The sequence below is a fragment of the Ambystoma mexicanum genome, chromosome 13 (assembly GCF_040938575.1).
Source record: "Ambystoma mexicanum isolate Mex_15411 chromosome 13, UKY_AmexF1_1, whole genome shotgun sequence".
Classification (NCBI taxonomy): Eukaryota; Metazoa; Chordata; class Amphibia; order Caudata; family Ambystomatidae; genus Ambystoma; species Ambystoma mexicanum.
In genome coordinates this window covers 771768485-772345200 of record NC_090938.1, presented here as the reverse complement: position 1 = coordinate 772345200, position 576716 = coordinate 771768485, and the positions used below count along the sequence as shown (strand labels likewise).

The 576716-nt window shown below is 47.4% G+C and overlaps 1 protein-coding gene and 1 long non-coding RNA gene across 2 annotated transcripts; one reads left to right on the top strand and one right to left on the bottom strand.

Annotated features, from left to right (window-relative positions):
- Window positions 1–145582: 145582 nt before the first annotated feature.
- Window positions 145583–443276, bottom strand: LOC138520559 (uncharacterized). The gene is made up of 15 exons (XM_069632900.1): window positions 442454–443276; window positions 358452–358704; window positions 355233–355361; window positions 352016–352144; window positions 351203–351500; window positions 348744–348921; window positions 337569–337664; window positions 326345–326575; window positions 287997–288019; window positions 282736–282839; window positions 269985–270005; window positions 269856–269882; window positions 234163–234252; window positions 206645–207274; window positions 145583–146015 (listed from the first exon to the last, which is right to left on the bottom strand). Exons 1-14 carry the CDS (start codon window positions 443225–443227, stop codon window positions 206667–206669), a joined length of 2961 nt encoding a protein of 986 aa, XP_069489001.1. The 5' UTR covers window positions 443228–443276; the 3' UTR covers window positions 145583–146015; window positions 206645–206666.
- Window positions 443277–446448: 3172 nt separating this feature from the next.
- Window positions 446449–450296, top strand: LOC138520688 (uncharacterized). Its single transcript, XR_011282860.1, has 2 exons — window positions 446449–446640; window positions 450067–450296. It is a non-coding gene; the product is annotated as an uncharacterized lncRNA (long non-coding RNA).
- The last annotated feature ends 126420 nt before the right edge of the window (window positions 450297–576716 follow it).

The window sequence follows — 576716 nt, the reverse complement described above, 5'->3', positions numbered from 1 at the left end:
CGGCACCCGGAGCGACGTTGTAATACGTGCTCGGACAAGTTACACAGTGGGGCTGCACGAAGCCCAGTGCGGAGGCAGTGTAACAGAAAGCTCAACAGGGCTGAGGAGTCCAGAGCGGGTGAGCAAAGGAAGCACAGCGGGGCCGAAGTGCCCGCAGAGGAAGGAGGGAGGAGGAGGGCGCGTCAGTGGAAGGAAACAGCCGCGGGAAGGAAAAAACGAAAGGAGGAAATAACAGAGGGAAAGTAAAAGGTAGACCGAAGTCTGGAGGTTGGAGATGGAAGTTTGCAATAACGCAGGAGCAAAGGCTACTAAGATGCTACACAGGGTGTGGAGCGAGTAGCGACGCGCCTACCTGTATCAATACAATACAGATATAGCGTTTGGCGTGAGGAGGTTGCCATCTTGGGATAAACTAGACCCGCTCTTAGAATTGGGATAAACGGAACCAAATAGGCGCCATCTTGGTTTCTTTTGCAGGTAGTAAGGATGGTGTAGTTTCCATGTTTTCCAATACGAATGCTGGTATTTCCTAACAGTATGCCCCCCCCCGCGGGGCCGTTGGTCCAGGTTTCCAGGGGTGTGTGTGATGGAATCTTTGGACCAACGAAGGAGCATGTACCTGAGAGGCGGGTTCCCAAGAGCGATCAGCAGGTCCATAGCCCTTCCAATCGATAAGGTACTGTAGTGTTCCTCGATGATATCTGGAATCACAGATGGCCGCAACTTCAAATTCAGGTCCTGCAGGAGTGAGTATAGGCGGAGGAAGGGCATTTTGTTTTCTGTTGAACTTGTCAGGAACATGACTCTGAAACATGAAAAACGTTATGAATTCTGTTCCAGGTTTTGGGTAATTGGATGCGATAAGCTACCTTTCCAATGTTCTTGAGAACAGCAAATGGACCAAAATAGCGAGGGGAAAGTTTTGAAGGTATTAAATGTTTAGGAAGATAATTTGAGGCTAGCCAAACCACATCTCCTGCTTGATAACTGGATTCCTGCGACCGTTTCTTGTCTGCTTGTTGTTTGGCTTTAGCTCTGACCTCCGTAAGAGACGAAAGGGCTGTTGAGTGTGCAGTTTGTATGTCAGCAACCAGAGCATCCACTGAAGGGATCTTGGTAGAAGACGGCACTGTGGTTGGAAAGACAGAGGGATGGAATCCAAAGGAGCAGTAGAAAGGGGGCATTTGTATGGCAGAATGATGGGCATTGTTATACGCAAATTCCTCATAAGGTAGTAGTTAACTCCAGTTATCTTGTGTGGCTGATATGAAACATCGGAGGTATTGTTCTAATGACTGATTAAGCCTTTCAGTCTGGCCGTTTGATTGGGGATGGTAACCGGAAGTTAGGCTGCGTTGTATTCCCAATGACTGGCACAAGTTCTTCCAGAAAGCGGATATATATATTGTGGTCCTCTGTCAGAAAAAATACTTTTTGGTAGTCCGTGTAGACGGAAAATGGTATGTAAAAAGTATTGAGCCATTTGAGCAGCAGAAGGTAATTTAGCCATAGGTATGAAATGGGCTAACTTGGTCAAAGAATCAACAGTTACCATGATGGTGGTGTGATGGGAGGATGGAGGGAGTTCAACTATAAAATCCGTTGAAATCCTTTCCCATGGTTGAGTAGGTAGCATTGGTTTGACGAGTTTTCCCATGGGTAGTCTTTTGGGGTTCTTAGATTGAAGACAAGTGATGCAGGAGGCAACATATTCTTTAACATCCTTCCGTACTTCAGGCCACCAGAAATAACGAGTAATTAGTTCTTGTGTGGTAGAAATGCCTCTGGGTCCTGCCGTTTTGTGATCATGGCAAAGGTGTAGGACTTACATCCTGAGGTCATGATTTGGAACATACAACTGCTCGTGGAAGTAGTATAAGCCTTCTTCCTGTGTCAAGTTATAATGTCTCATATCTTGTGGAGAAACATCTTTGCTTTGTTTTCGTACTTCTTGTAATAAGGATGACACAAAGTAAATAAAAGGCATTTGGGGAAACATCCTTTCTGTTTTGGCTGGAATGTCCACTTCACCGGAACTGCGAGACAGGGCATCAGCTATATGGTTGCTTCTTCCTGGAATGTATGTAACAATCATATCGTAAGAGGAAAAGAAATACGCCCAATGGGCTTGCCGACTATTCTGGCACTCAAAATTTTGTAAAGCTCTCAGATTCCGGTGGTCTGTCCTGATAAGAATCAGATGTTTTGCCCCTAGAAGAAGGTGTCTCCATTGTTGGCATGACCTCTTTACCGCCAGTAGTTCCTTTTCCAACACCGTATAATAACACTCAGAGGGTGTAAGTGTTTTGGACATGTATGCAATAGGATGTTCAAGGCCTCTGGGAGATTTCTGTTTGAGTACCCCACCAATGGCTGTAGATGAGGCATCTGTTTCCAATATAAAAGGTTGTGATTGATCTGGAAGTCTCAAAATGGGAGCAGAAGAAAAGGCGTTTTTTAAGAAGTCAAAGGCTTGTTGAGCTTCATCGGTCCAATGGAACCGAATTCCCTTTTTGAGAAGGGAGGTCAAAGGTTTGATAACCAGGGAAAATCTTGGAATAAACTTCCTATAAAAATTGGAAAACCCTAGAAATCTTTGGATATCCTTACTGCTCTGGGGTCTTTTCCATAGTAGTATGGCTTTGACTTTTCTCAGGTCCATTGCTGTTCTGCCAACAGAAAGGATATATCCTAGATAAGGTATGGTGGACTGGTGGAATGAACATTTCTCGAGTTTGGCATACAAGTGATTAGTTTGTAATCTCCTGAGGACTTCCGACACGTGTTGAACATGTTCTGTCTGGGTTCTTGAATAAATAAGAATGTCATCTAAATAGACTATAAGGGAGTGCAGGAGTAAATCAGAGAAGAGATGATCAACAAATCTTTGAAAAACCGAAGGGGCATTGGCTAACCCGAAAGGCATCACCCTATACTCGTAATGTCCAAAGGGTGAGCGAAATGCAGTCTTCCACTCATCCCCTTGTTTTATTCTAATAAGGTGGTAAGCTCCTTGCAAGTCCAATTTAGTGAATATGGATGCTCCGCTGACTGCTTCCAAAATGTCTTGGATCAGCGGTAAGGGGTATTTATCCTTGCCAGTCACTTGATTTAGTCCCCTATAATCTATACAAGGTCGTAACTCCCTACAATCTTTTTTAGGAATAAAAAATAAAGAAGCCCCAGCAGGACTTTTGGACTCAGTAATGAAACCATAACGAAGATTGGTTTGTAGATACTCCTTCAAGGCCTCTTTCTCCGGTCCTGAGAGCGTATACATTCTACCAAAAGGTACTTGTGTGTCGGGTAAGAGTTCAATTGCACAGTCGTCACTGCGATGTGGTGGGAGTTCTTTGAATTCTTCATTAGAGAAGACTTTATGAAATTCTTGATAACATTCCGGCAATAGATTGAGATTGGAGACAGATTGTGGTTGGGATTCGCATGTTTCTTGAGGAGTGGTGAATAAGCCGATGGCACCCTTGTATAAACAGTTCGACAGGCATCCTTCGGAGCACAGAAACAATGTGCCTGCCGCCCAGTTAATGTAGGGGTTGTGTTTTACCAACCAGGGTAATTCTAGAATCACAGGATAATGGGCCGCCTTTATCAAATCGAACACAATCCGTTCTTGGTGTGATGAGATTTTCATAGTTAGTTCCATAGTGTTTTCTAATATGAGTCCCGAGCTTATGGGGGGTCCCATTGACTCCTTCAACTGGGATCGCAATGGATTTGGTCACACTTTTGATTTGATTTCGTTTGGCCCATTCAGAATCCATGAACAGTCCTGCGGCTCCGCAATCAATCAGGGCTGGGACTTCGTTTAATGTGGTATCCTGAAACTGTAAAGTGATTTGTAACACCACCATTCTCTGGGAGGTAGGAAGGCAGTCCAGGGAACTTTTGCAATACCCGTTCATAGTTCCCTTCATGGACGGGTGGAGGCATTTCCCGAACGTCGGGGAGGTACCAAGGTGCAATCGGATAGTATGTGATTATCAGATCCGCAATACATACATAGTCCCAATGTCTTCCTTCTGAGTCTCTCTTCGGGAGTTAAAGGTCCACGGGCAGTTCCTAGTTGCATAGGTTCGCCTTGTTCGCGTCTGGTGGGGGTTTTTGTGGAATCATTACGCAGAAGGAAGGCTGGAGGTTTATTCCGATTCTTGCGGCGTTCAGAGTTTCTTTCTTGTATACGATAATCCATTTGGAGTACTAGAGAAATCATTTCTGCCAGATTCTGGGGTCGAGCTACCTGAGATATCTCATCCTTCAGTTCTTCGCACACATTTCTTCTAAAGACTGTGATGAGAGCATCGTCGGACCAGGCTGTTTCTGAGGCGAGTTGTTTAAATTGAGTAATGAATGAGAGTAAGTCAGTGTCATAGCTCTCAACCATTTGTCTCGCAAAGGCGGGTGAAATCACCCGATTTTGTTTTTGGCGGGTGAGACGCCCATTGGAATGAATGGGCGTGCAGGAGGTTTGGCGGGTGAGTCAGCCCTTTGCAAGGCGGGTGACACCCGCCAAAAGCGGGTGAGTTGAGAGCTATGGTCAGTGTTGCCTTGTTTTAAATCTAGGATTTGTTCTTGAGCCGTAACCACCAGTTCTTTCCGGCCAAACATGGCCTGAACGCTATTAATGAATCCTGCCGCGGAATCCATCAATTGATTATTGGGGGTAACAAGGGGAGTTGCCCAAGCCAATGCATTGCCGGACATGTTTGAAACCATGTAGCTAACTTTGGCTCTATTAGTGGGAAAGTAGGTGGGTTTCAGGGTAAATTGTACCGTACACGAGTCCAAGTATTCTTTTACTCTCTTCGGATTACCATCAAACTTTCCCATCGGTAAAGGGCCCAGGGGGAAGTTCATTTCGTGAGGCAACCATTTGGCGTAACACATTATTTTCATTTCTTAGCGTCTGTACTTCGGTATTGAGAGACTGGACCGCGGTTATCAGTTGCTGGACTTGTTGATCCATGGCGTCGCTATCTCGTAGACTCTCAATAATAGAGATAAATATGGTACTCACAGAACTGGTTTTCTTTTTCCTTTGGCTTCTTGGTTCGTTCCTGTGGTACTGAAGTTGTGGTATGCCTCCCAGAAGGCGCTGAAGAGACCAGAAAATGGGCTCCAAGCGCCTCGTGGGCAACACCCTCGGGAAACCCTCCGGGGAATAAAACCCGATGATGTATCTGGATTCCTCCAATGAAGATGTGCAGGTAAGGGAAGGATTCTTGTTAACAGTCCTTTGATCTTGTGCCGTGAGCAGAAGAGTCCAGCTGCCAGTAGTCGTGACACAAAGTGCCTCTTAGCCGAGTCTCTGGAAGGTAGAAGTACGGTACTGGAATTATCTTCAGGAAAGGAATCTGGGAGATGGTAAGTAATCAGGACGCTCACCGGGGCAGAACGGCACCCGGAGCGACGTTGTAATACGTGCTCGGACAAGTTACACAGTGGGGGTGCACGAAGCCCAGTGCGGAGGCAGTGTAACAGAAAGCTCAACGGGGCTGAGGAGCCCAGAGCGGGTGAGCAAAGGAAGCACAGCGGGGCCGAAGTGCCCGCAGAGAAAGGAGGGAGGAGGAGGGTGCGGCAGTGGAAGGAAACAGCCGCAGGAAGGAAAAAAGGAAAGGAGGAAATAACGGAGGGAAAGTAAAAGGTAGACCGAAGTCTGGAGGTTGGAGATGGAAGTTTGCAATAACGCAGGAGCAAAGGCTACTAAGATGCTACACAGGGTGTGGAGCAAGTAACGACGCGCCTACCTGTATCAATACAATACAGATATAGCGTTTGGCGTGAGGAGGTCGCCATCTTGGGATAAACTAGACCCGCTCTTAGAAGTGGGATAAACGGAACCAAATAGGCGCCATCTTGGTTTCTGTTGCAGGTAGTAAGGATTGTGTAGTTTCCATATTTTCCAATACGAACGCTGGGATTTCCTAACACAGACATCAGATCCGTCAATACGGTGAGGGCAGAAACCTGGGGAGCTACTGGCCCACTTAATAACAATGGACAAAAAACCTGCACGCGTAGAACACATTCGTGATACACAAGGAACCCTAGTTTACACTGAAGAAGAAATAGTTAACATGTTTTGTCACTTGTATCAAGACCTGTACAGCACCAAAAGCACCACGAGTTCCGAGACACTGCAAAACTTCCTGAACGACACAGAACAATATTGGGTAGCCAGCGAACTTCGCAAACCTCTAAATGCCCCTATATCACTAGAAGAAATCCTAGAAGCAATCAAAAATCTCCCAGATACCAAAGCACCAGGCCCCGATGGCCTCACAGGGGAATTTTATAAAACCTTTGCGGCCACCATTGCCCCACTACTTCTCCAAGGCTACGAAGAAGCCCTAGAGCAGGGTATTCTCCCACTCACACTACGCGAAGCCAATGTAATCCTATTACATAAGGCAGGTAAACCCCCGGAAGACTGCGCCTCCTACAGGCCGATTTCCTTAATCAACCTTGATAACAAGATTCTGGCCAAAATCCTAGTGCCACGACTACTCCCTCTCATGCCCGCTTTGGTGCTAGGAGACCAGGCCAGCTTTATTCCTGGGTGCAGCACAACCTACGGCATCAGGCGGCTTTTCGGCATCATAGAAGCACTCGATCCAGCACAGCAAGCAATAGCTGTCTTACTCGATGCCGGAAAGGCCTTCGACTCTGTGGAATGGCCCTACCTTTTCACGACGCTCAAACAGATGGGACTCGCAAACTTCTTTATTAAACTAGTTTCGCTGCTATACAATGGCCCGCGGCCCTACATTACCCTAGGCAACTCGAAATCCCCTAGCATCAGGTTAGAACGCGGTACCAGACAAGGCTGTCCCCTACCAGCCCTATTTTGTGCCTTAATAATGGAACCCCTAGCCTCAGGGTTGAGATCCCACCAACTTCACAGAGGCATTACGCTAGGACCCCATAAACTAGTGGTTTCCCTTTATGCTGACAACCTTAACCCGATAATGCGGGAAGTAATCAAGTTTAGTAACATATCAGGCCTTAAAACCAACCATTCTAAATCAGTGATATTCCCCTTGACGCCGGGCTCCTCTAAGTTCCCAGAGGACCACAGTTTTAAATGGGAAAGCTCCAGAGTCCGCTACCTAGTTATTTATATGTCCCTTAACTACAGCGATATATATAAAGATAACTATGCAACAACGTTGAGCTCTCTTCAGGAACTTGTTCAAAGATGGAAGTCACTCCCACTAACACTATGGGGGAGAGCCTCACTGAGCAAAATGGTGATTCTGCCCAAACTCCTTTATCTATTCACAAATATTCCACTACTCCTACCACAGCCCTTTTTCCGAAAAGCTAAAAGCCTAATTCTGGAACTATTGTGGGCAGGGAAACCAGCAAGAGTAGCCCATGCAACATTAATACTACCAACGTCACAGGCGGCCTTGCACTCCTGGATATAGAGAGATACTACTGGGCGGCCCAGGCACAATTTTTAAGTCACTGGTACACAACACACTTCATCCGACCACACGTACAGGATGAACGGGCCCTCGCGTCCTCTAACCTACTGAGAGCGGTGTGATGCTGGAAATGCATTGGAGGGACAGGGCCTCCCTGTCCTTGTCCTATAGTCCTTTTTCATTTGTGTTCTGCATTGTTTTCTGCTCAGGAGTCCATGTGGGACTCCTGACAGTACAGCTCTTCCTGGTTTTGGTTTGGTGTACAGACTCATGGCATACCCTTATGGCACCCATGGGTGGGGGTACAACCCTGTGCCCCTAGTGTATGTTTTTGGGCACCTGTGTGTGGCCCACAGAGCAGGGTATGGGCTGGTGGCAGCTCCATGCTGAATTTGACAGGTGCTCTGCGTATCCTCCATTTTTGGGATACCCTGGCCCTGCCATTGGAATCAGTTGATTCCTGATAGGAAACAAGATGGCCCCAGTGGTCTCTTGCTTTCTATTGCCTGTTACCTTGTTTTCCCAAAGTCCTGGGAAGCCCTGACTCTGTCCCTTCCCCCTGACTGGCTGTTGGGTGGAAGTTCCATATATGGTGTTGTTGTGAAGTCCAGGCCAGACTGGCTGGAGCCTTTCCAGTGACTGTATGTTGTGGGTACACCCTGTGGGTGGGACCTGGGTGAATGGAGTGTGTGACCAATATGCACTTCTTGTTGTGGCTGTCTGGTTTCTGGTATGAGAGACAAAGACTGAGACAGCCCTGCCCGAAACTGGCCTGAATGCAGTGTGTAGTGTTGAATGGCTGGGTACTTGTCCCAATCCACATTCCTTGTTGTGAGTGTCTGAGAGGGAGGAGGATGGCCTGAATGCACTGTGTGCCTGATTGGCTGACTGACTGCATGAATGCCCTTCCGTATGATTGGCTGCTTAGTGTGACCCAGCAGTGTGGATGAGAGACATAATAGTATATCTGGGGACCTCTCACCACTGGAAATTGTTCAGAAGCTGTGTCGACACTTGAAGAGTAACTGGAACTGCTGATCCTCGACACCCAGCTGGAAGGACAAGACTTGCTGCTGCATTTGCTTCGACCCGATCCGAAAGCTGCCGACTTCGTCGAGGACTGATCCGAGAGAGGACCTGGTAAGGCGCCCTCTTCCCGTGCTCCGAGGGACCATCGTGCACCGCTAACCTTCGCCGAAGCTCCCTGGAAGTCAGACCCTCGAAAGGCTGCCGACCGGAGATGGGGACCGCCGAGGAAAACGAAGTGAAGCACCCGGACATCGCCGCTGTCGAAGTCCATTGCCGTCGCCCAGGGTTCGGCGTATCGCCGTAACCGCTGGAGGCCCGTCGAAGCCGTGTTGCCCCAGAAGAGGGGACCGCTTGATGCCGTGCCGCCGACGATCGGAGCCGCCCGCTCCTTTGCCTAAGACTGTTGAATCGAAGGACTCCCTTGTCCGCACCGTCGACCGCTTTTTCCTGCCAGAGAAAGTCGAGGACGCTGACGCGCTGAGGAGAATCCGCCGGTGGGTTTCCCGCCACCTGAAGGCCACAAAGACTTCGACGACTCAACGCCCTTGTTGGGCCACAGTTCTTCTGAAACTCTTTGCGGTCCAGAACTATCAAACGCTGAGGTGCCCAGCACACCTCATCCTCGCAGGACGTCGCCGACGATCACCGCCTGGATCGACGCCATGGTCTTGGCACCCTCGAACTTCTCATCGATGCCGTCAACGCCAAGTTCGCCTTCTTCGACGCCTCTCGACGATCCGTGGCTCCTGCTTTAAAGGGAGTCACTCAAGAAGGATCCATCGACGCTTCTTCAAAAAACTCTGCTCCACCAGGTACATTGGGGGGGTAAAAACATTATAGGAGAAAATAAGACTATTGATCAATATATGGACTGGGCTTCTGCTATATCTTTATTTTACAGGTTGCCCAGGTGGGGGGATCTCCACACAGAACTGTGTATCAGTAGGGGCCAGTAATCTGCCAATTGTTCAACCATCTTGCTTTCCTTGCTCTCTCTACTGTTGGTTTCCTCTTTATTGATCTGTGTGACATTTTGACAGTATAGTTGATGCACTTTAATGAGATCTAATAATATTGGTGCTACCACGGTAGACCTGTATATATTTACTATTGTTGATCTTCTGAGTACAAAGTGAGTTATTGTGATAGTGTACATAACCTTGAATATTAATTATATAAAGACTGTGTTTTCAGTAATACAGTGTGTGGACATTCCTTTGTGGGGGTTTGGGGACTACACTGTACTTAAGAACCAGCCTGCATCACCTCCTGAGAAGCTAGGCCTTGATTGCTCGACCACGTTTACCAATAATAGAGAATCTTGGCTGGGGTCCTCTGTGCCTCTCCTCTACCATATAGAGAGCGGAAGTACAGACCCCCCCTCCAGTCTTTACAAGCGGTCATTATTTATTTATTTTTTTAAAAAATTTATTGACATTAGTTTTGCAAATAAAAAACAAACTTTTTTGTCAATCCCTCCATAGTTTACATTCTGTGTTCCACTTTGAAGAGACAAAAAGTTCAGAGTAAACAATGAAGACAAGCGGGACTGAGCTAAACCCAACAACTAATGTCTCACTTTCTGTCAGAATTTGGTAAAATCGAATCCATGAAGTTAATAGTTGCACAAGTTAGTTGGGTATTTATCCCTGAAATTAAATAGCTCCACCAGTCTTGCATGTTTCTGTTTTTTGGTGCAAATCGTGCCAGATGCAAAGAACGTTGGGCAACGATTTCTGGGCACTCAGTTATCAAATGTTTAATCGTTTCCGCGTCTTTTGAACAAAACCGACAGATGTTACTCTTTGTAATTGGGTCTTTCCTTTGCGTCAAGACCTTGCGAGTTTTATAGAGGTTTAGACGCAATCTTAAAAATTGATTTCTGTGGTGTCGAGAAGGAAATTTCGCAAGGTATCTTGGTAGATCTCCGAGCCTGTTTATTGACATTCCCAGGTCTATTGATGAAGTTAAGGCGCTCCGTTTGTTCATATTTGTTATCCAGTTCCATTGATGGAACTTTTTTTTCGCTACCTGCGGAATCAACAATAACAAGTTCATGCTGATGTTAGCATCAAGTAGAATTGCTTTCAGTTTTTGTTCCCATTGATTTAATAGGGAGACTGACGGGTCATTGCTTTTTTCATTCAAGATCTCATAGGGTTTTTATACAGGTGACAACCGCATTTTACGAAGCGCTGATAGTGATTTCCAAACCACTAGATTGTATAGCGATTCTAGGCCCAGTTCATATCTAATTGCTACCATTGATAGACACCGAGGTCATTTAAGAACTTTCCGCCAGAAAAGCCCCTCAATTTGAGTCCAGAAGTCCGCATTTATGTTCCACCCTGCCTCGCTTCCGAAGCAGACTGCTGGAGATACTTTTTGCACGTAAAAGGATATTATTGGTTGCAGAGTGAATTTACCATATTTTGCATGCAATTTCGCTCCTTGTTGTGCGAAAATCTTCATGCGGGATTGAACATCGTGGGTCCAACTCCACTCTCTGATTGAGGTGTTAAACAGCACTCCAAGGTAACGAATGGCTTCAGTTTTCAATAGAGCTTCATTATTTACTTTCCAGTTAAACGCTGACTTCTTTGCCTGTGACTTTTGGCCGAAGGCGATGACTTTTGATTTCTTGACATTTATTGCCAGATGGCTTTGTGTTAAGTAAATTTGTAAGGCTGTCAAGAGTCTTTGGAGGCCAATTTCGGTGGAATCAAGTAGGACTATATTGTCTGCATAAATTACCCAGCTTAGCTGATGGCCATTCACTTTCGGTGGAAATGACCTTGATTGTAACAAGGCTGCTGGAAGATCTGATATGAACAATTTGAATAGCAGTGCAGCTAACGGGCAACCCTGTTTCACACCTTTTGTTGTTTCTATTTCATCTGTTAGATCTCCTTCCGCGTTCAAGAGCACACGGATGGTGGTATTCGAATAAAGTGCCATTACTGGCAACAATAATTGCAGTGGACAGCCCCAGACCTTAAGTTTTTTCCATAGGAGTTGTCGGTTGACGGTGTCGAAGGCCTGTTTAAGGTCAACAAACACAAGAAACAGCCTTTTCTTGCGTTTCAAGGCATCAAGTTTTACCAGGTTAAGGAGCAGTAGGTTTAATTCCACTCCCACTCCTTTTGTGAAGCCATTTGCCTTTCGTCGACTAGTTTTGCTTCTTCAGCCCATCTTGCAAGCTTTTTTTGCTAAAAAGTGGCAAAGATTTTGCCCGTTGTGTCGAGCAATGCAATGGGACAGTAGTTCAACGGCTCTTCACGGTTTCCTTTTTTAAACACCGGTACTATCACTGCTGATGTCCAGGAAACCGGGAATGTTAGTGTCACCGCTATTTGATCAAATAGGGCTTTGATGAAGTTCGCCCAGTTTTTACTGTTTGCTTTTAGAATTATGTTTGATATGCCATCTGGGCCCGCCACCCTTGAGTTCTTTAGCTTTCGGATGGCGTTTTCAATGGCTTCTACAGTTTCGCTAATGTCCCATTTACAGCTTTCCAACGCCGTTTTTTTGGAGTCATCAGCATCCAGGCTGGTGAAAACAGACGTGTAATATTTCACCCAACTTGCCGCCGTCACACCGTTTGATAAAGCGAATACTTGTTTTAAATGGCCATTGTTGATTAATTCCCAAATATTTCTGGTGTCTTTTTGAGTTAACGCACGCAACATTTCTTCTGCTTGATCTTGGTCTCGGATGCAGTTAAATGATTTTACCCAGTTTCGGTAGCATGACCATCTCTTCGCAATCAGTATGCCTGCATTTACATCAGCTAATTTCTTTAACCGCCGAATATCCTTTTTTAGCGTCTTCTTTGCTTCAGAAAATTGTACGCTAAAAGGGTGTTTATTTTTTGTCACTTCAATGTTGTGCCTGTTGGAACATGAAGAAAATTGCAGCAAAAGGGGCACGTAATTAATCTCATTACCCAACTTATTTTCGCGAATAAATTCCGCGGTCAGTATGTCAATCTGGCGGCTGTTTATCTTCAGTCGGTTTTGAGCACTGTTTATAGTTAGAGGTGTTTTGTACCTTGGCTGGATGATTTTTTTATCCCAGTCCCAGGATACCATCAGGGCGTCAAGATCGCTCTTAGACGATTTTATTGTGGTTAGCTTCGAGATGTAACAGTGCAGACTTTCAGACACCCAAATGTAATCTAAGATTTTTCTCAGAGCTCCTCTGTGTCAAGTGTCAGCAGCGGGGATGTCACCCTTAGTGCAGCCATTCAGCATCGTACAATGGCGTAGACTTAGTTCATACTCCCATTTGAGACCACGATCGGCTGATTCAGTGGGAATTTTAGACAGATTCACTGTGTTGCGTGTTTTATCTTGATTAAACCAGGAGTAATTCAGGTCACCACATATCAGAACGAAAGGATTGTCAAACTGCACAAGGCTGGCGTCGATTTGAGCCGTGATTTATGTTAAGTACACAGATTCAGTGATCATTGCAGGGTTCCAGTATGTGTTTATTATCAGAAAGTGTTTTTTCTTTTTAAATTGCGCTTCGCATGTGGATTCTAAAGTTAAGGCTTGCACGAACAGATTGGGATGTGAAATGTTTATCACGTCCCATTCAAATGTGTTTTTTATCAGCGTTAGTAGGCCAGAAAAAGGGCGGCCAAATAGATTTTTTACAGCAGCATTTAGAACAGCGGAATACCCGTCACGGGTCGGTAGATCACGAAGCCAAGTTTCTTGCAGGCAAATTATAGGGCTACTTAGTTCCGCCACAGCTCCTGGTTGAAACAGGTGTGTAAATCCTCGAGTGTTCCATGAGGTTAACAACTGGGTCAAGCAACTTGACCTTTCATTGTCCTACACTTTCCTGCTCTGGTTGTGTGTGTTGGATGAAAGCGATGGCTGCTCTCTAAGCTGTTTCCACAGATCTTCTCTTTTGGTTTTATTAGTTACGGTATTTTTAGGATCGTTTGATTTGGCAGTATGAGATGATAGCTGATCTTCACACGTCGTTAAGTCGAAGCCAAAAAACAACAGGTCAGCTTTGGCGTCAAGCAGCGGTTTTGCTACATGTCTTGATTTCAAGCGGTCATTATTAGCAATATACCAGTACCATACAACACGATGAACACTGTCCTCTCCACCTATGCTATTTGAAAGAAAATCGCACAGAAATACGATGTAGACCTGAGATTCTCCCCCCTGCTGCCCATCAAATTCATTCCAGGCATACCCCTGACAGCCGAAAAAGTTTTTAATTTATGGCTTAACAAAGTCAACTTCCAATCCCTTGGAGACCTCTTCCCCGAGGGCACATTTATAACTCCACAGTTGGCCAAAGATAGAGGAGGTAATACATCACTTGGTACGTTCATCTACTTCAGGTTATGCTACACCCGACAGTCCCTGTTCCCATCATTCCCTAAACAGCCAGCGACATGGGACCTACTACATAATGTAATTCAGGCGAAAGGAGAGGGGAGACTAGTGTCAATAATATATCAGTCCCTACTAACAGACACGGTAGCCATCGACTTCCGAACGAAAATAAGATGGGAAAAAGCCATCCAAGCTACAATACCTGAAGATGACTGGGCTTACATCCTTTGCCAAACCCAGAAAGTTGCTATAAACACCCGCTTCAAGCAAATTCATTTTAATTTTGTGCATGAAACCTACTATACCCCTGCCAAAAAACATAGACATCATCCAGAACTATCGGCGCAATGTGAAAGATGTGGCGCCATGACCGCGGACTTTCTCCACCTCGCCTGGAATTGCCCCAGTGTTTCCTAATTCTGGACCTCAGTCCTGCAAACAATTACCGACATACTAGGAGAGGAGTTGTCCCCACTCCCGACGATAGCCCTCCTAAACTTGACCAAATATCTGCAGCCCTCGTCGAGGAAACTCGCAGCCCTTCTCCTGGTGTTGGAGCACAGGAGGATTGCTATGGCATGGGATTGAGGCCCTGCTCCCACGCTAGCAGCCTGGAAAAAAGACATTTTGTATTGTCAAGATATGGACACTGAATTCACACGGATGCTACCCCTTCATGCACGTCCTCCTGATATCTGGGGTTCATACATCGCATACCTACTTTCCAACTCAGAAACCTCAGACTCTCAAACACAGTCCCCATAAATACAGAGTGTGGACAAGTACCCATTAGTGGAACTGCACGTGGCGTATTGAGATAACGTGGACAAGTCGGCAATAATAGCCTTTAAGATTAACATCATGGGTGGGGGGTACTAGAGCTTAGAAAACTGAAAGTCGTGACGGTTATGACTGCACCGGTTGGTGCAAATGTGTTTGTTTATGTAAGTAAACTCAAAAAAAAAGTTGAAAAAAAAAGAAAAAAAGCAATGCCCTATCCTATCCTTTGTCCTGAAATTGTGATGTGGAATATTAGACTTGTTAACACTGTTTGTGTGATACTGCTTATATCCCCAATGACAAGTACTTCTACTCTTGCATCCATATTGGGCATTTGCAATCCTGTGATTAATCATTTTGCTTTCTCTAATTCCCACAATCTTTTCTCATACATTGTTCCACTGTACATATTCCAGGAGAAATTGAAAATAAATTGGCCCCGTCCCACGTTAGACCTTCGAGGATTCTCTGTGCTCAACCTTTCAGCATCAGGATGTCCTTCTGCTGCACCAGTTGTATTGCTGCTCCTGTAGTACAATTAGGAAAATAAGATGTCATTTGAAAAGTGTAAGATTGGCAAGAAGAACTGCACAGAGCCAAGGGTCATATTTAGGATTGTCCATCTCTCTAGACCTGTTCCTTTGTTTAAAGTTCTGTAGAAGGGTGTCTGAGGCTTAAACATTGGCCTGCGCCGCGTCTAGATGGGAATGTGAGGGCCAACAAGTGCCACACTCAGACAGAACTCTGAATGTTAGCATGGTAAAGGTCAGGTAACCCACTAACCAATATAAGCTCAAACTCTGCATACTTATCTCACTCAAAAAACTCACACAATCATCTCTCGCACAACAAGCTGCACGCACTTCACAACACTGCAACAACACATAAGCCGGAACAACAGCACACGCGAACTGACTCCGATCCGATACTCGCACCAAAGCTCAGCACCCGGTGTATACTGAGTTGAAGCTGCCAACAGAACACCACTCCTCTCACTATCCTACTCCCTTCTTCACCTTACTAACCCATCCCACCTTTATCATTTACAGATCCGCCTGAGCGCCTGGGGACCAATTCCGTTGGTGACGGTGCGCGGTACAAATACCTTTAACATTTAACATTTAACATTTATCATAATTGCCCATTTTAACTGTTTTGTCTTTAGGGGTAGAGGAAGTACTCACTGGATTACAGCTGTCACACTGTGGATATTAATTGTGAAACAGGCCAGACCAGGAAATCAGGTTAACAAAGTGTTTCATTAATAAATATGTACAGGATTGGCCAAAATAAACAAATATTATCTGAATGAAAGAATGAAAGTAATGTCTGTCAGGGTGGTTCTTCTGCTCAGTGGGGGGGAGCTCTGGGAAAGCTTCTCCTAAAGGAAGTGTCTCTCTTGAAGTGAAGAGTCACAATGAAAAGCCTGCCAGTGCTCAGTAAGTCCAGGGGCTGCATGTCCCCCTGGTAAATCCACACCACACTTGTGAGTTCAAAGTCCCCTGCTTTCAGAGGTTCCCACACCCTATTTCCCCCAGTTCTCAGGGTCACTTCTTCTTGGTTCTCAGACACTTGTGCTAGTCCCATACGTGGAGCCTAGGAGTGGAATCTGTAATTGAGGCTATGAGGGGCAGGCCTTCCCAGAAGGATTGAAGCCAGTGGATTGCAGGAGGCCTCCCTACCTTTGGGGCAGGGTTCTTGCTAAGTCCCTACCTCTCTGTCAGGGTTCTGCTCCTTCAGCCACCTACTCCAATCTCTAACTTCTCCAATGGGCCTTGCACTCACAAAGCTTCTCATCTGGCTACCTGCCTTCCTTGGTATACCCCTCTTGCTTCACATGGCTCTGTACTACCTCCACTAGTCCTTTCCTGGTCATTGACTTCACCTGTTCAGTTCTGTCTACTGTCTCCATCAGGTTACCCAAAGTTTACCCTCACTTCTCTCAGTCACAACCTCTTTTCCTCTCTGAAGTTTCTCCACTTTGCCCCCCTCTTTAAACACATTCTCTACCCCTTTCTTCCATCTCTTTTTCTTTCCTTACCTAGCTGTGAGAGACCTGAAGGTGTCTCACTGACTAGTCCCCTGGGATCTGTCACCCAGGTGCCCAGGACACGGCCATCGCTATTGGATCCAGTTCCTGGGGGTGGATCACTGTGAGAGGATCACCTGGATGGGGGGTCCTTGAGGAGTGGAAGTGGGACACTGACGGGTGAGACGCGGTATCCCCTTCTTTACAATAACTTTTCCCCAACCTACTCCATAAGATACTTAAAACCTCAACCCCCCTTTCTTAACGCAAACACTTTCTCACAGACCGAATACCCTGAAAGACAATGGACTAACACCACAGCCGTATACCTGACATGTCCCAACTCAAGGGTCAGGCAGAGTCAGGCAATTGTCACTGATTTCACACACCTGACTGCCCTTTCCCTTCCCCATAGGGATAAAAGGCAGAGCCTGAGAGCACACTATGAGCAAGACGGAACGTAAAAGGAAGCAGTGATTTACAGGACAGCAGTTCAAAAGGAGGAGAAAAGCGGTGCGACCTGAAAGGACGTCAAGTAGGGAATTGCCCTTTTCAACCCAGACCCACGAAACCTCTAAACAATGAAACGTAAGACCGGGAATCACAGCTGGCGAATGGTGTGACGGATGTCAACGGTACATGGAATCCTCCCGCACTGATAGCCAGGGCGGGGAGACGAGGTTACCATTGTGGTACCATCCTTGACTCCAGCGACAAAAGAAACTCCAACGACTTCAGCACAGCTGGTGAGTCGGGAGGGAACCTGATAAGAGCCGGACTGTGTTAAGCTTAAGGTTGCAGTGGCAACAAGAAAGAAGATTGAAAAACTACGAATACCAAGAGGCCATAGGGAAGGCCGATGTGGGGAGTCAAGGTGGTCATACAAGGTCCAGCCAAATCCCTTGTACAATCAAACGTCCTTAGCAAGTTGTTAAAGAACAAAGAGTTGAGCAATAGGCACTTGCACCCAGCTGAGGGGAACGCCGTGTGAACTGTGTGAAGCCTGACTAGGGGCTAAGAGAAAGCCTTATGGGGGGCTGAGAGCAAGCCTGACTGGGGGCTGGATAAGCTAAGGGAAGTGAATTCCCCAGTGTAGAAAAGGCTTCCTTAACTGCATTGTGGGGACAAACGTGAACCCGACTGAGGGATGTCCACAGTGCTATTTGTTGGTCTGAGCCCGACTGAGGGAGACTAATGTTGAGAAACGGATCGGAGCCGAATCTCCAGTTCTCTACTCTCCCCGTCTTCTTCACCACTTTGAGCACCTACTTCACCTCTTTGGGTACCTTTTTCCCCCCACTCCTCTGGGACCTCATCCTCCTGGCCCTCCGGGCCATTCTTCTCCCGAACTCCTTGACCTTTTCCTCCACAACCTTCGCGGTCTTGCTCCTTCCAGCCCACTGGGTCTCTTGATCCTTCATCTTTAGTGTCACAGCGCTGTGCCGCTGCACCTGTCCTTGGCAGTATGGGACAAGGGTCAGGCGCCTGCCCTTCCTGTATGGCCATCACGTCGGCGTGATGACGCATTGACGCTCGACCTAACAGAGCATGACCAGGAAATAAGAGGCTTCCGTAGAGACTGCTTTACGTCTCAATGCTCTGTGATTCCTCTGAGTGGACGCTTCCAGTGAATTTAGTGAGTCCTTGTCCTCGCTCATTTTCTTGTGACCTTCTACCTCCCTTGCCCTGCCCGTCCTAGTTCATTGCTCTTCCCTTCCTGCCTCCTTCTCCTCTTCTAATCCTAGGCTTCCTGCCTGGACCTACAGTAGCCATCTCTCCTTGTTTGTTTTTGTACCATCAAGGAACTGAATGCCTATCAGGCTCATCTACCTTCTTCTTACTTGTCCGAGAAGACTGTCATTAGGCTGGAGGTGTTTTTCTCCCAACTGATTTTTCCTCCACCTTGTCTTCGATTTCTCTGGATTTCCACTTGTCTGCAGAGTGTTATTCCAATCAACCTCCGAGACATTGTGGAGTCCCAGAGGGACCGGCCTTACCTCATCAAACCTTACCACCGGACTGGGCCCAGGTAAGGCTGGTGGGTCACAGATTGAGACACCAAAAGGAGACCACCCAGGTGGCTCAGATGCAGGAGTTGGTGGCTGCAGTGCAGTCTCTTACAACAGAAATGCAAAATTTTAAAACCAAGAACGCTGTACTGCGTCAACACCTTGCTGCTAGAGATGCCTTCCATACTGAAGTACCTTCTCCCCTTCTTGGTACAGGCACTTTTGATGGCACGCCAAAGAAGTTGCAGGCTTTTATTGATACCTGCATGATACAATTCACATTTTGACCACAAACCTTTGTGACTGAACCCTCCAATGTTGTTTTCCTCATATACAAACTTACAGGGAATGCCTTGGCATGGCCACAACCCTGGTTACTATGATGGCTTTTTGACCTTCTTTAAACAGATCTTTGGAAGGCCTGACCTTATTAAACCTCGCCGAGTCCTTACTGGATTTTCACCAAGGAATGCAAGACACTCTAATCTATATAACCAGGTTTAAGAAATTAGCCAATGAAACAACATGGCCAAAAGAGGCGGAATTTACGTTGTTCCAACACGGTTTTCTGAGAAGCTTAAAGATGAACTGGTCTGAGTTACCCCGACCAGCTACATTAAATGTGTTGGTTGCCCAGATGCTGCAACTCCATTTCCGTCTTCAGGAGAGGAGAGCAGGCAGAAAGAAGAACCGTGCACCGTATGCTGGGCTCCTCGTGCCCCATATCCGTTCTGAAATGGCACCATCGTCCATTCCGGCAGGGATTGAATCGATGCAAGTGGGGACTAATGAGAGGACCTCTCGCTAATGAATAAAGACTACGACAATGACAATCTGGTCTCTTCATGTACTGTGCATCTAGTGCACATTTTTTAAAGGACTGTCCTATTGTACCCCCACAAAGGTCAGGAAACGCTAGTTGCCAGACATAGATAGACCATCTGAACGGGATCAAGACAAAGGCCATGCATCCATGATGACCCAATCTAAGGCCGATGATACCCGGTTATTGCTCCTACTCGTCCCCTTGACCTGTTCCTCTTCCAAGATCTGGACCGTCCCGGCATTAGTAGACTCCAGGGTGACTGGGATATTCATGGATTCCCCATGGGCACAGAACCACCTCATACCTCGAATAGCCAGGCATACACACACTGTGGTAGAAGGTGTCGACCGATTACCCCTTTCCTTAGGACCAGTGATAGAATGTACTGCTCTTCACACCTTGAAAGTTGCTGCAAGGAATCCTTATCTTTCAATGTATAACTACAGCCCACTTCCTGTTGATTCTAAGAATCCCATGGCTCCGGAAACATAATCCCTATATCAATTGGGCCGCTGGTACCTTGTTTCGTGGATCGAATATTGCACTCAATACTGTACTTTGCCTTCAGAAGATGCTGGCACCTTGTTGACTGTCTCTTCATATAAAACCTTACTACAGGCGGCCATAATTCCATCTAAATATGCTGACATTTCTGACATCTTTCTGGACAATCAGGTACAGATCTTACCACCTCATCAGCCAGACGATTGTGCCATTAACTCCCTTCTGGATTAAATTCTTCTCTTCTCTTTCGACGCATGTTCAACCTATCTGAGAAAGAGAAAAAGCATTAAAGGAATACCCTGACACCAATCTCCGAAACAGACTCATCACAGAATATAAATCCCCAGGAGGGGCATCCCTATTTTCCATGCTCAAAAAGAACACAGATAAATGACGGCCATGTTTGGATTTCAGAGGACTGAATAAGATCACAGTCAAAGACAAATATCCTTTGCCATTAACATCAGACATTCTAACAGCCGTCCAAGGAGCAGAAGTCTTTACTAAACTGGATCTTTGTGGCGCTTATCGTTTGATCTGAGTATGGGCCGGTGATGAGTGGAAAACAGCCTTCCATACTCCGGTTTGGTCACTATCAGTTCAGAAATATGCTGTTCGGACTTACTAATGCCCATGCTATTTTGCAACAGTTCATCGACTGTATCTTCTCAGACCTGTTTGCCACTCTGTCGTCGTATACTTAGACTATATTCGGTGCACTCTAAACACAAAGACCAGCATACCGCTCATGTCAAAGAAGTTCTTCATCGTCTGCTACAAAATGAACTTCTTGTCAAACCAGAGAAATGGCCTTTCGATGAACCTTCTGTTTTCCGATTTAGGATTGTTTTTGTCTTCTAAAGGTATTGCCATGGACACCAGAAAAGTTGATGCAGTACTAAAATGGTCTATTCCGTCATCCGTCAAGGATGTGCAGCGATTTATCGGTCTTGCTAACTTTTTTCGTCAATTCATCGTGCACATTTCCACCATAACCCTGCCACTCACCAACTTGCTAAGAAGCAGAACCCCCTTTTGCTGGACTCAAGAACCTACACAAGCCTTTGAAAAACTCAAGCGTTTACTACTGCTCCCATTCTACGTCAACCAGACCCCACTCGTCCCTTCATCATGGAGGCAGATGCTTCCCACCATGCTTTTGGGGCCGTCTTGAAACAAACCAACGAGAATGCTCTGGAATACCCGGTGTCAAACTATTCCGAAACTCACCCAGTCCGAAAGGAATTGTTGGCAATCAAACATGCCTGCAGGAGGGGAGACATCATCTCTTGGGGTTAGACACCCTTTGGAAGTACGATCCGACCATAGAAACCTAAGACAACATGAATGCCCCAACAGCAGATAAGCCCTTTGGTTGTACCTCTTCACACAATATGAATTCAACATTTTGTATATCTCTGAATCCGCCAACATCGTGGCTGATGCCTTCTCATGACAATATAAAAATCTGCATAGGAGAACCTGTGTATCCTGGGCACATACTGGAAGGGAAAAGATTCATAGGCAAGGCAAACACGTTGTTGACAGACATTCAATCTGCCCAAGAGAACACACTTCAGACCCAACTGCCACCTGGATTACTCTGGATTACAAGGTTACTTCTTCAAGAAAGACCAACTCTTCATTCTTTTGTTTAGACAAAAACTTCAAATACTTCAACTGGGTCATGATTCACCCACTGGAGGACATCTGGGATTACGTACCACCCTCGATTTGGTGGAGAGGTATTTTTGGTGGCCCTCACTGAAACAGGACGTCAAGGACTACATCGGTTCTTGTTCAGTATGTGCTCAGCATAAGACCACTCTGTTTGCAGATAGGGAAGCTATGCCCACCTGATGCACCGACTGGCCCTTGGGAAGATTGCTACCAATTCGTGGACCTGCCACCTTTTGAGGGGCACACTGCCATAATGGTTAAGGTGGATCACCTCACTAGACTGGTCCATTTTCATCATTACCCAAGATTCCACAGCAGACATCCTGGCACAGGTGTTCCTGAAAGATGTCTTTCGTCTGCATGGATTACCGAGGACCATCATTTCCGACAGAGGACCACAGTATACTAGTCAGATTTAGAGTTCTTTTTGTATGTTACTGGGAATCAAAAGGAATCTACCCTCAGGTTTTCATACACAGTCCAATGGCACGAATGAGTGGCTCAATTAAACACTGAAACAATACCGTCAGTGTTTTACGCTTCGGCAACACAGGACAATTGCCCTGCCCTGCTACCTCTGGAGGAATTTGAATATAACAACAGGAGACACAAATCCATATACAATATTCCATTCTTTTTCACATATGATTACCATCCTTGTGCCTTTCCCTGCCACATTAAGAGAAGCGATACATTGCCTTCAGTCCACATACATTAATATCTCATTCGTGAAGGGCACAGAAAGGCTGTGGACATTCTCCAGGAAACCAAGGAGATGCACAAGAGAAAGGCAGATGCTCGTTGTTTGCTCTGTCCAATGTGACTTTTTTACTGCCACTTCACCAGTCGTTTCCCCTCGCTCCTCCTTGAGGCCGAAGACTCTCAGATTAATCCTCCTCCCCCCGTTTTCTAAATCATCTAATTTCAGCCGGACCTCTTTCTCCTTGGTCTCCAAGTCCAACATCCTGCCGTTGTATCGCATCTCCAACAAATCTGCACTGATTTGATTGTTCTCCATGCCCTCCACCCTGTTTTCCAATGAATCAACTCTGCCCGTCAAGTCTGATGTCGGTCTCTATGTTGCCTCTCAGCGCTTTGATTTCCTGGAGAATGCCCTGTATATCATCCTTCATGGCCATGGCTGAGAGACCTCCCTTTTCAGCCTCCTGTAGAGCCATGTCCTTGCCTCCACATGCCATCTTCTGGTCCCTACGAAATTGCTGTAGGGCGTGAACACTTTGTAAGCCTGTTCCCTTCAGCGTACCACCGGAAAATCCTACTACTTTCTCCGCCTGGGGGGTAATCAGACCAATCAGGATCACCTTGTCACACCGCTTCCAGTCTCCACAACCCACTTTCCAGAACTGGGTCGACAAGGAACTCTGCAAGCTCTCCTCTGCTGCTTCTCCAATGTTCCCCATAACAATCCATGAGCCTGGGGCATCGTGGTGAAACGGCCAGCTCCCCAACTTTGTTCACTCCACCAAGACTGCACCTTGCCCCACTGCTGATGCCATAAGGACACCCTCCTCCATCCCTGAGAACTCCCAAAATTCTGCTTCAGCAAGGGGGTTACGACACCTAACACAGGACTTCCACCACTTCCTTTGAAGTATCTTGCTCACACCCTCTTCGTCCATCACCAGGGCCCCTATCACAGGCACCGGAAACCAGCCCGCCGCCTACCTTCTCTTCCGGGCACCATTAGAATGAAGCTGTTCCGTCTAGTGGCCACGACATCTCGGGCTCTCTGACAGGGGAGTAGTGTGCCTCATCCCGTCTGTTAGCCTGCGCCTATGTCCTCTCTCTCGTCGGCCGCTGGGACGGTTGTAAAGACTGGTAGGGGGTGGTCTGTACTTCTGCTCTCTATATGGTAGAGGAGAGGCACAGAGGACCCCAGCCAAGATTCTCTATTATTGGTATGTAGTCGAGCAATCAAGGCCTAGCTTCTCAAGAGGTGATGCAGGCTGGTTCTTAAGTACAGTGTAGTCCCCAAGCCCCCACAAAGGAATGTCCACACACTGTATTACTGAAAACACAGTCTTTATATAATTAATATTCAAAGGTTATGTACACTTATCACAATAACTCACTTTGTGCTCAGGAAAATCAACAATGGTAAATATCTACAAGTCTAAAGTGGTACCACCAATATTATTAGATCTCATTAAAGTGCATCAACAGTAATTTAAAAATGTCACACAGATCAATAAAGAGGAAACCAGCAATAGAGAGGATGGAAAGCAAGATGGTTGAAACAATAGGCAGAATACTGAGTCAGCTACCTAACCACAGTTCTGTGTGGAGATCCCCCCACCTTGGCAACCTGTAAGATAAAGATATATAGCACAAGCCCAGTCCATATATTGATCAATAGTCTTATTTCCTCCTATAATGTTTTTACCCCCCCAATGTACCTGGTGGAGCCGAGAGATCCTTCTTGAGTGACCTCCTTTAAAGCAGGAGTCACGGATCGTCGAGAGGCTTCGAGGAAGGTGAACTCGGCATTCGGCGTCGGGGAATCGATGACTGTTCTTGAGTGCCCTCCCTTTAAAGCAGGAGTCACGGGTCGTCGAACGTCCGACAGTGAACAGGGTAGAACGTCGTCGATGAGGCGGCAGCTTCGATCCGAGCGGTGCTCGTCGACGACGGAGTGTTGGCGTCCTGTAAGGAAGAGCCGTGCGGGGCACCTCGGTGACAATAGTTCTGGACCGCAAAGTGTGAGAAGAACTGTGGCCCAGCAAGGGCGTCGAGTCGTTCAAGTCTTTGTGGTCGTGAGGTGGCGGGAAACCCACCGGCGGATTCTCCTTGGAGCGTTGGTCGTCCTAGACTTTCTCTGGCGGGATAAAGTGGTCGACGGCGCAGACAAGGGAGTCCTTCAATTCCAATGTTCTTAGGCAAAGGAGCGGGCGGCTCCGGTCGTCAGCGGCACGGCGTCAAGCAGTCCCCTCTTCTGGGGCTACACGGCTTCGACGGGCCTCCAGCGGTTATGGCGATACTCCGAACCCTGGTCGACGGCAATGGACTTCGACGGCGGCGAAGTCTGGGTGCTTCACTTTGATCTCCTCGGCGGTCCCGTCTCCGGTCGGCAGCCCTTCGAGGGTCTGGCTTCCAGGGAGCTTCGGCGAAGGTCAGCGGTGCTCGATGGTCCCTCGGAGCACGGGAAGAGGGCGCCTTACCCAGTGGTCGAAGTGCACAAAAAGAAGTAGTGGAACTATGTTCCCTACTGGCCTGAACCGCTCCCCACCAACCCCATTGATGCGCCCCCACCCATGCACAATACAAACCCCAAAACACATGCACCTGATGTTTAAGGGAACATCCAGTGCAGTGCACTGACAGTGCAAGTTTCAACGTGTTCCTACACCTTTATTTTAACAGAACGGTTTATTTTTAAAATAAAAGTATAGGAACGGTAAAACCTATTTAAAAGAAGTAGAGGAGCACCACTCCCAACCGCTCCTGCCCACTTCGACCACTGGCCTTACCAGGTCCTCTCTCGGATCAGTCTTCGACGAATTCGGCAGCTTTCAGATCAGGTCGAAGCAAATGCAACAGCAAGTCTTCTTCTTCCAGCTGGCGTCGAGGATCAGCAGTTCCAGTTACTCTTCAAGTGTAGACACAGCTTCTGAACAATTTCCAGTGGTGAGAGGTCCCCAGATATACTATCCTGTCTCTCATCCACACTGCTGGGTCACACTCAGCAGCCAATCATACAGAAGGGCATTCATGCAGTCAGTCAGCCAATCAGGCACACAGTGCATTCAGGCCATCCTCCTCCCTCTCAGACACTCACAACAAGGAATGTGGATTGGGACAAGTACCCAGCCATTCAACACTACACACTGCATTCAGGCCAGTTTCGGGCAGAGCTGTCTCAGTCTTTGTCATGCCCCTTCAAAGACGGTGGTCCGTGTGGCATAAATGGACCTTAGGACGGCGGGTGTCGGCCATTTTTACTCACAAGATGGCCGCCGTAACCGGAGTTGCGGGTCTAGCCTCTGCACAACCCGGTTTCCAGGAAGTGCTGTCTCCCTACCCGAGAGTAGGTATATCTGTTCCCGAGATCAGCACAGAGTTGCGTTGCTACTCCGCTATCACAACGCTACGTAAGTTCGCTCCTAGGTTCCTTATACGAATTGAAATACATTACATTTCAGCATTCTAATTCTTTCCTGTTCTGTCTCGCCCTTTTAGTGCAGCTCCCTCTGCCTCCCTGTCTCCCGACTCCACGGACTCCGTCCCTCTCTAACCCAAGTCTGCCCTCCGGTTTCGTTCCGGACCGCGGTAAGCTTCATCCGAAATTCTCCGGAATATCTGTTCCCGTCTCTCCTTCCTTCCCGGCTCACTATTCTCTCTTCTTTCGCATAGTTACAGGTACATGTCACCCCGGCATTACGACCGCCCACGCAAGACTCTGCTCCATCATAACAGCTCCTAGCTCCGCCCTACTAGCCTCTCAGGTAAAGACTTCCCCGTGACTTCCCATTATTCTTTCTTGCTTTCCCACGATTTCTCATCTAACCTCTCTTATAATCATAGAAGTATCCTGAGGCTGACTGGCACCTTTTCCCACACATCGTTCCTGTTTAAGGGTAATTTACATTACTCTAAATCTTACATATCCACAATTCACTTACCTGCTGATACTTACCAGTCTCTTTCTCTTTCAAGACGAACGTCCTTCGGACTGCACCTGAACCTCCGTCTGCAAACTGAAGACATCATACCGCTACCTTCGGCACAGGGTTTTCTTCCCCAGAGGGTTTCCCTGGGATTTCTTCTCCTACCTGGTTTTATCTAGGAGGGGGAAGAAGTACTTGGGAGACTTTTCACTTTCATCTCTCCGCTTGAAAGAAGAGGAGTCTTCCCCTGCAGGAAGGTGCCAGTCATAGGAGGAGGAGGAACAGAAGTAACGGTGAGTCCTTGGGGTAACCTACCAGTTGTTTCAATTAGAATTAATATGATGACTCTCATCATTTATGACAGTTAGCAACGCCTATAATTATGAGTCTCTAATTGGATTCTGAGCAGGTTATCTCAGGGGTTCAGGGTTACAAGGAAATATGGACGCCTCTCAACAACAACAATTAGTCACTGCAGTACAGGCGTTGACGGCTGAAGTGCAGGCTTTAAAACAAGAGAATGCCTATCTTCGGCAACAGGTAGGCAGAGTCCCTAGCTGTTCTGAGATACCTCCTGGGCCGATTCCAGGGGGTTTATACGATGGTAACCCTCATAAACTTAAGGCCTTTATTGAGGCTTTTACCGTTCAGTTCTCTTTCAAGACAGCCTTTTTTCAGAGCGACCGTGATAAGGTAGGACACATGATTGCCAATTTATCAGGTCCCGCTTTAGCATGGGCCACGCCTCTGGTTACTACAAATAATGCCTTGTTAGATTCCTACCCTGCCTTTTTGAACAGTCTTAGAGCCATGTTCAGCCGTCAAGAAATCACGGTTTCAGCCCAAGAACAATTATTGGATTTCAAACAGGGATCTCAAGATCTGTTATCCTATATCACCAATTTCAAGCAGTTAGCAGCTGGCACGTCTTGGGCAGACGATGCTCTGATCACTATCTTCCGTAGAGGATTAAACGAAGAGTTAAAAGATGAGATCTCCCGAGTACCCAGACCTCCAAATTTGGCAGAATTAATAACCATGGTCATGCAGATGGACTACCGACTGCAAGAAAGATTAAAGGAACGACGTCGCTGCCGTTCTGTGAGACAACCCATTACATACTCTCCTAGTTTAGGGAAATCTCATACGGAAGAACCCATGCAGATAGGGTCTATCAGAGGTCGTCTTACTCCCTAAGAGCGCAATAGACGTCGGGTCAAGGGTCTGTGTATGTATTGTGGGTCCAAGGAACACGCAGTTCAAGACTGTCCTCTCATCCCAATCAAACGACAGGGAAACGCCATTACCCAACCGCAAGGGGAACCGCGGCTAGGGAATCAGTAACAGGTTCCTCATCCTCTATGATACCGTCACAAGTAACAGAGATCCCCGATCTTACTATGTTGGCCTTACAGGTCCAGATCAGATGGGGAGAATCAGATCCCATTCCGGTCACAGCCTTAATAGATTGCGGGGCCGCGGGAAATTTTGTTGATACCCTCTGGAAGACCACTCATAATATACCATGTTCAGTTAAGACCTTGGCAATTCCAGTCGAGTCGGTGGATGGTAGTCCGTTAACCTCAGGACCCATAAAGGAACAAACCATAACTTTGCGGATGAATATCTCCTCCCATCAAGAATCTATTGTCTTTGATGTAATCCGTACAGCTCACTATCCAGTAATTCTAGGGCTACCCTGGCTTCCTGCTCATAATCCTTACATCAACTGGAAGGCGGGTACTGTTTTTCTGGGCTCTGAACATTGTTTGACGCACTGTCTGTTGAATGGAGCGGTCGGGTTTCGCCCTACTATCTCCATGTTGGAAAATTCGGGTTCCGTCTCTATGTTGAACCAAATTCAGGAATTACCCCTCGAATACAGACAATTTCAAACGGTCTTCTCTGATTCGGAATATGCAGAACTACCTCCACATCGGAGGGATGACTGTGCCTTGGAACTAGTTCCTGAGGCACCGATTCCTTTCGGCCGCATGTATGTCCTATCAGGACGAGAACGTGAAGTTCTTATGGAATATCTGCAAAAGAATCTTCGTAATGGTCTTATTCAAGAATCCACCTCACCAGCTGGAGCTTCCTTATTCTTCATCCCCAAGAAAGAATCTACGGAACTCAGACCATATATCGATTACTGGGGCTTGAATAAGATCACGATCCCTGATCGCTATCCCATGCCTCTCATACCAGACATACTCGAAGCCGTTAAAGGAGCCACCATCTTTACAAAACTGGATCTCCGCGGGGCTTACCATCTCATCCGTATACGAGCTGGCGATGAGTGGAAAACGGCTTTCCGTACTCCTTTGGGACATTATGAATACAGGGTAATGCCTTTCGGCCTGTCCAACGCCCCCGCGGTCTTCCAACGCTTTATGGACCACCTGTTTTCAGACATTCTTCTTCACACCGTTATTGTCTATTTAGATGATATTCTGGTTTTCTCTACCTCTCCATCAGAACATCGTCAGCACGTAAAAGAAGTCCTACGGAGACTGCTTAACAATCACCTCTTTTGCAAATTAGAGAAATGTGAGTTTCACAGAAACCAGGTTGCCTATCTAGGATACATAATTTCGGCAAATGGGGTAGCCATGGACCCTAGGAAAGTTTCAGCTGTTACCGATTGGCCTATGCCGGTGTGCATCAAAGATCTGCAGAGATTTCTAGGATTTACAAACTTTTACAGACGTTTCATCCCACATTATTCTCAAGAAATACTCCCACTGACGGCTCTTCTTAAAAAGAATGTACGATTCTTTTGGTCAGTGGAGGCACAACTAGCATTCGAGAGACTGAAGGAACATTTCCTCACAGGACCCATTTTGATCTCCCCAGATCAAGCCAAGAGATTCATCGTTGAATCTGACGCTTCTCATCAGGCCCTTGGGGCCGTTCTGCTACAAGAAAACGACCAAGGAATAGAATGTCCTATAGCCTATCTTTCAAAGACACTGTCTCCCTCTGAAATAAATTATTCAGTGCTTGAAAAAGAACTCCTAGCGATAAAAAGGGCATTTGAAGAGTGGAGACACCTACTATTGGGGGCAAGACACCCAGTTGAGGTCCGGACTGATCACAGTAATTTACGCGTCCTGCAATATGCTCAAACTCGAAATAGCCGACAGGCACGTTGGGCACACTTCTTTTCACCGTATGAGATTGTTTTCACCTTTATTCCCGGAAGAGTCAATCTCAAGGCTGATGCTTTGTCTAGAAAGGATTATAACTCCTCTACGCCTTTCCGAACAGAGCCTCTGTTTCCCAGAGCTACATTCGTGCAGGTGGTTACCACATTTCTACAAAACGTGGCTAACTCAACTTTGCGATATATCCAGTTGAATCCACAATTTCTGGCAACCTGGAAACTTACCTTGGTCCAAGGTTGTGCTTATAATAACAAAATGCTCTTCCTCCCTTCGAGCGAACTACGAAGAACGGTTCTGAATCTTTGTCACGACTCCTTCCTGGCCGGTCACAGAGGTGTGGCTAATACTAAAGAGCTGGTCCGGCGTAATTTCTGGTGGCCGGAAATGACTCGAGACATCATAGATTACGTATCCGCTTGTGCCATCTGCTTGCAATCAAAATGCCCGCGATCTGCCCCTTCGGGTCTTCTCTCAGTAATGCCAGTCCCTAACCGTCCTTGGCAAATGATTTCCACAGATTTTATTGTCGATCTGCCACCCTCAGACGGTTGTACAGTAATCATGGTCACAATCGATTACTTCACAAAATTGGCACATTTTGTTCCACTTCCGCGGATTCCCACCGCAGCCCAGATGGCAAAGGTTTTTCCTTCACAGATTTTTTCTCTTCACGGGCTTCCAGAGACCATCGTTTCTGATCGAGGTTCACAATATACGTCTCGATATTGGCAGCAAGTATGCAAGAGTTTGCATATCTCCCGGGCGTTGAGCTCAGGTTTCCATCCACAGACAAATGGTCAGACGGAACGTCTAAATCAAACCCTTGAGGGTTATTTGCGTTGTTACATCTCCTCCTCACAAGATAACTGGTGTTCCTTGTTGCCTTTGGCGGAATTTGCGTATAATAACTCTCGACACTCGGCCTTGGGGTTCAGCCCTTTCTTTTGCTCCTACGGATATCACCCTCAGTGTTTTCCCAGCGGTCCGGTCTCCGCATCTAGGTTTCCCGATGTGGATCTTCTCATCAATGCTATTCAGATGGGACATCGGACAGCCAGGACCTCTCTTCTGGAGGCCCAGGCCCGTGTCAAACGCTCTGCTGATAGACGTCGCACTCCAGCTCCGAGTTTGGTGCCAGGAGATGTCGTTTGGTTGGCTTCTCGATTCTTACCTCGTCATCTGGTGCCGTCCAAATTGTCCCCGAGATACTTCGGTCCCTTTCACGTATTGCAACGAATGGGGTCGTCTGCTTACAAGCTCAAGCTCCCTCCGTCTTGGTCCAGGATTCATCCGGTGTTCCATGTGTCGCAATTGAAGAAGGACGTGGTGGATCGTTTTTCCCGAACACGGATGGGTGTACCCCCTCCTGTCGTCACTCCGATGGGTCCCGAATATGAAGTGGCTGGTATTTGTGATTCTCGTCTTTTTCGGGGACGTCTGCAGTTCTTGGTTGACTGGAAAGGGTATTCTCCGGCTGATCGCTCTTGGGAACCTGCATCGGCTGTTCATGCTCCGGCCCTGGTCCGCCGATTTTTCCGGTCCCATCCGACTAACTCGGGTGGCCCGGGGCATTTGAGGGGGCATACTGTCATGCCCCTTCAAAGACGGTGGTCCGTGTGGCATAAATGGACCTTAGGACGGCGGGTGTCGGCCATTTTTACTCACAAGATGGCCGCCGTAACCGGAGTTGCGGGTCTAGCCTCTGCACAACCCGGTTTCCAGGAAGTGCTGTCTCCCTACCCGAGAGTAGGTATATCTGTTCCCGAGATCAGCACAGAGTTGCGTTGCTACTCCGCTATCACAACGCTACGTAAGTTCGCTCCTAGGTTCCTTATACGAATTGAAATACATTACATTTCAGCATTCTAATTCTTTCCTGTTCTGTCTCGCCCTTTTAGTGCAGCTCCCTCTGCCTCCCTGTCTCCCGACTCCACGGACTCCGTCCCTCTCTAACCCAAGTCTGCCCTCCGGTTTCGTTCCGGACCGCGGTAAGCTTCATCCGAAACTCTCCGGAATATCTGTTCCCGTCTCTCCTTCCTTCCCGGCTCACTATTCTCTCTTCTTTCGCATAGTTACAGGTACATGTCACCCCGGCATTACGACCGCCCACGCAAGACTCTGCTCCATCATAACAGCTCCTAGCTCCGCCCTACTAGCCTCTCAGGTAAAGACTTCCCCGTGACTTCCCATTATTCTTTCTTGCTTTCCCACGATTTCTCATCTAACCTCTCTTATAATCATAGAAGTATCCTGAGGCTGACTGGCACCTTTTCCCACACATCGTTCCTGTTTAAGGGTAATTTACATTACTCTAAATCTTACATATCCACAATTCACTTACCTGCTGATACTTACCAGTCTCTTTCTCTTTCAAGACGAACGTCCTTCGGACTGCACCTGAACCTCCGTCTGCAAACTGAAGACATCATACCGCTACCTTCGGCACAGGGTTTTCTTCCCCAGAGGGTTTCCCTGGGATTTCTTCTCCTACCTGGTTTTATCTAGGAGGGGGAAGAAGTACTTGGGAGACTTTTCACTTTCATCTCTCCGCTTGAAAGAAGAGGAGTCTTCCCCTGCAGGAAGGTGCCAGTCATAGGAGGAGGAGGAACAGAAGTAACGGTGAGTCCTTGGGGTAACCTGCCAGTTGTTTCAATTAGAATTAATATGATGACTCTCATCATTTATGACAGTCTTTGTCTCTCATGCCAGAAACCAGACAACCACAACAAGAAGTGCATAATGGTCACACACTCCATTCGCCCAGGTCCCACCCACAAGGTCTACCCACAACATACAGTCACTGGGAAGGCTCCAGCTAGTCTGGCCTGGCCTTCACAACAACACCATATTTGGAACTTCCACCCAACAGCCAGTCAGGGGGAAGGGACAGAGTCAGGGTTTCCCAGGACTTTGGGAAAACAAGGTAACAGGCAATAGAAAGCAAGAGGAACAAGAGAAAACAGGTCAGTGGCACTTCCACTGAGCTTTGGAGACGCCTGTTTATTTAGTAAACACTACTTCACTTGTATTATAGTTTTAGATGTGCATGACCTCATCACCAGGGAAAAGCTTGACCTGCTCTTTGTTTGCGAGTCATGGCTACAAGACACCTCCGGACCGGCCCTCTCACTGGCCATTCCTGATGGTTATACTATCTACAGACAAGATAGGACAGGACAGAGGGGCGGAGGTGTGGCCATCATAGCCAAAGACTCCCTTGACATCAGAAGAACACAGGCAGAAATAGGCCTCAATGCAGACTACCTACCCATCAAACTCTCAATCTCCCACAACACTACTATTGCATTCCACCTAGTATATCGCCCCCCAGGACCCTGCAATGACTTCCAGGAAGCCCTTATCCACTCTATCTCAGACAACCTCAAAAAAACATCCAAAGTCGTGCTGCTGGGCGACATGAACCTAGGGCTCAACGACACCAAGGACCACAACGCCCAATCCTTACAAAAGGTGCTCGCCTCGCTAGGATTCATCCAAGCCCTCACTAAACCCACACACATCAAAGGACGCACACTAGATTGGGTGACACAACATAACTGCCCCATCCTCCTCAAAGACATATCCCCCATCCCATGGTCTGACCACCACTGCATCAACTTTCATGTCGACACCTCACCTGAACCTGCAAGGCCCTCCATCCTTCTGCCGGCAGGGCTCTCAAGGAGCTCTAAAAAACTAACGAAGGATTCGCTCCTTCCACATCTGCTCACACCAGCTCTTCAATCCCCCTTCCCAAACGATCCCACCATCCTAGCCAGCACATTCAGCCAAGCGATAACCACAGCGGTAGATGCCATTGCACCTCTCACCGCTAAAAAAGCTAAAAAAACTAAACATTCCAACGTTTGGTTCACACAAGAACTTGCGGATCTCCGTACAAAGAAGAGAGCGCTACTGACCACCTGGAAAAAGCACCCCTCTGAGACAAACAAAACTGCCTTCAAGTCTACTTCCAGAGACTACAAAATAGCCACTACACGGGCTAAGGCAGACTCCTATAACACCAGGATTAGCAACGCCAATTCTGATACTAAGGAAATCTTCGCTATATTCAGGGAATTGGCATCCCCATCCGTACCACCCTCTACTATCACCAAAGATGAAACCTGGTGCAACCAAATTCAAGCAGCCATGCTACACAAGCTAGACACCCTACACTCCAAAATCCTAGCGCACCAAAAAGCACTATCCGCGCTACTTGATGGCACTAAAGCTCCTCCAGCCCAATCGCCAGACGTTCCCAGTCAAATACCTAAATTTGAATTCTCGAACATGACTGAACCTGAGGTCATTGCACTCATTAAATCTATTAAGCCCTCTAACTGCAAGGGAGATACCTGCCCCTCCCACATTATCAAAGACTGCGCTCCAGCCCTGGCTCCTATCATCACTGCTTTCATCAACGCCTCTTTCCAATCATCCCATGTACCGACTTCTCTAAAAGAAGCTTGGGTCAAACCTCTCCTAAAAAAAACCTCTCTCGACCCCTCCATCCCAGGGAACTACCGTCCCATCACAACCGTCCCTTTTCTGTTAAAGATCTTGGACAAAGCAGCCTACCTGCAGGTTCAAAAGTTTATTGAAGACAACCACCTCCTCGGCCTACGCCAGTCGGGCTTCCGCCCTCGACATGGTACCGAGACGGCACTACTTGACCTAAAAAATCAAATAGACGACCTAAGAGATGCGGGCAAACCAGCTCTCCTCCTGCTCCTTGACCTCTCTGCGGCCTTCGATCTGGTCGAACACAAAACGCTATGCCACCATCTCACAAACTCAGCCCTCTTCTCGGCCAAAGCATGCAACTGGATCTCCTTGTTCCTTCAAGAGAGGGTAATGAAGGTCTTCTCTGACTCCGCCAACGCTACGCCCAGCTCCATCAAATGCGGAGTCCCACAGGGCTCCTGTATAGCCCCCACACTCTACAATCTCTTCACAAGGCCTCTCTTCAAGATTCTGGACTCCTTGGGCATCTCATATACAAACTATGCAGATGACACACAGGTCCTCATCCCCCTGTCAGGTGACTACACCTCAGACCTGGACACACTCAATAGGATCTATGCCACCATCCAATCATGGATGGCGGAGAACTGGCTCTGTCTAAACAGTGATAAGACCGAACTACTGCTTGTTGGCTCCCCATCTACACTGGGCAAACTTGACGCCAAATATCAATCCTTCACCGTGGATAATATTCCCATCAGAATCTCCCAAACCATCAAAACACTGGGTGTATATCTAGAACCCAGCCTCACCATGGACAGACAGGTCAATGCTGTCGCCTCTTCTGCAGCATATCACTCCAAACGCATCAATGCCATCAGGCCCTTCCTATCTCAGCAAAACTGCATCTCAATTGCCAGAGCCATCATCGGCTCCAGACTTGACTACTGCAATGCGCTGTTCATTGGAACTTCCCAAAGAAACCTCACCAAACTCCAGATTGCACAAAATAATGCCTTAAGAGCTGCTATTGGCACCTCACGCAAGGAACATATCTCAGGAATCAGGAGGCAGGTACACTGGCTCCCCATCAAAGAAAGGGTGGTCTTCAAAACTTTGGCCCTTACACATAAATGTCTGCACAATCAGGCCCCCCCTTATCTGACACAGAGGATTACCAGACAAACAGTCACCAGACCGTCTAGAGTAGCCTATGCTAACCGCATCACTGTCCCGCACACGCGCAGAGTACGGGCAGGAGGCACCAGCTTCCCCTCTATGGCGGCGACCCTATGGAACAACCTCCCAGCTCAGATTAGATCAATTGAGTCTCACACAGCCTTCCGCAAGGCCTTAAAAACCCAGCTCTTTGTATAAAAGAGCCCCTCAGTCTAGGTCTACACCTCCACTATATCACCTAGCACACGCTCTGCTATGCCTCGTGCTACCTAGGAAAGTATATGAGTAACCAACTGTAACCTTCACTGTATACCCGCTGCAACTATGTAATAGGACTGTATATCGTCTGTAACCCTGTAACTGAATCTACCTAAGTATACCATATGGGGCTGCTTATTGTAACCCTCAAGCAAGCCTTCTTTAAATCTCCTTATAGCGCCTCGTTGCCTCCGGGCTGTAGTGCGCTCTACAAATACTAAAATAAAATAAATTAGATTTGATTTTAGGTATATAATACTTGTTTGGTGGTCAATCATCCATGTGAGGACCCCCGTTGTATGCTTGCTATTAAATCACTTATGCATTGTTGTTTTGCAATTTTTCTTTATTGTATTTATTGTGGCAGAAGCCCTTGCCGATGCATTTCGGACAAAGTCTTTCCTCAGGGCGAGTTTCTGCCCAATTGCAATGTATTTTTCTCTGTAGTCTATATCAGAAATTCACACGCTGCGGTAGCCGTAAGCTATTCTTAAAGAGAGCTTCTGTGTCGTGTCACGTATATATCAGCCAAAGTATGCTAAACTGAGGAGCAGTTTGAGTGGTTGCTCATTGTTGTAGAAGCATCCTTAGAGATTCTCCTCCAGCTGCCGGTGAGGTATACCGTTGATTTGATCCCTCGAACAAGTCTCAGGGCTGTATATTCCGTCCGACTTGTTCTATCTGTTTCTTCTTCTTTACGCGGTCGCGCGCAGCGTTGTGGTGTCTGGGGCAACGGATGTTTCCCCTGGCCCACAGGGGCCATCTTGTTTCCTATCAGGAATCAACTGATTCCAAAGGCAGGGCCTGGGTATCCCAAAATGGAGGACACCCAGAGCACCTGTCAAATTCAGCATGGAGCTGCCACCAGCCTATACCCTGCTCTGTGGGCCACGCACAGGTGCCCAAAAACATACACTAGGGGCACAGGGTTACACCCCCCACCCATGGGTGCCATAAGGGTATCCCATGGGTCTGTACACCAAACCAAAAATAGGAAGAGCTGCACTGCCAGGAGTCCCACATGGACTCCTGGGCAGAAAATAATACAGAACACACATGAAAAAGGACTACAGGACAAGGACAGGGAGGCCCTGTCCCTCCAATGCATTTCCAGCATCACAACCGTCCCCTCCCAACCTGGTTGCACCTTCTCCAAGGCCTGCGCGTCCAGCAATTCCGGCCCCCTTCAAGCCTTCCACCTCCGTTCCATGGTTCCATTCACGGTGCCGCTCCTCGTCGCCTATCTCTCTCTTCAAGTCAGACTGATTGATCCACGCGAGGACCAGGGTCACCACCCTCCTCGCGCTGCTCCAGTACGGGGGGGTCAATGTCGCACCAGTGTATCTCCAGAGTGCGAAATTCTCAAAGGTTGGCTTCAGCCAGCCATCTTGGCCCACGCCTACTAGCAGTCTCCCCACGATCCTTTTAAATCTATGGGTTTGGCTATTTTTACGGTATAATTCGAGATGTGATTATTTGGAAAACTTTCCATGGAGGCATTTGATGATAAGGTTATATGAAAAGAGGTAATTCCAATGTTTTCATAGTTTTTTTCTTGTCGGGAAGGTTGCTTACAGGTCCTTCAGGGAGCTAGCAAAAATCCAACTATTGAAGTCGTCATTCCAAGCCTCTCATTTAACCAGATACTCCTTCTTATAGCCACTACCCTGTGCTGCAATCATCTTTTCCACGTGGTACAAGCTATCAGGATAATTGTTTATTTTCTGCAACTTCTCTGCATGAAAAATACCTTTTAAATTCTCATAGTTATAGTCCTTCAGACAGTAGATGGGTACCCACTCCCTGATGTCTACTTTATCTACTATAAACAACTCTGTCATATACGTTTGCATGTATCCCTTGGTAAATACACCTCGCAGCTTTCAGATCCTCATGTGGTCCCTTTTTTAAACAACATTATAGGCTTTTTTGAGTTGCATTTTGCAGTGTAAAGGTTTCCGCCACACGGTCAAAGCGTTATCGGGTGTCACCTGCTGAGGGGACATTTTGATAGACCTGTGGTATTTAGCATTATACATCCGTATACACATCTGTAAGACGTCTTTGTACATGTAGCTATTACTAACGCCACAGTATGCTTTTTAACTTTCTACTAAAGCGTTCAACTAAAGATGCCTTGACGTCGGTATGCGTCACCATGTGCTATATGTCTGGTTTCTTTAGCAAAGCTCTAAATTAATTGTTCAAAAATTCTTTAAGGGCATCAGTCTGTACTTTTACGGGTATCCGTCCCTGTTTGAAAATTAATTTGAAGCATTAGTCAAGGCGATACCCATCTTGTCTTTCAGAATCTCTGAAAAAATGTACTTGGATAAGACATCTATGACTGTCCGTACATAGTTATAACCGTTGTTATGTTTTTCTAATTTGCTCAAATCAATAAAACCTGCTTGAAATTGACGGTTTAAAACCCCAATTATTGTAGCCCTGCAGGGATAATGCCTTCTAGTGGTTTATGCAATATGTAAGAATCCTCCCTTCATAACCACTCTAGGGGTTCGATACCCCTGTAGCTACCCACTAGCTCTGCATGGTAGTAGATTTTGCGTAACAGCGTGTCCGACATCTTCCTCTCCCAGCAGTAAATCCACAAGAGACGTTTCACACTTTAAGACTTTTATTTTATAAAATGTTCTCAGAAGTAACTAAGTTACATTCTTTAGGATTAGGGTTACATTTTGTGCTAGATGCAGCGCTGAAATTTTGACAGTTTTATAAAAGACCCCCCTATCATTCCTTTTGTAGGCCTGGCTAAATAAGACACTAGTAGCATTCAGCAGATTGTGCAATCAATACCGGTACAACAAATGCCCATTGACCTTTCACCCACATGCCCCGCATGGATGGGGGCTGCCGTCTAATCATATGTCTTCGGGCAATAAAATGACATTGATCCAAAAAACATGTTCTATAAAAAAGAAATCAAATTAACATTCATATAAAAAAAAGAAATTAAATAAAACATATTAAAAAGAAGTAAAAAATCAATCCTTTTTTTATTTACAAACATTCATTTTTGATTAAAAAGAAATCAAAAATGGCAGGGGCAGGGCCTCATGCCTTTGGGGTCAACCCTCTAGGGACCACCTGTCACGTTTGATGGACGGTATCCCTATATACTATTTTGGTACATTGGAGTTGCAGGGGCTCTTTCAGCCACAATCTCCAGTCTTCCAATTACAATCCACAAGTCTCTCTTCATTTGTGGAATGGTCATCACGTAACAACTTGATTCTCTAGGAACATGTAATTCACATATGTCTCAATGGACCCCCCAGTCCCATCTGTATCTCTCCCACATCCCGCCATTATACAATACATTAGAGCACACGCCGCTGGAACATGTGCACACCCATTGAAGACACACCTCCCTGTCTCGCTGTTGTAGTGTCATTTGCAAAGCTTCCATGCTTTCCTCAAGGGCCTTAGCATCACTGAGACTCCCGGATCTTCATCTAATGCTATAGGATGGGACTGGTGCTTGACGTCATCACAGACCGATCTCAGCTGGTCATCCAGGTAATCTTGCACTGCTCTGCAAACGATGCCCTACTCTATCCTTTGTCCTGAAATTGTGATGTGGTATATTAGACTTGTTAACACTGCTTGTGTGATACTGCTTATATCCCCAATGACATGTACTTCTAATCTTGCATCTATATTGGGCATTTGCAATCCTGTGATTAATCATTTTGCTTTCTCTAATTCCCCCAATCTTTTCTCATGCATTGTTCCGCTGTACATATTCCAGGAGGAATTGAAAATAAATTGGCCCCGTCCCAGATTAGACCTTCGAGGAATCCCTGTGCTCAACCTTTCAGCATCAGCATTTCCTTCTGCTGCACCAGTTGTATTGCTGCTCCTGTAGAACCATTAGGAAAATATGATGTCATTTGAAAGTGTAAGATTGCCGAGAAGAACTGCACAGAGCCAAGGGTCATATATAGGATTGTCCATCTCTCTAGACTTGTTTCTTTGTTCAATGTTCTGTAGAAGGGTGTCTGAGCCTTTATCATAATTACCCATTTCAACTGTTTTGTCTTTAGGGGTAGAGGAAGTACTCACTGGATTACAGCTGTCACACAGTGGATATTGATTGAGAAACAGGCCAGACCAGGGAATTAGGTTAACACAGTGTTTCATTAATACATATGTACAGGATTCACCAAAATAAACAAATAGTGTCTGAATGAAAGAATGAAAGTTCAGTTCGTCAGGGTGGTTCTTTTACTTGGTGGGGTGGTGCTCTGAGAAAGCTTTTCATAAAGAAAGTGTCTCTCTTTAGGTAAAGTGTCACAATAAAACGCCTGCTCAGTAAGTCCAGGGGCTGTATGTTCCCCTGGTAAATCTGCACCACACTTGTGAGTTAAAAGTCCCCTGTTTTCAGAGGTTCCCACACCCTATTTCCCACAGTTCTCAGGGTCACTTCTCCTTGATTCACAGACACATGTGCTAGTCCCATACTTGGAGCCTGTGGGTGGAATCTGTAATTGAGGCTATGAGGGGCGGGACTTTCCAGAAGGATTGAAGCCAGAGGATTGCAGGAGGCTTCCCTACCTTTGGGACAGGGTTCTTGCTAAGTCCCTACCTCTCTTTCAGGGTTCTGCTCCTTCAGCCACCTACTCCAATCTCTAACTTTTCCAATGGGCCTCCAATTGCCTCGTGCCTTGCACTCACAAAGCTTCTCACCTGGTTACCTGCCTTCCTCCGTGTACCCCTCTTGCTTCACATGGCTCTGTACTACCTCCTCTAGTCCTTTCCTGGTCATTGACTTCACCTGTTCAGTTCTGTCTACTGTCTCCTTCAGGTTACCCAAAGTTTACCCTCACTTCTCTCAGTCACAACCTCTTTTCCTCCCTGAAGTTTCTCCACTTCTCCCCCTCTTTAAACACATTCTCTACCATCTCTTTTTCTTTTTCTTTCCTTACCTAGCTGTGAGAAACCTGAAGGTGTCTTACAGACTAGTCCCCTGCGATCTGTCACCCAGGTGCCCAGGACACGGCCATCGCTATTGGATCCAGTTCCTGGGGGTGGATCAGTGTGGTAGGATCACCTAGATAGGGGGTCCTTGAGGAGTGGAAGTGGGACACCGACGGGTAAGACGCGGTATCCCCTTCTTTACAATACCTTTTCCCCAACCTACTCCATAGGATACTTAAAACCTCAACCCCCCTTTCTTAACACAAACACTTTCTCACAGACCGAAAACCCAGAAAGATAATGGACTAACACCAGAGCCGTATACCTGACATGTCCCAACTCAAGGGTCAGGCAGAGTCAGGCAATTGCCACTGATTTCACACACCTGACTGCCCTTTCCCTTCTCCTTAGGGATAAAAGGCAGAGCACGAGAGCACACTCTGAGCAAGACGGAACGTACAAGGAAGCAGTGATTCCAGGACGGCAGTTCAAACCGGTGCGACCTGAAAGAACGTCAAGTAGGAAATTGCCCTTGCCCTTTTCAACCCAGGCCCACGAAACCTCTAAACAAAGAAACGTAAGACCGGTAATCGCAGCTGGCCAAATGGTGTGATGGATGTCAGCGGTACATGGAACCCTCCCGCACTGATAGCCAGGGCGGGGAGACAAGGTTACCATTGTGGGACCATCCTTGACTCCAACGGCAAAAGAAACGCCAACGAGTTCAGCACAGACGGTGAGTTGGGAGGGAACCTGATAAGAGCCGGACTGTGTTAAGCTTAAGGTTGCAGAAAGAAAGAAGATTTAAAAACTACAAATACCAAGAGGCCATAGGTAAGGCCGATGGGAGGTGTCAAGTTGGTCATACAAGGTCCAGCCAAATCCCCTGTACAATCGAACTTCCTTGACACGTTGTTAAAGTGCAAAGAGTTGTGCAATAGGCACTTGCACCGAGCTGAGGGGAACGCCGTGTGAACTGTGTGAAGCCTGACTAGGGGCTAAGAGAAAGCCTTATGGGGGGCTGAGAGAAAGCCTGACTGGGGGCTAAGAGAAAGCCTGACTGGGAGCTGGATAAGCTAAGGGAAGTTAATTCCCCAGTGTAGAAAAGGCTGCCTGAACTGCATTGTGGGGACAACCGTGAACCGGACTGAGGGTTGTCCACAGTGCTATTTGTTGGTCTGAGCCCGACTGAGGGAGACTAACGTTGAGAAACCGATCGGAGCCCGGCTGAGGAGGATCCACGGGTGAAAAGTAATCGCCCGATGTGAACAGTAATAAAAGGAACTTTTGTTTTGTCGTTTACGATGCATCAGGCCCTCTGAAGTAAGAGACTTTGCTTGAAGGAGTCGTGGACACAGAAGATCCCTGATATTGTTGATAGGAACTGTGTACTCGTACAGGAGAGGCCCAGGAGTGTGCTCTGCTTAAGAGTTCCGCCTTTGTCCCGTGCCAGAAAACATGAGGAGGGGAGACCCTGGCCATAACATCCTGACTTATCATTTTGTGAACACTTCTTTCTTTTTTCATGAACACTTTCCCACATTGTTTTATAACTTAGCGGTAATGATTGGCAATAGGTTTCTTTAGTATAGGCCCTTTTATTTTGACAAGACGCCACTAGGACAGCCTTATTTCTATTTGATGGTCATAGCTTGCTCCCATCTTAGGTTTAGGTTAGGCGTTTTTCTCACCCATTTATACAGTTTAATAAACACTGTTGAACTGTGATCATTTGTGTCTGTCTTTACTGTTGCCACCATGAGGTCCTTACATATCCCTCATCACTGTTCTCTTGTTGCAGCTGTCTATTCTGCTCCCCACCTTCTTATTCCCTTTGGGCATCTCTTTCAACTCTTTGGGTGTGTAAGGACCAAGAGGGCAGTAAAAATGATAAGAGTCCTGCCATAATCCATACAGTCAAACCTACACCTAGCCTTAGAATGTCAGCTAACTGTGCTTTAACCACAGTTAATGCCCGGGTGGAGCAGCACAGGCCTATGCATAATAGACCGATTGCCCCATGTGTACCCCCACCCGATAACCAAACTGCAGGAGCAGCACCAACATGAACAGCCACTCAGCTCTTACCCAGGATGCCAACCCGGGGGAGGGTACCAGACCCACAGCCAATAGCGTTACACCTTCTTATCCAAATGATGACAATGCCCTTCTTGCAATGATAACCCCAAAGCAACCATGACATCACCCCAGTAATGACAGCAGCACCACACCACCAGATTTTACACCCTCCCCGCCCCTCCCCCCCGCCCAGGGGGAGGCAACTTATCCCCCCTCGCCCCCTCGACGCTCCCCACTTCATTCACAAAGCCAGGTTGATAAAATAGCCTCTCAGCTAAGGCACACCTGGACACATATCACCAAGGGGTTAATGATGCACACGCCAGGCACTTTTAAATGACGTGAGAATATTGAAGAAGATGCTCATGACATTGACCTCAGAAATTGACTCACTGAGAATAGTAGCACATGACAGCACTCAGCGCTGCTCTCAACATGACATGAGGTCTGTACAAGCGGACTCATTATCCAAGGCTGGTGGGAGTGCTGCCCTCCAACAAGCACCCACCACACACTGGTGAGCACAGAACACACCTCCCAAGCGCACACCACACACTGGTGAGTACAGAACACACCTCCCAAGCGCCCACCACACTCTACAGAACACACCGCCCAAGCGCACACCACACACTGGTGAGTACAGAACACACCTGCCAAGTGCACACCACACACTGGTGAGTACAGAACACACCTCCCAAGCGCCCACCACACACTGGTGAGTACAGAACACACCTCCCAAGCGCCCACCACACTCTACAGAACACACCGCCCAAGCGCACACCACACGCTGGTGAGTACAGAACACACCTGCCAAGCGCACACCACACACTGGTGAGTACAGAACACACCTCCCAAGTGCCCACCACACACTGGTGAGTACAGAACACACCTCCCAAGCGCCCACCACACACTGGTGAGTACAGAACACACCTCCCAAGCACCTACCACACACTGGTGAGTGCAAAACACACCTCCCAAGAGCCCACCACACACTGGTGAGTAAAAAACACACCTCCCAAGCACCCACCACACACCGGTGACTGCAGAACACACCTCCCAAGCGCCCGCCACACACCGGTGAGTGCAGAACACACCTCCCAAGTGCACGCCACACACCGGTGAGTACAGAACACACCTCCCAAGCGCCTGCCACACATTGGTGAGTACAGAACACACCTCCCAAGCACCCGCCACACATTTTTGAGTGCAGAACACACCTCCCAAGCGCCCGCCACACATTGGTGAGTACAGAACACACCTCCCAAGCACCCACCACACACTGGTGAGTGCAAAACACACCTCCCAAGCGCCCACAACACACTGGTGAGTACAGAACACACCTCCCAAGTGCCCACTACACATTGGTGAGTACAGGACACACCTCCCAAGTGCCCACCACACACTGGTGAGTACAGAACACACCTCCCAAGCGCCCGCCACACATTGGTGAGTGCAGAACACACCTCCCAAGCGCCTGCCACACACTGGTGAGTGCAGAACACACCTCCCAAGCTCCCTCCACACACTGGTGAGTGCAGAACACACCTCCCAAGCGCCCACCACACACTGGTGAATATAGAACACACCTCCCAAGCGCACGCCACACATTGGTGAGTACAGAACACACCTCCCAAGCGCCTGCCACACACTGGTGACTGCAGAACACACCTCCCAAGCGCCCGCCACACACTGGTGAGTGCAAAACACACCTCCCAAGAGCCCACCACACACTGGTGAGTAAAAAACACACCTCCCAAGCACCCACCACACACCGGTGACTGCAGAACACACCTCCCAAGCGCCCGCCACACACCGGTGAGTGCAGAACACACCTCCCAAGTGCACGCCACACACCGGTGAGTACAGAACACACCTCCCAAGCGCCTGCCACACATTGGTGAGTACAGAACACACCTCCCATGCACCCGCCACACATTTTTGAGTGCAGAACACACCTCCCAAGCGCCCGCCACACATTGGTGAGTACAGAACACACCTCCCAAGCGCCCACCACACATTGGTGAGTGCAGAACACACCTCCCAAGCGCCCGCCACACACTGGTGAGTGCAGAACACACCTCCCAGGCGCCTGCCACCCACTGGTGAGTGCAGAACAAACCTCCCAAGCGCCCGCCACACACTGGTGAGTGCAGAACACACCTCCCAAGCGCCCGCCACACACTGGTGAGTACAGAACACACCTCCCAAGCGCCCGCCACACACTGGTGAGTACAGAACACACCTCCCAAGCGCCCGCCACACATTGGTGAGTACAGAACACACCTCCCAAGCACCCGCCACACACTGGTGAGTGCAGAACACACCTCCCAAGCGCCTGCCACACACTGGTGAGTACAGAACACACCTCCCAAGCGCCCGCCACACATTGGTGAGTACAGAACACACCTCCCAAGCGCCCACAACACATTGGTGAGTACAGAACACACCTCCCATTAATGCAACGCAGGAACAAGGAAACTAAGAGCATGATATCTAGGTCCAGAGAGAAAGGTGCTACACACCTGAGAAAGGATAGATTGGAAACTAGAGCGGCGAGATTAACCCTAGCCTATAATGCAAATATGCAACCTATGAACACCACCCTCTCCTGATGCGCCACAACAACTACATGCCACAGTTACATCAGATGACATCCTCACAACCAAGAATTGCAAGCTAATATAGCTTACATGCACAAAGTACCTAAGCTACCTATGAACCACATTGAAACCAATGTAGGCCTTACCAGGGCAGTTTCTAGGTAATATGGTGCCCAGGGCAAACAATATGTGCCCCCTTCATGCGTTTTACAATGCTCAAGATCAGTGTGCGCTCTTGCCTCAGGGTCAAGCATGGCAGCAGGCAGAGCCTCCAAGCGCTACCTTGCAATGCTCAAGATCAGTGTGCGCTCTTGCCTCAGCGTCAAGCATGGCAGCAGGCGGAGCCTCCAAGCGCTACCTTACAATGCTCAAGATCAGTGTGTGCTCTTGCCTCGGGGTCAAGCATGGCAGCAGGCGGAGCCTCTAAGCGCTACCTTACAATGCTCAAGATCAGTGTGCGCTCTTGCCTCGGGGTCAAGCATGGCAGCAGGCGGAGCCTCTAAGCGCTACCTTACAATGCTCAAGATCAGTGTGCGCTCTTGCCTCAGGGTCAAGCATGGCAGCAGGCAGAGCCTCCAAGCGCTACCTTACAATGCTCAAGATCAGTGTGCGCTCTTGCCTCAGGGTCAAGCATGGCAGCAGGCGGAGCCTCCAAGCGCTACCTTACAATGCTCAAGATCAGTGTGCGCTCTTGCCTCGGGGTCAAGCATGGCAGCAGGCGGAGCCTCCAAGCGCTACCTTACAATGCTCAAGATCAGTGTGCGCTCTTGCCTCGGGGTCAAGCATGGCAGCAGGCGGAGCCTCTAAGCGCTACCTTACAATGCTCAAGATCAGTGTGCGCTCTTGACTCGGGGTCAAGCATGGCAGCAGGCGGAGCCTCCAAGCGCTACCTTGCAATGCTCAAGATCAGTGTGCGCTCTTCCCTCGGGGTCAAGCATGGCAGCAGGCAGAGCCTCCAAGCGCTACCTTTTCCTCTCTCACACTCCCCCTCTTATTTTCCAGATGGCACACCTTGTTTCTACACCAAGCTGTTACACATCCTCCCTAATGTCTTTCTATTAATCCCACTCCTTTATACTCTGCCATCCTTCTCCAATCTATATTACCTCTCACCAGGGCTTTCTCCCTGCAACACTTTGCTGTTACACTTATAAATCTACCCTCTCTTCTCTAGGCTTTCCAGGATCTCCTGCACTCCCTCACCACCTCGTCTCTGGTCTACTAGTTGGCTGCGAATTCTCCAGACCTGGGGGTCTCCTAGACTCTGCTTTCCTTCTGTTGTTGCCCGGGACTGACCACCTCCTGTGACCAAGCCTCCCTGCTTGGAGTCTCTCGGGCAATGCAACCTTCTTGCGGGTACTTCTTCCACTGACAAACCAAAGCTGCTTCGACTGTCTGCCTTTTTTCTGGTGTCTGCTGCTCCCTTGGGCTGGCCTTCAAGGGAATACCTTGCTCCTGGATGAAGGGGGTTGTCCCGTTCCCTGATTGGGCCATGTGTCCCGAGTTGGGTGGGCTTTTAGCGGGTTGGTATAAAGCTAAAGAAGGGCCGGGGGTCTGTCCATAGCGTGTTCTCAGTCCCCTATAGTAACATGTTTATCTCCCTCAATACTCTTCACGGAGGAAGCCCAACACTCAATACATTTCCCCTGGGTCTGTGTTTATGCTCGTTTGCTGGGACAGCTTGAAAGAGCTCCAGGGAAGAGACTAAAGTCCCACAAGACTTTAGTATCGCTTGGTGGTCCCAAAACATCACGGAGACAAAAGGAAAGGTAAGCGGCTCTGATCTGGTCTCCGTGATCACGCTCAACCTTTGTTCTTGACTCTGTGTAAGTAATTATAATTAGTGTATGTCTGTCCCGTTCCCCTATTCCTCCGTGGTCATTCTGATTCCTGTTTGTTCTCTTATGCCAACCACCACCCCCCCAACCCTCCCTCTTTTTAGACCAGTCTCTGCATTCCCCTTCTACTTTGTTCTGGTCATTTCTCAGACCCTCCGGTCTGAATTTATTTACGAAGTAAACAGGGCCATTTTAAGCATTTGCGAGGCCCGGGGCATGGACATCTTTGGGGCCCCCTTTCTCCGGACCAAAGGAACCAAGGGATCTAGAATATCTGGTTGCGCGACCCGCTCCCCGCGTCACGATCACAAGCCATAGTTTGATACGCTGCCTCGCAGAGATCAAAATAAGCCTGGTATACTCCCTTTCAGTCTCCTTGCCCTCTTCATTATTGCTGTAATCAGAATTTCAAGGGCAACATTAGCTGTCTACAATAAGAGTAGTTGTGTTCTAGCATACGTGCAGGAAACATTTCACAAATAGCAGTCATGAGTAAGGTATACCGCACATAGTATGACGGCAGGACACAGATCACATAAAAGTGGTGCACATAATTCAGAATAGACAAACGACTCAGATTAACTGTTTCGCAGAATGCAAAAGTGGATACAGGCAACCAATGCATTTATTGATTTTGCATTTATATAGTGCACACAAGCCCTCAGGCATCAGGGCACTACAACCAAGTTACTTGTGTCCCATTAGCTGGGGAGTTCTTAGTACAAGAATATGGACGTGGTACATAAGTATTTAAACATTTAAAATATTTAAACATAATGTTAAGGAAAGGCAATGTTTATACATAAATTCCAGAGACAGTACAGTTTCCATGCCAATGACTACCGATGTAGACAGACAGTGATGGCTCTCATGAATTAGTTCAGGCGAACAGCCAGGTTTTTAGGGCTTTTTGAAAGGCCCAGTAAGAGTTTTCGGCCCTTAGGGGTTGGAGAAGGGCGTTCCAATGCTTTGCAGCAAGGACGGGGAGCCTTGCTCCTCCTGCTCTGGCTCGTTTGATTTTGGGTTGCATAAGTCTGTGGGTGTAGGGTGTTCTGGTGGGCCTACCAGTTTGGTGGGGAACAATTTGTTGAGCTAGCTATGGTGAGGCCACTTTGGATATGCACCTGTGGGTAATGGTGAGTGAGAAGAAAGGAGAAAGCTACACAAATCGTAGAGAGCGGACAACTATTTGAAGATAACATGACGGTGTTGTATCCAGATAGACTGAGATTAGAAGAGGGAGGTGGTTTTCAAGTAGTGTTGTCTTTCGAGAGCAATCTGACAAGTGGCTGTGGAGTGCAATGCTCACTATTGTTACGGAGGAAGTAACACTGTACACAGCCAGTGAAACTATGAGAGAGTCTTTTTTAAAGAACATACCCTGAGAATGAAATCAATCTGAAGGGCTGACAATTTTGAAAGGTTTAAGAACTGGAAATGTTGACAGGTGAGGCAATACAAGATTAAATGAGATGCCCATGATCACACATTGGTTAAGAGGCGAAGCTGTGGTTCATACACACTCTACAATTTCTTCACTGTGCCACTTTCTTTCATAGTTCTTACCCTGAACTAAATGAATGCCATTTTACAGAACTGACTTGGAAAACATGCAAATCACATAACCCAACAAACATTGTTTAAAACAAAACATTATAAAGCATATTATGCAAAATGGCAATATTTCTAGCTTCATTGTCTCCATCATCAAGGAAAGTATAGAAGTACCAGCATACTAATTGATGTGATCCGAAAATATTTCATGTAGGTTACTCTTTAGTATTTTAAAGCTTTAAATACACACCAAACACAGGTTTCTGCAATGGTATTTAAAAGCGTACCGTTTGAACTGCACAAAATAGAAAAACCGTTTTGTTGCCACATAAGCAGACCTTAAAATACGCTTGCCAGAAGCCTACAACATCTGGTCTTCTCTCTTGTCTAAGACACATTCCACTCACAGTGGCCTAGGAAAGATCAGGTAATTGGCTAAACAATGCCACCAGTATGTCAGAAGGTAAACCTTTTCATAGAAGACAGCACAGGAATGTTGGTGAAATAAGATTTGTCCAGGATCACTGTATCGCCTGCTAGCAAAGCCAGGATCCAAACATTAACGCTTTAGTTTCAGAGTCTGGAATTTGGATACATAATCACCCTTCTGTTCTAACACTTTGTTTTTGTCATTAGAGGTGCCTGCCTAGGTTTTAGAACTCTCAATTTGAACAAACCAATTTCTAGACCTTCACCATACTGATACTGGTTTATCGCAACCACAGTCTGGAGCATGTACATTGGTGACAACAACACCCGGTGTGCTAAAATAAAAGTAATATACATTCATGCTTATCAACTTCACACATTGTAAAGGCGGAGTCGGACTTGCTGGAATTTGGTATTGTAATGCTGCATGTGAACGCAGATCTCTGCAATGATTGCTTAAAACACTGAGCTGTCCTCTGAGCCATTGTGAGACTCAAGTTTATTAATATCCATGTCAACTTTGGCTATTGCACATGATCAAAATAATCACCACAGAAAGGTGAGAATGTTACAGGTGTTACACCACAAAGAATATGTATACCACAGTGACAATTGAAATAATTACAGGATGGAAAGATTAGAGCAAAATGTACTGGTCAATAAAGACAGGCAATATGTTTAGAGCCTCTGCAGCACACCATAAAAAATCCTGACGTGTGATCTTTAATTTTGGTGACTAATAGGAACTCACTTCTTTTAATCAGGCTGCCTTCTGGGGCCCCCTTTCAAGGTGGGGGCCCGAGGCAAGTGCCCCCTTTGCCCTCCCATAAAGACGTCTCTGGAAGTAAACGTTAAAGTCTCTGCAGCCCCTGTGTCTTCAACAGGGAAAGAAGCCGCTTTACTGTGAGTGGCCACATGAACTCCAGGGTAGAATGTTCCCTCTATACAACTACCTCAGAAGAACAAGGGGGGGGGTACCATTCTAATGACAGATCTTCATATAATGCAACTACCTCAGAAGAACAGGGGGGGTACCATTCTAATTACAGATCTTCATATAATGCAACTACCTCAGAAGAACAAGGGGGGGTACCATTCTAATGACAGATCTTCATATAATGCAACTACCTCAGAGGAACAGGGGGTACCATCCTAATGACAGATCTTCATATAATGCAACTACCTCAGAAGAAAAGGGGGTACCATTCTAATTACAGATCTTCATATAATGCAACTACCTCAGAAGAACAGGGGGGGTACCATTCTAATTACAGATCTTCATATAATGCAACTACCTCTGAAGAACAGGGGGTACCACTCTAATTACAGATCTTCATATAATGCAACTACCTCAGAAGAACAGGGGGGGGTACCATTCTAATTACAGATCTTCATATAATGCAACTACCTCAGAAGAACGGGGGGTACCATTCTAATGACAGATCTTCATATAATGCAACTACCTCAGAAGAACGGGGGGTACCATTCTAATTACAGATCTTCATATAATGCAACTACCTCAGAAGAACGGGGGGTACCATTCTAATTACAGATCTTCATATAATGCAACTACCTCAGAAGAACGGGGGGTACCATTCTAATTACAGATCTTCATATAATGCAACTACCTCAGAAGAACAGGGGGTACCATTCTAATTACAGATCTTCATATAATGCAACTACCTCAGAAGAACGGGGGGGTACCATTCTAATGACAGATCTTCATATAATGTAACTACCTCAGAAGAACAGGGGGTACCATTCTAATTACAGATCTTCATATAATGCAACTACCTCAGAAGAACGGGGGGGTACCATTCTAATGACAGATCTTCATATAATGCAACTACCTCAGAAGAACAGGGGGTACCATTCTAATGACAGATCTTCATATAATGCAACTACCTCAGAAGAACAGGGGGCACCATTCTAATGACAGATCTTCATATAATGCAACTACCTCAGAAGAACAGGGGGTACCATTCTAATGACAGATCTTCATATAATGCAACTACCTCAGAAGAACAGGGGGTACCATTCTAATGACAGATCTTCATATAATGCAACTACCTCAGAAGAACAGGGGGCACCATTCTAATGACAGATCTTCATATAATGCAACTACCTCAGAAGAACAGGGGGTACCATTCTAATGACAGATCTTCATATAATGCAACTACCTCAGAAGAACAGGGGGTACCATTCTAATTACAGATCTTCATATAATGCAACTACCTCAGAAGAACAGGGGGTACCATTCTAATTACAGATCTTCATATAATGCAACTACCCCAGAAGAACAGGGGGTACCATTCTAATTACAGATCTTTATATAATGCAACTACCTCAGAAGAACAGGGGGGTACCATTCTAAGTACAGATCTTCATATAATGCAACTACCTCAGAAGAACAGGGGGTACCATTCTAATGACAGATCTTCGTATAATGCAACTACCTCCTACCTCAAAAGAACGGGGGGGTACCATTCTAATGACAGATCTTCATATAATGCAACTACCTCAGAAGAACAGGGGGGGTACCATTCAAATTACAGATCTTCATATAATGCAACTACCTCAGAAGAACAGGGGGTACCATTCTAATTACAGATCTTCATATAATGCAACTACCTCAGAAGAACAGGGGGGGTACCATTCTAATTACAGATCTTCATATAATGCAACTACCTCAGAAGAACAGGGGGGGTACCATTCAAATTACAGATCTTCATATAATGCAACTACCTCAGAAGAACAGGGGGTACCATTCTAATTACAGATCTTCATATAATGCAACTACCTCAGAAGAACGGGGGGTACCATTCTAATTACAGACCTTCATATAATGCAACTACCTCAGAAGAACGGGGGGGACCATTCTAATTACAGATCTTCATATAATGCAACTACCTCAGAAGAACGGGGGTACCATTCTAATGACAGATCTTCATATAATGCAACTACCTCAGAAGAACAGGGGGTACCATTCTAATTACAGATCTTCATATAATGCAACTACCTCAGAAGAACAGGGGGGTACCATTCTAAGTACAGATCTTCATATAATGCAACTACCTCAGAAGAACAGGGGGGGGGTACCATTCTAATGACAGATCTTCATATAATGCAACTACCTCAGAAGAACAGTGGGTACCATTCTAATTACAGATCTTCATATAATGCAACTACCTCAGAAGAACAGGGGGTACCATTCTAATGACAGATCTTCGTATAATGCAACTACCTCCTACCTCAAAAGAACGGGGGGGTACCATTCTAATGACAGATCTTCATATAATGCAACTACCTCAGAAGAACAGTGGGTACCATTCTAATTACAGATCTTCATATAATGCAACTACCTCAGAAGAACAGGGGGTACCATTCTAATTACAGATCTTCATATAATGCAACTACCTCAGAAGAACGGGGGGTACCATTCTAATGACATATCTTCATATAATGTAACTACCTCATAAGAACGGGGGGTACCATTCTAATGACAGATCTTCATATAATGCAACTACCTCAGAAGAACGGGGGGTACCATTCTAATTACAGATCTTCATATAATGCAACTACCTCAGAAGAACAGGGGGTACCATTCTCATTACAGATCTTCATATAATGCAACTACCTCAGAAGAACGGGGGTACCATTCTAACTACAGATCTTCATATAATGCAACTACCTCAGAAGAACGGGGTACCATTCTAATTACAGATCTTCATATAATGCAACTACCTCAGAAGAACAGGGGGGGTACCATTCTGATTACAGATCTTCATATAATGCAACTACCTCAGAAGAACAGGGGGTACCATTCCAATGACAGATCTTCATATAATGCAACTACCTCAGAAGAACAGGGGGTACCATTCTAATTACAGATCTTCATATAATGCAACTACTTCAGAAGAACAGGGGGTACCATTCTAATGACAGATCTTCATATAATGCAACTACATCAGAAGAACAGGGGGTACCATTCTAATTACAGATCGTCATATAATGCAACTACCTCAGAAGAACAGGGGGTACCATTCTAATTACAGATCTTCATATAATGCAACTACTTCAGAAGAACAGGGGGTACCATTCTAATGACAGATCTTCATATAATGCAACTACTTCAGAAGAACAGGGGGTACCATTCTAATGACAGATCTTCATATAATGCAACTACATCAGAAGAACAGGGGGGTACCATTCTAATGACAGATCTTCATATAATGCAACTACCTCAGAAGAACAGGGGGTCCCATTCTAATTACAGATCTTCATATAATGCAACTACCTCAGAAGAATGGGGGTACCATTCTAATGACAGATCTTCATATAATGCAACTACCTTAGAAGAACAGGGGGTACCATTCTAATTACAGATCTTCATATAATGCAACTACCTCAGAAGAACGGGGGGGGGGGGCATTCTAATTACAGATCTTCATATAATGCAACTACCTCAGAAGAACGGGGGGTACCATTCTAATTACAGATCTTTATATAATGCAACTACCTCAGAAGAAGAGGGGGCACCATTCTAATTACAGATCTTCATATAATGCAACTACCTCAGAAGAACAGGGTTACCATTCTAATTACAAATCTTCATATAATGCAACTTCCTCAGAAGAACAGGGGGTACCATTCTAATGACAGATCTTCATATAATGCTCTTCTTCTGTTGCTTCCCTACTCTGCAGCCCCTGAGCCCCTTCGATTGCTATCAGGGGCGCATTATATAAGTTGCTCCTGCCAGGAGGAGCGGGCCATCCCTATACCCTGTTCTCTCTCATACAGGAGAGGGACTCACTTCTTTTAGTAGTTAAGACATATCCTCCAGATTCTCGACAGACATTCTTCTGGAACCTCGCAGGCGTTACAAATATCAAGGGTACTAGTAGCTTTATTTCATTGAAATAACGCACAGTGGCCATCAGTCGGTGAAATGTCAGTGGCCAATGGTTTTTTCCATTGATTTCATGCAACTTTGTATCTATGACGAATATTAATCCTATCCTCCATATAAAACATGCTTAGGATGTCTGTGCACAATCTTTTCCCATGTATACCACTAGGTGGAAGCAAAGCAACAGCACACCACCAACATGAAAGAGATGCAAACCAGAAAGACTGTTTGAGCAACACTTTCCCATTTCAGAAGCATTCCAAATGTATGCTTAAAGAATGTTGATGGCAAATGTAACAGCCAGTGAATTGTATGTAATTGTAAAGAGCATGTTTATTCGATAAATACTAATATAAATATTAGGTCCAGTGGAGCTGAAGAAAGAATCCATTTTGAAAATATGTTTCTGCAGGAAGAATAACGAAAAGTAGCTTAGCAACCAAAAATGAATTTACTCGTATGCTTATAATTTGCTGCATTAGCAAAACTTATTCAGAGGCAAGCTTACACTGCCAATCATATATTAGGACACATTGAAATAGTTACTTCAAACATATGCCATTGTAAGAATATTAAGCCTTAATTGTAGTTATGTTATGCATCTGTGCTGGTTATCTTCTGAAGACTCAGAACTGACCTGGATTGTCTGTGTTTGCCTGGCTCTACGAGGTGGCTATTCAGTTACTTGGGGAAGACTGAAATTCTCCCTGGTGAGGTCATAAAATTTGCCATTCGTTCCATTCAGACCAATGTACTGGACAATGTATGAAGGGAAGTAAATATGTGGGCAGGGTAGCAGTCTGTGATGGCATTGTGGACCTGTGTGTTCTTGGTTATGTTCACCCTGCAGTGCTGCTATGAAAGATTTGACCAAACTACTCACCAGAGATCGAGTCCCACATCTGTTTTCTGCAACAATGTTGGTGTCTTTATTCTCAGATTTGGCTGATAGGTGCCCCAGAGGAATCACAGGTGATCCCTTTCGCGAGAGAAGGCAATACGATTTACCTTAATGGGCATCTCACAGAAGGGAACGACCGTGGTTCAGGGAGCCTTTGGGCAACTGAAGAATGAGCCTGTTTTCTTCATAGGGCGGTTCAGTAAATATATAAAATTGCAATGCGTTTGTCTTTATTTTTTAATTTTTTATTTTGATTGGCTGAAAAAATGAATTCAACCTTTCAAAAAGTCATGACATGCAAAACACATTCTCATACAATTTCATCATACATTGCATCATTCGAAAGGACTATTTACAAGAGTGCTTTTTTGTTAAAACTATCATTAAGATAAAAGAAAAAACGTGAAGATTAGGTAAAATAAAATAAACGCCATCTATGTAATAGGCTGTGCGCAAATTGCATTGTTGTCACATGTGTTTGCAATAAATGTTGGCGAAAAAAGCATGTCAAGAACCTGTACCAAAGCAATTTTAACCGACATTCTATTAGTAGAAAAAAGAGCATGCCATATGTCATCATACGTATAAGTGCAAATCAAAACCAAAAGGTTACTGAAAAACAAGGCCCGTTCTGTCTTCAGGGCGACACACTCTACCACCAAGTGTTGTAACGTTTCTGTAAGCCCAGGTTCTTCACAGAAACGGCAGGAGATCATTTCCTTTGAAATTATACCTCTCCTGACACGTATTTCGTTCGTAGGCCACAGATTCATTCTCAATCTCATATACTGATTTCGGATGTATGGAGATGGACAGCGCACTAAATAGTCTGCCATCTGGCCCAGTTTCTTGTAACCAAAAATTAGTACATTGAAATCGGTGTAGGTGATACATTTTTCTCGCGTACATGCCCAATCGTATCTGTGAAGTTTCATCTTGAATTTATCAGGGTTAGCTAATAATTCATCAATTGACAGATCAGCGGAAACAATAATATCTAACACAATGTTACGCCAAACCGTTGGGAATTTGTCCTTTGAAGCCAACATGTAGCGGGCTACAGTAGATAGTCTAGTGCAGGATTCAACGCCCAACATGCATTTCCTAAAAAAGGCACACAGTTTCCAAGCCACGTGCACAGCTAAAGATATGAGGCCAAGTTCGTACCTGATTAAGGCCATCGGGACACAATTAGGTAATCTCAACATCGTCCTCCAGAAGCGAGCCTCAATTCTCTCACATTTTATTGGAGTCCATGGCAACATTGCCTCTAGACCATAAAGAATGGTGGGCACCACTTTTTGTTGATAGAACATTATGATATGGGAATAGGAGAATTTACCATATTTATGTGCAAGAATCTCGGCTTGTGAGATTAGGCTTTGTAGTTTCAATTTAACCGATGTAAGAAAAGTTGGGCTGGCAGTGTGACCGCTAAACATTACTCCCAAATATTTATATTGTTCTATAACCATTAAGTTGGATTGATATACTTTCCATGAAAAGGTATTTGGCTTGTTCCCTGGTTTTACTCCACAAGTTACGATCTGCGTTTTTTCGATGTTAATCAGCAGATAGTTTTCATTAGTGTATTCCTCCAATTTAGTTAGTAGATTTTGCAATCCTCGTGGTGCCTGTGATAGCAAAACCAGGTCATCTGCATAAAGTAACCAAGCCAACTTTTGTGAACCAAGCTTGGGCGCATCTGCTAGGGCCTCGTCTAAATGGCACCCAATATCTCTCAGGAATAAGTTGAACAGAGTGGACGCCAAAATGCATCCCTGACGTAGACCACAGTGTGTTTGGAAAGTTATGGACAACAGGCCCTGCAGAGTAAGACGCACCTGCATGGAGGTATTGGAATGTAGTAGTTTTATTAGAGTTAGAAGTGTAGAGGGGCACTTGTAGTCACTTAGTTTGATAAACAATTTCTGTCGAGTCAAAGGCGACATGAAAATCCACAAATGCCATATAAAGTGGCTGTTTTCGCTCTGCCCCTTTTGCTCTGACCATATCTAGCACTATGATGTTAGGAATGGTACCAAGACCCGCCACAAAACCCGCCTTAAAGGGATCTCTGTTTTTAGATTCTGACGACCATTGATTGAGTTGTTTCAAAACAATGCGACTATAGATTTTCCCCGGAGCGTCAAGCAGTGCTATTGGTCTATAGCTTTGGGGTTTGGAGTGGTCTCCTTTTTTATAGATAGGAATCACAATTAAATGCTTCCAGGAGGGGGGTAGCTGTTGTTTAAGGTTTATGTGAGTGAAGATCTTAAACAGAATGTCAGCCCAATGTTGTGGATGCTGTTTGAATGTAAAATTAGAAAGACCATCAGGTCCCGGGGCTCTTGATTTGCTCACCTTATTTATGCAATTGAGGATGTCATCTTTATCAAAATCTAGTTTGAAGTGTTGGAACTCCTCAACTTCTGATGAGCAAACCAGGCTGCTTGGTTTAGCATAGAGTTGTCTGAAGTGTGTCACCCACTCTAGTTCAGATACTCCATTTACCTGGACACCGAGTTGGGAAACTGCACCAGCCTGATTTAGAGTCTCCCACGTACGAGCCGTATTTTTAGTTCGTATCAGTTCCAACATCCTCTCCCCGTCTTGTTGGTACAAGTGGGCCGTATGGGCTTGCATCCAATTTTTATGATTGGTTTGGATTTTAACTAGAGCACGTGCCCTTATGTTTGGTGGCAGCAGCATTGCTTGTCTCTTGCTTGCACGAAAACTTGCTTTTCTTCTCTGAATTTCAGGATTGAAACTATGAAGTGGCTTTTTTATGCGAGGTAGTAGATGTGTGATTATGGAACAATAACATTAGATCACAGTAGTTAGTAACTCCTTCGTTAGAATTGTACTTGGATTGGCACAGAACTGTGTCTAATGCAGAGTTAAGATGTCCCAGCGTGGATTCTGACCATCTTATACGGTTTAGGGCATTGTTTACTTGAATCTCTCCCTTTCCTTGCAATTGTTGCAGGGTGGAATTGCCACTGCTTGCACGCCAAGTCAGCCTAAGCATGTTGTGGTCGCTTTGTGTGGTAGGTATTACTTGGAACTCAATTATTTTAGAAAACAATTTTGCATCTACATAAAGAAAGTCAATGGGCCTCATTACAAATCGCCCGGTATGGAAACAACGGTGGCGGTAAACCCGTCGCCACCGTTGTTTCCATGCCGGGCGATCACGACTCCTGCAGGCGGGAGGTGATGTTCCCGCCAGGTCTGACCTGGCGGGTTTAACACCGCCCGCCTGCAGGCGGACGAGGAAACACCGGCAGCATTACGAGATGCTGCCGGTGTTTCCACTTCCCCATTCCCATTGAGTCCCACAGGACTCAATGGGAATGGGGAATAACCACGTTCCGCCTCCTTGACTCCCGGAACCCCGGGGTTGTGATGCCCCGGAATTTCACGGAGTCACGGAGGCGGAATGGTAATACGAGTCCGGCGGTAACCAGGCAGTTTTACCGCCTCGGTTACCGCTGGACTCGTAATGAGGATTGCTTTTGCTTTCACTCTTTTCCATGTATGTTTGGGTGGAATGTCATTTAGACATGCTCCATTAACCATGTGTAAACCGCGTGATTTTATAAAATGTGACCATTGCAACATTCGAGCCTAATTCTGGATAGTGACAGGGTCCAAACAATGTAAGAACAAATAACCAGCAACTATAATGTGTGACACATCAGATGAAAGTGCTATTTGATCGAAAACATCATTTAGATCGTTAAAGAATACTTCAATAGAAATCGCTCTAGGATTCCAGTACAAATTAACTATTGCATAGCTAGTCTGATGATCTACAAACTTTGTTAATTGAGTATGCACATTTGGATATAACCAGGAAGAGAGGGTTACATTTGAGTTGGTCTTAACACCTCTCAGGAGGCCCGAAGTTGGCCGTCCCTTCAGACCCCTCGAAGCTGGTATTAACAATACATCATGATTATCCCAAATAGGGACATTGATCAGCCAAGTTTCTTGGAGAACCACTATATCGTAACTCTCAATGGCATTGTTGGTTTTCTTTAACAAGTGCACAAAACCACATGTGTTCCAGCAAGCCAATGAGAGTACCTTTTGACTTACAGGTGTGTCTAGTTAGCTGTTATTCTTGACACAGTTACAACGACATGCATTTTGATCTTGCGACCTTTGTTTTGGAGTATAATTTATTGTATTTTGGAGTACAGCGCTCCACTGAATATGATAACATTATTGCCAGCAATAATGTGGCACACATATAGCCAGTCCTATGTTGCTAGCATAACATATGGGTATGCAGATGGAGACAGGCTGCAGGTTTAAAAGTGCACCATATATTTTTCTTTTCTCTTCATTGAAAATATTCACAGGAGACTACATTAGCTATCTAATTGACTGACTTAATTAACAAATACTGATCACTAATACTAACTCATTAACACTATAATGTGCTCTCCATGTGCAAAATGAGGTAGAAATACATGTTTTGAAATTCATTTTTCAAACGTGCACTTGTTTTTCTTTTCTTCTCTTTGTTCACTGTGTTTGCAGAGTCTGCATGCCAGGAAATGATTTTAGCTACAGTTTCTTACTGTAAAAATGAACTATTGTGGAAGGAAGGGTGATGCGGTCTTTTCAACTTGATTGGTGCAAAATATCTGCAGTTGCCCCACGTAAGCAGTGGGGGATGCAACAGAGTTCTGCTGGAAAAATTCGGACAGAACTAAATTCAGATCCCTTTTGCTGAGCTGCCGAGACGGAGGTTCTGAGACTGGCCTGTGAGGCAGGTCCAGTCTCACTTGGCACCGGCTTGAGAACTGCAGATGAACTGCATGTTTTTGCTGTGCACTTCAAGCTTTCAAGATTACAAGGACAATCCTGGGTCCATTCCTCGGAGTCGAGCGCAGGGAGGTCGCGTGTGAGAGAGCTGCAGATAGCTGGTAATTATCCAAGTAAACTGAGGTTGTGTGCTGTACGGATGACCTTCTATAAATATCAGGCAATAGGGAGAATAGCAATAGGGAATCCCTGTGTTTAATTGCCACATTATGTTGCAAAATGAATGTTGTTTCATCGCTGTATTTTTTTCCTTCTTATTGTTACCAATAATGTGGCAGCCAGAAGGGTAAGGTGTTATTTTGAAATGCAATTGTGTATAATACAAGTATAATGTACACAAACTGTGTAGAGTGTTTTTTCTTTTTGTCTTTTTCTTTGGTGCATCTAGAATAATATTTCGGGAGGAGGGGAAGATTTTTAGGTAACGCATGTGTCATGTTTCCCATACAGATGGAGTAATATCATTAGCAATGAAAAATAGCAGTGTGCGTGTTTCCACTCAGTGTGGTGTCTGAGTGGAATCTAATACAATAGATATTGCTGGGCGTACATAAATCAGCAAAGAGGCCTATGGAAACATAGATCGCTAATGTATATAAATTAGTGATAGTACCACAGGTTATTGAGAATGCTATATGTGAAATTGTGGTATTTCTGAATGTAGGTCCGAGGCCTCTAGAGATCACACAAACAGTCTAAGCAAAAGAAGGGGTTTTGTATGTTGGGGCCACAAATAAAAACAGAAAAATTATGCTCACCAAAATACCACCAAACAATACTGTATACCACTAACTGATCCCATATAATGTAATAAGGAATGGTCACTGAAAGGAAATAAGGCCAAACCCAATCTAAATGCAAGGAGTAGTTATCGCCAAATTACCATTATTTTTGGCGGTAAGAAAATACCGCCAGGCCCAAATTTACACAAAATATCCTACATATTTATGGTGCGTTGCAGGCCGGGAAAGTGATCATAGAGCACCTACTGGGCGTGGTAAGTGTGTCTCACACTACCATCTGTACATTAGAGGGAACCCATTTCATAATAGCAGTGTGTCACTAAAAAAACGAATTTCAGAATGTCTCAAATAGAAGCCACATTCTCAGAACTAGGGCAATATTTAGAGGCAAAGTTATATGCGCATGGGACGTGGTCATCGAATAATGCCACAGAATGGCATGATCGCATTTATGGTGAAGTGCAGAAAGAACCACTAGACAACATTTTTGCAGAAGGCAGCATACTTCAGGTGTGCCTTCTGAGATTATTAAATGCAGCTGATAAACATGCAGAGAAAGATTGTCTGATACGGCTATGCATCAAGACATGGTTTATTTTGAATAGGTCCCTGCGAATGCAAGAAAGTGATACTAAGATGATTAACAGGTTAAAAGCCGACCTAGATGGGGCAAGTAAAAAAGAAGAAATGTTAAGAGCAGAATTGGATGTATGTCAAAAGGACATGCAGTTAAAATGCAGAGATTTTGATATTCAATTGTCCAAAAGCAAGAAACAGTTTGAGGACAGTGAACAAGAATTGGTACATTTAAAGGCATTGGTGGACCACATTAGACAAGATAAAGATGAGATTGTTTTGGAAATGCAGATTTTACAAAAAGAACATGGTGAAAAAGAAAGTGATCTTCAAAATGCTGAACAGGAAATGGTTAAAATGTTTCGAGAAAGAGACAAGAGAAATAAAGAATGTAATGAATGCCAAATGCAAATGTGCGACATGCAGGAGGTCATTAATAAAATGAGTGATGAAAACCACTATTTGCAAAATGAGGCAGACAGACTCCTTAAGAAGTGTATGGATTTGGAACAGCAAATATGCATTTCCAGGTCCCAGGATAGACGGCAGGGCACGACATTCAATGGAGTTGAGGTGAATTCTATTTCTACCCAAAGAGCTAGTGCCCCAGTGATTGAGCCGGTGACTGAACTTGGTTGCAGCGCCCTTGGGGGATTTGATACACCCATTGGGGCCGCCACCAATCCCATACACCTGGAACCAGGGTTGAATCACCAAGTAGCGCAATTCCATGCATTGCAACAAGTAGCCCCATAAAGATAATGAAATCCATCAAAGCCCTGATCAAACCATTTAAAAAGGGAGGGGAATGCTGCATAGAGGATCACTTAGAGGCAGTGCATGACATATTTAAAGCCCTCCAGATACCCAAGGAACAATACAGACAGTATTTTCATTTAACTCTAGATGCTCCCACAGCCAGTATCATAAGGGGATTGAATGAACAGCAGAATATGACATGGGCAGAGTTTGAAAAAGAGATTAGGTGTCATTTTTCTCCTTTCCAGTCATTGCAGGAGGCAAAGTAAGTTTCTACACAATCACTGCTGGGCCTAATAGATCCCCTCGCCAGTTTTTACAAGACTTAAAAAGAGCATTTTCTCGCTTTGATGTATCTTTTGACCCCAATTCTAATGAATTTAAAACTGCCTACTTTTATGGGCTACAGAAAGACATCATAATACAGTTGGTCCGTGAATTTGACCGTGATAAGTCTCTTGAGTGGATTGTACGCCAAAGCACAAAACTATATGAGGTACTCTATTGTCAGGGTAGAGAAAATGATAAAATGAAAGACACTAGACCAAAATCTAAAGAATCCTCAGCAACAGTGATGGAGATCAGGTCAGCCAAAATGTCCCTTGAGACTGCTCAAAGTCCAGGTAAAAACAATATGGCACCTGAACAAAGGGGTAATGAACAGAGATTGTCACTCCCTGCACCAATGTTTCAATCACATGATCCTAGTAATAGGGAGAACTACATTAGCCCTAGGTACTTTGGAGACAGGCCTCGAGCAGGATATCAGCCTAATGGGTCAGGTATGAACAATAATCAGAGACAAAGTCACGATCAAAGAAATAATGGTCCCTACCAGACATTGGGGACACAAAGCAGATTTAATCCTAACACCATGATATATGGTAATCAGGATAAAACCCGATTTAATGGAAATGGGAATCAGCATAGGGGCAATACTCACAAAATGAGAGACAGGACATGAGGCAGAATATGAATTATACTCCACGTCAATACAATGAGTCACCACCACCAGGGGACTACGACCAAAGGATGGGTGCACCCCGCTCCCCTCCACATATGAATCAAGAGTTCAGGAACAATCCCAATAGAAATCATTCCCCTGAGAGGTATCAGAATAGATCCAATCAGGGGGAAAACAACCAATATCGATCTAGGCCACAGAGAGAGGATTCTAGAGAGATGGAAAGATTCCAGTGTCTCGAGGCCCAAGTGAAAATGTTAGCTGAGCAAATAGGAAAGCTCTGTACAGCACAAAAACAGTCATCAAAGGAGGGGGCAGAAGGCAATGATCGGGTGGTTTCTGAAAAGTGACTAAGTACTTATGATACCTGCAGTGCCAAGAAAACAGATTGCTCTGATGTGATTTTGAATAATGACTCTGAGGTGCCTAATGATTTAAAAATAAAGATACCGGTAAATGAACATGTGACAGAAAGTGTAAATAATTCAAAAAAAGAAAGTTCGGTTTAACCTAGAGCAAAATCAAACATTGGAAATTTGTATAAATGAAACAGGAAAACTTAAAATGCCAAAAGAACAAAGAGACAGATTTAAGAAATATGACTCATGTATGGGGAATATCAGTGAACAGGGAGTAAGTGGGGATGCTATAACTCCTTCCCTGGGCAATCAAAACAATGACCAAACACAGGCAGAAAAAAGAAATATTCAAAAGGAGGGTACAGGTCAATCAACCGAAGAATTCTTTGAGCCACATATTTTTGAAGAAGTTAAAAGGACTGGCACCATACCAAATAATTACAAATGCACAGAGTTAAACAATGACAAATTGCCAAGTGATGTTGTTACACATGTTCAGTTGGAGGGTTGTAATGTGGCCTCTGATGATACCTGGATGGATGGGCGAACAGTGGCCACACTCCAAAAGACCTCTGAATATGGGGAAATGGATAAAGTCTCTCACACAGAAATGGGCAAAAAGGAGGGAAAAATGTCTTTCCATTTACCAATGTGCTTAGCCAAAAGTGAAAAAGGCCTGAGAAAGGTGAGTCCTGAAATCAGTAAGAATTCACACTTCTTATGCGTGTTAGAGGAAGTTGAAGACAGGTATTATGCTCCCATCACTGTAGAAGAAAAATGCAATACATTTGCGATGATTGACACCGGTGCACAGGCCACAATTATGTCCAAAGAATTGGTAAAGAGCATCAATGAAGGGAGATCCCCGCAGAATCAGATCACAGTGAGGCAAAATGAAGGTCAAGTGCATAACTTTAATGGGGAGGAGGTGCCTATTGTAAGGGTTACCGAGGTTGACATAAAGATAGGAAAACACAGAATGAAACAGGAGGTATTGATCACATCTATTTGTGAAATTCCATTTCTGATGGGAACAGATTGCCTGAAAAGATTATCTCCGCTCATAGATGGGGTGAATGGAGTACTGTGGTCCTTAACCAAAAAACCATTGAGACCTAAGAAACTAAAATCACAAAACAGCAATATAAATGAATGTCACACCGTTGCCAAAACAAATGATGCAGTAGAGTTATATCTCCAGAATAGCGGTATACCTAGCATCACTGTTATCTTGATGTGTCAAGATAAAATGCAGAGTGAAAATGAGAAACAATCCGTACAAATATATTTAGATCCAAGGAAAAAATGGCACACTGCCATAGATGAGCGCACATTACGTTTTTATTTAAAAGAAAAGACATGCAAACAGAATACTGCTCTTAAAACAGACACAGAAAAACACATTACTACCCTTGCTGAAATACACATGGAAGATGAGCAACCATGGGTTCACATTGGTATAAATGACCATTCTAAAGTAATAAAATCCACCTTAATGCTGGAACAGGAAAGAAGTTTTATTAATGAGAAATTACTGCAGAAAATAATGGAGAGAGAGGAGATCCCAAAATTTAGAATTAAAAACCAATATGTCTCTGGTTTGGACAGTCCAGACTTTGAAAATCGAATTGCAGGCAGGTGCATGCTGAAAATTAGTATTGGGCAGAAAACAATTTATCATAATGTGTGGAGCACAACATTACTTTTACATGGGCAATGATATCATGCACAGAATGTGTATGGTGTTAGATTTCCTTAATCAAAAAATATGGTCACGCCTAGGTGGGCCGGCACCTGAATTTGAAGACAAAAGAAGGGCTTATCATTGCACACAACTGGTCCCATATGCAATTGAATTACAGCTGAGGAAGGATACTATTATCCCTGCATTCACTAAGCAGGTTGTGATAACGCTGCAGTGCAAAAATGTACAGCAGATGAAGGATTCTGATGCATTTGTGTGCCTGAATGAATCCATAAAACAGCAAGGCCTGGATTATGAATACATTCCATTGATAGATGTTAGTGAAGGGTCTCTAAGAATTATGGTGAATAATAAAGGGTGTCAAGATATTGATTTAGAGGAAAATACTTCATTAGGAATGGCCATACAAAAATCCCATTATACTGCAGATCTAAATAACATGGTGATTGGAAATATCCCTGAAAAGTATGTGGATGCCAGGGGTGAGTTGCCAGAGTACCTGGATTCTCAGTCCAAAGGGATTTTTAAAATTCATTCTGTGTACCCTTATGATTCAAATGAGACAGTGTTTTGTCATCAAAAGGATTATATAACATTTGACTTAAATGAAAATGAAACAGAAAATCAGTCCATTGAAGTGGAAGCTGATATGCCAAAATATTTAAAGGTGGCAGCTTTACAGAGAGACACAGCCACACAATTAGAGGAAAGCACAGAGATTCCTTTACTGGAAGATTTCCCAGAATTTTCAAAAATGGTAGAGGAGCAGATTTTGTCAGCAGATGCATGCAATAGCGATGAAGATAAAAATGAATTGAGAAAAATATGTCGTTTAAAGATGTCTTTGCTAAATATAGATAGATAGATAGATTGCCACTGGCATGTTTAGAGTCACTAGCAGAAATAATTAAAAATTTTGAGTCTCGGGGAATTATCAGGCCCATTCATAGCACCTCCAACACACCTATTTTAGGTGTGTTAAAGCCAAATTGTCAATGGGGCCTGTGTGCAGATTTGAGAGAATTAAATAAAAGAGTACCAGTGTCCAGATGGCCACTGTCATTCATTGATCAAGGCCTGGCTCAGGTGCATGGCTCAAAAGTGTTTACTACATTAGATCTCACATCTGGATATTGGTGTGTGCCATTGGCAGAGGAGATTCAGAATTTATTTTCATTTTCATTTGATAAGACCCAATACGCATGGGTTAGAACTCTATTCGGGTATGTCGATAGTGGGAGTGAATTTGGAATATTTTTGAGAAAGGCCATGCCTGATGCAGCGGAAAGAGGAACCATAGTTTATGTGGATGATGTCCTGATAAAAAATGAAAGCTTGAAAAGCCATTTTGATGAAATAAGACATGTTCTTGGCCAATTGCAAAAAGCAGGCGCCAAAGTATCTTTACAAAAAGCACAATGGTGCAAGAAAAAGGTGAATCTTCTAGGCCATGAAGTGACTGAACATGGACTAAACCCACAAAAGAAGAAAGTAGAGGCCATACAAAAAATAAAAGATCCTAAAAGTGTGAAAGGGTTAAAGAGTATATTAGGGATGACGTGCTATAATAGAAAGTTCATTGAAAATGATGCTGAAATTACTCAACCATTGACTAAACTACTGAAGCTGAATACACCCTGGAAGTGGGAAAAAGAGCAGTCTGGGGCCGTTGCTAAATTAAAGGAATGTCTTGTAAAGGCACCATGTTTAGCACACCCCATAAAGGATAAGGATTTCTTTATAGAAATAGGTTTCTCTGAACATTGTATGTCAGCAGTTTTATCACAAAAACATGATTTGAATCACAAAACCATTGCTTATGCAAGTAAGGCATTTTCCCAAGTTGAAATTAAATTCAGTGAATGTGAAAAGGCCCTTTTGACCACTGTGTGGGCGCTACAGCATTTCCGCCCCATTGTTCAGGGAGAAAAGGTGACTATTGAGACGAATCATCAACCTTTGCAGTTTTTAAAAAGTAAAAGAATCAGGTCAGGAAACCTAGCACAGTCCAGAATCACTTCATGGACGCCAGCATTACAGGGTTTTCCTGTAGAAGTGAGATATGGCCAAAATAAAAAGAGCCCAGTTGCTCAAGGTTTGGCAGATCTACATGACTGTGCAGCTGAACATGTATCAAATGAAGTAGAAGTAGAATCTAATTTACAGGAGTTTGGACAATCACCACTCAGAGCTTTTGATGAAAAGACATGCAAGGATTTGCCAACTGTATATGTTGATGGTTGTGCTTTTCACATTGAAAATGACAGTAATAAGCAATTGGTGTCAGGAATAGGAAATGTCTGGTTGAAATGTGAAGGCATTCCCAGTATAGTGATGAGAATTGGGGCTAGGAGCAGTCAAGTAGCAGAATTGGCAGCCATTTATAAAGCAATTACTACTGCAGTTGAGAATAAATTTAATGAAATTGTCCTGGTGACTGATTTGGATTATGCACGAAACAGCTTTGTGGAATATTTGCCTGGCTGGAAAGCAAGAGGCATGATTAAAAAAGCCACTTAAACATTGAAAAATGATACAACCCATAGACAAATTGGTGTCAGAGAATGATTTGACAATATACTGGAGGAAAATCCGTGGGCATTTAAAAACCCCAGGAGAAGATAAGGAGGGAAATGATAAGGCAGATCATTTAGCCAAAATTGGGGCTGTGATGGGAGAGTTGTTACCTATTGAACATTTACTTGGAGAAATACAGATTGATGCAGTTACACGCTCTAAAGCTCTAAAAGAGGTAGATCAACCAGTAGTGCAATGGAGTTATGATACACCAGATCAAGATCTGATTGAGGCACAAAAGGATGATCCAATTTTGGGAATCTATTATAATCATTTGATAGACCCTGAACAAAACCCTTTAACAGAAAATGATTGTGTGGGGAAAGAAGAGTAGAGGGTGCTATTAAAGAATAAAAACGAATTAGACCACAGGATGGACTCATGATTAAGGAGTCCATAACAGGACAAATACAGTGGGTGGTACCCCTTTCATTCAGAGGGTTAATGCTACACCATGCACATGATGCAATAACTGCAGGCCACAGAGGTTCACAAAAAACACTGGAAATACTAAAAGAGTATGCTTACTGGCCACATATGTCCCAAGATGTGGAATTATATACTAGGAGATGTCTAGTATGTGCCAAATTTAAACCTGCTTCACCAATGCATAGGGCCCCACTAATGAAAAGAGGCTTAACTCATCCATGGTCAGATTTGCAAATAGAATATGTAGGCTCTGTAAAAAGATCGAGCAGGGGGAACAGGTATATTTTGAGTGTGATTTGTTTAATGTCAAAATGGATAGAGTGCATTCCTGTACCAGATTGCAGTGCGCAAACAGCAGCTACATTACTGGTAAATCATATATTTTCAAGGTTTGGGTTACCACAAAGAATAGAATCAGATAGAGGAAGTAATTTCACAAGCGCTCTAATGAGTAAGGTGTGGCAAATACTGGGAGTGAAAAGAAAACTTCATATTGCATATAGAGCAGCCTCTTCTGGGGGTGTTGAACGCTGTAATAGGTCTGTTGTGGATGTATTGAAGAAGTTTGTAGCAGAGGCAGGTTCCAGCTGGGATTTGTGTTTACCTTTGGTTTTGATGGCAATCAGATCAACTCCTGCCAAAGCAACAGGTATCAGCCCTCATGAGGTATTGCCAGGTAGGAAAATGGTGCTGCCACAACACCTACTATACAGGACACATGAGCAGACACTTGTAAGTGCATCTACAGTTCATGAATATATGGAAGAACTGAGGAAGCATTTACAACATGCATTTGTTTTTGTGCAGCGAAATTTGGAAAGGGCTGCTGACAGTGCAAAATCATATTATGATAAAAAAGACATCTGTGAAAGTGTATACTGTAGGGGATCAGGTGTATAAATTTCATTTTGGAAAAGGTAAACAGAAAAATTCAAAATTTTTGGCAGCCTGGCAAGGGCCATTTCAAATTATAGATAAGATATCTCCAGTAGTGTACAAAATTTTGAGAACTGAAGGTGAAACAGTAACAGAACAGTTTGTTCACGTAAATCAAATTAAACCCTGGCCCCCCAAACATGAGGTAAAGAGGCTTGAGCGTGTAGAAACAGATAAAGCCCCTTAAATACATGAAAGAAGATACATGAGTCTATTTATAGGGCCCAATACCAGAGAAATAAAAATAGATGTGATTGATTGTTGTAATGGAATAGATGTAAACAGAAATACTATGATATACATATATGTAGAAATAAAAAATGAAAAAAAAATGGAGGCTGAAGCTAATGGAGTTATTTACAAAATTGAAATATGTTAAATCAATGATGTTTTGTATGTTTGTTTTCTCTATAACATGTGCTTGATTTCAGAAAGAAAAGAAAAGGGCGAGATATTTTTTGAATATATAGATATTTTATTTTTGGTAAAAGGGTGAAATTAGTATTGTGCTATATACTTAATTTGTTTCTTTTCTATTTAATTTAGAACACTAACAAATCTTCGATCGGAGGTCACAAGACCGGAGGACACGGGAGACGATGGAGTCCTGGAGTCCCCTGGATGAAGGTCAAGTGATGCCTGCCTCCGGGTGGAGGTGAAGACAAAGTAACCGGGATGCCAAAAGAGATGACTCCTATGGAAAAAGCATTCAAGAGTGACAGGATAAAGAGTACCCAAATGAACCAGATGATGTGATGTTGCTGATCGGGACGTCTCGGAGGCAGACAACAGTAGAAGAACAATGAACTTGCAGCGTTGTTGGTGCATGAATTCCGATGTGTCCTGGAGTATGGAGTTCCACATCTTTATTGTTTTAATTAATTATTTTAATTTGTTATGTTAATTTTTTTTTTTAATTATTTATTTTATTTTATTGTTTTATGATTGACTTCAAGTATAAGATCAAGACACTGGACTATGAACACCTCAATTGGGAAGATATATGTAAAATATTTTATAAGGACTGATGGACTCAGAGATGAATTTTGATATTACGGTGGTTGAACAGTGATTTATTGTGAAATGTGTGAATATTCATTTTGTTGAATTGTTATGATGAAAAAGGGAAAAGGAGTGTGTTTTGAGTTTCTTCCAATTGTGGCTTGGACCACTGCCAAATTCTCAGAAAAGGAGGGGAAATGTAGTATAATTTATTGTATTTTGGAGTACAGCGCTCCACTGAATATGATAACATTATTGTCAGCAATAATGTGGCACACATATAGCCAGCCCTATGTTGCTAGCATAACATATGGGTATGCAGATGGAGACAGGCTGCAGGTTTAAAAGTACACCAGAATGTATATTTTTTCTTTTCTCTTCATTGAAAATATTCACAGGAGACTACATTAGCTATCTAATTGATTGACTTAATTAACAAATACTGATCACTAATACTAACTCATTAACACTATAATGTGCTCTCCATGTGGACAATGAGGTACAAATACATGTTTTGAGATTCATTTTAAACGTGCATTGTTTTTCTCTCTGTTCACTGTGTTAGCTGGAAGCAAAATCTGCATGCCAGGAAATGAGTTTAGATACAGTTTCTTACTGTAAAAATTGAACTATTGTGGAAGGAGGGAGGATACAGCCTTTTGAATTTGATTGGTGCAGAGTGTCTGCAGTGATTCCATGTAGGCATGGGGGGATGCAACAGAGTTCTGCTGGACAAAGTCTGACAAAACTAAATTCAGATCGCTTTGGCTGAGCTGCTGAGACGGAGGATCTGGGACTGGGCTGTGAGGCAGGTCCAGTCTCACTTGGCACCGGCTTGAGAATTCCATGTTCTCGCTGTGCACTTCAAGCTTTCAAGATTATGAGGACAACCCTGGACCCATTCCTCGAAGGCGAGCGCAGGGAGGTCGCATGTGGGAGAGCTACAGATAGCTGGTAATTATCCAAGTGAAATGAGGATGTGTGCTGTACGGTTGACCTTCTATAAATATCAGGCAGGGAGAATAGCAATAGGGAATCCTTGTGTTTAATTGCCACGTTATAATGTTGCAAAATGAATGTTGTTCCATCGCTGTAATTTTTTCCTTCTTATTGTTACAAACAATGTGGAGTGAATTTCGTTTTATTGCTGTATTTGTTTTCTCTTCTGTTTGTTACAGATAAAGTGGCAGCCAGAAGGGTAAGGTGTTATTTTGAAATGCAATTGTGCATAATACAAGTATAATGTACACAAACTGTGTAGAGTGTTTTTGCTTTTTGTCTTTTTCTTTGGTGCATCTAGAAAAATATTTTGGGAGAAGGGGAAGATTTTTAGGTAATACATGTAATACAGATGGAGTAATATCATTAGCAATGAAAAATAGCTGTGTGCGTGTTTCCACTCAGTGTGGTGTCTGAGTGGAATCTAATACAATAGATATTGCTGGGCGTACATGAATCAGCAAAGAGGCCTATGGAAACATAGATCGCTAATGTATATAAATTAGTGATAGTACCACAGGTTATTGAGAATGCTAAATGTGAAATTGTGGTATTTCTGAATGTAGGTCCGAGGCCTCTAGAGATCACACAAACAGTCTAAGCAAAAAAAGGGGTTTTGTATGTTGGGGCCACAAATAAAAACAGAAAAATTATGCTCACCAAAATACCACCAAACAATACTGTTTACCAGTAATGGATCCCATATAATGTAATAAGGAATGGTCACTGAAAGGAAATAAGGCCAAACCCAATCTAAATGCAAGGAGTAGTCATCGCCAAATTACCATTGTCGGTAAGAAAATACTACCAGGCCCCAAATTTACACAAAATATCCTACAGGTCGTCTCACGATTTACTCTGTAGAACAGAGACCTGCTTTACTCCATCAGCCGAGCCTGATATTGTGCAATGGCTCCCTTTGAATTATGATATTCTTCATCTTGACAGAGCCCCCCCCCCAGGAATAGGTGGGGGCTTGGCTTTCATTCATTTAGCATCTCTAACCTTTCCGATACTTGCTGTGAGCCATAATCTTCCCTGTGAACTGTTGTTGACTCGTATTCACTGGTCACCCAATATATCGATGTATTTACTGGTGGTTTACAGGCCCCCCTCCCTATCGTTCGCCAATGGTGCTCTTGATTTCACACAGCTGGTTGCTCATCTGGTCTTGACATACCCTGATTTGTTTATTATGGGAGAATTGAATGTTAGGCCGAATAATCCCACTGATTTATATGCAAAAAAATGTGATTAGCACTGGCTGATTTAAGACTTTCTTTGTGTAATCATATAGCAATGCATCGAAAGGGAAATGTACTTAGTTTAATGTTTTCATCTGAGAAAGATCAGGTGGCAGTATTTACTCCATTTCCGGATCTTTGGTCCGATCATGTTGTTCTTCCCTATACCCTTTTCTGTGCTACCCCTGCTGGCTGCACATCTAATATTTCCTGTCAACAGCGGCCGTGGAGGAAGGTATCTCCTACTACTGTTGTTAAACATCTTATGGGAAGCACTAGTGATTTTATTGCCAATGAAAAGCAGGATCCTTGTAATGCTCTGTTGAGTGCGATGATAGAGATAGCAAATGCTCTTGCACCAATCAAAGCACGTAAATCTCGAGCTAAGCCTTCAGCTCCTTGGTTCAATGGTGAGCTGAAGACCATGAAGCAACTATGCCGCCAATTGGAACGCATATGGAGAAGGGGATATGACTTGGAATCTGAGCTTCTCTGTAAGCAGTCAGTGCTTCAGTATCAGGGAGCCGTCCAAGCCGCTAAATCTCAACATTTTGCTGAGCGGATATCAGCTTCCTGCTCAGCACGAGAACTTTTCAAAGTAGCAAAAGGGCTCTCATCTGTATCCCCTTCTATTGATCCTTTGTGCTCACAAACACAGTGTGATCTCATTCATTCTTTTTTTGATGAAAAGATTCAGAGAATTTGTAATTCTGCTGCGGGTAATGAGACAGATGAACGTGAAGATAGGTTTTGGAAGCAGCTGAGAAACAAAATAGTTATTCCTGGGATGGATCAGTTTGAAGTTGTTACAGATGATATGGGCAGGATGGCCCTTCAGAGGTTGAAGTCGTCCTCACTGGCCGACTCGATTCCTGTCTGGGTGCTTCAAACCCCATCGGCCGAGGTGATCCCACTTTTTACTGCAGCTTTGCAGTCTTCTGTTTCTCTGGGCTTCGTTCTTGAGGCTTTGAAATACGCACTTGTTTCTCCTGTACTGAAAAAGCCTCAGCTAGATCCAGCCTTGGCCTCTAATTGTCAGCCAATTTCACTTTTACCATGTGTCATGAAACTTATGGAGGCCTTGCATCCATTTCAATCTGGCTTCCGCCCCATCAGGGGTGCGTAATAGTTAATGATTTCAGTCCTGGATGACTTGGCATGCCTCCAAGACCGCAGGGAGGTTGGAGTTTTGATTTGGTTGGACCTCTCCGCGGCCTTTGATACTATTGACCGTGGTATTCTGCTAAGGGCCTGGAGAGTAGAGGAATTTCCAGGGCACCGTTTGCCTAGTTTACGTCTTTTCTTTCGAAGTGCACGCAAACAGTGTTGTTATTTCCTTTTCAATTCTCTCCAAGATCCGTGACCTGTGGTGTCCCCCAGGGGTCTTCCCTGTCCCAGCTGCTTTTTAATTTATATATGCGTCCCTTGGCAGACTTAATTCAGGACAAGGAAAGGTTCTATGCCTACGCCGATGATACACAGATACTCTTTCAGCTTGATTCTCCAGAAAGAGATCCCCGTCTCGATTGAGGAATTGCCTTCCAGCAGTGGGGGACTGGATGGCCAAGAACGAGTTGAAGTTGAACGGTGCAAAGACTGAGATTATGGTAACAGGTGCTGCTGAATCGCAGGCAGCCTGGACCATTGACGTTTGGCCAGACTCTCTTGGCCCTTTTCCAGCCCCTGTCAATTCCGTCAAAAGTCTTGCTGTTAAAGTTCAGTCCTCAGGTTTCCCGGGAGCTGCAAATTGCATCAGTATGCAACTCCGGGTTCTTAAAGCTTCACATTTTGAGGAAGACTTTGCCATTTCTACCCTCTGAGTCTCGAGCAAAGGTGGTTGCAGCTCCAACTGCTGGGTCTATTGATTACTGCAATGGAATCTATCTTGGCCAGCCAGCTTTTTTGGTTCAAAGACTGCAGCTCCTTCAGAATGCTTCAGCCCAGCTGGCTCTTGGAGCTGGTCGAATGTCCCACTCCCAAGATCTTCTTCGTCAATTGCACTGACTTCCTGTACATAGTCGCACCGAGTTTAAAACTCTCTGTAGTTCTCATCGGGCCTTCTATCAGCTGGGTGCTGAGTATCTGCAGACGAAACTCATTCCTTACACTCCCTCAAGGCGGCTCCATTCAGAGTCTCAGAAACGTCAGATGGTCCTTCACTTCCAAAGAGCACGGGTCGGTGGTCATGCTTTCTCCACCCTCGCACCTGGTCTGTGGAACTCACTACCAAATCACTTGCGAAGCATTGATGATCATTTAGCATTTCGAAAAGCTCTTAAGACATATCTTTTCTAGTTTCTGGCCACTGTCTGTAGAACTCCGGAGTGGACTCTCCCACAGGCTGTTTCTTAGCACCTAGATGCCTTCTGGCTGCAGTTCGCGCTTTATAAATGCTAATACATTACATTAATGTAATTCTGTATATTTAATTAGTACTCCGCTTTAGTTTGAAGCAACTTGGTATGCAATGAAATTAACAAATCAAAAATAACAAATAACTTTTTCAACTAAACATTAATAACAAAAATACCCAAAATTAAAGGTAAGTATATATGGGGTGTGGGGTAAGGGGTTAAAACGGGTAGTGCAGTAGTTGGGATTGGGTAAGAATCATAGGGAAACGTGGGGGGATCCCCCCAAATTAAATTAAAAAGGTGTCTTTTTTGTTATTTATTTTTCATGAAAAATGTTATTTCCTATTTCGTTAATAACACATGTAACAGAAGCACTTGCCCCCTTAGGCTAATGTTAGCTTTTGTAAGTCACCCGTTTTCTTCTATACATTTTGTTTCAGTTTGTTTTGTCCCTTGTATATGTCCTCATTTTATTGGACAGTGGGATGTGGTTGAAGTTGTGTAACATTTGGTTGGTGGGTGGTGGTTGGAGGTGAAGGTTATGAGGAAACTGAAGGTGAACAGAGGGATATAGTTGGAGGTGGACAGTGGGATGTGGTTGAAGTTGTATAACATTAGGTGGGTGGGTGGTGTTTGGAGGTGAAGGTTAGGAGGAAGCTGAAGGTGAACAGAGGGATGTAGTTGGTGGTGGACAGTGGGATGTAGTTGAAGTTGTATAACATTAGGTGGGTGGGTGGTGTTTGGAGGTGAAGGTTAGGAGGAAGCTGAAGGTGAACAGAGGGATGTAGTTGGTGGTGGACAGTGGGATGTGGTTGAAGTTGTATAACATTAGGTAGGTGGGTGGGTGGTGGTTGGAGGTGGAGGTTAGGATGTAGCTGAAGGTAAACGGATGGGTGTACTTGCAGGTGGATAGTGGGTATGTGGTTGAGAACATTAGGTGGGTGGGTGGTGGCTGGAGGTTAAGGTTAGGATGTAGCTGAAGGTGAACAGAGGGATGTAGTTGGGGTGGACAGTGGGATGTGGTTGAAGTTGTAGAACATTAGGTGGGGGATGGTTGAAGGTGAAGGTTAGGAGGAAGGTGAACAGAGGGATGTAGTTGGGGTGGACAGTGGGATGTGGCTGAAGTTGTATAACATTAGGTGGGTGGGTGGTGGCTGGAGGAGAAGGTTAGGAGGAAGCTGAAGGTGAACAGAGGGATGTAGTTGGAGGTGGACAGTGGGATGTGGTTGAAGTTGTATAACATTAGGTGGGTGGGTGGTGGCTGGAGGTGAAGGTTAGGAGGAAGCTGAAGGTGAACAGTGGGATGTAGTTGGAGGTGGACAGTGGGATGTGGCTGAAGTTGTAGAACATTAGGTGGGGGGTGGTTGAAGGTGAAGGTTAGGAGGAAGGTGAACAGAGGGATGTAGTTGGGGTGGACAGTGGGATGTGGTTGAAGTTGTAGACCATTAGGTGGGCCGGTGGTGTTTGGAGGTGAAGGTTAGGGGGTAGCTGAAGGTGAATTTAGGAATCTTTTGGACTTGCTCGTTGCCGCGTTTGTTAGGGTAGTTTGGTTTTTTGTTTTCTTTTTGCTTGCACCTAATACTGATTTTGGCAACAAGCAATTTAGTCCTTTACTTCTCTTTTATTCCCTCATTTTTCTTATTCGAGTTTGTTTGGAATACTTCATAGACTGAAGGTGCAACCTCACCCTTCAAAGTTGGTATCGTTTCATTCTCAATTCTCGGTGCTTCATCTGAAGCTGGGTCTCGTACATCACCCAAGGCCGAGGCCTCCAGTGCAGATGTTATACCCACTGCGATGACCTCAGGTGGATCTTCCAAGCTTCTATTATGACGGGAAGAATTGATAGGGAATGGAAGTTCCATGAAGCTGACACCGGGATGAGACAAGCGATCAGCACGTTGTAGTTCAGTCGCTACCCAGTCAACTTTGGAGTCCAATAGGCCAAGCATATGGCTTTGGGCCTCTACTTTTTTATCCAATACTTCAGAAATGTGTATAAGACTGTGAAGGTCTCTGGTAATAGCACTTAAGGCTGTTTCCCAGGCAACAAGGGGATGGGGTTGAAATCCAAAGGAGGGTCTCGCCGTGGGTTTATTAAACGACATTTGCGATGAGGCGGTGGTGTCGGTGAAGATTCTACTGACTCTGGGGACGGTATTGGGGACTGCGATGAAGTTGGGGGAGGGCTCCTTGATTTGGTTATAATGTGGGCCACTGATAGAGCCAGAGTCTTCTCAGATGATTGACGCATGGGCGAGTTTGGTAGCGGTGAGGCAGGCTTCTTCCAGGTTGGATCCGGTAATCGAGCAGGAGTAGCTATGGGGATCTGCGCTATTAAGCCTGTTCCTATCAAATTCGTAGCCGCCTGAGCATGTGAAATTGGGTGGTTCATAATCGGGCGATCCAACAATCGCGCCGCAGGATAAGTCGCGGGCGGTTGGAGAGTTTTAGTCTCGGTGTCATTTGGTTCTCGAAGGAGTCGCAGGTATACGCGCTGTCATTTGGGGCAACTAGAGATGGCTGTGCGTCCGCTGGTAAGGCTTGCAGAAATTGCGAGGGCTTGCAATCTCCGTGATCCTCATTGTGAATACTGGGGGCATGCGCGGGGGCCGAGACTGCTGGTTTTTGGGTCGAGATTGCCCAAAGCACTCGTTTGTCCATGGAGAAGGATTTTGAGCATTTTTTTTAACACAGTTTTACATCTCTGGGCGGGCGCTTCGTGAGAGTCCCTGGGCTCCAATGATACAGATGAGGGCGGGGTGGGGGGTGGGGGGGCAAAACAGCATTCTTTAGAAAACCCGCACAATCAGGCATTGCTCTTTTAAGCGTGTACCCGGCCATGGGAGAGAAAGCCAGGTTAGCACAAGGAGCGAGAGGCCGTCGAGGGCTGGCAGCTGCACAGCTAACAAGCTAACAGCACTCACGTGCACGCCACGTTACGCGCATGCATGCGCGATGCACGCGACCCTCACTTTAAGAAGGTTCGAGGTGAGCGGGAGTGTGGCCTCAGGCCGGAGCCTGCACTAATGGTGTGGCTTGAGTAGAGCGTTTGAATGAGTCCATCCAGTGGACATTGTACCGCTGTTAAAGGTGAAGTGCTCTTTCTCCAGAGCAGAGTCAAAAAGTGTCAAAGCGGCACTTGTGGGAGAGTGAGCAGCGCCACGAAGCAGTCAGGCAGAGGGTGCTCACAGCTCACAGCACTCAGCGTGCACTCCACGTTGCGCATGATAAAGGAGTGCCCGAGTGCTGCACTCAACCCCGTAGTTCACAACCTTTCAACCTCTCGTCTCGATAATTCTGCATAAATGTAAAAAGGGCGACTATCACGGTGCAAAGAATTGACAACATGATGACGCTCTTGCAAAGTGCATGCACTGATGTGATGTATTTATTTTATTGGTTATTTATAAGGCGCACTAGACATCACACAAGGTGTTTCCAGATTGCCACGTGACCCTGTGTCATGCAGCGTCAATTGGCAATGATTGCAATTCAAAAAGATTAAAAACAAATACCTCCATTTACCACTCAACATAATATCCGCGTCACAGCTGTGATGGCCACTCTCTAACACACGTGACTCAATAGAATATCTCAACAATGAGGAACAATGGATACAAACTACAGAACTCAAAAAGAAATCCAAGTTCACACCCAATCTCCTGGGTGGCAACGCCATTGAGATCTTTCAAAAAGCAGCGACCTCCGACCTCCATGACCCGGAAGAGGGACTCAGGAATCAAAGGCGTCTTTCCAGCATAATATGAAGAGGAATTAAATAATAGCTTTAGAAGAACTCAACACCAGCTTCCTTCATAGAACTATGATGAGAGTCTCGAGGACCCGGCGCTGGTTTAGACGCGGGTTCTTATGTGCATGTCAGGCCCAACACGGATATTATTAGGTTTGACCGCCCTCGCGTGGTGGAAGGCGGTATTTCATAAATCTTAATGATTATTTATGACACAGTGAGTAGAGGGACTTCACTATTTTCTTAGAAAGTATAGTGGAGTACTAGGGTTACTCACTGCAATTGTTCCTATGGAAATAGGCTCACTCCTTAGTAAGATGGATGGCCCTTCGGCGGATGTTTCCATTTCCTTGGGGCTCCTTTCTTTGGTTTCTCAGGTTCTGTCCCCAGCATTGCCTTGATCATTTTTATGAAGTGAACTAATTCATGTTTTGGTTTTCCTCTCTCCCTCTCTCTCTCTCTCTCTCCCTCTCTCTCACTCTCTCCTGATCCACAAACTTGCAATTGTGTTACATTTTTTTGGGGCTTATTGTTATAAATATTGTGTTGTTTACGATCTGACATTTACAATCGGACATTTTAATTGTGTGTTTGCAACTCTGTTATTTTGGGGTCACATGTTTCAGGTGACATAACTTTACTTATCTCAAGTATTATACAGCCTTGAAAAAGACCCACGTAGGGTCGAAACACGCGTTGGCTGTCTTTTTCGGGAACTGGCACAGTGTCTCTTAAGATGTATTATTACTTTTGAAATGTCTGTTAAAGTCCTGAGACACTGTTAAATAATTGTTTCAAGTTGGAGTCACCCAGTCACAATGTGGTTGTTTCCTGTCACCTGTCACCATGCGCGTGAGTGTCGAGGTTCATTGCGTCACTTGGGTCACCTTATTGAAGTGGGGTGGGCATACACTCTCCCTACCTAGACACACGCTGCATGCCTTGACATGCCATATACACTCATGACAGTTCCCCAGCGCAGTCGATTCCCAGTTCTTATGCCCAGGCCTTCTCCAGTGCCCTGAGTCTTAATGACAGTCCTTTCACAGTTGGTCTCCACCGAATTACCACCAAACCCGATTATTGTTACTGCCACCTAAACCCATAGGATCGCAAGTGGTGGTAAAGCGGTGTTAATCCCCATTTTCAGAGTTCACATGACTCCATGGGGATTTCAGAGGCGTTACCGCCGGCGGTAATTCTGCAGATTTTGCTAACTTTTGGCAGTAAGGGGGAGGACTTATCTCCATCTTGTGCTGGCTGTAAATCCTCCACCTTACCGCCAAACGTATAACGTGATGCAATTACCGCCGCACTACGCACACCACTGTACATCGGTGATGCAATTACCGCCGCATTACGCGCACCACCATACTCGTAATGATGCCCCCGGCCCTCCTATGTATGGTGGAAGCTAAACAACATGAGCCCTTGCATACCCTGGTGCATCACACAGCAGCATCACTCATGCCCACCCTCAGGCAAGCATCGCAAGACCCCATTAGGGATTTGGAAGAATGTCTTTGCTATATTGCGGGCATCCGCTTTTCCAGATCAGCAAATATGCCAAGTGACTTCATAGGCATCAGACCTCTGAGCTTTCTGCTGGGCACAGCAACATACTCTTTCCCAGGTTCCAGAGCAGAACCAGTATCTCACACCCTTAGGGGAGATCAGAGCTACATGTATGTAGCTACTCCCAGCCCTAAGCCAGCTGGCAGCTGCTGTGCCCACTTAAGAAAGAAAGAACCAGCGCGTGCATTAAAATAATGCAGCAATGCCAGGTGACCCTTGTACAGCAACTTGTCCAGGGTCACTGGGGAGGACGCTTCTCCTTGACTCTGTTTGGGCGCATCAGAAAGAAAGGTTATGAGGTGAGGACCAGTCTGGGGCTGCTAAAATGCCCCCCTGTCTCACTGGCTGGTTGCTCCAAGAACACTTAGAAAGGATCCAGCCTTGCGGGTCCTGGCACCAGAATGGCTGCACCCCCGATTACCAACTAAAGAGGTCCGAGTGAAGATCAGTCTAATCTCATTCCTACCTCCACAGCACAGCTGCATGCCACCTTGACCCCGAGTCCTGGGGTTATGACCCTGGCTGAGTGCTATAGAATGGAAACATGTCTTACACATGTATAGGGTGGTACCAGCCTCCCCCACCGCCTAAAACCAACCATGAAAACACATGTCTTTCTTAGGACCTTCCTGTGTGCCTCCTCAGGGCGATGGGTTTGGGTGTGAGGGTGTGTGTGCGTAGCCCCTCTCCATAGGGAAATAGATGAGGCACCGCAGTGAGGCGTTTTCAAAGGGATTTTCAATCTCAGAGCATCAGGGGCAGCTGCAAAGCAGGACTGAGGCGCCTCAAACAAGGTTTTTTTGAGGCAATGATCAAAAAACAGGTGTGCTCCGCAACAGAATTGAGGTACATTGCTACAGCAGCAGAAGGGTGGGTGTGCAGCTGGTCAGGATGTGGGTGCACTGTGGACCCCACATTAGAATAGTATGCTTGTCATTTGCAGTGCTGCGTGTCAGGATTGAGGTACATTGCTAGAGCTGTGTGACAAAGCCGGTAGGTACAGCAGCAGAAGGGTGGGTGTGCAGCTGGTCAGGATGTGGGTGCACTGTGGACCCCACATTAGAATAGTATGCTTGTCATTTGCAGTGCTCCGTGTCAGGATTGAGGTACATTGCTAGAGCTGTGTGACAAAGCCGGTAGGTACGACAACAGAAGGGTGGGTGTGCAGCTGGTCAGGATGTGGGTGCACTGTGAACCCCACATTAGACTAGTATGTTTGTCATTTGCAGTGCTCCGTGTCAGGATTGAGGTACATTGCTAGAGCTGTGTGACAAAGCCAGTAGGTACAACAGAAGGGTGGGTGTGCAGCTGTTCAGGATGTGGGTGCACTCTGGCCCCAACATGAGAATAGTATGCTTGCCATTTGCATTGCTGCGTGCCAGGATTGAGGTACATAGCTACAGCTGTGTGACAAAGCAGTTAGGTACAACAATAGAAGGGTGGATGTGCAGCTGGTCAGGATGTGGGTGCACTGTGGACCCCACATTAGAATAGTATGCTTGTCATTTGCAGTGCTGCGTGTCAGGATTGAGGTGCTTTGCTAGAGCTGTGTGACAAAGCCGGTAGTTACAGCAACAGAAGGGTGGGTGTGCAGCTGGTCAGGATGTGGGTGCACTGTAGACCCCACATTAGCATAGTATGCTTGTCATTTGCAGTGCTGTGTGTCAGGATTGAGGTGCTTTGCTAGAGCTGTGTGACAAAGCCGGTAGGTAGAGCAACAGAAGGGTGGGTGTGCAGCTGGTCAGGATGTGGGTGCACTGTAGACCCCACATTAGAATAGTATGCTTGTCATTTGCAATGCTGCGTGTCAGGATTGAGGTGCATTGCTAGAGCTGTGTGACAAAGCCAGTAGGTACAACAGAAGGGTGGGTGTGCAGCTGGTCAGGATGTGGGTGCACTGTGGACCCCACATTAGAATAGCATGCTTGTCATTTGCAGTGCTGTATGTCAGGATTGAGGTGCATTGCTAGAGCTGTGTGACAAAGCCGGTAGGTACAGCAACAGAAGGGTGGGTGTGCAGCTTGTCAGGATGTGGGTGCACTGTGGACCCCACATTAGAATAGTATGCTTGTCATTTGCAGTGCTGCGTGTCAGGATTGAGGTACATTGCTAGAGCTGTGTGACAAAGCCAGTAGGTACAACAGAAGGGTGGGTGTGCAGCTGGTCAGGATGTGGGTGCACTGTGCACCCCACATTAGAATAGCATGCTTGTCATTTGCAGTGCTGTATGTCAGGATTGAGGTGCATTGCTAGAGCTGTGTGACAAAGCCGGTAGGTACAGCAACAGAAGGGTGGGTGTGCAGCTTGTCAGGATGTGGGTGCACTGTGGACCCCACATTAGAATAGTATGCTTGTCATTTGCAGTGCTGCGTGTCAGGATTGAGGTACATTGCTAGAGCTTTGTGACAAAGCCGGTAGGTACAGCAACAGAAGGGCGGGTGTGCAGCTGGTCAGGATGTGGGTGCACTGTGGACCCCACATTAGAATAGTATGCTTGTCATTTGCAGTGCTGCGTGTCAGGATTGAGGTACATTGCTAGAGCTTTGTGACAAAGCCGGTAGGTAGAGCAACAGAAGGATGAGTGTGCAGCTGGTCAGGATGTGGGTGCACAGTGGCCCTAGCATTAGCATAGTATGCTTGTCATTTGCAGTGCTGCGTGTCAGGATTGAGGTGCTTTGCTAGAGCTGTGTGACAAAGCCGGTAGTTACAGCAACAGAAGGGTGGATGTGCAGCTGGTCAGGATGTGGGTGCACTGTAGACCCCACATTAGAATAGTATGCTTGTCATTTGCAGTGCTGCGTGTCAGGATTGAGGTACATTGCTAGAGCTGTGTGACAAAGCCGGTAGGTAGAGCAACAGAAGGGTGGGTGTGCAGCTGGTCAGGATGTGGGTGCACAGTGGCCCTAGCATTAGAATAGTATGCTTGTCATTTGCAGTGCTGCGTGTCAGGATTGAGGTGCTTTGCTAGAGCTGTGTGACAAAGCCGGTAGTTACAGCAACAGAAGGGTGGATGTGCAGCTGGTCAGGATGTGGGTGCACTGTGGCCCCCACATTAGACTAGTATGTTTGTCATTTGCAGTGCTGCGTGTCAGGATTGAGGTGCTTTGCTAGAGCTGTGTGACAAAGCTGGTAGGTAGAGCAACAGAAGGGTGGGTGTGCAGCTGGTCAGGATGTGGGTGCACTGTAGACCCCACATTAGAATAGTATGCTTGTCATTTGCAATGCTGCGTGTCAGGATTGAGGTGCATTGCTAGAGCTGTGTGACAAAGCCAGTAGGTACAACAGAAGGGTGGGTGTGCAGCTGGTCAGGATGTGGGTGCACTGTGGACCCCACATTAGAGTAGTATGCTTGTCATTTGCAGTGCTGTATGTCAGGATTGACCTGCATTGCTAGAGCTGTGTGACAAAGCCGGTAGGTACAGCAACAGAAGGGCGGGTGTGCAGCTGGTCAGGATGTGGGTGCACTGTGGCCCACACATTAGACTAGTATGTTTGTCATTTGCAGTGCTCTGTGTCAGGATTGAGGTACATTTCTAGAGCTGTGTGACTAAGCCGGTAGGTACAGCAACAGAAGGGTGGGTGTGCAGCTGGTCAGGATGTGGGTGCACTGTGGACCCCACATTAGAATAGTATGCTTGTCATTTGCAGTGCTGCGTGTCAGGATTGAGGTACATTGCTAGAGCTGTGTGACAAAGCCGGTAGGTACAGCAACAGAAGGGCGGGTGTGCAGCTGGTCAGGATGTGGGTGCACTGTGGCCCCCACATTAGACTAGTATGTTTGTCATTTGCAGTGCTCCGTTTCAGGATTGAGGTACATTGCTAGATCTGTGTGACAAAGCTGGTAGGTACAGCAACAGAAGGGTGGGTGTGCAGCTGGCCAGGATGTGGGTGCACTGTGGACCCCACATTAGAATAGTATGCTTGTCATTTGCAGTGCTGCGTGTCAGGATTGAGGTACATTTCTAGAGCTGTGTGACTAAGCCGGTAGGTACGACAACAGAAGGGTGGGTGTGCAGCTGGTCAGGATGTGGGTACAGTATGGAGCCCACATTAGAATAGTATGTTTGTCATGTGCAGTGCTGCGTGTCAGGATTGAGGTGCACTGGCCGGGAGCAGTGTTTGGCACTGTGTGCTTGAATAGCAGGAGTGCTGCACTCCAGCAATGGCACACCCTGTGCAGTAGTGGTGTGAGTGCTGCAGGCCAGATTGAGAAGTATTGGCAGAGCTGTGTGTGGGGTAATGGCAGTGGGGGCAGTGGCTCGGTGCCGAGAGAAAGCAGCTCAGCTGGTGGTGGGTTGCACTCCTGCAAACACAGTATAAAGTTGTTTCTGCAGAGATGTAGCTGGCTCCCAGCCATGCTGCAACACACTGACAGATCTGTGCAGGCCTTCAGCTGCTGCAGGGCAATGTTGGGGTGAGTAGTGGTGCGGGGTTCATATGGGGTGCATTGCTTGGGCTGCTTTCCCTCATCCCCGAAATAACCCAAGCGGCAGCCAGCAAGATTAGGGTGCATGGACAGATGCCCTTGCAAAGCAACAGGCAGCACTTGCAAGAAATGGGGTACACCTCCAACACAAAGCCCTGATGGGCAGCGAGCAGGAGCTGATACAAGGCATGCACACGTCACTTGCACACAAATACCAAACTCACTTTTGCATCCATTAAATATGACTCATGCTGCCTAAACACGTCTCTAAAGCTTTACTGATGCGACTTTTCCTAAAAGTCCACAGGCACGGATGTCACGTCTCCTGCGAGCCAATCAGGCACTTCCGGGATACATGTAGTGCTGGACTGGCGCCCCGGGAGCAGCTGGCGCCGAGCCAATCAGGCACTTCCGGGGTACATGTAGTGCTGGAGTGGCGCCCCTGGAGCAGCTGGCGCCGAGCCAATCAGGCACTTCCGGGGTACATGTAGTGCTGGACTGGCGCCCCGGGAGCAGCTGGTGCCGAGCTAATCAGGCACTTCCGGGGTACATGTAGTGCTGGACTGCCGCCCGGGAGCAGCTGGTGCCGAGCCAATCAGGCATTTCCAGGGGTACATGTGGTGCTGGAGTGGCGCCCCTGGAGCAGCTGGCGCCGAGCCAATCAGGCACTTCCAGGGGTACATGTAGTGCTGGACTGGCGCCCCGGGAGCAGCTGGTGCCGAGCCAATCAGGCACATCCAGGGGTACATATAGTGCTGGACTGCCGCCCCGGGAGCGTTCCCGGTGGGCCTCTGCACCAGGGATCTAATTCTGATGTTGTGTGAGGCCCCACCTTATGTGCTGGTGGTCCCCACATACCCCCCCTTCCCCTTTACTACTACCCCTACCTCAAAGTCCTCCCCACCCCCTTTTGCCCAATGACCCACAGCTCCGTATACATAATTCAAAGTGATTTGAAGTAATTACCACAAAGAAAATGATCAGGAAGTAATTTACTTTGTGGGAACAACTGAATGCCGTCTACGTGTGCCAATAACAGACTCTTTGGTCCTTTCTCTCTCTCAGCTGCTCTCTTTCTCTCCCTTCCCTGATCTTACTACTCCCTCTATTCTACTCTCACTCTCTCCCTTCCCTGATCTTACTACTCCCTCTATTCTACTCTCACTCTCTCCCTTACCTGATCTTACTACTCCCTCTATTCTACTCTCACTCTCTCCCTTCCCTGATCTTACTACTCCCTCTATTCTACTCTCACTCTCTCCCTTACCTGATCTTACTACTCCCTCTATTCTACTCTCACTCTCTCCCTTTTCCTGTCCTTTCTCACTCCCTCCAGTCATCTACCCCATTCTCGCTCCTTCTGTCCCTCGATGGTTGCACTCTCCACTCACCATTTTCCTTACCTCTTGGGCTGGACGGCACCTTTTGGGCTGGGACCAAGCCTGATTTGCATATGATTTCCCCTTTTGTAATGGCCTCGCAGGCAAAGAACGATGGTCTGGAGGGTTGGTGAGGTTCTCTTCAGTGTGGAGGACCAGCTTGGTGAGGTTCTCTTGACTGTGGAGGACCAGCTTGGTGAGGTTCTCTTGACTGTGGAGGACCAGCTTGGTGAGGTTCTCTTCACTGTGGAGGACTAGTTTGGTGAGGTTCTCTTGACTGTGGAGGACCAGCTTGGTGAGGTCTTTTTCACTGTGGAGGACCAGCTTGGTGAGGTTCTCTTGACTGTGGAGGGCCAGCATGGTGTGGTTCTCTTGACTGTGGAGGACCAGCTTGGTGAGGTTCTCTTGACTGTGGAGGGCCAGCTTGGTGAGGTTCTCTTGACTGTGGAGGGCCAGCTTGGTGAGGTTCTCTTGACTGTGGAGGACCACCTTGGTGTGGTTCTCTTGACTGTCGAGGACCAGCTTGGTGAGGTTCTCTTGACTGGGGAGGACCGGCTTGGTGAGGTTCTCTTGACTGTGGAGGACCAGCTTGGTGAGGTTCTCTTGACTGTGGAGGACCAGCTTGGTGAGGTCTTTTTCACTGTGGAGGACCAGCTTGGTGAGGTTCTCTTGACTGTGGAGGGCCAGCTTGGTGTGGTTCTCTTGACTGTGGAGGACCAGCTTGGCGAGGTTCTCTTCACTGAGGAGGACCAGATTGGTGAGGTTCTCTCGACTGTGGAGGACCAGCTTGGTGAGGTTCTCTTGACTGTGGAGGACCAGCTTGGTGAGGTTCTCTTCACTGAGGAGGACCAGATTGGTGAGGTTCTCTCGACTGTGGAGGACCAGCTTGGTGAGGTTCTCTTGACTGTGGAGGACCAGCTTGGTGAGGTTCTCTTCACTGAGGAGGACCAGCTTGGTGAGGTTCTCTCGACTGTGGAGGACCAGCTTGGTGAGGTTCTCTTGTCTGTGGAGGACCAGCTTGGTGAGGTTCTCTTGGCTGTGGAGGGCCAGCATGGTGTGGTTCTCTTGACTGTGGAGGACCAGCTTGGTGAGGTTCTCTTGACTGTGGAGGGCCAGCTTGGTGAGGTTCTCTTGACTGTGGAGGACCACCTTGGTGTGGTTCTCTTGACTGTCGAGGACCAGCTTGGTGAGGTTCTCTTGACTGGGGAGGACCAGCTTGGTGAGGTTCTCTTGACTGTGGAGGACCAGCTTGGTGAGGTTCTCTTGACTGTGGAGGACCAGCTTGGTGAGTTCTTTTTCACTGTGGAGGACCAGCTTGGTGAGGTTCTCCTGACTATGGAGGGACAGCTTGGTGTGGTTCTCTTGACTGTGGAGGACCAGCTTGGTGAGGTTCTCTTGACTGTGGAGGGCCAGCTTGGTGAGGTTCTCTTGACTGTGGAGGACCATCTTGGTGTGGTTCTCTTGACTGTCGAGGACCAGCTTGGCGAGGTTCTCTTGACTGTGGAGGGCCAACTTGGTGAGGTTCTCTTGACTGTAGAGGACCAGCTTGGTGAGGTTGTTTTCACTGTGGAGGACCAGCTTGGTCACAGTTCTCTTTTTCAGGATTGTGAGCAGTAAACCAAGCTGTAGACACATTGTGCCTTGCTTTTACACTTTGTGTTACTGCTCCTCCAACTATAAAATGGCTTCCAGAATCTCTGGGGAATTTCTATTCACAATTATCGTAAACTACCTCTATAGTGGACAATTACTTTTATAATACAATATCCTAGCTGAGACAGTGAAATTATTACCATGACACCATCTGTATTAACACTAAAATATTATCATCACGTACCATCACAATTTAGACAATAATTTCAGTATATCCCAAACCACTGCCATGAATAATGTGTGCTCTACATGGTGATTGTGGAACCAGTAGAAACCGAATTCCTGAATTCCCTTTGGCAACGTCCCACCTGGACATGTCAGGTAAAGGGACTGAAGCTTGCCACCCTCTCACCCTCTTACTTCCTCTTTCTCTTTTGATATGCCACTATGCACCTCCTCCCTCCTACTGTGCTCACACTATGCACCGCCTCCCTCCTACACGCTCACACTATGCACCTCATCCCTGCTACTGCGCTCACACTATGCACCTCCTCCCTCCTACTGCGCTCACACTATGCATCTCCTCCCTCCTTCTGCGCTCACACTATGCACCTCCTACGGCACTCACACTATGCACCTCCTCCCTCCTACTGCGCTCACACTATGCACCTCCTCCCTCCTACTGCACTCACACTATGCACCTCCTCCCTCCTACTGTGCTCACACTATGCACCTCCTCCCTCCTACTGCACTCACACTATGCACCGCCTCCCTCCTACTGTGCTCACACTATGCACCTCCTCCCTCCTACTTCGCTCACACTATGCACCTCCTTGCTCCTACTGCACTCACACTATGCACCTCCTCCCTCCTACTGCACTCACATTATGCACCTCCTCCCTCCTACTGCACTCACACGATGCACCTCCTCCCTCCTACTGCACTCACACTATGCACCTCCTCCCTCCTACTGTGCTCACACTATGCACCTCCTCCCTCCTACTGCACTCACACTATGCACCGCCTCCCTCCTACTGTGCTCACACTATGCACCTCCTCCCTCCTACTGTGCTCACACTATGCACCTCCTTGCTCCTACTGCACTCACACTATGCACCTCCTCCCTCCTACTGCACTTACACTATGCACCTCCTCCCTCCTACTGCACTCACACGATGCACCTCCTCCCTCCTACTGCACTCACACTATGCACCTCCTCCCTCCTACTGTGCTCACACTATGCACCTCCTCCCTCCTACTGCACTCACACTATGCACCGCCTCCCTCATACTGCGCTCACAATATGCACCGCCTCCCTCCCACTGTGCTCACACGATGCACCTCCTCCCTCCTACACGCTCACACTATGCACCTCCTCCCTCCTACTGCGCTCACACTATGCATCTCCTCCATCCTACTGCACTCACACTATGCACCTCCTCCCTCCTACACGCTCACACTATGCACCTCCTCCCTCCTACTGCGCTCACACTATGCATCTCCTCCCTCCTACTGCGCTCACACTATGCACCTCCTACGGCACTCACACTATGCACCTCCTCCCTCCTACTGCGCTCACACTATGCACCTCCTCCCTCCTACTGCACTCACACTATGCACCTCCTCCCTCCTACTGTGCTCACACTATGCACCTCCTCCCTCCTACTGCACTCACACTATGCACCGCCTCCCTCCTACTGTGCTCACACTATGCACCTCCTCCCTCCTACTTCGCTCACACTATGCACCTCCTTGCTCCTACTGCACTCACACTATGCACCTCCTCCCTCCTACTGCACTCACACTATGCACCTCCTCCCTCCTACTGTGCTCACACTATGCACCTCCTCCCTCCTACTGCACTCACACTATGCACCGCCTCCCTCCTACTGTGCTCACACTATGCACCTCCTCCCTCCTACTGTGCTCACACTATGCACCTCCTCCCTCCTACTGCACTCACACTATGCACCGCCTCCCTCCTACTGTGCTCACACTATGCACCTCCTCCCTCCTACTTCGCTCACACTATGCACCTCCTCCCTCCTACTGCACTCACACTATGCACCTCCTCCCTCCTTCTGTGCTCACACTATGCACCGCCTCCCTCCTACTGCGCTCACACTATGCACCGCCTCCCTCCTACTGTGCTCACACTATGCACCTCCTCCCTCCTACTTCGCTCACTGCTCTGTGTGAGGCGTCAGCAATGAGAGCCAGACACAAAGTATTCATTTTCTCAACTGAAGACATTTATTAAAAGTAAAAATAGGTTGGGAAACTGTCTAACTGGCCCTATTCTAAGAGGAATTTCCCTACCCAATAATCAAAACTTAAGATCAGTCTGCGTCAGGAAGTCAGTAACTGAAAAGACGTCCTTGTTTCCAAACGTCCTATCCTGACCCTCACACTAAAACAAAACAACAAAGGCGTGCAAGGACATGGCTCTTTCTTGATATTAGCAAAAGGTGTTCAAAGCCAAAATGTGATAATGACCCAACAAAAATATTCTCCAAGGTAAAGCCCCTTAGATCCAGAAGGTGGTTCCCTTCCCCTGGTTTCTCACATAGAATGGCAAATGTTCCACGTTAATTAATAGTTCCTTTGTGTCTTCCTTGGACTTGTACATTTCTTGTGTAACCCACAAGTTTTGCAACAGACTTTCTGTATGATTTTCCTTTATTCTACGGATTGCCTGGAATACTCGCCTTCCAGAATTTCTTTAACACTGCAGATTACCTGGTGTACTCCCCTGCCAGGAATCTTCATATACTTCCAACCTTATGTATTTGGAAAAGTTCACAAGGTGAGGGTTTGCCTTTCTCCCCCCCTGCCTCTTTTTACTTCTCTCTGACTTTGCTTCCTAACTGCGTGGTGTACTCTCCTGCCAGGACTTTCCTTAAATGATTCACAGTTCCTTGGATATTTCAGAAATGGCATATACCGTGAGGCATTTGGTATATCTGCCTAAGGCAGCACTTGCTCAAACATCTCCCCCAAAATGAAATCTCATGCCTCGCTGCTGCTTTGGGGTTTGTCTTTGTACTATGTCTTGTCCGCATTCTAACACTCTTCTCATTGGATGTTGAAATAACACTTGGTCTTTGCTGCATTCAAACATTCTTCTTATGCTCGCTTCAGACTTAGCATTCTCATATTTATCAAACACTAGCTGGTGTGCTTGTCGGAACACCCTGGGGTCCCCAACTGCTTTGGGCAGGCTCACCGGTCTCTCCCAGCATCTCTGTCTCTGCCAGCGCCTGGGTGGAATGGCGGCTTCATTCACTTTCCACTTGGGAGTCAGCGTAGGTTTCCCCAGCGTTCTGTGCGGCTCCGCGATCACACGCTGGCTTCCTCTCTCAGCCTGGATTGACAAACGCTGCTTCCACGAGTGGCACGACAACCAGGAGCTTCTGCACAGCTCCCCGTGTCTCCACAGCTTTTCCTGCTCATCTGCCGCGTCCTTCCTTCTGTCCCAGTAGTGTTTTCTGTGGGTCTGGCGCACGCAAGCCTCCACCTGGAGTTTACTGTCTTCTCCTGCACTGCTCCCCCTGTTAGTGCGGTCACCATCTATAAAAGTCCTGCGAAGTATAGGCTTTAGAAAACAACTAACCTGCAAGTTGTACTTCAAGAACCTGTCACTTCACACAAACTCTTTCTTCCTCCTCCTCATCCCAGTACCTGAGTGATTATGGGAGTTGGAGTCCATGGATGCCATTGGGCTTTTAACTCTCAATTGGCTTTTCGCAGGCTTTTTATAATAAGACATATTAGAAACAGAAGGTGATATGTGTGCATTGTGAGTGTTTGGGTTAAAGGTTTAGGCCGGACTAGAATATTGTAAGGAAAAGGTTTCTTGATTTCCTTTACAAGGGGGATTTGTTGGATGACAAAATGCCATTAAGATGTTGGTTGTCAGAGGGTCTTCCTCAGGGAAAAGGGGGGAACACTTTGGTTCATCCAATGAAGTCACAATATCTCCCCAGTAGTTGTCCCCTCTCATAAAGCCGCCCCAGGGACAGGATCAGGTAGCGGCTGCCGTCCCCTGGCCACATGGAAGGTCACCGCCGGGGAATCTGTGATGACTCCATTGGGTTCATCATATCTGGATCTCTATCGACCACCTGGCCCTATTAACTCTTTCTTCCCTGATCTGACCCTTCTCCTTGAGTCACTTCCTAGCGACACCCCCACTGTCATGCTGGGGGACTTTAGCCCCACAAGCCCTCTGCAGCCACCTGCCTTGAGCTTAAATCCCTTCTATCTGACCACTCCATCTACCCCCTCCACAACCAGCCTATACATTATTGTGGGAACTCTCTTGATCTTGTCTTTCTCTATAATTCACTCTCCTCCTCTGACCTCTCCATTGACCCCTCAGCCTCTAATCACTCCATTGTTCACTTTAATAGCTTGTTCCCTCAATCTTCTACTCCTCATCTCCCCTATTCAATGACTAAATAGAAATTAAGATAGTCCTATCTGTCCCTTACCTTGATGATGTGAGGACCTCTCCCCTGTCTCTTCCCCTATTCATGCCTCTTACATTGACCGTGCTTTCACTCACTTTCACTATGCACTTATGCCTCCATTTGACCAACATTATGCTTCTTACACATTCACACGTTCCATCCCTGTCCTCAGCCTTGGATCAACTCTGAAATTGAGACCCTCAAAACAAACATGCACCATGACCTACGACGCTGGTGCAAATTAGGGACCTCTTCACTAATCCTAGCCTACAAACATTCCCTTGCTGCCCTAACCTTTGCACTGGACTCTGCCAAATCCTCCTACTTCACAAAACTAATCTCCTCCCTTCACAATCACGCCTGCAAACTTGCATCTACCTCCAATCTTTTCTAACACCTCGCAAGCCAATATTCATCGCCTTGTCCCTTTCTGCTGATGACGTTGCTCACTAGCTTTCCTCTAAAATGTGTAATACTCTCACAGCCCACCTCTCTCCCTTCCCAGCCCTCTGTATGTCCACCACCTCTCCAATACCTCTTCTACGCTCGACTACTTCTCCCTTATTGAATTAGCACCAGTCCTTTGCAGTGCCAACCTATCTTGCTCTCTTATCGACCCCTTTGATCCCCAAATGGATATCAATTTCGTCTCACTCACTTGCCCTTATCTCTCCAAGCTCTTTATCCTCTCTCTCTCAGATGGACTCTTCCCTGCCTCATTGAAATCTGCAACTATCTTAACCTTATTGAAGAAAACCCCTGCTGACCCAAACATCCCAGCTAACTATTGCCCAGTTTCTCTTCTTCCCCATTATTGAAAAGCCCTTGAGTGGGTGGCCTTAAACCGGATCATTAAGTACCTACAGGATAATGACCTTAGAGATCCATTTCAAAATGGCTTCCGCAGTAAACACTCCAACGAGACTGCACTCATTTATATCGCCAACCTTCTCTCTAATGCTTACCACTTCAAACTCTCTTTCATACTCATTCTTTTGGACCATTCTGCTGCTTTTGACGCAGTCGAAAATTCTTCTCTCCTCATTCTGCAGGATCTTTGATTTTGCAAATCTGCTCTTGCCTGATTTCACTTCTACCTCGATGGTTGATCCTTTGAAATCTCTTGGATCTGGCAAACCTTGGACAGAACTCCTCTCCCTGTCGGTGTCCCCAAGATCAGTCCTTGGACCTCTGCTCTTCACCCTCTATACCTCTGCCCTAGGAAGGCTTATCTCATCCTTTTGCTTTCACTACACCTCTGCCCCAGGAAGGCTTATCTCATCCTTTTGCTTTCACTACACTGCTGCCCCAGGAAGGCGTATCTCATCCTTTTGCTTTCACTACACCTCTGCCCCAGGAAGGCTTATCTCATCCTTTTGCTTTCACTAGACCTCTGCAACAGGAAGGCTTATCTCATCCTTTTGCTTTCACTACACCTCTGCCCGAGGAAGGCTTATCTCATCATTTTGCTTTCACTACACCTCTGCCCCAGGAAGGCTTATCTCATCTTTTTGCTTTCACTACACCTCTGCCCCAGGAAGGCTGATCTCATCCTTTTGCTTTCTCTACACCGCTGTCCCAGGAAGGCGTATCTCATCCTTTTGCTTTCACTACACCTCTGCCCCAGGAAGGCTGATCTCATCCTTTTGCTTTCTCTACACCGCTGTCCCAGGAAGGCGTATCTCATCCTTTTGCTTTCACTACACCTCTGCCCAGGAAGGCTTATCTCATCCTTTTGCTTTCACTACACCTTTGTGCTGATGACATTTAAATAATGTTCTCCGTTTTCTCCTTCACCCCCAGACATCCCGGAACAAATTATAAACAGTCTCCCTGCAATTCGTCACTGGATGGCTCTCCTCTGCCTCATGCTGAACTCTTCAACAATGGAAGTCATCTTTCTCCCAGCTCCCAATGCCATACTTACCCTCCCCTCTCCTATCCCCTTCCCACCTGACCTTCCTGCTCTCTCATACAAGGCTCACCATCTTGGGGTCCTCTTTAACAGAGACCTACGACTGCAACAATTCATCACTACCACTGCTTCTGCTGCTCATATTAACCTCCTCAAATCTTAGAAAATATTTCCTTTTCTTACTAACCACTGTACACAAACTCTAATCCCCACTCTTGTGCTCAGTAAACTAGACTACTGCTCAAGCCTATTCCTTGGCCTTCCTCTTTACTCCTTCCTCTCTCTAGACAAAGTCCTCAATGTTGCTACCCACACTCTCTAGAACCTACCCAGATCCTCTCCCACTTGTTATATTATGTTGATCTCTATGGCGCACCACTACCACCCAGGGGTAGTCTCCAGGCGCTTGCATGGCTCTGGAAGAATAAGGGGGATGGGGATGTTAGTGAAGATAGGATGAGAGGATAAGTTCAGAGCCAGGAGGAAGCGGCGTCTGTGAGTGCTGTTTTGCATATGGGAGTTGGTGCGGAGGTCCCATGCGTTGTAAACCATATGGGTAATAATCAGTGTGTCGGGTGTGTGCTAGTGTTTGTGTTGTTGCTAGTGTGTTGTGTTGGGTGGGTTGTGGTTGATTGCACTGGTTAATTAGTGTCCATAAGGGATCCAGGGTCGCGGATGGCCGTAGCTGTAAGACTATCTGGTGTCTTGCATTGTTGACGATTTATGGACTATGTGGGGTGGTTCACTTGAGGTGTGCTTCCAGCATCTCAGAGATGGCGGGTGTGAACATACAATTGATTTGTGGTTTGGTATGTGTATTGTGGCTAGCCCTAAATCTGGAGTAGTGGCGTTGGTTATGCCAGAGGAGCAGGGAGGGGAAGTTGGTTAGTAATTCTTTCGGTTTGTTGGGCTTCTGGTGTGATTCTTTGGTTGCTGTCTGATGGTATCTACCCAGGTTCTTGGTTGTGGTTGATCAGCCCATCTCGCCTCCTCTCTAGTTGTTTATCTGTAATGTTCCTGCTTCTGGTGTCCCTTTGCGCTGTTATTGTGTGTTGAATAACCAGGTTCCAAGTTGTTTCCTGATGATGATGTGGTCTTCTGTGGTTCTAGTTTCTTTGGGCATGTTGTTCCAGAGGTTAGCAATTAGACGTGAGAACGCCGTTCCTCTGAATTTACTTTTCTTTCGTAATGTTTTGTCTCTATTTGTAGGTCGTTGCTGGATCTTAGGTCCCTTCTTTGGACCTACCAGCAACATGCTGCTTGGCTCTCCATGCACATCTGCCCTTGTTTCAGATTCCTTCTCTTAGTCTACAAAGCTACCAATGGTCTTGCTCCTCAGCACCTGTCTAAATGTATCTCAGTTCACTCACCATCTCATTCCCTCTAATCCTCCTCTGCAGTCACCCTCACCATCCCATACCCTCCTTGGGCCTCCTCTTGCTTCTGCTGTTTCTCCCTATTTGCCCTGCTCCATTGGGACCCACTGCCCACAACAATCAAAGCCTTCCAAAATGTGGATCTCTTCGAAGCTTGGATTAAAATTCATTTACTTACTAAAGAGGGAGCTCCACCTGCCCTCTCCTCCATCCTCCCTTCCTGACCCAACCACTGCCTCTAGTGATGCTATTATGTGCCGTGGCGGCCTCCGGCAGGTTGCAACAATTGTGAGGGGTGATTTTAGACTCTGCCGGCTGGATATTAGGTCTCTACTATTTTAATGTTTTTTTAAAATTGAACTTCTATTACAATTTAAGACTCTCACTTGATTTTAGAAATGTGATTTAACTGTGCTGGGGGTGTGAGTGCCCTTGGGCATTCTCCTTCGTTCGGGAAAGGCATTCATTCTGCAGACTAGTCTGCTTTCTATTTTCTTTACCACTCCTCCGACGCGTCATCCCTGCCATGGAATTTATGTGTAGGGGAATCCACCCACTCAGCGGACGGGAGCAGCGAATGTGTGCAGCCGATGGGCACAGTGGGCATGGCTACAGCATGCCGAAGGCGCGCTTAAGGCAAGCCCATCCGTGCCCGTCCGGGCCCCGGCAGTGCCGTGGGTTTGGCCTGTCTCAGAAAAGGGCAGGGGCAGCCCTCTATCAAGGGAAGAATCGCGTAATAGCCCACAAGTGCTCTTCGATCGGGCTGCTCTGGTGACTTTGGCCGCTAAGGAGCATTTCTAGGGTTCTCTCCCACAGCAACCGAGAGAGTAGAGACGGCTTTGAGATCAGACGAGCAAGTAAACAGTCCTAATGACAGTAACTTAGATAGTATTAGTAATAAACATCCTTCTGCCCTTAGGGGCTTTTCAATGAATGCAAGATCTGCAATAGCACACAGGGATGATATAGCTGCACTTTTTCAGGGGTCGTCTCCCGATTTACTCTGTATCACAGAGACCTGCTTTACTCCATCAGCTGAGCCTGATATTGCGCAATGGCTCCCTTTGAATTATGATATTCTTCATCTTGACAGAGCTCCCCCCCCCCAGGAATAGGTGGGGGCTTGGCTTTCATTCATTTAGCATCTCTAACCTTTCCGATACTTGCTGTGAGCCATAATCTTCCCTGTGAACTGTTGTTGACTCGGAGTCCGTGGTCACCCAGTAAATCGATGTATCTACTGGTGGTTTACAGGCCCCCTCCCTATCGTTCACCAATGGTGCTCTTGATTTCACACACCTGGTTGCTCATCTGGTCTTGACATACCCTGATTTGTTTATTATGGGAGATGTTAATGTTAGACCGAATAATCCCACTGAGATATATGCAAAAAATGTGATTAGCACTGGCTGATTTAGGACTTTCTTTGTGTAATCATTTAACGATGCATCAAAAGGGAAATGTACTTAGTTTAATGTTTTCGTCTGAGAAAGATCAGGTGGCAGCATTTACTCCATTTCCGGATCTTTGGTCCGATCATGTTGTTCTTCCCTATACCATTTTCTGTGCTACCCCTGCTGGCTGCACACCTAATATTTCCTGCCAACGGCGGTGTTGGAGGAAGGGATCTCCTACCACTGTTGTTAAACATCTTGCCGGAAGCACTAGTGATTTTATTGCTAAAGAGAAGCAGGATCCTTGTGATGCTCTGGTGAGTGTGATGCTAGAGGTAGCAAATGCTCTTGCACCAATCAAAGCTAGTAGATCTCGAGCTAAGCCTTCAGCTCCCTGGTTCAATGCTGAGCTAAGGACCATGAAGCAACTATGCCGCCAATTGGAACGCATATGGAGAAGGGAATATGACTTGGGCTCTGAGCTTCTCTGTAAGCAGTCAGTGCTTCAGTATCAGGAAGCCATCCAAGCCGCTAAATCTCAACACTTTGCTGAGCGGATTATATCAGCTTCCTGCTCAGCACGAGAACTCTTCAAAGTAGCAAAAGAGCTCTCATCTGTAACCCCTTCTATTGATCCTCTGCGCTCACAAGCACAGTGTGATCTCATTCATTCTTTTTTTGATGAAAAGATTCAGAGAATTTGTAATTCTATTGCGGGTAATGAGACAGATGAACGTGAAGATAGGTTTTGGAAGCAGCTGAGAAACAAAATAGTTATTTCTGGGATGGATCAGTTTGAAGTTGTTACAGATGATATGGGCAGGGCGGCCCTTCAGAGGTTGAAGTCATCCTCACCGGCCGACTCGATTCCTGTCTGGGTGCTTCAAACCCCATCTGCCGAGGTGATCCCACTTTTTACTGCAGCTTTGCAGTCTTCTGTTTCTCTGGGCTTTGTTCCTGAGGCTTTGAAACATGCTCTTGTTTCCCCTCTATTGAAAAAGCCTCCGCTAGATCCAGCTTTGGCCTCTAATTGTCGGCCAATTTCACTGTTACCATGTGTCATGAAACTTATGGAGGCCTTCTTACATCCGTTTCAAACTGGCTTCTGCCCCATGAGGGGTGCGGAATCGTTAATGATTTCAGTCCTGGATGACTTGGCATGCCTCCAAGACCGCAGAGAGGTTGGAGTTTGATTTTGCTCAACCTCTCCGCGGCCTTTGATACTATTGACCATGGTATTCTGCTGAAGGGCCTGGAGAGGATAGGAATTTCCACGGCACCACTTGCCTGGTTTACGTCTTTTCTTTCGAAGTGCACGCAAACAGTGTCGTTATTTCCTTTTCAATCCTCTCCAAGGTCCGTGACCTGTGGTGTCCCCCAGGGGTCTTCCCTGTCTCAGCTGCTTTTTAATTTATATCTGCGTCCCTTGGCAGACTTAACTCAGGACAACAAGGAAAGGTTCTAGGCCTACGTCGATGATACACAGTTACTCTTTCAGCTTGATTCTCCAGAAAGAGACCCCCCGTCTTGATTGGGGAATTGCCTTAAGCAGTGGGGGACTGGATGGCAAAGAACTAGTTGAAGTTGAACGGTGCAAAGACTGAGATTATGATAACAGGTGCTGCTGAATCGCAGGCAGCCTGGTCCATTGACGTTTGGCCAGACTCTCTTGGCCCTTGTCTCTCTTGGCCACTATCAATTCTGTCAAAAGTCTTAGTGTTAAAGTTCAGGGTTAAAACGGGTAGTGCAGTAGTTGGGGTGGGGTAAGAATCATAGTGAAACGTGGGGTTTCGGGGGGACCCCCAAATAAAAAAATTAAAAAATCTCTTTTTTTGTTATTTATTTTTTATTAACATTTTTTGTTATTTCCTATTTCATTAATAACACATGGAACCAAAGCACTTGCACCCTTAGGCTAATGTTACTTTGTGTAAGTCATCTGCTCCCTTATATACATGTTGTTTCTGTTTGTTTTGTTTTGTCCCTGGTATATGTCCTATTCTTTTTGACACCTTCATAAATTGGCTCTTTACTGGTTCTCATCTTAATGCTACTGCACAGGCCCCCTTCATGGGAATGCTTGCACCATCTGAAAATGTGTTGCTGTAAGTCATTTCTGATCGAAATTGACATCTCTGTTTTTCAAATAAATAAAAAGAAAATAGAAATGTGCTTCTATGATATAAATCACAGAGCCCTGCTTGAATCTCAGAGACACAATCACAGTTTCTATGCGCGGCATCCTGCAGGCTCACATAGACATCAGATTAGCAGAAACTATTTCCTGACTCTGCACCCCGTGGCCATGCAGGATAAGCGGGCAGGACGCGCCTCCCTATGCTGCTCGGTTTGTAGGCCAACAAAGTAAACAGAAACAAGCTACAGTTTCCATTGACATCTGTGCAGCACGCCCGCTCACTCAAGGGTCCCCATGCTCGGTTCCCCTCAAAGAAGAGTTGCTGAACATGCATGGGGAACCAGCGCCATGTTCACAATGTGTTTGTTATTTCTTACCGTTAATGCACCCTCCAGTTGTTCATGAAACTGGTCACCAGAGAGCAGACACACCAACGAGGTGGGCAGGAGAGTCCTGAATACTCAGGGTTTGGGGTTAGAATTCAAGATGGCAGTTTAGGCATATACCGATGTCTAGACTTTACGTTCCCCATTTGACTCGGGTAATTATTTAGCAACGCCCACTGACTAGGCTACAGCCATATACCCTGACAGGCACAGACCAATGGGGGAGCCCAACAGAGGTTACCCCGGGATATGAAAAGCCAACTGCTCAGTAAAAGGCTGTGGATGCTTGGAGAAGGAGGTTGTGGGAGGCAGTTGGAGCAAGATGGCAAGCCTTCAAGGAGATGGTAGTGAGAATTTGGAAAAACATGAGTTGGGAGAGAGGAGTAGGCCGGTGTAAAGACTGGAGGGGGGTTGTCTGTACTCCTGCTCTCTATATGGCAGAGTAGAGGCACAGAGCACCCCAGCCAAGATTCTCTATTGTTGGTAGCAATGGACGAGCAATCAAGGCTTAGCTCTCAGCAGGTGATGAGGGCTGGTTCTTAAGTACAGTGTAGCCCCCAAGCACCCACAAAGGAATGTCCACACACTATGTTAGTCAAAACACAGTTCTTTATATAAGTAATATTCAAGTTATGTACTCAATCACAATAACACACTTTGTGCTCCAGTTAATCTACAAAGGCACATATATACAGTTTTCTATGTGGTACCACAATTATGCTTTGATTCCATTAAAATGCATTAACTGTACTCAGTTCAAATATCATAAAAATCAGTAGCTAAAGTGAAGCAACCATAGACATAGGAGGAACGCAGGTTGGTTAAAACAATAGGCAGAATACTGGCCCCGTTACCTAGACACAGTTCTGTGTGAGGATCCCCCCACCTGGGAAACCTGTAAATAAAGATATAATACAATCCCAGTTCATATATTGTTTACATGAGTCTTATTTCCTTCTATAATAGTTCTACCACCCCAATGTACCTGGAATAGCAGAGTTCGACGTCGGGTCGTCGATGGATCCTTCTTGAGTGGCCCCCTTTAAGACAGGAGCCACGGATCGCCGATAGTCCTCGAAGAAGGCGACCTTGGTGTTGAGGCTGCAGCTTCGGTCCTGGCAGTGCTCGTTGACGATCGGTCGGCGACGTCCTGCGAAGATGAGGTGTGCGGTGCACCTTGACGACGATAGTTAGTTGCCACAAAGAGTCTATGAAGAACTTTGTCCCAGCAAGTGCGCCGAGTCGTCATCGTCTATGCAGTCTTTGGGTGGCGGGAAACCCACCAGCGGATGCTCCTTGGCGCGTCGGCAGCCTCGACTTTCTCCAGCGGGACAAAGCAGTCGAAGGTGCAAGCGAGAGCGTCCTTGAATTCACAGTGTCTTAATCAATGGAGCGTTGCAGCTCCGGTTGTCGTCGGCATGGTGCTGAGCAGTCCCTGCTTCTGGGCAACTCGCTTCGACGGGCCTCCAGCTGTTATAGCAAACCAGCGAACCCTGGTCGACGATGGTGGACGGCTGTCCAGTGCTTCTCCTCACTCTCCTCGGTGGTCCCCGTTTCCGGTTGACAGTCTTTCGAAGGCTGGCTTCCAGGGTGCTTTGGTGAAGGTTAGCAGTACACAATGGTACCTCGTAGTTCGGGAAGAGGGTGCCTAACCAGGTCCTCTCTTGGATCAGTTCTTGAAGACACAGCAGCTTTCAGATTGTGATGAAGGTAACAGCAGTCAACCTTCTTCCGGCTTGGCTTCGAGATTAAGCATCAGTTTCAACTTCAGCTTCTGAATGAATTCGAGCAGTGGGAGGCCCCCAGATATACTGTTTTGTCTCTCATTCACTCTGCTGGGTCACACTCAGGCAACCAATCCCTCAGAAGGGCATTCAGGCAGCCAGGCAGCCAATCAGGCTCAAAGTGCATTCAGGCCATTCTCCTCCCTCCAGACACTCACAACAAGGAATGTGTATTGGGACAAGTACTCAGCCATTCAGCACTGCACACTGCATTCATACCTGTTTCAGGGAGGGCTGCCCCATTCATTGTTTTACACACCAGAGACCAGACACCCATTACATGAAGGTCATATTGGTCACACACTCCATTCACCCAGGTCCCACCGCAAGGGTGTGCCCACAACATACTGTCACTGGGAAGGCTCCAGCCAGTCTGGCCTGTACTTCCCCACAATACCATATATGGAACTTCCACCCAGCAGCCAGTCAGGGTGAAGGGACAGAGAAGGGCTCCCAGGATTTTGGGAAAACAAGGTAACAGGCAATAGAAAGCAAGAGGCCACAGGGGCCATCTTGTCCTTTATCTGGTTGAAGTTGTATAACAGTAGGTGGGTGGGTGGTGGCTGGAGGTGAAGGTTAGGAGGAAGCTGAAGGTGAACAGAGGGATGTAGTTGGAGGTGGACAGTGGGATGTGGTTGAGTTGTATAACAGTAGGTGGGTGGGTGGTGGCTGGAGGTGAAGGTTAGGAGGAAGCTGAAGGTGAACAGAGGGATGTAGTTGGGGTGGACAGTGGGATGTGGCTGAAGTTGTATAACATTAGGTGGGTGGGTGGTGGCTAGAGGTGAAGGTTAGGACGAAGCTGAAGGTTGAACAGAGGGATGTAGTTGGAGGTGGACAGTGGGATGTGGTTGAAGTTGTATACCATTAGGTTGGTGGGTGGTGGTTGGAGGTGAAGGTTAGGAGGATGCTGAAGGTGAACAGAGGGATGTAGTTGGAGGTGGACAGTGGGATGTGGTTGAGGTTGTATAGCATTAGGTGGGTGGGTGGTAGTTAAAGGTGAAGGTTAGGAGGAAGCTGAAGGTGAACAGAGGGATGTAGTTGGAGGTGGACAGTGGGATGTTGTTGAGATGTATAGCAGTAGGTGGGTGGGTTGTGGCTGGAGGTGAAGGTTAGGAGGAAGCTGAAGGTGAACAGAGGGATGTAGTTGGAGGTGGACAGTGGGATGTGGTTGAGTTGTATAACAGTAGGTGGGTGGGTGGTGGCTGGAGGTGAAGGTTAGGAGGAAGCTGAAGGTGAACACAGGGATGTAGTTGGGGTGGACAGTGGGATGTAGTTGAAGTTGTATAACATTAGGTGGGTGGGTGGTGGCTGGAGGTGAAGGTTAGGAGGAAGCTGAAGGTGAACAGAGGGATGTAGTTGGGGTGGACAGTGGGATGTGGCTGAAGTTGTATAACATTAGGTGGGTGGTTGGTGGCTAGAGGTGAAGGTTAGGATGAAGCTGAAGGTTGAACAGAGGGATGTAGTTGGGGTGGACAGTGGGATGTGGCTGAAGTTGTATAACATTAGGTGGGTGGTTGGTGGCTAGAGGTGAAGGTTAGGATGAAGCTGAAGTTTTAACAGAGGGATGTAGTTGGAGGTGGACAGTGGGATGTGGCTGAAGTTGTATAACATTAGGTGGATGGTTGGTGGCTAGAGGTGAAGGTTAGGAGGAAGCTGAAGGTTGAACAGAGGGATGTAGTTGGAGGTGGACAGTGGGATGTGGTTGAAGTTGTATAACATTAGGTGGGTGGGTGGTGGCTGGAGGATAGGAGGTAGCTGAAGGTGAACAAAGGGATGTAGTGGAGGGATTCCATGTAATAATGTCGCCACAAAAATCTCGCCATGCAAAAATATCGCCAAAAAATGGCCATTTTTTGTGGCGACATTATTGCATGGAACATGCAGGGGACAACCCCGCAACCCCCATACTTTTTTTTCTTCTTTTTAAACTTTTTTATTTTGCCCCTGTCCCCATATATATGGTCACACAAATAATATCGCCACGACATTTTCCCGGCATTATTATTTACGGCGACCATATATATGGGATATTATTACCTGATACCGTTGGAGGTGGACAGTAGGATGTGGTTGAAATTGTATAACATTAGGTGGGTGGGTGGTCGTTGGAGGTGAAGGTTAGGAGGAAGCTGAAGGTGAACAGAGGGATGTAGTTGGAGGTGGACAGTGGGATGTGGTTGAAGTTGTATAACATTGGGTGGCAGGTTGGTGGTTGGAGGTGAAGACCAGGAGGTGTTTAGAGGCAAACAACAGAAGGCGGAGGAAGCAGAACTGAAACACCAGGTCTGGGGCAGGTGTGAAGGGATGAAGCTCACAGTAGGAGGAGGGACCAGAACAGTAGTAAAATGGAGGAACATGAGAATAAGGCCTAGCATCAGATATGTGCCCCAAGCCACCATTCATTGACCACATGTGAGTAATGGAGGCCCCGAGAAGAGAAGCTGTAACTATACCCATTATCCCTGGCAGAGGCAGAGCAGCCATTACAGAAGGAGAACCAGAAAACTGAATTACCTACCGACTAGTGGTGCTGCAGGGGCAACCGGGGTGAGACGCTGGACAAGCAGGGTGTGCGAACCCCTAAAATCCAACTGTACGGACTTAAGGATTGGCCCCATGGTAGGTGAAGAAGAGAGCAGGAAACCGGTAAGCCGAAGCTTTGTTCATCAAGAGCCATTGAACTTTTAAATGTTTTGTTTTTCATAACTTGTGTTTCTTTGTTTCAACTCTGTTCCATTCAAGCTCTGTGAGCTTTCTCGTTGGAAAATACCTTTGACATCACTCATCACAAAGAATCAGTGCCAGGGATAACAAATAAAAGCACTCTCTCTGCCACATGAGTGGAGGTCTTATCATCCGTATTGCCACAGACAATCTCAGTGGGACCATTAACGTTATTACCATATCACACTATCTATGTTTAAAATGTAACCTCAGGTTCAACACACAAGTCAATGTAGACAAAAGCACAACTGTCCTGAAACACATGCTGTGCAGAAGATGTGGTCTCCATGCTGATTCAGTGAGTCTGGATTACTGATACTTGACTGCTAATCTAGCATACTCGATTATTTGTCACACTAAATCTTTGTGACAAGTTTAACATCATGATATCGGAAATTACATTTTACCCAAGGATGGTCAAGCCTTAAAGTGCTGGACTCGAATGCCACTCCGAACAGTGCAAAAAACAGTTTGATTTGACTCGAGTCATTCGAGTCGCCATAGAAATGGCTCGTTAGTGAAATTAAGCCAGTAAATATCCAGTGTGACCCCTATGCAGATTGAATCGGCTCTAACCAATTCCAGCCAATTGCTTACTATCATTCAAAATGGGTTAAAGCTTTTCTGAAATATGTACATATATCGATTCAAATTAGTTTAGTATTTTCCAACCACAGGAAAATATTGATTGAAACTATATTGAGTCGGCTCGACCTAGTAAGATTAACTTAAATCAGAAAAAATGCCTGTTATGAACAATATTCTGAAATTAAGCATTTCACCAAAAATACCAACAACCTCCTAATGAGCCCCAAATATCTGTGCCCGATTTCCGTTTCCCTTCTATAAATAGAGTAAACCGAAAGTAAACGAAAGTACAGTTTTTCATTAAAGAAAAGGCTGTAACTAGAAACATAAAGTGCAGCTTTTCAGATAGATGTGGATTTTAGGAATGGATAAGTTTAGATGAAGCAGAACCATCCCAAGGTCTGTCCCTCTCCTCTCTCTGCAATAGAATTCCTGCCGGCAGGAAATGATGTCTCTATTGCATCATGTCCTTAGCCACCAGTACCCCAGAATTCAATACTACCAAAGAGTATTATTTGAGCCAAATAGAACCATCAAATACTCATGTCTATAAGAGCAGCTCGAAATCCTGTTTAAAGTTTTGAACCATCTCGAGCTTCAGCTCCAAATGGTTTCAATCGTCTGAGCCGATTCAAACTCAGTTTATAGGCTAGTACCCGATTGAAGCCTGTTCACACACACCTATTTTTACCATTTTGAAGCACCGTATTGGCAATGCTTTTGACATTAAAATCGTCACAGTGGGAACATGATCATCACCACTATCACACATCATCATCACACATCATCTCTATAAAGACACTCACGTCATTATCACACACAATCTACATGGGGACTTTAACATCATTATTATCACACACCATCTCTGTAGGGATCATACCATCATCATATATGCACACACCATCTCTGTGGAGATCGTACCATGATCATGTATGCACACACCATCTATGTGGGGATCGTACCATCATCATATATGCGCACACCATCTCTGTGGAGATCGTACCATCATCATGTATGCACACACCATCTCTGTGTGGATCATACCATCATCATATATGCGCACACCATCTCTGTGGAGATAGTACCATCATCATGTATGCACACACCATCTCTGTGTGGATCATAGCATCATCATATATGCACACACCATCTCTGTGGGGATCATAGCATCATCATATATGCACACACCATCTCTGTGGGGATCGTACCATCATCATACATGCACACACCATCTCTGTGAGGATCATACCATCATCATATATGCAGACACCATCTCTGTGGAGATCGTACCATGATCATGTATGCACACACCATCTATGTGGGGATCGTACCATCATCATATATGCGCACACCATCTCTGTGGAGATCGTACCATCATCATGTATGCGCACACCATCTCTGTGTGGATCATACCATCATCATATATGCACACACCATCTCTGTGGAGATAGTACCATCATCATGTATGCACACACCATCTCTGTGTGGATCATACCATCATCATATATGCGCACACCATCTCTGTGGAGATAGTACCATCATCATGTATGCACACACCATCTCTGTGTGGATCATAGCATCATCATACATGCACACACCATCTCTGTGTGGATCATAGCATCATCATATATGCACACACATCTCTGTGGGGATCGTACCATCATCATACATGCACACACCATCTCTGTGGGGATCGTACCATCCTCATATATGCACACACCATCTCTGTGGGGATCGTACCATCATCATATATGCACACACCATCTATGTGGGTATTGTACCATCATCATATATGCACACACCATCTCTGTGGGGATCGTACCATCAGCATATATGCACACACCATCTCTGTGGGGATCGTACCATCCTCATATATGCACACACCATCTCTGTGGGGATCGTACCATCATCATATATGCAGACACCATCTCTGTGGGGATCGTACCATCATCATATATGCACACACCATCTCTGTGGGGATCGTACCATCATCATACATGCACACACCATCTCTGTGGGGATCGTACCATCATCATATATGCACACACCATCTCTGTGGGGATTGTACCATCATCATATATGCACACACCATCTCTGCGGGTACTGTAGCAACATCAAGAAAAAACACCATCACTTTGGTGATTTTAACATCATCACACACACTAGCTCAGAGGGAGACTTTAAAATCACCATTATCACACAATATATCGATGAGGACTTTAACATAATCATCATACACATCAGTGAGTACCTGAATATCAGTATCATGGCACACAATCTCTATGGAGGCCTCAACATCACACACAATGTCCATGGGCTTTTAACATCATGATAATCACACACCATCTCTATGGGAGCTGTAATATCGTTCTTACCATACAACATCTCTGTGCTGTCTTTAACATCTTTATTATCACACACCAACTCTGTAGAGACGTTATCACACACAGACGCGGCTACTTGGCTTTCAGACAGACAGCTGGGAATACACACGCTGAGCTGACCGGCAATTTCAAACACCCGCATGAGAACGCTGACTTAGGCTTCCATGACAATGCATTTTCAACGTTGACTCGCTCTCACGCTTGCTATCCCATTGCAAGTCTCCTACTCGTCCGTGGGTAGGACCCATATTAGCTAGATCCTGCATCCTGTGTGCCCCGCCTCAGGGAGGCACTGCATGCTTGGCAAAGTTAACGGGCCCAGTGACTTCACCAGAGTGCTTCTGTACTGAGACATTACCTCCCCGGGGAGCTCACGCACAAACAAGCTTCTTCTCCCTCAATCATTAGGAGTCGCTTTACTTTGGTCCCGAGGAAGGTGGCACTGTAACGCTCACCTGGTTCCCACGGAGGCGCGGCGTCGAAGGCGCAGAACTCTGAAGATGGACAGGAAGGGCCCCTCTATTCTGGCTTCCCTGGCTCGTTGGATACCCTCCTGTGCGTGAAAAGGGAGTATTACCAACTGTGGAACAATGCTCAAGCCTCCCACTCCCTTCCAACCCTCCACGATACCTCCTCCACGATTCCCCGTGAAGCCTCACCTTAGGGTTTGGAAGGATGAGCTCTCCATCCTGCTTCTGATGCAGGGGTGCGTTGAAACCCAGTTACTTCACTGGATTGAGGATTGATGGGAGTTCAGGTAAGCTTGACTGTTCAGGTAAGGCGCTGTAAAAGTTCTGTTCAAATGTTCAAGCTTAATAATAATGTTCGTTGTCTAATTGCAGCAAGCGCTAATGCTTATGTCTTTTTCCCCTTAGGGGCCGGGGTTCGGAGTGCCGGAGATATGGCGCCGACCCGAAGTGAAACAGTTCTGGATGAGCGCTCAGGTAATGTCTTTGCATTCGCTCATTCAATGTCTTTGTCTTTTTTCCCCATAGGGGCCGGGGTCCGGAGATGCCAGGAAGCGGCAGGACCCGAAATGCAGTGGGAATAATCCAACAGGTAAGACTTAAAAGGAAACTGAGCTTTCCTTATTCCTTTTCTCCCTCTCACCTTTGTTCTTGTCTTTTTTCCTCTAGGCGCCGGGGCGTAGCTGAATCCGGAAGATCGCTGCTGAAGATGGAAGCGCCTTGCAAAGGTGAGTAAAATGCAGCGCTGCAGCGATCGAAACGAAATGCCTTTAAAATGATGTCTTCCTTTTCAGGGCCGTTGGAGAAATGACTCCGGGATGCAGATTTAGCAGGTAAGGGCTTTTCTTCTCCTATTCTCTTCCTTTCTCCCCTTGCAGGTGTTCCAGGGTGCTGGCAGGCGTGGCTGAAGTCAGGATGCAGGAGCTGACACGGTGAGCGTCCAGCTGCTAGGTGCAGAACAACGCGAAGCATGTGTGGCTGTTCGGGTGGGGTTTAAATAGCCTTGGAAGAAGTTCCTGGTATGTATCCTTCCACCAATCAGGTATGTATCCTTCCCCGACCACACCCGGGTGGTGAAGTAGTCCTACAGGTTAAGTAGTCCCATTCAGGCCTCAAGAGGGCCTGGATGAAGCAGCAAGGTCTGCATCAGGTAAGTGTGCACCCAAGCACTTAAACACATATCCTCTTCTATGAGCCTGGCGCCTAAGGTGCCAGGACTGGGGTCCGCTATGAGCCTGGTGCCTAAGGCGCCAGGACTGAGTCCAAAGGGCCCCGACTTGGGCCCGCTGAGACTTCCCTGGGGAAAATGATGTCTGCCTCTGGGGTTGCTGGGCCCGGCCTGGCTCCTTAGAGGTAGGCATCATGACAGTACCCCCCCTCAAGACCCCCCCCAAGGTCTTTTCCTCCGGGGGTTTTGGTTTGTGCGGGAATCTTCAATGGAATCTTTGAATTAATCCTGGTGCGTGAACATAGTTACTGGGTTCCCAAGATCTTTCCTGAGGTCCATATCCTTTCCAATCAACAAGATAGAAGAGTTTCGACTTAACTATCTTGGAATCTAAAATGTCTTTCACTTCGAATTCTAATTCTCCATCAATTTGGACAGGGCCTGGGGGTTCAGACAGTCTGGTTCCAGGTTGTACTGGTTTTAGAAGAGATGCGTGAAAAACGGGATGAATCCGCATGTTGGATGGTAAATCGAGTTTAAAGGCCACTGGGTTGATAATAGCTTTGATGGGGTAAGGCCCAATGAATCTGGGATTAAAAGTTCGCTGACCCTTGAGGGGTAGATGTTTAGTTGCTAGCCATACCTGATCTCCTACTTGGTAAGGAGGAGTTTTACTTCGGTGCAAATCAGCGTTTTCTTTATACTTTTTCTTGGCTTGCTGTAAGTGGGTTGTAGCTTCTTTGAATGCTTGGGTTATTGTGGAATGTAGGTGATTTACTGCAGGCATCTCCAGGGTCAGAGGTGGATCTAGGTCAGAGGTCCGAGGATGGTGACCATACAGGGTATAAAAAGGAGTCTGTCCGGTTCCAGAATGCACTGAATTGTTGTATGCATATTCTGCAATCCAAAGGATGTCCTTCCAATTCAACTCGGATTGGTGTAACATGCACCGCAGATATTGCTCGAGAGTCTGATTGGCTCTCTCGGTTTGTCCGTCGGTCTGGGGGTGGTGGCTGGTGGATAACCGCACGTCTATTTGTGCTAGTTGGCAACATTTCTTCCAAAAGTGGGAGATAAATTGACTTCCACGGTCTGAGACTAATATGGAAGGGAAACCATGTAACCGCACTATATTTTCCATAAATTCCTTGGCCAAGGTGGAAGCTGACGGCAATCCTTTTAAAGGGATTAAATGGGCCATTTTGGAGAATAGATCCACTATTACGAGAATCGTGTTGTAACCACCACAAGGAGGCAGGTCAGTTATAAAGTCCATTGACAAGGTGTGCCAAGGTGCTGGTGGAATGTCCAAAGGTTGAAGTAGGCCGGCTGGCCTTTTCTTTTGACTCTTATTTTGGGCACAGATTCCGCAAGACAACACAAATGACTTTATGTCTTTTCTGCAAGAAGGCCACCAGAAGTGGCGTTTGATCTTTTCTTCTGTTTTCGCGATACCGGGGTGTCCTTCCATTAATGATTCATGATGACGGGTAATGACAAGTTCCTGCAATTCTTTACTTGGCAGAAATAACCGCTCTTGGAAGTAGGGTAAATCATCCTTAACGGTGTAGTGAGGACCCTTTTGACTCCATTCCAGTAAGGCAGAAGAGTCAAAAAGCTGTTTTACTTGAGCTTGGATGTCCTCAATGGTTTGCAATGAAGTCAAGCCCAGAATTCTTTGTTCCGGTATGATTGGCACAGGTTCTAAACTCGAATTGGGTTCTTCCATGCCTATCTGGGATAAGGCATCTGCCTTACCATTCTTGCAGCCAGGGCGATAGGTAATTACAAAATCAAATTCCGCAAAGAATAAAGCCCATCGGAGTTGTCGCGAAGATTGAGCTTTGGCCGTCTTTAAATACTGCAAATTTCTGTGGTCCGTAATTACGGTGATGGTGTGTCTTGCACCGAGAAGATAGTGATGCCAAGCCTTGAAAGCTGATTTAATAGCCAGTAGTTCTTTGTCGGTAATTGCGTAATTGAGTTCAGGTGGAAAGAATTTTCTGGACCAAAAGGCTACAGGGTGTAGTTGGTTAGTTTCTGGGTCTCTTTGGCCGAACTGGATGCATCAGTTTCCACGATGTAAGGGAGATCTGGGCGCGGGTGCTTCAATACAGGTGCAGAGGTGAATTTGGTTTTCAGGTCCTGAAAGGCTTGTTCAGCCTCAAGAGTCCATTCAAAGCGTTTATTTTTCTTTAGGAGAGCTCTGATGGGTTGAACAGTTCGAGAAAATTCCGGGATGAACCTTCGATAGAAATTGGCAAAGCCAAGCATGCTTTGCACTCCCTTCACAGAGCTAGGAGATGGCCATTTGAGAATGGCGTCCACTTTCCGCGAGTCCATTCGGATTCCTTGAGGTGTCAGGATGAATCCGAGAAACTCCACTTCTGTGGTATGAAAAACGCATTTTTCGAGCTTGGCAAATAATTTGTGCTGGCGCAATTTCTCAAGAACTGCCCTAACATGGTTTCTGTGATCAGATTCTGAGGAGGAATACACCAGGATGTCGTCAATATAAACGATGACACAAACATCGATAAGTTCCCGAAGAACATGATTCATGAAGTACTGAAAGGCGGCAGGTGCGTTGCACAAACCGAAGGGCATTACTTGATATTCGAAGAGCCCAAATTTGGTGCGGAATGCAGTCTTCCACTCGTCGCCCTCTTTTATACGTACCAGGTGGTAAGCTCCTCGGAGATCTAGCTTGGTGTACACACGAGCATCTTTTACTTGGTCGATAAGCTCAGGTATCAGGGGCAAAGGGTAACGATTCTTAATCGTTATCTGATTTAGGGCGCGGTAGTCAATACAGGCCCTAAGGTCTCCTTCCTTTTTAGGTACGAAGAACAAAGCGGAAGAGACTGGTGACTTTGATGGGTGAATGAAACCATTGGCCAGGTATTGATCCAAATACTGGCGCAAATGCAGGTTCTCAGGTTCAGTAAGAGCATAAATCCTACTACAAGGTAGTTGTGCATTGGGTACCAAGTCGATTTGGCAATCGTAAGATCGATGGGGAGGTAAGGTGTTAGCCTGCTCTTTCTGAAAAACGTCTTGGAATTCTTGGTATTCAGATGGTAGCTGTACAGGGGTGGAAGTTACAGAGGCTAGACCCATAGCTTGATTCCTTGGGTAACAGGTTGGTTCACAATCAGGAAAAGTTATCTTCTTTGCTCGCCAGTCTATTCTCGGATTATGTGTTTCTAACCAAGGGATTCCAAGAAGTACTTGAAATTGTGGGGCCTTGATCACATCAAACACGATTGCTTCCCGATGTCCGTCCTGACCCACCAGAGTGATTTGAACTGTGGAATGCGTTACAGGCCCTGAGGCTATTTCGGTTCCATCAACTGTAGTAATTACATCTTGGGTTACTTTCGGGCGGAGAGGAAGCTTAATCCTGGAAGCCAATTCAAAGTCTATGTAATTTCCAATAGCTCCACTGTCTATGTATTCTTTTATAGCATGCAACTGCTGAGGCTGTTTTGGGTTCACAAGCACCATTGGCATGACAAAATGCGAGGTCAAAGAGTTTGTTTTCAAGCTCGGCAAGCGGACCCCTACGCTTGTCGGGCTAGGTCGTTTCCCGAACCAGGTGTCAATAACTCGTTATCAGTGGCTCCAACCACCTTCTTGGGTGGTTTAACTGGACAACTTTGAAGAAAGTGACCGGCAGTTCCGCAATACAGACAAAGTTGCATTTGTCGCCTACTCTCTCGTTCCTTCTGCGTTAATGGTCCTTTAACACTGCCAATTTGCATAGGTTCGGAAACGTCAGTACTCTTGGAGTTAACGTGGGTCTTGATAGGTACTCTGGTTTCATACTTGAGCCGATCTGCTTTTCTATTTTGAAGTCTGTGATCAAGTTGAACCACTAAGTCTATATAGTCTGCGCAGGCCTGGGGTGGATCTACTATCTGAGCTATAACATCTTTAAGCTCTCCGCGCAGGCCTCGATGAAACAATGTGATCCTTTTATTTTCAGGCCATCCGGTTTCCACAAATAGTCTATTAAAGGTGGCGATATAGGACAAAAGATTCTGATTACCTTGTTGTAAGGATAGCAGTTCGTTGTCAAGGGCCTGTCCCTGCGAGTGTCGAGCGAACAATCTTTCCATGCTGGCCTGGAAGCGCTGGAAATCCCGGAGAATGGGATCATCCTGATTTACCAATGGAATAGACCAATCGGCAGCACAGCCACTGAGGTAAGATAGTACAAAGGCTACTTTGGTCTGGTCGTTGGGGAAGGCCCCGGGCCTGCATAAAAAGTGTAAACGGCATTGGTTCATAAAAAAGGCATATTTCTTGGGATCCCCCGCAAAACGTTCCGGCGGGGCCAAAGACACGTGTCCAGGTAGATTGATTTGTACCGGGTTATTCGAACCCATTGTTGTAGAAATATCTCCGGAAACAGGTAAAGGAGTGTGCCCTGCCTGGCCCTGCAATAACCTTTTGGCCAGATCATCAGTTCTTTCCTTGGATAGGATTAGTTCCCTTCTGAGAGCATTAGTCTCCTGGCGGGCTGAGTGCACTTCTGCCCGTAATTCCCCTAAAAGATGGGCCAGCTGATCTGTCTCGGAAGTCTCCATAGCGCCCAGGTGGGAAATTGTGGTAAGGCTTCGCGTTCTGTAACGCTCACCTGGTTCCGACGGAGGCGCAGCGTCGAAGGCGCAGAACTCTGAAGATGGACAGGAAGGGACCCTCTATTCTGGCTTCCCTGGCTCGTTGGATACCCTCCTGTGCGTGAAAAGGGAGTATTACCAACTGTGGAACAATGCTCAAGCCTCCCACTCCCTTCCAACCCTCCACGATACCTCCTCCATGATTCCCCGTGAAGCCTCACCTAAGGGTTTGGAAGGATGAGCTCTCCATCCTGCTTCTGATGCAGGGGCGCGTTGAAACCCAGTTACTTCACTGGATTGAGGATTGATGGGAGTTCAGGTAAGCTTGACTGTTCAGGTAAGGCGCTGTAAAAGTTCTGTTCAAAAGTTCAAGCTTAATAATAATGTTTGTTGTCTAATTGCAGCAAGCGCTAATGCTTATGTCTTTTTCCCCTTAGGGGCCGGGGTTCGGAGTGCTGGAGATATGGCGCCGACCCGAAGTGAAACAGTTCTGGATGAGCGCTCAGGTAATGTCTTTGCATTCGCTCATTCAATGTCTTTGTCTTTTTTCCCCATAGGGGCCGGGGTCCGGAGATGCCAGGAAGCGGCAGGACCCGAAATGCAGTGGGAAAAATCCAACAGGTAAGACTTAAAAGGAAACTGAGCTTTCCTTATTCCTTTTCTCCCTCTCACCTTTGTTCTTGTCTTTTTTCCTCTAGGCGCCGGGGCGTAGCTGAATCCGGAAGATTGCTGCTGAAGATGGAAGCGCCTTGCAAAGGTGAGTAAAATCCAGCGCTGCAGCGATCGAAACGAAATGCCTTTAAAATGATGTCTTCCTTTTCAGGGCCGTTGGAAAAATGACTCTGGGATGCAGATTTAGCAGGTAGGGCTTTTCTTCTCCTATTCTCTTCCTTTCTCCCCTTGCAGGTGTTCCAGGGTGCTGGCAGGCGTGGCTGAAGTCAGGATGCAGGAGCTGACACGGTGAGCGTCCAGCTGCTAGGTGCAGAACAACGCGAAGCACGTGTGGCTGTTCGGGTGGGGTTTAAATAGCCTTGGAAGAAGTTCCTGGTATGTATCCTTCCACCAATCAGGTATGTATCCTTCCCCGACCACACCCGGGTGGTGAAGTAGTCCTACAGGTTAAGTAGTCCCATTCAGGCCTCAAGAGGGCCTGGATGAAGCAGCAAGGTCTGCATCAGGTAAGTGTGCACCCAAGCACTTAAACACATATCCTCTTCTATGAGCCTGGCGCCTAAGGCGCCAGGACTGGGGTCCACTTTGAGCCTGGCGCCTAAGGCGCCAGGACTGAGTCCAAAGGGCCCCGACTTGGGCCCGCTGAGACTTCCCTGGGGAAAATGATGTCTGCCTCTGGGGTTGGCTCCTTAGAGGTAGGCATCATGACAGATATCTACTAAGACTGTGGGGTCGTTATGTTGAGATGCACAGTTATTCAGGATAGGAAGGATGAGGGGGAGTAATTTATCCCTGGTGATGTCTTTTTTTGTTCCTTGTGGGAATGGCTGGAGCTATGGTAGGTGAGGTGTGGGGGTTGGTGGCTGGTAAGTGGAAGATGATGATGTGGTGGTCAGACCAGACACAGGTAAGGTTGGAACTTATAGTGGTGTTGCAATTAAGATCGGTGATCCAGTCAAGCATTCTGCCCTTAATATAGGTAGGTTCGCCAATGCGTTGCTGGAAGCCCAAATTAGCTAGTGTGGTAGCGACCTCAGTGGCCAGGTGAACATTGGTCTTGGATAGGCCAAGGTTGAGGTCGCCTAATAGTAGTACCTGAGAGTTAGGCTTAGTACTGTCGGTCAGAATGGCCGTGATCTCATCTATGAAGGAACCAAGTGGTCCTGGAGGTCTATAGATGAGGTGAAGAGTTGCAGTATTAGTTGGAGTGGGTGAGTTTCACGGATGTGGATTCTGCAGAGCTAAGCTCAATGTTAGGGATAGTTCTAAGTGTAATGTTATTTCTATGCATGAATGCGACTCCACCTCCTTTGGAGGAGGATTGTCGGTCAACTCTAATGATAGAGTATCCGTTGGGGATGTTGAGGGCAAGAAGTGGGCCAGAGGCTGCATGTAGCCAAGTTTCAGTAATGGCCACGAAATCGAGGTTTTGGACGGTGATGAGGTTGGAGATGTCCAAAGCGTGGGGCGTGAGGGATCTGGCATAATGAGGGCACCCTTAAGTTCTTTGGTGGAGATGGAACTATGGGAGGGTGGTGTCTTCTGTGTAGTAGGGAGAGTGATGGTAGTGTGAATGCGCTGGGGCACGGGGCAGTCTAGATCTAAGTCTGAGATTCCTAACTTGGAGAGTGCATGGTTGATTAGGTGTTGGTTTAGTGGCGAAGTGTTGAAGCCATAAGGCGGGGTCATTGAGGTATGGATTGCTATGGAGCATTGTGGTATAATGTATAGTAGAGTAGTGAAGGTTGATCTTAACAATGCTGGTAGTGGAAGAGCAAAGGGATGTAATCGTAAGGTACCCTACGATGATAGCGTAGATAAGGTGGCTGACAGTTGGCAGTGGCCGCATGTCGTGATCCAAGTGTCCTAACCGTCTGTAAGGTGAGGTATGAGTGCGCTGAAAGGTAAATGGTGAAGTTTTACCCTGGATGGAAGTTCGAGTGTGACTTGCTAGGTAAGTACATGTGCAAAAATGCGATCAATGACTCAAAGGCAGTAGTTCAGATGAGGTGCGATCAATGACTCAAAGGCAGTAGTTCAGATAAGGCCAGCTAGGTAAGTACATGTGCAGAGTGCGATCAATGACTCAAAGGCAGTAGTTCAGATAAGGCCAGCTAGGTAAGTACATGTGCAGAGTGCGATCAATGACTCAAAGGCAGTAGTTCAGATAAGGCCAGCTAGGTAAGTACATGTGCAGAGTGCGATCAATGACTCAAAGGCAGTAGTTCAGATAAGGCCAGCTAGGTAAGTACATGTGCAGAGTGCGATCAATGACTCAAAGACAGTTAGTCAAGTATGGACGACTAGGTGAGTGCAACTAGATGCAAGCAGACGAATTAGCTTCAAGACACTGTGCAAGTGCTGTTCAGAAGGGAAGCTATGCGGCATGCATACAAGCACTCCGGAGAGGCAGTAATTAATTAGCTGTAAACAATACATAGATAATACCAAATCAATTGGTACGCTCCGAGATGAGAGCGAAAAAAGTCTTGTATACCGGTGGTGGGAACGAGGAGATCAAGCGAGGTGACTACGACCATGCTAGGCTCAGCGCGGATAGTACAACGAGAAGTCTTACCACGTTTGTTGCAGGATGAAGTCAGTAAGTGATCTATGATCAGGGTCGCGTCCGCAGCTGAGAATGTATGTGCTGAAGAAGTGCTGCGGAGCAGTATCCAGCGCCGTAGCAGACCGGTGCGGACAGGGGCAGACAGGAAGGTGCCTTGGACACGGTGTGCCTTAGAGGAGGTGGAAGCTAAACAACATGAGCCCTTGCACACCCTGGTGTATCACGCAGCATCACTCATGTCCACCCTCAGGCACGCATCACAAGACTCCATTAGGGATCTGGAAGAATGTCTTTGCTATATTGTGGGCATCCGCTTTTCCAGATCACCAAATATGCCAAGTGATTTCATAGGCATCAGGCATCTGAGCTTTTTGCTGGGCACAGCAACATACTCTTTCCCAGGTTCCAGAGCAGAACCAGTGTCTTACACCCTTAGGGGAGATCAGAGCTACATGTATGTAGCTACTCCCAGCCCTGGGCCAGCTGGCAGCTGCTGTGCCCACTTAAGAAAGAAAAAAAACAGCGTGTGCATTAAAATAATGCAGCAATGCCAGGTGACCCTTGTGCAGCAACTTGTCCAGGGTCATTGGGGATGACGCTTCTCTTTGACTCTGTTTGGGCGCATCAGAAAGAAAGGTTATGAGGTGAGGACCAGGCTGGGGCTCCTAAAATGTCCCCCTGCCTCACTCGCTGCTTGCTCCAAGAACACTTAGAAAGGAGCCAGCCTTGCGGATCCTGGCACCAGAATGGCTGCACCCCCGATTACCAACTAAAAAGGTCAGAGTGAAGATCAGTCTAATCTCATTCCTACCTCCACAGCACAGCTGCATGCCACCTTGACCCCGAGTCCTGGGGGTCTGACCCTGGCTGAGTGCTATAGAATGGAAACATGTCTTACACATGTATAGGGTGGTACCAGCCTCCCCTATCGCCTAAAGCCAACCATGGAAACCCATGTCTTTCTTAGGACCTTTCTCTGGATCAGGTGCTCAGCGTCCTGTGGGCCTCCTCCGGGCGATGGGTTTGGGTGGGAGGGGGTGTGTGCGTACCCCCTCTCCACAGGGCAATAGATGAGGCACCGCAGTGAGGCGTTTTCAGAGCATCAGGGGCAGCTGCAAAGCAGGACTAAGGCGGCTCAAACAAGGTTTTTTGAGGCAATGCTCAAATACCAGGTGTGCTCCGCAACAGAATTGAGGTACATTGCTGCAGCAACAGAAGGGTGGGTGTGCAGCTGGCCAGGATGTCGGTGCACTCTGACCGCAGCATTAGAATAGTATGCTTGTCATTTGCAGTGCTGCGTGTCAGGATTGAGGTGCACTGGCCGAGAGCAGTGTTTGGCACCGAGTGCTTGAATAGCAGGAGTGCTGCACTCCAGCAATGGCGCACCCTGTGCAGTAGTGGTGTGAGTGCTACGGGCCAGATTGAAAAGTATTGGCAGAGCTGTGTGTGGGGTAATGCCTGTGGGTGCAGTGGCTCGGTACCGAGAGAAAGCAGCTCAGCTGGTTGTGGGTTGCACTCCTGCAAACACAGTATGACGATGCTTCTGCAGAGATGTACCTGGGTCCCAGCCATGCTGCAACACACAGACAGATCTGTGCAGGCCTTCAGCTACTGCAGGGCAATGTTGGGGTGAATAGTGGTGCGGGGTTCACATGGGCTGCATTGCTTGGGCTGCTTTCCCTCAGCCCCGAAATAACCAGAGCGGCAGCAAGCAAGATTAGGGTGCATGGCCAAAACCCTTTGTAAAGCAACAGGCAGCACTTGCAAGAAATGGGGTACACCTCCAACACAAAGCCCTGAATGGCAGCGAGCAGGAGCTGATACAAGGCATGCACACGTCACTTGCACACCAAATACCAAACTCACTTTTGCATCCATTAAATATGACTCATGCTGCCTAAAAACGTCTCTAAAGCTTTACTGATGCGACTTTTCCTAAAAGTCCATAGGCACGGATTTCACGTGTCCTTCGAGCCAATCAGGCACTTCCGGGGTACATGTAGTGCTAGAATGGTGACCCGGGAGCAGCTGGCGCCGAGCCAATCAGGCACTTCCGGTGTACATGTAGTGCTAGACTGGCGCCCCGGGAGCAGCTGGCGCCGAGCCAATCAGGCACTTCCGGGGTACATGTACTACTGGCCTGGCGCCCCGGTGAGCAGCTGGCGCCGAGCCAATCAGGCACTTCCGGGGTACATGTAGTGCTAGACTGGCGCCCCGGGAGCAGCTGGCGCCGAGCCAATCAGGCACTTCCGGGGTACATGTAGTGCTAGACTGGCGCCCCGGGAGCAGCTGGCGCCGAGCCAATCAGGCACTTCCGGGGTACATGTAGTGCTGGACTGCCACCCCGGGAGCAGCTGGTGCCGAGTCAATCAGGCACTTCTGGGGTGCATGTAGTGCTGGACTGCTGCCCCGGAGCAGCTGGCGCCAAGCCAATCAGGCACTTCCGGGGTACATGTAGTGCTAGACTGGCGCCCCGGGAGCAGCTGGCGCCGAGCCAATCAGGCACTTCCGGGGTACATATAGTGCTAGACTGGCACCCCGGGAGCAGCTGGCGCCGAGCAAATCAGGCACTTCCGGGGTACATATAGCGCTAGACTGGCACCCCGGGAGCAGCTGGCGCCGAGCCAATCAGGCACTTCCAGGAGTACATGTAGCGCTGGACTGGCGCCCCGGGAGCAGCTGGCGCCGAGCCAATCAGGCACTTCCAGGGGTACATGTAGTGCTGGACTGGCGCCCTGGGAGCAGCTGGTGCCGAGCCAATCAGGCACTTCCGGGGTACATGTAGTGCTGGACTGCCGCCCCGGAGCAGCTGGCGCTGAGCCAATCAGGCATTTCCAGGGTACATGTAGTGCTGGACTGGCACCCAGGAGCAGCTGGTGCCGAGCCAATCAGGCACTTCCGGGGTACATGTAGTGCTAGACTGGTGACCCGGGAGCAGCTGGTGCCGAGCCAATCAGGCACTTCCGGTGTACATGTAGTGCTAGACTGGCGCCCCGGGAGCAGCTGGCACCGAGCCAATCAGGCACTTCTGGGGTACATGTACTGCTGGCCTGGCGCCCCGGTGAGCAGCTGGCGCCGAGCCAATCAGGCACTTCCGGGGTACATGTAGTGCTAGACTGGCGCCCCGGGAGCAGCTTGCACCGAGCCAATCAGGCACTTCCGGGGTACATGTAGTGCTAGACTTGCGCCCCGGAGCAGCTGGCGCCGAGCCAATCAGACACTTCCGGGGTACATGTAGTGCTGGACTGCCGCCCCGGAGCAGCTGGTGCCGAGCCAATCAGGCACTTCCAGGGTGCATGTAGTGCTGGACTGGCACCCCGGGAACAGCTGGCACCGAGCCAATCAGGCACTTCCGGGATACATGTAGTGCTGGACTGGGGCCCAGGAGCAGCTGGCGCAGAGCCAATCAGGCACTTCCGGGGTACATATAGTGCTGGACTGTCACCCCGGGAGCGTTCCTCGTGGGACTCTGCACCAGGGATCTAATTCTGATGTTGTGTGAGGCCCCACTATATGTGCCAGTGGTCCCATACCTTCCACTTTACTATTACCCCCTAACTCAAAGTCCTCCCCACCCCCTTTTACTCAATGACCCACAGCTACGTATACATAATTCAAAGTGATTTGAAATAATTACCACAAAGAAAATGATCAGGAAGTAATTTACTTTGTGGAAACAACTGGATGCCGTCTATGTGCGCCAATAACAGACTCTCTGGGCCTTTCTCTCTCTCAGCTGCCCCCTCTCTCTCCCTTCCCTGCCCCCTCTCTCTCCCTTCCTTGATCTTACTACTCCCTCTATTCTATTCTCACTCTCTCCCTTCCCTGATCTTACTACTCCCTCTATTCTACTCTCACTCTCTCCCTTCTCCTGTCCTTTCTCACTCCCTCTATTCCACTCTCACTCTCTCCCTTCCCTGATCTTACTACTCCCTCTATTCTACTCTCACTCTCTCCCTTCTCCTGTCCTTTCTCACTCCCTCTATTCTACTCTCACTCTCTCCCTTCCCTGATCTTACTACTCCCTCTATTCTACTCTCACTCTCTCCCGTCCCTGATCTTACTACTCCCTCTATTCTACTCTCACTCTCTCCCTTCCCTGATCTTACTACTCCCTCTATTCTACTCTCACTCTCTCACCTCTCCTGTCCTTTCTCACTCCCTCCAGTCATCTTCCCCATTCTCGCTCCTTCAGTCTCTCAATGGTCGCACTCTCCACTCACCCTTTTCCTTTCCTCTTGGGCTGGACTGCTCCTTTTGGGGTGGGACCAAGCCTGATTTACATATGATTTCCCCTTTTGGAATGGCTTGGCAGGCGAAGAATGATTGTCTGGAGGGTTGCCCAGAGCAATGGCAGAGGTTAAGATGAATTGCTGTTATTCATCTAAGACCCGGGGAGTAGCAATTCTTTTACGGAGGGATTCTCCTATTAAAATTCTGAAAACTAGCTGTGATCGGGAGGGGCGGGCTGTGGTTGCTTTGTTGGAAATACAAGGTATCCAACATGTGCTGTGTAATGTTTATGCTCCTTCAATGGACAATGGTTCTTTTTTTGGGGAAGTGTCACAGATGGTACTTGATTTGAACTCAGCTAATATTGTTCTGGGTGGAGACTTCAATCTGGTGGTTAATCCATCCATGGATAGCACTGGACGCGCTGCTGTACAGAGGAGGGATGGGCATTTTGGCTCTTTTCGGACGTTGCTCGGGGATTTTGATTTGAAAGATTGCTGGAGGCTGCAACACCCAGATTCTAAAGAATATACGTTTTATTCTGAAACACATAACACTTATTCAAGGATTGATATGTTTTTTACTGCTGGTGATGCGACTGCAAAGCTTTTAACTAGTCGGATTGGAGGTATTGCAATTACCAATCACGTGCCTATTTTTTTGGGCCTGTCTTTGAATTTTGCACGCTGTAGAACTTTTCAATGGACAATGAACACTTCTATATTACAGGATGCGACTATTTTAGAGAAAATTAGAACAGAGGCTGAATGGTTTGTGAATGAGAATTCTTCAGATGTTATTGGTAAGAGGGTTATTTGGGAGGCATTCAAATGTACAATGAGGGGCATTACTTTAGGTTTGTCGTGTGGTAGGAGGAAAAGATTGTCTAAAGGGCAGGTGGAAACTGATGCTCGTATTGTTGAGGTGATGGCTGCTCTAATTCGTGATCCAAATGATATTGATAAAAGAATGGAACTGAAGAGATTGAAGAAAAGCCTGAATGAGGTCTTGGGTGCTAGAGCTGAAAAGGACTTATATAGAATCAGAAGTGCTTATTTTGAGAAAGGTGAAAAGTGTGACAGGTGGCTCGCCTACAGATTGCGGCAACAGATTTCGGAGGGAGCCATTAATTCTATAAAAGGCCTGGATGGGGTGGTCACTTTTGATCCTTACAAAATTAATGCTGTTTTCAAGGATTTTTACATGAACTTGTACGAGAATAAAGCTGGTATTTCTGGCAGTGGTGTTGGCTTCTTGGATAATTTGATTATTCCAAAAGTTTCTGACGATGATATGATTGGCTTGAATTGGTCGGTTACTGTTGATGAAATTAGGATTGCTACTGCAAGTTTGAACTCTGGGAAAACACCGGGTCCTGATGGCCTGCCGTCCGAATTCTATAATATTCTTCCTGAACCGGCGCTAGGGCTTTTGAGAGACATGTATGTTGAGTCCAGGGAGGAGGGGATTCTTCCGGAATCTACTAATCATGCAACCATCTCTGTATTCCTTAAGAAGGGAAAGGATAGTGTCCTACCTTCCAGTTACTGGCCAATAAGCTTAATAAGTACCGATAACAACATTTTGGCTAAAGTCCTCGCTTTACGCATTGAGGATGTGATTCAGAGGCTTGTTCACAGAGATCAATCTGGCTTTATTAAACATCGTAGCACTTCTAGCAACATTCGGAATCTTTTGTTGACCATGTCTCAGGCCCAGGATCTAGATGATGATGTGGCTGTGTTTTCTTTGGACGGCAAAAAGGCTTTTGATCGTGTTAATTGGCAATACATGTTCACAGTGATGCGGGCAATGAATATGGGTGATGAATATATTTCTTGGGTCTCACTTTTGTATGCTCGCCCAACGGCTAATGTTAAGACGAATGGTTTGTTATCTGGAACCTTTAATCTCAAGAGGGGTACTAGGCAAGGCTGTCCGCTTTCGCCCTTATTGTTTGTGTTGGCTATCGAACCACTTGCAATTGCTCTTCGGAATGAGTTGACCTTGGAAGGTGTGTCTTTCAATGGGGTTATGCAGAAAACTTGGTTTCATGCGGATGACCTTTTGTTGGTTTGAAGGAATTTGGAAGTCTCTTTGCCTTCTTTGATGGATATTTTGGACCGGTTCCGTGTGGTGGCGGGATATCAAATCAAGTGGTGGAAGTCTGAGGATTTACCTATTACGAGGAGTTGTGTTAGATCGTTGGTGACTGGATTTGGTTTTCAATGGTGCCTTCACAAAATGAAATATTTAGGGATTTGGCTGACTCCGGTTGTAAATGATACGCTGGAGGCGAATCTAGGGGAGGCCTGTCGTGAATTGAAGTCATCCACACAGAGATGGTCGGTTTTGCGCTTGTCTCTATGGGGCAAGGTAAACGCCTTGAAGATGGTTGCGGCCCCCAAAATCAACTTTATTTTGAGTATGCTCCCTTTGAAGATCAGTGCTTGTTACTGGAAATTGATTGATGTTAATATGCAAACCTTCCTGTGGGACGGGAAACCTCAACTGCTTAAATTGTGGAAGTTACAGCTCCCTGTTGATAGAGGGGAGCTTGGGGTCCCAAATTTTAGAACATACCATCTTGTCAATTTTTGCTTCCTTTTCTGAATGCTTCTCCAGGTGCTTGGGCGGTGGCGGAAGCGAGTACTTTGGGTCCTCTTGCCCCACGAGCGATACTTACGACTGTTAGTAAACGTGGTAGGACTCTTCCTTTGACTGGATTTTTGCCGGAAGTGTGGAGGGGCGTTCATGAAATGTGTGGTTCATCTGCTCAGACATCACCTTCGGCTTCGATTTGGTTCAATAAATCCATCACTGGGGCTGGCAAGCCTATTTTTTGGCCGGAATGGTTTATTGGCGGCGTTCACCGGATTAAGGATATTTACAGAAATGGGAAATTGATTGATTTTGAGATGTTATGTGCTGATTTTCACATTGAGAATCTGACCATTGCGGATTACAGGAAACTGAAAAGGTGCATTGGTGAGATTGGTGTGAGTGAACTTGAGGTTTTGGAAAATATGGTGGTGGGTTGTCAGTCTGTTGCAAGCAAAATGTTTCGCCGGATGGCTGCGAGCTACAAAGATAATACTGGGTTGATGGATGAAAGGAGTAGAAGATTAGGTTGTGAGATAACCGTTGATGTGTGGAATGAGATGTGTGCGAATGTGCGGCTTTGCTCAGTTAATATATGTGAACGATCTAGGCAAATTAAGATTGTAAACAGAGTGTTTTGGTGTACGGAGAAGCTCATGAAAAGGGGCATGTCGGAAGTGTGTTGGTGTTGTGGTTTGGAAGCTGGTAGTCTTGAACATATGCTCTGGGATTGTGTCAGGGTTAGGGGCTTTTGGCAGGAGGTTTGCATCATATGCTTACGGGTCCTGGATTGCAACATTGATTTGGATTTTAAGACAATGGTTCTGGGCTGAGGTGAATTGCTTGGGGATCTTTCTGTGTCTGAGACATTGTTTTTATTCAGGGGAGCTTCTGTGTCCAAGAAAATGATTTTGAGGGGTTGGAAATCCCGGATCCCCCCTACATTGGTAGACTGGACTGATGAGATGATTTCATTGGCGAATATTGAGAAGGTGATGTACAGGCGGTTGGGGAAATTGCAAATACATGCTAAGGTGTGGGATGTCTTCTTAAATATGTACTAGCAAGAGGAACGTATATACACTTGTATTTGTAAGAGGGGTGTATATTGTAAAAGTGGGGGGGTTTCTTCTTTTTTCCTTCTTTCTTTATGTGTTCGAATATTATTTGCATTGTTGTTCTTCGCTCGTGATATGATGTATTTGTTTTCTGATCGATGTATACTTGTTTTGTTAAAATGGAAATAAACAATTAAAAAAAAAAGATTTACTCTAAACCTTCCAGCCATCACCTCTTTGTTTTGCTCTGGTTATTGCCCCGACAGGGTCCCTGCCCCAGGTTGGGATGGGTCCCTACTCCCCCTGACAAGGGTCCAGTCCTGGATGCTGTCACAATTAGTGTATGATGGTTGACCTAATTATATGCAGCAGATAGATCAGGGTGTACTAGGACTGTTGGTGTACTGTTTTCAAGTGCTTTCAGAATTCTGTCTTTCATAAAAAGGAGACTTTTCCTTACCTCTGATTGAGCGAAAACCAGATTGTCTTTCTTGAAGTAGGATGTTCTCTTGGCTGTGGAGGACCAGCTTGGTGAAGTTCTCTTGACTGTGGAGGACCAGTTTGGTGAGGTTCTCTTGACTGTGGAGGACCAGCTTGGCGAGGTTCTCTTCACTGAGGACGACCAGCTTGGTGAGCTTCTCTTTAGTGTGGAGGACCAGCTTGGTGATGTTCTCTTGACTGTGGAGGACCAGCTTGGTGAGGTTGTCTTCACTGTGGAGGACCTCCTTGGTGAGGTTGTCTTCACTGTGGAGGACTGGCTTGGTGAGGTTCTTTTGACTGTGGAGGACCACCTTGGTGAGGTTCTCTTGACTGTGAAGGACCAGTTTGGTGAGGTTCTCTCCAGAGTGTAGGACCAGCTTGGTGTGGTTCTCTACACTGAGGAGGACCAGCCTGGTGAGGTTCTCTTCAGTGTGGAGGACCGGCTTGGTGAGGTTCTCTTGACTGTAGAGGACCACCTTGGTGAGGTCATCTTCACTGTGGAGGATTGGCTTGGTGAGGTTCTCCTGACTGTGGAGGACCAGCTTGGTGAGGTTCTCTTGACTGTGGAGGACCAGTTTGATGAGGTTCTCTTCGGTGTGTAGGACCAGCTTGGTGAGGTTCTCTTCACTGAGGAGGACTAGCTTGGTGAGGTTCTTTTCAGTGTGGAGGACCAGCTTGGTGAGGTTGTCTTCACTGTGGAGGACCACCTTGGTGAGGATGTCTTCACTGTGGAGGACCGGCTTGGTGAGGTTCTCTTGACTGTGGAGGACCAGCTTGGTGGGGTTCGCTTGGGCTGATGAGGAAGAGGTTCTCTTCACTGAGGAGGACTAGCTTGGTGAGGTTCTCTTCAGTGTGGAGGACCAGCTTGGTGAAGTTCTGTCGCTGTGGAGGACCAGCTTGGTGAGGTTCTCTTGACTGTGCAGGACCAGCTTGGTGAGTTTCTCTTGACTGTGGAGAACCAACTTGGTGAGGTTCTCTTGACTGAGGAGGACCAGCTTGGTGAGGTTCTCTTCAGTGTGGAGGACCAGCTTGGTGAGGTTCTCTTCACTGCGGAGGAGCAGCTTGGTGAGGTTCTCTTGACTGTGGAGGACCAGCTTGGTAAAGTTCTATTCACTGAGGAGCACCAGCTTGGTGAGGTTCTCTTCGGTGTGGAGGATCAGCTTGGTGAGGTTCTCTTCACAGTGGAGGACCAGCTTGGTGAGGTTCTCTTCACTGTGGAGGACCAGCTTGATGAGGTTCTCTTGACTGTGGAGAACCAGCTTGGTGAGGTTCTCTTGGGCTGACGAGGACCAGCTTGGTGAGGTTCTCTTGACTGTGCAGGACCAGCTTGGTGAGGTTCTCTTGACTGTGGAGAACCAACTTGGTGAGGTTCTCTTGACTGAGGAGGAGCAGCTTGGTGAGGTTCTCTTCAGTGTGGAGGACCAGCTTGGTGAGGTTCTCTTCACTGTGGAGGACCAGCTTGGTGAGGTTCTCTTCACTGTGGAGGACCAGCTTGGTAAAGTTCTCTTCACTGAGGAGGACCAGCTTGGTGAGGTTCTCTTCGGTGTGGAGGATCAGCTTGGTGAGGTTCTCTTCACCGTGGAGGACCAGCTTGGTGAGGTTCTCTTCACTGTGGAGGACCAGCTTGGTGAGGTTCCCTTGACTGTGGAGGACCAGCTTGGTGAGGTTCTCTTGGGCTGACGAGGACCAGCTTGGTGAGGTTCTCTTGGGCTGACGAGGACCAGCTTGGTGAGGTTCTCTTGGGCTGACGAGGACCAGCTTGGTGAGGTTCTCTTGACTGTGCAGGACCAGCTTGGTGAGGTTCTCTTGACTGAGGAGGACCAGCTTGGTGAGGTTCTCTTCAGTGTGGAGGACCAGCCTGGTGAGGTTCTCTTCACTGTGGAAGACCAGCTTGGTGAGGTTCTCTTGACTGTGGAGGACCAGCTTGGTGAAGTTCTCTTCACTGAGGAGGACCAGCTTGGTGAGGTTCTCTTCGGTGTGGAGGACAAGCTTGGTGAGGTTCTCTTGGCTATGGAGGACCAGCTTGGTGAGGTTGTCTTCACTGTGGAGGACCAGCTTGGTGTGGTTCTCCTCACTGTGGAGGATCAGCTTGGTGAGGTTCTCTTGACTGTGGAGGACCAGCTTGGTGAGGTTCTCTTGACTGTGGAGGACCAGCTTGGTGAGGTTCTCTTCAGTGTGGAGGACCAACTTGGTGAGGTTCTTTTCACTGTGGAGGACTAGCTTAGTGAGGTTCTCTTGACTGTGGAGGACCAGCTTGGTGGGGTTCTCTTCACTGAGGAGGACCAGCTTGGTGAGGTTCTCTTCGGTGTGGAGGATCAGCTTGGTGAGGTTCTCTTGACTGTGGAGGACCAGCATGGTGTGGTTGTCTTCACTGTGGAGGACCAGCTTGGTGAGGTTCTCTTGACTGTGGAAGATCAGCTTGGTGTGGTTCTCTTGACTGTGGAAGATCAGCTTGGTGAGGTTCTCTTGACTGTGGAGGACCAGCATGGTGAGGTTCTCTTCACCGTGGAGGATCAGCTTGGTGAGGTTCTCTTCACTGTGGAGGACCAGCTTGGTGAGGTTGTCTTGACTGTGGAGGACCAGCATGGTGAGGTTCCCTTCACCGTGGAAGACCAGCTTGGTGAGGTTCTTTTGACTGTGGAGGACCAGCTTGGTGAGGTTCTCTTGACTGTGGAGGATCATCTTGGTGAGGTTGTCTTCACTGTGGAGGACCAGCTTGGTGTGGTTCTCTTGACTGTGGAGGACCAGCTTGGTGAGGTTATCTTGACTGTGGAGGGTCAGCTTGGTGAGGTTCCCTTCACTGAGGAGGACCAGCTTGGTGAGGTTCTCTTCAGTGTGGATGACCAGCTTGGTGAGGTTCTCTTTAGTGTAGAGGACCAGCTTGGTGAGGTTCTCTTTAGTGTGGAGGACCAGCTTGGTGAGGTTCTCTTTACTGTGGAGGGCCAGCTTGGTCATAGTTCTCTTTTCCAGGATTGTGAGCAGTAAACCAAGTTGTAGACACATTATGCCTTGCTTTTACACTTTGGGTTACTACTCCGCCAACTATAAAATGGCTTCCAGAATCTCTGTGGAATTTCTAATCACTATTATCTTAAACTACCTCTGTAGTGGACAATTACTTTTATAATAAAATATCCTAGCTGAGACAGTGAAATTATTACCACAACACCACCTGTATTAACACTAAAATATTATCACGTACCATCACAATTTAGACAATAATTTCAGTATATCACAAACCACTGCCATGAATAATGTGTGCTCTACATGGTGACTGTGGAACCAGTAGAAACCAAATTCCTGACATCCCTTTGGCAACGTCCCATCTGAACATGTCAGGGAAAGGAACTGAAGCTTTGCCCCCCCTCTCTCCCCCTCTTACTTCCTCTTTCTCTTTTGAATATGCCACTATGCACCTCCTCCCTCCTACTGCACTCACACTATGCACCTCATCCCTCCTACTGCACTCACACTATGCACCTCCTCCCTCCTACTGTGCTCACACTATGCACCTGCTCCCTCCTACTGCACTCACACTATGCACCTCCTCCCTCCTACTGCCCTCACACTATGCTCCTCCTCCCTCCTACTGTGCTCACACTATGCACCACCTCCCTCCTACTGCGCTCACACTATGCTCCTCCTCCCTCCTACTGCGCTCACACTATGCTCCTCCTCCCTCCTACTGCGCTCACACTTTGCACCTCCTCCCTCCTACTGCGCCCACACTATGCACCTCCTCCCTCCTACACGCTCACACTATGCACCTCCTCCCTCCTACTGAGCTCACTGCTCTGTGTGAGGCGTCAGCAATTAGAGCCGGACACAAGGTATTCATTTTCTCAAGTGAAGACATTTATTAAAGTAAAACTAGTTTGGGAAACGGCCTAACTGGCCCTATCCTAAGAGGAATTTCCCTACCTAATAATCAAAACTTAAGATCAGTCTGCGTCAGGAAGTCAGTAACTGAAAAGACGTCCTTGTGTCCAAACGTCCTATCCTGACCCTCACACTAAAACAAAACCACAAAGGCGTGCAAGGACATGCCTCTTTCTTGATATTAGCAAAAGGTGTTCAAAGCCAAAATGTGATAATGACTCCAAGGTAAAGCCCCTTGGAGCCAGAGGGTGGTTCCCTTCCCCTGGTTTCTTATATAGAATGGCAAATGTTCCACTTTAATGAATAGTTCCTTTGCGTCTTCCTTGGACTTGGACATTTCTTGTTTAACCCACAAGTTTTGCAACAGACTTTCTGTAAGATTTTCCTTTATTCTACGGATTGCCTGGTATACTCGCCTTCCAGGATTTCTTTAACGCTGCAGATTACCTGGTGTACTCCCCTGCCAGGAATCTTCATATACTTCCAACCTTATGTATTTGGAAAAGTTCACAAGGTGAGGGTTTGCCTTTCTCCCCCCGCCCCCCTCTTTTTACTTCTCTCTGACTTTGCTTCCCATCTGTGTGGTGTACTCTCCTGCCAGGACATTCCTTAAATGATTCACAGTTCCTTGGATATTTCAGAAATGGCATATACCGTGAGGTATTTGGTATATCTGCCTAAGGCAGCACTTGCTCAAATATCACCCCCAAAATGAAATCTCATGCGTCGCTGCTGCTTTGGGGTTTGTCTTTGTACCATGTCTTGTCCGCATTCAAACATTCTTCTCATTGGATGTAGAAATAACACTTTGTCTTTGCTGCATTCAAACATTCTTCTTATGCTCTCTTCAGACTTAGCATTCTCATATTTATCAAACACTAGCTCCCGTGCGTGTCAGAATGCCACGGGTCCGCAACTGCTTTGGGCAGGCTCACCAGTCTCTCCCAGCATCTCTGTCTCTTCCAGCGCCAGGGTGGAATGTCGGCTTCATTCGCTTTCCACTTGGGAGTCAGCGTAGGTTTCCCCAGCGTTCTGGGCGGCTCTGCGATCACACGCTGGCTTCCTCTCTCTGCCTGAATTTACAAACCCTGCTTCCACGAGTGGCACGACAACCAGGAGCTTCTGCACAGCTCCCCGTGTCTCCACAGATTTTCCTGCTCATCTGCAGCGTCCTTCCTTCTGTCCCAGTAGTGTTTTCTGTGGGTCTCGAACATGCAAGCCTCCGCCTGGAGTTTACTGTCTTCTCCTGCACTGCTCCCCTTGTTTGGGCGGTCACCATCTATAAAAGTCCCGTGCAGTATAGGCTTTAAAAAAACAACTAACCTGCATGTTGTACTTCGAGCACCTGTCACTTCACACAAACTCTTTCTTCCTCCTCTTCGTCTCCGTACCTGAGTGATTAGGGAGTTGCAGTCCATGGATGTCATTGGGCTTTTAACTCTCAATCGGCTTTTCTCAGGTTTTTTATAATAAGACATATTAGAAACAGAAGGTGATATGTGTGAGTTGTGAGTGTTTGGGTTAAAGGTGGAGGCTGTACTAGAATATTGTAAGGAAATGGTTTCTTGATTTCCTTTACAAGGGGAATTTGTTAGATGACACAATGCCATTAAGGTGTTGGTTGTGAAAGGCCCTTCCTCAGGGAAAAGGGGGGAACACTGTGGTTCATCCAATGAAGTCACAACATCTCCCCAGTAGTTGTCCCCTCTCATAAAGCCGCCCCCAGGGACAGGATCAGGTAGCGGCTCCCGTCCACTGGCCACATGGAAGGAGATCATCGCCAGGGAATCCGTGATGACTCCATTGGACCCTAACGACCCCCTGGCTCCATCAACTCCTTCTTCCCTGATCTGACCCTTCACCTTGAGTCACTTCCTAGCAACACCCCCATTGTCATGCTGGGGGACTTTAACCTCCGCAAGCCCTCTGCAGCCATCTGCCTGCCTTCAGCCACCTAAACCCCTTCTATCTGACCACTCCATCTACCCCCTCCACAACCAGCCTATATATTATTGACCCCTCACCCTGTAATCACTCCATTGTTCACTTTATTAGCTTGTTCCCTCAATCTTCTACTCCTCATCTCCCCTATTCAATGACTAACTAGAAATTAAGATAGGACTATCTGTCCCTTACCTTGATGATGTGAGGACCTCTCCCCTGTCTCTTTCCCCTATTCATGCCTCTTACATTGACCGTGATTTCGCTGACTTTCACTATGCACTTATGCCTCAATTTGACCAACATAATGCTGCTTACACATTCACACGTTTCATCCCTGTCCTCAGCCTTGGATCACCTCTGAAATTCAGACCCACAAAAAAAACATGCACCATGACCTACGTCGCTGGTGCAAATTAGGGACATCTTCACTAATGCTAGCCTACAACAATTCCCTTGCTGCCCTAACCTTTGCACTGGACTCTGCCAATTCCTCTTACTTCACAAAACTAATCTCCTCCCTTCACAATCACCCCTGCAAACTTGCATCTACCACCAATCTTTTCTAACACCTCCCAAGCCAGTACTCATCGCCTTCTCCCTTTCTGCTGATGACTTTGCTCACTAGCTTTCCTCTAAAATTTCTAAAATGGGAAAACTCTCACAGCCCACCTCTCTCCCTTCCCAACCCTCTGTATGTCCACCACCTCTCCAATACCTCTTCTACGCTCGACTACTTCTCCCTTATTGAATTAGCACCAGTCCTTTGCAGTGCCAGCCTATCTTGCTCTCTTATCGACCCCTTTGATCCCCAAATGGATATCAATTTCGTCTCATCACTTGCCCTTATCTCTCCAAGCTCTTTATCCTCTCTCTCTCAGTTGGACTCTTCCCTGCCTCATTGAAATCTGCAACTATCTTAACCCTATTGAAGAAAACCCCTGCTGACCCAAACATCCCAGCAAACTATTGCCCAGTTTCTCTCCTTCCCCATTATTGAAAAGCCCTTGAGTGGGTGGTCTTCAACCGATCACCAAGTACCTACAGGATAATGACCTTAGAAATCCACTTCAAAATGGCTTCCGCAGTAAACACTCCAACGAGACTGCACTCATTCATGTCGCCAACTTTCTCTCTAAAGCTCACCACTTGAAACTCTCTTTCATACTCATTCTTTTGGACCATTCTGCCGCTTTTGACACAGTCAAAAATAATTCTCTCCTCATTCTGCAGGATCTTGCAAATCTGCTCTTGCCTGGATTCACTTCTACCTTGAAGGCCGATCCCTTGAAATCTCTTAGATCTCGCAAACCTTGGACACAACTCCTCTCCCTGTCGGTGTCCCCCAAGGACCAGCCCTTTGACCTCTGCTCTTCACCATCTATACCTCTGCCCCAGGAAGGCTTATCTCATCCTTTTGCTTTCACTACACCTCTGCCCCAGGAAGGCTTATCTCATCCTTTTGCTTTCACTACACCTCCGCCCCAGGAAGGCCTATCTCATCCTTTTGCTTTCACTACACCTCCGCCCCAGGAAGGCTTATCTCATCCTTTTGCTTTCACTACACCTTACCTCTGCTCTTTTCCCTCTATACCTCCGCCCCAGGAAGGCTTATCTCATCCTTTTGCTTTCACTACACCTCTGCCCCAGGAAGGCTTATCTCATCCTTTTGCTTTCACTACACCCCCACCCCAGGAAGGCTTATCTCAACCTTTTGCTTTCACTACACCTCTGCCCCAGGAAGGCGAATCTCATCCTTTTGCTTTCACTACACCTCCGCCCCAGGAAGGCTTATCTCATCCTTTTGCTTTCACTACACCTTACCTCTGCTCTTTTCCCTCTATACCTCCGCCCCAGGAAGGCTTATCTCATGGTTTTGCTTTCACTACACCTCTGCCCCAGGAAGGCTTATCTCATCCTTTTGCTTTCCCTACACCTTTGTGCTGATGACACTTAAATAATGTTCTCCGTTTTCTCCTTCACCCCAGACATCTTGAAACAAATGAAAAACTGTCTCCCTGCAATTCGTCACTGGATGGCTCTCCTCTGCCTCATGCTGAACTCTTCAACAATGGAAGTCATCTTTTTCCCAGCTCCCAATGCCATACTTACCCTCCCCTCTCCTGTCCCCTTCCCACCTGACCTTCTTGCTCTCTCATACAAGGCTCACCATCTTGGGGTCCTCTTTAACAGAGACCTACGACTGCAACAATTAATCACTACCACTGCTTCTGCTGCTCATATTAACCTCCTCAAAACTCAGAGAATATTTCCTTTTCTTACTAACCACTGTACACAAACTCTAATCCCCACTCTTGTGCTCAGCAAACTTAACTACTGCTCAAGCCTATTCCTTGGCCTTCCTCTTTACTCCTTTCTCTCTCTAGACAAAGTCCTCAATGTTGCTACCCACACTCTCTAGAACCTACCCAGATCCTCCCCCACTTGTTACATTATGTTGATCTCTACGGCGCACCAGTACCACCCTGGGGTAGTCTGCGTGGCTCTGGAAGAATAAGGGGCATGGGGAGGTTAGTGAGGATAGCATGAGAGGATAGGTTCAGAACCAGGAGGAAGCGGCGTCTGTGAGTGCTGTTTTGCATGTGGGAGTTGGTGCGGAGGTCCCATGCGTTGTAAACCATATGGGTAATAATCAGTGCCTTGGGTGTGTGCTAGTGTTTGTGTTGTTGTTAGTGTGTTGTGTTGGGTGGGTTGCAGTTGATTGCTCTGGTTAATTAGTGTCCATAAGGGATCCAGGGTCGCGAGTGGGCGTCGCTGTAAGACTATCTGGTGTCTTGCATTGTTGACGATTTATGGACTATGTGGGGTGGTTCACTTTAGGTGTGCTTCCACCATCTCAGAGATGGTGGGTGTGAACATACAATTGACTTGTGGTTTGTTTATGTGTAGTGTGGCTAGCCCTAAGTCTGGAGTAGTGGCATTGGTTATGCCGGAGGAGCAGGAAGGGGAAGTGGGTTAGTATTTCTGTCGGTTTGTTGGAGCTTCTGGTGTGACTCTTTGGTTGCCGTCTGATGGTATCTACCCAGGTTCCTGGTTGTGGTTCATCAGCCCATCTCGCCTCCCCTCTAGTTGTTTATCTGCGATGTTACTGCTACTGGTGTCCCTTTGCGGCTGTTATTGTGTGTTGAATAACCAGGTTTTGAGTTGTTTCCTGATGGTGATGTGGTCTTCTGTGCTTCTAGTTTCTTTGGGCACGTTGTTCCAGAGGTTAGCAATTAGACGTGATAACGCTGTTCCGCTGAATTTACTTTTCCTTCGTAATGTTTTGCCTCTATTTGTAGGTCGTTGCTGGATCTTGGGTCCCTTTTTGGGACCTACCAACAACATGCTGTTTGGCTCTCCATGCACATCTGCCCTCTTAGACTATTAGACTCCACCGGCTGGATATTAGGTCTCTACTATTTTAATGTTTTTTAAAATTGAACTTCTATTACAGTTTATAACTCTCACTTGCTTTTAAAGATCTTATTGTGATGTAACTGTGCTGGGGGTGTGAGTGCCTTTGGGCATTCTCCTTTGTTCGGGAAAGGGATTCATTCTGCAGACTAGTCTGCTTTCTATTTTCTTCACCACTCCTCCGACGTGTCATCCCTGCCATGGCATTTATGTGTAGGGGAAGCCACCCGCTCAGGGGACGGGCGCAGGGGATGGGTGCAGCGGACGGGCGCAGTGGGCATGCTTGAGGGAAGCCCGTCCGTGCCGCGGCAGTGCCGTGGGTTTGGCCTGTCTCAGAAAAGGGCTGGGGCAGCCCTCTATCAAGGGAAGAATCTCGTAATAGCCCACACGTGCTCTTCGATCGGGCTGCTCTGGTGACTTTGGCCCCTAAGGAGACGTGCGTCCCAACAGCGTTTCTAGGTTTCTCTCCCACAGCAACCGAGAGAGTAGAGACTGCTTTGAGATCAGATGAGCAAGTAAACAGTCCTAATGACAGTAACTTAGATAGTATTAGTAATAAACATCTTCTGCCCTTAGGGGCTTTTCAATGAATGCAAGATCTGCAGTAGCACACAGGGATGATATAGCTGCACTTTTTCAGGGGTCGTCTTCCGATTTACTCTGGAGACGAGAATATGACTCAGACTCTGAGCTTATCTGTAAGCAGTCAGTGCTTCAGTATCAGGAAGCCATCCGAGTCGCTAAATCTCAACACTTTGCTGAGCGGATATCAGCTTCCTGCTCAGCACGAGAACTCTTCAAAGTAGCAAAAGAGCTCTCGTCTGTAACCCCTTCTATTGATCCTCTGCGCTCACAAGCACAGTGTGATCTCATTCATTCTTTTTTTGATGAAAAGATTCAGAGAATTTGTAATTCTATTGCGGGAAATGAGACAGATGAACTTGAAGATAGGTTTTGGAAGCAGCCGAGAAACAAAATAGTTATTCCCCGGATGGATCAGTTTGAGGTTGTTACAGAGGATATGGGCAGGGCGGCCCTTCAGAGGTTGAAGTCGTCCTCACCGGCCGATTCGATTCCTCTCTGGGTGCTTCTAACCCTATCGGCCGAGGTCATCCCACTTTTTACTGCAGCTTTGCAGTCTTCTGTTTCTCTGGGCTTTGTTCCTGAGGCTTTGAAACATGCTCTTGTTTCCCCTCTATTCAAAAAGCCTCCGCTAGATCCAGCCTTGGCCTCTAATTGTCGGCCAATTTCACTTTTGCCATGTGTCATGAAACTTATGGAGGCCTTGTTACATCCATTTCAATCTGGCTTCTGCCCCATGAGGGGTGCGGAATCGTTAATGATTTCAGTCCTGGGTGACTTGGCATGCCTCCAAGACCGCAGGGAGGTTGGAGTTTTGATTTTGCTCGACCTCTCCGCGGCCTTTGATACTATTGACTGTGGTATTCTGCTAAAGGGCCTGGAGAGGAGAGGAATTTCCAGGGCACCGCTTGCCTGGTTTACGTCTTTTCTTTCGAAGTGTACGCAAACAGTGTTGTTATTTCATTTTCAATCCTCTCCGAGGTCCGTGGCCTGTGTTGTCCCCCAGGGATCTTCCCTGTCCCAGCTGCCTTTTAATTTATATCTGCGTCCCTTGGCAGACTTAATCCAGGACAACAAGGAAAGGTTCTAGGCCTACGCCGACGATACACAGATACTCTTTCAGCTTGATTCTCCAGAAAGAGATCCCCGTCTCGATTGAGGAATTGCCTTACAGCAGTGGGGGGACTGGATGGCCAAGAACTAGTTGAAGTTGAACGGTGCAAAGACTGAGATTATGGTAACAGGTGCTGCTGAATCGCAAGCACCCTGGACCATTGGCGTTTGGCCAGACTCGCCTGGACCTTTTTCGGCCCCTGTCAATTCCGTCAAAAGTCTTGGTGCTAAAGTTCAGTCTTCAAGTTCCTGGGAGCTGCAAATTGCAAAAGTATGCAATTCTGGGTTCTTAAAGCTTAACATTTTGAGGAAGATTTTGCCATTTCTACCCTCTGAGTCTCGAGCTAAGGTGGTTGCAGCTCCAACTCCTGGGTCTATTGATGACTGCAATGGAATCTATATTGGCCAGCCAGCTTTGTTGGTTTAAAGACTGCAACTCCTTCAGAATGCTGCAGCCCCGCTGGCTCTTGGAGCTGGCTGAATGTCCCACTCCCAAGATCTTCTTTGTCAATTCCATTGGCTTCCTGTACATAGTCGCACCGAGTTGAAGACTCTCCGTATTTCTCATCGGGCCTTCTATCAGCTGGGTGCTGAGTATCTGCAGACGAAACTCATTCCTTACACTCCCTCAAGGCGGCTCCGTTCTGAGTCTCAGAAACATCTGATGGTCCTTCGCTTCCAAGGAGCACGGGTCGGTGGTCGTGCTTTCTCCACCCTCGCACCTGGTCTGTGGAACTCACTACCAAATCACTTGCGAAGCATTGATGATCATTTAGCATTGGGAAAAGCTCTTAAGACATCTCTCTTCTAGTTTCTGGCCACTCTGTAGATTTCCCCAGTGGACTCTCCCACAGGCTGTTTCTTAGGGCCTAGATGCCTTCTGGCTGCAGTCTGCGCTTTATAAATGCTATTACATTGCATTACATTAATGCAATTCTGTATATGTAATAAGTACTCCGCTTTAGTTTGAAGCACTTGCTATACAGTGTAATAAAGAATAGAAAAGAATAACTTTTTCAACGAAACATAAATAAGAAAAAATACCCAAAATTAAAGGTAAGTGTATATATGGGGGTGGGGTAAGGGGTTAAAACGGGTAGTGCAGTAGTTGGGGTGGGGTAAGAATCATAGGGAAACGTGGGGTTTCGAGGGACCCCCCAAATAAAAAAATTAAAAATCTGTCTTTTTTTGTTATTTATTTTTTATTAACATTTTTTGTTATTTCCTATTTCGTTAATAACACATGGAACCAAAGCACTTGCCCCCTTAGGCTAATGTTACCTTTTGTAAGCCATCTGCTCTCTTATATACATTTTGTTTCTGTTTGTTTTGTTTTGTCCCTCGTATATGTCCTATTCTTTTTGACACTTTCATAAATTGGCTCTTTACTTGTTCTCATATTAATGCTACTGCACAGGCACCCTTCATGGGAATGCTTGCACCATCTGAAAATGTGTTGCTGTAAGTCATTTCTGATCGAAATTGACATCCCTGTTTTTCAAATAAATAAAAATAAATACAAATGTGTTTCTCTGATATAAATCACAGAGCCCTGCTTGAATCTCAGAGACACAATCACAGTTTCTATGCGCGGCATCCTGCAGGCTCACATAGACATCAGATTAGCAGAAACTATTTCCCGACTCTGCACCCCGTGGCCATGCAGCATAAGCGAGCAGGGCGCGCCTCCCTATGCTGCTCGGTTTGTAGGCCAATAAAGTAAACAGAAACAAGCTACAGTTTCCATTGACATCTGTGCAGCAAGCCCGCTCACTCAAGGGTCCCCATGCTCGGTTCCCTTCAAAGAAGAGTTGCCGAACATGCATGGGGAACCAGCGCCATGTTCACAATGTGTTTGTTATTTCTTACCGTTAATGCACCCTCCCGTTGTTCATGAAACTGGTCACCAGAGAGCAGACACACCAAGGTGGTGGGCAGGAGAGTCCTGGGCACTCAGTGTTTGGGGTTGGAATTCAAGATGGCAGTTTAGGCATATACTGATGTCTAGACTTTAAGTTCCCCATTTGACTCGGGTAATTATTTAGCAACGCCCACTGACTAGGCTACAACCATATACCCTGACGGGCACAGACCACTGTGGGGAGCCCAACAGAGGTTACCCCGGGATATGAAAATCCAACTGCTCAGTAAAAGGCTGTGGGTGTTTAGAGAAGGAGGTTGTGGGAGGCAGTTGGAGCAAGTTGGCAAGCATTGAAGGAAATGGTACTGAGAATTTGGAAAAACATGAGATGGGAGAAAGAAGTAGGCCGGACACTATATAGAAAGAAGAAAGAGTAGGGGAGGCTGGCGTTGAACAGCAGGAGGTGGTTAAAGGGGAAGCGAAGGAAGTGGTTGGAGGGGAAGGTTAGGAGGTCGCTGAAGGTGAACAGAGGGATGTAGTTGGAGGTGGAGGTGGACAGTCAGATGTGGTTGAAGTTGTATAACATTAGGTAGGTGAGTGGTGGTTGGAGGTGAAAAGCAGGAGGTGTTTCGGGGTTAACAACAGAAGGTGGAGGAGGAAGCCTGCAATCAGGAGGGAGCAGAATTGAAACACCAGGTCAAAGGCAGGGGGCAGGTGTGAGGACCCGATCTGAAGGGATCAAGCTCACAGTAGGATGTGGAATGAGAGTGAGGCGTGGTGAGACCAACGTTAAGGACCAGAACAGGAGTAAAGAGGAGGAACATAAGAGTAAGGCCTGGCATCAGATATGTGCCCCAATCCAGCATTCAGTGATCACATGTGAGTAATGGAGGCCCAGCTGGATCAACCCGAGCACAGAGAGAAGCTCTACTATACCCATTACCCCTGGCAGAGGTGCTGCAGGGGCAACCGGGGTGGAACACTGGACAAGCAGGGTGTGGGATCCCCTTAAAATCCACTTGTACTGACTTAAGGATTGGCCCCATGGTAGCTGAAGAAGATAGATTTGTGCATCAAGAGCCATTGAAATTTGAAATGCTTTGTTTTTCATATCTTTTGTTTGTTTGTTTCATGTGCGTTTTCTCTTTGGACACACCTTTGACATCACTCATCACACAGAATCAGTAGCAGGGATAACGAATAAAAGCACTCTCTCTGCCACATGAGTTGAGATCTTAACATCCGTATTGCCACAGACAATCTCTGTGGGTCCTTTAACATCATTACCATATCACACGATCTATGTATAAAATGTAACCTCAGGATCAACACACAAGTCAATGTAGACAAAGGCACAACTGTCCTGAAACACATGCTGTGCAGAAGATGTGGTCTTCATGCTGATTCAGTGAGTGCTGATTATTGAAACTTGACTGCTAATCTAGCATACTCTATTATTTGTCGCACAAAATCTTTTTCCTCATGACACAGGTCCCCTACTGGTCGCTCCCATGCAGGCCTCCCTGTTGCTCTCCCTGCTGTTCCACTGCTGTTCCACTGCTGTTACACTGCTGTTGCACTGGTCTCCCTTTATACACCTGCAACCACTCAACAGGTTGCAGGTGTGGACTTCCAATTCGATTTGCCTGACCATAATTAAAGGGACATGCATGACCCTCACAGCACTCTGCAGGCATCTTCCTCGTCCCAGTACCAAAGTGGTGAAATAAAGTTTGAGTGTTCATTTACTCTGTCCCCTCTTCCTCGTCTCAGTCCTGTCAAAGGTTAAATGTGGAGGAATGAGGGGAGCTGCTTTACAATAGCCTATAAAGGCCAGGGGAGGGTTAGGTTGGTTCTCAGCAGGGAAAGGGTGATACCATGCCTGTGGGCACCCCATTCCCAATCCCCAAGGTCTTTCCACCCAGGTGATCCTCCATTGCTTCTCCACCCCCAGGGTCAGGGCCTTTCCCTGGCCACCTGAGAAGAGGATCCTGGGGGAGTAGGAGTGAGGATACCCTCAGGTTTCTCACAGCACACCCTGTAGTTTTGGAGAGACTCGGGAGGTAACACTTAGCATATAACAGAAACGGGTACATACCAGGCTGATCTTTGTGGTGACAGGTAGTCACAGGAACTGTAGGGACAGGAGAGGGCTCAAAGCCAAGTGACACAGAGAGACAGAGATGGGAGGCAAATATACTGGGTAACACAGATTGATCATAATAAAGGATGTACTGGAATATGATAAGGGGTTTCCATGAGATTAGGGAAAGCCCTTGGAATAGGTACCCGCAGATTACTCTTAACAATCATGCAGCAACGTCATGGGTAAGACGTGCTGATGAGATGGTAGTACTCAGTCTAATGGTAAAGCTGGACACCATATACTGAGAAAGGTAAGACTCGAACAAACTAGACTAAGGCAACCAAAGTGTTCTCCTTCTCTGATCTTAATGGAGACCAATCCAGGGGTCACACTGTATACGGATACAGAGCTGAGACACAACAGTGGCCCAATTTGTAATCAAGACTGAAAAGCAGAGTGGCTAGAAATAACCAAGTACAGGATAGGCAGAGAAAAGAAGCAAAGAGCAGAACCTGTAGACAGAGGCTGTAGGCGGAAGCTATGCAAGCACTACATAGAAGGCACACATGAATGCTGGCATAGAGGAAATCTTGGACCAAGAACCAGAACAGGTATCAGGGACTTGGCCAAAGAAAGTTGCCACACAAATGTGGAAACTTAGCATACTAGCAATATCATGAAACATAAAGCTTTAGTCATAGGAAAGGTAGACGGTTGCTGCTAACTCAGTGAATACACAGTTAAAAAAACTCAGTGCACTACTCATTCACAAGAGAACAAGAGAAAAAGCCGCGGCCGACTCTGCGAATACGTGGTTCATGAAACCCAGTGCACTAGTAACAGCCAAGATAAGACATTGCTGCAAACATGTGGTTCAGAAAACAAAGTACACTAAAAAAGCAGGTAAACTATGGACAAGGGAGCTGCTTCGATTGTCATCAGGGGGCGCATTACATAAGTCGCTACTGCCACGCGCAGGGGGCCATCCCTATACCCTGTTCTCTCTCGTGCAGGAGGGGACGTGCTTCTTTTAGTAGTTGTGACATATCCTCTGGATTCCTGAGAGACATCCTTCTGGAACCTCGCAGGTGTTACAGATATTGAGGGTACTAATAGCTTCTTTTTTTAAATTGAAATACCGCACAGTGGCCATCAGTCAGTGACATGTCAGTAGCATCTAGATGCTGTGGAGTATCCTGCGGATCCCTCACTAAACCCTGCCTAGAGTCTCCTCCCAGGTGGCCAGAGGGCAGATGCCTCCGGATCCCAATCCTGGGGGTGGTGTACGGCGGGAGGACCACCGTGGTGGAGCACAGGCCCAGGGAAGTGGGGAGATTCCGCTGGGTGAAATGCAGTATTCTTCTTTAGGGAGGAATATATGTTCTCCGGACTGAGAAACCGGAGGGTATTCTCCCAGTAAGACCTCGAGACTCCCTTATTCAGGTGGCCAGGACATGACCATCGTTGTTGGATCCAGTTCCTGGGGTGGACCAGTGGGGGAGGATCACCTGGGTAGGGGAACCCGGGGTTATGCTAGGGGGTAACCCAAGGTGAGACGCGGTATTCTACCGAGAGGGAAGAAGAGGGGGACGAACTACCTGTGGTTTTCTTTGGTTATTCCATTTCTACATCCCTTCCATCCATAGAAGATCCCTTAGTCAAGTTCTATCGACCCTACTACACCACTAATAAACCAAATAGAAGTCCAAACTCTGTAGCATCTCAAAACCGCATCTCCCAGAACCTGTGTTTCCCTCTTCCCTACCTGCAAACTCCCGGCCATTCTTTTCCACGCCCCTCTAGTCAGTATATTCCACGCGTCCCATTTGCTCAGGTAAAATACTACGATTCCCACGATTGTTCAGGTCACGATCCCAACTATCAGTTTACCCCGCAAAACCTACCAAGGTCGTCCCTTTGATTATCATTTTCCAAATTCTCTCAAACCCTCCTGCTTATTTCACAAACCTTCCCTGTCCTGTAAGATATTCTGACACTTCAACCCTTTAACTTTCTAACACGAAAACTGTCTTGCCTCATGCAAGACAGCAGACTGATACAACTGTTTATTTAACGTGTCCCAATAGAAGAGTCAGGCAATTAACTTGAATAACCCACACCTGACAACCCTTTCCTTTCCCCATAGGGATAATAGGTGGAGCAGGAGAAAGCAATACGAGCAAGGGGAGCATAGCGGACAACACAATGAGACGGCTAAACCAAGGCGGCAGTTCATTCGAAGGAGAAAGGCGGCGGGAAGAGAGAGGGAGGCGAGGATAGAAAGAACCTTGCCCTTTTCGTCCAAGACACGCAGAACCTTCAGTGAGAAGCATCTAAAACCGCGGACAATAGCCCCAGTGTCATGCTGCAGATGTCAATGGTACACAGGGCCAGTCTATGCTGATAAAGCAGAGCAGAGGAAGCTCCCGCACCCGTGGTAGCAGACTTGACTCCACAGTGAAACAGAAAGCAAGGCGATTAAACACACCCAATGAGTTGAGGGGAGAATCGAAAGAAGCCAGGAGGTGTTGAATGAGAATCGCAAAGTGGCAAGTTTTGAAACTAAAGTAATGAACTTGAAGTGAACTGTGAAGTACGAAGGGGGAATCAGCGACAGAGGGAAATCGACACCACACGTGGGTGTCAATTTAAGAGACTCTGGTCGAGCACCATATTGATAAACTACAGAAACCAGAGGGCCATAGGAAGGCTGCCAAAGGAATGCAAAGTGGTCATACCAGACGGTTGAGCAAAAGCCCTGTACGTTCGAAAGACTTTGATTCGTGAATGGGCAACGAAGTGAGAAAGGGAATACCATTTAGTAAATAAGGAGGAGGGACATGATTTCTGTTAACATTTGAAATTAAAAGGGACTGAGCCTGGACGAGGGAGATCCGTGAACACTGACAGTCAGGAGAGGTCCGAGCGAGGGAGATCCAGGGGTGAAGCTGTCACTCAAGGGCTGGAAGTTGACAGAGATCTGAGTCCGAACGAGGAGATCCGAAGTTAAGATATCGTCCAAAGGTTCTATTGCGCAAAGGTCAGCACCAGAAGAGGGGGGACCTAAAGGTGAGACTGTCGCCCTATCTGAGATATTGTGGAGAAATAATATTGAGAAAGGGGTCAGCCCAGAAGAGGGGGACCCAGGGGTGAAGTCGTCACCCTGTGTGAACTGTAATTTACAATTCAGAGAGGTCAGTCCAGAAGAGGGGGACCTAGGTTGGACCCATCACCCAACGAATGTTGGGAACAAACCTTTCATTTGTTAAAGGAGCTTTTCTATATATTGTTTGAACACCTCAGACCCGAAGGCAAGAGACTTTCTAAGGAAACGAGACTTGGCCATTGAAATCTTGAGAACTACCATTGAAACTGTCTTGGGCTGGTGAAGCCTGAGACCATACTGTGCTCCAAGCTCCAACCTTACCCTGTGCTTGAAACATGGGGAGGGGAGACCCAAGCCATTGCCTACTGACTTATCATTTACGAACACTTCTTTCTTTCTTGAAAACTATCCCACACCCCCCTTTGTAGTAGTCGTAAGGTTTGGTAATAGGTTTTCTTACTACACGCCTTTTTATTTGACTGGACATCACTAGGACTGCCTTATTTTCATTTGATGGTCGACTCCTGTCCCCATCTTAGATTTAGGCTTAGATAAGGCGTTTTTCCAACCTGCATACTCTTTATTTTTCAATAAACACCCTTGAACTGTGATCACTTGTGTCTGTCTTACTTTTGGTCACCATGAGTTTCTCACATATGTTGTCAGCAGTGGGATATGGGCCAATTGATAATAGTTGGAGAACCCACTTTCATGAAGAAACCCCAAATATAAACCTTCATACCCCTCTGCAATCCTCAGACCAACCCTATCAAAATTCTTTTGCCCTCAAGGGTGAAAAACCAATGGAAGCATGACAACTCCCTTTCCACCCTTGGAACAGAAAATAGGAGTTCAATTTTCCGCCTTAATATCTCAAGCAATATCCGCAAGACAGCAAACTGATAAAACGGTTTATTTAACATGTGCCAGTAGAAGAGTCAGGCAATTAACCAGAATCACCCACACCTAACAACTCTTTCCTTTCCCCACAGGGATAAAAGGTGGAGCAGGAGAAAGCAATACGAGCAAGGTGAAGAAAGGCGAGCTTAGAGGGGCTCTGTGTCCTGAATACATCCCACTTCATTATTGTGCACTGACCCTAAGCAGTAAGGGACCTGGGATAATGATTCAGTGCGATCTAGGGACATACCTTCCTTTGGGTCTGAATCTTGGGACGGGACCCCCTGAAGTGCACCTAACACAGCCTTGGGGATACTGCCAGAGATGTCCAGGAATACTCTGCCTGGAGTGTAATAGATAGCATATTTCAGTTTGCAAAGGAGGTCTATGCCAGAAAAACAAACAGTTGCAGAAGGACTTTGCAAGAAAGCATGCTTGCCCGTGGTAGGACCTAAGGTAATTGATACTGGTTCAGTAACATGTTGTGGGACTGGAGTGTTGGAAATACCCACTGCATTAATCATAGTAGATGGCAGAGGGACAACGGAAAAACAATCGGATCATTAGGCAGACTTACTATCCCGTATCTACCATACATGCAATGGTTTGACCTTCAATAGTACACTTTACAGAGGGACTTTCCTGATCTACAGGCATCAATGGATTCATGATGAGGTTTCCTCTTGGGCTGTCCAAGTTCTGATCCCTATCTGGGGCTGCAGGCCATACATTGCTCGGGGTAAATCATGGCACATCCATGTTAGGGAATCAGGTGGATTTAGTATTAGGGGGTGGAAAGTTCCTCTGGGGCCTGTTAGGGCACTCATTTTTCCAGTGACCCTCCTGGTTACAATAATTACAGGCTCTGAGGCTCACAAATCCACTACTCTGGGGATCCTGTCCAACACCTTGTCCTCTCCCTCTGATGCTTATTCCCCACACCCTCTGGGCAACCCATTTCCATTGTTGGGGCCTGGAAAGGGATGGATCCCCTGCTCTACGCACTCCCAGGTAAACAAGCAGCAGGTGCATCACATCTCACTCACCCCTTACCATCCAATCCTACCATGAAAACACTCAGTCCACACCCTGCTCCCATGCACGTCCAACTCACAGAACCTCAACCACAGCCCTCATCACCACCCACATACCACCTCCAAAACACACATGCACCCTCATACTCATCAATGCTCATTCTGTGGTACCAAATGCAGTAGACATTGCTGACCTCATCACCACCCAACTTAGATGCACTCTTTATCACAGAGACATGGTTCACCCCCACCTCCTCACACATCCTGGATATATACTACTCCCAACAGGCTACAGCATGCAACTCAACAGCGCTACAACTGGTGACTAAAAGACTGGTGGTTCAAGACCAACCTGTAAAGTCAAGTTATAACATTTATTGGAATGCAAAATACTATCTTGACTTGTGAGCACATTGCAACCCATGTTTATGTGTGAGATTGTGCATTCTTGCTGGCTGGCAGCAACTCAAGACCCTGTTGACCTCTTCAGGACTGAGTTTACAAATATAAAGTACTCTCAGGGCAGGGGCAGGGACAGAACACTCAATTCCAGGACAGTCTGCCAAAACCTGGACGTCTGGTCACCCTAGGTAAGAGTAATCTTGGGAGGCGGATGAGAGAGACTAGGGGGAGGGACCTTGCCTCAGTGGACAGGCTCAAGAGGGATTAGGTGAGAGAGGACTTGAGAGACAGCGAAAGAGACTCCTACTCAGTGCACAGACTCAAATGGGAGAAGGGGAGAGAGGAAAGAGACAATACATTGCACACTACAGACAGTGTGGCTCCTGAGAGAGTGTGGGTGGAGAGAAAGAGGGGGTGGAGAGAAAGACAGGGAGTGAGCGTGAGACAGAGGGACAGTCTCAGAAAGAAACACAGAGCAGTAAAGAGACACAGACATAGAGAGAGACACAAAAGGAGCGGCACACATACGTAGACAGAGACACAGCAAGACAGGGACGCACACGAGCACACACTCTCTCATAAAAAAACAGCACAAAGCACTGGGGGCAGTTTGGTAACTCTAGAATTTCTTGCCATTAGAAGCTCAAGGATCATGGGAAGTGCCTTATTTCTCGTTTTATTCCATGGTACTATGATTCATTGTATACACTGCCCGGGATATACTCTAGTCCTGTAAACTTGCGAAAGTGCTACAGAGGCAGGTGTGAGGAGGCTGATGATGAGCCCAAGAGTGTAACCTGTGAGAGATCAAGTAAAAGTGAGCAATCTGTGAGTACCATCTCACCAGCAACAGTGAGAAAGGAGCAGAGATGAGCCAAGCCTTAATCAGCTTTATAATTCCTGAAGAAAACACTGCTTTTGACAAGAAAGAACCCAAAATCATGTCTGTATGTATGTAGTTTAGAGGAGTGCTGATCTGTAAGCACTAGAAATCCGATACACACCCACAAACCTCTCCTTCCTGCACCCATTTCCACAAAGAAATGGCAGGCAATGATAATGTGCACCATGTCTTCAGTTAAGGCGTCAGCTGAAATTATAGCAGGTGTATTTGCCCAAGACAGAATTCAGCCCCTAACCGCCCCCACCCTTCTCTGGTGGTTTCACAAATCAAAAGACGGACAAAAAGGGGGTAGAAAAGAGAATTTCCCATGTAGAAATGAATTTGCAACTCAAATTTAACTATGCAACATTGAGATGGCACTGCAGTGACAATACTCACTGTATCATCAGGCTCAGAAAGGTGTCGGCCATTTTAGACATTGCTTCTTTTACCCCATTCAAAACATGCCCCTGTTGCTGCTCATAGCTTTCAATATTGTAAAACATATGATTGCTTTCCTCCAATCAAAAGAATATTTATTTATTAGCTCTTTGTTTGAATTTCACATATTGCCATTAAACATCTAACATAGGAAAGCAGGGCAATGTTAATCATTTTTAATAATCGTATATACCAGGATAGAATAATAGTTAGAAGAGGCTGAATTTGTCATCTCCAGCTTCTTTCATACTGCTCTGCAGACTTGTCTCTCTCAATTATTGTGATCTTTTTTTCATTTCCCCCAAAATATTCTCTATGAAATTGAAAATCTGGTCTCCCTGAAGAGGGTAAATGTCTTGGAAAATCGATTTGATCAGGACGCCATGTTTTCTCTTTGATGGAGAACCTCCTCTCGCAGAATGGTAAGGCATGTTCTCCCGGGATGTGGCACCCACCTCCGTCGCCATGGACGCCAAGTTTCCTCATCCTGGAGGCCTTGTTCTCTGCTGAGGAATATTAAAGACAAAATGCACCCATGTTAGGATCAGTGAAGCAGTGGAAAGAACACATCCTCATTCTTTATTGCCTACTTTTAGAATATTTCCATTCTAGTTATGCACGTTAAGAAGAGCATTGCCTCAAAAATATAGATGTATGTTTCTTGTGAATGAGGATAGTCGGTGCTCTAATACTTTGCTTATGTGTACTATGGAGATGCGTTCCAACCCATTCTAGGCAAAGTGTTGCAAATGCATTTCCTGCAACATCAGTACATCCAAGATGTTATAAGATACTTATACGATAATCACATCTCATTGGCCACCTGGATAACAGAGATGACGTCCCTAGCTTCTTTGGAACGATGAACATAAAGATATCCAAAGCAAGGACTGTATTATAAATCAACATGTGGAAAATGTTTGCAAGCTACTTCCCCTGACGATTCTGCATGATCATTTGCATGGTTTTATAACATAATATGGGAACTTCAGCTGTCTATTGAGACATAGACATAAAAGAAGTCTGAGAATATCATGTGACCTCTTCAGCCTATCTGGAATCGAGCTTGCCCGCTCTAGTGCAGGGGCTCAGACATTGAAATTGCCACAGGAAACGTTCATTTCATGAGCGTCACAGAAGTGCGCACGGTGGAACGATGGAAAGAGAAAGAGGGAAGTGGATTGACATGAGGAACAGAGATTCAGATATCGTTACTTGTAGCACAGGATGCAATTAGCACATTCACATGAGAATGGGGTGTACACTCTGTGCTTACGCTACAAGGGTGAATTCTATAGTCTTTGTCATTTTTGAACTACAAACATGGCTATGACCAAATTAAGAACTCTTGAAAACTGGAATGTATCAAAAAACATGTCAATGATGTACATAGGTTTTATTTAGCCGGTCAAGTGGCACAGCGAGTAGAGCGCTCGCTTTGACACCCGTGCAGAGCCTGTTAACGCAGGTTCGAATCCCGGCTGGGCCAAACTCAGCCTTTCATCCTTCCGAGGTCGATAAATGAGCACCACACACCGTGGGTAATAATAAGCAGCGCTCGGATACCTGAGGGTTTGTAGCGCTATATAAAAAAAAAAAAAAAAAAAAAAAAAAAAAAAAAATTTAAGCCACAGGAAGATGGTCAAGGGGACCGAAACATGCACCGATAGTGGCATGATATACTATGGACGCCATTAAGGAGTTTTTTTTAATTTAATTGAATGGGCTAAAATTAACGGATCATCAAATCAAAGATGATAAAATGAACAGCTGGATTAATAGGCAGGAACATTTGGCTAAGAGTGTTTATCCCCTATGCATAACTGTGTACCCCATATTTGATTCTTTTTTAGGGAAAGTGCACATAGGTGTGCCAGTCATTGCTGGGTTCTCATGGCATGCACATGTGCAGGCTTTACAGGTAAACTATTTCACCCCCGCATAAGAGGTACAAAGGTCCAGATGTTGCTGTTAGACCGATGATTTAGCCAACATTAAACCTCACAAAAACTCCTCTAAACAACCATAGACACTGGAGACAGACTACATTAAAAAGCAATACAACCCTTCGAGTGTTCTTAGTACCTGGGTATGAACACAAAAAGAGTGGTCTTGATTTGCTACAACATATATGGGATACATTACTCACCGTAATCATATTTCTGATGAGTGTATCTGCTTAGATTCACATGCTATGCATAGGCCGACATCTAGTGGTAGCCCCGAGTATTACATTTTTTTTCGTAACTTGAAAAAGGGACGTCGACGGGGCGTGACAGTAATACTATCCCTATTGTGACGTCCACTATACCCATGGTCCTTCATGCGTCGATGTCCGTCAGATTGTTTTGTTTCTAACATGAGGTAGCATGAGGTGTAGCGCGAGTACAGATGTAATAAAGCAGATAAGAGTATATAAGCCAGAAATCACCTATGCACCTTCAAGTCCATGGGGGAGGAAGGGTGGGCGCATGTGAATCTAAGCAGATACAAGCATCAGAAATACTATTAAGGTGAGTAATGTATCCCTTCTGAGGCTTGTGGATCTGCTTAGATCACATGCTATGCATGGATTAGTGAGCAGTGTCTGGAGAAGGTGGCGGTTTGTGAGAAGGTACAGCAGCAAATAGATGTGTTAGCACTGTGCACTAGGACCCCAACCGGCCCATAAATCTAGGCGTTGCCCAATAGCACTTTAAGATGAGTAGCAGCACCCGTGAGATGGATGGGGATGCAGATTAATACCCTCGCATGGAATCAATAATGACTACTCAATAGTTTGGCAAAGGGAGTTAGTTTAATAACAAATACAAAAAACGGGGAGTTCCTGAACATCAGCAATCGCTCGATCTTTCTTCTCGCTTCACAACTTCAACGAACTTCATAAAAAACACATCTTTTATACTGAAAACTCGTCATCACTGACGTGTAACGCTTAAAATGTTGCATGCAATTCTATTGGTTATAGGAAAGTAACTTTAATATAGGTACTATATCTGTATATGGTAATGAAGTGAGGGGATTGGATAAACAGTGTCAGGTGGGGCATCTGAGCCCTTCCTTCAAAATGGCTGCGTAGACGTCACTAAAAGTACAACATCTCATTGGTTCTACTAACTATAGGACCCTAGATTACTTGGTCCACTATGATTGGGTTGGCATCAACCCTACTCATACTTTTCCACCAGCCTAGCAGCATGCAGAACAGCCGGCCAGGTGCAGGGAGCTCGTCCACTCCAGTCTCCTTCCAATTATTGCAACAATCATCACTTCAGTGATCGTGTTTCAATTATTTCTTTGTATCTTGGCATCGAGACTGCTTCTTGGTCTGGAAAAGTGAAGGCACCTGAGCATGGCACAATTCCATGCATAGGTGTGAAAGTTTCATCCCTTCTGCTGGCTCGGTCACGTGATTCCGACACTGTGAAAGTCGTCTTCATTTGTGTATTTGATTTAATTTTGCCAGCCATCTGCCTCCTGTGGCTTATCTTGACCTTTCAGAATAGGATACTCTGTTCTTCTCTTCATTAAATGTATCTACTATTGGCCTACTTCAGCTGGTACAACCTTGGCTTCTTGGCATGACTTGTCTTCGTCTGAGTTTCTGTCTGTCCGTAATTCTCGATTTTTCTGCTGCAAAGCTCTCCTCGTGAGACCTTAAGTAACCTTTGGTCAGTTCTGCTCTTGTGCGTAGTGGAAGTATACTTAAATACAATTCTTTTCTTGAGGTCGATATCTATAGGTGGCGCTTGCTCCACTCTATTTTACTATTAAGCTTTATCAAGCCTCACGATTTTGTTAGCGTCTTGTGGTTCCTTGCATATGTACACATGTAAGCTGGCTGAATATCTGCATCACGCTTATGGCATAAGCATCTAACATTTGACATTGTTATTTCGCTTTAAACTCAGGATGTCACTTATCCATGGTGTTTCGTCTCTTTTCATCATTCATAGGTCGTCATATCTTTTATATGTGAGTCAGTCCGGGTTCTTGTGATGTCACTATTGGTCTTCTTTTAGGACTTTCTTGGCTTCTTCCGGTATTGCTTTTTGACAATCGCCATTCTGTCTCGCTTGTCGATATGGTTTTCTCAATGGGTACCTTACTGTCCAAGGTTTCTTAGGTGCAGGTACTTCAATAGGTGCTGTCAGTCTGATAGGTACTGGGCAGAGCCCCGTTGTTGCTCTCTGCTGGTTTATTTGCTCATCATATGTCACATATTTTGGCGTGAACATTCCTGGAACCTCAAAGTGGGCAGTGGGGGTGCGAATTGTGTTTGGGACCTCCTCTACAGCACCGCTTGTCCCACCTGCGAATCTGCTTAAGAATGTGTGCCAATGCAGCAGTGCTGAGTAAAAGTATGTATAGAGCTCCATGTAGCTGCTTTGCAAATAGCGTCCAGCGGGATGTTTGCAATAAAGGCCAAGGTAGCTCCTGTACCCCTGATAGTAGAGCTGTATGCATTTCACTATCCAGTTGGAGATGGCATTTTTTGAAGCATGGTCACCTTCCCAGCCAGCTGCTATGGAGACAAACAGTTGGTCTGTTTTTCGTAGCGGTTTTGTCTTGTTTACATAGTATAAAAACCGCCCTCCTTACATCTAGTGTATGGAGGTTTTTCTCAGCTGAGCTTGAAGGGTTTTGAAAGAAAGCTAGTAGTTCGATAGACTGATTGACATGGAAATTAGAAATGAACTTCGGTGAAAACCTAGGGTGCGTTCTTAATACCAATTTGTCTTTGTGGATAACAAAGAAAGGGTTTTGCACTGACAAAGCTTGTAGTTCACCGACTCTCCTTCTGGAGGTGATAGCCCCCATAAAAGCCGTTTTATATGTGAGGTGTTTAAGGCTGGACTTGCGCTTATGAGCTTTGCAAGTACCACATTTAGGTCCCACCATGGGGGCAGGTTTGAAATGGGAGGGTGGAGTCTTTTTACTCCCTCCATGAATGCCTTGATGACGGGGGAACTTCCACTCTGACACCTTACTCTGAGAAGTGGTGTACGCGGATAGAGCCGCTAGGTGAACCTTGATTGAGTTAAATACTAGCCCTGAGTATAGTAAGTGGCGCATGTAATGAAGAATGTGTGATGGCGTACATTCGATCTGGTTTACCTTTTTCGGCTGGCACCATATTACAAATCCTTTCCATTTGTTAAAATAACAGTGTCTGGTTTTCGTGCCTCCTTGAGGATTTCCATACACCTTTGAGGTTGTTTTAAATGGCCAAACTCTATGACTTCAGGAGCCTAGCTGCCAAGTTCATGGATTGAGGATGTGGGTGTAACGTTGTCCCCCCGTGTTGGGTGAGCATGTTGGAGGGGCACAGGAGTTTGATTGGATCGCACATCGCCAGTTTGCGCAGATGCGGAAAAAACAAGGTTGTCTCGCCCACATAGGAGCAACCAGGATAAGCATCACTTGTTCCTGGTACATCTTGTTCACTGTTCTGCTCAGTAGCAGTGGTGGGGGGAAAAGTGTGGGCAAATTTCCCTGACCAACTCATCCACAGGGCGTTTCCCTTGGATCTGGTTTGGGGAAACCTGGATGCGAAGTCTGGACATTGAGTGCTGAGGCTTGTGGCGAACAGGTCTTACTGAGGATATCCCCAGAAGGGAAATATGTCGTCTGAAATGTTTTTGCTGAACTGCCACTTGTGCTCTTCGGTTAGAGGATCTCTGCTGAGTAAGTCTGCCAGAGAATTGAGTTCCCCTGGAGCGTGATGCGACACTAGGAACATGTTCCGCTTGAGTGCCCACTTCAAAATTATTTGGGCTAGCCTGGACAGACTTGGAGAGTCTGTGCCTCCCTGCTTGTTTATGTAATACATAGCAGTGGTGCTGACTGTGAGGACTTGTACTGTTTGGCCTGATAGATGCAACTGTAAAGCTTGCAGGACTTTGAGCAATGTTAGTAGCTCTAAAATATTTATGTGATTCTGGGCTGTGATATGGGTCCACAGGCCATGCGCTGTGTGGTGAAGGTAATGGGCTCCCCACCCGGTGAGTGATGCGTCTGTTGTGACAATCGCTTGCACTGCAGGGTTGTGAAAAGGTTTTCCCTTGAACGGATTTTCCTTTGTCCACCAGCTTAGCGCTTGAACTCGGGTTAGCGAAACAACCACTAGATCGTCCCACTGAACGCTTGCCTGAGACGACTGCTTCGCTAACCGCATTGGGCGCATGCGCAACCGGGCATGCGGGACCAGGTAAATGCATGATGCCATCATCCCGAGCAAGCGCATTGCTTTGCGTACGGTTATTTGGCAACCGGCGAGATACTGAGGTATTTGCAGCAGTATGTTCTGCACTCTTTCGTTTGATGGAAAGACTAGACCCTCTTCTGCCTTTATGGCAGCTCCTAAGTTTTGTTCTGCTTGGAACAAGACTTGATGTTTTCTCGTTGATTGAGAATCCCAATTGGAACAGAAGATTGATTGTTCTCTGGGTATTTTGCTTGCAAATTTGGGGGGATTCCCCTGTTATCAGCCAGTCGTCCAGATACGGGTAAGCTGGGATTGATTCTCTACGTAGGTGCGCTGCCACTACCGCTAGTACCTTGGTGAATACCCTTAGAGCGGAGGCTATGCCGGAGGGTAGCACCTTGAATTGGTAGTGTTGGCTCGCCATTTTGAAGCACATGAATATTCTGTGCACTGGCAACATTGAAATATGAAAGTATGCATCTTTCATGTCCAAGGTTGCCATGTAGTCTCCCTGTTTTAGCAGTGGGATTACTTCTTGTAGCGTTGTCATGCAGAATTTTTGTGGCTCGACATAGGTGTTCGCAGGGCGCAGGTCTAGGACAGAGCACATTGTTAGGTCTTTTTTCGGCACAAGGAAGTACATTGAATACATACCCTTGTTTACCTGGTTTGCCGGGGCGATTTCTATGGCGTCCTTTAGTAGCAGTGCTTGGACTTCTTCCAACAGGATGCATTATTTTTCCTGTGTAGTTTGTCTTTGTCTTGGCGGGTGGTTGACTGGTGTTAGTATTAGCTCTATGCAATAGCCCCCCACCATGGTGGAAATTACCCACTTTTCCGACGTGATCCCTGTTAGGCAGAATCCTGTGCAGTGCCCTTAGGGACCACTACACACAATTAAGACCACAGGTGGCAATACAAGTTTTACCTTTGGTACAAGCCTGTACTACTAAGTTATAGTGGTAGCAGTAGCAGAGCAGCCAGGCTTATCTCAAGAGTATATGAGCAGTGGCCGAGATTACACAAAGGGACCACAATTACTGTGACTCAAGAAAACACTGACTCAAGGTTTCAGGTAAAATATATAAGTACATTTATTTTTAAACCATCAGTTATAAACACTTCTATTAAACTTTAAACAAAACCACACGTTAAATATCCAACAACTAACCAATTCACTTTGTACAGTATGTCTCAAGGTAAGTACCCTGTGTTTGAATGAACCAGTGTTATGAACAAAACACGATACCGCGGATACGGTTGCGATCACTTTTTGACAGTTCGGTCTACTAAATAAATGCGTATCCGTGACATGAAATGCTACCGGGGCAAAAGCACACTTAGCACCTGAGATACCCAGAGGGAGTTGGAGGCAAAAATCACAGGCAATATTTAGGTTAGGCAGACAGCATCGAGAAACACTCAGAAACAGGAGTTCAAAAGTCAAAGGGCAGGAGCCAGGGTTAAGTGACACCGGAGACCTGTTGCCGAAGATCACACCGTTAGACAGTTCACGATTCAGCATAGCCCAAAAGTACTTTGATATTGTCAATGTTCGGAAGCAAAAGTTATAAGAAGTAGGGAAGACAAGGGCAAGCCTTGAAGATGAAGAAAATGGGTTCACCCAGTTTCCTCAAGCAGAACACAGTACCTTATTCCAATGGTGCAGCTGGTGCCCTGGCGGTTGTTCCTGTTGGTTTCCCGCAGACCCACGATTCCTGGAGCTTCGTTGTGAAGGACGACGTCTGAAGGGGGTCTGCACCACACAGGTATGAAGCCGGCAGCAGCGACAACGAATAAAAGGTGCGCTCCTTAAAAACAGGAGAGGCTCGGCAGGTGGCTATCCGGACCACTACAGCAGTGTGCAGCGATTTTGACCATGACGGAGATCTCTGTCTGAAGAAGATGAGCTGGTTATCCCCACCAGGCTCAAGGGAAGAAGACTCCGGACTGGATCTTCCCTTAGTCGTTGAAGGGTAAATAGCTCAGGACTGCAGCAGGGCATCACCAGGATGGGGTAGTTGCAGCAGCTGTTGTTCTCTCCGCTTCTCTTCGGTTCCTTGCAGTTCCAGAGGCGACTCTGACTTCTAGCCCAAGAGACCTGCCTTTTAATGCGCAAAACCCCCATTCACACAGCCTGGCTTTCAATCACGCAGCAGGGGGGCTGTCCAGCCGGGACAACCACCTCAGCCAATCATGGCAAAGTGAGACTTGGGTTTCCTAGGATACCCTGTGCAGGGGGTGACTACACCCCTTCCCCACATTCAGTCTACCTAGACACCCAGCTGCCAAGAGGAGGGCTTCCCTGCAGAAGCCCGCGAAAAGAAGGTGAACAAAGAAGGCGATCCTAGTTTGCCGCGCAAAGTAAAACACAAGAAGGACTTTAACAAAAAGAAATGGCGAATAAACCCAACCGGAGCCAAAAGAAAGAGGATTTGGTCAAGCAGGTTTTTGCTTAAGGCTGCTAAAATAGCCAAAAGCATTACCACGTTTATCTAATATAATCACGGTAGAAAAGTTGCCACCAGCCAAGTCTAAATGTTAAAAGAGGGAAACAATGCTCAGGGAGGTACAGACCGAAAAGGGGTACAGATTAGCCCTTCCCAGTACTCCATGTAAGATGGGGTGTACTGGGTCTGTGGTAAAAGTGACTATGTAAAGTAAATGGCTATTTTACCTTTCTCTGGGGGACAGTAGTCAGCCACAGCAAAAATGGAGTCAGAGGGCAGTCTTAAAGACAACCCTGGGTTACTACACTGAAGGTGCTGTGTAACCCATACAAGAACAGGGGCACTTGGAGTGGTGTGCTCCAGTGTCCAAGATCACACAATGAGTAAAAACACATAGGCCAAAACACATGCAAGAGTGAAAAAAGGATGTACACTCTTACCAGTTGGAAAAAATAAACTCCAGAAATCCAGTAAAGCTGCTGGGGGACTCACTAGGTGAGGGAAATTAGCCCTATAAGGAGAATTCACCCTAACAATCCCCTAACAATCCCCTCCCACACGTGGGCAAAAGGAGAAATACAACCTCCTATTGGAGAGGCATGGGAGGGAACCTGTAGCGGGTGGTCATTGCTTAGGAGGGGTGGAGACCCCTCTTGAGGATGATCTGCCCCTACTTCTGGACCTTCTTTGGCCCCTTTGAAAGTACTGTTGGGAGGACTGCCCCTGTGGAGAACCCCAGGATGAACGTTGCCCACCCTGGTTGTAATTGGAGGACCGCTGGGTGTTTTGTCTTCTAATCCGGCGTGTATTTGAACCTCCTCTCTGCAGGAAGGGTTTGTTATTGAGTTGTCCCAGGGATTTGAGGGTGTCGTACTCCTCTTTTGCACTTTTTAGTGCGCCCTCGACCGCTTTCCCGAATAAAGCATTGGGCGTTATGGGCATGTTTAAAAGGGTAGCCTGCGTCTCCAATTTGAAACCTGATTGACGTGGCATGATTGGCATGGCATTTGATAAGGGCAGCTTCTGCCATAATTCAGCCCGCATGGTCTGCTGCGTCTTAAGTTGTTTTTAAGAATGCAGCTTGCTACTTGTCTCCCTTCAGCAATAGTCTGTAAGAGCTGGGTCTTTAGGGGCTCTGGAACAGAGTCTATTTGTTGTGTGACCTCATCCCACATGTGGCAATTATAAATGGATAACTGCATAGTGGTGTTAGCTTTTCTGACTTAATAGGCAGCCGAGGAAGCTTCTTTCCTGCCCAGGGTGTATATAGATCTTCTTACTCTCCTTGTCAGGAGGGGCTTCGGCAGAGGCTAAAGGTGTTCGAGTTCTCTTCCTAGTGGTTGGGACAACTAGAGAGTCGGGCTTTAGCTGCCCCGTAATGTATAATGGGTCCGATGGGGCTGGTCTAAACATCTTTTCAATGCGTGGGTTGACCGCCAATGTCAGATTGGGGGTTAGTAGGGAAGGCTGAATACGCCTCTGGACAGATTGAAGCAGTGGGATGACCTGTGCTGCAGATCTCTTATCCCCGAGGATGTCTTCTACAAAGTCTTTATCGACTTGAGCTTCCTGGGTATATAAAGTGTTCTGCAGCCTTTAAGAGCAGGCCATTGTATTGCAGCTGGTTGGCCACTGAGGAATCAGCCACAGGTTCGTCAGTATGGTCTCGGATGAAGTATACATCATCATCATCATCATCATCATCATAGAATTGGTCTAAGTCCCCTGTGTCCCCTTGGTCTTCTAGGTCTGAAAATTAGCCTTGAGTGTCAAAATAATACGTGTCCTGTGCCGCGTCCTGATATGACGAAGTATTAGTATGTGTAGCGTCCAGGCAGGCTCTTTTGTTATCGGGCTGCTTGCTAGCTGCTTCACCTTGAGGGGGCCCTGATCAGGGTGTCGGTCAAAGAAATGTATAAAACTGCACATTCTCCTCATGACCCTATCAAATTGTTCCGGGGTCCAATGGGAGGAGCTTGGCAACACTGAGGGGGCAGGTGTAGGCATAAGCTCTGGAGCAGGGGGCTGTTTGAGATGCATTGCCCCTGACAGGGTGTCCTCAGGGGTATAATAATCCCATCTCTTTGAACCTTGTTATTTCGAGTCACGTGGCGTTGAGTACTTTTTTGATGTTCTTTCTGGCATTCAGTAGGGTGTTATAGATGTGTTTTTTTATTAAGTTGCTCATTTTTTAGCTTTTTGCAGTGCCGTTGATGCGTCTTTCGACACACATGCCGCCAGAACCCGAGGACTGCATATTTGGACGCGGTGTCGGAAATGGACTTTGGCGTCTGTTTCGGGGGCCCGTCATGTGGTGATCGCGCCCGCAATGGCTCAGAGGACAGGGAATGTTCTGACCTTCCCTTCAACACTGTGTGTGGCTTATCGGTTGACGACGTGGTCAACTATGGGGGATGTGCTTGGTGTGGCGTGTAATGGAGGTGCTTGAGCCGCTGAGTGTCGTCGCCATACCAGAACCGCCGGCCGGCCTGTCTGTTGGAGTCTGGGGCTTGCACACGGGAAACCATTGGATCCCGAACGCCGTCGGCGTCACTTAGGACGCCGACAGCGCTGGAGGCTTCCTTGCTGTGCATGGAGGCCTCGGCCTGCATGGCGTGGGTCCAGCATTTAGTCTTTTGGTCCTTTAAAGTTTTTGGCCTAAACAGTTTGCAAGACTTGCACTGTTTTTATGGCGTGGTTCCTAGGGAGGCAAAGGTTACACGCTCAGTGTGAATCCTTCCAAGGAAACTTCCCGTTACAGGAAGGACAGAATTTAAAAGGAGTATTTTCCAAAGTGTAAAAAGATGGCAGCCTGGCTGAATACAAGGAAATATAGGGGTATTTTTATTCTCTAAAGTGAGATGGAATATGAACCTTCCCCAGCTCTCCCTACTGTACAGGGCCGAGGCCCGTTGGGGCCTAGATAGGCCGCAGACAAAGTTCATCGAAACAGGAGTCGTTGTCGTCGATGGATGGTCTTGTCCTCGTAAGCAGTTGCCGGAGATCTTGGGGTGTACGATTGTCGAAAGGACAGAAAGAAAGTCTAACTTGAAACTTTTTCTAAGTAATGGCGACAGCCAAGGAGGAACTCTGCGATATGCATCCGAAAAGGATGGGGGAAAAAAACAATCTGAGGAACCTCGACACATGAAGGACCATGGGAACAGTGGACGTCACACTAGGCATAGTATTACTGGCACGCCCTGTCAACATCCCTTTGAGTTTCGAAAACAAACAATGTAATACTCTGCGGCAACCACTAGATGTCAGCCTATGCATCACATGTGATCTAAGCAGATCCACAAGCCTCAGAAATGTATATATATGACAAATATTACATGCCTGTAATAGTCTTTCTGATGCTTGTATCTGCTTCGATTCACATGATTTGCATAGACCGACATCTAGTGGTTAGTGCGGAGTATTGCATGACTTGTTTTCGAAGTTCGAAAAGGGGCATTGACAGCATGAGGTGTGTATGTGAGAACAGGAAGGTAAAGAAAGGTGTAAGATGTCCATGTACCTTCAACTACTAAGAGGGTAGGAAGGGTGGGCGCATGTGAATCTAAGCAGATACAAGCATCAGAAAGACGATTACAGGTTTGTAATATTTGTCTTTTGAGGCTTATGGATCTGCTTAGAATCACATACGTTGCATAGACCGCTTACCCCACCTGAGAATCATTCTTTGTACGAGTATCCACACAGCAGTGTCGCACGAAAGTGTGAACTTAACTCCAGGTTACTTGTTTGCAAATAGCCTCTAATAGCACATTTTCAATGAAAGCCAGAGTAATACCGGTACCTTGAGTTGAGCGTGCTCTGGGTGTAAACGGCAAAGTGTTACTAGGTGGGAATCATGGATGTGTTCTTAACAGCACTTTGTCTTTATGAATGGTTGCAAATGGATCTTGAACTGAAATAGCTTGCAGTTCACTGACTCTTCTTATTGAAGTGACGGCCATTATAAAATCAGTCTTATAGGTGAGATGCTTAAGACTAGCTTTATGCATAGGTTCAAAAGGGGGACCCAAAAGCTTAGTAAGGATTACATTTAAGCCCCACCCTAGGGCAGGGTTTGCGATTGAGGGGAGCTGGGAGCTATTTAGCTCCTGCTTGTGGCCTAGAAGAGCCTGGCTAGCTTCACTCCAACAGCTACCAGAAGCTACTTTTGACTCCACAGGCCAACTGATGCCAAACAAACACATGTGATGGACCACTCAGGCGAGGTAGTTTAGTTCAACAAAGTTCAGTCTTTATTGACTTAGAAGGAAAAAAAAATGATCAATCAATCAAGATTTCAATTTCTCTTAATAAAGTCCACGTTTGAAGTAGTTGTAGGTTTCCTTGGAGGGTAAGGTAGAAACCTGGGTTTAATCCTCATAAATCTAGCAGTATGGGGCTCCTGTCTCTTCGCATCCAATACGATTCTGCAAGAAAGAGGAGAATTCACACTCAGTCCCTCTTCTATGTCTGCCTAAAATAGGGGCTGGATACCCCTGGACCAATCAGGGCCCTCCATCCATTTTAGGCTTGAGAAAAAAAATCACAAGCCCCACCCCCATCCTTCTGTAATGCCGGTTGCCATGATGTAATCCAGCCATGTGCCGTGAGGTGACGCCTGGGGTTTCTGCCTTTAGAGCCCTCAATGCTAGGTAAGACACAAAAGCTCCTGATATCCCTACCATTTGTGTCCGGAGTACCCGCTTTCCGTATTGACAACGGCCGTTCGCGAGGCAGCTCATATGGTCTTTTCGCCCTTCCCCGAGATGCGGCCTCACTGCGGCTTCCCGGCCGAACCACACCTGTACATTCTTCGCCCCGCCGGGCAAAGAGCATCCGCTGGCTGCATTCACGTTTCTCCCATGGCCGGGCCGCAGCCACAACCACGTTGTTGCCAGCCTGAATAGCCCTCTCCTCCCCGCGTGGTCCAGTACTCCATGTCAGCATCTGTCACCTCCCCTCACTGCGTGGGCCAGCGCTCCATGTCGGCATCTGTTCCCGATGAACGTTTAAAAGGCCATCGTTAGAGCTCATGTTCAACATGGTACTATCAGTGCCTATGTCTGCATTCCACCACGTGGACTCCATGTTTCCTACGGCCCCCTCCTCAATACTCAGGCTGTCACACACACCTATGCCGATTTAACTCTGTGAGTTTGTGACGATCTATAAATAAGCATTTGGACATATCTATACATCATTTAAAGCATAATGGGTCATAAAAAAATTGACAAATTGAAATGTTTGCGGCTTATGTGTAAATTTGATTTGCAGAACGCTATGCGTTAGCTCCTGGTTCCTCAGTGGTAGCTCCTGGTCAATGCTGGATACCCATGAGCTGCTTTTAGCTATGGCTCATCAAATCCTCAATTTGATCCCCGTAGGGGCGGCGTTGAAATTGGGGGATGTAGTCTTTTGGCCTCCTACATGACACCTTTAACCACGGAAAACCTCCACCAAGATACCTTGCTGTGTGAGGTGGTGTATACTAAGAGTACGGCTAGATGGACTTTAAGAGAGTTAAACACTAACCCTGAATCCAATAAATACAGCAGGTAGTGTATTACCTTAGAAGGTGACCAGTCAATGGGGTTGACATTACTTCTTTTGCACCATAACACAAAGTGTTACCATTTGTTGAAATTACAATGCCTTGTGTTCGGTTTACGTGCTTCCTTTAAGATGTCCATGCATCTTTGAGGTAAGTTTAAATGTCCAAGCTCTATGACCTCAGGAGCCAAGCAGCCAAGTACAGAGCTTGAGGCTGTGGATGGAGGTTTGTTCCCTGATGCTGGGACAACATGTTACTTTTACTTTACAACATTTGTTGAGCGCATTGTGGACCCTCGGGAATAAAAGGCACTGACAGGTGGACAAACATGTAACATATAAGGTTGAGCAAGAGGGGCCGGTGGAAGATGAGATTATTCAAAAAGATAGGTTTTTAGCGCCTTCTGTTTTTAGCGCTTTCTTAAAGGTACGTAAGGTATCAAGAAGTCTTTGCTCTTTTGGTAAATTGTTCTAGAGTTGCGGAGCCGATGAAAAGAAAGCCCCCTTCTCGGCTTTGACATTTCTACATCTGGGGTGAGTAAGAAAGTTTTGACCATTGGATCCGAGACCCCTACGCAACGGTTTGTCGATGATGGAATTCTGCAAATAGGCAGGCATGTTGCCTAACCTGCACTTCAAGGTTATTAAGTAGCCTGAAAGCTACATGCGCTTCAACTGGAAGCCAGTGAAGTGAACGTCTGGCACTCGTTACATGGTCTCTTCTGGAGAGACACAAAACTGCTCTAACCGCTCTGTTCTGTATTATTTGGAGCCTATGCAATTGGGGTTTATTGATTCCCGCTAGCAGACTACCACAGTAGTCTATCTTGGCACCAAATATGGCTCTGGCGATGATCTCTGTGCTTTCTTGGGTGATGAGTGGTTTGAGATGATGTAAGAATTTAATGTAGTATGTAGGGGAAGCTGTTATACTCGAGACTTGAGATTCCATGGTTAATGATTGGTCCAGTGTAACTCCCAAGATTTTGAGTTTCGGTACAGGGGCAATAATGTCGGTTCCGAGTCTGAACAAGCCGTAATTACTATCTAGTTTTTTTATTGCTGCTGAGCTCTCCACTATCATGAGCTCTGTTTTGCTTTTGTTAAGTGCTAAATTATTATCGAGCATCCCGTTCTCAATGATACTAAAGATTCTATTCAGTTCTTGTTCATCCTGCGTGTGGGTACCAGAAAGTGGAACGACACATTATGTGTCGTCAGCATGATTACAAAACATTATGCCCTCTGATTCCAGTTCAGAAAAAAACAGTGTCACAAACAGGTTATAGATGCAAGGAGACATACTGGCACCCTGAGGACTCCGAAATGTACTGGTATTGGCAAGGCTTCTGCTATATTAGAGCAAACTCTGCTAACTCTGTTTTCCAAAAAGGAGACAATCCAAGAGACAGCCAGGGGAGAAAAGTTGGCAACATCTGTTAGTCTATGCTTCAAAATAGAATGATCGACTAAATGGAACGCAGCCGATTGATCCAACGAGACTAACAGGGATAGCAAGCCTTTGTCCAGTCCCTTGAGCAAGTTGGATTTTATTTCAAGAAGTGAGGTTTCAGTCCCAAAACCAGTTCTGAAGCCTGATTGGTGTTCATTCAAAATGGGATACAGATTTAAGTGGTCTGATATTTGTCCGTAAGCCACTTTGTCTAAAATCTTTAAAAGAAAGGGTGTATTCAAAATAGGGCGATAGTTCAAGGGATTGTTCCTGTCTAGTCCCATTTTCTTTAGAATGGGTGTAACCATAGTTTGTTTCACAATATCGGGAACCATCCCTTTGTCCAGTGATTCGTTAACAAATTTGTGAATTGCTTTTGTGAGGATAGAAGCACATGTTTTTATGATCACAGAGGCACAAGCGTCACCTTTACAGTGAGACGGTTTCAATTTCTCAGTGACTTCTTGTAGTGCCTCCTCTGTTATAGGGTGGAAATGAAATTGGGGAATGGTCGGTTGACATTTACAAGGGTTCAGAGATTCACTTGGGGGATTTACTGGGAAATTCTTCTTTCTTTCGCGCATAGCGGCTATAATTCCCAAGAGTTTGTTGTGCATGCCTTCCTGAATTTTCTGGCACCAGGGAGCATCCCGAATTTCTAATTGGTCAGCTGGTGATGGGACGGACTCTTGGTCTTTTAAGATTTTAAAGATTTCCTTAGTATTTGAGACTTCTTTATCTATTCTTTGATTGTAATAGTTTTGTTTTGCCAATAGGATTGCTGATTTGTATGTTTTTGCTAAATTTTTATATGCTGATAACAAGCTTGATGGCGGCGCAGATTTCCAAAGGTAAAAAGCCTTAAGAGCTGTGGCCTTAAGCTTCCTGAGGTCAGTCTTTAGAGGGGCTAGAATTTCAGAGTTGTAGCCCATATTAGAAGCAAGATTTAATGACATGGTCAATAAAGTCGAATGTAGAGAGAAGTTAGTGTCGAGATCTAATAAAGGCGAAATGCTGTCCGCTGTGAGATGTTTACGGTTGCGTGACAACACGTGTATGTTGGACACATTTTTGAGTTTCGTAGGAAATTGAACTGTAATGGAGAAATAAATAAGTGAATGGTCAGACCAGGGGCATGGAATGATGTTTAAATCATGACACAAGATGTTGTTAGTCGAGATCCAATCAAGTGTGTGCCCTAGAATGTGGGTAGGTTTAGTCACTTGTTGCTCAAAACCTAGTTCTGAAAGAGTCATATGAACTTGTGAGGCGTATGGATCTTCAGGATCGCCTAGCCAGTGATTCCAATCACCCATTATTATAAATTGCGATAGTGGTTTGAGCTTTGGAAGCACGTGGTTGGTAAGAGCCTCTATCCAACTTCCTTTAGTGATGGGGGACGAAATAGGAGAATAATATTAACTGTGGCCTCAGGGGGGCGTGCCTAAATGGCCGTGTGAAAGGACGTGCCCTAGAGGAGCTCCCGCAGATCAGACATCGATCCTGCAGAAAAACGTGGCATTCAGGAGATAATGCATGCTGGCAGCGCACCCATGGATATGGGAATGATTTGTGCACATTTCGGGCACCTGAGGGGTCCGATTGATGGCGGAGAAAGGAAGATATATCCATCGAAGTGCAGCGAGGTGCCCGAGACCTGAGGGCAGGCAAGATGGCGGACCAAGGACAAAGGGCCATAAACTGACCACGGGGCCGTGGCCGAAATTGCAAGCTAGTGCGGCCGAGTTCAAGCCCGCTACGACTTTAGGGGACTTGTGCTGCCCAGCCTGCAAGCAGATCCAGGGACCCAACTGGGGAGCCCTGCCGGATTGAGGAGCGAGCACCCGTGCCCGCGACAAATGCAGAATAGGCAGAAGGACTTTGTCGACACTGGTCGCCGGATACAGTGCAGGACCAGTGGGGGTCGCTCCTGGTGGTGCTGCTGCCACAGCGCACGGAGCAGCGGGAGGACTGGCGCTGTGCACTCGGGACATCGGGGCTGGAGCCCGTGCACCCGGTTAAACGGAGGCCCCTGCAAGGTCGTGGGCCTGAAAGGGGCCGAGCAGGGCCAGAGACGCTGGCCCTAAGTGACCCAGACCACCGGGGGAGGAAGGTGCCAGAGCGCAGCCCAGCCTGCAAGCAGATCGAAGGACCCAACAGGGGAGCCCTGCCAGATCGAGGAGCGAGTGTCCGAGTCCGCGACGTGTGCAGGTGAGACAGGAGGACTTTGCCGACACTGATAGTTGGACTCAGCACAGGGCCGGGGTGGGGGGTTGCTCCTGGTGGCGCTGCTGCCACAACGCATGGGGCAGCGGGACGGCCGGCGCTGTGCGATCTGGACACTGGGGCTGGAGCTTGGGCACCCGGCAAGCGGAGGTCCCTGCAGGGCTGCGAGCCCGGACGGGCTCGAACAGCACTGGAGAAGCTGGCCTTCGGTGACCCGGACTGCTGGGGAGGGGGTGCCGAAGACCTTCCTGCGTGGCGAAACAGAGACCTGTGCCGGCTAGACCCAGCGGGCGCTCGGGCTGACCGAGCTGCGACCTGCTCCACAGAGTAACTGAGCCAGGGTACATGAATCAGTATAATCCCCGGGCACTGGGGGACACATTATAAAATTGGAGTGCCTTGGCGGTGGCGCCCTGTGGAGCTTCTGTGAAACACTTATCAAGCACACAGGAGCGGACTCCCAGCCCTGGAACGTGGGTGTGGAGACTGGCCTGCAGTCTAGTCTGGCACCCGTGACAATTGAGTGGTTGCCAATGCAACGCACAGGCCGGGGAGGAGGAACCTGAGAGCCTGGGCCAAATGACACACGAGGAATGCACTAGGGCCGGGAACATTCATCAGAGGCCAGAGTCCCCACGCGAATGTCCACGACAGAAAGAGAGACTAGGTGACCGTCCTGGCAGGGTCCCTGTGTTGTGAAACACTGTTGCCCATAGAAAGGGGCAGACGTGCCCAGTTTGATCCAGGGCATACGCCGCACACGATAGAGCACGCAGGAGACGGCCTATACTGGCATGGGGCACGGTGGATGCGCTAACGACACCACTGCTGGTCGGGGAGCTATAAGATCCTGCTGATGCCCGGATCAGACGGGTGTGAAACCAGTGGATACGCCTGACCACCGGTGACAGCGGGAGCTACAGCGTACGCCTGTACAAGTGGATGGGGCCAGGACGGATACATGGGAGGACACAGTCCACTCCAGGAGTGTAACTGGCAGTCGGCACATACCCCTGACGCGGCTGAATTGGGCCCAAACACAGGGAACCATCCAACACGGGGTAGGCCTGCAGAGGAGGGGCTGTCGCGTAGGCCCACGTCAAGTTGGGACTGGCCATGAACAAACTCAAAGTGGCACTGGACCTTAAGGTTGGAGCTGTCCAGGAAGAGGTGAACCTCCTCAGACAAGATGTTAGGACATTGGCGGACCGCACCAGAGACCTGGAAAAAGAGATGGCCCCGAACACAGCAGATTGTGCCGCCCACAAATCGGAACTTCACGCCCTGGTGCAGTGAGTGGGCAACCTAGAAAGCAGGGCGGAAGAAGCAGAAGGACTTGCCCGACGGAATAACATCCGCATTATAGGTCTGCCGGAGGGAACTGAAGGGCCCAACCCAACGGAATACGTCGAAACTATGTTATTGCAGGAAATAACCGGAGGGGTGCTCACCCGGGGGTTTGCTGTTGAGAGAGCGCACAGGGCCCTGATGAGGAAGCCGCCGCCGGGGAACCCTCCGAGGCCACTGATCGCAAAGATCCTGAATTACCGGGATCGAGAAAGGATACTTGAATTGTTCCAGAAGGGTGGAACAATTAAAAAGGGGACAGCGAAGATAACTGCATACCCAGACTACACCCTGCAAGTGCAGCGCAACAGGATGAACTTTGGAGCGGTGAAAAGAAGACTGCCACAAGAACAGAACCTTGTTTTTTGATACTCCGGAAGACGCCATGGGGTGGCTGGACATGCAGGAGAGGATAAGTAATCCGAGGCGATGCCACCCAGGGTGACATCGTGCAAGACACTGGGACTGGAATATAGACAGGGAATGGGCTGCTCAGGATGTACATCCATGCAGGATCCACTTGAACTGAATAATGTCATGCACGTAGGACCTGGGAGCCAACCCTTGTACCCCCAGAGCATTAAGCTTAGTTAGGTCACTGGTAGTCAGGTGACACCCTGCCGGCTTCCTGTCCTCAGGTATTCCGAGGAGGGACCAAACGCGGGTGGGCCTGAGATCCAGGGATGGAGATGGGCATTTGTTGGGGCGGGGAGGGGGGAGGGTAAGGGTTGTGTGCAGTGGGTCGTAGTTGGGGAAGGGAGGGAAGGGGAGGTTGTTGGGGTTGGGAGGGAAAAGAGCCAGACTCAGTGTTATCAGAAGAGAAATGGGAAACTAAGAAGAGAGGCAGGACACCATGTTAATGGCGTCGGGTAGTCTCAGGATGGTGACCTGGAACGTGCAGGGCCTCAATAGTTACCTAAAACGAATTAAAGTAATTATGTATCTGAGGAGGATGAGGATCGACATAGCTCTATTACAAGAAACCCACCTCACCAAAGAGAAACTGGAGGTGGTCAAAAGAAAATGGAAGGGAAATGTCACGGGAGCCACATACTCAGCGTATGCAAGAGGGGTCATCATATGGGTGGCACCATGTGTGCCGTTTTGGCTGCTCCGGTCGATAATAGATCCGGAAGGTCGAATGGTGGTAGTGGAGGGTCTCCTGGAGAATCGAGAAGTGAACATTATAAACCTATATGCCCCTAACTAGGACACAGCGGCTTACTTTAGGTCTTTATACAGTAAAATCAACCCCCTGCTGGGAAGAGCGATTCTGTGGGGAGGCGATTTCAATTACACCCTGAACCCCAAGATGGACAAGTCAGATAGTAAGCTGGAAAAACCAACCCCGGCAGCCAAAGTGCTGTGGGCACTGCTGACAGACTTTAAACTGGAGGATGTGTGGAGACGGTTGCACCCAACGGATAGGCAGTACTCACACTACGCAGCGCCACATGACCTGCACACTAGGTTGGACTATGTGTTCGCTGCCGCTGAAATAGCGGGAGAAATGGTGGGAGCAGAGTATAAGGCCAGGGTGCTCTCGGACCACTTCACTTTGGTCTTGGAGTGGCGATACCATCCCCCTAGGGCGCTTATTCCGACGTGGAGGCTTAAAGCAGAGGCCCTACAGGATTCAGGAGTCCGAGAGGACCTAAGAGAGGCCAATACAGAATACTTCGACATTAACACTGGTAGCGTGCAATCAGTGGGAACAGTATGGGAGGCATTCAAAGTGGTGGTATGAGGGGTAGCTATATCAAAATCCAGGGGGCTCCAAGGGGGTATAGAACGGGAGTTGCAGGAAACGGAAAGGGAGCTACAGTACTTGATGCGCAAGGAGGGGAACACTCGGGAAGACGGTGCAAAGATTGGGGAGCTGCAAGGTGGTAGCGGCGAGCTCTGGGACAGGCTGTGTAAGTTGAATTATAAAAAATATGTAGAACGGCAACATGCGGGGGGAGACAAGCCAGGCAGGTTGCTGGCCTAGTTATATAAAAATGAGACACCCCAATCAGTGATTAAAGAAATCAGGGGAGAGGGGGGACAGATCTGCGATACCCAGGAAAGTGCGAATGAGGAGTTCCTCAGGTATTATAAACACCTGTGTGAGGACACAGGGGAAGGCATGGGTCAAGAAATTCAGGAAACATTAGAAGACATAGGCCTGCCCACTTTAGATGACCTGGAACGAGCAGACCTAGAGGCCCCAATCACCGCAGACAAACTGGATGCAGTGATCCAACACCTGCCTACGTGTAAAGCGCCTGGGTCATATGGGTTACCCAGCGAATTCTATAAAGCGTACAGGCAGGAGTTGCTCCAGCCGCTGCTGGCCATGTTCAACGAGGCCTATGAACGGGGGGAGTTGCCACAGACCCTGCGAGAAGCGGTGATCATTCCGCTCCTGAAACCGGGCAAGCCGGACGCAGACTGCGTGTCGTACAGACCCTTATCTATGCTCAACCAGGATAGCAAAATACTCAAAGCGGTGCTTGCCAATAGGCTCAAGCGAGTAATTGGCAGACTGATACACCCTGACCAAACAGGCTACGTCCCCGGTAGAAACATCACAGACAATCATAGGAGGCTACACCACATTATTGACCAAACAGAGAAAGACCCGGGTGAAATGGCCATTGTGTCATTGGACGCGGTCAAGGCCTTCGACTCTCCGGAAGACGCCATGGGGTGGCTGGACATGCAGGAGAGGATAAGTAATCCGAGGCGATGCCACCCAGGGTGACATCGTGCAAGACACTGGGACTGGAATATAGACAGGGAATGGGCTGCTCAGGATGTACATCCATGCAGGATCCACTTGAACTGAATAATGTCACGCACGTAGGACCTGGGAGCCAACCCTTGTACCCCCAGAGCATTAAGCTTAGTTAGGTCACTGGTAGTCAGGTGACACCCTGCCGGCTTCCTGTCCTCAGGTATTCCGAGGAGGGACCAAACGCGGGTGGGCCTGAGATCCAGGGATGGAGATGGGCATTTGTTGTGGCGGGGAGGGGGGAGGGTAAGGGTTGTGTGCAGTGGGTCGTAGTTGGGGAAGGGAGGGAAGGGGAGGTTGTTGGGGTTGGGAGGGAAAAGAGCCAGACTCAGTGTTATCAGAAGAGAAATGGGAAACTAAGAAGAGAGGCAGGACACCATGTTAATGGCGTCGGGTAGTCTCAGGATGGTGACCTGGAACGTGCAGGGCCTCAATAGTTACCTAAAACGAATTAAAGTAATTATGTATCTGAGGAGGATGAGGATCGACATAGCTCTATTACAAGAAACCCACCTCACCAAAGAGAAACTGGAGGTGGTCAAAAGAAAATGGAAGGGAAATGTCACGGGAGCCACATACTCAGCGTATGCAAGAGGGGTCATCATATGGGTGGCACCATGTGTGCCGTTTTGGCTGCTCCGGTCGATAATAGATCCGGAAGGTCGAATGGTGGTAGTGGAGGGTCTCCTGGAGAATCGAGAAGTGAACATTATAAACCTATATGCCCCTAACTAGGACACAGCGGCTTACTTTAGGTCTTTATACAGTAAAATCAACCCCCTGCTGGGAAGAGCGATTCTGTGGGGAGGCGATTTCAATTACACCCTGAACCCCAAGATGGACAAGTCAGATAGTAAGCTGGAAAAACCAACCCCGGCAGCCAAAGTGCTGTGGGCACTGCTGACAGACTTTAAACTGGAGGATGTGTGGAGACGGTTGCACCCAACGGATAGGCAGTACTCACACTACGCAGCGCCACATGACCTGCACACTAGGTTGGACTATGTGTTTGCTGCCGCTGAAATAGCGGGAGAAATGGTGGGAGCAGAGTATAAGGCCAGGGTGCTCTCGGACCACTTCACTTTGGTCTTGGAGTGGCGATACCATCCCCCTAGGGCGCTTATTCCGACGTGGAGGCTTAAAGCAGAGGCCCTACAGGATTCAGGAGTCCGAGAGGACCTAAGAGAGGCCAATACAGAATACTTCGACATTAACACTGGTAGCGTGCAATCAGTGGGAACAGTATGGGAGGCATTCAAAGTGGTGGTATGAGGGGTAGCTATATCAAAATCCAGGGGGCTCCAAGGGGGTATAGAACGGGAGTTGCAGGAAACGGAAAGGGAGCTACAGTACTTGATGCGCAAGGAGGGGAACACTCGGGAAGACGGTGCAAAGATTGGGGAGCTGCAAGGTGGTAGCGGCGAGCTCTGGGACAGGCTGTGTAAGTTGAATTATAAAAAATATGTAGAACGGCAACATGCGGGGGGAGACAAGCCAGGCAGGTTGCTGGCCTAGTTATATAAAAATGAGACACCCCAATCAGTGATTAAAGAAATCAGGGGAGAGGGGGGACAGATCTGCGATACCCAGGAAAGTGCGAATGAGGAGTTCCTCAGGTATTATAAACACCTGTATGAGGACACAGGGGAAGGCATGGGTCAAGAAATTCAGGAAACATTAGAAGACATCGGCCTGCCCACTTTAGATGACCTGGAACGAGCAGACCTAGAGGCCCCAATCACCGCAGACAAACTGGATGCAGTGATCCAACACCTGCCTACGTGTAAAGCGCCTGGGTCATATGGGTTACCCAGCGAATTCTATAAAGCGTACAGGCAGGAGTTGCTCCAGCCGCTGCTGGCCATGTTCAACGAGGCCTATGAACGGGGGGAGTTGCCACAGACCCTGCGAGAAGCGGTGATCATTCCGCTCCTGAAACCGGGCAAGCCGGACGCAGACTGCGTGTCGTACAGACGCTTATCTATGCTCAACCAGGATAGCAAAATACTCAAAGCGGTGCTTGCCAATAGGCTCAAGCGAGTAATTGGCAGACTGATACACCCTGACCAAACAGGCTACGTCCCCGGTAGAAACATCACAGACAATCATAGGAGGCTACACCACATTATTGACCAAACAGAGAAAGACCCGGGTGAAATGGCCATTGTGTCATTGGACGCGGTCAAGGCCTTCGACTCAGTGAGGTGGCCATGGTTGATAGCGACCCTGAAAGTGTTTGGGATGGGACCGGGGTACATGAGATGGGTCAAGATGTTCTACAGCTCCCCGATCGCTAGGGTCAAAACAGGTGCCATAATCTCAGATAAGTGGCAACTCAGCAGGGGGACCAGACAGGGATGCCCTTGGTCGCCCATGTTATATATTCTTGCACTGCAGCCGTTGGCAGCATGCCTTAGGCAACAATATGGGGAGGTGGGGATTCATACTGTGGGAGGTACACATTTGATTTCATTGTATGCCGATGACATGCTCCTCTTCCTGCGCTTCCCGGAAGAGAACCTGCAATACGTCCTGGAGGTGATGGAACGTTACGCCACCCTCTCAGGCATATCGGTAAACCCAGGGAAGTCCAGCGTGTTCCCCTTAGGGAGATACAAGGGCATTCCGCCAGATAAGCTGCCTATTCTGCAGATACCCTGGCAGACTGAGATGTTCCGATACCTAGGCATAAATATATACCACAGGATAGAGGCGGAGCATAAATACAACACTGAGAAAGTGATTGAAGGTATCAGAAGCAGCATGGTGTTCTGGTCCAGGCTGCCCCTAGCCATGATGGGAAGGGCAGCCTTGCTCAAGATGGTTGTTCTTCCCAGACTGCTACACTTTTTGTGAATGTCCCGTACTTGATTCCTAAACGCTTTTTTGTCAGACTCAATAGCCTGTGCAGGGGCTTCATATGGCACAACTCTAGGAACAGGGTGGCCTTCTGGAAACTTCAAAATTTGTGTGACAAGGGGGGTATAAACCTGCTGAATTTTGAATCATATTATCTGGTGGGACAGCTATTATATGTAGCTAGATGGTTGTCCGAAGATAACTCGGCGGAGGCCAGGCTTTTGCTGGGTGACTCTGCCCCGTACTTTCTGAAAGAGACAGTGTGGTTGCCTAAGGCGAAAGTGTCGGGAAAGGGGAGGCTGCTGGATCTGGGCTGGGAGGTCTGGCGTAGAGCATGGCGACGTGGACCCGCTCTCTCAGCAGGTCCTGCTGGTGGTGTTATGTGGGGGAGACCCCCAACTGATTAAAGGGGTCCGCAGATACTGGGAACCGGTGGGCCTGGCCAACCTTGGTGACATATGGCAGGAGGGGGAGGCATTGGGATTCCAGAGATTAATGGAGGAGACTGGGGTGCACAAAGGCCAACATATTACTTATGCCAGAATCATGAAACGGGTAAGGGAAAGGTGGCCCCAAACAGCACTCGCAGAACAACCTGATGCCACCATAGAAATGATGTACGATGTCTCAGAGGGCGGGCACGAAATATCACGGATATATGAGTTATTGAGCACTAAGGCGGGGATGGAGCTGCTTCAGCTGAGGCATGACTGGGAGGAGGAGGTGGAAGAACCCATGACGGACGGACAATGGGATAGAGCCCAAAAGGTACCATAAGAAGGTGTCCCGAAATGCGAGACTTCAGCAGATCCAGCTATACGTCACCCATAAGGTGTATTTGACCCCTGGCAGAATAGCCTGGTTTGGGGGTTTGGTTGCACAGAAATGCCCCTGGTGCGGGGAGGAGGAGGATGGGCTGCTACACATGTTATGGGCCTGTCCGGAAGTGAACAGATTCTGGATAGAACTGAAAAACAAGATTGGCTAGCAGAGGAGTGGTGCTTGATGTTGGGTCTGCTTGGGCATGCATGCTAGGGAGCTTTCCCAGGCCACGTAACCTAAAGCATATTTGCAAGATGAAGGACTTAGCTTATATTGCGATGTGCTGGAAGGCGGCCCGCCGGCCTAGCTTGGAGATGTGGTGGGTAGACCTCCTGAAATGGGCAGAGGCAGAAACTGCGGCCTGGCATGAAGCTGTCATCAGAGGTGGGGAGGAGGAGGTGGGACCCCTGATAGCCTGGAGGCAAATGGTGACCTCAATGGTAAACTCCCACCAGGCCGATCACAAAGTAGATGACTGGGAGGAGATGATAACAGAGACACATGGAGAGGCTCAAGTGCATGACACGGGTGAAATGGCTCAAGTTAACGGGGGGGGGGGGACAGTAAAGTGCATTTTATATTGAAACGCTTTATTATTGTTTACGTATGTCCTAATTGGTTGTAATGTTTGGAGAGTTTCTTTAAAAAATTAAAATTGTTAAAAAAAAAAATTAAAAAAAAGAAAAAAACTGTGGCCTCTGCCTTCATACCGATCTTGATATATAACAAATCGATTTCTTTGTTAATCTCTAATGGAACCTCCGATATAGAAAGGGACTCTTAAGATGAAGGCTACCCACCCCCACTCTGCCTTCCTGTCTATCTTTACGTTTCATGACGTATCCCTTGGGTATTTTCAGGCTTAAACTAGAGCCCGCAGCATCAGAGCTCCAGGTTTCCGAAACCGCACAGATATCGATATTATTATCTTCAATATGGTTACAAACCTCAGCAGCGTGTTTCACCAAGGATTGTGTATTAAGCAGCACGCATAGTAAAAGTGAGATCGGGCTGATGGGGCGAGTAGGGGAACGGGTCGTGTTAATGGTAGAGCTTGTGCTAATAGTTACAATTGCTAGATGCTCCTCCATATTGGAGAGTTGAGTCTTTGTTGGATAATTAATTGTGTCGCTACAGTCTGGCTGTACCTCTGCAGTAGGCGCACCCTCCAATAATGGAGTCATGAACATGATGTGTGTAAAGAGTGGAATTGCGTAAGACTGGTGACTGTGGCAAATGCTGTACAGGACTCACCTTTGATGGTGGTACTATAGTGGCGGAACGAGCCAATGACTTGGTTCGTTCAGCTTGTATGAGCACCAAGACTTCCGTCAATCCCATTTTAGAAAAAGCTGCTTGTCTGCGTCTGCCAGCGTCCTGACTGCGGACTGCTGCAGACTGCCCCTTACGTCCGCGCCGGCACGTTCTGCGCCAGGTTTCTAGTTAATTAGGAATTCAGAACCTACAATCCTGCTGGGGATTGTAGTTCCAAGCTGGCCTAGAGTGCGTGCAGGGGATCTGAGCTCCTCTGTTTCTAATCGCACTTTTCGTTCGTCAAGAGGTAGTAAGCTGGCTCCTAGTAGCCAAACTAATAACTGCAATGACAAGGACTTTGTAGCTTCACTAGAAGAAATATTATTAAGAACACAAGTAATATAAATAATCAAGTTAAAAAAACGTAGTTCTAAAATAAACAAGTAAAATAAAATAATGATTGAAAGGGCTCAGCAATTTTGCTGGTGGGCAAAGGGACATTTTGAGCAGGTGTGAGAACCATGTTTGACGTGCCCACATTAGAGCTATTAGGATCATTGTGAGATGTTCCTGGTGCATCTTCTGGATTATTTTGTTGAGAAGAGGTGTTAGGGGTTTAGGGGAGGGGAGGAGTAAAGCGTACTCACATTTCCCTGACCAAGTGATCCACAGTGCATTCCCCTTGGACTCCGTATCGGGAAACCTGAATGCGTAATCGTGTCATTTTACATTCTTTTGTGTTGTGAAGAGATCTATGTCTGGATGCCCCCAGTCTTTGAAGATATTGTGTAGAATGTTTGAGTGTTCCTCTCATTCGTGTTCTGTGGGAAGCTGCATGTTTCTGCTTAACATGTCTGCTAGACAGTTGCGTTCCCCTGGAACATGTTGTGATAGGAGGAAGATGCTCTTGAGCGATCAATTCCAAATCTTCTAAGCTAGTTTGGACAGACCTGGAGAGTGTGTTCCGCCCTGTTTGTTTAGGTAAAACATGGCTGCTGTGCTGTCTGTGAGGACTAAAATGGTCTTCCCTGACAGTTGGCGTTGAAATACTTGTAGGTCTTTGAATACCGCTAGCAATTCTAGAAGGTGATATGCTGTCTTGACATCAATTGTGTGCACACACCATGCACCGTCTGATGGAGATAATGTGCTCCCCATCCAGAAACTGATGCGTCTGTTGTTAGAGTGGCTTCCACTGCAGGGTTGATAAAAGGTTTAGTCATTTTTCTATGGACCACCACTGAAGTACCTGGACTACAGCTTGCAAAACGACCACTAGATCTTCCCAGTTACCGTTTGCTTGAAACCAATGGTTCGCCAGCCACTCTTGTACTGGACGTATACGCAACCTTGCATGTGGCACTAGAAAGATACAGGAAGCCATTTCGAGACGGAGCATTGCCTATCAAACAGTTATCTGACGGCTGGCTGTATAATGAGGAACTTAAAGCAGCATGTTTTGTACCCTCTCGTTGAAGGGGACGACTAAGGCATCTTCTGTTGGAATTATTGCACCCAGGAATTGTTTTACTTGGCTGGGGATGAGACTGGACTTCTTGTCGTTGATTGAAAACCCCAACTGAAACAGAAGGTTGATTGTGTCTCGAGTGTGCTGCTGAAATATTTGTGGTGTGTCTCCTGTTATGAGCTCGTTGTCTAGATAAGGGTACACTGGGATGTATTGCCTGCCTAAGTGGGTTGCCACCACTGCCAGTACTTTTGTGTATACCCGAGGTGCTGAGGCAATGCCGAAGGGTAGCACTTTGAACTGGTAGTGAGTGGACCCTACCTTGAACCGGAGGTACTGTCTGTGCGCTGGCAACATTGAAATATGAAAGTGTGCATCTTTCATGTCTAATGTCGCCATGTAGTCCCTCTTTTAGGAGAGGGATTGCCTCCTGCAGGGTTGTTATCCTGAATGAATGTGGTTTGCCGGGCGCAGGTCTAACACAGGGCGCGATTCCCTCCCATGCATGGGTGAATTGTGAAATGCGATCTCCTACTGGGGAAACATGGGAGGGAACTTGAATGTATGCGTCATTGCTTAGAAGGGGCTAAAGAGCCGCTAGAGGCTGCACTTCTACCCCAACCTTCCCCCCACCCCCATCACAACCCCTTTGAAAGGAGGACTGAAAGGGCGTGGTCTGTGCCTGAGAGGAGTACCACTGGGAGGATGTAGATCTCTGCCCAAAATGGGATTGCGATGTTCTTGGATGCGGAATCTAATTGTTCTTGAATAATATCCCATTGGGCTCTATTGTAGCTGGCAATTAACGTTATGTTGTTGGCTATTCTAGTTTGGTATCCCTTCGAGGTTGCGACGTTTTAACCTGAAGCATAGAGCTATATCCAGGGAGCTTCCGCTGTTGCCAACTGGGTACCAGCTCTCCTCCATGTTGTAGTGACAACCAGGAAGTCTAGTTTTAAATGCCCCCTAATACACAAAGCGTCTGTAGGTGCAAGTTTAAAGCTTTTTTCAATTCTAGGATTGATGGCTCTAGTCAGAGGGTGAGTTATTAAAGATGGTAAACCTGATTTCTTTTATTGATAAAGGGATATATTGCCCCACAGCCCCTTTTCATTTTTGCAAATCATCTACCAAGTCTGCATCTTCTTCAGACTCATGCAAGGTCTGCGGCTTTTTCAGCAGATCATTGAATACGATTTGGACATGTATGGGGGAGTTTGCAACGGGTTCATCTGGGACATCGGGTGATTGCAACAAGTAATCATCTGGGTCATCGCACATTGTACCTTGATCCTCAATGAAACCATCATCATCATCATCATCATCATCATCATCATCATCCGCACCCTCATCAATATTAATGACTCTCTCTACCCGGGGGGTTTATACTGGGGGCTCTCCCGCTCTCATGGAAACAGACTTTTGTGACTTTTTTAAATCTTTTGTTCCGTTATTGAACCATAAAAGAATACCCTCACATTACATTATTACACATCAAAACATTGCATACAAGTTCATACATCAAGATGGAATGACATTCAATATTTTCAAATTCTAAAAACAGTCATTTACAAAAATATACAATTAATGTAATCTAATGGCACTATGTTTTAAGTGGGGCGGGGGGAGTGATTCTGGTGACATATCATAAACTTTAGATCTTGCAGCCTCCCTCCCAGGCAGCTAATATTAGTCATCTGTAACTAAAACAACAGCTCATAACTTAACCTTGTGATGTCCACGGCATCGTTCCCCATTTCATTATACACCAGCATATCAACTGTATAACCTAGCATGACTTCAAGGAGAAACAGCGTTCAATTCATTTAAATTCTAAAAACAATCAATACAATCTGATGATTCTATGTTTTAGGGAAGGGAGATTGTAGTAGCAGATCATAGAATTTTAGAAGTCGCAGCCTCCAAAGCAAAGAAGTTGGAATCATCTGTAACTAAAAGCACTGCTCATATTTGAAACCTTATACTGCCCATGAAGTCATGCTATGTTTCATTGAACCCCTGCATTTCATTTATAGGACCTGGCATTATGTGTGCTCATGGGGGGTGAAGCAGACGCTAATAGTGAACAGGTTTGGAAGCTCGCGGCTTCCTTGGGTCAAACACAGGGTTATCATTCATCATAAAGGTGGTGACACACACTTGTTTGCCTCAGCAGCCAGGCCCTAAGTATGGATTTTTATATTTTATAGACCCTTCCTGGGTCATGAGTTGTATTGCATAGGTCCAAGGCTTCGGTGACAGCTTGTCTCATCAGAGATTTTAGATATAGTTTTCCTAATTCGTGGGTGACGGGGCAGAAGAACATGAAGTGTGTGACAGTTTCCTCACTTGCTTTACACAGGGGGCACTGCTCGTGTTTCCTGGCTCCATGAGGCGGTACATGTTGCCACCTTCCAAGAACCCAACCTGAAGTTGATAAAAAGTGTGCGTGCAGGTGGAGGTTTAATCCAGTCCATATATTTTTCGTACCCAAAATGCTGCTGTTCCCATTTCCTCTTCGGCGTCATTTTGTGTGCTGAATTCCTCCTCCTCCTCTGACTCTTGTGCGCCTGCTGGCGCCTCTATGGAAGCCTCTGCCTGCATGGCGTGGGCCGCCCAACGTTTAGTACGCCGGTCCTTTAGAGTCCTAGGTTGAAAAAGCTGGCAGGCAGCACAGCATTTTCCGAGTGATCCCGTGGAAGGCACCGATTGCACACCTTATGGGTGTTCTTTCAGGAATAGTTCTTATGACAGGAGGGGCAGAATTTTAAAGTAATGTTCGCCATGATAAAGGAAGCTTGTAAAAGTGTAGGTAGAAAAGCGGGGAGGAAAAAAGGTAGGCCTCCTCTAAGAGATATGTGGAATGTGACAACCCCCCTCTCTCTACTATGTAGGCCAAAGGCCTGAGGTAGGCCGAAGCCGTGACAGCAGTCTATCAGGAGGCTCTCCATGATGTTGGTCTGCCAAAAGCTCAGTCGAGGAGAAATAACTGCTGTCATCGATCACAATATTACATTTAAGTATTAACAATATAAGTAATAGAGACTATAAGTCACTAGCTCCGCAACTTGGGACCATCCACTGTGGCAGGATTAAAAACAATCGGAGGGACTTGACGCGTGAAGGACCATGATACTACGAAGATCATTGCATATTTAATCTGCAAATTTGAGGAGACTCCCCGGTGATTAGCCAGTCGTCCAGATAAGGGTATACTGGGATGGACTTTCTGGGCAGGTGTGCTGCCACTACTGCAAGCACCTTTGTGAACTCTCTTGGTACTGAGGTGATGCCGAATGGGAGTACTTTGAACTGGTAGTGTACTCCCACCATCCTGAAATGCAGGTACTTTCTGTGAGCAGGGTGCATTGAAATATGAAAGTAGACATCTTTCATATACAACTTTGCCATATAGTCCCCCCATTCCAGGAGTGGAATCACCTCCTGGAGCGTGCTCATACAGAACTTTTGTGCTTTGACATATTTGTTCACAGGGCGCAGATGTAGTATTGGGCGCATGGTATGGTCTTTCTTTGGCACAAGGAAGTATGTTGAATAAATACCCTTGTTTACCGGGACAATCTCTATAGTGTCCTTGTCGAGTAGCACCCTTATTTCTTCCAGCAGTTTCTTTTGCTCTTCTGCTGTTAGTTTCTTTTGTCTCGGTGGGCGGTAGGGTGGTCTTTGTACCAGCTCTATACAATAGCCTCCTGTCACGGTGGACAACACCCACTTGTCCGATGTTATCCTCTCCCATGCGTGGATGAATTGGGAGATGCGGCTTCCTACTGGCGTGGCATGGGAGGGGACCTGAAGTGGCGTGTCATTGTTTGGGAGGGGTTGAGCCTCAACCAGGTGAGGGGCTGACCCTACCTCTCCCCCTTGAGAGTAACCTGAGGAGTGTTGTGCACCCTGGCCCTGAAATCTCCTAGAGTTTGGGGAACCCTGTTGGGAATAGGATTTTTAAGAGTGTCATACTCCTCCTTGGCAATCTTGAGGGCGTCTTCTACAGCATTCCCAAATAATACATTTGGCTCCACTGGCATGTTTAAGAAGGTTGCTTGAGTCTCTATCTTAAACCCTGACTGCCTAAGCCAGGCATGGCGCTTAATGAGTGTTCCCTCCGCTATGATGCGTCCTGCGTTATCCGCCGCATCAAGATTGTTCTTCAGGATGCAGTTGGAGATTTGCTTGCCATCTGAAACAGTTTTAAGCAGTTGAGCCTTTAGTGGTTCTGGGCCGGTTTCTATCTGGCGTTCCAGCTCATCCCATTTGTGGCAGCGTAACTAGCTGACAGTTTATTATTGTTAGTGATTCTTGTTTGGTATGCAGCAGATGAGGTGACCTTTGTCCCAAACGTGTACATTTTCTTGCTTTCCTTGTCTGGCCGGGATTCTGTCGACTCCAGGGGAGTGCCTGCCCTTTTTCTGGTTGTAGTGACCACTAGGGAATCTGCTTTGAGCTGACCCCTAATATACAGGGGGTTGGTGGGCGCGGCTCTGTATAGCTTTTCGATTCTCGGGTTGACCGCCCACGTAAGAGTAGGCATTAGTAGTGATGGCCGGAGATGTCTCTGTATTGACTGAAGGAGAGGTATAAACTTTTGTCCCCCAGGATATCCTCCACCAAGTCCTTGTCGACCTGTGTTTCTTGAGTGTCTGGTCATCGATCATCACTCGTCGTCTATGTGGGTGTTTGTCTGGAGCCATCGAGTGGTTAAGCAGTTGTGCGGCGAGGCGAACAACATAGGAAAGGAAGAAAGTCTACAAGTACAACTTTAGTTAATCAAAGGCATCAGCCTGGAAGAGAACTCTGCATTTGCGACGACTTCAATGGTGGAAAAAAACAATCTGAGGGACCTCGACGCGTGAAGGACCATGGGTGCAGTACACGTCATACTAGGGATAGTATTACTAAACATGCCCTGTCGACGTCCGTTTTCGAGTTTCGAAAACAAATCTTGTAATACTCTGCGACTTTCACTAGATGTCGGACTAAGCAGAGCATGTGATCTAAGCAGATCCACAAGCTCCAGAAACATACATACTGCGATGAGTCACTAGGTGTTGTCACTTCGCCCCAAGGGGGACGACCTTTCCCATGAGGCTAGGGATGTGCAGCCGCTACCCAATATAATCCCCTGGGGGCTTAATGCGGGAGGGTCTCATGGGGAGGGACTCCCCTCCTGGGGATATGGAAGGCCAGCTGGGTGATAGTCGGCATAACACCCCTGCCCAAACCTTCACAGGACCTCTACCATCTTCCCTCAGCCCCCTCTGACTAGCACCTCCAGGTGTTATTGTAATATTATAACCACTACACCTACTGAGACGAAGAAGGTTTGTAGCAACATGAAGATTACGCCTGACCCAAGTACTGGCTGAAGAAGATGTGCGAAAGCATCAAGAATGAGTCATGGAAAATAACAAAGGACTTTAATAGGACCTCAAATATACCAACGGGTATCACAACTGAGAAGGGACTTACATGGTGGGCAAACCAGCCCCGGAGCAGCAGCAGGGGAGGAAGCTGTGGAGCTGAGAGCAGAGAAGTGGCAAACACCAGGAAGCCGCGGACGCCAGCGGAAAGCAGAACGTAGGAGGAGGTGGCCCATGCAGCTCGCTAACTTTACCGACATTGCAAGGAGCCACAAGACGCAAAGCCGCCGAGAACGGAGAGAAGAGGCAGACTGTTACGGAAGGGGAAACGAAGACCAGCTCCAGTCCTGGGAAGAGCCACCGCCATATGACAAAGCCGTAGAAGGTAACGGGTGATTATGGGCTGGCCGGAAGAGATGTGGGGAATGAAAGGGGGTCTTTGAGAAGTACAGGAATTACTGAGGCCCAGTGAGGGGCCAAGAAGGGTCCGAGACCCTACAGCAAATGAAGAGCGCATCCGAGGAGGACTTCTTCATCCAAGTTGCATAACCAAGAACACCAACATACAGAAAAGGGTGTGGGACTCTACAGTATATGAAGAGTACATCAGAAGTGTGCATCCTCGTCCCAGTGGTGTCTAGGGGACCATTGAGGCACAAAGAAGGGTCTAGGACCCCATGCATTGTGAAGCAAATACGGAAGGAGAACCAGGGGAAGGGGGTTGTTCCCCCTGGTCTAGAAGTTACCACAGAAGGGTCTGTAACTCTCTAGAAAATAAAGTACAAAATTGGCAAGATTCAAGAGCCATACAGTTGTTGTATCAGAAACCAGGGGAACCGAGTCATTCCCCCTGGTTTAGAATTGATAAACCTTCAAAACAGTAAATAGCGGCAAGGAGAAGGGAGTCATTCTCCTGGTAGTTGAATTACTGAGAGTATGCCAAAAAGGATGCCAGGAGAAGGGAGTCATTCCTCCGGGCTCACAGAGTGAATATTAACATTCAAGCCAGTCAGGGGAAGGGAGTCATTCTCCTTGTCCACCAGAGTGTGACACTTTGCCTGTGGAAAAACTAAACAGCCAGGGGAAGGGAGTCCTTCCTCCTGGCCCAGCCCTTTGGTTTAATAGACTTTCTTTCCAAGGAAGTTTTGATACCATATTTTCAAAGAAACCATGATATCCTCTTTTCTTCACAAGAACCTGCAACATTCACCAGGGGAAGGGAGTCATTCTCCTGGTGTGAGCACTTTACTACATTTATTAGAACTCTTTGGATGTAGTGTAAGGGATATAGACAGATTCTTGACACAGGACGGTGAACTTTCAGGTGACGGACATTCTAACTTTCCATTAGTTTTAGGTTGAGGCTGGGAAACCCCCGCAGAGATAGCGATAGATAGGTTTTCGCAAACCTCAATATATGTTCATAGCCCACAATATGTCACCTCCTGGCCAGTCTCCTTATTAAGACACCCTTACCTTAAAGTCCTGTGCCCCTCACCCAACATCACCCCACCTATCTCAGACAGCCAGGCAAAGCTTTTCTATCTTGGTAGCCCTGGAGATGGGAGGAGGGGGTGGGTAGAACTGAGAAGTTTGGACTAGTCTAAGCAAATGATGATCCTAGAAATGAGCCAGGAAGTCCAGGGCCCAACATCCTGCACTCACAGCAGAGTCCTGCAAACAGGGAACTACTTCCCCCATTCAGACTCTCCCAAATAGCCTAAGGCTGAACAATGAATTATGATGAAATTCCCACAAACAGCACAGAATGGAATGATCTGAAGTGGAGGCTGACACTGAAGAACAGAAGCCGCCCGAGGACCGCTTCTCTCCCTCCTAATCCTACAGTTCTGTGCAGCTTTAAACCACACCTGCTCCTCCTTTTATCCAGCTTCACTCAGACCCCATAGTAATCTAGATCATACCTGGGACACAAACTAAACCTGGACAGAGAGCCTTGTGCCTTTTTCTGATTAGTGGAATTTTAATGAATCCCCTAATGAGATATGCTGCACTTTTACAAAAGCATATAGGATGGCATTCTCCCAGTTGCCACCGGAGGCACTTTAACAAATGAGGTGAGTTTTCTGAAGTCCCCATCCTACTACGTGCAGGAACGAGTCACCAAAGACTGGGCTGACCTGGTTGTTACCTAATGTGCCTCCCAGAGGTTTAATGAGGAGGGATCCTGCCAGCTTGCTGCCCACCCAGAGGCACGGTAATACAACATCAGGGGTTACATTGTGGGATGTAGGCCAGTTGAACTACAAGTACCAAAAAGCCTTGCAATGGGCACCCTCAGCCCGGGGACTGAAGCGACAGCCATGTCATTGAGAAAAGCATGGGTTCCGTGAACCTGTGGTGTTTGGGAGGGATGGAGAACAGTTTATGAACCTTACCTAAAAGAGAGTGAGCCAGGGAAGGCATGGATACTCTTTGCACCAGCACTCACCCAGGCAAGGCATGGATACTCTGTGCCCCTGCACCCACCCAAGGAAGGCATGGATACCCTGTGCTCCAGCACTCACCCAGGGAAGGCATGGATACCCTGTGCCCCTGCACTCCCCCAGGGAAGGCATGGATACTCTGTGCCCCTGCACTCCCCCAGGGAAGGCATGGATACTCTGTGCTCCAGCACTCCCCCCGGGAAGGCATGGATACTCTGTGGCCCAGCCCTCACCCAGGGAAGGCATGGATACTCTGTGCCCCAGCCCTCACCCAGGGAAGGCATGCATACTCTGTGCTCCAGCACTCACCCAGTGAAGGCATGCATACTCCGTGCTCCAGCACTCACCCAGGGAAGGTGCTCCAGCACTCACCCAGGGAAGGCATGGATACTCTGCGCTCCAGCACTCCCAGTGCTGCCTCATCCTCGGTAGAGTGGAGGAACCATTCACCATGCAGACAGGGATTCCAAGATGGCACCAGAAACACCTTGAAAACCTCGCCAGCCATTATTTAACAACAATAAAAACTACCAGATAATAATACAAAAGCTTGGCCATAATATAACGAAGAAGTCTAATGAGGGATTAACCAATCAGATTTGAGATTTCAAACATGAGGAACAAACTAGCAGGAACACCACTGGATGGCAAGCCCCAGTCAAGGGAATGTTAAAGGGACTGGGAAAGTTCAGCGAAGGAGAGAATGTCAGACGAAGCAGACATGCTTACTTGCAATCCCTCGACACAAAGCGACCCCCCTGGAGCATGGAGATCCCTTGGGGAGCAAGGAACCAGGAAAAGAATACTGCCTAAAGGAAGGCAGTGATAATCTGGAGGAAACTCAGAGAAGCCAGGCTGGAAGCTTCCCAGGAAGCCCTGGGCAGAGAGGCTGGCCTGGATGCCGGAAAAAACATCTTCCAAACCTCCAGGGAATTGACAGGCTGAGGATGTCTGTGATGCTGGAAATGCATCGGAGGGACAGGGCCTCTGTATCCTTGTCCTTTACTGCTTTTTATCGTGTGTTCTGTCGTGTTTTCCGTGCAGGAGTTCATGTGGGACTCCTGGCGGTGCAGCTCTCTCTCTTTTGGTTCGGTGAACAGACCCATGGGATACCGTTATGGCACCCATGGGTAGGGGTGCAACCCTGTGCCCCTAGTGTATGTTTATGGGCACCTGTGTGTGACCCATAGAGCAGGGTATGCGCTGGTGGCAGCTCCGTGCTGAAATGACTGGTGCCCTGCACGTCCTCCATTTTGGGATGCCCAGGCCCTATCATTGGAATCGGTAGATTCCTGATGAAGACAAAATGGCCTCTTACCTTCCATCGCCTGTTACCTTGATCTTCCCGAAGTCCCAGGAAGCCCTGCCTCTGTCCCTTCCCCCTGACTGGCTGTTGGGTGGAAGTTCCATATATGGTATTGTGGGGAAGTGCCGACCAGACTGGCTGGAGCCTTCTCAACAACCGTGTGTTGTGGGTATGCCTGTGGGTGGGACCTGGGTGAATGGAGTGTGTGACAAATATGCATTCTATGTTGTGGCTGTCTGGTATCTGGTGTTTGACACAACGGTTTAGACAGCCCTGCCCGAAACCAGTATGAATGCAGCTTGGAGTGTTGAATGGCTCGGTACTTGTCCCAATACGCATAACTTGTTGTGAGTGTCTGGAGAGAAGTGAATGGCCTGAATGCACCGTGTGCCTGATTAGCTGCCTGCCTGCCTGAATGCCCGTAGTCGTGATTGGATGCTCGAGTGTGACCCAGCGGAATGAATGGGAGATCAACAGTATATCTGGGGACCTCTCACTGCTATGAATCGTGTTCAGAAGCTGAAGTCCACTACGATGAGTAACTGGAGTAACTGAAACTTAACCTTGAGCCCCGCTGGATGAGAAGAATTGCTGTTGCTCTCCTTCGCAATCTGAAAGCTGCTGTGCCTCAAGGACTGACCCAGAGAGGACCTGGTAAGGTGCCCTCTTCCCGAGCTACGAGGGACCATCGTGCACAGCTGACCTTTGCGTAAGCTCCCTGGTAGACAGACCTTCGACAGGCTGCCGACCCGATTGGGGGATTGCTGTGGAACTCCAAGGAGAAGCGCCCGGACTGTTGTCCACCACTGTCGATGACCGCCGTCGCTGACTGGAGCAGCTGTGCTCCCGGTGCCTAAGAACTTCTTTGATCCAAGGATGCTCTCGTCCGCATCGTCGCCGCTGTATCCTGCCGGAGAAGGCATGACCGTCGACACGCCGAGGAGCATCCACCGGTGGTTTTCCCGCCACCCAAAGACCACAGAGATGCCGACGACTCAACGCCCTTGCTGGGCCACAGTTCTTCAACTCTTTGCGTTCCAGAACTATCGACTTTGAGGTGCCCCGCACGCCTCTTCCTTACAGGACGTTTACGCTTCCCCGTCAACGAGCACCGTTAGGAACGACGCGGCCACTTCACCGTCGTAGCTTGACCTGTTCTCCGTCGGACGTTCGACGACCCGTGACCCCTGCCTGAAAGGAAGGACACTCAAGAAGGGCCGTCGATCCCCGACACGGAACGCTACAATGCCAAGGTACTTCGGGGTTGCAGAACTATTTGAAAGTCTAGTGTGAACAATATATGGACTAGGCTTGTATCATTCTTCTACAGGTTGCTGAGGTGGGGGGGGGGATCTCCACACAGACCTGTGTTTAACGGTAGTTAGCAGTATTCTGCCTATTGCTCAAACAGCTTGATTTCCTTCCTCTCTCTACTGCTGGTTTCCTCTTTATTTTGATCTGTGTGTCATTCTGACCGTATGCACTTTAATGAGATCTAATAACGTTAGTGGTACCACTTTAGAATTGTACATATTTACCAGTGTTGATTTTCGGAGTACAAAGTGAGTTATCATGATCGTGTATATGACCTTGAATATTAATAATATAAAGACTGTGTTTTTACTGATACAGTGTGTGGACATTCCTTTGTGGGTGCTTGGGGACTACACTGTACTTAAGAACCAGCTCGCATCACCTCCTGAGAAGCTAGGCCTTGATTGCTCGACTACTTCTACCAATACTAGAGAATCTTGGCAGGGCTCTCTGTGTCTCTCCTCTACCAAACAGAGATCGGAAGTACAGACCCCTCCCCCCCCCACCGGTCTTTACAGCTGGTGGCATGCTTATGGTTTTAAGACTCAGTGTATAACTGTCCCACTTACGAAGGAAATCTGCACTTTATTAAATTAAGGTTTAGTCGTGTACAAGATAACTGCATTACAAGCAATGGAATCTATTGCGAATGGTAAATTGACTCGGATGAGCTTAGAGGCTCTCCAGAGTGCTTGTGAAGCCAGGGAATTAGACTTTGTGGATAAGTCTAGGGCTGAGTTGATAGCTGCCCTGGTGGACTACCAGATCGATTGTGAAACTCTTGAAGGGGGAATGCAACCAATGAGGACTCTACCCCGGGGGTTGTCGCCGAATCTGAATCTGGGAATGCCACCATTCCTGCTGCCTCTGTTCCAAACCCCAGCAGTTCTTTAGAGCTTGAGCTATTAAGGATGAAGTTGGCCTTTGAATATCGCAAGTTGGAAATAGATGCTTAGCTTAAGAAAGAGGAGTTGGCACAGCAAGTGGAACTCAAGAATAGGGATCTGGAACTCAAAGACAATGACACTGAATGTCAGCGAATCCAGTTGGAGAAAGCTCGAGTGGAGACTTCAGTGAAACCAGTTGAGAGTGTCAGGTCGCCAGCAACCAAGTTTATGAAAGATTTGATTGGTGTGTATGCGGAGGGTTCTGATATCCTCCAATGGATTGAAGAGTTTGAGATGGCTTGTGCAATTCATGATGTTGATAAACGAGATTGGGCTAAGTGTTTGTTAAGCAGAGTGCCTCAAACTGGATATGACTGTATTATGAAAGTGAGTGTGGAAGAAAGGGGTCAGTATGAGTGCATGAAGTCTGCTTTAATTGCCAAGTTTGGCAAGACGCCTACCCAATATCTTAAACGGCTCAGGGATTTTAAGAAACAAGAGAATGTGTCTTGGGTTGACTGGGTGAGTGCTGCGCACATGAACATGATGGGATGGATTGATGGTTACAAAGTGAAAACGTTTGTTGAACTGCCTCACCTCTTGTTTTTTGAGCATTTTTCAGAAGCTTGTTCACCAGAGCTGCGTCAGTATGTTGCTGACCAGAACATTTTGGACCCCTTTAAGCTGGCTAGGTTGGCTGACAAGTGGGTCTCCTACCGGGTGTCCCATAAGGACTCCAGTGGGAAGGACAAGGACAAAGAAAAGGGGGCCTCTCAGAAAGCGGAGGAGTCCCAAAAGCAGTCACAGTCGGGTAAACCAAAACCTTCCTCTCTGAAGACCCAAAAACCTAGTGGGGATAGGTCTGTTGTGGGTGGGAGTAAGAGTAGTGGTCCGCCTGCTGCAAAGCAGGGTCCCAGTGGCTCCAGTACCGTACCCCGCACTCCTGGCACTTGTTGGGATTGTGGGGCTCTAGACCACCAAAGGGGTGACCCCAAGTGTAAGGGTAAGGCACTTGGAGTCCAGGCTGCCAGCCTGACCTACCCCTACTCCGCACCGGAGGTGGAGGCCACTGTCTTCCCCTCCTCTACTGGAATCACCTTCCGTGCTCCCGTAGAGATTTCCTTAGTGTCCCTTGGGGCCTGGAAAAAGTACGCAGAAGTACTGGTGACTATCACACAAAACACTCATAGGTTTTTGAGAAGTGTCCTCTTGAATGTCTAGCCTTCTAATGGTTTGAGAGACACTGGGGCAAGCATGACAGTGGTGGGCAGGACCCTGCTCAAGCCAGAGGACTATATAAGTGCTCCTCCGAGAACCACCAGGTTAGCTGGTGGGCCTCCCAAATTATCGCTTGTAGCCTTAGTCAACATTACGATTGGAGACAAGACAGCAAAGCTTCCGGTCCTGGTTCAGTACAACGTGCCTGCAAACATTTTGTTGGGAAACGATTTGGTCGAATTAGGGATGATCACGGATGGTTTACCCATGGCTGCTGTGGCGGTCACCCGATCGCAGGTCACACAGGGTCCGGCTGCGAGCCCGGCACCCTCGCCGATGGGGAAACCCAAGGCACGAAGGAAACGGAAAAGTAAGGAGGCCGCCTCTGTGGAGGAGCCTGTGCTCTTCCCACTGTTTCAACAGCCCCCATTGGGATCCATGCTCCGGACGGGCTGGGTCCAGTGGTGAATCCCGTCTCAACTCCTGTGGGAGAAGAGCCAGAAGAATTTCCTGTGGGATAGGCTCGTAACCCGGAGGATCATCCTGACCTTCAATGCTTGTTAGCTGAAGGGGGACCCTCCTGGGCGGACTTCTGTAAGGGACAGAGAGAGTGCCACTCTCTCGAGGGTCTGTGGACACAGGCCCTGTGCCAGGAACAAGGAGAAGTGCCTAGCAAATTTCAGATTTACTGGGAGGGTGAGCTCCTTGTTAGTGTGCCCACTAAGACTGAATCTGGCGCCCTCAAGAGGTTGGTGGTACCCCAGGTTTACACGCCCTTCCTGCTGCTGTTGGCGCATGAGATGCCTTTGGCTGGTCATCTTGGGACCAAGAAGACTAAGCAGAGGCTCTCTGCCCATTTCTACTGGCCACGGATGGGAGTAGAAGTGGAGTCCCACTGCAGGACCTGCCCAACTTGTCAGTTGTCTGGCAAGACTGGAGGCAGAGTCATCGCCCCACTGCAACCATTGCCAGGGGTTGGCACACCGTTTGAGAGGGTTGGCATCAACATCATCGGTCCCCTTGACCCTCCCACATCGGGTGGACATCGGTTCATCATGGTCTTGGTCGATCATGCCACCAGGTACCCTGAGGCTATACCCCTTCGGACGGTTACGGCCAAGGTGGTTGCCAGGGCTCTCCTGGGCATTTTCACCGATGTTGGATTCCCTAAGGAGGTTGTCTCTGATAGAGGATCAAACTTCACGTCGAGTTACATGAAAACCATGTGGAAATAATGCGGAGTAACTTACAAGTTCTCCACTTCTTACCACCCCAGACCAACGGTCTAGTTGAGAGATTTAACAAAACTCTCAAGGGAATGTTAGGCGCTTTGGAAGAGCCCCTCAGGAAGAAGTGAGATCTTCTCCTGCCATGCCTGCTGTTTGCTCACAGAGAGGTACCTCAAGAGGGTGTTGGTTTCAACCCTTTGAGTTACTCTTTGGATATCCCATGAGGGGGGCCCTTGCCTAGATCCAAGAAGGTTGGGAGGCCACTCCTCCAGGTCCCGCCAAGCAAGAGGGGGACTATTTGTTAGGCCTCTGATGGAGGATGACACAGATGATGGATCAGGCAACAGCGAATCTTAAGGCCAGCCAGGAATTTAATAAATACTGGCATGACCTTAAAGCATAGCAAGTGGATTGAACTCCGGGACAGGAGGTCCTCGTGATGGAGCCTACCAAGCCTCGGGCTTTGGCAGATAAATGGACTGGATCCTTCAGGATCATCTCCAAAATGGGCGAAGTCAATTATCTGGTTGACATGGGAGCCTCGAGGGTCGCCCCTCAGGTATTCCACGTCAACAGGCTCAAGCCTTTCCACAGGCGAGCCAAAGTCTCATGTCTCTTGCTAGCTTCAGGGCAAGAAGAGGATGAGAGTGAGCCCCTTCCTGATTTGCTACATAGCAACCCTCAGGGTTGCTCCGTGGAGGGAGTACATCTCTCACCCGATCTGACAGCAGAGCAGCAGAGGGCCTGCAGGGCTTTGCTGCGGCAGTTCGCCTCTCTGTTTTCACTGACAACAGGCCTTACACCGTGGTGTAGGCATGAGATTGACACTGGTGACAGTGTGCCTGTCAAAAGCAGGTGCTACCATATGTCGGATACCGTCAAGAACCACATCCAGGTTGAGGTAGCCAAGATGTTGGATCTGGGTGTTATTGAACCCTCAACCAGTTCCTGGTCCAGTCCCGTGGTCCTTGTCCCCAAGGCAAGTTCCCAGGCAGGTACCAAGGATTGGAGGTTATGTGTGGACTACCGAGGAGTCAATGCCGTCACCAAAACTGACGCGTACCCATTGCCCCAGGCTGATGAGCTTGTGGACACGATAGGTGCTGCCAAATTTGTGAGCACCTTCGACCTCACCTCAGGCTATTGGCAAATAGCTCTGATGGACCATGCCAAGGAAAAGATGGTGTTCTCAACACCAGAGGGACTCTACCAGTTTAGAGTCATGCGTTTCGGGTTGAAGAACGCCCTTGCCACTTTCCAGAGATTAGTCAACCATGCGCTTAGTGGGCTGGAAGCCCTTTGTGTGGCTTACTTAGATGACATTGCCGTCTACAGTTCCACTTGGGAAGAGCATTTGACGCATCTGGATAAAGTGTTCCAGGCGTTAAAAAGGGCTAACCTCACTATCAAGGCCACCAAGTGCCAGATAGCTCAGGGGAAAGTCACGTATCTTGGTCATGTGGTAGGAGGGGGTCAAATCCAACCTCTCCCCAGTAAAATACAGGGACGTACATGACTGGGAGACTCCCACTACTCAACCCCAGGTGAGAGCCTTTTTGGGCCTCACTGGGTATTATCGCAATTTCATGGCATACTATGGAACGATAGCTGCACCCCTGACAGCTCTGACTTCGCCCAAACAACCGAGGAAGGTTAATTGGACCGAAGACAGTCAGAGGGCCTTTGATGGCTTGAAAGAAAGTCTGTGTAGGGCACCCGTGTTGTGTGCGCCTGATTACATCAAGCCCTTTATGGTTCAAACTGACGCCTGCGACACCAGAATTGGAGCTGTCTTGTCCCAGTTAGATGACAAAGGAAGAGAACATCCGATCATATTCATCAGTAGACAACTTAAGGGTAGGGAACTTAGGTGGGCTACTGTTGAAAAGGAATGTTTTAGTATAGTTTGGAGCCTTAGGCGCTTTAGACCCTACCTTACCGGGTCTACCTTCAAGGTCCAAACCGATCATAAGCCCCTTAAGTGGCTTATGCAGATGAAGGCTGAGAACCCGAAACTGCTCAGGTGGTCCATTAGTCTGCAAGGGCTAGACTTTACCATTGAGCACAGACCAGGGAAGAGTCACGATAATGCAGATGGCCTTTCAAGAAGGTATGTTGACCGTCTGGATGAGGGTGCCTATCCCGTGGGATATTAGGCACCCTAACCTCAGTCTGGGTGGGGGGCACTGTGATGCTGGAAATGCATCGGAGGGGCAGGGCCTCCGTATCCTTGTCCTTTACTGCTTTTTATCGTGTGTTCTGTCGTGTTTTCCACGCAGGAGTTCATGTGGGACTCAAGGCGTTGCAGCTCTCTCTCTTTTGGTTTGGTGAACAGACCCATGGGATACCCTTATGTCACCCATGGGTAGGGGTGCAACCCTGTGCCCCTAGTGTATGTTTTTGGGCACCTGTGTGTGACCCAAAGAGCAGGGTATGGGCTGGTAGCAGCTCCATGCTGAAATGACTGGTGCCCTGAATATCCTCCATTTTGGGATGCCCAGGCCCTGTCATTGGAATCGGTAGATTCCTGATGGAGACAAAATGGCCCCCATGGCCTCTTGCCTTCCATCGCCTGTTACCTTGATCTTCCCGAAGTCTCGGGAAGCCCTGCCTCTGTCCCTTCCCCCTGACTGGCTGTGGGGTGGAAGTTCCATATATGGTAGTGTGGGGAAGTGCCGACCAGACTGCCTGGAGCCTTCTCAACGACCGTATGTTGTGGGTACACCTGTGGGTGGGACCTGGGTGAATGGAGTGTGTGACGAATATGCATTCTATGTTGTGGCTGTCTGGTATCTGGTGTTTGACACAATGGTTGAGACAGCCCTGCCCGAAATCGGTATGAATGCAGCTTGGAGTGTTGCATGGATCGGTACTTGTCCCAATACGCATAACTTGTTGTGAGTGTCTGGAGAGAAGTGAATGGCCTGAATGTGTTACGCTCACCTGGTATCCACGGTGACGCCACCCAGCCAGTTGGTCTTTGGTGCCCTTCTCAATGATTCCCTGGTGTGATTCTCGGTGTCGATGGGACTCTGCCTGGAAATGAAGACTATATTAGGACTGGACGATCAAGGTAAGTTTTCCCCAACCTCCCTTGTGATTTCAGCCCCTCCGTGGGTTCTCTTCTCACCTGGTTGTTGGAATTGGTGGGCTCTCCGTCCTGCTCTCTGGGCAGGGGCGCGTTGTCTTTTGTGGGCACGTGCGGTCCAGTTACTTCCCTGAATGCGGGCCTAGTAATGTCTTTCAGGTAGGTCTTATTGCGATTGATGGCATTGTTATTCTTGCATGCCTTTTCTCTGTTCCAAAACGTCTCTTTTTATCTCCCTTAGGTGCGCGGAGTGTCCGCTTGGTGAACTGGGTAGGCTGGTTCTCGCCGGTAAACGATGGTGCACAAAAGCGCTATGATGCGGTAAGGATGGCGCTTTGCGCAGCACAGTGATGTCTTGTCCTCACTAACCTGTGCTTTTCTCTTTTTCGTAGGACGCGGTGTGTTCCCAGCGCGGATGGAGTTCCGGAGCTATGCCGGTCGAAAAGCAACCAGGTAAGTCTCTAAGCGCTTTGTGGTTGTAATGCCTCTACTACCTCCTTTAATTATGTCTTTCTCCCTTTCTCAGGTCCATCGATCCGGGCCGCAAACTCTTCCAACAGAGCTGCCTAGGAGCTGCGAGCAGTGAAGGATGGAGATTGCAGGTAAGATTCTGCTGCTAACAATGTTCTTTGTTTTTTCTGCAGGTCCGGAATTCGTCAGGCTCGTGAGAAAGCTTGACACGGTGAGCGTCACGTTGCTAGTAGCAAAGTAACGTGAAGCGTGTTGTCTTGTTCGGGTGTGGTTTAAATAGCCACTGCAAAGTAGTCCAGGTAAAGTAGTCCCTAGGCCACCACACCCAAAACACTAGACCGCATAGCTTGGTTCTAGGAATCAAGCTATGTGAATGCCTCCATGTTGGCTGAAAGCCTAAAAAATAAAGTAGTTTGTCAAGCAGATCTTTCCTTGTTTATGAGCCTGGCGCCAAAGGTGCCAGGACGGGCCCCAAGAGGGCCTGGGAAGTGGATGCCAGGCCTTATTAGCGATCCGAGTTCTGATCCCACCTGGCCAAGGGGCTTGCCAGTGGGGAATCAGGGCTGAGAGTCGTGACAGCACCCTCCCGCAAAGCCCCTCCCATGGTGTGTCTCCTGTCTGGTCCAGGTTTACTTGGGAAGTTCTGATGAAACTTCTTGATCAGACGTGGTGCATGGATGTTCTCACTGGGTTCCCAGGATCTTTCTTGAGGCCCAAATCCCTTCCAGTCGACGAGATAATATAACTTGGCTTTAGAGTATTTAGAGTCCAGGATGCCCTTGACTACGAATTCTGGTTCTCCATCAATTAGTATAGGTTGAGGTGGTGTCTTGATTTGTGTACCGGGTTGCATTGGTTTTAAGAGGGACACATGGAATACCGGATGGATTTGTAGATTAGGTGGTAATTCCAATTTGACAGCTGCCGGGTTGATAATTGCCTTGATGATATAGGGTCCCAAATATCGAGGATGGAAGGTCCGGGTCCCTTTGATGGGTACATATTTGGCGGCTAACCAAACCTGGTCTCCGACTTGATAGTCTGGGGCCTCTTTCCGATGCTGGTCGGCGAAGTACCTTTGTTTTTCTTTAGCATGAATAAGATGTCCCTTTGCCTTTCAGAACGCCTGAGTGATGGTTGTGTGAAGAGTCTTTACTGCAGGCATTTCCAGGCTAGCAGGAAGGTCGAGTTCTGAGGTACGTGGATGTCTGCCATACAGGGTGTAAAAGGGTGTTTGTCCCGTGCTAGAATGTACCGAATTATTATATGCATACTCGGCTATCCAAAGTAAGTCCTTCCAATCTCTCAATTCATGGTGCAACATGCACCGTAAATACTGTTCGAGGGTCTGGTTGGTCCTCTCGGTTTGGCTGTCCGTTTGGGGGGTGGTGACTGGTAGATAGCCGGACATCAATCTGTGCCATTGCACAACTTTTCTCCAAAAATTGGATACAATCTGGCTGCCTCGATCGGAGACCAGAACTGATGGGAAACCATGTAGCTTGACAATGTTTTCCAGAAATACTTTTGCTAGGGTGGATGCGTCCAGGAGGCCCTTGAGAGGAATAAAATGTGCCATCTTAGAGAACAAATCCACGACTACAAGAATGGTGTTAAATCCTTGACTCAGTGGCAGATCAGTGATAAAGTCAAGGGAAAGAGTGTGCCATGGAGCGCGAGGGATGTCCAGTGGTTGTAGGAGACCCAATGGTTTCTGTTTCTGGGATTTATTTTGTGCACAGACGCCGCAGGACTGAACATACTGGACAATGTCCTTAGGCCAGGCAGGCCACCAAAAGTTCTTTTTCACCTTGATGAAGGTTTTAGCGATTCCAGGGTGTCCTACGATCACAGAGTCATGATAACCTGAAATGATATGCTGTTGTAACTCCTTCTTGGGTACATATAACCGGTCCCTAAAAAAAGGGTAACTGATCCTTGATGCAATATTGTTCTCCTTGAGTTTGCCATGAGAGGAAAGCATCCGGGTTTATTGACTGTCGAATTTCGTTTCGTAATTCGGCTTGTGATAAGGTTGTTGTGGGTACCCAAGAGTTTATCTTCTGGTATGATGGGTACCGGGTCTGGAGTTGTACACACCGTTTCATCGATGCTCATTCGAGATAAGGCGTCAGCTTTCCCATTCTTGACCACTGGTCCAAAGGGGATCACATAGTCATATTTGGCGAAGAAGAGGGCCAACCGTAACTGGCGTGAAGACTGGGCTTTGACTGTATTGAGATATTGCAGGTTCCGGTGGTCTGTGATCACTGTAATGGTGTGTCTAGCTCCCAGAAGATAGTGTCGCCACACCTTGAAAGCGGACTTGATGGCTAGGAGTTATTTGTCCGTGATAGTGCAATTAATTTCCGGGGGTGAAAACTTTTTTAACCAGAAGGCCACAGGATGCAGCTGGCCAGTTTCTGGGTCCCTCTGTGAAAGGACCGCTCCCATTGCCATACTGGAAGCATCAGTTTCTACGACATAAGGGAGGTCTGGACGAGAGTGCCGCAGGATCGGAGTAGAGATGAACCTTTGTTTCAGTTCCTGAAAGGCTCTTTCAGCTTCCTCGGTCCAAGCAAACTTTTTATTGCTTTTTTGTAGCAGTACTGTGATCGGGTGCACAACCTGAGAGAAGTCTGGGATAAATTGGCGGTAAAAGTTTGCAAAGCCTAGCATGCTCTGCATCCCCTTCAGAGATGTTGGTGATGGCCATTGTCATGACCCCCAAGACTCCAGTCAGTAGCATTGGCGGCATCTGGTCTAAGAACATGGCGACATGGCACAGAAAACTGACTTTTGCCACTGCTTTAGGCAATGCCCCTTCCAAAATGGCCCCCGGGTTGGGACCGATCAATGTAATCCAACATGGCCCCTAGAGGGCCTACCGTGGAAACATCCATGGTGACCTAGTGGTGCTGGGTGGGTTCAGGGCTATATAAACCCCGCCCTGAGCCACACCCAGCGCTTAGCGTTCTCCCCGGCTCTACAGAAGCGTGACGCTGCCTGTCACGGTCTGACTCCGCTCTCATCCCGCAGCTCCAGTCATCTGGGTTCCTCGATCCCAGCAACGCAGAAGAAGCAGCAGGTTACTCGGCGGGTCCGTTCGCATCACTGCAAACAGCTGATCTCTCATTGGCATTGCAGAGGGGAACAGCTGTCACTCGTCAGTAACGCAGAAGGCAGGCACCAGCTGGTCTCTCCCTCGTCGCCTCGCCCACGTTGCAGCTCATTTCTTCTACTCATCAGCAACGCAGAGGGCAGGCACCAGCTGATCTCTCCCTCGTCGGCTCGCCCACGCTGCAGCTCCATTCTTCTGCCTGCAATATAATGCATTCGGGGAAGGGTAGGAGGCAGTCATTAACCACCACGGCCCTCCCCATCCAGTGAACTTACCTTGGTCCGCTCCTACTCCCAAAGGGCTCTTCACTACTGCAGGGCTCAGGCGGTCCACCGACCTGAAAGAGAGAAGAAGTATGATACTTAGTTAAGTGGCAGACATTTGAAGGCTCCCCAGAACCTAGTTGAGCCACATGGTATATTGAACACTTGCATTGTAAGACTTAATCAGTGCAGAACTGTGCATTGCAGCAAAGGATATATACAAGGCAGTTGGGTGCGCCGCAGCAGGCCTGGCCCACCTGGACCCAGTGAAGGAACTGGGCAGAACTGCAACACCACCTAGAACCCAGTGAAGAAACTGGGCAGGACATTAAAGACTCATAACCATCCAAGGATCCTGCAGCTCCGAGCAACCTGGAACCTCATTACTCAATCCGGATCACTCCCCCACATTCCGTCCATTGGGTGACTAAACCTGCAGTGGGCAGAGTGAGGAGGAGTGTTTTGGGCAACTGCGAGAACCACAGACCGGACCAGAACCCATCGACAGACGGGACCAGGCACTCCTGTGGGCCCCAGAGGCAAGCGACACAGCCATTTTAGAATAGCGTCAACCTTATGTACGTCCATTCTGATGCCTTTTGGCAAAGGATGAAACCAAGAAATTCTACTTCGGTGACGTGAAAAAAAACATTTCTCCAGCTTTGGATACAAATGATGTTGGCGGAGCTTGGTGAGGACTGAACGAATGTGCCTGATATGATCTTGTTTTGAGGCTGAGTAGACCAAGATGTCATATATGTACACTGAGGCGCAAACGTCAATCATTTCTCTCAAGACATCATTCATGAAATATTGAAACGCTGCGGGAGCGTTGCATAAGCCAAAGGCATGACTTGATATTCAAACAAGCCATATTTGGTACAGAAAGCGGTTTCCCACTCATCTCCGCTTCTGACTCGGACCAGATGGTATGCTCCCCGAAGGTCTAATTTGGTATAGATCTGGGCATTTTGACTTGGTCTAGCATTTCTGGGATAAGAGGCAAGGAGAAGCGGTTCTTCGCGGTGATCTGGTTTATTGCGCGGTAATCAATACAGGTCCTCAAGTCCCCTTCCTTTTTCAGTACGAAGAACAAAGGACTGGCTGCTGGGACTTAGATGGGCAGATAAATCTGTTTGCAAGGTACTGGTAAAATAGGATTTCAGGTGAAGGTTTTCTGGTTCGGTGAGAGCGTAGATCCTGCCGCAAGGGATTTGTGCCCCAGGAATAAAGTCAATTTGACAATCATAAGGCCTATGCAGCGGCAATGTGTTATCCTGGTCTTTTTGGAATACGTCCTGAAAGTCATGATATTCATCTGGCAAATAATTAGTTACTCCTAGGGTAGAAGCTACAGTATTGGAAGTCTTGGAGATACAGGAGTTGGGTTCCGGTTCGGAGAGTAGCATGCCAGGGAGCAGTTGCTGGAGAAGGTTAATTTCCGTGCCCGCCAGTCAATCAAAGGGTTGTGAGCAACCAACCATGGCATCCCATCCATCAACCGGAACTGAGGTGCCTTAATAAGATCGAATGAAATACACTTCCGATGTCCATCCTGGCACAGCAAGGTTACTGCAGCTGTGCACTGGGTTACTGGTCCAGAGGTGATTTCTGTCCCATCCACGGTAGTCACCTTGTCCCTGGTAGACTTAGAACATAACGGGAGCCCCATCTCTGCTGCCAACTCTTGATCTATATAGTTTCCAACTGCTCCGCTGTCGATGTATGCTTCTACGGCATGCATCTTTGATGATTGTTGGTGGTTTATTAAGATCACGGGTATCGCAAAGTGTGAGGTCAGTGGCTCTTTCTCATCACTCGACAAACTGACCTCTATGGTTGCCGAGCTTGGTAGTTTTCCGATTCCTTAACTTCATCCTTTTCTGTGGCCCCAACTGTCCTCCTTGGGGGTTTTACTGGGCAGTCTTTCAGAAAATGTCCTGGTTTTCCACAATACTGTTTTGTTAATGGCGGTCGTATCCCTCCGATCTGCATTGGTTCTACGGCGTTGTCTGGCACCCGCGGTGCGTTGTCTCTAGGCCCAACATAAACTACTCGAGAGTCTGCTTTGGACCTTTCTGCTTTTCGGTCCTGCAACCGATGGTCTAGCTGCACGACCAGATTTATGAATTCGGTACAGTCTCTGGGGGGCGGGGGGGTCACTACCTGGGCCAAGACGTCCTTTAATTCGCCTCGTAAGCCTCGCTGGAATAACGTGGTTCTTTTGTTTTCTGGCCACCTGGCTTCAGCAACCAGTCTATTGAAAGTAGCAATGTATGTTAACAAGTCTTGGTTCCCCTGTCGGCCGGAGGGATAGGAGTTTGTTATCCACTGCTTGTTCCTGGGTGTGGCGAGCAAACAGTTTTTCCATTTCTCTCTGGAACCCCCCATAATCCTGCAACAATGGATCATTATGGGTCACCAATGGCACCAACCAATCCGCTGCACTTCCACTCAAGTATGATAGGATGAAAGCTACCCGAGCTTGGTCATTTGGAAATGCAGGAAGGGATAAAAGGTGCACACTCTCAGTCCTTAAATATTAGGGATTAAAGGTTATTAGACCAAGGGTTTAAAGGTCTTTTGGGTGCGCGGGAGGAAAAGCAGCCCTAGCACAAGGCTGCATAAATATATAGAAGAGAGAAAAGAGGATCCAAACTGGAACCCTCCCGTCCCCTGCACACCTATAAATTGTGTCAAAAAGACGCCTAAACATTAGTTAAAAAAACTTTTTTGTATTTCAAAATCAAAATATTCAATTAGAAAGCAGATTTAGTCATTAATAATTAAGCAATCAATGGTGTGAATATAAGAACATGCGTAATTTATTCCAAACGCAAATAACAGAGAAAGTTTCATTCATTGGGGACGGCTGACGCGTTTCGAGAAGTAAATTCTCTTCTTCATGAGCCAAAGATCATACAAATGAACTGAAATAAAAAAATGTTGAAAAAGTATGTATAAGAGCAGGGTATTGTAGTTCAAGAGGCATACTACATACTGTGGTACTTTTGCACAATTACATGTGAGCATTGGGCTGGATGTCCCAGATTGCATACCCTCAAGAAAGGACAGAATTCAATTTAGTGCTTATACAGACACTCATATTTCATTAGTATCCAAAGCCACAAGCAACCCAGACGCCAGTGGCTCCAATGTATAATAACAGAGTAATCATCAATGTAATGGAGAAAGTATACAGCCCTGTGTCTAAATACAACTACAAAATCCAGATCAGGCATGCGCTCACCTTATGTGTAAGGATCCTGTGTCCTATTTTGTTAGATGGTGCCTGTGGGCAAGTATTCTTCAATCAATCATGAAGAAATCAACAAATCAAAAAATGCAACGGGGGTCCCAGATGCTGAAAACAACAATACGGGCAATGAGAGGTGTGCATGGATGCACGGTACTGAAATTAGGTTAACAAAAGCTGCATTGCTTAATTATGTGTTGGAAAAGGTAAGGACTCACCCTGGCGGGGTGATTTTTCGGACAGGTCCAACGGATTCCGAAGAACCCAGTCCCGGGAATATAATGATGGCACGATCCAGTGCAGGATGCGGCACGCTCTAAGCGTCTGTAAGAAAAGCCCAGAGGAGCTTTAGATTAATCATGGCGAGTTTTGAAGTAAACCTCAACACTAGCCAGGCATAGTGTGGGAAGTGAGGCAACTTACTATTGAAGCCGCGGTGCGCGGTCGTGAACAGCGTTCATCAGTCTTTGCGAGGCAGATCGCGGCAAAGCTTCTTCATTCCAGGTCGAAGGTACTCGAGCGTTTGTTAGAGACCGTTGCTAGGCAGGGTACGCTCCAAGTGGAACGAAGGACCCTCCTGCACGGGTTAGACTGTACAAATGAGTGCAGTTGTGTAGAAACAGAAGTCGGACTAGTGAAAGTGTACACAGGCTGGAACAAGCTGCAAATGCCCCTCATTTGGAAATGCCCCAGGGCGACAAAGGAAATGAAGGCGACACTGATTTATGAATGCTGCATACTTCCGTGGGTCACTCGAAAACCTTTCTGGTGGTGCCAGGGGAACTGTTCCAGGCAGCATGATCTGTACTGGTGTGGGGGATAAGATGGTGAGATAGGATCAGTGGATTTCCTCCAGGCAGAGGAGTCTGACCTGCCTGTGATTGCAAGAACTGTCTGCCGATTTCGACGGTGCTCTGCTTGGTGACTATTAGGTCTCTTCGGAGTGCATTAGTCTCTTGTCGAGCTGAAAGAACCTCAGCACGAAAGTCCCCCAACAATTGGGCTAATTGGTCGATTTCCGATGTTTCCATGGCACCCAGGTGGATTATTTATGTGAGGCTTCGCGTTCTGTTATGCTCACCTGGTATCCACGGGGACGCCACCCAGCCAGTTGGTCGTTGGTGCCCTTCTCAATGATTCCCTGGTGTGGGTCTCGGTGTCGATGGGACTCTGCCTGGAAATGAAGACTATATTAGGACTGGACGACCAAGGTAAGTTTTCCCCCACCTCCCTTGTGATTTCAGCCCCTCTGGGTTCTCTTCTCACCTGGTTGTCGGAATTGGTGGGCTCTCTGTCCTGCTCTCTGTGCAGGGGCACGTTGTCTTTTGTGGGCGCGTGCGGTACAGTTACATCACTGACTGCGGGCCTAGTAATGTCTTTCAGGTAGGTCTTATTGCGATTGATGGCGTTGTTATTCTTGCATGCCTTTTCTCTGTTCTAAAATGTCTCTTTTTATCTCCCCTAGGTGCGCGGAGTGTCCGCTTGGTGAAATGGGTAGGCTGGTTCTCACCGGTAAACAATGGCGCACAATATCACTATGATGCGGTAAGGATGGCGCTTTGCGCAGCACAGCGATGTCTTGTCCTCACTGACCTGTGCTTTTCTCTTTTTCGTAGGTCGCGGTGTGTTCCAAGCGCGGATGGAGTTCCGGAGCTATGCCGGTCGAAAAGCAACCAGCCAGGTAAGTCTAAGCGCTTTGTGGATGTAATGTCTGTACTACCTCCTTTAATGATGTCTTTCTCCCTTTGTGAGGTCCTTCGATCCGGGCCGCGAACTCTTCCAACGGAGCTGCCCAGGTTCCGCGAGCAGTGAAGGATGCAGATTGCAGGTAAGATTCTGCTGCTAACGATGTTCTTTGTTTTTTTCTGCAGGTCCGGAATTCGTCAGGCTCGTGATAAAGCTGGACACGGTGAGCGTCACGTTGCTATTAGCAAAGTAACGCGACACGTGTTGTCTTGTTCGGGTGTGGTTTAAATAGCCACTGTAAAGTAGTCCAGGTAAAGTAGCCCATAGGCCACCACACCCAAAACACTAGACCGCATAGCTTGGTTCTAGGAATCAAGCTATGTGGATGCCTCCATGTTGGCTGAAAGCCTAAACAAATTAGTTCCTCAAGCAGATGTCTTTCCTTACTGATGAGCCTGGCGCCAAAAGGTGCCAGGACGGGCCCCAAGAGGGCCTGAGAAGTGGATGCCAGGCCTTATTAGCGATCCGAGTTCTGATCCCACCTGGCCAATGGGCTTGCCAGTGGTGATCAGGGCTGAGGGTCGCGACAGAATGCACCGTGTGCCTGATTGGCTGGCTGCCTGCCTGCCTGAATGCCCGTAGTCGTGATTGGATGCTTGAGTGTGACCCAGCGGAATGAATGGGAGATCAACAGTATATCTGGGGACCTCTCACTGCTAGGAATCGTGTTCAGAAGCTGAAGTCCACTACGACGAGTAACTGAAGCTTAACCTTGAGCCCTGCTGGACGAGAAGAATTGCTGTTGCTCTCCTTCGCAATCTGAAAGCTGCTGTGCCTCAAGGACTGACCCGGAGAGGACCTGGTAAGGCGCCCTCTTCCCAAGCTATGAGGGACCATCGTACACAGCTGATCTTTGCCTAAGCTCCCTGGTAGACAGACCTTCGACAGGCTGCCGACCCGATACAGGGATTGCTGCAGAATTCCAAGGAGAAGCACCCGGACTGCTGTCCACCACTGTCGACGACCGCCGTCGCCGACTGGAGCCACCGTGCTCCCGTTGCCTAAGAACTTCATTGATTCAAGGACGCTCTCGTCTGCATCTTCACCGCTGTATCCTGCCAGAGAAGGCCCGACTGTCGACACGCCGAGGAGCATCCACCGGTGGTTTCCCGCCAGCCAAAGACCACAGACACGCCGAAGACTCAACGTCCTTGCTGGGCCACAGTTCAACTCTTTGCGGTCCAGAACCATCGACCTCGAGGTGCCCCGCACGCCTCTTCCTTGCAGGGCGTTTATGCTTCCCCGTCAACGAGCACCGCTAGGAACGACTCGGCCACTTCACTGTCCTAGCTCGACCTGTTCTTCGTCGGACGTTCGACGACCCATGACTCCTGCCTGAAAGGGAGGACACTCAAGAAGGGCCGTCAATTCCCTGACGTGGAACGCTACAACGCAAGGTACTTTGGGGTTGCAGAACTATTGGAAAGTCTAGTGTGAACAATATATGGACTGGGCTTGTATCTTTCTTCTACAGGTTGCCCAGGTGGGGGGGATCTCCACACAAAACTGTGTTTAACGGTAGTTACCAGTATTCTGCCTATTGCTCAACCAGCTTGATTTCCTTCCTCTATCTACAGCTGGTTTCCTCTTTATTTTGATCTGTGTGTCATTCTGAGCGTATGCACTTTAATGAGATCTAATAATGTTAGTGGTACCACTTTAGAATTGTGCATATTTACCAGTGTTGATTTTCAGAGTACAAAGTGAGTTATCATGATTGTGTATATGACCTTGAATATTCATTATATAAAGACTGTTTTTACTGATACAGTGTGTGGACATTCCTTTGTGGGTGCTTGGGGACTACACTGTACTTAAGAACCAGCTTGCATCACCTCCTGAGAAGCTAGGCCTTGATTGCTCGACTACGTCTACCAATACTAGAGAATCTTGGCAGGGGTCTCTGTGTCTCTCCTCTACCAAATAGAGAGCGGAAGTACAGACCCACCCTCCGGTCTTTACACTGTCCACCAACGCTCCTCGGGTAAAAGGGAGAAATACCTGAGCCATGGCAGGAGGGCGACAACATTGGCTGCCTCACAAGTTCCATACATTGGGGGGAGGAGGGATGGCACCCATTACTGCTGCTATGAATGCAGAAAGAAAACTCAAGGTCTGGGAGAGACCCATTGGGAATCCTGACAAACCCATGGTCTGGGAGAGACCCTTTGTGAATCCTGACAAACCCAAAGACTGGGAGGGACGTACTGTAAATCCTGATTAATGCAAGGGCTGGGAGAAGTCTACAAGAGGCTGTTGCAAGGCAGAGGAACGGCCTGAAGGAGAGAGAACCATGAAGCTTGAAACCTGGAAGAGATATTGAGACAAAAGGTGAAAACAGAGAGACCGAAAGGATTGACCAGAGTGATTAACTACTACAAGAACATTCTCAGAGGAGAACTTCTAGATAACAGAGTTGGACTTTGAAGACCAGGTTTGTGAAGCCTTTACATTGGGCCAAAACCTTGGAACATTTGTGCTGCTAGTTTAGGGGAACCAGGAGGTTAAAAGACTTTTGAAGATTAGGTGCTGGAACATTTTGTTTGACAACTATTTTGAGACTTTACATAGGAGGTTAGAGCGTCTCAAGTAGAGACAAGAACTTGTAAGATAAGTTAAGAACTTTATGATTTGAACCAGAATCAACTAAACAGTTGAACACCTGGACGAAAACCCCCACTTTGTGTAGGTACACCCTGTCTGCCATTTGCTTTAGGACAATCCCCATTTGTAGGTCATCCCCTATACCTATAGGTGTTTAAATACAAAAATGAACCATCAAATGTCCACTAATAACCAGCAAGTGGCGTGTGTCCTTGCTCGGCCTTACCACACAAAACACACTGCACGCTGGACTCCACTGTTATCCAGATATAGCTCCTCCTGATTTAAAGGCTTAGGGGAGTTCAGCACAATGTCTGGAACTGGTTCTTTCTGGCTCAACCCCGCTGCCAGTAGCTCTGCTCTAATAGGGCCATTTCTCTTGGCTGATGGGGTTCAGTCACTGGCTGCTGGGGTCTTGCCCATGATCACAGAGACTGTATGATGCTGAACCTTGCACCATAACATGATCACGGAGACTGTATGATGCTGAACCTTGCACCATAACATGATCACAGAGACTGTATAATGCTGGACCTCACGCCATAACATGATCACAGAGACTGTATAATGCTGGAGCTTGCTCCATAACATGATCACAGAGACTGTATGATGATGGACTTTGCACCATAACATGATCACTGAGACTGTATGATGCTGGACCTTGCACCATAACATGATCACAGAGACTGTATGATGTTAGACCTTGCACCATAACATGATCACGGAAACAGTATGATGCTGGACCTTGCACCATAACATGATCACAGAGACTGTATGATGCTGGACCTTGCACCATAACATGATCACAGAGACTGTATGATGCTGGCCATGCACCATAACATGATCACAGAGACTGTATGATGCTGGACCTTGCACCATAACATGAACATGATCACAGAGACTGTATGATGCTGGACCTTGCACCATAACATGATCACAGAGACTGTATGATGCTGGACCTTGCACCATAACATGATCACAGAGACTGTATGATGCTGGACCTTGCACCATAACATGATCACTGAGACTGTATGATGCTGGACCTTGCACCATAACATGAACATGATCACAGAGACTGTATGATGCTGGACCTTGCACGATAACATGAACATCATCACGGAGAATGTATGATGCTGGATAGATCTACCCATTTTAAAAAGACTCACCTTTCATCCTAGCGGTCTCAATAATGCTGTAGAAGCTAGTTGGGGTTGCCAGAATATCATGAAGGTTTGGGAGCGAAATCCTATGCTACAGGTGTTTGGAGGAGGATGAACTCGGTCTGCAGATGGGGTATTGCCAAGCATCACATAGAACATGGGTAATGCCATGGACCCCACACAGTAATGAAGATGACAAGGAGGGTGAGGAAGGGATTGGAATAAAGATGTGAAGAGCAGGAGCAGTCAAGCATCAAACAGTGAAAAAGAGCTGCCTCTGGGAACTAGGAGCTATTACACAGCTTCCCACTAATCCAACTTCCACATGAGATACACACTATTTGTCCACTATATATGACCGATTCTGCTTAAAGTTACTTCTAGCTGTTTACTAATACATCTCTACCCAAATTTCCCAACACACACAGTAAATGTCACCGAGGTAGGGTTGTGTGGTACAAGTTCCTTTAACGTTGATTTTCTGAAATTCAAAACTTTTTTTTTGGCGCAATTAAACCATAACGTCCCTTAGTTTTCTTCACTGAATAAATCACGCACAGTGTTAATTGATTGATTAATTATTTGTATAGCGCCTATACACAATGTTTTTCAAAGCGCTTCAAAGAGGGAGGGAACATGGGGGAGTACAATTACATTCTTACAGGTCCTTGAAACAATTCAGAATGTGAAATAACCATCATAATCAGCCACGCGACATTTCAGATAGTGCAAGTGCAAGGAACAATTAAGGAGGAGAGGAGAAGGGAAAGAATGAGACAAGACAAGCAGTAACATTACTATGCCTGACGACAATGGATGTAGTGCATGAGTATAACGAGAGGAGGCGGGGGGGTATGAGACAAGACAAGCAGTAACATTACTATGCCTGGCGACAATTGATGTTGTGCATGAGTATAATGAGAGGAGGGGGAGGGGGGTATGAGACAAGACAAGCAGTAACATTACTATGCCTGACTACAATTGATGTAGTGCATGAGTATAACGAGAGGAGGGGGAGGGGGGTATGAGACAAGACAAGCAGTAACATTACTATGCCTGACGACAATTGATGTAGTGCACGAGTATAACGAGAGGAGGGGGAGGGGGGTATGAGACAAGACAAGCAGTAACATTGCTATGCCTGACGACAATTGATGTAGTGCATGAGTATAACGAGAGGAGGGGAAGGATAAGAATGAGACAAGACAAGCAGTAACATTGCTATGCCTGACGACAATTGATGTAGTGCAGGAGTATAACGAGAGGAGGGGGAGGGGGGTATGAGACAAGACAAGCAGTAACATTACTATGCCTGACGACAATCGATGTAGTGCTCGATCAAACGAGAGGAGGGGGAGGGTACGAAGGGGGTATGACGTGAGGAGGAAAGGAGAGGAACAAAACAAGCAACTATCATAGTAGGTCAAAGGACGATTCAGAATAGTGCTGGGTGGGTGGGAGGAGAAGACAAGCTGGGAAGGGGGGAGGCAGACAAGCTGATATCAAAGGTCACGGGACAGATGATAAGAGTAAGTGCTAATGGACATAAAAGGGAGGGGGAGGAGGGGAGGGCAAGGTGGATGTGAAAGACAGGCGGCTACGACTACTATACACATTTATTAATGTGACCAACTGGAGAAGATATAAGGAGTAAGTGAAGCAAGTAAGATAAGGCGGTAAGAGGAGCAGAGAAACATTATCCAAGTGTTGTGCTAATGTTTAGAGAATGGGAAATGGTCGGGGGTAAGTGCAAGTAGTTAGTAAAACTCTCTCAGAAAATATAATAATGATTTGTTGCCATGAGTCAAAAGTGAGACAATTACAATGCAAGCATAGAAAGGAACATATCAGTGCACACATGCATGTGTATGTAGTTAGTGCAGCTGTCTAATGGGATAAAACAAAACTAATAAAAAACTGAAGACCACGTGGTTTGAAAAGATGTCACAAAGAAAGAGAACAGCAAAAAGAAAACCATAAAACAGTTTTTAATAAATACCAACATTACTTAAGACCTACCAATGGATGTAAATAACCCCTTCCTAAATGTGGCACTAGGGGCCAGTGTTGGCCAGGGAATGGGAGACTAGCAGTTACCGAGAAAGCAATAGTAGCGAGAAAGAGACCTACCAATGGATGTAAATAAACCCTTCCTAAATGTGCCACTAGGGGCCAGTGTTGGCTCGGGAATGGGAGACTAGCAGTTACCGAGAAAGATGGTGATTCAGAACCAAGTAAAGTGGCTTTCCTGCCATAGAGATGAGCCGTAAAATATAAGCGAAACTCCAAAGCACAGGAAATATCACTGAAGAAATGACTCCACACCAAGCGCCTATAGCAGGACAGTATATAATAACTATTGCACATAAAACTGATATTGAAAAGTCCTTCTTGTGCGGAAGCGGGTCACGGATGAGAAAAGCTGCTACAGTTTTGCAATATAAATGTGAGAGCCGCATATATGGGGGTGTAGATAGGCGGGGGAGGGGGGGGGGGGAGTAATGGGGGGTGGTCTAAAACAATTAACAGGAGACCCCACTGTGCCTCCCAGCCCCCTCTACTTCAGTGTAGACGCCAAATTACATCTGCAAAACCCCAGACACCGCTCAAACGAGGCTCCCGCCGAAACCCTAAACCCCGCCCCCTCGCACAACAAATAAATATATATATCACCTGGATCAATATAACAGTGCCACCCCTCCCTTTCAGATAGAGGACAGTAACCCCAGCCACCCAAAACAGAGAACAGTGTCCGCCCCCCTCCCTCATTTCTATCCTCACTAAAAAGAGGCAAAAGTACCCCCCCACTTCTTAAACATCCCAGGAAGCGCCCGAAAGAAGTAATTCCCCCCCTTTGCAAGAACTTCAGTCCTGTCTACGCCCACCCCCGCAGAAGTAAACTGACAGCTGAGCCCCCCTACAACGGACACTGCAAGAGCGAGCAGTGCCCCCCCCCAATAAAGACTAGCCACTGCCCCCACAGCTCCCCCTTATATACCGCTGGCCAGGGCTCCCAATCCCCCCCACAGACAAAGCCCCCCCAGTGCCCCACCCTCACAGACACAGTGCCCCTCGCACTTGCAGCCCCCACCAGTGCCCCCCTCCAGACACAGCCCCCCCTTCGCTGACCTCTCAGACACAGCCCCCCCTTACCTGCAGCTCCCCCCCCCCAGGCCCCTTCCCCCCTTACCTGCATGCCCCCCCTCATAGACCCTGCCCCCCCCCTCTTACCTGCTGTCAGGCTCCGCTGCTCTCAGTCCCCTCCTGCCCCCGGGAGGATCCGCAGCCCCCCCTCGGGGTTCCATGTCTCGAAGTAGGGCCGCAGGGTGCGGGGGAAGGAGGCCCCCGGGAAGGTGAAGAGCAGAGCCCGGTCCTGAGCATCGTAGACCGAGACCCTGCCCGCCTCATAGTCCAGGAAGAGACCCAGGACCCCGGGGGGAGCGCGGGGGATCAGGGGGGTGCGAGGGGAGGTGCAAGCCCGGTATTCACCATCCCAGAGCCGCACTGTCCAGAGTCCTCGCGCAGGTGATAGTGGGAGCAGCCCCTTCCTGGGCACAGACTCATCACACACCCCCAGGGTCCAGCCCGGGCAGCCCCCCACCTCCACCTCCCAGTAATGCCCCCCGGAGCTCAGCCCCTCCCTCCCCAGGACACATAAGGCTTTAGTGAATCTCTGGGGGGTGTCGGGCAGGTCCTGGGCTCGGGGTCCGCGTCTCACGCTTCTCCCGTCCGCGGACACGATGAGCCGGGGATGAGCGGTGCCAGAATCCAGAGTCACCTCACCTGCAAGAGAGAAGCCCGGCTCAGAAACCAGCCAATCACAGGGCGCCAACAGCCTGTCAATCACAGCAACAGCGAGAGCTCAGCCAATCACAGCCTCCTGTCACCACACCTGCAGACCCCGCCCACAGCCCAGGGGAATGCGACTGTTCCTCCATTCTTCAATGAAACCCCAAGTGACCCCCAAATTCAACAGATAACGGGGAGAGCCCCCCCTCACCCCCACCCACAATTCCCCATTCTCCACCTCAGGTCCCAGGGGGGTCTTCGGGTCTGCAAGGGGGGGCGATGATAAACGAAGAAACGAGAAGAACGCAAGAAGGGAGGAAAGAGTGAGAAAGGCAAAGAGAGAGACAGACAACGCCCAAGAGGAGGGAGAGGGACACAGAAGAGAGGCAGGCAGAGAGGAGAGAGTGAGAAGAGAGGGAGAGATGAGACAGCAGAGAAGAGAAGCTGAGAGGAGAGTGGGAGGGAGAGGGACACAGAAAAGAGACAGGCAGAGAGGAGAGAGTGAGAAGAGAGGGAGAGAGGCGACAGCAGAGAAGAGAAGCAAGAGAGGAGAGTGGGAGGGAGAGGGACACAGAAGAGAGACAGGCAGAGAGGAGAGAGTGAGAAGAGAGGGAGAGAGGAGACAGCAGAGAAGAGAAGCAAGAGAGGAGAGTGGGAGGGACACAGAAGAGAGGCAGGCAGAGAGGAGAGAGGGAGAAGAGAGGGAGAGATGAGACAGCAGAGAAGAGAAGCAAGAGAGGAGAGTGGGAGGGACACAGAAGAGAGACAGGCAGAGAGGAGAGAGAGTGACGGGTACAAGAGATCTGCAGAGAAGAGCAGGAGAGACGAGGCAACAGAGAAGAGAAGCTGAGAGGAGAGAGTGAGAATAGAGGGAGAGACGAGACAGCAGAGAAGAGAAGCTGAGAGGACAGTGGGAGGGAGAGGGACACAGAAGAGAGGCAGGCAGAGAGGAGAGAGTGAGAGGAGAGGGAGAGAGGAGACAGCAGAGAAGAGAAGCTGAGAAGAGGGTGGGAGGGAGAGGGACACAGAAGAGAGGCAGGCAGAGAGGAGAGAGTGAGAAGAGAGAGGGAGACGAGACAGCAGAGAAGAGGAGCTGAGAGGAGAGTGGGAGGGAGAGGGACACAGAAGAGAGGCAGGCAGAGAGGAGAGAGTGAGAAGAGAGAGGGAGACGAGACAGCAGAGAAGAGGAGCTGAGAGGAGAGTGGGAGGGAGAGGGACAAAGAAGAGAGGCAGGCAGAGAGGAGAGAGAGGGAGACGAGACAGCAGAGAAGAGGAGCTGAGAGGAGAGTGGGAGGGAGAGGGGCACAGAAGAGAGGCAGGCAGAGAGGAGAGAGTGAGAAGAGAGGGAGAGATGAGACAGCAGAGAAGAGAAGCTGAGAGGAGAGTGGGAGGGAGAGGGACACAGAAGAGAGGAGACAGAGAGGAGAGAGAGGCGGGTACAAGAGATCTGCAGAGAAGAGAGGGAGAGACGAGACAGCAGAGAAGAGAGTGGGAGGGAGAGGGACACAGAAGAGAGGCAGGCAGAGAGGAGAGAGTGAGAAGAGAGGGAGAGATGAGACAGCAGAGAAGAGAAGCTGAGAGGAGAGTGGGAGGGAGAGGGACACAGAAGAGAGGCAGGCAGAGAGGAGAGAGTGAGAAGAGAGGGAGAGATGAGACAGCAGAGAAGAGAAGCTGAGAGGAGAGTGGGAGGGAGAGGGACACAGAAGAGAGGAGACAGAGAGAGAGGCGGGTACAAGAGAGCTGCAGAGAAGAGCGGGAGAGACGAGACAGCAGAGAAGAGAAGCTGAGAGGAGGGTGGGAGGGAGAGGGACACAGAAGAGAGGCCAGAAGAGAGGCAGGCAGAGAGGAGAGAGAGGCGGGTACAAGGGATCTGCAGAGAAGAGAGGGAGAGACGAGACAGCAGAGAAGAGAAGCAGAGAGGAGACACTGACCGAACGGAGAGACAGACAGTAGAGAGAGACTCAGAAAGGTAGACTGAACAACATGCAGAGAGGAGATCGAATGTGAATGTCGGATAGAAATAAAGAAATATTGCAGATTAAAGACAGAAAAGAGAGAGCAATAACGACAGAGTGAGAGACACGAGAGGGAACCGCCGAAGATGCAGAGAGAGCGGAACATGGAGGAAAGAATGAGTGGGAGAGAGACACGTGAAGAGGGAGAGAGCAACATGGCCATGATGAGAAGCAGAGAGAGGAAGAGAGGAGAGACAGTGCAGGAGACAGAGGCGGTGGAACAGAGAGAGACACTTACAATCCCTCTCATATTATTCAGACCCACACCCTCCAGGCAGCCTCGTGATACAACAGAGTGAACTCCTGGGAAATCCCCCATCCCCCAACCCCCTTCTCTTCCGACATCTTTACACACCTCACTCCCGGCCAGAGAGTGCCCTGCAGCTCTGCCGAACAAAGGAAGTGAAGGGGTGAAGAGACAGCACAGGGACAGCGAAGAAAGAGACATGTAGTGACGGGAGATCAGAGACAGCGTGAGGTAGAGACTGGGAGAAAAAGACAGAGAGTGGGACAGGGAGAGATGAAAGAAAGAGAGATCAGAAGGGAGGGGAGAGACCAAGCAGAGATGCGCGAGAGAGAGAAGAAATAGGAAGGAGAGAGAGACAGACTAACACAGAGAAACAACATGAATGAGAAACAGACTAACAGAGAAACAACAGGAGAGACAGACTGACAGCGGGAAACAACAGGAAAGAGAGAAAGACTAACAGGGAAACAACAGGAAAGAGAGACAGACTAAACAGGGAAACAACAGGACAGAGAGACAGACTAACACAGAGAAACAGGAAAGATAGAGACCGACTAACACAGAGAAGCAGGCAAGAGAAAGACAGACTAACACAGACAAACAGGAAAGATATAGACTAGAGGAGAGAGAGTGAGGGCGATAAGCAGAGTGGATATGAGATATGATAGGTTATTTATAACACGCCTAATACCCAGAGGTTTCTAAGCGCGGACCCGGGGATCGAAGCTGTGTTGCTCCGTGTCGTCTTGCTTCCAAGGCGAGCACGTTACCGCTGAGCTATCCTCCCGAGACTGGGAGGGGAAGACGAGGCACAGTAGAGCGAAGTGAAAAGGGACATAGAAAGAAGAGGAGACATGCAAGACAGACAGACAAAATAACACGCAGAGGAGAAAAGGGAGAAAGAAAGACATGTAGTGACGGGAGAACAAGAGAGAAGTAGGGCGAGAAACTAACAGAGGAAGCCAGAGAAATACAGGCAAAGAGAAAGAGGTGACAAGAAGAGAGCGACAGTGGGAGACCGGGTGAGTGACAGAGGAGCATGGATAGAAACTTAAACAGGAAGACACAAATGGAAAGACAGAGACAGGCATGCAGGAGAGAGAGAGAGAGAGAAACTGAGACAGAGGAGAGAATACAGGCCTGCAAAGGGGAGAGATGCTAGGAAAAGACAGAGGAAGAAAAGAGAACATGGACACAAGAGAAGCAGAGACAGAAGAGATGGAGAGAAGGTGTGTGGGAGAGGAAGATAGAGGGGGCAGAGAGTGGGGAGTATCAAATGGAGATAGAGAGGGATAATAGGAAAAGGCAGCAAAAAAGACACACAGAGAGGAAATAGAGGAGCTGGTGATCAATAGGCAGACAGCAAGGGAGATAGAAATACCAGCAGAGGGGGAGAGGCAGGGAGGAGAGAGGGAAGGAGATAGAAAACCTTCGAGGTAGAGAAATAAAGAACTAAAGGCAGGGGTCTCTATGAATGGGCCCCGCGCCTTGCACCCCCCTCCCATCCCCACACACAGGCGCTTCTCTCGAGTTTTTTATGCAAATGCTGGATATTGCTTGAGATTCCAAATGTGAGGGATTGGATGAAAATATGAAATAAACCCAGAGAGGCAGAGAGAGAAACACATCAAGAAAGAAAGATTAGCAGGCAGAGAAACACAGCAAGAGAGGAAGTCAGACAGAGAGAAACACAGCAAGAAAGACAGGGAGAGATGCAAAGAGGGAAACTCAGCAAGAAAGAAAGGGTGAGCGATGCAAAGAGGGAAACACAGCAAAAAATAACTATTAGCAGGCAGAGATACACAGCAAGAAAGAAAGACAGGTAGAGAGAAACATAGCAAGAAAGAAAGACAAGCAGAGAGAAACAGAAATAATGAAGGCAAGGTGGGCAGAGAGAAACACAGCAAGAAAGAAAGACAGGCAGAGAGAAGCACAACACGAAAGAGAGACAGACAGAGAGAATCGGCAATAATGAGGGAAAGAAGGGCATAGAGAAACACAGCGATAATGAAAGACGGACAGAAAAACATAGCAAGAAAGAGACTGGCAGAGAGAAGAGAGAAACACAGCAAGAAAGAAAGATTTGCAGTTAGAGAAACACAGCAAGAAAACAAGACAGGCAGAGAGAAACCCGTCAAGAAAGAACTATCAGCAGGCAGAGAAACACAGCAAGAGAGAAAGACAGCCAGAGAGAAACACAGCAAGCAAGAGAGACAGGCAGATTGAAACAGCAATAATCAAGTAAAGGCAGGCAGAGAGAAACACAGCAAGAAAGAAAGACCGGCAGAGAGAAGCACAACACGAAAGAGAGACAGGCAGAGAGAATCGGCAATAATGAATAAAGGCAGGCAGAGAGAAACACAGTGATAATGAAAGAGGCAGAAACCCAGCAAGAAAGAAAGTCAGTGAGAAACACAGCAAAAAAGAAACACAGGTAGGAACAGAAAAACAGCAAAAGGAAAGGTAGGCAGGAATAAAGAGAGGAAACAAAAAATGCTGACAGTGGTGCACACCTGGTAACAGTTGATATAGAAATTCAAATCGTCATAATACGTACAGCAGAGCTGATTTAAGAATTTTAAGGTGCGGGGGAGGAAACAAGGCCTTGGCACAAAGCCTAAATCAGAAAAGAGAAAATAGAAGAGGGCCCAAAAGGTGGGGCCCTCCCGTCCCCTGCACACTATTTACTGATGCCACATAGGGCCTTCAAATATATAGATATAAATCTATCAATGTATAAATATATAACAGCAGTTTTGTTAGTTGAGCATATAACGATTTATTTGGCAAAGAACAAAACAAAATAAAATTTGCCAAAAAGCACAATCTGTTATACAAAGTAATTCATGACGTATGACATATTAAAACAAATTGCGATGATGATGAAGAGATGATGCTGTCCAATTGTGGGGTGGCCGACGCGTTTCGAGGGTAACCTCTTCTTCATAAGGGCCCAATAATAGAGAATAAAGAGAGCCACCGGCAAGGAGGAGCTATGGAGACAAGAAGGGTGAGAGAAAGAGACAGGCAGATCGAGATGGAAAGGGTTGAGACAGGAGGAAAGGGATAGAAAGAAAACATAGCAAGAAAGAAAAGAAGAGACAAAGAGAGGGAGAGAAAACTAGACAGAGAGAAAGACAAGCAGAGCGAGGAGAGGAAGAAACGGAGCACAATACACAGGTGGGAACGAGAGAAACAGCAGGAGACAGTACAAAGAAACAGATGAGTGGGGAGAGTGAGAGGGAAAAGTGAAGAGAACGAGTGAGTGGAAGAGAGAGAAAGCAGCAGGCAACGAGGACAGAGGAAGAAGCAGGCAGAGTGTAGAGAAAGGCAGATAGGAAAGAGAGAGAGAGATGGGGCAACATGAGCAAGAGGCAGAGAGGAGACACAGAGGCAGAGTGGAGAGAGAGGCAGCTATGAGAGAGGTAGTAACAGGGTGACCAAAAGCAAAATGCAGAGAGCAGAGCTGGGGAGACAGAGCAGAGAGACAGGGGAGAGGCAGAGGAGAGACAGAGACACAGGGAGAAAGAAGCAGACAGAATTGAAAGAGAGGCGGGTAGGATAAACAAAGTAATAGGAGGAACAAGAGGAAGAGGAACAAGTGGGACCGGGAGCATCAAGCAGCGATGAGCAACAGAGTGACAGGAAGAAACAAGCAGAGATGAGAGACAGGGAGAAACAAGCCAAGATGGGAGACAGAGACTGGGAGAAACAGGCAGAGATGAGAGACAGGGAGAAACAAGTAGAAATCCGAGACAGAGAGTCTGGGAGAAACAATCGGAGAAGAAAGACAGTGAGACCGGGAGAAACAAGCAGAGATGAGAAACAGGGAGAAACAAGTAGAGATCCGAGACAGAGAGTCCGGGAGAAACAATCGGAGAAGAAAGACAGTGAGACCAGGAGAAACAAGCAGAGATGAGACGGGGAGAAACAAGTAGAGATGAGAGACAGAGAGAACAGGAGCAACAAGCAGAGATGACAGACTAGAGAGACTGGGAGAAACAAACAGAAATGAGAGACAGGGATATCCTTGACAGTCTGTCTGCAGTGTTTATCGCTACGTGGGAGGACCTAAATACTGCCTTCAGCCGCAGAGTTGCTGCAGAGTTTGTGCAGTCTTTGGCAACTCTACTATGTTGGTTTCCAGATCCTTGACAGTCTTTCTGCAGTGTTTATCGCTAGGTGGGAGGAGAGGAACTTAATACTGCCTTTGGCCGCAGAGCAGCCGCAGAGTTGCTGCAGAGTTGGTGCAGTCTTTGGCAACTCTACTATGTTGGTTTCCAGATTCTTGACAGTCTGTCTGCAGTGTTTATCGCTAGGTGGGAGGACCTAAATACTGCCTTCGGCCGCGGAGCGGCTGCAGAGTTGGTGCAGTCTTTGGCAGTCTATGGCTGCGGAGGCGAGCAAGTGGCATATTGAAGAGGAGGGCCATTGCCTGCGTAGCTCGCGTATGCGGAGAGAAGAAACTGGACTGCAAGACCAGCAAAGAGAAATTAAGTGTGCATCGCAAGTGTGTCTGCTGTTGGGCTGTTCGGCTGGTGGTGTCGGGCGGGCCCTACTTGTTAAGAACTATTGTTGATGTGAGTAGTCCACCTTTTGAATACAAAACCCTGAGGTTCTCGTGCTAGCTACACTCGGCGTGGTAGTAGTGGAATGAGGTTACTTGTGCGGCTTGACTCGAGCCTAGTTCATCATCAGGAAGAACCAAATCCCTCCGCTCAGGAAAGAACCGGGAGCGGACTTTCTTGCTGCGGTAAGCACGAGGCGGGCGAGTCTTGCTGCGGTAAGCACGAGGCGGGCGAGTCTTAGGGCAGCGGCACGAGGCGGGCGAGCCTTGCTAGGGCAGCGGCACGAGGTGGGCGAGTCTTGCTAGGGCAGCGGCACGAGGCGGGCGAGTCTTGCTAGGGCAGCGGCACGAGGCGGGCGAGTCTTGCTAGGGCAGCGGCACGAGGTGGGCGAGTCTTGCTAGGGCAGCGGCACGAGGCGGGCGAGTCTTGCTAGGGCAGCGGCACGAGGTGGGCGAGTCTTGCTAGGGCAGCGGCACGAGGCGGGCGAGTCTTGCTAGGGCAGCGGCACGAGGGGGGCGAGTCTTGCTAGGGCAGCGGCACGAGGTGGGGGAGTCTTGCTAGGGCAGCGGCACGAGGTGGGCGAGTCTTGCTAGGGCAGCGGCACGAGGCGGGCGAGTCTTGCTAGGGCAGCGGCACAAGGCGGGCGTGTCTTGCTAGGGCAGCGGCACGAGGCGGGTGTGTCTTGCTAGGGCAGCGGCACGAGGCGGGCGAGTCTTGCTAGGGCAGCGGCACAAGGCGGGTGTGTCTTGCTAGGGCAGCGGCACGAGGTGGGCGAGTCTTGCTAGGGCAGCGGCACGAGGCGGGCGAGTCTTGCTAGGGCAGCGGCACGAGGCGGATGAGTCTTGCTAGGGTAGCGGCACGAGGCGGGCGAGTCTTGCTAGGGCAGCGGCACGAGGCGGATGAGTCTTGCTAGGGTAGCGGCACGAGGCGGGCGAGTCTTGCTAGGGCAGCGGTACGAGGCGGGCGAGTCTTGCTAGGGCAGCGGCACGAGGCGGGCGAGTCTTGCTAGGGCAGCGGCACGAGGCGGGCGAGTCTTGCTAGGGCAGCGGCACGAGGCGGGCGAGTCTTGCTAGGGCAGCGGCACGAGGCGGATGAGTCTTGCTAGGGTAGCGGCACGAGGCGGGCGAGTCTTGCTAGGGCAGCGGTACGAGGCGGGCGAGTCTTGCTAGGGCAGCGGCACGAGGCGGATGAGTCTTGCTAGGGTAGCGGCACGAGGTGGGCGAGTCTTGCTAGGGCAGCGGTACGAGGCGGGCGAGTCTTGCTAGGGCAGCGGCACGAGGCGGGCGAGTCTTGCTAGGGCAGCGGCACGAGGTGGGCGAGTCTTGCTAGGGCAGCGGCACGAGGTAGGGGAGTCTTGCTAGGGCAGCGGCACGAGGCGGGCGAGTCTTGCTAGGGCAGCAGCACGAGGCGGGCGAGTCTTGCTAGGGCAGCGGCACGAGGCGGATGAGTCTTGCTAGGGTAGCGGCACGAGGCGGGCGAGTCTTGCTAGGGCAGCGGTACGAGGCGGGCGAGTCTTGCTAGGGCAGCGGCACGAGGCGGGCGAGTCTTGCTAGGGCAGCGGCACGAGGCGGGCGAGTCTTGCTAGGGCAGCGGCACGAGGCGGGCGAGTCTTGCTAGGGCAGCGGCACGAGGTGGGGGAGTCTTGCTAGGGCAGCGGCACGAGGCGGGCGAGTCTTGCTAGGGCAGCGGCACGAGGTGGGCGAGTCTTGCTAGGGCAGCGGCACGAGGCGGGCGAGTCTTGCTAGGGCAGCGGCACGAGGCGGGCGAGTCTTGCTAGGGCAGCAGCACGAGGCGGGCGAGTCTTGCTAGGGCAGCGGCACGAGGTGGGCGAGTCTTGCTAGGGCAGCGGCACGAGGTGGGCGAGTCTTGCTAGGGCAGCGGCACGAGGCGGGCGAGTCTTGCTAGGGCAGCGGCTCTGCCCTTGCCGGAGTCGAATGAAGAGGAGGGTGCAGCGCTGCAATGTGCGCAGGATTGCTCACTTGCAGAAACATTATGGGGGATACGGTTGATCCTCCCCAATCACTGTTTGTGGAGGAGGTGTCAACAGGGCATACTAAAGATAAATCTGACAGGGGGCCAACATCGGAAGACTCATGTAAACCTATGACCACTACTAATTGTGATTACCTCTTCGACACTCCCAGTATCTTCTTGTCGGAGGAGTACCCCACTGAATTTAATACCTGCAGATTTTGGCAAAAACGATTGAACCAGTAAAGATCCCCGTAAAGAAGGGGGATGGGACGAATGCAAAGACGCCTAATGGGCAGGTGGGGACAGCGGAAACAGGGGAATTTATTATAATTCCCGAAACACAGGGAGGGGAAGGGGTCCCAACTGCTCCACCGATTGGACGGAGCTCAGGGGTAGTGAACAAGGAGATGGGGAGGAAGGAAACCAGAAGATGGGGGAGGAAGGAAACCAGAAGATGGGGGAGGAAGGAAACCAGAAGATGGGGGAGGAAGGAAACCAGAAGATGGGGGAGGAAGGAAACCAGAAGCAGGTTGATGCGGATGATAACTATCAAATAAAAATATCAAAAAAACAGGGGAAAAATTAGCTAAATGGAGAAAAAAACGGAGCTAAATAAAAAATCGTCAAGGAAATTTTTGACGGACTCAGATTTCAAACACATTATACAAGAAGCTGCCAATGGGGAGGTGGCGCTGGAAAGACCATGTGAAAGGTCACCCAAGGCTAAGACTGCCCATGGTCTACCTCCTCCTAACAAGAAAACCACGGATCAAGCCTCGCGGAGCGTATACTCGGAGGGGGATTATGCGCTCTTCGACGTAATGAAAAAGAAAAGAGGCGACGTCTTCGAGATTTTCAAAAATTCGACCTTAACCTCCAATGGTCCCGAGATAACCGACCCCACCAACGATTGGGGGCCAACAGGTGGCAAAGTTCCCCTGATGGCCTCAGACTCGAAGGTCATGGTGATACAATCTATTCCTAATACGCGCGACCCATATGGCCCACATAAGAGTGAAGAGAGAATTACAGTTAATACAGGTCTTGGTCACAAGGAGTGGAAAGACTCGAAGACCAAGGCCTATATTAATTTTACCACGGGGTCTGATCAAGTAACCAGTCAAGAACCAAGTGGAGCTATATTGACTCCAACTGAAGTAATGCAAGTGCTCAAAGGTCACGATAAGGCTGGGTCACAGATTAAGGAAGATGCTCTGCGGCGTATGGTTCTCAAGGTGCTTGCAGAAAATCTTAATCCATCAGAGGAGATGTCTGACTCTGTGGCTAAGGGCCCGGCAAACCTACCTATAGACAGCAACGAAAGCAAAAATTAAGGCCAAGAGGACATTCGGCACAAGCTTACTGGTTTACATGAGTTTGTGATTGTAGTTGGTGGGGGCCGTGCGCAGAAGACTTCAACGAATTACGAGTTAGATCTGAGAAAGCCCATAAACCCGGATTTACCTGGTCTCATTCTCAGATCTTTATTCAATGACGGTGGCAATATTTCTTTGAACCGACCGTACATATTGTCTTCAGTTGCTTCAATCCCTGAACTGAGCCAAATCACCTCAGCGGATATATACCTGGTAGATTTTATCCACAAATTCAGATATGACTATGTACGTTTGGTTATACCAAATTCCCTATTAGTGAGGGCACTACTTTTGAAAGACGCAGAAGTGCTACAATGCAGAGGCTTTGATATCCTTGTACATAACCCTAAGATTCCTTCTGGTCAATTAAATAAACAAGGGCAAGGAAGGGTGAATGGGGTAGCTATGAAGCGAACAATGAGAAGTTGAACCCCAACCAGGAACCCAACTCCGAAAAACAAGATTGGAGGTGGTTAGCTCTGTCTCTGCGTGAATCTATTGACACGCTGAAACAATTGGGCAAACCTCTTTAGCTCACTGAATTGTTTGAAGTTGTTAAGCTGGAACTCGCGTGGGTGCTACAATTTACTGAACAATGGGAAGCTGATGATGGAAATGGCTCTGTTTGACCTTGTTCTAATTCAAGAATCTTGGGCCTGAGCGAAACTGTGTTGGGAAGGGTGGGCTCATTATAGCGTCCAAACACTCTAGCCTGGTGGTTAAAACGGAGGAATGGGGTTTATCACATTTCTTTTTGGCTGTGTCTTTCCAGGTGGGGGGCCTGCCTCTACTAATAGTGAATGTGTACTGGAACCCTAGTGAACAGATGGATCAACAACTGGAGAATGAGTTAATTAACTTAGGGGTTACAATCGAAGCATGGATTCACGAGAATCCAGGGGGGCAACTTGTTATTGCAGGTGATATGAATGCCGACTGCTCGGTTGAGCGTGTAATAGGTGATGCGATATATTCCAATACGGGTACCCAGATCAGAGTGGGTGGGAACGCCAATCTGAGAGGGAGGTTATAGATCCACTTTGGAGAGTTATGGGGGCTCAATTTATTGCACAATGACCACTTCACTTGGAAAGCGAGGGGATGTGAATCGATAATAGATTATATCTTTCTCACTGGAGAGTTGGGTATACGTCTGGTGAAATGTGAAGTTACGGAGTCCGTTTGTAGCGATCACTGCATGCTTACTCTTGAAATAGCAGTGAATTTTCAGCACACAGTGGCCAATGTTTACAATGAAGGGGCGATGTCAAATACCAAGGGTAACAGAATTAAATGGACCTATAAAAAGACTGTAAAATTCTCCTCGACCATGGTTAGAGATTACGATTTGCTATCCCTATATCAGCGTGCTGGTAGCTATTCAGCGATACATTTTACACAATATATAACATCAAATATACAGAAGCTGGAGGCTAATTCATTCAAAAGGCCAAGGGGTAATAGAGTCCAAAACCACTACACAGATACTGAGGTGCATGACCGTAAAATCCATCTAAGGAAAGAATTACGACACTTACACAAATCAGGGCTATCTGAAACCAATATGCTGATTATGAAAAAAGAATCAAGCAAAGCTATACAAACTGGATGATCAACCACAGAGAGCTTAGAGCTCAACTGGATGGTGAAGCTATGTTGCAATCTCTGAGGGGGGTCAACTCCTCTAATTTTTGGAATTTGATCAATGGTTTAGAACGGCCACAGAAAGATATAAGTCTCAATCCTATTACTGAAGATGTTTGGTTCTGCCACTTCTCTAGTCTCTACAAAAACGGGGAACAGAAGGAGGGGATTGGGGTAGATGATAGAATAAAGTGGTCTTTGGAACACTCTGGTATTGTGGGTCTAATTAAAAGATCTAAAAACCCGGGAGCACCAGGTCCTAACAACTTATCTAATAAAATGCTAAAGCTAAATCCATTGTTATGGGGCAGAATACTGTACTTTCTTTTTGATAACATCTTTTGTACCAAACATATTCCCCAATCTTGGAGGGTTTCCATTGTCTTCACCGTTTTTAAAAAGGGGTCTCATCTGTGTTCCTCGAGTTATAGGCCAATTGCAATAGCTGACCCTGAGTCTAAACTGTTTGCTTCTTTGGTGTTGTTAGACATTCAGAAATGGACTCTGACCAACCACATTTTGGATCCAAAAACAAATTGGTTTTAGGAAGAACATTGGTACGGATTTCTGGGGATTAATTTTAAGATGTCTATCAGACAAATCAATGAAAATGGGAGCATGGACAGAAGTATGGCCTTTGATCTTGTTGATAGACATACTTTATGGCAACGGCTGAGAGATCTTGATATGCCAAGGCACCTACTTGACATTGTGATTGCCCTCTATTCTGATACAAGGTTAAATGTTCGATTAAACGCTGAAGGGCGACTTTCACCCGAATTTATAATTACCAACGTTCTACGCCAAGGGTGCATGTTAGCCCCAATTATATTTAACCTGTACGTTAGTGGTGCATGGCTAACAAAGGTCTAGTCTCTCCCAAACTTAGCAATACTAGCTTCTCATGGATGGCCGACGCAGGCGATTTTTTTATTGATGGATAACACAAAGGTGGGTCTCCAATGTTTAATTAAGGAGTTTGAAATGTTTATATCTAATCTATCACTAAAAATTAACCCGGCAAAGACAATTATTGTTCGTTTTGGTAAACCCAATAAGCGGCAAAGTGCTTTTACCTGGTTTTGTGAAGGCAAATCGATCAAATCTCAACCTGCTTTCAAATATTTGGGCTATGGCTTCTCAGGGTTTGGTTCAACTACTTTAATTAAAAACCAATTAAAGTTAAAAGCGGAAGTTGCGATAAAACAAATGCGTTTCTTAGAAATGAAATTTAGTAGATTTTCCATGGCACCCTTGAGGAAATTTTACATCATGAAGGTTGTGCCGAGGCTCGTTTATGGTTTAGGATTGTTTGCAGTTGAGTTCATGGATTATTTGAAGATTCTGGAGGGGAAAATCTGGAGGAATGTGTTTTTATTTTACCAAAATGCATACCGATTGAACTCATACGGTACGAATTTGGTTTGCAATCTCTTAAAACCTTGGTAATTTGGAAAAATAATGTATCTGTGGAGAAAATGTAAAATATCAAGAGAGGGGGATCTATATGTGTGTGCGGCAAATGAAACTGCTATCCATTTCATAAACATCTTGTATAACGAGACGATTAAATGCCTGAGAAATCTGGGAATGTCTGTCGCAACAATGCTTAACAAACCAGTTAATATAAAAGTAAGCCTTATGGGTTTTGATTGGCAGAATACTGTGAATAGAATTTCACAGACGAAATTGTATAATCAGGCTTGTTCGATATGGAAACTGGCACCAGCAATGGAAGGATACCTGAAGAAGTATCCGTGTAAGAAGCTATGTAACAACTTTATGCTTTTTAGGTTTAATGTGATACAAACCAAACAAATGAAGAGTATTAGAAGTAAATGTTTCGAAGGCTGGCAATGGTGTAGATATTGTAAAGTTGAGGGGGTGGTGGAAACACTTCAACACATTCTACTTATTTGTCCAGCCCTTCTGAGTCAAAGGATTGCTTATTTTGCACAATTTGTAAGATCAACTGAATCAGTGAAAAGGGAATTTATTTGGCATAGAATGCTGCATGAGAACTCAATTATTCTAATTATACGTGTAATGTCTTTTCTGAGAAATGTTTGTGATTTGTGCTAAATATAAATTTATTTTGGATGACATATTGAGATTTAAGTGTAAGATTGAATGGGAGGTTCTTACTAAAACCTTGTTCTTAAAGTATTTAGCGCCATGCGCAGTATAGAATGGATAATTTATTTTAGCTGTTTGTGATTTTTAAGTGAAAAAAATTGTTGAGTTATTGTTTCTTTGATGCTCTGAAATCATTCGATGTATTGACATTGTCTGTATTTTGTAAAGGTTTATAATAAACCAAAACAAATAAATAAATCTTTTTAAAAAAAATAATACATTTCTCGAAATACCTGTGCCTGCGATGCACCATCACTCTATCCTGTCCCCGCACTCGAGACCGCAAGAGGGAGACCAGGACGTGACAGGTAGGACTTGCCTGCAAAGTATATGTCATGATGCCCGCTCCCGGGGAGCAGGTTCAAGCCCTGCGTCCCCGAAAGCGGACATCCAGTTCCCAAGGGAGGACCCAGCAACCCCATATAGGGGCCCTTTGGACAGTGTCCTGGCACCTATGGCGCCAGGCTCATAAAAGACATCAGTCCTGGCGCCATAGGCGCCAGGCTCATTATGGGAGTGCTTGGGTGCACTTACCTGATGCAGACCATGCTGCAGGATCCCGGCCTCCTTGAGGCCTGAAAGGAACTACTTTACCTGTGGGACTAACTAATTTACCATCCGGGCGTGGTCGGGGAAGGATACATACCTGATTGGAGGAAGGATACATACCTGGAACTTCTTCCAAGGCTATTTAAACCCCACCCGAACAGCCACATGTGCTTCGCGTTGTTCTGCATCTAGCAGCTGGATGCTCACCGTGTCTGCTCCTGCATCCTGACTTCTGCCACGCCTGCCAGCATCCTGGATCACCTGCAAAGGAAGAGAAGAAGAGAACAGAAGAAGGAAAAGTCCTTACCTGCTAAATCCGCATCCCGGAGACATCTCACCGACAATCCTGAAAAGGAAGACTTTTATTTAAAAGCTCATCGCTTCGATCGCTGCAGCGCCGCATTCCCCTCACCTTTACAGGGCGCCTCCATGTTCAGCAGCGATCATCCGGATTCGCAGTCACGCCCCAGCGCCTAGGGAGAAAAAGACCAGAACAAAAGGTGAGAGAGAGAAGGGAATAAGGAAAGCTAAATCTCCATGTTAAGACTTACCTGTTGATTCATTCCCTCTTCATTTCGGGTCCGCGCCGCATCCTGGCATTTCCGGACCCCGGTCTCCGGCCCCTAAGGGGAAAAAGAGACATCAGCGTTAATGAGCGAATGAAAAGACATTACCAAAAAACGCTCATTAAAGACTTACCTGATTTCTACAAGGATTTCACCTCTCATCTCGGGTCGGTGCCTGTTCCCCGGCATTCCGTACCCCGGCCCCTATGGGGAAAAAGACACTAGCATTAGTACATTAATGCATGGACACAAGGGGAACCTCTTATCAAAAAAAAAACTTACCTGGAAGCCAAGCAAGTTTGGTTCTCACCAATCCGAAAATCTAGTGAAGTAACTGGATACCAACGCACCCCTGCATCAGAAGCAGGATGAAGAGCTCGTCCTTCCAGACCCTAAGGTGAAACGCTACGAGGAATCACAGAAGGGTTTCGAGGAGGGTGAGAGGGGAAAGTGGGAGGCCGATTGCATTACCCCGCAGACAGTTAATCCCCTATTTTCGCCTACAGAAGGATACTTCTGCGAGCCAGACAAGCCAGATTTGGGGGGCCCGGTCCAGTCCGTCTTCCGAACCCTGTGCATCACCTTAGAAGAGGTCACAGCAGCACGAACCAGGCCAGCGCCTTCGTGGGAGTCAGGTGAGCGTTAAAGTATACATCATGCACAGGAGCTCCCAACCTGCCCCACACCCTTAAAGTCAAGAGCTGCGCTAAAACGCGCTCGACACACAGGACCTTAGGGCCCGGGGGCTTAGCAGGAGATTTGAATTGGGAGGGGACGACAGCTACTGACAACACAGGCCCCCCAGAGGAATTTATAACAGAGGGGCCAAATGGTAACACAAACAGTCCTCAGGCGCAATCACCCAGAACGTACAAGGCCACGCCCCCTCACCTAGATCTACCTGACGAGCGCGGAATATCAGACGCCGAAGACGGTGGGGAGATGGACAAATAGGGAAGCTCTAGTTTAAGCCTAAAGACCTATGACTCTAAACAAAACCAAAATTGTCAGGAGATATCTGTAGGCGCACTCGGTAACAAGGTGCAGTTAAGTGCGAACCAAATTATACAAGTGAGAAAAACAACATTTACAACTCAAGCAGATATACACATAACGCAGGATGGCGGAGACCTGATAACTCCTAACGATATCCAACCCGATATCCTGCCGATAGCGACTGAAACGGACACCTCGCTAATGGCAGATAAAGAGGCTAAATTATCTGCTTCAACAAATGACAGTCTGAACGAGACTGCCGAAGTACCCCTCGAAGGAAACCAGTGCGAGGCAGACTCCATAAAGAACACCAAAAAAACAAGGTATACTCTAAAGAATGAGAACTTCACAAAACAGGGTCACATCCTCTCTGCAACCCGACAGAAAACCGAGAAGTCTGGGGAAAAAAGGGTTGAGACAAGCTGTGAAGACCTTCTCGCAGGAGAAAAAAGGACAACATAGACAAAACAAAAAAGTGCAAAAACCTTTGAATCCACCTCGCACATACAGGAAAATAAACTCTCTAAGACTCCCCTCAATCAACTCGTTGGTGAATTACTTTAGCAAACAGGGGACAAGAGAACTAATCTCCCTAAATGAACTTTCGGATGCAGAGATTTCAGAAAGCGTGGAAGAGAAAATAGAACAGAAGCAGAATTGCGACCCCACAGGGGTTAAGGAAAAAACATCAACGCCAATACGTTGGCACTTTGGAAAGCACCCGATGAGGATCCGGATTCGCTACCAAAGGTCTTTACCGCTATAAAGGAGTCACAACAATGCACTTCAATGACAAGAAAAGCACAAGAAAAAGAGAGGAAAGTGACAAAACCAACGTCACAAACTAAGACAAATAATAAGGAGCTGAACATGTTAATAGTAGAACTCCCAATGCCAAGAGCTGAACATGAAGAAACAAAGGAACTTGACCGCAACGAACGATTGAAAAATCACAGCCCCTTGAAAAAATAGGACAAGAGATCGTAAATCACCCACAAATCCAGAATAAAGACAAAACAGGTGACAATGTGCGGCCTTCAACGAACAAGTCCAATTCAGCTTCAACACAAACATCAAATAATGAGATTACAACCCCACCCCGAAATAGACGTTTGAGTGAAATTCCCTGATACGTTGGGAAAGAAACCCCAAATAAGAAAATAGATCTGTTTTCAATCATGTGACTAGTAACAATAGCATTGGCCCCATTCAGCAAGCTGTATGAAGCACTTAGTGGCACTTTAAAAGACCACACTACAATTACGGCCCTGATGAATACCAAACTAACCTCTCTGGAAGGGTACATAAAGGTGATGGAAGCAAAAAAGCCCACTTCTAGAGATCAAGGTCAAAATACATCAACACGAAAAGAAAACAATCATGAGGCAGACCTGACAAAGATAAACACAAATACAAACGCCACTCAAACAACGGAAGTAGAAAAAACACAAACAGAACCTCCAAAAATTGTGAAAGACACTCAAAAGAGTGACCTAAGAATAACCTTTCGAATCAACCAGATAAATTAGAGCCAAGTGAGCGGACGACATCAGCTTTGAGTCACGCAAAACAAGAGGACCCACTTTTGGGTCAACAAAAGAAAATAACTTTGGAGGATACGGAAACACTGCGAGTTAGAAAAAAAAACGGATGCATTATGAAAGAAAAAAATCAAAAGTTGCTAAAAATGACATCAAACGATCATGTTCCAGCTAAGGCAGGCCAAGTTAACATAAAGATAATTCAAGCCAAAGATATGGTATCTTTTAACAGAAATAAAATGTAAGGCCCGATAACATCAATACATCAAATCAGAAGGAGAGGCCGGAAAATAATCTCAGTCTGTCTACAAACAGAGAATCGATTTGACACGAACAACGAAGGCGCTGGTGATCAGCGGAAAAAAAATAATGGAAACAGAAAAGTTGAAGTTCAAAAGATGCCATCAACTGTTGACAAAGAAAACAAAAATATGAAGTCAGCTATCTGTAAAGACTGGTAGGGGGTGGTCTGTACTTCTGACCTCTATATGGTAGAGGAGAGGCACAGAGGACCCCAGCCAAGATTCTCTATTACTGATAGGTGGCCGAGCAATCAAGGCCTAGCTTCTCAGGAGGTGATGCAGGCTGGTTCTTAAGTACAGTGTAGTCCCCAATCCCCCACAAAGAAATGTCCACACACTGTACTACTGAAAACACAGTCTTTATATAATTAATATTCAAGGTTATGTACACTTATCACAATAACGCACTTTGTGCTCAGGAAAATCAACAATGGTAAATATCTACAATTCTAAAGTGGTGCTACTAATATTAGATCTCATTAAAGTGCATTAACTATAAGGTAGACATGTCACACAGATGAATAAGAAGGAAACAAGCAATAGAGAGAGGAGGGAAAGCAGATGGTTGGAACAATAGGCAGAATACTGGCCCCTACCACTAGGCACAGTTCTGTGTGGAGATCCCCCTACCTGGGCAACCTGCAAAATAAAGATATATAACACAAGCCCAGTCCATATATTGTTCAATAGTCTTATTCTCTCCTATAATGTTTTTACCCTGGTGGAGTCGAGTTCGTCGAAGAGGCGTCGACAGATCCTTCTTGAGTACCCTCCCTTAAAAGCAGGAGTCACGGGTCGTCGAACGTCCGACAGTGAACAGGGTAGAACGGCGTCGATGAGGCGGCAGCTTCGATCCGAGCGGTGCTCGTCGACGACGGAGCGTTGCCGTTCTGCAAGGAAGAGGCGTGCGGGGCACCTCGGTGACACTAGTTCTGGACCGCGAAGAGTTGGAAGAACTGTGGCCCGGCAAGGGCGTTGAGTCGTTCGAGTCTTTGTGGTCTTTGGGTTGCGGCATAACCCACCGGCGGATTCTCCTCGGCGCGTTGGTCGTCCTCGACTTTCTCCGGTAGGACAAAGCGGTCGACGGTGTGGACGAGGGAGTCCTTCGATTCAAATGTTCTTAGGCAAAGGAGCGGGCAGCTCCAGTCGTCGGCGGCACGGCGTCAAGCGGTTCCCTCTTCTTGGACGACACGGCTTCGACGGACCTCCAGCGGTTACACAAACCTACAAACCCTGGTCGACGGCAATGGACTTCGGCAGCGGCGATGTCCGGGTGCTTCACTTCGATCTCCTCGGCTGTCCCCTTCTCCGGTCGGCAGCCTTTCAAGGCTTTGGCGTCCAGGGAGCTTCGGCGATAGTGTAGCTATGCTCGATGATCCCTCGGAGCACGGGAAGAGGGCGCCTTACCAGGTCCTCTCTCGGGTCAGTTCTCGACGAACACGGCAGCCTTCGGATCGGGTAGAAGCAAATGCAACAGCAAGTCTTCTTCCAGCTGGGCATCGAGGGTCAGCAGTTCCAGTTACTCTTCAAGTGAAGACTCAGCTTCTGAACAATTTCCAGTGGTGAGAGGTCCCCAGATATACTATTCTGTCTCTCATCCACACTGCTGGGTCACACTCAGCAGCCAATCACACAGAAGGGCATTCATGCAGTCAGTCAGCCAATCAGGCATACAGTGCATTCAGGTCATCCACCTCCCTCGCAGACACTCACAACAAGGAATGTGGATTGGGACAAGTACCCAGCCATTCAACACTACACACTGCATTCAGGCCAGTTTCGGGCAGGGCTGCGTCAGTCTTTGTCTCTCATGCCAGAAACCAGACAACCACAACAAGAAGTGCATATTGGTCACACACTCCATTCACCCAGGTCCCACCCACAGGGGGTACCCACAACATACAGTCACTGGGAAGGCTCCAGCTAGTCTGGCCAGGCCTTCACAACAACACTATATATGGAACTTCCACCCCACAGCCAGTCAGGGGGAAGGGACAGAGTCAGGACTTCCCAGGACTTTGGGAAAACAAGGTAACAGGCAATAGAAAGCAAGAGGCCACAGGGGCCATCTTGTTTCCTATCAGGAATCAACTGATTCCAATGGCAAGGGTTGGGTGTCCCAAAATGGAGGACACCCAGAGCACCTGTCAAATTCAGCATGGAGCTGCCACCAGCCCATACCCTGCTCTGTGGGCCACCCACAGATGCCCAAAAACATACATTAGGGGCACAGGGTTGTACCCCCACCCATGGGTGCCATAAGGGTATCCCATGGGTCTATACACCAAACCAAAAGAGAGCTGCACTGCCAGGAGTCCCACATGGACTCCTGCGCGGAAAACACACACAGAACACACGATAAAAGGACAAGGATTCAGAGGCCCTGTCCCTCTGATGCATTTCCAGCATCACAGTCGCCCCCCCCCCCCAGACTGAGGTGGAGGGTGCCTAATCTCCCACGGGATAGACACCCTCATCCAGACGGTCAACATACCTTCTGGAAAGGCCATCTGCATTATCGTGACTCTTCCCTGGTCTGTGCTCTATGGTGAAGTCTAGCCCTTGCAAGCTAATGGACCACCTGAGCAGTTTCGGGTTCTCACCCTTCATCTGCATAAGCCACTTCAGGGGCTTATGATCTGTTTGGACCTTGAAGGTAGACCACGTAAGGTAGGGCCTAAAACGCCTAAGGGTCCAAACTATACTAAAACATTCCTTTTCAACAGTAGCCCACCTAAGCTCTCTACCCTTGAGTTGTCTACTGATGAATATGATAGGATGTTCTCTCCCTTTGTCATCTAACTGGGACAAGACAGCTCCAATTCCGGTGTCGCAGGCATCCGTCTGGTCGATAAAAGGTCGGCTGTAGTCAGGCGCACACAACACAGGTGCCCTACACAGACTTTCTTTCAAGCCATCAAAGGCCCTCTGACAGTCCTCGGTCCAATTAACCTTCCTCGGTTGTTTGGGCGAAGTCAGAGCTGTCAGGCCTGCAGCTATGGTTCCATAGTCTGCCATGAAATTGCGATAATACCCCGTGAGACCCACAAAGGCTCTCAGCTGGGTTTGAGTAGTGGGAGTCTCCCAATCCTGTACATCCTGTACCTTACTGGGGAGAGGTTGGATTTGACCCCCTCCTACCTCATGACCAAGATAGGTAACTTTCCCCTGAGCTATCTGGCACTTGGTGGCCTTGATAGTGAGGTTAGCCCTTTTCAACGCCTGCAACGCCTTATCCAGGTGTGTCAAATGCTCTTCCCAGGTGGAACTGTAGACGGCAATGTCTAGGTAGGCCACGCAGAAGGCCTTCAGCCCACTGAGCGCATGATTGATCAACCTCTGGAAGGTGGCAGGGGCATTCTTCAACCCAAAAGGCATGACCCTAAACCAGTAGAGTCCCTCTGGTGTTGAGAACGCCGTCTTTTCCTTGGCCTGGTCCATCAGAGCTATTTGCCAATAGCCTGAGGTAAGGTCAAAGGTGCTCACAAATTTGGCAGCACCTATGGTGTCCACGAGCTCATCAGCCCAGAGCAAAGGGTGCGCGTCAGTTTTGGTGACGGCATTGACTCCTCTGTAGTCCACACAGAACCTCCAATCCTTGGTACCGGCTTGGGAACTTGCCTTTGGGACAAGGACCACGGGACTGGACCAGGGAGTGGTTGATGGTTCAATAACACCCAGATCCAACATCTTGGCAACCTCAGCTTGGATGTGGTTCTTAACAGTATCTGACATATGGTAGCACCTGCTTTTGACAGGTACACTGTCACCAGTGTCAGTCTCGTGCCTACACCACGGTGTAAGGCCTGGCGTCGGTGAAAACAGAGAGGCATACTGTTGGAGCAAAGCCCTGCAGGCCCTCTGCTGCTCTGTCATCAAATCTGGAGAGAGATGCACTCCCTCAACTGAGCCATCCTGAGGGTTGCTATGCAGCAAATCAGGAAGGGGCTCACTCTCATCCTCTTCTTGCTCTGAAGCTAGCAAGAGACATGAGACTTCTGCTCGCTTGTGGAAAGGCTTAAGTCTGTTGACATGGAATACCTGAGGGGCTACCCCAGGGGTTCCCAGGTCAACCAGATAATTGATTTAGCCAATCTTGGAGATTATCCTGAAGGGTCCAGTCCACTTGTCTGCCAAAGCTCTAGGCTTGGTAGGCTCCATCACAAGGATTTCCTGTCCCGGAGTCCAATCCACTTGCAAGGCTTTAAGGTCATGCCAGTACTTATTCAATTCCTGGCTGGCCTTGAGATTCGCTGTTGCCTGACCCATCATCTGTGTCATCCTCCGTCTGAGGCCTAACACATAGTCCCCCACTTGCTTGGCGGGACCTGGAGGGGTGGTTTCCAAACCTTCTCTGATCAAGGCAAGGGGCCCCCTCACGGGATGTCCAAAGAGTAACTCAAAGGGACTGAAACCAACACCCTTTTGAGGTACCTCTCTGTAAACGAGCAGCAGGCATGGCAGGAGGAGATCCCATTTCCTCCTTAGGGGCTCTTCCAAAGCACCTAGCATGCCCTTGACAGTTTTATTAAATCTCTCAACCAGACCATTGGTCTGGAGGTGGTAAGAGGTGGAGAACTTGTAGGTTACTCCGCACTCTTTCCACATGGTTTTCATGTAACTAGACATGAAGTTGGATCCTCTGTCAGAGACAACCTCCTTAGGGAATCCAACACGGGTGAAAATGCCCAGGAGAGCCCTGGCAACCACCTTGGCAGTTACAGTCCAAAGGGGTATAGCCTCAGGGTACCTGGTGGCATGATCTACCAAGACCAGGATGAACCGATGTCCACCTGAAGTGGGAGGGTCAAGGGGACCGACAATGTCGATGCCCACCCTCTCAAATGGTGTGCCAACCACTGGTAATGGCTGCAGTGGGGCAATGACACTGCCTCCAGTCTTGCCAGACAACTGACAAGTTGGGCAGGTCCTGCAGTGGGACTCCACTTCTACTCCATCCGAGGCCAGTAGAAATGGGCAGAGAGCCTCTGCTTAGTCTTCTTGGTACCAAGATGACCAGCTAAGGGCAGCTCATGCGCCAACTGCAGTAGGAAGGGCCTGTAAACCTGGAATACCACCAACCTCTTAAGGGCACCAGATTCAGGCCTAGTGGGCTCACTAACAAGGAGCTCATCCTCCAAATAAATCTTGAATGTCCTAGGCACTTCTCCTTGTGCCTGGGACAGGGCCTGTTTCCTCAGACCCTCGAGAGAGTGGCACTCTCTCTGTCCTTTACAGAAGTCTGCCCGGGAGGGTCCCCCTTCAGCTAACAAGCATTGAAGGTCGGGATGATCCTCCGGGTGAGAACATCTCCCACAGGAGAGTCTTCTGGCTCTTCTCTCACAGGAGTTGAGTTTGGGTTTGCCACTGGACCCAGCCCGTCCGGAGCATGGATCCCAAAGGGTGCTGTAGGAACAGCAGGAAGAGAAGGAGCTCCCTCCACAGAGGTGGCCTTCTTGGTCTTCCTTCTTCTTGCCTTAGGCCTCGCCTTTGGCTTGGGTACCTGACTCACACCCAGACCCTGTGTCACCTGTGACCTAGTGACTGCAGCAGCAGTCATGGGAAGACCATCCGAGATCAACCCCAACTCTACTAGATCATTACCTAACAGAATGTTAGCAGGGACATTGTCCTGAACCAGGACAGGAAGCTTTGCTGTCTTGTCTCCAATTATGAGTGTGACTAAGGCTACAGGCAATAATTTGGGGGGCCCACCAGCTAACCTGGTGGTTCTCAGAGGAGCACCTACATAGTCCTCTGGCTTGAGCAGGGTCCTGTCCACCACTGTCATGCTTGCCCCAGTATCTCTCAAACCAGTAGAAGGCTGGCCATTCAAGAGGACACGTCTCAAAAACCTACAGGTGTTCTGTGGAATAGTCGCCAGTACTTCTGCGTACTGGTCCCAGGCCCCAAGGGACACTAAGGAAATCTCTACAGGAGCACCAAATGTGATTCCAGTAGAGGAGGGGAAGACAGTGGCCTCCACCTTGGGTACGGAGTAGGGGTAAGTCAGGCTGGCAGCCTGGACTCCAAGTGCCTTACCTTTACACTTGGGGTCACCCCTCCTGTGATCCAGAGCCTCACAATTCCAACATGTGCCGGGCATGCGAGGTACGGTACTGGAACCACGAGGACCCTGCTTTGCAGAAGGCGGACCACTTCTCTTATTCCCACCCACAGATGACTTATCCCCACTAGATCTTTGGGTTTTAGGAGAGGACGGTTTAGGTTTACTCGACTGTGACTGCTTTTGGGACTCCTCACCTTTCTGAGAGGCCCCCTTTTCTTTGTCCTTGTCCTTCCCACTGGAGTCCTTAGGGGACACCCAGTGGGAGACCCACTTGTCAGCCAACCTAGCCAGCTTAAAGGGATCCAAAATGTTCTGGTCAGCAACATACTGACGCAGCTCCGGTGAACAGGCTTCAGAAAAATGCTCAAAAAACAATAGGTGGGACAATTCATCAAAGGTTTTCACCTTGTAACCATCAATCCACCCCATCATGTTCATGTGCGCAGCACTCACCCAGTCAACCCAAGACACATTCTCTCTTTTCTTAAAATCCCTGAACCTTTTAAGGTATTGGGTAGGTGTCTTGCCAAACTTGGCAATCAAAGCAGACTTCATACACTCATACCGACCCCTTTCTTCCACACTCAGCTTCAGAATACAGTCATACCCAGTCTGAGGCACTCTGCTTAACAAACACTTAGCCCAATCTCTTTTATCAACATCATGAATTGCACAAGCCATTTCAAACGCTTCAATCCATTGGAGGATATCAGAGCCCTCCATAAATGCACCAACCAAATCTTTCATAAACTTGGTGGCTGGGGATCTGCCACTCTCAACTGGTTTTGCTGAAGTCTCCACTCTAGCTTTCTCTAGCTGGATTCTTTGGTGCTCCTGGTCCCTATCTTTGAGTATTACTTGCTGTGCCAACTCCTCTTTCTTCAACTCAGCTTCTGTTGCCAACTTTTTGTATTGAAAGGCTAACTGTTCCTGTTGTTGCTCCAATCTTAGAAGTTCAATCTTCAGGGCTTCCCCCTGGAGAGCAGGGCTGGGGTTTGGAACAGAGGCATCAGGAATGGTGGCATTCCCAGAAACAGATTCAGCAGAAACCCCAGAGGCAGAATCCTCATTGGTTGCATTCCCCCCTTCATCAAGAGTTTCACCATCAGTCTGGTAGTCCACCAGGGCAGCTATCAGCTCAGCCCTAGACTTATCCACAAAGTCTAACTCCCTGGCTTCACAAGCACTCTGGAGAGCCTCTAAGCTCATCTTAGTCAATTTACCATTTGCAATGGACTCCATTGCTTGTAATGCAGTTATTTGGTACACAACTAAACCTTAATTTAATAAAGTGTAGATATTTTGTAATTGGTACGGTTATACACTGATTCTTAAAACCATAAGCATCCCACCGCTGCCACCAATGTAAAGACTGGTAGGGGGTGGTCTGTACTTCTGCTCTCTATATGGTAGAGGAGAGGCACAGAGGACCCCAGCTGTTGCATAGTGAATACGCCAATGTACGCATGTGCGGGCGGGATCGAGGCTCGCGCATGCGCAATTAATAATAAAGACGGTCCGCTGGCAGTTGCCGCCGGGGACCCGAGCAAGTCACACGTCTCTGGCGTGGCTCATTGTGCGAGTGTGTGAGCGCACGTGTGAATGACGGCTGGGGTCCCTGGCACTACCCTGCAAACACAACATTGGCAACGAGGACGACTCCGGAGCATTTCTCCACTCCGACGGCGTTGGAGGGAAAATCGTCGCTCCGTGTCGGCACGGATCCATGCGCACGGCCGGCCGTCATTTGGTTCCACACGCAGATCACAGTGGTTGCGGCCCGCGAGGGTGCTCGTGCGCCAGCTGCATTTCATCTATCGTTTGGTGACCAAGTTGTGGAACTTACACAGCCTGTGCGCCCACAGGACTGTGGCATTGAAGTAAAGTGAACCAGTCGAGGAGGCGTGTCGGAGAAAGATATTGTGTCGCAAATAGGCCCGCCTGGTCAGACCACCTCGACACCCACGAAGGACTACGTTTCGCCTGTGAGTACCACTCATCACAATGGGTGAGGAGGGGGAACAAGAGGGAGCCATGGCCCCGGTCCCACGCAGGATGCACAGTACTTTGGCTCCCATGTCCGAATTCGACACCACAGGCCCACCATCCAAATTAGGACCGAAATGGCTCCTGTGGGTCAAATAATTAGAAATGTTCTTCAGGGCCTCGGGGGAAACAGAGGATGAGGCGAAGAGAGCCATCATGGTATACTCAGCAGGGATGGAGGTCCACAGGATATATGACTCGCTCACTATCCCAGTAGTCACATATGACGCAGTAAAACAAGCGCTCAGAGACCATTTCCTTCCCATGGCAAACGTAGACTTTGACAGGTTTGTCATGAGCGCCGAAAAACAACTGGAAGAAGAGTATTTAGACCAGTTTTGTGCGAGGCTGCGGCACCTAGCGAGCTCCTGCCAGTGGGCAAATGAAGAAGAAATGTTTCTTTTTTTTCATTTTTTATTTGTTTAGCTGTTACAAACAACTTTTCAAATATTGAACAATTGTTTCAGAATCAATAAAATAATACATTTACACACAATTTTTTTTCTAAAATGCATCTCACTTCTCAGCTTTTCTTAGATGTTTTATACATTTATACAGAAGAAACATCTGGGACGGTTGTCTCTAAAAAATGTACAATAGCTACCTTCACAGCCAATCTAGGACTTGTAAAGAGAGATTTCCAAAGTGTTCCCTCATCCGGCTCAGAAAAGAAGTCAAGTACATTTTGAAACAGTTTCATGCGCAGAGAATACAGGCCAGGGCACGCCACAACTAAGTGTTGAAGAGTTTCATTCTGTTGTACATTTAGGCAATAACGACAAAAATTCTCATGCGGGGCAATTTGTTTTCGCCTCTGTAAAACATCACGGGTGTGCCACAAATTAAATCTGACTCTCATATATTGTCGTCGTATATGCGGAGATGGACATTTATTGAAGTATTCCGCCAGGACCTTGTATTTTTTCAAACCAAAGACTGCGCTATCAAAGTCCTTGTAGGTCTTACAAGCTGCACAGTTTTTAATCCAGTCATATTCAAAGATCTTTTTCTTTGCTAAATCTGGATTAGTGAGTAGGATTTCAATAGTTACAGCAGCCAGGGCCATTTCGGTAAACAAAAGCGTGCGCCACTTACGAGGAAATCCCGAGGTGTTGACAAGTAGGTACTGTGCTACTATGCCCAATACATTTGACACATTAAGATTTAGCAAACATTTCCTCGGGAAAGCTGACATTTTCCAAAGTATTCGGGAATAGAGTGATAATACCCCCAACTCAAAGCGTATCACAGGTAGAGCAGTACAGTTAGGCAATTGCAGTACCTTCCTCCAGTATTTACCCTCTAATTTGTCCCAGTGCAGCTGATTTTGCGGGCTTCCTGACTCAGCACCATACAACAATATTGGTACAGCCTTCATTTGGTAAAAAGACAATGCATGTTTGAAGCTAAATTTACCATATTTTGCAACAAGAATTCTTGTCTGGGAGATCAGAGTCTGTAGTTTGTTATTTATTTCCCAATTTTCAATTTTCGGTGTAACAGAATTGGAAATAATAACACCCAGATATTTATAATGATCAACAACCAAAAGTTCCTTTCCCTGTATTGTCCAAGCATATTTCTTAGTCTTTCGTTTACCTGTATTATGGCAAACTAATACTTGAGATTTTGATGCATTTATTTCCAGATGGTTAGAGATCGTGTACTGATTTAATCTATTTATCATAAACTGGAGGCCATATGGTGTTAATGACAATAGTACCAGATCATCAGCATATAATAAATAGCTGACATTATTGGTACCCACTTTCGGAGGGTCACAACAGATGGAGCTGAAAATTGCGCCCATGTCATAGATGAAAAAATTGAATAAGCTTGCAGCCAATGGGCACACTTGCTTTAGGCCTCTCAAGGTATCAATAGAGGCAGATAGTAAGCCTTCAAGCGTTAGGCGTACATGCATTGTGGTAGTAGAATGCAAAAGCATCAACATATTCATTAAGGAGTTAGGGCAGTTATATCTACTTAATTTTTTGTAGAGCAATGCCCGGTCAATAGAGTCAAACGCCTCCCGAAAATCTATGAACGCTAAGTACACTGACTGGCCTCTGAAAGCATAATGCATTTTGATTAAATTTAGGCACATTATATTTGGGATAGTACCCAAACCTGAGACAAAGCCAGATTGGAAGCTGTCTCTTACTTGTGCCGACATGGTCCACGCATTGAATCTTTTCAATAGCAGTCTACCAAAGATTTTACCTGGTACATCAAGAAGGGAGATTGGCCGATAGCTACTAGGTGCCTGCCGATCCCCCTTCTTGAATATCGGGACAGTGATGGAGTGCGTCCAAGTTTCAGGGATAGCCTGGGCTACATTGACTGCAGTAAAGATGTTATACAATATTGATGCCCATAATTCCGGGTGCAGCTTTAAAGTATAATTCGATAAACCATCAGGCCCTGCTGCTTTAGAGTTAGATGAAGTTTTAATGAGAGTACAAATATCCTCATAATCAAAATCAAAATCAAGTTTAAATTGACCATTCAAGACACTGGGTTGAAAAGGGGCGGCACCTTCTGGAACTGAATATAAGTCAAGAAAATGCTGTGTCCAAGCTTGTTCTGACACAGCATTTGATTGTGCTGCAAGTTGTGAAGACCCTGCAGCACAATTAATGAAAGCCCACATTTTAGCAGTGTTTTTAGTTGCTAATATGGACAGCATTTCTGCACCATCTTGTTGGAACAGAATTGCGCGACGACTTTTTACCCAGTTAGTATATTTTGACTTTATTTTCGCAATCAATAGAACTCTGACAGCCGGAGGATACTTCATAGCCAATCTCAACTGGGCACGTTTTTCGGTTTTCTTTGTCCTCATAACTTGGTCAAATATATGCGGATGTATAGTTTTTGATCTGACCTTAGTTCTTGTATCATGAAAGAACTGCATAGTATTACTATATTGAATACACGGGTTGTTCATAATACTAGAGTTTTGCTCAGTTGTTTCTGAAACATATTGGTTAAATTTATAGACAGCATCCTCAGACCATCATAGTCTATTACATCCAGAAATATTTCGTAACCAGCTGCTGCAAGGGTGCAGTTCCGGGAAGCTGAGGAGACAAGTCCTGAGAGAACCTGGGCTGACGCTGCAGCAGAGCTTGGACACGGGGAGAGCCTACGAACTTGCTGAGCCCAGGGGGGCAAAGATGGATGCAGCCACGCACTCGAGAAAGGAGGAAGAGGCATTTGCAATCGGACGTTCTGGTCCAGGGAGAGCGAGATGGACACAGAGGAGTGGGGAAGGCTCCATGACTCCAAGCACTGCTCCGTCGTGCTCCTACTGCAGGTATGACCTGCCGCACGTGGGTGAGTGCCCATCTAAATCAAGGGTCTGTGGCCGGTGTGGCACACCAGGACACTACGCTAGGGTGTGCAGGGCAGCGACACCAGTAGCGGCCTCGAGGGGGCCAGAGAGAGCTGGCAGGAGCAACGCTCGGAGAGTGAGGGGTGTATCAGCTGTCGAACAGGGTATGCAAGACCTCAACCTCGCAGAAGAGCAAGAAGAGGAAATTTTCTTCATCTCCAGCATTGCCAAGGGCCCTGGCGAAAGTCGACAACCAAAATATACAGTACTCATTTGAGAAGTCCCTACTCCGGTCCTCATAGTCACCGGGGCATCTGTATGTGTGTTAGCTACCGAACACTACAATGCACTCCCAGGCCTGCCAAGTTTGACTGAGTCCACAGCAAGGATATACGCATTTGAAGGAGATGCACCCCTTCCCATCCAAGGAGTGTTCGTGGCTCCAGTATCTCATGGACAGAACTGAATTAAAGCATGGTTCTTCGTCACCAGCGTAAGCCCACATTCCCTTTTAAGTTGTGCCGCGTCAGAAGCGCTGAACATTGTGCATTTCACGTTAGCGGTATATCATGCCGATCTGGAACGCCTGCTGCAGCGCTTTGAGATGATCTTCGACGACATAGGGAAACTAAAGGCCGACCCCATACGTTTGCACATCAATGGATCAGTGAGACCGACAGCGCTCAAGCACCGCCGCATCCCGTTCCATCTGCGGGCTCAGGTAGAAAAAGAGCTACAGTCACTGGTTGACTTAGATATTATCGAAAGAGTGGAAGCATCTACCCTGTGGGTCTCCCCAATTGTGGTGGCCCCAAAACCCAAAGAGCCGGGCGCTGTACGCATATGTGTGGATATGAGATTACCCAATGTAGCCATCAAGAGAGAACGCCACCTTACGCCCACCCTGGACGACATTGTTGGCGAACTTCAGGGAGCGAAGATCTTCTCGAAACTGGACTTGAGATCTGGTTATCACCAGCTAGAGCTCCACCCCGAGTCGAGGTACATTACCACTTTTACAACTCACGAGGGGCTATACCAGTACAAAAGGCGCAGTTTCGGGGTCTCGTCCGCAGCAGAGGTCTTCCAAAATGCCATCAGGGGGGCCCTGTCAGGACTCAAGGGAGTCATAAACATGTCGGACGACATTCTGGTCTTCGCACGCTCGGAGGCAGAACATTTAAAGCGCCTGGAAAACGCCCTCGAGAGACTTTGCAGCCTCGGTCTGACTCTGCATAAAGAAAAGTGTGAATTCCTGAAGGACAGGCTGGAATTTTTTGGACTCATATTCCACGCTGGGGGCATCTCCTAAGATCCTGAAAGGTGAAAGACATTCGAGAGGCAGCTCTGCCAACGTCCCCAGCTGAAATCAGAAGCTTCCTGGGGATGGTCAACTATTGCGGATGATACATTCGCGACCTAGCCTCTTTGTCGGAACCCCTGAGGGCTCTGACCAGAACAACGTTGCGTGGACCTGGACCGGAAATGAACAGAGGGCGTTCACAGCCATCAAGAATGCCCTGTCCGGACAAGAGACCATGGCCTATTTCAACCCGGACCGCGAGTCGGAGATCGTGGTCAACGCCAGCCCGGTGGGGCTGGGCGCAGTCCTCATGCAGGCAGACCATCAGGGGACCATGCGACCGATCGTCTACGCGAGCAAGGCGCTCACAGAGACAGAGAGGAGATAGTCTCAGATTGAACGTGAGGCCTTGGCCATATTGTGGGGGTGCAAACACCTCCGGATCTACATCCTAGGGAAGCCAGTTTTCGTGGTGACAGATCACAAACCTCTCATCCCGATTCTGTTGGGTACATCGTCCAAACCTCCACCTCGCATAGAAAGATGGATGCTCTCGCTCATGGAATATGGGGTCAAGCTACTCTACCGCCCAGGGACACACAACCCGGCTGACTATCTGTCCCACCATCCGGGTACCGGACGACCCAGAGACTCGCAGGAAGTGGCTGACTGCATAGAGGCTATACACCTGGTGGTAGAGTCGGCACTGCCTGTAGCCCTAGCGCGCCACGAGATTGCAGACAAATCCAACACTGACAAGGCATTCATCGTAATAAAAGAAGCCTTTGCCAGTGGGGAGTGGCGGGAAGTCCTCCAGAACAACTCCCGGAGGAATGTAGGAGCGCAGAAGGACCTACAAGCGCTCTGGAAGGCGCGCCATGAGCTGTCGGTTGCAGATGACGGTCTCCTGCTGAGAGGCCACCAGATCGTGATACCCAGAACACTGGTGAACAAAGTCCTGCAGCTCGCCCACAAAGGCCACCAGGGGATGGCTAAAACGAAAGCACGGCTCAGGTTGAAGGTCTGGTTTCCTGATCTGGAAAGAAGGGTTGAAGAATTTGTGAGGGCCTGCATTCCCTGCCAGGCAGCAAGTCCCGTGGAGAGGGGGCCACCCATTCAGGCAATGGAACGGCTTGACCACCCATGGGGGACGGTGCAGGCCGATTTCGGATCCACAGGCAGAGGAACACACTTCCTGGTGGTGACAGACCAGTGGTCGCGATATCCAGAGGTGGAGCTGGTTGAATCCATGGCCAGTGACCACACCATTTTAGCCATGGAGAAGATGTTCGCCACCCATGGTTTTACCCTGGAGATATGCTCGGACAACGGAGCACCGTTCAAAGGACAGCAATTCGCTCGTTACTGTGAAGAAAGGGGGATAAAACATCGCAAAGTCACCCCACTTTGGCCAAGAGCGAATGGAGAAGTCGAACGCTTCATGCGACCGCTCAACAAAGTGTTCCGCATATCGATGACCAGGGCGGAAGAGCTCCGACCCAACCTATTTGACTTTCTCCGAGAATACCGCACGACACCGCACCAGTCCGCGGGAGTTGCTCCTGCAGAGGCCCTCTTCAGCCGGGTACCAAGAGGACTGTTACCTGAAGTGGAAGGGCGACGTCCGGGGAGATCGACAACAACCACGTGCGAACGGAGAGGGCCGCTCAGAACGAGAGAGAGACAATACGGCGAGGATTACCAGAGAAAGAGATTGCGGTGGGAGACATCGTGCTGGTGCGGAATTGGAGACCTGAAGGAAAGCTGTCACTGCCCTACGAAACACAACCTCTGGGAGTGACGCACGTCAAGGGGTCTATGATCACGGCCGCCAATACACGAGGGACACTCACCCGGAACGTATCATTCTTCAAGCGAATAGGGTCGGCGAACACGGAAGAAATCGTCACGCAAGGCCCAGATCCGGATGCAGAAGTGCCACAAGGAAACGATGGACCGCCAGAGACTCCTGGGGTACCAGAGACGCCCAATGTTGAGGCACGCAGGTACCCGAGCTGGGCGGGGCGCAAGCCGCCACAGAGATTTCAAGACTTTATCATGGACCCTGCCTCATAACCAGTGAGACACTGTCAGTTGTAGGTGAATAGAACACTGTTAATTCTAAGGTTTGATAATGTTTGTTGTTCAAGGGAAAAGGGAGGCATGTTGCGTAGTGAATACGCCAATGTACGCATGCGCGGGCGGGATCGAGGCTCGCGCATGCGCAGTTGATAATAAAGACGGTCCGCTGGCAGTTGCCGCCGGGGACCCGAGCAAGTCACACGTCTCCGGCAGGGCTCATTGTGCGAGTGTGTGAGCGCACGTGTGAATGACGGCTGGGGCCCCTGGCACTACCCTGCAAACACCACACCAGCCAAGATTCTCTATTATTGGTACGTGGTCGAGCAATCAAGGCCTAGCTTCTCAGGAGGTGATGCAGGCTGGTTCTTAAGTACAGTGTAGTCCCCAAGCCCCCACAAAGGAATGCCCACACACTGTATTACTGAAAACACAGTCTTTATATAATTAATATTCAAGGTTATGTACACTTATCACAATAACGCACTTTGTGCTCATGAAAATCAACAATGATAAATATCTACAATTCTAAAGTGGTACTACTAATATTAGAGCTCATTAAAGTGCATAACTATAAGGTAGAAATGTCACACAGATCAATAAGAAGGAAACCAGCAATAGAGAGAGGAGGGAAAGCAGATGGTTGGAACAATAGGCAGAATACTGGCCCCTTCCACTAGGCACAGTTCTGTGTGGAGATCCCCCCACCTGGGCAACCTGTAAAATAAAGATATATAACACAAGCCCAGTCCACATATTGTTCAATAGTCTTATTCTCTCCTATAATGTTTTTACCCCCGAATGTACCTGGTGGAGTCGAGTTCGTCGAAGAGGCGTCGACAGATCCTTCTGAAGTGACCCCCTTTAAAGCAGGAGTCACGGATCGTCGAGAGGTGTCGAGAACTCGGCGTTTGGCATCGGGGAATCGACGGCCCTTCTTGAGTACCCTCCCTTAAAAGCAGGAGTCATGGGTCGTCGAACGTCCGACAGTGAACAGGGTAGAACGGCGTCGATGAGGCGGCAGCTTCAATCCGAATGGTGCTCGTCGATGACGGAGCATTGGCGTCCTGCAAGGAAGAGGCGTGCGGGGCACCTCGGTGATACTAGTTCTGGACCGCAAAGAGTTGGAAGAACTGTGGCCCGGCAAGGGCGTCGAGTCATTCGAGTCTTTGTGGTCTTCGGGTGGCGGGAAACCCACCAGCGGATTCTCCTCGGCGCGTTGGTCGTCCTCGACTTTCTCCGGTAGGACAAAGCGGTCGACCATGCGGACCAGGGAGTCCTTCGATTCAAATGTTCTTAGACAAAGGAGCGGGCGGCTCCGGTCGTCGGCGGCACGGCGTCAAGCGATTCCCTCTTCGGGGACGACACAGCTTCGATGGGCCTCCAGCGGTTACACAAACCTGCGAACCCTGGTCGACGGCAATGGACTTCGACAGCGGCGATGTCCGGGTGCTTCACTTCGATCTCCTCGGCGGTCCCCTTCTCCGGTCGGCAGCCTTTCGAGGGTCTGGCGTCCAGGGAGCTTTGGCGATAGTGTAGCGATGCTCGATGATCCTTCGGAGCACGGGAAGAGGGCGCCTTACCAGGTCCTCTCTTGGGTCAGTCCTCGTCGAACACGGCAGCCTTTGGATTGGGTAGAAGCAAATGCAACAGCAAGTCTTCTTCTTCCAGCTGGACGTCGAGGGTCAGCAGTTTCAGTTACTCTTCAAGTGGAGACTCAGCTTCTGAACAATTTCCAGTGGTGAGAGGTCCCCATATATACTATTCTGTCTCTCATCCACACTGCTGGGTCACACTCAGCAGCCAATCATACAGAAGGGCATTCATGCAGGCAGTCAGCCAATCAGGCATACAGTGCATTCAGGCCATCCTCCTCCCTCTCAGACACTCACAACAAGGAATGTGGATTGGGACAAGTACCCAGCCATTCAACACTACACGCTGCATTCAGGCCAGTTTCGGGCAGGGCTGTCTCAGACTTTGTCTCTCATGCCAGAAACCAGACAACCACAACAAGAAGTGCATATTGGTCACACACTCCATTCACCCAGGACCCACCCACAGAAGGTACCCACAACATACAGTCAGTGGGAAGGCTCCATCTAGTCTGGCCCGGCCTTCACAACACCATATATGGAACTTCCACCCCACAGCCAGTCAGGGGGAAGGGACAGAGTCAGGGCTTCCCAGGACTTTGGGAAAACAAGGTAACAGGCAATAGAAAGCAAGAGGCCACAGGGGCCATCTTGTTTCCTATCAGGAATCAACTGATTCCGATGGCGGGGCCTGGGTGTCCCAAAATGGAGGACACCCAGAGCACCTGTCAAATTCAGCATGGAGCTGCCACCAGCCCATACCCTGCTCTGTGGGCCACCCACAGGTGCCCAAAAACATACACTAGGGGCGCAGGGTTGTACCCCCACCCATGGGTGCCATAAGGGTATCCCATGGGTCTGTACACCAAACCAAAAGAGAGAGCTGCACCGCCAGGAGTCCCACATGGACTCCTGTGCGGAAAACACACAGAACACACGATAAAAGGACAAGGATTCAGAGGCCCTGTCCCTCTGATGCATTTCCAGCATCACACTATCTCTATAGAGGATTCAGAGACAACCATAGATTTGCTTTTGCTGACCCAATATACTGTGGAGGAATCTGAATCTGAACTTTTCAACAAGCCACAGCAAAAGAGGAAAGTTACTGCAAACAAGCAAGATTCGCTACTTTCAGAACCAAAGAAAAAACCAGACTCGCCACCATTTCTTACACTGGATGAAAAACGACAAAGATTAGGGAAAACGAAAGCAGATGTAAGGCAGCTGGAAAACCCACAAAACTCACGCAGGGAAAGACATTCAAGGGAAAACCATCAACACCGGGAAAGTTCCAAATCTAAGGGTGAAAAAAGCACCCAACAGTTGACCTACAATAGAAGTAGACGCTCAAGTCGCCAGAAATCGCCAACTCGACAGAACATCAGAAGAGAAGAAAAAGGGCAATCGTCGGAAGGCTATGATGGAGCACAACATTCAGCCTCTAGCACCCACGAAAAGCATTGGAAAACACGGGCAGATGCGTCCCCAGTTAACAAGTACACACACTTATAAGTTGGAAAGGATACTGGATAACGGGGACAACCTGATTCTGAATAGAAAAACAATAATCAAGCTGTTTAATCATATCCCAAATCTAAGAAGATTGGAATCCAATGATCTAAAGATTGTAGAATTTGGACAGAAAGGCCGAACTGATAACGTGTTCCTTCACATAGAATCAACAGTTGTGAAGAGAATGCTTCTAGAGGCAGCAGGAAACCTACTGATACTAGGTTACAACCTGAGAGAGACCAAGGCAGACGAAAGAGGTGAAGAATATCGAGGGTGAAGTCAAAAAACGTATGAAAATAGATCATCGCCTGCAGACTGGCGCCAGACAAACGTAAAGATTATAACATCAAAAATGTAAAGTTCGTAAAAACATATCCGTCAAGAGCTTGGGAAAAGAATGAAAGTCAGATAGACCAGACATATTCCTCAACAATCATCAATAACATAAGAGATGAGCCTGAATGTACTTTTAGAAATACTTCAACGGAAAGAAAAAGAAAATACAGTGACCCTTTAAACATAGGCAGAGAGCCGTTGGGGCCGCTACTGAATTTTTAGATAACCTTTGACCAAGATCTGTCAACATTACAGCGAGAGGAAGACACCAGGACAATAAGCAAGAAGAAAAGGAAGTGGCAAACCAGAAGTGGGACTGGATCCCAGAGTCCTTATCCAAACAAATGAATAACTAGCCACCAAAAGAAAACTTTTCTCAAAATCAGCTGCAAAGGGAGGGAACCACTCTCAACCAGAGAAGAAATAGCCAATTGAGCATGGCCTCTTGGAACACCAGGGGATTTGGCCACCTGACAACCTACGGTGATGTAAACCTTGGAGATTTCGACCTGTTGTGTCTCCAAGAGACCTGGCTGACAGAAAGATCAACTATAGATGGATATGAGATAACCATTGCAGCTGCTTCAAAGGGCCCAAAAGGACACCCGAAGTCCGGACTATTAATAGCCATCCGCTCTGGAAGTGACCTAAGCTTGATAGCAACGCTAACCTCAACCACTCTTATACAAGCTGTGTTGATCAATTGGCAAAGACCACAGCAGACATCCAAAGAAGATGCAGATAGAGTCATATTGTTAATTCATTGCTATTGGAATCCCCAGGCAATATCGAATGAGACCTTTTTAAAAAAGATAACAGACATTTTAAACAAGGCTAACACTTTACACCAAATAAACAACGCAATAATATGTGGAGACTTAAATGCGACAGGCCCAAAACTGGTCAAACAACAAAGTCTGAAAACAACATTGTCATCTTCAGCAGAAAGAGGCAACCAAAGGACAGCGCTAATGGATGTAAGAGATTTCCATAATCTCCACCTAATGGCAGACAAGTGTAAACCTCAAGTGTCAACCTGGGAACGAGAAGGACGAGGAGCAATAATAGATCACATATACGTCTCAAGAGACCTGCTCCCTGCTATTTGCATATTTAAAGTGACAGGAACAAAACACAGTGACCATAACATACTGATCACAGAGTGGGAAACTGTGACATCTTTAAGACCTTCAATGAGGCTGCAGGTCGAAGAATGCAATGGTTGTACCCGCCTCAGAAAGACCAAAGAAGCAATCACTAATATCCCAAAGTTATACACTGAAAAATGGAACCCGAATGATAACATCGGGGAATTACCACAAGTGGAGTATCAGACACTACTCACAACCTATAGATCGAAAATGCAGACCAACACCAAAAGTAAGAATCCAAGAACTCACACATATAACACAACTTTGGTAGGAAAGAGAAAAATACTCGACAACTACAGCAGACTGCAAAGAAGAAGCCTTCCCTGGAAAATGTGACAACAGCAAAAGCTGCAGCCAAGGCCTATAACAACTGGTTTGGAAATCACAGGATACAAATGTACCAGGATGACTCAGAAGCCAGCAGTGGCTGTGAAAAAACAAAGAGAAGTCTGGTCTCTAATAAAATCTACACAAAAGGACACAAATGAAGCACTACAAAATAATGTGGGACAACAGAGATGGGTGGACCACTTCACAAATGTATATAAAAAACAGATGATGATGTGCAGGAAACTGGGGCCTAATCTTCAACCAGATGGGGGATTACACATGATGTGGAGTCAATCCTAAGGAAAATCTCACACTTAAATCACTCTTAGGGCCCCCGGCCCTGATGGTATCACCAATAGCGATCTAAAAACCCACCCAGAGGAATGGACTCACATCAGCAAAGTATTGCACAGATGTGTTCAATCAAGAAGCATACCTCCATCCTGGAAAACCGCAAATGTGGTGCCAATTTACAAAAGGGGCAGAAAAGAGAAGCCAAAGAATTATCGTCCAATTGCCCTGCTGGACGTCATTGGAAAAATATTTGGATCTCTAATACTAGAACATTTTCAACATTGGGCTAGAGGGGCCGACTGAACAGACCCCTTTCAGGCGGGTTTTGTTAAAAATCTGGGCACAACAGCAAACATCCTCCTACTGAGCACTTTGAAAGCTAACATCAAGGAAGGCAGCCCAAGAGTTTTCATGGCATTCATTGACCTGGTCCAAGCTTTTGACCAGGTCAACTGGGAATTACTATGGAAGAAACTGAGAAGGTGGAATTGCCTGAAATCAATCTTGGTGCCCATAATAGACTTATACTCAGAAACATCGATGAAAGTGAGATTGAATAACGCAGGCTTACTGTCTAAGGAGATTATCACAAGCAGAGGAGTGAAGCAGGGGTGCCCGCTGCCGCCATCATTGTATAATGCTTACATGGGAGACTTCAAAGAAGAAGAACAAAGATAAGGTCCTTCCCGCCGACTATGGGTGGTACAAAACTTTTGCTACTCTTATACGCCGATGATATTATCTTAGACCAAACAGAGATTGTTCTACAGCGTCAACTGGATAATTTATCAGAGTATGTAAGGAAGAACAATTTAGAGCTAAACAAAGAAACAACTAAAATAATGGCCTTTGAAAAAACAAGAAAGAACACTGGAAAACAGAAATGGTACTCAGAAGGAGTTCAGCTGGAAACGGTGAGATATTTCACCTGGGCGTGACATTGAACAACAGCCCATGGGAAAATGAAATGCAGGTAACACTCTTAGAAAAAATCAAAGCATTAAGCTCCCAGTCAAAGGTGGTTGACAGGAAGTTTGGGAGATTCTCACTCAGACCAATTCTGAACTTCTACAAAGTAAAAGTGACACCAGCAGTAACCTACAGAGCAGAGGCAATGCCAAATCTACTGGCAAAAATTTGGCAAAAGTTAGAAAGCCACTTTTGGCGGAAAGTGTTGAACCTTCCATCATCAACTCCCATAGCTCTGATCCGATAAGAGCTTTAACATCATTAAAAGAAATCGTAGATCGAAATGTCCTAATGTTGTACAGGAAGATTCTACTGCCCTCACATACAAAAATCCTTGAGATTATCCACAGGGAAATCACAGGAGGCAAAAACAACATGCTGACAAATCGGTCGAAGACGAACAAAAAAAATCTGGAGGCGATAGGAAGCACTGAAGATGAGCTTATGAGAAACCCAACTAAAGTGAAAACCAGACTAGAAGAATGGGATTGGATACAAACCCTAGAGGTGGCATCCAAATATAAATCAACCGTGAATCTTCCGATAAACACAAAAAAGGGGAATCAATCCTTGGGGTACTTGGAAAAATTCCCACATAGATGCCTACGAGACACCTTTATGCGAGCTCGCCTAAACCTCCTAAAAACGAGCGAGATATTAGCAATAAGAGGCAAAGCTAGTAGTAATAAGTGCCGCTACTGCAAAAAAGAAGATCAAGTAGAAACAATCAGACATTTGCTATTATCCTGTCATGGAACAGCTGAGGCTAGAAACACCTACCTGGGAGACTTTTATTTAAAATACAGAGATATACAAAGAAGAAGGACACATGATCACAAGATGATAACATTCCTAGACTGAAGGAGGCAAACAAGAAATGTGATTGTGAATTGGAGGGAGAGATTGGCAACCGGGAAGAGATTATGTATCTATTCTTGTAAAAATTGTAAATTCAATTAAACCAAGTAAATAAAAAAGTAGAGATGAGAGTCAGAGAGACCGGGAGAAACAAGCAGAGATGAGAGACAGAGAGACCGGGAGAAACAAGCAGAGATGAGAGACAGGGAGAGACAAGTAGAGATGACAGACAGAGAGACAAGGAGAAACAAGCAGAGATGAGAGACAGAGAGAAACAAGCAGAGATGAGAGACAGAGACCAGGAGAAACAAGCAGAGATGAGAGACAGGGAGAGACAAGTAGAGATGAGAGACAGAGACCAGGAGAAACAAGCAGAGATGAGAGACCGAGAGAAACAAACAGAGATGAGAGACAGAGAGACCGGGAGAAACAAGCAGAGATGAGAGACAGGGAGAAACAAGTAGAAATGACAGACAGAGAGACAGGGAGAAACAAGCAGAGATGAGAGACAGAGAGACCGGGAGAAACAACCAGAGATGAGAGACAGGGAGAAACAAGTACAGATGAGAGACAGAGAGAAACAAGTAGAGATGAGAGACAGGGAGAAACAAGTAGAGATGAGAGACAGAGAGACAAGGAGAAACAAGCAGAGATGAGAGACAGGGAGAAACAAGCAGAGATGAGAGATGGGGAGAAACAAGTAGAGATGAGAGACAGAGAGAACAGGAGCAACAAGCAACGATGAGAGACAGGGAGACCGGGAGAAACAAGCAGAGATGAGAGCCTGGAAGAAACGAGCAGAGATGACAGACCGAGAGTAACAAGCAGCGATGACAGAGAAAGTAGAGCGAGTCATGGAAGAATATGGACATCAAGAAAAAGCAGCAATGGAAATGTTGGAAAGAGGAATGAAAAAGGGAGGACGAAGAGAATGAAAGCGAGAGAGAGAGTAGGGAAGAAAGACAGCAGATCATTTTGCCAAACCCTGGATGGGTAAAAAGTGTAAAGACGGGCATTTCACATGAAATCTTGTCTTTTTTCCAATGTGTGGGATTTTCTTTTTGTTTTGAGGAGACTGGGGGCACTGAACAGAATAGCACTGTCCATCCTATATCTTTACTGCACATGGTCTAACACCAGCACACAATTCCATGCTGGCAAAAACCCAATGGATTCCCTATGGACTCCGTCAAATCACCAAGATCAGCACTTCCGGCGACTCAGTGCTTGCTGCTATTATTAATTGGGCCCCGAAGTGTGGCCATACAACTTCTCTATTAATCATCAACATTTATGATTTACTCCCGAGGCTTTATCATGCTAAACGGTCTTTGCCCAGGTGTATCGCCAGAGTGATATACCAGAGTGACTGACAATAGTGCATCGACTATCGAGTAGGTCTTTGTAAACATCAACATGTACCCAAATATGAAGGTCTTAACAAGAACAGAAAGTGACCACGTTCCCCTCCTCTCCTATATAAATGACACTGAGCCGGCTCATGATAGTGACCCCATCAGCAGCATTACTATAAACCAAGGGTGAGTTTGAATCCAGGTAATATTGATAAGGCCGTTTGCTTGATCACTGATCTCGAATTAGATTCACAAGCCACTTGCAGTGCAGAGGCCTTAATCAACCGCAGCATCGCTTTCCTGCTAGCTGCATTGCAGAAGTGGGCCTGATTCAGAGGTGCCTGTTAAAATGGAAAAAACGTGCAGTGTCTCTGGGCCTGATTCAAAGGTGCATGTTAAAATGGAAAAGTGCTGTGTCACTGGGCCTGATTCAGAGATGCATGTTAAAATGGAAAGTGCTGTGTCACTGGGCCTGATTCAGAGGTGCATGCTAAAATGGAAAAGTGGTGTGTCTCAGGGCCTGAATCAGAGGTGCATGTTAAAATGGAAAAGTGCTGTGTCACTGGGCCTGATTCAGAGATGCATGTTAAAATGGAAAGTGCTGTGTCACTGGGCCTGATTCAGAGGTGCATGCTAAAATGGAAAAGTGGTGTGTCTCAGGGCCTGAATCAGAGGTGCATGTACCAATGGAAAAGTGCTGTGTCTCTGGGCCTGATTCCAAGGTGCATGTTAATATGGAAATGTGCCGTGTCTCAGTAGAAGTGGGGGGCCGGGGGGAATGCGCAAGCATTTCCCCCCAGGGTTATTCTGGGCGCTGCATAGGCCTGCGGGCTGGCCTGCACATAGAGCGCCGTTTTAGGGGGGAGGGAAGGTTTGGGAGCAGGTGATGGTTGAGACTTGGTGTTTGTCCTGGTCGCTGCTCCTGAGCCTTCCCTGCGTTGGGCCTGGTTGGTGGCAGTTGTTAGAGGTAGGGTGTAGGGTTTGGGCAGTGGTTAGTGATTTTAGTGCAGTGGGTGGGACATACAAAAAAAAGGAAAAAAAGAAAATTCATTACGACAGGATTTGCAGCCATAACGGCACATTTGGAGGGAGGGCTGTAAATAAAGCACCTCCCGCCTTACGTTGGGGGAGCCACCTCCCGGCACGGCGAGCCCGCCTCGCATCTCCCTGGGGGTGTCGTTGTCTTGAGGGGAATTTTGAGGGCAGGGCGGCTTCGGCGGTCCCAGGCACCTCCCGTCAGGCCCGTGTGGCTGGGGGGGGGGTCCATGGGCGTCAGAGGCTGAGGAGCGTGCCAGTCTTGGGGGGGATCACCGTAGCCCTGTCTGCAGGCTTGGAGAGTGCGTGCCGGCGAGATGGGGGGGCAGTGCGCAGGCCCCTCTGGCAAGGCACCCAAAGGCCTGCAGGTGCAGCTGGTAGCCACGTGGGAACAGTGTGCAGCCGGTTGAGGCTCGCACTGTTTTGGGACATTGGTTTTCTTTGCCACGCTCTAAGTGGCCCCGCGGGCGGTCCCGTGTTAGGATAGGGGCAGTATAAAAAATAAAAAAAATAAAGACATTCTAGAAAGAATAATACTTTGGTATTTAGTAGTTTGGGTGGCATTTTCTACTGGGGGTACGTTTTGCCTGCCGCAGGCTAATTGTTTGGAGCAATTACTTCCAGGTAGGCGGGGGGAATTTAGCAGGTTATTTTGAGGAAGTCACGTATCACTTCCACTGATATTACAGATTACAGTTAGGCCCGCAAGGAGCCATATATGTTGCAGGCTTGGGGGCCAGCTGCTTGGGTGGCGTTTGGGGTTTGGTAGTTGTAAAGTGTATTAACCAGTTAATTAGTAGGATGACAGGGCCTGGAGCTGGAGCTAAGGGTCTGGTGGACGCCCAGGCATTGAGAGAGGCCCTGGGTATTATTAGCACGGCATCTAAAGCCCAGCTAGAGAGGGCAGTATTGGAAGCTATGGGGGAGAAGGGCGGAGGGGAGACCACAGCGCAGAGCGGCATCAGATGGGGCCCTCGCAGCAATGGTGGCTTGCAGCCCCTCAGCAGGAAGGGGGGAGGTATGGGACAGAGGGACCAGACACAGCAGGAGGGAGTTACCTAGGAGAGCAGCCAGGAGTGGGGGAGCAGACAGTGAAGGGTTGGGTAGTGGGACGGGAGCTAAAGGGCCGTAAAGGCCACTAGCGGAGCAGAAACAGGGGTGGAGGTGGGCACATGACAGGGGAGGGGCCAGGTTAGGGTCAGCTCGGACCCAAGTGGGGCGACTGTGCAGAGGGGCAGAGGAGGAAAACACCTGCAAAATAGTGCAGGTGGGCTTAGGAGGGCTCCAACCCCGTCGGTTAGTGAAGAAAGGAGAAGGTGCGGCACAACCTCCCCGCCTGGTAGGGTGGTAGGCGGAGGGTGTAGTACGGCCCCTGTGGTTTCTGATGAAGTGGAAGGAGAGGGATTGGGGGCAGCCCCTCCAGAAGGCAGTAGAGAACAGACTAGAGGGTGCAGCATGGCCCCTAAAATGGCTGCACACAGGGGGAGGAGAGACCGCCTCCCCCAAGAAGAGAGGAACAGGAAGTGGTTGGCACGACCCACTGAGAAGACGTCACTGGAGTGATGGGATGGATGCCCCGGGCTCACCCGAGGAGGAGCTGCCCGGCCCAAGCATGCGCTCGTAACAACAATGTATTTCACTGGGGAGGATGAATGGGAAGAGGAGAACGGAGTACAGTGGAGGGATGAGGAGCAAGAAGGGTTGCAGGGGAAAACTAGGGTGAGGAGGGTCTAAGGTTTGAAGGGGACGCTGGGGTTGGGGGGAGCAGAAGCACAAGAGGACGGCAGAGAAATTGGCTGGGGGACTCTGCTGATGTTTTTTGTCCCTGCAGCAGGAGCCCGGTGAGAAAGGAGAGGAGGAGTGTCGGAGTGGAGGCCAGGAGGCAGCGGCTGGGTGACGGCGGGGCAGAAAGAGGTGAGCAGGAACTGTCAGTCTGAAAAACCCAAACCCCTAACCGTCGTGTTGCCTCCCCCCCCCGGGCAAACACGCTCCGCTGGTCTCCAGACAGTCTTCGACAATCTCCTATTGGGGGTGTGGATCACTATACGCCCCCCCTGCATTCGTATCAGGGCCCTATGTGCACTGTGTAACATACACCTATCTTACTTTTATGAAGGCAAAACACAAGACACAAGAAAACACATGAATCGATTCAATTAAACAACGGGATACATTTATTTATGATCACACAGCTAAGTATAATGCATGACAATGCAGGCAGTTCTAATGCTATGTCTAATTTGCACCTTTTATACTTCTGGTGCAAAGCTACCATGCAGTGACTATAAGCCTGTTCTGCCTAATGTGTGGTTCTAATGCAGTCTAATGCAAGCTTCAAGCATCCAACACCTCCATTCCACACCAATCCACACTCTCACTCTAGACAATCCCCTGTCTGGTTTTCCCCTTCACCCTTATGTGAGTGTCTGTCCTAATCAATCAATTTAGTGTAGGCCAAAACCATACTTCCCATTCTGCTGTCTTCCAGCTCTGTCTTTGCCAGGTCAATCAGTCAGTGGCAGGCCTCAAGACTGCCAACTGCCAAGCTCTCTCAAGCTCTCTCTCTGCCTCATCGATCTCATCAAGGTCCATCAGTCTGCTGCACCAAGCACCATCTCCAGCCAACTTTCTCTGTGGCTCTCCCGATCTCTCTGGCCAACTCTCGATCTCTAGTGTAGTCCCCGAACTCCCTCGAACTCTCCTTCCAACTCTCCAGTAACTCCAACTCTCTCCAGCCCTCCTGGTTATAGTCCCCAATGACGCACATATCTCTGTAAGAATGTCTCTCCCTCAGCGTTTAGCAAAATGCCTGCCTGTCTGTCTGTGTTATGTGTTTTTGTCTCGTGTACTTTCACGGCATGTCCTGTCACTTCATGTGCTGTCAGCGTGACCTCTGAACATCATATCTTTCTTCCTCGGCCTTCTGAGTCTGGTGCGAAAACTCCATCTAATTCCATCTCTCATCCCCATTCTCTCCTTCACTGTTGGCACTTTCTACATTACAAAAATGCTCTTAGGCCCCGTCCCTCTCATGCAAAAGCACTCCCTCCATGTGTCTATCTCGCTCCTCAGCGCAGCCCCCACCCTTGGGTTGTCTCCGCGAAGCACACCAGCCAAGCTGATAAGCTTCCCTTCTCGGACAAGAGTCATATTATCTCTCTCTCTCTGCCAATGTTTACAAAACAATTCTCCGCACTGAGCCCAGTGGCGCAGGCAACTTCTGCTCCATCAGAATGTATTCAAATGGAAGCCTAATGCTTTCTAACGTTTACACTATTCTCGCAATGCAAGCACTAACAAAATGCAAACTCATTCTAAGTGACTCAACATACATACATACATACATGACAGTCTCTACATGTGTCTCTACAAAGCATACATGTGTACTCTAAATGTCTCTACGTGCATTTCCAAATATGACAGTGTGTGTCATTTCAGGCCTAATTCGGTTCTCTCAGCCTAAGAGCTATTTCTAATGCAAGCATAAATGCACAGCATATCATTCTCTACATGTCAAATATACAGTGTCTCTAAAAACCCTACATGGCACTTCAGATATGGCACAAGTGTCATTCTATTTCAAATGGCAAAGTGCAAAGTGGCAGCATGTTTCTCTCCTAAATGGCAAGCGCTACATGCAAACATATCAATCTATAAGAAGACCCTTCATGTAACAGGGCCTATCTCTTCACATGCCTAATATGTCGATCTACAAGCAAATTGCAAATGCATACAAAGGTGATGGTCTAATATGTGATTGGGTAATGGTGATTCTAATGATACTCTAACAGTGAGTCTAATAATGGTTAATGGTTCTCTACAGATAGTACTTATGATTCCTCTAATGGGTGTTTATGATTCTTCTAAAGATAACAATTCCAGGCATCTCATTTCATCAATTCCACAGAACAGGAGTGATCGGCGGCATTGGCCAGGTTGGGTACGAGGTGGGGGCACGCAGGGAGGGAGCTGGGGCACAGGGGACAGGTGGGGAGATGGAGACTTTGACCGTGGGGGCCCTGGAGAGGGCGAGTGGAAGGATAATCTCCTCTGTGGAAGTCCAAACTGACAAGGTGGCAGAGCCTGCGGCCCAGGAGGTGATTGAGGTTTCTAAGGAGAGGACTGCGGAGGGTGCAAGGAAGGATAAAAGGATGCCTTATATGGGCATTACAAAGCCGCTGGGTGCGCATTTGATGGGGCCGACAAAAGAAAAAAAAGGGCAGGTGAGTTTGTGGATGTTTTTAAACTCCTGCACAGGGAGGTGAGAGCGAAAGAAGCATCCAAGTAGGAAGAGCGGGAGTTGGCCGCAAGACCAAAGGTGCTGGTCACAATTGACAATTGGGCGTCAGCATTTATTATATATGCAAGTGTTTATTGCGAGAAGTTTCCCGAGATGTGTGTACCGTTACTGAAATACATGGACATGATAAGGAAGGCGTTTACGAGTTTGGAGGGTTTCACATGGGTGAGATACGATGAAGAATTTAGGGCAAGGATGGCGGAGGATAGCCAAGCAGTAAGTGTTAGGCAGAATCACCTGCAGTACCCTTTGGGAACACTACAGGCAATTAGGAATACAAGTGTAAGCACAATTTCAGCTTTGGTACAAGCCTGTACTACACAGTAAAGTGGTAGTAATGGCTGAGCAGCCAGATTTATCTCAAGAGTTTAAGTGAGCAGTAGAACAAGTTGCACAAAAGACCAACCAATACAGTGATTCAAGTAAACACTTACTCAAGGTTTATTGGTAAAAGAATATACAATTATTTACTCAATCAGTTATAAAATATAAGACTAGCACAAGCAGCTAAATATCACACACTAATACACCACAACAATCCAACTGGTAAGTAACTAAATAGGTTTAGCTCAAAAATGAAGTGTGAGCAAAATGGAACTTTAGATACTTAGAAAAGGAGGGAAAAGACAAGGTTATAAGAATAGACAACCCAAATACAATCATAGGCAGGGTAATGTGTTCGAGTTAAATACAACTAGCAATTCTTCTCAACAGGCCTGGGCCAAAGTCAATGGTTCAGAGTCTTTTGTATAGGATAGCACAGTTCTGGTAAGTAACGGTTAAGTCTTTTCACAGATTTTTAAAGGATTTGGCTAGCTGAAAAGTTTGACAAATGTGTAGTGAAGGACGAGCCTTCATAGTTGAGGAAAGTTTCACACACTTTCTCGATGGCCGAAAAGATTTCCGGACCGCATTTGCACAGTACCTTTTTAAATGAAGAAAGCTGTAGCTGAGGTAATTGTTCATAGCAGTTCGAGCAGATCTCACTGTTTTGGCTAGCTGAAAAGTTTGACAAATGTGTAGGGAAGGACGAGCCTTCATAGTTGAGGAAAGTTTCACACACTTTCTCGATGGCCGAAAAGATTTCCGGACCGCATTTGTACAGTACCTTTTTAAATGAAGAAAGCTGTAGCTGAGGCAATTGTTCATAGCAGTTCGAGCAGATCTCACTGTTCCTGTGCTTCAGTCGTGGGGACAAGAAGGACGACGTCGGGAGGTTCCTGCACTACCCAGGGAAGAGGCCAAAAGCTGTAGCAAGACGTTGGTTTAATGGTTTGAGTGCCTTAAAGTCCCCCTGGTTTCCTTCCCTCTGGTTATCCGTTTTTCAACAGCACTCTGCTGAAAATTCGACCAGAATAGGACGTGTCCAGGTGGCTGGCGAGTTGGTGGTCCCCACCAAACTCAAAGGAAGTAGTTAACCTTGAATGGCTTCTCTGTCGTCCGAGTTCCAGGCAATTCGGATCTGCTGCAGGGCTTCACCGGTCGTCCAGGAGTTGCAGCAGTCCTCTTCCTTCCTCTCCTCTTTGGTTCTTTCGTTCCAGTGGTCGACTCTGCTTTTCAAGTCCCAGAAGCCTGCTTTTAAACAGTTTTCCCCCATTCATTCAGCTTGGCTGTCACTCACACAGCAGGGTGGCTGTCCTTGCCAGACAGCCAGCCGGCCAATCACACCAGAGTGCATCCAGGTCTCCTAGGAGACTAAGCACAGGGAGTTCCGGGCACCTCCCTCACATCCTGTCCACCCCAGACTCTCTGGCACCAGAGGAGGGCTTCAGCACAGAAGCCCGCCAAAGGACACGAACAAAGGGACCAAACCTGGTTTGGCACGCAGAGAAAAACACAAGAAGGACTTTTCCTAAAAGAAATGGTGAAAAAAGATGACTGGAGTCTGTTTTTATAGATAAGTCTGGGGCGCCATATTGAAAAACATGGCTACCCCTGATTTTGTGCTACCGTTGTTAGCGGTCGTGAAAAATCACGGTAGTTGATCTAAACCACTGCCACCAGCCATTTAAAATAGAATAGGAAAAGGTAACATGTTACAGTTACATGAGTGTTTAGACTCAGGGGAAGCTAAGCAACCCTCTGGCACTCTATAAGAAGATAGGGTGTGCTGGGTCAGTACATTTAAAGAGACTAGTAAAGTCAATTTAACTTTACATGTCCTGAGAGACAGTAGTCATTCTCAGGGAAGATAGTTAAACCTTGGGGGAGTCTGAAAAGGCACCCTTGTGCCACTGCACTGAAGCTGATGTGTGACACACAGAAAAAGATGATGCCACTGGAGTTGTTTTAAAACTCCATAACCAAAGAACACAAAAGTAAAACACACACAAAATACATGAAGAGTGGGAAAAAAAGGCTCACACTCTTCCCAGGTAAAAAATTAAATCCTAGAAATTCAGCAAAGTTGCTGGGGGTCTCAAAAGGTAAGGGAAATTAGCAGATTTGGAGAATTCCCCCTAACACCCGTCCCCCCCCAGACTAAGGGACAGGAGGATTTAATCCACTCCTCGATGAATCTCCTTACTCCAGTCGGTCAAACATCCTGGAGAGACCATCAGCATTTCGGTGGTGACACCATGACCTGTTTTCAATGGTAAAATCAAACCCTTGCAGGCTGATTGACCATATCAGTAGTTTTGGGTTTTCCCCTTTCATTTGCATTAACCATCTCAAGGGTTGGTGGTCAGTCTGAATCACAAAAGTAGATCCATACAAGTATGGTCTAAACTTCTTCAGTGGCCACACAATGGCAAACATTCACGCTCTATGGTTGCCCACCTTGTTTCTGGTTCCTTCAGCTTCCTGCTGATGAAGCATATGGGGTGCTCCCTACCTTTCTCATCCAGTTGACTAAGGACTGCACCTATACCTGTATTTGAAGCATCTCTCTGCACAATGAAGGTTTGGTTATAGGCAGGAGCTTGACAAAGGCCTTTTTTAGACCTTCAAAGGCTTGAGTGCACTCCTCATTCCACCTGACCTTTTTAGGGAATTTGGGAGAGGAGACTACATTCAAGGGAGAAGCTATGGTCCCATAGTTCTCAATGAAGTTCCCATAGTAACCAGTGTGGCCTAGGAAGGCTCTCACTTGGGTTTGAGTAGTAGGGGTGGCCCAGTTTTGTACAGCTTGTACTTTGCTAGCTAATGGCCTGATTTCACCTCCTCCTACCTCATGTCCAGTGTAGACCACTTTACTCTGACCAATTTGACATTTACTAGCCTTTATGGTCAGATGGGCCTGCTCAAGAGCCTGCAAAACATATCCTAAGTGGTCAACATATTCTTTCCATCCAAGTAGGGCTGAACACTGCAATGTCATCCAAGTATGCCATGCAGAAGTCCTCCATCCCATTCAGAACCTGATTAACCATCCTTTGGAATGTAGCAGGTGCATTCTTTAATCCAAAGGCATTACCTTAAACTGGTAGAGGCCTGCTGGGGTTGAGAACGCAGTTTTCCCTTGGCATGGTCTGTCAGTGCTATTTGCCAATAGCCTGAAGTTAGATCAAATGTACTGAGGTACTTGCCTGAACCAAGTTTATCCACCAGTTCATCTGTCCTTGGTAAAGGGTGGGCATTAGTCTTGGTGATTGCATTAAGAGCTCTATAGTCCACACAGAACCTCAATTCCATGGATCCTGCCTTTGGTACTAGAACAACTGGATTAGACCATGGACTGGTAGAGGGCTCTATTACCCCGATATCAAGCTTCTTGTTGACCTCCTCCTTTATGTGGGATCTTACATGATCTCACATCCTGTAACCTCTGTTTTTGACAGGTAAACAGTCACCAGTTTGAATATCATGCTGGCCCCAAGGGGTCCAGCCTGCTGATAGTGAAAACAGGGAGGCAAACTGATTTAACAGAAACTTGCACTCCTCCTGTTGTTCAGATGTCAAGTTAGAAGAGAGATGAACTCCTTCTACTTTCTCATCTAAAGATTGGCCTCTGAGTAGTTCAGGTAGAGGTTCACTCTCCTCCTCCTCTTGAGCTGAAGCTAGAAGCAAAGCTCCCACTTCTGGTCTAGAGACATAAGCCTAAATCCACCAGATAGTGGACCTCTCCAGGTTTACCCACAACCTTGAAGGGTCCTATCCATTTGTCCTGTAAGGCCTTCTGCTTTGTAGGTACCATAACCAAAACTTGCTGGTCTTGAGTAAACTCAACCATGTTGGCCTTCTGGTCCTGCCAATGTTTGACCAGAACCTGACCTGCTTTTACGTTATCTGATGCTTCTGCCATCATGTGTGAAATTCTCGTCCGGAGACCTATCACATAGTCAGTGACTCTCACTGGCTTGGGGGAAGGAGCACTCTCCAACCCCTCCTTAATTAGGGCCAAGGGGCCTCTTACTGGATGGCCATAAAGAAGTTCAGAGGAACTAAATCCAACTCCCTCCTGAGGGACTTCTCTATATGCAAATAGATGGCATGGCAGTAGAAGGTCCCACTTTCTTCTAAGGGCTTCCTCTAAAGCACCTATCATGCTCTTCATTGCACGGTTGAACCGCTCTACCAATCCATTTGTCTGAGGATGGTAATCAGTTGAGAACTTGTAAGTTACTCCACAGTTTTTCCACATGTCCTGCATGTAGTGGGACATAAAATTGGACCCCCTGTCAGAGATAACTTCCTTGGGAAAACCTACTCTAGTAAAAATACCAATTAGGGCCTTAGCAACAGCCTGAGCTGTAACAGTCCTCATAGGTATGGCTTCAGGATACCCAGTAGCATGGTCTACTACAACCAGGATAAACCTGTTTCCTGAAGATGTGGGAGGGTCTAAGGGACCAACAATGTCGATTCCTACCCTCTCAAAAGGAACTCCCACCACTGGGAGAGGCACCAAGGGTGCCACATTCTTGGCTCCACTCTTGCCAGAGGTTTGGCAATTGTGACAGCTCCTACAGAATTTATCTACGTCAGACCCTAACTTAGGCCAGTAGAAATATAAAGAAAGCCTTTCCTTGGTCTTCTTAAAGCTTAAGTGACCAGCCAAAGGTATCTTATGGGCTAACTATAGGAACTGGAGTCTGCTTTCAAGAGGCACTACAAGTCTTCTGTAGTCCCCTGAGATAGACTCATTCGGTTCACTGTAGAAGAGGTCATCTTCCCAGTATAACCTATGCTTCCCTGGCTCTTGCCCGTCCAGCTGGGAAGCTGCCTGTTGGCGAAGACCTTCAAGATTAGTACACTCTCTTTGACCTCTGCTGAAGTCTGTCCTACAGGGTCCACCTTCTGCCATTAAAGACTGCAGCTCAGGATGGTTTGCAGGATCCATATCTCCAAGAGGAGCAAGGTCCTCTTCCAGCTCTGATTCTTCAGCAGCTGATTCAACCACACAAGGTTGCTCCACACACTCAGCGTCAGCTGGTGGAGGGACACAGGTGTGATCTTGGACAGTCCCCTCGGGGATGTCCTTGTTGGTAGCACAGGAGTGCTGGCTGGTTTCTTCCTGGAGGTTTTAGGTTGCCCCCTTTCCTCCTTCTTCGTAGAAATTGCATAGTTTCCTCTATAATCCCCTCTGGAAAGCCCCCTAAGGTACTCTCTCTGGCCTTCCTTGTCTGCTCCTGTTTCCTTTTGCTGAGAGGCCTGGGGGTGCTTGATACAATGCCAAGAGTTTTTAAGTCATTCCTCAACAGGACTCTCCCAGGTACTTCACTCTGCACACTTACAGGTGTCTTGACAGTCATATCATTACACTGGATTAGAGCTGGTAACTGTGGAAGCATTTGGACAGGGCCTCCAGCAAGCTTAGTTAAGACTTTGGGTGCCTTAGCAACATCCTCTTCCTTGAAAAATGATTCATCAACTACAGTTATGCTGGCTGCAGTGTCTCGAATGGCAGGGGTCTCCTGACCATTGACAAGAACACTGTCTTTGTAATACTCTTTAGTATTATCTGGGATAGAATTGTACACATCTAAATTCTGTTGTTCCCACAGACCCAGGGACACTAAAGAGACACTGGCTGAGACTTTCATGGGTTCCCCAGCCAGTACGTGAAAGTTTCCACTTGCCACTGGGACTTCATCAACTGGGGAGAAGGCTAAGGAGACAGTGCGGAGAGGTTTACCCTTGCATCTAGGATCCCCTTTCACATGGTCAGTTGATCAACAAGCATAACATTTACCAAATGTTTTGATGAATGGGGGTTTGTTCTGACCTTCTGGTTTGTCCCCAGAAGGTACACTAGCCTGATTCGGTTTTCCCTGTGGCTTATGTTTGTTATGTTTGTGGCCCTCATTTATATTGGAGGTATTAGAATCCTCCTTGTTGTCTTTCTTGTGCTGCTTCCCCTCATCTTTTTTCTGAGCTGACCCAGAATACTTGTGAGTAGCCCTGTTGGCAACCCACAAGTCACGAAGGGTTTGGATAGGTGCACACCAAATTAACAGATGTACATTACAGATTAAACAACTTCAGAAAGTACGGGTGCTGGGGAGGAATACAAACCCTGACACGGGGTTTGTGCAAAAACTGAAACAAGAAAAAGTGTCTACATCTAGAGACACTCCCGTCCCCTGCACACCATTGATACTGATACACTATCAGTCAATAATAATGAAAATAGAGTGTATTCTTCTAATAAGTCAAACTTTAATCGAAGCAAACAGTTCTAGGTACTGTAAAAATCACTTCAAATCAACATAAAGGAATAAAGGCATTCAATACATAGAAATAAGCCATAGATCATGAGAAAAATATATACAAATTAGCAACTGAAATAATGATATACAATCCGAATTTTCAAATGATGAATTTCGTAGTAGTGAACTCAGATGATCAGATGCTCTACGCGTTTCGGGGAATAACCCCTTCTTCAGGAGCAAAGTAATCTGAAATAAACATGGGCGTGCTGAATCTGATGTACAGCGGTACTGTGTGGAGAAAAATCCACAAACTGCTGAGATGCAAATAAACTTTTTTGGAGGTCATAAACCACAAAATTGAGCCGCAGTCGATTTTTACAGTACCTAGAACTGTTTGCTTCGATTAAAGTTTGACTTATTAGAAGAATACACTCTATTTTCATTATTATTGACTGATAGTGTATCAGTATCAATGGTGTGCAGGGGGCGGGAGTGTCTCTAGATGTAGACACTTTTTCTTGTTTCGGCAACCTACAAGTCAGCAGCCTTTTCTAACTTCTTGGGATCAATTTCCTTAGTCAGCCAAGCGCTGTCTCAGCTCAGGAGAGCAGGCATCATAAATAGACTCCAACATGAACAGATTTCTCATACCTTCATAAGTGTTCACTCTGTAACACTTAACCCAACCATCTAAGTTTTTCAAACATTCAGTCACCCAGGTAGCCCAAGGGGTACCATCATGATTTTTGAGGGTTCTAAACCTCTTAAGATACTGAGAAGGGGGTCTTCCCAAATATAGCTATCAAAGCTAGCTTCATAGTTTCATACTCCTTTCTGTCTATATCCCCCAACTCCATTACCACATCAGTTGCAACAGGGGGTAGCCTAGAAAAAAACCAAGGAATCAACTGATTCCCGGAAATGTCTTGAATCACATGGTTATATTCAAAAGCAGCCAACCAATCCAAAATATCAAGCTTAACCTCATACATACTTACTGTATCTTTGGGCATGAAAAGGCCTCTTAGGATTGGAAGACCTAGAAGACTCTGGGAGAGAACCAGTTTCAACAGACAACATTTTTATCTCTAGTGCATGGCTCAATTCCATCTCTCTGAGTTTAAGTTCTTGATGTTTGCATTCAGTTTGAGCTTGGATTCTTTTAAACTCTAACCCAAGTCTCATTCTTTCTAAAGAGACAAATTCAGGACTTAATGTTGGACCTGGTGGGGTCCCTGTGGTCAGAGGTTGAGGCCTATGAGCAGGTTGAGGTAAAACAGGGCCTACATTTGAAGACTCTTCTTCCTCATTTAACTCACCCATAACATTTGAGTTACTCTCAGAAACATTATCATCCTCATCAACATTTTCCACATTTGCTGAAGATGTGGGGGATTCAGACCCACTCCTCAGACTTTGGTATTCTAACAACTTTTCTATCAATTCAACCTTTTTGCCTTTTACAGTGAGATTCCTAGCTTTACACATATCTCTCAATTGATCAACAGTTAAAGTCACTAGGGTCTCCTGTCTGTAGCTTTCCCTATCAGTCGTGATAAAACAATTGCTTTACTAGTGTTGCTTTGCCTTGGGAGGATTATTTGAACAGAAGTAAAAGTAGCACTCTAAATGTAACAAGTATACTTTATCCTCACCGCTGTACACCAGTGTTAGGCAGAATCACCTGCAGTACCCTTTAGGAACACTACAGGCGATTAGGACTACAAGTGTAAGCACAATTTCACCTTTGGTACAAGCTGTACTACACAGTAAAGTAGTAGCGATGGCTGAGCAGCCAGACTTATCTCAAGAGTTTAAGTGAGCAGTAGAACAAGTTACACAAAGGACCAACCACTACAGTGATTCAAGTAAACACTTACTCAAGGTTTCTTGGTAAAAAAATATACATTTATTTACTCAATCAGTTATAAAACTAGCACAATCGGCTCAATATCACACACTAATACACCACAAAAATCCAACCGGTAAGTAACTAAACTAGTTTAGCTCAAAAATGAAGTATGAGCAAAATGGCACTTTAGATACTTAGAAAAGGAGGGAAAAGACAAGGTTACAAGAAGAGACAGCTCAAATATAATCATCGGCAGGGCAAAGGGTTCAAGTTAAATACAACCAGCAATTCTTCTCAACAGGCCTGGGCCAAAGTCAATGGTTCAGAATATTTTGTATAGGATAGCACAGTTCTGGTAAGTAACGGTTAAGTCTTTGCCACAGATTTTTAAAGGATTTGGCTAGGCAAAAAGTTTGACGAATGTGTAGGGAAGGACAAGCCTTCGAAGTTGAGGAAAGTTTCACACACTTTCTCGATGGCCGAAAAGATTTCCGGACTGCGTTTGCACAGTACCCTTTTAAATGAAGAAAGCTGTAGATGAAGCAGTTGTTCCTGGCAGTTCGAGCAGATCTCGCTGTTCCTGTGCTTATTCGTGGGGACAAGAAGCAGGCCTTCGGGAGGTTCCTGCACTGCCCAGGGAAGAGGCCAAAAGCTGTAGCAAGACATCGTTTTAAGGTTTGAGTGTCTTAAAGTCCCCCTGGTTTCCTTCCCTCTGGCTATCTGGTTTTCAACAGCACTCTGCTGAAAATTCAACCAGAATAGGACGGTGTCCAGGTGGCTTGCGAGTCGGTTGTTCCCATCAAACTCAAGGGAAGAAGTTAACCTTGAAGGGCTTCTCTGTCGTCGGAGTTTCAGGCAATTCCGACCTGCAGCAGGGCTTCACTGGTCATTCAGGAGTTGCAGCAGTCCTCTTCCTTTCTCTCCTCTGTGGTTCTTTCATTCCAGTGGTTGACTCTGCTTTCAAAGTCCCCGAAGCCTACTTTTAAAGTGTTTTCCCCCATTCATTCAGCCTGGCAGTCACTCACACAGCAGATTGGCTGTCCTTGCCGGACAGCCAGCCGGCCAATCACACCAGAGTGCATTCAGGTCTTCTAGGAGACTAAGCACAGGGAGTTTCGGGCACCTCCCTCACATCCTGTCCACCCCAGACACTCTGGCACCAGAGGAGGGCTTCAGTACAGAAGCCCGCCAAAGGGCACGAACAAAGGGACTAAACCTGGTTTGGCGCGCAGAGACAAACACAAGAAGGGCTTTTCCTAAAGGAAATGGCGAAAAAGATGACCGGAGTCTGTTTTTACAGATGGGTCTAGGGCGCCATATTAAAAAACATGGCTACCCCTGATTTTGAGCTACCGTTGTTAGCGGTCGCGAACAATCATGGTAGTTGATCTAAACCACTGCCACCAGCCAAAATAGGAAAATGTAACATGTTACGGTTACATGAGTGTTTAGACTCAGGGGAAACTAAGCAACCCCTCCAGCATTCTATAGTAAGATAGGGTGTGCTGGGTCAGTACATTTAAAGAGACTAGTCAAGTCAATTTAACTTTACATGTCCTGAGAGACAGTAGTCATTCTCAGGGAAGGTAGTTAAACCTTGGGGGAGTCTGAAAAGACACCCTTGTGCCACTGCACTGAAGGTGATGTGTGGCACACAGAAAAAGATGATGTCTCTGGAGTTGTTTTAAAACTCCATAACCAAAGAACGCAAAAGTAAAACACACACAAAATACATGGAAGAGTGGGAAAAAAGGCTCATACTCTTCCCAGGTAAAAAATGAAATCCTAGAAATCCAGCAAAGTTGCTGGGGGTCTCAAAAGGTAAGGGAAATTAGCACATTTGGAAAATTCTCCCTAACAGTAAGGGGAGACATTGACATGGATCTATGACTACAATGGATGGCGCCTACACGTCCAGCACCAATGCTGCATACAGTGAGTGGTTTACCTGTGCCTTACTGGCCCTTTCATGGTCTCCCTGCCTCGGAGGAGAGGGGAGAGGAGGCAGGAGGCAGCCATCAGCAGCATGTTGGGCGTTCAATAAAGAAAGCTGCACGAGAACAGTGTGCAAATATAGACAAGAGTGTAGCAGATGCGCAGAACGGCATCCGTTTACGCAATGTTTTCAAAAGGGCACAGAGGGAGGACGCGGGGTGCAGGAAGGGGAGTTGTGGGGAAAGGTCTATACTCCAGTCAAAGTTGCAGTTTTGGAGAAGTGGCTCCATTTTTACCCAGACAGGGAAGGGGCCAATATTTTGTTTGAAGGTTTTTCGCGAGGGTTTTAGGTTGGGTTATCAGGGTCCAAGGTTGCAGTGGTGGGCAGAAAATTTGAAGTCAGCACGGGAGAATGTGGAATTGGTGAGGGTGAAACTGCACAAGGAGGTGGAAGCAGGGAGAGTGGTAGGGCCGTTTAAGGATTTGCCGGGAGACTTGGTGGTGTCCCCGTTGGGGGTCGTGCCTAAGAAGGATGCGGGAGAATTCAGACTAATTCACCATTTATCATGGCCAGAGGGCATGTCAGTGAATGATTTTATTTCGCAGGAGGATTGCGGGGTGTCCTATGCCAGTGTGGACCAAGCAGTGGGTTTGGTGAGGAAGGAAGGTTGTGGGCTTTCATGGCCAAGTGAGACATCGAGGCGGCGTTTCGTTTGTTACCAGTGCATCCAGAAGATTCTTGGCTGCTGGGGATGCAGTTTGAAGGACAAATGTATATAGACAAAGCTTTGCTATGGGCTGTGCAATTTCATGTGCGTTGTTTGAGCGTTTCAGCTCCTTTTTGCAGTGGCTTTTTACTTACAGTTCGGGTTGTGAAGGAGAGTTGCATTATTTGGATGATTTTCTTTTCATTAGTGGGGCGGGCAAAGAACAAGAATGTCAGAGGATGCTGGAGGATGCTGGAGACTTTTCAGACATTGATGCAGGATTTGGGAGTGCCATTGGCTGAGGATAAAACTGAGGAGCAGGCGGTGGTGTTGACCGTTCTAGGGATAGAGTTGGATTTGGTGGCCATGACCTCACGCTTACCGCACGACAAGGTATGTAGGCTGGTAGGTTTGCTTGAGAAGGCAATAGCGACTAGCAAAGTGACATTGGTGGACATGCAGAGGTTAGTGAGGCATCTCAATTTCGCGTGTCGGGTAGTGGCCCCAGGTCGCACTTTCTGGCGAAACATGGCGCAGTCTATGGCAGGGGTTAAGTGCCCACATCACAGGGTGAGGTTATAATCTAGGCGAGGGACGGAAACTGGTTTCCCAGATATATAGCTACCTCAACGACACCCTCAACCCAAAAGGAGAAGCAATGAAAAGCAAGTTGGAAACAGATGAAGGACGAGAAATGTCGGAGGGTGAATGGAGCAGGGCACTAACATTCCCCAAAGCCGTGCCCAGAAACCACAGATTCCGCTTTGCACCGTACATATCTGACCCCACACAGGCTAACAATGCTCAACAAACAAGCAAGTCCCGCCTGCCCATGGTGTAAAGCAGACAAGGCGGACCTCATACACATATTCTGGGAATGTGACAGTGTCCAATCCCTATGGGCAACAGTCAAGCAGACATACGAAAGAGCGGGCACCTCCAGCTACAATTGGTCCCCCGAAGAATGTCTCTTGGGAACATACCCCAGACCACCTAAACTTAAAAATTGGGTGAAACTAATGGATTTAATGTGTATTCTGGACAAAAGACATATCGCCATGACCTGGAAAAAGCCTGCTGGACCCAGACACATTGCATGGTACAATGAACTAGAGAAGTGGGCCAATGCAGAAACAGGGGCGTGGGAGGACAGCGTTACCAGATCAACCGATGAGTCAAGTGCAGCCCTGGACGCATGGAAGGAGATAATCAGCACTATATTCTACCCCGCAGACGACAAACCTCCATGAGCAAATATGACATTGACCACATAGAGTTGCGGGAACTCATTGTCCCATAAGGGAGACCCCTAAAGATCCAATAAAGCCCATGAACTCATGAACCTCCATCACCCATCGCCCTGCCCTGATGAGCATCCGGGATCTAAGAGTTGATAATCGGACTAGGAGACAGTTAATGTTCTTATGTTCATTTTCTACAAATGTTTTTTCTTTCTCTTCCTTTTGTTGTTTGTTGCGAAACGTTGTGGATCCTGCAATAGATGGCACATTTGATGTGTTAATTGTGTAATCACCAAGCTAAATGCCAATAAACAAATGTGAAAATAAAATAAATAAAAGAAAATCACAGGGTGAGGTTGTCAGGAGCGGTCAAGGTCGACTGCAGGATTTGGCTACGATTTCTGGAAGAGTTCAAAGGCGTGTTCATGTGGCTGCAGAGTGATCCAGTTTCGTGAGAAGTTCAGGTTTTTTCGTAGGGGAGTTAAGTGGTGTGCTGAAAGGTGGGCAGAGCAGTGGCAGAGAGGAGGTAGAGGCACAGCCTTTTTGGAATGTTTCCCTTTGTTGGTGGCAATGGAGTTGTGGGGCGGAGAGTTGGGGAACAAGAAATTGAATTTTAATATCGATAACGAGGCAGTCGTCAATGTGGTCAACAGGCAGTCGGCTAAAGACCAGAGGGTGGCTAGATTAATGAGGGAAGTTGTATTGCGATGTATGAAGTGGAATGTGGTGTTTAGAGCAACGCATGTGCCAGGGAAGGATAATGGCATGGCTGATGCATTATCTCGTTTTCAGTGGCAGAGATTCCATGGAATGGCACCAGAAGCGGACGTAAGCTGCAGCGGCTAGGAAACTGAGAGCACTGTCCTTAGTGGAGGGTTCACTAGCCCCAGCGTCTAGGACGGCATAAGAGAGGGCATGGTTGGAATTTATAAAGGGGGGAGCGTGCAGCTTGAAGGGTATGGAGGACACAGAGGAGAGAAGAAGGGATGATGTGGTTAACTTTATACTGGAGTGTATGGACAAGGGCTGGTGGAGGGCAACAATATCTGGGAGACTGGCAGGCCTTGCATTTTACGGGAAATGGTTTTGGGGCCAGTTGCAGGGAGATGGCATGTAGAATGTTGGAAGGGTGGGCAAGGGAGAACAGGAGGGGCAAGGATAACAGGAGATTGGTTTCAGCCGCCCTGTTGGTGAGGTTGTGCAAGGCTTTGAGGGGGTGTGCTGGTCATCATGGGAGAGGGACATGTTTTCAACCTGTTTCACATGATTGTTCTTTGGGGCATTTAGGGTGACAGAGCTGGTGGGGGGGGGGGAAGAGGGGAAGGAGGTCTACGGTGGGGAGATGTTCATTTATCAGAATTAGGTGTGGATATAAAGATCAGCAGATCAAAGACGGATCAGAAAGGAAAGGGCTGTTGGGTGCTTCTGGATAGAGGTCGTTGTGTCCAGTGAGGACGGGGTTATCTTAGCGGGAGACATGTAGGGGACGAGAAAGGTTGGTTTTTCAGCACGAGGACGGATCGGCAGTTATGGCAGCTCAAGTTCTGGGGGTCATGAGGAGGGCATTGTTGGCCTTGGGGAGAGAGCAGAGGATTTTGGAACTCATTCTTTCAGGATGGGGGCAGCATCGGAAGGTAGCAGAATGGGTCTGTTGGAGGATGAGGTCAAGAGTTTGGGGCGCTGGAAATCGGGAAAGTACAAGGGGTACATCGGAGAGTTTGGAAAAGGGGCAGGTTAGGACTGGAACAAGATCAGGGGGTGGGGGAAGGGGGGGTTGGCAGTGGTAGAGAGAGACTCAAAACATGTTTTCTTTTACACAGAAGAGTTGCTGCAGATATGGATTTGTGAACATTCAATTGTAAAATGGGCAGCGAAAGATGCAGCGAAAAGGATTTTTGGGACACAATTGGGTTGAAGTTACAACATTGCCTTATTGAGGTGGATGGGGGTAGGGCTCTTAGGTGGGACCAGTTGCTGCCCATGTAAGCGGGTTTAAGGGAGCGCCAGGGGTTCCGGCGGCAATAATTCTGCATTTAGGGGAGAATTACCTAGCTAGAGATTCAGGGGTATCATTGTTAAGGAAGATGAAAAGGGACCGTAGCTGGTTAAGGGACACATGGCCCAAGGTAGGGCTTGTTTGGTCCAAGTTATTGCCGTGGAGAGTATGGAGGGGAGCGGTGAGTGAAGGGGCAGTGGAAAGGACAAGAAAGAAGATTAACAGGCAGATGGCGACGTTTTGTGGATGTTTGGCGGTACAAGTGCTGGAGCACCAGGAAATAACTTACAAGGACTTTTCAGTGTTTCGGGAGTATGGAGTGCATCTCTCGTTACTTGGAGACATGTACTACCTGGGGGGTGTTAGGTTGGCGGTGAAGGACATCGTGAAGAGTTGGAAGTAGAGGAGAACCTGGGGTAGGAGGGGGTGGGGGCAGAAAGAACACCTCAGGGGAGGGTTTTTCTGATGCCGGGGACATGGCCCTTTGGAGGAGGCATGGGGGAAGCACAATGGGGTACTAGCACGGTAAAGGAGGGGGGTGGTGCTGTTTGCACCAACAGACTACCCCGGGGGTACAAAGAGGGGGAAGAGGTAGTGAAGAAGGAGGGGGCGTGACCTCGGGGAGAAGATGGAAGAAAGCGGGAATGAAGGTTGGGAGGAATTTAAGGGGACGGGAGGGAGCAAGGCATAGGAAGGGAGGAATTGTAAATGGTTTATTTATTTAATTGCGGGAGAATTGAAATTGTTTATTTATTTAATTGTTTGGCAATTTGTTAAAATGGATATGTTAGTCTGTAAGGTCAGGGAGCCAGGTTAGCGTTTTTGTGAGCTGTGGCTGTCCATTAAAGCGAGTCTGGGTATTTTTGTGCCCAAATGACACTTTGCCATGATGATGAAACGCCACTCTTGCAAAGCCGTGATTTACTGCATAGCAACAGCCTTGCCAACCACCTCACGTGTAAGGGGCTGGCAAGGACTGTATTCTGAAGGTTAGAGCACCCTTTCTGCACCAGCCTAAAGAGGCGTTAATTAATGGCACCCTGGAGGTATCGTTAGATATGAAAAGAGGCGGCATTCCTTACCAAGTGTTTGTTTTTCTGTAAAACATTCTAGGACTGTCTGAAAGAAGTTTTCTTTTCAAGCTGTCAGCGCCACATTTTCTGCGTTACAGAAAGTGCTGTCGAGACTCTTCAAACTCGCCGACACTTTCTATACTGTAGAAATGTGTCTCTGCTTTTTGTATTTTGGCCAGAGGTGCTCTGCATGGTACCCCTGCAGCGCTCCATCTGCACATATTTTACATGTTTTTTTCTTGCCTGCTACACGACATCTCTCCTCCACTCTTCCCCATCACCCTCAGAATGCAGGTGGGAGGATTTGGGGGGGGAGAGGGGAATGCCATATTACTATGAGGCATTTAGCACAGGCTCAGAATCGGGCCCCGAGTATCGCATGCCACCTCACCTACTGGTGACTCTCCGTGACTCATGTTCGTTTCCTATGACCGAGTGTCACTGCAGGGGGCTCATGCCGCCTCACCTACTGGTGACTCTCCGGGACTCATGTTCGTTTCCTATGACCGAGTGTCACTGCAGGGGGCTCATGCCGCCTCACCTACTGGTGACTCTCCGTGACTCATGTTCCTTTGCTATGACCGAGTGCCACTGCAGGGGACTCAAGCCGCCTCACCTACTGGTGACTCTCCGTGACTCATGTTCCTTTCCTATGACCGAGTGTCACTGCAGGGGACTCAAGCTGCCTCACCTCACAGTGACTCCTGAGATCCAGGAGGCCCCATGGAGGGTTAGAGTTTGGGATTTGTAAATCACAAGTACTCACGTTCACAGGATTTCACGTATCTCCAATCTGAAAGTAAGAAGAAAATGAAGGGTTTGTGAAATCAGTAAAACCAGCGAGACATTGAAGTATGTTAAATATAATATATTTATTACCATTTATGAAACTTACCCATTTCTGCAGGAAATGTTTCTGTAGTAAAAGAAAAACAAGTGATGTATTAGATCTCAAACGTTTTTACTGTAAAACATAACCCAGCACTCCCTGCCCTTCCCCAAACGCCTCCCCTCCAGCTCCCACCACTGCACCCCCACTCCCCACCCTTCCCCTTATGCCTTCCCTCCAGCTCCCACCACTGCACCCCCACTCCCTGCCCTTCCCCTAATGCCTCCCCTCCAGCTCCCACCACTGCACCCCCACTCCCTGCCCTTCCCCTATTGCCTCCCCTCCAGCTCTCACCACTGCACCCCCACTCCCTGCCCTTCCCCCAATGCCTCCCCTCCAGCTCCCACCACTGCAACCCCCACTTCCTGCCCTTCCCCTAATGCCTCCCCTCCAGCTCCCACCACTGCACCCCCACTCCCTGCCCTTCCCCTAATGCCTCCCCTCCAGCTCCCACCACTGCACCCCCACTCCCTGCCCTTCCCCTAATGCCTCCCCTCCAGCTCCCACCACTGCACCCCCACTCGCTGCCCTCCCTCTAAAGCTTCCCCTCCAGCTCCCACCACGGCACCCCCACTCCCTGCCCTTCCCCTGCCTCGCCTCCAGCTCCCACCACTGCACCCCCACTCCCTGCCCTTCCCCTGCCTCCCCTCCAGCACCCACCACTGCACCCCCATTCCCTACCCATCCCCTAATGCCTCCCCTCCAGCTCCCACCACTGCACCCCCAGTCGCTGCCCTTCCTCTAATGCCTACCCTCCAGCTCCCACCACTGCAACCCCCACTCCCTGCCCTTCACCTAATGCCTCCCGTCCAGCTCCCACCACTGCACCCCTGCATCCCTTCCCTTCCCCTAATGCCTCCCCTCCAGCTCCCACCACTGCACCCCCACTCCCTGCCCTTCACCTAATGCCTCCCCTCCAGCTCCCACCACTGCACCCCTACTCCCTGCCCTTCCCCTAATGCCTCCCCTCCAGCTCCCACCACTGCACCCCCACTCCCTGCCCTTCCCCTAATGCCTCCCCTCCAGCTCCCACCACTGCACCCCTGCATCCATTCCCTTCCCCTAATGCCTCCCCTCCAGCTCCCACCACTGTACCCCACTCCCTGCCCTTCCCCTAATGCCTCCCCTCCAGCTCCCACCACTGCAACCCCCACTCCCTGCCCTTCACCTAATGCCTCCCGTCCAGCTCCCACCACTGCACCCCCACTCCCTGCCCTTCCCCTAATGCCTCCCCTCCAGCTCCCACCACTGCACCCCCACTCCCTGCCCTTCCCCTAATGCCTCCCCTCCAGCTCCCACCACGGCACCCCCACTCCCTGCCCTTCCCCTAATGCCTCCCCTCCAGCTCCCACCACTGCACCCCCACTCCCTGCCCTTCCCGTAATGCCTACCCTCCAGCTCCCACCACTGCACCCCCAATCCCCACCCTTCCCCTAATGCCTCCCCTCCAGCTCCCACCACTGCACCCCCCACTCCCTGCCCTTCCCCTAATGCCTCCCCTCCAGCTCCCACCACTGCACCCCCCACTCCCTGCCCTTCCCCTAATGCCTCCCCTCCACCTCCCACCACTGCACCCCCACTCCCCGCCCTTCCCGTAATGCCTACCCTCCAGCTCCCACCACTGCACCCCCAATCCCCACCCTTCCCCTAATGCCTCCCCTCCAGCTCCCACCACTGCACCCCCGCTCCCTGCACTTCCCCTAATGCCTCCCCTCCAGCTCCCACCACTGCACCCCCACTCCCCGCCTTTCCTCTAATGCCTCCCCTCCAGCTCCCACCACTGCACCCCTGCATCCCTTCCCTTCCCCTAATGCCTCCCCTCCAGCTCCCACCACTGCACCCCCACTCCCTGCCCTTCCCCTATTGCCTCCCCTCCAGCTCCCACCACTGCACCCCCACTCCCTGCCCTTCCCCTAATGCCTCCCCTCCAGCTCCCACCATTGCACCCCACTCCCTGCCCTTCCCCTAATGCCTCCCCTCCAGCTCCCACCACTGCACTCCCACTCCCTGCCCTTCCCCTAATGCCTCCCCTCCACCTCCCACCACTGCACCCCACTCCCTGCCCTTCCCCTAATGCCTCCCCTCCAGCTCCCACCACTGCACCCCACCACCTTGGGTGTCTAATTGTCATGTTTCGGCTTTTCCTCCCCGGCAACCCATAGAGGAGGTCACACACCCACAGATCTCACTCTTTCAGAGCTTAACATTCTCAGCACACAGTAAAGGACCAGGGAAAAGGGCATTAAGATCACAGATAATGTAGCCTCTTTATTGGATCAGGCAGATCATGCCACTATATCTGATAAAAGGACCTCCTATTTAGAACCCAATACTGGCTCAGTGTCCTTGCAAGCGATACTTCTGGGGGATTTAAAAGTGACCCCCGAGGTATGGCATTACCCCCTACCTGTGCATCTCTCAAATCCAAACGATTGCAATTGACTGCATTGGGAGAGTACCTTCATGCATTGGAACACACATACCCTATTACCCCAACACCACAAGCCCTAAAGGCGTCAATGCTAAGTTTCAGGCTCTAGCCGACCGGGAAGCTAAATTATCATCTGAGCCGGTCCAAGTCCAGAAGTCTGGGAAGCCGATATGCCTGAGACATTGTTGGCCAGACTGTTGTGTCACGAGTACAGTATGACCTACTATTCAGAGGCCAAGGGGTCCCTGATGCAGCGCTCTCAGGATATAAATAATGTCTTTATTGGCCTTTTGGGGTTCTCTAATCAGGAAACATGGTCTACTGAGGCGGTAAAGATGGATCTTCAGAATCAGCCCTATGGATAGATTCTGAGAGGCCGCCCTACTCTGGTGACCAGGACAACACTAATGTCTAGCCAAACTCTATCAAGGTAGTGTGACTGGGCAGTAAGGCCTAGACTTGGGAGAGTGTGGGTGGTGATGGGTTCAATTAAGCACACACAGAGCACTCTAATAACTCAAGTGAGGCAGAATCTATACACAGGCACTCATATAGCCGGTCAGATTGCACAGCAAGTAGAGCGCTCGCTTTGACATCTGTGCGCAGCCTGTTGACGCAGGTTCGAAACCCGGCAGGGCCAAACTCAGCCTTTCCTCCTTCCGAGGACGATAAATGAGCACCACACACCGTGGGTAATAATAAGCAGCGCTCAGATACCTGAGGGCTCGTAGCGCTATATAAATGCCTAATTATTATTATTAGTATTATATTTATTAGGCCGTGAACCAACTCTTATCAATTAAAATTTCAAGTAAGCAAAAGTACTAAACAAACACTATCAACATATGTACATGCGTCATTACGACCTCCAACACATGGTATAGGACGACAACAGCCCTTGCAGCCGTGCCTGCAGAACCGCTCGGTTTCCACTGCAGGAAGGGGAGGGTCCAAGCCACACATATTCTACCGGATCTGACTTTTCACCACAATACTTCTGACCGAAATAAACTTTATTTTTACAACACGTTTCTTGATGAAAAAAGGCTTTGGCACGTCGCCTTCTAATATCATTATCATTTATTTTAAAGTTGTATTCCTCCCTTCTCTAAAGTAAAATGGTAAAAGACTGGTTAGCCTTTTATTGTCCCCTTCTAACTTCTCCCCCTCCCCTTCTTTATTGATTTGTGTCCGTCTTTCCATTTACCCTTTTTAGGAGTTATTTTGACTTACTAACGATTAAATATTTACAGTTTGCTAGATTTGATGAGTTTTATGTACAACTCAACGAGTGCATTATCAGTGAAATGTATATGCATTTAGTGTGTTCATCCAGTCATGGATGACCGGTTCATTCCTTATAATCGACCCCACAAAAACATGTTTTTGCTTCTCGGGAACCCCACCAATCAAATGATAATGCTATCAAACACTCATCCAATCAAACACTCATCCAATCATGGCTCATCCAATCAAACACTCATCCAATCAAACACTCATCCAATCATGGCTCATCCAATCAAACACTCATCCAATCATGGCTCATCCAATCAAACACTCATCCAATCAAACACTCATCCAATCATGGCTCATCCAATCAAACACTCATCCAATCAAACACTCATCCAATCATGGCTCATCCAATTAAACACTCATTCAATCATGGCTAGCTAACATGGACCTCGAGGAGTTCACGCCAAAGCTATCCCCCAAGTGACAAAAATCCCCAGAGGGCTTGGTAGCCACTAGCAGGACTGCACACTATCAAATCTTTCTGCGGAGTTGGCTGCAGAGTTGCAGTCTGTGGCAGTCACTCCAACCTTTTCCTCAGAGACAGGAGTCTCTCTACCGTGTCTACTCGCATACGTGGGAGGTTCTACAAAATCCCCACCTAGCCGCGGAGCGGCCGCGGAGTTGGCTGCAGAGTTGCAGTCTGTGGCAGTCACTCCAACCTTTTCCTCAGAGACAGGAGTCTCTCTACCGTGTCTACTCGCATACGTGGGAGGTTCTACAAAATCCCCACCTAGCCGCGGAGCGGCCGCGGAGTTGGCTGCAGAGTTGCAGTCTGTGGCAGTCACTCCAACCTTTTCCTCAGAGACAGGAGTCTCTCTACCGTGTCTACTCGCATACGTGGGAGGTTCTACAAAATCCCCACCTAGCCGCGGAGCGGCCGCGGAGTTGGCTGCAGAGTTGCAGTCTGTGGCAGTCACTCCAACCTTTTCCTCAGAGACAGGAGTCTCTCTACCGTGTCTACTCGCATACGTGGGAGGTTCTACAAAATCCCCACCTAGCCGCGGAGCGGCCGCGGAGTTGGCTGCAGAGTTGCAGTCTGTGGCAGTCTGTGCACGTCTGAAACAATGGAAACAGCGGCTCCACCAGCAAATTCCACCCTTATAGCCAAAACCACGGACCGAGACCCAAAGGCCATACAAGAGGGTCGCCAGCTTCGAAGTGCGCACCTACGCCTCACAGTTGAAAAAAACCCACAACAACACAGCGTTCAATCCCATCTTACGCCGGGAAATCCTCACAAACACTCAAAAATTTTAACAGGCTCAACTGTGAATGCCCGTTGGAAACAGGATTCCTTAGAAAGATCCGGGCCCAGTACTTCAAACACAAATACAGAAACCACTCACCATGAGCTAGCTCCAGGAGAATCGGAGGACCTGCTCCAGCGGACCTTGGAGGACGCGCTCCCGGCCCCGGTTCCGCCGAGCTCGGATCCCGAGGGTGATTCATCGATGCTCCAGAGCCCGTGCCAACGATCTCCTGCACGGGCCATGGCGGAAAACAGCGGCTGCAAGCCGCGGTCTTGCCCGCGACTCCCGCCCCCACAGCCTCGGGACCCGATGGCCTCCGAAGGGAGGATCGAGAACCGAGAGCGGGGGGAGGGGCTCGCTCGGGCGGGGAGCGTTGATTGCATGCCGCAAAGTGTCCTGGAGGACGAGCGAAGCCTGGCTCCTGCGGTAAAGGCCCCGGCAACGGCCTCGCCGGAAAGGACCCCAAGCAAGGCAGAGCACCCGCAGGTCTTTCTGGGGGCGGGGCCGACTTCTAACGCAAGCCCCACGGCAGGACGCGTCGCACAGTGGGGAGGGCCGGTCGGCCAAAGAGTCACACTCACCGCCGAAGAGGACGTTCTACCACCTCGCCAAACACGAAATGGCCAAAAAGTCCCCTCAGCAGAGCCCAGTAGCTCCAAAAGTCATGAAAGAATCAAGGATAATCATGCCAGCAAGACACCAACAAAATCAAAACCCCAAGTACTCCAAAGCAAGTCTCTGAATACTCTTTCTTGCGTCTCAGTTGTCGACCACACTGCCCCAGGCTTCACAGGATATGAAGAGCAGGTCCCAGCTCGGAAAGAGCCTTCGCAATCACCGCCCGCGTCCCCGGAGGCCTTGAAAAACAAAAAAAAACGCACTAGAAATGAGACGGAATCTTTGGACACAGGAAATGAAATTTCCACTTGGAAGAAAGTCCCTTCAAAAACTACAAAAAAAACTCAAAAAAGCACAACCAAACCATATACGTCAAAAAACCAAAAAAATGGCCAATCAATAAAAAATCACCGGGGCCAGAAACCAACAAAACCATCGGTAGCCACCCTCGTAACAGACTTCTTCTACGCTTTTGCGCCAGAGACCCACCTGAGGCAAGCGGACCTCACTGACGAGGAAATACTGGAGGCAATAAAAACGTGCCAACCCCCAGAAAAAGCAAGAAAAATATTTGTCCCGATAAATACCTGTGTGCAGCACCAAAATCTTGCAAACGACATCCAACCCGCATCCCCGTTAAAACAAGCCTCACAGGCGAAACCAGTAAACAAAACAGTCCCGCTTTTACACCAAACACCGGGTACCCAGGCTACACCTAAGAGGAAAGCCACACCGAAACATCCTACGGAACTAGTCCAAGCTACTGTCCACTCGGAAAGGTCCGATGACATGACGCTTCCAGCCTTACTTAAGGAAAATCTGACACCAGCCATTTGCAAAACCAGTCAGTTAACCAGTGAAGAACCCCCACTGTCAATCCTTCTTAACCCAACTACCTCTCTCGTAACCATAGAGCAGACAGGGCCCCGGCCCTTGCAAGATTCATCTTCTGAACCACGAAAGCAAACTATCCCTCTACTTGTCCATGAGTCTGACACGCTCCCAAACAAAGCTGTTGCGATCAGCCAAACTAAGGATCGACCGACCCGCAACGGGCAAGGGGGCACATTGCCCGCCTTCCCCCCAAATCTACATTTATCTGGGCGCCTCAGTGGTGGCCTTTCGGACCTTCCCTCTTCGCCTACAGTAAGACGGATTCTAAATGAGTCCAGTACACCCTCGCCTGCTCCAAAACATAGCCCCCTTCCCCAGGGTCCTACAACGGAGCCAGCTTCGCAGCACTAGAGAGATCTTCTCCCAATAATGTCAGCTATCACCATTGCAATGAACCCGTTTACTAAACTGTACGAAAACATTAACGAAAATTTGAAAGACAATTCAGCCATTCAAGCCACAATGCTTACGAAACTAAGCTTTCTGGAAGGGTACATCACCGCCCTAGATGACAAATTCAAAATCTTAAAGCAAGCCATAGAAGTCGGCTTCAAAGAAATGGTAATCCCTCCCACCTCACCCGACTTAGGGACAAAACAGGGAGTTCAAATTTCCCCAGTCGATCATTCAATTTCATCCCCCAGCACTCTCCTCAATATCCAACAGGCCGCTGGTCTCTCAATCCCGGAACATCAAGAGGTGATTGATATCACAGAAGAAACAGCAAACATTCCGCTCCCACCAAAAAAGCCAGCGAGTGAGTCTGATCTCCCTTACCCTTTGTTCACAGGCATGAGACGGGAAACAAAAAAAACCAACCCTAGTGGAGGGAAGTCTGAAACACAGCATCAATCCTTAACACTGCGACCAAACTCTGGGTCAGCAAAACAGAAAGAAAAAACAAAAACTTTGGCCCGGAGTCCGTCTGCACCCCAACAAATCCAAAAAGTCTCTTTTAGACCTCTAGAAACCTTCCTAGAAGATGAGGTTCTGATGAATCTCTCTCAACACCTTGATGACACGGAAGACCAACCATCCGAAAAACATGAGAAAACACACAAATCATCAAAGCAGCAGCCTACTGCAACAAAAACTGATCAAATTGCAAAAAAAAAAGAAAACTCAAAAGAACTGTCAGAAGAGGAATCTCCTTTTCACTTCTTCACCTTGGAAGAGCGCAGGAAACTTCTCCATCGTCGAAAACCTGCCACCTCTTGTAGCCCAACGAGCGCTAGAGTGGTGTCATTTACATGTCCTCCAGTTCGCGAGGGGCAAACTTGGAAAAAGCTAACCTCTAGCAACCAACTTAGCCCACAGGATGTACGACAATTTCGGGACCCTCATCAAAAGTCCAAAGAAAACACACACTCAGAATCAAGAAAATCAGAAAAGAGGGGGCAACACTTGCGGTCCCATTTTACTTCAAGGACCGAACAACATCGGAAAAGACCGGACCCTACAGGGGAAGCCCCGATTAAGCTTGAGCAACACGCAGAAAACGACGATGACATTATCTTGAACAGACGAGGAATCCTCACGCTATTTAGCTTGATTCCGACCCTCCGGAAGATCAAGTCCTCAGATTTAAAAATCATAGATCCATATCATTCGAATAAAAGAGCAAAAGCCTATATTCATCTAACTTCGAAGTATATAAGGTCGAAAATTGAGGATGCAACAAGCGACCTGGCTGCGCTAGGCTATACTGTGCAAAGAGACCCGCAAAACACGGAAAAAACCAACCCAGGAAACAAAAAATCGACCCAAAGGTCCAAAACTGCGGGGCAAGAGCAAAAAGTGGAGCCACAAAGCCTCCCAGGGCTAACCCGAACAGTGGTAAATTCATTCTCAAAGTCATCTGAGAGCCATCGAGAACTAAAACCCGTCACTCTCAGGCGCGACAAGTCAAACGTGTCCACAGAAGAGTCGTCCCCAAAGCGGGAACATCCAAAAGCAGATCGTTCAAATTCGTCCAAGATTGAGTCAAAGGCGGAATCCAACAGGTCAACCCCCAGAGCTCAAATTGAAAGCGCCTCCACAGTCCAAAAATCAACTGTAAAACTACAGGAGCTGTGGGCCTGGCTCCCAAAGGCCCTATCACAAGGGTCCAAATCCAAATAGCAATTCGCAGGGCTCCCAGTAGAGCCAAAGGGAAATCGGAACGTCAGCCGGCTCATACCTTCATTAAATTTCTGCTCATGGAACACGAGAGGTCACTTACATCTCACCACAACAGGCGACGCAAACTTAGCTTCATTTGACATCATTTGCCTCCAAGAGACCTGGCTCAGGAAAAATCCAGCTATGGATGGGTTCGATATAATTCTGGCCCCAGCCAACAAAGGAGCCCTAGGCCGGCCGACTTCAGGTCTGCTTCTGGCCTGTCGTCAGGGAATTGGGTTGACCCTCAAGTCAACCCTCCAAGCAAATCTGTCAATCTTAGCAGTACTATGCGAATGGTCTGAGAAGCCCCTCTGCAAACCGCTGCAAATAGTGGTGATTAATACTTACTGGAACCCGGCGGCAATAAACCATCAGTCTTACCTCTTAATGATGGAAAACCTGATTGACGATATCCAAGCAACACGTCAAGTCTCCTTAATTATCATCTGCGGCGACCTGAATGCTAAATGCCCCAGAGAATTGCGAACTTTGGATGCATCCTCGAAAACCACAACAGCACTGAAAAGAGGTCTCCTATGGTCTTCCTTGATGTCCTCTAGGAAATTCGAAAACCTGAACTTCGCCTTCCCAAACAAAAACCGCCTGCCAACTTGGAATCAAGGCCCACTAAAAGCAACCATAGATTATATCTATGTATCCAGACCGCTTCTGAATAAAGTCCAATCCTTTGAAGTCCGACAGACTACAGCCAGCGACCACAATCAGCTGACAATGTCGCTGGCAAATCACCACAAGGCGCCTGAACTCTATTCGGCGGAAGTAGAACCAAACGCCCGTGGAAACCGACTAAACCTGTCGACCCGTGCGGTCAAAACTCTCCTGGCAAACTACACTGGGGAAGACAGACCCAAGGGCGTAAAGAATCTTGATTACGTACCTTTGCTGTTAAAACACCGAACGAACTCCAAACAGCTTACCTCTGTCCATGCACCCCCAAAACACGCCTATGATCCCACCTTGGTGACCAAACGAAGGGAGTTGCGAAAACTTAAAAGACAATTAGGAAATGACCCGTCAAACAAAGAAAAATTAAAAGCGGCAACCTTAACTTACAAATCATGGGTGAAAGAACACCGTTACCGCCTTTACCAACAAGACGCGGAAAAAATGTTAACAGCCATCAAGGGTAACAAAGCAAAAGAATTCTGGTCCTTGTTGAAAACCACAGAGCCCTCAGTGAACAACTCCATAATTAACGCCATGCCAGAGCACAAATGGATCATGCACTTCTCCTCGGTCTTTCAAGCTCCCGCTCAAAACTCCTGTCGGGAACACCCAGCCCAGAAGACAGCCTGGATTCAATTAAATGACCGAGAAGAAATTAGCGACCACATAAAAAAACTGAAGAACTCCAGAGCTGTGGGTCCAGACGGGATTTCAAACATCGATCTGAAAAACAACAACACGGAATGGGCAACCTTGCTAGCCTCAATCTTTCAGAAATGTTCTGAGCAGCAATCTTTGCCGCCGTCCTGGACAAAAGCCATCATCGTCCCGATTTATAAAAAGGGGGACATCACAGACCCCCGAAACTATCGGCCTATTGCCCTGTTGGACTGCATAGGTAAAGTCTACGGAGGTTTACTCATGAACCGTTTTCAATCTTGGGCCGAAAAAGCCCCATGCAACGACAACTACCAATCGGGTTTTAAGAAAAACACCGGAACGACGGCAAACATCTTAGCGATTAGCACCCTAAAAAGCAAAGTCTGGGAAAAAAAATCACGGATCTTCATCGCTTTCATCGATCTAGCGCAGGCTTTTGACCTCGTCGACAGACACCGCCTATGGGACAAATTGGAGAGCTGGAATTGCCCTCAAGAAATATTCCAACCAATCAAAGCTCTCCACACGGATACCTCCCTTAGGGTTCGACTATCCCAAAAAGGCGACCTGTCAGACGAAATCCAGACCGGGCGAGGGGTAAAACAGGGATGCCCGCTAGCACCCGCCTTGTTCCTAGCATACCTCGGAGACTACGGCGATTTTGTCGACCTGGAACACACGTTTCCGCCATCCCTTGCATCCTCCAAAATAAGCTACCTTTTGTATGCTGACGATCTAATCCTCCTGGATCAGACCCAGATCGGCCTCCAGAGACAACTAACAAACCTCCTGAGCTACACAGCCGAAAACAACCTAAAAATAAATCGAGAAAAAACCAAAATAATGATTCTGGGAGGAGGACGGAAGAACAACAAATCCTCTGAAAAATTCAAATGGTACTTAGAGGGCAAAGAGATCGAGTCGGTACCCGACTTCAAATACCTGGGTGTCCAGATTGACTCTTCAAAAAATGAAACATCAATGCAGCTCGCTTTGGAAATAAAGCTGGGAAAACTAGCGTCACAAGCAAAAGCAATAGATACAAAATTTGGTAAATTTTCATGCATTCCCGTAATAGACTTCTACAAGAAAAAAGTCGTCCCATCAATTACCTATGGAACAGAGGCCATGCCAACAATCCCACAAAGAACTTGGCAAAATCTGGAGAGCAAGTTCTGGAAATCAGTCTTAAACCTTCCAAAGTCTTCATCCATTGCTGCAATCAGACAGGAACTCAGCCTTCTGTCACTAAGAGCAACAGTAATCCTAAACTCTCTTAGGTTATTCAGGAAATGCATTACGGCCGACACTGACCAAATATTTGGCCTACTGAACACAGAACTACAAAGTGGCAAAGTCACAATGCTAAAAACATGGAAAAACAATCTTTTGTCCACCTTAGAATCAGTGTCGTGCTCTGAAGCTGACCTCATCTCAAACCCTCTGAGAGTCTACAAGAAACTGAAAGAACTAGACTGGATTCAGACCCAAGACCTAGTCAATAAAAATAAACTCCTCCTCCACCTTCCCACCATGCATTCCAAACTCAATGAGCCGATGAAATATCTCCGGATATTTCCAAACAGGAGAGCAAGAAATTACATGTTAAGAATGCGGCTAAACTTACTGGAAACAAATGAGATCCTGAACATCCGAGGTTTTTCCGACTCAAATACATGCCGTTTGTGCAATGCCGAACTCGAATCTATTAGACACCTATTGATCTCATGCCCAGCAACCCTAGACTTAAGATCAGCCTACATAAAGCACTTTAGCCCAGAAGAATATGGATGGGACGAAGCAACGTGTTGGAACAGACTGATTGGTGGGGACCGAAACTGTTGGTTACTAGCCTCAACCAAAATTCTGCAACTCACCATGCAGAGGATAGAGTCCAATCAGCCTCACCTCTCGTGAAATCACTGGACACTCTCTGGGCTACTTCAGTGAAAGTTACTTTAATGAAAGTTACTTCAGTGAAAGTTATTTTTTCTTCATCCCCCTTTTGTAAAGTTCTAAATGAACAACACACAAAAATAAAAAAAAAAATAAAAAAATAAAAATCTTTCTGGCCAGCCTCGGGTTTCAGGGTTGCAGTAGTCCCCAGTTCTAGGCCACCTGGAAGTGGAAACCTACTCCTCTTTGACCTTCCTCCTCAACCCTCGCGCCACACGAATCATCGGCATCAAACTGTTTGACTGCATTTCCCCAACCTTTCTAACCGCCCAAATAATCATTGAAATAGCCTTTATTACATACAAGGCTGTGGTAACCCAGCCACACCTGTGCCTAGCCCAGGAACTGGTCAAATTAGGAAGCCAGAGCAATTCCAGATGCCACATCATTGCAAGACTGGAAATAAATAAATGCCCACAAGCAAAAAACCAGGAAGAGAAAGATCACCCATTATGCGCCAGCACTGGGGCACACGACCCTAACCCACCTCTGCACAGCACCATTATGCCTGCAGTTTACAAAAAAACAGAAGACCTTGCTATATAAGGAATTCCTCTAAACACTCGGTGCAGCAGGTAATAGCATTCAGGGTATGCGGCTCTCGGCTCCTGGACTGATCCATTGTGACGCTCTCCATTGCTTGCTATCTACCTGTGCCCGATACAAGTACAAGAATGCTGACATATTGGTTTTTCACTGAGCTGTGCATATTTACATGTATTTCAATTAAATAAGTGCGTTGAGATGGTTGGAAAAGCCTTCCCTATCAACATTACCTCTTGGGTGGGCCTGGACTCATATCTACCTTTTAATTCCGTGAGCAGCTGCGCATGGCGTCTGATTCTCAGCAGCGTCATCTCCATTCCAGGGGCATCTTCCTGGGGCTTCAGAGCCTTCACTTCACTGCACCTGAGAATTATAGAAAGATGCTTTATATAACCCTCGGCCTCCAGTGACAAGTAAGAGTAAAGGGGGTCTAAACGGTGAGATAAGGGGGAGGAAAAAGAGACCCCATTCCTAAAGATGGGAAAGGAAGGCTCTGAATCAACATGCACGAAAGGGAGGGGAGGCACATCCCCTATAAAACAGAGGGGTAGACAGCACCACACGTGTGATAAATGAGAAACAAGAGACCGGCAGGGGAGTGAGGAAGGGCAAAGGAGCCACTTCTGGGAGGCACATTCTGAATGAGAGACCCCCGAGGAGCAGAGGGTGGGCTGGGGAATCTCTACATTCTGACTGGGAGACCCCCGGGGAGGAGAGGGTGGGCTGGGGAATCTCTACATTCTGACTGGGAGACCCCCGGGGAGGAGAGGGCGGGCTCTGGAATCTCTACATTCTGATTCATTTTGAATGAGAGACCCCCGGGGAGGAGAGGGCGGGCTCTGGAATCTCTACACACTGAATGAGAGACCCCAGGGAGGAGAGGGTGGTGTAAGGAACTCATGGTGGCAACAGTAAAGGCAAACACAAGTGATCACAGTTCAAGGGTCTTTATTACACTATATGCAGGATGGGAAAACACCTGATCTAAACCTAAATCAATCTTCAACCACCAAATGAAAAATAAGGCAGTCCTTGTGGCGTCTTGTCAAAGTAAAGGGCCTATGCTATAAACAAATCTATTGCCAGATCCTTACAACTAAATATGGAAAGAGTGTGGGATAGGGTTTTCAATAAAGAAAGTCAGGATGCAGGTTGCCAGGGGTCTCCCTTCCCCACGTTTTGAGCACGGGATAAGGTGGGACTTCTGAGCACAGCGCACTTCTCAAGCTTTCCCCAGCAGGCGAGGACGGTTCCGGTTTTAACTTCTCAGAAGCTTCAACGGCCAAGTCTCTTTTCAACAAAAGTCTCTTGCCTTCGAGGGGCGGTAAAATAACAAACACATGTTCTGTTTCAAATGTACATTGGGTGATGGTTACCCCCCTGGCTCCCCCTCTTCCGGGCGCAGACGCCTGAAACAGTTCCTATCAATATCTAGATCTTCGGAAGTTGTATCTCCTGCTTCTGAGTATCTGATAGATTCAAATAACAAACAAGTAAAAGTTCTTTTTAGCTGGTATTTGGGATGATTCGTCACCCCTGGGTCCCCCTCTTCCGGGAGTAGACCCCCCCTCCAATATCAGCCTCCCTCTCGTCAGGTTCACTCTGGCTTTTTTATTCCACGTGTCGCTGGGTGACGGCTTTCACCCATGGACCCCCTCGGCCGCGCTCAGACCCTTCTCAAATCTCGGCCTCCCTCCACCGGGTTCACTATGGCCTTTTCCAAAGTATTCACGAATCTTAATGTCTTTTTAAACAGTTCTCGTGGACATCCCTCTGCCGGGTTCACTTTTGTGAACACACTGTTTCTTGGGACTTTAGAATTCACCACTCTTTACCTGCATCCCTCCGCAGGGTTCACGCTTGCCACTTCACAATTCCTTTTGTTTTCAATGATTGCGGGATTCACTTCCCTTGCTTTCTCTCGATACAGGATTCACTTACCTTGCTTTCTCTCGATGTGGGATTCACTTCCCTTGCTTTCACAACAGTTCTTCGGTCAAAGGCTTTCAACTGTACGGGGAATTTGCTCGTCCCCGATATGACCACTTTGACCTGTCTTGGCAGTAGTTTCAATCAACCCGGAATCGACCATCGTCTCTCGAGTCAGCACCCACGTGATGCCGGTCCCCTCTGAAGCTGGTCTTCCCCTATTTACAGTTCTTTGAACTCTTCTCAATATGCCACTTTGCGACTTTCATTCAACACAGCTCAGTTTCTTATCGGTTCCACCTTCGACTCACCGGCTGCAATGAACCGCTTGGCTTTCTTTGTAACAGGAGTCAAGGCTGGTACCACTGTAGCAGGAGTCTCCCTCGGTCCTGCTTATCAGTGTAGGCGTGCTCCGTGTACCGTTGACATCTGCTGCAACACACTTGGGCTATTGTGCGCGGGCTTACGTTTTCTTCCACGAAGGTTCTGCGGGATTGGGTTGGAAAGGGCAAGGTCGCTTCTCTCCTTGTCCCCCTCTCGATTCTCGCTGCCTTTCTCCTTTATCTTGAACTGCCATGCTTGATTAGCTGTCTCGTCATGCAGTCTGCCTTGCTCAAACTTTGCTCTCTTGCTCCACCTTTTATCCCTGTGTCGAAAGGAAAGCGCTGTCAGGTGTGTGTGATTGTGGTTAATTGCCTGACTCTGCCTGGCCCTTGGGTTGGGACATGTCAGGTACAGGGTTTTATTAGTCCATTGTCTGTGGTGTGCGAAAGTGTTCATGTCGGAAAAGGGGGTGGGGAGTTTAGGAGTGTCAGAGTATCCTATGCGGTAGGATGGGGAAGGGGTGTTATAGGGAATTACAACCCTCATATCGGGAGGGTTGATGACCTAAGAAGGGGGAGATTGGTAGGGTTTGTGAAACAGGCGGGAATGACTGGGATTGTTATTGTGAGACGGACAGGGGGGTTTGTGGGAATGGTAGTGTCTGGTTAAGGTAGACTGGGTGTTTAAAAAAGAATCATCAGAGGGACATGGAAAAAAATGGTTGGGGTTTTTTGGGTAGGGAACAGAAAAACAGGGATTCTGAGAGTTGCGGTTGTGGAATGCAACAGGGTTTGGGCACCTATAGTATTTACCAGATATGGAGGGGTCGTCGGGTTTTATCAGGAGAGAACTAATGGGCGGAAGGGAGGCAGATGTAATACAGCCTACAAAGGTTTCAGAGATCTCGCCCTCCTCTCTTCTATTCTGGTAAAATATCACGTCTCACCTGGGTCATTCCCCCGAGTACAACTCCGGGTTCCCCCTTCCAGGTGAGCCTTTCTCGCTCTTTCGGCCCCAAGGTTGGGATCAAAGCATGTCAGCCTTTCTTTGGCCACCTGAATAAGGGTTTCTCGAAGTTTGCTGGGGAGAATACCCTCAGGTTTCTAAAAGTGAGCTTAGAAATGTTTACATTCTGATACATTCTGACTGACAGACCCCCGGGGAGGACAGGGTGGGCCTAGGAATCTGTACATTCTGATACATTTTGAATGACATAGCCCCAGGAAGGGGAAAGGGGCTCAGGAATCTCGACTTTCTGATACATTTTGAATGAGAGACCCCTGGGGAAGAGAGGGTGGGCTTGGAAATCTCTACATTCTGGTACATTTTGAATGAGAGACCCCCTGGGAGGAGAGGGTGGGTTCGGGAATCCTACATTCTGATACATTTTGAAGAAGAAATCCCTGGAGAGGAGAGGGTGGTCTTCGGAATTTCTACACTCTGAATGAGACCACCCGGGGAGGAGAGGGTGGTCTTCAGAATCTCTACACTCTGAATGAGACCCCCCCGGGGAGGAGAGGGTGGGCTCGGGTATATCAACATTCTGAATGAGAGACCCCTGGGGAGGAGGGGGTGGGGTGGGAATCTCTACATTCTGATACATTTTGAATGGGAGACCCCCGGGGATGAGAGGGTGGGCTCGGGAATCTCTACATTCTGATACATTTTGAATGGGAGACCACCAGGGAGGAGAGGGTGGGTTTGTGAATCTCTACACTCTGAATGAGACCCCCCCGGGGAAGAGAGGGTGGGCTCGGGTATATCAACATTCTGAATGAGAGACCCCTGGGGAGGAGGGGGTGGGGTGGGAATCTCTACATTCTGATACATTTTGAATGGGAGACCCCCGGGGATGAGAGGGTGGGCTCGGGAATCTCTACATTCTGATACATTTTGAATGGGAGACCACCAGGGAGGAGAGGGTGGGTTTGTGAATCTCTACTTTCGGATTCGTTCTGAATGGAAGACGCCCTGGGAGGAGAAGGTGGGCTCGGGATATCTACATTCTGATAGAATTGGGGGGTAAAGGGAGGATTGCCCCGTTTGTATTGCTTCGCTTTCATATCTCTATGTTTAAATACTAGTGGGGAGATTTGGGGGGGTTGGCATTTTGGTAAATTAAGTGTGAGTATATGAGGTCGAGATTTAGGTAGGTGATCATTTCAAGACGACTTTTAGGACAGGTGAGATTTTAGTAGGTGATTAAAAGACAGATCACTTTTGCCATATATTTTTCATTGTATTTGTTTACTGCCGATTTTTCACTGAGGTGGTGGTTGGTAGGAGAGGGGGTGGCGGGCTGGGGGAACAGAGAGAGGCTTGCAAGGGGTAATAGCACAGATCTATATGGGGTATATAGGGTTAAACTGAAGGAAGGGCCCTGCACTTGTGATCTTATAGAGAGGAGCGAGAGACTTGCAAGGGGTTGTGGTACAGAGTCTACATGGAGTATATAGGGTTAGACTGAAGGAAGGGCCCTGCACTGTGAGCTTAGAGAGAGGAGTGAGAGGCTTGCAAGGGGTAATAGCACATAGTCTATATGGGGTATATAGGGTTTGAGTGAAGGAGGGGCCCTGCACTGTGAGCTTAGAGAGAGAGTGAGAGGCTTGCAAGGGGTCATAAGGGAATAGTACAGAGTTTATATGGGGTATATAGGGTTATACAGAAGGAGGGGTCCTGCACTGAGTTTGAGAGAGGCGGGAAAGGCTTGCAATGGGTACTAGCACAGAGTCTATATGGGGTATATAGGGTAATACAGAAGGAGGGGCCTTGCACTGAGTTTGAGAGAGGGGGAAGAGGCTTGTAAGGGGTAATAGCACATAGTCTATATGGGGTATATAGCATTATACAGAAGGAGGGGACCACACTGAGTTTGAGAGAGGGGGGAGAGGCTTGCAAGGGGTAATAGTACAGAGCCTATATGGGTTATATAGGGTTAGACTGAAGGATGGGCCCTGCACTGTGATCTTAGAGAGAGGAGTGAGACGCTTGCAAGGGGGAATAGTACAGAGTCTATATGGGGTATATAGGGTTATACAGAAGGAGGGGCCCTGCCCTGTGAGCTTCCATAGAGGAGTGAGAGGCTTGCAAGGGGTGATGTAAAACCCAGAGTCTCTATTTTAAAATCACACATAGAAATGCTAAATCTCCCAGAAGTTAAGATGGAGCCAGGGTCTGTAGTGTGTAATAAAAATGAGGAACAGAGGACATCCACCGGGATAAAAGTGAGTCCACATTGAGGGCACATCAAGGCAATAGGAGACTTACCTGCTCAAGACACTCTTCACATCCTAGAGAAAGAAAGAGAAAGAGGACAAGATAAAAAGTCATCCCACATTGTTCTAAACATTGATTTCCATTTTACAGAGACCCTGAGCTGTGATTCAAGGAAAGAGTTAGGTTGCTGCATTATCTAGTCTAGGAATCAGTTGAGCCTTCAGGAAAGTTTCTGGTCAGACAATGCCAAGCTGCGTGTCACAAAAACAGACACTGACCCACTCCTATCAAGTGTTTCTGAGTAATGGAAGCAAAACGTCACCCAAAACCTTGAAGGTGACCTACAGTCCAAGCTTTCAAGCCATATCCTGGGGTTTCTTAACAGTTTCTTCGGAGCTGCTGGTTTTGTTGACACACTTTGCCAGCTTGGACATGGTTGCCTGTACTCAGTGCAGTGTGCATTGCAGGTTCGCAAGTGTACATGTGTAGGAAGGTAGATGCTCAATGGGTGTGTGTGCATGTTTGTGTGTGTGTCTGCGTGTGTGTAGGTCATAGAGATGCACAAGGAGTCCTGCTGTTTGTCCCTGTTTCTAATGGTTGCTGAAGTTCTAGAGAAGGCACAAGGCTCCCTCTTGCCACATATCACCTTGGCATCGCAGACATGGCGTCCGGGAAGCAGAGTAGTAGCCTGCAACGAAAGTGCGGGGCATCCATACCTGGCGATCACATTGTTGGTGCCAGAGCCATTACTGCATTGCTTGCACTGGGAACTGGAGCCACTGTGAACTAAAGGCGTGGGGAGGAACATTGGCTCTTACAAGCGGCACAGAGCCTGACATTACTGGGGTATTTGAGGTTGCACTTACTTGTACTGACTACATACAAGGCATTAACTGCGATTAGATGGCATTACATTAGATTGTGAAACACAATCATCGCTATTTGGCTTTTCTAATGTGTTGCTTGAACGTCCATCTCCCTTTATTGCCTGAGTGACCACTTTATTACTTGATTACATTGAACTGTTTCATGCTAACCCTGCCTACCTGCAGCTCTACCTATTACTGTATGTCCTTGCTGATCTTTTGCACTGTGTCCCAACACATGACCAATGTCATTTCATTGTCTGGCCCATTGTCTGAGCACCTACACTGAGCCCGCACTGATATCGCCACGGTACCTCTTGCAGACTCACCTGTGATCTATTGAGACTACTAGCCCACATTAACAGCCCGCATACCTCCTCGAGCCAGTGATTTCTGAACCAGACTCAGAACCACCCCTCGGCCAATTCACTGCACGCCCAATGGCGAAATGGACAGCAGCATGATCTCCATGATAGTGAGCACCTTGTTGACTAACCTAAAGGTTCCAACACTGCTTATCTTACTGCCCCCTGGATATCTCCACGCCACCTACCTTTTTACCTGACATGTAATAGACCCTGCTATAGATGATTGTGGCCCTCCACACCTGACCTTATACCTTCACCACTGTGCAGGTCAGTTCTATGCCACTAACATGCCCACTCATACTAAAATCTCCACTACATGCATGGCCCTTCCATCTATGCCTCACGTACTCCCAGACTTCAACTCAATCACACCCCCCTGCTTCCTTCCACCTCTCATCCACTCGCACCAACTACAAGCTAGGAACATCACAGCCTATCTCTCCCCTAAGGAGACAACTACCAACCCATGCCCAACACTGACATTCCTCCAAGCACCTATCCGACCATGCCAACTCACCACTAGAAATAGGAGACTAGCACTGCGAACCAGGTTCAGCAAGGCCACGTCCCTAACCATCATCCTTACAACGAGCAAAAGAAACTACTACCGTAGCCATACAACCATTAGAACCCCCACTAAGACTACCAAATCGAACGTCACCAAGTCTAAGACCAAACTCCCGCCCAACAGACTTGCGCAATGCCCCTCCTCGAGTCCTAACCCATCTGACACCTGTACTCGGCGCGCCAGCCCAACCGTCAAAGTTCAAGAGCACAATAACCGCAGCAAAGTAAACCAGGTAATACGAGGAGCACTCATTAACGCCAGGTCTCTCCCCGCACATGCCCTAGACATTGCAGACTGCATCACAACCGAGAAACTGGACTTTATGGCAATTACCGAAACTTGGCTTCACCCTGCAGCAGGACCCTGCCTTGCGCTAGCGGTCCCAGAAAACGACATGACCTATAGATCAGACAGACCCACGGCCGAATGAGGGGAAGTAGCTATTATCGCTAAAAATACCCTCAACATTAGAGAGATGCCTAACACCGAGTTCCACTCGGGCGAAATACTCTCAGCCAAAATGACTTTATCACACACAGCCACACTAAATATGCACTTGATCTACAGGCCCCCGGGCCCTACACTATCTTTTGTGGACGATGTGGCCCATCTCCTCTCAACCAATAACCAATACTAAACCTACCTCCCAAACCCTCCTTCTGTGGGACTTCAATTTAGGTCTCAACGATCCTAACCTCAACAATGCCCTAGCGCTTGCTAACTATCTCGGCCCTAGGCTTCACACACCGGATAAAAAAACCAACACATACTAAAGGTCGCACCCTCGACTGGTTAGCCAACCTTAACTGCCATATTGACGTCCAATACCTGTTGCCCTTGGTCAGACCACCACTGTATCACCTTCAATATCACGAATAATCTAGGGACCAACAAGGCCCCCTTAGTGGACCCAGCTGCCCTATCTAGAAACAAACAGAACATCACTGCTAATAACATACTACCACTACTACCAATTACAGCCCATCTAAACCAAGACAACAACGAACCATCTACTTTAGATGATGTCTACAACCAAACTGTACTGGCAGCAGTCAATAAAGTTGCGCCACTATCCATGCGTAAACCCAAACCAGCAGCCCACCTCAACTCTTGGTTCATGCCAACACTAAAAGCTCTGAGAAATGCTAAAAGAACAGCCAAGGTTAACTGGTACAAAACACCAAATGACTTAAAGTAAAATTCCCTACATCAGCCAAAAACTTCAAACAGGCAGTTAACCAAACGAAAAGTTCCACTTACAACAATAGTATAACTAACGCCAAATCAGGTACAAAGGAACTATTTGCTATCCTGAGAGAACTAGAATCTCCAGTACCACTACAAGAAATCTGCAACAAAGATGCAAACTGGTGCACTGACATTCAAAATGCACTTTCCGACAAAATTGCCCTCCTTCAATCTAAAATCGATATAAAAAAAAGACCATTAAACATGTTATCTCTGCCACAATCTCCCACTCATTTGAAGAAGAATTCGGCTCCACAATTTGAATATACCCCCGTCTCTAACTCTGAAGACCTAAAAATCATTGCTAGCCTCAATCCATCAATGTATCAAGGTGATGCTTGCCCAGCGGTGGTGATTAAGGATTGTGCACCTGACCTAACCCCCTTCATTACAAGTCTTATTAACGCCTCCTTCAAAAGCAGTACTGTCCCATGCAACCTCATAAACGTGTCGGTGCTACCTCTACTAACAAAACCATCACTTGACCCCAACATTCCGCCCTAAATATAGACCGATTACAACAGTACCCTTCTTACTCGAAATCCCAGATAGAGTTGCGTATCTCCAGATCCAAGACCATCTGGAAGTCAATAACCTCCTTGGCCTACGTCAGTCAGGATTCCGCCCCGACATGGCACAGAAACTGCACTCCTGGATCTGAAAATTCAAATGGACGAGCTCAAAGATAAAGGTAACCTGGCCCTGCTCCTCCTACTTGACCTTTCGGCAGTGTTCAACCTGGTCAACCATAACATTCTTTGTAAATATCTCCCCTCAGCGGTCAAGTTCTCCCCAAAAGCTTTCCAATGGATACAATCCTTCCTCTCGGACAGATCGACTCGAGTATTCTCACCTAATGCAGAAGCACACACAAGCCCAGTCACATGCAGGGTTCCTCAAGGCTCCCGTGTCTCTCTGACACTATACAATATTTTCACGAAACCACTATTTGACTGTCTGGATAATCTGGGTGTCACCTACACTAACTATGCGGATGACACTCAAATCCTCATCCCCTTCACTGGCTCACATGACATGGCTCGGCTCCCTCAACGCTATTTATCACACCATCCAAACTTGGATGGCCCACAATGGCCTGTGCTTGAATGACGAGAAGACAGAACTCCTCCTCCTTGGGTTGCAACTCCATCTCAACAAACTTGATGATTCCTTTAAAGCCTTCAAGATCGATGGCAACACGATTCAAGTGTCTAAGGCTGTAAAAACCTTAGGTTTCCACCTGGACTCTCCTTTGATCCTTACCAAACATGTTAATGCCACAGTGTCAGCTGCCGCCTACATATCCAAGCTGATCAATGCTTGCAGACCATTCCTCTCACCTGACAGCTGTATCACACTAGCTAGAGCACTCATCTCGTCGAGATTGGATTACTGTAATGTACTGTACGCCAGAACTAAGACCCAAAACATCAAAATGTTACAGGTGATACAAAACAATGCCCTTAGGGCAGCCCTAAACATACCAAGAAACTCACACATCTCTACGACTAGAAGGAACGTACACTGGCTCCCTGTCCAAGAGCGTGTCCTATTTAAAACCCTCACATTGACTCATAAATGCCTCCATAACACGGCCCCTATGTACCTGGCTGACAAAGTGGCTAGATCCCAATCCAGCAAACGTACACGCTCTGCTCACCGGCACCTGCTCTCCACACCCAGATTTAAACTACAGAAAGCTGGTGGTGGCAGTAGTTCCCCTTCTATAGCCGCCAGACACTGGAATACCCTGCCTGCCAAACTCAGGTCCCAAGACTCGTTCTGGACCTTTCTGAAAACAGTTGAAAACATGGCTCTTCTCCCTGGATACACAAAACGAAGCCTTCCTGAACCACCCGCTAGATAGCAACACAAACAACACACTCAAGCCAACCTTAACTTTCGAACAGCGCACATTATTCTCTCCCTAGCTGACTTCACTATGTAACCGCAGGAGCATTATTTTGCATTGTTGCCAGACGACTGACAACTGTATAACTGTGTAACTTGCTACTCTGTAACTGTAACCCTGTAATGATGCAACGTGTACCTATGCATAACCATTGCTGTAAGAACAGCGCCCAGATGCCTCCGGGTTGGGTGCGCTATATAAATTGCAAAATAAATAAATAAATAAATTACTGAGAGGTGTTGAGGTCGCACTTTGCATCTGCAGCACCTACACACATGGGAATGAACATGACATACAGTGACTTTACAGGCATGCCAGGCACTAACTGGCATTAGAGGAGTTTGAAGCTGCACTTTGCATATGATGGCAACAACTGCACAAACGTGAGACTGCACATACTGCACTCAACATTAGAGGGCATTACTGGGGCATTTGGGGTAGACTAGCTGTCACAGTGCATCATTCAGCGACCTAGCGATATCTCTCTGTGCGCTGTCTCTCCCACAATTTCTCTCTAGATCTCTTGTACGATACATGTTTTCTCTCTCCCTCTCTTGCTCTCTCTCTCCATCAGTGCAGTCTGTTTTTCTCTCACCCCATTCCACATCGCTCTCCCTCGCTCTGTGTGTCTCTCTCTGCCTCCTCCTATCATTCCCTCTCTCTTTCTCTCCTGGCTCTATCGCCGTATCTTGCTCTCTGTCCTTTGCTCTGTGGGTGTGCCGCTCTCTCTTTCTCTCTCTCTCTGTCCAGCTCTACGGGTGTGCCGCTCTCTCTCTTTCTCTCTCCCTGTCCAGCTCTGTGGGTGTGCCCGCTCTCTGCAGGGTGGTGTGCCAGTGGGCGAGAGCGGTCTTTCATGCTGTCCCTCTCTCTCGGAGGTGTATTGTGAAGTGCACTCTCTTGGTTCTCTCTGTCTGGACAGTGTGGTGTGCTCACACTGGTTCTCTCTGTCAGTGTGGTTTATCCCTCGGTTAGAGAACAGAACCTGCAAGATAGCACTAGTGTAGTCTGGTGTGCACTTTCCCTCAGTGTCAGTGCAGTCTAGTTCTCTCTCTCCTTCTGTATATGTCCCTCCATCCCTCTGCTTCCCTGTCCCCCCCTAACACTCCCTCCATCCCCCTTCACCTCCATCTTTCCCCTACTTCCTTCCCCATCTGTCCTCGTCTCCCTCTGCCCCTCTCCCGCTATTCCCTGTTTCTCTCTGCCGCCTCTCTCTTTCCCTTGTCCCTCTTTCTCTCCTACTCTCTCTTTGTTGATAGATTGTGTTTGTTGTGTAATTTGGACAGTGCTAACGGCCACACTCGGGCATCAAAGTACTTGCTAACCTGACCCCCAGTTTGAGGAGCAGAGAATATTTTCAGTTTATCGTGGAAGGCCAAAAATAAGCTTGAGTTCACAGCCTGGCCGCCTGTACTTGGTAAGAGCTGCCCATGGCATTTTGTTCATTTAAAAGACAGAGTTGCAGCCGGATATTTGTCATTTGAGTGAAGGTGCCATGGTATTTCACCCCATTCTGCCCTCAGGGGTAGGAGCAACAGGTGAGACACCCTCTCATTTCAGAATACCCCTTCATAATAGTAGAACAAACATTAGCTTTCAATGTGCAAGTAAAATATGGTGCCTTGAAGGAGATAAGCATGTGATGTTCCTATATTGTATGCTGTGAGAATATGGCATACATTACTTACCATAATTGTATTTCTGATGCTTGTATCTGCTTAGATTTTAGACATCTAGTGGTAGTCGCAGAGTATTATGGAATTCAAAAAGGGATGTCAACTGGGTGTGTTTGTAATACTATCTCTTGTGTGACGTGTACTGTACCCATGGTCCTTCACACGTTGAGGTCCCTCAGATTGTTTTGTTTCTAAAATTATGGAGCATGAAGTGTTTGAGTGAGTACAAGAAAGTAAAAATAGAAAAGATAAAGGTGAAAGACATCTATGCACCTTCCACTCCAGGAGGGGAGGAAGAGTGGACGCATGTGAATCTAAGCAGATACAAGCATCAGAAATACGATCTATGCCTTCTGAGGCTTGTGGATCTGCTTAGAATCACATGCTTTGCATAGATTAGCGAGCAGTACCTGGAGGAGGTGGGTTGTGTGAAGGTACAGTGGCAAATAGATGTCTTAATACTGCTTGACCCACCTATGAATCTTCTTTAGAGGCATTGTGCATTTTTCTGTGTTGCAAACAGATCTAGCTGTAGATGCCCCCATTGTGCAAAGATGTTGTATAAAATATGTGCGTGAATTTGCCACTCATGCTCTGCGGGAGCTGTAGACCTCTGCTTAAAGTGTCTGCTGGTGAATTATGTTCCCCTGGAACATGTTGAGACAATAGGAACATGTTGCATTTGAGAGACCATTTCCAAATCTTCTAGGCTAACCTGGACAGACTTAGGAGAGTGTGTTACACCCTGTTTGATGAGATAGAACATGGCAGTGGTACTGTCTGTGAGGACTAAAATGGTGTGCCCTGCTAAGTGTTGTTGAAAGGCTTGAAGGAATTTGAGGACTGCTAGCAATTCTAATAGGTTGATGTGATTTTTTGCTGTTGACCGTGTCCACCCGCCGTTTGCAGTGTGATGAAGGTAATGTGTTCCCCACCATGAGAGTGAGGCATCTGTTGTGAGTGGCCTTCTCTGGAGGGTTGCGAAAGCGTTTCCCTTTTAACATATTCTCTTTCGACCACCAGCGTAGAGCCTGTACCAAGGTTTGCAAAACACTAGATCGTCCCACTGACAGCTTTCCTGAGACCATTGACGCTAGCCACTCTTGTACCGGGCGCATGCACAGACGCGCGTGTGTGGGACTAGATATATGCAGGAAGCCATCATCCCGAGCAGGCACATTGCCTTGCGCAGAGTTATCAGATGACCCGCCACATAATGAGCCTGTACCAAGGAGCGTTCTTTTGGCATATTTGTGGTGTTTGTCCTGTTACGAGCCAGTCATCTAGATAAGGGTACACTGGGATGGATTGCCTTCACAGGAGTGCTGCTACCACTGCTAGTACTTTGGTGAATCCCCTTGGCGCTGATGAAATGCCAAAGGGGAAAACCTTGAACATTGATAGTGGGTATTTCCTAGTTTGGGAGCGCAAGTACTTTCGGTGTGCTGGCAAAATATGAAAGTATGCATCTTTCATGTCCAATATTGCCATGTAATCCCCCTGTCCTGAGAGGGGAATTACTTCTTGCAGTGCTGTCATGTGAAACCTTTGCGGGTTCACATATGTGTTTGCTGGACGCAGGTCTAACACAGGGCGCATAGTTAGATATTTCTTCGGCACTAGGAGGTACACTGAATAGATGCCCTTGCTTACCTCATGAGCTGAATCATTTGGCACTAGGAAGTACACTGAATAGATGCCCTTGTTTACCTTGTGAGCTGGATCTTTCTTTGGCACTGGAGGTACACTGAATAGATGCCCTTGTTTACCTCGTGAGCTGGATCTTTCTTTGGCACTAGGCAGTACACTGAATAGATGCCCTTGTTTGCCTCGTCAGCTGGATCATTTGGCACTAGGAAGTACACTGAATAGATGCCCTTGTTTACCTTGTGAGCTGGATCTTTCTTTGGCACTAGGAGGTACGCTGAATAGATGCCCTTGTTTACCTTGTGAGCTGGATCTTTCTTTGGCACTGGAGGTACACTGAATAGATGCCCTTGTTTACCTCGTGAGCTGGATCTTTCTTTGGCACTAGGAGGTACACTGAATAGATGCCCTTGTTTGCCTCGTGAGCTGGATCTTTCTTTGGCACTAGGAGGTACACTGAATAGATGCCCTTGTTTACCTCGTGAGCTGGATCTTTCTTTGGCACTAGGCAGTACACTGAATAGATGCCCTTGTTTGCCTCGTCAGCTGGATCATTTGGCACTAGGAGGTACACTGAATAGATGCCCTTGTTTACCTTGTGAGCTGGATCTTTCTTTGGCACTAGGAGGTACACTGAATAGATGCCCTTGTTTGCCTCGTGAGCTGGATCTTTCTTTGGCACTAGGAGGTACACTGAATAGATGCCCTTGTTTACCTCGTGAGCTGGATCTTTCTTTGGCACTAGGAAGAACACTGAATAGATGCCCTTGTTTATCTCGTGAGCTGGAACTAGCCATATTGCGCCTTATGAAGAAGAGACTTGATTTCTTCTTGTAGGATCTTTTGATGCTGTGGAGACATCTTCCTGTGTCTTGTTGGATGATGCTGGGGTTTCCCCAGAAACACAATTGAGTAACACCCCCCCCCCACCACCACTGTAGATAACACCCACTGATCTGACGTGATTCCCTCCCATGCGTGGGTGAAATGCGTCCTCCTACTGGAGAGGCATGGAAGGGACCCTGGACAGGAATGTCATTGCTTAGAGGCGGCAGTGCCTCTAGCAGTGGGGGCTCTACCTCTACCCCAAGACCTTCTATAGCCCCTTTGAACGATTGACTGGTAAGGGGTGGATTGGCCCTCAGACCCAAGAAGAGGGCTGTCCCTGACTGTAACCATGTGAGCGTAGGAATCCCTGCTCGGAAAAAGAGTGTCGTGTGTTAAAACCCCTTTGTTGTAACTAGGGTTTGGTTGTTATTTGACCTAATGATTTTAGGGTTTCACGTTTTCTCTTTCCACTTTTAAGTGCATCGTCAACGCTTTACCAAAAAAAAAACATTGGGCTCAATGGGCATATTTAGCCAAGGTAGCTTGTGTCTCTAGTGTGAACCCTGATTGGCGTAGCGAAGAATTAAGTTTTAAAAGTGCACCTTCTGCAATAATGTGGCCAGCATGGTGTGCTGCATCTAAGTTGTTCTTGAGAATGCAGTTGGCAACTTGCTTGCCCTCAGACACTGATTTTAAATCTGGGATTTCGGGGGCTCAGGACTGTATACAATTGTTGTTGGACAGTGTCCCGTAGGTGGCAGCTATAGCTTGCCAACAAGGTGGTACTGTTGGCAATGCGCGTCTGGTACGCTGCCGATGTAGCCACTTTCCTACCTAATGTGTGTCGTTTTTTACTGCCTTTTTCAGGGGGTGCCTCTGCGGATGCTAGTGGGGTACCTGCCCTTTCTCTTTGTGGTTGTCACAACCAGGGAATCAGGTTTGAGTTGTGCTCTAATGTAGAGGGGGTCTTCAGGAGCAGCCTTTAACGTTTTTTTGATTCTAGGGTTAACGGCTCTGGTTAATGATGGAGTTAGCAAAGATGGTTGAATGCATCTTTGTACCGATTGAAGTAAAGGAATAAACCGTATGACAGACTTTTTATCCCCTAAACTGTCATCCACAAAGTCTGTGTCCTGCAGGGCTTCTTGAGTGTCCATCTTAAAATGCTCTGCTGCTTTAATAAGTAGCTCATTATATTGTAGCTGATTATCTATCCGGGAATCAGCAATGGGTTGGTCTTGGTCTTCTGGTGAAGGTAAGACATAAATGTCTGGGACTCGCCTGCATCAGTGCTGGCATTTGCAAATGGAAAAAAAAATGTCAGGCGCGATGCAGCGCCACAACGAGGCTAGGCGTCCTCATGGTTGCTAAGCAACCAGCGTTCACTAATTGCCCCACATCCACCGGCAGGCGGAAGAGCCAGCCTCATCAAAGGCCATCTAAGGCCCTGTTTGCCCCTGTAATTGTCAGTTCCCTATCTGGTGGCGAGGGCAGGAGCCCCCACCTCTACAGCACCGAGGACAGGAGCCCCCACCTCTTCAGCACCGAAGGAGATCCGTGCCGTGCAGATCGAAGAAGAATCACCCCATTGACGTGGACCTCCCCTCTGATATCCACTGACCTCCAGGTCCTGCCACAGTGCGACCATCCAGCACCCCATTTTCACCCTGGGCAGCCCGGGTCACTCGCCTGCATCAGCGCCGACATTTGAAAATGGAAAACAAAATGTCGGGCGTGATGCTGCGCCACAACGAGGCTAGGCGTCCTCGCGGTTGCTAAGCAACCAGCGTTCACTAATTGCCCCGCATCCGCCTCATCAAAGGCCATCTAAGGCCCTGTTTGCCCCTGTACGGCGCATGATGACCATCACTAGACTCTACCTTTGGACAATATCTCTGCTGTAAGTACCAATAAAGTAAAGTTAGCCGCTTGCTTACCCATCGAATATAGCGCCTTGTATACGCTACCTGCGGGGACCGCTGACCCACTGTAAAGGGTACTATTATCAACTAAACCCTGACTGCACACAGGCCTCTATGCCCACTCCACGTGTTAGCCTATACGCTATACACTGTCTTATTGGAGTTAGTCATCCGTTTGCCACAAACGCATAGATGTATGCACATTTGCATGTATGAATACAACCCATTTGCTTAACAGCCACAGATAAGCCTATCCCCTCTGAATCTCACTAGCAATCCCTACCTGTGTTATGTGTTATGACTTAAATGCAACTGCTAACCCATGTAAACTCTGCCCTAGCGAGGCCACGCCATGCTCTGAGGACCTTTTACCATTTTACACTAGCAGTATTATTGCATGTTCATGGCGCCAAATGCCGCCATAATCACGTTAGTACTGCCTAATGCCTCTGTGTAATTGACATTTCTTTACTGTCTCTACCAGACATAATATGTGATAACTACTTATTAGCCACTTGAAACTGCCTGCCATCCTTGCCAATTCTATGCGTCACAAGTTGCTAACTATTGTGAAATCACCCTGTGTTTACTGCCGGCTATAGCAAACCCACCAAATTAGCCTGCCTGCCATACCCCCTGTGTGGCACACTGAACTAACCTAGTGTCAATCACTGAGGACCCTGAAACTGTCCATTGCCAGCCACTACGTGCCTTTTTGGGAATTAGTCCATCACCACAGCTTACTGCCAAATACTGTACGATGTGCCTTAATAAGAGTCAGACGGCCACCTTACTGTGCCTCCTCATTCCCTTACTGAACCTCACCATATTTATTGTTGCATTAACCATGTCCCCGACAGAAAATGTACCTTGTCCGACCGTGGAAAGAAACAATAGGCTTTGAGCCAGATTACCCCGTCTTTATGAGCCCACCTGCCATAACAAGGTCCCCAATCTTCTACTGAAACCTACCTCACAGCACCCAAAGGTATGCCCCAACTTAACTACTCCTTGCAATAGCACCAACCAACCTACACTAATCCCTATGACAGTCCAGAACACACCTAACACAACTACTCTATCCAGAGCCTTGATCAATGCCAGATCCCTAGTGTCCCATGCCACGGAAATAGCTGATACCTTATCCTCCAACAACCTCGACCTCCTGGCAATTACCGAATCATGGCTGCAGGAAGCAGCAGGACCAGCACTCTCTCTAGCCATCCCTGAAAATGACCAAATAATCAGAATGGACAGACCTAATAGTAGAGGAGGTGGTCTGGCCATTATAGCAAAAACCAATCTCGCGCTAAGACCACTAGCTCAACCACCTCTCAAATCTTGCAAACTCCTCACAGCCAAATTGCCTATCTCCAACTGCTGCACCCTAACCATTTACCTAATATATAGGCCACCTGGCCCCATTGGATCCTTCGAGGCAGATTTATCCAACCTCTTAGCCAATGATACAAAAAAAACCTCTCAAATCCTACTACTAGGCGACCTGAATCTTGGCTTGAATGACCCTGATGACAAACCAGCACAAGCTATAGCCAACATGCTAGCTGAACACAGCCTAACCCAAAAAGTTCTTACTCGTACCCACAATAAAGGAAGGACTTTGGACTGGATCGCCACCTTGAACTACGATACCACCATCACCAAAACCACTCCCCAACATTGGACAGACCACTATCTTATTGACTTCACATTATCTCTCAATAAACAAATCAGTAAAGAAAAAATTATGGCACCACCCCTGCCCACTAGAGCAAAAAAAATATATAACTCCAGACAACCTCCTGCCATTACTGATGCCAACCATGAATGCTCTCCCTGATATCCTGCATCCAGAGTGCCTAGTAGAAAGCTACAACAACGCCATGAAGAAAGGACTAGACATAATTGCCCCTCTAAAACTGCAAAAAAGTAAACAACAAGCTCACCTAAATGCCTGGTTCACCCCCCCCCCCACTTAAAAGAACTAAGAATGCAAAAAAGGAAACTAGAAACTCAATGGCACAACACCCCTACGGAAGAGAACAAACTGAAACTTAAACTCTTCGCCAATAACTACAAAAAAGAAATCCTACTCACAAAAAAAAAACCTATTTAATGAAAGAATCTGCAAGTCCAGTTCCAACACCAGGGAATTATTTGCTATGCTAAGGGAGCTGGAATCCCCCAAACCCCCACCAGACAACATAACTAAAGACAAACAATGGTGTACCAGCGTCCAAAACACCTAACAAACAAAATCAAAACTCTCCAAACTGAAATTGCCTTAAAAAAAGACTCCCTAACTACCAACGAGTCACCTCCTAGCACTCATGCTAGAATAACTAACCCATCAGGCCCGGATCTATTCAGATTCCCCAAAAACTCCATCCTAGAAACAGAAAGGGTTATCACATCACTCAAACCATCCAAATATAAAGGCGATAATTGCCCATCCCAGCTAATCAAGGACGCTGCCAGGGACCTAGCCCCCTTTATATCCAAACTGATTAACGCATCCTTCTCCTCCAACACCATCCCAAGCAATCTAAAAGAGTCCTGGGCCCTGCCTCTCCTCAAGAAGCAAACTCTAGACCCCGCTATTCCCACTAACTACAGGCCCAACTGTCATGATCTCTGCTTCCAAAAGGTCAGGGTTTTCCCAACTCCCTTGGAAGCAGATCCATAACCCAGGTTCCGAGTGCCAACCAGTCCCAATTGGGACCTTTTGGACCCAGTCCTGGCGCCAGTGGCACCAGGCTCATAAATATGCCCAGTCCCAGCGCTGGAAGCGCCGGGCTCATAATGCTTGGGTGGACTTACCTTCAGCAGACCATGCTGCTTACTTGCCTGCCAGTTGAGCCTCTGATCCTCTTCTGTTTGGAACTACTTTTCCTATTGGGTGGGGCTGGAGCCACTCCCTAGATTCAGAACACTGGAACTCTTCTGGAAGGCAGGAACTCTTTTCTTACCAGGAACTCTTTTCTTACTTAGGCGTGGCTGTGGAAGGAGACACCTAAGCACTACAGGAGGCTATTTAAACCACACCCGGTGGATGAATCTTGCTTTGTGTTATTCTGCAACCTCTGCAGCAGAACGCTCATCGTGTCTTCTGCATCCGGTCCTGGGCCTAAGGAAAAAGGCTTACCATCCTGAATCCAGTCTTCAGCAACACCTATAAAGACAAGAAAGAACAGGTTAGCATTCCGGCATCTGAAAGGCAAAGGCTTACCATCCTGAATCCAGTCTTCAGCAACACCTATAAAGACAAGAAAGAACAGGTTAGCATTCCGGCATCTGAAAGGCAAAGGCTTACCTACTCTTCGTGCGCTCCGGAGGTCTTCACACTGCATTCCGGCATCTGAAAGACAAAAGTTTACCAACTCTTCGCACGCTCCGGAGGCCTTCGGCGCTGCATCCCGCATCTGAAAGACAAAACAAGGTGCGTTTAAAGACATTGGGGAACTTTAATACTCACGTGCCATTACTCCTTTCCACATCTAATCCAGTGGGTATTCCGGCACCCTGCAGCCGCTCCGAACTCGTACCTGCAAAATAAAAAGACAGTTAGAGCGCATAGTGAAGCAGGCAACAAGCGCTTACTTACGTGCTTCCAGGCGCTTCTATTCATCACACGGGCTCCATCTTCAACTCACTTCAGCCCGTCATCCGCCATCGCCGGAACCCTGCAAAACAAGAGACATCATTACTAAAGACTTTAAAGACATTTGAATGACTCGAAACTTACCGTTCGTGCAGTAAACGACGGACAGCAGTCCTCTGAAGTCAAGAGGCCTGCGCTACCTATCCAGTGAAGAAACTGGTTACAGCACCCTGCCCCGAGGCAGATGGAGAGCTCGGCATTCACTTACCTAAGACATCTTACTCTACACGTCAGGCATACAGTGCACAGAGGTCCAGCCCAAAGAGCCAACCGGGTGCTACACATCACCTTTGAAGATACGGTAGACGCCCAGTCAAGACCGGCGCCTCTGCGAGAATCAGGTGAGCGTTACAGAACACAAAGCCTACCGCAAAACTCTCGCCCAGGCGCTATGGAAACCTCGGATACTGACCCCCTAGCCCGGTTACTTGGGGAACTAAGGGCAGAAGTGCATGCAGCTCGTCAGGAAACGAATGCTCTAAGAAGGGAACTAATTATTTCCAAGGAGAGAACAGACAATCTTGCTAGACAAGTGCTACAGTCACAAGCCGGACAGACCCCGTTACCCGCATCAGGGGCAAATCTTCCTTCAACATCCTCTATGAATCCAGTGCAGATCAACCTACCTGGGAATGTACCTCTGGCTCCGCCCGAACGATTTTCTGGTGACCCAAAGAGGTTTGCAGTATTTATCAATCAGTGCCGGTTGCACTTCTTATGCCGGCCAGCAGCCTTTCCAACTGATCAAGCAAAAGTAGCTTTTGTACTTTCGTACCTTAGTGGCAATGCGGCAGACTGGTCGATCCATCTAGTTAATCAAGATGATCCGGTTCTCCATGATTTTCAAGCCTTTCAGCTTAGTATGGAAAAACTGTTCGCAAGACATTCACAGGGGCAGGCCTTGGACAATGAGCTCCTTTCATTGCGACAGGGTAATCAAGACCTTTTGGCTTATATTGCATCTTTCAATAGACTAATAGTGGAAACTCAATGGCCTGAGGACAAAAGGATTAGGCTCTTTTATAGAGGTCTACGTGGAGAGCTCAAAGACGTTTTAGCCCAAGTAGTGAATCCCCCACAAGACTGTTCGGATTATATAGACTTGGTCGTTCAAATAGATCACAGGCTGCAGAACAGGAAGGCTGATCGTTCCAAGTTTGATGCTCGAGTATTTTCCAAACCGCCAACTCCTTCCAAAGGAGTAGACTCCGGGGAACCCATGCAAATAGGGGGTCTGAAAGGTCCTCTAACACAAAGGGAGCGGGAAAGGAGGAAACAGTTGCAATTATGCCTATATTGCGGAAACTCAGGGCACTTTCTTCGAGACTGTCCGGTGAAACCTGCCAAGAAGGCAGTAGGAGCTGCAGTTACAAAAATACAAACTCTGAGCAGGGAAACGACCTCGCCCGACAAGAATAGAGGTCCTCTTGCCGAGCGTGAAAACCAGTTCCGTGACCTCGCATTTCGTGATACCTATGGTCCTCATTAGCCCTGATAATCCGGATCGATTACATGCAATTGAAGCTTACGTCGACAGCGGTGCCATCGGCAATTATGTGGATCATGAAATGGTTTTGAGGATGAATCTAACTCTTTGTCCCAAGGCTGTAAAGGATGTCATTACTACGGTGGATGGTACGGAGATAGCCTCCGGGCCAGTAACGCATACCACTCAAGAGGTGACGCTAGTAAGTCAAGATGGACACCATGAGAAGATCGTGTTCGATGTGATCAAGGCCCCTCAGTTTCAGATTATTCTAGGAATACCTTGGTTAGAGAAACACAATCCTCTGATCAATTGGCGAGCAAGAACGGTCCAGTTTCCAGAATGTGTCTCTACTTGTCACCCTCCACCTGGTGTTGCACTGGCCGCAATTTCTTCAGAGACTCCCCAGTTACCTCCCGAATACCTAGAATACCAAGATGTTTTCCGGAAGGATCAGGCTAACTCTCTACCTCCTCATAGGTCTTATGACTGCCAGATAGACCTGATACCTGGATCTACTCCTCCTTGTAGTAGAATTTATGCCCTCACCGAGCCTGAGACCCTTCACCTTCGACAATACCTGGATCAATACCTGGCAAATGGGTTTATTCGTCCTTCCAAGTCCCCTGCTTCTTCAGCTTTGTTCTTCGTTCCAAAAAAGGAAGGAGACCTTAGAACTTGTATCGATTATCGCTCCCTGAACCAGATCACCGTTAAGAATAGATATCCGTTACCTTTGATCCCTGAACTCCTGGACCAAGTCAGAAAAGCATGCATATATACAAAGCTGGATCTTAGAGGAGCTTACCACTTGGTGCGAGTAAAAGAGGGCGATGAATGGAAGACGGCCTTCCGCACCAAGTATGGGCTATTTGAATATCAGGTCATGCCCTTCGGACTTTGCAATGCCCCGGCCGCCTTTCAATATTTTATGAACGATGTCCTCAGAGAGCTCATAGATGTATGTGTTGTTGTTTACATTGACGACATCCTCGTTTATTCTTCATCGGAATCTGAACATCGGAAACACGTGAAAATGGTCCTCGAAAGATTGCGTCAACACAAACTTTTCGCTAAGTTGGAAAAATGTGTTTTCAACGTGACTGAAGTTGAATTCTTGGGATTCATATTATCACCTGGCGGAGTGCGTATGGATTCAAAGAAGGTCGATGCAGTTCTCAAATGGCCATCACCATCCTCCGTAAAAGGTGTGCAAAGCATGTTAGGCTTCGCTAACTTTTACCGCAGGTTTATCCCCGAATTCTCTCGAATAGTCCAGCCCATCACTGCCTTGTTAAAGAAAAACAAACGTTTTGAATGGTCTACCGAGGCAGAACAAGCTTTCCAGGATTTGAAGACTAAATTTATCTCTGCACCAATCTTAAAACACCCTCGCCCCGAACTCCCCTACATCGTGGAAACTGATGCTTCAAGCCTTGCCATGGGGGCAGTTCTATCACAAAAGGACCAAGTAACCAATCAGTTGCATCCCGTGGCATTTTGGTCCCGCAAATTCTCGCCTCCTGAAATCAATTACACGATTACTGACAAGGAACTTCTGGCTATCAAGTCTGCCTTTAAGGCTTGGCGGCATTATCTGCTGGGGGCCCGACACACCATTACTGTGATTACGGATCACCGAAACCTGCAATATTTGAAGACCGCAAAAGCCCAATCCTCTAGACAACTCCGTTGGGCATTATTCTTTGCCGAGTTTGACTTCATAATTACCTATCGACCTGGTACAAAGAACGGTAAAGCCGATGCCCTTTCTCGGATGGGAGTGGAAGAACACTTGGTCAACCCTAAACCTGTACCAATCATTCCCGAACAAAGAATTCTGGGTGTAATCGCCACAGAATCCATAGAGGAAGTTAAGGATAAAGCCAGGCAACTTGTAACTCCAGCAGACATACAGAATTGGCATCTACAGGGAAAGGACTTTGCAGTAAAGGACAACTTATTGTATTTCCAAGAACGATTATACCTACCCAGCACAGATTTACAGAAAAAATTAATCTCTTGTTATCACGACTCTTTAATGGAAGGTCATCCCGGTATAGCCAAGACCTCAGAAAAGATCAAGCGCTACTTCTGGTGGCCGTCTTGGAAAAAAGATATCAGAGACTTTATAATGTCCTGTGGAGTATGCGCCCAAAACAAGAGTCAAAAGGAAAGACCAGCAGGCCTCTTACGCCCTATTGACATCCCACCTCGCCCTTGGCATACGCTTTCTATGGACTTCATCACCGATCTACCTCCATGCTCCGGATACAATACGATTCTAGTAATCGTGGACTTATTCTCCAAGATGGCGCATTTCATTCCGCTCAAAGGCTTGCCAACAGCAGCAACTCTGGCCCGAGAATTTCTCGAAAACATCGTCCGACTGCACGGTTTTCCTTCGGTTCTAATTTCGGATCGAGGTAGTCAATTTATTTCTCATTTTTGGCGAAGTTGCTGTCGGTCGGCTCAAATTGATGTGAGACTATCGACCAGTCACCACCCTCAGACCGACGGACAAACCGAGAGGACCAATCAAACTCTGGAACAGTATTTACGCTGCATGCTGCAACAAACTGAAAAAACTTGGAAAGATATCCTTTGGATAGCCGAGTATGCCTACAATAACTCTGTCCATTCGGGAACTGGGAAAACCCTGTTTTTTCTTTTGTACGGCAGTCACCCTCGAACCTCGGAGTTGGATCCCCTCCAAGATCTTGAAACACCAGCAGTAGACTACCTGCATTCTACAATCACCCAAGCCTTTAAGGAAGCTGTTTCTCACCTTCAAAGGGCTAAAGAACAATACAAGAAAGGAGCAGATCAACATCGGAAGGAAGCCCCTCACTATCAAGTAGGGGATCAAGTCTGGTTATCCACCAAATATCTATCTCTAAAAGGGCCACGCACATTCAACCCAAGATACCTTGGTCCCTATTCCATCACTACCATAGTAAACCCAGTAGCGGTCAAGTTGGACTTGCCCCCGCACATGAAGATACATCCGGTCTTCCACGTCTCTCTATTAAAACCCGTGCAACCTCAAACCCGACTAACCAAATCTCCAAAACCTATCCTAGTGGATGGAGAACTCGAGTTTGAAGTCAAAAGCATTCTGGACTCCAAGATCTCCAAATCTAAACTATTCTACCTAATTGACTGGAAAGGCTACGGCCCCCAAGAGAGATCCTGGGAACCTGCTGAATATGTCAATGCTCCTCGCCTAATCAAAAGATTTCACCGAACACTTCCTGACAAGCCAAAACCCCCGGAGAAGCCCGGTTTGGGAGGGGCCTTGAGGGGGGGTACTGTCATGATCTCTGCTTCCAAAAGGTCAGGGTTTTCCCAACTCCCTTGGAAGCAGATCCATAACCCAGGTTCCGAGTGCCAACCAGTCCCAATTGGGACCTTTTGGACCCAGTCCTGGCGCCAGTGGCACCAGGCTCATAAATATGCCCAGTCCCAGCGCTGGAAGCGCCGGGCTCATAATGCTTGGGTGGACTTACCTTCAGCAGACCATGCTGCTTACTTGCCTGCCAGTTGAGCCTCTGATCCTCTTCTGTTTGGAACTACTTTTCCTGTTGGGTGGGGCTGGAGCCACTCCCTAGATTCAGAACACTGGAACTCTTCTGGAAGGCAGGAACTCTTTTCTTACCAGGAACTCTTTTCTTACTTAGGCGTGGCTGTGGAAGGAGACACCTAAGCACTACAGGAGGCTATTTAAACCACACCCGGTGGATGAATCTTGCTTTGTGTTATTCTGCAACCTCTGCAGCAGAACGCTCATCGTGTCTTCTGCATCCGGTCCTGGGCCTAAGGAAAAAGGCTTACCATCCTGAATCCAGTCTTCAGCAACACCTATAAAGACAAGAAAGTACAGGTTAGCATTCCGGCATCTGAAAGGCAAAGGCTTACCATCCTGAATCCAGTCTTCAGCAACACCTATAAAGACAAGAAAGAACAGGTTAGCATTCCGGCATCTGAAAGGCAAAGGCTTACCTACTCTTCGTGCGCTCCGGAGGTCTTCACACTGCATTCCGGCATCTGAAAGACAAAAGTTTACCAACTCTTCGCACGCTCCGGAGGCCTTCGGCGCTGCATCCCGCATCTGAAAGACAAAACAAGGTGCGTTTAAAGACATTGGGGAACTTTAATACTCACGTGCCATTACTCCTTTCCACATCTAATCCAGTGGGTATTCCGGCACCCTGCAGCCGCTCCGAACTCGTACCTGCAAAATAAAAAGACAGTTAGAGCGCATAGTGAAGCAGGCAACAAGCGCTTACTTACGTGCTTCCAGGCGCTTCTATTCATCACACGGGCTCCATCTTCAACTCACTTCAGCCCGTCATCCGCCATCGCCGGAACCCTGCAAAACAAGAGACATCATTACTAAAGACTTTAAAGACATTTGAATGACTCGAAACTTACCGTTCGTGCAGTAAACGACGGACAGCAGTCCTCTGAAGTCAAGAGGCCTGCGCTACCTATCCAGTGAAGAAACTGGTTACAGCACCCTGCCCCGAGGCAGATGGAGAGCTCGGCATTCACTTACCTAAGACATCTTACTCTACACGTCAGGCATACAGTGCACAGAGGTCCAGCCCAAAGAGCCAACCGGGTGCTACACATCACCTTTGAAGATACGGTAGACGCCCAGTCAAGACCGGCGCCTCTGCGAGAATCAGGTGAGCGTTACACCATCACCACGGTACCTTTCCTGCTAAAGATAATAGAGAGAGTAGCATACCTACAAATCCAGCAATATCTAGAAACTCACAAACTCCTAGGTGCCCGCCAATCTGGATTCAGACCGAATCACGGTACTGAGACAGCCTTAATTGATCTTAAAACTCAGATCAATGAGATCAACGACAAAGGAAACACCTCTATGCTGCTCCTCCTCGATCTGTCAGAAGCTTTTGACCTGGTAGATCATACGGTCCTGTGCGAACACCTTGCCTCGGCTGCCCACTTTTCAAAGGAAGCCATAACCTGGATCCAATCATTCTTGGACAATCGAACTAGGAGAGTCTTCTCCTCATCAGATTCAGCAGACGCAATCAAAATAACTTGCGGTGTACCCCAAGGTTCCAGTGTCTCCCCAACCCTATACAACATCTTTACCAAGCCCCTATTCGACAGTTGGACAGTCTGGGTGTCACATACACTAATTACGCTGATGACACCCAGATCCTCATACCCCTTTCGGGCAATTTTGATTCAGATACGGCCTTGGTAAACAAAATATACCTCATCATTCAGGCATGGATGGCCACGCGTGGCCTATCCATGAATGATGATAAAACCGAAATCCTGCTCCTCGGTTCCGACGCCAACTTAAAAAAACTCAGTTCCAACTACATGGCATTCAACATTGATGGCAATACTATTACAGTTGCCAAAACAGTGAAAACACTAGGCTTTCACCTTGACTCAGCTTTGACACTAAAGAAACAAGTGAACTCACTAGCATCCTCTACTGCTTACACGTGCAAGCTTATCAGGGCAAGTAGAGTATTCCTCTCCCAAGCTAGCTGCATCATCATCGCTAACGCCCTAATACTCTCCAAACTTGACTATTGTAACGCCTTGTATCTGGGAGCCAATAAATACATCACCGACAAACTTCAAACACTGCAAAACAACGCCCTCAGAACAGCCCTAAACATACCCTCCAGGAACACATCTCCAACAAAAGAAGAGAACACAAATGGCTCAAAATCTGTGACCGAATCTCACTCAAAACGTCATCACTCACCTTCAAATGCTTAAATAACACAGCCCCCCCTATCTCACAGCCAGAATAGTAAGAAAAACCTCCATCCACCCTACCAGAATGATCAACTACTACTGCCTTCAGGTACCCAAATTTAGACAAAAAAAACGGGCAGCAGCAGCTTTCCAGTCAATGCAGCCCAACACTGGAATGCTCTCCCACTCAACATCAGAACAGACCAATCCAACTACAGTTTTAGGCGGAACACTCTCACCTGGCTACGCTCCAATGACCCCTATGACTAACCTTGCCCTTCTTGAACTGACAGTTCCTATCTAATCCGACTGTATATATGTACATTCCTTAACTGATCTGCCGAAATGTAATTGACTATCTGTATATATGTAAATCTTTTAACCTGATTCAACGAAATGTAATGTTCTTTTCTATACTCATATTGCGCCTTATCCTGTAACTAAGCTTTTATGTATTCATATTTTCCTGTTCTCTGTGGCGCCCTGTTACCTTTGGGTTTGGCACGCCATACAAAATCAATAAACAAACAAACAAACAAACATCATCATCATACTATTGATCCTTTGTGAATTGGACATCTGGAGAATTTTGGTCTCCCTATTGTTGTTTATCAACGATGTATAAATCATCTAATGTGTCCTGGCCATGTGTAGGGGCAGTCTGAGTCGAAGATGTGTCAGGGGGGTGCAATGAGTTTAACCTTTGTGTTCTAACAGGAGGTTCTCCTGCCACCTGTGGGTCTGTAAATTGGTCAGGGTGCTTGTCCATAAAGTCTACAAAGCATGACATTTGTTTCATGGTCCTTTCAAACCTTTCCCATGTCCACTGACTAGAGATGGGGACATCTTGAAAATAAAAAGCATCTGTGGGATCCTTGCCCTGAGAGTGTAGAGCTTCTGTCAAGGTAGAAGTTGAAGGCGTGCAATGTGTGTCTTTCAACGTGCTATCAACGGGCGTGGAAAGATCCATTGATTTTGTTGGATTTGGTTTTTAAAATGTTTTCGACACATGCTTTAAAAAGTATATATTTGTTTAAGTTTCGACGTACCGTGGACATCCGCCGAGTGTATGTTTCAGCGCTTGTTTTGGATAACTAACAATGAGGAATCGGACCCCGCCACAGTAACAACAGACACTGTACAAAATGAACCGGAGACAAACCTGGAAAATAATTCTGGGGAAACAGCCACTGCGGAACCAAGCTATACCAAAGGATATTGTTTTTTAGATAAGAACAAAAGATATCAGAAGGGTACCAAAACACTGCAAAACACCAAGAAGGTGAGATTCCAGGACACTTTAGTGGGAAACCAAGCACCAAGAGGAAACCAACCACGAGAGATCAAAAGATATCTGAAGGGTACCAAAACACTGCAAAACACCAAGATGGTGAGATTCCAGGACCCTTTAGTGGGAAACCAACCACCAAGAGGAAACCAACCACGAGAGATCAAAAGATATCTGAAGGGTACCAAAACACTGCAAAACACCAAGAAGGTGAGATTCCAGGACCCTTTAGTGGGAAACCAAGCACCAAGAGTAAACCAACCACGAGAGGCACGAGAGGAGGGATCAAGAAACCTAAGCAAAGAGCAAGAAAACGCAGTTATGCTCACCAGATCAAAGACACAACTGGAGCAACGAAGCTCAAGAAGGTAAACTTGGTACAGAATCTATCCAAATATACACCAAGTGACACTGAAATTGACATTTTCAACAAAGGGTTATCATTGGCCCCGACAGCAAACCTGGACCATGTGGAAGCACACATTGAACTCTTTAAATTCACTAGGAAGATGAAACTGAAAAACATTTTTGCTAAAAAAGTCAACTGGCAAACAACAGCTTCAGAATACCAAATCATAAGCAGCATTGATCTAGAGAACCTGAAACATACTCACCTACTGATGAACTTGGAGACAGAAACTACGGAAGACACAATAGCTAAAACATCTGTATTGAAGGAACTGAACATTAAAGAATCAAATTTGGATATACCAGAATTTAGGAAAAAATCCAAATTCACCCCGGTACTATATGGGGACAATGCCATTGATATGTTTCAACTAGCAGTAACTAAAGACCTGCATGAGTTGGAGGATAAGTCCAAAACCAGGAAACACTATACCCAAGGCAATTTGAAACCAGAGGAAGTCAAGGTCCTCAAAACTTTGAAGGAGAACAAAACTATAATTATCAAAGAGGCTGACAAAGGTGGGAACATCATGATACTTGATAAGGAAGATTATATCAAAATGGCACACAACACTTACAAACTCCAGGATGCTACAGCAAGATACCAAGCAATCTGACTCAGACAATAGAGCAACAAGCCATGGAACTGATAACGAAATGGCACAAGAGGGGACAACTGTAACGCTCACCTGGTTCCTACGGAGGCACTGACTCAGGCTGGACTGCGACCCTGGGTTCGGGATGCGCTCACGGTGGGACCTCCGAATATGAACTGCCTTGTTTGTGAGGTATTTTGCTGTAGATGGGAAAAAAAGGGGTAAATACCCAAGTGAAAGGATGAGGTTCCCCCCCAGTCTTGCTTCTCCCTCTTCTAGGCTTCCAACAAGTCTCAGCAAGCTCTTACCTTTGGCTTGGTGAAGGTGAGCTCTCCATCCTGCTTCTGGTGCAGGGGCGCATGGAGTCCAGTTACGTCACTGGACGAATTCAATGTGCAGGTTAGAGTCCCTTTGTAATAGTTTTTAGATGCTGAGACTCCGTTGGGCGATGCTGTTGCAGTTGCACGTGCGGAGACACGTGAGTATAATTGAACTATGGTCTTTTCCAAAATGGCACCTGTAACAATGTCTTTTTCCCTTTCAGGTGCTGGGATGCTGTGGACGATGCCGCCGTTGCTGCACGTGCGGAGTCCGGTAAGTATAACTGAAAATTGGCCTTATCCTAATGGACGCCTTTAAACAATGTCTTTTTTCCTTTCAAGTGCTGGGATGCTGTGGACGATGCCGTCGTTGCTGCACATGCGGAGTCCGGTAAGTATAACTGAAACGTGGCCTTATCCTAATGGGCGCCTTAAACAATGTCTTTTTCCCTTTCAGGTGCTGGGATGCTGTCGGAGTGAAGGCCGCGGTGAGCCTTGGAGTGATCAAGGATGGATAAGGTAAGCGAGCGCGGCTGCGGGCGTTTTGCACGTTTTCTAACCTTGAACTTTTCTTTGCAGATCTCGGAGACTGGATTCTGGAGGTTGAATTCCGGTACGTATGAATTCCGGTGTGTTTTTTTTAACCCCAGGTTGCTGCTCGGGAAGCTGAGGATGTATCCGGACCAGGAATGCAGGAGCCGACACAGTGAGCGTCCTGCTGCTGCTGCAGAATAACGCGAAGCACGTGAAATCCATCGGGCGTGGTTTAAATAGTGTAGCAGAGCTTTGGTGCATGTTCTTCCTCCAGCCCCACCCAGGTAAGAAAAGAGTTCCTGATTTGAGGAAGTAGTTCCTCCCAGCCCTGCTGGCTGGGAAATTCAGCCTGACTGGGTTGCTCTGGGTGAGTATGCAGCATGGTCTGCCTCAGGTAAGTCCACCCAAGCATTATGACATGGTTTACCCATATGAGCCCGGCGCCTATGGCGCCGGGACTGAAACCCTTTATGAGCCTGGCGCCAAAGGCGCCAGGACACGGTCCAAAGGGCCCCTGTAGGGGCCTGCTGGGTCCGGAAGAATGAAAGGCGGGCCTGCGTCCGAGGATGCTGGACCTGTCCTGGCTCCTCAGGAGCAGTGCTCATGACAGTACCCCCCCGCAAGGCCCCTCCCAAACTTGTCCTTCCCGGAAGTTTTGGTTTATTGGGAAAAGTCCGGTGAAATTTTCTGACTAAACGAGGGGCATGGACGTGGTCATAGTGTTCCCATGATCTCTCCTGAGGTCCGTAGCCTTTCCAATCGATGAGGTAGAATAGTTTTGATTTGATGATCTTAGAGTCCAAAATATCTTTAACCTCAAATTCGGGTTCTCCATTCACTTGAACAGGCTCTGGAGAACTGGTCAATCTGGTTCCCGGTTGCATGGGTTTCAAAAGAGAAACGTGAAATACAGGATGTATTTTCATATGGGTTGGCAATTTTAATTTGACGGCTACCGGAGTAACTATGGCCGTAATTGGATATGGTCCCAGGTATTTGGGGTTGAAGGTGCGAGGCCCTTTAAGCGATAAATGTTTGGTGGACAGCCAAACTTGATCTCCAACCTGGTATTGAGGGGCATCGCTCCGGTGTTGGTCTGCTCCCTTTTTGTACCTTTCTTTGGCTCGTTGAAGATGTGCAGTCGCTTCTTTAAAGGTTTGGGTGATAACAGTATGCAATTGATCCACGGCGGGTGTTCCAAGATCTTGAGGTGGGTCAAGGTCGGAAGTTCGAGGATGAATACCATACAAAATGTAGAAGGGACTCTTCCCGGTTCCTGAATGAACTGAATTGTTGTATGCATATTCAGCTATCCAAAGGATGTCCTTCCAGTTGCTCTCCGACTGTTGTAGCATGCATCTTAAATATTGCTCGAGAGTCTGGTTGGTTCTCTCGGTTTGTCCGTCGGTTTGGGGATGATGGCTGGTTGAAAGTCTTACATCGATTTGAGGTAATCGACAACAGCTGCGCCAAAAGTGAGAAACAAACTGGCTTCCCCTATCTGAGATTACTATCGATGGGAAGCCGTGTAATCGGACGATGTTTTCGAGAAATACTCTGGCTAGGACTGAAGCTGAAGGCAAACCTTTTAGCGGAATAAAGTGGGCCATTTTAGAAAACAAGTCTACAATAACAAGAATTGTGTTGTACCCGGAACAGGAGGGTAAGTCTGTGATGAAGTCCATGGAAAGGGTATGCCAGGGACATGGTGGAATGTCTAATGGTTGCAGAAGACCAGCCGGTCTTTTCTTCTGACCCTTGTTTTGAGAGCATACACCCCAGGACATCACAAAATTTTTAATGTCTTTTCTCCACGAGGGCCACCAGAAGTGTCTCTTCACCTTTTCAGTGGTTTTGGCAATGCCAGGGTGACCCTCAATTAAAGAATCATGATAGCAGGAGATTACCAGTCCTTGTAAATCGGTGTGTGGTAGAAATAATCGTCCTTTGAAGTAAGGCAAATCATTGTTTACGGTGAAATCTTTTCCTTTTTGTAACCAATTCTGTAAGTCAGATGGGGTCACAAGTTTTTTGTTTTTTCCTCAATATCCTCGATGGATTGTGAAGAAATCAGGCCCACGATTCTTTGCTCAGGAATTATTGGTACAGGTTCTGGATTGGTAACGTTATCTCCCATTCCAATTCGGGAAAGAGCATCCGCTTTGCCGTTCTTGTGGCCTGGGCGATAGGTGATTACGAAGTCAAATTCAGCAAAGAATAGAGCCCAGCGAAGTTGTCTGGAAGATTGAGCCTTGGCGGTTTTTAAATACTGCAGATTTCGATGATCTGTGATCACTGTGACTGTGTGTTTGGCCCCAAGAAGATAATGCCGCCAGGCCTTAAAGGCGGATTTAATTGCTAGAAGCTCTTTATCTGTAATGGTGTAGTTGATCTCCGGTGCCGACAACTTCCGAGACCAGAATGCCACAGGATGCAGCTGGTTAGTCTCTGGATCTCTTTGTGATAAGACAGCTCCCATTGCTAAGCTGGAGGCATCGGTTTCAACGATATAGGGGAGGTCTGGGCGTGGGTGTTTCAAAATTGGCGCCAAGGTAAATTTAGCCTTTAGCTCTTGGAAGGCTTGTTCTGCTTCCGCAGACCATTCGAAGCGTTTATTCTTTCTTAAGAGGGCAGTGATGGGTTGTACCACTCGTGAAAACTCTGGAATAAATCTGCGGTAAAAATTGGCAAAGCCAAGCATGCTTTGAACGCCTTTCACGGAAGTAGGAGATGGCCATTTGAGGATAGCGTCAACTTTTCTTGAGCCCATGTGGACCCCTTTTGGTGACAGAATGAATCCCAAAAATTTGACTTCCGTGACATGAAAAACACATTTTTCAAGCTTGGCAAAAAGTTTATGTTGGCGAAGTTTTTCAAGGACCGCTCTGAAATGATTTCGATGGTCAGCTTCTGAGGATGAGTATACAAGAATGTCATCTATATAGACAACAACGCAGACATCAATGAGTTCTCTGAGGACATCATTCATGAAATACTGGAAGGCGGCCGGTGCGTTGCATAGTCCGAAGGGCATAACTTGATATTCAAACAGCCCATACTTGGTACGAAATGCTGTCTTCCATTCGTCCCCTTCCTTGACCCGTACCAAGTGATAAGCTCCCCGGAGATCTAGCTTAGTATAAATACAGGTGTTTTTCACTTGGTCAATGAGCTCTGGGATCAGAGGTATTGGGTACCGATTTTTTACAGTTATCTGGTTCAGAGCGCGATAATCAATACAGGCTCTAAGGTCACCTTCTTTTTTTGGTACGAAGAACAGAGCCGAGGATGCAGGGGACTTCGACGGACGGATAAAGCCATTGGCAAGGTACTGGTCTAAATACTTTCGCAAATGAAGATTCTCAGGCTCGGTAAGGGCGTAAATTCTACTGCAAGGAGGAGAAGCTCCGGGTATCAGGTCTATTTGACAGTCATAAGATCTGTGGGGAGGCAGGGTATTAGCCTGTTCCTTCTGGAAGACATCCCTGAATTCTTGATACTCTGGAGGCAATTGCGGTCCTTCGGCCGTTGCTATGGCTAGGCCAATACTGGGTCGAGGATAACAAGTGGTTGCACACTCTGGGAACTGTATTGTCTTTGCTCGCCAATCAATCTGAGGATTGTGTTTCTCCAACCAAGGAATCCCTAGAATTACCTGTAATTGAGGAGCCTTGATCACGTCGAACACGATTACCTCCTGATGTCCGTCTTGGCCTAGTATCGTCACTTCAGTAGTGGTATGGGTCACTGGTCCGGAGGCAATTTCCGTCCCATCCACTGTGGTAATGACATCTCTAACCACCTTTGGACAAAGAGGTAGGTTCATCCTGGAGGCCAATTCGCGATCCACATAATTTCCAACTGCTCCGCTATCAATGTATGCCTTAATAGCATGCAAGCGATCCGGTTGCTCTGGGTTTATGAGGACCATTGGCATTATGAAATGCGAGGTCAAAGAACTGGTTTTTACGCTCGGCAAGCGGACCTCTGCACTTGTCGGGCAAGGTCGTTTCCCGGCTCAGATTTTTCAGAACTCTTATCAGAGACTCCCACTGTTTTCTTAGGTGGTTTCGTCGGGCAATCTCGAAGAAAATGCCCAGGACTCCCACAATAGAGACATAGTTGCATTTGTCGTCTCCGGTCACGTTCTTTCTGGGTTAAGGGGCCCTTTACAACCCCAATTTGCATCGGTTCGACGGCTTCTACTCCCTTGGTGTAACTTTGAGACTTAGGGAACACTCGTGTTTCAAACCTGGATCGATCCACCTTTCTATTTTGTAGCCTGTGATCCAACTGGACCACCAAATCAATGTACTCTGAACAATCCTGAGGAGGATTCACTACCTGGGCAAGGACGTCTTTGAGTTCGCCACGCAAACCTCTGTAAAAAAGCATGATCCTTTTGTCCTCGGGCCATCTGGTTTCCACGATTAGCCTATTGAATGATGCAATGTAGGTCAAAAGATCTTGATTGCCCTGTCGTAGGGAAAGGAGTTCATTGTCCAGGGCCTGCCCCTGGGAATGCCTTGCAAAAAGTCTTTCCATATTGGCCTGGAAGGCCGGGAAATCACGAAGTATTTGATCGTCCTGTGTAACTAGAGGGATCGACCAATCCGCAGCGCTGCCGCTAAGATACGAAAGTACAAAGGCTACCTTGGTCTGGTCCGTCAGAAAGGCTGCAGGTCTACAAAGAAAGTTCAAACGGCACTGATTCATAAATACTGCAAATCTTTTAGGATCACCAGAATAGCGTTCAGGTGGCGCCAAAGGCACATTTCCAGGTATGTTGATTTGAAATGGATTGGCTGAGGCCACTGGAATATAATTCCCCCCTGAGTTAGGTAGAGGGGTTTGTCCTGCTTGACTCTGTAATAACTGTCTGGCGAGTTCATCAGTTCGTTCCTTTGACACTATCAATTCCCTCCTAAGGGTGTTTGTTTCCTGGCGAGCAGCATGGACTTCGGCCCTTAATTCACCCAACAACTGGGCCAACTGGTCTGTGTCAGAAGTTTCCATAGCGCCTGGGTAGGAAATTTTTGGTAGTCTTCGCATTCTGTAACGCTCACCTGGTTCCTACGGAGGCGCTGACTCAGGCTGGACTGCGACCCTGGGTTCGGGATGCGCTGAGGGTGGGACCTCCGAATACGAACTGCCTGGTTTGTGAGGTATTTTGCTGTAGATGGGAAAAAAAGGGGTAAATACCCAAGTGAAAGGATGAGGTTCCCCCCAGTCTTGCTTCTCCCTCTTCTAGGCTTCCAACAAGTCTCAGCGAGCTCTTACCTTTGGCTTGGTGAAGGTGAGCTCTCCATCCTGCTTCTGGTGCAGGGGCGCATGGAGTCCAGTTACGTCACTGGACGAATTCAATGTGCAGGTTAGAGTCCCTTTGTAATAGTCTTTAGATGCTGAGACTCCGTTGGGCGATGCTTTTGCAGTTGCACGTGCGGAGACACGTGAGTATAATAGAACTATGGTCTTTTCCAAAATGGCACCTGTAACAATGTCTTTTTCCCTTTCAGGTGCTGGGATGCTGTGGACGATGCCGCCGTTGCTGCACGTGCGGAGTCCGGTAAGTATAACTGAAACGTGACCTTATCCTAATGGACGCCTTTAAACAATGTCTTTTTTCCTTTCAAGTGCTGGGATGCTGTGGACGATGCCGCCGTTGCTGCACGTGCGGAGTCCGGTAAGTATAACTGAAATGTGGCCTTATCCTAATGGGCGCCTTAAAAAATGTCTTTTTCCCTTTCAGGTGCTGGGATGCTGTCGGAGTGAAGGCCGCGGTGAGCCTTGGAGTGATCAAGGATGGATAAGGTAAGCGAGCGCGGCTGCGGGCGTTTTGCACGTTTTCTAACCTTGAACTTTTCTTTGCAGATCTCGGAGACTGGATTCTGGAGGTTGAATTCAGGTACGCATGAATTCCGGTGTGTTTTTTTTAACCCCAGGTTGCTGCTCGGGAAGCTGAGGATGTATCCGGACCAGGAATGCAGGAGCCGACACGGTGAGCGTCCTGCTGCTGCTGCAGAATAACGCGAAGCACGTGAAATCCATCGGGCGTGGTTTAAATAGTGTAGCAGAGCTTTGGTGCATGTTCTTCCTCCAGCCCCACCCAGGTAAGAAAAGAGTTCCTGATTTGAGGAAGTAGTTCCTCCCAGCCCTGCTGGCTGGGAAATTCAGCCTGACTGGGTTGCTCTGGGTGAGTATGCAGCATGGTCTGCCCCAGGTAAGTCCACCCAAGCATTATGACATGGTTTACCCATATGAGCCCGGCGCCTATGGCGCCGGGACTGAAACCCTTTATGAGCCTGGCGCCAAAGGCGCCAGGACACGGTCCAAAGGGCCCCTGAAGGGGCCTGCTGGGTCCGGAAGAATGAAAGGCGGGCCTGCTTCCGAGGATGCTGGACCTGTCCTGGCTCCTCGGGAGCAGTGCTCATGACAACAACTCACGGAAGACGAGCATGACTATTTGAAACCCAAACAACCACCTATACCTACAATTTACTTCCTGCCAAAGGTATACAAGACGGTTGACACCATCCCAGAGGGCAGGCCAATACTAAGTGCTATAGGTTGGATAACGGAGGCATTCGCCAAGTACATTAACAATGTTCTGGGACCTGAGGTCAGCAAGATACCCGCATACCTCAGGGACAGTATGAATACCCTACAGATTTTGGAAGAAATGGATTGGAAGGAAGAGTACCTATTTGTGACATTGGATGTGAAAGCGCTATACACGTCAATTGAACACCATCTGGTACTGAAAGCGGTGGACTACACATTTCGCAAAACGTCGGCATCCTACTACTCCCACATAGAAATGACCAAGGAGTTTTTGGAGTTCACACTTAACAACACTATCTTCCTATTCAATGGAACCTTTTACCGCCAAACCAAGGGGATAGCAATGGGGGCTACGTATGCACCATCTCTTGCAAGCCTATTTATGAATCACTTGAACAGGTGCATGTCTTCTGCAACAAGGACTTTATGGCACATGTACATGCATGGCACAGATTTATAGATGATGTACTAATTATATGGTCAGGTACTGAGCTACAATTAGCTGACTTTAAGGAATATCTGAACAAGAACCAGTTCGGAATAGAATTCACAGGAACGCATAGTGCTGAGCAAATAGAATTCCTAGACTTGAACATCTCAGTCAAACAAGGCACAATCCTCACTAGGACGTTTAGGAAACCAACCGAAGTAAACTCTGTTACATGCAACTAGTTGCCATCAGAAAAGCAACAATCAACAATATTCCAAAAGGTGAGTATACAAGAGCGTGAAGGAACTGTAACAATGAGACAGCATTCACAATGAACTACTCGGAGAGCGCTTCACGCAAAGAGGTTACCTGCAAGAGCCCATAACAACAGCCTTCAAGAAAGCTGAACACACATCAAGGAAGAATTTACTCAAGCCAAAAGATCGGACCAAGAGCATTGACAACAAATTAAGATATATCACGCAATATCAACAAGAGAGCCACAAGATCCAGAAGATTCTAGCCAAACACTGGCACCTACTCCAAATCGATGAGGATTTAAGAACATGGATAACGGACAAACCACTCATGGTTTACAGCAGAGCACCAACATTAAAGACATTATTGAGCCCATCATATATGAGAACGGAGGAACAAGAAGGGATAACTGGCTATCAGCAGCAAAACCAAAATGTTTTTAAAAAATGTGGCACATGCTCTATGTGCAGTTTTGCTCAGGACACCAAAACATTAATCTTTCGAGACAACCTCAAACATAATATAACAGACTTTGTGAATAGCAAAACCAAGTATGTTAAATATATAATAAAATGTGTATGCAAATTCATCTATATAGGCAGTACGATCAGGGAACTGCGAGTAAGGATACGTGAACATCTAGGATCACTGAAGTCACAGGATGCCAAATTCCCCCTGGCACAACACTGGCAGGAACAACACCAACTGGAGAGAAAGGAGGACGTCAGATTCGTGGGTCTGGAAATCATCAGGCCAGAACTTATATATTAACCTCCTTGAGAACACCTTAAGCCTCCTCTGGCTGGTCACCAGTGGAGAGGACATGTCATATATGCCCCCATTTACAATGTGAACCTTTCTTCAGAGACCACTTAACGACAGCAATCACTAGAGATGTTGACCCACCATCTAGTGTGGCCACAGACACAAATTACTGACCCATTCAATTACGCAGTGTTAGGTTTCACCATGGGTCTATGGAACACCTTCTTTGTGTGACTAATGGAACACCCAAACACCCGTATTGTGATGCACATCATGTTTGCAATTTTATTACAAATATTTTGAAACAAGGCACCGGAGGAGCCGTGTTTGAAACTAATGAGTATTCCAAACAGAACACAATTCCTCTCTCTTTTCTCTCCCCTTTTTCTAATACGATAAGGGGATTTTCCAAAACCTTGCCTTCCTTGCACAAATGGGCCCCAATTACTACCCAGTGCAATGAGGGGAGCAATTGAGCCGCATCATTGGCTCATCCCATGCAGCTGGTCATTGACCAATAGGAACGCTTTTTGCCTGGGACCAATGGATGGGCAGCTTACACTTTAATGGTGGCATTCTTGCAGTCTTGCGGTGCCGCTCACTGAAGCATATCACCACGAGACCAGGAGACTACACGGACACTCACTCGAGAGTAAGAGGTAAGACTGCCAACAATTCGGGGCCCAACATGTAGTTTATTTAAAAGCGCCATTTGGTAACAACTAGAGATCCTCCCTATGATAGAGACCTAACCTAACTTTACTGAAGTTTGTGTCCATTGCAACCCCTTTCTCTCCTTCACCTTTTTAACAAGTCACGTCGCACACACGTCAACATGCACTAGGAAAGGGGCACTAATATATGCACCTTGTCATTTTGCAACGCTAAGGATTACAGCGCTTACAGGCAAGCGATAAATTGAAAACCACACTCCTTAAAACCATGTGTTGTTTTTTGTAACCTACGTGAAGCTGAACCAACACAGCATTTATGCCATAATCACTGGGTCTACATTCAACTATTTGGGCAAGATAATGGGCCTACTTCTACAGTATAGTGGTGCCCACAACAACCTAACCTTTTACTGAAACTGACACGTACTAACGGGAGTGGGCAACACTCTTGCCTCAGCACAGAACCACTTAATTTAACACACCTGGGACCCCCCCAAAAAAACGCCATGAAGGAACATCCGCGCATTGTAAATATTGATTGCTGGTTACATAGTATTCACTGCATCGCTCGGGCATGCAAGTTCCTCTGCACAGGAGCAATAGTTTAACGCACTATGGAACCCCAATAATGCTATGGAGGACTCTCCTCATTCTGTATGTACTGAGCACTGGATATGTAACACTGGTACCTTGGAACTCTCAAATTAAGGAGGCACCTTGTCATTTATGCAACGCTAATGATTACAGCGCTTATAGGCAAGTGATGAATTGAAAACCACACTATTTAAAACCACGTGTGTTTTTTATGACCTACGTGAAGCTGAACCAGCACAGCATTTATGCCATAATCATTGGGGCTACATTCAACTATTTGGGCAAGATAATGGGCCTATTTCTACAGTATAGAGGCGCCCACAAACTAACGGGAGTGGGCAACACACTTACATCAGCACAGGACCATTTATTCTAATGCGCAAAAAACGTCATGAAGGAACTTCCACACATTGTTAATATTGATTGCTGGTTAAATAGCATTCACTGCATCGGTCGGGCACACAAGATCCTCTCCACAGGAGCGATAGGTTAACGCACCATGGAACCCCATTAACGCTATGGAGGACCCTCCTCATACTGTATGTACTGGGCACTGGATAGTTACTTACCACTGCATTATGTTGGCACGCTACCTCCCTAGCTAACTAACCCACGAGCACAGCCACACTGATCGGTGGCATGACAGGGCCTTGTGCCCCCTTTCTCTTAAATCTGGTGAATTGCACCTAATGGAGGCACCAAGAAACCAGAGCCAACCTTGGAATTATTAGCATTAGGACCAAGATAGGAGAATTCATTACTACCTCAATCTCTTTCCACATAGGTTTCACCCTCTACCATTGCTGAACATAGGAATTCAATTCCAACCATCCGGGAAACACACTAACCCTACATTTGGTAAGCTTTACTCAACCAACCTCATAAGCTTAGGCAAATCTTAATTAGACCAACAAATAAGGCAACTAAAGAGCAATTTCTCTCTTTTTCTCTCCCATTTTACCTCCCCAAACTAATCAAAAAATGTTCCCCATTGCATTTTGCTAATAATGGAATGAAACAATAACAATTGTATAATATGACTATAACTGACTGAAAATGGTAAAATGCAATGGCAATTTAACCCATGTGACCAACTAACACACACACAAATGCATTGCTAATATGTCACACCTGACAAATGTCACGGGACTATTAACATTGTTTATGAACTTGTCAACTATGGTCTCACCGTCAAATACTGACAACCAATTATGGGCTTTAATGTAATAATTATGGATGTTCCTCTATCACCACTCACCATGCACACTGTCACTCATGTCACTAATATGCAGCCTTGAGAAAGACCTCAAAGGTTGAAACACGTGTCGGTACTAATGGAATAAAAGTATATCACATACTCTGTACTACATATGAAGTTTTAGCAGAGAATATGTTGGTCACAAGAGTGACAAACAATGTGTGAATTACTGAAGGAAAAATAAATCAACAAATGTTGTTCAATTGTAATTGGTTTTCAGACATCCATTTGCTAACATCCTCCAGACACTGCTTAACCTTATGAAAGGTATCCTCTATGTCACCAACTTTAAAAAGAGCTGCGTGTCGTCGGCATAGGAATGGTAATTCACACCATGCCTCTTCAAAATCTCCATCATTGGTCGCAGATACAAATTAAAAAGGATGGGTGATCGCGAAGACCTTTGTGGGACTCCACACCCCATCCCGATGGGCTCCGATATATATTCCCTAAATTTGACTTGTTGTTGACAATTGGCGAAAAATGAGTTAAACCACCTGATGGCATGTTCAGAGATCCTGCCTACTGCTCGTAAGCGGTCAAGCAGGATACGATGATCAACCGTGTCAAAGGCCGTGGACAGGTCCAACGTCAACAGCAGTGAGAGTCCTCACTGCAAGCTGCAGCGTTACCTGTAGTTCTGCAAATACCACTGGAGGTTCGTGGAAAGATTTGCCAAAAATCACTCGACCGCTTGGGGACCTCACCAAGGGATATTAGTCCACCCAGAAGAGTAAAAGGAGTATCATCAGTCCCACAACATTAACATCATCCTTGGGGCACATTTGGTGAGAGATGGATAGACAGATGTCGGCAGACCTTTGAGGAGAGCAAGTGGAACCTCACCACACAGCCCCGGGATACGCAGATCTCCAGCACCCTTACATCCTGCATGTAGACAAAAGTGTGGAGAGGATGAGAGATGCACTGTATCAGGAGACCAATAGTGAGATGAGACCCATTGCAGTGCTACCCTTGGGCGGTCCAAGGACTGCAGGATCGGAGGGACAAGAGAGACCGATGAGAGGTGGGGCCAGGGTAATAACAGGCAGTATAGAGTTAATAGAAACTGGACTTTCCCTCCTACATCAGTCTCTTGCTCATTGCATTACAGACCATCACCATTACACTTTTCTGCCATCTACTGGTGAAAGTGTGAACTGTTTTTGCACTGACATCTTAAGCATTTTATATATGATATTGTATGTAAGCAAGTAGGACCAGTAGAAACCATTTGCAGATGTTTGCTATCTTATCAATTTACTAGCAATGGAGTTTTTTTGAGCATCTACTAAATTGCTATGAAGGAAATTCTAGTGGTGATTATATTGTATTGATTACATTTTTAATGTTATTGTTTAATATCTCGATATACATAATTACATTCATATATATTTTGGTTACAATACCTCACTGTCCAAAAACCACAGCTGTGTTTAATGGAAGCTGGCATGGAGCGAGTGAGATATCCCACCCTTGCTGCAATTATCCTCTGCAGTTGTGAGTTCTTCACTTAAAGGTAGTGCTCTGGTGTACATTCCTGCTGACTATTTCCAAATGCTTTCTTCTGGATCCAGTTGCCAACAGATGGGTTTTTATACATCTCCTGAGTTGCTATCAAGGAAGTTCAAGGGGTGATCTTATTGTATCGTCATGCTGTTGACACTTCCCCTATAGTGCTGATATGACGTCCCTATGGAGGAAATGCTGTACTTCTGGTTCTATATCTTTCTGATCCCCTATAGTGCTGATATGACATCCCTATGGAGGAAATGCTGTACTTCTGGTTCTGTATCTGTCTGATCCCCTATAGTGCTGATAGGACGTCCCTATGGAGGAAATGCTATACTTCTGGTTCTATATCTGTCTGATCCCCTATAGTGCTGATAGGACGTCCCTATGGAGGAAATGCTGTACTTCTGGTTCTATATCTGTCTGATCCCCTATAGTGCTGATATGACATCCCTATGGAGGAAATGCTTACACCTGGTAAGCGATAGATCCCTTATCGCGTCTAACCCTCTGTAGCTCCCTCTCCTGCTGCCGATACCTCTGTTCTAGCTCTGGGATCAGGCCCCGTGGGTGGATTGCTGCTCTAGTTCTATACGTTTCTGATCCCCTCTCACCTTCAGTAGATCCACGTCCTGTTGCTGGCACTTCCTCACCAGCTCTGTGGTCAGGTCCCTGGCAGTGGATCGCTGCTCCTACAGGTCTATAGATTCCTGTCTCACCTTCAGTAGCTCCCTGTCCTGCTGCTGACACCTCTGTTCTATATCTGGGATCAGGTCCCTGGCAGTGGATTGCTGCTCCTACAGGTCCATAGATCCCTGATCCTGTCTCACCCTCTGTAGTTCCGTATCCTGCTGCTGATACCTCTGTTCTATCTCTGGGATCAGGCCCCTGTGGGTGGATTGCTGCTCTAGTTCTATAGGTTTCTGATCCCCTCTCACCTTCAGTAGATCCACGTCCTGTTGCTGGCCCTTACTCTCCAGCTCTGTGTTCAGGTCTCTGGCAGTGGATCGCTGCTCCTACAGGTCTATAGATTCCTGCCTCACCTTCAGTAGCTCCATACCTGTCCTGCTGCTGACACCTCTGTTCTATCTCTGGGATCAGGCTCCAGTAGTGGATTGCTGCTCCTACAGGTCCATAGATCCCTGATCCTGTCTCACCTTCAGTAGCTCCCTGTCCTGCTGCTGACACCTCTGTTCTATCTCTGGGATCAGGCCCCTGTGGGAGGATTGCTGATCTAGTTCTATAGGTTTCTGATCCCCTCTCACCTTCAGAAGATCCACGTCCTGTTGCTGCAACTTCCTCTCCAGTTCTGTGATCAGGCTCCTGTGGGTGCTTTGTTGTTCCTCCAGTCGGGTCAGTTTCCCCTGAATCTTCTTCATCTTCTCCTCTTGCTCCTTCTCCAGTCTGCTGAGCAGCTGCTGTTTCTCCTTCTCCAGAAGCTGCTTCAAGTGATCAAATGTACTAAGGATTTTCTCTCTCTGTTTCATAATGGTTCCCTAAAAAATAGATTCAAACAAACAAGACACATATTACATTTCTGATTATTATATTAACTATCATAACATATCTTACATGTAACATCTGTAGTGGTTTCCTCTCAATAACTCTTAAAATCATAAACCTAACACACGTGAATTACCGATTGCCAATGATTTCCTTTTTTTTATAAACCAGTTTTTATTAAGTTTTTTCCATATTCCAACATTATTCATCATATCCTTGTTCAAATACACATTTCTTTTAGTGTTGACCAATCGTCCCATCCCATTCCTCCTTCCTCTCCCTCATTCTACCCCTTCCTTCCCTTGCCCTCGATCCCCTGCCTCCCCCCTCCTGTAGTATCTTGTACAGGTGTGCCCCTTCTCTCAGGCATCCATGTCCCATTTCCCCCATATCTTCTGACACTTCCTCATGGACCCCACTTATTCCTGTACGTGGTCTCCTCCATTCTGCTGCAATGGTCCATTCCAATCTCTCAGGTTCCCAATGTGGGCATTTCCTAGGTCTCCCATTTTGCCACTAGGTCCCTTTTACCACCATTGATGGTATGTGCATCAGTGTCTCTTCCCCTTTACTTCCTTCACACTCCCCTCTTATATGCAGTAACATCATTTTAGGAATGTTCCCACTTCCCTTCCACATTTGAGACACCGGCCATCAATTTTTCCTCCTTTATTGTTCCTGGGTCTCTTTCCCATCTCCCTTTCAGGTGTGTCATGGGGGGGATGTGTTTTTATTTATGACTTGATATAGTGCTGTTATCCCTTTCCCCTCGATTTTCTCTGTAAACAGATTAATCTCCATGAATGTGTGTTCGATGAAGTCCAATTCCCCTCCAAATTGAGCTTCTACAGCGTGTTTTAGTCTCATGTATGTGAAGAATTCTTCTGGGCCGAGTCCATATTTTTCCTGCATTGTTGGAATGGGTTATCTCTCTATTAACCACTATATCTCCCAGTCTGCATATTTCCTTTTCCACCTTATGTGGCTGCCTCCCTAGCTTTTGTATCTCTTTAATATTGGGATTTTCCCACATTGGGGACTGTCTGGTAGCTTTCCCCTTCCATCCCATTGCGTGTGTGACTTCCTTCCTGATCTGCACCAATCTCGGTCCAGCTGGGGAAGAGCACCCTTCCCCCAGCTTCCGTACAGTATCTGTAAGGGTGTTCGGCCTTCCATTCGTGACAGTTCCAGTCTTGTGTGAGCTAGATTTTCTCCTCCAAATAACCACTCATTTGCTACCAGCAGATGGGCCGCCCAGTAGTATTTCCATATATCCGGCAGTCCTACCCCTCCTTCACATACCGCTTTTGAGAGCATCCGCAGTGCTATGCGTGGATTCTTGGCACCCCATAATAGTCCTCTAATTATAGCTTCGATCCTTGTGAACTGTATCTCGGGTGTTTTCACCGAAGTGTTCTGCAAGACATATAGCAGTCTGGGCAGTGCCATCATTTTTAATAAATTGACCCTTCCGAGCAGTGTTATAGGTAGGTTAGCCCAATGTTCAGCGTCTTCTTGTAGTCTGCGATTTATTGGTTCTAGATTATTTTAAAGAAACCCATGTTCTTCCTTTTGCACTAATACACCCAGATACTTAAATCCCCCTTGCTCCACCCAGAGGGGGCATTCCTCATGGACTGCATCTTTCCCCCCTGTACTGGTATTATGACTGATTTCTCCCAATTAACTCTCGAGACCACGGTAAATTCCAAACTCCTGTATGGTATCCATTCCCCTCGGGCCCGTTCTTCTGGGATCCCCTAGATATATCAGAAGATCGTCTGCATATAGAGAGATTTTATCTTCCCAGTTCCTGGGCCATCGGAACCCTTCAATTGTTGAATCCCCTCTAATGCGCTCGGCTAGTGGTTCGATTGCTATGAGGAATAGCAGCGGTGACAGTGGACATCCTTGTCTCGCGCCCCTCTGGAGCGGGAAGATACGGGATGTGTGCCCATTCACTCTAACTTTCATGAAGTTGGGGCCCAGGCCTAACTTTTCCATTGCTGCCCACAGGAATTCCCATCACACAGAATCAAAGGCCTTCTCTGAGTTTAGTGCCATTATTGCCAGGGGACCCTCCAACGAGTCCAATAATGCTAAAGTGTTAGGTATCCTTCTTAGGTTCATCCTTGTTGCTCTTCCTATATGATATATCTGAGGGAGGACACATGGTCTCCAGAATATACCAGGCATTGTTGGAAGCAATACCCAAAGACTTAAACAGAGGGAAGCGGCCATGGGATTTAGAGGTAGGAAGGGAAATTACAGAAGAGGAGTGGTCTAAGGCAATGCTATACCCCATAGATAGTTTTGAGAAACGCTAGGCTGAAATTCACCCAATTCTACATATTTCACGTGGCGTACATGACACCCCAAGAAATATTGCAATTTCCCGGGGCAGGAATAAAGAGCTGCCCAAGATGTGGGGAAGAAAAAGCAGATTTGGGACACATGTTCTGGTCCTGCTCAGAAATCCGCGAATACTGGCAGGAAATTGAAAAACGATTACGACAACGAGGGATAAAGTGCCAGGAATGGAGAGCAGAAGCATGTCTCCTAGGGATCTACAAATACCCCAGAAGTGATAGAGCAGTGAGGAAAATGATAGATCTGGCATGGGTACTGGCCAAAAGGAGAATAGCGATGACATGGAAGACTAAAAAAGGGCTGAGTATAGAGGCGTGGTGGAATGATCTGGAAAGATGGTCCATGGCAGAGGCAGCAGTATGGTATGAAGCACTTCAAACAGGCAGAAGAGAAAGCTCTGAAGACATCATATCATGGAATACACTCGTACAAGAACTGTTCACTTCCCCAGATGACAAACCCCCCTGAAATCAGCACCCTCAGATTAACACTCACAAGTGATCATGGATGGACACGCATGAATAAAGCCATGTGCTTCTCACCCTAGCAAAGGCTACAATGACCCAAGAGGTTCAGACTCTCGTAAAGTCATATACCGTGCTTACAGTTACAGTTTGTATTGGGGTTAGGGAGGGGTTTGGGATGGGACAGGGAATTAAGATATGTTTGTATGCAAAATATTGGAGATGTACGATGCAAATAACTTGTTATATCTTGAGAAATACCTGATAAAATATATTTAAAAAATCCTTGTTGCTCTTCCTGGAACAAAAGCACATTGACCTGAGTTCATTAGCTTGTGCATTACCCCTACTAGCCTTGTTGCTAGTATCTTGGCTAGGACCTTTGCCTCTCCATTCAGCAAAGATATGGAACGGTACGAGGCATATTTATCGGTGGGTTTACTTTTTTGTGTATAACCACTATTGTAGCCGTTCTCACGTCGCGTTGGAGTGTGCCTTGTGCACAGCCTTCCATGAACATGTCCCACATTGGCTTGAGGACTTTGTCTCCCATGTGTTTCCAAAATTCAGTCGGGATTTTAAGCTCTTAATTGCCTCTTATACTTCCTCCATCGTCATCTCTATCCATTACTTGTCGCATTTCTTCATCTACCTGCGACAGGTTTACCCCATCTAAGTATCTCCCAATTACGATCTCTGTAGGTCCTGGGACCGCATTGTATAGCCCCTGGTAAAAGTGTGCAAAGTCGTCTACTATTTCACCCCCTTCCGTGTAGATTGTTCCCTCATCATTACTGATGTTCTGAACTAACGTTCCCTCAAATTCTTTTCTCTGAGTGGGAAAATGGTTGCCTTTCGTGCGCACATTATTTTCCATGTGCACAAATGACGAGGTAAGCGACTTTGTGAGCATGCCTAGTAAGTGAGCTATCATCTCTGAAGAGAGTTTGGAAGGGAATGTCCCCTTCCCACCCAATGCAATTCTTTACAAATCATTATAAAAAGGTGCATTTTACAGCACTTTTTCCAAAGATATAGTCTAAAAAATCAAATATCTTATATGCGATTATAAAGAGAGCTCATCAACCAGTTCAAGACTTCAAGATCGGCCACAGTACCTACCAAATGTACTCCTACTAAGAGAAAATGGGCCTCATTACAAGTATGGTGGTACGGTAACAACGGTGGCGGTAAGCTACTGGCACCGTTGCTACCGTACCACCATACTACGAGATGTGTTTGCGGGTGCCTGGCTGCCCGCCAGGTCTGACCTGCCGGGCAGAGCGGCAGCCGTGAGCACAGCATGTCGGATGCACCGGCACCGTTGTAAACAGTGCCGGTGCATCCGACATCCCCATTCTCATTGAGCCCTACAGGGCTCAAATGGGTATGGGGCTGACATATACCGGCAATGGAGGAATTACTGAGTCTGGCAAAGTCGGAATACCTCAGTAATTCCTCATTGCCGGTATTTTGACAAGTTTGGCGGCAGCCATGCCGGTTTTACCGGCCCAGCTACCGCCAAACTCGTAATGAGGCCCAATGTGTACGCAAAAATAATATTGAATGCTTAGTATGAACAATAGGGTTAGTTGTGGCTATTTATTTGCCAACACTGCTCGAACGGAGAAAGCGGTTTATGCCACTGGAAAAAGCACTCATTGTTTGTATTACAAAAAAACAAATGTCACTTAGCATAACTGATGTGGTTGGCAACAAATTCAGACAGGATACAATATTTGCAGATGGGATAATGGTAACTAAAGGGAACGGGTCAGAAAAGGCCAGGGGAACACGCCTCTCATGAATTGCATTAGGATAATAATTGCATCAGAATAACTTCACCACAGAATATGGTGATCAGAATTCCTGGGCCTCGGTTTACTCTACTGTTTGCCGATGTTGCTGATTTGTTCTTCACACCAAAGGAGTGTGCTCATGTGCACCCCCCACCCCACCCATCCCAGCCCCTCCAGTACTAGTTGACAGGGCTCTGTAAAACATGAAGGACTGCAGCAGCAAAACTCCCACCAGGATATTTACATACACACCATACTTTTCAAGCAAAATATATTTAAAGCCTCAATAGGACATTATGGGCAGTTTACGGAAATGTCATGAATCGCATGTACACAATTATTTTGCAGTGCATACAAGATTGTTTGCAAAATACCCCACCCTAATGTTAATGGGTAGGATTATGCAAGTGCTCAGTGAAACTGTTCTGTAGAGCAAAGATTTCCATATCATGTTGTAGCTCTATGCCCAATGGAACTCTGAAAACCTGGAATGGATGCACATTTTGTGAGAAGCGTTCTAGTGGTCTGAATATCTGTTGCCCTCATACTATGCACGAGTAATGGCAGGCCTAGTCCATACCCATCATCCCTTGCATGCCAAGTAAATGATATTCCAATGCTTCTCTCCATATAAAGGGTCATGTTACCAATGCTAAAGTAGGACACACTGAGCATGGCATTTGCCTACTCAAAGTCCTTAGAGGGCAAAATAATATTTGGTTGTCATAATGCATTAACTTGCAAGGGCACTGCTTCAAAGCAATTGTGTGGCATATGTAGAAAGAATGGGAAGCATGGGATGAGGTTACACATCCTAGTAACCTGCTTTCTGACAGTCACGATCCAATATTGAGCTGGCACTCCGGTTACATAGTGTGGCATATGCAGAAAGAATAGGAAGCATGGGATGCGGTTACACGTCCTAGTAACCTGCTTACTGACAGTCTGGATCCAATATTGAGGTGATACTCGGGTGAAATAGTGTGGCATGTGCAGAAAGAATAGGAAGCATGGGATGAGGTTACACGTCCTAGTAACCTGCTTACTGACAGTCAGGATCCAGTATTGACCTGGCACTCAGGTTACATAGTTTGGCATATGCAGAAAGAATAGGAAGCATGGGATGAGGTTACATGTCCAAGTAACCTGCTTACTGACAGTCAGGATCCAATATTGAGCTGACACTCGGGTTACATAGTGTGGCATATGCAGAAAGAATAGGAAGCATGGGATGAGGTTACATGTCCAAGTAACCTGCTGACTGACAGTCAGGATCCAATATTGAGCTGACACTCGGGTTGCATAGTGTGGCATATGTAGAAAGAATAGGAAGCATGGGATGAGGTTACACGTCCTAGTAACCTGCTGACTGACAGTCAGGATCCAATATTGAGCTGACACTCGGGTTACATAGTGTGGCATATGCAGAAAGAATAGGAAGCATGGGATGATGTTACACGTCCTCGTAACCTCCTTACTGACAGTTAGGGTCAATATTTGAGCTGGCACTCGGGTTACATAGTGTAGCATATGCAGAAAGAATAGGAAGCATGGGATGAGGTTACACGTCCTAGTAACCTGCTTACTGACAGTCAGGATCCAATATTGAGCTGACACTCGGGTGAAATAGTGTGGCATATGTAGAAAGAATAGGAAGCATGGGATGAGGTTACACGTCCTAGTAACCTGCTTTCTGTCAGTCCCGATCCAATATTGAGCTGACACTCGGGTTGCATAGTGTGGCATATGCAGAAAGAATAGGAAGCATGGGATGAGGTTACACGTCCAAGTAACCTGCTTACTGACAGTCAGGATCCAATATTGATCTGACACTCGGGTTGCATAGTGTGGCATATGCAGAAAGAATAGAAAGCATGGGATGAGGTTACACATCCTAGTAACCTGCTTACTGACAGTCAGGGTCCAATATTTGAGCTGGCACTCGGGTTACATAGTGTGGCATATGCAGAAAGAATAGGAAGCATGGGATGAGGTTACACGTCCTAGTAACCTGCTTACTGACAGTCAGGATGCAATATTGAGCTGACACTCGGGTTACATAGTGTGGCATGTGCAGAAAGAATAGGAAACATGAGATGAGGTTACACGTCCTAGTAACCTGCTTACTGACAGTCAGGGTCCAATATTGAGCTGACACTCGGGTTGCATAGTGTGGTTGATGATTTTGCTAAGGCACCACGAGTCATATTACAACAAACATAAAGCAGGTGGATGTATGTGCAAGTCTGGTAGCCTTTCGCAAAGCCTTTGTAGGCACAGGCAAGGTTGTCCACTAATATCTAAATGCGGCCTGGGGCGGAAGTTACAGTGCTGGGGTATGTGTGCAGTAGAATCAAGTATAGGAATCATGGGTTGGAAGGGAAGGGTATTTGGTTACGGTGTGCAGGCAGATCTTAGTTACATCTTCTGCTCATGGAGCCACTTGTTATAATCGTTTTAACCTCTTCAAGGTGTCTTCTGTGTTTAGGCTTTTAAGGTCACACTTGCATAGTATGGTCATGTAAATAGGCCAGAGCAGAATACCTAGTTGTTATAATTCAGTTTTATTAAGAGAGAAACCAATGTCAGGTAACTGCTGTGGCTTGTGCCTTAATCATTTTTGAGATGGTGGGAACTGTCTGCACGCACTGCTAAAACTCGTGGAGGCTGCGCAAGTACACATGCACACAGTTTAGGCAGAACATTGCCCCTAACCCATCTGGACTCCTCCTCCCTTTTCTCCAACCATGCATGTATCCTTCCACCTTTGGACCCGAGTTCATACACTTTGGCTTTCGTCGCCCAGAATGCCTTTTTTGTCTCGTCCTTCACCACTGCTATGCATTGCCTGGTGACTTTTAGCATCTCTATTTTAGATTCTTTTGTTTGTTCGTCTACGTGCCTCTTTTCTATCCTAGCCACCTCTTCTTCTAGTGTCTCCAGCTTTTCCCATCTTTCTTTCCAAAATCACCTTATTGCCACCTCTGCCCTGCCCCTAACTACGGTTTTATACTTCCCAAAGTGTGCAGCCACTCTTCACCGTTCCCTCATTCAATTCAAAGTATTTCTCTGTACAGTCTTTTTCGTCTCCGATGTTGTCTCGATCCCTAGGTGGTATGTGTTCAGTCTCCACAACCCTTGCCTCTTCAGCCCCTCCCCTCTTATTGTAATATACAGCGGGGCATAATCCAATATCCCTCTTGTCAGGTATTCTGTTTTTATTACCCTCCTGCCGATGGTACATTGAACCAAAAAGTAGTCTAAGCGAGACAGCGAGTTGTGTGCTCCGGAATAGTATGAGAACTGTCTTTTACCGGGGTGTAACCCTCTACAGACATACTGTAATCCTGTTGCCTCCAAAAAGGTTGGCAGCTTGGTGCACGTCTCCCTCTGGGATGTTCCCCCCTCTGAGGACATCTATTCGTCCGTGAAGGACACCATTAAAGTCGCCTGCCACTATGGTTACATTTGCACCATGTGTTGCCATTATCTCCTGTATCTTGTTAAGTAAGTCTGGTTGTAATGGTGGAGGTGCGTACACGTTCAGTATGGTAATTGCTTCCCCCCATAATTCCCCCGGTCACTACCAGATATCGTCCTCTCCTTCTCTCTCCACTTGACCCAACTGGAATGGAATGCTACGACTGATGAGGACCACCACCCCCCTGGAGCCTCTGTAGTATTCAGCATGTTCCACCACCGTGTATTGACCCCTGCCCAGAAACCTACACTCTGAGCCATCAAGTGTGTTTCCTACAATAGTATAATGCAGGCTTTCTGCCTCACCAAATACTTTGCCACCAGCCCCCTCTTAATCTCATCATTTAGGCCATTAGCATTCCATGTTAGGCATTTCACCGTCATACGTTTTCCTTGCATCGTTCCGTGTTGTGCCATGTGCTCTTGCTGTTAAATCAAGATGTGTACCGAACTGCAATTGTGCATGTGTAACTACCCATATTACCACCCTCCCTGCCCCTTTACCCCTCGAACAAACCCAGTCGACTCCACTCCACTTTCCTGGTCTCCTTAACCACCAGTTCTCCGGTTCTCTAAATGACAACACACCATCTCTTTATTCCCATACACTCTATCACTGTTGCCGGGGAAACTGGCCTAAATAAGGGTCTGAACTGTGTAGCTTCTCCCCGAGTGGCTGGACATGTCAGCTGCTTTGTCTGAGCAAGCTCACTGCCACGAATGTTGTGTAGTCCTGGGCTTGTGATAGAAGTCTTGAACTATGCAAGCTGCCATTTTGGATTTCTTTTCTGTGTGGAGATGTGAGCTGGTGACTCGACTCTCCCCCTCTGGATGCAGGACTGCCCTTCTTGGAGTCCAGTCTACTCAGCAGGTTAGTTTGTGAGCTATAGAGTTCTTTTGTTGAACTGGGAGTTTAGAAGCAAATTCTCCTGGATTCTGTGTAGAGGTCACTTCATCATCCTCCCCAGACCCTGCAGTATTTAAATAGGAAGCCCCTATGTACATATGTGACTGGGACATGCCCATACTGGCCAGCTTCAAGCCCCACAGCTAAAGCACACATGTCCCATAGGGACTGGAAAGTGAGACTGGAAAGGGAAGAAAGTTGGGGTAAATGGGGTATGGTACCATGCAAGGACACAAGAATCTCCCTAACACTGAAAGAAGAGACATTCACAGACTGTGCTTCCTGACACTGGCTTCAGAGGCTCTGGATGTCTCACAGACAGGCTATAGCACTATTGGGACTCGGCACCCAGGGCAAGTTTAATCCCATTAGCGTCCGGGAAACACAGGCAGCCATGTGTCACTGAATAAAACCCATATAGATCTGACCAGCAGATCCATAGGAAAGTCTGGGGGTGTAGGAGAGGCTCTCTCTCCAGGATCAAGAGAGTCCTCAAGCATCAGAGTAAATGCAAGTGGCCCTGGTGAGAGTGTGGGTTCTCTCACATGTTCCCAAATACAGTGTGTTAGAATATGGAATCCCAAAGCAGCAGTGACCCTACAAACAGAAGTGAAGGTGCGACTTTGGAGACTTCTGGAGCCAGCATTGGGTTCAGGCTAAGTGGGCAGCACTTATGTAAAGGTCCTCGCAGGATGAACAGCAACCTATAGACCTGGGACCTAGTGCAAGAGCGTCACTCATCATTACCCCCATGACTCACCTCTATCACTCACTGCACACTATTAGAGGGCTTATATACACCCCCTAATGTGCTTACTATGGAATGGGATCCAAAGCAGGTCTCTGTGCTATTGTTCCATTATCTGTAACTTTCGGGTGGGCCCTTGGTCTCTGACCCCCATTTCTGCTTTTTGTTACTTTCATAGGAGCCCCATGTCGGATTTCCAGCACTTCTCCATGTACTCTCAATGGATGTCTTGTATCTCTCCCCTCCAGCTCTGCTCTCTGTACTCTCAGGATGGCTCGTAACTCTCCCCTTCAGCTCTGCTCTCTGTACTCTCAGGATGTCTCTTATATCTCCCCTCCAGCGCAGCTCTCTGTACTCTCAGGATGTCTTGTATCTCTTCCCTTCAGCTCTGCTCTCTGTACTCTCAGGATGTCTCGTATCTCTCCCTCCAGCTCTGCTCTCTGTACTCTCAGGATGTCTCGTATCTCTCCCCTTCAGCTCTGCTCCCTGTACTCTCAGGTTGTCTCGTATCTCTCCCCCCCAGCTCTGCTCCCTGTACTCTCAGGATGTCTCGTATCTCTCCCCTCCAGCTCTGCTCTCTGTACTCTCAGGATGTCTCGTTTCTCTCCCCTACGGCTCTGCTCCCTGTACTCTCAGGGGATGTCTCGTATCTCTCCCCTCAAGCTCTGCTCTCTGTACTCTCAGGGGATGTCTCGTATCTCTCCAGCCCAGCTCTGCTCCCTGTACTCTCAGGGGATGTCTTGTAGCTCTCCCCTCCAGCTCTGCTCTCTGTACTCACAGGATGTCTCGTATCTCTCCCCTTCAGCTCTGCTCTCTGTACTCTCAGGATGTCTCGTATCTCTCCCCTCCAGCTCTGCTCTCTGTACTCTCAGGATGTCTCGTATCTCTCCCCTTCAGCTCTGCTCCCTGTACTCTCAGGATGTCTCGTATCTCTCCCCTCCAGCTCTGCTCTCTGTACTCTCAGGGGATGTCTCGTTTCTCTCCCCTACAGCTCTGCTCCCTGTACTCTCAGGGGATGTCTCGTATCTCTCTCCTCAAGCTCTGCTCTCTGTACTCTCAGGGGATGTCTCCTATCTCTCCCGTCCAGCCCTGCTCTCTGTACTCTCAGGGGATGTCTCGTATCTATCCCCTCCAGCTCTGCTCCATGGACTCTCATAGGCACCCTCGCGCCTCTCAGCCCTGAGCCTCTCTACACATATATGAAGCCATTGCTCTCACCTCGAGCTCGGATGCTTTCCTGCTTTCTTCCTCTCCCCACTCCTGCAGGTCCTTCAGCTCTTTTTGCAGATGCTCCATGTGGCTGTAAAGTTTATCCTAAAAGAATAAAATCATTTGGTTAGTCAAAAGATTTCCTGCAAATGAATAATTTACGCAGAACAAGGCAGAAGGCTCCCAGGACATCCAAGCCGGTTCCCTATGCTTGTATATAGTCTATAAAGAATATGTTCTCTTAACCTCACTCACGGTCTACAATATATGCTTCCTCAGACTCCCAGCTGCTCCTATAGGCTAAGTGTTAGGAAAGATTCCCATGTATGTGTACCCTCCAGTTGTGAAGCCCCCAACTATTTGCTGTTGTCTGATCATCCTAGCCTGACTTTTGCCAATGGAGCCCAGCCTTCTGCTGTACTCTGCTGGGCTTTCAGTCACTATGTTAGAGGGAAGCTCACATGCCCTTAAAGACAGTCAGTAATGGGAGACTTTGTTTTCCTTAGTCCGTCCCATTGTTGCAATTTCTTTGCAACATGTCACCAGTGCATAAAGTATCTTACAGTACGGTGTGCTGGGGTCTTCCTTTCGTTTCCTAAGACCCTAGACAAACTCAAGGGATTTCTTGGTAGACGTACAAATGTGCCTTGGACAGAGCTGGTAGCAGCTGTTATTTTTCATAGATTTTGAACACTTTCTTGTGGTCCATTTCGCATTTACTGCGTTTGGCCCTGGACAGTAGCTTGGCCCCAAAATGGCCATTCTACGAGGTCCTTCGTTATGTCCTTTGGCCATTTTGTCCCTTTGCCTTCCCCAGGCCGAGCAGACCTGGGAAAATCCTTATTTGATCATGCACTTTTCTGCAAAACCAAAAGCTTTTGCAGGCTTCTGCATGCCTTGTGTGTGTACCTCCAGGATGTGGGCTGGACTGTCTAGTTACAATACACATCCTGGGTGCCAGAGATTCTGGTGTGCTGGGAATGACTGGGACCACCGTGATCTGTGATTGGTCCAGGTCTGGTGTGCCTGTATGTGAGCAGATCTCCCACTGGGTCCTCTTCGTTTTAGCGCAAAGGAGATTCTGGAAAAGAGAAGGCTCTTAACACCCATACCAGGTCGATCTCTTGAGTTCTCACTGAACCTAGGATAGGATCCAAGCATCCTGAAACCAAGAAGCCGAGTGGAGGAACCGCTGGTGACCCTCTGGAAGGTTTGGCACACTGAGCCCACTGTTGTCCCGCAGGACCCCTCTGCCTCTGATCGAATTTAGGAGGTCTGCAAAGGCGCTTCGACCCATTTGAATAGTGGGACCAACTATTCACGGCACCTCCATCCTAACTTGCAAGCGAGCCTTCTCAGAAGTGTTCCTAGGCCAACCAGCAAACTGACCAGCTTGCGCAGGACATTTGCTCTGGAACCGCTGCCGTCTCGAGTTGACACTTGAGAATTTGGAGATCGTAAGCACTGGGTCCAAGGCATTCTCATGCTGAGCTGCATACACCTAGGCGCCCTAGGTCTGGAATTAGGAGAGTACGCCTGAACCCAAGTGCACACGGTCACTGTGTCACCCAGTCGTGGTGATGAACTTCGAGGGTGCGCTGCTGCTGTGCCCCCCTCTGCCCTGAGACGTGCTGCAGTGAAATCGAGCTGATTCCTTCACCAGAAGAGGAGAAATCGCCACTGTCACGCCACAGAATCATCCCTGGAACTCAGCAGCTGAAAGCCGCGGAGCCGCACAATTGCAGCATTTCAACCCGCAACCGAAGTGGACTCGACTGCCAAAGTTTGGTCCGGAGTGCGCCTTGGGTCGGTGAGTACTTGCAACCCTTATCGGTGGCCCCTGGCGCATTCATCCATTTTTACCCCTGAGGGCCAGTCACCTTTCTCGAGGTAGCCTGTGCTACCGTCCTATTCCCAACTCAAGGAACCTGTTCTGCCCTCTTAGGGAGACCCTCCTCTAATGGTGGGAACTTATTCTTCACTGCCTCACCCACCTTCCTGAGTCGCTAAAGCCCCTGTTTTTCGCCCTACCGCACGATTGCGCGTGTCTATACTGAAAGTACTTTTGAATGCTAGGCTCCACTATTCGTAGGGACTGGGCTGCCTCCGAGTTAGGATTTGGTAAGTGAAGGATTGCCTAAAGTATATTCACACTGTATGCCCCTTTCCCTTACAGGTTATGAACTCTTACTGTGTGCCATTCCTTTAGGCCAACTTTAACTGTATATATGTTCTATAGTAATGTTGTGTAGGTTTAAGTATTGCTACTGATCTTTGCTTGTGTTTGATTTAAAAGGCCTTTAATAAATGTATATGTATTTTTGATATACACCTGACTGGGAGTAATTTGTAGTGTCCTTGCTGTGTGAGCTCATTGTGGGCTTTCAATCACCCTCACCCCTTCCGAGACCTAGTCTTGACCACCGCCAATGCAACCTTGAATGGTCTGGCTTGTCCAGAAGGTTACCCTGTTCCAAGAAACTAGGCTGGCCTTCTGAACCTCTGAACACCAGGTCAGAGTTCAGAAATCCATCTTATCAAATTGGTGTGCAGCGGTGGGATAGGATCGAAGGTACCCAGTGTTGCACACTGGTAATGGTGCTCAGATTACACTTACCCCGGACACATAGTGACCTTGGTAGTAAAGTACTGTAAAGGCAAAACGACCCATCTTACAATATGGAAACAGTTACAAACATAACCTTAAATGCTTCTAGATCGGAAACATTGAGAATGCTGTGTACTGAGAGAGGTTTTGCTCAAGGTACAAAAAGTGAAATGATCCAAAGGATCATGGATTGGCAAGAGTCACAACTCAAGGTCATCACCTCAGATGACAGTGCAGAAGGTGGTGGGGCTGCTCTCGCTGACAGAACTGACAGTTCTGTCGCTGCACTTGTCCATGGTGCCCATGATGACAGAGATGATGTGATGTCCCAAGTTTCCTCTGCCAGCTCTGATGCTGAGGCCATGTTAGAATTCAAGAAGCAAGAACTGCTTAAGGGGAAGGAGCTTGAATTCACAATGGCAAAGCTTTAAGTAGAGCGGGTAGAAAAACAGAAGGACAGGGATCTCCAGTTGGAACTGGCCAAGCTTCTAGTTTCAATTGGCTTATCCAATGGATCTGGACATGGGTCTGGGTCCTACTCTCATCCAAGGTCTCCTAAAGATCTGCTCAGTGTATATGATGAGAAGAATGACATTATGGACTGGTTGACTGCATTTGAATATGCATGTGAAGTTCAGGAGTTTGTGGATGCTGACATGATTGCATTGTTGCTCAGACGACTACCCCATTCTGGCTGCAATGCTATTATGGAAATGTCAAAGGCTGAAAGAGTAGACATTGCAAAATTAAAGCAGACTCTCATCTTAAAGTTTGGGAAGACTCCTGCCCAATACTTAGAGTACACAAAGAAAGAAGGTAACACTTGGCTGTCCTATGTTACTGATTCCTTGAAGAACTTCACTGGCTGAGTTGAAGGCTATAAGGTCTCCACCTTTGAGGGTATGATTTCCTTAGTCAAGCTTGAACATATTTTTGCATCTTGTTCCCCCGAGCTTAAGCAGCATTTGGCTAATTCAAAAGAGTTAGATCCTAAGAAGTTGGCCATGGCAGCAGATTTATGGGTGTCACACAGAGTGTCCCATAAGGACAAGACTACTCCTGGCAAGCGGGGGGGGGGGAGTCCAGAGATAAAGAGGGTGGGGGAAATCGGATAAAACGTCCTCTCAAAAGAGCCACAAAAACAAATTCAAAGTTAAGTCCCAAGAGAATGTTCAGGGTAGTGGAAGTTATCCTTCCAAACAGAACTCTGGTTATAATAAGCCTCCCTATGTCCAAAGACCCAGTAGATCGTGTGTGGCTTGTGGAGCAAATGACCATGTAAAGGGGGATCCCAGATGTAAGGTCAACACCTTGGGGGTCCACTCTGTGAGTCTGGCCTTCCCCTCCTATGAGGAGGAAGAGATCACAGGGGCATCCTTCTCCTCAGACTCCTTCCCCAGTGGGATAGAATCTGAGGTAGTCCTAGTTTCCATGGGTTCCTTGGAGCCTAAAGTCTCAGAGGCTTATGCTAGCATTCCTGACAATGCCAAGCACTACTTTACGGACAGTTTGCTGACCAATGGAGTAGATACTCCTGCCCTTAGGGATAGTGGGGCCAGCAGAACAGTGGTGGATTCTACCTTGGTAGACCAAGAGGAACTTGCCACAGCTCCTTTGATGCCCACCAAGTTAGCCGATGGCCACCCTCTCAAGTTCCCAGCAATGCCTGTAAATCTTACTATCAATGGTACTATGGTCAGGATTCCAGTGAGCATTCAGAGACAAGTCCCAGGTAAGGTCCTGCTAGGGAATGATCTTAGAGACTTAGGTCTTGTGGGTGACACAGCAGAGAGACCATGCGCAAGGTCACAAACAAGGGTTGCATTGGACAAGACCAAAGCCAAGTCCAAGCCAAAGGGGAAATCCAAGGCTAAAGGAGTCAAAAAAGAGAAGAGGGAAAGAGAACATTCCCCCTAACTCACCTACCACTGAGATAGAGGTTGTTGGTCAAACACCTGAACCTGAAGAGTAAGAGGTGTTGCCTGAAATTCTCAATCCAAATAACCATCCTGAACTCCAGAGTTTGTTGGTGGAAGGTGGTCCTGATAGGGTTGAGTTCAGTAAGGGCCAACGTGAGTGCCCATCTTTGGAAGGCGTAAGGAGTCAGGCCTGCTCCCAGTTTGAGGGGGAACCTCCTGGGAAGCACAGGATTTATTGGGAAGGTGGGCTCCTCTACAGTGAGCCCACAGAGTCTACAGAAGGAGACCATGGGAGGTTGGTGGTTCCCCTTACTGTATGACCCATCCTTTTGCAGTTGGCACATGAAGTCCCCCTTTACCTTACTTTACTTTAATACATTTGTATTGTGCAACAATGAACCCTTGGGCATGATGCCCTGGACAAGACTAAACAACAAGAAACAAATAAGAGTCAGCAGACCGAGGATGTCAAGCTACAATTCAGATGATCTTTAGTCAAAAGCCCTGTTTTTAGCTTTCTTTTAAAGGCCTAGAGAGCAGTTTCCCGCCTTAGGTCCAGAGGTAGGCGATTCCAGGCAGTCTGGGCTGCTATAGCAAAGGCTCCTTTTTCCGCGTTCCTGGACTTGCTTTTCGGGATTATAAGCATTTTTGTCTCCTGTGACCTGAGGACCCGTAAGGAACTCTTGGGCAGAATCAATTCATTAAGGTAACAGGGCATGGTACCCAGGAGGCTCTTGAAAGTGATAAGGATGAGGCGATACTGAATTCTGGCCTCTGCATGTAGCCAATGTAGGGCTCTTCTAGCTGGTGTAACATGGTCCCGTCTGGAGAGACCCATGACCACCCTCACTGCACCGTTTTGAATGACTTGCAGTCTGCTGATTTCCTTTTTGCTGATACCGGTCAGCAGACTCAACAGTAATCCATTGTGGCGCCTACTATGGCTCTCGCCAAGGTTTCTGCATTAGCCTGGGAAATCCTGGGTCTGAGATGTGTAAAGAGTTTTAAGTAATAAGCCGCGCCAGATACTACACTTCCCACATGTGCATTCATGGAGAGGTGTTGATCAGGAATCACCCCTAGCAACTTAACTTTCTTGAGTGTATCTATTTTAACTTCACCAAGCTGGATTTTGCTGTACCTGGGGTCAAGCTTGGAGATCCGATTGGGGGATCCCACAATCATGAGCTCTGTTTTTGCTCTGTTTAGAGCTAGTCCGTTTTGCACCATCCAGTTCTCAATGCAGGTGTAGACTTTATTCATACGCTCTTCGTCGCAGGTATGATCTCCCGTCAGAGGGATGATACATTGTGTATCATCTGCAAAGTTGGTGAACCAGATGTTTTCATGCACCACATAGAGAAAAAGGGGACAGTGAAGATGTTGTAAAAACAGGGTGAGAGGTTTGCTGCCTGCGGGACTCCATACTCGATCGGATTGTGTCCGCTTCAGCCGTGTCTGAGCAAACACAACTAACCCGAGTCTTGAGAAAAGAAGCTCCCCACTCCGAAGCTTCGGGTGAGAATGCTGCCACTTGTTTGAGCCTGGTGACCAACACTGTCTGGTCAACCAGGTCGAATGCGGCTGAGAGGTCCAGCAGCATGAGCATGGTGGTTGCTCCCTTATCTATGTTAGAAAGGAGCCTAGATTTTAATTTCAGAAGGGCAGTTTCCGTGATATGCCGTGCTCTGAAGCCTGATTGCCGGCAGTTTGGAATAGGGTGGCTTTCTATGTGTTTGGCTTTTTGTTTATAGACAACTCGGTCCAGGATCTTCATCAGAAAAGCCGAGTTCGTGATAGGTCTATAATTCAAGGGATCCTCTTTAGAGAGACCTGTTTTTTTTAATAAGGGTGCAACCCAAGAGCTTTTGCGTCCATCTGGTACAACCCTTTCTTTGAGAGAGGCATTTACAAATTGGAGAATGGCCTCTAACAGTGAAGGGGGCATGTTTTAATTATAATGGCAGAGAATGGATCGCCCCTGCAGCTGGTTGTTTTCAGATGTTTGACCACCTCCGTCAGTTCTTCTAGCGTAATTGCAGAAAATGAGAATTCCGGGATTGTGGGGCATCTGGTGTACTCCTGGCATTCGGGAATATTGCCTTCACTGAGAGCACTAGCCTTTTTTAGGCTGATATTAGATATCACCTTGGTATCAAGAGAACCAAGCCAAGGTTATCCATGTACTGCACTTCTACTAGCCTAAGATGGGGGTACAAGTAGAAAGTCACTGCAGGAGTTGTGCCACATGCCAGGTATCTAGAAAAAGTGGCACAACAATCCAAGCTCATTTGGTACCACTCTCAGTTGTGGGGGTACCATTTGAGAGGGTAGGGATTGACATTATTGGTCCCCTTGACACCCAAACATCCTCAGGCAATAGGTTTATCCTGGTGCTGGTCGACCATGCCACCAGGTATCCTGAGGCCATCCAATTGAAGACTTTGACTGCCAAGTCAGTTGCAAAAGCTTTACTTGGCATATTTACTAGAGTTACCTTCCCTAAAGAAGTTGTGTCGGATAGGGGCAGGAACTTTATGTCAAAGTATATGCAGACAATGTGGAAGGACGTTGGGGTTACTTACAAGTTTTCCTCAGCATATCACCCCCAAACCAATGGTCTAGTTGAGAGGTTTAATATAACTCCCAAAAGCATGATAGGGGCTCTGGAAGAGCCCCAAAGAAGAAAATGTGATCTTCTGTTGCCATGCTTGTTGTTTGCCTAAAGAGAGGTACCTCAGGAGGGTGTTGGCTTCAGCCCCTTTGAGCTTCTTGTTGGTCACCCTGTGAGGGGACACTGGGCTGTACTCAAGGAGGGGTGGGAGATGCCTACTCCCCTTATCACTACCAATGTAGTGAACTATGTGCTAGGACTCAGAAAAAGAATGGTACTCCTGATGGGTCAGGCTAGTGAGAAGTTGAAGGCTGAACAAGCTCTGGCGAAACATTGGTATGACCAGAAAGCTTCCCTGATCGACTTCCCACCAGGCCAGAAAGTCCTGATCATGAATCCTATAAGGAATGAGTGTTGCATGACAAATGGTCAGGCTCCTACACAGTGGTGGAGTCACTGGGTGAGGTTAACCATTTAGTGGACCTTGGAAGGGCAGGACAGGCTCCAAAAGTGTTCCATGTAAATAGGCTGAAGGCTTTCATCCCAAGAGTTGAAATAGCTACACTGCTGTTGGCTTCAGATTTAGAGGAGGAAGAGTCAGAACCTCTTCCTGATCTGTTCCAGGGCAGTCCTTCAGACATCTGCATTGAGGGTGTCAAAGTGGCCCCTCATCTGATTTATGTTCAACAAGCTGAGGTGAGAAGTTTTCTGAGGCAATTCTCCCCCTTGTTTTCCCTATCTCCTGGTTTGACAATTTGGTGCAAACATGGCATTGACAGAGGAGAGTGTAATTACCAAATGTAGGGGATACAGGATGTCAAACAAGGTAAGATCTTACATCAAGACAGAGGTCAACACATGTTAGATCGTGGGGTGATTGAACCCTCCAGCAGTCCTTGGTCCAACCCTGTGGTTTTGGTTCCAAAAGCAGTTTCCTCTGAGCCAGATGTACACCCCTTGCCATGAAACCCAAGAAGGTCTCTCGGTCTGAGGATAGTGGGAGGGCCTTCAAAGGCTTAAAAGACTCCTTGTGCCAGGCCCCTGTTCTAAGGGCCCCTGCTTACCAAAGACCTTTTATTGTGCAGACAGATGCCTTTGACACTGGGATAGGAGCTGTAGAGAAATAATGTTTCTCTGTTGTGTGGACCCTAAGGAAGCGGAGACCCTACCTCTATGGGCCCCACTTCACTGTGCAAACTGACTATAAGCCCTTAAAGTGGCTCATGAACATGAAGGGAGAGAATCCTAAATTGCTCAGGTGGTCCATAAGCCTGCAAGGGTTTGACTTCACTATTGAGCATAGGCCAGGTGTTCAACAACCGACGTGAACATGAGACTCGTCCAGGGGTGGATTAGTTCCCCCTGTCCTTGGTCTGGCAGGGGTGAGTGTTAGGAAAGATTCCCATGTATGTGTAATGTTCCCTCCAGTTGTGAACCCCCAAACTAACTTTTTGCTGTTGTCTGACAAGCCTAGCCTGACTTTTGCCAGTGGAGCACAGCCTTCTGCTGCTTTCTGCTGGGCTTTCACTCCCTTTGTTATGGGGAAACTGACATGCCCTTAAGGACAGTCAGTACTGGGAGACGTTGTTTCCCTTAGTCCTTCCTATTGCTGCATTTTCTTTGCAACATGTTACCAGTGCACAAAGTACCTTACAGTACAGTGCGCTGGGGTCTTCCTTTCGTTTCCAAAGACCCTAGACGCCCTCAAAGGATTTTTTGGTACAAGTGCAAATATGCCTTGGACAGAGCTGGTGGCAGCTGTTATTTTTCATAGTGCGCCTTGGGTCAGTGAGTACTTGCAATACTTACCAGTGGCCCGTGCATACATCAATTTTTACAGACGAGTGTCTCCTGAAGGCCACTCCCCTTTCTCGAGGTAGCCTGTGCTACCGTCCTATTCCCAACTCAAGGAACCTGTTCTGCTCTCTTGGGGAGACCCTCTGCAAATAGTGGGAACTTATTCTTCCCTGTCTCACCCACCTTCCTGCGTCGCTACAGCCCCTGCAACAGACCCTGTTTTTCGCTCTACTGCATGATCACGTGTGTCTACACTGAAAGTAATTTTGAGCGCTAGGCTCCACTCTTCGTAGGGATTTGATAAGTGAAGGATTGCCTAAAGTGTATCAGCACTGTATGCCCCTTTCCCTTACAGGTTGTGGACTCTTACTGCGTGTCATTCCTTTAGGCCAACTGTAACTGTATATATGTTCTATAGTAGGGTTGTGTAGGTCTAAGTATTGCTACTGATCTTTGCTTGTGTTTGATTTAAAAGGCCTTTAATAAATGTATATGTATTTTTGATATAAACCTGACAGAGAGTAATTTGTAGTGTCCTTGCTGTGGGTGCTCATTGTGGGCTTTTGATCACCCTCACCCCTCCAGAGACCTAGTCTTGACCGCCGCCAATCCTAACTTGATTGGTCTGGCTTGTCCAGAAGGTTACCCTGTTCAAAGAAACAAGGCTGGCCTTCTGAACCTCTGCCCACCAGGTCAGAGTTCAAAAATCCATTTAAACACCAAGGGACAGTCTATAAAGAATGCTCCCTCAGACTCCCAGCTGCTCCCATAGGCTAATGGACAGTCTATAATGTATGCTCCCTCAGACTCCCAGCTGCAACCATAGACTAATGGACAGTCTATAGAGAATGCTCCCTCAGACTCCCAGCTGCTCCCATAGGCTAAGGGACAGTCTATAATGTATGCTTCCTCAGACTGATAACACAATGCAAATGGTTCATAGGAGAAAAGATATAGCAAACTGGTGTCTAGAGATGCTGGTTAGAACTGGGTGCAGGTGGGGGGAATCGGGAACCAACGTTATGTAGCTATCTAGCCCTTACTAGAAGAACAACCTGTCCCTACTCAGGGGTGCCTATCCCTCGGCAGTGAATGGTGCAACTCCTATCTAATAGGGAAAGGGTAGGAAGAAAACTGTCCCTTAATCTACCAAAAATGTAAGCGCCCGACCTGCATTGAAGAATTTTGGACACGGGATGTAGCAATGAGGAGCAACCATAGAAAACACCACCATACTACTTCCACTATATCTTAGTGCGGCAGAGCTGCTAATTGAATCACTGCCCGGCACAGCTAAATAGCTTCCATGAGTGTTCCAATGACCGTGGGATTTTATGTATATGTTTTATTTACCCTAAAGAAATATTGGTTAAGCCTCATGTTGGAGTGGTAAATCTTCTTAACATCTAAAAGGGCAATTGGTGTTGGTGCATCAATGCCTGTGAGTGTAACACACTTTAAAAGGCTCACATAATGTGAGTAAAGAGCGTGGAATGTTATTTGTAAGGTGTCGCTCCTTGTTATTGGTGATATCTACAAGATGGCCATGGTACCACCCATGGCCAAGAGGGTCGACCGGTTTCGATGGAGTAGGATGTTCAGACCATCTTCTTCAGGACCATTTGTTCAATCAATCATCAAATTTGTCTTCCAAAACGTGCCAAAAAGTATGGAGCACAATATGGATGGGCTGCTCCGTCTCTTGTAGAGGAGACAAAAAATGGATAGACCAAAGGGAGGTAATCAGTGGACCCAATGGGCTGACTCATGATGTAATTCACAACTATGTTGAACATCAGAGAGCATGGGGGGACCGCAATAAGTGCCTCAAGTCACAAGGGAGAACCATAAAAATATGTGGGCTGCTTGCTGGATAGCCAAAACAGCTGTGCCTAACACTCCTTGGTCAGAGGTTCAGGCGGGTGAGAAGGTGAGGAAGTGCATGGGAAGCAAAATATGTGCAAGCTAGGTGAGCTTAATGGTGACCCACCCCAAATGGCAAGTATCAAGAATGCCCACCTTAATTGCTGGTGACTTGCAGAGCGTTCAATAAAGGTGCTCAGCCAGGAGAGAGGCTCTTGTGGCCAAACAGGTACTGCAAGGAAAAGAATGAAGTGTTTTAATATCGGAAACGGCGTGTCAAGTGTGTATCTGTGTCCGTAGAGGGCTGGTAAACAATGCTTGCACTGGGTGCGTGAAACGCTGTGTGCGCACTGCGCATCTATTGATCAGATTCGGGGGCTCACCTGCGTGTAGATGGTGCAGGGACTGAGGATAGCAGCCTGCGGATCGCAGCGCGGGATTGATGCGCATCTTCTGCGAGTACGCGCACTGGGCAGCAAGACTTCCTGGTTGCGCGTGCAAGGAGGCGGTTTGATTGGCGTGAGCCAATCAGAGAGCACATTGTGACAATGACACGTGGGGCTGCATAATGATTGGCGGCTGAGCCCATGGGTGTTAGATGGCATCCACGGGTAGTGGGGGCTGAGCGTGTCAGCGAGAAAGTAAATGTGTAGTGGATGGAATAAACAGTGGGTTGTAATGGCCCGCTGCACAGACCAAACAATGAAAGGTGAATCCGGAACACTCAGGGGGAGGTAGAGGTGGGAGGGGGGAGGCAGAGCATGAAGGATGAGTGAAGGAGGGGTGTCTGCAACTGAGACACATCCTAGTGCTCAAAGAAAAGGCTAGATGTGCAGTGAAAAACGGGCACTCAGGGTGATTACACGATAGTGTGGTCACAAAGTCTGGCAGTGGAGTGTTGGCTGCTGCTGAGCCATAGAACGAAAAGAGGAAAAAACAGGGGGTGGTTTAGCAACAACTAGTCACATCAAAATGACAAAGAAAAAGTAGCAAAGTCAGAAATCAAAGGCAAAAAATGGTACACAAGAAGGACCACTGCTGGTATGGTCAGAGGGTCATGCTAGCAGCGGCATGGTGGAATTCACGGCTGATTCGCTGAAAGAAAAGGGCAAATGAAGGCAGACCGGATGGTTGCAGTCATCGAATGTTTGCCAATTCTTGCCACTTAATACATTCGTTTAGACCTTGAAGTGTCTAGTTTGAAAATCCATTTTCTTTCAAATCTAAACAGAACGTCATGGTAGTTCCCACCTCTTGCTGGTGGTTTTACTTTTTCTAAGATGGTCCATTCAAAACCGTCGCTGTATGCCCCTCAGCTAAGAAGTGGGGGACCAGGGGAGCTGTTGCTTTGCCTGTTCTAATACAGGACCGTTGTTCAATCATCCTGGTTTTAACTGCTCGAGCTGTCATTCCTATGTATTTTAGCCCACATGGGCACGTGATCATATATATATAACACCTTTAGTGTTGTAGTTGGTGAATGCTTTCTGCACCCAAGGGGTATGCCAGCCTATCTCGATGCTGGTTGATCTTCTGGTCTGGTTACACATAGAACACTGTCCACAGGGAGAGTGTCCTGTTGGTGGGTTGGAGTGCCATAGTGTAGCCTGTGTGATTGGACCAGGAATGGGTGAAGGAAGGCTTTTAACAAGTTTATCCCTCACATTGGATCATCTTTTGAGAGCGAATCGAGGTTCTGCTAGGGTACCAGTCCCAGTGTTCAGAATGGGCCATAGTTTTTTGATTTCTCTTTTGATTTTATTCAGCAAAGGTGAATAGCTGAATATAGCTATAATGCATGTCTCATCTTCCACTTTTCTGTGCTGTTCCAAAGTGACCGATCTAGGGATGTTCTTGGCCCTTTTGTATGTTTGTTGTACAATCTTGCAAGGATAACCCCATTCTGTAAGTTGTTTTTTTAGGGCTTTGGTCTGAGAAGTATAGCCAGTGGTGATGGTGCACAGCCTCCGGTAGCGGAGGAACTGGCCGAATGGAAGATTGTCTTTTAGGGCCCTTGGGTGGTAGCTTGAGCAGCTCAATAGCGAGTTCCTGTCCGTACTTTTTTTATAGACCTTGGAGATGAGACTCCCATTGGATGCAGAAATCGCTAGATCGGGAAAATGCGTTTGTTGTTTATCCATCTCTAGTGTGAATATGAGATTGGGGTTCAAACCGTTAAGCCAGTGGTGGAAAGTAAGCAAATCATCTCTACTGCCTCTAAAGATCACAAAAATTTCATCAATGTAGCAGCGCCAAGTTAGTAGGTGGTCATGTAATGGATAGGTAAGCGGATAGATGTTAGTGTGTTCAAAGAAGTCGACATACAAATTGGCTAGACTGGGAGCGAAAGTCGCTCCCATTGCCATCCCCGAGATCTGTTGGTAAAAGGTTTGCTTAAACAGGAAGAAGTTTCTAGTCAGTGCTAGTTCAGCTAGCTGTGCTATAAACTCGGCCGGGACGCCATACAGTTCTATACCTGAGGTTAGTAAATTGCGCAGCATATGCAAGGTATCTTGCTGCAGGATCTTGTTGTAGAGGGATTCTATGTCCATTTTTACCAACCAATCTTGCTATGGATCAAAAGGCAGGCCATTCAAGAGGATAAGCATGGCTGTTGAGTCTTTGACAAATGACTTCATTTTGGGAATCTCGTGTTTGATAAAGAAATCCACGTATTGTGACAGGGGTTTCGAGAATGGAGTTGATCCCAGACACAGTAAGGCGGCCTGGAGGTGGCAGAAGGCCCTTATGTATTTTGGGTAAAGCATACATCACTGGTGTACGCGGAGGTGCTGGTGTCAAGAAGAAAGCTGCTTCCCTAGAGCTAATGTAGCCTTCTGACTCAGCCTCCTCAATGATGGAAGCAATGAGGAGCTGTATTGCCAGAGTAGGGTCGGCAATGAGGATTCTATAGCTGATGTCGTCGTTGAGCAATAGTTGTACCATCTTGTTGTATTCCGTGGTATCTTGGATAACAATTGCCCCGCCTTTGTCAGCAGGCTTTATTGTGATTTCTGTGTTGTTAGCTAAGTCCGTCAAGGCAGCCAGCTGTTTGGGAGTGCAGTTATTATGAATGAAGGGAATGTTTCTTTTGAACTCTCCTATTTTTTTCAGCAGAGCTTGTTCAAATGTGCAAGATTCTACAGAATTGGAACAAGATGGTGGAAGAAAATGAGAGGGTGGGCAAAGACCTGTCACGTCTTGCCGTTCATAGGATTTGTCAGCAAAGAATTGTTTCAAGCGTATCTTTCTCATCAATTGTGTACACTCAACCCTAGTTTGAAAGGGATCGTACCTTGCTGTTGGCATAAAGGACAACCCTTTTTGAAGTATTTCTTCTTCTGATCTAGTGAGGGTATGTTTGGACTGATTAACTATTAAGGAGCAAGGAGGGGAGGGTTCGTGCTGAGTCCTCTGCTGGGGGTAACCACCTGCGACTGTTGTTGGTTCTGCCAGCATTGTTGCTGTTGCCCTCTTACGCGCTGTCCTAAAAAAGGAACCGCAGAGGGGTTATTGGGACCAGCTCCGGTGAATTGGACCCGTCGGTTGGGTCGTGTGTAGCTACCCAAGCTATTGCTCGAATTGGAGCTGGAGGCTGCCCAGGATTTGTTTTAGCCACTTTGGGAGTTCTGAAACCGGAGTTTGGCAGCATTACGTCTTGCTTGCTTAGATTCTTCTGTGAAGTATTCCTCCGCCACATACGGACAGATCTTAATGTGTGTAAATCCCTGTAAATCCTTTTTCAATTTGATGATATTTTTAGTCAAATTAGTGTCTTTGAACTCTTTAAGGGAAGCTTCAAGAGAAATTAGTTTAGCAGTGTAGATGTCTAAGGCGATCTTGGTTTTTAAGGGATCGCTTTTCTCGGTCAGTTCTTTAATTAACTTGTCCGTAACCGATTTGGCAGTGTTTATTATAAGTAACAACCAATCACGTGTACACTTGTTCGCAATAAACGACCAGTCCTTCCTGACCTTCTTCTTTCCGAGCTTCATGGAGCACTTATGACAGAATATTTGAGGGCCCATGCTGCCCCCAACGGTCTGATAATTCGAATAGAGCCCCACATCTTCTTAGACAACTTGAGAATGCTCCCCCAGTATTCTATCTGCTCCCATAGGCTAATGTACAGTCTATAGAGAATGCTCCCTCAGACTCCTGGCTGCTCCCATAGGCGAATGTACATTCTATAGAGAATGCTCCCTCAGTCTTCTAGCTGCTCCCATAGGCTAATGTACATTCTATAGAGAATGCTCCCTCAGTCTTCTAGCTGCTCCCATAGGCGAATGTACATTCTATAGAGAATGCTCCCTCAGTCTTCTAGCTGCTCCCATAGGCTAATGTACATTCTATAGAGAATGCTCCCTCAGTCTTCTAGCTGCTCCCATAGACTGCTTTACAATCCGTAGCTCATCCATCTTGGAATACACTCTGTTCATAGAGGTCCTAAGGTCATCAATCCTCATATCCTTTCCCCCATTAAATATGAATGTTGACACCACCCACGATACATATGTAACCTGATCTGAGATATTTGAAATGCCACAAACACACCTAGTTCTCCTCAGCAGACCCTCAAACAGTGGGAGACTTATGGTCCCGGAACTTGCACCCTCAGCAGGAGCACCCACAGGGAGGCTTGGGATATCCACACATTGCACACATGTGTGAGGTCACATGCTGGGCACATGCCACGTTACGTGCATTGCACTAATCAGAGAGTAAAGGTTAAGGCGAAACCTTAACATTAACTATGATTTACTGTGAAAAGGCAACCCAGGGGGGAAGGCTTTAACATGCATTATCGGCCCACACCCTCATTATAGGCCAGCAGTGAAGCCACTGGCATTGCATCTGCTACTGACACTAATGTACAGTAGACTCTAGCACCACCTCCTTGATAAGAACACATTTCACAGTGATTTACACTTAAACACCTGTCACTGTGAGATGTACACAAAAAGAACGAAGCACTGGCAAAGCCAGTAGCTCTGGCTTTCTAAGTGTAGAAAAGTGTACAACCCCCAATAGCCCAGAAAAGGCTTATCCTCCGTCTTATGAGAGTTGAGCCGAACAGGTCTATTCTTCCTCAGGCGTCGAGTATGTGATGGGGCTGTGCCCCAGGGCTGGGTCCAACCATTGCCCATCTGCAGACAGCTTGCCATAGGGTGAAGTTGGGGGCTGCAGTCGAGTAGCAGCAGCCTCGCATGTGATGGGGCTGCGCCCCAGGGCTGGGTCCAACCATTGCCCATCTGTAGAGCGCTCGCCATTGGCTGAAGTGGGGGCTGCAGTCGAGCAGCACCAGCCTTGCATGTGATGGGGGTGCGCCCCAGGGCTGGGTCCAATCATGGCCCATCTGCTGAGAGCTCGCCATTGGGTGAAGTGAGGGGCTAGGTCCAACCATTTCCCATCTGCTGGGAGCTCGCCATTGGGTGAAGTGAGGGGCTAGGTCCAACCATTGCCCATCTGCAGAAAGCTCGCCATTGGGTGAAGTGGGGGGCAGTGGGGGCTGCAGTCGAGCAGTGGGGAAAGAGGTCTGGAGTCAGAAGAGGATCTGCAGTCAAAAGAAGTGAGATTTTAAGGGTTAATTCGGGAACAACCTCCATTAATTTATTTCCTTAAAGGAAGGGCCTCATTGGAAGTGAGGTCACCGCTTTGCCAGTTTAGGGGTTCGGAACCCACACCAACAATCTGCTGCTTTGACATGGAGTTAATACTGACATGTAAAGCTGCAGCAACTGTCCATGCAGAATTACTGCATGTCCTGTGGGATTCCATAATGGGGCATAGCAGCAGCCGTGCAGTACATTACTGACCAAGACATACCACACACACACCCTGTACTCTGTGGCAGCCTCCACAAAGTATGAGATTCAAGGTCCCAAACATGCCACACACACCATTTTACTGTTGGCCTGCCTCAAACTCAGTAAGAGATTTAGGGTCTCAAGACATACTACACATGCCCCATGTACTCTTGGGCAGCCCCCACCCAGCACCTGATTTTGAAACCAAGGCATATCATGTACATAGGTTCTATCCATGGCATGTGTACTCTCTGGGGACGAGGGCATCGTGGGAAATGTGGCTCCTGTCTGGTCACATATGCATCTTGTACATTTGGTCAGCCTTATACTGTGACAACCCTTTGGTCCCAAGCATGCCATATGAACATTGTGCGATCTTGAGTATCTTACTAGAGACGACACAAGGTGTGAGTTTTGTGAGCTCAGAGCCTTCACATAATATCCATAGTGTGCACTTAGTCAGCCTCCTATATAATGTGCACCCTAAGGTCCCAGACCTGTATAATGCACACTGTGGCTTTTTGGACAGATTATTTGATTCCTGGCCTTTTACATACTCTACTTGTGCTTCTGGGCACCCTTAAGCGGGTACAGGGAGGGTGCCTTTTGCCACCAGTCAAGTCACACAAACCGTGTGCTCTTCGGCCCTTCTTTATAGGACACACTGTGTGAGCTCTATGCTGCAGAGATACCTGCCACACACTCAGGTGTGTGGTTCTCTTCACTGTGCATCTGCACGTGCTGGACCTCCTCCTTTAGGTGTTCACTGTGGCTATAATGAGTGCATGAGCCATCGTAGCCACAACGTTACCCATTCTCCTCTGGGAGGCTGGCCCCCACTAGTCTTCTCGATCTACATACAGCACACATACTGTGTAATCCTGGACGCTAGTGTCTGGAATGGGAAGCATTATGTTAGGTTATTGGGACCAGGTCCGGTGAATTGGACCCGTCGGTTGGGTCGTGTGTAGCTACCCAAGCTATTGCTCGAATTGGTGCTGGAGGCTGCCCAGGATCTGTTTTAGCCACTTTGGGAGTTCTGAAACCGGAGTTTGGCAGCATTACGTCTTGCTTGCTTAGATTCTTCTGTGAAGTATTCCTCCGTCACATACGGACAGATCTTAATGTGTGTAAATCCCTGTAAATCCTTTTTCAATTTGATGATATTTTTAGTCAAATTAGTGTCTTTGAACTCTTTAAGGGAAGCTTCAAGAGAAATTAGTTTAGCAGTGTAGATGTCTAAGGCGATCTTGGTTTTTAAGGGATCGCTTTTCTCGGTCAGTTCTTTAATTAACTTGTCCGTAACCGATTTGGCAGTCTTTATTATAAGTACCAACCAATCACGTGTACACTTGTTCTCAATAAACGACCAGTCCTTCCTGACCTTCTTCTTTCCGAGCTTCATGGAGCACTTATGACAGAATGTTTGAGGGCCCATGCTGCCCCCAACGGTCTGATAATTCGAATAGAGCCCCACATCTTCTTAGACAACTTGAGAATGCTCCCCCAGTATTCTATCTGCTCCCATAGGCTAATGTACAGTCTATAGAGAATGCTCCCTCAGACTCCTGGCTGCTCCCATAGGCGAATGTACATTCTATAGAGAATGCTCCCTCAGTCTTCTAGCTGCTCCCATAGGCTAATGTACATTCTATAGAGAATGCTCCCTCAGTCTTCTAGCTGCTCCCATAGGCGAATGTACATTCTATAGAGAATGCTCCCTCAGTATTCTAGCTGCTCCCATAGGCTAATGTACATTCTATAGAGAATGCTCCCTCAGTCTTCTAGCTGCTCCCATAGACTGCTTTACAATCCATAGCTCATCCATCTTGGAATACACTCTGTTCATAGAGGTCCTAAGGTCATCAATCCTCATATCCTTTCCCCCATTAAATATGAATGTTGACACCACCCACGACACATATGTAACCTGATCTGAGATCTTTGAAATGCCACAAACACACCTAGTTCTCCTCAGCAGACCCTCAAACAGTGGGAGACTTATGGTCCCGGAACTTGCACCCTCAGCAGGAGCACCCACAGGGAGGCTTGGGATATCCACACATTGCACACGTGTGTGAGGTCACATGCTGGGCACATGCCACGTTACGTGCATTGCACTAATCAGAGAGTAAAGGTTAAGGCGAAACCTTAACATTAACTATGATTTACTGTGAAAAGGCAACCCAGGGGGGAAGGCTTTAACATGCATTATCGGCCCACACCCTCATTATAGGCCAGCAGTGAAGCCACTGGCATTGCATCTGCTACTGACACTAATGTACAGTAGACTCCCAGCACCACCTCCTTGATAAGAACACATTTCACAGTGATTTACACTTAAACACCTGTCACTGTGAGATGTACACAAAAAGAACGAAGCACTGGCAAAGCCAGTAGCTCTGGCTTTCTAAGTGTAGAAAAGTGTACAACCCCCAATAGCCCAGAAAAGGCTTATCCTCCGTCCTATGAGAGTTGAGCCGAACAGGTCTATTCTTCCTCAGGCGTCGAGTATGTGATGGGGCTGTGCCCCAGGGCTGGGTCCAACCATTGCCCATCTGCAGACAGCTTGCCATAGGGTGAAGTTGGGGGCTGCAGTCGAGTAGCAGCAGCCTCGCATGCGATGGGGCTGCGCCCCAGGGCTGGGTCCAACCATTGCCCATCTGTAGAGCGCTGGCCATTGGCTGAAGTGGGGGCTGCAGTCGAGCAGCACCAGCCTTGCATGTGATGGGGGTGCGCCCCAGGGCTGGGTCCACCAACCATTGCCCATCTGCTGAGAGCTCGCCATTGGGTGAAGTGAGGGGCTAGGTCCAACCATTTCCCATCTGCTGCGAGCTCGCCAATGGGTGAAGTGAGGGGCTAGGTCCAACCATTGCCCATCTGCAGAAAGCTCGCCATTGGGTGAAGTGGGGGGCAGTGGGGGCTGCAGTCGAGCAGTGGGGAAAGAGGTCTGGAGTCAGAAGAGGATCTGCAGTCAAAAGAAGTGAGATTTTAAGGGTTAATTCGGGAACAACCTCCATTAATTTATTTCCTTAAAGGAAGGGCCTCATTGGAAGTGAGGTCACCGCTTTGCCAGTTTAGGGGTTCGGAACCCACACCAACAATCTGCTGCTTTGACATGGAGTTAATACTGACATGTAAAGCTGCAGCAACTGTCCATGCAGAATTACTGCATGTCCTGTGGGATTCCATAATGGGGCATAGCAGCAGCCGTGCAGTACATTACTGACCAAGACATACCACACACACACCCTGTACTCTGTGGCAGCCTCCACAAAGTATGAGATTCAAGGTCCCAAACATGCCACACACACCATTTTACTGTTGGCCTGCCTCAAACTCAGTAAGAGATTTAGGGTCTCAAGACATACTACACATGCCCCATGTACTCTTGGGCAGCCCCCACCCAGCACCTGATTTTGAAACCAAGGCATATCATGTACATAGGTTCTATCCATGGCATGTGTACTCTCTGGGGACGAGGGCATCGTGGGAAATGTGGCTCCTGTCTGGTCACATATGCATCTTGTACATTTGGTCAGCCTTATACTGTGACAACCCTTTGGTCCCAAGCATGCCATATGAACATTGTGCGATCTTGAGTATCTTACTAGAGACGACACAAGGTGTGAGCTTTGTGAGCTCAGAGCCTTCACATAATATCCATAGTGTGCACTTAGTCAGCCTCCTATATAATGTGCACCCTAAGGTCCCAGACCTGTATAATGCACACTGTGGCTTTTTGGACAGATTATTTGATTCCTGGCCTTTTACATACTCTACTTGTGCTTCTGGGCACCCTTAAGCGGGTACAGGGAGGGTGCCTTTTGCCACCAGTCAAGTCACACACAGTGTGCTCTTGGGCCCTTCTTTATAGGACACACCATGTGAGCTTTATGCTGCAGAGATACCTGCCACACACTCAGGTGTGTGGTTCTCTTCACTGTGCAGCTGCACGTGCTGGACCTCCTCCTTCAGGGGTTCACTGTGGCTATAATGAGTGTCTGTGCCATCGTAGCCACAACGTTACCCGTCTTCCTCTGGGAGACTGCCCCCCACGAGTCTCCTTGACCTACATACAGCACACATACTGTGTAATCCTGGACGCTAGTGTCTGGAATGGGAAGCATTATGTTAGGTTATTGGGACCAGGTCCGGTGAATTGGACCCGTCGGTTGGGTCGTGTGTAGCTACCCAAGCTATTGCTCGAATTGGTGCTGGAGGCTGCCCAGGATCTGTTTTAGCGCCTTTGGGAGTTCTGAAACCGGAGTTTGGCAGCATTACGTCTTGCTTGCTTAGATTCTTCTGTGAAGTATTCCTCCGTCACATACGGACAGATCTTAATGTGTGTAAATCCCTGTAAATCCTTTTTCAATTTGATGATATTTTTAGTCAAATTAGTGTCTTTGAACTCTTTAAGGGAAGCTTCAAGAGAAATTAGTTTAGCAGTGTAGATGTCTAAGGCGATCTTGGTTTTTAAGGGATCGCTTTTCTCGGTCAGTTCTTTAATTAACTTGTCCGTAACCGATTTGGCAGTCTTTATTATAAGTACCAACCAATCACGTGTACACTTGTTCGCAATAAACGACCAGTCCTTCCTGACCTTCTTCTTTCCGAGCTTCATGGAGCACTTATGACAGAATATTTGAGGGCCCATGCTGCCCCCAACGGTCTGATAATTCGAATAGAGCCCCACATCTTCTTAGACAACTTGAGAATGCTCCCCCAGTATTCTATCTGCTCCCATAGGCTAATGTACAGTCTATAGAGAATGCTCCCTCAGTCTTCTAGCTGCTCCCATAGGCTAATGTACAGTCTATAGAGAATGCTCCCTCAGACTCCTGGCTGCTCCCATAGGCGAATGTACATTCTATAGAGAATGCTCCCTCAGCCTTCTAGCTGCTCCCATAGGCGAATGTACATTCTATAGAGAATGCTCCCTCAGTCTTCTAGCTGCTCCCATAGCCTAATGTACATTCTATAGAGAATGCTCCCTCAGTCTTCTAGCTGCTCCCATAGGCGAATGTACATTCTATAGAGAATGCTCCCTCAGTCTTCTAGCTGCTCCCATAGGCGAATGTACATTCTATAGAGAATGCTCCCCCAGTATTCTATCTGCTCCCATAGGCTAATGTACAGTCTATAGAGAATGCTCCCTCAGTCTTCTAGCTGCTCCGATAGGCGAATGTACATTCTATAGAGAATGCTCCCTCAGTCTTCTAGCTGCTCCATAGACTGGTTTACAATCCATAGCTCATCCATCTTGGAATACACTCTGTTCATAGAGGTCCTAAGGTCATCAATCCTCATATCCTTTCCCCCATTAAATATGAATGTTGACACCACCCACGACACATATGTAACCTGATCTGAGATCTTTGAAATGCCACAAACACACCTAGTTCTCCTCAGCAGACCCTCAAACAGTGGGAGACTTATGGTCCCGGAACTTGCACCCTCAGCAGGAGCACCCACAGGGAGGCTTGGGATATCCACACATTGCACACGTGTGTGAGGTCACATGCTGGGCACATGCCACGTTACGTGCATTGCACTAATCAGAGAGTAAAGGTTAAGGCGAAACCTTAACATTAACTATGATTTACTGTGAAAAGGCAACCCAGGGGGGAAGGCTTTAACATGCATTATCGGCCCACACCCTCATTATAGGCCAGCAGTGAAGCCACTGGCATTGCATCTGCTACTGACACTAATGTACAGTAGACTCCCAGCACCACCTCCTTGATAAGAACACATTTCACAGTGATTTACACTTAAACACCTGTCCCTGTGACATGTACACAAAAAGAACGAAGCACTGGCAAAGCCAGTAGCTCTGGCTTTCTAAGTGTAGAAAAGTGTACAACCCCCAATAGCCCAGAAAAGGCTTATCCTCCGTCCTATGAGAGTTGAGCCGAACAGGTCTATTCTTCCTCAGGCGTCGAGTATGTGATGGGGCTGTGCCCCAGGGCTGGGTCCAAACATTGCCCATCTGCAAACAGCTTGCCATAGGATGAAGTGGGGGCTGCAGTCGAGCAGCACCAGCCTCACGTGTGATGGGGCTGCGCCCCAGGGCTGGGTCCAACCATTGCCCATCTGCACAGAGCTCGCCATAGGATGAAGTGGGGGGCTGCAGTCGAGTACCACCAGCCTCGCATGTGATGGGGCTGCGCACCAGGGCTGGATCCATTGCCCATCTGCAGAGAGCTCACCAGTGGGTGAAGTGGGGACTGCAGTCGAGCAGCACCAGCCTCGCTTGTGATGGGGCTGCGCCCCAGGGCTGGGTCCATTGCCCATCTGCAGAGAGTTCGCCATTGGAGGAAGTGGGGGTTGCAGTCGAGCAGCACCAGCCTCGCATGTGATGAGGCTTCGCCCCAGGGCTGGGACCAACCATTGCCCATCTGCATAGAGCTCGCCATTGAGTGAAGTGGGGGCTGCAGTCAAGCAGCACCAGCCTCGCATGTGATGGGTCTCTGCCCCAGGGCTGGGTCCAACCATTGCCCATCTGCAGAGAGCTCGCCATTCGATGAAGTGGGGGGGCTGCAGCCGAGCAGCACCAGCCTCGCATGGGATGGGGCTGTGCCCCAGGGCTGGGTCCAACCATTGCCCATCTGCAGAGAGCTCGCCATTGGGTGAAGTAGGGGGCTGCAGTCAAGCAGCACCAGCCTTGCATGTGATGGGGCTGTGCCCCAGGGCTGGGTCCAACCATTGCCCATCTGCAGAGAGCTCGCCATTGGATGAAGTGGGGGCTGCAGCCGAGCAGCACCAGCCTCGCATGGGATGGGGCTGCACCCCAGGGCTGGGTCCAACCATTGCCCATCTGCAGAGAGCTCGCCATTGGGTTAAGTGGGGGCTGCAGTTGAGCAGCACCAGCCTCGCATGTGATGGGGCTGCGCCCCAGGGCTGGGTCCAACCATTGCCCATCTGCAGAGAGCTCGCCATTGGATGAAGTGGGGGGGCTGCAGCCGAGCAACACCAGCCTCGCATGGGATGGGGCTGCGCCCCAAGGCTGGGTCCAACCATTGCCCATCTGCAGAGAGCTCGCCATTGGGTGAAGTAGGGGGCTGCAGTCAAGCAGCACCAGCCTCGCATGTGATGGGGCTGTGCCCCAGGGCTGGGTCCAACCATTGCCCATCTGCAGAGAGCTCGCCATTGGGTGAAGTAGGGGGCTGCAGTCGAGCAGCACCAGCCTTGCATGTGATGGGGCTGTGCCCCAGTGCTGGGTCCAACCATTGCCCATCTGCAGAGAGCTCGCCATTGGATGAAGTGGGGGGCTGCAGCCGAGCAGCACCAGCCTCGCATGGGATGGGGCTGCACCCCAGGGCTGGGTCCACCCATTGCCCATCTGCAGAGAGCTCGCCATGGTGTTAAGTGGGGGCTGCAGTTGAGCAGCACCAGCCTCGCATGTGATGGGGCTGTGCCCCAGGGCTGGGTCCAACCATTGCCCATCTGCAGAGAGCTCGCCATTGGATGAAGTGGGGGGGCTGCAGCCGAGCAGCACCAGCCTCGCATGGGATGGGGCTGCGCCCCAAGGCTGGGTCCAACCATTGCCCATCTGCAGAGAGCTCGCCATTGGGTGAAGTAGGGGGCTGCAGTTAAGCAGCACCAGCCTTGCATGTGATGGGGCTGCGCCCCAGGGCTGGGTCCAACCATTGCCCGTCTGCAGAGAGCTCGTCTTTGGGTGAAGTCCCATCTGCAGAGAGCTTGCCATTGGATGAAGTGGGGGCTGCAGTCGAGCAGCACCAGCCTCGCATGTGATGGGGCTGTTCCCCAGGGCTGGGTCCATTGTCCATCTCCAGAGAGCTCGCCATTGGGTGAAGTTGGGGGCTGCAGTCGAGTAGCAGCAGCCTCGCATGTGATGGGGCTGCGCCCCAGGGCTGGGTCCAACTATTGCCCATCTATAGAGCGCTCGCCATTGGCTGAAGTGGGGGCTGCAGTCGAGCAGCACCAGCCTTGAATGTGATGGGGGTGCGCCCCAGGGCTGGGTCCAACCATTGCCCATCTGCTGAGAGCTCGCCATTCGGTGAAGTGAGGGGCTAGGTCCAACCATTTCCCATCTGCTGCGAGCTTGCCATTGGGTGAAGTGAGGGGCTAGGTCCAACCATTGCCCATCTGCAGAGAGCTCGCCATTGGGTGAAGTGGGGGCAGTGGGGGCTGCAGTCGAGCAGTGGGGAAAGAGGCCTGGAGTCAGAAGAGGATCTGCAGTCAAAAGAAGTGAGATTTTAAGGGTTGATTTGGGAACAACCTTCATTAATTTATTTCCTTAAAGGAAGGGCCTCATTGGAAGTGAGGTCACCACTTTGCCAGTTTAGGGGTTCGGAACCCACACCAACAATCTGCTGCTTTGACATGGAGTTAATACTGACATGTAAAGCTGCAGCAACTGTCCATGCAGAATTACTGCATGTCCTGTGGGATTCCATAATGGGGCATAGCAGCAGCCGTGCAGTGCATTACTGACCAAGACATACCACACACACACCCTGTACTCTGGCAGCCTCCACAAAGTATGAGATTCAAGGTCCCAAACATGCCACACACACCATTTTACTGTTGGCCTGCCTCAAACTCAGTAAGAGATTTAGGGTCTCAAGACATACTACACATGCCCCATGTACTCTTTGGCAGCCCCCACCCAGCACCTGATTTTGAAACCAAGGCATATCATGTACATAGGTTCTATCCATGGCATGTGTGCTCTCTGGGGGCGAGGGCATCGTGGGATATGTGGTTCCTGTCTGGTCACATATGCATCTTGTACATTTGGTCAGCCTTATACTGTGACAACCCTTTGGTCCCAAGCTTGCCATATGAACATTGTGCGATCTTGAGTATCTTACTATAGACGACACAAGGTGTGAGCTTTGTGAGCTCAGAGCCTTCACATATGATACATAGTGTGCACTTAGTCAGCCTCCTATATAATGTGCACCCTAAGGTCCCAGACCTGTATAATGCACACTGTGGCTTTTTGGACAGATTCTTTGATTCCTGGCCTTTTACATACTCTACTTGTGCTTCTGGGCACCCTTAAGAGGGTACAGGGAGGGTGCCTTTTGCCACCAGTCAAGTCACACACAGTGTGCTCTTGGGCCCTTCTTTATAGGACACACTGTGTGAGCTCTATGCTGCAGAGATACCTGCCACACACTCAGGTGTGTGGTTCTCTTCACTGTGCAGCTGCACGTGCTGGACCTCCTCCTTTAGGTGTTCACTGTGGCTATAATGAGTGCATGAGCCATCGTAGCCACAACGTTACCCGTCTTCCTCTGGGAGGCTGGCCCCCACTAGTCTCCTCGATCTACATACAGCACACATACTGTGTAATCCTGGACGCCAGTGTCTGGAATAGGAAGCATTATGCACTGCCTCCTTTCACCCCAGGGCTATAGTGCAAACTACGTATTCCTGGACAGCCTCAGAAATGAAGAGCATTGTGTGAGAACCCCCCATATCCCAGACCTAGAGCACACATGCCTTGTACTCCTGGGCAGCCGCTGGAATGGGGAGGACTGTGTAAGAACTCATCCCCCTCCATGTCCCTATAGCACACATACCTTGTACTCCTGCACAGCCTCAGAAATGAAGAGTCTGTGAGAACCCACATATGTCCCAGACCTACAGCACACTTACCTTGTACTCCTGGGCAGCCTCTGGAATGGGGAGGACTGTAAGAACCCATCCGCCTCCATGTTCCTATAGCACACATACCTTGTACTCCTGGGCAGCCTCAGAAATGAAGAGCACTGCGTGGGAACCCCTCATGTCCCAGACCTACAGCACACTTACCTTGTACTCCTGTGCTGCCTCAGAAATGGGGTGCACTGTATGGTAAATTCACCTATGTGCCTGTAGCACACATACCTTGTACTCTTGGGCAGCCTCTCGAATGGGGAGCACTGTGTTAGAACACACCCATGTCCCTATAGCACACAAACCTTGTACTCTTGGGCTGCTTCTTGGATGGGGAGCACTGTGTGGGGCTTGTGATCACGTGACATGCTGCACACCACACAGATGGTTCCCTGGTCATCCTCGGAGAACAGCTTCAGTTTCTCTTCGTGTTCTCTGCACATATTCTCCTCCTAGGGGGGGGGGGGGGTCGCATTGGGAAGGTGGAGCTGTTTTAACGTTTCCACCATGTTCCCCAGCTGCCAGTTGGGTCGGAGGGTTTTGCTCTGTGAGGTTACCCTGCACTGAGGGCAGGGGAAGTTTGCCTCCAGTCCCTCCCAGCACTGAGTGATGCAGGACAGGCAGAAGGCATGTCCACACTCCACAGACACCGGCTCTGTGAAGTATTCCAGGCATATGGAGCAGGTGGCCTCCTCCTTCAGGCTCTGGAGCGGGGCGGCTGCGGCCATGTTCAGCTATGACAAAAAAAGTGAAGTTAAGTTTCGTTTCTCATCAGAGCCCCTGAAGGGGGCGTGTCAGTCCTTCTCCTTCCTTATACACCCTGGAGGAGCGCGAGGTATTTACTGGCTGTGGGACATGCCTATCAAGCTGGATGGGCGTGTCTTCAGTTGAGCAGACACTGGTGTGGACTTGGAACAAAAAGAGACCTTGGAAAATGCTTGAGAAGAGCCCCCCCCCCCCACCTCATTACATCGAGTAGGCAAGAGCAATCCCTGGAAGGGGGAGGATTTCGAGGGGTTCCCCCTGCATAAAGCTTTTAAAATGCAGTTTCAACCAATTTTTTCAAGCACTTTTTTCCCTATTGGTATTTTCCTATAATGTCTTCTTTTTGTCAGTGTGTTTTCAGTCGCCATGATTAGTAGAGCTGCTTCAGAGCACTGTCCAGAGTTATGTATGTAACACTGCATAGCACCTCGAAGCACATTTGCCTCATTTTTAGCTTCTTTGTTGTGCAAATGGATTGCACCACAGCTCCTCCTGACACTCGTTGCCATAGCAGCATAACCTGGGCATTTGTCCAGCCTGTAACAACACGCTCATTCTATTCGCTCCTTTCTATACCCCATTCAGGAAAGGTGCAGAATGAGACATGCTTTCTTTGTTAGCATAAAAGTCTGCAGATTTATTTTGACGACATAACTCAAATCACTGCAAGCACACTTAGTGAAATTAGTTCTGAAGGTGCAGCGACCCGCCCACTGCTCCGTGTCCAAACCTTGCTTCCCCCTTTCCCAACCAAGTCCACTGCAGGCCAAAGTTCCCCCAACCATTCTTGTCTGAGCCCCGCCTATCCTTGCAGGTTTTCCTGGGCTGGGGAAGTGCCGTTTTGTCGGGGGAAGCTGAGCCCTCATTGCTACATCCAGCGCCCCTGCCGCTTAGGCCCCCAAGGAGCGCTGGTCCAGAGAAGAGCGAAAAAACCCTTCCGGCTTTCCCAATGCTCATTAGTAGTCTGTATCTTGCCACTGGTCACCAAAACACAGCCACGCCAAAGGTGGGTCTACGTCCACCGTGGCTCCCCCGTTCCTCTTTTTATAATTCCAGCAGCTTTGTGCACATATTCCAGTAGAACAGATCCATGCCCGAGGTATCTGGTCATTTCATCTAAAACCATTGCATCTAATGCCATTCCAGCAAATTTTTTCCATCTAAAAAATGTCCATCTACGGCATATTTTTGGAGGGTAAAGGGTTAATTTTGTTCAGGTGCATTTTAAAGGGTAAAAAACAGGGGTTTCGGGGGGACCACCCACCGCAAAATAAAAAAAAATATTAATAAACAAAAATGCATTAGATGGACATTTTTTAGATGGAACATTTGCGATGGAATGGCATTAGATGCAATGGTTTTGGATGAAATGACCAAAAACCATGTCCGATGATGACAAATGCACTCCGTCCTTGAAATAGTATTCCAGTGATTTCAAATTGATCAGCCTGTGCCTGACCTGGGGGAAACCTCTGCCCCTGCAGAATTTAGCCATTGCCCTGTTCAATTTCCCCCTTGATTTTTCTACTGCTGAATGGCTTTCAGCACCCCTCCATTCCTGCCTTGGAATGATCTCGGACCACAAAATTTCAGTCTCGCCCAATTGCAAGGACAACTCTTGTAACGTGAACATCATCTCCCTCATCAAGGCCCCCGCTACCCAAGCTTCATTGCCACCCAGATGTACAATCAATGGGCTTGTGCTGCTTACCCAGTAATCTGTCGATGTGCCCCTGCAACTGTGCCCATCTCATTCCGGGCACCACGTGCCACCAGATCCAGTAATCGCTGGCGGTCATCCTCTCACTTTCTGCCGTCCAGTGGGCCCTGGCCCTAGACACAAATGAATGCCCCACTACCCAAACGGACCGTCTCCTTCTTCGAGCTGTTGTTAATTGGAAGGAGATGAGAAGGTGATCATTAAACTACATTTTGTCCAGCCTTCTATACCTTTTAAAACAACCCGACTTCCATCCCCCGATACTCATGATTGCTCCAGGTCCCATGCCCAGCTCGGCCGCTGATGTGGCCGCCCCTATCCTAAAGGAGTGTGTACCAAACACCCCACCTGTCGCCCCCATCCCTTCCAAAGCCATATCCATGATCCTACTGAACTGAAACCTGCTCAGGGCTGACCCGTCCTTGTGCAAGAATAGGGGGGACCGTGCCCCCACCTGCAGCCTCCCTTGGAGGTAAGCCATTAGCCCCGCTACTGGACACACTATGCTCCCCGGTATGCCATGCAGGGTAACAGTCCTCTCTTTTCCCTTCTGGTCAGTCTTGGACTTTCTTAAATAAATGCACACACGCTCTTTAGTTAATTGCACATCCTCCAACCTTTAAAACCCCAAGCCCCGTTCCTCTCTATTCTCAGGCACCAGCTTGCTTACTCTGAAGGCTCCAAATAAGGCCAATGAAAAGGCCCCGAGAACAAAACCCTCTCCCCTTCGTTATGGCAAACAGTCCGCAGGGTTGCAATTAAATTGCAATTATACAATATCAATGCGCCGCCTTACATCCGGCTTCCTCTCTGTATGCTTTGCCCACCCCTTCATCGCCATTATAATGTAATGCTCTTTGGTAGGATCGGGCTTCCCGCAGATTGAAGAAATGCACTATTGCCGCCAAATGACAAGGCATCCAGGATCTGGTCTTCCCAGACCGCCACACCCATCCTACAAAGGCGCGCACTGGCGCTCTCCTTTGCCCTTCCGCCAACATTTCTTCTTGAAAGGCCAGGAACCGCTCCCAGCAGCACCCCTTGTATCTCCTTGCTGTGCCCGGGGCCAGAGCAGTGTGGATTAAATAGCTCAGATCCCACCAATCATGCCGCACCACCGCTCGTTGAATGGGGTCATCCTCTTGCTCGCCTCTGGACAGTTCCCCCGAAACCTCTACCATTGTAAACGAGAGAGAGTGTCAGCGGCTACGTTTTTTACTCCAGGAATGTGATGCGCTCTTACCTCCATGTTTAGTTTGAGCAAGCATGTCGTCAGCTCTCTCAGTAAACTCAGTACCCTTACATTGCTGTACGTTCCCTGATTGATGAGTTGAACCTCTGCCAGGTTATCCAACTATTGCACCACCCTCCTATTTGCTAATGACTCCCCCCACAGTTTCAAAGCCACCATGATAGGAAACAGCTCCAGTAGGGTGATGTCCCTGGTATTCCCCTCCTGATGCCATGCTGCCGGCCAGGCCTGGCCGCACCAGTTGCTCCCCAGAATGGCCCAAAAACTGTGTGAGCCCAAAGAGTCAGTAAAGAGCTTGAGCTATTCGCTAGTGGCCTACTGCTCCCGCCACAGTAGTATCCCATTGAACTTATCCAGGAAACCGTCCCACATTCTGAGATCCTCCTTCACCACTGCCCCCAGCCACATATTTTGTGAAGCGTGTTGCAACTATACCGTTTTGAGCTCAATGCTCCTGGCAAAAACATTCCCTGCCGGGATAATGTTACCCGCAAAGTTTAAGTTCCCCTCCAATGATTGTAGCTCCCTCAGCGTGGCCTTACTCCTGCCCCTCAATTCCTTGATTGTTTCCTTCAGCTTCACCACCTTGTCCTTGGGCAGCCTACACTTTCCTTCCACTGACTCTATCTCTATTCCCAGGAATGTAAGCCTTGTGAGGGGGCCGACTGTCTTCCCCTTGGTCAAGGGGACCTCCATCTCCTCCATCAATGCCTGAAACCTGCTCATGAGTGACGCACACTAATCTGTCCCCTCTTTCCCAATGAACAAGAAATCGTCAAGGTAATGCATTACCCCAACCGCCCTGGGCCCCTTGTTTCATACTCCAGAAAGTTACAAAACTTTTCAAAGTAAGCGCAGGTAATAGCACAACCCATTGGTAAGCACCTGTTGTAGAAGTAAGAGTCTTTTAACTTGAAGCCCAGCAAATGGTAGCTTTCCTTGTGAATTGGCAGTAGCCTGAAGGCGGACTCAATGTCAGCCTTCCCCATCAGTGTGCCTCTCCCTGACGACCTCACAAGCTCTACTGCATCATCAAAAGAAGAATAGTGAACCCTGCACTTATCCTCGGCTATGCCGTCGTTAACTGACGCACCCTCGGGGAAGGAAAGATGCTGTATGAGGCAAAACTGCTCTTCCTCCCTCTTTGGTGCCAAGCCCAGGGGTGAGACTACAACATTTTCCAATGCGGGAAGTGAATGGGCCCGCCACCCTACCCAGCTTGATCTCCTTAGCAACCTCCTGTGCCACCACTTTCAGCATTCCCACAGCTGACTTTAAATTGTCTGTTTCCCTGCTCCCCAAATCCCCCTCATAGGGGATCCTAAACCCCCACCTGAAACTTCCCAGAGCAATTTAGCGTTGCTGCTATTGTGATATGTATTCAGGAAAGGAATCAATTTATGCTGGAGTACGGGTGTGGGTAATTGAGTCTTAATTATGCTTGGCCTTCTCTTTGGGTTTAGCACTACCCCTCTGCTTCCCCTCGCTGGAGAAGAGCTGTGGTTCCCTGCATTTCTGCCACCTGTGTGTTTAAATCTGAAGATTTTGCCAAAGGGGCAATAGCCTTGTTCAAATTTCCAGCAGACTGCCTGCTCCCCCTGATAACTGGGCCGACTATTCCAAGAGGAGCGCCCACGAAAGGAGCCCCTTCTCCAGTCCCCGTAAAACCATCTCTCTCTTTTATAATGAGGTTTCTCGCCCTGTGCTTTGTCTCCATTCTCCCTTGAAGGTACCATTTTCTCAATGTACGCCCCCACATCCACCTCGTCCCAGGACATAGCAGGCCAAACCTGCATCTGAAGCCTGAAACCCCTGTCATACTTTAAACAGGCGCCATCGCCATAGTTCAAGTATAATGTATGGGCATACTGCTCATATGCAAAGAAAGGCCCCGCATCCTGAGGGAATTCTTCTATCATGATGGATGCCAGCATCCTGAAAGCTGCCAACCAATTGTGGTTTTCCTCCACTTTGGCTTTTTCTCTATCCTTCTTCTCCCTCTCCTTCTCTGACAATTCACATAACCCCATCCCCGCAGGCTCCATGTCTAACAGGGAAAAGATCTCGAAAAACTCCTTTTGCCAAATCCTCTCCTTGCAGACAACAGGCCTGCCCCCTCCCATTGACTCTTTTTGCGTGCATTTCACCCGGTTTCGCAGGCTCTCCGCCCCTCCAGCTGCTTCCTACACACCTCCCCCTTACCCAGGGGAGAGGGAGGAGAGGACGCTGCCCACATTATCAGGGCACCTCCTCCATTTTATTCACGTCGTCAACTCCAGTGCAAGCAGCCACAGGCTTGTGCGAAAACAAAAGTGTATGCGTCTTTGCTAGCAGATTATTGTGAGGAACGTCCTTGAATGATTTTATTAGGTGCTTTACCTCTGGTTGCCAATCCCTGCCGATAATCCAGCTGGCAGGATGTGTCATGTGCCACTGTCATGGCTGCCCCTCTTGGTGTTGTATGATATCCTGCATCCCCGTGGTAGCATGAGGTGTTGTATGATATCCTGCATCCCCATGGCAGCATGAGGGAGGTGTATGATATCCTGCATGCCCATGGCAGCATGAGGGAGGTGTATGATATCCTGCATCCCCGTGGCAGCATGAGGTGTATGATATCCTGCATCCCCATGGCAGCATGAGGTGTTGTATGATATCCTGCATCCCCGTGGCAGCATGAGGTGTATGATATCCTGTATCCCCATGGCAGCATGAGGGAGGTGTTGTGTGATATCCTGCATCCCCATGGCAGCATGAGGGAGGTGTTGTGTGATATCCTGCATCCCCATGGCAGCATGAGGGAGGTGTTGTGTGATATCCTGCATCCCCATGGCAGCATGAGGGACGTGTATGATATCCTGCATCCCCATGGCAGCATGAGGTGTTGTATGATATCCTGCATCCCCGTGGCAGCATGAGGTGTATGATATCCTGTATCCCCATGGCAGCATGAGGGAGGTGTTGTGTGATATCCTGCATCCCCATGGCAGCATGAGGGAGGTGTTGTGTGATATCCTGCATCCCCATGGCAGCATGAGGGAGGTGTTGTGTGATGCCCTGCATCCCCATGGCAGCAAGAGGGAGGTGTATGAGATCCTGCATCCGTATGGCAGCATGAGGGAGGTGTATGATATTCTGCATCCCCATGGCAGCATGAGGAGGTGTTGTATGATATCCTGCATCCCCGTGGCTGCATGAGGGAGGTGGTGTATGATATCCTGCATCCCCATGGCAGCATGAGGTGTTGTATGATATCCTGCATCCCCATGGCAGCATGAGGTGTATGATATCCTGTATCCCCATGGCAGCATGAGGGAGGTGTATGATATCCTGCATCCCCATGGCAGCATGAGGGAGGTGTTGTATGATATCCTGCGTCCCCATGGCAGCATGAGGGAGGTGTATGATATCCTGCATCCCCATGGCTGCATGAGGAAGGTGTTGTATGATATCCTGCATCCCCATGGCAGCATGAGTGCGGTGTTGTATGATAGCCTGCATCCCCATGGCAGCATGAGGGAGGCAGTGTTCGCAATCTTCTGAGCCACGCTCACCCAGTAGCCCGCCCTCAGTTATCAGGTGGGCGGGGCTTCAGGGCCTTCACTCTGTCCACCCAGTAGCCTGTCCACAGAGTTACCAGGTGGGCGTGGCTTCAGGGCCTTCACTCTGTCCACCCAGTAGCCTGCCCTCAGAGCTACCAGGTGGGCTTGGCTTCAGGGCCTTCGCTCTGACCACCCAGTAGCCCGCTCTCAGAGCTACCAGGTGGGCGTGGCTTCAGGGCCTTAACGCTGTCCACACAGTAGCCCACCCTCAGAGCTACCAGGTGGGCGTGGCTTCAGGGCCTTCACTCTGTCCACCCAGTAGACCGCCCTCAGAGCTACCAGGTGTGCGTGGCTTCAGGGCCTTCACTCTTGGTGGGAAGCGAACACCACACTGTATGTATAATATACGTCTTCCCATGTTAGAGTGAGGGAACTGGTGACTGCTTTTTCTATGCTTGCCGTTGTACGTTTCAGGGCCACACAATGTGTGCGGTTCATGTTCCAGGGCCAAGGTGGGAGGGGCGGGGGCAGGGGTGGGGGCTAGGGGCGGCGTTGCAAGGAGACGGCTGCACTACTTCTGAACCGCAAGCCCGTTGCTCTGCCGACGTGAACATAAAACTGCATATTGCACGCAGATCTGAATCTGCTTACTATGAAACGGCTTAAATCAAGAATTGCCTCTAAGAGTTGGACTAGACATTGGGAGCAAAGGTGCCAGGAATAGCCCTTAAAAAAACAGTGCGTAGGGGCTAGAACATTACGTCTGCACGTCATACCTTTTACTTAAACTCCAGAAGCTAGTTTTGGAGGAAAGATGGGGGCACCAAGCAAGCTCTGCAACAGCACCATCTACTGCCAAACGTCCACATCCAGGTCTGTGGAAGAGTTTAGCTCAGTTTGTACATGTGTATTTATAAACCAGTTATGAACTTATCATTTTATGTTAACAGGACTCTACAGCTGTATAGCCCTGGTGCGTAGCTGCTAGGTTCTTCCCAGCCATGTTTGCTGTATACTTTGCTAGTAAGCAATAAGGACAGCACATTAGCAGAGAATAAGGGACGGCGGCAGGGCCTTCCAACTCTTTAAATTGAAAGGGTCCTTGAGCCTCAGGGGGCCCTCAGCAACAGCCCCCATATTGCCACTCAGCAGTGTAATAACACAGCAATATATTCCTTTATATATTGCTCACTTTCTGGGTCTTACAGTGTGCGCTTTGCAGTGCTCGCCTTACAGGCTGCTGCTGGAGCCCGTCCTGCCGTCACTTGAGGAAAACAGAAGTATTATCACCTTCTTTCAACACTGTTTCCTCCAGGTCAGTCACTTTCTTATAAAGAAAGATCATTCACAACTATTCAGCGGCCATTCAGTGTTTCAGCTCCCTGCTGGCTTGTGATAATTGGCGGCTATTAACCTTATCTTTATCTCCATTATAATGTATGCCCTCCTCCCCACAGGAGCCTCAGACTGCTTTCTGCTCTAAGCAAGGGGAGCCCCCAACCATCATGTTGAAATGGTCCCCCACACATCTTCACCCGGGTCTGCAGAGAATATTCCATTATGTTTATAGAGGACATTTTATCGGACCTATATGCACCACTGCATCGAAACAATGGTGCCCTGGCAAATCATGGCTCATACCGCACGTCACAGCATTGAACACTATACACATGTACCAGAGGTGCAGCATTCATACACTTACAAGAACAATACAAACAATGTTGATAGTGGGGGTGCAGGATATCATGGCCTCAACAAACCTACGGTAATTCGCATCCTCTGCCTCCCTCGAGTTAATTCACACTAACACAAGTGTTCATCCTGTTTTATGTTTTAATCTGGTCACAACCAATGAAGAGGCACCATCTACAGGCCGGTTTTTGCCGGTACATACACCCTGGTCTCCTCAAAAGCACTTTGATATTGTGTTTGTGTTTTGTCGGTTCCTGTGTGAGGCTGTCTGCATCTTCTGAAACTGTGCATGAACGCTTGTAATCGGCATACTGTTTTTTTACTGTGCCGCAATTGAACACTGAACTTTGAACATTTAAATACTTTAGTTAGCTCAGCTAGATTGACCTTTGGTGTTAGCCTAGTCCGATGCTTCCCTGACATTCGGTATCCTTGCAGCCGGCTTGTTATATTCGAACTGCTCACTGCCAATCGCGAGCTGCTTGTAGTTTTGATATATGTTAGGGAGAATTCTCAATATGTGCTAATTTCTCTTACCTTTTGAGATCGCCAGCAACTTTGCTGGATTTCTAAGATTTGATTTTTTACCCGGAAAGAGTGTGAACCTTTTTTCCCACTCTTTCATGTATTTTGATGTGTGTTTTACTTTTGTGTTCTTTGGTTATGGAGTTTTAAACACAACTCCATAGGCATCATCCTTTTCTATGTGTCACACAGCACCTTCAGTGCAGTGGCACAGGAGTGTCTTTCAGACTCCCCAAGGTTTAAATACCTTCCTTGGGACTGACTACTGTCTCCCAGGGCATGTAAAGTTAAATTGGCTTTACTAGTCTCTTTAAATTTACTGACCCAGCGCACATTATTTTACTATAGAGTGCTGGAGGGGTTGCCTAGCTTCCCCCAAGTCAAAACACTCATGTAACAGTAAAATGTAACCCTTTCCTACTTTAAATGGCTGGTGGCAGTGGTTTAGATCAAACTACCATGATTTTTCCCTACCGCTAACAATGGTAGCTAAAAATCGGGTCAGCCATGTTTTTCAATATGGCGCCCAAGACCTATCTATAAAAACAGACTCTGGTCATCTTTTTTCACCATTTCTTTTAGGAAAGGTCCTTCTTGCGTTTGTCTCTGTGCGCCGAACCAGGTTTGGTCCCTTTGTTTGTTGGTCTTTGGCGGGCTTCAGTGCTGAAGCCCTCCTCTGGGGCCAGGGTGTCTGGGGTGGACAGGATGTGAGGGAGGTGCCCGGAAGTCCCTGTGATTAGTCTCCTAGGAGACCTGAATGCACTCTGGCATGATTGGCCGGCTGGCGGTCCGGCAAGGACAGCCACCCTGCTACGTGAGTGACAGCAAGGCTGGAATTAATGGGGAAAACTGTTTAAAAGCAGGTCTCTGGGACTTGGAAAGCAGAGTCGACCACTAGAACGAAAGAACCAAAGAGGAAGGAAGAGGACTGCTGCAACTCCTGGATGACGGATGAAGCCCTGCTGCAGGTCCGAATTGCCTGAAACTCCGACGACAGAGAAGCCCTTAAAGGTTAACTTCTTCCCTTGAGTTTGGTGGGAACAACCAACTCGCAAGCCACCTGGACACCGCCCTATTCTGGTTGAATTTTCATCAGAGTGCTGTTGAAAACCAGATGGCCAGAGGGAAGGAAACCAGCTTGTGGACTTTAAGGCACTCACACCTTAAACCGACATCTTGTTACAGCTTTTGGCCTCTTCCCTGGGCAGTGCAGGAACCTCCCGACGTCCTCCTTCTTGCCCCCACGACTGAAGCTCAGGAACAGCGAGATCTGCTCGAACTGCCAGGAACAACTGCCTCAGCTACACCTTGCTTCATTGACAAGGTACTGTGGAAACGCGGTCCGGAAATCTTTTCGGCCATCGAGAAAGTGCGTGAAACTTTCCTCAACTACGAAGGCTTGTCCTTCCCTAAACATTCATCAACTTTTCGCCATAACCATTATATACCAGAACTGTGCTATCCTATACAAGACTCTGAACCATTGACTTTGGCCCAGGCCTATTGAGTAGAATTGATAGTTGTATTTAACTGAAACCCTTTGCCCTGCCTATGAATGTATTTGGGCTGTCTATTCTTATAACCTTGTCTTTTCCCTCCTTTATTAAGTATCTGAAGTGCCATTTTGCTCCCACTTCATTTTGGAGCTAAACTTGTTCATTTACTTACCGGTTGGATTTTTGTGGTGTATTAGTGTGTGATATTGAGCTGCTTATGCTAGTGTAATGTTTTATAACTGACTGAGTAAATAAATGTATATTCTTTTACCAAGAAACCTTGAGTAAGTGTTTACTTGAATCACTGTATTGGTTGGTCTAACTTGTTCTACTGCTCACTTAAACTCTTGAGATAAGTCGGGCTGCTCAGCCATCGCTACCACTTTACTGTGTAGTACAGGCTTGTACCAAAGGTGAAATTGTGCTTACACTTGTAGTCCTAATCACCTGTAGTGTTCCTTAAGGGTACTGCAGGTGATTCTGCCTAACACTGGTGTGCAGCAGTGAGGATAAAGTATACTTGTTACATTTAGAGTGCTACTTTTACTTTTGTTCAAATAATCCTTCCAAGGCAAAGAAACACTAGTAAAGCAATTGTTATATCATGACTGATATGGAAAGCTACAGACAGGAGACCCTTGTGACTTTAACTGTTGATCAATTGAGAGATATGTGTAAAGCTAGGAATCTCACTGTAAAAGGCAAAAAGGTTGAATTGATAGAGAAGTTGTTAGAATACCAAAGTCTGAGGATTGGGTCTGAGACCCCCACACCTGCAGCAAATGTGGAAAATGTTGATGAGGTTGATAATATGTCAGAGCCCAGCTCTAATATTGTGGATGAGTTAGATGAGGCAGAAGAGTCTCAGAATGTAGGCCCTGTTTTACCTCTACCTGCTCATAGGCCTCAACCTTTGACCACAGGGACCCCATCAGGTCCAAACCTATGTCCTGAATTTGTCTCACTTGAAAAGATGAAACTGGAGTTAGAATTTAAAAGAATCCAAGCTCAAACTGAAACAAAGCATCAAGAGGTTAGACTCAGAGAAATGGAATTGAATCATGCACTTGAAATGAAAAAGTTGTCTCTTGAAACTGGTTCTCTCCCAGAGTCCTCTAGGTCTTCCAGTCCTAAGAGGCCTCACATGCCCAAAGATGCAGTAAGTATGTATGAGGTTAAGCTTGATATTTGGGATTGGTTGGCTGCTTTTGAATATAACCATGGGATTCAAGACATTACATGGAATCAGTTGATTAATTGTCTTTTTTCCAGGCTACCCCTGTTGCAACTGATGTGGTAATAGAGTTGGGGGATATAGACAGAAAGGAGTATGAAACTGTGAAGCTAGCTTTGATAGTTAGATTTGGGAAGACCCCTCCTCAGTATCCTAAGAGGTTTAGAACCCTCAGAAAGCATGATGGTACCCCTTGGGCTACCTGGGTGACTGAATGTTTGAAAAACTTAGATGGATGGGTTAAGGGTTACAGAGTGAACACGTATGAAGGTATGAGAAATCTGTTTATGTTGGAATCTATTTATGATGCCTGCTCTCCTGAGCTGAGACAGCACTTGGATGACTCTAAGGAAATTGATCCAAAGATGTTAGCAAGGGCTGCTGACTTGTGGGTTGCCAACACGGCTACTCACAAGGATTCTGGGGTAACTCAGAAGAAGGATGAGGGGAAGCAGTACAAGAAAGATACCAAAGAGAATTCAAATACGTCCACTCCAAAAGAGGGCCACAAACATAACAAGGGTAAGCCCCAAGGGAAACCAAATCAGGCTAGTGTACCTTCTGGGGACAAACCAGAAGGAGGTCAGAACAAACCCCCATTCATAAAAACATTTGGTAAATGTTATGCTTGTGGGTCAACTGACCATGTGGAAAGGGATCCCAGATGTAAGGGTAAACCTTCAGGGGTCCACACTGTCTCATTAGCCTTCTGCCCAGTGGATGAAGTACCAATGGCAAGTGGAAACTTTCACTTACTGGCTGAGGAACCCAGGAAAGTCTCAGCCAGTGTTCCTTTAGTATCCCTGGGTCTGTGGGAACAACAGAAATTAGATGTGTACAATTCTATTCCAGACAATACTAACGAGTATAACAAAGACAGTGTTCTTGTCAATGGTCAGGAGACCCCTGCCATTCGAGACACTGGAGCCAGCATAACTGTAGTTGATGAATCATTTTTCAAGGAAGAGGATGTTGCTAAGGCACCCAGGTTCCTAACTAAGCCTGCTGGAGACCCTGTCAAAATGCTTCCACAGTTACTAGATCTCATCCAGTGTAATAATATGACTGTCAAGATACCTGTAAGTATGCAGAGTGAAGTAACTGGGAGAGCCCTTTTGGGGAATGACTTAAAAACTCTTGGAGTTGTATCAAGCACCCCCAGGCCTCCCAGTAAAAGGAAACAGGAGCCGACTAGGAAGACCAGAGAGAGTACCTCAAGGGGCTCTCCAGAAGAGATTATAGAGGAAACTATAACTCCCACTCTACAGGACTTACTGACTGCAATTTCTAAGAAATAGGAGGAAAAGGGGCAACCTAAACCCTCCAGGAAGAAACCAGCCAGCACTCCTGTGCTACCAACAAGGACATCCCCGAGAGGACTGTCCAAAATCACACCTGTGACTCCTACATCAGCTGAGGCTGAGTGTGTGGAACAACCTTGTGTGGTTGAATCAGCTGCTGAGGAATGAGAGCTGGAAGAGGACCTTGCTCCTGTTGGAGATCTGGATCCTGTAGACCATCCTGAGCTGCAGTCTTTACTAGCAGAAGGTGGACCCTGTAGGGCAGACTTCAACAGAGGTCAAAGAGAGTGTCCTACTCTTGAAGGTCTCCGCCAACAGACAGCTTCCCAGCTGGATGGGCAAGAGCCAGGGAAGCATAGGTTATACTGGGAAGATGGCCTCTTCTACAGTGTACCGACTGAGTCTATCCCAGGGGACTACAGAAGACTTGTAGTGCCTCTGGAAAGCAGACTCCAGTTCCTACAGTTAGCCCATGAGATACCTTTAACTGTTCACTTAAGTTTTAAGAAGACCAAGGAAAGGCTCTCTTTATATTTCTACTGGCCTAAGTTGGGGTCTGATAAAGACGGTTCTGTAGGAGCTGTCACACTTGCCAAACCTCTGGCAAGAGGGGAGCCAAGAATGTGGCACCCTTGGTGCCTCTCCCAGTGGTGGGAGTTCCTTTTGAGAGGGTAGGAATCGACATTGTTGGTCCCTTAGACCCTCCCACATCTTCAGGAAACAGGTTTACCTTGGTTGTAGTAGACCATGCTACTAGGTATCCTGAAGGTATACCTATGAGGACTGTCACAGCTCGGGCTGTTGCTAAGGCCCTACTTGGTATTTTTACCAGAGTAGGTTTTCCTAAGGAAGTTATCTCTGACAAGGGATCCAATTTTATAACCCACTACATGCCGGCCATGTGCAAAAACTGTGGAGTAACTTACAAGTTCTCAACTGCCCACCATCCTCAGACAAACTGATTGGTAGAGAGGTTCAACCGTACAATGAAGAGCATGATAGGTGCTTTAGAGGAAACCCTTAGAAGAAAGTGGGACCTTCTACTGCCATGCCTTCTATTTGCTTATAGAGAAGTCCCTCAGGAGGGAGTTGGATTTAGTCCCTTTGAACTTCTTTATGGCAATCCAGTTAGAGGAACATAGCCCCTAATTAAGGAGGGGTTGGAGAGTGCTCCTTCCCCCAAGCCGGTGAGAGTCACTGACTATGTGATAGGTCGCCGGAGGAGAATGTCACACATGATGGCAGAAGCATCTGATAACTTAAAAGCAGGTCAAGCTCTGGTCAAACATTGGCATGACCAGAGGGCCAACATGGTTGAGTTTACTCAAGACCAGCAAGTTTTAGTTATGGTACCTACAAGGCAGTGGGCCTTACAGGACAAGTGGATTTGACCCTTCAAGGTTGTGGAAAAACTTGGAGAGGTCAACTATCTGGTGGACTTAGGCAATCCTAAGGAGGCTCCCAGAGTCCTTCACACCAACCGTTTAAAGGTCTATGTCTCAAGACCAGAAGTGGGAGCTTTGCTTCTAGCTTCAGCCCAAGAGGAGGAGGAGAGTGAACCTCTACCTGACCTACTCAGAGGCCAGCCTTTAGATGAGAAAATAGAAGGAGTTAATCTCTCTTCTAATTTGACACCTGAACAACAGGAGGAGTGCAAGTTTCTGTTAAACCAGTTTGCCTCCCTGTTTTCACTATCACCAGGCTTGAGCCCTTGGGGCCAGCATGATATTCAAACTGGTGACTGTCTACCTGTCAAAAACTGAGGTTACAGGATGTCAGATCATGTAAGATCCCACATAAAGGAGGAGTTCAACAATATGCTTGATCTTGGGGTAATAGAGCCCTCTACCAGTCCATGGTCTAGTCCAGTTGTTCTAGTATCAAAGGCAGAATCCAAGGAGTTGATATTCTGTGTGGACTATCAAGATCTTAATGCAGTCACCAAGACTAATGCCCACCCCTTTACCAACGACAGATGAACTGGTGGATAACCTTGGTTCAGCCAATTCCTTAGTACATTTGATCTCACTTCAGGCTATTGGCAAATAGTACTGACAGACCATAGCAAGGAGAAAACTGCATTCTCAACCACAGCAGGCCTCTACCAGTTTAAGGTAATGCCTTTTGGACTAAAGAATGCACCTGCTACAATCCAAAGGATGGTCAATCAAGTTCTGAATGGGATGGAGGACTTCTGCATGGCATACTTGGATGACATTTCAGTGTTCAGCGCTACTTGGAAAGAACATGCTGACCACTTAGAATATGTTTTGCAGGCTCTTGAGCAGGCCCAACTGACCATAAAGGCTAGTAAATGTCAAATTGGTCAGAGTAAAGTGGTCTACCTTGGACATGAGGTAGGAGGAGGTGAACTCAGGCCATTGCCTAGCAAAGGACAAGCTGTACAAAACTGGGCCACTCCTACTACTCAAACCCAGGTGAGAGCCTTCCAAGGTCTCACTGGGTACTATAGGAACTTCATTGAGAACTATGGGACCATAGCTTCTCCCTTGAATGTGATCTCAACTCCCAAATTCCCTAAAAAGGTCAGGTAGAATGAGGAGTGCACTCAAGCCTTTGAAGGCGTAAAGAAAGCCCTTTGTCAAGCTCCAGTCCTAAGAGCTCCTGCCTATAACCAAACCTTCATTGTGCAGACAGATGCTTCAAATACAGGTATGGGTGCAGTCCTTAGTCAACTCGATGAGAAAGGTAGGGAACACCCCATTTGCTTCATCAGCAGGAAGCTGAAGGAACCAGAAACAAGGTGGGCAACCATTGAGCGTGAATGCTTTGCTATTGTGTGATCACTGAAGAAGTTTAGGCCATACTTGTATGGATCTACTTTTGTGATTCAGACTGACCACCAACCCTTGAGATGGTTGATGCAAATGAAAGGGGAAAACCTAAATCTACTGAGATGGTCAATCAGCCTGCAAGGGCTTGATTTTACCATTGAACACAGGTCAGGGTGTCACCACCAAAATGCTGATGGTCTCTCCGGGATGTTTGACCGACTGGAGTAAGGAGATTCATCCAGGAGTGGATTAAATCCTCCTGTCCCTTAGTCTGGGGGGGACGCGTGTTAGGGAGAATTCTGAATATGTGCTAATTTTCCTTACCATTTGAGACCCCCAGCAACTTTGCTGGATTTCTAGGATTTGATGTATTACCTGGAAAGAGTGTGAGCCTTTTTTCCCACTCTTTCATGTATTTTGATGTGTGTTTTACTTTTGTGTTCTTTGATTATGGAGTTTTAACACAACTCCAGAGGCATCATCTTTTTCTGTGTATCACACAGCACCTTCAGTGCAGTGGCACAGGGGTGTCTTTCAGACTCCCCAAGGTTTAAATACCTTCCCTGGGACTGATTACTCTCTCCCAGGGCATATAAAGTTAAATTGACTTTACTAGTCTCTTTAAATTTACTGACCCAGCACACACTATCTTACTATAGAGTGCTGGAGGGGTTGCCTAGCTTCCCCCGAGTCAAAACACTCATGTAACAGTAAAATGTTACCCTTTCCTACTTTAAATGGCTGGTGGCAGTGGTTTAGAACAAACTACCATGATTTTTCCCTACCGCTAACAACGGTAGCAAAAAATCGGGTCAGCCATGTTTTTCAATATGGCGCCCAAGACCTACCTATAAAAAGAGACTTCGGTCATCTTTTTTCGACATTTCTTTTAGGAAAGGTCCTGCTTGTGTTTGTCTCTGCGTGCCAAACCAGGTGTGCTCCCTTTGTCCGTTGGCCTTTGGCGGGCTTCAGTGCTGAAGCCCTCCTCAGGCGCCAGGGTGTCTGGGGTGGACAGGATGTGAGCGAGGTGCCCGAAACTCCCTGTGCTTAGTCTCCTAAGAGACCTGAATGCACCCTGGCGTGATTGGCCAGCTGGCTGTCCGGCAAAGACAGCCACCCTGCTGCGTGAGTGACAGCCAGGCTGGAATGAATGGGGAAAACTGTTTAAAAGCAGGTCTCTGGGACTTGGAAAGCAGGGTCGACCACTGGAACGAAAGAACCGAAGAGGAAGGAAGAGGACTGCTGCAACTCATGGATGACGGATGAAGCCATGCTGCAGGTCCGAATTGCCTGAAACTCCTACGACAGAGAACCCCTTAAAGGTTAACTTCTTCCCTTGAGTTTGGTGGGAACAACCAACTCGCAAGCCACCTGGACACCGTCCTGTTCTGGTCGAATTTTCATCAGAGTGCTGTTGAAAACCGGATAGCCAGAGGGAAGGAAACCAGCTCGTGGACTGGAACTCACACCTTAAACTGACGTCTTGCTACAGCTTTTGGCCTCTTCCCTGGGCATTGCAGGAACCTCCCGACGTCGTCCTTCTTGTCCCCACGACTGAAGCTCAGGAACAGCGAGATCTGCTCGAACTGCCAGGAACAACTGCCTCAACTTCAGCTTTCTTCATTGACAAGGTACTGTGCAAACGCGGTCCGGAAATCTTTTCGGCCATCGAGCAAGTGCGTGAAACTTTCCTCAACTACGAAGGCTTGTCCTTCCCTAAACATTCGTCAAACTTTTTGCCTAGCCAAATCCTTTAAAAATCCATGGCAAAGACTTAACCGTTATATACCAGAACTGTGCTACTCTATACAAAAGAATCTGACCCATTGACTTTGGCCCAGGCCTATTGAGAAGAATTTGTGGTTTTATTTAACTGAAACCCTTTGCCCTGCCTATGAATGTATTTGGGCCGTCTATTCTTATAACCTTGTCTTTTCCCTCCTTTATTAAGTATCTAAATTACCATTTTGCTCCCACTTCATTTTGGAGCTAAACTTGTTCATTTACTTACCGGTTGGATTTTTGTGTTGTATTAGTGTGTGATATTGAGCTGCTTATGCTAGAGTAATGTTTTATAACTGACTGAGTAAATACATGTATATTCTTTTACCAAGAAACCTTGAGTAAGTGTTTACTTGAATCACTGTTTTGGTTGGTCCTTTGTGTAACTTGTTCTACTGCTCCCTTAAACTCTTGAGATAAGTCTGGCTGCTCAGCCATCGCTACCACTTTACTGTGTAGTACGGGCTTGTACCAAAGGTGAAATTGTGCTTATACTTGTAGTCCTAATTGCCTGTAGTGTTCCCCAAGGGTACTGCAGGTGATTCTGCCTAACAATATACCACATTTCCCAAGTTGCTTAGCTGCAACTTAACTCCTTCGGTGGCGCGTAAGTGCCAGCGTTTTGGCCAGGCCGGTTTTCACCGGTCCATAAGCCCTCGTCTTCCCCCAAAGCACTTTGATACTGTATTTGTGTTTTGTCGGTTCCTGTGTGAGGGTGTCTGCATCTTGCGAAACTGTGTGCATGAGCGCCTGTTATCAGCATACTGTTTTTTACTGTGCATCAATTGAACATTGAACTTTGAACATTCTGTCGCAGTTTATTATGCGGTCACACCCAAGTCAGGGAGCTCTTTTCCCCACAATGATTGTGGCACTCAATAACGCACTTTGTTTTTCATTCAGGTTCTTTTTGGTGAGGCCTCCAACCCGTCTCGCACCCACTCACAACAAGTACCCGGTGCCACAATGGACTAGGAACCAGGCGATGTGTATTAAGAATATAGATTTATTAATTTATTTGAATTAAATATCACAAATAGATGAACATCAGCCACCAATACTGTGGCAAATCAAGAATAAAATAACTTCTGTAAAGTACCAACACAGAGATGACACTAAAATATGCAGTTACAATTGTTTCTTTTTTAATCGTAAACCAATACAGAAAAGAACATTTCAAGACACACAGTGAGTGCAAATTGAAAACACAATGTTATGATACCTTTCCTCCCAGCAACCCTCACCTGCCAAACATCAATTAGGCTTGACTCCTTTGAATGGAAGGCAGTGGCAGGGAGTGGGAACACAGTGGGAAAATCGGATTTTGAGTATTACAGAAACAAAATGGGAGACAGAAAAGTAATGGGAACATGTGTTTTGCTATACCCAACAAGAACAGGTAGGGCTTTAGGTGTTTAGTCAGAGCACAATGGGAAAATCGGTTTTGGGATAGAAGCACAGCTGCAATGTGAAAGAATGAACAGCAAGGGGAAATTAGTTTTGCAGAGCACAATGAGAAAATCGGTTTTGGGATAGAAGCACAGCTGTAATGTGAAAGAATGAAAAGCAAGGTGAAATTCGTTTTGCAGAGCACAATGGGGACACCGGGGCAATTTCATTTAGCACCTTGCATATGCACAGGCAGTACAAGGCTTCCCACTTCTGATTTAAAATGAAGGGGGTTAAGGGGAATTTCGTTTTTACACCCTGCACACACACATGGAACAGGGCTTTGGGGTTAATTCTTCTGGCAAATATTTATGACTATACAGGCTCACAACACACTGCGAAGAGTTTGTTAGTTTTGAATGCCAACAAACACCACCTGTGATTTCTATAGGGGAATTATTTGATTTACTTTGATTAAATATGCTAGGGATCTTCACAGACAAACAGGATATCTTTCTATGGGGGAATGACTAAAATAATGCTGGACAAATATAGGGCTTACACAGTCTATGGATTTGGGGTAGTTTTACTTACAGGAAAGGCCTGGAACATGGCATCAGGGAGCATCAAGACACACCGCTGGTACAGCAAGGGGGTCAGTCAAGAATCTTCTCTCTTTCCTCCAAGGGGTCCCAGTCAGCTTCTATGTCTCCTGGCTCCTGTCTCCACTGCAAGATTTAGGCCTCTCTGCTGGGATGTTTCTCGCCAGATTCTGGCAGAAGGTCGCCTCTTGGAATTAGTGGAAGAAGTCCAGTTCTCATGCAAACAGGTTTATTTATAGGGCAAATGACATGTCATGATTCCCTCGAAAGGGATTGGTTAATGTTCACTACCCACCTCGCCCTGTGTGCTAATAGGGCAAGGGGATGGGGGAGTGATTTGGGATAGCTGTGGGAGGACAAAACTTCCTCATCCCACTTTGACAGATGGGCTTGGTCTGTATTGAGCTCACAAAATATCTCATCATGGCAAGTACCCTGAATTTTTAAATCTTTCCATGTAGGGATACATTTTTGAGAACTACATTTTAAAGCGAATCATATAAGACTAGTCTGAAATCTGCACACCCTTTCTATACCGATATACTGTTTTTCTTAATTTACTCAGGAAACATATCAGTAAAAAATATGCCACTCTACAGCTCCCATGTTAATGATGACCTGCACGCACCTACCAACTTTCCCCTCTCCCAGAAACAAGGGAAGGTCTAAATCACATTTTCATTAATAACTTTAGTTATGTTTATCACACCAACATTGTGTTAGCATGGTTACAAGGCAGTGACTGTCACCTTTAGTAAAAATCTGAAATGACCGTCGTGCGATGTACGCTGTCCAATTTATGCAATACAATGTATTTCTCCCATTTAAATCAAGGTGCAGTTTCACTCCCCCTTCACGCCTGTCCTACACCTTTTTTAAAGTTTCATTTCTCTTCTTAGGCATGTGATTTAAGCAGAGATGCCTGTGTTTAGATTCTGCCAGCCCCTCCAATGCCTGCTCACCACAGTATAACCTAGTACAGCGTGACAGGCATGGCAAAAGGTTGGGGGTTTGCACTTTTTTACAATAGACTCTTCAATTGTCATGTGATCCCCTGTGTGGTGCCTGATGAGTTTGAGTGCCTGGCGATAAAAGTTAAAACAAACCACAAGGTATCCCTTACCATACTTGCTCTGTACCGTCCACCTACAGCTATGCCATCATTTGAGGAACAATTCATCAGCCTTTTAAACAAACTCACTGAAGCCAGTACTCTTGTTATTGTCCTTGGTGATTTCAGCCTTTGGGCAGATGTCCGCTTGGACAAACCGGCCTCCTCCTTGCTAGCCGCGCTGACCTTCATAGAGTGCTCCCAAGCAGTGAGCAAACCAACACACATCGCTGGACACACACTCGATTGGATCCTCTCACACCGCTTGTCGGTGTCTGACATCTCTGTTCGAGCCTGTCCTTGGTCTGATCACTTCCTTGTGTCCTCACTGGTTCATCCTCCTGCACCCCCTCTGAAGATTAATACTACTCCTAACCTCACTACAATCTCAAGAAACATTAAAAAACTCGTTCCTGAGAACCTAGTGCCCATCCTTAAAACTAAGCTCATTGGGCTCGAACAATTTGATAAGGCCAATGACCTGGCCCTCTTTCTTGTGGACACCTTTAACAAAGCTGTCAATCATCTTGCCCCGCCTGAAACCAGAGTAATTATACCAGCTTCCATCAAGAACTCCTGGTTCTTGACTCTAAAAGGGTAGCAGAAAGAATTTGGTGCAAATCTCCTTCGCCTTCTACATTGGCCTTGTACAAACAAGCTGCACATCAACTAAAGGCAGGTAGCATGGCCGCTAAAACCACTACCTTCAATCATAGGATTTCTCAGGCTAAGTCTAGCTCTAGAGAGCTTTTCACAGTCGTGGGACCTACTCCTACTAAGGATTCAAAGTGGTGTCAGGCAATCCACGATGAATGTAAGCAAAAAGCAAAATAAATGTAAACATCAGGAGCTGATAGGAAGGCCATCCCACCTGCGAGAGCGGATGTTTCCATCTCCGGGTTCAATCCTAGGCCCATCCCAGCCCTCAAAAGTAATGAGTTCACCTTCTCCCCCTCTCTGAGAATGATGTTTCCGAGATCATAAGCTCTCTGAAACCCGCCTTATGCCATGGGGACATCTGTCCCTCAAGGGTGTTTAAAGATTGCTCAGACATCTTAGTCCCGAGGGTTAATAAGTTGGTGAACTTATCTTTTTCCGAAGGCCTGGTACCTAAGTTTCTGAAGGAGGCCTGGATTACGCCACTTCTCAAGAAGAGCAGCTTAGATCCATTTAAAGCTGCCAATTATCGTCCCATCACAAATGTTCCTTTTTTGCTCAAAGTGTTGGATCGAGCAGCCTTCCTTCAATTCCAGAGCTACTTTGAGATAAATAATATTCTCGGCCCACACCAGTCTGGCTTTCGAGCCAAATATGGCACAGAAACTGCACTTCTCGATTTGAAATCTAACCTTTCTCTCATTGTGGAAAATGGCCACCCTACCTTGCTTATGCTATTGGACCGCTCTACAGCCTTTGATCTCGTGGATCAATCCCTCCTGGTCACTAGGCTGCGAGAGGTGGCAGGTTGTTCAAATGCGGCTGCTCGGTGGGTTGCATCCTTTCTGGGACCCCGCAATGCTAGGGTCGCGGTTGGTGATGCAGGATCCATCCCGGAGGCTACTTCCTCTGGTGTACCACAGGGATCCTGTATCTCGCTGACTCTCTTTAATATTTACATCCTGCCGTTCCTAACACTTCTCGATGACCTGGGTGTGCAGTATGCTAACTATGCTGACGACACCCAGGTGGTCTTGAATCTGTCGGCATCCACAAACAGGACTCGGCAGCTATCAATATGGTCTATTGCGTTATCCAGGCATGCGTGGCAACCAACACGTTGGTCTTGAACAAGGACAAGACTGAGCTCCTGGTTGTTGCCACAGGGCCTCGGCTGAAAAAACTACCAGCTGCTTTCCAAAGTTTTAACATAGCAGGCACTATCATTCCAGTGGCTAAAAGTGTCAAGACCCTAGGGGTCACGCTCGATGCTGAGCTCACTATGAAATCTCACGTCGCTCTTCTCAGGGCTTTTTGTGGCTATATTAATAAACTTCTCAGCCACATCCGTCCATTTTTACTCCTGGGAACATGTCCCTTCTTGCATCATCATTGGTTAACTCATGCCTGGACTACTGTAATAGTTTGTTCCTGGGTACCTCCCAGGCAAAGTTGGCAGCACTGCAGGTGATTTAGAATGGGGCAGTCCGGGCTGTGAAGTGCTTAGCCAGACGAGTTCACATTACTCATGCGAGGATGGTGCTTCATTGGCTCCCGGTGAAACACTGCACCACTCAGATGGCTCTAACGATGCCTCAATCTCCAGGCCCCCTCTTACCTTTGTGAACATACCAGGGTTTACCAACCCGGCCGCTCGCTTCGGTCAGCTGATCAGGCTAGCCTTCAACAACCTAAATTCAAACTGAAAGGGTTTGGCGGTACCTCATTCAATGTCCAGGCCCCGTTGGCCTGCAAAACGCTCCCTCCCAACCTAAGAAAGACAGTGCCTCTGGTGGACTTCAAGAAAAAAGTGAAGACTCACCTCTTTAACCTTTGCAGAAACTGAACCTGCTTTCCCGCTGATTCCACTTTTTTTTGTCTCCTGTGTGTGCCCCAAGACCTATGGGTGTGTGGCACATTATAACAATTTTAATAAATAAATCTAACCCCTCCCTGGACACCCCCATGCTTTTTGATTGTGGGGGTGCAAGATATCATGGCCTGAACACAGCTATGGTAAATCGCATTCCCTGTCTCTCGGGGGTTAACTCACAATGACACAAGTGGTTACACTGTTTAATGTTTACTCTGGTCCCAACCGATGTAAGGGCATCATCTAGCCTCTCCCTGGATCCCTCCATACTTTTTGATTGTTGGGGGTGCAAGATATCATGGCCTGATTGCACCTATCCTATTTCGCTTGGGGTAATTCACACTAACACAAGTGGTCATCCTGTTTTATATTTACTCAGGTCCCAACCAATGTATTGACACCATCTATCTCCTCCCTGGACACCCCCATACCTTTTCATTGTGTGGGTGCATGATATGGCCGGAACACACCTATGGTCATTCACATACCCTGTTTTGCTGGGGTTAACTCAGACTGACACAAGTGGTCATCCTGTTCTATGTTTACTGTGGTCCTAACCAATGTAGAGGCACCCTCTAGCACCTCCCGGAACACCCCCATACCTTTTGATTGTGGGTGGTGCAAGATATCATGGCCTGAATGCACCTATGGTAATTCGCATCCCCTACCTCCCTGGGGTTAACTCACACTAACACAAGTGGTCATCCTGTTTTATGTTTAATCTGGTCCCAACCATAGTAGAGGTACCATCTAAACCCTCCCTGGACACACACATACCTTTGGAGTGTGGGGGTGCAGGATATCATTGCCTGAACACACCTATGGTAATACGCATCCCCTGCCTCTGTGGGGTTAACTCACACTAACACAAGTGGTCATCCCATTTCATGTTTAATCTGGTCCCAACCGAAGTAGAGGTACCATCTAGCCCCTCCCTTGACACCTCATACATTTTGATTGTGGGGGTGCAAGATATTATGGCCTGATTGCACCTATGGTAATTTGCATCCCCTATTTCTCTTGGGGTCATTCACACCAACACAAGTGGTCTTCTTGTTTTATATTTACTCAGGTCCCAATCAATGTAGAGCCACCAACTATCTCCTCCCTTGACACCCCCTACCTTTTCATTGTGGGGGTGCAATATATCATGGCCTGAAGGCACCTATGGTAATTTGCATCCCCTGCCTACCTGGGGTTAATTCACACTGAAACAAGTGGTCATCCTGTTTAATGTTATGTTATGTTACTTGGCATTTATATAGTGCTTTATATATCATTGTTATGACCTCAAAGCGCTGGTAGGTTGAACGCCCTCGGGAACCGTAGTTCAGGTCAGTAGAGAGAGATGGAGTCGTAAGGTGCGTGGTGTAATTGTCGGATGGTAGCTGCTTCCTAGCCATAGGTGGTGCTGAGGATATCAGTTGGATGTGTGCAGTCTGGTGGGTGGACACCCAGGCTGGGTTCTGGCTGCGTTAGGCCTGAGGAACGCTTATGTTAGCAACTAGACTCGAATGTGCTCAGCTAGTTGTGTTTTATTAGGGTGATGAGGTGTTCATGGGTTCGTATTTGTATGTGAACAGCTAGGCCGAATAATCAGGGGTATAGCTATGTTCTAGTTGAATGATGGTGTATAGTAGAGAGTGAGCGTAGAGGTGTGATATGGTGGTTATCTGTAAAGCGCCCGAGACCAGGCACGTGAAACAGGATGGTGGGGACATAGCGACATACAGATATATAGGGACAGGGGTCGATACAGGTATATATGGGGCTACAGATATATAGCATATATTGGGTGGTTACAGATGTATAGCAACAACACGGGGTATAGGGTGCAGAGTGATACAACTCATTCCATTCTGCCCAATTCACTCCGTCCATTTCTTCTGCTTCGTTCTATCTATTCCGTCCATGTTATCTATGTCATCTATTCTACCTATTCTGTTCACTCAATTCATTCCATTCATTCTATCTATTCGATCTATTCTACCGATTCTGTCTATTCCCTCCACTTTGTCTATTCATCAATTTCATCTACGTTAGCCGTTCCATCCACACTAGCCGTTCCATCTGTTCTATCCGTTCCATCCATCTATTACCTATTCCTTCACTCCTACCCGGTTCGCCCATTCTATCCAGTTTGCCCATTCTATCCAATTCATGCATTCTATCCAATTCATCCATTCAAACTATTCCAGTTCATCTGTTCTATCCTTTCCGTCTACTCCATCTGTTCCACCTGTTCTGTCAATTCTATCCATTCCATTCCGTCTATCTGTTCCATCAGCTCCATCCGCTCAGTCTGCTTTAACCGGTTCCGTCCACTCTGTCCAGTTCCATCCATGCTGCTCAGTTCATCCACTCTGTCCAGTTCCATCCACTCTGTCCAGTTCCATCCACTCTGTCCAGTTCCATCCCCTCTGTCCAGTTCCATCCACTCTGTCCAGTTCCATCCAATATTTACTCTGGTCCGAACAAATGTATATGCACCATCTAGCCCTTTCCGGAACACCCTCGTACCTTTTTAAAGCAGAGGTGCAAGATAGGCCTGAACACATCCATTATAATTTCAATCCCCAGGCTCCCTGGGTGTAATTCGCAGCAACAGAAGTAGTCATCCTGTTTTATATTTACTCATGTACCAACCAATGTATAGACACCATCTAGCCCCTCCCTGGACACCCCCATACCCTCTGATTGTGGGGGTGCAGGATATCATGGCCTGAACGTACCTTTGGTAATTTGCATCCCTTGCCTCCCGGGGGTTAACTCACACTGACACAGATGGTTGTCCAGTTTTGTGTTTCCTCTGGTCCCAATCAATGGATAGGCACCATCTAGCCCCTCCCTGGACACCCCCATACCTTTTGATTGTGGGGGTGCAAGATATCATGGCCTGAACACACATATGGTAATTTGCATCCCCTGTTTTTCTGGGGGTAATTCACACTAACACAAGTGGTCATCTTGTTTTAGATTTACTCTGGTTCCCCTTAAGCCATGTAAATACATCCTCTAGCCCCTTCCTAGATGCCCCAAAACCTTTTGATCAGTGAGGTGAACAGAAGGAGGAACCATGTGCTGAATAATCTGTGGAGGACTTGCGTGCACTCTCTGTGGGAGTCGTAACCAGTGACTCCAGAGGGAGCTGTGATTGTGAGTGTTTGTGAGATGGAGTGGTAGTGTTGTGGTGTGCAGGTGGTTGAAGAGGGTTAAAGTAGAAATGAGAGGTGAGTGGTAGAGGGAGTAGTGAATGCTAGAGAGGGCAAAAGATAGGCAGGAGTTATAGAGGGGCATATAAAGGGGTGGAGACTGTCATAGGTGAAGGAGGGGAGTGTGAGAGATGAAAGAGTGAGGAGTTTGAGAAAAGCGAATGGACAGAGGAGGAAAGAGGTGAAAGGAGATAGGGAAAAGGGAGAGAGGAGGAGGAGGGAATGGAAAGTGGGTAGTAAGAGAAGGCGGAAGAGTAAGGGGGTAAGACTTGAGAGAGGTAGAAGACAAAAGGAGAGAGTAAGGAGGCATAAGATCATGGAACGGAGTGAAAGAGTGAGAGGGAGAGAGTATGGCTACCAAGTTCTATTTTTATACAAAATATATTTCAATGGATAGGTTTTTTCCCACAGATTCCTCATCAGATAGATATCCATTCCAGTGTCAGCTGCTTGCAAACTTTTCGACATGGGGCATTAGTGCACCTCGACTTGGCTATCGAACTCTCTTGACTCGATGCGGCGTCGTCGACTCCAGATCTGATGTCAGTCGCCCACATATAACGCGTACCTATGCCCTTATCCCTCAGTTTCTTTTTTCCCAAGTGCACAGCATGCTGCTTATCGGTACTAATCACTTTCTCTCAGATAAATATTCTTTTCAACCTACGAATTCTCATCTTATTCAAAGCGGTTTCAACATTATGTCAGCTCCCAAGGTGTCAGGCTTCAAGCGCTGAAAGGATTGTAGTTCCAAGATTTTCATTACCGACCCACACAGTGTCTGCGTCATCGGTCACGTCAATGAGAAATGCGGTTCCTGCATGAAGATGAACCCAAAATCACTGCGGAAGAGGGCTGCGATACTTGCGTTAAGTTGACCCCTGTCAAAATCTCTGGCCTTCTTGACCGCCTGGTCGTCGGAGCTCAAAACAGAGGGGCTCACTCCGGCCAAGTATGTTAGGCACCATAAAGAGACCAAAAAGTTATCACATTTGCGCAGTCATTCCTCATCCTCCTCTTCCCATAAAAAGAAATGGCGTCATCGACAAATGTACGATTCTGGTTCCTCTGATGTACGCGTTAAATCGGCTTCAGGGCCTACATCTAGGACCGAGTGGGAGGTTTTTGAAGAGCAAATGCTTGTCATGTTTAAGAAAGCAGCTGCAGGTACGGGTGACTCCTCGAAGCAGCATGCTCCATCGGCTCCAGTGGTGCCCGGCCCCAAGGAAACCGTGTTGGCACCTGAGCCCTCGGTGCCGACTGCTGGCAAGCGTTGACGCAGCTATCGGTCCCATCTGGTGCCATTTGGTGTGGATTCGCCGGCGTCGATGTCCGACTGATCGTACATGCCCCAGTGCTGATCTGGTTTTTTTGCACTATGTTGTCGATGTTCTGTGACGATGATGTCCACAAACCGTTTGACGTTGATCTCGCATATTCAGGCAATGGAGGCAAAGATCTTTTCTCAGATGTGGCTGATTTGATGGCTGTGGCAGAGGGGCTTTGAGATGTACGTGGCCTGGACACTTCCTCTGATGTGGAGACTTGGCAAGCCCACCCTTATGGCCATGTAAGTGCAAAGTATCATTCCACAGTGGACGGGGAGTGGATGCCCTAGGTTGCAGTGCCCCAGTCAGACCTCTGTCAGGATATGATCTGACTGACATTTTGGATGTGGGAGCCCCTACAGAAAGAGCCATGCCTTTCACTATGGCCATTGCTGACCCGATCACCATCTTGTGGCAGAAGTCTTGGACCACAGCACCTGTGAATTCTTTCTTCACAAAGAAGTATAAGCCTTCAAGAGGGGACCCAATATGCCTCCCCTCCCATCCTAAGCCCCAGGGGCTGGTCGTACAAGCCGACTCCGTTAATACTAGACCATCCACATCAACTTCCATTCTCCCTACGGACAGGGAAGGTAAGAAAATAGACACCCTGGCATAAAAACATTTTCGTAACCCACCCTACCCCAACCCACACTCTCTACCCCTACCCACCCTAACCCCTCCCTCTCTACCACCATCCACCCTACCCACTCTACCTCTACCTTCTCTACCACCACCTGCCCTACACCCACACTCTCAGCCCCACCTAGCCTACCCCCACCCTCTCTCCTCCCACCCACCCAACCACCACTCTCTACCACCTCTGATCGTTCCTCGCACACTCTCGCTTTATTTCTTACCCTCTCACTCTCAACCTTTCACACTCATATCTCATCCTCCTTTGGAACTTTGCACTCTCTTCCTTGCAACCTGGTGCCTAGAAATGCAAAATGCAAAGAATAGTAGCAAACGCCTAAACGATTGGCTTTGCGGCTCAAAAGAGTGCGTCGCAGTGGGGCATACACCCACCCACCCTATACCCACTCTCCACCATACCACCACCCCACCCTACAGCCTCACTCTCTCCACCCCCACCCACGCCCTATGCCCTCTCTATCCCTGCCCACCCCTACCCCAGCTCTTGGTACCCCTTCACACACTACCTGTGCTCTCTATATCCTAGCCATCCACCTCCACCTACCCAATCCCACCCTCTCTACCAATACCCACCCTAGCCCCACCCACCCTACCTCACTCTCGCTACCCCCACCAATCCAACCTACCCCAACTCTCCCTACCTCCTATCTCTACCCTATCCATCCTACCCATGCTCTCTGTACCCCCACCCTACCCACACTCTCTCTATCCCAACCCACCCAGCCAACCTTACTCTCTCTACCCCACCCATCCTACCCTACTCTCTACCCCACCCATCCTACCCCTACTCTCTCTAACCCACCCAACCTACCCTCTTCTTTCTAAGCCACCCACCCCATTCACACTCTCCAGCCCCACCCTACCCCAACTCCCTGTACCCCCAAACACCCAACCTACCCCACTCTCTAACCCCACTCACCCTACCCCAACTCTCTCTATCCCAACCCACCCACCCTACCCCCACTCTCACTATCATAGCCACCCTACCCCCACCCATCCTATCCCGGCTCTCTAAACCCCACCCTATCCCTGCTCTCTATATCCCAATACTCCCACTTTACCCCAACTCTCTACCCCCACCCACCAAATCCCCACCCCCCTCTACCCTACCCACCCTCTCTAGAAAACCCTCTATACCCCTACTCTCTCTACTAACACCCACCCTACCCCAAATCTCTACCCCACCTACCATACCCCCACTGTCTCTACCCCCACCCACCCTACCCCCACTCTCTGTACCCCTAAACATGCACCCCCTACCCATTCACCTTACCCCTGCTCTATATACACCCACTCTCTCTATCCCAATACTCCCACCCTACCCCCAGTCTCTTTATCCCCACCCACACAATCCCCACCCTCTCTACCCCCACTCAGTCTACCACCCACCCAATCCCCACTCTCTATCCCACCCAACCTACCCCTATTCTCCCTACACCCACCCTATCCCTACTCTCTCTACCCCCACCAACCCTACCATCTCTCTCTACCCCACCCACCCAATCCCCACCCTCTCTACCCCCAACCTGTCTACCACCCACCCAATCCCCACTCTCTATCCCACCCAACCTACCCCTATTCTCCCTACACCCACCCTACCCCTACTCTCTCTACCCCCACCAACCCTACCATCTCTCTCTACCCCACCCACCCAATCCCCACCCTCTCTACCCCCAACCTGTCTACCACCCACCCTACCCCCACTCTCACTATCATAGCCACCCTACCCCCACCCATCCTATCCCGGCTCTCTAAACCCCACCCTATCCCTGCTCTCTATATCCCAATACTCCCACTTTACCCAAACTCTCTACCCCCACCCACCAAATCCCCACCCCCCTCTACCCTACCCACCCTCTCTAGAAAACCCACTATACCCCTACTCTCTCTACTCACACCCACCCTACCCCAAATCTCTACCCCACCCACCATACCCCCACTGTCTCTACCCCCACCTACCCTACCCCCACTCTCTGTACCCCTAAACATGCACCCCCTACCCATTCACCTTACCCCTGCTCTATATACACCCACTCTCTCTATCCCAATACTCCCACCCTACCCCCAGTCTCTTTATCCCCACCCACACAATCCCCACCCTCTCTACCCCCACTCAGTCTACCACCCACCCAATCCCCACTCTCTATCCCACCCAACCTACCCCTATTCTCCCTACACCCACCCTACCCCTACTCTCTCTACCCCCACCAACCCTACCATCTCTCTCTACCCCACCCACCCAATCCCCACCCTCTCTACCCCCAACCTGTCTACCACCCACCCTACCCCCACTCTCAAACCCACCCAACCTACCCCTACTCTCTCTCTACCCGCCCGCCCCACCCGACCCCTACTCTCTCTACCCACACTCACCCTACCATCACTCTCTACTCCACCCACCCTACCCCCACTCTCTATTCCACCCAACCTACCCCTATTCTCCCTACACTGATCCTACCCCTACTCTCTCTACCCCCACCAACCCTACCATCTCTCTCTACCCCACCCACCCTACCCCCACTCTCTTTACCCCATCCACCCAATCCCCACCCTCTCTACCCCCATTCTCTTTACCCCACCCACCCAATCCCCACCCTCTCTACCCCCACCCTGTCTACCACCCACCCTACCCCCACTCTCAAACCCACCCAACCTACCCCTACTCTCTCTCTACCCGCCCGCCCCACACGACCGCTACTCTCTCTACCCACACTCACCCTACCATCACTCTCTACTCCACCCACCCTACCCCACTCTCTTTACCCCATCCATCCAATCCCCACCCTCTCTACCCCCACCCAGTCTACCACCCACCCTACCCCCACTCTCAAACCCACTCAACCTACCCCTACTCTCTCTCTACACCCGCCCGCCCCAACCGACCCCTACTCTTTACCCGCACTCACCCTACCCTCTCTACCCACACCCACCCTCTCTACCCTCACCATCTCTACCCCACCTCCCCCTCCTTCTAACCCCACCTACCCCATACCCACTCTCGTTATCATAGCCACCCCACCCCGACCCCCACCCATCATATCCCGGCTCTCTAAACCCTACCCTACCCCCACTCTCTTTACCCCACCCACCCAATCCCCATCCACTCTACCCCACCCAGTTTACCACCCACCCAATCCCCACTTGCTATCCCACCCAACCTACCCCTATTCTCGCTACACCCTCCCACCCTACCCCTACTCTCTCTACCCGCACCCACCCAACCCCCACACATTCTACCGCCACCCTACCACTACTCTCTCTACACCCAACCACTCTCTACCCCCACTCATCCTACCCCAATTCTCTATCCCAACCCACCCACCCTACCCCCACTCTCGTTATCATAGCCACCCCACCCCGACCCCCACCCATAATATCCCGGCTCTCTAAACCCCACCCTACCCCCACTCTCTTTACCCCACCCACCCAATCCCCACCCACTCTACCCCCACCCAGTTTACCACCCACCCAATCCCCACTCGCTATTCCACCCTACCTACCCCTATTCTCTCTACACCCTGCCACCCCACCCTACCCCTACTCTCTCTACCCGCACCCACCCTACCCCCACTCTCAAACCCACCCAACCTACCCCTACTCTCTCTACACCCGCCCACCCCGCCCGACCCCTACTCTCTCTACCCGCACTCACCCTACCATCACTCTCTACCCCACCCACCCTACCCACACTCTTTCTAACATCACTCTTTCTAACCCCACTCACCGTACCCTCTCTACGCACACCCACCCTCTCTACCCTCACCATCTCTATCCACCCCACCCCTCCCCCTCCCTCGCTCTAACCCCACCTACCCTATCCCCACTCTCTCTACCCCAACCCACCCTACTCCCACATGCTCTACCACCACCCTACCAGTACTCTCTAAACCCAACCACTCTCTACCCCTACCCACACACCCTACCTTTCTTTCTACCACCCCACCCACCCTACACTGCTCTCTAACCCCACTCACCCTACCCCAACCCACTCACCCTACCCCCACTCTCACTACCATAGCCACCCTACACCCACCCATCCTATCCCGGCTCTCTAAACCCCACTCTATCCCCGCTCTCTCTATCCCAATACTCCCACTTTACCCCAACTCTCTACCCCCACCCACCAAATCCCCACCCACTCTACCCTACCCACCCTCTCTAGAAAACCCACTATACCCCTACTCTGTCTACCCCCACCCACTCTACCCCCACTCCCTGTACTCCTAAACATGCACCCCCTACTCCACCCACCCTATGCCCACTCTCAAACCCACCCAACCTACCCCTACACTCTTTACACCCGCCCGCCCCACCCTACCCCTACTGTCTCTACCCGCACTCACCCTACCATCACTCTCTACCCCACCCTCCCTACTGCCACTCTTTCTTACCCCACTCACCCTACCTTCTCTACCCACAACCACCCTCTCTACCGTCACCATCTCTACCCCACCCACCCCTGCCCTCCTCCTCCCTTGCTCTAACCCCACCTACCCTATCCCCACTCTCTCTACCCCAACCCACCCTACCCCCACATGCTCTACCACCACCCTACCCCTACTCTCTCTACAACGAACCACTCAATACCCCTACCCACACACCCTACCCCTGCTCTCTACCACCCCACCCACCCTACCCTGCTCTATCTACCCCACTCACCCACCCTACCCCCACTCTCTCTACCCAACCCACCCTACCCCCACTCACTTTAATACCCCCACTCTATACCCACACCCACTCTACCCCTTTTAACACACCCTACCCTCTCTAACTCCACCCACCCTACCCCCTCCATCTCTACCACCAGCCATCCTACTCACTCTACCCCACCTTCTTTACCCCCACCTGCCTTACCCCCACCCTCTCTACTCCCACCCACCCAACCACCACTCTCTACCATCTCTGATCATTCCTCTCACACTCTCGCTTTATTTCTTACCCTCTCACTCTCAACCTTTCTCACTCATATCTCATCCTCTGGAACTTTACACTCTCCTCCTTGTACCCTGGTGCCTAGAAATGCAGAGAACAGTAGCAAACGCCAAAACGATTGGCTTTGCCTATGCGTGTTTCATATTGTGGGTGTGTTTGATAATTGAGTCAGTGTGATGGATAAACATGTATGATTTGCCTGCTCCACCCAGCCCGGCACCAGACTTTCCCCTGCCTGCTTCCCCCACCTCCTGCACATTGGTCGCTTCTTTCTCACAAGACCTGAATCCGGGGTCAGAGTGTCAGCTCATTATCAGCTACATCTCGCGTGAGCTCATTATAAGCTACATCTCGCGCGAGCTCATTATAAACTACATCTCGCGTGAGCGCACTGGTGCCGGAGATGTGTGGACACTTCTTCTTCTTCTTAATTATCGAATGCGTGGGCAGACCCACGCAGGTGCTTCCCCATCCAAAAGGATGATGTGCACCTAACCCACCAATCAACATACAGCCCACATAAACTCACAACTCCTCCCATCGCCCCGTTTGCCTCACAAAATCCAACAACACACTGCTCCTCCTCTTGCCTCTCTCCCCGTCACCTCCCAGCAAAGCCTTCCCACTCAGCTCAGCCACACCCAGCGCAGACATCCGAACCCTCATCAGTTCTCTCTCCTCAACATGTCTCTCACACCTAAGCAGAAAATGTCCTACAGTCTCAGGCACCCCACACACCGCACAGTCCCTTGACTCACGCTTCCCCACTCGAAACAGACAGTCATTCAGCCCCACATGCCCTATCCTCAACCAATTCATCATCACCTCCTCCCCCCTCCTCCATTCCAGACTCCCCGCATCCATCTTCACCGACACTTTCCCGCGGACACCAAACATCCTCCTTCCCTTCACCCCACTCACCCACCTCTCCTGCAACTCATCCATGACCCATCTCACCATCACAGCCTTCACCTCATCCACACTCAAAGGCAACCTCACATCAACCGCTCCCCTCCTCATACCCTCACCTGCCGCCAGATCCACCAACTCATTACCCAAAATGCCACTGTGACTGGGGACCCACACCAACTCCAAATCCATTCCCCCCACGCACACACCGATCAATCTTCCTCCTGATGTCCAAAATCACATCCTTCCTATCACCATCCCCTGCCACAATCGCCTGCAACCCACTCAATGAATCTGTGAACACCACCACCTTCTCATACCCCAACTCGCACACCCTATCAATCGCCAATGCAATCGCCACCAACTCAGCCGTGCAAATAGATACATCATTCGTCAATCATCCCACTTTATACTCCCCAGTGCTTTCTAGATAATATGCCATACCCACTCTCCCAGACACAGGATCTTTCGAACCATCCGTGAACACCTTACATCTTTCCTTCCCTGCCACATACGCCTGACCCAAATCCTTAATCTCACCCCGCAAACCCTGCTTGTTCGACACCACATTCGCCAATTCTAAACACACCTTTGGAGACCCCATCATCCACATTGGCCATTTCACCAAATCCGTGCCCGTCACAGCCAACAACTCGCCCACACCCCACTGCACCCGCTTCTCCCACATGCAAAACCCCAAAGTGACCCCTTTCCTCCTCCACTGAACCCTATAGTAGTCAAACCTCCAATTATACTTCAAACATTCACGCACCGAATGCACTGCACTTCACCCACCACCTCATATTCAACGCATCCCTCCTCAACCCCAACGGCATCTCCCCCACAAGCACCTGCACCGCATTCACTGGAGAGGACCTCATCACACCCGAACACACCCTCAATGCCCTCGCCTGCACCCTATCCAACCGCAACTTCTGACTTGCTGTGAAACCCACTGCCACCTGACATCCAAAATCCATCACACTCAAAATCAACCCCTTATACAACATTCGTAAACACTTCTGCTGCGCACCCCACTCTTTCCCAGACACCGCCCGCAACAAATACAACCTACGTTTACACTTATCCACCACACCATCCACCTGCAAATTCCAGTTCAACTTCCTATTCAAAATCACCCCCAAGTACCGAAACTCCTCTACGCTCTTCACCCTCACACCTTTCAAAACCAATTCCAACTCCTGCTGCACCCTTTTCCTCGAGAAAACCATACTCACACTTTTATCCACAGACACCGAAAAGCCCCATTTCCCACACCACTCCTCCATACGCACTATCGCAGCTTGCAGCCGACTCTGCACCAACATCAAACTCCGCCCTCTTACCCATACCACACCATCATCTGCGAAGAAATCCACCTGACATTCGATTCCTGCCAAAGCCCGAATCAACCCATCCACCATCACATTAAACAGCATTGCACTAATCACACTCCCCTACGGCGTCCCATTCTCCATCTTCCAAACCTCAGACATCACCCCCCTCACTCTCACCTGAAAGGTCCTATCAGCCAAAAACGCCCTAATCCACCGAAACATCCTCCCCTTCACACTCATCTCCAACAATCTTATCAACAATCCACTCTTCCACACCATATCATACGCCTTCTCCAAATCCAAAAAGAATGCCCCCACCAACTCCTCATCACACAACGCCTCCTCCACACCAGTTACCAACCTCACTAACGGATCAGCCACCGATCGGTTCCTCCTGAACCCACTCTGAAAATCACTCAAACATCCATTTGACTCCAAATAAAACCCCAATCGCTCAACCACCATCTGTTCCATAACCTTACACAGCACAACAGTCAACGCAATCGGCCTATACAACTTAGACTCCGTAGGAACCTTGCCACCCTTCAAAATCGCCACCACTATCGCTCTCTTCCACAACTTCGGTAAAACTCCATTCTTCCAGAGCTCATTGAACAGTGCCAATACCTCCAACTTACATTCCACCAGCAACTTCTCCAAAAACACATACATGACCCCATCCACCCCTGGACTAGACCACTTCCCCTTCCGAATCGCCCCCATCCAACTCCACCATAGAAAACGCAACCTCATACTGCTCCTCCCAAGGGCCAACATCCGCCAACAACTCCTGCATCTCCTCCTCAACCACACCCATACCTATCCTCACCGCTTCTGGAAAGTTCCCTGAACTGTGCACCCCCGCAAAATACTCCCCCAATAAATTCGCCTTCTCCACATCCTCACTGACCACTTCCTCTCCTTTCAACAACACAGACATACCACTCTGCGGCCTCATCAATCCGGACATCCGCTTGAACTGTTTCCAAACCTCACCCACACCAGAATCACTCCTCAGGGACCCACAGTAGCCCCTCCAATACCCACGCTTCCTTTCCCTAATCACCCTCTGCACCACCGCCTTAGCCTTCTTATATGCCAACAAATCCACCAACATTCCCGATTTTACCGCCTTGGCCCTAGCTTTCTTATGCGCCGCCACAGCTCTCGAACATTCTACCGACCACCAAGGAACCTCGACCTTCCCACCCTTCCCCTTCTCAATCTCCGGAACTGCCGCCACAGACGCTGTTCTCATTCCCTGCACCAGATGCTCATTCCATTCATCCACCCCCCCCCCGCATCCCTACCCTGAGGAACAATCAATTCCCGACACACTCCCTTATACAACTCCCAATCAGCCTTCCTAAAATTCAACCAACTCCCAGACATCTGTGGCCTGATCCCTACCTCTCCCCTCACAGTCACCAAAATACCAGAGTGATCGCTCCCCATATCCCCATCCTCACACACCTCCCAATCACATTCACCCGCAATCGCAGCAGACACCCAGGTCAAATCCAAACATGACAACTTCCCAGTCCTCACATCCAACCGCGCACCTGAACCATCATTCAGCAAAAACAGACGCAATTCATCTGCCGTGTCCTCCATCAGTTCCCCATTCGCATCTGTCCGGTCACTACCCCACAACGTATTGGCACTATTAAAATCGCCACACAAAACACAAGGTCCCACATGTCCCCTAATCACTCCAGACAGCACGCTCACCTCCACCACCTCACACGGATTATAATAATTCAACACCAATACTTCCTTCCCCCTACCCGAATCCCCGCCCCGATTGCTTCTACTGCTCCATCCACCACAATCTCCCTCGCAACCAACCCCTTCCGAACTGCCAAAGCCACACCCCCCCTCTTCCCACCAGCCTATCCTTACGAAACAGCTCAAAACCCAGAATCACGAACCTCAGATCACCCCTCAGCCATGTCTCCTGAATACAAACCACATCAACACTCAATTCCCCACACAACACCGCTTTCAACTCCTGCCCATTTCTCAACAAACTCCTCGCGTTCCACTGCAAAATCCTCAAGCCGACATCCCACTCTGCTTCTGCACTTTAGCAACCATCTTGAACACATCCTATTCTTGCACATCCACAACATTCAAAAACTTCCTCCCTGCTTCCACCACTCCTTTTGTAACATCCGACATATTGACTGATAATTTCCCCTGAACCAATTCCAGCACACTCACCATAAAATACATAAACTCAGTTTTCGGGACAACCACCATTTCCACGCCTTTCACCGCCCCCACCACACTTCTCTTTTCCACCGCCTCACCCACCACCGGATCATTCCCACACACCTCACTCACCACCCGCACTGATTTCACTTTTGCCACAGCCTCTGCATAAGACAATCCTTCCGCCACTCTCACCTGCACCACCTCACTCGCCACCCTGTGACTCTCACACCCCCTAAATGCAGCAGGGTGTCCCCCCCCACAATTCACACACTTCTCCGGGGTCTCTACCTTACATTCTTTGATATCATGATCCCCACCACACCTCCCACAGTGTCTCTCATTCCTGCACACTCTTGCCACATGCCCAAACTGTTGAGACTTATAACATCTCAAAGGCAACGCCACATAAACTTTCACACGAAACCTCTGAAAACCCAACATCACTACCTCCGGACACTCCGCCCTCGCAAACCGTACCGCCACAGTTGTAGACATCACTTTCCCATGTTCGTCCCTCCTCCCCAACCTCCACGCCTCCACCACCCCCACCTCCGCCAGCTGCTCTTCCATCTCAGACAGATCCATAGACATCGAAACTCCATACAGCACTCCCTTACACGACACACCGCTCTGATAAAACACTCACACCTCAAGCTCTCCCAGACAATGTACCCCCAGAATCTTAGCTTTACTACCAGCATCCGTTCCCTCCACCAACAACCGACCCCCAGCCACCACTTGTACCCGAGTGATATCCCCCACTGCTGCCTTCACCCACCCAGCAATCACCATCAGATTCTCCCCCTGGAACGTCTTTTCATGACTAATTGATTTCAACACCACCTTCTACACACTGTCACACTGCATCTTCTCTTCTCCAGACATTCCGCTCCCTGAAGCCTCCAGCCCCTTCAAAGCGCACTTTTCCTGGACCCCCGACCCAGAGTTGCCCCTGTCCAGCCCCCCTTCTTCGTCCCTTTGTGGCTGTGATGCTGCCTCTCACTTCCCTTCTCCCCCCCCCCCACAGATGTAGATTTCACAATCAGCGTCCTCTCCCTCTTCGCCACCTCCTCCCTCTTCGCCCCCTCCTCCTCCACTTACCTCTTCTTTCCAACCTTCCCTTTCCCCTTACCCATCCTTACCACCTCCTCCAAACACACTCACCCCCTGCACCCGCCTCAAGAGTCCGCTCCGCCTCCTCAAGCCCAGCACACTCCACCCAGACAGCGCTCCGCTCTGCCTGAGTCCGCCTCACCAGCGTCATTCGAAGGAGTGTCTTGTCTCCCAGGCCGCCCCCTCGCTCCCCGCCGCGCAGTCTCCCTGCTACAACTGCCATACAGCTCATGTGTGGCCACTGAATCGCTGATTGGGAGGGGCGAGGGGAGGGATAATTAACTGTTCAGTGCTCTGATTCCGGATATATGAATGCTGGCCCATGCCCAGAGAGACAGACCGTGCTTGGCAGCTGTGATGCGCGTCACAGAATCTACTTTGAAAGTCATTTTTATAGATTAACAGAACATTTAAAAAATATGCAAAACAACCAAAGAAAAAGCAATCAGAAAACAAAACGTGAAAACTGGAAAATCAAACAAATAATCTAACATTTGCCATCACTAATTATATGCAAAATATAAAAATGTAGAAAATATGCACACTATTCAAGCTATCTTGTCCACACGAGCACGTTTCAGCAGAATGATGGAAATGAACCCTGTCCTGCTTCATCAGGACCCTCTCGCAAAGGTATTCGTTGTCAGATGAGTGGTGTCAAGGAAAGGCCACTGGGACTGGGACCAGGGCAAAGAAAGACACATGTGCAACCCACGTGTGAGGCCCCCCTCCCCTCCCAACCTGGCAATCGCCAGCGGGTGGGGCCCTCTAAGCCGGCGCCATGTCAGGTATGAGCATAGCAACCCATCCGGGCCCGCTTTTATTCTGTGCATTCTGGTACTTGAAGTCTACTCTTTGCTGTTATGAAAGCTGCAAGTCACGTGGCCCGCGTGAAGACCGGCTGTGCCCATTGCACCCAGGGGCTGGGAACGTGTGCATAATAGACTGCGCCAAGTGAGGGTTGGGTGCAGGGGAGCATTCCTCCACATTCCCAAAGCACACCCCGATTTATAGATTGCGCAATTTGGAAGGCCCAAGAAACAAAACCAGACCCCCGCACCCATTTGGCAATGGTGCAAGGGGGGGGGGGGGGGGGGTTGCAGTGCACGGGAAGGTAAGTTCTGTCCCTTGCAGGGACATCATTTATTTTTATTTTTTATTAAGTGCTTATGGTTGAAGTCCACCTTTCACACTACAGTTAAAAACAATGCATGGAAGCATAATATTACACACATAAGATAAGTAAAGTACAATTCCAGTGTCCATTTAAACTGAACCAACTATATCAAAACGTAATCAGACTAAAATCATTGCTATATGATGATAAAATATCAGTTCATATTTAATCAAAAGATTGGCAATTTATCTTTCACAGCCTGCCAAATATTGAATGCCGCAGCTGTTGTGACCAACACCAGCCCCCGGCACCCATTTGGCATAGGTGTGAGGGGGGTTTGCAGTGCACGTGAAGGTCATTTCCACTGCCTTGACGCTGTTTGGTGGCATAAGCAGCCACCAAATATACCGCCAAAACATTGGTACTATGAGAGAGAAAGGAGAAAGGGGAGTTGGGAGCAGTGTATGGCGTCGCCATTGGCAACTTGCCTAAGTTTGGTGATGAAATGGCCGAAGCACCAGCTGGGCCTTGTTTTTTCTTCTGCTTCCGCCATTCCACGTGCTTTAATGAGGTCCTCAAGACGGAATGGCATTTGTTTTGCCGTCGAGGCGGAGGTGGCTTGTTTACTTTACATTCTGAAAAGTGGTGTCTAACTTGACTAACTCCATAGAGTGCTGCGCTGGGCAGGAGTATTTTGAGGACACTCGAGCTCCGAAGCGGCCGGCCTAATCTTGCTGCCTCATCAGCATATATAAGGGAGGTACCACAAACAGCTACCCACCTATACACGCACAAGGTGTGCCTGGTTGTAACAAGTGCTACTTATCATGTTGGTCAAAAGATCCAAACAGGAGAAATAGAGAAAAACATTTTAATCAGTTCATGTAAAAACAACCGGAATGTTTTCCGTATAAAACAGTGGACAAAAAATGCATTTTGTAAACAAACAAAGAAATCACATAAAACAATCTCATGTGACGGTCATATTTTTCAATAGTTGAGCAAAGCCACAATTTTCATATAGTGACAGTTTTGTGAGGTTAGTAATAATGTGTGACAAGCACATAATTATTTCTGATGTCTTTAAATGATGATAACTAGTCCTTGACTCCGTCGACACAACGACATGTGTTTCTGGGACACAGTAACAGTTGTTAGAAATACTCTATAGCCAACTTAAACTGCTATTAGGTATATACTGGACCCGTCTTCAGGACGTAGAATGATGGCATCACCAGAGGTGGTGGTGAAGTGGAAGGGAGAAAACCGTCAGTCAACCTTTCCAATTTGATGTAATCTTTCAAGTATTTTGATGGCGTGTATGGTAGCGAATGACGAAAGCAGTTTTGACCAAATTCGACAGGAATCGCTGTGGAGACTCACAGTGATTAAGGCTCAAGAGCTTGTTGGATAATTGCCACGGTCTTGGTGGATGAAACATCTGTGTTTAACGCCAACGTGGTTTCTAGCTTCTCTTGAAGCAAACTTCCATCTATATGTTTTGCTGATGAATTGATGGAGCCGCTTGCCGTTTGGAATCAGACCGAAAGCCGTGTAGGTGCACGCCAATTTGGCGTGCACCTACACGGCGTTCGGTCTGATTCCAAACGGCAAGCGGCTCCATCAATTCATCAGCTACCATACACGCCATCAAAATACTTGAAAGATTACATCAAATTGGAAAGGTTGACTGACAGTGTTCTCCCTTCCACTTCACCACCACCTCTGGTGATGCCATCATTCTACGTCCTGAAGACGGGTCCAGTATATACCTAATAGCAGTTTAAGTTGGCTATAGAGTATTTCTAACAACTGTTACTGTGTCCCAGAAGCACATGTCGTTGTGTCGACGGAGTCAAGGGGCCTCATTACACGGACGGCGGTAAGGGTTAACGGTCACCGTTAATGGCAACGGTGACCGTTAACCCTTACCGCCGTACTACGAGGTCCCTTAGCGGGTTGGTGCTCTAACGCCTGCTTTTTGCAGGCGTTAAAAACCAACCCGCTAAGGGACCTCGGAGCTAATTACGGCACCGCAAAATTGCGGTGCCGTAATTAGCGCCTTCCCCATTCCCATAGAGCCCTATGGGGCAGAAATGGGAATGGGGAAGGGCAATGGCGGAAGGGGGATTTACCGCCCCACCGACTATATGAAAATTGTGGCTTTGCTCAACTATTGAAAAATATGACCGTCACATGAGATTGTTTTATGTGATTTCTTTGTTTGTTTACAAAATGCATTTTTTGTCCACTGTTTTATACGGAAAACATTCCGGTTGTTTTTACATGAACTGATTAAAATGTTTTTCTGTATTTCTCCTGTTTGGATCTTTTGACCAACATGATAAGTAGCACTTGTTACAACCAGGCACACCTTGTGCGTGTATAGGTGGGTAGCTGTTTGTGGTACCCCCCTTATATTTGCCTTAACTAGTCCTCAGCCACACAGCCCCCTAAAAAAGAGGACTCCCTTGCTCTAACTTTTTGCATTGCCTCATCAGCATGCCAGGAAGAGGTGGGGACTCGCCAATGGGGGACTCCAGGAACCAGAGCTCTCTGCCTTCTATTGCTCAGTGTGCCTGGAGGTGCTACGTGTGTCAACAATGGAGACTGTACTGGGATGATGCAGATGACCGTGTGCCACAGGTATCTCCCGAGATGTTCCAGGGCCTATGCCTCCATTTTAAGGCAACGTGAAACTATGTATGGGTCCAACCACTTGAGAGTGCACTATGACCACTCAAAATCAGTGAAGCGGCAAGCTGCGTAACCAGTTCCACAAGGTCTGCCCATAAAGACCGCAGACATGTAAAATATGCAGTCCAAAGCAGGAATGACCGCTGACGCTGCTGTAGATGGCACTATTTGTACCTCTGTGTACCTTGAGTACTCATCGATCACTACTAGGGCATACGTGCCATCTCGGAGGAGTCCAAAGAAGTCGAGCGCTAGTTCCTCCCATACGCCCCCAGGGAGTGGTGACATCTGTAGTGGGTTTGGGCATGGGGCTGGCGCTATGGCCCTGCAGATAGCACAGTTCTTTAGGGTGTCCTCCACTTGTTTGTCCAGCTCTGGAAACCAAATGTTCTGTCTCAGAAGTTTCTTCGTCTAGACCACACCTCAGCGTCCCTCGTGGGCTAGATCGACCACCTGTTGGCGCAATGACTTGGACAGGACGATTCGACAACCCTTCATGACTATTTGGTCTTCTGTTGTGGTGAGTTCCTCTTGGACCAGCAGCATTGCTTTTATGTCACCCTGCAGCGACTCTTCTAGGTGTTTTGCTCGGTCCCTTGCATGCTTCAGTTTACCTTGGCTGATGCGCTGGGCGAGAAGGGCCAGCACAGTGTCATTTCCAGATCCTTGCTGCAGCATCTTCCACGCTATCGGGAAAGGTTTTAGCTGGTGGATGATGTATTGCAGATATGCATCAGCAATTGAATGTTCCGGGACAGAGGGCCCCGTGGGGTGGCGGGAGAGATAGTCGGCTGGATTCTTATCCTTGCCCGGCCTGTGGCGGATAGAAAACTTGTAATCCTTGAGACGGAGTCCCCATCTTTCTATCCGCGGGGGCATTCAAGCCTGGGCGTTGCCATAAATGGTAAGGAGGGCTTGGTGGTCGGTGACCACTGTGAATGCTTTTCCAAATAGGAGCAGAAGGAAATGCTTGCAAGGCCTGACGACCACCAGGTTTCCTTCCCTGCCTGCGAGGATTTCTGTTCAGTGGTGGAGAGGCATCGACTGGCGTATGACACCACTTTCTTGATATGCAGGGTTCTGGGGTCATATTGCGCCATTATCGCGCCCAATCCCACAGGACTGGCGTCCACAGTCACCTCTGTGTCTTTGGCCGAGCTAAAGTAGGCCATGTCAGAGGCCGAGGCACTGCGAGCATGAATATCTGTAAAAGCAGTCTCACATTCTGCAGTCCAGATTGATTCCTGGCCATTCTTGGTCAATTCTCTCAACGGGGCACTCACTGTCATAACATTTTCCAGGTAGCGCGTGTTAGGGAGAATTCTCAGTTATGGCTAATTTCCCTCACCTAGTGAGTCCCTCAGCAGCTTTGCTGGATTTCTGGAGTTTATTTTTTCCACCTGGTAAGAGTGTGAGCCTTTTTCCCCACTCTTACATGTGTTTTGCCTTGTGTATTTCTACTGGTTGTGTGATCTTGGGCTCTGGAGCTACACCACTCCAGGAGTCCCCTTTTTTGTGTGTGGTACACAGTACCTTCAGTGCAGTAACACAGGGTCGTCTTTGAAGACTTCCCACTCACTCCATTTTTCTGGGGCTGACTAATGTCCCCCAGAAACAGGTAAAGTTGCCATTAACTTTATATAGGGCCTCATTATGACCCTGGCGCTAAGTGTTTAACGGCGGCGTAAAAGTCTGCAGCGCCGTTAAACACCTAGCGCCTAATTACGAGGTCCCTTTGCGGGACCCGACCTTAACGGCTGGTTTTACCAGCCGTTAAAGTAGGAACCCGCAAAGGGACCTTGGTGCTAATTACGGTACCACAATTTGCGGTACCGTAATTAGCGCCTTCCCCATTCTCATTGAGCCCTATGGGGCAAAAATGGGAATGGGGAATGGCCATGGTGGCATGGGGAATTACCGTCCCACCAACCTCGGAATAGGGTGGTAATTCCCCATTCCGCCATGGTGGACTCCGGCATGGACCATGGTGCTAATAGCACCATGGTTTAGCGCCGGAGTCCTAATGAGGCCCATAGTCACTTTAAACTACAGACCCAGTACACCCCATCTTACATGGAGTACTGGAAAGGGTTAATTCCTATACCATTTTGTCTGTGCCTCTCTGAGCTTTGTTTTGCTCTCTTAACACTAAGGGCCTCATTACACGGTAGGCGGTGGACCAAGGTGCTATTAGCACCTTGGTCCATGCCGGTAAAATACCGGCACCGCCTTGGAGGAAAGGGGAAATACCGCCCTATTCCAAGGTTTGCGGGGCGGTAATTCCCCCTTCCTCCATTGTCCTTCCCCATTCCCATTTTTGCCCCATAGGGCTCTATGGGAATGGGGAAGGCGCTAATTACGGTACCGCAAATTGTGGTACCGTAATTAGCACCCTGGTCCCTTTGTGGGTTGGTTTTTAACGCCTGCAAAAAACAGGCGTTAAAGTATCCAACCCGCAAAGGGACCTCGTAGTAAGGCGGTAGGGGTTTACCGGTACCGGTGCCCTTACGGGTACCGGTAAACCCCTATCGCCATCCGTGTAATGAGGCCCTAAGACTTGGCTAGTGGCAGTGGTATCTACCCTAACTCTTCTACCGCGATTATACTATATACACGTGGTACTGTTTTAGGCTATTATATTAGCCTCGAACTTAAACCCGCTTGACCAAATACTTTTTATTTTGGCTCCGGTTGGGTTTTATTTCTTTTTGTTAAAGTCCTTCTTGTGTTTTACTTTGCGCGGCAAACCAGGTTTGCTTCCTTTGTTCGCCGACCTTTGGCGGGCTTCTGTCCAGAAGCCCTCCTTTGGCGTCTGGGTGTCTAGGTGGGCTGAATGTGAGGGAGGGGTGTAGTCACCCCCTGCACAGGGTCTCCTTGGAGACCCAAGTCGCACTTTGTCGTGATTGGCTGAGGTGGTTGTCCGGGCCGGACAACCCCCCTGCTGAGTGATTGGCAGCCAGGCTGTGTGAATGGGGGATTTTGGCATAAAAGGCAGGTCTCTTGAGCTGGAAGTCAGAGTCACCACTGGAACTGCAAGGAACTGAAGAGAAGCGGAGAAGAAGACGGCTGCTGCAACTCCCGAGTCCCGGTGAAGCACTGCTGCAGTCCTGAGCTATCTACCCTTCAACGACAGGGAAGATCCAGTCCGGAGTCTTCTTCCCTTGAGCCTGGTGGGATCAACCAGCTCGCCTTCCACAGGGAGAGGATCCTCTTCTTGGTCGAAATCGCTGCACACAGCTGTAGTGGTCCGGATAGCCACTTGAAGAGCCTCTCCTGTTTTAAAGGAGCGCACCTTTTATCCACTGTTGCTTTTGCTGCTGCTGGCTTCATCCCTGGGTAGTGCAGACCGCTCCAGACGTCCTCCTTCTTGTCCCCACGACTGAAGCTTCAGGAACCGTGAGTCTGCAGGAACTACCAGGAACAACTTCTGTGGCACCAGCTCTTCTTCATACGAAAAAGGTACTGTGTCCGACTTGGAGGAACTAGGGTGAATCCCTTTTCTCCTCACCAAAGGCTTGTCCTTATCTTCCTTCCCTCTTATAACTTTTGCTTCCCTTTTGACAATATCCAAGTACTCCTGGCAATCTCGAATCGTGAACTGTTCTAACCTTGTGATCCTCGACAACAGGACTCCTGTCCCATTGACACTGGTGCAGGCCTATTGACTTTTATCTAAGTTTTAGAAAGTGTTTCTTGATTCTATCTGCCTTGACAAAAGTATTGCCTATGATTTTTATCCCCAACTCTCTTGTGTTAATTCATGTGCTAAGTGTGTTTGACTACGGTAACATTTCTGCTCGCGGGTACGCTTCTCTTTCGTAAGACCGAACTGTCATTCCTGTCAAAAAGTGATCACGTAATAACCCCTGGTAACATCTTTGTTTCACAACACCGGTCTGTCTAATCCAAAGGTACTTACCTTGAATTGTGCTGCACAAGGGGAATTGGTTGTGTGTAGTGTATTTGAAATGTGATTTTAATTTAATAGAAGTGAAGTGTTTTGTGAACAGATGGTTTCAAATAAATGTACTTTTACTTCTTAACCAAAAACCTTGAGTCAGTATTTGCTTGAGTCACAGTAATTATAGTCCTTTGTGTAATCTCTACTACTGCTCATTTGCTCTTGAGATAAGTCTGGCTGCTCCGCTACTGCTACCACTCTAACTGTGTAGTACAGGCTTGTACCAAAGGTGAAATTGTACTTCCACTTGTAGTCTTAATTGTGTGTAGTGGTCCCTATGGGCACTGCCCAGGATTCTGCCTAACAGCGCTAACAGTAACTTGCAAGCCCCAGGAATTACCTGAGGTCCGACACGTCCGTTGGCCGAGGGGTTTCCTGTAGAGCCTTCACTTTCTCCGGGTCCGGCCGCATGCCTTGGTGAGAAAATATGTGGCCAAAGAATTTGAGAGTTCGGTTTCCAAATTTGCACTTGTCCTTGTTGAGCGTGACATTGGCTGCTTCTAGGGCCCTGCAAACCATGTGTAGATTGTCGTTGTGTACTTGGGTTGATTTATCAAACACCAGGATGTCGTTGCTGTAGTTCAGACACCCTGGAACATGTTTGATCACCTGGCGATCTCCTCCTGGAGGATCTCCACCGATACGCCGAAGTTCAGGTGCTTTTAGCGGTAAAGCCCCATATGAGTCACGAAGGTGGTGATGTATGGTACTCCCACGCTAGCTCCAGCTGATGGTAGTCCTTGTTGAGGTCTAGCTTTGAAAACATGGTTGCACCACTGAGGAGGTGGATCAGGTCCATTATTCGCGTGGCTTGCTGTCACTCTCGTTGGATTGCCATGTTGGGGCAGCGCATATCTACGCACAGGCGAATGGAGCCCTCAGCCAATTTCTTAGGCACTGGTACAATCAGGGAGACCCATGGAGTGGGCCCCACCGCCGGCTCAATGATGTGGAGGTCTAGTAAGCGTCTCAGCTCCTCTTCCACCTGTTTTAGAAAGTTTATCGGGATGCCCCTGTAGTGTTGGGCAACCGGCTTGACTTCCGGATCGATGTGAAGCCTCACTTTGCAGTTGCGCAGTTTGCCGAGACCTTTGAAGGGGTTCGGATATGTTTTCGTGACGTCTCCTTCAGGGGACATATATTTGTGGGCCATCATGTTATATAAGATGTGGACAAGTCCCATGTTGACGGCCATCTTGAAACTCAAAATGCCTCCGCTGTTGGCCTCTTGGGAGAGGACATATAGTTGTATGCGGGCTGTGTTCGATTCGTGTGCGCAGACCGTGGTAAAAGTGACCTTGCAGGGCAGGGGTGTGTTGGAGACATAAGGAAAAATGTCGACCTGTGCGGGTCGCAGTTTTGGCTGGTGAGGAAGGTGCTTATAGGCCTCGTCGCTCAGTACATTGACAGTTGTGCCTGTGACGATGAGAAACTCTGTCGGTGTGTTGTGTACTTGGAGTGTTAGAATGGGGCTATGTTCCTTCACTGTCTCGTTCCCAAGTGCCCACACGTGTACTTTCGTCCTTTGACTAGTGTGTGAGGAAGAGGAATCACTCCCTGACAGTGATCGTATCTCCATGTAGCAGATGCTCCGTCGGGGCCTGTGAGTGGTTCTCCTGTCAGGGGACCGGAGCAATCTTCTGGGCGGTTGGCAGTTGCCCTCGCTTTCCGCGGGGCGATACCTTCTGCGCTCGCAGCTTGCTCTCCTGTCATCTGGTCGGTGAGCGGGATGGCGTCTGCTGCTCCTCGGGAGGCTGTCGCCGCAGGTGGTGTCAGGGCATTTCTGCAGACTGCTCTGAAATGGTCATCACCCCTGCATGCTGTGCACTTTTGTCTGAGTGCCGGGCATGTGCCTTCATGGGGATATTCGTAGCCGCAGAAGTAGCACGATTTCGTTGACTGGGTGGGTTTGTCGTGCTGAGCTGGTGTCAGTTTCTTGATAGCCTCCTGATCTTGGGTGTCCGATGAGATCTTCACCCGTCCCAGGCCGACCACCTGCTGCATGACTGCTGAATTGGTGCGGGCCATCGCTAAGATTTCGTCAAGGGTCCTCTGTTTCTGGAGCAATTTCCGTTTGAATTCTGCTGTGTGGGGCAAAATAGGTGTCAAGTGCCTCTCGAATTGCCTGGTACGTCGCCTTTTTCTCATCAACCAATTCGTAAAGGAAGTCTCTGACAGCAGCCCACACTGCTAAAGTAAGAATGTTTTTCCTTCGTTCTTCATCCATGGGGCCCATCGCCCCTATGACACCTTGAATTCCTTCATCCATCGGACCCGCCGGGGCCCCAGGTTACCTGTTTCTCTGAGGTCGAACGCATGGGGTAGTTGCCACGGGGTAACATCACCCTGTCCAGCATGTTTGTCCGCCTTGAAGACCTTATGGACCTTGTCCTCCAGGGAATCCCCAAACAGCATCCGCCCTTCAAAGGGAATGTTCATGGCAGTAGACTTCTGTCGGGCGTCCGTCTTCCAATCCCTGGTAAGAACGTGCTGCCGACCCCCCATGATGGAACCCATGGACACGTCGGCCGCCTTCACACCATCATACGCCAAGTCTGACAAAAACTCCACCTGAGTCTTGATGGCTCATAGAAGGGGTGCAGGATCTGAGCCCACCAGCCACCTTCAGGGTGCACTTCAGACCCCATCTGAGGCCAAGGACGACCTCCCCACCAGACTGGCAATGATGTCATCTACCAGAACCACCTGCAGCAGGGCCATCTCCTCCCCTGCAAGGGATACAGCTTGGCAAAGGACCTGGGGACCGCTGACTTGTTCGGATCAATCCACTCCCTGAAAATCTCAGTCTTTATGTTAGGGAGAAGCAGGAGTCCCTTCTTGAGATGTGCTTGAAATAGGGCCGAGGGGGCCGAACCCCCCACACCCCCAGCTAGAGTAGACGGGGGCTCAGAGTCCGGAAACCCCACATAATGGGACACCTGAAGAAGAACATCCGCTGTGGCTTGCTTGTCCAAGTACCTGCCCCTGAAGTCAGTCGACCTCTGGGTATCGGCCAGGCTGTAGGAAGAGGCGTCTGAGCAGGAGGAAGAGGAAGGGCACACCCCCCTGCTATGATAAGTCTGGATCCCCTCCTCCTGCAGGGCCTTCTTAAAAATGCTCAGGAGCCTGTCCTCTGGCACCCTACTCCCCCGCTTCCTCTTAGGAGGGAGAGGGGAACAGGAAGAAGAGGCCGGCGAAGGAGAACGAGGCTCCACATGCCTAGACATGGAAGTGCGCTTCCCCATGGCGACCAACACCAACACCAAGAAGCCGTGGTCCGGACAGAAACAATAAAATGCCTACTGGGCCTGACATAAAGTGGGAAAAAGACCGAAATCCCGCCCCCCCCCAGGCTATGCCGGGGGGGCATGGGTGGGAACAGAAGCGTACAGAGTCCCTGTGCAAAGGCAGGAAAAAACCGACCTGTTGGGTCTCGGGGAAGGTGGGCTGTTATGCCCGGAGGTGGAGGGGGCGGTGCCTGATGGATTTAGAAGTAGAAAGAGGGTTCCTGTAAAGAGGTGGGACACCTCATTTTTAAGTGCTGGGACGAGGAAGAGTGGAGGTGGAGGTAATGATATTCGGCACAAGGGCCGTTTACACATACGCTGCAATGTCAGCCACGCTGCAATGTCAGCCACATCTAAACGGCCCTCACGCCAAATGGCTGGCGCTGAATTGACTTTCGCGCCACTCTGGCCGGTGCTGAAACGGGCTCTGCGGCCAAAGGGCTGCGGTAAAACGGCTGGCCCCAAAATGTTCGTACGTGGCGTACCGGCTGCCTTTCAAAATGGTTAGAGACTTGAAAACAATCGTCACAATTATAAGATCACCAAAAAAGAAAAACCCCCAGAACTTCTAGCAAATATGTTCCAACTTTCCCAAAACCTGTGATTTTCCCCTAAATATGAGGCAAGGGTAACAAGCTTTCCTACTTTAGCTTTGACCACCAAAACAATTCTCCAAATTAAGAGCCATCAAACATAGGTTTGCAAGCTATCCTTCTATTAGGGGGAGAGATGGCGTGCTGGGGAGGGGTGCTATTCTGACACATCCCAGAGGTTTGATGCTCGCTGATACACAACACATATAAGCGCATGCATGCATGCACACATACATTTAGACACACACGTGCATACATGCGTGCACACACATACGTGCATGCACGCAAATACACATGCATGCATGGACACAAGAGTTTCTTTTGTGTGCTTAAACTCCTGCTGGAGTGCTGTCTGTTCCAAAACACAATTGTTTTGGAAGCCCCTTTGTTGGATCCCCTGCAGCTGTGTCTAGCAGTGAGGCAGGTCAGGCTGCAGTGTGCATCTATGGTGCAAGTGTGCTATGTTCCATAATAAGAGGAGGCCACTGATTAACGCAGGCAGCTGCATTATCACCTGTCTGGGCAAGCTCAATGCACACAGTGTGGCGGTGAAAGAATCCTTGCACTGCCAGTGGCACCATTTCACCCAAATCACAAGAGGCGCAGAAGTGATGTCAAAGGCCCATTCATGCCCAAGGACATCACAAAGGGATATCACACATCCTTTACCTGAATCTAAAGGTGAGCACTCTGAGTGCTCTTCATATTACCCAAAGGGATATCACACAGCCTTTACCTGAATCCAAAGGTGAGCACTTTGAGTGCTCTTAATATTACCCAAAGGGATATCAAACAGCCTTCACCTGAATCCAAAGGTGAGCACTCTGAGTGCTCTTAATATTATCCAAAGGGATATCACACAGCCTTTACCTGAACCCAAAGGTGACCGCTGTGAGTGCTCTTAATATTACACAAAGGGATATCACACAGCCTTTACCTGAACCCAAAGGTGAGCACTCTGAGTGCTTTTAATATTACACAAAGGGATATCACACAGCCTTTACCTGAATCCAAAGGTGAGCCCTCTGAGTGCTCTTCATATTACCCAAAGGGATATCACACATCCTTTACCTGAATCCAAAGGTGAGCACTCTGAACCCAAAGGTGAGCACTCTGAATCCAAAGGTGAGCACTCTGTGTGCTCTTAATATTACCCTGTCGCGTTTAATGCAAAAGAGATTATGCAACATAACTGTAAATGATGAGCTACAAGGTTTCCATCGTCTGTATAATCTTCCAAGGAAAATATAAGCCCTCGTTTACAATTCTCACCACATCCTCCTCTGAAACTTTGCACTCTCCTCTTTGCACCCTGGTGCCTATAAGTGCATAATGCAAAGAACACCAGTAAACGCCAAAACTATTGGCATTGCCAATGCTTGTTTTAAAATGTGACAGCAGCCATGCAAATTCTGATGCCTGATTGCATTTAGGTATCACAACAGGAGGCTGACCCTCAACTTCAGTAAGGCTCTGGGACTTCACAAGTTGTTCTGCACTGCCAGGCCAGATGGTGACAGAAGGTTCCTGACTGGGGCAGTATTTCTTTATTTTCATTCATTAAATTGTGGAGGAGGCTGCTTCACCCAGAAGTACTATACACAAAGCATATATAGGTACAGGGCAATACTAATTGTTGGTACTGTGACACGTTCCCCAGCCTGGTTGGACCCAGTGGCAGTATGGGGAGGGTCCCCTGGTAACTTGGCCCTGGGCCCCAGCGCTTGGCAGAGGACAGTCACATTGGGCCTCATGACAGCCTTGGCGTATCCCGCCAGTAAATGCGCCGGGATACCGCCAACACAAATAGCGTTACTGCAACTCGGTCCGGCGCTATTAGCTCCAGATCCCAAGTTGTGGTAAAGCTGTTACTCCCCATTTTTTGTAGACTCCATAGTCAGTGGTATTAGTGCCACAGTAATAGTGCCACAAATGGGTGGAAAGGGGAGAATTTTACCTCCAGCAAAAAGATAGAGGTAAACCTCCCACTTTCTGCCCAAACTCGGGATTGGGCAGAGTGGTAATGCGACAGAAATAGCATTACCGCTGCATTTTTGCCGCTCCACTCAACACCTGATGAGGCCTATTGTCTCACCACAGTGCTGTCATAAGCTTCTCTCCTGACGTACCCCATTGACCCATGTGGCTAAGCCCACCCGGCCTCTGCTCTAGACCTTCACAATAATCTATATGCCAATAGAAAGACTTCCGCTTCATCCGAGAAAGAGTATAAAGCTCAACTTAGCCAGACCCAAGTCTCCCACATGCAAATTAAATACATTGGGCCTCATTACAAGTATGGCGGTCCAGAAATAAGGGTGCTGGTAGCAATGTACCAGCACCCTTTCTGGACCGCCGCACTATGAGAATGCCGGTAGGGGCACGGATCTCCCGGCAGGTCTGATCTCCCGGGAAATCTTGCCCCTACCGGCATGTCTCTCACGGAAGCACTGGCACTGTTGGCAATGGTGCCGGTGCTTCCATGCCCCCATTCCCGTGGAGTCCTATGGGACTGCACGAGAATGGGGATTTACACTCTACGCCGCCTGACATCCCGGGTTGCCGAGACTTTTAATGTCCCGGTGGTACCGGGATGTCAGGCGGTGGAAACTATTTTACGACTCCAGCGGCAACCCACCGGTAGCACTGGCAGGTTACCCATTGGGCCTCATTATACATTGGCCGGTGCAGTTATAACATGTCGCTATTAACACATACCGGCACCTTACCGCACCGGCCAACTAAACGTTTGCCGGTAGGGTGGAGGAATTACCGGCACCCATATAACTGGTGCCAGTAATACTGGCAAATCCCCCCCCCCCCCATGGTGTCCAATGGGACTCCATGGAATGGGGATTTACCACCAACACCGGCACTTGTAATCCAGCAGTTACACCGCTGGACAGAGTGCCGGTATCAGTATTTCTGTTTGCTGGTATCCTGGCATATTTACCGACAGGATACCAGCAAACTTGAATTGAAGCCCATTTACCTTTGAGGAAGCACGTTTCCATACGGTCATCAAAGGTTAGTGAGAGCAGTGCTACTATATCTAGTTTGCCCGGTACACCAACACAACTCTATGAATGTCTGCAGCGAACACCACGGTTCTCTGAAAACCTTGTGTCAGGTCTGCAACTCGCTCTGTGTGGAGACACTCGTACAGAAACCCACACTCCAGTCCTAGATGTGCTCAGGGAAGTTAGACAATCCCAGCCCTGACTCAATCAGCACTGACAGGTGCAGATTCACAGACTAAGACCCACTCTTGGGAGCAGAGGTAACTCAGTATAAATACAGTCGGCCCCAGAGGCTCAACTTTGGAGGAGGCCGGAAATGTGAGAGCAAAGGGAGGACTAGAGACTGAAGAGGCAGAGGATTCTGGAGAGATGGTGGCCATAGAGTGCAGGAGGCAGTGATAACATCATGGTTGATGGGTGGAGAGCAGAGGTAGATGGTGGTAGCCCGAGTGATGCAACAGGGGGTGAAAAAAAGAGTGGTGGAGAATGAGCAGAATGAGGTGGTCATAGCGGGACAGATCCAGGAGGGAGTGATAGAATGAGTGGCAGAGAGCAAACAGAAGGTGGTGGTATTGGGGCAGATCTTGGAGTAGATGATCACATCAGTGATGAAAAGTGAGCAGAGGTAGGTGGTGGTAGTGGGACAGTGCAGATACATGTGAGGTGATAACAACAAGGATGAAGATTGAGCAGGAGGAGGTGGTGGCAGCAGCAGTAGAGATCCAAGCGGAAGTCGTTCATAAGGGAAGTAGAGCGAGCAGGAGGAAGTGGTGGTAGCAACAGTACAGATCTATGAGGAAGTCGTAACATAAGGGAAGGAGAGTGGGCAGGAGGAGGTGGTGGCAGCAGCAGTACACATCCAAGAGGAAGTCGTAACATAAGGGAAGGAGAGTGAGCAGGAGGAGGTGGTGGCAGCAGCAGTACAGATCCAAGAGGAAGTCGTACATAAGGGAAGGAGAGTGAGCAGGAGGAGGTGGTGGCAGCAGCAGTACAGATCCAAGAGGAAGTTGTTCATAAGGGAAGGAGAGCAAGCAGGAGGAGGTGGTAGCAGCAGCAGTACAGATCCAAGAGGAAGTCATACATAACGGAAGGCGAGCGAGCAGGAGGAGGTGGTGGCAGCAGCAGTACAGATCCAAGAGGAAGTCGTAACATAAGGGAAGGAGAGTGAGCAGGAGGAGGTGGTTGCAGCCGCAGTACAGATCTATGAGGAAGTAGAAACATAACGGAAGGGGAGTGGGCAGGAGGAGGTGGTGGCAGCAGCAGTACAGATCCAAGAGGAAGTCATACAAAAGGGAAGGAGAGTGAGCAGGAGGAGGTGGTGGCAGCAGCATTACAGATCCAAGAGGAAGTTGTTCATAAGGGAAGGAGAGCGAGCAGGAGGAGGTAGTTGCAGCAGCAGTACAGATTCAAGAGGAAGTCGTAACATAAGGGAAGGAGAGCGGGCAGGAGGAGGTGGTGGCAGCAGCAGTACAGATCCAAGAGGAAGTCGTAACATAAGGGAAGGGGAGTGAGCAGGAGGGGGTGGTGGCAGCAGCAGTACAGATCCAAGAGGAAGTCGAACATAAGGGAATAAGAGCGAGCAGGAGGAGGTTGTTGCAGCAGCAGTACAGAATCAAGAGGAAGTCGTACATAAGAGAAGGAGAGCAACCAGAAGGTGGTGGTACTGGGACAGATCTTGGAGTAGGTGATCACATCAGTGATGGAAAGTGAGCAGAGGTAGGTGGTGGTAGTGGGACAGTGCAGATACATGTGAGGTGGTAACATCAAGGATGAAGAGTGAGCAGGAGCAGGTGGTGGCAGCAGCAGTAGAGATCCAAGAGGAAGTCGTACATAAGGGAAGGAGAGTGAGAAGGAGAAGGTGGTGGTGGCAGCAGCAGTGCAGATCCAAGAGGAAGTTGTAACATAATGGAAGGAGAGCGAGCAGGAGGAGGTGGTGGCAGCAGCAGTACAGATCCAAGAGGAAGTTGTTCATATGGGAAGGAGAGCGAGCAGGAGGAGGTGGTTGCAGCAGCAGTACAGATTCAAGAGGAAGTCGTAACATAAGGGAAGGAGAGCGGGCAAGAAGGGGGTGGTGGCAGCAGCAGTACAGATCCAAGAGGAAGTCGTAACATAAGGGAAGGAGAGTGAGCAGGAGGAGGTGGTTGCAGCAGCAGTACAGACCCAAGAGGAAGTGGTAACATAAGGGAAGGAGAGCGAGCAGGTGGGGATGGTGGCAGCAGCAATACAGATAAAAGAGGAAGTCGTAAATAAGGGGAGAAGAGCGAGCAGGAGGAGGTGGTGGCAGCAGCAGAACAGATCCAAGAGGCAGCCGTAACATAAGGGAAGGAGAGTGAGCAGGAGGAGGTGGTTACAGCAGCAGTACAGATCCAAGAGGAAGTCGTAACATAAGGGGAGGAGAGTGAGCAGGAGGGGGTCGTGGCAGCAGCAGTACAGATCCAAGAGGAAGTCGTACATAAGGGAAGGAAAGCAAGCAGGAGATGGTGGTTGCAGAAGCAGTACAGATCCAAAAGGAAGTCCTAACATAAGGGAAGGAGAGCGAGCAGGAGGGGTGGTGGCAGCAGCAGTACAGATCCAAGAGGAAGTCGTAACATAAGGGAAGGAGAGCGAGCAGGAGGAGGTGGTGGCAGCAGCAGTACAGATCCAAGAGGAAGTCGTACGTAAGGGAAGGAGAGCGAGCAGGAGCAGGTGGTGGCAGCAGCAGTACAGATCCAAGAGGAAGTCGTACATAAGGGAAGGAGTGCGAGCAGAAGGAGGTGGTGGCAGCAGCAGTACAGATCCAAGAGGAAGTCGTAAGATAAGGGAAGGAGAGCGAGCAGGAGGAGGTGGTGGCAGCAGCAGTACAGATCCAAGAGGAAGTCGTACATAAGGGAAGGAGAGCGTGCAGGAGCAGGTGGTGGCAGCAGCAGTACAGATCCAAGAGGAAGTCGTAAGATAAGGGAAGGAGAGCGAGCAGGAGGAGGTGGTGGCAGCAGCAGTACAGATCCAAGAGGAAGTCGTACATAGGGGAAGGAGAGCGAGCAGGAGCAGGTGGTGGCAGCAGCAGTACAGATCCAAGAGGAAGTCGTACATAAGGGAAGGAGAATGAGCAGGAGCAGGTGGTGGCAGCAGCAGTAGAGATTCAAGAGGAAGTCATACATAAGGGAAGGAGAGCGAGCAGGAGCAGGTGGTGGCAGCAGCAGTAGAGATCCAAGAGGAAGTCGTACATAAGGGAAGGAGAGTGAGAAGGAGAAGGTGGTGGTGGCAGCAGCAGTGCAGATCCAAGAGGAAGTTGTTCATATGGGAAGGAGAGCGAGCAGGAGGAGGTGGTTGCAGCAGCAGTACAGATTCAAGAGGAAGTCGTAACATAAGGGAAGGAGAGCGGGCAGGAGGAGGTGGTGGCAGCAGCAGTACAGATCCAAGAGGAAGTCGTAACATAAGGGAAGGAGAGTGAGCAGGAGGAGGTGGTTGCAGCAGCAGTACAGATCCAAGAGGAAGTGGTAACATAAGGGAAGGAGAGCGAGCAGGTGGGGATGGTGGCAGCAGCAATACAGATAAAAGAGGAAGTCGTAAATAAGGGGAGAAGAGCGAGCAGGACAGCAGAGCAGATCCAAGAGGCAGCCGTAACATTAGGGAAGGAGAGTGAGCAGGAGGAGGTGGTTACAGCAGCAGTACAGATCCAAGAGGAAGTCGTACATAAGGGAAGGAAAGCAAGCAGGAGACGGTGGTTGCAGAAGCAGTACAGATCCAAGAGGAAGTCGTAACATAAGGGAAGGAGAGCGAGCAGGAGGGGTGGTGGCAGCAGCAGTACAGATCCAAGAGGAAGTCGTAACATAAGGGAAGGAGAGCGAGCAGGAGGAGGTGATGGCAGCAGCAGTACAGATCCAAGAGGAAGTCGTACATAAGGGAAGGAGAGCGAGCAGGAGCAGGTGGTGGCAGCAGCAGTACAGATCCAAGAGGAAGTCGTACATAAGGGAAGGAGAGCGAGCAGGAGCAGGCGGTGGCAGCAGCAGTACAGATCCAAGAGGAAGTCATAAGATAAGGGAAGGAGTGCGAGCAGAAGGAGGTGGTGGCAGCAGCAGTACAGATCCAAGAGGAAGTCGTACATAAGGGAAGGAGAGCGTGCAGGAGCAGGTGGTGGCAGCAGCAGTACAGATCCAAGAGGAAGCCGTAAGATAAGGGAAGGAGAGCGAGCAGGAGGAGGTGGTGGCAGCAGCAGTACAGATCCAAGAGGAAGTCGTACATAGGGGAAGGAGAGCGAGCAGGAGCAGGTGGTGGCAGCAGCAGTACAGATCCAAGAGGAAGTCGTACATAAGGGAAGGAGAATGAGCAGGAGCAGGTGGTGGCAGCAGCAGTAGAGATTCAAGAGGAAGTCATACATAAGGGAAGGAGAGCGAGCAGGAGGAGGTGGTGGCAGCAGCAGTAGAGATCCAAGAGGAAGTCGTACATAAGGGAAGGAGAGCGAGCAGGAGGAGGTGGTGGCAGCAGCAGTACACATCCAAGAGGAAGTCGTACATAAGGGAAGGAGAGCGAGCAGGAGGAGGTGGTGGCAGCAGCAGTACAGATCCAAGAGGAAGCCGTAACATAAGGGTAGGAGAGTGAGCAGGAGGAGGTGGTGGCAGCAGCAGTACAGATCCAAGAGGAAGTTGTACATAAGGGAAGGAGAGCGAGCAGGAGGAGGTGGTGGCAGCAGCAGTAAAGATCCAAGAGGAAGTCGTGCATAAGGGAAGGCGAGTGAGCAGGCGGAGGTGGTGGCAGCAGCAGTACAGATCCAAGAGGAAGTCGTAACATAAGGGAAGGAGAGTGAGCAGGAGGTGGTGGTGGCAGCAGCGGTACAGATCCAAGAGGAAGTCGTAACATAAGGGAAGTAGAGCGAGCAGAAGGAGGTGGTGGCAGCAGCAGTACAGATCCAAGAGGAAGTTGTAAAAAAAGGGGAAGGAGAGCGAGCAGGAGGAGGTAGTGGCAGCAGCAGTGCAGATCCAAGAGGAAGTGGTAACATAAGGGAAGGAGAGCGAGCAGGTGGGGATGGTGGCAGCAGCAATACAGATAAAAGAGGAAGTCGTAAATAAGGGGAGAAGAGCGAGCAGGAGGAGGTGGTGGCAGCAGCAGTACAGATCCAAGAGGAAGTTGTTCATATGGGAAGGAGAGCGAGCAGGAGGAGGTGGTTGCAGCAGCAGTACAGATTCAAGAGGAAGTCGTAACATAAGGGAAGGAGAGTGAGCAGGAGGAGGTGGTTGCAGCAGCAGTACAGATCCAAGAGGAAGTGGTAACATAAGGGAAGGAGAGCGAGCAGGTGGGGATTGTGGCAGCAGCAATACAGATAAAAGAGGAAGTCGTAAATAAGGGAAGAAGAGCGAGCAGGAGGAGGTGGTGGCAGCAGCAGTACAGATCCAAGAGGCAGTCGTAAAATAAGGGAAGGAGAGTGAGCAGGAGGAGGTGGTTGCAGCAGCAGTACAGATCCAAGAGGAAATCGTAACATAAGGGTAGGAGAGTGAACAGGAGGGGGTGGTGGCAGCAGTAGTACAGATCCAAGAGGAAGTCGTACATAAGGGAAGGAAAGCAAGCAGGAGGAGGTGGTTGCAGCAGCAGTACAGATCCAAGAGGAAGTCGTAACATAAGGGGAGGAGAGTGAGCAGGAGTGGGTGGTGGCAGCAGCAGTACAGATCCAAGAGGAAGTCGTAACATAAGGGAAGGAGAGCGAGCAGGAGGGGGTGGTGGCAGCAGCAGAGATCCAAGAGGAAGTCATAACATAAGGGAAGAAGAATGAGCAGGAAGGGGTGGTGGCAGCAGCAGTACAGATCCAAGAGGAAGTTGTAAAAAAAGGGGAAGGAGAGCGAGTAAGAGGAGGTAGTGGCAGCAGCAGTGCAGATCCAAGAGGAAGTCGTACATAAGGGAAGGAGAGGAAGGAGGTGGTTGCAGCAGCAGTACAGATCCAAGAGGAAGTCCTAACATAAGAGAAGGAGAGCGAGCAGGAGGAGGTGGTGGCAGCAGCAGCAGTACAGATCCAAGAGGAAGTCGTAGCATAAGGGAAGGAGAGCGAAGAGGTGGTGGCAGCAGCAGTACAGATCTATGAGGAAGTCGTAACATAAGGGAAGGCGAGCGAGCAGGAGGAGGTGGTGGCAGCAGCAGTACAGATCCAAGAGGAAGTCGTAACATAAGGGAACATACTAGGAGGTGGCGCTGTGGAGCAGCCCAAGATGTTTGCCTAGCCACTGAGCTCCGTGTGGGATCGGGAGAAATCCGCTTACATCTGCGGCCACAGCGTGCGTTTCTTTCCTGCTACTTGCTGTGCCGCTGCCCTACATCGCTGTGCTGCCGCCGGGGGGGCTCCGGCTGTTCTTCGTCCCTGGGGAGCCCCGGACTGGACCTTCTGCCGTTGCGGCCTTCTTTATCGCGGAGGCCGCGGCACTGACTTGGATCCCGCCCCCGCCTTTCGGCCCGCCTGCCCCTTCTGGCGCTCCGTTGGGCGGACTGCGGCCTGATCGCGTTCCTGGGGACTCCGCGGCGAACCGGTGGTCTGCGGCTGGGGCCATCGCCGGAGCGCGCCCCGGCCTCGCCCGCCGCCCATCCGGCTGTGGACCTTCGTCTTCATCCCACGTAGGGTGTCGCGGCCCTGGCGAGCGTGGAGCGGCTCCCCCCGAGGTGAGGAGCGGCTGCCAGTGCCAACTTGGTCCCTTCCAGGGGGGGGATCGTTTTGCCCTCCTTCCTCCCCCCCCGCTGCTCCTCTGTTCATTCTTCCTGGGGGGGCGGGCGGACTGCGGCCCGACCTGTCCCCGTATCGTGCAGCGCGCTGCGGCGCCCTCGTCCAGACGAGCTCCGGCGCCTAATATCTCCCGTCTGGCTCCGCTCCCCGGTGGCGTGGAGCTGCCGCCCGCTCACGTCCTGCTGGGGGCTGTACAGGGACCCCCCCCTGGAGTACTTACACCTGGCCCTGCGCCCCTCGGCGTGGGTCCTGCCCGGGGCGCGCACCTCTTGCCCCAGCAGCCTGGTAGACACTGGCCCCAAACCCCTGTGTGACTCTGGCGTTTCAACGGGGTGGCAGGCGGAATAACAACCAGTAAGGCATACCCCGCTCCCTCACCTGTGCCGCGACGCCACCCCCCAGATGCGGCTGACCCTGTGGTCTTAACACCTCCTCACTGGCAATCCCTGGAACCACCTCACACCACCGTACCAGTTGATCCCCGCATACTCGTGCCCCTCCTGGGCCCTGCTCACATATCGGCTGGAGTAATCCCAACATTTACAGTCTGCACCCCTGACCTGGGACCACACTCTTCCCCCCTGTGGCCGGGCCCTCTGTCTGCGTTGTCCGTGATCCTATAACAACAATGCCTGGCAAGGTCAAGGGGAACCATAAAGGGGGTGCCATGGACAGATTCACTAAAGCTGTCCCGAGGGGAGAGGCGGAGCAGGACTCGCCCATCCAGGATGATCTGGAAGCTGACCATCACCCCACTCCCGCACCCCCAGACCTGACCACGCTTATGGAATCGATGGCCAAAAACTTTGCGTCTTTTCATGAGAAATTAGACGACATCAATGCCAATGTTGCCTCCCTAAAAACGCGGATGGATCAGGCGGGGACCAGAATCAGCGACGCTGAAAATCGTATATCTACCAATGAGGACGAAATACATGCACTACAGGACACAGTGGCGTCCCTGTCACGCGACATGCGCAGTGTGAAAGCGAAGTGCGACGACCTTGAATCGCGCTCTCGCAGAAATAATCTGCGGATCGTCGGTGTCCCTGAGAATGCTCTCAGGGGCCGCATGGAAGACGCTGTGGAATCCCTACTTAAGGACCTCCTGGGCAACCCAGTCCTGTCCCCATACTTCACCGTTGAGCGCGCTCATCGGGCTCTGTCACCGAGGCCCAAACCGGGCGACATCCCAAGACCCATTATAGCCAGGATCCTCAACTATCGGGACAGAGACCTCATCCTCCGGCTGTCACGAGAGAAAGGAGACCTGCGCCTCGAATCTCATACTATAAGGATCTTCCCGGACTTCTCAATAGCGGTCCAGCAGGAGAGGCGTCAGTTCATCGGAGTTAAAAAGCTGCTCAGAGAACGTAACGTTCCGTATGCCATCCTATTCCCGGCTCGCCTCAAAATCACACATAATGGGAAACTTTATTTCTTCACTGTTCCAGAGGAGGCTGTGAAATTCATTGAGATGCACCTGCCGCTCCCCGGCCCGGCGGGGGCCCCGGTTGATGAGGGGTGATGAGTGGTAACTCAGGCCGGTCACTATTTCTCCATCTGGAACATCCGTCACCTTGAACGTGCATATGGAAACAGCACACTACAGATCCATCGCATCAGGCTCCCCCAGCGCCTGACCGGGCTGAGACTAGACCCAACCACGGCGGACAATGCTCCCCCTGCGGCTCGGAACATTGCATTGTCTACGAACCCTAGAACTTCCTTCTTTCTGGTCTCTCCCGCAAAGCTCTGCTGGACATGGGCTCCTGTCTTTAGATCCGCTCATCGCAGAACCTACTCACGACAGCCTTGTCTGTCCTACATCTTTGTCTAAGAACCACCCACACGGCTACAGCACACCTCGCTGCAATGGCAACGGTTTTGGTTTATTGGTTGTCACTGCTTCGGTGCCCCTGTTGGGCACAGAATGGGCCTTATCCCTGTTGGATTTCGCCCTCCGAACTCCACCCCTCGGGGAGAATCGGACCTGTTGGTGACACATTTTTTTGGGGGCAAGGGATTTACACTGCAAGTTGGGGGTGGGCAGTGAGGGCGGGGGGAGGTATGGTTTGTTACCCGGGAAATGTTTTAGAAAAAGGCAGTGGCGGAATGGCAGGGAGATACGCACCGGCTCACCTATACTTGTGCATGCTCACTCTTTTATTTGAAATTCAACAAATTTCGTGGGATGTACATTAAAACCGTAGAGATGCATGCAATTGTCTCAATCACAATCACCCTGGGATCGGGGGCTCTGGGGACAGAATTTGCAGCACACGGAGGGGGACACTGGGGCGAGTATCACCTAATGGGAGATTGTCCTCCATGGCTATTGTGTTTAGTGATATTCTTGTCTGAAGCGCTAAGATGTCAGTGACGATAATGTCATGGAATGTCCGAGGCCTAAGTAATTACACCAAGGGCCGCAGGATCATGGCTTATGCCAATAGACACGGCTGCAAAGTACTGCTCCTGCAAGAGACACACTCCACTGGTCCACTGGCCAGAAGCATTGCGCCTACCTGGGGTCCCCACAGATACTTTACTTCTTATTCCACACGCGCCAGAGGAGTCCTGACATTGATCCACAAGTCTCTCAAGTTTGTCCTCCATAGGAGCTACATAGACCCTTGTGGAAGATACATTGTGCTGTACTGCGCCATTGCCAATAGAGATTACCTGCTCGTAAATACTTATGGCCCCAACGTCGACTCCCCCGAATTTATTGACCAGGTGGTCTCCATACTGCTGGGATACACGGATGTGCAAATCGTCTGGGGTGGGGATATGAACTTTATTCTGGACACCTCCCTAGACAGGACTGGCATAGCGCCCAGGCCCCCGTCGGGTGCAGCGCGCAGACTCCTATCCCACTGCAAGACACTTGACATTCATGACGCATGGAGAGCTCTACATCCGTCAACACGGGAATACACCTTCTACTCATCGGTCCACGACAGCTCGTCCAGGATCGATCTGTTCCTGCTGTCTGGTCCTATGCTAGGTAGGGTTTCCAAGACATGTATACTCGCTCGCACACTATCTGATCACTCACCGATCCTGTTGTCTGTTGACATGGGCATGTCAACCCCCACTATTAACACATGGCGCTTTAAATCTGCTGCCCTACAGGACATAGTTTTTAGAGCAGACATACTTGCAGATATCCAGTCCTACTTTGACAACAACTCACCACAGGACACCACCCGGGGGATCCGCTGGGACGCCTTCAAAGTCTTCATTAGGGGGGCGTCCATCTCTAGGGAGTCGGGGGTGCTCAAATCCATAAGAGCCACCCTATCACGCACTGAAACTAAGCTACGTGACCTGGAACGGGCCCACCCGGCCTCCGTTGACCCTGGTATACTCTCCCAGATCAGTGAAGAACTCAAGATCTTCAATGAACAGGCAATCAGGGAAGTGCAGTACTTCAGTCGTCCACAGGCTGCACGGAAATACGGTGAGGGAGATAGACCCGGCAAGACACTCGCTGCCCTGGCCAGGGGGGAATGGGGCCAAGCCCACATTACCAGTGTTAAGGATAATCATGGAACGACTCAGTGGTCCGACCAGGACATACTGGAGGTCTTCACAAGCTTCTATTCCAAACTATACTCTCAACCCCCTGAACATAGCGAATCCCATATGCGCGAGCTTTTAGACCAGATACCCACCACTATCATCTCCCCGGCAACGAGAGAACAGTTGGACTCCCCCATTACACTAGATGAGATAGTGGAAGCCATATCAAGTCTCCCGAAGGGGAAAGCGCCGGGCCCCGACGGGCTTACGGCTGAATTCTTTCAGGAGCATGTGGCCATTTTGGGACCCGAATTGCTAGAGGTATGGAATGAGGCCCTCCAGCTGGGATGCCTTCCCTCGTCTCTACGTGAAGCCGTTATTACGGTCCTCCTCAAACCTGACAAACCAGCAGATGACTGTGGTTCGTATCGGCCCCTATCACTCATGAACTTGGATACAAAAATTATCGCCAAGGTGCTCGCCAATCGTTTCATTCCTATTATGTCATACATGGTACATGAGGACCAATCCGGCTTTGTCCCTGGTAGATCCACATCGCACAATATTAGACGGCTCCTTAACGTCATGGCTCGTATCAGTCAAAACGTGTGTGCGGTGGCGGTCACCCTGGACGCCCAGAAGGCCTTCGATATGGTGTCCTGGAAGTACATGTGGTTGGTCCTGGAAAACATGGGCGTCGGACCCGGGATGATCGCATACATCAAACTATTATACACATCCCCAGTCGCCAGGGTTCGCGTCAACTCCCAAACATCTGCCTTGTTTCCTCTCTCTCGTGGCACCCGACAGGGCTGCCCGTTTTCCCCGATCCTGTTTGCCCTTGCCATCGAGCCCATGGCGGACTATGTCAGGGAGCGTCACTCATGCAAAGGGATACGCCTCCAGGGTACACCCGAAATTATCTCGCTCTACGCTGACGACATACTGCTTTTCGTCAGGAGCCCAGATCTCCACCTTGACCCTCTCCTTCGGGACATCACTCGTATCGGAACATACTCAGGCTTTACTATCAACTACACCAAATCCGAAATTTTCCCCCTCACACATTCCACGCTCCAGCCGGCCACTGAATACCCACTCCGCTGGTCCCCCAACGGGATTAAATATCTGGGAGTTCAGGTGTCTTTGACCAAGGAGACCCTCTTGACTAGCAATTACCTAGCAGTGGCAGAATTAGCCGAAACCAAGATTGCGCGCTGGCGCCCTCTCCCGTTGTCACTTGCTGGGCGGTTATCACTGGTTAAGATGATACTGCTTCCCAAATTATTGTACACATTCACAAATGTTCCCATATGGCCTGGCAGGAAATACTTCACTGATCTGCACAGGCTATGTGCGCAGTTCCTGTGGCACTCCGGTGCTGTGCGGAAAAAGTGGGGGGATATGACTCTGCCCTACGACAGAGGCGGGTTCACGGCCCCTGACCTGATGCGATACTGGATAGCAGCGCAGGCACAATTTGCCACTTACTGGTACCCCGGACCCTCCCCTCGCCCGCACGTCAAGCTTGAAAACCTTGCTGCCTCCGGCGCCAATATCATGACTCTAATTTTACATCGTCGGTACGTACCTGACTCACCTATAGACCCAGTCCAGACCACACTATCAGCCTGGGGGCGGTTGTTTGCTGCAGGCTCCGCGGAACACCCACACTATAAGTGGCTCCCCGCCTGGCAGCTCCCCGGGTTGGAACCCACGAATGACATAGCTCTGGCGCGTCACTGGCGGTCCCTAGGATACCTGGCCCTAACTGACTTCTATCCGGATGGGGTGTTTATAACACCACAGACTTGGAAGCCATCCCACGCTGGTACACCGCTGGAACTGCTGCAATACTACAGACTCCGAGCAGCGTTCCGGACCGCTTGGCCTGTGTTCCCCAACGAACCCCCTGACCATCCCGCTGTTGCCTATATCGCCAACTCTGGCGGGGCCCGAGGGGTAGTTTCATCGCTATATAAACTCCAGCTCACAGCTGCCACACCACCGCCCTTACGGGCCCGGGACGACTGGGCCTCTGAACTGGGGGTTGACATTACAGACCATCTGTGGGGTAAATTGTGTTCCCATACCGGCAAGGTATCCCTGAATTTCCGGTACCGAACAATACAATACAAATTGCTGAATAGGCTATACTATACCCCGCGCAGACTCTCCAAGTTTGCCCGCTCTGAGATGCGGCTCTGCCCCCGCTGCGGAGCGGAAGACGCTGGCCATCTCCACATGTTTTGGGACTGCCCCCAACTTGCCCCATTCTGGGACGAGATCTTTAAAACACTGTCCGAAATTTGCGACGTGACGATTGAGCCTGACCCGATGGGGGTGTTGTTCGGAGTGTGGGGGGATGAAGGGGTCAGAGGAGAGGCCAAACTCTTGAATATATGTTGTATAATAGCCAAAAAATGTATCCTGCAAAATTGGAAATGTGCTGCTCCTCCCACCTTTCAGAAATGGCTGAATCTACTGACCTGGTCCCGAAACTGTGGAGAAGACTATATTACTACTCTCCCATCCCGTTCCCGGCCAAAAAACATTTGGACTGCCTTCAACAGTTATCTTAACGGTCTTGATGTCCCCTCCTCTAGTGTTGGTTCTCCCTAAGTCTCCACTGTTATGTACGGAATTCTCTGCAACACTGTCTTGCTTTCCTCACCCTGGGGGTCACCCCTCGCTGCCTATGTACATCCCCATGTATTACATTTGTCTTGCACTGTTATATCATAATCGGCCTAATGTGTGTATATGTCATCTACCACTGCCAGCAAAAATAAAAGTTTAATAATCATAAGGGAACATACTACACCTCGTATGTAAGCCTACCATATCACGAGGTGAGGCCTGTACTTTGGTGCCCCCACAAGCACTTATGTAACCAAGTAAGCCTTCTGTAACAGCGCCACGATGCCCCTGGGCAGTTGTGCACTTTATAAATGCAAATAAAATAAATAACTAAGGAGAGCGAGCAGGAGGAGGTGGTGGCAGCAGCAGTACAGATCCAAGAGGAAGTCGTTCATAAGGGAAGGAGAGCGAGCAGGGGGAGGTGGTGGCAGCAGGAGTACAGATCCAAGAGGAAGTCGTTCATAAGGGAAGGTAAGTGAGCAGGAGGAGGCGGTTGCAGCAGCAGTACAGATCAAAGAGGAAGTCGTACATAAGGGAAGGCGAGCAAGCAGGAGGAGGTGGTGGCAGCTGTAGTACAGATCCAAGAGGAAGGCGTACATAAGGGCAGGCGAGCGAGCAAGAGGAGGTGGTGGTGGCAGCAGCAGTACAGATCCAAGAGGAAGTCATAACATAACCGAAGGAGGGGGAGAAGAAGGAGGTGGTGGCAGCAGCAGTACAGATCCAAGAGGAAGTCGTACATAAGGGAAGGAGAGTGAGAAGGAGGAGGTGGCGGCAGCAGTACAGATCCAAGAGGAAATTGTACATAAGGGAAGGAGAGCGAGCAGGAGGGGGTGGTTGCAGCAGCAGTACAGATCCAAGAGGAAGTCGTAACATAAGGGGAGGAGAGTGAGCAGGAGTGGGTGGTGGCAGCAGCAGTACAGATCCAAGAGGAAGTCGTAACATAAGGGAAGGAGAGCGAGCAGGAGGGGGTGGTGGCAGCAGCAGAGATCCAAGAGGAAGTCATAACATAAGGGAAGAAGAATGAGCAGGAAGGGGTGGTGGCAGCAGCAGTACAGATCCAAGAGGAAGTTGTAAAAAAAGGGGAAGGAGAGCGAGTAAGAGGAGGTAGTGGCAGCAGCAGTGCAGATCCAAGAGGAAGTCGTACATAAGGGAAGGAGAGGAAGGAGGTGGTTGCAGCAGCAGTACAGATCCAAGAGGAAGTCCTAACATAAGAGAAGGAGAGCGAGCAGGAGGAGGTGGTGGCAGCAGCAGCAGTACAGATCCAAGAGGAAGTCGTAACATAAGGGAAGGAGAGCGAAGAGGTGGTGGCAGCAGCAGTACAGATCTATGAGGAAGTCGTAACATAAGGGAAGGCGAGCGAGCAGGAGGAGGTGGTGGCAGCAGCAGTACAGATCCAAGAGGAAGTCGTAACATAAGGGAACATACTACACCTCGTATGTAAGCCTACCATATCACGAGGTGAGGCCTGTACTTTGGTGCCCCCACAAGCACTTATGTAACCAAGTAAGCCTTCTGTAACAGCGCCACGATGCCCCTGGGCAGTTGTGCACTTTATAAATGCAAATAAAATAAATAACTAAGGAGAGCGAGCAGGAGGAGGTGGTGGCAGCAGCAGTACAGATCCAAGAGGAAGTCGTTCATAAGGGAAGGAGAGCGAGCAGGGGGAGGTGGTGGCAGCAGGAGTACAGATCCAAGAGGAAGTCGTTCATAAGGGAAGGTAAGTGAGCAGGAGGAGGCGGTTGCAGCAGCAGTACAGATCAAAGAGGAAGTCGTACATAAGGGAAGGCGAGCAAGCAGGAGGAGGTGGTGGCAGCTGTAGTACAGATCCAAGAGGAAGGCGTACATAAGGGCAGGCGAGCGAGCAAGAGGAGGTGGTGGTGGCAGCAGCAGTACAGATCCAAGAGGAAGTCATAACATAACCGAAGGAGGGGGAGAAGAAGGAGGTGGTGGCAGCAGCAGTACAGATCCAAGAGGAAGTCGTACATAAGGGAAGGAGAGTGAGAAGGAGGAGGTGGCGGCAGCAGTACAGATCCAAGAGGAAATTGTACATAAGGGAAGGAGAGCGAGCAGGAGGGGGTGGTTGCAGCAGCAGGACAGATCCAAGAGGAAGTCGTAACATAAGGGGAGGAGAGTGAGCAGGAGTGGGTGGTGGCAGCAGCAGTACAGATCCAAGAGGAAGTCGTAACATAAGGGAAGGAGAGCGAGCAGGAGGGGGTGGTGGCAGCAGCAGAGATCCAAGAGGAAGTCATAACATAAGGGAAGAAGAATGAGCAGGAAGGGGTGGTGGCAGCAGCAGTACAGATCCAAGAGGAAGTTGTAAAAAAAGGGGAAGGAGAGCGAGTAAGAGGAGGTAGTGGCAGCAGCAGTGCAGATCCAAGAGGAAGTCGTACATAAGGGAAGGAGAGGAAGGAGGTGGTTGCAACAGCAGTACAGATCCAAGAGGAAGTCCTAACATAAGAGAAGGAGAGCGAGCAGGAGGAGGTGGTGGCAGCAGCAGCAGTACAGATCCAAGAGGAAGTCGTAACATAAGGGAAGGAGAGCGAAGAGGTGGCAGCAGCAGCAGTACAGATCCAAGAGGAAGTCGTAACATAAGGGAAGGAGAGCGAAGAGGTGGTGGCAGCAGCAGTACAGATCCAAGAGGAAGTCGTAACATAAGGGAACATACTACACCTCGTATGTAAGCCTACCATATCACGAGGTGAGGCCTGTACTTTGGTGCCCCCACAAGCACTTATGTAACCAAGTAAGCCTTCTGTAACAGCGCCACGATGCCCCAGGGCAGTTGTGCGCTTTATAAATGCAAATGAAATAAATAACTAAGGAGAGCGAGCAGGAGGAGGTGGTGGCAGCAGCAGTACAGATCCAAGAGGAAGTCGTTCATAAGGGAAGGAGAGCGAGCAGGGGGAGGTGGTGGCAGCAGGAGTACAGATCCAAGAGGAAGTCGTTCATAAGGGAAGGCAAGTGAGCAGGAGGAGGCGGTTGCAGCAGCAGTATAGATCAAAGAGGAAGTCGTACATAAGGGAAGGCGAGCAAGCAGGAGGAGGTGGTGGCAGCTGTAGTACAGATCCAAGAGGAAGGCGTACATAAGGGCAGGCGAGCGAGCAAGAGGAGGTGGTGGTGGCAGCAGCAGTACAGATCCAAGAGGAAGTCGTAACATAACCGAAGGAGGGGGAGAAGAAGGAGGTGGTGGCAGCAGCAGTACAGATCCAAGAGGAAGTCGTACATAAGGGAAGGAGAGTGAGAAGGAGGAGGTGGCGGCAGCAGTACAGATCCAAGAGGAAATTGTACATAAGGGAAGGAGAGCGAGCAGGAGGGGGTGGTTGCAGCAGCAGTACAGATCCAAGAGGAAGTCGTAACATAAGGGGAGGAGAGTGAGCAGGAGTGGGTGGTGGCAGCAGCAGTACAGATCCAAGAGGAAGTCGTAACATAAGGGAAGGAGAGCGAGCAGGAGGGGGTGGTGGCAGCAGCAGAGATCCAAGAGGAAGTCATAACATAAGGGAAGAAGAATGAGCAGGAAGGGGTGGTGGCAGCAGCAGTACAGATCCAAGAGGAAGTTGTAAAAAAAGGGGAAGGAGAGCGAGTAAGAGGAGGTAGTGGCAGCAGCAGTGCAGATCCAAGAGGAAGTCGTACATAAGGGAAGGAGAGGAAGGAGGTGGTTGCAGCAGCAGTACAGATCCAAGAGGAAGTCCTAACATAAGAGAAGGAGAGCGAGCAGGAGGAGGTGGTGGCAGCAGCAGCAGTACAGATCCAAGAGGAAGTCGTAACATAAGGGAAGGAGAGCGAAGACGTGGTGGCAGCAGCAGTACAGATCTATGAGGAAGTCGTAACATAAGGGAAGGCGAGCGAGCAGGAGGAGGTGGTGGCAGCAGCAGTACAGATCCAAGAGGAAGTCGTAACATAAGGGAACATACTACACCTCGTATGTAAGCCTACCATATCACGAGGTGAGGCCTGTACTTTGGTGCCCCCACAAGCACTTATGTAACCAAGTAAGCCTTCTGTAACAGCGCCACGATGCCCCAGGGCAGTTGTGCGCTTTATAAATGCAAATGAAATAAATAACTAAGGAGAGCGAGCAGGAGGAGGTGGTGGCAGCAGCAGTACAGATCCAAGAGGAAGTCGTTCATAAGGGAAGGAGAGCGAGCAGGGGGAGGTGGTGGCAGCAGGAGTACAGATCCAAGAGGAAGTCGTTCATAAGGGAAGGCAAGTGAGCAGGAGGAGGCGGTTGCAGCAGCAGTATAGATCAAAGAGGAAGTCGTACATAAGGGAAGGCGAGCAAGCAGGAGGAGGTGGTGGCAGCTGTAGTACAGATCCAAGAGGAAGGCGTACATAAGGGCAGGCGAGCGAGCAAGAGGAGGTGGTGGTGGCAGCAGCAGTACAGATCCAAGAGGAAGTCGTAACATAACCGAAGGAGGGGGAGAAGAAGGAGGTGGTGGCAGCAGCAGTACAGATCCAAGAGGAAGTCGTACATAAGGGAAGGAGAGTGAGAAGGAGGAGGTGGCGGCAGCCGTACAGATCCAAGAGGAAATTGTACATAAGGGAAGGAGAGCGAGCAGGAGGGGGTGGTGGCAGCAGCAGAGATCCAAGAGGAAGTCGTAACATAAGGGAATGAGAGCGAATAGAAGTAGGTGGGGGAAGAAGGAAGGATCTGAAAGGAGGTTATAACATGAGGAGGAGAGTGTGAATCGAAGGGCGTGGCGGTAATAGGGGAGCCCCAGGACAACATTATAGCATTAAGAGTGGAGACTGGACATATGGAGGCGGTGGGAAACTCAAGAGCGGAAAGGAGACAGAAAAAGGTGGTTGCTGGGAAAGTCTAGGAATTGGAGGGAGTGACATTGGGCCTCATCATGAGTTGGGCGGTATCCCAGCAGTAATTGCGCCGGGATACCGCCCAAAGCAAATAGCGTAACCGTTACTCGGTCCGGCGCTATTAGCACTGGATCACGAGTAGCGGTCTGTCTTTAATTCCCCATTGGGTCCCTTGGACCCAATGTGGGTTACATGGAGCTATTAGCTCCGGCGCAATTAGCGACACGCTAATAGTGCCGAAAACAGGTGGTATGGGGAGATTTTTACCTCCAGCATGAAGCTGGAGGTAAAACTCCCACTTAACACCCAACTCATGATTGGGCGGACCCTTCAATGCAGCAGTGAAAGCATTACCGCCGCATTTAAGGGCTACAACCCAACTCATGATGAGGCCCATTGCCGGGTTCCACACAGAGGGGAAGTGTTGAAAATCAGAAGTGGAGAGGATGAGGTAGACCGTATGTACCAGGGACTAGTGCACACCCATAGGTCCAAGATTGACATATAAACAGTCAGGTCAGAGGGAGAAAGTGGCACACAGCTGGTAGGAAGGCCACAAAGAAGGGCAAAGATGGAGAGAGAAAAAGACAGAGAGATAGACTCCAGGACCTAGAGAGCGAGTTTAGGAAGGGTCCAGCAGGCCAGGTCAGCCCTAGGCTGGCCCAGATGGTGGAAGGAGAAGCAAGACCTGAGCAGGGGGGTTACTGTTACCTTAGAGACGGGAAAAGAAAAATAGTCTAGAGTGTGGCCAGTCCAACCCAGAGACTTCTCTCCAGCTCTCAGCTGGTAGTGACCCTGGACCTGTCTACTTGCAGAACTTGGTGCCAGAGTGAGTCTTGTGAAACGAGACCTGGGAACCCCTCAATGACAGAAGAAGACGTTTTGGGAGCCCCATAAACCAACAACATCAAAGTGGGGATACAAAGCAACCCCTGAGGAAATGCACAGACTCAATCCTTCGCTTCAGGGCCCGGATGCTGAGACTCCCACTCAGCGGGAAAGACATTTCCTTGGGAGGAGACCATCATGACATGTGCTCTCATTCTACTGATTATTTCTTCTGGGAAGTTCCTCTTTTGCACGTGGCCCTTATTTGTACATAGTCCCCTAATTAACCAAGTACCAAATAAACAACATTCAGTTTTGGCATCTTTCTTGGAAACAGGATGTCACGGAGTGGGCGATGGAGCCAGAACATGTGGCTATACATATGAATATACACGGAGAAGCGGTGGAACACACTTAAATGATAAACATATACATTTGAACCCTGATAGAATGGGGCGACTATGAATCCTCGAGGTCAAGAGTTAAGGTGGTGGTGTGCCAGCAGAGTGAAGAAACAGAATTCAGAACCAGCACAGGTTGGACGGCGACAGTAATGTCAAGGATGGCTGTGAGTGAAGGTTGCGAGGGTGAGGGTATGGGGAGATTGAGTCAGGTAGGTAGAGTGGGGAGGGGGCGAGACAGGAGAGAGTCTTACAGAAAATAAGGAGTTCGAGCAGCAAGCTCTTCTGCGGATTTAACCAACCCACATGAAGGTTGTGAGGGGGTGGGTGAGGAATGGGGGAGGTTGTGCAGGAAGCAAAGCTTAGTGCTTCGTTAAGAGGAGCAATGTAGGACCGTGTAAACCCACGCGGAGCCTGAAGCAGCAATCCAACCTACTGAGGAGTAGAGTGGAGGTAAGTGTTTAGTGGAGTAGAAGGTGTGATGGGGATAGAATTTCCAGATGTTCAGCAGATGGGGCCATGCAGCCGTGGTTGTGGCAGCAATGAATGTTTGAAGTTTGAAGTTGCTGTCAAAAAGCAACCCCACATTGCAAGCCATGGGGGATGGGGTAAGGTGATCAGGTGGCAATCTGGCGGATGTGTGATGTGGGAGACCAAGCGATAGATCACACTGAAATGGCGGAGAGACATAGATGGTAATGTAAGCGGGTGCTTCTGGGATGAAGAAGGAGAAGGAGAATATTTGCATTTCATCGGCAGAAAGAGGACATGAGAAGCCGATGGAGGAGGTCATTCACCAAGAGGGGCGACATACAAGGGGAAGTGGAAGAAGCGGAAGACAGACCCTTGAGGGACCCTACAGGGTGGGGGGCAAAGAAGTGCAGAGTTCCAGGAGATGAAGTAGATGCTCTCAGACAGGAAGGTCTCCTGGAAACCCAGGTAGGAGGAAGTCTGGTGGAGAGGTGAGTGATTGACAGCATTAAATTCATAAGAGAATGTGGAGGGTGCGAGTGAACGGCATCAGGAGCAGTGGTGATAATGCAGGGGATGGGGACGAGCTCCATTTGCAGGTAGATTTAGCTACAGGAGCCAGATCGGAGGGTGTAGCTGTGTCCATTGGCTTCTACGTGTTCAGTGACGCAGTTGCAGGGCATTGGAGCAGTGGGTGGAAGGCTGATATGAGGATATGCTTGTTGAGGTCGGCAGCAGACTTCTTCAAGATAGGTCTGACAGTAACCATATTAAAACAGCCTGGGATGTTGACAATGGAAAGAGACAGGTTGAAGGGAGGCGCCAGGAGCACTCCAGGAAGCCATTTCCTTGAATATCTGTGGGGTAATGGGGTCAGTAGAAGCACAGGATGGGATGTCACACCAGCGGTGGGATACCAGTTCATCCAGAGAGGTGGGAGGGGAGATCACAATAGAGGGGCAGTGTGGCTGGCAATGGTGTGATGTAGAACAGAAGGGAGGGGGAGAAAGCCCGGCAGTTGGGGTGTCGCATACCTTGCATATCTTGTAGGAGAAGAAGCTAGCAAAGTCATTGGCTGAAAGAGGAGAAGGAGTGGAGTTAAGGGGTTGAACGTGGATTTGTGGGACATGCTTAGCTTATAAGCGAGAGAAGAGCAGCCAGCAGTGCCGCACCATTCAAAAGCAACTTGACAACTTGCCCATGGCGACCTTGCCCAGGAGGCGGGGCAGCCACTATCAACGGTGTACCCATGACCTCCAAGACGGGGACGACAGAAGCTTGAGTCTGACTACACACACAATCCTGCATGCAATAGACTCATCACAAGCTCTCTATTCCCTCCTGGAGCAGCGAAGCTTGTGCCTGGCTCCACACACAATCCTGCATGCAATAGACTCATCACAAGCACTCTATTCCCTCCTGGAGCAGCAAAGCTTGTGCCTGACTCCACACACAATCCTGCATGCAATAGACTCATCACAAGCACTCTATTCCCTCATGGAGCAGCAAAGCTTCTGCCTGACTCCACACACAATCCTGCATGCAATAGACTCATCACAAGCACTCTATTCCCTCATGGAGCAGCGAAACTTGTGCCTGACTCCACACACATCACAAGCTAAGCTTGAGCCTGACTCCTCACACAATCCTGCATGCAACAGACTCACCACAAGCGCTCTATTCTCTCCTGGAGCAGCGAAGCTTGTGCCCGACTCCACACACAATCCTGCAGGCAATAGACTCATCATAAGCGCTCTATTCTCTCCTGGAGCAGCGAAGCTTGTGCCCGACTCCACACACAATCCTGCAGGCAATAGACTCATCACAAGCGCTCTATTCTCTCCTGGAGCAGCGAAGCTTGTGCCCGACTCCACACACAATCCTGCAGGCAATAGACTCACCAAAAGCGCTCTATTCTCTCCTGGAGCAGCGAAGCTTGTGCCCGACTCCACACACAATCCTGCAGGCAATAGATTCATCACAAGCGCTCTATTCTCTCCTGGAGCAGCGAAGCTTGTGCCCGACTCCACACACAATCCTGCAGGCAATAGACTCACCACAAGCGCTCTATTCCCTCCTGGAGCAGCGAAGCCTGAGCCCGACTCCACTCACAATCCTGCATGCAATAGACTCATCACAAGCACTCCATTCCCTCCTGGAGCAGCGAAGCTTTTGCCTGACTCCACACACAATCCTGCATGCAATAGACTCATCACAAGTGAAGCTTGTGCCTGACTCCACACACAATCCTGCAGGCAATAGACTCACCACAAGCGCTCTATTCTCTCCTGGAGCAGCGAAGCTTGTGCCCGACTCCACACACAATCCTGCAGGCAATAGACTCACCACAAGCGCTCGATTCCCTCCTGGAGCAGCGAAGCTCGTGCCCGACTCCACACACAATCCTGCTGGCAATAGACTCACCACAAGCGCCCTATTCCCTCCTGGAGCAGCGAAGCTTGTGCCCGACTTCACACACAATCCTGCAGGCAATAGATTCACCACAAGCGCTCTATTCCCTCCTGGAGCAGCGAAGCTTGTGCCGGACTCCACACACAATCCTGCATGCAATAGACTCATCACAAGCACTCTATTCCCTCCTGGAGCAGCGAAGCTTGAGCCCGACTCCACACACAATCCTGCATGCAATAGACTCATCACAAGCGCTCTATTCCCACCTGGAACAGCAAAGCTTGTGCCCGACTCCACACACAATCCTGCATGCAATAGACTCATCACAAGTAAAGCTTGTGCTTGACTCCACACACAATCCTGAAATCAATAGACTGATCACAAGCGCTCTGTAGACTCATCACAAGCACTCCTAGAGCAGCGAAGCTTGTGCCCGACTCCACACACAATCCTGCATGCAATAGACTCATCACAAGCGCTCTATTCCCACCTGGAACAGCAAAGCTTGTGCCCGACGCCACACACAATCCTGCATGCAATAGACTCATCACAAGCGCTCTATTCCCTCCTGGAGCAGCGAAGCTTGTGCCCGACTCCACACACAATCCTGCAGGCAATAGACTCACCACAAGCGCTCTATTCCCTCCTGGAGCAGCGAAGCTTGTGCCCGACTCCACACACAATCCTGCAGGCAATAGACTCACCACAAGCACTCTATTCCCTCTTTGAGCAGCGAAGCTTGTGCCCGACTCCACACACAATCCTGCAGGCAATAGACTCACCACAAGCGCTCTATTCCCTCCTGGAGCAGCGAAGCTTATGCCCGACTCCACACACAATCCTGCAGGCAATAGACTCATCACAAGCACTCTATTCCCTCATGGAGCAACGAAGCTTGTTCCTGACTCCACACACAATCCTGCATGCAATAGACTCATCACAGGCGAAGCTTGTGCCTGACTCCACACACAATCCTGCATGCACTAGACTCATCACAAGCAAAGCTTGTGCTTGACTCCACACACAATCCTGCAATCAATAGACTCATCACAAGCGCTCTGTAGACTCATCACAAGCACTCCTAGAGCAGCGAAGCTTGTGCCCGACTCCACACACAATCCTGCATGCAATAGACTCATCACAAGCGCTCTATTCCCACCTGGAACAGCAAAGCTTGTGCCCGACGCCACACACAATCCTGCATGCAATAGACTCATCACAAGCGCTCTATTCCCTCCTGGAGCAGCGAAGCTTGTGCCCGACTCCACACACAATCCTGCAGGCAATAGACTCACCACAAGCGCTCTATTCCCTCCTGGAGCAGCGAAGCTTGTGCCCGACTCCACACACAATCCTGCAGGCAATAGACTCACCACAAGCACTCCATTCCCTCATGGAGCAGCGGACTAACAACCGGTTCCACCTAGGATATCCATGGAATCAGGTTTCAGGAGAGCCAAATCAGGTGACAATGCCACTGGAAGGTGCCAACACATAAATACATAAATATTATAGTTTAGAATTGTTCGGTTATGTAATTTCTAGTCATTCATAGGGCGCAATGTCTTCCGCCAAAGGATGTGCCAGTGCGGCGAAAAACAAGGGCAACTAGAGACATGTAACTCCTCAAATAATAATCATGCAGTGGGCATGCAGAAAAGCAAACAGCTGCCAGACTGGCAGTACAAATAATAATACTAATGATGTCAGTTCTGCATAGACACCAACAAATAAATAATGGCAGTCTTGCTGCTCTCAGGGTACATTCATGATGGTGTTGCCCCAATATGGGCAGCATTTACCCCTGCGACACCACAACTGTGAAGGCTTTGCCCCCAAATGACAGAATGTTCCCCTGCAAGGACACAGCCGTGATGACTTTGCCCCAACATGCCATTCATAGACAAGGTAAAAAGACTTCTCTTCAATGCGGCCAACAATAGGTGTTTACACTGCGTCTCTGCATAATATAATGGCATGGAAATCTTGCCTTGCATGCCTTTATCAGTAGTAAAAGGTGCTTAGGGGGTATGTGCACGTGGCCTTTGTTTAAGAGCACTTTGTCAAACTGCAGCTCATTCCTGGAAGGTAGCATCACCATTTCAAAATGCGCTATAAATTGACAAAAAGTATTCAAATAGTGCCCATATACCAGGTGGAGACCATTTGAATGTTTAGAGACTTGTGCCAGTTAGGTTTTTCAAATTGTAAGATTAAACATAGAGATAATAAATAGTAAAACGACTTGTTCAGTGTGATAAATGAAGGTCTTATGCAAGCCCTCTCACCCCTTTCCACATCCACGCGATGAGGGGAGTGCACATCATAAGATGGTGGCACCTTAAAATTAGAAATAGCCCCTCCCGCAGACACACGGCCGGTTCCTATGGGGGCTTAAGGGGGCACAGCAGAGACCATTTCCCCACTCCTGGTGGTGCTTGATTCCCAGAAGAGGGTTCATTTGAAGACTCAACTGTCATGCAGGTAGGGGCAGGGTCCACCGCCGTGTATACAGAGAGCAGAACAGGTACATCTACAGCCCTATCACAGAAGGTTGTTTCTGGACCTTCTTCCCACCTGTGCCCTTGCAGTAGATAAGGGGCCTGCATCCTTCAGCTCAGCAGATGCCTTGCACTACTCGTCCCATCCTGCATTACCATTGACTCTGCTGCCTAGGGCAAAAGGGATAGATGGTCCAAAACATCTGGAGAGCCACAGGTTGAATAGCCCCCTGCTGTAGCGCTACCCCCCTCACCACCCACTTACCTTGTAGTCCTCATGGGCCTCCTTGATGGGCCGCACACTGTGTTCCTTGTGTTCACGTGAGTACCTGCACACCAGGCAGATGAGTGTCTCATCCGTGTCACAGAAGAGCCGTAGGACCTCTCCATGTTCCCCACAGAGACTTCCTTCTGGGAGGCATCCAGCCTCTCCGTGTTCCCCACAGAGACTTCCTTCTGGGGGGCGTCCAGCCTCTCCATGTTCCCCACAGAGACTTCCTTCTGGGAGGCGTCCAGCCTCTCCATGTTCCCCACAGAGACTTCCTTCTGGAAGGCGTCCAGCCTCTCCATGTTCCCCACAGAGACTTCCTTCTGGGGGGCGTCCAGCCTCTCCATGTTCCCCACAGAGACTACCTTCTGGAAGGCGTGCAGCCTCTCCATGTTCCCCACAGAGACTTCCTTCTGGAAGGCGTGCAGCCTCTCCATGTTCCCCACAGAGACTTCCTTCTGGGGGGCGTCCAGCCTCTCCAAGTTCCTCACAGAGACTTCCTTCTGGAAGGTGCCCAAACTTCTCTTCCAGCCGCTGAATGTTTGCGACCATGTTTGCCAATCTCTTGTTTGGCTTCAGATTCTTCTTGTTGAATTTCTGTTTGCATTCTGGACAGGATATGGTTAAATCCGGCTGTTCCATGTACTTGGTGAGACAGGCGCAGCAGAAGTTATGCCCGCAGTCTATAATCACGGGGTCCTTGTAAAACTCCTGGCAGATGGAACAGAGCGCATCTTGCTGGAGGTCTGTAAAGGGGTGAGGAGTCGCCATTGCTGTGCTGAGCTGCACTATGCAGTCCTACTCTGTGTCAGGGAAAGGGGGGTCTGTCAGAGGACGCTTAGCAGCCACTCCTGTGCTGAGCTGCACTATGGAGTCCCACTCAATACGTCAGTGCAAAGTCCACCACATACTGCAAGTACAACAGGGTAGGAGTGGTTACAGCCCTCATAAAGATAATGATCCAAAGCAAGAGGCGAGTACGAGCAAACGGGACATAGGGCAACTGAAAGGAAGACAGCTGGAAAACAAAATGGCGGCGCAGAAGTTGTGCCCGCAGTCTATACCCAGGTCTAAAAGGATGACTTTAGAGATAATCCTGGAGTCATCCGATGATCATCGAACTACATTAGAAGTCATTCCCACATCATCAGAAGTCATCAGGCTGTTAAAGTCATCAGCAAATGTCTCCAAATGGTGGGTGATGATTTGGAGATGAGCTTAGGATGACTTGCTGATGATGCCAAGATCATCCGTATTTTAGAAAACTTTGTTCCTGATGATTTTAGGATGACTTGCCGATTACTTCAAAAGCGCATCACCTTGTTTGCCTCTGATGATTTGGGGATGATTCTGGGATGACTTGCCGATTACTTCAAGAGCATCACCTTGTTTGCCCCTGATGATTTGGGGATGATTCTGGGATGAACTGCCGATTACTTCAAGAGCAAAAACATGTTTGTCCCTGTTGATTTGGGGATGATCCTGAGATGGCCTACTGATTACTCCAAGAGCATCGCCATGAAACATGTTTGTTCTTGATGATTTGGGGATGGCTAACTGATTTCTTAAGAGCATCAGAGTTTGTAGGATGATTTGCGGACTAATACTGATTGTCAGTCAGCTTTTGCTTAGTTGCCCTTGTGCTGAATGATTTTCAAATGCTTTGCTAAGCACACCTATTTGACTATGTTGGGCGAAAATGGAAGCCACAGGCCTACATATAGCATGCACCCCCTGGGTGAGAGTCCTTTGCCATCCCAGTCAAAAGCAGGCCTCCAGCACCCTCAAAATCCCCAATGTGGCAAGGGTAAAGCTTGAGACTATGTTGGGCAAAAATGGAAGCCACAGGCCTTGACATACCATGCACCTCCTGGGTAAGAATCCTTTACCATCCCAGTCAAAACCAGGCACCCAGCACCCTCAAAATCCCCAATGTGGCACAGATAAAGCTTGAGACTATGTTGGGCGAAAATGGAAGCCACAGGCCTTAACATAGCATGCACCCCCTACCCCCTGGGTGAGAATCCTTTGCCATCCAAATTGTTTTAAAAAGGCATCCAGCAACCTCAAAATCCCCAATGTGGCAAGGGTAAAGCTTGAGACTATGTTGGGCAAAAATAGAAGCCACAGGCCTTAACATAGCATGCACCCCCTGGGTGAGAATCCTTTGCCATCCCAGTCAAAAGCAGACACTCAGCACCCTCAAAATCCCCAATGTGGCAGGGGTAAAGCTTGTGACCAAGCCTCTCACCTGTCCCTGTCATATAATTCAATGGACTCTCACCCGTCCAAAACAAAATCATCTGCTTTCACCTGCCTTGGGGCTCTGAAAGGTTGAGAGGCATATGGCTTGGGTGGTGGAGTTGCTGTTGGCAAGGTGGGTGGTGTGGGTCGTTCAGAGCAATGCAAGGTGATGTTGGGAAGTACGGGTCGGTGAGTTACTGCAGACCTGCCTACATTTGAAACCTGCCTACATTTGAGACCTCAAGAAGTGCTTGAAAAACCAGAGGATGGGGGGTGGGAGGGGCCACCTGGAGGTCCTGGAGGTTAGGCAAATCTGATTTTACTGGGGTAGCTACTTGGGGCAATGGGGTCAGCTGCTGTGGTGAGGTAGGGTGTTTGGGTTGCCTAAGTGAGCTGCTATGGTGAGATTGGTGGTGGTGGCATAATATATGTATATAGAGCATTTTGCCTCTGAGCTATCCTCCCGGCCCATGAGGTTGTGTGGTGGGTCTGGGTGATCGATTTGCTCGTGTTAAATGCCAAGTGTGGTATGTCAGGAGAGCCACTGGTGAAGCCCAGGAGGAGAGTAGTCTGAACCCAGAATTTTCACTTGTGTGGTTCCCTGCACTGGAAAGGGAGATATCAGGACCATATGGGAGGCAAGGAAACATTTGAGCAATACCATGATTGAGGCCTTTTTAGAACTGTGTTCCCTACAAAATAATTCACTCCCAGGTACCTCAAATTTTGTCAGCCTAGAAACAGAAAGATCTAAATGATTTTCCCATGATAAGACGCTTTAGGCAAGTGGCGAAATCAGGACTGGAGTCCAGTCTTGCAATTGAAGTACTTAACCACATATCTACCCATCTGCAGTTTGTGGACATGTTTGGGTTTTGATGGAGATGACTTAAAAAGTATGCAAATCACATGATAAAGCAAGCTGACAAACATAACCTTTGTGATATTTTTCCTCATATGTTGTCACTTGTGATTTGTGCGACTCCTGCACCAGATGTGATACTTTAGACTCTTAGTTATTTAAATCATGAATGGTTTTATTTTTCATGTATTATTTTCATACATTCCAGTCATCTAAGTTTACATGAAAACACTTCTATTCTGCCAACACGTGTTTCACCACAGCTTTTAGCCGTGGTTCCTCAGGAGAGATTCCTTTCTTTTTTTCTGAAAAATAGTCGTTTTTTGATTTCAAAACTTGAAAAGTGGGTTTCTTTTATGCCAAATTGATAAATCTTAATCTTCTTGTTATTTGCCAGGTCCGATTGCCTTAAGCATGCTCGCCGGGATCACCTTTGTGATAATAAGGTCACCTACTTTTAGTCATTGTTTGATGGAGGCATGTAGCTGGTTAATAAAGAGGATTTCATTTAACTGTGCTGCTCATAACAAAGCGTGTTTTTTTCTTCTCCCCTTAATTGCACTGGTAAAACTGCAGAATCGCCGTCAGGCCTATTTGCTGTGTCTGAACTGTTAAATGTATATTACACACTTACTTGTCTCAGAATTTCAAGGGCACTGAGCGACTTTTGTTTTTTCACCATGTTCCCACCCTCCTTGAGCACTTTCCGGTGTATAGGCGCTATATAAATAAACAATACAATACAATAGATGGTCAGCCAGAGGGAGCTGAAACATTAAATCCCCACTGAAAAGCTACAATTCCTTCTTTTTATTGTAACATAGTGTGTGTGTGTGTGTTCTCTATGTTTATGATATTGTCTCTTTTGAGACGCACCCACACTGTTTATGTGTGCTTGCGTTTTTTGGATTATTTTGATGGGAGTCAGCTTGTTTAGGGCTTGTTTCAGAAAGAGATGCAGCTTGTTTTTTCCTTCTGACCGGAAACACTCGAGACTGGACACCACACCACACGAGCAGCAATGGCGGAGGTCAAGATTCCAGCGTGGGAATCGCAAAACAAACGCCAGAATAATTAGGTAAGCAGATGATGCGTGCATTTCTAGGTTTGTTTCTTTTAGAGTCCCTGCTTTCGCGCATCTTTTTGATCTCTGTGCCAGGACGCATATATGTTATCTTGATTGACGAGGCAGACCGGCCTCGATCTTCCCCAGCGAGGAGAAGATGGCGCTGCACTGGCTGAGAGGATCGAAGCTCACAAACACAATGGAAATAAAAAAAAAAAACGGAAGACCCGCAGGGATGTAATCTGTTAGCAGTCTAGCCAATCCCCATATTACTGTACACAGGTTGATGCTGTGCTTTTGTGACATTATGTTTTCGATACTATCGGCAGAAGTGCTTTTTCCGAGGCTCGATCGCCTTAAAAACGGACAGATGTCATGGTTCAGCGTACTTTATTAAGTACATACACAGCACCTATTTTGCGCTTAGTAAAGGTAAAATACAAACACAAGGTGGGTGCACGCCTGGTGAGGGGGTTTTCTGGGCTGTGCAGAAGCCCCGGTGCTAGCCAGCAGCGCGGGTATACTAGGACAGAGCGGTGCTTCTGAAATTCAAAGGCTGCATTTCATTTGTGTCAGCCTGGACAGCGGGGATGGCTGTTAAACTCTTCAAATGTTAAAGAGCACGTGGACAGCTGCCCCTCTCAGGCTGCGGCTCTTAAGTGCCCCTGCAGTCAGGGGGCAAGGTGCCTGCCTGCATGCAGGGACGGCTCCAAACCAGGGAGACTTCCCATTATCATGCCCTCCTGACCACCAGACTCAGTGCCCCCTGCCGAGATACTCATCCTCGTGCCCACAATAACACAGCATTCTGTAGGATGTGTTCAACCTGGCAAGATGCCTCTATCAGGGTGTGTATTTTGCGGGCGGCAAGTGGTGCAGTGGCCAGTCTGCCAGCGTGCTGGCTCTGGACCAAGCAGACCGAGTCTAGTCCTATCTCCACTTCAACTCGGTGTGATCCTTGTCAAATCACTTTCAGATCCTTTTTCTGCCAACATTGGAACTAGTGCCTTGTTTCGAAAAGACCGTTTCTGTGCGATATGCATGTTTGCTCAGGTTTGCCTTGTGATGTACAAAACAGGTAAAGCCGATCAAAATAATGGCGTGAGGTTGAATTGGATTGGCAGAGGGGGCGAGGCTGGGTCTGCTCATATGTGCGCCCACTTGACCTGTTTTTCCTTCCCTCCCACACCCCCTCCTGTGTTACAGAAGGACTGGACCACCCACTGAGGAGGGAGAGGAGCCATGAAGCTGCTACTGGGTGGTGAGAGCGCTTTCTATTTTAATTCTCCACCAGGGCAAGCATACCTACTATGCGCCCCCTCCCCCAGGGGACAGGAATAACGCACCCAGGGGCAAGGGGTGGGAGTTTCAGAGATGGGGGACGTGGTTACTTCCCTTTTGAACAAACACACACATGTTCGTGTCATGCCAGTGTATACATTTGCAAACCAGAAACTAGCCTGCTTCTCGGCGCTTAAGTTATTGGTGTCGCTGAGGGCGTCTCTAAACTCTAACATTCACAACATCAACCTCAGAATAAGGAAATCCTAAAAAGGAGCTCAAGCCAGTTGTTTGAACGTAAATCTCTTTTCACAGGTGCTCAACCGACTGAGCTATTCACCGTGTATGTCAAATCATGGAGTCTGCTGGCCAATAATACGCATTAGCCGAGTCAGGGCTTTGTTCCAGAGTGGAGCAAGCAAACTCATGCGGCGCCCGTGAACACCACATCAATTCTTGACATAGTGCTCGGCTTGACCTGAAGGGAACTTCAGGGGCGACGCAGCCCCCAAACTTATCCCGTTAAAAGCCCTGCCACTGTATCAGCAGCTGTGATTCTGTATGAGATAAATGAGCCAAATAAGAAAAATGGCTCACAAACAGCTAGACGTCTTTTCCTTTCCGCAGTTTAGGGTTCCTTTCATGGTGTAGTGGGTTAATGCACCTGCTGCAGGTATCCGTCAAACAGGTTGAGAGTCACGTCTGCCTGCCTCTACTCTCCGCCCTCTGCAATTTATCCAGAAGGACTACGAGACTTGTCCTTGGCCTCAAGCCCAGGGATCGTATCTCTCCAGGACTGAAATCTCTGCACTGGCTCGAGGTGGCTGCAAGGATTAAGTTGAACACCCTCTGCATTGTCCACAAGGCCTTCTTGGGCCTGGGGCCGCAATACCTTCAACTTTCTCTTCCCAAAAATCTTCCTTCTCGAGCTCTTTGATCATCCGCCTCCAACTCCCTCAGGGTCTTTCGCTTCTCCAAGCAACGAGTTGGTGGTAGATCTCTCTCCTCGACAGGGGCCTCCTCCTGAAACAGCCTTCCTGCTTCCCTGAAACTTGAGGAGAACCATCTCCAGTTCCGGAAGCACCTCAAAACCTTTCCCCCCCCCCATCCCCTGCTGAATTCCTGGCTGAAACTGCACTGGCTACCTGGCCACCCTTTGAGACCTTGGGCCTAGGCCCCGCCATTTACACACCTGCACTGGCAACCCCCGCACCTGGGAACTGTATTCTGTATCCCTACAGTCCCCCACCAGCACTTATGTCTGCTCTTACCCTGCACTTGCCATCATCCCGCCTTTATTTTTCTTATTTATTCTATTATCCCATGTACTGCACTTTTTCTCCCTCTCCCATGTACTGCACTTTTCCCCTCTCCCTTCCCCTCGCACTTTTCCCCTTCCCATGCACTTGTGCGATCTGAATGACACCTGGCCTAGTAAGATCGTTGTCTGTCTTCCCTCTGTTCCCCCTCCCCTGCCTCGTCGCATTTCGAACACTTGTGTATAGACGCATTATAAATGCCATATATCATTTGCAAAGAAAGTAGGATGGATAAAGAAAACAAGAGTGAACTCTTGGGAGGAAGAAGTCTGTTACCCCAATGCAAATATGCTACCTTTTTTAAGAAGAGTATCTCAAATTTGTATTTCTTTTAACATGTTTTTTTTTTTCTTGTTTTTTTTAATACTTTTTGGCCCCTTCAACTGCATAGAGGAAGTTATCGAGTAGCCGGGTGGGTGGCAGAGGTTGTGCAGATGGGAGTGTGAGTGTGGGTACAAGATATGTGCGCGTTGTTGGTAGATATGTATCGGGGTGTAAGAATGGTATGGGCAAAAGGGGAGGTAGTTAATTAGCAAAGGGTTTGAAAGACTATTTCCCCATTTTCACTTATGCCTTCTATTTCTAACTGATATAAATCAATATAGCTACACTAAAGACAATAAAATTCTGAATGCAGCCACAGAAAACCATAATTCATTTTCAGTTCAAATCTATCTTTAAGCCCGTTTCATCCTTTGTGTACAAATGCATTTAAATGTAGTGATGCATTTGTAAATTGACATTTTAACATTAATCTGGTATGTATTCTACAATAAGGAATTTAACAATGCCTATTCAGATGTCCATTTAGGTTCATATATCCTTTCTTTTTTTGTAGAATCTTTGAGATCTGTCTGCAAGGCTAACAGTTGGCCTACTATGGACGGCTGGGTGATAAGGAAGCTTGCCACCAAAATTTGCAATGCCAGAAGAGGCCTAAGGAAGACTCTGCATTTTGAAATGCAGGATCGATGATATTTGTTGGTTTTTTTTCAAACCTATTCATTCTTATGGAATACAGCTATGCTGTTAAACCGAATTTGTTGAATAAAAAAATGCTGAACACTTTCTGAGCCTATGTTTGATTGAAGATATCTTATAACAAGAGCAATACTATATTAAAATATCAACAATTTATAGCTGCTACAATCATAATATGAACTGGGTAATTGTTAGCGCTCTTATTGATATTGGGTGCAGTGACTAGCGGCAGTCTGTCATGCGGGTAGACCTTTAACAGATTCTGTGTAGGCTGCTGGAAGAGTGTATTTTAGTGCAGTGCTTTGCAATTGTGGGAGTTTATTGGGGGTGAGGCCATGCTGGCTAGAGGTGAGAATTGAAATGAGGGAGCTTACAGGTTGGTTTGTGACCTGGGAAGTGGGGGTGTTTGTAGTTGTGTGCACTAAATCGAGGGAACTTAGTTAACGGGTGCTCTAGCAAAGATGAAGTGACACCTGCAAAATTCCATATAATTTTATTTTCCCTGTAAACTATCTAGAAGTCTAACTAGAGTCATTGTAAAGTAATGCCACCAATGTTACTCAAAAGGGATACATCCTGGGGTAATCCAACCACTTTTCCTAAATCTTTTGGAAGCATCTTGAAATCATTAAAACTCATTCTGGAGTAGTCTGCATTAATCATTTACAATTCAGAACCCATCCTAAAGGTATCATGGAACCATCCTGGAGTAATCCCCACCCATCCTAGAGTTGTCATGGAGCCATCCTAGCGTAATACGAAGTCATCCGGGAGTAATACAAACTCATCCTTAAGTTGTCGTGGAGTCATCCTGAAGTTGTCATGAAGTCATCCTGGAGTTGTCTTGGAGTATTCCGAAGTCATCCTCGAGTAATCCCAACTCATCCTGAAGTCATCCTGGAGTAATCCCAACTCATCCTGAAGTTGTCGTGGAGTCATCCTGAAGTTGTCAGAGTCATCCTAGAGTAATCCCCCACTCATCCTGAAGTTGTCATGGAGTCATCCTGGAGTAATCCAAGATCATCACTGGAAGTAATCCGAACACATCCTGGAGTAGTTTCTGTGATAACTCTAGAGTCATCATCTCATTAAATATTTTGGCTTGTACGCAGACTTGGGATGATCTTCCTAAACTCTCCATGGATGACTCTAGAATGGAGTCATCGGATGACTCCAGAATGATTCCAGGATGATCTTCCTTTTTGACTAGGGTAGTCACGGGGTCCTTGTAAAACGTCTGGCAGATGGAACAGAGCGCATCTTGCTGGAGGTCTGTCAGAGGGAACTTAGCAGCCATTGCTGCAGTCTACAGACCCACTCAGTGTCTGGGAAAGGGAGTTCTGTCAGAGGCCTCTTAGCAGTCACTCCTGTGCTGCGCCGCTGTGAAAGGGACGTCTAGAACAAGCCCCACTCGGTGCTAGGGAAGGGGAGGTCTGTCAGAGGACACTTAGCAGCCACTCCTGTGCTGCGCCACAGTCTAGAGACCGACATGGTGAAAGGGAAGTCTATCAGAGAACAAGCTCCACTCGGTGCCAGGGAGAGGGAGGTCTGTGCAAAGTCCTCACATACTGCAGGTGCAACAGGGTAGGAGTGGCTCCAGCCCTCATAAAGATAAGGCCCCAAAGCAAGAGGCGAGTACGAGCAAACGGGACAGAGGGCAAGTGAAAGGAAGATAGTGGAGAAAACAAAATGGCGGCGCCGAGTGTGAACAAAAGAGGCAGAGAAAGCTTCAGTGTAATTGAAAAAAGAAAAATACCAGGAAAGCAAGAGGGGAGAAAGGAAAGATAGAAGAGATATAAGAAAAAGATGAAAGGAAATACACAAAGAATGAATGGAACAGAATATAAAGAAAATACATTATAGATACCAATGCACTGACGTAGCCAAGCTTGCAGATATGCGGCAGACCTTCCACCTTTACTCCCTATGAAGAATGACCCCACACAGATCCACGGATATGTCTGCATCAGGGGCCCCAGCAGAGCAGGGCCACAGGAAGGAGCTGTAATATTATTACAGCCTAATCTGAAGTGCAAATGTCGGGTAAAAATACACCTTTTAATTGCGTGAACTATTAGGTTCAAACCAGCATGGATTATAAAATGATACACATTTTAGATGAAAACATATTTTCTCTGCTTGAAAATAACCCCCGCTGTGAATGGGAATTACTTTTTTACATCCTAAAAAATCTTTTTATTCACAAAAGTGGCATTCCACACATCAGAGTAATAATTCAGTGCTCTACGCGACACAGACATGCATTTTACCTTAAGCAGGACTGTGGCGCTGCCTGGCAGAGAAGTGGCGATCCCAGCGATCTGTGCGCTCCAGGCATTCTGCTCACCTGCAACAGGGCCGCAGAGCGGTCATCCTAGCGACGCGGCGATCCCAGCGCTCTACATGCCTCAGACATTCACAGGCCGATTCATGGAATAATTAGCGCGGCGCAAGTGGGCAAAAACGTGCGAATCGCAGTGGAATAGCGAAAATCGCAGTGCAAGTGCGAAAATCGCACGAAAAGCAGCGCACGTCGATTCATCGAAGTCCGTGCGCGAGAAAACCAGCGGATGTGCGATAAAAAAGTGCGCGGCGCACGTTGGCGCACAGGCCATCTAACAGCGTGCGCCAGGTCACAGCGAAAATCGCAACAAAAGTAGGCGGAACACGGGCGTAACACTTGGAATGGGGAACAACTTGCCAAAACGTGGGCGTCACGGGGGAAGTACAGGGCACAAGTGCGCAGAACGCCCACACGCTCGCCTACAACACGTATTCATGGAATAGAATAGGGCAAAAAAGCGCACGCTCAAACCAGCGCACAGGCACAAACACGACCGCCACAAGAAAGCAGGCGGTAGCGTCTCTGCGGCTGTAAGAAATGTGCGCCAAAAGGTGCGCCAACAAATAGCACCTATATACTGCCATGATGAATGTCCTATACTGTGGCCCTCCAGGACAAATGACGTGCAAAGGGGTACCCACAAACACGGACACCCGCTGACAGAAAATACGTGTGCGTGTATACCGGGGTGCGCGGGAAGTCTCACACGCGATTTGGCTGGGTACGTGGATTTCAGGGGTGCGCGGGAAGTTCCACACGCGATTGGCCCAGTGCGAACAGGGTACGTGTATTTCAGGGGTGCGCGGGAATTTCCACACGCGATTTCAGCAGGGTACGTGTATTTCAGGGGTGCGCGGGAAGTTCCACACGCGATTTCATCAGGGTACGTGTATTTCAGGGATGCGCGGGAAGTTCCACACGCGATTTCAGCAGGGTATGTGTATTTCAGGGGTGCGCGGGAAGTTCCACACGCGATTGGCCCAGTGCGAGCAGGGTACGTGTATTTCAGGGGTGCGCGGGAATTTCCACACGCGATTTCAGCAGGGTACGTGTATATCAGGGGTGCGCGGGAAGTTCCACACGTGAGTTCAGCAGGGTACGTGTATTTCAGGGGTGCGCGGGAAGATCCACACGCGATTGGCCCAGTGCGAGCAGGGTATGTGTATTTCAGGGGTGCGCGGGAAGTTCCACACGCGATTTCAGCAGGGTACGTGTATTTCAGGGGTGCGCGGGAAGTTCCACACGCGATTGGCCCAGTGCGAGCAGGGTACGTGTATTTCAGGGGTGCGCAGGAATTTCCACACGCGATTTCAGCAGGGTACGTGTATTTCAGGGGTGCGCGGGAAGTTCCACACGCGATTTCATCAGGGTACGTGTATTTCAGGGGTTCTGGGGAGTACCACATGTGAAATGGCCGTGTGGGCCCTCCCAGGTGTACGCTCCACAACCTCCACGGACCCTGCAGCCAGCCCACACCACGGGGGACTACCCTGCACCCATGCTCATGTCCCGCAGGCAGCCCATCCACCATGGGCATGCCCCCCAGCCAACCCACATGTCACCTTGCACTACTGATGAACAATGCATGTCTCCCACCACCCCCACCCCCCTGCCACCATGGGCAGCCTCCACCAGGCCCCCACTCATGTCTCCCACCACCCCCCACCCCCCAGCCAGCAGGGGCAGCCTCCACCAGGCCCCCACTCATGTCTCCCACCACCCCCACCCCCCAGCAGTGCAGGGGCAGCCTCCACCAGGACCCCACTCATGTCTCCCACCACCCCCACCCCCCAGCAGTGCAGGGGCAGCCTCCACCAGGCCCCCACTCATGTCTCCCACCACCCCCACCCCCCAGCCACCAGGGGCAGCCTCCACCAGGCCCCCACTCATGTCTCCCACCACCCCCACCCCCCAGCAGTGCAGGGGCAGCCTCCACCAGGCCCCCACTCATGTCTCCCACCACCCCCACCCCCCTTCCACCATGGGCAGCCTCCACCTGGCCCTCACTCATGTCTCCCACCACCCCCACCCCCCTGCCACCATGGGCAGCCTCCACCAGGCCCCCACTCATGTCTCCCACCACCCCCACCCCCCAGCAGTGCAGGGGCAGCCTCCACCAGGCCCCCACTCATGTCTCCCACCACCCCCCAGCCACCAGAGGCAGCCTCCACCAGGCCCCCACTCATGTCTCCCACCACCCCCACCCCCCAGCAGTGCAGGGGCAGCCTCCACCAGGCCCCCACTCATGTCTCCCACCACCCCCACCCCCCAGCCACCAGGGGCAGCCTCCACCATGCCCCCACTCATGTCTCTCACCACCCCCAGCAGTGCAGGGGCAGCCTCCACCAGGCCCCCACTCATGTCTCCCACCACCCCCACCCCCCAGCAGTGCAGGGGCAGCCTCCACCAGGCCCCCACTCATGTCTACCACCACCCCCGCCCCCCAGCATCCAGGGTCACCCTCCACCAGGCCCCCACTCATGTCTCCCACCACCCCCACCCCCCTGCCACCATGGGCAGCCTCCACAAGGCCCCCACTCATGTCTCCCACCACCCCCACACCCCAGCAGTGCAGGGGCAGCCTCCACCAGGCCCCCACTCATGTCTCCCACCACCCCCACCCCCCAGCAGTGCAGGGGCAGCCTCCACCAGGCCCCCACTCATGTCTCCCACCACCCCCACCCCCCTGCCACCATGGGCAGCCTCCACCAGGCCCCCACTCATGTCTCCCACCACCCCCACCCCCCAGCAGTGCAGGGGCAGCCTCCACCAGGCCCCCACTCATGTCTCCCACCACCCCCACCCCCCAGCAGTGCAGGGGCAGCCTCCACCAGGCCCCCACTCATGTCTCCCACCACCCCCCTGCCACCATGGGCAGCCTCCACCAGGCCCCCACTCATGTCTCCCACCGCCCCACCCCCCAGCCACCAGGGGTAGCCTCCACCAGGTCCCCACTCATGTCTCCCACCACCCCCACCCCCCAGCCACCATGGGCAGCCCCCACCAGGTCCTCACAATCCCCAATTATGTGCATAATGGACAGCCTCCACAGCCAAAAAGCCCTACCAAGTAACCCATTCACCCACATGGAAATGGAAATCACATGTTACACCCCCAATGTTCATTAAGCTAATGAACCCATGTCCGTCACACACAATGGTTGCAATTGAATGGGAAAACACACAACATGACATGCATGAAACCAATGAGATGATACCACACAGTGAAGTATGGAAACAAAATTGTATTGAATAAAATAAAGAATGCTAAAGAAAGAAAACAAACTACAATGTGAATGAGAAAAAAAAAGCTGCATGTCCGTATAAAAACACAAAACTGCAAATCAGAATCAAAAAAATATTTGCCCAAAGTCAAAAGTTAAAAAATCTCCATGCAATAAAGAACTATGTAAAAAACTACCAAGGGTCCATGAGCCCAACTGAACAAAGGAAACCTACTAAAAAACCTACCTAAAAATCAACTATATACAAAAAAAAAAAAAAAAAAAAAAGTGGAGCAGTGTCCGTCGACTCCAAATCATAATAAGAAAGAAAGGAAACCTAAAACTAAAGAACTATATACAAAGGCGGCGGGCAAGTCCAGCGGCTCACTCCGTGGTGTCCCGGGCCAGGGCATCATCGAACTCCTGTTCGATGTCCCGGAGGCGGTCCAGTTCCATGGCCCCGAGGGTCCGCAGGGACGACGCCGTGTCCTCCTCCAACCCTCTGCGGATTGCCTCGAGGCACTCGGCCCGCCTCAGGGCCCTCCGCATGGAGTTCTCCGCCCTGACCATTGTGAGCCGCGCCTCTTCCGCCCGCCGCCGCTCCGCACCTAAGGCGTGGCCCAACCGCTGCCACACGGAAGACACTCTCTGTCCTGGGTCCCCCTGCCCTCCGGCCGATGCCTGCCCCTCCGATGTCGAAAGCCCCGAGCCTTCATGTCTCCCACCATGTTGCTGCTGCTCTGCCTCTGCCCTTGCACTGCCTCCTGCTGCCTGCACATCCTCCGCCGGCTGGGGTGCAGTTGTTGATGTGGCCACCCCTGCTGGACCTCCGACTCCCGACTGTGGCAGGGATGCCTCCTCCACCAGCCTGGCCGCACCGTCAGAGGGAGCTCCACAGGGCACCCAGGTGACTGATGGGTGGGAAGATGGCACAGAGGACGACTGGCGCGTAGGGGGTCCAGTTGAGGAGGGGGTCGGAGCAAGCCCCATCAGACGGAGGAATCCGGCCTGGGTGACCTGTCCCAGCAGGCTGACGTGGTCAACGAGCCATTCGAGATGACGTGCAGCCTCTCCATGAAAAGACTGCAGGTCACCTCGCATGGCCCGTTGACGCAACGCCACACCAGCCAGGACAGGCTCAACCCGGACCTGGATGGCCACGTCCGCAGGCAGAGGAAGGCCAGTGGACGTCAGCTCATCCCCTGCCTGAAAACGGGTCTGGACGTAGGCATCCCTGCTGGTGCAAGATGATGCAGGGACAGGATCGGGGACAGGATTGCACACAGGCACCTCCGCGGCCGCCTGTGCTGCCTACTGTCCCTGGTCCTGCACTGCACCACTAGCACCAGTGGGATCCCCACCTCCAGACCCCGTCTCTGGTGCTTGCACGGCCCCCTCCTCCACCAAACCCCCCACCAACCTGGATGACTCCGTGCCATCTTCCCCTGTTGGGCCCTGTGGGGTCCCAGCTGCCCCTTCTGCTGCCGAGGAGTCCAACTGCAACCTCCGCCTCTTGGACCTCCTCCCGGCAGCTGCGGCCTGGGACGCGGCACCAGACTCCTCACTCCCCGACGAGATGACAACACGGGAGGGGAGCCGGGCCTTGCGTCTCCGGCTGGCGGTCGGATCCCCGCCGCTGTGCTCCACAGCACCTTCTCCGCCCTCTTCATCAGTTGACGCTGCAGACAGGGAGAAACAAAACACAGGCATCAGGGCACTGTACAATGGACACATACACGCATGACAGTTGCACATGAGTGGCATTGGCAAACCTCAGACATGTCATCACAATCCCCAACACACATGTCATTGCAACTCACACACATGAGCCATACTACAGCCATATCGCAACTGCCACCACCATCCCTACACATACACCAGCATCAGCAGCCAAAGGGGAGCCAGACATCACATGCAACACAGGAAGTGCACCACACATGTACACACAGCACCACACTTGCATGCATGTCTACACCTCTGCCAAGTGTTGCACTGTTCAGACAGGCATCCATGTCACATCTGCCAATCAGGCTTCCACATACCGCTGTCACATGCATCCATGTTGCATCACTGTTGCACCCTTGACAAATACACACACATGCACATGTACACAGTGCTCATACATGCAGCCGAAAACAACATACATGCCTGACATCAGGGACATGTCTACTTACATACACATTAATCCAAACATGTGTGCACGCACAACTGCATTTGCCATGCAAGCCCACACACACAAGCACCATCCATGTCTCACACATTACAGCCCTCGCATGTGTCAGACCCACGGCCCTGTACACCCCCACCCATACTCGACCCCATACAAACAGATATGCAACCGGCACAATGCCGAATAATCACCACACGCACTGCTCACAATCAGGATGCATGTACACTCACCGCTCGACTCCAGACGGGTCTGCTTCTCTAGGACCTGGACGTGGAGCGCTGGGGATATGCGTTCCAGGACCCCAATCTGTTCTTCCGACAAGTGGCCCCGGCGCCCCTTGGCATCCGCTGCCTTCAAGAGGCGCCGGGCCTTGTTCAGGGTCCTGGACCTGAAGTCCTCCCAGCGCTTCCTGACATGTTGTAAGTCCCGGACTGCCACCCCCTCCGCGTTGATGGCAGTCACGATGTCAGTCCAGATCCGAGTCCGTCCTTCCTTGTCGGCGCGGGAACTTCCGAAGAGGGCATCATACTGCCCCAGGACTTGCTCCACCAGGACACCTACTTCGGTGGCACTGAAGCTGGTGCCCCTCTGCCTCTCTTGCCGGGGGTTGTCAGTGGTCACAGATGGTGTTTGCCCCGACATGACAACCCCAGAGGCAGGAGTGGGTGGGCAACTGGGTCCTGGGGCTGGGCTGTGGAGCGATGGAATTCCAGTCGGGAGTCTTCGGTTCCAGCAGGGGTGGTCACAGCAACAGCACCCCTGGCTGATGTGCAGGCAGCAAATGGCAGTGCACGTGGGCAGCAGGCAGTAGCAGATGGCAGGTGGGAGCGTGCTCGGGGCTCTGGGGGGCAGTAGTTCGGCCTTCTGGGCAGGAGCGTGGTCTTCCGTGTGCTTACGCGTGGCCAGCTTGGTACGGAGTGATTTGGCACGTGATAATCCTGCACGTCAGCGTGAAAACCGAGGAAAGGCCCTTAGCGCGTAAGCGCGTCAGCACGCATACGCGATTCCATTGGACCAAAGGCCCTCAGCGCGTAAACGCGTCTGTGACGTGACCCGCACGGGTGTTTCCCACACAGCACGTGATGACAGAGCACACGTGGAAAGACTGCACGTCAGAGTGTCATCGCATGTAATTGGACAGCACGTGAGAGTGTCATCGCGTGTAATTGGACAGCACGTGAGAGTGTCATCACGTGTAATTGGACAAAAGTGCACGTACACGCGATTGGCCTATGTACGTGTATATCAGGGGTGCGCGGACACTTACACACGCAAGTACGTCAGCGCACCTGTATCCCGGGGTGCGCGGGAATTTCCACACGCTATTGGACTGGGTACTGGATTTCAGGGGTGCGCGGGTCACACGCTCGCCTACAACACGCGCAACGCATAAATTTGCGCGCTAACAAAAGAACAAGCTCTGACCCAGGATGAACATACCGTTCCTAGCAGCAGTGGGCGTGGGCTACCAAAGGAGGAGGAGGAGGATAGTCAGGGCCAGAATATTCACACCCAGAACCAGCCTTTTCGGGATGCCTGATGACCAGGTGCATGGGAGGTACAGGTTTCCACCACACATTATACTGGACCTGGTGAGTGAGTGGGAGGATGACCTCACATCACCCACCCTGTGCTCCCAAGCACTCAGCCCCCTGGAGAAGGTCCTCAATGTACTGCACTTCTTAGCCACTGGATCATTTCAGCGGACAAGTGCCATTGTGGGTGGTGTATCACAGGCCACCCAGTCACGCTGCCTACACCAGGTCTTGAACATCATCACTGCACGGCCATCAGTCCGCAGGCACATATACCTGCCCAGAACACCTGCAGAAAGGCATGCTGCCGCCCTTGATTTTTACGGTGTGGCACGATTCCCCAAAGTGCTAGGTGCCATCGACTGCACCCATGTGGCTCTACGTCCCCCCAGGGCATCAGAGCACATCTATAGGAACCGCAAGCACTGGCATTCCATCAACGTGCAGGTAGTATGTAATGCCAAGGGAATCATCACCTCAGTATATGCCAACTATCCCGGGTCAACCCACGACAGCTTCATTTACCGAATGTCCACCCTAAGCCGGGACCTAGAAGCTGGGCGGCATGGCGATACATGGCTGCTTGGTGAGTATGAATGCCACTGCACATGCATGCATGTCAGATACTGAGCAAGGTCACAACCCCACCAATGATACCAATCACCACCTCCACAGGGGACAGTGCCTACCCTCTCAGCCCCCACATGATGACGCCAATTCGGAACCCCACCACGCCACCCCAGGTAAGATATAACACAGCCCACATTACAACCCGGGGCATAGTGGAGCGCACATTTGGAGTGCTAAAGTCACGCTTTCGCTCCCATGACCGTTCTGGCGGCCAGCTGTTGTACGCTCCCCCAGTAGTGTGCAGGATCATAGTGGCAGCATGTGTCCTGCACAACGTTGCAACACGCCGGGGCCTGGCCGTGGACATGGTGGTGGCCCCACATCCCCAACCACATGCACAGCCGCTGCGCATGGGAGGGGAAAGGGCACGGGGGGAGGCAGCCCTTACACAGCTAGTGGCTAATTACTTCACATAGAAATCACACCCCTGTGGAGTGCACACTGCCCTGGCACATTCCATCTGACAATCAATGATGACTCAACCTGACACTGATCCTGAATGTCTGGAGAATGAACCATGAATACCATATCAGCCTGAGATTGTTCACCTGGAAGTGTCACAATGTGTGCATCCCTACCCACAGAGACACCACCAATGCAGTTTTGTGAAGTTACACATTCAAGCAGCTAAAATGAATACCCACTTGCAAAATGCAACAAGAGGACAGTGCCATGTCAGCCAACCCAACCCCAGCACCGCCACACGACACACAGTGCCATGTCATGCTATTTGCAGGTAAACAAAGTAATCCCCACAACATGACACTAGTGTCACTATGTACAGTGTCCCTATTAGAAACTTGCAACACCTGAAATGCTCACAGCAATGCCGGACCAACAACATACTTGAGCACGTACTACCATTAACATGACATCACAAATGTTACATATTAGTAGTCTCACCACCTGGAAATGCCTGCACTCCCACCACTACCAACTGTGCAGTGTTGGCGCCATGTAGAGTTGTAAGTGCACTGCTGCCAACATGGACCCCATCTCCAGACTAGAGGTCCTTGTGTAGACATGAGGAAGGGACCTGCAAATTGGGAGGTAGACAGAGAAGATGAGTTACACATCAATGCAACATGCAGTGTACAACACAACAGCAATATGCACTACGAATGTATACACAGTATTGACTACAGACTGCCCACACAGCTCATGGGAGTCCAACGTCACTGTGTAATTCACTGTCACTTGGGCACACCCTTTGCAAGCCCATGGAAACGGGAAGCAGGAGGGGTGTGTGTGACTCAAACCCAAGCATCTGAACCAAATACATTACAAGCCTGCATGTGCCCAGCCACAATGCAGCGTATGCCCACAGGAACCACGGAAGCCAACAAATCGTCCCAAAAAAATAGGGAATAAAAGAAATAACAATAAAAATAAAAATAAGAAACAATCAAAAATGGCCATTGATGGGCCCGGGGGGGTTGGGGAGGCCACCCAGGAGGTCCGAGGACAGGATGCACACCAGAACCCACCTGCGTGGATCCTGGGAAAATAAAACACCTCCATGGGCTCATGGCCCACACGGCTACCCTATTGTGGGAGTATCACTGCTGTCGCTATTATCACCCTGTGCAGCTGCATCCAGAGGTGGTTGCACTATGGGAGGCAGCCCACGCAAGGCCCTAGTCTGCTCCTCCATGGCTGCAAGCATGCGGGTGTGGTAGGTTTGGTTCTGGAGGATGAGTGTGCGGAGGTCCCCATGCAACAACTCACGGGATGCCCGGACCTCCGCCCTCGTTGCCTGCATCTCAGCTGAGAGCGTACGGGTGAGACGCTCCAGCTGCTGTTCTGTCCTTTGGTGTGTTGAAGCCTCAAGCTCAACAAGAGTCGTCCTGAGGTGAAGGAGCTCCTGCCTCAGGGCTTCCCTGTGGCCCTGGGACTCAATGGAGATGGCCTCCTGCAGAGTCGCCAGTGCCGCCCGCCTGTCCCTGTTGGACCCCAACATGTCCTCCCTGTGTGACTGGCAGATGGAGTCGGTTGCCTGCTCTAGTCGCTCCATCAGCCTTTCTGGGGGGACAATGGAAGTGGCCACCCTATCCATGGCCTGAGCCATCATCTCGGATGATGCAGCCTGTTGGGTTGCCATACCGTAAATGGATTGCTCCCATGCGGTATTGCCAGGTGGCGTACGGCCACCACGTCGGCGGGCACCACACCTGTCTGGGGCAAGGCGAACTGCGCCTTGCTGTGCCGGCACTGCCTGAGGCTGCAGGACTGCATTCCCCCTCTGATCTGCTGGCCCAGGAACAGGATCAGATGTCGCAGAGTGTGACCCTGCATCCGTAACCACCAAAGGCGTAGCTGCCAACACTGACATCCCCATTGAGGGTTCTGACCCTGGTGCAGGTGGGTGAGACAGAACAGAATCCCTCCCTGGAACACTCACCTGCGACGGCACGTAGGTCTCATCCGAATCAACACCTGAGTACAGCTCGGGGGAGGTGCAGCCAGAGACACCCCTTGAGAGCACGACCTGCAGCACTTGTGGGTTCTCCCCCACCACCACACCACGTCCCTCACTGGTGGTTGGTCGGCCCTCGGACCCCTCCTGGGTCTGCACCATCTCCACAACCCCAGCAGTATCAGGTGCGTCTTCCCCTGCAAAGACATAAAAACAAAGAAATGGAAACAGGTATTAGCACCATGGCACACAATGAGGGCTGAGAAGCAAGAGAACCAGTACTTGATTGACACATGTCCCACATGACTAAAACCCTCCCATGCATGCACCCTCACTGCGTATGAAGGGCAGGCAAATGGCACACACTGATGACACCAAGATGGAAGATGAACACATTTTCTGCATGCTGCCTGGCAGTGGCATCACACATTGGCCTGTGATTGCCAGGTGAAACACACATGCCATCACACAGATGGCATGTACCATTGCTATTGAGTGAAGATGGAGAGGAGGGCAGCACCTATTCATTCAGTCCAGTTCCCGCATGTAATCGCTTTTCTAATTCTAACAGGTCAGATTTTTCACCTGGAGCTGCCAGTCTGAAATGGTCCAATTGCACAGGGACATGTGTGTACAAATGATATCCAGGTAACAAAGTCACTCCACTTTACCATAGCCATGTCAGACATGTGACTAGTGGACAGCGACATGCCTAGTAAAAGTGGGGGAATGCAAACAATCTGACTGAATGAACAGTGAAAAATAAGCAACTATGTTGTGGCAAGGTGACATTTCAAGGGCAACTGGCGTGCAGTTGGGCTAGATGTCTACTGTTGGCAGAAGGGATACTGCTATGGCCAAATGCAGCTGCGCAGGAACTATTGCATGAAGCACATGGCTGACCCATACGACTCAGGCACACACACTCTCACCTGGCACACAAACAGAAGCCCTCACACACACACCATGCACATGGATGACACACACATGCATGTGCACTCACCGGACAATGCCTCGTAATCAGCCAGATCTCCCACGCCTTGGATCTGTTCCTCCGTGACATAGGTCCTAGCGACTGACTCATGTGGAGTGAGTTCCATGTCTACTACTGGAGACCCACCTCCAGTCACTAGAGTTGCGGCATGACTTGAGGCCAGCTTACTCTTTGCCCTGCGCTTTAGGTCATTCCAGCGCTTATAGCAATCATTGGCTGTGCGCCTCACGATTCCAAGGGCACTTACGATGTCCGCAACGGTCTGCCAGTGTGCCTGGCGTTGTGCAGGTGTGGTCTTGGATCCTGCAACAATGACCATCTCGTTGTCATGTGCGGACACATACTCGACAAGTGCATTCAGTTCGTCATCCGTGAAGCTGGGCTTCCTGGACGGGCCGGACTGTGTAGCCGTGTCTGGGGCATCAGCCTGTGCCGGACGAGCACTCTTCCTCTTCCGCTTGGAAGGTGGTGGTGATCCTGAGTGTCCTGCGCCGCTCTGGGCACTAGGGGCAGGAGCCCTGGTGGACTCTGTATCAGGAGTGTGGGATTGCACACTCAGCATGGGAGTTGGTGCAGGCATTGGCTCTAGTGTGATGGTGTCAGGGGGAATGTCAGCAGCATGGACTAGGACCGACACTGTCCTGGCTGGGTGTGTGAGGGCTGGGGTGGATGGAGCCGCAGCTGCCCCTGCAGCCTCTCCGCCCTGCCTCCTTGGTGCAGCAGATGACCTTGCTGGCCCAGATGCACGTGGCATGGTGACATCAACGTGCACCAGCGCCCGTGTCATAGGCCTGCTGACCTGGAAGTCAGCCATGGAGTCAGCCAGATCTGGTGCCACAATGGGCTGGTCCAACAAGGGCTGAGCATGGATGGTGTCAGCCACATCAGCCTCAACGGGAGGGGGGGGATTATGGGTGCCCTTGACTGGTCCTCCACACATGGGGGGACAGGCTCACCCTGCAAGTAACGACCACGTCCCCTACCGGATCCACCTTTGCCACCCTTACGGAATCCTCGCCTCCCAGCCATGGCACTGATGTAAATGTGCGTATGGGAGTGGCTGTAAACTATTGTCCTGGGCAATTGGGGGTCAAAGGGGTTGGGTACCAGATGGTAATTGTACCCTAGTGCTCTTGCAAGGCTGATTGTAACCCCTGGGGAAAGATGACGGGTCACGCTACGCACAGGAGCCCCAAAAAAGGGAGATGACGTGCATGCAACCCCTCCTAGACCACGTGTGCAGAAAGAAAAACCTGCACTACGCTGTGGCACCCAGTAACACAAGAATGAACGTATGCGTGTCACACGCAGCCTAGAATGATCTCTGAAGGGGTAGGCTACACACGGGGCAAGCACAGATGTTAGATACGTGCGTGACTCACCGTCTGCCTGGTAAACGAGCGTGTAAAAGGAGCACGTTTGGTTGGCAACACCCCCGCCAAAAGAAGATTTGTACGCTGTCTGAGGAGACAGGACAACAGTAGAAGGGAACACTGTTTGAGGGAACAGGCCCAGGTAAACCAGTAAAAGCGAAAAAAGAGAAAAAGCTGTCAGAGGTAACAGGGAATACGAACTTGAAACGCCGTGAAGTAAATCGCGTGTGAAACGACAAGAAGTACAGAATTCACCCACTCGCTCTCCACGAAAAGCACATACAAGGAAAACGTATTCTACACGTACCTTTTATACAGGCCCACACGTCCAGCGTCACTTACGCGGCGTGTACGCGCTAGGGCCATTTCCACTAATTACACGCTTTGTCACTTCTGCGTGTAGGGCCATTTCCACCAATCACACGCGATTACACTCTGACGTGCAGTCTTTCCACGTGTGCTCTGTTATCACGCGCTGTGTGGGAAACACCCGTGCGGGTCACGTCACAGACACGCTTACGCGCTGAGGGCCTTTCCTCGGTTTTCACGCTGACGTGCAGGATTTTCACGTGCCAAATCACTCCGTACCAAGCTGGCCACGCGTAAGCACACGGAATACCACGCTCCTGCCCGGAAGGCCGAACTACTGCCCCCCAGAGCCCCGAGCACGCTCCCACCTGCCATCTGCTGCTGCCTGACTGCCTGCTGCCCCTGCACTGCTGGGGGGTGGGGTGGTGGGAGACATGGGTGTGGGCCTGGTGGAGGCTGCCCCTGCACTGCTGAGGGGTGGGGGTGGTGGGAGACATGGGTGGGGGCCTGGTGGAGGCTGCCCCTGCACTGCTGTGAGGTGGGGGTGCAGGGGGACATGAGCAGGTGTGCAGGGTAGTCCTCTGTTTTGTGGGCTGCCTGCAGGGGCCGCCGAGGGTGTACAGGGAACACCTGTGAGGACCCACCCAGCCTAAATCGTGTGTGTAACTTCCCACGCACCCCTGTAATACACGTACCAAGCCAAATCGCGTGTGAGAATTCCCGCGCACCCCTGAAATACACGTACCCTGCTGAAATCACGTGTAAAACTTCCCGCGCACCCCTGAAATACACGCGCCCAGGCTATTCGCGTGTGGAACTTCCCGCGCACCCCTGAAATACACGCGCCCAGGCTATTCGCGTGTGGAACTTCCCGCGCACCCCTGAAATACACGTACCCTGCTGAAATCGCGTGTAAAACTTCCCGCGCACCCCTGGAATACACGCGCCCAGGATATTCGCGTGTGGAACTTCCCGCGCACCCCTGAAATACACGTACCCTGCTGAAATCGCGTGTAAAACTTCCCACGCACCCCTGAAATACACGCGCCCAGGCTATTCGCGTGTGGAACTTCCCGCGCACCCCTGAAATACACACGCCCAGGCTATTCGCGTGTGGAACTTCCCGCGCACCCCTGAAATACACGTACCCTGCTGAAATCGCGTGTAAAAATTCCCGCGCACCCCTGAAATACACGTGCCCAGGCTATTCGCGTGTGGAACTTCCCGCGCACCCCTGAAATACACGCGCCCAGGATATTCGCGTGTGGAACTTCCCGCGCACCCCTGAAATACACGTACCCTGCTGAAATCGCGTGTAAAACTTCCCGCGCACCCCTGAAATACACGCGCCCAGGCTATTCGCGTGTGGAACTTCCCGCGCACCCCTGAAATACACGCGCCCAGGCTATTCGCGTGTGGAACTTCCCGCGCACCCCTGAAATACACGTACCCTGCTGAAATCGCGTGTAAAACTTCCCGCGCACCCCTGGAATACACGCGCCCAGGATATTCGCGTGTGGAACTTCCCGCGCACCCCTGAAATACACGTACCCTGCTGAAATCGCGTGTAAAACTTCCCACGCACCCCTGAAATACACGCGCCCAGGCTATTCGCGTGTGGAACTTCCCGCGCACCCCTGAAATACACACGCCCAGGCTATTCGCGTGTGGAACTTCCCGTGCACCCCTGAAATACACGTACCCTGCTGAAATCGCGTGTAAAAATTCCCGCGCACCCCTGAAATACACGTGCCCAGGCTATTCGCGTGTGGAACTTCCCGCGCACCCCTGAAATACACGCGCCCAGGATATTCGCGTGTGGAACTTCCCGCGCACCCCTGAAATACACGTACCCTGCTGAAATCGCGTGTAAAACTTCCCACGCACCCCTGAAATACACGCGCACAGGCTATTCGCGTGTGGAACTTCCCGCGCACCCCTGAAATACACACGCCCAGGCTATTCGCGTGTGGAACTTCCCGCGCACCCCTGAAATACACGCGTACAGGCTATTCGCGTGTGGAATTTCCCGCGCACCCCTGAAATACATGTACCCTGCTGAAATCGCGTGTAAAAATTCCCGTGCACCCCTGAAATACACGCGCCCAGGCTATTCGCGTGTGGAACTTCCCGCGCACCCCTGAAATACATGCGCCCAGGCTATTCGCGTGTGGAACTTCCCGCGCACCCCTAAAATACACGTGCCCAGGCTATTCGCGTGTGGAACTTCCCGCGCACCCCTGAAATACACGTGCCCAGGCTATTCGCGTGTGTAACTTCCCACGCACCCCTGCAATACACGTACCAAGCCAAATCGCGTGTGATAATTCCCGCGCACCCCTGTAATACACGTACCTGGCCAAATCGCATGTGAGAATTCCCGCGCACCCCTGTAATACACGTACCCTGCTGAAATCGCGTGTAAAACTTCCCGCGCACCCCTGAAATACACGCGCCCAGGCTATTCACGTGTGGAACTTCCCGCGCACCCCTGAAATACACGCGCCCAGGCTATTCGCGTGTGGAACTTCCCGCGCACCCCTGATATGCACGTTACCCGCTTTGCGTTCCTTGTTTGGCAGCCCTGTAAACTGGTCCAGGGTTAGCGCAGCCCTTTGCGATGATTTAGCGATTTTGATGGCTTTTCCTTGCGCAAGGGCGTTCTTGGGGGCGTTACTGGCGCTGCTGCAGGGTCGCTGCGATACTCTGCGCCACGGCTGGTTTGGGAGCCTAAAATCCATGAATACACTGTGCGCGGAAATCGTTTTTTGCGCACGTGCCTGGCGCAGACAATCGCACGCGGACACTCTGCGCCAGCCGCTTGCGACACTTTTCTGCGAAATTCTATGAATTACCCTGTCAATCTCCCTGCAACGGGGCCGTGGAGAGGTCCACACAGCAAAGCGGCAAACACAATGCTCAGCGTATTACAAACTCCGACATTGCCTCTGTTCAGAGTGGGCCGCCATTCCTGAATAAGGCAGACCTGCGTTCATAAAAGGGGGGTGGGGGGGTGCTTAACAGGCATTATATGTCTATGCTTAACTGTTATCCCACCCCTGGGGGAAAGAAACACAGCACAGCAGGTGGCCCAGGGAACCAGCTCTGGGAGTGACCCAATGGAGGGGAAGGAGGAGGATAAAAAGGCATCCATGAAACAGGATGGTGCGGTTTGTTCGGATGAAGTCAAGGGAGGAGAAGGAGGAACAAAAGACAAAGCGGAGGAAGGACGGTGCAGAGGAGAGTGGAGAAGGATTGGGTGTGAATGTGCATGCAAAGCGTGCAAGTGAGAATATTAGCGATAGGGTGAGTGAGAGTGGAGAAGGATTGGGTGTGAATGTGCACGCAAAGCGTGCAAGTGAGAATATTAGCGATAGGGTGAATGAGAGTGGAGAAGGATTGGTGTGAATGTGCATGCAAAGCGTGCAAGTGAGAATATTAGCGATAGGGTGAGTGAGAGTGGAGAAGGATTGGGTGTGAATGTGCACGCAAAGCGTGCAAGTGAGAATATTAGCGATAGGGTGAATGAGAGTGGAGAAGGATTGGGTGTGAATGTGCATGCAAAGCGTGCAAGTGAGAATGTTAGCGATAGGGTGAGTGAGAGTGGAGAAGGATTGGGTGTGAATGTGCATGCAAAGCGTGCAAGTGAGAATATTAGCGATAGGGTGAATGAGAGTGGAGAAGGATTGGGTGTGAATGTGCATGCAAAGCGTGCAAGGGAGAATATTAGCGATAGGGTGAATGAGAGTGGAGAAGGATTGGGGTGAATGTGCATGCAAAGCGTGCAAGTGAGAATATTAGCGATAGGGTGAATGAGAGTGGAGAAGGATTGGGTGTGAATGTGCATGCAAAGCGTGCAAGTGAGAATATTAGCGATAGGGTGAATGAGAGTGGAGAAGGATTGGGTGTGAATGTGCATGCAAAGCGGGTGAGTGAGAGTGGAGAAGGATTGGGTGTGAATGTGCACGCAAAGCGTGCAAGTGAGAATATTAGCGATAGGGTGAATGAGAGTGGAGAAGGATTGGGTGTGAATGTGCATGCAAAGCGTGCAAGTGAGAATATTAGCGATAGGGTGAATGAGAGTGGAGAAGGATTGGGTGTGAATGTGCATGCAAAGCGTGCAAGTGAGAATATTAGCGATAGGGTGAATGAGAGTGGAGAAGGATTGGGTGTGAATGTGCATGCAAAGCGGGTGAGTGAGAGTGGAGAAGGATTGGGTGTGAATGTGCATGCAAAGCGTGCAAGTGAGAATATTAGCAATAGGGTGAATGAGAGTGGAGAAGGATTGGGTGTGAATGTACATGCAAAGCGTGCAAGTGAGAATATTAGCGATAGAGTGAATGAGAGTGGAGAAGGATTGGGTGTGAATGTGCATGCAAAGCGGGTGAGTGAGAGTGGAGAAGGATTGGGTGTGAATGTGCACGCAAAGCGTGCAAGTGAGAATATTAGCGATAGGGTGAATGAGAGTGGAGAAGGATTGGGTGTGAATGTGCATGCAAAGCGTGCAAGAGAGAATATTAGCGATAGGGTGAATGAGAGTGGAGAAGGATTGGGTGTGAATGTGCATGCAAAGCGCGCAAGTGAGAATATTAGCGATAGGGTGAGTGAGAGTGGAGAAGGATTGGGTGTGAATGTGCACGCAAAGCGCGCAAGGGAGAATATTAGCGATAGGGTGAATGAGAGTGGAGAAGGATTGGGTGTGAATGTGCACGCAAAGCGTGCAAGTGAGAATATTAGCGATAGGGTGAATGAGAGTGGAGAAGGATTGGGTGTGAATGTGCATGCAAAGCGCGCAAGTGAGAATATTAGCGATAGGGTGAGTGAGAGTGGAGAAGGATTGGGTGTGAATGTGCACACAAAGCGCGCAAGGGAGAATATTAGCGATAGGGTGAATGAGAGTGGAGAAGGATTGGGTGTGAATGTGCACGCAAAGCGCGCAAGTGAGAATATTAGCGATAGGGTGAGTGAGAGTGGAGAAGGATTGGCTGTGAATGTGCACGCAAAGCGCGCAAGTGAGAATATTAGCGATAGGGTGAATGAGAGTGAATGAGAAGTTGACAGAGTGAATTTGCGAAAAAAATGTGTGAGTGGAGTGGAGAGTCGTAGTAGTGTGGACAGTAGTGGTAGAAAGGAGGAGGAGAATGGGAGTAGCAAGACAACATTAATGGGACAGAAGGAAGAGAGAGTGAGAGACAAAGGAGTGTGGAAGAAAAAGGGGAGGAGAGTAGGAGGTAAGGCGAGAAAGGGTAGAACATCAGGGCCAGGAGTACAAGGACGTGAAAGGAAAAGACCAAACAGGACCCGAGTGTCTGGAAAGCATGTCTTCTTGTAGAAATTATATTGTATGACCTTGGTTAGGCTTCAACTAGATTGTTCCCTTGGGGAGTTAGATGGAAAGGGCGTTTGCTCTTAGGCCATCGCAAGCAGGCGGGCAGAATTTGAGGCAGTAGGGGTCACCAATCTCTAGAAGCCATCCTAGGGTTTTGAGGGATGCCTGGGTTAGGGAGGGCACTGCCCGCTTTAGATGAGAGAGAGAGAGAGAGAGAGAGAGAGAGAGGGAGGGAAGGCCCTTAGTGATCCCCTTTGCACTGTCTTTAATAATAAAAACGTTGCACTGCCTTGGAGAGTTGGTGTGTTAAGGGCATCTGTGACACTTACTATCTTCAACCCGGGTCTCATCATACCTTTCTTCCCTGATCCTGATTATGCATTTTGTGTTATTTGTTTAAGTGTGCATAACACATTTTCATCACAAGACACATGGATGACCATAGACCTGCAATCGCTTAGTCCAGTAAAGGTTCGGAATCGGGCAACTCATCACCGATGACACTGTCAAGCAGGGAAAGACACGCTCAAGCTTGGTAAACAGAGCAAACTCCACACTAGACTGGGAATGTCTCTTGGAGAACTATAGCTCTGAACCTCAAAAATAGGGAGCTAGGGTCACCTCAGCAGGCACTGGAAGGCAATCAGGAACAGGGGACTGCCTCCAGTCCGCACAGATAATCACACATAACAATATGCTAATTCTCCCCTCTGCACACAACAAACAATAGAATGCAGCTATACTCCTCGGTTAATTTGGCCTAACTGCACACATACCTATAGGCCTCCATGAACACCTCAACAGTCTATAGAACGCAGTTATCCCCCACGAACAAATCGGCCTAGCTGCACACATAATCTCAAACACAAGCTCCACCACCGGCAGAATGCAGCCACCCCCAAGTCAAATCAGCCTTGCTGCACACAATCTACTGATCTCACACAACCACACACCAGGCAAACCACCCTGCTGCACACATACTGAGAGCAGCCAAGCACTATTTACTACCCTACTCTCTCCACTGACCTTGACTACGGTCCCAAAGTGCGTTCATCCAACCGAGCTTTGAGATCATACCAATGGCAAAAAAGGTGCTATACAAACGCCCAATGACATAACATACCAAGTATTGTATAGACCTAATGTTATGTACTTCTGTCTTGATATGGGCAAAATCTTCCTCGGGGCCAGCCCTTTGAGAGCAAAAAATACCCAATTCAGCCCAAAATACAGGTTCTATTGTGCTGAGCGGTGATCTAATGCTAGTGACAAATGACACCTTTCAATAGGTTTTAGTATTTATTCTAAACAGTGAATTTCATATACATTTTGGATTCAAGTTAGAGAAGATTACAAAGCACAAAACTTAGAGAAATGCAAAATATAGAGAAACATAGAACTTAGATAAACATAAAGAAACATAGAGAAATATAGAGAAACACAGTCTTACGCCCCTTCAATCAGCACTGGGAGACCCTGGCCCTCATAAGCTAGCTGTAACAAGCCCCGCTCAGTCAGAGAACAGCGCTGCAGGATGCCGTCAAGAGCTCCAAAATTCCGGGCACTTGATCTGCTCGAACCAAGTCCACAGGACGATCTCCCACCCGAGTCATGTGAGCATGTGTATTTTATAATCTCGTGCTGCCCGTCCGTGACGCACAGTTCCAGAACTTTCCCTGTGCAAAATATAGGCTGGCTCATGGAAAAAAACCCAACTCTGTTAATTTCCACTGCTCCTTCTGAGCCCCTCCCCGGCCCATCTGCGCGAAAGCTGAGGAATGTCTTATCAGTGCCTTCCCAGAGAAAAGGAAGATTAGCTTGGGGCCATGCAGGGCTACCGTTAGTGAGGCAGAATATTCTAAGGGAAGCAGGGATGTATTAACCCCATCTGCAAGCTCAAAAAGGCATGCACTCATAGCTTAGTGTTTATAGCGCTTAAGACTGGCTATCTAAGCGCTATATAGGTGCCATAATGTTCCAAACACTCCAAAAATGTCCATTAGCTACAGAGCTAGGGCCCTCTCCCTGCCTGTCTATCAACAATGCATAATGTGACCTATCACTCATACTAGGCCTGCATATTCCTTGTAGCTCACTACTGCATAATGGAAGTGCTACAACAGACTACTGTCAGCATTTTTAGCACATACTTTGAATACACTATTGGCTTTCAGCGGCTAATGCTGTCATCTAAAGCCCTGATTGGCAAGGTTGCAATTTTGTGTATCACTACATTCCACCCCTATTCAACGTGTGTGCGACAAATGCTGACTAATACCTATCAATATAGTATTTAGTGCAGTGATAAAGACCTTGGGGCTTTGCAAGAGGTTTAAGCAAACTATCTTCTAGCAGTTAGTTAGCGTGGCATGCAAGGTAAAACACTACCTAAACAAAAATGTACACAAAGTGAACAGTGACATATACCCTTGCCAAAACCTGGCCTACACAAAAAATACCTACACAAAGTAAACATGGACATTTACTCTAGCCAAAACCTGGCCTACACAACAATACCTAAATAATTATTGTATAACTGATTGTCAGTTAAAAAGCAGCATGCAGTTAAAATGTCAAGGCAATCCAGTGTAGTCTAATCTACAATGCACTATTGCATTTATATATGGTTACCAATTCTAAAACCTGGCAGCCTTTCACTCTCAGGGCCTACCCTCCCCCTGATCCCAGGGCATTCAGACGTGACTATGGGCTGTGTGATTAGACACTTCCCCCATGTATGTGGAATCTAATTTCGTGAAGAAGGTGAACCCATGGGCACCAGGTTATCTAAATAAAAACAATTCTACTAATTTGCATCAAAGCATGGCATGTGTTATTCATGCAATCAAAAGCAAGCAATTCAATCCATATGTATGCTGGTAACTGTAGCTCTGCGTGCCAGTGTGTGGAGGATGGTCGCCCCCACTCAGTAAAAAGCCAACACCTGCTGATTAAACAATGTTTGCCATACAATGCATCATGTGTATTTAGCAGTCTTGTTGATCTGCCCTATGGCAGAAAAAATGTCTTCATACCTAAAATTCTGCCATCTCCAGTGGTTGCCAATACTTGTAGCAGTGTTGGGCGCATCAATGGGCCCCACTAGGCCAGAAGTTCTATAGCAGAGCTGGCATCAGAACCCATAGTGGCTAGCTTATTGTGCACAGTTTCTATGTCACAAGCATATAAAGCTCTTGCAATTAATGGATCTAGCTCCCTAGCTACGCGCACTCTAGTGATGGGCCATAGAAATGGACTCCATTTGTAGCAGCTTGGTAGTACTAAGGAAACATTGCTTCATGATAAATCTATGTCTAAGTGTATCACTGTAATAATGGAGGTGTGCATTACCAGCCTACAATTTACATGTTGCCTTACTACTGGAAAATCTAACATGTTCACAGTGTCTACCTATTGTGACTTGGAGAATACCCTTCTTCAAGTGGGATATCTACCATATACAATATTAGTTTTAGCCACAAACATCATACTACTATCCGGCAGTGGCTGTTTCATCACACCATTGTGTAAAATGCATTTAGTCAAGTTATAGTCCATAAAATCTTGGCGAGAACACTCGCTGCAGTTCTTGGTCAGAAAAAACATCACATTAAACAAATTTAAACAAATCGTTGTATCCATTCACTGAAACATTTGGGCCTATGACTTCATAGACACCAGTCATATGAGTCAGTGACAAAAGATGTCTGACAATGTGCCAGGCCAGTAAGCTAGCAATTCCATGTGGATACTCATTTGTAGCGCTTTTCCAAAGAATTATTCCAAATGTCTACAATCAAAAGGTGACTCTTTGCATTAGTGTGCTGGAGACAGCTGTCCCCACAAAAACATGAAACTGGTTGGTTTAACAAAAACCGTGTCACACTCTGTGTCATAAAATCAAACATTAAGTCAGTCATGGTTTCATTTACCTGCCTTAAGCTGGCTGTAAAAGTATCCAGTGTTTCAAAGATTACCATTTCAAATTATAGCTCACACACTTGGCAGCATTACTTCAATTAAGAATCTTAACCTACGCACAGGTGACTTTGATGTGCGCACTCATCTTATCTCAAAATAAATTACACTCCTGCTTGCATAATTCTGCTGCCCCAACAATTCATAAATCATTTTCCTGCCTACGTGCAACGTAGAATTTCTTTTTTTCAAAAAACAAAACATCTCTGGTTAAAGCAATTCAGTTGAAAGAGTAAAACCATTTCGTTTTTTCAGATTCATCTCAACAGTGCATTTATAAACCATTTTTCAATGTGTTAGCATTCAATTCCTGTGTCACACAGCTGTTTGTGGTGCATGATGTTACAGTCCACAACTCATTGTCCATAGTCCTTTAAACAAGAAAGGCAAGACATGTCAATTAAGTTATTTCCAGTAACTGAATCATTTGAATGTGTAGCATCAAATGTTTGATAATTAGCCAAGTCTGCACCGTGCCAGTTCAGCAAAAGTTAATACTCTGTTGGACACCTTTCGCAGGTTGCAGCAGCATTGAGTGCGGTGCAGGGCACGTTTAAAGTTGACTCGCATATCAGTAACTCGCATATTCTCTGAGATCAGTGTCACTCACAAACTGCACACATCTATTTCTGTTATTGTGAAATGCCTTGTCTTTTTTGCCTAGGCAAAATACAAACAGAAATGTTAGGATTTCATCAAAAGTACAATATCAGCGTTATCCACGTTAGGATGTCATCAAAACTTCAATATCAGCGTTATCCACCCCTTCCCTGAACACCACCCCCATCTTCAAAAAGTCTCATCAGGTAACTACACACTTTATCATTGCTACTGCAATTATTTATCACCCTTCTGCATGTTTCTGGGGGCTTATTTACACTCAACCATATGGGGTGTAACTGCCTAATCACAAACTCATTTGTGCAATGCGATCATAGTTGGTCAATGGTACCTCAGACTGATCTGTGCTTTTACCAAAGCCATATAATAAGTACCCAGGTCGCACAATGCTTTTCTTTTTCACCAAAGCGATCACGAATGCCAGGCGCCAACTTTCTTCCAGTGTCTCATGGTCTTGATTTAGTTTGCCCTGCTGGCATCACTCCATTTTTCAAAGGTAAAGTCTTTCAGTCCAATACCGCCGGCAGTTGCACAAGCAGCTTTGTTTATTTTTCTCCATACAGCTAGTGTCTTTCAAGCCTCTGGTTTTTTCACTTGTCATTTTTTCAAAGGGGGTTTGCTGTTTCTTGGACTACCCCTTTGAGTGCAATAGTCTAAGTCAGTTTCTTTTGTTGCTTCAACAAATCATTCATTCTTGCACTAAGCCGTGAGGCTTCTGGATCATGGCTAATGTGCAGTGTTCATGTTGTCCTTCAAAGCCCCGCTCTGCATGTTGTCTCTTGCAAAACGGCTAAGCACTTTTGTCAGTTTTGCTTCCATCTGGAATGCCATAATGTCTTTGTCAGTTACTCCATCCCTGGCAATGTAGCTTGCAGTTTGCCAGATGTGTATTTTCTCTTCTCAAAGCGCCTAGAGGTTTCTTCTCCAGTGCACAGCGCTTTACTTCAGTTCACATCACATGGTGCATGGGAATGCAGCTTGCACAGTAATGTCTGTTGGAATGGGCAGCTGTCTTTTCTTGGCCCATTCACAGATACATAGGTTCCCCAAATGTTCAGATGTGATGTGCCCGTTTGCCATCCTGCATGCAGCCTTTGTTTTCCTACCACAGTGTTACTGGGCAAATTCTTTACTTCTGAACAGCTCTCTGTCTTTGCACCCCCTTCCTCAGGTTTCTGCTCACTGACGGTCTCTCACAGGGGAAGGAATGCAGGAATGTCATTGTTTATCTTTCGTGTGCACCTGGCAGCGCCATGAGCACGCAGCAAGCTTATCTCTTTGCCTATAACTCTTACACTGTGGCGGCTTCAATGGAAAGGCACTCGTTTCAGACAGTTCATACAGATTAACTCTTTCTTGCACTGCTTTTGCAACTCAGAAAAGCTCTCATATCTAAAGCACCATTTCACTAAACAGAAGTGCAGAATTCTGCTTTTGTCTGCCTTCCTTTCGCGCACCTCGCCCAAGACAGCTTCAAGGCACAAGCTCTGCACACACAGCAAGACTCTTATCTTCAAAAGAGGCACTTTTCTTGTCATCAGATTCTACTCCATGTAATTTTGCAAAATGTCAAAGCGTCTTTTTGCCTGTTTTAAACTGATTAATGTCTCATTTAAAAGCATACGTTTTTTTTTCTTCTTCTCTTCTTCTTCCTCGTAACCTTGTAGTTTTGGCTTCAAGAGCTCAATCCAATGCAATGTGCGATTTTTCAAGAGAACTCGCAACCCATTAAATCTTTGTGTTATCTTATCACACACAGATTTTTCATTCTGTTGTACCATTGCCAGAATATAACCACTTATTTCAGTGCATTTAAAAAATAAAAATGCCATGTTTAGTGCAGCTCCCTGCACGGTTCTTTCCTGCAAGAACAACCCACACTCTGTATGGCTTGTGGGCTGTTAAATGTGTCAACAACATTTTTCACCATGTATCACAGTCAACAGGACACTATTTCCAAATCATACATCACTTATAAGGCAACAGCACAAATCCATGGCATAGCGTGGGAACAGTCAAAAATACTCCAGGGGCAATTTAGAGAAATATAAATTGTTTCTTCCCCCCAAACCATTGCAAACTGATTCTGCAATTTCAAATCAATACACAAAAATCGAAAATCCAAATAACATTCACTCACTTTCTTTTTAAGTGAGTCTCTCACCCATTATAAGCATGGCACAGCTTAGAATGCAATATAGTCATTTTAGTGTGTTTCCTTTAAACAGAATGCCACCACTAGCACATGGAATTTACAGTTGCCAAAAGAAAAAACAAACCCTTTAGGCTCTCAGCACAGATGTTACTCTTTCTCCTAAGCATGGCTCATCCCCACATTATTTTTCAGGAATGCCAACACTTCAAAAGCATACATCAAAAAAGCGAACCTTCGCCTCCGAACATTACAGCCCCCACTCGCTAGCACACTGGGGCTGAGTCAATGATTAGATTACTATTCACAATTTGCATGTCAAATCCTCGCAACTATTTTTCCCTGCCCTCATGACAGAATAGAGTTGATAACTCCGTCTCACTATGCATTTCAAATTACAACTTTAAACTGGGGAAACCGCATGATAAAATTCTTTTCTAATTGAGCATACATCTTTCTTGACCATTCATCGGAGCGCTTTAAACAAAGCCATTTCCCGCTTGTTTATCGCCTTGTACTCCCTGGCTCCATCCCAAGCAATAAGTCAGTCACGACTGATTTACTGAAGGGAGTCTTAACCACACAAGCTATCGGCCACGGCAAGCCGACACAACATTGCTGCCTTTTGAAGTCTCAGAGCTGCAGTGAGACCACCAAGAAAATGCGACAGCCTGCTCCCCACTCTACACTGTGTTCTCTCACACAATTTGTCACTTCACAGCACGGCACTGCTCTGCACAAATCCCACAAAGCTGCCACCAAATGTCTTGATATGGGCAAAATCTTCCTCGGGGCCAGCCCTTTGAGAGCAAAAAATACCCAATTCAGCCCAAAATACAGGTTCTATTGTGCTGAGCAGTGATCTCATGCTAGTGACAAAATGACACCTTCATTAAGTTTTAGCATATTTATTCTAAGCAGTGAATTTCATATACATTTGGGATTCAAGTTAGAGAATATTACAAAGCATAAAACTTAGACAAATGCAAAATATAGTGAAACATGGAATTTAGATAAACATAGAGAAACATGGAGAAATATAGAGAAACATAGAGAAACACAGTCTTACGTCCCTTTAATCAGCACTGGGAGACCCTGGGTCCTCATAAGCTAGCTGTAAACAAGCCCCGCTCAGAGAACAGTGCTGAAGGACGCCGTCAGAGCCAATTCCGGGCACTTGATCTGCTCGAACCAAGTCCACAGGATGATCTCCCCCTCAGTCATGGGAGCATGGATATTTTATAATCCCGTGCTGTCAGTCACCATGACGCACAGTTCCAGAACTTTCCCTGTGCAAAATATGGGCTTGCTCATGGAAAAAACCCAACTCTCTCTGAGATGCTCCCTGCTCGCTCCTACCCCTCCCTTGGAGCCCTCTCCGCGAAAGCACTGGAATGTCCTTATCAGTGTGTGGGCAAGGCCGTACCAGGCCTTCTCAGGGGAATAGGATTTGTTTACGAAGTCATGCAGGGCTACAGTTAGAAAGGCAGAATATTCAGATGGAAGCAGGGATGTATTAACCCCATCTGCAAGCTCTAAAAGGCATGCACTCATAGCTTAGTGTTTATAGCGCTTAAGACTGGCTAAGCGCTATATAGGTGCCATAATGTTCCAAACACTCCAAAAATACCTATTAGCTACAGAGCTAGGGCCCTCTCCCTGCCTGTCTATCAACAATGCATAATGTGACCTATTACTCATACTAGGCCTGCATATTCCTTGTAGCTCACTACTGCATAATGGAAGTGCTACAACAGACTACTATCAGCATTTTTAGCACATACTTTGAATACACTATTGGCTTTCAGCGGCTAATGCTGTCATCTAAAGCCCTGATTGGCAAGGTTGCAATTTCGTGTATCACTACAGGAACAAAGGTAAAAAATGGGATATCCACATTTTTTGCACTTACTCGCTGATGCCAATCGGTTGGAGAATGAACAACTAGTAAAACAATACATCAACGATAGGAAACTGCCGCCTCTAGACTCAACACAACCATCTAGAAGCTCACTTCCAAAACTAAAGACAACAGGTAAACACACTGAAAAACATGCTAAACTTAGTGGGACTGTGATCATTGAACAACCCAAAACTCTCCCTAACCCAGATGCAATCAAAATCGCATTGTTAAATACTAGGTCACTGAACAAACATGCCCAAGATGTCCACGACTATATCCTCGAAGACAACTTAGACATTCTCTTCCTTACTGAGACCTGGTTACAGGAACCTACTGGCCCGACCATTAGTACAGCAGTCCCTCCCAACTATAACATCCACTTTGAAAATAGAGTAACAGGAAAGGGAGGCGGAGTAGCCATAATAGCCAGACAAGGCATACAACTTTTTACGTCACCCATTCAATGCCCGGGATGTGAAGTCCTCCACCTAAAACGTACTCCTTCCCAAAACAATTGCATCAATTTTAATGTCAATTTACAGACCTCCATCACTTATCTCTGACTTTAACGACGACCTTTGCCACATCCTAAACAATCTCAAAGGAAAGAACTCAGGCACAGTACTCCTGGGTGATCTAAACAGATGGCGGGGCAACCCTACCGACAAAGAGGCTATTGACCTAGAAAAGAATCTCTCCAATATTAGTTACTCGATCACTAATAATGGTCCCTACCATCAAATCAAACAACCAACTTGATTGGATTGTTACAAACAATGTAGACCTCACAGTAACAAATACACAGCCTTGTATTTCGAGCGACCACTATAAAATCGATGCCACCCTATCTTTGACATTCAAAAAAACTTACCTTGACAATCTGCCCAAAATAATCCAGAGCAGAAACTTCAAGAAAATTACGCCAGACATCCTTTTGCAGGGGATCACATACATCATGGATAAAACCACAGATGACGATCCCTGTGACCTTCTTATATCTACTTACAGCAACCACTTTCAAGAGCTTCTGGATAAGAAGCCCCACTTAAAAACAAACAAGCTCGCCCCAACTCTAACCACCAAAATTGGTACACCACTGAACTAGGCACCCTTAAGACAGCCAAAAGGAAACTTGAAAGACAGTGGCTGAAAACCGCTACAGATTTCAATAAAGATAAATGGAAGAAATCTGACACTCTGTACAGAACTAAAATAATTGAAACAAAGAACAACGACTACAATGCGCAAATTACCGACACATCCAATTCCACGGGAAAACTGTTCCAAATTCTAAAAAGCTTTGAGAAGCCACCCACTCTCACCCCACCCATTCAACCAACCATGACGGACTGTGAAAAGGTTCAAACTGCCTTTTCACAAAAGATTCTAAAAGCTAGAGACACTATCCTAAACTGCAAAGTTATAGATATTCCCCTTACCCATAACAAGGCTGACCCCGAAATCAAAGTGCCCAAATTTCAGTTAACACCAATCTCACCAGAAATCATGTTAAATACCCTTTCTAATATGAACTGTACCTCATGCCCCGAAAACATACTACACCCTAATTTTTTGTTGAAAATCCTTGACGAAATAGCTATGCACCAACTCCAAGAGTACGTGGACAAGCACGACTTATTACACCCCAAGCAATCAGGATTTAGAAGTGCACCCAGCACAGAATCAGCACTACTTGATCTCCAATCTAAAATGCTGAGTATACTTGACAAAGGAAAGGCCGGCCTGCTTGTCCTCTTGGACCTCTCGGTAGCATTCCATTTATTAGATCATGGGAAGCTCCGAGAGGCCCTAGGAAAAGCAGGAAACTGCTCTGATGAAGCCATTGAATGGATATCCTCCTTTCTGGAAGACAGAAATTCCAAAATCCCTTGGGGCGGACACTCCACTAGTTCTAACCCCGTGGACTGTGGCGTCCCACAGGGAGCCAGCTTCTCCCCTCTCCTTTTTAATCTTTACATTCCCTGTCTCTGCACCCTCCTCTCACAGTTGGGGATTTATTTCACTAATTTTGCAGATGACACACAATTGATCATAGAACTTTGTGGAGACCATGCTATAGACAATAGCAGACTGTCAGCCATCTATAACACCATAGAGAGTTGGATGAAGGCTCACTGGATGTGCTTGAATGGTTCGAAAACAGAACTCATGACATTTGGATCCACAGAAGCCCGATCTAATCTAGGCCCAGCGTATTCTACATTTAACATTAAAGACTCCAACATCACAGTCACAAACAAAGTTAAAACACTCGGCATGTACCTGCAATCCTCACTAGGAACAGAGGCACAGGTTTCATACCTAAAAAGAAATTGCCAGTACTATCAGAGATTACTACGCCGCATCAGGCCATACCTTAAAGCCAAAAATAGCGCCACCATTGCCAGAGCCACTATTCTGTCCCGACTCGATTATGGGAATGCATTGATGCTTGGGTCTAGCAATAACTGCATTAAACAATGCCAAATAATCCAAAATAACGCCGTCAGAACCATCACCGGGAAACCCAAGCGTGACCGTATTAACGAAGACAGAATTGGCCTTCATTGGCTCGCCATAGAGGAGCGCATTAAATACAAATCTTTGACGTTGGTCCACCGCTGCCTATACGGCACGGCTCCATCATATTTCAAAAGGGAATTCAATTGGTACGAACCAAGCCGAAGTTTAAGATCAGCTAAACAAGGGCTACTCAAATCCGGCCACACCAGAGTAAAAGCCACTGGACTTGGGAGGGCTTTTCCCACCAAGGCAATTGCTCTCTGGAATGATTTTTCTAAAAAAGCTTGGCTGCTGCGGTTTGGTCTAACATGGCGACATGGTTCGATTGATTATCAATAATTATCAAGATGAGTCCGTTCAGTGTAGATGGTCGCGTCCCACCAGGTTTTGGGTTTGGCCAAGAACAAACCCTCTTAGTCATATGGGTAAAAGTTGAAGAACCCGGAATGAGACTGCGCCCAGTGTGCAAGGGTGCGATTTATTTAGAAAAATGCCCTTTTACAATGACACGTGTTTCGGTCTCCCATGAGACCTTTTTCAAATCAGGCCCAATGTACTATCATGACACCATGTATTATAACACAAATTAGAGAAATAAACATGTATGCGTTACAGTCAGTTTAAATCCAAATTCAAACATTCATTTTGAAAAAAATAATAATAAAAGTAAATAAAAGCCAGACAATAATTGGGATGGGGAAAGGGGAAGGAGTGATGGGGATGCAAGAATGATGTAAAACAGCTTGTTAGGTTTGTTTCCTTATCAACGTGATAATCAGCTTGCTTGCATTAGACCTTGTTATAAGTTATGGGCATTTTTTCATTTTTACCTTAAAATCTTATAGTGCCCCTACCAAGTTTGGCAAAACGATGTCCACAGTAATCGGGTTAGATCCCTGAAAATAGGAAAGAATATCAGTTTTTTTTATAGAATTGGGTGAGATGGTGAAAAATACGTGATTTAGTTGCATCACTGTTGTCCCTTCTTCGCCTTTGCGAGATAGGTGTTTAAATTTGACAAATCTATCTATGGCGTCCGTTTATTATTTGTTATATTAACTTAACTGTGTTGAGTTTCAAGAGTTCGGGCACAAGGCTATATGTGATTACCTTTAAAGGTCTAAGAAGTTGTCAAATCTGTTCGCATTAGAAAGCGTTGTCTTAGCTATTTTGATCGCGTAATGGTATGTCTATATTCGGGCTACAACGATCAATGAAAATGCACTTAGTGTTGCACACAGCGATCAGTGAAAGCGCACGTAGTATTACACACTGGGTGCACAGTTCGTGAGTTGGCAGACGGTCTCTTACCGTCTGAAAATGTTGCGCGTTCAATCGCGTGCTGCAGGATATCTCGAGGGGGCACCATTAGGCGTCCTCTCTGTGTATATTTGGTTCTCAGCGTAACCAGGGTAACATGCCTCCTTGCCAGTCCTTTCTCTATTTCTTGTTGATAGACTGTTAGTTAGTATATTGCGTAGCGGCCATATTGTAGTATACTCACTTGCCTGGAAACTGATTGAAACAGACAGTCACGGTGTTACACTATTAGTTAATTACTGTTTCAAAGTTAGATTGTCCCTATTATATATGTATTTTCAATTAAAAATGGGGATACCCTGTCACTTTACATTTGACATTAAATTTTGGGCAGTTGCGTTATAGGTCGCGTGTTGCACAGCTTAATGTGTAAGTAATCAGTAATCTAAGTTCGCTGTATTAATATTGTTGATAGAACAGAAATGTTCTATTAATAGGATGAGTGGGGCATAATGCTAGGGGCGCTAACCTTTAACATATCCGTGAGCTTCAAACCCTTAGTAGTATGACGTGTTCTGAAAGTATATTGGTTATATGGGGAATCTCATTCACTTATCCAGATTGATCCATTTTATCCTTTACAAATGGTGAGTGCCATATAAACTCATATACATTGACTCTACAATTAGAATGGAGATCATAGTGTATCATCATTCTGAAATACTAATTCTCGTGTACAAGTTTAGAGAAATGATATCATTTCATTGTCAGTGTTCAGACCAAATACTGTAGAATTTAGTTTACAAATTATTTTTGCCTCTGTTTGCCTTAGTTACTTTTCCTTGTCACCTCCTCTTCTTCCTAGTGTCACTTTTTGCAGGCCAATAAACCGAATGTCCGCTTTGTCGTCCATTTGATGTTTTTCTTGCCAGTGGCATGCAAGTGGAAGTCTCGGGTCTTGACTTCCGATTTTCGCTAAGTGTTCTCTTACACGGGTCCTGAGTTCTCTGATCGTGCTTCCAATGTAGACCAGATTACACACACATATGATGCCATAGACCACATATTTTGTCCTACAATTGATGGGTTGTGTGATTTTCAAGGTCTTGTAATTACTACTGCAAAATAGGTCAGTTTTCTTGTGTGCATATTTGCACATCGTGCAAGTCACACATTTTCTAAAGCCAATGGTTGTTGCTTGTAGCCAATTGGATGGTTCTCCCAATTCTTGATCTAGTAGGTTAGATGGATTTAGTTTGTTTTTGAGTGTTTGCGCTCTTTTGAAGGTAATTCTCGGTTTGTCATCCACAAAGTTAGCAATGTTTTCATCCAGTTTCAAAAGATACCAATGTTTGGCTAGTATCTTTTTCAAGACTCTATGTTCAACACTGTATTTAGTGATAAATCCGATCGTTGTTTGTTCTGACGTTTTGATCTTAGGACATAGTGTTTGGTCTTGTGTTATCAATGAGCTTTTGTCCAATGCTTTACTGACACATTGTTCTGAATAACCTCTGGCCAGGAATCTTGATTTGAGTATTTTGCATTCCTTCTCAAAATGTTCGTTGGTTTGGCAGTTTCTTCTTGCTCTTATGAATTCCCCTGCTGGTATGTTCAAAATGGTCGGTCTATGGTGACAATTTGCTGCGTGTAACGTAGAGTTGACTTCCGTAGGTTTACGGTAGGTGCATGTTAAGATTTGCTTCTGTTCAATGTATATTGTTAGGTCTAGAAAGTTAATACGTTTAGCATTACAGACACCAGTGAATTGAATTCCCATTCTATTTTGGTTAATCCTGTTCTGAAATTCAGTGAATCCTAATTGTGTACCTTTCCATAGTATCAGCACATCATCGATATATCTTAACCAATGGACACTTTCTTTTTTATATGTTTTATCCTTGTAGATGATTGTGTCTTCAAATACGCCCATGAAAATATTTGCTAGGGCCAGGGCATATTTGGTGCCCATTGCAACGCCCTTGGTTTGTCTATAATATGTGTTGTTGAAATTGAAAATGTTGCATTCAAATGATAGCTTCAACATTTCCTTCACCATTTGGATCTGGTGGTACATTGATGCCGATTCCTCCTTGGACGTATGGTCTATTGCTTGTAATGCCCATGTGTGTTGAATTGATGTATACAGTGCTTTTACATCTAAGGTTGCCAGAAGACTATCATTATCCCATTTCCAAAATTTTAGTTTGTTGATTTATCTGTAGTATCTTTGAGGTACGCTCTTAATTGCATGGCTCTAGGCCTCAAAATGTTGTCCAGATATTGTGAAATGTTCTCAGTTGTCCAACCAATTCCACTCAGGATTGGTCTACCCTCTGGTATTAGGTCAATCCTTGTGAACCTTTGGTAGAAAATACATAATTGGTGTGATTGGGTCTTTGATTAAGAGGTAACTTCTTTCATTGTCCGTGAGGAGACCTTTGCGGTGCCAATCATAGATTTTAATTTCCAATTTCTGTATGATTTCCTTTGTTGGGTTTGTGAGCAGTGTTTCATAGCAACCTGAGGTGTTCAGGTGTCTTCTAGCCATCTCCAGATAATTCTCTCTGTCCATAATAACAATGTTGCCCCCCTTGTCCGCCTCTTTAATCACTATGGAGCGGTCACTCTTAAGATTGCGTAGGGCTTCTTGTTCTTTCGGGGTGAGATTGTGTTTGACTCTTGAATGCTGTTTTTTGTAGTCCGTCCGATAAAGATCTTGTGATACTGCCTTGTAAAAGGTGTCAATAATATTATCTGCTGAGAATTGGGGTACAAATCTGGATGCTGGTTTTAACTCTTTAATCGGTAACAAATCTGGTTCCACATTTAGATCTCGTAATACACTAGTGATTTCATAATCCCCTGGTTCTGTGATGGATCTGAGTAAGTGAATTTCGTCTATTTCTTTGATGCTTAGGTCACTCTGAATGTTTTTTGGCTGTTGTTGGTAGCCTCCGCCTCGGCCTATACGTGCAAACTCATCACAGCCTGCAGACTCTTCCTGAACACCGAGAACTGCATCATTTTAGCTAGAACACTAATCTTGTCAAAAATAGACTACTGCAACGCCCTTTACTTAGGAACTAGCAAAATAAAACCTGGACAAGCTACAAGTCACACAAAACAATGCCATCAGGGCAGTCCTCAACATCCCGAGAAGATCTCACATTTCTGACATTAGACACAACCTTCACTGGCCCCCTGTCGTGCAGTGAATATCGCTTAAAACATTAGCGTTAACTTACAGGGCCCAGAACAACTTGGCACCAGCTTATCTGACCAGCCGGTTCTCACAGCATGTTGCGCTCAGACCACTGAGATCAGCCTATATCAACACTCTCTCTATTCCTAGATTTAAATTACAATCTGCTGGGGGATCAAGCTTCCCAGTCCTTGCAGCTAAACTTTGGAACACCACCCCCGTCACACTCAGATCAGAAACCACGTTCCACGCCTTCAAAACCAAAACCAAATCTTGGCTTCACAAGCTTGATGAGCCTACTTCATTCCCACTTTAGGTGCTCTCCGTAGTACACCAGCATCTCTTTCCCTGGTCCAACTCTTGCTCTCTCTTACTCTCTCTCCCTCCCCCTGCAGACCCTACTTTGGCTTCAAGTACCTTTTATACATTCCTGGAGTAACTATGTGTAACCGGCTCCGCTATTTCACTACCTGTATCTTCATAAGCTTTATTGTATATTGTTTCCTATATTGTTTCTTGTAAGACTGTTCCACTAAGGGATCAAGTTATGCTTACCTGTAACCACCTTCTTGTAACTACGCGCCCATATGCCTCAGGGCAAGGCGGCGCGCTACAAATAAATAAATACAAAATACAAATAAGCGACATTCTGGAGTCAGTTTGCCCCATGAATTGACAGGGTGGTACTCAGCAGGGTATTGTTATATACTCCCGCCTCCATGACATATGACAAAAATGCAATTAATTAATTTCTCTTAATTTATATTATTCCTGGCGGGGCATTTTCCTTTGTTTATCATTGATAGTACCCTGGCCCCGGCCAGAGTTGGGGTTGCCCTGAAGCATTTATCCGGTTATCATTAATATCACACAGTATCTCGATGAGAGACTTTAACATCTATGTTCTCAGACACCCTCTCTGCGAGTACTTTAGCATCATTAATTGTCACGCACCATCACACAAACCATCTTCGTGGGGACATCAATAGTATAATTTTCAGGAACAATCTTTGTGGGGACTTTCCCGTCACCATAATCATGCGCCCACCCTATTGGGAAATTAACTTCACTGTCATAACAAAGACTCAAAGTAAACACTAACACCTTTATCATCACAAACTCAACGGGCAGCTTTTTAACTAGATGTGGATTTTAAGAGAGGACACCACTGGATGAAAGGTACGACGCATAGAGGCCTGTCTCCATGCTCTCTCTGCAATGGAATGGCTCCAGGCAGGAAATAATGGCCTCGCTGCATCACTTCCTTACCCACCAGCATCCCAGAATTCCCCAATACAATAAAGTATTATTTGACCTGAGCTGAACCATCGAATACTCAAATCCAGAGGAGCAGCTCAGATTCCTGTTGAAAAGCTCTGAAGCATCTTGAGCTTCAGATCCAAATGCTTTGAATTGATCGAGCTGAACTGGTTAGGAGAGAAGGCGCTTTGCCATCCCTAATTTTACCATCTTTAAACACCATATTTGCAATGACTTTGACCCGACCACCATCACACGCATTTCATGGCATCTGATCGCCATTATCATCACACATCCTCTCTGTGGGGACTTTAACATCACAATTACAACACATCTTTGTAACTACTCTTATATCCTTATTATCTCAACTTCACCAACTTCTCATGCAATGTGTGCAGGGACTTTACAATCATCATAATCATGAACCATGTCTGTGGCATCCTTAATGTCATTATTATCACACACCATACCTTTAGGGAATGTACCCTCATTATTATCACACACTCTCTCAGTGACACACTTTATCATTACTGTTATCACACACCATCTCTGTGAGGACATACGAATCACTATACTCACACACCCTCTCTGTGGGGACTTCAATAAAATTATTATCACACACCATCTCTGTGAGGACTTTAGCATCATTATAATCACACACCATGACTGTGAGGACTTTAGCATCATTATAAATCACACACCATCACTGTGGGGACTTTAGCATCATTATAATCACACCCCATCTGTGGGGACTTTAGCATCATTATGATCACACACCCTCTCTGCGAGGACATACACATCACTATACTCACACACCCTCTCTGTGGGGACTTCAATAACATTATCATCACACACAGCCTTTGTGGGTACTTACCCTTTAAGATAAACATGCTCCATCCCTATTGGGAAATTAATTTCCCTGCAAAACCACAGCCTCAAAGTAAACAGTAACATCTTTATCATGGCACCAATCCTAGATAGTGGGTATGGTTCAGTGGGCAAGATGGTGACTGTGAAACAATGAAACATCCATTCTAATCACTGCCTCCCCTCCCCCAGCTGCAGTGTTTGATTATGGGTCATTCATGTCAACCTTCTGTGCCTCAGTCCTATTTCCGACACATTTGGAGGGTTTCTGATAGGGTGTAACGCCACAATACAGTGCTTTTGTGCGCATATTTTATGGGCAATGCCATACCATTAGCATCTATGTGATGTGCATCCCAAGGATGATGGCAGCTACTCATAAAGAGGAATACAATTGCATAATGTGCAAAGATTGCAGTGCATCCCAAGGATGATGGCAGCTACTCATAAAGAGGAATACAATTGCATAATGTGCAAAGATTGCAGTGCATCCCAAGGATGATGGCAGCTACTCATGTAGAGGAATACAATTGCATAATGTGCAAAGATTGCAGCGCATCCCATGGATGATGGCAGCTACTCATATAGAGGAATACAAATGCATAATGTGCAAAGATTGATGTGCATCCCTGGGATGATGGCAGCTAGTCATAGAGGAATACAAATGCATAATGTGCAAAGATTGCTGTGCATCCCTGGGATGATGGCAGCTACTCATGTAGAGGAATACAATTGCATAATGTGCAAAGATTGCTGTGCATCCCAACGATGTTGGCAGCTACTCATATAGAGGAATACAAATGCATAATGTGCAAAGATTGATGTGCATCCCAAGGATGATGGCAGCTACTCATATAGAGGAATACAATTGCATAATGTGCAAAGATTGCAGTGCATCCCAAGGATGATGGCAGCTACTCATGTAGAGGAATATAATTGCATAATGTGCAAAGATTGCAGTGCATCCCAAGGATGATGGCAGCTACTCATGTAGAGGAATATAATTGCATAATGTGCAAAGATTGCAGTGCATCCTAAGGATGATGGCATCTACTCATATAGAGGAATGCAATTGCATAATGTGCAAAGATTGATGTGCATCCCAAGGATGATGGCAGCTACTCATATAGAGGAATACAATTGCATAATGTGCAAAGATTGTAGTGCATCCCAAGGATGATGGCAGCTACTCATGTAGAGGAATATAATTGCATAATGTGCAAAGATTGATGTGCATCCCAAGGATATTGGCAGCTACTCATGTAGAGGAATATAATTGCATAATGTGCAAAGATTGCAGTGCATCCTAAGGATGATGGCAGCTACTCATATAGAGGAATGCAATTGCATAATGTGCAAAGATTACAGTGCATCCCAAGGATGATGGCAGCTACTCATATAGAGGAATACAATTGCATAATGTGCAAAGATTACAGTGCATCCCAAGGATGATGGCAGCTACTCATATAGAGGAATACAATTGCATAATGTGCAAAGATTGCAGTGCATCCCAAGGATGATGGCAGCTACTCATGTAGATGAATACAAATGCATAATGTGCAAAGATTACAGTGCATCCCAAGGATGATGGCAGCTACTCATGTAGATGAATACAAATGCATAATGTGCAAAGATTGATGTGCATCCCAAGGATGATGGCAGCTACTCATATAAAGGAATACAATTGCATACTGTGCAAAGATTGCTGTGCATCCCAAGGATGATATCAGCTACTCATATAGAGGAATGCAATTGCATAATGTGCAAAGATTGCTGTGCATCCCAAGGATGATGGCAGCTACTCATATAGAGGAATACAATTGCATAATGTGCAAAGATTGCAGTGCATCCCAAGGATGATGGCAGCTACTCATGTAGATGAATACAAATGCATAATGTGCAAAGATTACAGTGCATCCCAAGGATGATGGCAGCTACTCATGTAGATGAATACAAATGCATAATGTGCAAAGATTGATGTGCATCCCAAGGATGATGGCAGCTACTCATATAAAGGAATACAATTGCATACTGTGCAAAGATTGCTGTGCATCCCAAGGATGATATCAGCTACTCATATAGAGGAATGCAATTGCATAATGTGCAAAGATTGATGTGCATCCCAAGGATGATGGCAGCTACTCATAAAGAGGAATACAATTGCATAATGTGCAAAGATTGCAGTGCATCCCAAGGATGATGGCAGCTACTCATGTAGAGGAATACAATTGCATAATGTGCAAAGATTGCAGCGCATCCCATGGATGATGGCAGCTACTCATATAGAGGAATACAAATGCATAATGTGCAAAGATTGATGTGCATCCCTGGGATGATGGCAGCTAGTCATAGAGGAATACAAATGCATAATGTGCAAAGATTGCTGTGCATCCCTGGGATGATGGCAGCTACTCATGTAGAGGAATACAATTGCATAATGTGCAAAGATTGCTGTGCATCCCAACGATGTTGGCAGCTACTCATATAGAGGAATACAAATGCATAATGTGCAAAGATTGATGTGCATCCCAAGGATGATGGCAGCTACTCATATAGAGGAATACAATTGCATAATGTGCAAAGATTGCAGTGCATCCCAAGGATGATGGCAGCTACTCATGTAGAGGAATATAATTGCATAATGTGCAAAGATTGCAGTGCATCCCAAGGATGATGGCAGCTACTCATGTAGAGGAATATAATTGCATAATGTGCAAAGATTGCAGTGCATCCTAAGGATGATGGCATCTACTCATATAGAGGAATGCAATTGCATAATGTGCAAAGATTGATGTGCATCCCAAGGATGATGGCAGCTACTCATATAGAGGAATACAATTGCATAATGTGCAAAGATTGCAGTGCATCCCAAGGATGATGGCAGCTACTCATGTAGAGGAATATAATTGCATAATGTGCAAAGATTGATGTGCATCCCAAGGATATTGGCAGCTACTCATGTAGAGGAATATAATTGCATTATGTGCAAAGATTGCAGTGCATCCTAAGGATGATGGCAGCTACTCATATAGAGGAATGCAATTGCATAATGTGCAAAGATTACAGTGCATCCCAAGGATGATGGCAGCTACTCATATAGAGGAATACAATTGCATAATGTGCAAAGATTGCAGTGCATCCCAAGGATGATGGCAGCTACTCATGTAGATGAATACAAATGCATAATGTGCAAAGATTACAGTGCATCCCAAGGATGATGGCAGCTACTCATGTAGATGAATACAAATGCATAATGTGCAAAGATTGATGTGCATCCCAAGGATGATGGCAGCTACTCATATAAAGGAATACAATTGCATACTGTGCAAAGATTGCTGTGCATCCCAAGGATGATGGCAGCTACTCATATAGAGGAATACAATTGCATAATGTGCAAAGATTGCAGTGCATCCCAAGGATGATGGCAGCTACTCATATAGAGGAATGCAATTGCATAATGTGCAAAGATTGATGTGCATCCTAAGGATGATGGCAGCTACTCATAGAGGAATACAATTGCATAATGTGCAAAGATTGCAGTGCATCCCAAGGATGATGGCAGCTACTCATGTAGAGGAATATAATTGCATAATGTGCAAAGATTGATGTGCATCCCAAGGATGATGGCAGCTACTCATGTAGAGGAATATAATTACATAATGTGCAAAGATTGCAGTGCATCCCAAGGATGATGGCAGCTACTCATATGGAGGAATGCAATTGCATAATGTGCAAAGATTACAGTGCATCCCAAGGATGATGGCAGCTACTCATATAGAGGAATACAATTGCATAATGTGCAAAGATTGCTGTGCATCCTTGGGATGATGGCAGCTACTCATATACAGGAATACAAATGCATAATGTGCAAAGATTGCAGTGCATCCCAAGGATGATGGCAGCTACTCATGTAGATGAATACAAATGCATAATGTGCAAAGATTACAGTGCATCACAAGGATGATGGCAGCTACTCATGTAGATGAATACAAATGCATAATGTGCAAAGATTGCAGTGCATCCCAAGGATGATGGCAGCTACTCATGTAGAGGAATATAATTGCATAATGTGCAAAGATTGCAGTGCATCCTAAGGATGATGGCATCTACTCATATAGAGGAATGCAATTGCATAATGTGCAAAGATTGATGTGCATCCCAAGGATGATGGCAGCTACTCATATAGAGGAATACAATTGCATAATGTGCAAAGATTGCAGTGCATCCCAAGGATGATGGCAGCTACTCATGTAGAGGAATATAATTGCATAATGTGCAAAGATTGCAGTGCATCCTAAGGATGATGGCAGCTACTCATATAGAGGAATGCAATTGCATAATGTGCAAAGATTACAGTGCATCCCAAGGATGATGGCAGCTACTCATATAGAGGAATACAATTGCATAATGTGCAAAGATTGCAGTGCATCCCAAGGATGATGGCAGCTACTCATGTAGATGAATACAAATGCATAATGTGCAAAGATTACAGTGCATCCCAAGGATGATGGCAGCTACTCATGTAGATGAATACAAATGCATAATGTGCAAAGATTGATGTGCATCCCAAGGATGATGGCAGCTACTCATATAAAGGAATACAATTGCATACTGTGCAAAGATTGCTGTGCATCCCAAGGATGATGGCAGCTACTCATATAGAGGAATACAATTGCATAATGTGCAAAGATTGCAGTGCATCCCAAGGATGATGGCAGCTACTCATATAGAGGAATGCAATTGCATAATGTGCAAAGATTGATGTGCATCCTAAGGATGATGGCAGCTACTCATAGAGGAATACAATTGCATAATGTGCAAAGATTGAAGTGCATCCCAAGGATGATGGCAGCTACTCATGTAGAGGAATATAATTGCATAATGTGCAAAGATTGATGTGCATCCCAAGGATGATGGCAGCTACTCATGTAGAGGAATATAATTACATAATGTGCAAAGATTGCAGTGCATCCCAAGGATGATGGCAGCTACTCATATGGAGGAATGCAATTGCATAATGTGCAAAGATTACAGTGCATCCCAAGGATGATGGCAGCTACTCATATAGAGGAATACAATTGCATAATGTGCAAAGATTGCAGTGCATCCCAAGGATGATGGCAGCTACTCATGTAGATGAATACAAATGCATAATGTGCAAGGATTACAGTGCATCCCAAGGATGATGGCAGCTACTCATATGGAGGAATGCAATTGCATAATGTGCAAAGATTACAGTGCATCCTTGGGATGATGGCAGCTACTCATATACAGGAATACAAATGCATAATGTGCAAAGATTGCAGTGCATCCCAAGGATGATGGCAGCTACTCATGTAGATGAATACAAATGCATAATGTGCAAGGATTACAGTGCATCCCAAGGATGATGGCAGCTACTCATGTAGATGAATACAAATGCATAATGTGCAAAGATTGCAGTGCATCCCAAGGATGATGGCAGCTACTCATGTAGAGGAATATAATTGCATAATGTGCAAAGATTGCAGTACATCCCAAGGATATCAGCTACTCATATAGAGGAATGCAATTGCATAATGTGCAAAGATTGATGTGCATCCCAAGGATGATGGCAGCTACTCATGTAGAGGAATACAATTGCATAATGTGCAAAGATTGCTGTGCATCCTTGGGATGATGGCAGCTACTCATATACAGGAATACAAATGCATAATGTGCAAAGATTGCAGTGCATCCCAAGGATGATGGCAGCTACTCATGTAGATGAATACAAATGCATAATGTGCAAAGATTACAGTGCATCCCAAGGATGATGGCAGCTACTCATGTAGATGAATACAAATGCATAATGTGCAAAGATTCATGTGTATCCCAAGGATGATGGCAGCTACTCATATAAAGGAATACAATTGCATAATGTGCAAAGATTGCTGTGCATCCCAAGGATGATGGCAGCTACTCATATAGAGGAATACAATTGCATAATGTGCAAAGATTGCAGTGCATCCCAAGGATGATGGCAGCTACTCATATAGAGGAATGCAATTGCATAATGTGCAAAGATTGATGTGCATCCTAAGGATGATGGCAGCTACTCATATAGAGGAATACAATTGCATAATGTGCAAAGATTGCAGTGCATCCCAAGGATGATGGCAGCTACTCATGTAGAGGAATATAATTGCATAATGTGCAAAGATTGATGTGCATCCCAAGGATGATGGCAGCTACTCATGTAGAGGAATATAATTACATAATGTGCAAAGATTGCAGTGCATCCCAAGGATGATGGCAGCTACTCATATAGAGGAATACAATTGCATAATGTGCAAAGATTGCAGTGCATCCCAAGGATGATGGCAGCTACTCATGTAGAGGAATATAATTGCATAATGTGCAAAGATTGCAGTGCATCCCAAGGATGATGGCAGCTACTCATGTAGAGGAATATAATTGCATAATGTGCAAAGATTGCAGTGCATCCTAAGGATGATGGCATCTACTCATATAGAGGAATGCAATTGCATAATGTGCAAAGATTGATGTGCATCCCAAGGATGATGGCAGCTACTCATATAGAGGAATACAATTGCATAATGTGCAAAGATTGCAGTGCATCCCAAGGATGATGGCAGCTACTCATGTAGAGGAATATAATTGCATAATGTGCAAAGATTGATGTGCATCCCAAGGATATTGGCAGCTACTCATGTAGAGGAATATAATTGCATAATGTGCAAAGATTGCAGTGCATCCTAAGGATGATGGCAGCTACTCATATAGAGGAATGCAATTGCATAATGTGCAAAGATTACAGTGCATCCCAAGGATGATGGCAGCTACTCATATAGAGGAATACAATTGCATAATGTGCAAAGATTACAGTGCATCCCAAGGATGATGGCAGCTACTCATATAGAGGAATACAATTGCATAATGTGCAAAGATTGCAGTGCATCCCAAGGATGATGGCAGCTACTCATGTAGATGAATACAAATGCATAATGTGCAAAGATTACAGTGCATCCCAAGGATGATGGCAGCTACTCATGTAGATGAATACAAATGCATAATGTGCAAAGATTGATGTGCATCCCAAGGATGATGGCAGCTACTCATATAAAGGAATACAATTGCATACTGTGCAAAGATTGCTGTGCATCCCAAGGATGATATCAGCTACTCATATAGAGGAATGCAATTGCATAATGTGCAAAGATTGATGTGCATCCCAAGGATGATGGCAGCTACTCATAAAGAGGAATACAATTGCATAATGTGCAAAGATTGCAGTGCATCCCAAGGATGATGGCAGCTACTCATGTAGAGGAATACAATTGCATAATGTGCAAAGATTGCAGCGCATCCCATGGATGATGGCAGCTACTCATATAGAGGAATACAAATGCATAATGTGCAAAGATTGATGTGCATCCCTGGGATGATGGCAGCTAGTCATAGAGGAATACAAATGCATAATGTGCAAAGATTGCTGTGCATCCCTGGGATGATGGCAGCTACTCATGTAGAGGAATACAATTGCATAATGTGCAAAGATTGCTGTGCATCCCAACGATGTTGGCAGCTACTCATATAGAGGAATACAAATGCATAATGTGCAAAGATTGATGTGCATCCCAAGGATGATGGCAGCTACTCATATAGAGGAATACAATTGCATAATGTGCAAAGATTGCAGTGCATCCCAAGGATGATGGCAGCTACTCATGTAGAGGAATATAATTGCATAATGTGCAAAGATTGCAGTGCATCCTAAGGATGATGGCATCTACTCATATAGAGGAATGCAATTGCATAATGTGCAAAGATTGATGTGCATCCCAAGGATGATGGCAGCTACTCATATAGAGGAATACAATTGCATAATGTGCAAAGATTGCAGTGCATCCCAAGGATGATGGCAGCTACTCATGTAGAGGAATATAATTGCATAATGTGCAAAGATTGATGTGCATCCCAAGGAAATTGGCAGCTACTCATGTAGAGGAATATAATTGCATAATGTGCAAAGATTTCAGTGCATCCTAAGGATGATGGCAGCCACTCATATAGAGGAATGCAATTGCATAATGTGCAAAGATTACAGTGCATCCCAAGGATGATGGCAGCTACTCATATAGAGGAATACAATTGCATAATGTGCAAAGATTACAGTGCATCCCAAGGATGATGGCAGCTACTCATATAGAGGAATACAATTGCATAATGTGCAAAGATTGCAGTGCATCCCAAGGATGATGGCAGCTACTCATGTAGATGAATACAAATGCATAATGTGCAAAGATTACAGTGCATCCCAAGGATGATGGCAGCTACTCATGTAGATGAATACAAATGCATAATGTGCAAAGATTGATGTGCATCCCAAGGATGATGGCAGCTACTCATATAAAGGAATACAATTGCATACTGTGCAAAGATTGCTGTGCATCCCAAGGATGATGGCAGCTACTCATATAGAGGAATACAATTGCATAATGTGCAAAGATTGCAGTGCATCCCAAGGATGATGGCAGCTACTCATATAGAGGAATGCAATTGCATAATGTGCAAAGATTGATGTGCATCCTAAGGATGATGGCAGCTACTCATAGAGGAATACAATTGCATAATGTGCAAAGATTGCAGTGCATCCCAAGGATGATGGCAGCTACTCATGTAGAGGAATATAATTGCATAATGTGCAAAGATTGATGTGCATCCCAAGGATGATGGCAGCTACTCATGTAGAGGAATATAATTACATAATGTGCAAAGATTGCAGTGCATCCCAAGGATGATGGCAGCTACTCATATGGAGGAATGCAATTGCATAATGTGCAAAGATTACAGTGCATCCCAAGGATGATGGCAGCTACTCATATAGAGGAATACAATTGCATAATGTGCAAAGATTGCTGTGCATCCTTGGGATGATGGCAGCTACTCATATACAGGAATACAAATGCATAATGTGCAAAGATTGCAGTGCATCCCAAGGATGATGGCAGCTACTCATGTAGATGAATACAAATGCATAATGTGCAAAGATTACAGTGCATCCCAAGGATGATGGCAGCTACTCATGTAGATGAATACAAATGCATAATGTGCAAAGATTGCAGTGCATCCCAAGGATGATGGCAGCTACTCATGTAGAGGAATATAATTGCATAATGTGCAAAGATTGCAGTACATCCCAAGGATATCAGCTACTCATATAGAGGAATGCAATTGCATAATGTGCAAAGATTGATGTGCATCCCAAGGATGATGGCAGCTACTCATATAGAGGAATACAATTGCATAATGTGCAAAGATTGCTGTGCATCCTTGGGATGATGGCAGCTACTCATATACAGGAATACAAATGCATAATGTGCAAAGATTGCAGTGCATCCCAAGGATGATGGCAGCTACTCATGTAGATGAATACAAATGCATAATGTGCAAAGATTACAGTGCATCCCAAGGATGATGGCAGCTACTCATGTAGATGAATACAAATGCATAATGTGCAAAGATTGAAATGCATCCCAAGGATGATGGCAGCTACTCATATAAAGGAATACAATTGCATAATGTGCAAAGATTGCTGTGCATCCCAAGGATGATGGCAGCTACTCATATAGAGGAATACAATTGCATAATGTGCAAAGATTGCAGTGCATCCCAAGGATGATGGCAGCTACTCATATAGAGGAATGCAATTGCATAATGTGCAAAGATTGATGTGCATCCTAAGGATGATGGCAGCTACTCATATAGAGGAATACAATTGCATAATGTGCAAAGATTGCAGTGCATCCCAAGGATGATGGCAGCTACTCATGTAGAGGAATATAATTGCATAATGTGCAAAGATTGATGTGCATCCCAAGGATGATGGCAGCTACTCATGTAGAGGAATATAATTACATAATGTGCAAAGATTGCAGTGCATCCCAAGGATGATGGCAGCTACTCATATAGAGGAATACAATTGCATAATGTGCAAAGATTGCTGTGCATCCTTGGGATGATGGCAGCTACTCATATACAGGAATACAAATGCATAATGTGCAAAGATTGCAGTGCATCCCAAGGATGATGGCAGCTACTCATGTAGATGAATACAAATGCATAATGTGCAAAGATTACAGTGCATCCCAAGGATGATGGCAGCTACGCATGTAGATGAATACAAATGCATAATGTGCAAAGATTGCAGTGCATCCCAAGGATGATGGCAGCTACTCATGTAGAGGAATATAATTGCATAATGTGCAAAGATTGCAGTGCATCCCAAGGATGATATCAGCTACTCATATAGAGGAATGCAATTGCATAATGTGCAAAGATTGATGTGCATCCCAAGGATGATGGCAGCTACTCATATAGAGGAATACAAATGCATAATTTGCAAAGATTACAGTGAATCCCAAGGATGATGGCAGCTGCTCTTATAGAGGAATACAAATGCGTAATGTGCAAAGATTGCAGTGCATCCCAAGGATGATGGCATCTACTCCTGTAGAGGAATATAATTGCATAATGTGCAAAGATTGCAGTGCATCCCAAGGATGATGGCAGCTACTCATATACAGGAATACAAATGCATAATGTGCAAAGATTGCAGTGCATCCCAAGGATGATGGCAGCTACTCATGTAGATGAATACAAATGCATAATGTGCAAAGATTGCAGTGCATCCCAAGGATGATGGCAGCTACTCATGTAGATGAATACAAATGCATAATGTGCAAAGATTGCAGTGCATCCCAAGGATGATGGCAGCTACTCATGTAGAGGAATATAATTGCATAATGTGCAAAGATTGCAGTGCATCCCAAGGATGATATCAGCTACTCATATAGAGGAATGCAATTGCATAATGTGCACAGATTGATGTGCATCCCAAGGATGATGGCAGCTACTCATATAGAGGAATACAATTGCATAATGTGCAAAGATTGATGTGCATCCCAAGGATGATGGCAGCTACTCATATAGAGGAATACAATTGCGTAATGTGCAAAGATTACAGTGCATCCCAAGGATGATGGCAGCTACTCATGTAGATGAATACAAATGCATAATGTGCAAAGATTGCAGTGCATCCCAAGGATGATGGCAGCTACTCATGTAGAGGAATATAATTGCATAATGTGCAAAGATTGCAGTGCATCCCAAGGATGAAATCAGCTACTCATATAGAGGAATGCAATTGCATAATTTGCAAAGATTGATGTGCATCCCAAGGATGATGGCAGCTACTCATATAGAGGAATACAATTGCATAATGTGCAAAGATTACAGTGCATCCCAAGGATGATGGCAGCTGCTCCTATAGAGGAATACAAATGCATAATGTGCAAAGATTGCTGTGCATCCCAAGGATGATGGCAGCTGCTCCTATAGAGGAATACAATTGTGTAATGTGCAAATATTGATGTGCATCCCAACGAAGATGGCAGCTACTCATAAAGAGGAATACAATTGCATAATGTGCAAAGATTGCTGTGCATCCTTGGGATGATGGCAGCTACTCATATACAGGAATACAAATGCATAATATGCAAAGATTGCTGTGCATCCCAGGGATGATGGCAGCTACTCATATAGATGAATACAATTGCATAATGTGCAAAGACTGCAGTGCATACCAAGGATGATTGCAGCTACTCATGTAGAGGAATACAATTGCATAATGTGCAAAGATTGCAGTGCATCCCAAGGATGATGGCAGCTACTCATGTAGAGGAATATAATTGCATAATGTGCAAAGATTGCAGTGCATCCCAAGGATGGTGACAGCTACTCATATAGAGGAATGCAATTGCATAATGTGCAAAGATTGATGTGCATCCCAAGGATGATGGCAGCTACTCATATAGAGGAATACAATTGCATAATGTGCAAAGATTGCTGTGCATCCCAAGGATGATGGCAGCTACTCATATAGAGGAATGCAATTGCATAATGTGCAAAGATTGATGTGCATCCTAAGGATGATGGCAGCTACTCATATAGAGCAATGCAATTGCATAATGTGCAAAGATTGATGTGCATCCCAAGGATGATGGCAGCTACTCATATAGAGGAATGCAATTGCATAATGTGCAAAGATTGCAGTGCATCCCAAGGATGATGGCAGATACTCATGTAGAGGAATATAATTGCATAATGTGCAAAGATTGATGTGCATCCCAAGGATGATGGCAGCTACTCATGTAGAGGAATATAATTGCATAATGTGCAAAGATTGCAGTGCATCCCAAGGATGATGGCAGCTACTCATATAGAGGAATGCAATTGCATAATATGCAAAGATTGCAGTGCATCCCAAGGATGATGGCAGATACTCATGTAGAGGAATATAATTGCATAATGTGCAAAGATTGATGTGCATCCCAAGGATGATGGCAGCTACTCATGTAGATGAATACAAATGCATAATGTGCAAAGATTGCAGTGCATCCCAAGGATGATGGCAGATACTCATGTAGAGGAATATAATTGCATAATGTGCAAAGATTGATGTGCATCCCAAGGATGATGGCAGCTACTCATATAGAGGAATACAATTGCATAATGTGCAAAGATTGCAGTGCATCCCAAGGATGATGGCAGCTACTCATATAGAGGAATGCAATTGCATAATGTGCAAAGATTGATGTGCATCCTAAGGATGATGGCAGCTACTCATATAGAGGAATACAATTGCATAATGTGCAAAGATTGCAGTGCATCCCAAGGATGATGGCAGCTACTCATGTAGAGGAATATAATTGCATAATGTGCAAAGATTGATGTGCATCCCAAGGATGATGGCAGCTACTCATGTAGAGGAATATAATTACATAATGTGCAAAGATTGCAGTGCATCCCAAGGATGATGGCAGCTACTCATATAGAGGAATACAATTGCATAATGTGCAAAGATTGCTGTGCATCCTTGGGATGATGGCAGCTACTCATATACAGGAATACAAATGCATAATGTGCAAAGATTGCAGTGCATCCCAAGGATGATGGCAGCTACTCATGTAGAGGAATATAATTGCATAATGTGCAAAGATTGCAGTGCATCCCAAGGATGATGGCAGCTACTCATATAGAGGAATACAATTGCATAATGTGCAAAGATTGCTGTGCATCCTTGGGATGATGGCAGCTACTCATATACAGGAATACAAATGCATAATTTGCAAAGATTACAGTGCATCCCAAGGATGATGGCAGCTGCTCCTATAGAGGAATACAAATGCATAATGTGCACAGATTGCAGTGCATCCCAAGGATGATATCAGCTACTCATATAGAGGAATGCAATTGCATAATGTGCAAAGATTGATGTGCATCCCAAGGATGATGGCAGCTACTCATATAGAGGAATACAATTGCATAATGTGCAAAGATTGCTGTGCATCCTTGGGATGATGGCAGCTACTCATATACAGGAATACAAATGCATAATTTGCAAAGATTACAGTGCATCCCAAGGATGATGGCAGCTGCTCCTATAGAGGAATACAAATGCGTAATGTGCAAAGATTGCAGTGCATCCCAAGGATGATGGCAGCTACTCCTGTAGAGGAATATAATTGCATAATGTGCAAAGATTGATGTGCATCCCAAGGATGATGGCAGCTACTCATGTAGAGGAATACAATGGCATAATGTGCAAAGATTGATGTGCATCCCAAGGATGATGGCAGCTACTCATATAGAGGAATACAAATGCATAATGTGCAAAGATTGCTGTGCATCCCAAGGATGATGGCAGCTGCTCCTATAGAGGAATACAATGGCATAATGTGCAAAGATTGCTGTGCATCCTTGGGATGATGGCAGCTACTCATATACAGGAATACAAATGCATAATGTGCAAAGATTGCAGTGCATCCCAAGGATGATGGCAGCTACTCATGTAGATGAATACAAATGCATAATGTGCAAAGATTACAGTGCATCCCAAGGATGATGGCAGCTACTCATGTAGATGAATACAAATGCATAATGTGCAAAGATTGCAGTGCATCCCAAGGATGATGGCAGCTACTCATGTAGATGAATACAAATGCATAATGTGCAAAGATTGCAGTGCATCCCAAGGATGATATCAGCTACTCATATAGATGAATGCAATTGCATAATGTGCACAGATTGATGTGCATCCCAAGGATGATGGCAGCTACTCATATAGAGGAATACAATTGCATAATGTGCAAAGATTGATGTGCATCCCAAGGATGATGGCAGCTACTCATATAGAGGAATACAATTGCGTAATGTGCAAAGATTACAGTGCATCCCAAGGATGATGGCAGCTACTCATGTAGATGAATACAATTGCGTAATGTGCAACGATTGCAGTGCATCCCAAGGATGATATCAGCTACTCATATAGAGGAATGCAATTGCATAATTTGCAAAGATTGATGTGCATCCCATGGATGATGGCAGCTACTCATATAGAGGAATACAATTGCATAATGTGCAAAGATTGATGTGCATCCCAAGGATGATGGCAGCTACTCATATAGAGGAATACAATTGCATAATGTGCAAAGATTACAGTGCATCCCAAGGATGATGGCAGCTGCTCCTATAGAGGAATACAAATGCATAATGTGCAAAGATTGCTGTGCATCCCAAGGATGATGGCAGCTGCTCCTATAGAGTAATACAATTGTGTAATGTGCAAATATTGATGTGCATCCCAACGAAGATGGCAGCTACTCATAAAGAGGAATACAATTGCATAATGTGCAAAGATTGCTGTGCATCCTTGGGATGATGGCAGCTACTCATATACAGGAATACAAATGCATAATGTGCAAAGATTGCTGTGCATCCCAGGGATGATGGCAGCTACTCATATCGATGAATACAATTGCATAATGTGCAAAGACTGCAGTGCATACCAAGGATGATTGCAGCTACTCATGTAGAGGAATACAATTGCATAATGTGCAAAGATTGATGTGCATCCCAAGGATGATGGCAGCTACTCATGTAGAGGAATATAATTGCATAAAGTGCAAAGATTGCAGTGCATCCCAAGGATGGTGACAGCTACTCATATAGAGGAATGCAATTGCATAATGTGCAAAGATTGATGTGCATCCCAAGGATGATGGCAGCTACTCATATAGAGGAATGCAATTGCATAATGTGCAAAGATTGATGTGCATCCTAAGGATGATGGCAGCTACTCATATAGAGCAATACAATTGCATAATGTGCAAAGATTGATGTGCATCCCAAGGATGATGGCAGCTACTCATATAGAGGAATGCAATTGCATAATGTGCAAAGATTGCAGTGCATCCCAAGGATGATGGCAGATACTCATGTAGAGGAATATAATTGCATAATGTGCAAAGATTGATGTGCATCCCAAGGATGATGGCAGCTACTCATGTAGAGGAATATAATTGCATAATGTGCAAAGATTGCAGTGCATCCCAAGGATGATGGCAGCTACTCATATAGAGGAATGCAATTGCATAATATGCAAAGATTGCAGTGCATCCCAAGGATGATGGCAGATACTCATGTAGAGGAATATAATTGCATAATGTGCAAAGATTGATGTGCATCCCAAGGATGATGGCAGCTACTCATGTAGATGAATACAAATGCATAATGTGCAAAGATTACAGTGCATCCCAAGGATGATGGCAGCTACCCATGTAGATGAATACAAATGCATAATGTGCAAAGATTGCAGTGCATCCCAAGGATGATGGCAGCTACTCATGTAGAGGAATATAATTGCATAATGTGCAAAGATTGATGTGCATCCCAAGGATGATGGCAGCTACTCATATAGAGGAATACAATTGCATAATGTGCAAAGATTGCTGTGCATCCTTGGGATGATGGCAGCTACTCATATACAGGAATACAAATGCATAATTTGCAAAGATTACAGTGCATCCCAAGGATGATGGCAGCTGCTTCTATAGAGGAATACAAATGCATAATGTGCACAGATTGCAGTGCATCCCAAGGATGATATCAGCTACTCATATAGAGGAATGCAATTGCATAATGTGCAAAGATTGATGTGCATCCCAAGGATGATGGCAGCTACTCATATAGAGGAATACAATTGCATAATGTGCAAAGATTGCTGTGCATCCTTGGGATGATGGCAGCTACTCATATACAGGAATACAAATGCAAAATTTGCAAAGATTACAGTGCATCCCAAGGATGATGGCAGCTGCTCCTATAGAGGAATACAAATGCGTAATGTGCAAAGATTGCAGTGCATCCCAAGGATGATGGCAGCTACTCCTGTAGAGGAATATAATTGCATAATGTGCAAAGATTGATGTGCATCCCAAGGATGATGGCAGCTACTCATGTAGAGGAATACAATGGCATAATGTGCAAATATTGATGTGCATCCCAAGGATGATGGCAGCTACTCATATAGAGGAATACAAATGCATAATGTGCAAAGATTGCTGTGCATCCCAAGGATGATGGCAGCTGCTCCTATAGAGGAATACAATTGTGTAATGTGCAAATATTGATGTGCATCCCAACGATGATGGCAGCTACTCATATAGAGGAATACAATTGCATAATGTGCAAAGATTGCTGTGCATCCTTGGGATGATGGCAGCTACTCATATACAGGAATACAAATGCATAATGTGCAAAGATTGCAGTGCATCCCAAGGATGATGGCAGCTACTCATGTAGATGAATACAAATGCATAATGTGCAAAGATTACAGTGCATCCCAAGGATGATGGCAGCTACTCATGTAGATGAATACAATTGCATAATGTGCAAAGATTGCAGTGCATCCCAAGGATGATGGCAGCTACTCATGTAGAGGAATACAATTGCATAATGTGCAAAGATTGATGTGCATCCCAAGGATGATGGCAGCTACTCATGTAGAGGAATATAATTACATAATGTGCAAAGATTGCAGTGCATCCCAAGGATGATGGCAGCTACTCATATAGAGGAATACAATTGCATAATGTGCAAAGATTGCTGTGCATCCCAAGGATGATGGCAGCTACTCATATAGATGAATACAATTGCATAATGTGCAAAGATTGCAGTGCATACCAAGGATGATGCCAGCTACTCATATAGAGGAATACAATTGCATAATGTGCAAAGATTGCTGTGCATCCCAAGGATGATGGCAGCTACTCATATAGATGAATACAATTGCATAATGTGCAAAGATTGCAGTGCATACCAAGGATGATGGCAGCTGCTCATGTAGAGGAATATAATTGCATAATGTGCAAAGATTGATGTGCATCCCAAGGATGATGGCAGCTACTCATATAGAGGAATACAATTGCATAATGTGCAAAGATTGCTGTGCATCCTTGGGATGATGGCAGCTACTCATATACAGGAATACAAATGCATAATTTGCAAAGATTACAGTGCATCCCAAGGATGATGGCAGCTGCTCCTATAGAGGAATACAAATGCGTAATGTGCAAAGATTGCAGTGCATCCCAAGGATGATGGCAGCTACTCATGTAGATGAATACAAATGCATAATGTGCAAAGATTGCAGTGCATCCCAAGGATGATATCAGCTACTTATATAGAGGAATGCAATTGCATAATGTGCAAAGATTGATGTGCATCCCAAGGATGATGGCAGCTACTCATATAGAGGAATACAATTGCATAATGTGCAAAGATTGCTGATGGCAGCTACTCATATACAGGAATACAAATGCATAATTTGCAAAGATTACAGTGCATCCCAAGGATGATGGCAGCTGCTCCTATAGAGGAATACAAATGCGTAATGTGCAAAGATTGCAGTGCATCCCAAGGATGATGGCAGCTACTCCTGTAGAGGAATATAATTGCATAATGTGCAAAGATTGATGTGCATCCCAAGGATGATGGCAGCTACTCCTATAGAGGAATACAAATGCATAATGTGCAAAGATTGCTGTGCATCCCAAGGATGATGGCAGCTGCTCCTATAGACGAATACAATTGTGTAATGTGCAAATATTACAGTGCATCCCAAGGATGATGGCAGCTGCTCCTATAGAGGAATACAATTGCATAATGTGCAAAGATTGCTGTGCATCCTTGGGATGATGGCAGCTACTCATATAGAGGAATACAATTGCATAATGTGCAAAGATTGCAGTGCATCCCAAGGATGATGGCAGCTACTCATGTAGAGGAATATAATTGCATAATGTGCAAAGATTGATGTGCATCCCAAGGAAATTGGCAGCTACTCATGTAGAGGAATATAATTGCATAATGTGCAAAGATTTCAGTGCATCCTAAGGATGATGGCAGCTACTCATATAGAGGAATGCAATTGCATAATGTGCAAAGATTACAGTGCATCCCAAGGATGATGGCAGCTACTCATATAGAGGAATACAATTGCATAATGTGCAAAGATTACAGTGCATCCCAAGGATGATGGCAGCTACTCATATAGAGGAATACAATTGCATAATGTGCAAAGATTGCAGTGCATCCCAAGGATGATGGCAGCTACTCATGTAGATGAATACAAATGCATAATGTGCAAAGATTACAGTGCATCCCAAGGATGATGGCAGCTACTCATGTAGATGAATACAAATGCATAATGTGCAAAGATTACAGTGCATCCCAAGGATGATGGCAGCTACTCATATAGAGGAATACAATTGCATAATGTGCAAAGATTACAGTGCATCCCAAGGATGATGGCAGCTACTCATATAGAGGAATACAATTGCATAATGTGCAAAGATTGCAGTGCATCCCAAGGATGATGGCAGCTACTCATGTAGATGAATACAAATGCATAATGTGCAAAGATTACAGTGCATCCCAAGGATGATGGCAGCTACTCATGTAGATGAATACAAATGCATAATGTGCAAAGATTGATGTGCATCCCAAGGATGATGGCAGCTACTCATATAAAGGAATACAATTGCATACTGTGCAAAGATTGCTGTGCATCCCAAGGATGATGGCAGCTACTCATATAGAGGAATACAATTGCATAATGTGCAAAGATTGCAGTGCATCCCAAGGATGATGGCAGCTACTCATATAGAGGAATGCAATTGCATAATGTGCAAAGATTGATGTGCATCCTAAGGATGATGGCAGCTACTCATAGAGGAATACAATTGCATAATGTGCAAAGATTGCAGTGCATCCCAAGGATGATGGCAGCTACTCATGTAGAGGAATACAATTGCATAATGTGCAAAGATTGCTGTGCATCCCAAGGATGATGGCAGCTACTCATATAGATGAATACAATTGCATAATGTGCAAAGATTGCAGTGCATACCAAGGATGATGGCAGCTACTCATATGGAGGAATGCAATTGCATAATGTGCAAAGATTACAGTGCATCCCAAGGATGATGGCAGCTACTCATATAGAGGAATACAATTGCATAATGTGCAAAGATTGCTGTGCATCCTTGGGATGATGGCAGCTACTCATATACAGGAATACAAATGCATAATGTGCAAAGATTGCAGTGCATCCCAAGGATGATGGCAGCTACTCATGTAGATGAATACAAATGCATAATGTGCAAAGATTACAGTGCATCCCAAGGATGATGGCAGCTACTCATGTAGATGAATACAAATGCATAATGTGCAAAGATTGCAGTGCATCCCAAGGATGATGGCAGCTACTCATGTAGAGGAATATAATTGCATAATGTGCAAAGATTGCAGTACATCCCAAGGATATCAGCTACTCATATAGAGGAATGCAATTGCATAATGTGCAAAGATTGATGTGCATCCCAAGGATGATGGCAGCTACTCATATAGAGGAATACAATTGCATAATGTGCAAAGATTGCTGTGCATCCTTGGGATGATGGCAGCTACTCATATACAGGAATACAAATGCATAATGTGCAAAGATTGCAGTGCATCCCAAGGATGATGGCAGCTACTCATGTAGATGAATACAAATGCATAATGTGCAAAGATTACAGTGCATCCCAAGGATGATGGCAGCTACTCATGTAGATGAATACAAATGCATAATGTGCAAAGATTGATGTGCATCCCAAGGATGATGGCAGCTACTCATATAAAGGAATACAATTGCATAATGTGCAAAGATTGCTGTGCATCCCAAGGATGATGGCAGCTACTCATATAGAGGAATACAATTGCATAATGTGCAAAGATTGCAGTGCATCCCAAGGATGATGGCAGCTACTCATATAGAGGAATGCAATTGCATAATGTGCAAAGATTGATGTGCATCCTAAGGATGATGGCAGCTACTCATATAGAGGAATACAATTGCATAATGTGCAAAGATTGCAGTGCATCCCAAGGATGATGGCAGCTACTCATGTAGAGGAATATAATTGCATAATGTGCAAAGATTGATGTGCATCCCAAGGATGATGGCAGCTACTCATGTAGAGGAATATAATTGCATAATGTGCAAAGATTGCAGTGCATCCCAAGGATGATGGCAGCTACTCATATAGAGGAATACAATTGCATAATGTGCAAAGATTGCTGTGCATCCTTGGGATGATGGCAGCTACTCATATACAGGAATACAAATGCATAATGTGCAAAGATTGCAGTGCATCCCAAGGATGATGGCAGCTACTCATGTAGATGAATACAAATGCATAATGTGCAAAGATTACAGTGCATCCCAAGGATGATGGCAGCTACTCATGTAGATGAATACAAATGCATAATGTGCAAAGATTGCAGTGCATCCCCAGGATGATGGCAGCTACTCATGTAGAGGAATATAATTGCATAATGTGCAAAGATTGCAGTGCATCCCAAGGATGATATCAGCTACTCATATAGAGGAATGCAATTGCATAATGTGCAAAGATTGATGTGCATCCCAAGGATGATGGCAGCTACTCATATAGAGGAATACAAATGCATAATTTGCAAAGATTACAGTGAATCCCAAGGATGATGGCAGCTGCTCTTATAGAGGAATACAAATGCGTAATGTGCAAAGATTGCAGTGCATCCCAAGGATGATGGCATCTACTCCTGTAGAGGAATATAATTGCATAATGTGCAAAGATTGCAGTGCATCCCAAGGATGATGGCAGCTACTCATATACAGGAATACAAATGCATAATGTGCAAAGATTGCAGTGCATCCCAAGGATGATGGCAGCTACTCATGTAGATGAATACAAATGCATAATGTGCAAAGATTGCAGTGCATCCCAAGGATGATGGCAGCTACTCATGTAGATGAATACAAATGCATAATGTGCAAAGATTGCAGTGCATCCCAAGGATGATGGCAGCTACTCATGTAGAGGAATATAATTGCATAATGTGCAAAGATTGCAGTGCATCCCAAGGATGATATCAGCTTCTCATATAGAGGAATGCAATTGCATAATGTGCACAGATTGATGTGCATCCCAAGGATGATGGCAGCTACTCATATAGAGGAATACAATTGCATAATGTGCAAAGATTGATGTGCATCCCAAGGATGATGGCAGCTACTCATATAGAGGAATACAATTGCGTAATGTGCAAAGATTACAGTGCATCCCAAGGATGATGGCAGCTACTCATGTAGATGAATACAAATGCATAATGTGCAAAGATTGCAGTGCATCCCAAGGATGATGGCAGCTACTCATGTAGAGGAATATAATTGCATAATGTGCAAAGATTGCAGTGCATCCCAAGGATGAAATCAGCTACTCATATAGAGGAATGCAATTGCATAATTTGCAAAGATTGATGTGCATCCCAAGGATGATGGCAGCTACTCATATAGAGGAATACAATTGCATAATGTGCAAAGATTACAGTGCATCCCAAGGATGATGGCAGCTGCTCCTATAGAGGAATACAAATGCATAATGTGCAAAGATTGCTGTGCATCCCAAGGATGATGGCAGCTGCTCCTATAGAGGAATACAATTGTGTGATGTGCAAATATTGATGTGCATCCCAACGAAGATGGCAGCTACTCATAAAGAGGAATACAATTGCATAATGTGCAAAGATTGCTGTGCATCCTTGGGATGATGGCAGCTACTCATATACAGGAATACAAATGCATAATATGCAAAGATTGCTGTGCATCCCAGGGATGATTGCAGCTACTCATGTAGAGGAATACAATTGCATAATGTGCAAAGATTGATGTGCATCCCAAGGATGATGGCAGCTACTCATGTAGAGGAATATAATTGCATAATGTGCAAAGATTGCAGTGCATCCCAAGGATGGTGACAGCTACTCATATAGAGGAATGCAATTGCATAATGTGCAAAGATTGATGTGCATCCCAAGGATGATGGCAGCTACTCATATAGAGGAATACAATTGCATAATGTGCAAAGATTGCTGTGCATCCCAAGGATGATGGCAGCTACTCATATAGAGGAATGCAATTGCATAATGTGCAAAGATTGATGTGCATCCTAAGGATGATGGCAGCTACTCATATAGAGCAATGCAATTGCATAATGTGCAAAGATTGATGTGCATCCCAAGGATGATGGCAGCTACTCATATAGAGGAATGCAATTGCATAATGTGCAAAGATTGCAGTGCATCCCAAGGATGATGGCAGATACTCATGTAGAGGAATATAATTGCATAATGTGCAAAGATTGATGTGCATCCCAAGGATGATGGCAGCTACTCATGTAGAGGAATATAATTGCATAATGTGCAAAGATTGCAGTGCATCCCAAGGATGATGGCAGCTACTCATATAGAGGAATGCAATTGCATAATATGCAAAGATTGCAGTGCATCCCAAGGATGATGGCAGATACTCATGTAGAGGAATATAATTGCATAATGTGCAAAGATTGATGTGCATCCCAAGGATGATGGCAGCTACTCATGTAGATGAATACAAATGCATAATGTGCAAAGATTGCAGTGCATCCCAAGGATGATGGTAGATACTCATGTAGAGGAATATAATTGCATAATGTGCAAAGATTGATGTGCATCCCAAGGATGATGGCAGCTACTCATATAGAGGAATACAATTGCATAATGTGCAAAGATTGCAGTGCATCCCAAGGATGATGGCAGCTACTCATATAGAGGAATGCAATTGCATAATGTGCAAAGATTGATGTGCATCCTAAGGATGATGGCAGCTACTCATATAGAGGAATACAATTGCATAATGTGCAAAGATTGCAGTGCATCCCAAGGATGATGGCAGCTACTCATGTAGAGGAATATAACTGCATAATGTGCAAAGATTGATGTGCATCCCAAGGATGATGGCAGCTACTCATGTAGAGGAATATAATTACATAATGTGCAAAGATTGCAGTGCATCCCAAGGATGATGGCAGCTACTCATATAGAGGAATACAATTGCATAATGTGCAAAGATTGCTGTGCATCCTTGGGATGATGGCAGCTACTCATATACAGGAATACAAATGCATAATGTGCAACGATTGCAGTGCATCCCAAGGATGATGGCAGCTACTCATATAGAGGAATGCAATTGCATAATGTGCAAAGATTGATGTGCATCCTAAGGATGATGGCAGCTACTCATATAGAGCAATGCAATTGCATAATGTGCAAAGATTGATGTGCATCCCAAGGATGATGGCAGCTACTCATATAGAGGAATGCAATTGCATAATGTGCAAAGATTGCAGTGCATCCCAAGGATGATGGCAGATACTCATGTAGAGGAATATAATTGCATAATGTGCAAAGATTGATGTGCATCCCAAGGATGATGGCAGCTACTCATGTAGAGGAATATAATTGCATAATGTGCAAAGATTGCAGTGCATCCCAAGGATGATGGCAGCTACTCATATAGAGGAATGCAATTGCATAATATGCAAAGATTGCAGTGCATCCCAAGGATGATGGCAGATACTCATGTAGAGGAATATAATTGCATAATGTGCAAAGATTGATGTGCATCCCAAGGATGATGGCAGCTACTCATGTAGATGAATACAAATGCATAATGTGCAAAGATTGCAGTGCATCCCAAGGATGATGGCAGATACTCATGTAGAGGAATATAATTGCATAATGTGCAAAGATTGATGTGCATCCCAAGGATGATGGCAGCTACTCATATACAGGAATACAAATGCATAATTTGCAAAGATTACAGTGCATCCCAAGGATGATGGCAGCTGCTCATGTAGAGGAATACAATGGCATAATGTGCAAAGATTGATGTGCATCCCAAGGATGATGGCAGCTACTCATATAGAGGAATACAAATGCATAATGTGCAAAGATTGCTGTGCATCCCAAGGATGATGGCAGCTGCTCCTATAGAGGAATACAATTGTGTAATGTGCAAATATTGATGTGCATCCCAACGATGATGGCAGCTACTCATATAGAGGAATACAATTGCATAATGTGCAAAGATTGCTGTGCATCCTTGGGATGATGGCAGCTACTCATATACAGGAATACAAATGCATAATGTGCAAAGATTGCAGTGCATCCCAAGGATGATGGCAGCTACTCATGTAGATGAATACAAATGCATAATGTGCAAAGATTACAGTGCATCCCAAGGATGATGGCAGCTACTCATGTAGATGAATACAATTGCATAATGTGCAAAGATTGCAGTGCATCCCAAGGATGATGGCAGCTACTCATGTAGATGAATACAAATGCATAATGTGCAAAGATTGCTGTGCATCCCAAGGATGATGGCAGCTGCTCCTATAGAGGAATACAATTGTGTAATGTGCAAATATTGATGTGCATCCCAACGAAGATGGCAGCTACTCATAAAGAGGAATACAATTGCATAATGTGCAAAGATTGCTGTGCATCCTTGGGATGATGGCAGCTACTCATATACAGGAATACAAATGGATAATGTGCAAAGATTGCTGTGCATCCCAGGGATGATGGCAGCTACTCATATAGATGAATACAATTGCATAATGTGCAAAGACTGCAGTGCATACCAAGGATGATTGCAGCTACTCATGTAGAGGAATACAATTGCATAATGTGCAAAGATTGATGTGCATCCCAAGGATGATGGCAGCTACTCATGTAGAGGAATATAATTGCATAATGTGCAAAGATTGCAGTGCATCCCAAGGATGGTGACAGCTACTCATATAGAGGAATACAATTGCATAATGTGCAAAGATTGCTGTGCATCCCAAGGATGATGGCAGCTACTCATGTAGATGAATACAAATGCATAATGTGCAAAGATTACAGTGCATCCCAAGGATGATGGCAGCTACTCATGTAGATGAATACAATTGCATAATGTGCAAAGATTGCAGTGCATCCCAAGGATGATGGCAGCTACTCATGTAGATGAATACAAATGCATAATGTGCAAAGATTGCTGTGCATCCCAAGGATGATGGCAGCTGCTCCTATAGAGGAATACAATTGTGTAATGTGCAAATATTGATGTGCATCCCAACGAAGATGGCAGCTACTCATAAAGAGGAATACAATTGCATAATGTGCAAAGATTGCTGTGCATCCTTGGGATGATGGCAGCTACTCATATACAGGAATACAAATGGATAATGTGCAAAGATTGCTGTGCATCCCAGGGATGATGGCAGCTACTCATATAGAGGAATACAATTGCATAATGTGCAAAGATTGATGTGCATCCTAAGGATGATGGCAGCTACTCATATAGAGCAATACAATTGCATAATGTGCAAAGATTGATGTGCATCCCAAGGATGATGGCAGCTACTCATATAGAGGAATGCAATTGCATAATGTGCAAAGATTGCAGTGCATCCCAAGGATGATGGCAGATACTCATGTAGAGGAATATAATTGCATAATGTGCAAATATTGATGTGCATCCCAAGGATGATGGCAGCTACTCATGTAGAGGAATATAATTGCATAATGTGCAAAGATTGCAGTGCATCCCAAGGATGATGGCAGCTACTCATATAGAGGAATGCAATTGCATAATATGCAAAGATTGCAGTGCATCCCAAGGATGATGGCAGATACTCATGTAGAGGAATATAATTGCATAATGTGCAAAGATTGATGTGCATCCCAAGGATGATGGCAGCTACTCATGTAGATGAATAAAAATGCATAATGTGCAAAGATTGATGTGCATCCCAAGGATGATGGCAGCTACTCATATAGAGGAATACAATTGCATAATGTGCAAAGATTGCTGTGCATCCTTGGGATGATGGCAGCTACTCATATACAGGAATACAAATGCATAATTTGCAAAGATTACAGTGCATCCCAAGGATGATGGCAGCTGCTCCTATAGAGGAATACAAATGCATAATGTGCACAGATTGCAGTGCATCCCAAGGATGATATCAGCTACTCATATAGAGGAATGCAATTGCATAATGTGCAAAGATTGATGTGCATCCCAAGGATGATGGCAGCTACTCATATAGAGGAATACAATTGCATAATGTGCAAAGATTGCTGTGCATCCTTGGGATGATGGCAGCTACTCATATACAGGAATACAAATGCATAATTTGCAAAGATTACAGTGCATCCCAAGGATGATGGCAGCTGCTCCTATAGAGGAATACAAATGCGTAATGTGCAAAGATTGCAGTGCATCCCAAGGATGATGGCAGCTACTCCTGTAGAGGAATATAATTGCATAATGTGCAAAGATTGATGTGCATCCCAAGGATGATGGCAGCTACTCATGTAGAAGAATACAATGGCATAATGTGCAAAGATTGATGTGCATCCCAAGGATGATGGCAGCTACTCATATAGAGGAATACAAATGCATAATGTGCAAAGATTGCTGTGCATCCCAAGGATGATGGCAGCTGCTCCTATAGAGGAATACAATGGCATAATGTGCAAAGATTGCTGTGCATCCTTGGGATGATGGCAGCTACTCATATACAGGAATACAAATGCATAATGTGCAAAGATTGCAGTGCATCCCAAGGATGATGGCAGCTACTCATGTAGATGAATACAAATGCATAATGTGCAAAGATTACAGTGCATCCCAAGGATGATGGCAGCTACTCATGTAGATGAATACAAATGCATAATGTGCAAAGATTGCAGTGCATCCCAAGGATGATGGCAGCTACTCATGTAGATGAATACAAATGCATAATGTGCAAAGATTGCAGTGCATCCCAAGGATGATATCAGCTACTCATATAGAGGAATGCAATTGCATAATGTGCACAGATTGATGTGCATCCCAAGGATGATGGCAGCTACTCATATAGAGGAATACAATTGCATAATGTGCAAAGATTGATGTGCATCCCAAGGATGATGGCAGCTACTCATATAGAGGAATACAATTGCGTAATGTGCAAAGATTACAGTGCATCCCAAGGATGATGGCAGCTACTCATGTAGATGAATACAATTGCGTAATGTGCAAAGATTGCAGTGCATCCCAAGGATGATATCAGCTACTCATATAGAGGAATGCAATTGCATAATTTGCAAAGATTGATGTGCATCCCATGGATGATGGCAGCTACTCATATAGAGGAATACAATTGCATAATGTGCAAAGATTGATGTGCATCCCAAGGATGATGGCAGCTACTCATATAGAGGAATACAATTGCATAATGTGCAAAGATTACAGTGCATCCCAAGGATGATGGCAGCTGCTCCTATAGAGGAATACAAATGCATAATGTGCAAAGATTGCTGTGCATCCCAAGGATGATGGCAGCTGCTCCTATAGAGTAATACAATTGTGTAATGTGCAAATATTGATGTGCATCCCAACGAAGATGGCAGCTACTCATAAAGAGGAATACAATTGCATAATGTGCAAAGATTGCTGTGCATCCTTGGGATGATGGCAGCTACTCATATACAGGAATACAAATGCATAATGTGCAAAGATTGCTGTGCATCCCAGGGATGATGGCAGCTACTCATATCGATGAATACAATTGCATAATGTGCAAAGACTGCAGTGCATACCAAGGATGATTGCAGCTACTCATGTAGAGGAATACAATTGCATAATGTGCAAAGATTGATGTGCATCCCAAGGATGATGGCAGCTACTCATGTAGAGGAATATAATTGCATAATGTGCAAAGATTGCAGTGCATCCCAAGGATGGTGACAGCTACTCATATAGAGGAATGCAATTGCATAATGTGCAAAGATTGATGTGCATCCCAAGGATGATGGCAGCTACTCATATAGAGGAATGCAATTGCATAATGTGCAAAGATTGATGTGCATCCTAAGGATGATGGCAGCTACTCATATAGAGCAATACAATTGCATAATGTGCAAAGATTGATGTGCATCCCAAGGATGATGGCAGCTACTCATATAGAGGAATGCAATTGCATAATGTGCAAAGATTGCAGTGCATCCCAAGGATGATGGCAGATACTCATGTAGAGGAATATAATTGCATAATGTGCAAAGATTGATGTGCATCCCAAGGATGATGGCAGCTACTCATGTAGAGGAATATAATTGCATAATGTGCAAAGATTGCAGTGCATCCCAAGGATGATGGCAGCTACTCATATAGAGGAATGCAATTGCATAATATGCAAAGATTGCAGTGCATCCCAAGGATGATGGCAGATACTCATGTAGAGGAATATAATTGCATAATGTGCAAAGATTGATGTGCATCCCAAGGATGATGGCAGCTACTCATGTAGATGAATACAAATGCATAATGTGCAAAGATTACAGTGCATCCCAAGGATGATGGCAGCTACCCATGTAGATGAATACAAATGCATAATGTGCAAAGATTGCAGTGCATCCCAAGGATGATGGCAGCTACTCATGTAGAGGAATATAATTGCATAATGTGCAAAGATTGATGTGCATCCCAAGGATGATGGCAGCTACTCATATAGAGGAATACAATTGCATAATGTGCAAAGATTGCTGTGCATCCTTGGGATGATGGCAGCTACTCATATACAGGAATACAAATGCATAATTTGCAAAGATTACAGTGCATCCCAAGGATGATGGCAGCTGCTCCTATAGAGGAATACAAATGCATAATGTGCACAGATTGCAGTGCATCCCAAGGATGATATCAGCTACTCATATAGAGGAATGCAATTGCATAATGTGCAAAGATTGATGTGCATCCCAAGGATGATGGCAGCTACTCATATAGAGGAATACAATTGCATAATGTGCAAAGATTGCTGTGCATCCTTGGGATGATGGCAGCTACTCATATACAGGAATACAAATGCATAATTTGCAAAGATTACAGTGCATCCCAAGGATGATGGCAGCTGCTCCTATAGAGGAATGCAAATGCGTAATGTGCAAAGATTGCAGTGCATCCCAAGGATGATGGCAGCTACTCCTGTAGAGGAATATAATTGCATAATGTGCAAAGATTGATGTGCATCCCAAGGATGATGGCAGCTACTCATGTAGAGGAATACAATGGCATAATGTGCAAAGATTGATGTGCATCCCAAGGATGATGGCAGCTACTCATATAGAGGAATACAAATGCATAATGTGCAAAGATTGCTGTGCATCCCAAGGATGATGGCAGCTGCTCCTATAGAGGAATACAATTGTGTAATGTGCAAATATTGATGTGCATCCCAACGATGATGGCAGCTACTCATATAGAGGAATACAATTGCATAATGTGCAAAGATTGCTGTGCATCCTTGGGATGATGGCAGCTACTCATATACAGGAATACAAATGCATAATGTGCAAAGATTGCAGTGCATCCCAAGGATGATGGCAGCTACTCATGTAGATGAATACAAATGCATAATGTGCAAAGATTACAGTGCATCCCAAGGATGATGGCAGCTACTCATGTAGATGAATACAATTGCATAATGTGCAAAGATTGCAGTGCATCCCAAGGATGATGGCAGCTACTCATGTAGAGGAATACAATTGCATAATGTGCAAAGATTGATGTGCATCCCAAGGATGATGGCAGCTACTCATGTAGAGGAATATAATTACATAATGTGCAAAGATTGCAGTGCATCCCAAGGATGATGGCAGCTACTCATATAGAGGAATACAATTGCATAATGTGCAAAGATTGCTGTGCATCCCAAGGATGATGGCAGCTACTCATATAGATGAATACAATTGCATAATGTGCAAAGATTGCAGTGCATACCAAGGATGATGGCAGATACTCATGTAGAGGAATACAATTGCATAATGTGCAAAGATTGCTGTGCATCCCAAGGATGATGGCAGCTACTCATATAGAGGAATATAATTACATAATGTGCAAAGATTGCAGTGCATACCAAGGATGATGGCAGCTGCTCATGTAGAGGAATATAATTGCATAATGTGCAAAGATTGATGTGCATCCCAAGGATGATGGCAGCTACTCATATAGAGGAATACAATTGCATAATGTGCAAAGATTGCTGTGCATCCTTGGGATGATGGCAGCTACTCATATACAGGAATACAAATGCATAATTTGCAAAGATTACAGTGCATCCCAAGGATGATGGCAGCTGCTCCTATAGAGGAATACAAATGCGTAATGTGCAAAGATTGCAGTGCATCCCAAGGATGATGGCAGCTACTCATGTAGATGAATACAAATGCATAATGTGCAAAGATTGCAGTGCATCCCAAGGATGATATCAGCTACTTATATAGAGGAATGCAATTGCATAATGTGCAAAGATTGATGTGCATCCCAAGGATGATGGCAGCTACTCATATAGAGGAATACAATTGCATAATGTGCAAAGATTGCTGATGGCAGCTACTCATATACAGGAATACAAATGCATAATTTGCAAAGATTACAGTGCATCCCAAGGATGATGGCAGCTGCTCCTATAGAGGAATACAAATGCGTAATGTGCAAAGATTGCAGTGCATCCCAAGGATGATGGCAGCTACTCCTGTAGAGGAATATAATTGCATAATGTGCAAAGATTGATGTGCATCCCAAGGATGATGGCAGCTACTCATATAGAGGAATACAATTGCATAATGTGCAAATATTACAGTGCATCCCAAGGATGATGGCAGCTGCTCCTATAGAGGAATACAAATGCATAATGTGCAAAGATTGCTGTGCATCCCAAGGATGATGGCAGCTGCTCCTATAGACGAATACAATTGTGTAATGTGCAAATATTACAGTGCATCCCAAGGATGATGGCAGCTGCTCCTATAGAGGAATACAATTGCATAATGTGCAAAGATTGCTGTGCATCCTTGGGATGATGGCAGCTACTCATATACAGGAATACAAATGCATAATGTGCAAAGATTGCAGTGCATCCCAAGGATGATGGCAGCTACTCATATAGAGGAATACAATTGCATAATGTGCAAAGATTGCTGTGCATCCCAAGGATGATGGCAGCTACTCATATAGATGAATACAATTGCATAATGTGCAAAGATTGCAGTGCATACCAAGGATGATGGCAGCTACTCATGTAGAGGAATACAATTGCATAATGTGCAAAGATTGATGTGCATCCCAAGGATGATGGCAGCTACTCATGTAGAGGAATACAATTGCATAATGTGCAAAGATTGCTGTGCATCCCAAGGATGATGGCAGCTACTCATGTAGAGGAATACAATTGCATAATGTGCAAAGATTGCTGTGCATCCCAAGGATGATGGCAGCTACTCATATAGATGAATACAATTGCATAATGTGCAAAGATTGCAGTGCATACCAAGGATGATGGCAGCTACTCATATAGAGGAATACAATTGCATAATGTGCAAAGATTGCTGTGCATCCTCGGGATGATGGCAGCTACTCATATACAGGAATACAAATGCATAATTTGCAAAGATTACAGTGCATCCCAAGGATGATGGCAGCTGCTCCTATAGAGGAATACAAATGCGTAATGTGCAAAGATTGCAGTGCATCCCAAGGATGATGGCAGCTATTCATGTAGATGAATACAAATGCATAATGTGCAAAGATTGCAGTGCATCCCAAGGATGATATCAGCTACTCATATAGAGGAATGCAATTGCATAATGTGCAAAGATTGATGTGCATCCCAAGGATGATGGCAGCTACTCATATAGAGGAATACAATTGCATAATGTGCAAAGATTGCTGTGCATCCTTGGGGTGATGGCAGCTACTCATATACAGGAATACAAATGCATAATTTGCAAAGATTACAGTGCATCCCAAGGATGATGGCAGCTGCTCCTATAGAGGAATACAAATGCGTAATGTGCAAAGATTGCAGTGCATCCCAAGGATGATGGCAGCTACTCCTGTAGAGGAATATAATTGCATAATGTGCAAAGATTGATGTGCATCCCAAGGATGATGGCAGCTACTCATGTAGAGGAATACAATGGCATAATGTGCAAAGATTGATGTGCATCCCAAGGATGATGGCAGCTACTCATATAGAGGAATACAATTGCATAATGTGCAAAGATTACAGTGCATCCCAAGGATGATGGCAGCTGCTCCTATAGAGGAATACAAATGCATAATGTGCAAAGATTGCTGTGCATCCCAAGGATGATGGCAGCTGCTCCTATAGAGGAATACAATTGTGTAATGTGCAAATATTACAGTGCATCCCAAGGATGATGGCAGCTGCTCCTATAGAGGAATACAAATGCGTAATGTGCAAAGATTGCAGTGCATCCCAAGGATGATGGCAGCTATTCATGTAGATGAATACAAATGCATAATGTGCAAAGATTGCAGTGCATCCTTGGGATGATGGCAGCTACTCATATACAGGAATACAAATGCATAATGTGCAAAGATTGCAGTGCATCCCAAGGATGATGGCAGCTACTCATATAGAGGAATACAATTGCATAATGTGCAAAGATTGCTGTGCATCCCAAGGATGATGGCAGCTACTCATATAGAGGAATACAATTGCATAATGTGCAAAGATTGCTGTGCATCCCAAGGATGATGGCAGCTACTCATATAGATGAATACAATTGCATAATGTGCAAAGATTGCAGTGCATACCAAGGATGATGGCAGCTACTCATGTAGAGGAATACAATTGCATAATGTGCAAAGATTGATGTGCATCCCAAGGATGATGGCAGCTGCTCCTATAGAGGAATACAATTGCATAATGTGCAAAGATTGCTGTGCATCCTTGGGATGATGGCAGCTACTCATATACAGGAATACAAATGCATAATGTGCAAAGATTGCAGTGCATCCCAAGGATGATGGCAGCTACTCATATAGAGGAATACAATTGCATAATGTGCAAAGATTGCTGTGCATCCCAAGGATGATGGCAGCTACTCATATAGATGAATACAATTGCATAATGTGCAAAGATTGCAGTGCATACCAAGGATGATGGCAGCTACTCATGTAGAGGAATACAATTGCATAATGTGCAAAGATTGATGTGCATCCCAAGGATGATGGCAGCTACTCATGTAGAGGAATACAATTGCATAATGTGCAAAGATTGCTGTGCATCCCAAGGATGATGGCAGCTACTCATATAGATGAATACAATTGCATAATGTGCAAAGATTGCAGGCATCCCAAGGATGATGGCAGCTACTCATATAGATGAATACAATTGCATAATGTGCAAAGATTGCTGTGCATCCTCGGGATGATGGCAGCTACTCATATACAGGAATACAAATGCATAATTTGCAAAGATTACAGTGCATCCCAAGGATGATGGCAGCTGCTCCTATAGAGGAATACAAATGCGTAATGTGCAAAGATTGCAGTGCATCCCAAGGATGATGGCAGCTATTCATGTAGATGAATACAAATGCATAATGTGCAAAGATTGCAGTGCATCCCAAGGATGATATCAGCTACTCATATAGAGGAATGCAATTGCATAATGTGCAAAGATTGATGTGCATCCCAAGGATGATGGCAGCTACTCATATAGAGGAATACAATTGCATAATGTGCAAAGATTGCTGTGCATCCTTGGGGTGATGGCAGCTACTCATATACAGGAATACAAATGCATAATTTGCAAAGATTACAGTGCATCCCAAGGATGATGGCAGCTGCTCCTATAGAGGAATACAAATGCGTAATGTGCAAAGATTGCAGTGCATCCCAAGGATGATGGCAGCTACTCCTGTAGAGGAATATAATTGCATAATGTGCAAAGATTGATGTGCATCCCAAGGATGATGGCAGCTACTCATGTAGAGGAATACAATGGCATAATGTGCAAAGATTGATGTGCATCCCAAGGATGATGGCAGCTACTCATATAGAGGAATACAATTGCATAATGTGCAAAGATTACAGTGCATCCCAAGGATGATGGCAGCTGCTCCTATAGAGGAATACAAATGCATAATGTGCAAAGATTGCTGTGCATCCCAAGGATGATGGCAGCTGCTCCTATAGAGGAATACAATTGTGTAATGTGCAAATATTACAGTGCATCCCAAGGATGATGGCAGCTGCTCCTATAGAGGAATACAAATGCGTAATGTGCAAAGATTGCAGTGCATCCCAAGGATGATGGCAGCTATTCATGTAGATGAATACAAATGCATAATGTGCAAATATTGCAGTGCATCCCAAGGATGATATCAGCTACTCATATAGAGGAATGCAATTGCATAATGTGCAAAGATTGATGTGCATCCCAAGGATGATGGCAGCTACTCATATAGAGGAATACAATTGCATAATGTGCAAAGATTGCTGTGCATCTTTGGGATGATGGCAGCTACTCATATAGAGGAATACAAATACATAATTTGCAAAGATTACAGTGCATCCCAAGGATGATGGCAGCTGCTCCTATAGAGGAATACAAATGCGTAATGTGCAAAGATTGCAGTGCATCCCAAGGATGATGGCAGCTACTCCTGTAGAGGAATATAATTGCATAATGTGCAAAGATTGATGTGCATCCCAAGGATGATGGCAGCTACTCATGTAGAGGAATACAATGGCATAATGTGCAAAGATTGATGTGCATCCCAAGGATGATGGCAGCTAATCATATAGAGGAATACAATTGCATAATGTGCAAAGATTACAGTGCATCCCAAGGATGATGGCAGCTGCTCCTATAGAGGAATACAAATGCATAATGTGCAAAGATTGCTGTGCATCCCAAGGATGATGGCAGCTGCTCCTATAGAGGAATACAATTGTGTAATGTGCAAATATTACAGTGCATCCCAAGGATGATGGCAGCTGCTCCTATAGAGGAATACAATTGCATAATGTGCAAAGATTGCTGTGCATCCTTGGGATGATGGCAGCTACTCATATACAGGAATACAAATGCATAATGTGCAAAGATTACAGTGCATCCCAAGGATGATGGCAGCTACTCATATAGAGGAATACAATTGCATAATATGCAAAGATTGCTGTGCATCCCAAGGATGATGGCAGCTACTCATATAGATGAATACAATTGCATAATGTGCAAAGATTGCAGTGCATACCAAGGATGATGGCAGCTACTCATGTAGAGGAATACAATTGCATAATGTGCAAAGATTGATGTGCATCCCAAGGATGATGGCAGCTACTCATGTAGAGGAATATAATTGCATAATGTGCAAAGATTGCAGTGCATCCCAAGGATGATGGCAGCTACTCATATAGAGGAATGCAATTGCATAATGTGCAAAGATTTCAGTGCATCCCAAGGATGATGGCAGCTACTCATATAGAGGAATACAATTATTGCATAATGTGCAAATATTGCAGTGCATCCCAAGGATGATGGCAGCTACTCATGTAGAGGAATATAATTGCATAATGTGCAAAGATTGATGTGCATCCCAAGGAGGATGGCAGCTACTCATGTAGAGGAATATAATTGCATAATGTGCAAATATTGCAGTGCATCCCAAGGATGATGGCAGCTACTCATATAGAGGAATGCAATTGCATAATGTGCAAAGATTACAGTGCATCCCAAGGATGATGGCAGCTACTCATATAGAGGAATACAATTGCATAATGTGCAAAAATTGCTGTGCATCCTTGGGATGATGGCAGCTACTCATATACAGGAATACAAATGCATAATGTGCAAAGATTGCAGTGCATCACAAGGATGATGGCAGCTACTCATGAAGATGAATACAAATGCATAATGTGCAAAGATTGCAGTGCATCCCAAGGATGATATCAGCTACTCATATAGAGGAATGCAATTGCATAATGTGCAAAGATTACAGTGCATCCCAAGGATGATGGCAGCTACTCATATAGAGGAATACAATTGCATAATGTGCAAAGATTGCTGTGCATCCTTGGGATGATGGCAGCTACTCATATACAGGAATACAAATGCATAATTTGCAAAGATTACAGTGCATCCCAAGGATGATGGCAGCTGCTCCTATAGAGGAATACAAATGCGTAATGTGCAAAGATTGCAGTGCATCCCAAGGATGATGGCAGCTACTCCTGTAGAGGAATATAATTGCATAATGTGCAAAGATTGCAGTGCATCCCAAGGATGATGGCAGCTACTCCTGTAGAGGAATATAATTGCATAATGTGCAAAGATTGCAGTGCATCCCAAGGATGATGGCAGCTACTCATGTAGAGGAATAAAATTGCATAATGTGCAAAGATTGCAGTGCATCCCAAGGATGATGGCAGCTACTCATATAGAGGAATGCAATTGCATATTGTGCAAAGATTGATGTGCATCCCAAGGATGATGGCAGCTACTCATATAGAGGAATACAATTGCATAATGTGCAAAGATTGATGTGCATCCCAAGGATGATGGCAGCTACTCCTGTAGAGGAATATAATTGCATAATGTGCAAAGATTGCAGTGCATCCCAAGGATGATGGCAGCTACTCATGTAGAGGAATAAAATTGCATAATGTGCAAAGATTGCAGTGCATCCCAAGGATGATGGCAGCTACTCATATAGAGGAATGCAATTGCATATTGTGCAAAGATTGATGTGCATCCCAAGGATGATGGCAGCTACTCATATAGAGGAATACAATTGCATAATGTGCAAAGATTGATGTGCATCCCAAGGATGATGGCAGCTACTCATATAAAGGAATACAATTGCATAATGTGCAAAGATTGATGTGCATCCCAAGGATGATGGCAGCTACTCATGTAGAGGAATATAATTACATAATGTGCAAAGATTACAGTGAATCCCAAGGATGATGGCAGCTGCTCCTATAGAGGAATACAAATGCGTAATGTGCAAAGATTGCAGTGCATCCCAAGGATGATGGCAGCTACTCCTGTAGAGGAATATAATTGCATAATGTGCAAAGATTGCAGTGCATCCCAAGGATGATGGCAGCTACTCATATACAGGAATACAAATGCATAATGTGCAAAGATTGCAGTGCATCCCAAGGATGATGGCAGCTACTCATGTAGATGAATACAAATGCATAATGTGCAAAGATTGCAGTGCATCCCAAGGATGATGGCAGCTACTCATGTAGATGAATACAAATGCATAATGTGCAAAGATTACAGTGCATCCCAAGGATGATGGCAGCTACTCATGTAGATGAATACAAATGCATAATGTGCAAAGATTGCAGTGCATCCCAAGGATGATGGCAGCTACTCATGTAGATGAATACAAATGCATAATGTGCAAAGATTGCAGTGCATCCCAAGGATGATGGCAGCTACTCATGTAGAGGAATATAATTGCATAATGTGCAAAGATTGCAGTGCATCCCAAGGATGATATCAGCTACTCATATAGAGGAATGCAATTGCATAATGTGCAAAGATTGATGTGCATCCCAAGGATGATGGCAGCTACTCATATAGAGGAATACAATTGCATAATGTGCAAAGATTGATGTGCATCCCAAGGATGATGCCAGCTACTCATATAGAGGAATACAATTGCGTAATGTGCAAAGATTACAGTGCATCCCAAGGATGATGGCAGCTACTCATGTAGATGAATACAAATGCATAATGTGCAAATATTGCAGTGCATCCCAAGGATGATGGCAGCTACTCATGTAGAGGAATATAATTGCATAATGTGCAAAGATTGCAGTGCATCCCAAGGATATCAGCTACTCATATAGAGGAATGCAATTGCATAATGTGCAAAGATTGATGTGCATCCCAAGGATGATGGCAGCTACTCATATAGAGGAATACAATTGCATAATGTGCAAAGATTGATGTGCATCCCAAGGATGATGGCAGCTACTCATATAGAGGAATACAATTGCATAATGTGCAAAGATTACAGTGCATCCCAAGGATGATGGCAGCTGCTCCTATAGAGGAATACAAATGCATAATGTGCAAAGATTGCTGTGCATCCCAAGGATGAATGCAGCTGCTCCTATAGAGGAATACAATTGTGTAATGTGCAAATATTGATGTGCATCCCAACGAAGATGGCAGCTACTCATAAAGAGGAATACAATTGCATAATGTGCAAAGATTGCTGTGCATCCTTGGGATGATGGCAGCTACTCATATACAGGAATACAAATGCATAATGTGCAAAGATTGCTGTGCATCCCAGGGATGATGGCAGCTACTCATATAGAGGAATGCAATTGCATAATGTGCAAAGATTGATGTGCATCCCAAGGATGATGGCAGATACTCATGTAGAGGAATATAATTGCATAATGTGCAAAGATTGATGTGCATCCCAAGGATGATGGCAGCTACTCATATAGAGGAATGCAATTGCATAATGTGCAAAGATTGCAGTGCATCCCAAGGATGATGGCAGCTACTCATATAGAGGAATGCAATTGCATAATATGCAAAGATTGCAGTGCATCCCAAGGATGATGGCAGATACTCATATAGAGGAATATAATTGCATAATGTGCAAAGATTGATGTGCATCCCAAGGATGATGGCAGCTACTCATGTAGATGAATACAAATGCATAATGTGCAAAGATTACAGTGCATCCCAAGGATGATGGCAGCTACCCATGTAGATGAATACAAATGCATAATGTGCAAAGATTGCAGTGCATCCCAAGGATGATGGCAGCTACTCATGTAGATGAATACAAATGCATAATGTGCACAGATTGCAGTGCATCCCAAGGATGATATCAGCTACTCATATAGAGGAATGCAATTGCATAATGTGCAAAGATTGATGCGCATCCCAAGGATGATGGCAGCTACTCATATAGAGGAATACAATTGCATAATGTGCAAAGATTGCTGTGCATCCTTGGGATGATGGCAGCTACTCATATACAGGAATACAAATGCATAATTTACAAAGATTACAGTGCATCCCAAGGATGATGGCAGCTGCTCCTATAGAGGAATACAAATGCGTAATGTGCAAAGATTGCAGTGCATCCCAAGGATGATGGCAGCTACTCCTGTAGAGGAATATAATTGCATAATGTGCAAAGATTGATGTGCATCCCAAGGATGATGGCAGCTACTCATGTAGAGGAATACAATGGCATAATGTGCAAAGATTGATGTGCATCCCAAGGATGATGGCAGCTACTCATATAGAGGAATACAAATGCATAATGTGCAAAGATTGCTGTGCATCCCAAGGATGATGGCAGCTGCTCGTATAGAGGAATACAATTGCATAATGTGCAAAGATTGCTGTGCATCCTTGGGATGATGGCAGCTACTCATATACAGGAATACAAATGCATAATGTGCAAATATTACAGTGCATCCCAAGGATGATGGCAGCTGCTCCTATAGAGGAATACAATTGCATAATGTGCAAAGATTGATGTGCATCCCAAGGATGATGGCAGCTACTCATGTAGAGGAATATAATTACATAATGTGCAAAGATTGCAGTGCATCCCAAGGATGATGGCAGCTACTCATATAGAGGAATACAAATTGCATAATGTGCAAAGATTGCTGTGCATCCCAAGGATGATGGCAGCTACTCATATAGATGAATACAATTGCATAATGTGCAAGGATTGCAGTGCATACCAAGGATGATGGCAGCTACTCATGTAGAGGAATACAATTGCATAATGTGCAAAGATTGCTGTGCATCCCAAGGATGATGGCAGCTACTCATATAGATGAATACAATTGCATAATTTGCAAAGATTGCAGTGCATACCAAGGATGATGGCAGCTACTCATATAGAGGAATACAATTGCATAATGTGCAAAGATTGCTGTGCATCCCAAGGATGATGGCAGCTACTCATATAAATGAATACAATTGCATAATGTGCAAAGATTGCAGTGCATACCAAGGATGATGGCAGCTACTCATGTAGAGGAATACAATTGCATAATGTGCAAAGATTGCTGTGCATCCCAAGGATGATGGCAGCTACTCATATAGAGGAATACAATTGCATAATGTGCAAAGATTGCTGTGCATCCCAAGGATGATGGCAGCTACTCATATAGATGAATACAATTGCATAATGTGCAAAGATTGCAGTGCATACCAAGGATGATGGCAGCTGCTCATGTAGAGGAATATAATTGCATAATGTGCAAAGATTGATGTGCATCCCAAGGATGATGGCAGCTACTCATATAGAGGAATACAATTGCATAATGTACAAAGATTGCTGTGCATCCTTGGGATGATGGCAGCTACTCATATACAGGAATACAAATGCATAATTTGCAAAGATTACAGTGAATCCCAAGGATGATGGCAGCTGCTCCTATAGAGGAATACAAATGCGTAATGTGCAAAGATTGCAGTGCATCCCAAGGATGATGGCAGCTACTCATGTAGATGAATACAAATGCATAATGTGCAAAGATTGCAGTGCATCCCAAAGATGATATCAGCTACTCATATAGAGGAATGCAATTGCATAATGTGCAAAGATTGATGTGCATCCCAAGGATGATGGCAGCTACTCATATAGAGGAATACAATTGCATAATGTGCAAAGATTGCTGTGCATCCTTGGGATGATGGCAGCTACTCATATACAGGAATACAAATGCATAATTTGCAAAGATTACAGTGCATCCCAAGGATGATGGCAGCTGCTCCTATAGAGGAATACAAATGCGTAATGTGCAAAGATTGCAGTGCATCCCAAGGATGATGGCAGCTACTCCTGTAGAGGAATATAATTGCATAATGTGCAAAGATTGATGTGCATCCCAAGGATGATGGCAGCTACTCATGTAGAGGAATACAATGGCATAATGTGCAAAGATTGATGTGCATCCCAAGGATGATGGCAGCTACTCATATAGAGGAATACAATTGCATAATGTGCAAAGATTACAGTGCATCCCAAGGATGATGGCAGCTGCTCCTATAGAGGAATACAAATGCATAATGTGCAAAGATTGCTGTGCATCCCAAGGATGATGGCAGCTGCTCCTATAGACGAATACAATTGTGTAATGTGCAAATATTACAGTGCATCCCAAGGATGATGGAAGCTGCTCCTATAGAGGAATACAATTGCATAATGTGCAAAGATTGCTGTGCATCCTTGGGATGATGGCAGCTACTCATATACAGGAATACAAATGCATAATGTGCAAAGATTGCAGTGCATCCCAAGGATGGCAGCTACTCATATAGAGGAATACAATTGCATAATGTGCAAAGATTGCTGTGCATCCCAAGGATGATGGCAGCTACTCATATAGATGAATACAATTGCATAATGTTCAAAGATTGATGTGCATCCCAAGGATGATGGCAGCTACTCATGTAGAGGAATACAATTGCATAATGTGCAAAGATTGCAGTGCATCCCAAGGATGGCAGCTACTCATATAGAGGAATACAATTGCATAATGTGCAAAGATTGCAGTGCATACCAAGGATGATGGCAGCTACTCATGTAGAGGAATACAATTGCATAATGTTCAAAGATTGATGTGCATCCCAAGGATGATGGCAGCTACTCATGTAGAGGAATACAATTGCATAATGTGCAAAGATTGCTGTGCATCCCAAGGATGATGGCAGCTACTCATATAGAGGAATACAATTGCATAATGTGCAAAGATTGCTGGCATCCCAAGGATGATGGCAGCTACTCATATAGATGAATACAATTGCATAATGTGCAAAGATTGCAGTGCATACCAAGGATGATGGCAGCTACTCATGTAGAGGAATATAATTGCATAATGTGCAAAGATTGATGTGCATCCCAAGGATGATGGCAGCTACTCATATAGAGGAATACAATTGCATAATGTGCAAAGATTGCTGTGCATCCTTGGGATGATGGCAGCTACTCATATACAGGAATACAAATGCATAATTTGCAAAGATTACAGTGCATCCCAAGGATGATGGCAGCTGCTCCTATAGAGGAATACAAATGCGTAATGTGCAAAGATTGCAGTGCATCCCAAGGATGATGGCAGCTATTCATGTAGATGAATACAAATGCATAATGTGCAAAGATTGCAGTGCATCCCAAGGATGATATCAGCTACTCATATAGAGGAATGCAATTGCATAATGTGCAAAGATTGATGTGCATCCCAAGGATGATGGCAGCTACTCATATAGAGGAATACAATTGCATAATGTGCAAAGATTGCTGTGCATCCTTGGGATGATGGCAGCTACTCATATACAGGAATACAAATGCATAATTTGCAAAGATTACAGTGCATCCCAAGGATGATGGCAGCTGCTCCTATAGAGGAATACAAATGCGTAATGTGCAAAGATTGCAGTGCATCCCAAGGATGATGGCAGCTACTCCTGTAGAGGAATATAATTGCATAATGTGCAAAGATTGATGTGCATCCCAAGGATGATGGCAGCTACTCATGTAGAGGAATACAATGGCATAATGTGCAAAGATTGATGTGCATCCCAAGGATGATGGCAGCTACTCATATAGAGGAATACAATTGCATAATGTGCAAAGATTACAGTGCATCCCAAGGATGATGGCAGCTGCTCCTATAGAGGAATACAAATGCATAATGTGCAAAGATTGCTGTGCATCCCAAGGATGATGGCAGCTGCTCCTATAGAGGAATACAATTGCATAATGTGCAAAGATTGCTGTGCATCCTTGGGATGATGGCAGCTACTCATATACAGGAATACAAATGCATAATGTGCAAAGATTACAGTGCATCCCAAGGATGATGGCAGCTACTCATGTAGAGGAATACAATTGCATAATGTGCAAAGATTGATGTGCATCCCAAGGATGATGGCAGCTACTCATGTAGAGGAATATAGTTGCATAATGTGCAAAGATTCCAGTGCATCCCAAGGATGATGGCAGCTACTCATATAGAGGAATGCAATTGCATAATGTGCAAAGATTGATGTGCATCCCAAGGATGATGGCAGCTACTCATGTAGAGGAATACAATTGCATAATGTGCAAAGATTGCAGTGCATCCCAAGGATGATGGCAGCTACTCATGTAAAGGAATATAATTGCATCATGTGCAAAGATTGATGTGCATCCCAAGGATGATGGCAGCTACTCATGTAGAGGAATATAATTGCATAATGTGCAAAGATTGCAGTGCATCTCAAGGATGATGGCAGCTACTCATATAGAGGAATGCAATTGCATAATGTGCAAATATTGCAGTGCATCCCAAGGATGATGGCAGCTACTCATGTAGAGGAATATAATTGCATAATGTGCAAAGATTGATGTGCATCCCAAGGATGATGGCAGCTACTCATGTAGAGGAATATAATTGCATAATGTGCAAATATTGCAGTGCATCCCAAGGATGATGGCAGCTACTCATATAGAGGAATGCAATTGCATAATGTGCAAAGATTACAGTGCATCCCAAGGATGATGGCAGCTACTCATATAGAGGAATACAATTGCATAATGTGCAAAAATTGCTGTGCATCCTTGGGATGATGGCAGCTACTCATATACAGGAATACAAATGCATAATGTGCAAAGATTGCAGTGCATCACAAGGATGATGGCAGCTACTCATGTAGATGAATACAAATGCATAATGTGCAAAGATTGCAGTGCATCCCAAGGATGATGGCAGCTACTCATGTAGAGGAATATAATTGCATAATGTGCAAAGATTGCAGTGCATCCCAAGGATGATATCAGCTACTCATATAGAGGAATGCAATTGCATAATGTGCAAAGATTGATGTGCATCCCAAGGATGATGGCAGCTACTCATATAGAGGAATACAATTGCATAATGTGCAAAGATTGCTGTGCATCCTTGGGATGATGGCAGCTACTCATATACAGGAATACAAATGCATAATTTGCAAAGATTACAGTGCATCCCAAGGATGATGGCAGCTGCTCCTATAGAGGAATACAAATGCGTAATGTGCAAAGATTGCAGTGCATCCCAAGGATGATGGCAGCTACTCCTGTAGAGGAATGTAATTGCATAATGTGCAAAGATTGCTGTGCATCCCAAGGATGATGGCAGCTGCTCCTATAGAGGAATACAATTGTGTAATGTGCAAATATTGATGTGCTTCCCAACGATGATGGAAGCTACTCATATAGAGGAATACAATTGCATAATGTACAAAGATTGCTGTGCATCCTTGGGATGATGGCAGCTACTCATATACAGGAATACAAATGCATAATGTGCAAAGATTGCAGTGCATCCCAAGGATGATGGCAGCTACTCATGTAGGTGAATACAAATGCATAATTTGCAAAGATTGCAGTGCATCCCAAGGATGATGGCAGCTACTCATGTAGAGGAATATAATTGCATAATGTGCAAAGATTGCAGTGCATCCCAAGGATGATGGCAGCTACTCATATAGAGGAATGCAATTGCATATTGTGCAAAGATTGATGTGCATCCCAAGGATGATGGCAGCTACTCATATAGAGGAATAGAATTGCATAATGTGCAAAGATTGATGTGCATCCCAAGGATGATGGCAGCTACTCGTATAGAGGAATACAATTGCATAATGTGCAAAGATTGATGTGCATCCCAAGGATGATGGCAGCTACTCATATAGAGGAATACAATTGCATAATGTGCAAAGATTACAGTGCATCCCAAGGATGATGGCAGCTGCTCCTATAGAGGAATACAAATGCATAATGTGCAAAGATTGCTGTGCATCCCAAGGATGATGGTAGCTACCCATATAGAGGAATGTAATTGCATAATGTGCAAAGATTGCTGTGCATCCCAAGGATGATGGCAGCTACTCATAAAGAGGAATACAATTGCATAATGGTCAAAGATTGATGTGCATCCCAAGGATGATGGCAGCTACTCATATAGAGGAATACAATTGCATAATGTGCAAAGATTGCAGTGCATCCCAAGGATGATGGCAGCTACTCATGTAGAGGAATATAATTGCATAATGTGCAAAGATTGATGTGCATCCCAAGGATGATGGCAGCTACTCATGTAGAGGAATATAATTGCATAATGTGCAAAGATTGCAGTGCATCCCAAGGATGATGGCAGCTACTCGTATAGAGGAATGCAATTGCATAATGTGCAAAGATTGATGTGCATCCCAAGGATGATGGCAGCTACTCATATAGAGGAATACAATTGCATAATGTGCAAAGATTGATGTGCATCCCAAGGATGATGGCAGCTACTCATATACAGGAATACAAATGCATAATGTGCAAAGATTACAGTGCATCCCAAGGATGATGGCAGCTAGTCATGTAGATGAATTCAAATGCATAATGTGCAAAGATTGCAGTGCATCCCAAGGATGATGGCAGCTACTCATGTAGAGGAATATAATTGCATATTGTGCAAAGATTGCAGTGCATCCCAAGGATGATGGCAGCTACTCGTATAGAGGAATGCAATTGCATAATGTGCAAAGATTGATGTGCATCCCAAGGATGATGGCAGCTACTCATATAGAGGAATACAATTGCATAATGTGCAAAGATTGATGTGCATCCCAAGGATGATGGCAGCTACTCATATACAGGAATACAAATGCATAATGTGCAAAGATTACAGTGCATCCCAAGGATGATGGCAGCTGCTCCTATAGAGGAATACAAATGCGTAATGTGCAAAGATTGCAGTGCATCCCAAGGATGATGGCAGCTACTCATATAGAGGAATACAATTGCATAATGTGCAAAGATTGATGTGCATCCCAAGGATGATGGCAGCTACTCATATAGAGGAATACAATTGCATAATGTGCAAAGATTACAGTGCATCCCAAGGATGATGGCAGCTGCTCCTATAGAGGAATACAAATGCATAATGTGCAAAGATTGCTGTGCATCCCAAGGATGATGGCAGCTACTCATATAGAGGAATGTAATTGCATAATGTGCAAAGATTGCTGTGCATCCTTGGGATGATGGCAGCTACTCATATACAGGAATACAAATGCATAATTTCAAAGATTACAGTGCATCCCAAGGATGATGGCAGCTGCTCCTATAGAGGAATACAAATGCGTAATGTGCAAAGATTGCAGTGCATCCCAAGGATGATGGCAGCTACTCCTGTAGAGGAATATAATTGCATAATGTGCAAAGATTGCTGTGCATCCCAAGGATGATGGCAGCTGCTCCTATAGAGGAATACAATTGTGTAATGTGCAAATATTGATGTGCTTCCCAACGATGATGGCAGCTACTCATATAGAGGAATACAATTGCATAATGTGCAAAGATTGCTGTGCATCCTTGGGATGATGGCAGCTACTCATATACAGGAATACAAATGCATAATGTGCAAAGATTACAGTGCATCCCAAGGATGATGGCAGCTAGTCATGTAGATGAATTCAAATGCATAATGTGCAAAGATTGCAGTGCATCCCAAGGATGATGGCAGCTACTCATGTAGAGGAATATAATTGCATATTGTGCAAAGATTGCAGTGCATCCCAAGGATGATGGCAGCTACTCGTATAGAGGAATGCAATTGCATAATGTGCAAAGATTGATGTGCATCCCAAGGATGATGGCAGCTACTCATATAGAGGAATACAATTGCATAATGTGCAAAGATTGATGCGCATCCCAAGGATGATGGCAGCTACTCATATACAGGAATACAAATGCATAATGTGCAAAGATTACAGTGCATCCCAAGGATGATGGCAGCTGCTCCTATAGAGGAATACAAATGCGTAATGTGCAAAGATTGCAGTGCATCCCAAGGATGATGGCAGCTACTCATATAGAGGAATACAATTGCATAATGTGCAAAGATTGATGTGCATCCCAAGGATGATGGCAGCTACTCATATAGAGGAATACAATTGCATAATGTGCAAAGATTACAGTGCATCCCAAGGATGATGGCAGCTGCTCCTATAGAGGAATACAAATGCATAATGTGCAAAGATTGCTGTGCATCCCAAGGGTGATGGCAGCTACTCATAAAGAGGAATATAATTGCATAATGTGCAAAGATTGCTGTGAAAGAAACATGTAACCATGTGCATATGAGTCAATTCAATTCCAAATCGGAATAATGAAATAAGTCCCCACACGAGATGGTCCAGCACAAGCGATTAACAAAAAGCATTTTTGCAAAGTTGAAGCTGGATCCTGTATTATGATTTGTTTCCTGAACATATTTCTGCTATTAGCATTATATATATATATATATATATATATATATCTCCCCGGCGTGCCCTCCATTCAGGGGGACATGGAAGAAATGACACCATAGGGGTAAGGCAATTCTATTAGTGTGAAGGATGGGCAAACATGGGGGAAGAGATTCTGATAATGCCCCGAAAAAAGATGCATAACATATGGAAAACTTGCTTTGTACAGGTTATCCGTCCTTCCCATGATGCAAGGACTTGCAAAACACTGAACTTTAAAGATTATTAGTGAATGGAATTCTGCAGTGCTACCCATTAATCGTTAGGCTGATAAAGTTTGCAGCCAAGTTATACCCTTTGCTGGACCCTAAGAGCCGAACCCAAAAATGCAGATTTATTCTGTTAGTATAAAACATGGTTATGGTCGCTGGGCTCTACTGAGTCTGGACCCTGGGACCCCCGGCTGCCGACAGGGTTTGCATGCTCACCAATTACTATGACTGAAGGTAATGCCATCATGGGTGGTTTAGAAGTAGTAGTAGTTTGTCATTTGTATAGCGCCTTTATCCCATTAGTTTGGCCTCAACACGCTTGTTACAGGGACCCTAACTCTCCTGTAACAGAATAAATCCACATTTTTAGTTTTGGCTCTTAGGTGGCGCTTTAAGCAGTGCCTCTAAACCAAAACAATTGTCATGGGAAGTGAAGATAGGAGAGAGGTGGGATGTAGGAGGGACACAAATCCTGTAGATGTTGTTTGACTTTTTATCCACCTATTGAATGGCCAAGGCCATGCTAGTCCCTATAGCCTTTCCCTCCCAATATCTGCCCCGCTGCAACCAAAACACACCCCCAGGATATTGTTATTTCTAATCAGTCCTCTGAAAGGTAAAGGTAATGACTTAATTGCAGCTGTAAATCAGTCCTCCTGTAATACAAATGCCCTAACCAAGTGTGCCTTCAGCCACTTGTTTTATAAGCAACATGTGCGTCCTTGCCTCTGTTCAATGCACTGAATTTCTGTTAAAACACCATTTGCAAAACCAACAGTTTTAGCTCCTGCATAGGCATTGTTACATAGGCATTTGCCTGGCACTGTGATAATAAACCCTGGCTTTGAGTGGCTTACCCGACACTCACCGGTCCTTTGGCGTCTTCTCCGGCAGCTCCTGCTGCCTTCTTCCTGCTTCACCGGTCGGCAGGCCAGCTTCTGCGAGCCAAGGCTCTCAGGCGCACCCCGGCAGCTCTGCTTCCTCTGCACGGATGTGGACGTCGTTCCTTCTTCTTCCATGCTTGCTCGCAGATGTATCTACTCGCTTCCCAATACGCAGGCTCCCACACCTTTGGTAGCCTAACGGCCCGACTTGCCTGGGGCTCCACAGGTTCTCTGGGCATCTGCTGGCATCCTGACTTTCTTGCAGACCCCACCACGGCTGCCGCCTCACGACACGGGTCCCCTACTGGTACCAAATGCAGTAGACATTGCTGGCCTCATCACCACCCAACTTAGATGCACATTTTATCACAGAGACATGGTTCACCCCCACCTCCTCACACATCCAGGATATATACTACTCCCAACAGGCTACAGCATGCAAATCAACACTGGTACAACTGTAACTAAAAGACTGGTGGTTCAAGACCAACCTGTAAAGTCAAGTTATAACATTTATTGGAATGCAAAATACTATCTTGACTTGTGAGCACATTGCAACCCATGTTTATGTGTGAGATTGTGCATTCTTGCTGGCTGGCAGCTACTCAAGACCCTGTGGACCTCTCCAGGACGGAGTTTCAAATGTAAAGTACTCTCAGGGCGGGGGCAGGGACAGAACACTCAATTCCCGGACAGTCTGCCAAAACCTGGACGTCTGGTCACCCTAGGTAAGAGTAATCTTGGGAGGCGGATGAGAGAGACTAGGGAGAGGGACTTTGTCTCAGTGGACAGGCTCAAGAGGGATTAGGTGAGAGAGGACTTGAGAGACAGCGAAAGAGACTCCTACTCAGTGCACAGACTCAAAAGGGAGAAGGGGAGAGAGGAAAGAGACAATACATTGCACACTACAGACAGTGTGGCTCCTGAGAGAGAGTGGGTGGAGAGAAAGAGGGGTTGGAGAGAAAGACAGGGAGTGAGCATGAGACAGAAGGACAGTCTCAGAAAGAAACACAGAGCAGTAAAGAGACACAGACATAGAGAGGGACACAAAAGGAGCGGCACACATACGTAGACAGAGACACAGCCATGGCAAGACAGGGACACACACAAGCACACTCTCTCTCATAAAAAAACGGCACAAAGCACTGGGGGCAGTTTGGTAACTCTAGAATTTCTTGCCATTAGAAGCTCAAGGGTCATGGGAAGTGCCTTATTTCTCGTTTTATTCCATGGTACTATGATTCATTGTATACACTGCCCGGGATATACTCTAGTCCTGTAAACTAGCGAAAGTGCTACAGAGGCAGGTGTGAGGAGGCTGGTGATGAGCCCAAGAGTGTAACCTGTGAGAGATCAAGTAAAAGTGAGCAATATGTGAGTACCATCTCACCAGCAACAGTGAGAAAGGAGCAGAGATGAGCCAAGCCTTAATCAGCTTTATAATTCCTGAAGAAAACACTGCTTTTGACAAGGAAGAACCCAAAATCATGTCTGTATGTATGTAGTTTAGAGGAGTGCTGATCTGTAAGCACTAGAAATCCGATACACACCCACAAACCTCTCCTTCCTGCACCCATTTCCACAGAGAAATGGCAGGCAATGATAATGTGTACCATGTCTTCAGTTAAGGCGTCAGCTGAAATTATAACAGGTCTATCCGCCCAAGAAAGAATTCAGCCCCTAACCGCCCCCACCCTTCTCTGGTGGTTTCACAAATCAAAAGACGGACAAAAAGGGGCTAGAAAAGAGAATTTCCCATGTAGAAATGAATTTGCAACTCAAATGTAACTATGCAACATTGAGATGGCACTGCAGTGACAATACTCACTGTATCATCAGGCTCAGAAAGGTGTCGGCCATTTTAGACATTGCTTCTTTTACCCCCTTCAAAACATGCCCCTGTTGCTGCTTATAGCTTTCAATATTGTAAATAATTGATGAAACCATGTGATTGCTTTCGTCCAATCAAAAGAATATTTATTTATTAGCTCTTTGTTTGAATTTCACATATTGCCATTAAACATCTAACATAGGAAAGCAGGGCAATGTTAATCATTTTTAATAATCGTATATACCAGGATAGAATAATAGTTAGAAGAGGCTGAATTTGTCATCTCCAGCGTCTTTCATACTGCTCTGCAGACCTGTCTCTCTCAATTATTGTGATATTTTATTCATTTCCCCCCAAAATATTCTCTATGAAATTGAAAATCTAGTCTCCCTGAAGAGGGTAAATGTCTTGGAAAATGGATTTGATCAGGACAGCATGTTTTCTCTTTGATGGAGAACCTCCTCTCGCAGAATGGTAAGGCATGTTCTCCCGGGATGGGGCACCCACCTCCGTCGCCATGGACGCCAAGTTTCCTCATCATGGAGGCCTTGTTCTCTGCTGAGGAATATTAAAGACAAAATGCACCCATTTTAGGATCAGTGAAGCAGTGGAAAGAACACATCCTGATACTTTCTTGCCTACTTTTAGAATATTTCCATTCTAGTTATGCACGTTAAGAAGAGTATTGCCTCAAAAATATAGATGTATGTTTCTTGTGAATGAGGATAGTCGGGGCTCTAATACTTTGCTAATGCACACTATGGAATTGCATTCCAACCCATTCTAGGCAAATTGTTGCAAATGCATTTCCTGCAACATCAGTACATCCAAGATGTTATAAGATACTTATACGATAATCACATCTCATTGGCCACCTGGATAACAGAGATGACGTCCCTAGCTTCTTTGGAACGATGAACATACAGATATCCAAAGCAAGGACTGTATTATAAATCAACATGTGGAAAATGTTTGCAAGCTACTTCCCCTGACGATTCTGCATGATCACTTGCATGGCTTTATAACATAATATGGGAACTTCAGCTAACGGTCTATTGAGACATAGACATAAAAGATGTCTGAGAATATCATGTGACCTCTTCAGCCTATCTGGAATCCAGCTTGCCCGCTCTAGTGTAGCGGCTCAGACATTGAAATTGCAACAGGAAACGTTCATTTCATGAGCGTCACAGAAGTGCGCACGGTGTAACGATGGAAAGAGAAAGAGGGAAGTGGATTGACATGAGGAACAGAGATTCAGATATCGTTACTTGTAGCACAGGATGCAATTAGCACATTCACATGAGAATGGGGTGTACACTCTGTGCTTACGCTACAAGGGTGAATTCTATAGTCTTTGGCATTTTTGAACTACAAACATGGCTATGACCAAATTAAGAAATCTTGAAAGTTGGAATGTATCAAAAAACATGTCAATGATGTACATAGGTTTTATTTAAGCCACAGGAAGATGGTCAAGGGGACCGAAACATGTACCGATAGTGGCATGATATACTATGGATGCCATTAAGGAGCTTCTTTTTTAATTTAATTGAATGGGCTAAAATTAATGGATCATCAAATCAAAGATGATAAAACAGCTGGATTAATAGGCAGGAACATTTGGCTAAGAGTGATTATGCCCTATGCATAACTGTGTACCCCATATGTGATTCCTTTTCTTTTTTAGGAAAAGTGCACACATGTGTGCCAGTCATTGCTGGGTTCTCATGGCATGCACATGTGCAGGCTTTACAGGTAAAATATGTCACCCCCACATAAGTGGTACAAAGGTCCAGATGTTGCTGTTAGACCGATGATTTAGCCAACATTAAACCTCACAAAAACTCCTCTAAACAACCATAGACACTGGAGACAGACTACATTAAAAAGCAATACAACCCTTCGAGTGTTCTTAGTACCTGGGTATAAACACAAAAAGAGTGGTCTTGATTTGCTACAACATATTTGGGATACATTACTCACCGTAATCATATTTCTGATGAGTGTATCTGCTTAGATTCACATGCTATGCATAGGCCGACATCTAGTGGTAGCCCCAGAGTATTACATTTTTTGTTTTCGTAACTCGAAAAAGGGACGTCGACGGGGCGTGACAGTAATACTATCCCTAGTGTGACGTCCACTATACCCATGGTCCTTCATGCGTCGATGTCCCTCAGATTGTTTTGTTTCTAACATGAGGTAGCATGAGGTGTAGCGCGAGTACAGATGTAATAAAGGAGATAAGAGTATATAAGCCAGAAAACACCTATGCACCTTCAAGTCCATGGGGGAGGAAGGGTGGGCGCATGTGAATCTAAGCAGATACAAGCATCAGAAATACTATTCAGGTGAGTAATGTATCCCTTCTGAGGCTTGTGGATCTGCTTAGATCACATGCTATGCATGGATTAGTGAGCAGTGTCCGGAGAAGCTGGTGGGTTGTGAGAAGGTACAGCAGCAAATAGATGTGTTAGCACTGTGCACTAGGACCCCAACCGGCCCATAAAGCTAGGGGTTGCCCAATAGCACTTTAAGATGAGTAGCAGCACCCATGAGATGGATGGGGATGCAAATTAATACCCTCACATGGAATCAATAATGACAACTCAATAGTTTGGCAAAGGGAGTCCGTTTAATGACAAATACAAAAAACAGGGAGTTCCTGAACATCAGCAATCGCTTGATCTTTCTTCTCGCGTCACAACTTCAACGAACTTCATAAAAAACACATCTTTTATACTGAAAACTCGTCATCACTGACGTGTAACGCTTAAAATGTTGCATGCAATTCTATTGGTTATAGGAAAGTAACTTTAATATAGGTACTATATCTGTATATGGTAATGAAGTGAGGGGATTGGATAAACAGTGTCAGGTGGGGCATCTGAGCCCTTCCTTCAAAATGGCTGCCGTAGACGTCACTAAAAGTACAACATCTCATTGGTTCTACTAACTATAGGACCCTAGATTACTTGGTCCACTATAATTGGGTTGGCATCAACCCTACTCATACTTTTCCACCAGCCTAGCAGCATGCAAAATAGCCGGCCAGGTGCAGGGAGCTTGACCGCTCCAGTCTCCTTCCAATTATTGCAACAATCAATCATCACTTCAGTGGTCATGTGTCAATTATTTCTTTGTATCTTGGCATCGAGACTGTTTCTTGGTCTGGAAAAGTGAAGGCACCTGGGCATGGCACAATTCCATGCATAGGTGTGAAAGTTTCATCCCTTCTGCTGGCTCGGTCACGTGATTCCGACACTGTGAAAGTCGTCTTCATTTGTGTATTTGATTTAATTTTGCCAGCCATGTGCCTCCTGTGGCTTATCTTGACCTTTCAGAATAGGATACTCTGTTCTTCTCTTCATTAAATGTATCTACTATTGGCCTACTTCAGCTGGTACAACCTTGGCTTCTTGGCATGACTTGTCTTCGTCTGAGTTTCTGTCTGTCCGTAATTCTCGATTTTTCTGCTGCAAAGCTCTCCTCGTGAGACCTTAAGTAACCTTTGGTCAGTTCTGCTCTTGTGCGTAGTGGAAGTATACTTAAATACAATTATTTTCTTGAGGTCGATATCTATAGGTGGTGCTTGCTGCACTCTATTTTACTATTAAGCTTTAGCAAGCCTCACGATTCTGTTAGCTTCTTGTGGTTCCTTGCATATGTACACGTGTAAGCTGGCTGAATATCTGCATCACGCTTATGGCAAAAGCATCTAAAATTTGACATTGTTATTTCGCTTTAAACTCAGGATGTCACTTATCCATGGTGTTTCGTCTCTTTTCATCATTCATAGGTCGTCATATCTTTTATATGTGAGTCAGTCCGGGTTCTTGTGATGTCACTATTCGTCTTCTTTTAGGACTTTCTTGGCTTCTTCCAGTATTGCATTTTGACAATCGCCATTCTGTCTCACTTGCCGATATGGTTTTCTCAATGGGTACCTTACTGTCCAAGGTTTCTTAGGTGCAGGTACTTCAATAGGTGCTGTCAGTCTGATAGGTACTGGGCAGAGCCCCGTTGTTGCTCTCTGCTGGTTTATTTGCTCATCATACATCACATATTTTGGCGTGAACATTCCTGGCACCTCAAAGTGGGCGGTGGGGGTGCAAATTGTGTTTGGGACCTCCTCTACAGCACCGCTTGTCCCACCTGCGAATCTGCTTTAGAATGTGTGCCAATGCAGTAGTGCGGAGTAAAAGTATGTATAGAGCTCCATGTAGCTGCTTTGCAAATAGCGTCCAGCGGGATGTTTGCAATAAAGGCCAAGGTAGCTCCTGTACCCCTGATAGTAGAGCTGTATGCATTTCACTATCCAGTTGGAGATGGCATTTTTTGAAGCATGGTCACCTTCCCAGCCAGCTGCTATGGAGACAAACAGTTGGGTCTGTTTTTCGTAGCGGTTTTGTCTTGTTTACATAGTAAAAAACCGCCCTCCTTACATCTAGTGTATGGAGGTTTCTCTCAGCTGAGCTTGAAGGGTTTTGAAAGAAAGCTAATAGTTCGATACACTGATTGACATGGAAATTAGAAATGAAATTCAGTGAAAACCTAGGGTGCGTTCTTAATACCAATTTGTCTTTGTGGATAACAAAGAAAGGGTTTGCACTGACAAAGCTTGTAGTTCACTGACTCTCCTTCTGGAGGTGATAGCCCCCAGAAAAGCCGTTTTATATGTGAGGTGTTTAAGGCTGGACTTGTGCGTATGAGCTTTGCAAGTACCACATTTAGGTCCCACCATGGGGGCAGGTTTGAAATGGGAGGGTGGAGTCTTTTTACTCCCTCCATGAATGCCTTGATGACGGGGGATCTTCCACTCGGACACTTTACTCTGAGAAGTGGTGTACGCGGATAGAGCCGCTAGGTGAACCTTGATTGAGTTAAATACTAGCCCTGAGTCTAGTAAGTGGAGCATGTAATGAAGAATGTGTGATGGCGTACATTCTATTTGGTTTACCTTTTTCGACTGGCACCATATTACAAATCCTTTCCATTTGTTAAAATAAAAGTGTCTGGTGTTTGGTTTTCGTGCCTCCTTGAGGATTTCCATACACCTTTGAGGTTGTTTTAAATGGCCAAACTCTATGACTTCAGGAGCCTAGCTGCCAAGTTCATGGATTGAGGATGTGGGTGTAACGTTGTCCTCCCATGTTGGGTGAGCATGTTGGAGGGGCACAGGAGTTTGATTGGATCGTACATCGCCAGTTTGCGCAGATGCAGGAAAAACAAGGTTGTCTCGCCCACATAGGAGCAACCAGGATAAGCATCACTTGTTCCTGGTACATCTTGTTCACTATTCTGCTCAGTAGCAGTGGTGGGGGAAAAGTGTAGGCAAATTTCCCTGACCAACTCATCCACAGGGTGTTTCCCTTGGATCTGGTTTGGGGAAACCTGGATGCGAAGTCTGGACATTGAGTGCTGATGCTTGTGGCGAACAGGTCTAACTGAGGATAGCCCCAGAAGGGAAATATGTCATCTGAAATGTATTTGCTGAACTGCCACTTGTGCTCTTCGGTTAGAGGATCTCTGCTGAGTAAGTCTGCCAGAGAATTGAGTTCCTCTGGAGCGTGATGCGACACTAGGAACATGTTCCGCTTGAGTGCCCACTTCAAAATTATTTGGGCTAGCCTGGACAGACTTGGAGAGTCTGTGTCTCCCTGCTTGTTTATGTAAAACATAGCAGTGGTGCTGTCTGTGAGGACTTGTACTGTTTGGCCTGATAGATGCACCTGAAAAGCTTGCAGGACTTTGAGCAATGCTAGTAGCTCTAAAAGATTTATGTGATTCTGGGCTGTGATATGGGTCCACAGGCCATGCGCTGTGTGGTGAAGGTAATGGGCTCCCCACCCGGTGAGTGATGCGTCTGTTGTGACAATCGCTTGCACTGCAGGGTTGTGAAAAGGTTTTCCCTTGAACGGATTTTCCTTCGTCCACCAGCTTAGCGCTTGAACTCGGGTTAGCGAAACAACCACTAGATCGTCCCACTGAACGCTTGCCTGAGACGACTGCTTCGCTAACCGCATTGGGCGCATGCGAAACCGGGCGTGCGGGACCGGGTAAATGCATGACGCCATCATCCCGAGCAAGCGCATTGCTTTGCGTATGGTTATTTGGCAACCGGCTAGATACTGAGGTATTTGCAGCAGTATGTTCTGCACTCTTTCGATTTGATGGAAAGACTAGACCCTCTTCTGCCTTTATGACAGCTCCTAAGTTTTGTTCTGCTTGTAACAAGACTTGATGTTTTCTCGTTGATTGAGAATCCCAATTGGAACAGAAGATTGATTTTTCTCTGGGTATTTTGCTTGCAAATTTGGTGGGATTCCCCTGTTATCAGCCAGTCGTCCAGATACGGGTAAACTGGGATTGATTCTCTACGTAGGTGCGCTGCCACTACCGCTAGTACCTTGGTGAATACCCTTAGAGCGGAGGCTATGCCGGAGGGTGGCACCTTGAATTGGTAGGGTTGGTTCGCCATTTTGAAGCACATGAATATTCTGTGCACTGGCAACATTGAAATATGAAAGTATGCATCTTTCATGTCCAAGGTTGCCATGTAGTCTCCCTGTTTTAGCAGTGGGATTACTTCTTGTAGCAGTGTCATGCAGAATTTTTGTGGCTTGACATAGGTGTTCGCAGGGCGCAGGTCTAGGACAGAGCACATTGTTAGGTCTTTCCTGGTTTGTCAGGACGATTTCTATGGCGTCCTTTAGTAGCAGTGCTTTGACTTCTTCCAACAGGATGCATTATTTTTCCTGTGTAGTTTGTCTTTGTCTTGGCGGGTGGTTGACTGGTGTTAGTATTAGCTCTATGCAATAGCCCCCCACCATGGTGGAAAGTACCCACTTGACCGAGGTGATCACTGTTAGGCAGAATCATGTGCAGTGTCCTTAGGGACCACTACACACAATTAAGACCACAGGTGGCAATACAAGTTTTACCTTTGGTACAAGCCTGTACTACTAAGTTATAGTGGTAGCAGTAGCAGAGCAGCCAGGCTTATCTCAAGAGTATATGAGCAGTAGCAGAGATTACACAAAGGGAACACAATTACTGTGACTCAAGCAAACACTGACTCAAGGTTTCAGGTAAAAAATATAAGTACATTTATTTTCAAACCATCAGTTATAAACACAACACTTTAAACTTTAAACAAAACCACATGTTAAATATACTACAACTAACCAATTCACTTTGTACAGTATGTCTCAAGGTAAGTACCCTGTGTTTGAATGAACCAGTGTTATGAACAAAACACGATACCGTGGATACAGTTGCGATCACTTTTTGACAGTTCGGTCTACTAAATAAACGGGTATCCGTGACATGAAATGCTACCGGGGCAAAAGCACACTTAGCACCTGAGATACCCAGAGGGAGTTGGAGGCAAAAATCACAGGCAATATTTAGGTTAGGCAGACAGCATCGAGAAACACTCAGAAACGGAGTTCAAAAGTCAAAGGGTTAAGTGACACCTGAGACCTGTTGCCGAAGATCACACCGTTAGACAGTTCACGATTCAGCGTAGCCCAAAAGTACTTTGATATTGTCAATGTTCGGAAGCAAAAGTTATAGGAAGTAGGGAAGACAAGGGCAAGCCTTGAAGATGAAGAAAAGGGGTTCACCCAGTTTCCTCGAGCAGTACACAGTACCTTATTCCAATGGTGCAGCTGGTGCCCTGGCGGTTGTTCCTGTTGGTTTCCTGCAGACCCACGATTCCTGGAGCTTCATTGTGAAGGAGGACATCTGAAGGGGGTCTGCACCTCACGGGGATGAAGCCGGCAGCAGCGACAACGAATAAAAGGTGTGCTCCTTAAAAACAGGAGAGGCTCGGCAGGTGGCTATCTGGACCACTACAGAAGTGTGCAGCGATTTCGACCACGACGGAGATCTCTGTCTGAAGAAGATGAGCTGGTTATCCCCACCAGGCTCAAGGGAACAAGACTCCGGACTGGATCTTCTCTTAGTCGTTGAAGGGTAAATAGCTCAGGACTGCAGCAGGGCTTCACTGGGATGGGGTACTTGCAGCAGCCGTCGTTCTCTCCGCTTCTCCTCAGTTCCTTGCAGTTCCCCAGAGGCGACTCTGACTTCGAACCCAAGAGACCTGCCTTTTATGCGCAAAACCCCTATTCACACAGCCTGGCTTTCAATCACACAGCAGGGGGGCTGCCCAGTCGGGACAACCACCTCAGCCAGCCAGCTGCCAAGAGGAGGGCTTCCCTGCAGAAGCCCGCCAAAAGAAGGTGAACAAAGAAGGCGATCCTAGTTTGCCGCGCAAAGTAAAACACAAGAAGGACTTTAACAAAAAGAAATGGCGAATAAACCCAACCGGAGCCAAAAGAAAGATGATTTGGTCAAGCAGGTTTTTGCTTAAGGCTGCTAAAATAGCCAAAAGCATTACCACTTTTATCGAATATAATCGCGGTAGAAAAGTTAGGGTAGATATCACTTCCACCAGCCAAGTCTAAATGTTAAAAGAGCAAAACAATGCTCAGGGAGGTACAGACAGAAAAGAGGTACAGATTAGCCCTTTCCAGTACTCCATGTAAGATGGGGTGTACTGGGTCTGTGGTAAAAGTGACTATGTAAAGTAAATGGCTACTTTACCTTTCTCTGGGGGACAGTAGTCAGCCCCAGAAAAATGGAGTCAGAGGGCAGTCTTAAAGACAACCCTGGGTTACTACACTGACGGTGCTGTGTAACCCATACAAGAACAGGGGCACTTAGAGTGGTGTGCTCCAGTGCCCAAGATCACACAATGAGTAAAAACACATAGGCCAAAACACATGTAAGAGTGAAAAAAGGATGTACACTCTTACCAGGTGGAAAAAATAAACTCCAGAAATCCAGCAAAGCTGCTGGGGGACTCACTAGGTGAGGGAAATTAGCCCTATAAGGAGAATTCACCCTAACGATCCCCTCCCACACGTGGGCAAAAGGAGAAATACAACCTCCTATTGGAGAGGCATGGGAGGGAACCTGTAGCGGGTGGTCATTGCTTAGGAGGGGTGGAGACCCCTCTTGAGGATGATCTGCCCCTACTTCTGGACCTTCTTTGACCCCTTTGAAAGTACTGTTGGGAGGACTGTCCATGTGGAGAACCCCAGCACGAACGTTGCCCACCCTGGTTGTGATTGGAGGACCGCTGGGTGTTTTGTCCTCTAAAACGGCGTGTATTTGAACCTCCTCTCTGCAGGAAGGTTTTGTTATTGAGTTGTCCCAGGGATTTGAGGGTGTCGTACTCCTCTTTTGCACTTTTTAGTGCACCCTCGACCGCTTTCCCGAATAAAGCATTGGGCGTTATGGACATGTTTAAAAGGGTAGCCTGCGTCTCCAATTTGAAACCTGATTGACGTGGCATGATTGGCATGGCATTTGATAAGGGCAGCTTCTGCCATAATTCAGCCCGCATGGTCTGCTGCGTCTTAAGTTGTTTTTAAGAATGTAGCTTGCTACTCGTCTCTCTTCAGCAATATTCTGTAAGAGCTGTGTCTTTAGGGGCTCTGGAACAGAGTCTATTTGTTGTGTGACCTCATCCCACATGTGGCAATTATAGCTGGATAACAGCATAGTGGTGTTAGCTTTTCTGACTTGATAGGCAGCCGAGGAAGCTACTTTCCTGCCCAGGGTGTATGTAGATCTTCTTACTCTCCTTGTCAGGAGGGGCTTCGGCAGAGGCTAAAGGTGTTCGAGTTCTCTTCCTAGTGGTGGGGACTACTAGAGAGTCGGGCTTTAGCTGTCCCGTAATGTATAATGGGTCCGATGGGGCTGGTCTAAACATCTTTTCAATGCGTGGGTTGACCGCCCATGTCAGATTGGGGGTTAGTAGAGAAGGCTGAATACGCCTCTGGACAGATTGAAGCAGTGGGATGACCTGTGCTGCAGATCTCTTATCCCCGAGGATGTCTTCTACAAAGTCTTTATCGACTTGAGCTTCCTGGGTATATAAAGTGTGCTGCAGCCTTTAAGAGCAGGTCATTGTATTGCAGCTGGTTGGCCACTGAGGAATCAGCCACTGGTTCGTCAGTATGGTCTCGGATGAAGTATACCTCATCATCATCATCATCATCATAGAATTGGTCTAAGTCCCCTGTGTCCCCTTGGTCTTCTAGGTCTGAAAATTAGCCCGGGTCTTGTGAGCCTTGAGTGTCAAAATAATACGTGTCCTGAGCCACGTCCTGATATGACGAAGTATTAGTATGTGTAGCGTCCAGGCAGGCTCTTTTGTTATTGGGCTGCTTGCTAGCTGCTTCACCTTGAGGGGGCCCTGATCAGGGTGTCGGTCAAAGAAATGTATAAAACTGCACATTCTCCTCATGACCCTATCAAATTGTTCCGGGGTCCAATGGGAGGAGCTTGGCAACACTGAGGGGGCAGGTGTAGGCAGAAGCTCTGGAGCAGGGGGCTGTTTGAGATGCATTGCCCCTGAAAGGGTGTCCTCAGGGGTAGAATAATCCCATCTCTTTGAATCTTGTTATTTCGAGTCACGCGGCGTTGAGTACTTTTTTGACGTTCGTTCTGGCATTCAGTAGGGTGTTAGATATGTGTTTTGTTTTATTAAGTTGCTCATTTTTTAGCTTTTTGCAGTGCAGTTGATGCGTCTTTCGACACACACGCCGCCAGAACCCGAGGACTGCATATTTGGACGCGGTGTCGGAAATTGACTTTGGTGTCTGTTTCGGTGGCCTGTCATGTGGTGATCGCGCCCACGATGGCTCAGAGGACAGGGAATGTTCTGACCTTCCCTTCAACACTGTGTGTGGCTTATCGGTTGACGACGTGATCAACTATTGGGGGATGTGCTTGGTGTGGCGTGTAATGAGGTGCTTGAGCCGCCGGGTGTCGTCGCCATATCAGAACCGCCGGCCGGCCTGTCTGTTGGAGTCTGGGGCTTGCACAGGGAAACCATTGGATCCCGAACGCCCTCGGCGTCACTTAGGACGCCGACATCGCTGGAGGCTTCCTCGCTGTGCATGGAGGCCTCGGCCTGCATGGCGTGGTGGGTCCAGCATTTAGTCTTTTGGTCCTTTAAAGTTTTTGGCCTAAACAGTTTGAAAGACTTGCACTGTTTTTACGGTGTGGTTCCTAGGGAGGCAAAGGTTACACACTCAGTGTGAATCCTTCCAAGGAAACTTCCTGTTACAGGAAGGACAGAATTTAAAAGGAGTATTTTCCAAAGTGTAAAAAGATGGCAGCCTGGCTGAATACAAGGAAATATAGGGGAATTTGCATGAACCTCCCCCAGCTCTCCCTACTGTACAGGGCCGAGGCCCGTTGGGGCCTAGATAGGATGCAGACAAAGTTTGTTGAGACAGGAGTCGTTGTCGTCGATGGATGGTCTTGTCCTCGAAAGCAGTTGCCGGAGATCCTGGGGTGCACGACTGTCGAAAGGACAGAAAGAAAGCCTAACTTTAAACTTTAAGTAATGGCGACAGCCAAGAAGGAACTCTGCGATATGCATCCGAAAACGATGGCGGAAAAAAACAATCTGAGGAACCTCGACACATGAAGGACCATGGGTACAGTGGACGTCACACTAGGCATAGTATTACTGGCACGCCCTGTCAACATCCCTTTGATACTCTGCGGCTACTACTAGATGTCAGCCTATGCATCACATGTGATCTAAGCAGATCCACAAGCCTCAGAAATGTATATATGATAAATATTACATGCCTGTAATAGTCTTTCTGATGCTTGTATCTGCTTCGATTCACATGATTTGCATAGACCGACATCTAGTGGTTAGTGTGGAGTATTGCATGACTTGTTTTCGAAGTTCGAAAAGGGACATTGACAGCATGAGGTGTGTATGTGAGAACAGGAAGGCAAAGAAAGGTGTAAGATGTCTATGTACCTTCAACTACTAAGAGGGTAGGAAGGGTGGGCGCATGTGAATCTAAGAAGATACAAGCATCAGAAAGATGATTACAGGTTTGTAATATTTGTCTTTTGAGGCTTATGGATCTGCTTATAATCACATACGTTGCATAGACAGCTTACCCCACCTGAGAATCACTCATTGTACGAGTATCCACACAGCAATGTTGCGTGAAAGTGTGAACTTAACTCCAGGTTACTTGTTTGCAAATAGCCTCTAATAGCACATTTTCAATGAAAGCCAGAGTAGCACTGGTACCTTGAGTTGAGCGTGCTCTGGGTGTAAACGGCAAAGTGTTATTAGGTGGGAATCACGGATGTGTTCTTAACAGCACTTTGTCTTTATGAATGGTTGCAAATGGATCTTGAACTGAAAGAGCTTGCAGTTCACTGACTCTTCTTATTGAAGTGACGGCTATTATAAAATCAGTCTTAAAGGTGAGATGCTTAAGACTAGCTTTATGCATAGGTTCAAAGGGGGGCCCAAAAGCTTAGTAAGGATTACATTTAAGCCCCACCCTAGGGCAGGGTTTGAGATTGAGGGGAGCTGGGAGCTATTTAGCTCCTGCTTGTGGCCTAGAAGAGCCTGGCTAGATTCACGCCAACAGCTACCAGAAGCTACTTTTGACTCCACAGGCCAACTGATGCCAAACAAACACACTGTGATGGACCACTCAGGCGAGGTAGTTTAGTTCAACAAAGGTCAGTCTTTATTGACTTAGAAGGAAAAAAAAAATGATCAATCAATCAAGATTTCAATTTCTCTTAATAAAGTCCAAGTTTGAAGTAGTTGTAGGTTTCCTTGGAGGGTAAGGTAGAAACCTGGGTTTAATCCTCATAAGCCCAGCGGTATGTGGCTCCTGTCTCTTCGCATCCAATTTGATTCTGCAAGAAAGAGGAGAATTCACACTCAGTCTCTCTTCTCTGTCTGCCTTAAATAGGGGCTGGATACCCCTGGACCAATCAGGGCCCTCCACCCATCTTAGGCTTGAAAAAAAAAAACACAAGCCCCACCCTCTTCCTTCTGTAACACCGGTTGCCATGATGTAATCCAGCCTTGTGCCGTGAGGTGAAGACTGGGGTTTCTGCCTTTGGAGCCCTCAACGCTAGGTAAGACACAAAAGCTCCTGATATCCCTACCATTTGTGTCCGGAGTACCCGCTTTCCGTATTGACAACGGCCGTTCGTGCGGCAGCTCATATGGTCTTTTCGCCCTTACCCGAGACGCGGCCTCACTGCAGCGTCCCGGCCGAACCACACCTGTACATTCTTCACCCCGCCGGGCAAAGAGCATCCGCTGGCCGCGTTCACGTTTCTCCCGTGGCCGGGCCGCAGCCACAACCACGTTGTTGCCAGCCTGAATAGCCCTCTCCTCCCCGCGTGGTCCAGTACTCCATGTCGGCATCTGTCCCCTCCCTTCATTGCGTGGGCCAGCGCTCTGTGTCGGCATCTGTTCCCGATGAACGTTTAAAACGCCATCCTCCAAGCTCATGTTCAACATGGTACTATCAGTGCCTATGTCTGCATCCCACCGCGTGGACTCCATGTTTCCTACGGCCCCCTCCTCAGTACTCACGCCCCCATCCTCAGTATTGGGTTCCATGCTTCCTACGGCCCCCTCCTCAGTACTCACGGCCCCATCCTCAGTATTGGGTTCCATGCATCCTACGGTCTCCTCCTCAATACTCAGGCTGTCACACACACCTATGTCGATTTAACTCTGAGTTTGTGACAATCTATAAATAAGCATTTGGACATATCTATACATCATTTAAAGCATAATGGGCCATAAAAAAATTGACAAAGTGAAATGTTTGCGGCTTATGTGTAAATTTGATTTGCAGAACGCTATGCGTTAGCTCCTGGTTCCTCAGTGGTAGCTCCTGGTCAATGCTGGATACCCATGAGCCGATTTTAGCTCTGGCTCATCAAATCCTCAATTTGATCACTGTAGGGGCGGCGTTGAAATTGGGGGATGTAGTCTTTTGACCTCCTACATGAAACCTTTAACCACGGAAAACCTCCACCAAGATACCTTGCTGTGTGAGGTGGTGTATACTAAGAGTGCGGCTAGATGGACTTTAAGAGAGTTAAACACTAACCCTGAATCCAATACGTACAGCAGGTAGTGTATTATATTAGAAGGTGACCAGTCAATGGGGTTGACATTACTTCTTTTGCACCATAACACAAAGTGTTACCATTTGTTGAAATTACAATGCCTTGTGTTCGGTTTACGTGCTTCCTTTAAGATGTCCATGCATCTTTGAGGTAAGTTTAAATGTCCAAGCTCTATGACCTCAGGAGCCAAGCAGCCAAGTACAGTGCTTGAGGCTGTGGATGGAGGTTTGTTCCCTGATGCTGGGACAACATGTTACTTTTACTTTACAACATTTGTTGAGCGCATTGTGGACCCTCGGGCATAAAGGCGCTGACAGGTGGACAAACATGTAACATATAAGGTTGAGCAAGAGGGGCCGGTGGAAGACGAGATTATTCAAAAAGATGGGTTTTTAGCGCTTTCTTAAAGGTACGTAAGGTATCAAGAAGTCTTAGCTCTTTTGGTAAATTGTTCCAGAGTTGAGGAGCCAATGAAAAGAAAGCCCCCTTCTCGGCTTTGACATTTCTACATCTGGGCTGAGTAAGAAAGTTTTGACCATTGGATCTGAGACCCCTACCCAACCGTTTGTCGATGATGGAATTCTGCAAACAGGCAGGCATGTTGCCTAACCTGCACTTGAAGGTTATGGTAAGTAGCCTGAAAGCTACACGCGCTTCAACTGGAAGCCAGTGAAGTGAACGTCTGGCACTCGTTACATGGTCTCTTCTGAAGAGACCCAAAACTGCTCTAACTGCTCTGTTCTGTATTATTTGGAGCCTATGCAATTGGTGTTTATTGATTCCCGCTAGCAGACTACCACAGTAGTCTATCTTGGCACCAATTATGGCTCTGGCGATGATCTCTGTGCTTTCTTCGGTGATGAGTGGTTTGAGATGATGTAAGAGTTTAATGTAGTATGTAGAGGAAGCTGTTGTACTCGAGACTTGAGATTCCATGGTTAATGATTGGTCCAGCGTAACTCCCAAGATTTTGAGTTTCGGTACAGGGGCAATAATGTCGGTTCCGAGTCTGAACAAGCCGTAATTACTATCTAGTTTTTTTATTGCTGCTGAGCTCTCCACTATCATGAGCTCTGTTTTGCTTTTGTTAAGTGCTAAGTTATTATTGAGCATCCCGTTCTCAATGATACTAAAGATTCTATTCAGTTCTTGTTCATCCTGCGTGTGGGCACCGGAAAGTGGAACGACACATTGTGTGTCATCAGCATGATTACAAAACATTATGCCCTCCGATTCCAGTTCAGAAAAAAACAGTGTCACAAACATGTTATAGATGCAAGGAGACATACTGGCACCCTGAGGACTCCGAAATGTACTGGTATTGGCGAGGCTTCTGCTATATTAGAGCAAACTCTGCCAACTCTGTTTTCCAAAAAGGAGACAATCCAAGAGACAGCCAGGGGAGAAAAGTTGGCAACATCTGTTAGTCTATGCTTCAAAATAGAATGATCGACTAAATGGAACGCAGCCGATTGATCCAACGAGACTAACAGGGATAGCAAGCCTTTGTCCAGTCTCTTGAGCAAGTTGGATTTTATTTCAAGAAGTGAGGTTTGAGTCCCAAAACCAGTTCTGAAGCCTGATTGGTGTTCATTCAAAATGTGATACAGATTTAAGTGGTCTGATATTTGTCCGTAAGCCACTTTGTCTAAAATCTTTAAAAGAAAGGGTGTATTCAAAATAGGGCGATAGTTCAAGGGATTGTTCCTGTCTAGTCCTATTTTCTTTAGAATGGGTGTAACCATAGTTTGTTTCACATTATCGGGAACCATCCCTTTGTCCAGTGATTCGTTAACAAATTTGTGAATTGCTTTTGTGAGGATAGAAGCACATGTTTTTATGATCACAGAGGCACAAGCGTCACCTTTACAGTGAGACGGTTTCAATTTCTCAATGACTTCTTGTAGTGCCTCCTCTGTTATAGGGTGTAAATGAAATTGGGGAATGGTCGGTTGACATTTACAAGGGTTCAGAGATTCACTTGGGGGATTTACTGGGAAATTCTTCTTTCTTTCCCGCATAGCGGCTATAATGCCCAAGAGTTTGTTGTGCATGCCTTCCTGAATTTTCTGGCACCAGGCAGCATCCCGAATTTCTAATTGGTCAGCTGGTGATGGGACGGACTCTTGTTCTTTTAAGATTTCCTTAGTATTTGAGACTGCTTTATCTATTCTTTGATTGTAATAGTTTTGTTTTGCCAATAGGATTGCTGATTTGTATGTTTTTGCTAATTTTTTATATGCTGATAACAAGCTTCATGACGGCGCAGATTTCCAAAAGGTAAAAAGCCTTAAGAGCTGTGGCCTTAAGCTTCCTGATGTCAGTTGAGAACCAAGGTTGGCTTTTTTGTTCTAGATTCTTCTGTTTCTTACATTTTAGAGGGGCTAGAATTTCAGAGATGTAGGCCATATTAGAAGCAAGATTTAATGACATTGTCAATAAAGTCGAATGTAGCGAGAAGTTAATGTCGAGATCTAATGAAGGCGGAATGATGTCCGCTGTGAGATGTTTACGGTTGCGTGACAACACGTTTACGTTGGACACATTTTTGAGTTTCGTATGAAATTGAACTGTAATGGAGAAATAAATAAGTGAATGGTCGGACCAGGGGCATGGAGTGATGTTTAAATCATGACACAAGATGTTGGTAGTCGAGATCCAATCAAGTGTGTGCCCTAGAATGTGGGTAGGTTTAGTCACATGTTGCTCAAAACCTAGTACTGAAAGAGTCATATAAACCTGTGAGGCGTATGGATCTTCAGGATCGCCTAGCCAGTGATTGAAATCACCCTGTCACGTCTCCCAGCACTATTAAGCAATCCACAATTACACAGACCAGCCCGCACCTACCTGGCACAACAGTCACCTCTCATCAGGGCGCAGAGAGGCGACATTCAGCCCGACAATTGAGAGCGCTGACTGGCACTCCGTGAGTTTTCCGACCCTCATTGCTGTGGCAACTTCCATGGAAACTTCCGCATACATTGCATCATCGCCGTGGAACACGGAGATTCACGCATCACGTGAGGTGAATTACTACCAATCACATTCATCATCTGTTATCACGTGACTTTCCTCACGCTTCCGTGATGCGCATCATGTGACTGTAGCTAGCAGTTAAAAGCATTGGAAGCCACGAAAGCAGTGCTTCTGAGCTGATTCTTGGAAGGACTGTTTGGTGTTTTGTTTTCCTTGGATACGGCACTACGACCACGGATCGTTTCACAGATTGTCTTCGTTCTTCTCCCTGCATCTGTTACCATTGCCCTGGATCTTGTTATTGCTTCTACTGGTATTTGACCTCGGATCTGCTCAACGGACTGCCTAACGGACTGCCCTTTGCCTGGAACTTTTGGCTTTTGAAACCACTGTTTTTTTAACCTTTTTGTATTCTGGACTGCTGCAAATTTCCTCTTGAGCAAACTCATCTTGGCTCAGGTGTTGAACTGTTATCCAAGCCTCACTGGATACCCGACCCATTGATTCTGCTGTTGGTCCCCTGCCACTTACCATCCTTTGCTGCCTTGTTGACATTACACTTAGGTAAGCCCTATTACGAATTGTTTCCATATTGCATTATCCACATTGCACCTTGTTTGATAACCATCTATTGCCTTACAGTGGTCAGGGGGTCCTTCCGGCGTTCCTGGTTCCAGATTGACGGCTCACTACACCTGTGGCCTCAAAGATTGCACAGGCAGCGATTGGTCATTCTGCCTGTGTGGTACTTGGGGACTGAAGTATTCATTAATCTGCACGACCATCAAGATCAGAACACACCCATTATTATAAATTGCGATAGTGGTTTGAGCCTTGGAAGCACCTGGTTGGTAAGAGACTCTATCCAACTGTTCTTTAGTGATGGGGGACGATATAGGAGAATAATATTAACTGTGGCCTCAGGGGGGCGTGGCTAAATGGCCACGTGTAAGGACGTGCCCTAGAGGAGCTCCCGCAGATCCGACATCGATCCTGCAGAAAAACATGGCATTCAGGAGATAATGCATGCTGGCAGCGCACCCATGAATATGGGAATGATTTGTGCACATATCGGGCGCCCGAAGGGTCCGATTGGTGGCGGAGAAAGGAAGATACAGCCATTGAAGTGCAGCGAGGTGCCCGAGACCTGAGGGCAGGCAAGATGGCGGACCAAGGACAAAGGGCCATAAACTGACCACAGGACGCGGCCAAAATTGCAAGCTAGTGCGGCCGAGGTCAAGCCTGCTACGACTTTGGGGACTTGTGCTGCCCAGCCTGCAAGCAGATCCAGGGACCCGACTCGGGAGCCCTGCCAGATTGAGGAGCGAGCACCCGAGCCCGCGACGAGTGCAGGAGAGGCAGAAGGACTTTGCCGACACTGGTCGCCGGACACAGCGCAGGACCGGAGGGGGTCACTCCTGGCGGCGCTGCTGCCACAGTGCACAGGGCCACGGGACGAGTGGCACTGTGCGCTCGGGACATTGGGGCTGGAGCCCGTGCACCCGGTTAAACGGAGACCCCCGCAAGGTCGGGGGCCCGGAAGGGGCCGAGGAGGGTGCCAGAGCGCAGCCCAGCCTGCAAGCAGATCGAAGGATCCGACAGGGGAGCCCTGCCGGATCGAGGAGCGAGTGCCAGAGCCTGCGTGTGTGCAGGTGAGAAAGGAGGACTTTGCCGACACTGATAGTCGGACTCAGCGTAGGGCCGGGGGGGTTGCTCCTGGCGGCGCTGCTGCCACAACGCACGGGGCAGCGGGACGGCCGGCGCTGTGCGATCTGGACACTGGGGCTGGAGCTTGGGCACCCAGCAAGCGGAGGTCCCCGCAGGGTTACGGGCCCGGACGGGGTCGAACAGCACTGGAGAAGCTGGCCCTCGGTGACCCGGACCTCCAGGGAGGGGGTGCCGAAGCCCTTCCTGCGTGGCGAAACAGAGACCTGTGCCGGCTGGACCCAGCGGGCGCTCGGGCTGACCGAGCTGCGACCTGCCGCACCGAGTAACTGAGCCAGGGTACATGAATCAGTATAATCCACGGGCACTGGGGGACACAAGATCGGAGTGCCTTGGAGGTGGCGCCCTGTGGAGCTTCAGTGAAACACTTATCAAGCACACTGGAGCAGACTCCCAGCCCTGGAACGTGGCTGTGGAGACTGGCCTCCAGTCTAGTCCAGCACCCGTGACAATTGAGCGGTTGCCAATGCAACGCACAGGCCGGGGAGGAGGAACCTGAGCGCCTGGGCCAAATGACACACGAGGAATGCACTAGGGCCGGGAACATTCATCAGAGTCCAGAGTCCCCACGCGATTGTCCACGACTGAAAGAGAGACTAGGTGACAGCCCTGGCAGGGTCCACGTGTTGTGAAACACTGTTGCCCATAGAAAGGAGCAGACGAGCCCAGTTTGATCCAGGGCATACGCCGCACACGAGAGAGCACGCAGGAGACAGCCTATACTGGCACGGGGCACGGTGGATGCGCTAACGACACCACTGCTGGTCGGGGAGCTATATGATCCTGCTGAGGCCCGGATCAGACGGGTGTGAAACCAGTGGATACGCCTGACCACCGGTGACAGCTGGAGCTACAGCGTATGCCTGTAAAAGTGGATGGGGCCAGGACGGATACATGGGAGGACACAGCCCAGTCCAGGAGTGCAACTGGCAGTCGGCACACACCCCCGATGCGGCTGAATTGGGCCCAAACACAGGGAACCGTCCAACACGGGGTAGGTCTGCAGAGGAGGGGCTGTCGCGTAGGCCCACGCCCTGCCAGTACAGCACGAAGGCCAACAAGAGCGTAAAACTGAAGAGCAAGCAGCCCACGCTGGATGACTATGCCAAGACATCACAAGGGCAGAAGGGGCCAGGAGCAAAGATAAAACTACCACTGGGAGCGCAGAGGCGCCGGGCACAATCCAGGAGGTGCTCGCCGCGATTGCGGACCTGAAAATTGCTTGGGAATCCAAGTTGGGACTGGCCATGAACGAACTCAAAGTGGCACTGGACCTCAAGGTTGGAGCTGTCCAGGAAGAGGTGAACCTCCTCAGACAAGATGTTAGGACATTGGCGGAGCGCACCGGAGACCTGGAAAAAGAGATGGCCCCGAACACAGCGGGTTGTGCCGCCCACAAATCGGAACTTCACGCCCTGGTGCAGCGAGTGGGCAACCTAGAAAGCAGGGCGGAAGAAGCAGAAGGACGTGCCCGACGGAATAACATCCGCATTATCAGTCTGCGGGAGGGAACTGAAGTTCCCAATGCAATGGAATACGTTGAAACTATGTTATTGCAGGAAATAACCGGAGGGGTGCTCACCCAGGGGTTTGCTGCTGAGAGAGCGCACAGGGCCCTGATGAGGAAGCCACCGCCGGGGAACCCTCCGAGGCGACTGATCGCAAAGATCCTGAATTACCGGGACCGAGAAAGGATACTTGAATTCTTCCGGAAGGGTAGAAAAATTGAAAAGGGGGCAGCGAAGATAACTGCATACCCAGACTACACCCTGCAAGTGCAGCGCAACAGGATGAACTTTGGAGCGGTGAAAAGAAGACTGCCAGAAACAGGCCACAAGTATATGCTGCTTTACCCGGCCAAACTGAAGGTGTTCCACAAGAACCTTGTTTTTTGATACTCTGGAAGATGCCATGAGGTGGCTGGACATGCAGAGCTGCCCCCAGGAATCGGGCATATGCCACCCAGGGTGACATCGTGCAAGACACTGGCACTGGAATATAGACAGGGAATGTGCTGCTCAGGATGTACATGCATGCAGGATCCGCTTGAACTGAATAATCTTACACACGTAGGCGGGAGCACCTGGGAGCCAACCCTTGTACCCCCACAGCATTAAGCTTAGTTAGGTCACTGGTAGTCCGGTGACACCCTGCCAGTTTCCTGTCCTCCGGTATTCTGAGGAGGGACCAAACGCGGGTGGGCCTGAGATCCAGGGATGGAGATGGGCATTTGTTGGGGCTGGGCGGGGAGGGGGGAGGGTAAGGGTTATGTGCAGTGGGTCGTAGTTGGGGATGGGAGGGAAGGGGAGGTTGTTGGGGTTGTGAGGGAAAAGAGCAAGACTCAGTGTTATCAGAAGAGAAATGGGAAACTAAGAAGAGAGGCATGACACCATGTTAATGGCGTCGGGTAGTCTCAGGATGGTGACCTGGAACGTGCGGGGCCTCAATAGTTACCTAAAACAAAATAAAGTAATGATGTATCTGAGGAAGATGAGGATCGACATAGCTCTATTACAAGAAACCCACCTCACCAAAGAGAAACTGGAGGTGGTCAAAAGAAAATGGAAGGGAAAAGTCACGGGAGCCACATACTCAGCGTATGCAAGAGGGGTCATCATATGGGTGGCACCGCATGTGCCGTTTCGGCTGCTCCGGTCGATAATAGATCCAGAAGGTCGAATGGTGATAGTGGAGGGGCTCCTGGAGAATCGAGAAGTGAACATTATAAACCTACATGCCCCTAACCAGGACACAGCGGCTTACTTTAGGTCTTTATACAGTAAAATCAGCCTCCCTGCTGGGCAGAGCGATTCTGTGGGGAGGCGATTTCAATTGCACCCTGAACCCCAAGATGGACAGGTCAGATAGTAAGCTGGAAAAACCAACCCCGGCAGCCAAAGTGCTGTGGGCACTGCTGACAGACTTTAAACTGGAGGATGTGTGGACACGGTTGCACTCAACGGATAGGCAGTACTCACACTACGCAGCGCCACATGACCTGCACACTAGGTTGGACTATGTGTTCGCTGCCGCTGAAATAGCGGGAGAAATGGTGGGAGCAGAGTATAAGGCTAGGGTGCTCTCGGACCACTTCTCTTTGGTCTTGGAGTGGTGATACCATCCCCCTAGGGCACGTATTCCGACATGGAGGCTTAGAGCAGAGGCCCTACAGGATTCAGGATTCCGAGAGGACCTAAGAGAGGCCATCACGGAATACTTCGACATTAACACTGGTAGCGTGCAATCAGTGGGAACAGTATGGGAGGCATTCAAAGTGGTGGTGCGAGGGGTAGCTATATCAAAATCCAGGGGGCTCCAAGGGGGTATAGAACGGGATTTGCAGGAAACGGAAAGGGAGCTAGAGGACTTGATGCGCAAGGAGGGGAACACTCGGGAAGACGGTGCAAAGATTGGGGAGCTGCAAGGTGCTAGAGGCGAGCTCTGGGACAGGCTGTCTAAGTTGAAATATAAAAAATATTTAGAACAGCAACATGCGGGGTGAAACAAGCCAGGCAGGTTGCTGGCCCAGTTATATAAAAATGAGACACCCCGATCAGTGATTAAAGAAATCGGGGGAGAGGGGGGACAGATCTGCGATACGCAGGAAGGTGTGAATGAGGAGTACCTCAGGTATTATAAATGCCTGTATGAGGACACAGGGGAAGACATGGGTCAAGAAATCCAGGAAACATTAGAAGACATAGGCCTGCCCACATTAGATGACCTGGAGCGAGCAGACCTAGAGGCCCCAATCACCACAGACAAACTGGATGTAGTGATCCAACACCTGCCCACGTGTAAAGCGCCTGGGTCAGATGGGTTACCCAGCGAATTCTATAACGCGTACAGGCAGGAGTTGCTCCAGCCGCTGCTGGCCATGTTCAACGAGGCCTATGAACGGGGGGAGTGGCCACAGACCCTGCAAGAAGCGGTGATCATTCCGCTCCTGAAACCGGGCAAGCCGGACGCAGACTGCCGGTCGTACAGACCCTTATCTATGCTCAACCAGGATAGCAAAATACCCACAGCGGTGCTTGCCAATAGGCTCAAGCGAGTAATTGCCAGACTGATACACCCTGACCAAACAGGCTACGTCAAACATAAAACAAAAAGTGTCTAAACCTAAAGACACTCCGGTCCCCTGCACACCTTACAAGCTGAAATAAATCAGTCAATTTTCATAGAATTTAAACTTTTATAAGCAAAAATATCAAGTCAGAACATGAATAACAGCATATATTTCCTTGTATCAAGAGAAACAGATGTCAACTGGCTTCACATATGGCCAGCATGAAAAACAAATCAAAACAGAAAAAGAAGTAAACTCCCAATTTTGAAATACAGCTTCAAGCTCTACGCGTTTCGGGGAATGACCCCTTCTTCAGGAGCAGAAGATCTGCAAATATACATATATACACAATTAAAAAACATCTCACAATTCACTCAAAATTTCAACTACCTCAACAAATTCTACAAAGGTTGTTCATTAATTGTAATGTCTACACATAAATACACAAAAGTGTATACATAATCTTGTCAAGTGGTTGTATATTCACAGTGGTGCAACTGGTGTGACTCCAAAAATAAAACCTCAAAGTGAATTAAATCCAAACAACAAAGCATTCATGTGTACCTTCAAATTGTAATATTGCCAAAGAATATTAAATGTACGTCTGTGTACAGTGTGCACAGAAACCAGGATCCCTGCGGAGACTCCTGCAGTCATCAGCAAGATGGTGTAGTTTCAAAAATTCTAGAATACCAAAACATTACTATAAGCACCAACTAAATGAACAAAATTACAACACCTTAATGGCTTAATGAACCGACATTCAAACACCCTTATATCTAGTCACCAACTAATCCGTGAAACACCAAAAAAACACCAAATTCAAAACAGGCTACGTCCCCGGTAGAAACATCACAGACAATCATAGGAGGCTACACCACATTATTGACCAAACAGAGAAAGACCCGGGTGAAATGGCCATTGTGTCGTTGGACGCGGTCAAGGCCTTCGACTCAGTGAGGTGGCCATGGTTGATAGCGACCCTGAAAGGGTTGGGGATGGAACCGGGGTACATGAGATGGGTCAAGATGTTCTACAGCTCCCCGATCACTAGGGTCAAAACAGGCGCCATAATCTCAGATAAGTGGCAACTCAGCAGGGGGACCAGACAGGGATGCCCTTGGTCGCCCATGTTATATATTCTTGCACTGCAGCCGTTGGCAGCATGCCTTAGGCAACACTATGGGGAGGTGGGGATTCATACTGTGGGAGGTACACATTTGATTTCATTGTATGCCGATGACATGCTCCTCTTCCTGCGCTTCCCGGAAGAGAACCTGCAATACGTCCTGGAGGTGATGGAACGTTACGCCACCCTCTCGGGCATATCGGTAAACCCAGGGAAGTCCAGCGTGTTCCCCTTAGGGAGATACAACGGAATTCCGCCAGATAAACTGCCTATTTTGCAGATACCCTCGCAGACCGAGATGTTCCGATACCTAGGCATAAATATATACCACAGGATAGAGGCGGAGCATAAATACAACACTGAGAAAGTGATTGAAGGTATCAAAAACAGCATGGTATTCTGGTCCAGGCTGCCCCTAGCCATGTTGGGGAGGGCAGCCTTGCTCAAGATGGATGTTCTTCCCAGACTGCTACACTTTTTGTGAATGTCCCGTACTTGATTCCTAAACGCTTTTTTGTCAGACTCAATAGCCTGTGCAGGGGCTTCATATGGCACAACTATCGGAACAGGGTGGACCTCTGGAAACTACAAAATTTGTGTGACAAGGGGGGTATAAACCTGCCGAATTTTGAATTATATTATCTGGCGGGACAGCTATTATATATAGCTAGATGGTTGTCTGAAGAGGACTCGGCGGAGGCCAGGCTTTTGCGGGGTGGCTCTGCCCCGTACTTTCTGAAAGAGACAGTGTGGTTGCCTAAGGCGAAAGTGTCGGGAAAGGGGAGGTCTGGCATAGAGCATGGCGAACTGTGGGTGACCTGGACCCGCTCTCTCAGCAGGTCCTGCTGGTGGTGTTATGTGGGGGAGACCCCCAACTGATTAAAGGGGTCCGCAGATACTGGGAACCAGTGGGCCTGGCCACCCTTGGTGACATATGGCAGGAGGGGGAGGCATTGGGATTCCAGAGATTAATGGAGGAGACCGGGGTGCACAAAAGCCAACATATTACTTATTCCAGAATCATGAAACGGGTAAGGGAAAGGTGGCCCGAAACTACTCGCAGAACAACCTGATGCCACCATAGAAATGATGTACGATGTCTCAGAGGGCGGGCACAAAATATCACGGATATATGAGTTATTGAGCACTAATGCGGGGATAGAGCTGCTTTAGCTGAGGCATGACTGGGAGGAGGAGGTGGAAGAACCCATGACGGACGGACAATGGGATAGAGCCCAAAGGTACCATAAGAAGGTGTCCCGAAATGCGAGACTTCAGCAGATCCAGCTATACGTCACCCATAGGGTGTATTTGACCCCTGGCAGAATAGCCAGGTTTGGGGGTTTGGTTGCACAGAAATGCCCCAGGTGCAGGGAGGAGGAGGCTGGGCTGCTACACATGTTCTGGGCGTGTCCGGAAGTGAACAGATTCTGGATAGAACTGAAAACAAGATTGGCCAGCAGAAGGGTGGTGCTTGATGTTGGATCTGCTTGGGCATGCATGCCAGGGAGCTTTCCCAGGCCACGTAACCTAAAGCATATTTGCAAGATGAAGGACTTAGCTTATATTTTGGCCAAGCGTAGAATTGCGATGTGCTGGAAGGCGGCCCGCCGGCCTAGCTTGGAGATGTGGTGGGTAGACCTCCTGAAATGGGCAGAGGCAGAAACTGCGGCCTGGCATGAAGCTGTCATCAGAGGTGGGGAGGAGGAGGTGGGACCCCTGATAGCCTGGAGGCAAATGTTGACCTCAATGGTCAACTCCACCAGGCCGATCACGAAGTAGATGACTGGGAGGAGATGATAACAGAGACACATGGAGAGGCTCAAGTGGATGACACGGGTGAAATGGCTCAAGTTAACGGGGGGGGACAGTAAAGTGCATTTTATATTGAAACACTTTATTATTGTTTACGTATGTCCTAATTGGTTGTAATGTTTGGAGTGTTGTTTGTTTAAAAAATAAAAATTGTTCAAAAAAAAAAAAAAGAGAAAAACTGTGGCCTCTGCATTCATACCGATCTTGATATATAACAAATCAATTTCTTTCTTATTCTCTAATGGAACCTCCCATATAGAAAGGGAGTCTCTTAAGATGAAGGCTACCCCTCCCACTCTGCCTTCCTGTCTATCTTTACGTTTCATGACGTATCCCTTGGGTATTTTCAGGTTTAAACTAGAGCCCGCAGCATCAGAGCTCCAGGTTTCCGATACTGCACAGATATCGATATTATTATCTTCAATATGGTTACAACCTCAGCAGCGTGATCTGAGCTCCTCTGTTTCTAATCGCACTTTTCGTTCGTCAAGAGGTAGTAAGCTGGCTCCTAGTAGCCAAACTAATAACTGCAATGACAAGGACTTTGTAGCTTCACTAGAAGAAATATTATTAAGAACACAAGTAATATAAATAATCAAGTTAAAAAAACTGTAGTTCTAAAATAAATGAGTACAATAAAATAATGATTGAACGGGCTCAGCAGTTTGGCTGGTGGGCAAAGGGACATTTTGAGCAGGTGTGAGAACCATGTTTGACGTGCCCACATTAGAGCTATTAGGATCATTGTGAGATGTTCCTGGTGCATCTTGTGGATTATTTTGTTGGGAAGAGGTGTTAGGGCTTTAGGGGGGGGGGGGGAGTAAAGCGTACTCACATTTCCCTGACCAACTGATCCACAGTGCATTCCCCTTGGACTCCGTCTGGGGAAACCTGAATGCGTAATCGTGTCATTTTACATTCTGTTGTGTTGTGAAGAGATCTATGTCTGGATGCCCCCAGTCTTTGAAGATATTGTGTAGAATGTTTGAGTGTTACTCCCATTCGTGTTCTGTGGGAAGCTGCATGTTTCTGCTTAACACATCTGCTAGACAGTTGCGTTCCCCTGGAACATGTTGTGATAGGAGGAAGATGCTCTTGAGTGATCAATTCCAAATCTTCTAAGCTAGTTTGGACAGAACTGGAGAGTGTGTTCTGCCCTGTTTCTTTAGGTAAAACATGGCTGTTGTGCTGTTTGTGAGGACTAAAATGGTCTTCCCTGATGGTTGGCGTTGAAATACTTGTAGGTCTTTGAATACCGCTAGCAATTCTAGAAGGTGATATGCTGTATTGACATCAATTGTGTGCACACACCATGCACCTTCTGATGGAGATAATGTGCTCCCCACCCAGAAACTGATGCGTCTGTTGTTAGAGTGGCTTCCACTGCAGGGTTGATAAAAGGTTTAGTCATTTTTCTATGGACCACCACTGAAGTACATGGACTACAGCTTGCAAAACAACCACTAGATCGTCCCAGTGACCGTTTGCTTTAAACCAATGGTTCACCAGCCATTCTTGTACTGGAAGTATACACAACCTTGCATGTGGCACTAGAAAGATACAGGAAGCCATTTTGAGACGGCGCATTGCCTATCAAACAGTTATCTGACGGCCGGCTGTATAATGAGGAACTTAAAGCAGCATTTTTTGTACCCTCTCGTTGAAGGGGACGACTAAGGCATCTTCTGTTCGAATTATTGCACCCAGGAATTGTTTTACTTGGCTGGGGATGAACTGGACTTCTTGTCGTTGATTGAAAACCCCAACTGAAACAGAAGGTTGATTGTGTCTCGAGTGTGCTGCTAACATATTTGTGGTGTGTCTCCTGTTATGAGCTAGTTGTCTAGATAAGGGTACACTGGGATGTATTGCCTGCCTAAGTGGGTTGCCACCACTGCTAGTACTTGTGTATACCTGAGGTGCTGAGGCAACGCCGAAGGGTAGCACTTTGAACTGGTGGTGAGTGGACCCTACCTTGAACCGGAGGTACTGTCTGTGCGCTGGCAACATTGAAAAATGAAAGTGTGCATCTTTCATGTCTAATGTCGCCATGTAGTCCCTCTTTTAGGAGAGGGATTGCCTCCTGCAGGGTTGTTATCCTGAATGTATGTGGTTTGCCGGGCGCAGGTCTAACACAGGGCGCATAGTTAAGTCCTCCTTTGGTGCAAGGAAGTACACCGACTAAATACCCCTTTACCTTGTGTAGGGGAACTAGCTCTATTGCTCCTTTTTCAAGAAGAGAGAATATTTCTGACTGGAGCATCAAATGATGCTCTTGCGACATTCTTCTGGATCTTGGCAGATGGTGGCACGTTATTTTCAGAAATTCTGTGGAGTAGCCTTTGGACATGGGTGACAACACCCACTGGTCTGTTGCGATTCCCTCCCATGCGTGGGTGAATTGTGAAATGCGACCTCCTACTGGGGAAACATGGGCGGGAACTTGAATGTATGTATCATTGCTTAGAAGGGGCTGAAGAGCCTCTAGAGGCTGCACTTCTACCCCAACCTCCCCCCCCATCTACAACCCCTTTGAAAGGAGGACTGAAAGGGCAGGGTGTGTGCCTGAGAGGAGTACCACTGGGAGGATGTAGATCTCTGCCCAAAATGGGATTGCGATGTTCTTGGATACGGAATCTAATTGTTCTTGAATAATATCCCATTGGGCTCTATTGTAGCTGGCAATTAACGTTATGTTGTTGGCTATTCTAGTTTGGTATCCCCCCGAGGTTGCGACTTTTTAACCTGAAGCATAGAGCTATATCCAGGGAGCTTCCGCTGTTGACAACTGGGTACCAGCTCTCCTCCATGTTGTAGGGACAACCCGGGAGTCTAGTTTTAAATGCCCCATAAGAGTCAGTAGGTGCAGGTTTAAAGCTTTTTTCAATTCTAGGATTGATGGCTCTAGTCAGAGGGTGAGTCATCAAAGATGGTAAACCTGATTTCTTTTATTGATAAAGGGCTATATTGCCCCACAGCCCCTTTTCATGTTTGCAAATCATCTACCAAGTCTGCATCTTCTTCAGACTCGTGCAAGGTCTGCGGCTTTTTCAGCAGATCATTGAATACGATTTGGTCATGTATGGGGGAGTTTGCAACGGGTTCATCTGGGACATCGGGTGATTGCAGCAAGTAATCATCTGGGCCATCGTACATTGTACCTTGATCCTCAATGAAAACATCATCATCATCATCTGCATCCTCATCATCATCATCATCATCATCGTCGTCATCATCATCTGCATCATCATCATCATCTGCACCCTCATCAATATTAATGACTCTCTCTACCCGGGGGGTTTATACTGGGGGCTCTCCCGCTCACATGGAAACAGACTGTTGTGACTTTTTTAAATCTTTTGTTCCGTTATTGAACCATAAAAGAATACCCTCACATACATTATTAAATATCAAAACATGCGGTACAAGTTCATACATCAAGATGGAATGACATTCAATATTTTCAAATTCTAAAAACAGTCATTTACAAAAATATACAATTAATGTAATCTAATGGCACTATGTTTTAAGTGGGGGGGGGGTGATTCTGGTGACATATCATAAACTTTAGATCTTGCAGCCTCCCTCCCAGGCGGCTAATATTAGTCACCTGTAACTAAAACAACAGCTCATAACTTAACCTTGTGATGTCCACGGCATTGTTCCCCATTTCATAATACACCAGCATATCAACTGTATAACCTAGCATGACTTCAAGGAGAAACAGCGTTCAATTCATTTAAATTCTAAAAACAATCAATACAATCTGATGATTCTATGTTTTTAGGGAAGGGAGATTGTAGTAGCAGATCATAGAATTTTAGAAGTTGCAGCCTCCAAAGCAAAGAAGTTGGAATCATCTGTAACTAAAAGCACTGCTCATATTTGAAACCTGACAGCGAAGCTGGGAGGGGATGGTAGCCTTACTGCGCATAGCCCCAGAGAGGGTGTCTATGGGGTTAGAAAACTTTTTAGGGCCAAGGGAGTCGACTTTGCTTTAAGTAGTGAAGCACTGACGTGTTTCTTAATTATGGCTTGTATTTACAGCCTTTTCTTTGGAGATGCCGAAATGCCTATCGCCGCCTGTTCTTCAGCGCACGAAAGGAGGGCCTTTTCATATGCGGTGTCAGAATCGACCTTCGTTATCGGTTTTTGGGAACTGCCATGAGGCAAAAGCATGCGCGATGGCCTAAAGGACAGTGAGGAACATGAGGCTGTATCCCCGGTCACTTCATGGGCCTTGACGCTCAACAATGTCGTCGAAAGTCAGCTGGGGGGTATGCCCTTAGTGTGTTTGCGTGTGCCTTGGGCGCTGGGTGTCTTCTGCAGCACAGGACCGCCGGCCTGCTTATCCGAGTCAGGGGCCCACAGTTGGGGTTCCGACGGACCCCGTTCGCCCTTGGCCTCACTCATGACCCCCGACACTGCCCTCGCTGGAGTATTCTGTTACGTCTATGGAGGCTTCGGCCTAAATGGCGTGAGTGGCTCAGCGTTTCGGCCACCGATCCTTTAGGGTTTTAGGCCGGAAAAGCTGACGGGATTTACAATGCTTTTTGGTGTGATCCCTTGGGAGACAGTGATTGCGCACTCAGTGCATGTCCTTCCACAGGAAATTAAAAGGGCAGAAGGCCAAAAATAGAAGAAAGGGAATGATGATATAAACATTCTCTGAAAGAGATCACTATAAAGAACCTTACCCCTCTCTCCCTACTGTAATGGGCCGATGCCTGATGCAGCCGTAAAGGCTGTGTCTGGTCATCGGTCATCACTCGTCATCGATGTGGGTGTTTGTCTGGAGCCATCGAGTGGTTAATCAGTCGTGCGGCGAGGCGAACAACATAGGAAAGGAAGAAAGTCTACAAGTACAACTTTAGTTAATCAAAGGCATCCGCCTGGAAGAGAACTCTGCATTTGCGACGACTTCGATGGTGGAAAAAAACAATCTGAGGGACCTCGACGCGTGAAGGACCATGGGTGCAGTACACGTCATACTAGGGATAGTATTACTAAAAATGCCCTGTCGACATCCGTTTGAGTTTCGAAAAACAAATCTTGTAATACTCTGCGACTTCCACTAGATGTCGAACTATGCAGAGCATGTGATCTAAGCAGATCCACAAGCTCCAGAAACATACATCCTGTGATGAGTCACTAGGTGTTGTCACTTCACCCCATGGGGGGACGACCTTTCCCATGAGGCTACCCAATATAATCCCCTGGGGGCTTAATGCGGGAGGGTCTCATGGGGAGGGACTCCCCTCCTGGGGATTTGGAAGGCCCGCTGGGTGATAGTCGGCATAACACCCCTACCCAAACCTTCCCAGGACCTCTACCATCTTCCCTCAGCCCCCTCTGACTAGCACCTTCAGGTGTTATTGTAATATTATAACCACTACACCTACTGAGACGAAGAAGGTTTTTAGCAACATGAAGATTACGCCTGACCCAAGTACTGGCTGAAGAAGATGTGTGAAAGCATCAAGAGTGAGTCATGGACAATAACAAAGGTCTTTAAAAGGACCTCAAATATACCAACGGGTATCACAACTGAGAAGGGACTTACATGGTGGGCAAACCAGCCCCGGAGCAGCAGCAGGGGAGGAAGCTGTGGAGCTGGGAGTAGAGAAGTGGCAAAGACCAGGAAGCCGCGGACGCAAGCGGAAAGCAGAACGTACCACTCTGAGACTTGACGTTGATGGGACCAGACAGACACCGGCGAGGTAGTGGTACGACCTCCAGGAGGAGGTGGCCCATGCAGCTCGCTAACTGTACCGACATTGCAAGGAGCCACAAGACGCATAGCCGCCGAGAACGGAGAGAAGAAGCAGACTGTTACAGAACAGGAAACAAAGACCAGCTCCAGTCCTGGGAAGAGCCACCGCCGTATGACAAAGCCGTAGAAGGTAACGGGTGATATGGGCTGGCCGGAAGAGATGTGGGGAATGAAAGGGGTTCTTTGAGAAGCACCAGAATCACTGAGGCCCAGGGAGGGGCCAAGAAGGGTCTGAGACCCTACAGCAAATGAAGAGTGCATCCGAGGAGGACTTCTTCATCCAAGTTGCATACTGAAGACCAATGACATACATAAAAGGGTGTGGGACCCTACAATATATGAAGAGTGCATGCAAGGAGGAATTCCTCGTCCGAGCGGCATACCCAAGAACACCAACATACAGAAAAGGGTGTGGGACTCTACAGTATATGAAGAGTACATCAGAAGTGTGCATCCTCGTCCCAGTGGTGTCTAGGGGACCATTGAGGCACAAAGAGGGGTCTACGACCCCATGCAGTGTGAAGCAAATACGGAAGGAGAACCAGGGGAAGGGGGTCATTCCCCCTGGTCTAGAAATTACCAGAGAAGGGTCTGTAACTCTCTAGAAAATAAAGTACAAAATTGCCACGATTCAAGAGCCATACAGTTGTTGTATCAGAAACCAGGGGAACCGAGTCATTCCCCCTGGTTTAGAATTGATAAACCTTCTGAACAGTAAATAGTGGCAAGGAGAAGGGAGTCATTCTCCTGGTAGTTGAATTACTGAGGGTATGCCAAAAAGGATGCCAGGAGAAGGGAGTCATTCCTCCGGGCTCACGGAGTGAATATTAACATTCAAACCAGTCAGGGGAAGGGAGTCATTCTCCTTGTCCACCAGAGTGTGACACTTTGCCTGTGGAAAAACTAAACAGCCAGGGGAAGGGAGTCATTCCTCCTGGCCCAGCCCTTTGGTTTAATAGACTTTCTTTCCAAAGAAGTTTTGATACCATATTTTTAAAGAAACCATGATATCCTCTTTTCTTCACAAGAACCTGCAACATTCGCCAGGGGAAGGGAGTCATTCTCCTGGTGTGAACACTTTACTACATTTATTAGAAATCTTTGGATGTAGTGTAAGGGATATAGACAGATTCCTGACACAGGACGTTGAACTTTCAGGTGACGGACATTCTGACTTTCCTTTAGTTTTAGGTTGAGGCTGGGGAACCCCCGCAGAGATAGCGATAGATATGTTTTTGCAAACCTCAATATATGTTTATAGCCCACAATATGTCACCTCCTGGCCAGTCTCCTTATTAAGACACCCTTGCCTTAAAGTCTTGTGCCCCCCACCCAACATCACCCCACCTATCTCAGACAGCCAGGCAAAGCTTTTCTATCTTGGTACCACTGGAGATGGGAGGAGGGGGTGGGTAGAACTGAGAAGTTTGAACTAGTCTAAGCAAATGATGATCCTAGAAATGAGCCAGGAAGTCAAGGGCCCAACATCCTGCACTCACAGCAGAGTCCTGCAAACAGGGAACTACTTCCCCCATTCAGACTCTCCCAAATAGCCTAAGGCTGAACAATGAATTATGATGAAATTCCCACCAACAGCACAGAATGGAATGATCTGAAGTGGAGGCTGACACTGAAGAACAGAAGAACAGAAGCCACCGGAGGCACTTTAACAAATGAGGTGAGTTTTCTGAAGTCCCCATCCTACTATGTGCAGGAACAAGTCACCAAAGACTGGGCTGACCTGGTTGTTACCTAATGTGCCTCCCAGAAGTTTAATGAGGAGGGATCCTGCCAGCTTGCTGCCCACCCAGAGGCACGGTAATACAACATCAGGGGTTACATTGTGGGATGTAGGCCAGTTGAACTACAAGTACCAAAAAGCCTTGCAATGGGCGCCCACAGCCCGGGGACTGAAGCGACAGCCATGTCATTGAGAAAAGCATGGGTTCCGTGAACCTGTGGTGTTTGGGAGGGATGGAGAACAGTTTATGAACCTTACCTAAAAGAGAGTGAGCCAGGGAAGGCATGGATACTCTGTGCTCCAGCACTCACCCAGGGAAGGCATGGATACTCTGTGCTCCAGGACTCACCCAGGGAAGGCATGGATACTCTGTGCTCTAGCACTCACCCAGGGAAGGCATGGATACCCTGTGCTCCAGCACTCACCCAGGGAAGGCATGGATACTCATGCCCCTGCATTCACCCAAGGAAGGCAGGGATACCCTGTGCTCCAGCACTCACCCAGGGAAGGCATGGATACTCTTTGCTCCAGCACTCACCCAGGGAAGGCATGGATACTCTGTGCTCCAGCACTCACCCAGGGAAGGCATGGATACTCTGTGCTCCAGCACTCACCCAGTGAAGGCATGCATACTCCGTGCTCCAGCACTCACCCAGGGAAGGTGCTCCAGCACTCCCCCAGGGAAGGCATGGATACTCTGTGCCCCTGCACTCACCCAGGGAAGGCATGGATACCCTGTGCTCCAGCACTCACCCAGGGAAGGCATGGATACTCTCTGCTCTAGCACTCACCCAGGGAAGGCATGGATACTCTGTGCCCCAGCCCTCACCCAGGGAAGGCATGGATACTCTGTGCTCCAGCACTCACCCAGGGAAGGCATGGATACTCTGTGCTCCAGGACTCACCCAGGGAAGGCATGCATACTCTGTGCTCCAGGACTCACCCAGGGAAGGCATGGATACTTTGTGCTCCAGGACTCACCCAGGGAAGGCATGGATACTCTGTGCTCTAGCACTCACCCAGGGAAGGCATGGATACTCTGTGCCCCAGCACTCACCCAGGGAAGGCATGGATACCCTGTGCTCCAGGACTCACCCAGGGAAGGCATGCATAGTCTGTGCTCCAGGACTCACCCAGGGAAGGCATGGATACTTTGTGCTCCAGGACTCACCCAGGTAAGGCATGCATAGTCTGTGCTCCAGCACTCACCCAGGGAAGGCATGGATACTCTGTGCTCCAGGACTCACCCAGGGAAGGCATGGATACTCTGTGCCCCAGCCCTCACCCAGGGAAGGCATGGATACTTTGTGCTCCAGGACTCACCCAGGGAAGGCATGGATACTCTGTGCTCCAGGGCTCACCCAGGGAAGGCATGGATACTCTGTGCTTTAGCACTCACCCAGGGAAGGCATGGATACTCTGTGCTCCAGGACTCACCCAGGTAAGGCATGCATAGTCTGTGCTCCAGGACTCACCCAGGGAAGGCATGGATACTTTGTGCTCCAGGACTCACCCAGGGAAGGTATGGATACTCTGTGCTCCAGGACTCACCCAGGGAAGGCATGGATACTCTGTGCTCCAGCACTCCCAGTGCTGCCTCATCCTCGGTAGAGTGGAGGAACCATTCACCATGCAGACAGGGATTCCAAGATGGCACCAGAAACACCTTGAAAACCTCGCCAGCCATTATTTAACAACAATAAAAACTATTAGATAATAATACAAAAGCTTGGCCAGTAATATAACGAAGAAGTCTAATGAGGGATTAACCAATCAGATTTGAGATTTCAAACATGAGGAACAAACTAGCAGGAACACCACTGGATGCCAAGCCCCAGTCAAGGGAATATTAAAGGGACTGGGAAAGTTCAGCGAAGGAGAGAATGTCAGACGAAGCAGACATGCTTACTTGCACTCCCTCGACACAAAGCGACCCCCCTGGAGCATGGAGACCCCTTGGGGAGCAAGGAACCAGGAAAAGAATACTGCCTAAAGGAAGGCAGTTTTAATATGGAGGAAACTCAGTGATGCTGGAAAAAACATCTTCCAAACCTCCAGGGAATTGACAGACTGAGGATGTCTGTGATGCTGGAAATGCATCGGAGGGACAGGGCCTCTGTATCCTTGTCCTTTACTGCTTTTTATCGTGTGTTCTGTTGTGTTTTCCGTGCAGGAGTTCATGTGGGACTCCTGGCGGTGCAGCTCTCTCTCTTTTGGTTCGGTGAACAGACCCATGGGATACCCTTATGTCACCCATGGGTAGGGGTGCAACCCTGTGCCCCTAGTGTATGTTTATGGGCACCTGTGTGTGACCCACAGAGCAGGGTATGGGCTGGTGGGAGCTCCATGCTGAAATGACTGGTGCCCTGAGCGTCCTCCATTTTGGGATGCCCAGGCTCTGTCATTGGAATCGGTAGATTCCTGATGGAGACAAAATGGCCCCCATGGCCTCTTACCTTCCATCGCCTGTTACCTTGATCTTCCCGAAGTCCCAGGAAGCCCTGCCTCCGTCCCTTCCCCCTGACTGGCTGTGGGGTGAAAGTTCCATATATGGTATTGTGGGGAAGTGCCGACCAGACTGGCTGGAGCCTTCTCAACAACCGTATGTTGTGGGTACGCCTGTATGTGGGACCTGGGTGAATGGAGTGTGTGACAAATATGCATTCTATTTTGTGGCTGTCTGGTATCTGGTGTTTGACACAATGGTTTAGACAGCCCTGCCCGAAACTGGTATGAACGCAGCTTGGAGTGTTGAATGGCTCGGTACTTGTCCCAATACGCATAACTTGTTGTGAGTGTCTGGAGAGAAGTGAATGGCCTGAATGCACCGTGTGCCTGATTGGCTGCCTGCCTGCCTGAATGCCCGTAGTCATGATTGGATGCTTGAGTGTGACCCAGCGGAATGAATGGGAGATCAACAGTATATCTGGGGACCTCTCACTGCTAGGAATTGTGTTCAGAAGCTGAAGTCCATTACGACGAGTAACTGGAGTAACTGAAGCTTAACCTTGAGCCCTGCTGGATGAGAAGAAGTGCTGTTGCTCTCCTTCGCAATCTGAAAGCTGCTGTGCCTCAAGTACTGACCCAGAGAGGACCTGGTAAGGTGCCCTCTTCCCGAGCTATGAGGGACCATCGTGCACAGCTGATCTTTGCCTAAGCTCCCTGGTAGACAGACCTTCGACAGGCTGCCGACCCGATACAGGGATTGCGGCAGAATTCCAAGGAGAAGCACCCGGACTGTTGACCACCACTGTCGACGACCGCCGTCGCCGACTGGAGCCGCCATGCTCCCGTTGCCTAAGAACTTCATTGATCCAAGGACGCTCTCGTCTGCATCGTCACCGCTGTATCCTGCCAGAGAAGGCCCGACTGTCGACACGCCGAGGAGCATCCACCAGTGGTTTCCCGCCACCCAAAGACCACAGACACGCCGAAGACTCAACGTCCTTGCTGGGCCACAGTTCTTCAACTCTTTGCGGTTCAGAACAATCGACCTCAAAGTGCCCCGAACACCTCTTCCTTGCAGGACGTTTATGCTTCCCCATCAACGAGCACCGCTAGGAACGACGCAGCCACTTCACCGTCGTAGCTCGACCTGTTCTCCGTCGGACGTTCGACGACCTATGACTCCTGCCTGAAAGGGAGGACACTCAAGAAGGGCCGCCAATTCCCCGACGTGAAACGCTACAACGCAAGGTACTTTGGGGTTGCAGAACTATTGGAAAGTCTAGTGTGAACAATATATGGACTGGGCTTTTATCTTTCTTCTACAGGTTGCCCAGGTTGGGGGGGGGGGGGTCTCCACACAAAACTGTGTTTAACAATAGTTACCAGTATTCTGCCTATTGCTCAACCAGCTTGATTTCCTTCCTCTCTCTACAGCTGGTTTCCTCTTTATTTTGATCTGTGTGTCATTCTGATCATATGCACTTTAATGAGATCTAATAATGTTAGTGGTACCACTTTAGAATTGTACATATTTACCAGTGTTGATTTTCGGAGTACAAAGTGAGTTATCATGATCGTGTATATGACCTTGAATATTAATTATATAAAGACTGTTTTTACCGATACAGTGTGTGGACATTCCTTTGTGGGTGCTTGGGGACTACACTGTACTTAAGAACCAGCTTGCATCACCTCCTGAGAAGCTAGGCCTTGATTGCTTGACTACATCTACCAATACTAGAGAATCTAGATTGGCTGCCTCGCAAGTTCCATACATTGGGGGGAGGAGGGATGGCACCCATTACTGCTGCTATAAATGCAGAAAGAAAACTCAAGGTCTGGGAGAGACCCATTGGGAATCCTGACAAACCCAAGGTCTGGGAGAGACCCTTTGTGAATCCTGACAAACCCAAAGACTGGGAGGGACGTACTGTAAATCCTGATTAATGCAAGGGCTGGGAGAAGTCTACAAGAGGCTGTTGCAAGGCAGAGGAACAGCCTGAAGGAGAGAGAACCATGAAGCTTGAAACCTGGAAGAGATATTGAGACAAAAGGTGAAAACAGAGAGACCGAAAGGATTGACCAGAGTGATTAACTACTACAAGAACATTCTCAGAGGAGAACTTCTAGATAATAGAGTTGGACTTTGAAGGCCAGGTTTGTGAAGCCTTTACATTGGGCCAAAACCTTGGAACATTTGTTCTACTAGTTTAGGGGAACCAGGGGGTTAAAAGACTTTTGAAGATTAGGCGCTGGAACATTTTGTTTGCCAACTATTTTGAGACTTTACATAGGAGGTTAGAGTGTCTCAAGTAGAGACAAGAACTTGTA

Coding starts and splice junctions, on each gene's coding strand:
- LOC138520559 (XM_069632900.1), bottom strand. CDS start 443,227: ATGGCGACTCCTCACCCCTTTACAGACCTCCAGCAAGATGCGCTCTGT. Junction 269,883..269,984: donor AACATTTCCTGCAGAAATGG/GTAAGTTTCATA, acceptor TCTTACTTTCAG/ATTGGAGATACGTGAAATCC. Junction 207,275..234,162: donor CTTTGATAGCGCAGTCTTTG/GTTTGAAAAAAT, acceptor TGATTGGCTGAG/CTCTCGCTGTTGCTGTGATT.